Source organism: Mytilus trossulus, chromosome 10 (genome assembly GCF_036588685.1).
Source record: "Mytilus trossulus isolate FHL-02 chromosome 10, PNRI_Mtr1.1.1.hap1, whole genome shotgun sequence".
NCBI lineage: Eukaryota > Metazoa > Mollusca > Bivalvia > Mytilida > Mytilidae > Mytilus > Mytilus trossulus.
In genome coordinates this window covers 44,600,754-45,069,962 of record NC_086382.1, presented here as the reverse complement: position 1 = coordinate 45,069,962, position 469,209 = coordinate 44,600,754, and the positions used below count along the sequence as shown (strand labels likewise).

Below are 469,209 nucleotides of genomic sequence, written 5' to 3'. Positions count from 1 at the left end.
TTAATTCATCATATAGCCGTAAAGAGATCATAGCTGTGGACCTCAATACCTCATAAAGCTTTTAAGAGATCATAGCTGTGGACCTCAATACATCATAAAGCTTTTGGGAGATGATAGCTGTGGACCTTAATTCATCATATAGCCGTAAAGAGATCATAGCTGTGGACCTCAATACCTCATAAAGCTTTTAAGAGATCATAGCTGTGGACCTCAATACATCATAAAGCTTTTGGGAGATGATAGCTGTGGACCTTAATTCATCATATAGCCGTAAAGAGATCATAGCTGTGGACCTCAATACCTCATAAAGCTTTTGGGAGATCATAGCTGTAGACCTCAATTCATCATAAAGCTTTTAAGAGATCAAAGCTGTGGACCCCAATAACTTATAAAGCTTTTAAGAGATGATAGCTGTTGACCTCAATACGTCATAAAGCTTTTGGGAGATGATAGCTGTGGACCTAAATACCTCATAAAGCTTTTAAGAGATCATAGCCATGGACCTCAATACACCATAAAGCTTTAGGGAGATCATAGCTGTGGACCTCAATACCTCATTAAGCTTTTGGGAGATGATAGCTGTGGAACTTAATACATCATAAAGCTTTTGGGAGATGATAGCTGTTGACATTAATACATCATAAAGCTTTTGGGACATGATAGCTGTTGACCTCAATAGTTATAAAGCTTTTAAGAGATCATAGCTGTGGACCTCAATACCTCAAAAAGCTTTTGGGAGATGATAGCTGTTGACCTCAATAGTTATAAAGCTTTTAAGAGATCATAGCTGTGGACCTCAATTCATCATAAAGCTTTTAAGAGATCAAAGCTGTGGACCCCAATAACTTATAAAGCTTTTAAGAGATGATAGCTGTTGACCTCAATACGTCATAAAGCTTTTGGGAGATGATAGCTGTGGACCTAAATACCTCATAAAGCTTTTAAGAGATCATAGCCATGGACCTCAATACACCATAAAGCTTTAGGGAGATCATAGCTGTGGACCTCAATACCTCATTAAGCTTTTGGGAGATGATAGCTGTGGAACTTAATACATCATAAAGCTTTTGGGAGATGATAGCTGTTGACATTAATACATCATAAAGCTTTTGGGACATGATAGCTGTTGACCTCAATAGTTATAAAGCTTTTAAGAGATCATAGCTGTGGACCTCAATACCTCAAAAAGCTTTTGGGAGATGATAGCTGTTGACCTCAATAGTTATAAAGCTTTTAAGAGATCATAGCTGTGGACCTCAATACCTCATAAAGCTATTGGGAGATGATAGCAGTGGAATTTAATACATCATAAAGCTTTTGGGAGATGATAGCTGTGGACCTCAATACCTCATAAGGCTTTGAAGAGTTCATTGCTGTAGACCTCAATACCTCATAAAGCTTTTAGGAGATGATAGCTGTGGACCTTAATACATCATAAGGTTTTGAAGAGATCATAGCCGTGGTCTTCAATAACAAATTGTAAATAGACCAACACACACTTAGTCATATTTAAACAAGGTAGTTCATCATGTAAACTCCATCGCAAGACATGTACCCATACCTGGACACATTATTCTTACTCTTAGCTGTCCTGTCTTTACTCTTACTACTAAATACTGTTTTTGGTGGAGCGGCCAGATGAAACTTCTTTTTGAATTAAAAAGACCATGAAAATAGCGTTAGATAATACATCCATGGTATTTAAAGAATCACCATTTGTCCTATTCGTTTTAGCACCTGACCAATAATGTAACACTTATAAACTACACTGCAAGGAAAAAATTGTTTAAAAATGAAAACTGTTTTGGGAAGTTTTTTTTATTGCATTTATTATTGTGATTTTGTCATTTTAGACTTTAAAGCGATTTTTTTACAAATCCTATTTAATTCATATAAATATTTCAAAATAGTTTAAATTTTTTGCGTTTACAACTTTGTCCATTTTTGGCAATAAAAACCTCGCATTAATTTCTGAACATACCAGTAGATATTACTGAAAGCTATAAAGGTATCTACTCATGCTGTGAATTCATTATAAAATATAAAGAGAAATTTACCATTCTAAATGAAAAATAATATAATAGCATTATGACCTAGTTCTTTTTTTATGTAAGTAGATTCATTTCTTTTAAAATGTCAATATACTAACAGTTTCTTATTATGTTATCCTGTGACATATTAAGCTCCTACTATAGTTCAAAGAATAATATCTTGATTGTTAATGGGAGTTAAATTGAAGGATACAAATAAGGCAGTTAGGTATAAATAAAATATAATGTGAAGTAAATGTCAATGACACAGTAACCCAACACTGAAAGAAAAAAAATCATAAGGTCAATGTACTATTTAAAAAAAAAATCATATTCATATCATTTTAACATGTTTTCCTCCTGACTATACATTTAATTTGCACTGGATGAATAGCCACTCATTATAATCAACATAAATGTAACAGTTTCTTTTCCTCCAAGGTCCATTTCAACCCAAAGTAAGACAAGTTGAGAGTACATTTAAGAGAAAAGACATTCAAAGATCTGCTTTCAAAAACATTTTTTTAAAGGAGCAAAATTTGTTAAATATTTACCTGACTTTAAACAAAAATGTCAGTGGAGTGGTTTTAGAAGACTCAACTCTCCCACTATTTATCTTGTTCTGTCCAACTAATCAGACATAGGCTTTAAACTTGAGTCAACTATTCATTTTTATTCAGATTTATTATCAAGCAGGCTCTTAAACTTAATTTCAAGAATTGCATAATCTTTTATTGTTAAGCAAGAAGATTCTGTGAGCCTCTTTGCTGTGGGTATCATGTTCCACAGTTTTGTACAATGTTTCTAATTCAACGCATTAAGTAAATTTTGTGTTAAAATGCCTACAGCACACATATTACAAAATTTGTAGAAATATTGTGAATGCATGATTAAGAGATTATAATACATCAATTAAGATATGATTTTAACCCACATTAAACACCAAAAAAAGACACTCAAACTGCTGTTTCTTCTACATTGGAACCTTTAAAATTGATATTTCTCCTAGGGTACACATCTAAGTTTATACTCTTTTTTCTCGGTCAACCATCCTTTCCCCTTTAACTGGCCGATTTTCAAATTGAAGCTTCCAATGGTATTATCATATATAAGTAAAACCTTGTTACAGAATATACAATTACATAGATGTATCATATAAGATTTTATGATGACCAGAATCCAATATGATAGGTCAAAGAAATGTATATAGAGAAGTTGTTGTTTCTATCAACCACCCACCCTTCCCCTTTTTAGCTGGTGGTTTTCAAATTGAAGCTTCCAATACATGTTATCATAAATAAGTAAAACCTTGTTACAGAATATACAATTACGTAGATGTATCATATAAGATTTTATGATGACCAGAATCCAATATGATAGGTCAAAGAAATGTATCTAGCGAAGAAGTGATTAATCTTTTGTATATTACAATACAGGAGATAGGATATTAGATAAGTCACTCATCCATATATATACATACAACTGTATTAGTTACAAACTAAATCATCTACAAACTTGAGAAAATATCAATTTCTGTCAGGATATTACTAGCTTTTATATTTATATCATAATCATATGAAGTGTTTACGAGAGAAAAAAATCTATGTGATGTTGACCATTGATACTTTCCTTTGATAAATTTATACATTGAAAGTTATATCAATATTTAATAAGTAATGTGAAATAATTTATTATTTGTATCTCGATACATTTTTTCTTATTTAGGTATTAAACTTTCAAAAGAGTACTAGATATTGAGGACAATTTTACTCAATTTTTCGCAATGAGTTCAATAGAAGAGTATGTTTGAAAATTAAAAGTAATGTTTTAGCAACTATTAGAAAACATATGAATAGTCATATTATGTGATTAAGTGATATTATCTAATATATATATATATATGATGTAAAAAATGTAATATGTATTTTGCAACTAATCACTACCCTGAGTGATTAGTGGATTGTAACAGGGAAATTTAGGAGGAGCTTGGACTCCTGAATGATATTGTAACAAGCCAATATTTGAAATAAATATTTATTTATGTTGTTAAAAAAAAAAAAAATATTGAGGACAACTTTATTGATGTTAGCACTGTGACCTGGGACTATTATAGTAGATCCCCAGCTGTGACTAAGTTTGGTAGGAACATTATTGGTTAAGGAGAGCATAGTACAGTACATGTGTATCCAATTCTTTTCAATTCAGATTTTTTTTCAGGTAGTTATATAATCAGAGTTTTCATTTACAAGTCAAAAGCATTTAATGTACCTGATGGATGGTACGATCTCCCCCTTCTTAACATGTCTTGCCTAAGGCTCATTCTTTTGCAGTGAAGATGTGCTGGTATTGGCCATACAAAGGTGATATTTATGCACCAACCACACAGGACACTGTAAAAATATACATAATAATGAACATTTAATTGTATATATAAATTGGATCATCAAAAGAACCCCCCAAAAAAATTGAAATAATGAAATTGGAAAAACAAATTTGAAATAAATAAAACTTAATTCACATTGTGATATTCTATTTGATAAAGAGTCATAGTTTGCTGAAATACAGACAAAAGCATTATAGTAAAAAATCAAAACACAATCAAAACCACAAAAAAAACTAAGAAGAAAACAAATGATTAAGCAACAAGAGCACCAAAAAAAACGTGTATTCATGACATGCAATGATAAATTCTGTATGAAAACTTCTGTAACAAACTACCAAATTTTGTAACTAAGTTATAAATTTAACAGCGGACAATTTACATATCTTACTGATTAACCTTACAAACTTTCTATGAACACTACAGTATCTTAAAAGTTAATAAGTCTTTCTTTTACTGTTATATAAGTAGTGTAAACTGTGTTGGAAGACCAACTTATAATGGCGTTTCAGAAACATTAAATTTACCTCATTACGTGTGACAATAAATGTATGATCATTGTCACAACAGAACCAACCCCTTCAATTCATTTCCTTTACAGACACAACTTGAAACCATTATTCTACAATAATATAAAGTAGAAAAGGTTACGTAGCCAACCAATCCCCATTTATCTTTTTTTATAGTGTATCGATGTATCTGTAAATTCATTTAACATGTCCGTATTAATCATTCTGATCTTTCTAAATGTCCTTGTTTAAATACAGAAGGAAGAGCACCATTACCTTTTGATATTTTATGAGTCTTGTTTTACATATTGTGATGGGAGAATAGAAAAATAGTGACATAAATTACTCTTTTTATTTAACGCAAGTCCACCTTTTGACAAAAGACAAGTGTCCCCTTAGACATTTCCTTGATTGGATGAATAAGAAAATGTCCAATCAGACAAATAAAGTCCTAAGAAAATCAATGTCAACAAAACCAAGTACAAACCAATTAATTTGAACTTTTTTTCTTTCAGCCTGCAGAAAACCAAAATCATTAAGCTTAAACCTTGCATAAAAGTATATGAAGCTTCAACTTTAGCATCAATACTATTAATCATAAAAAGACATATATGCATTTGAGGAATCAGAATATAAATGACTTGGTGCAGGGGAGACAACTCTTTAGCATCTAAATAAACTCCACCATAATTGAAGGTATTCATCAAGTACATAGAGCAACCATTAATCAATCAAATAATCTTAACTTCTTATAACAAACCTAATTCCTTTGAATTATTTTCGGAGATATCTTTTCTGCAAAAACTTTTTGTTTATATTTTCAAACTACTATCCATTATATGTGCCAATGAAACAACCATGCACTACATGTATAAACTAAAATACAAGTCAAAGAACAAACAGTATGTTCACACACAAGCAAAGACCTACTCTGAAACATAAATGTAAACATTAAAATGTTCCTTAAAACAAATGCAATATAACTGAATGAAAAACATATACATGTATATAAGAGACAGGTGACCTATACTTATTAATTCCTGTGTCATTTTGTCTCTTGTGGAGAGTTTCTTATTGCAACCATGCCACATATTCTTTTTTATATATAGACAAACTCCTAGACTTGAATATACACATTAAATACCTTGCTCATTTTTACATACTGAGAAAGCTCAATACTCTGCCAGGTTCCTGAATTCAATCATGGTATACCAGGAGTCAAACATCCAATTCCAACTTCTGAAATAAATACTTGTAGTGTTAAATTTTTATTAAAGGCATATTGTTACATGATCTTACTTCACATATTTTTAACTGAATACAATAACAACATGTACAGACATTTTCAAGATTCTTTTCATAATAACATTAAAGAATTATTATATCTTACAGGATTGTACGTATGTTTTATTGCATCATCTAGCATTTTGTTGACTTGGCTGTGGTTTTCAACGACAGTTGGTTATATAATAAGTTCTGACCAGTTGAACATTTGGGTTTGAAATTTTGAATGAACTGCAATAGGGAGAGAGTATACCTTACAGTCGAGTTACAGTAAAGGCAAAATTATCTAAGGAATATTGCAGGTAGAACATGATAACAATATTTTCTATCAACTTCCAGTGTCCAACGAGATGAAGAAACTACATCAGGGGCGGATCCAGGAATTTTCATAAGTGGGGGCCCACTGACTAACCTAAGAGGGGGCCCGCTCCAGTCACGCTTCAGTGATTCCCTATGTAGGCAACCTAATTTTTTTCCCAAAAAGGAGGGGGTGCCCCCAGCCCCCCCCCCCCTAAATCCGCCTCTGTACATTAGCAGACAATGATAAGTGTGGAGATATATATATATATCACTGAAGCGTGACTGGAGCGGGCCCCCTCTTAGGTTAGTCAGTGGGCCCCCACTCATGAAAATTCCTGGATCCGCCCCTGATGTAGTTTCTTCGTCTAGTTGGACACTGGAAGTTGATAGAAAATATTGTTATCATGTTCTACCTGCAATATTCCTTAGATAATTTTGCCTTTACTGTAACTCGACTGTAAGGTATACTCTCTCCCTATTGCAGTTCATTCAAAATTTCAAACCCAAATGTTCAACTGGTCAGAACTTATTATATAACCAACTGTCGTTAAAAACCACAGCCAAGTCAACAAAATGCATATTTTGCATTATACAAGTTATAACATGTACAATATTTTTGTACATGTTATAACATGTACAAAAACGCAACTTGTACACGACATATATATATAGCTGCAGTGCAGGCGATTTGGTGTCACGATATCACAGTAGCATGGGTTTGAATCCCGGCGAGGGAAGAACCAAAAATTTGCTTTCACAGATCTAACATTGTTGGGTTGATGTTTAGACGAGTTGTATATATGTATATATATATATGTATTTAAAATGGTTATTTAAAGGCATGATAACTCCTAATTATAGGAGTCTTTAATAGTTTCAAGCATTTGACATTTTTGTACATCTTGTAACGCAGCTATTTTGTGCTGTTTAAAGTAGCTTAACAGTTTCTGTCTAGCTATTAAAGTTTTGAAGAAAATAGGAACGTTATAAAATTCAACAAAAAATGTCATTTAAGGGCAATAACTCCTATGCAAATATTTTTAATGGTTGCACTCCTTTGACATTTGATAAAATCTTGTATTGCTTAGAATCTTTTTCTATCTACTAAATTTTTCAAGAGGAAAGTAATAAAATTTAACAAAAATTATCATTTAATTTAAGGGAAATATCTCCCATAAAGAGTTGATTAATGGTTTTAGCCTTTAAGCTTTTTTTATAAATTTTCAACTGCATATTATTTCTGCTGTTTATTGTTTCTATCTATCTATTAAAATTTTCAAGTTTATAGTAAAAAATACTAAAATCGGTAACTTATCCTTATTGTCACTTTTACGTGGGTGGATATGATAGTTATAAATTTATTGGTTTAAGTTTACATCAAGCTTCTATAAAAAATGGATTTTCCAAAATATTTTCCAAACCAACTCTTAAACAAAATTACATTTCAGAATAATATAACAGAATTACAACACAAGGAGAAAAGCATAGGTTGTGTTTAATATTAATTGTCAATAGGCAAATTAATATAACAAATTCTTACTAATTGGTTTAAAGATGTCAATGTAACTGAAAGGTTTTGAAAAGGAAATTTAATTACAAATTTAAGTACATATTTGAATACACCTATTACATCATTCAGATCCCAAGATGGGATAATAAGGTCATTGACTTGCATTAAATCTTAATATTACCAACGCAATAAGGAGGGAAATTATTTCTTCTTTGCTGTTCTAAAATGTACTTTCTAAAGTATTGCTGAACCCTGTAGCTATATGACCGTAATGCACTAGAAGATTACTTATATGGCTGTGACATATAGAAGGAGAAACATAACGATACTTTGAATTCTCTTAGCTATTTATATTCTCACTTGTATTAACATTTATAATTTGAGGATATAGCAATCTTTTCCCTATAATCAGGAAATGTAGTAAAACAGATCCTCAGAGAAGTATTAACAGGCCTCTTTAGATATAAATTTCATGTTTTTTTGTCATGGAACATTGAAATATAGTTCATTAAATATTAAGGGTGCAATCCAAGTAGTGTCTTTTGTTATCCTTAGAATTAAATGGACAAACAGGAATAAACTTCACATTTTGTCCATTGGTCTATGAAGTTCATTGTTAACACCAAATCTCTTTGTTTTCATGTACATATGTATCGATCAACAGCAGTGATGGGCTTATTTATTAATATGCAGCAATTATAGAAACTAATTTTGTGAAGTACATCAAACTAATGTTCTGCCATATATTTTAAAGGTGCATACAACAAGAACACTGAAATACATACGTTTGAAAATGCATTGAGAACTGAAGCATTTTCCATTATTCAGTGTACCTTTCATCTTTTTAACAACAATCAATGTACACCTATTTCTTTCATCACTATGTGTTATTCATTCAATATCAAGGTAACACAATTTTGCACATCAGAATTTAAAATCTTTGACTTCACAAAGTCATTATAGCAAACACATTTCATCCTCATTTAATGGATATTTAGACCAGCTTATGCTACAAACTAAATTGCTCAGGATTTTAACAGCTATTAAAGTTCATTGATAATTATATCCTGAACAAGTCTGACATATTTGTCACTGGACATAAATCAAATATAAATAAATCACTGCTTAAATTAATTTCTTCAAATCTGACAGTTTACTTGCTTACTACTATCTTATACCTACTAAAAGATAATGAAGGTTTTAAATACAGGTAAAATCCAACACAGAAAGCAATAAGCCACTGCAGAAAGTAAATTACAGTCTGATCTAGGGTTCTGTGTTGTGCAGGTAGAATGAATGAAGGTTTTTTCCATTACTTTACATGAATATAAATTTATAACATATAATTTTTCTGTTTCACTGTGTTACAGAAGTTTACCTAGCACCCCCCCCCCCCCCCCCCCCCCCCCCCTTTTTGTCACATTCCTAAGAACTTATAAATACTGTGGGCCTCAATGCTGAGGGATTCATCTATAGTGATCACTAGGCGGTCTGTCTTTTGAGCAATAGTGAGTTGTAGCTTGCACATGAGGAGTGAATTCAACTTCTTACTTATTTGAATTAGAATGGCAGTTATTCTGTTGATAGTTGTATTTTCCTTCAAGCTTCCTCCATCAATAAAATGACATCAGGATAAAGCCAAGCATACTGAAAGTGGAGCTAAACACCATCAATCAATCAAGTTATCAACTTATAATTACCTAAAGAGATATCATTTTACATGGTACAATCCCTTCTCCAAATCAAAATCTCAGATTCTTGCAAATATCTGAAAAAAGAAAATTATATATTACATAACAGCTGAAAACTGAACTCTGGATTAACTTAATTTCTGAGTTATCAGTTAAAATCACATAAAATAATATTTTTTCTAAAAAATAATTGAACATTATGGCAAAAATACATTTCTTACAAGGCTATTGTGATTATTATTTCCTGTTTGATTTAATTTTCTATCATTTTTTATCAATACATTGCATTCAATCGGCTATTAAGTGGTTAGAGTAAAAGGAAACCATTTGAAATTGTCAACAATAATTATACAACATTTACATCATGTCAAAAACTAATTACTACAAATCTGGAATGAAAACATTCATTTTCTTAAATCATTAATTTACAGATAAAACATAGCAGATTCTACATGCCTTTCCATTAAGATAACACATAAACTGAGGTGTTACAGATAGCAGAGTATTTCTTAAGGTCAAGGATTTTCCAGAAACTTGCCACTGAATCTGTTTTTGGAGCAACCAAGTTTCTCACAGATTTTGGAAGGTTTCCTCCTCCCCAATCTTAATAGTTTCTTGTTTACTGTTTGATGAGTTGTTCATCATATGTTACATCATTGGAATTGTGTTTGTAGCCTGATCAGCACAAAATCTAAAAAATTATCAAAGCAAGAGTTAAAGATTTATAAAGTTTATAAAAATGTAGTTGCAAGCACTTTTTCAATCAGAATATCTCTTGCCATCAAGTTTTTGTATACATCAAAAGGAAATTATGAATAATTGACCAATCAGAATATTTTTTGCCATCAAATTTTTACCCACATCATAAGGATATGAAGAATAATTTTGAAGGATTTTTCAAACAATAATCACAATAATCCTGCCAAGATAGGTTAAAATTTTGTCTTTTATTTCATTGATGATGCAAATGTGAAAAAATAAAAGACAAAGACAGCCAACAAAAGACAGCAGACGCCATGTGTCAGCAACATTAGCTCAATTTTGACCTTTTAAAGTCAGACGAGCTTTTATTAAGATCTGTTTTAATAAAGTAAAACATTATTGAACACATATCAATCCTAATAACATTTTTCATAGAAATTGATAAAAGAAAAAGCCTTTAGCCACTGATGGTATCACAGATCACAAGGGAAATTCAAACAACTTTCTCGTCTCAAACAGTTTCTCATTTTTCAATTGTAATCTGATTAGTGCCTAATTAACTTCCATTGTTTGCTTCCAAATGGCATGGCTATATCTAGAATGAAAAACTATACTTTAAGAGAATTTCGTTGTGAGTTCACACTTTACTATGCCAACAAATCCAAAAGGACGTCTAATTAATTACTTTAACTTTTTATAAAACCATTGTTAAACCAGAAAACGTGTAAAGATAATTTAGGTGACAATTATATGGCTTATACTTTTTTTCAGATTATTCCAAGACAAATGGTTATTGACTTCTGTGATATAGTTATTGTACAACTACGAGTACACGCATGCAATTGCAACTCAAAGATAAGCTTATTTCAAACATATAACTAACCATTATTCCTTAACCTTTTTTGATCATTGCTATTTTCAGTTTTGAAGATTACATGCGAAAACTCTAACTTTGTTAATAGTGAAAAATTGTCCTTTAAGGGTAATAACTCCTATAAGATAATGGAAGCTGCAAAGAGCTTGCAGTTTAAAAACCACATGAAAAAAACCAAGAAACTAATCCATAAGCTGTATTCTGTAGAAATCAACTTCTCAATACATATCAAAACTTTATAAAACAAAATGATTTACCAATACAGCATATTTCCTTTGAACTTTTTTGAAAACCATAATTCTGTAAAAGTATGAATTTGGATCAGAGTAGGTCTATTATTTTTGATATTCATTGTAATGTTTCAGTCAATGGTTTTGTAACCTCAACCTTTGACATTGTGACCTAACAAAATATATGTCTACAACAACCCAAGACACACTAACCACCTAAGATTGGTAAGGCTGTAATCTACGGCTTAAAAGACAAACGCTATCTTCCAAATAATAGTATTACAGGTAACTATCTGACCCTTAACCTACTGATTTAAAAAAAAAAAAAAAAAATGTATTCAAGACATTTTGTTTGGTGAATGATTAAAATATTATTTAAATAATGTTGCATAAAAACCAAATTGTCACCTTATTTTCACTCAATTTATTGCTGCAATGACCTTGACCTTTATCACAGCTACCTTAAAATAGAAAGAGGTTTATTCTATTCAATAGATCATTATCAATCCATGCCATATGAAAGTTGAAAATACAATGTACCTAGAAATTAAAGATTTTACCTAAATTTCAGACCATTTAATAGCTGCTGTCGTCTTTTAATCTCTGACCCGTTGATCACAAAATCAATATGGTTCTCAAAATCCATATGGATTACTATCAAAAGTGTGGTAGAGTAGGTCATTTGGTTAAAATAAACCATTATTTTTTTCACATTTCAGTCAATCCTAGTTATTAATTGAACCTTTGACCTATTGACACACAAATCTATGTGGTTCTTATCAACACTTGGGGCATAAAGAAACATATTTTTAGTAAAAGTTGGATATATAGTTCAAAGGATAGCATCCAGAAAACAAAATATATCTTTTCTTTTCAACAGTACTTCATACAAAACCAGCTTGTTCAGTGAGAGCCAATGCACTGCGTTGAAGACTGTACTTTGTTATCTGCTCTATGGTCGGGTTGTTGTCGCTTTGACATATTCACCATTTCCTTTCTCAATTTTATTTGACCTATAATGGTTTACTTTTGAAAGTTATGACTTGGATGGAGAGTTGTATAATTGGCACTCTTACCATATCTTCTTATATCTAATATCTGCATTTACGACAACATAGGAGTTTGATTGAATCAGTTTGCTATGTATAGAATAATAAAAGATCAATTTATAATTCTTTTCTTTCTAGCTCTCTATGACAGTAATACTGTGGATTCATTTATTTTTGTGGGTATCAATTTTCATGGATTGCTGAAAACTTGCATATTCATGGATACTTGATTTCATGGTTTAGCCAATCTCCGTATACAAAGCCTATTGAAAATATGACATTCGTTGAACATTTGAATTCGTGGTTCACTTGTACCCACGAAAATTGGTATACAATGAATAATAATGAATCCACAGTATATTGCATTATGTATTTGATAAGAATACTTACTTATTATATTTGATGTCAAAGTCCTGAATGTTGCTGCACAAAGTGTAAGTTCATCATAATGCAGATGAATTAATGTACATTGTAACAGCCTTGATAAATGTAGTATGTGTAACAATTGGATAACTATAAACCAATGTCCAAATGGGGTGGATGTCAGCAATAATAGATCACTGTACCACCTTAAACAATGAGTAAAACCCATACCATATAGACAACAATAAAATGCCCTTTAAATGACAAAATGTGAACAATTCAAACAACAAAACAACTGGCCTAATTTATGACGAAACAATAAATGAAAAACAAATATGGCAGACATTGACCAAAGACAACCACTGAATTACAGGTATCTTAACACTGCCTTGATCCTGAAATCTTTTGCCTCCAGTTTAAACTTACTTAAAAAGTTTAATTCATGCCAATGAATAAACATGAACTTCTGCAGACATCAATATTTGTTGAAATCAATCCTTATGTGAGAAGTAAGACCATTCAGATAAATTCTTGTTACAATTATGAATAAACAAGAATATGTCCATAGTACACGGATGCCACACTTGCACTATCATTTTCTATGTTTAGTGGACCGTGAATTTGGGGTAAAAACTCTAATTTGGTTTTTAAATTAGGAAGATAATATCATAAGGAAATGTATACTAAGATTCAAGTTGATTGAACTTCAACTTATCAAAAACTACCTTGACCAAAAAATTTAACCTGAAACAGGACGAATGAACAGATAGACAGACCAGAAAACAAAAATGGGGCATAAAAACATAGTAAACATTTTTTTTTGCAACTTATATTAATCGCTTTCCACTTTGGAGATGCGAGTGCTGTCTTGTAGTGGCATTAGCCTGCTCTTTTTCGAAATCTATAAGGGTGTCTTTAAAGTGCGAGAGATATGGCTCAGCCATTTATCATCCCCTTCTGACGGACTATCATCAAAGGTGAGATGACCAAGTGAAATAGATTTGTTCCTTTTATAAATATTTGCATACAAACTGTAACTAGCAGAAACTGAGATTCTGATTAAAGTGTGAAAATATTACATCCCATTCTGCTACTTTTTCACATGTATGCCAAAAACTACCATGAACAGTGTATTGAAAATGAAAACAAAAATGTTTTTAAATGTGTCTGCTTTGGTTTAAAATGCACAATTTGTTTTGATGTTTCTAATTTCAGTGTGTTAATAATATAACATTTATGAATCATAATCGTACCTAGTGGTATTATGCAAATGGTGTGTAACTTTAACTTCTCAAACTTGATCATTTATATGATTTCCTATGCAATCGAAAAATACAAGCTGAATATTATTAAGCATATAATTTTTATTTGAACAAAATATTTCAATAGAATAAAATCACAAAAGATTAACTCTTGCTAGTCATCAAATATGCTATCCAGGCATACTATACATCAAAACAATAAAAAAAACATCATATTGTACATAAAAATTGGTAATTAATCATTATGACATTTTCACCTAGCTCAATAACAATCATTCAAGTTATATAAGTAAAAAAACAGTAGTCAAGAATAGTAAAATACTTAATTCTAGTTGCCTCCCCTTTGAACAAAAGGGTGGACATTTTTCTTTTGCTTTACCAGATATAATTCAAAACAATCAACATTAACTATTAGTGTTTGTACATTGATCTGAAATGCACAAAAAACAAGGTTGGTCTAAAAACTGTATATAACACCACAAGTGTATTATGCATAGCTACTGAAAAATATCTCCATCTAATAAAGTGTTCAATTCAAATTCTGTCAACAGATCTAATGATTGATTGATTGTTGGTTGCTTAATGCCCAGTGGCAAATATTTCATGCATGCTCAGGATGAACAGATCTAATGTAATTCAAAGATTCTTTCAAGAAACAATCTATTTAAATAGCTTTTGGTAAATTTTGAACTTTATCTGTTCTAAGAAATGTGGATTTGGTACAGGCTAAAATTAATTTGGCTTGTTTAATTTTCATAACATTTCAACAAAGTATTTACTTTGACCTTTTGACAAAAATATAAAAATTTCAAAAAATTTCAACCAACCATTTTATCAGAAAAATTACAATGGTTAAATAGCAGATTGACAAACATTGATTTTGATCATTGAGAAGCTTAATATTCCCTTACAACACAACATAAATAAAACGTTTAGCAGATTTTCAGAGTTATCTCCCTGTAGTGTTAGGTACCACCTTAAATCAGTTTTAATTCTTTGAAGAATTTTGTTCTCCTGAGTCAAGCTGATTCAAGTAAGAGCAAATTTTTATTCACTCAAAAAAATAATGTTTTTCTGAAGTGCTTGGTATAATCCAAACTGAACTGTGAAGTAACAATAAAAGGCACTAAAAAAATTAAGTGCTTAAATTTAAAACACTTGGCATAGCTATACAATCAAAATAAGTTATCAATGAAAAATGATGGCTGTGTACACATGAATGCTCTCTATCTGAAGCATTTTACATTACATATGATTGTATTTATATTTTGATTATATGTATTTAAATAAATAAATATATCGTCAACAACCTTCTTTTGTTTGTTCATTTCAAATTCATTCAATACTGAAACGTATTTCATACTCTAAAAACAGACACACTTATGAACAACTGAAGTATCTAAATATCAAAGTATAATCAAATTTCGCTGTCAGATCAGTATCAAGCTATGGCATCCGAAACAAAGAATATAGTTGTATCTTAAAACAAATTTTGGTCTAAATTTTGACATGTTCATAAAATTATGCTGATTTTTAAAATGCTAATTTGGCAGTGTGAAAATGGAACTATAACAAAAAAATTGTTTGCAATTTCAGGGTGAAAGATTAATGAAACATTTTGAATATCATTAAGACATATCATGGTGATAAGGACTGACCTTTTGATCATAAAACTTAACTCAGTAATTGGAAGTACAGAGCTGCTATAAACACCAGATCCAGTATTTTGATTGGTTGAATTCTGATCAAAGATAATATTACTTGAAACTTATATGATTGCAAGGCCTGGCCTCACGGTCATAAAACTTTCGAGCATGATTTTTGTACTCAGACTCGAAATTCAACCAATCAAATAGCTGGATTTCATGTTTCGAGCATGATTTTTGTCCTCCGAGCACTGAGCAAAGTTTTACGCCTTCTAGGCCAGATCAGTTGGTCCAATTCTCATGTGCAAATATACATCAATAACTCATTTTTTTTTACAAAAATCTTATCATGTATACGTATAGTTAAATACTTTTAGTCTTCTTTTCCAGTGCAAGAAACACTTATACAAGAAATTGAAAAGATGAATGCTTTGTAAAAGATGTTCTGATTGGCCTCAGAGTTATTTCCCTTTATGAAATTTATTGTTTAGCTGTGGTCATTTATTAAAAATGTTTTGGTATAAACTTAAAACAAATAAATTTCTGTAAAATGTATATAACTCATAACTGTATCAAAAAAAAAAAAAAAATCTTGAATGACATCTAAGTATGTACACATTTAAAACATGTTGATACGACTTGTATCAACCCTAAGACATTTTATATCAACTAACTCTAAAAGAACTAACTTCAATAGTTAAATTCTTTTCATGAATATGTTTTCTCATAGAAAAGTTTCTCAAATGCAAGCATTACCAAAGAACAAGGAACAAAAAAATGCTGTCAATTTTAAATATATAAAATTACAAATAACAAAATTTACAAAATGTTTTTCATTTTATTTTTTCAGAATATTTAAATTTTAGAAAAATATTGTATTTGAATGCTCATGGAAAGAACTAAAATTGGCACTATAATGAACTTTTAAAGGTGTTATTTTGAACCAATACTATAGTAAAAAAAATATACTTAAGTGTCAACAGAATATTCAAATAAATACTTAAGATACAAAATCTGTCTCTTCACACTGCTGAGTACTTCTTATATGACTTATAACCAAGATAAAGCAGAACAGCTCATCACAAGTCATTTGAATGGTCAAAACAAGTCTCTGATCTCTCAGAATTTAACACTAGATAAACCAGAACAGCTCATCACAATTGATTTGAATGACTAAAAGTAGTCTGTGCTGTCTCAGAATTTAACACTCACTCAGCTATTCAACATCTGATTACTACATCTGAAAATGTTTTTAAATCTTTTGATGAATGAATATATACTGATTACAATTCGATTCGGAGGCACAATACAGCGTCAATCCACATCCCCTTCTGGGGGTAACTGCATTCCTGGATAAGGCTCTGACGGTGAAGGCTGAGGGGGTATCACATTGAGAGTACCATCTTGTTGTTGCTGGACCATTCCCTGATCCTGGGCTGTATCGGCAGCAGCAGAGGCCAGATTGGTTATGGATTTACTCTTGACACATTGGAAATCAACATGTCGACTTCTGGCTTCTTCCTTCTCCCAAGACATGCGTAAAAAAGGCCTTTGTACATAGTTATATATCACTGAAAAAATAAAGGGGAAACTTAGTGGCGAGTATAAATTACACAATTAGTTGGTGTTTTTTTGCTTTTTTATTCCCTGCACTATTAGAGTGAACATGGAAGAGGTGAGTTTGCGATGATACCCTATGAAATTGTCGTTGGACTTTTTGTCTTTGTTTTTGTACAATTATGGTTATAATATTGCATCTTCAAACTGAGAAGCACTTTTCTTTATCCTTGGTTACAGTTTGATCACTAGATATATTTGGACAAAACTATTACATCAAGTATCAGCCATAAATTTAAAAAAATCTAGTCTCTAAATGACAAAAAATATTTGAGATAACAGAAGACAAAGCCTTCTGCAGCACTGAAGATCATCATTCAGTTTTGGTGGAGTTTGTGTTGCTCATGTTTTGGTTATTTGTGTAGTGTTGTTGACTATGGTTTTTTCATTGTTTTTTTTTTTATTATATACCATGATGTTGTAGGTGTCTTTTTCTACTAATAAGTTTTATTTGTCTTTAAAACCTCTTTATCATACTTAGGATAAGAACATATAAACATCAGCTTGGCTTAACTATTTTGCTCAGATCCTTACCCTCCCTTAAATTATGACAATGGAACAACAAAAGTACGAAGACAGTACCATTTGATATTTGTTTAATAAAAAATAAATTTGAGTTAGTATCATTCTGCCTATGAGTTTTATTGTTATATCTTAGTGTCTTCGGAATGATCTGACATATAGTCATCAATCATCATATAATGTAAATGTTTTGATTGTACCAGTAAGCATGTTTTAATTTCATTCTTACCTTCAGGTCTTCCTCCTGGCCTCTTTCTTACTTTCTCTTTGTATGTTGGGTAACCTAAAATAGATTTGTAATTTGTTTCATATTAAAATAAGAAAACCAAAGATGCACTTGTCCTTTTTTTCTTTATATACATGTAATTTCATATTATTACAAAACAGAACACCTTAGCTATGAAGGAAGATAGAAACCCCAAAACAAACAAAACACACAAAAGATTTCTAGAGTTCAACATACAGTCATGATAGTTCTAAAGAATATCAAGCTCTGTAATTTAGTTGTAAGTTCATTTCTGTTGTTTTGTAATAAATCAGCCTATAGGTTAAATAGCTTGTCTGAATTTATTCATATTTTGTCATGCAAGGGCCTTTTATAGCTTACAATTAGGTATTGGTTTTGCTCGTTGTTGACAATGTACAATGACCTTTACATCATTTTAATTCTGATGGGTATGGCCTCATTGAGAATCGTATCACATATTATTTTAATATCGAGTCTTATAAAGTTGTGAATTAATGTTATGCACAAATTATTATCAATGACATATGTATTGCTTTTGCAATTGAAAACAACACAAGAAACATTTCTAGTTTGTTTTTATGTTTTCAGACTAACAATCAAATGCATCTTTAAGAAGACAAATTTTTCATTCAAGAACTTTATATACTAAAGTGCTAGATAATAGGTGTTGATTTTCTCTCTAAAAATGGACAGAAATATTACAACAGTAGGTCAGGTCAAATGAATCAGACACTGCCAGGAACTGCAACCCCCCCCCCCCCCCCCCCAAAAAAAAATAGCGTTAATACAGTGAAAGGTTAATGCATATTTGGTAAGTCCAATAATTGAATTTTAATGTCATAAGCTTCTCTTTTTTCAATGATTTTCTGAGTTCTGATATTACCTTCAATGCCAAGACGAATTTTCTTCAGTCCTCTTTCTTTTAACACTTGCTTTGCTACATCCCGGTTTTCAATATACTTAAAAAATCTGGACATGTGGTTACTATGTATAACTAAAAGTAGAATTATTATTATATATTAACAAAATGCAATAATGGCTTGTGAAATACATATCATGTTACTTCTTGTCATATTATGAATGTAAACTAAGTTATTCTATTAAATAAATGGGAAATGTGTCCATGACACACAAATAATTTCCCCACTTGCATATCATATAAGTTATAAAGGGACATAAATAAAGAATGGTAGGAGTGACACTACCCAAATATGTACTTGATTTAATTTTTTATGGGATAAAGCATTGTTTCATTGTTTATAAGTTTCAAAAAATTTGATTGAGGCAACCTTAAGTAAGAAAACAGAAAGGAAAAACTCAGCGTAGGAGCGTAACTCTAAAACCATTAAAATACCATCCAAATTCAAACTTGATCTGTATTTTGTGGTAATAAGCATTGTGTTTACTAAATTTAGAGAACGGAAACCAACTTTGTGACGTTCATATGTACAGGTGGATGTACATACGAACAAGGGTAGAACTTAATGCCCTCTCAAGGGTAAACTGTAAGGCCCACACCTTATATTATAAATATTAAAATATTGTAACAATGAAGTGTGTCTGGACAGCATGTCTTTGGGCAAGAGTTTTTTTGTTGCAATTACTCCTTATGAACATAACATAATCAATTCTATTTAGTCAATCTTATCAAAATTTATTATTTATGTATTTTAATTAATCTTGAGGGAAAGTGACCATAAATGATTAAATGGTAAGGTCAAAGGCTCAAGTCTATGATCACTAACTGTGGATTCACTATAATTCATTGGATACTAATTCTCCTGGGTTTTGTGGGTCTGGGTAACCATGAATTTACAGTTTAACAATTTTTAATAGGCTAATATATGCAAAGATTGGCTAAACCATAAAATCAAATAAAAACGAAAATGAAAATTTTCTTCTATCCACGAAAATTTATACCCACGAAAATAAAGGAATCTACAGTAACTTTATATTAAGTATTTTTGAAGTGTCTTGTTCTTCCATACTCCATATTGTTTATATCAATGAAACTATTACAATTGGCAGTTTCAGAATCTAAAGCATCATGGGTAATTTCATTGTTCGTACCCCAAAGTAAAAATAACGTTACGTCATTGGTTGAATTTCCATTGTTTATAACATTTGAAACCAATCCAAAAGCTTTGGTGTACGCTTTTTAAAATATTACCCAGGATGCATTAGATTCTGAAACGGACAATTATACATACTATGTGCTTCCTCCTCCCCTGTTTGTGGTGGATACTCATCATCCCAGTCTACAACATCTTCATCTGTTAACATAACAATATGGCACTCTCTATCTCCTTGCTGCAAAATAACAGTAGTATTGCAATTTTCTTCAGTACATATAAACTAAGGGCTATTCTAGAAAAAAATGTATGGGGAAAGGGGGGGGGGGTGGGGTGTGGAAGGCACATCATATTAATAACACATGGGTGATGGGTATAAGAGCAACTTTTCACACTATAATTCTCAATTACAATTGTCTGGGTGGCGGGTGCTGACAAAAACTGCCTTCCAACCCCCCAATACATTTTTTTCTGGAATAGCCTAAAACTAATCCCATCATACCCACTATTGGTCTAGTGTGTAGTTGAAGGACAGAAGTTTATGTTTTATTTGTCAAATTTCTTGGAAATATAAAAAAATATTAATGCCCTATGCTTTTAATCTATATCATTTTAAGTTTCAACACAGTAATTTCAAATATAGAACTATAACAGACAAAAATGTAGAACATAAGTAAGGGCTATTCCAGTAAAAATTATCCAGGGGGGGTGGAACACCACTTATTTTTTGACCCCCCACCTATGGAAAAGATTAAAAAAATACACCCCCACCTAGAACATGTATTTTCTTGCAAGACCCCCTACCTAGAGAAAAAAAAAAAAAAATCGCTAGTTTTTTAAAGTATACAAAAAATGTTGCATCCTGTCAAATAAATGTAAAATTTGTTGGTTTATCTATTTCAGTGCAGAATATTGGATTCTTTTCATTTGAGATTGCATTAAAAGACATTTTGAAGCAACAGTACATGAATTATAGTTTAGTAGGACTAAAGAATTCCTGCACCCCTGTATTTCAAATGAACCATTCATGGAAAGAGATATATATAAAAAATGGACCACTCCTGTCCAGAAGCATTTTTTTTAAACTTTGTAATTTTTGTTTAAAATGGTTTTATTAAAATTTTCATATTTTTTTTTTATAAATGAAGTCTTGTGATGAGAATTTCTCAGTCTGATGTTGCATTTCTCAAATTGGGGTTTGTCTGCTCTGCCAAGCAACATGGGTTTGGTCTATTGTTGGCGACTGCTAGTCTTTTTCTGGATTTTTTGTATATGCTGTTTTGTTTGGAATGTTGTCTCCTGGATATTTATTCCACATTACAGTATTCTCCATCTTACAGTTCATGTGTAGTATTGCCTCTTTATGTTCATGTGTAGTATTGCCTCTTTATGTTCATGTGCATATTTTTTTTTGTATTTAAAATTGTGTAAATAAACAATTTAATTTATACTCTGTTCGATTTGAATGCTGCTGATGATCCATATCTCGTTAGGTACACATGTTATTTATGTGTATTTGTCTAACAATCATGAATCATTCTGACTCAAAAAAAGTCTGATCCCATGTCAACTGTTGACCCAATTGAGACCCACTTACAGGTGTATGACAAAGCTGTTATCTAACATATCTAATGGCTGATAAAAATCTTACCATGTGTACCTACATGTAGCTATGTTGCTATTAAAATATAAAATGAAACATGTAACAATGTTATGGAGCAGCAGACGACAGATGCAACATGACGGCAATAGCTCACAGTGACCTAAAAAGGGGGGTGAGATTTAATTATGGCCCATTTTATTTTTAAAACTGTCAATAAAATTTTCAGGTACGACATATTCTTCAGGTGGGGAAACTGGTTGGCACCAACCATTTGATGTTTCAGAGTTTGGGCCTGGGAGTTTAGTTTGAGCCATAAAATATATTTGGTAGGCACAATGTCATTCTTTTTTTATTTTTTTTTATTTCTTATAAACATTTTTTTTTCAATAGGCAAATGTTGAGGAAGATGATATACTCTCCTGTACATGTGTAACAAGGCCATATTTTTCCGCAAAACTTAGGCCATTTTTTCATTCCATACCATCCACGCAACATGCACAATAAAAATCTAATTGCCTGTGCCAAATATAAATATTTTTTTATGGACCGCATAGTTTGGATGTCACCCACACATATTTTTTTGTGGGGAGACGGTATACAAGGGAGAGGGTACTTGAAGTTGTTATAAACTGTATGCAATAAAATATTATTTGGGACAAAAATTGCAAAGAATTGGCCAGTCCACCTTATTAAGGACATATTCTTTGCAAGGAAAGAGATTTAAGTACAGCAAATTCTGCAGGTGGTGCAACCGGTTGGCACCAACCATTTCATGTTTCAAGATTGGGCCTGGGATTTTAATAAAATATTATTGGTCATGTTGGTAGGCTCGGTGTAACTTTATATTTCGTAAACAATTTTTTTTTCAACAGGCAACGGTTGGGCAATATGATATACTCTCCTGTGTACCAAGCATTACAATTGCCGTGTTTGCTATCCATACAAACCCCTAAAAAACACAAGGGAGGAAGCTAATTTGCGACAATGCTTCAAATTATTGTTGTAAAAATTTTCTAAGACTTTCACTTACTTTGTGACCTGAATAAATATGTTCCCACTTGAATTATCTCTCCAATGACATATATTTGTTACCTTAAGTAACCTCTATTACTATTGTAATCCTTAAAACAAACTCGACATTTTTGAAATAGAACGAATCGAGGCCCTACATTTGAAAATGAAAGTACTAAAGCGACACCTACCGGAAAATATATTTTCGGCTCTCTCGAGAATTTACCTAAATATGAGGACGAATGACAGTATGATCCAAATAATTTTTTTAAAAGTTTTTCTTATAAGTACATAAGTGAACATTACATATGTGAAGAAACTACAAAAGAGGAAACATACACAAGTGTTTACAGTGTCATTTGGGACACTTACTAAAGACTAAAGAGCCACTTTTAACATTATTGAAATAAAAAGTATCGTAGATTTCTGAAAAGCATAACATTTATGGTAAACACCCAATAATGCCGAAAATATATTTTCCGATAGGTGTCGCTTAAGTACTTTCGTTTTCAAAGAAAAACAAACCTTATGCTTCCGGATCATCAACGCTTAAAATTAGTGGTCTGCCAACTTTATTTGCTTTCGGACGACCTTTTTAGGAGAATCTTCCTTCATAACAGGGGGAACAATATGTTTAACCTATCATTCAGAAACCCCCCACCAACAGAAATGAATTTAAATCGGCACCACCACCCTCCAGAATAAATTTATGTTGACAACGTCCCACCTATGGAAAAAAATATCGTCTGCGTTCCGCCCCTCCTAAGTAAATTTTACTGGAATAGCCCTAAATGATTTAAGTACATCCTACTTCCCTTTTTCTATTAATCTTAAAACAAATCCATGTAGAATATATCTTAAAATTACAATTTTTCCCAATAAAGTCAACAATTTGATTAATTATTGCAATTCACTTATCAAATAGAGATTTGTCTAAAATTTAATCTTAGAAATTGTTATCTCTGGCTTAGATGATTAACTTTGTATTCTAGGACTCTGGTTAACTTTTACCTGTGCTGCTATGACCATCTGAGGCATAATTAGATCATCTAGGAACAATTCAAACTGTTGTCTGGCCCCTTCATTGGATAATTCATGTAACAACCCTCCTGTAAAGTAAACATTAAATAATTAAACTGTTTCATCATAATCAAACCCTTTTTTTTTAAAATATGGTTAAAATAACTATTAATCCATTAACAATTTCATTATCATTCATACACTGGATTTGTGAAATATCAGCAACCTACAATTAAATCTAAATAAGCAACTATTAAACTGAAGATGATATTGAGCATAAGCAATATAATGTTATTTAAAGATGAAAATGTTCAATTCCTGAATGTAGAGTGCATTGTGAAACTTATTTTGAGATTTTAAACTTACTAAGATTTTGACATTTGATTGTTTCAGCATCAAATGGTATGAGAAGGTAGTCACATGCTTCTCTAAGTTCATGTACACTGACACTAGGTGGACATCTCACACTTCCTGTCTTGTAAAAATCCTGTACAAAATACAATAATTCAGTATATTTCTTGTTTGTACTTTTAGTTAATTCATTTATTTTAACCTACCATTTTGTTTTAATATCTAATTCTTTATCAAGTCTTATATATCTGTTCAAAGGAACACAACTCACACCCTATAAAATTTCTGATAAAACCACTAGATATATATGTTTTTTTTAGAAGCAAAAGATAATGCAATATAATCCCCCTCAGAGACAAAAAGATCCATTAGGAAGGTTTTGCCAAGGAAAGCAATAATATAAATAAAATTGAGAATGGATGGTTTGGCTGTGGATATTTGAATGTCCTTAAACATGTTTTTTTTATTCAAGTCTAAGGTCAAGGTAAATGGTCAACTACAATGGTATGTGACACAATTTCTTGGAGTGATGCATCCAAGTGTTAATCACTTAAAAAAAACGTAAGGGAGATAACCAAATATATTTCTGTTTGATGGTGTAGTTGACAAATATTTGTTCATGTGGACAAATTAACTTTTGTCAGCATTACCCCAATACTTACTAATATAGATCTGAAGACAGTAGAAGATAATCCTTCAGCTACTTCATACTCTCCTCTTTCATTGGGACGAGTAAAATTGTTCTCTAATGATGATGTAAACATCCTGAAATCATGAAAAAATCAAAAATAAATGGACTGTTATATCAAAAACCAAATATAATTATAAATGCATCAGCGTTAAAAAAACAAATGTATTCTTTTCTCTTTTTACCATAAAACAAGAATGTGTCCCTAGTACATGGATGCCCCATCCACACTATCATTTTCATGAAAATGGGTGGAAATCTATAATTTGGCATTGAAATTAGAAAGATTAAATCATAGGGAACATGTATAATAAGTTTCAAGTTGATTGGACTTCAACTTCATCAAAAACTACCTCGACCAAAAACTTTAACCTGAAGCAGGACGAACAGACAGACGGACGCACAGACCAGAAAACATAATGCCCATAAATGGGGCATAAAAATCATCTGTATTAAATCTTGAATAAAATATCTTCATGCCTACCTTCCTAACATTGTATTTGGATGGCCTCTGAATAAATCAACATCCACAACAAATCGTGTTTCATCCACAACGAGAGTGATTCTCTCTGAGGGCCGTGGACTATTGGTTCCTTTACTGATACCACAGGCTCCTTGTTGGTCCCCATTGAAAGGAAAATAAGTTGAGTCTGGTCCAAGATTTCTGGTATGGCCATCTGATTGCATCCTACGCATGTTTATAGCTGGCAGAACTGACGATGATTCTATTGGTTTTGACATTGTGTCAGCGTCATCACAGCTACTGGTATCTAAACTATGTGTTCTACTTCTGTTTACAAGGCACGGTTTGGATCTAGGGGCTCCTACAGAGCTGTAATTAAAACAAAGATATAAATTATTAATACTTATACTTAAAATCTTAATTGGATTCCATGAATTGTGCATTGTCAGTTAAATTATTTAATGCCCAATAAGGCACAAGCCAGGGCCGACCGTGCAAGGGCTGTATAGTCAGTCAAGGTCGTTAAAAACTTCCATTTGTATTGTCAGTTTAATAACTTTGTGTCTTTCCATGCCTTATACTGAACCCCTTATACTGTACAAATTTTGCTAAATGGAAATCAGTAAAATTAGGCAACAATGAGCCAAAAAGTGAAAATCATACTCTCAATAAGCATTAAAAGGCATTTGGCACATCCCCTAGTTACAAGTAAATATTATGATGCAACTGCGTTTACAATTAACTGGTTTAACTTAGACACTCTAATTTATACAATTTCAATGATAAACAATATTTTACAGAATAGTTTTCCTCATTGCACTATACATTGCTATAAGTAATCTATGATCATTTCTTTTTTCATTTTCTTTTTTATATATTTACAATCAAATTGGTTCTCACAAACTTGACCAAGGATTAATGGCAGTAGGTCTGAAAAAAAGTCCATACAGATAAAAACCAGGATAGTTAACTTATTTAAACCATCCCTAACAGTCCATTTGCCTTTGTGGATAGTGGGGGCTGAATTTAATCAGACTGGATATATAGTTGATCACAATACTTTTTTAATAAAAGAAGAAAATATTTGATGACATGAATGCCCATGTTTACCTGGTACGTTTGATACAAGTTTTCTTTGTCTCTTCTGTTTCTGAGTAATAATCTGTGTCACTGTCAGTATCGTATGAAGTTTGGTTTCTGTTATGATTTCTGTGTCGGCGATATGCCATCCCATTTCATCAAGTCTGTATAGAAGTAATGATGATTTCTGGAAAAATATGTAAATGTACAAAACTTTAGACTGGTGTACTTATTTTACTTTCACTTTTGAGAAAATCTTAGAATTGCTGTCACAATTATATACAAGATCAGTGTCACAGTATCTTTCATCTAAGGTTTATGGAACAATATCTATTGAGTCTGTCTGAAATTAAATAATTTTGAATTAAAACACCTTCTTATGTTGTTTATATCACAAATGTACCACAAGAGTGCACACAATGGAATGTCATCCTTCTTGACTTACACCATACATCAAATATAGTCGACCTTTCATATAATGTTAGAAAAAAAGACCACAACACAAAAATAACCACTGAACCTTGCAAATGAGGTCAAGGTCAGATGACACCTGCCAGTTGGATATGTACACCTGACAAGGACCTTTTGCCCTGATCAGAATCAGCTTTTAAAATATGGTATAAACGCTAAACAGTAACACAAATTTATACAGTATTTCAAGCAACTTTTTAGATTTAAGCTAGAGTGATGTCGAACACTTGGAAATAGACATGCTTTTCAAATCCTCAAATTTTTTAAAAATATCAGTGACTATTACATACATGTATTAATAATAAGTTTAAATAGAATAATTAAGTCTTAGAATGAAATACATTTAATTTAAAAAAAAAATAGTTATCTGTCAAAAAAATATTGATCTACGCATCAGATAATTTTTCAACATCAAATTCTAGTTTAGTTTACTTGTCAAAACGGATCTCCTGTAGTTGGTGATCGCAATACTGGTATAAAAATTTTGTACCAGTATTGTAACCTTTTTTTAAAAAACAGCAATACTGGTATATTACTGATATACCATGCCAGTATTGTAGTTGTATTGTTGACTATACTTAAACATTGTTAAAGGTGTATAATGAAAATTGAATTTTAAGTAAAGGTGTATAATGAAAATTGAATTTTAAGCAAAATTAGATATTGAAGATCAAAGGGAGATTAAACATTGTTAAATGAACTCAAAAAAATTATAGAGGATAATTGTGAAATCAATTAACAACCAGTTAAAAATAATAACAATACTTGTACAAATCAACAAAAGATTATTGTATTAAATTAATTCATATCAGTGTTCTCCCCAGGCCGTTTTAGCGCCGTGATGTTCAGCGCTATTTGAATTCACCGCGGTGGTATTTGGGCAGACTGCCGCGCTATCCAATAAAAAATCAGCGCTATTGTTTTAGAATTTCAAACATCCTGTATTATTTTGTACAAATTCCGATCATGTGATCGACTGGTTTATTTATCCAAGAGATCGTTATTTCACCCAACGATGTCAAATATCGTAGGGACCAGTTCAATAAATGAACAAAATGGCGCCATTTGCCAAACTTTTACTGCCAAATTAATCTTTCCTTCCTCGAGTTTTTCGCTTTTAAAAGATACCGAAACTTATGAAAGGAATGGACAGAGACATTTAATGCATATCTCGGGTGCTGAAAAGTTTATTTCTAAAAAATATAAGGGAAGTGATACCCCCTTCTCTGACAACGTGGTCTCGATCATTGCTTGAACCATCTACGATTATATCATTACTTTTTTTCGCGTTTACTACCGAACTGTCGAACCTGAATTGTTTGAAGGAGGCAACCCTGTTATCAAGGGATGCATTATAAGCCCGTATATTACGATTACTTGTCCATCCGTGGCTCTTTTTCAAATGGATAAGGGAATAAGACAAAACAAAATTTTTTTGTAGATATATATGAAATATCGATATTTGTCAACCAATCATCAATATATATTATTAAAATATTGCTTTAAATTTAATGTAAACAGAGGATGGCTTGGATTAGGAATAGTATTTAATGCTAAAAAGGCCACAAGTGTAAACAGGAAGTTATGTCAGCCAGTAAGGGAGATAATTTGGGAGGGAAAGACCTAAAAGAAGTATTGTCAAATCTTGACAAACTTATCTGGTGGCACGTATTCAAATGTTTATAGAATTATCAAACACAACCTCTAAAGGTGGTAATTGCTTCAATTGGCATACATAATGTATTTGATTGGTAATTTACCTTTAAAATAAAAAATATCTTTAGAAATATTTTTATAGGATTTCTTTCATACATTTTACATGTATATTCATAATTCATAATTGGAATATTTTAGCTTTTTTTTAAGCAAATCTTTGAAAACATTTGAATATTATTGAAAGGGCAAGTTCATTTCTTCCTTTGAAATACTATACTCATTTTTATTGCAAAGTTGCACTTTGCTAGAAATGTTTATTAAAGTAAATGTAAAAAATACCAATCTTGTCATTGAAAACTTTCTCACAGAAGCTGACAATGACTTTATTGTTGGTCCTACATGTTCTGCAACATCACCTGTTAGTAATAAGAAATCTTCACATAGACAGTCTGGTATAGACCCACCATGGAAAAGACTTCTCCTTGGGTTTTACAGACAGATAATAATACATGTAATATGAGGATTATATGAATTTACAATGGAGAAAAAGACTTTTCTTCTATCATGTCTATATCCAGACAATAACATTAGCAAACAAATGGTAACTTCCATGAGCATGATGAGGACATCATTACAAGAGAAAACATCAATAGCATAATATAGGAAAAACACATAAAAAATCAATTACAAACCAACCGCGCGACGCGAAAAAGTGACTGAGAATTGTGGAAAATCATGCGCTTACCACAGCGCTATCCAAAAATCCTGGGGAGAACACTGCATATTATTCAAACAATTGTTAATTATATAAATAATTGCTAATAATCTTATCATATTTCTATATTTTATTTAATTCAATTCAGCATTTACATGTATGCCATCGTATATTTTTTTACAGATATTTTTTAATACAAGTATACTTAGATCATATGCATTTATATATGTTGGTCTTCATTTTCTTATTCATCTTTCACAATAAACCATTGAACCATTAAACATAAAAAGTTGCTTAACGGGGAATAACCAAATTAATTAGTTTGTCTACATGAATGTTAGGGGTAGTTAAAGCAGTTGATTCAGAATCATGGGCAATACCATTTGTAGCAGATATGGACCATAATTTGCTATTGGGCTCTGTTTCCTATAACTATAGAAAAGTGATAAAATGTGAATTACTGTAAGAAAAGTTGCAACTACATCTAAAGATGCCATTATTTTTATCAACATACAAGTGTATGCTACTCTTCCCTAGAAAAACTAGAGGCTCTAAAGAGCCTGTGTCGCTCACCTTGGTCTATGTGCATATTAAACAAAGGACACAAATGGATTCATGACAAAATTGTATTTTGGTGATGGTGATGTGTTTGAAGTTCTTACTTTACTGAACGATTTTGCTTCTTACAATTATATCTATCATGAACTTTGCCCATTAGTAACAGAGAACTATATTTGGTAAAAATTTACATAAATTTACCAAATTCATGAAAATTGTTAAAAATTGACTATAAAGGGCAATAACTCCTTAAGGGGTCAATTGACCATTTAGGTCATGTTGACTTATTTGTAGATCTTACTTTGCTGAACATTATTGCTGTTTACAGTTTATCGCTATCTATAATAGTATTCAAGATAACTAAAAACGGCAAAATTTCTTTAAAAATTACCAATTGGAGGGCAGCAACCCAACAACCAGTTGTCCAATTCATCTGAAAAATTCAGGGCAGATAGATATTGACTTGATTAACAATTTAACTTCTTGTCAGATTTGCTCTAGACTAGATGCTTTGGTTTCATAGTTATAAGCAAAAAACTGCATTTTACCCCTATGTTCTATTTTTAGCCGTGGCGGCCATCTTGGTTGAATGGCCAGGTCATCGGACACATTTTTCAAACTAGATACCCCAAAGATGATTGTGGCCTAGTAGTTTCAGTGGAGATTTTGTAAAAGATAACTTAGATTTATGAAAAATGGTTAAAGATTGACTATAAAGGGCAATAACTCCTAAAGGGGTCAACTGACCATTTTGGTCATGTTGACTTATTTGTAGATCTTACTTTGCTGAACATTATTGCTGTTTACAATTTATCTCTATCTATAATAATATTCAAGATAATAACCAAAAGCAGCAAAATTTCCTCAAAATTACCAATTCAGGGGCAGCAACCCAACAACCGATTGACCGATTCATCTGAAAATTTCAGGGCAGATAGTTCTTGACCTGATAAACATTTTTATCCCATGTCAGATTTCCTCAAAATGCTTTGGTTTTTGAGTTATAAGCCAAAAACTGCATTTTACCCCTATGTTCTATTTTTAGCGGTGGCGGCCATCTTGGTTGGTTGACCAAGTCACGCCACACATTTTTTAAACTAGATACCCCAAAGATGATTGTGGCCAAGTTTGGATTAATTTGGCCAAGTAGTTTCAGAGGAGAAGATTTTTGTAAAAGTTAACGACGACGGACGACGACGGACGCCAAGTGATGGGAAAAGCTCACTTGGCCAGGTGAGCTAAAAATTAAAATATACGAATTTCAAAGATTCTACAACCGTATTTTTGTGTCGTTTCTCACGTTACTTTTTGCTTCCGAAGAGCATAACGCTGACTGATTTATAGATAATAGTCAACGGCAAATTCGTAACTTTTGCTTTCAAATAACAAAGAACATCGACCAATAAGAATAGTGAGAAGAAAATGCCGAGAACTATAAGTATTTATGTAGCAGATGTAAGAACAGTGGCGTGATTTTTGTGTCCCATTTCGTAACACAATTTTTAGATGATGTAATCTGCTTTGTTGTAATAGAATTCTTAAAAACAATATGCAAATATGAACTCTCGCGAGATGTTCAAACAGGTAAATCCGAGATGATTTACATTCTTGTTTTGATCTTCGTAATAATTAAGTAAGAAAATTACGTTGTCGTTATGCGTTACATGTACATTTCACACGAAACAGAAGTCCACTTATTTATTAAAATTGTTTTTGTCCTTAAGTTCTAACCATTTCCGGTCATACGTGAAACATGTGACTAACATGTGATAACGCCATTACGGCCGGATGTACGAAATACTAGGTCTAAACATTGTTTTTGTTTCCAACGGGATGTTAGCAAACATAATCTGTAGACTTGTTTCGTCGTTTAAAAGAGGAAAATACAATTGTCAAAGAGATTGCGCCGGTGGTCTGTTATTTTTCCTATGTGCATAATGTTACATACGATCCTGTGTGAAAATAAATGCCCAATGACTTGACAAAATCGATTTCATATTTGACAGACGTTGGAACACACAGTCACTGACGTGAAGAGTCCTTGGAAAAATCAATCGAAATTACGTCTCTTATCATTGTACCAATGCTCGTTGGATTGATTTAACTTCAGCAGTAAATATTACTGGATATTCTAGGTGAATAAATATAATTTAATAAAAAATACATGTTAATATACCGTTACACTTGGAATGTACAAAGTTGGAATCTTTGTCACAGTTTTTAATTAATATTTTTTATTCATGTTCTGCAAACACTTATCAGAAACGCAATAAACTTGTCAAAGGAAAAGTAAACTTTTACCATGCATGACTTGAAAGGAAGTACTTTATTGATTTTAGCCCACTAAAGTAGGTTAAAATGTGGAAACCATGTAGATAGTGTACAGGTCACAAGTATCACATTGTGCCTATTTTAAAGATTTTAATTCCAAGTTAAAAGTTTTTTTCTTTACTGGATTTAAAGAATGTTACATTGCCAATGATTTGGAATAAATTGTATATAACTGGAATATCAAAACCAAATATAAATACGTTTTTTTGGCTTAAACATCAAGATACAACGATTATGGTATCCTGTATCAATGAAGAAAATATGGAAAATTCTGAATAAATTGTACTAATTGTTTTCAAATCAAGCACATATTTAGGAGTTTTATAATACTGTTACATTTAAGATGGCTTTTAAGAAAAAGTATACTGTTCAGATTATTTTAAGCAGATTTTGCAATAAAATAAAACTAAAAAAATCCTTTCGGTTTCTTATGGTTTCCTGTCAGGTTTAAAAAAAACTTTAATATAACATTGAAAATAGATTTTAAATATTAACATGAAGCAAGTAACACTAGAAATGGTGTTTATTTATGCCTTTTGAATTATATTGTGCAAAATAAAGAAAATAAAGATTGGTTTCCTGTTTGGTTTCATGTCACGTAAACGGTGAATCAAAATGTATTACTTTTTTCTCGAAAAACTCAATTGTTCCATTCATACTATTCTAACACCAACACAACCAACAAAATAAAAGTAAAAATTTTAGAACTTATAAAAAAGGATACAAAAAGAAATCAAAGGCCGAATACCAAATTATGGTCCATATATCTACTGGTACAAAAACTCAAATACTAATACTAGACAAGCACACATACAGTAAGAGAGCTGTACAGGTGCTATCTAAACAAGCTTGTAACCTAGTAAGCCTAAGAGAAAGTCCATAGACTGAAATACATAAATATCAAAATAGGAAGTGGGGTGGCATAAATGCCATCTGAAGAAGAAATAAACAGTACCAATGTTAATGTGATTATACATGAAGCTTTTCATGTAAAACAGTATTAAAGTCAATATAAAATTCACTAAAATATACTATTGTAGTGGAAAGAGAGAGCTGGAGAAAACATTGAAGAAAGCAAAGAGTTTGTTAAAATGTTGAGACAGTAGTACTGAGTACAGTTTCCTTAACAGATACCATCGACGGTACCTCAAATGACTGAATAACACTGTTAATTTCCAAATAACACTTGAAATTTTAATATTAGCACATATTGGTGACTTTTTAAACATTGATTATTAAATAATATTATATTATAAACATGATAAATATAATTTAAAAGTTAAACATACAATCATTCCATATAAAATTGTCATGTCATATGCATTTATATGCATATATATGTGACACCTTTCATAAAAGATTAATGACATGTACCTATATGTATTGTTTATTTAAAAAAAACCACAATACTGGTACAATACTGGAATTCAATACTGGTACAAAAATTCTATACCAGTATTGTAGACAATACTGGTATTCCAGTATTGCGATCACCAACTACAGGAGATCCGTCAAAACAATGTCTACGATCATGAATCTTTGAGGCAAAACGATACCATGAGGATGCTTCCCAGGGACACACAGGTTTCAAAACTGACACCAACAAGCTCCATTTCATGGTCCATAAGGTGTATTCGTATACACATCTTTGTGAGTACCCTGACATTCCATATATTAATAACAAGGTGCAGAAAATCAGATTATGAAATTTAACTGTTAAGAAATAATTAAGATATTAATCAAACGCTATATCTCATTGAAAAGAAAATAATGAATACACATGTACTGAGCTTCTGAGCCTGCGAGTGAGGAGAGTCATATGCATGTTGACAGATGCTGTTTTGGTACAGAAACCATATTTCGTTGAACTTTTTAAAGGTCAGTGTTTTCTTTTTATAAAGAATTTGTATACCTAATATACAAATATGCCATACTAGGCCTTTTAATTCATTTGACAGGTTTGAAAATTTCACAAAATAAGTTCAAAACATCACTTTTACCTTTCTTCGACGGTTCTCGACTCATCAAGCCAAAAACGTTGAATTGTGGGAAAATTCCAGTACAACTTATTACCGAAAAATCTAAATAAATAAAAACCAAAACGGCCCATATTTCGTATGTCGCAACTGATTTGATTATAAAAAGTAAAATCACAAAAATACTGAACTCAGAGGAAAATCAATTTGGAAAGTCCATAATAACATGGCAAAATCAAAAAACAAAACGCATCAAAAACGAATGGACAAGAACTGTCATATTCCTGACTTGGTACATGTAGAAAATGGTGGATTAAACCTGGTTCTATAGCGCTAACCCTCTCACTTTAATAACAGTCTCATCAAATTCCGTTACATTTACATGAATTGATGCGTTAAATAAACAGTCACAATTAATAAAATAGTCAAAATATGGGTATCAGTCATCATCGTAAAACAGGACACAACAACATCTACTATCTACGAACACATGGAAAGATTTGAGTGTCTGACGTCAGAAAAATTATATACGTCACATAAATTTGTCGTTCAATGTGCATACAATAGTTATCAAAAGTACCAGGATTATAAACAATTTTAAAATTTACATAGGCAATGAGCGCAGACAGGGTTAAAAAATCAAAAGTATGTAAGAATAAATTACAGAAATAGAAATGGAGCATTTGTAAATTTCTTAATATTTAGGGAAAAGTATATCAAATTAACAGCAGCTTAAGTCAATAATGTATACAAAAGACTTTAAGTCCTAACATTAAATTAAAAGGAAAAACTGACTACTTGGAATTTTTACAAGAAAAAAACACAACCAATCAGAAAGTGGTTAACAAATGGCTTTGTCAAGCGGGAATTTAAAGATGGAGGAAGGTAATATCTTTGTAAATGCTTTAGATTATTTATTTTTATAATGACACCATCTTTCTTATCTCTTTGAATCTCCTGATTCATAAGAAATGTTTTTTAGAGCAACAAACAGATTCATGTATATTCAAAATCCACACAAAGACTTGAAAAACGATAAAACATGTGTGTTTCCAATGTAAACAACAACAAAATTCTCAAGAAAAAAATATGGAAATGTGTTATCAGCAAGAAAGTTATTTCGAGATAACAAAACCTTGTTAAGCTACAACAGCTGAAAACAAGTTATAAAAGCTATAAGGCAGCAACCATTTGATTTTCGGGGGGGGGGGGGGGGGGGGGTGTATGTTTCACCCTCAGCTGTCACTATATGTAATGCTAAAATTGAAAGAAAGATTTTTCGACATGTCACCAAAAAAATAGATTGTGTTTCGCTGAAGGCAAAAAATAAAGTTGTCCTTTCTGACTTTGTATCAAAATTAACTATTTTCTAATATATTTTCAATCAACTGAAAGATCTGAACAAATAGTACCTAATTAAATTTAATGATCAAGTTGCCTTATTGTCTGTAGGGACATAATTAATATTTACACATGTTTAATACAGTCTAGATCTAAATCTAATTACTTTTATGACACATAATACAGATGAACTTGGATAATAAAAAAATATTGTGTTAATTGCAAAATTAGTGAAGTTATAAGTGTTAGTTATGGTTAGGCCTAAAATAAAATATTGTTTGTTTCCCCAATCCCGACCGACCCGGAAAAATCGCCGCGACCGGAATAATTTTATTGCCGATTTTGTGAAGAATTTTTTTTTATCCAAATTCATGTGGTGGTGCGGTGCTCCTATGAAATGGAAAAATCAAAACATAAGACATGAGAAGGAGACGCTGTTCTTCAAATCGCCTTTGAAATCGGCATTGTTGAAAACGCCTTGATGACGCGATTTGGCTTTCTTCTTCCACGTGGTCTCGGGTCTTTACGATATTCAGAACAATATTCTCTAGACTGTTCATACATTTACATGGACGCCGTTCTGTCAGTTTTTGTTGCCGTTTATTCGGCTGGAAACTTTAAGAAAGACTTGGTTACAAATGTATTGCGCAAATTTTCGATTTTGGAAATGTTCGAAGACATATGTGAGGACGTGATAGCCGATTTAAAATTGACTGAAGAGGAGGAGGATGCTCGTGACAAAAAAACACATCCGACGATCCGTGTATCTAAAAAAGTGGTTCTACAGAAATATTTAATAGTCCACACTACGATGATGACATGACACTGGCACTAGTAAGACTTTAATAAAGACTTTTTGTTAATGTAGTTTTTACATGTTTCTCGTTTCTCATTTTTTATATAGATTAGACCGTTGGTTTTCCCCTTTGAATGGTTTTACACTTGTAATTTTGGGGCCCTTTATTCAACAATTCAACATTCGTTTGATGTGTTTGGACTTTTGTTTTTGGATTTTCCTTTTTGAATTTATCCTCGGAGTTCAGTATTTTTGTGTTTGGACTTTTTATACAAGCCTTTATATATATAGCTTGCTAGGTGTGAGCCAAGGCTCCGTGTTGAAGGCCGTACCTTGACCTATAATTGTTTACCTTTATAAATTGTTATTTGGATAGAGAGTTGCCTCATTGGCACTCATACCACATCTTCCTATACATATTTAAGTTTTTGAAATTTTGAATTAACATTAATATTGATGGGACTTCTAAAGAAAAAGAAGCCTCCTCCTCAAATGTTGTCAACACCTTTGATAAAATGATGGGAGCCAGTCAAGCTGTCAACAAACTTTCTAAGGGAAAAGAAGAAGCTTTTAACAAGTTAACAGGTATGCATAATATTAAAGTGACCGTCCCAACATCTATTTCTTGCAAGCAAAGGTAGACTTTTTTAGGATAAGGAGAGTCTCCCCACCTTTGTTTGCATTCTTTTTCTTGCAAATTTTCAAACCCTTTACCTAAATTCCCTAATGATTTCCTTATGCCCTTACTAATTTAACCCGAGGCCTGAAAGCAATTGATTTAAATTAATCATTTGGTCCCTAATAAAAGCAGATCACTCCACACTAGTCTTGTTAAAGCAGACAGCCCATGCATACTTCTCTAAATAGAAGGCTGCCACAATGGTAGCTGTTCGAGAATCCAGAGCATTTGACAGACTGCTAACCAAGTTGTTGATCTGTTATCACACCTGAAGGAATGCTTTTTCAGTATTCCCAAAAGATTTTCTTATCATTTTTAATATATAATAACATGGTCTTGCATAGCATGATTTTGTTACCCAACATTGAATGAAATTTCCACATCTAACATACACTCTCAGTTGATTATATTTTATATGCATGTTCCATTGAGTTATTCAGTGTTTGATATGGGTTCAATGTTCAAATCCTTTTTCAGTGGAAAATTGCATACTTCAATGAACGGTATAAACTTCATTCTACTAGTACACTCTGACGTTGAACTTGGACAGATTTCTGACAGATTATACTGCTTAATATAATAAACAGAAGGCTCAGTATTTTAGACATTTTCTTCATTGAAAATTCCCAATATATGTATATACAAAGTACTCTAGGATATTATTGTTTTTATTTATTAAAGATCTCTGTTCTTTATTTCAGGTGATGCTGTTGAAGGCGTGTTGAATGTGCACCTACAGATAGACTGTGACGAACACATGTTGAATTCACGTATTATGACTCTACTGTGGCACAGCCCCATATATGTGCCTTCTGTGCAGCTGTGGGGGCAACAAAGACTGTGTCATTATTGGAAAATTACCACCCAAAAGAAACCCAATTAAATAAAATATTTCAAATTATACATCGAGTTTTATTTGATAAATCTGACATGAGGAAACTGATAGCTTAATACACCCTAGAATTTAAAATACAGCCCTATACATGATGGTTTGTAATTTCCTATTTACAAGTACAAAAAAAAAATTACCAAAAAAATAAAATAATTTACCTACCTACCTACCCTCACCTGACTTGATAGGGTCGGGTTTGGGGAAACAAACAATTATTTATTTTTGGCCTTATCATTGTGTAAAAAATAAAAGACATTTTGGATATCTATTTACATGTATAAAACACATGTTTTTTTTTTCCAGGAACTAATAAAAACAATTGAGAAGCTCCTTTTTGTTTTTAAATTCCATTTTATTACAGTAGGCCCATTTATGTTGATCATGAAAGTCAAAATGAGAATGAACAAAAAGTAGTTTGTGATATACATTCAAAATGAAGTGCACTAACTGGTTAAAAACGTCGTTGATATTAGTTAAGCTGGACTCATATATGCATGTACATAATGTAGGTGAATCTGAAAACATTAAAGACTATCAGGACTGATCACTGCGGTATGATATGAGGTCTATTCTGTCCAGATGAGCTGCCAAAGGTTATTGATGTTAATTTTACAATTACCTTTCAGTTATCAGAAATATACAAATTTGATGGAAACATAAATGAATTTTCCTGTCTGTGTCTTACATCCCATCTTTTGGAACCTGATTCTTCCACTTAACATGAAGAAGAGCTATAGTTTCTCCAGAGAATCTGTACAAAGATTCAGATCCAGAGCAAGAGCTAAGCTGCTTGTTAAACAAATATTCTGGTATCTTTAGTAATTATTCTGAGTCAAAGATCCTCAATGTAATTTAGTAGAATTGTACAATGTAGTAAAGATTAGATGAGTCCATACTGCAACAAGAAGAATGTGAAACATGCCTACATGGTCAAATTTGATTCTTAATAAATACCCAATTTAAAAACATTTTCTTCCTTGGAAATTTTTAAAACTTTACAAGAATGATAATAAGAATCCATTTGTACCTTTGACAAATGGGTCTATTTTATTGTTGGTTCAGTAGCATGTTGGCAATTGAAATCTTAATGGAAAGTTAAATTTTTCTGCCCCATTTATGGGCATTATGTTTTCTGGTCTGTGCGTCCGTCCATCCATCCGTCCGTTTGTTCCTCTTCAGGTTAAAGTTGTTGGCCAAGGTAGTTTTTGATGAAGTTGAAGTTCAATCAACTTAAAACTTAATACACATGTTCCCTGTGATATGATCGTTCTAATTATAATGCCAAATTTCGAGATTTCCCCCCATTTTCAAGGTCCACTGAACATAGAAGATGACAGTGCGGATGGGGCATTGTGTCCCAGGGACACACACTTGTTTTTTTATTTTTTTGTATCAACTAGTCTCATGTCAGGTGCTTGAAATCTAGAGGTTTTATTTGTTGCTGTCTGCCATAGTGATCCTCTTCTTTTGATGTCTGGTAGATAGTTATAAAAATAAAATAAAGGAAGATACATTTTTTAGTTGTCACATTGGCAATCATAGCAGGTCTCCTTATGATGTGAAAATAATAATCTTTGGCTGGAGTGATGTATTTAATGACTTAATGATATTTCTTGATTTGGTTCTGGTTGGATTAAAAACAAAACTAAAATTGCCAATCATTGATTCTGATTGGATGAAAAACAAGGCTTCACGAGGCAATTGTTCAATCTGATTGGCATATTATTGAAAAGTAAACTGAATGTTTGAGGTAAAATGTTTGAAAAGTTCACAAGATTAATGAACGAGAGACCCTCTACAAACATAAAAACCCTTAATCAGTTGGCACGAAATACATGTTTATATTCACACGGATTAAAATTCTATGGAATGTCAAATTAAACCTATCTTATCCTGAATGGTGCAAATGTATTCAGTATGAAAGATGTGCAAAGGAAATTCATGTAGATCCAATAAGATCATGAAGATGGAAATGTGGCCACCAAATAAATGTCGCACAAATGCTGAATTCTACTTCTGACACTTGTGTTTTTTTTAAATAAAGCACATATTACTGTTGTTACTTAAATAAAGCACATATTACTGCTGTTACATTTCTTTTACACTGAAGTTACTCATCTGAGCAATTAAGGGTAGCCCTAGGCCTACTTGAGAACTCGAGCTGTATTTGTAATTGACATTGTAGATAATTAATGTTTTGAATGGCTGTTTCATTATAATACCCCTACATTTTCCTAATATTCTTTCAAGTAATATATTATTTTTATAGTAATGTTACAACTGATTGCCGTGGTGTAGTGGTAAATGCATCGGACTACTAACACAAAGGTTATTGGTTCGATTCCTGTCTTTGATAAATTTTGGACTCTCCCTTGAGACCATTTGTGAGTATAGTCTCGAAGAAACGATGATAGTCCGTCTGAAGGGGAGGATAAATGGCTGACCTGTGTTAAGAGAGAGCCATATCTCTTGCACGTTAAAGACACCCTTGTAAATTTCTAAAAAGAGCAGGCTAATGCCGTTACAAGGCAGCACTCGCACACGCAAAGTGGAAAGGGATAAATATAAGTTGCAAAACTTGTTTCCCAATCCACTATAAATAAATATATGTTTAAAACTACCACTGATAAAATACTTTAATAAAAAACAAAGTCAAGGACAAGTGGACTTCTTTAGGACAAAGGTTATAAAGAGCCCAATGTACTACATATACATGTAGTTGATAGATTTCATTTGTTTGGCTATTTCTTTGTTCTCTTTGTGAACTGAACTCTGGAGAATTGCTTTATACAAAAGATTCATTACCAAAATTTAAACAAATATTATTTTTGATTTAAAGTTTACTGTAACAAAACTATTGACTGGTACTTTAAAGAAAATTACAATTTAAAATTCTTTTTTAGTGTAATTACTTCCAACAATGTCCAAGGTAGTTTAAAAATGATTGATTATATATTTTGTATGGGAATTTTTAACTTTACTGTAATATTTGTTTTTCTGACTAATTTCGGTATCTTATTTGACAAAATGGCTATGTAAACCACACTATGTTAAACAAATTTGTAGTTTATTGAATGAGTTTAAGTTGACATACAAATTTGTGATCGTTGAGAATAAAGATTGACATGAATCAGCTATTGATTCAGGAGCTTATCTCATGTTGGATTACATTTTATATATTTTATTAGTGGATATTTATTGACTTTTTTTTTCATCATGAAGCGTAAAAGTAAGTAAAAAAGTATGGAAATGTAGAAAGAAGTAAATGTTACCAAGGTTAATTGAGAAAAGGATTAATTATCACACTAAATGTGAAAATGTCTCTTGCCTTTTTAAGTGTGATAAACAAGTTTATGGAATATCTTTCAAAACTTCAAGCCCAGGTTGTCTTTGGAGCAAACTTCTTTGTGTGGTGAATCAGTTTTCATTTAAGTTGTATTGTTCAAATTGAGTTATTGCAGTACATGTACATGTTGACCTGTATCTACAATAAATGATTTGATAGATGACTGAAAGACGGTAAATGTTTAGATTTTTATGGGCTTGGATTAGTAAATAATTGGTCAGTAAAAGTACATGTAAAAAAAAAAATGGTAAAAGAGTTAAAAAAAAAACAAACAAAACCATTAGACTCGGACAATTTGGGCATTTTGCAAAATAAATAATAGTGACAACTAGAAGATTTTTTTCAAGGATCAACATGTACAAGGGAAAAAGATTTTGAGAACTCAGCAAACTGTTACTGTAAATGTTTAAAATCATCTCTTTATATACTTTCAGAAGTTGAAACCGATGTATTGAATCTGTCTGGTCAGAATTTGAGTAGAATTCAACTTCCTCTGAACCTGGATCCTACAACTATAATACTGGATAAGAATAATATCTCTAAAATAGAGAATCTACAAAAATGTCTCAATTTGAAACAGGTAACAATATTCAGTAACTTATGAAATTATGAATAAAGAATTCTAGTGTCAAACAAGAGAGCTTATGTTTGTATACCTTGCCGACTCTAAATAAAGCTTATTTATTATTATTTACTATTTTTGATAGTATACAGATTCTCTGTATATATCTTTAAATTAAAATTTGCTGTTACAAAATATTAGAAATTATTATAAATTAAGGAATGTATCTCCCTCATGCAAAGCTCTGATTCCTTTCACTGATTTGGCTATACTTTTTGGACCTTTTGGATTAAAGCTCTTCATCTTTTATTTAAGCTTTGGATTTCAAATATTTTGGCCACGAGCATCACTGAAAAGACATGTATTGTCGAAATGCGCATCTGGTGCAAGAAAATTGGTACCGTTAATTTTATTTATTCCTATATAATCTATTTGCTTTTTGTTCAATATCTGCAAAAATCAACAAAACTGTATATTTGAATGTGGCTTCTAAAAATTAAAGCAAGCTGGGCAATCTTGTTGGTTTTTTTATCTCATTACATTTTTTTTTTGGGGCAAACAGCATATTCCTTGGGACACTTTTCACATATAATTGAATAAAACTGGTCAGTTATATTGTCTAATGAAAAACAAAAAGGACAAGAGAATCACTTTTTCTTAAATTGTGTTATAAAAATATATTATTGCTAATTTCAGCTTTCAGTAGCAGGAAACAGACTTGTTCGGATGAATGGAGTTTCTAATTTAACAAATCTTACAGTTCTTAATTTACCTAACAACAGCATTGTATCTATAGAAGGTCTGTATAAATATCAAAGTCATCACTTCAATATAACATAAAGGTTTTACCAGGAGACGAAAATACACTAAAAAAAACCTTGGCTAGACTCCAACAAATAGCATTTCCAACTTGGTAGCCTGATTAAAAAATGAAAGGTTTAATTAGATATAAAAAGATGTGGTATGAGTGCCAATAAGACAACTCTCCATCCAAAACATAATTTGTAAAAGTAAACCATTATAGGCCATGCGTTGACAGGGCTGCTATTTTGCTAATTTGTAAAGTAAGAATATAAATGAATCTCGTGTACATTCCATTCAGATTTGTTTGAGGACTTTACATAAAAAAACATTTTCTTTTAGTGGGGCATCAACAAAACACAAGATCATGAATACATTTTTGGTTTTAGCATGTTGTTTCATATTAAAAGGAAGACTTATGATTCAATAAAATTCCAAGGATAAAACCCCATTAAGACACCTTATAAGCAAATTTCAAGCGAGATCGACAGAAGTGTTCCATTGGGACTATGATAAGATGTAATCAGTCAAATATTTCAATTGTCAGAAAGAAGCTGCGCATTGATCAAATAAATATCTTTTGAAATCAAGTGTCCTTATTAGTGACAAAAATAAAGGTTTTACTATATGCTATTCATTTGACATATATGCATATATATTAAGTAATTTATTTAGTCATGTTGTTTAATATTTTTTTTTATATATTTTAGGACTGAAAGACTTGACCTCCTTAGCCTGGTTGAATCTGTCTGGGAACAGTATAAAGGTATCATAACAGACTGAAAATTGTGTCTTTTGCTTTAGGGTATTGAAAAACTGCTTTGCTTTATAAGAATAAATAGAGATGTTGGATATATATCAAAAAGGTATCAACTCAATGACAAAAATAACCAAAAGTAATACATAGTTTTCAACATTGTCTCTACAATATTCCAAGCTCTATACCAATCACAGTTTTTATAATTCATGAAGAGCATGGAAATATGGCGGTATAAACTTATCTGTATAACATTTGTGTAAAACCATAAATTTCATACATAACTAAATTTTCAATGTCTATATCGTACAAGCATCATTAGACAAAAGAGCACATCATTTATGTTTTCTTAAAATGTCATAAGTATAAGATTCAGTTGGGTTTTTTTTTAAGTTTTAATTTATTGCATATCTATTAAAGATACAAGTCTTTCTTTATTACAGGGAGATAACTCTGTAAAATCAGCTAAAAGTTTTAAACACATTGTGTTTTTAAGAAAATATTAAAGGGAAACTTCGCAAAAAAATCAAAAATTCATATTATGTCCATTCTGTATAAAAATGCTCAAATTTATAAATATTAAAGTTTTATTCCGCTAGATAAGAGATCACCATCGATTTTAAATTTTGAGTATCAGTTCTTTGCGTTCCGCCATTTTGTTATCTTGTCCAAATAATAGTCACGATATGTCTATAAACCATAAAGAAACAAAACTACAGTAACCGATGTTGTCGTAATTACGTGTCGATATCTTGTCAATCGTACGGTTGTTTTATCTGACTAACTAACTTGATTCGGAAAATGTTCTTATATTTTTAATAACCATATAGTCTGTTATTTTTAAACTGTTAATATTGGAATTAGTTAAAAAGTCAAAGTTCAAATCATAAATAAGAGTTCCGTGAAAATTGTTTTCGAAAATCTAATTCGTTCATAATTCTTTAACGTAATATACTTTATTCAAATAAATTAGGATCTTCGCTCCACTGATCACCCGCATGGCTTAAGGTATTACTCCCAAAGGTATTGTGAGGGGTGTAAGGTGACACGACCAGGTATTCAAGCGATTTCCTGTCGGGCCTGCAAGTTCATGCATCGTTTCACTTCTGTAGGTATTGATCAGTGTACACGGCCGATAACTTATAACTTTCCATTTTGAACTATCAGGTGCATGTATAATATACATCTCTGTCTTGCGTGTCCGAAAGTGATACAATATACTAGTCATTACTTAACTCATACGCTTGTTTATAAATAAAATTTCTGGTGTAAAGAATATTATTTATAAAAAAAAAAAAATGATACCAAAAAAAAAAAAAAAAAATTGAAGAGATACAAATATACGTATTTTTTTCAAGGGTTAATTTGGGGAAAATCAGAGACATATAATTGTATTATACGTCTCTGGGACAATGTAATATTTACTCGTTGTCAATAGTAAAGGACATAGTTGGATCATTCCAGAAATGTTGATTAAAAAATGTCGACGATTCGTTTATACGCCCGGATAGAAAGTTACGGAACTACAGCGCAATTTACAATATACACATATATACATTGAACATAAGAAAGAAACATACATTTTGTGCAAATTGGGGTAAAAGTTTTGTAAATAGACTAGTCAACGTATACCAACAGTATGTAATCATCCAATTCGATAGACTATTGTATACCAAAAGAAGAAGAAGAAGAGGACCAATTTGATTTTAATACAGGTCGATCTATAACTTGCTTTGGTTCGTCGAAGTTATGAACATAGTAAAATCACAGATTTGTATATCAATTAGATTGTTCTCGAATAAAGAAAGAAATTCGTCATCACCACAACTGTTCCGACATATGCAACTGGACGTACACTAATAATCCCCGAGGGATGTGAATATTTTCTAGGAAAGCTATTGAGTATTAAAGTTTCAAATCATTTTCGGGATTTATTTTCTTTCTTGATATTCAATGACAGCAAATTTAAAGAATAAACTGCTTGTCAGATATTTGTCCGCTTTAGGGGTATTCTTGCCAGTTGAACAGACTTATAATTACATTCAAAAATAGGGAAAGATGACATTAAATTCGTTGTCTTTTGTTTTTAAACATCTTTGGTCAAATAGTTATTAAGTATTATACGTTGTGAGACGAAGACTACTTTAATAAGGACGTCCCCGATTATGATTAAATTTGGTTGACGTTTTTCACACTTGATAAAGAATATCTATTCGTAATTTTTCGATTCCATTCCAAGAAGACCTTAAATTTGCTGTCAATGTTTTAAGACTTCTCAAGTACAAAAGTATTTTTTCTTTATTCGTTCATATTATATTCCGCTTCGGTAGAGTTATATCTTCAGTGAGTTCCAGTTATTAATTTGTACGTGGCTTTTAAAAAGTCTAAATCTAAGTGTTCTCATTCATTTATTTGCCTAATAAAGACAAATAAAAATACTTTGGTAAAGCTATTTATAATTTCTAAGTTCTCCTTTTTATTAAACATCAATCAAGGACAAAAGGTGTAAATCATTTCAATCGGACATATGAATTAAGTTTCCCGTCTTTAACCAAAAATTTTGTATTTCTTAGTAAATCAACTTATTTGAATTCAAATAGATAATAGCACCAAACATAATTAAATAGTTCCACGGCGATCAATTTTTATTTGTCACCAACTTGAATATATATTTTAAATATGTGTATTGGATGCTCCCCTTGTCTTATAATTCACTGATCCGAATAGACAGTCACACCTGGCAAGGTGTGCCCGAGAGGCGTGGTTAAATACCGAAGTGCAAATAACAATTTACCTTTAAACAAGCCATCTACGAGTATTGCTACAGAACCGTGAATACACACATCGTATCAACCAAGTCATAGCAGAGATAGTAAAAGGTCAATAAGAGTAAACCAACATATTGTCTTTACAGATTATTGTACTTTACTGTGTTCACCTTATCAGTCCGAAAATACATTAATTAAAAATCAATTTATAACTTTTTGTGTTGTCTACAAAAATAATTCGAATATATACGTTTAACATAGAAAATTTATCTCATGAATATGTACAATTGAACGTATGTGCGTTTTATCTTCTTATTATCGGATGGTTATTAGATAAAGCATAAGTCATCGGCGCGCTTACGATTACGTTAAAATATGATTAAAAACCAAGACTTTTAATGATTGTTTTTTAAATCCCGGCATGCAAAAACCAGGAGAAAACGTCACGACCTACAGGAAGTAGTTAATATTTTTTCATTAGATATTGAATTTCTCCTTTATTACTGCACATATAGCGATAAAACTTTGTGAATATATATATTATGTCATAATGAACATATTTAAACCATAAGTAAAAAATCGTGAATTTTCCCTTTAAGCTTCTCAATGATCAAAACTAGTGTTTGTCAAACTGCTATGTAACCAGTGTAATTTTTCTGATAAAATGGTTGGTTCCAATTTTTTGAAACTTTTATATTTTTGTCAAAGGGTCAAAGTAAATGCTTTCTAGGTTATCTCAGACAATATCTGACAAACATTAAGTAATTTGTGTTTGAAATATTGTAGGCTATAGAAAACCTTAGTGGTAGTATAAATTTGCGTCACCTAGATCTATCTGACAACAGTGTTTCTACATTAACAGATATATCCAACCTACAGAACCTCAGGGTATGTAACAGAGCAAAATAAAGCGTTTGATCTTTTGATATAGCAAACCAAAGCTGATATAACAAAGTCATGTTATTTTATTGATCCCTAGAATTTATTTCAATACTTTATACTTTTATAGATACTTTTCAATTGTCAGACACAATTTCAATTCTTTATTACATTGAGCAAATGATGCTCATCAGTACAAATATAATATATATGCAAATACAATATATCATAAATAAATATATAAAACATACATAACTGATAAATGAATACATCCAAGAAGAATGATAATCTATATTAAGTATTGGTAACTTATAACATATCTGTACGTTTAAATGCATGGAAAAGAAATTTACAAAGGTTACATATGTCTTTTACATTTTCTGTGCTCAACAACTGTGTAAGCTTAAATGACAATGGACGCTTATAATAATATGGCTTAATATACTGTCTCCTAATTGCGTTATAACAATCACACAATTTGAGCCAGAATTATTTCCCATTTGTCACCATATTTGAGTTCAGCATGCATATAGCTTTGACTGTATGTCTATAGATAAAGTTGTTTCCTGAACAGTTTTAATTGCTTTAAGCCTTGCACATCCAACATGGCAGTCAAAGGAATTATTTTAAATTTGAATTATGATATGTAGAATCCTATCCATTGATTGAAGCCTTATTTCTAAAATATATGATTTTCTTGAACTCTAACAATTCTGGTAATTTACATGTTCAACATCAGTGAAAATCAAACACCAAAGCAGTTCCAAAAATTCTGTAAAATCATGATTGTTTGCCCCACCTACGATAGTAGAGGGGCATTATGTTTTCTAGTGTGTGTATCTGTTTGTCCATCCGTTTGTACTTCTGTTCTTCTGTTCGTTCTTTCGTCTGTCCTGCTTCAGGTTCAAGTTTTTGGTTGAGGTAGTTTTTGATGAAGTTGAAGTCCAATCTACCTGAAACTTAGTATACATGTTCCTTATGATATGATCTTTCTAATTTTAATGCCAATTTAGAGTTCTGACCCCAATTTCACGGTCCAGTGAACATAGAAAATGATAGTGCGAGTGGGGCATCCGTGTACTAGGGACACATTCTTGTTTTAATGTATTGATTTCTACTATTAATTTCTCTATTTTGATAGTTAGCGTTGTCCGATCACAGACCTCACCAATAGATCAAAAGATTTCATGATTTAGCAACTATAGTCGCCGTCAGCTAAAATTCGTAGCGGTTATTGGTAAAAATAATCTAAACTATCAACCGCGTTCCCTCGAGATATAGTTTTTCTCATTCCATTCATAAATCGCAAAAAGAAAAACCACTACTGACTTACCTTTTAAGTGATCGCACTGTAATAATCCTGACCTTCACATTTTCCAGAATGTTTTCCATTGTAAATCCGCCATCTTCGTTTCTATGAGGATCATTTGTTTACATGTGAAATTCGTCATTTACGCAGTTTCCTGAAATGTTCTTTTCATTGATGTGATACGGTTTCCCGCGCTTTATGCAAATGTTATGAAATTGAACTCCAGGGGAACACTTCCGGAAAAAACAATGGCGGATTCCACCATTGAAAATAGTCTTGGAAAATGTGAAGGTCAGGATTATCACAGTGCAATCACTTAAAAGGTAGGTCAGTAGTGGTTTTTCTTTTTGCGATTTATGAATGGAATGTGAAAAACTATATCTCGAGTGAACGTGGTTGATAGTTTAGATTATTTTAATTGATAACCGCTACTAATTTCAGCTGACGGCGACTATAATCTATGCTGCATCTAAGTGTCATTCTATTCAATGCAATAAAACTTCAAAAGTTTGGGGGTATACTGTAAAACCTCTGTCCATCCGTCCGTCCCATGAATATTTTTTGTCACATCTCTCTCAGGAACTATATTACAAGGATTTCAGTAATATAGTTTCAGAGTTTATATAGGTCAGCTATACCTTGTGATGCATTTTCAGATTCCTCACACAACAACTCCCATTTAAGCTCACCTGGCCCAAAGGGCCAAGTGAGCTTTTCTCATCACTTGGCGTCCGTCGTCGTCCGGCGTTAGCTTTTACAAAAATTAAATCAAACCAAACTTGGCCACAATCATCATTGAGGTATCTTGTTTAAAAAATGTGTGGCGTAACCCGGCCAACCAACCAAGATGGCTGCCATGGCTAAAAATAGAACATAGGGGTAAAATCTAGATTTTGGCTTATAACTCAGATACCTAAGCAATTAGAGCAAATCTGACATGGGTAAAATTGTTAATCAGGTAAAGATCTATCTGCTCTGAAATTTTCAGATGAAACAGACAACCGGTTGCTGGGTTGCTGCCCCTGAATTGGTAATTTTAAGGAAATTTTGCTGTTTTTGGTTATTATCTTGAATATTTTTATAAATAGAGATAAACTGTATACAGCAATAATGTTCAGCAAAGAAAGATTTACAAATAAGTCAACATAATAGAAATGGTCAGTTAACCCCTTTAGGAGTTATTGCCCTTTATAGTCAATTTTTAACCATTTTTTCGTAAATCTTAGTAATCCTTTACAAAAATCTTCTTCTCTGAAACTACTAGGCCAAATTAAACCAAACTTGGCCACAATCATCTTTGGGGTATCTTGTTTGAAAAATGTGTCCGATGACTCGGCCATCCAACCAAGATGGCTGTCACGGCTAAAAATAGAACATAGGGGTGAAATGCAGTTTTTGGCTTATAACTCAAAAACCAAAGCATTGAGAGCAAATCTGACAAAGGGTAAAAATTGTTTATCAGGTCAAGATCTATCTGCCCTGAAATGTTCAGATGGATCGGACAACCCGTTGTTGGGTTGCTGCCCCTGAATTGTTAGTTTTAAGGAAATTTTGCTGTTTTTGGTTATCATTTTGAATATTATTATAGATAGAGATAAATTGTAAACAGCAATAATGTTCAGCAAAGTAAGACCTTAAAATAAGTCAACACGACCCAATTGGTCAATTGACCCCCTAAGGAGTTATTGTCCTTTATAGTCAATTTTTAACAATTTTCATTAAAATTTGTAAATTTTTACTAACATTTTCCACTGAAACTACTGGGCCAAGTTCATTATAGATAGAGATAATTGTAAGCAGCAAGAATGTTCAGTAAAGTAAGATGTATAAACACATCACCATCACCAAAACACAATTTTGTCATGAATCCATCTGCGTCCTTTGTTTAATATTCACAAAGACCAAGGTGAGCGACACAGGCTCTTTAGAGCCTCTAGTTACCTTATATTATAAGTGGGCATTGGTTTCATTATTGAACAGTAGCTCACAGATTCACTTGTTTTATTAGTTCTCTAGCTATGAAGTTGAAGGGAGACTTTGGGTTTACACTTTGTCGGTCTGTCTCCACAGATTCACTTGTTTTATTAGTCCTCTACCGACAAAGTTGAAGGGAGACTTTGGGTTTACACTTTGTCTGTCTGTCTGCACAGACTCATTTGTTTTATTAATCCTCTACCGACGAAGTGGAAAGGAGACTTTGGGTTTACACTTTGTCTGTCTGTCTCCACAGATTCACTTGTTTTATTTATCCTCTTCCGACGAAGTTGAAGGGAGACTTTGGGTTAACACTTTGTCTGTTGTCTGCACAGATTCACTTGTTTTATTAATCCTCTACCGACGAAATGGAATGGAGACTTTGGGTTTACACTTTGTCTGTCTGACTGCACAGATTCACTTGTTTTATTAATCCTCTACCGACAAAGTGAAAAGGAGACTTTGGGTTTACACTTTGTCCGTCTGTCTGCACAGATTCACTTGTTGTCTCCATCCAGAACTTGATATGTCTCTGTTGAAACATTCGAAAGTTTAATTTAATTGTTACCTACTGTTACTTTATTGTAATGATCTTTGTTATAGACTTTCCTGTTACATGGTAATATTATAACATCCCTGAGAACTATACCACCATGCTTACCACACAGTCTCTGTATATTCTCACTGGCAGAGAATGAGATATTAGACATGAATGAGGTTAGTGAGATTATTGGAATAACAGCTCCGGGCTAAAAATAAAAAGTAGTGTGTAAATTATGGTAAAAATCTACAGAATACATTTGTTATGCAATATGGGTTTTGCAAATGTCAAAAGCTGTAAGTAAGTAAGTAAGTAAGTAAGTAAGTAAATTTTTTATTATAGTGACATGTGTAATCACATTTCAGTAAAGTACAAAATATTATATACACAATAAAATACACCTGACCCATTGGGTCTATAAGTCACTTTCAAATCATAAAACGTAATTCTTTTATCACGGATTTCAAACAAAATAAAGAAAAGTAAAATTAAGCTAAATTCAAAATAATTAATTAATAGTTAAAATTCAAACTTACATAAAAGAGAAAGAAAAAATAATAAGTTATCAAAAGATCGAAAGCTGTATGGTGACTATGTAGTTATTAACTAAGGTCACAGTACCCAAATTGCACTGAGTACCCAAATTGCACCTATTTAGCAAAAATAGCTGCAGAATCTTACAAGATTTCCTACAGACTAAACAATTTGTATTTATCTGATTTGATACTATGCATGTCTTTCAACAAAGATAAAAATATTTAGATATATACAAAACGTTCACAATATTTATCAACAAATAAAGTGTTTTCTGAAAAAGCAAATCGTAAGGAAACGTTGCCATGCAATGTCATCAAAACACCATCTTTTTGAAATATCCAATTGCTCAAACTATTTGACGAATTTAAACAAAAGCTCTGTTAATTGACTTTTGATGATGCAAATTTTAGCATGGATGCAATTTGGGTACTCCTCATTATAGAATCATTGATGGTTTGGAGGTCAGTTCAGACCAATTTTTCTATGATTCCATATGGATTCAAAATTAAATTGATAAAACCATGTAGTAAATAATGGTACATCTTCAAAATAAACACATTATTAAAACTTTTGTCTGAAGCATAAATAAAGGTAGGTCAAAAAACTGTCAAAAAGGTTGCAATTTGGGTACCATCACATAATGTTTTTTGTCTCTGGTAGAGAGTTGTCTGAGTGGCAATCATACCATGTCTTAATTCTTATTTTTAAAAGAATTGCACTATGAAATAAATGTGTTCTCCACCATATGTGTATAGTTTCAAGTCCCTTTCCTATTCTGTTAACTTAAACCTAATTTGTAATTGTGTGTAATAATATGTTTGTTTTTATTCCACATGGCTCAACTGTTTTGTTAACCTAACTTGGAACACTATTTTAATCACATCTATATGTTTTTAATTCTAGGTAGCATACCTGTCTTGTTTACCTAACTTGGAACAATTATCTCTAATGAATAACCCATGTGTTCTGATGACAGCATCTACACCATATCCTTTTTAATACCAATTAAAAGTATTTATCACAAAAATTTATAATCCTTAGCTCAATTAGTTCAAAATTGGTAAAAACAATATTTTCCTAGGTATTGATTCTAGAGTACGTGTCAATGGGATTTCATCCGCCCTTAAAAAAAAAACAGTTAGGCATATTAAGGTCAACATGTGGTCTTCAAAAATAGACATATGTCTCTACAAGATGTCTTATTCAATCTGAATCTAACAAATTTGTGGACAAATGAAACCAAGTCTTTCTCTATTAATGATTTGCCTTCATAATATAACATTTATCTGAACTTTTAATATTTTCAATGGGGAAAAAAAATAAATTCTTCTGGGAATGAGGCATCCTCCACTCATAAAAACTGACTGCCACAAAATAGCCCTAAAGTGATGTTGAAACACTAACAATCAATCAACTGAAAAAGAAAATGAATTACTCAACATATTATATAAAGAAGATATGAAGATGTCAAACATGTTGATTTATTTAATCTGTTGTATTTATGGTGCATGATTGATCCATCATACAGTGAAAAACATGAACTTTTATTTTTTTGTTGATCTATAAATTATCAATGTTAAAAAAAAACACTCCATAATTAAAGTTCAGTTACCAATGTAGACAGTTATTTCCCCTTAATTCTTGTTACTGGATTTGACAGCAGACCATATATTGTTAACTGGTGCATGAAGCTTCAAGTTCTTGATGGCTACAAAGTCACAGAAAAAGAAAGGTAAAGTAATTACACAACTAGGTTCAATTAAACACTTTAGTTGGCATTAGTTGTGTTAGTTGAATGTGCATTTTATAGTCGTGTTCAATTTTCAATGTTGACTTTTGTAGGAGTTATGAGTCTTTGGTATATGGTTGCCAATGAGACAACTCTTCTCAAGAGACCAAATCAAACAAAAATTAACAACAATATGTCACTGTACAGCCTTCAACAATGAGCAAAGCCATTACAGCATAGTCCCCTGTAAAAGGCCTCGAAATGAAAAATGTTATACAATTCAAACAAGTAAACTAAAAGCCTTATTTATGTACAAAATAAAGAATGAAAACAAATCTGTAATACAGCAAAAAAAATCATATACACTGAATTACCGACTCCTGACTTTGGACAGGCCTAAACATACAGAATGTGGCAGGGTCAAACATGTTAAACGGTTCCCAAATCCTCCACTAACCTGGGAGAGTTGTATACAATATGAAAACAAACTATAAAAAACAGATGAAAAAAGGCTTTACTCAGATGGATACAATTAGAAATACTTCTTTCAAAAACACAGAGTGATGTGGCCATGTACGTCAACACAACAAAAAGACACTCAATGTATCAGTACAGATTTTACTCATTTTAGAGAACTCATAGTTAATCACAGCTATTAACTTTTAAAAATATCATGCAACTAAGACTTAATTATCAATCTAAATATGATTTTGTTTTTCATTTCAATAAATATGAACTTGATTTTAAATAGATTAAAAGCCGAGTGGTTATATAGCCAAGGTAGAGGAAGACACTTCAAGCCAGGTCAGCATGCAGAACTATGTCAGTATCTGTCAAATACTTGTCCTCTGACGGCCAGTGCGGAGGTTTGTACTCTTGTAAATTATTAACAAAAGGAGTAGGTTCAGTAAGACCCCTTTTTGGCCCCAAAATAGAGCAGTTTTACAAAATTGTGAAAATGAAATCTTTTAGCTATTTATTGGAAAGTAGAATGCCTCTGCTTCACAAATGTGGGCTGTTTTTTGACAATACAATGCACATATATCAGGTACCAACATCATAAAGTCATGCTAAATTACTGAAATCTTCACAATTTAAGCATTTTAGTTAAATTTTAGACGGTGGCTGCATTCGTGTTCATTCATAATATTGAAATGTAAGTTGTATTTAATGATAATACATAAAATATAGATAGGTTGAGATTGAACATGGATTTTTGACGAAAACCATCTGAAAAGTGACGATTTTTTGCATATTTGATAGATTTTTCATATTTAAGCTTGAGTTGAAGCGTTTTTAATGACTTAATCACTTAAAATCTTTCACATAAACTAATTGAATCAATTGAAATAGACCTGAGTGTTTAAAAAGTGTTCAAAATATTTCGTAAGATGAACCTGAAATTTTGTACAAATCTTAGAAACTGGTAATGTGCAAGTCCTTTTTTAGCATATCTATCCTGTTTTGAGCTGATTTCAAAGTGGAATTATATAACTTCATGTAAGAATACATCTTTGAGAATATAACTTCCTCCAAAAAACAATGGATACAGTGACTGATATTTTATGCTTCCTTGACTGATAATCTGTCTCCCATTTCAGTCTTTTTCTCATAAAGTGATGTAGAAATTATCCATTTTCTTGCTACATATTAAAATAGGTAAATTCCTTACACATTCTATTGTAAAAATACCTGTATCTGAATTATCTTCCCTTGTATTTAAGTTGCCTCCCTTATATGGCAAACGTGGGAAAAAAATAATCAAACAAACTTCTTCTGTTTTTTTGTAAAATACAACCTCAAATATGATAAATCATGTCATTTTCTATATTGAAATGAAAGTTCTTACACATAAATTTCCTACTACTCTCAAAATTTGCTTGTTTTTTGGTATTTCCAAGTCCAAGATGGAGGAAGACACCCTATCTACCTTAAACTGCATTCATAAAACTTGATGCAAGGATGAATCAGTGGGACTCTGTGCTAAAAAGTAGATCATTTTGATTTTCTCATGGGTTGTTAGACAGCTAAGATTTACCTAGTCGAGTGACTTGTAAATTAGTAGTGGATATAACACATCTTTTTGTACCCTACCTAGGGGCATTAAATATTTAGGTCTGTGCATCCGTCCATGGATTCTTCCGTCCGTCCTTCCATCTGTCCTGCTTGAAGTTAAAAGTTTTTGGTCAAGGTAGTTTTTGATTAAGTTTAAGTCTTATCAACTAGAAACTTAGTACACATGTTCCCTATGATATGATCTTTTTCAATTTATGAGTTTTTTTAGTCCAATTACATGGTCCACTTATTGGGACATCAGTATACTATTGACATATTCTTTTTTATATTGTGTCTCGTGTTTATCTGGTTTACAACTGACTGACATTAGCAGTAAAATCACTAGTATGTCTAATCAGTTATCTCTTGTTCTTCTCGGGCCATAATAAATAATAGGTTTGTTTGCCCAAACGCTATCTACCTAGAAAAACGCTGCCTACTCAAATTCTTTTATTGTCCTGATTTGAAGAAGTTTTTTTTTAATCAAATAGGCATAAAGACTTATAAACATCTGATACTTGGAATTCAATTTCTTTAAAAAAATTTAAAAAAAGAAGCCTTCCTACCTACCCACTGTCTCAACCTTTGGGTAGGGTTTGGGCAAACCAAAATATTTTTAAGTGTGGCCTCATGTATTTGCTTGAAAAAAAAAAATGGAAAAAAAAGAAGTGGTTATACTAGACAATGCTCATCAAATTAATTGTTCATATTCACACTCTTTTTATACCTGCCAAAATTCAGTTTTAGAAAATGTATGCTATTTATAATAAAATAGGTTGCTATACATTTATAAAGAATATAGGACATCTGCTGTTGTTCCACACTTTAACAGATGCTCTGTCAATTAAAGAACCCATATCAAAGTACAAAGTTATTAATAAGATTCCCAGTTGGTAACCTTTTTTTCACTGCAAAACAAGAGATTAAAAATGAATTGCAAAAAATGCTCATCCGTATCAATATTTAATTGTTTGAATACCTGGAAGAACTATGTCTTTTATCTTAATTTGTCTGCTGTTGTAGAGGCATTGCACTGTTGACACATAGTAATGCAATATAGTTAATTGCCTTTATCAAACGGGTCATTGCTTTCTAATTATTGTTCTTTATTGTGCAAATGATTATTATCCAAATTGTTAGAGCAATTTTAAATCATTTTGTTCTGATTGATATGTCCTGTTAGATATATGATATTGCTGCTTTTATCCAGAAGCCTCTAACAACAAAAATTGACCAAAAAACTTTTTCATGTTGCAGTTTGAATTTATTTAACATTTCAACTGATTCAAAGTGTCAGCCCATTGCTAGAGGAAAGTTGTTAGTTGTTTATCTAAAGAGAAGCATAGTATAAGGAAAATATTTAATCATCCAATTCAGTTCAATACTTTCTATTTAAGGAAGAGTAAGATAAATAACACACATAAATATCACTCTGACAGACAAGTATAAAAACTTTGTATATTTTAATGTCATTACTTGCTAAATTACTGAAGGAATGATAGATAATATTACAACAAGATGAATATCTAATGCTGTTAAGTATTAACCTGGCTTATCTCCCTTATCCTAGCATATTGTTATACTACATGAAAAATGTTGAGCTTGTGACAATTGTGCTGTAGCAATCCTACATTTAAGTTTTCTCTGTGGTTGTGGGTTTTTCAGACATCAATTATTTTGTCAAATCTTCAAGAAATTTTGTTTTTTGAAGCTTTATTTTCAAGATTTATTTTTCTTCATTTTTCTACATTTTCTGATATAAAGGGACTTTTTGTTTTGAAGTTCCTATGTGGATACAATCTAGTGTTAAATAAAATGCAAATTACTTTGTCAAAACCTTCACAGAATATATGAATATTTGTAACTGACAATCTCTGATTCAGAAGTCAAATTACTTTGTCAAAACCTTCACAGAATATATGAATTTTTGTAACTGACAATCTCTGATTCAGAAGTCAAATTACTTTGTCAAAACCTTTATAGAATATATGAATATTTGTAACTGACAATCTCTGATTCAGAAGTCAAATTACTTTGTCAAAACCTTTATAGAATATATGAATATTTGTAACTGACAATCTCTGATTCAGAAGTCAAATTACTTTGTCAAAACCTTTAAAGAATATATGAATATTTGTAACTGACAATCTCTGATTCAGAAGTCAAATTACTTTGTCAAAACCTTTATAGAATATATGAATATTTGTAACTGACAATCTCTGATTCAGAAGTCAAATTACTTTGTCAAAACCTTTATAGAATATATGAATATTTGTAACTGACAATCTCTGATTCAGAAGTCAAATTACTTTGTCAAAACCTTCACAGAATAAATGAATAATTGTTACTGACAATGTCTGATTCAGAAGTCAAATTACTTTGTCAAAACCTTTATAGAATATATGAATATTTGTAACTGACAATCTCTGATTCAGAAGTCAAATTACTTTGTCAAAACCTTCACAGAATATATGAATATTTGTAACTGACAATCTCTGATTCAGAAGTCAAATTACTTTGTCAAAACCTTTAAAGAATATATGAATATTTGTAACTGACAATCTCTGATTCAGAAGTCAAATTACTTTGTCAAAACCTTTAAAGAATATATGAATATTTGTAACTGACAATCTCTGATTCAGAAGTCAAATTACTTTGTCAAAACCTTTATAGAATATATGAATATTTGTAACTGACAATCTCTGATTCAGAAGTCAAATTACTTTGTCAAAACCTTTAAAGAATATATGAATATTTGTAACTGACAATCTCTGATTCAGAAGTCAAATTACTTTGTCAAAACCTTTATAGAATATATGAATATTTGTAACTGACAATCTCTGATTCAGAAGTCAAATTACTTTGTCAAAACCTTTATAGAATATATGAATATTTGTAACTGACAATCTCTGATTCAGAAGTCAAATTACTTTGTCAAAACCTTCACAGAATAAATGAATAATTGTTTCTGACAATGTCTGATTCAGAAGTCAAATTACTTTGTCAAAACCTTTATAGAATATATGAATATTTGTAACTGACAATCTCTGATTCAGAAGTCAAATTACTTTGTCAAAACCTTCACAGAATATATAAATATTTGTTAATGACAATGTCTGATTATATTTATCAAAGGTACCATGATTATACTTTAGTACGCCAGACGTGCGTTTCGTCTTCATAATTCTGATTCAGAAGTCAAATGAAGAGATTTTTTTCAGTATTTTTCTAATTATTAGACTATTAGACTGAGTTCATGGAAATAAACATTTTATACAAACTGTGATTAAATTTTTTATGACATGAGGAAATTGTAGATCTTCTTGAATTGTAATGAAACTTAGACAGAAGCTTATCATCAAGATCATAAAAATAGCATCAGAAGAGAAAAGTTTGATTTACCAAAAAAAATGATATTTTCCTGATAAGTGGCCTGGACTCACTTTTTAATTTTAGAATCAACTTTACTCTTTTACACTGGCAGCTGCAATCACAAGTGGGACACAGTTTTGAACCCTTTACAAATTTGTATATAGTTATTCTTTTACCTATATAACATAGTTTGTTCTATTTGTATTGATGTCGCTCTACAGTAATTACTTATTGACATTTTCATTTGAAATGTCAGATGTAATTGAAGAGGTTGATAATTTTTTATCTTATTTGAAAAAAATCAATTTGTATGATTAGATTTTTATGTTATATTGAAAATTATTCTAATTATTCTAAATATGCCATTGATAACTATTAAAGCTATTATGTTGACATTTGTTATGCCACCGATTGACTTACTTTAATATTTATCAATAAACATAAATGATACAGATTTGCAATAAAACTGGAAAAAACTATTAGAAATGTACTTTGGGATTTTCTAGATAAAACAGATGATGCCAAGAAGATCATTTCTCTCCAAGAGTCGGTCATTTTCACAGATATCTCGTTCCCGCTCTTTATCAAGCGCAGCAGAAGTAAGACCTTGGTGGTTTAGCAATTTCTAATGACCTAATTTTTCTTAACTAGATTTTAGATGATGACTTGGTACTAACCAAAAGAATATTTTTAATATGTAATATTTAGCTATTTAGTGCATGTAAGTGCAATAGTACTTTTTAAAATAAGGTAATTTGATATGCATATGACTTTTATGGTCTGTTGCATTATATTAATTAATAAATGTTATCTTTGCTCAGCCTAAAATTAATTGAAAAAGATTATTTTCATTGGTTTATTCCTTTTTTGTCAACCCTGTGATTGCCATATTAGGTCTTGTGTTTTTAATCATATATCCATGTAAAGTGTTATTTGACCTTGACCTCAGTTTAGAAGGGGTTTTCAGAAGGAAATTTCATTTACTCATTTGATAGTAGAAAAGAGTCAGTTTTGAGTTTTTATTTTGAATCACTTAAGTTATGGTAGTTTCATAGACATTTTATACCCCTACTTTCAATGTTTTATTTGTCAGTTATAAAAAAAAATTGTCACAGTTTTCTAAGGAATTACACATCCGAGCTTTCTGTATGAAATCAAGCTTTGTGTTGGCATGCTATTCTGTGTGATGTTTTTTAACATCCAAAGCTCAATAACTTCCTGTTTAGTATGTATAGTAAGTTATCATTTGTTAGCAGTAGCTGACAGTTCAAAATGTTTTTTATGGAGAGTATAATTTAACTGAACTTTCTGCTTGTTTATTGCTGTTATATTTCATAAAATGTTCAGAAAGGAAGTTTGGATATAATTTTGATAATTTCTTATACAGAAATGATATGATTTCTCTATATTTGTAAATGTGTATTCTCACAAAACTGAGGAGTTAAAAGAATGTATATTGTGGCGCTTTTAAACCCCAAACATAATTAAGATATGGATGTTAAAAAGTGATGTCAATTTGCTTTCATAAACTGATTAACCTTTAATTCTTGCTATTTAATAGTTGATTTTGCTGTCTTATTGGATATTATAAAAAAAAAAAATAGAATATTTATAACCTTTGCTGTGTGAAAAAATATCCTTTGTGAGTACATGATAAAAAACACGACTTTTCGCTAAACCATAAAACTTATTTGTCTCCCACATAGAAAACTTTCACAGGTTAACCATTATATAATAGAGAGCTTAACAGCCCTTTGTTACTTTATATAAGGATATTTAAACATCTTTTCTTCCTTAAAAAAGAACAATAAATCAAGAGTCAGTCATATCAAGGTAAATAAAAGTCATGATTTAAATTAGGTAACTCAATTTCTACTAATTCTTCTTTGTACATAATGTTCATAGACTTAGTTACTAAAGGTGCACTCAATTAAAACTCTGCAACCTATATTAAAATGTAAATAAGAACTAGAAACCCCAGACAGTCTCCTTGAGTTTGTCATCTCAGGCTGTTCACAGGGGATTTATTCAGGTGTTAAATTAAAATTAAAATTAAATTGTATCAATCTTTTTAAGCCTATGTGAATCAAATACAGAATATATCTAATTTAATTGAGTACAGATAGAGCATTTTTGTATAGGTATACTATGGTCGTTGTTCATATGAGTTCAAAAGAGATTTTAAGCACCAATAGTCTTTTGATTGATTGATTGATTGATTGATTGGTGTTTAATTGCCACTTTCCAGTATTGATATTTCATGTCAGTTTTTATTGGTGGATGAAAACTGAAAATCTTATTCAATTTAGTTTAGAGTCTATTGGACTTGCTCTTACTAGATTTGAACACACGACCTTAGTGAATACAGGCTAGTGATATAGTAGATCGATTTCTAAGACCACTCGGCCATAGTCTTTTTGCTAATTCTGTATAATTCTTGTAAAGAAATTCTGTAATTCTCTCTCTAATTAGAGATCCATAGTTAGATTAATTTTTCCTGAAGTTACATTTTCATTGACAATGAGAGCTAGTGGAAAGATCAAATTTATCTGTGCCTAATATGTGTTAATCTTTAAGCTTTTGAAATCCCTTAATTACATCCAATCTTTTGTTAGACTTAATACTTTTGATAATAATAATTATTGTCTTTTAAAATTTGTTAAAATGCCTATATATCACTATAAACTTATCATGCTTTGCATGGTCAGCATATTTTTTTCCATTAAGAACCAGTCCACTATTGACAATGGGAAACAACTTAGGTTAAACGTATCTAATTACAGAATTAAATTTGTAAATAACAAATAGATTATAGCCATGTTGATCATGAATAACCCTTTTCTTCATAAAACAAGCTTAATTAATTGTATCTTCATGGTAGGTTCAGTTACAAGTGTTCCAATGTTGTCAGTAATTCGTTCCTGTTCTTATGACAGTTGCTCTTATTATATTAGGTTCAGTAACAAGTGTTCCAATGCTGTCAGTAATTCTTTCATGTTTTTATGACAGTTTATCTTGTTATATTAGGTTCAGTAACAAGTATTCCAATGTTGTCAGTAATTCTTTCATGTTCTTATGGCAGTTAATCTTATTATATTAGGTTCAGTAACAAGTGTTCCAATGTTGTCAGTAATTAATTCCTGTTCTTATGGCAGTTTATCTTATTATATTAGGTTCAGTAACAAGTGTTCCAATGTTGTCAGTTATTCGTTCCTGTTCTTATGACAGTTTATCTTGTTATATTAGGTTCAGTTACAATTGTTCCAATGTTGTCAGTAATTAATTCATGTTCTTATGACAGTTAATCTTGTTATGGTAGGTTCAGTAACAAGTGTTCCAATGTTGTCAGTAATTCGTTCCTATTCTTATGACAGTTTATCTTGTTATGTTGGGTTCAGTTACAAATGTTCCAATGTTGTCAGTAATTTGGTTCCTGTTCTTATGACAGTTTATCTTGTTATGGTAGGTTCAGGTACAAGTGTTCCAATGTTGTCAGTAATTCGTTCCTGTTCTTATGACAGTTTATCTTGTTATGTTGGGTTCAGTAACAAGTGTTCCAATGCTGTCAGTAATTAATTCCTGTTCTAATGACAGTTAATCTTGTTATGGTAGGTTCAGTAACAAGTGTTCCAATGTTGTCAGTAGGTTCTTTCCTCTTCTTATGGATAGCTAATTTCATGATCTCTTTACAAATTACTAAGTTAACTCTTGGATATGCTATGCTCATACTTGTAGCAAAATTTTAACCTCAGCAGTGTTTTATTTCAATATTTTATTTCCTAGCAAATGTTAGAGACAATGGATGGTTATAAGATTCCTTTATTAAGAAATGTTGAATTTCACAGCAAAGGTTAGACCTCATGGATAGTTTTGATGCTCCTTTCATCAAAGTTCAATTTTTCTTGGGAAAAAACTATTTTCATGGACTGTTTGAAAGCTCATTTGAGCAGTGACCAACACTGTAACAAAGGTCAAGAGAAAAAAAGCTATACAGTGAAGATCAGGATTTATGCTTTAAGTTATTACCATGTTCTTAGCAAAAATTTAAATGTGTGGATACATATTATGGCCTACTGTGAGTGTCATTTTTTGCCAAACTACCAATGCAGAAGGATTGACTTTTGACAGAGTACTTCATTTATGAACTAACCAATATCATATTTGAATTGTTGACGTGAGACAATATAAGAAAACATTTTTGTTTTCGTATAAATATTATTGTAAAGTGATTTAATAACCGACTTATTTTTCTGGAGACCCAGATTTCATTGTACAATTACATATTAATAACAACAATTAAGTCTGTGTTCTAATAGATCAATACTCCATCCTGGCATCTTGTGTTTCTGACGTCTTTATACCTGAAATATAAAAAGGTAAATATCTTCATGGAATTACCAGATTTTTACATGTGATCAGAAATCGATAGCTCAATGTCAAAGTTGCAGTGATTTCTTGTTGCACAAAATGCTAAATGCATGTATAAGTTATAAAAAGAACAAAGTTAGAAAGTGATTGCATCTATTAATTGAGATCAAATGATAACCATCGATGAAATCAACATTTACGTTACGGGTATTGATCGTCAGACCATTGATTGGTCATTAGACCCTTGATTACAGGTTGACTGCTTACCTGAGATACCTGGCTCAAGCTCCCCCACGTAGGTATAATTATCCAGGTACAATATAATCACCTGCTGAGCAGAATATCTTCTACAATTAGAAGGTATTAAAGGGAAAACACACAGTGTTTATTGCAGGGGAGTTATATCAGTTTAGATGTATTAACAGATTTTTGTTCGACATTAGAAGTTAGAAGTGCATGCTGCAATCTAGTTGCAATGCATATTAAGGTAAGATATCTTCTTTTTTTCAAGGGTTAAATTTTGAAGTTCATTACCTTTTTTTTCTCAATTTTGATATATTTTCCCTTTGAAAAAACAAACTTAATAGTATAAATTTTGATAGATGTGATACTATTTGATTTAAATTGATTTGAAATTATGTCAATTGACAAGATAGGATTTTTTAACAATTGTTTGGAAATTTAATTTGATGAACATTTTTACAACTTAAATGAAACCTTCAATGTGGTCATAGGTATTTTTATATTTTTGTATGCCTGTCGTAGGTGGTAGGGGTTTATTAGTGATACCCTTCACTGTTCATCTTTCCGCTATTTTGTCTTTCCATCTGCCCCTCCCACTTTCAAAGCTTGAGCATGGGCATTTAAGTTCTCGGACACATTCATATTATATTTTTACTTTTAAATAAAAATGTTTAATCCAAATAATATTTCAAAATTTTATTGCCCATTTAACTAGATTTTATAAAGATTGAATTTTTAGACAAGTTGGACAGATTTAGATAGTTATTTCTGAATGTCCATTTGTCAATTCTAACAGCAGAAAAAGTATAATAATACAGGTAAGAGGGAAAAAAGTGCCATGTGGTTAAACTGAATGACAAATTATGGAGATCAATTCACCTTACATCACATTATGATCAGGAAAAAAACGTAGATAGTAAATTGATACAAAAACAGAAATTGGAAGTCTTTGTTTGATTATGGATTATTTTGATGGGTTCTGACACCTGATATTTATCCAGTGTTTAGACTAATTGATATTTATATGGTGATAAAGAGGAGGACTTTGTATATCAGTTGAGATTTCATCAAAGGTAATTTAAACTTGGTCATAAATTCTATAGAAAATCTATGAATAAATTACTATAAAATTACTGACATTATGATTGACTTTGTAATAAAATATATTGAAAATGCTTTACAGAATTACTGAAACTTGCAATTGTTTGCTATACTACATGGTTTTGTCTTGTCTTGTTTGCCATGCAATAAACCGACCATGCAAGGGCTGTATAGCCAGCTGCCAGTCAAGGTTGTTAAAACTTCTGTATGTATATGCAGTGAAAATTTCTTTGTCAAGGTCATCAATTATTAGGTTTTCTTCATTCTATTTGTTCCATTTAAAAAGAAATGTTTACATTAAAATATTAATAAGCATCCTTTCTCATAAATACAGGTCTTGCTTGGAGCTCAATCTTTGCTGAAATTTTAGATAATCATTATTTACTGTTTAAATCTCAAGGTATTCTTTTATATTTTGCTCAAGGTCAATGATTCTGGTGAAAGATCTTTATTTGATCTCTCTGCTTCATTGTACAAAGGAAGCAATGTTTATGACATCTCAGTTATAAACATTCAAGGGTACATTTGCAATAAAAAATCTCAATCTGTCTTCTTAAATGGATTTGTCTATTTTTCAGTTCTGTTTTGGTAATTGAGCTCTTAATCTGATTCGGTTCTTAAATAATGCATCCTTGGATTTCAAATTTCAGCTTGAAGTGATGAAGATATATCAAGAAAAGCACTTCCGACAAATTTTTTTTATAAAAGTGATATTTTCATTTTTCAACTGATATTTGGGGATAGTTACGAGCTAATCAAGCATATTTACCCCAATTTATTAATACTTTTCTGAAAATGGGAGAAAAACAACATTTTCTTTGAAAAAATTACGTATTTACAAGAAAAAAAGAGTTGTATGTAGGATTATTTATTGATATGTTTTCTGACTAAGCTATATTTTTACATACACAAAAAAATATTTCTGTGTGGAAATGTCCTTCTCCATAAGTTACTGTTGAAACAAGAACTTGAAAACACATCAACTTGATATTAAATGTTGGAAAAGCATAATTATTTAATGTCTCAATAATAAGTTCATGTAAGTAGTTTTTAGTCCTCGTCCTTGAGAATGGCCGAGATGTTCACCCGTGAAATATTTTGTCATATTAAATGACATATCATTAGCAGATATTTAAATATCTATATAATATTTCAACAAAACATGACACGTTTCAAAATGTGTATTAAAAAATTGATAAAAATTAAATTAATGGATAGAAATTGAATAATAGGGTTTTTTAATCCATGTATAAGCCAATTTAATCTCCATGAAAGACAAATTTTGGTTGTAATTTTTTTCACAATGATAAATTCCTTTGTTGTCTTTCTTGTATTGAAGATATACAAGTCAAACTCCTGCATGGACCATATACTTGTGAAATAAATATTTGTTTACATCTGACTTGGATAATATTTCATGTATGAATTTTCTGATTCACCTGTACGTTTGTAGTTTGTTTACATCTGGTTGCTAGGGAAAGATGACATACTATAATGAACTACATAAAATTAGATTCCTGGGGGTAAAAATCATGTGACCAAAAAGGACAGGATTAAAGCTTATTCAATTATGCATAAAGGTGTATGCAATGTGACTTTTAAAAACTGGACCTTTCCTTAATAGTACTTAATAATTCAAAAGGATAAGTAACTCTAACTAAACCTGGTAAGATCAGCTGTTTTTAAGTCATTGATCTTTTTTAAACTAATTTTGCAAAATTATATTAAAATAAATAACAAATATTCTTTTCTTTGTTTGCAGAATATAAACAAAAGTTTTGACAATTGATCGGGAATGTGTATTGAGTCATATCTTTGTTTATGTTGAAGATCAAGTATATTTATAGCTTTCTTTGTACATATATTGATTTGCAAATAATTATATCTGATTTGGATTTTATAAAAACCAAGGTAAATTATTTTCTTAAGGTAAAACTGACAGTTCTGTGCAAGGTCTTATTGAAAATGCAGAATAAACCATTTATCAAATTTTGACTGAAATGTCTTTGTTGTCAGTCTGTATGTTGTTATATATCAACTTTAATCTTTACCAATTTCTTAAGACTTTTTAAAAGTCACAATACATACAAAATCAATATGGTTATAAAATGTACAAGGACTTCATTTTGGCACAATATTTGTTATAATGGTTGGAAAAAATATGATATGAATGTTTTTTGAGAGGTAAGAGATATAATAGAGAGATGTGGTGTCCGCCTCTTGAAACGCCTCAGACTGAGGAGCTTCAGGCTGGTGATGAAATCATTTGACAAATTTTGAAATGACAACCACAGAATTAAAATGTTGCACAATTCATTTGCAATCAGGATGTGTCTGTGAAGGCAATGTCTGACTGCATACATGTATTTATATTCTTATATGCTTGAGTTTTGAAAATTTACAGAATTATAATAATCCTATCATCTAGGACTGTCTAGAATTAGCTTAAGACTACATGGTCTTTTCTACAGATTACCCCTGATAAATCGAATGGCTTATAACTTCAGAGACTGCAACACTGCAAGTCATAAAAATCTGAGTGCAAATTTATATCAGATGTTTTCTTATTTACTGAATATGTCTGTACAAGTGAAATCACATGATACAATGGCATAGGCATTTGCTACAATGCAAGTCCCTACACCCTTATCTGGAAAGAGATGTGATATACATTTGTAGTGTAGAAATTCTAAAATATTTTAATTAAAAATTGAAAATTAAAATAATACCAAACGTTTGAAACGTAGTAACTGAAGTTATCAGCCATGTCACAATGTAAGAAGTAGACTTTTTCTAGCTTGCTCTTGTCAAGCTGAAAAGTGTCTTAGGAAGGGGACATGTCCAGTGATAGAATGATATACAAATTATCTTCAGGTGCGGATCCAGAGGGGGAGGTTCCTGGGGTTGGAACCCCCCCTTTTTTTGAACGATCAATCCATTTGAATGGGGACATGTAATTGGACCCTCCCCCTTTTGTCCTGGGTTAGGACCCCCTCCCCCTTTAAAAATGGCTGGATCTGCCCGTGATCTGATTTTCTTTGTAGAGACATTGTAAAATATCAGCTGCTTGACACAATGTGAAGGTTTTTAGCTGGTTCGATGCGCTCACTCACCAAAAAGGTTCACATTGTGGCTCACAGCTGATATTTTTGGATATCAATGAGTAGAAAACTTGACAATCTATACTTATTTCTCCATAAGAGATTTCCAGTAAAATAATATATCGAGCACTATTATATACTGCTCTGAGCCTCAATATAAATGCAATAACCCTATAATATAATGTCTAGTTATGCAATATTTTGGTCTGCTAGCTTTGCAAAACTATATCTTTTCTATTGAACAACATACCTTTTTCTCTTGAGAAAGTAATTAATGTATGTAATATCTTCACAAGTTATACATGATTTACTAAGATTATAGTAACCTCTACCGCATGAAATTTAATATATTGTATGAATAGTATTCATTCTATATAGAAGTCCTTCAACTTAAATACACTATCTAAAGACTGAATTATAAAGGTTATAATACTATGTAATTTAAAAGTCTCAAAGAACAATAAATGAGATTAATCCACTTTTTCTCAATTTAAATTTTGTAAAAAGAAGTAGAAAGTGCTTTGGAAATGCAAATATTTACGAAAAAATAATACATGTTTCAACTTATTACCAGTTGTCAGTCTATAAGAATCCTATAAAGTTCAAAAGGTCATTGTCTTGAAACAACTTTCAAAAGAAATTGGAATTTGAATAAGTGTTCATATTGATTAACTCAATATGAGCAATATTTATTGGGACAGACAAGTTTTGATCAAATCATTTCACTAGTGACCGATTTAATGAGTTTATAGTAGTTACTATTGAAGCTTAATACACAACTTTGTAAAAAATTGATGATTTCTCATGTTCTCATCAGTTACAGTAAACCAAAGATGTATTCTACTGATGTCATACAAGTTTGAAATACAGTACTAAAAAAAAATCATGTGTTTCCAATAGGCATCCTCCTCACAATGCCTTTGCAACCAGCTCTAGACTAAGAACCGTTCATCCTTAGAACTTCATTGTTAATCATACGGTTTGCTCATAGCATGTTCATTAAGGGCCTTTTTTGGTCCCAAATATTAAGTCCATTGTTTCAAAGTACATTAAGTTGATAAATAGACATGTAAGAAAGTGAAATAGAAATATTTCTTATATAATTAAGATTTTTACACCCCAAATTATGAGGGTAAAAATAGAGATTTTGGTTAAAGTTTACAAATTATCTGAATTTCAGACACATGTTGGTCTAGAAAACAGAGAGAAGAGTTCAACACTCTTAATAGTTTAAGACAGATATGTTATTTTGATATAACAAACATAATGACAAAAGAATTTTTTGCTGACATATGCCCAGTATTTTTGTGGTCCTAAAACTAATGGAATTTGACCAACTGTGTTTTGTACACTGCTGTTTGTTTTTTATTGCAATGGCAGATCACAGCCTTGTCAGCTAATCTTCAACTTCTGAGTTTGTATATCCTTTTGGTACCTTCTTCCTCTCTTTTATATACCTTTTGTGAGCTCTCTCATTTACATTCTGTTTTAAGGATGAAAATAAGATTTGATTATAATCTCTCTTTAACATGCAAACCATTTACATTTAAATTAAGCTACATGTAGTTCAAAAAATAATAACCTGAAATCTACATCGACATTGCTGGTAGCATGTAATTTGGAAAGACTAATTACAATTTGTTTACTCTTGAATCAATTCCTGAGTCAAAGTTTTTAATCAAGTGTCAAATTTTTGCTTATCTTGATTCAAAAGTACAAATAAATTAACTGTTGACAGTTGACTGTTCCAATGTACTTTTATTTTACTGCTAATTAATAAAAAAAAAAAAGGAACCTAACATGCTAACTGAGAAAATTGGCATGTGGTGAAAGTGCATCAGACAAAATCAACATGCAATGAAAGGAAATCACTAATGTAGAAGAGATTTTCTAGTGTAAAACAAAAAAAAGTTTTGTATTCACTGGATTCAAAGATACATTGAGAGTGCATTAGAAAGGATCTGGTTTATTTTGTTTTTATTGGTCAATTGGCTATTACTGTACCATTTTATACTATATTTGAATCATTCATTAGACTTATATACAATGAAGTGTAGTGGTATTTCCATTCATTGGAAATCTAACTGCAGAAATTTCCATAAGTTTTGTAAGATGACCTAGTATAAATCGTGAACCTTCTACATCATTTGTTATCTGTCATTGTCTCATTTGCAATTATACCTCATCATTATAATTTACATTAAAATTTCTATTGGTAGTGGTATGAGCCAGTAAAGATATTGTACATGTGGGGGGAGGGGGGGGGGGGGGTTCAGTGCTTGGAACCACCGTTTTAGAATGGCTTAATCTTCCCCTGATGCCTATGGTTATAAACTAATGTGGGGCTGTGTGTATCCTCTGTCTTACACTCATAGTTATGCTGTTACATTTCTATTGAAAGGCTTTACACAATGATAGGGCATGAAAAAAGCCTTTTCATTTTTATGATTTTGGTGTTCTTTTTGCTGTTGTAGAATTAACAATTATTCTGTCAAGACAAGCCCCCTTTTAATTGATACCGATTAACTTTGTTGATACTGTAAAGAAATAGTTACTGAGTTTGGGATATCAAAATATGTATGTTCTTTTCCCCCAATTGGGAATCTAGAATCAGAATCTAGAGCATCATGGGTAATTTCATTGTTCGTACCCCTAAGTGAAAATAATGTGACCTCATTGGTTGAATTTCCATTGTTTATAGCGTTTTAAACCAATCAAAACGCTTTGGTGTAGGCTTTTGAAAATATTACCCAGGATGCATTAGATTCTGAAACGGCGAATTGTGTAGTGATAACTGAAGACTGGCACTAAGACAAACATCTTTTCAAGTTTTACAAATTTGGTTCCTGTTATACTATCGTATAATTTAGATTTCTTCAAAATGTACATTGTTATACATTTCATAGAATAACTATTTCTTGTGAAACGCTAACAGGATGTAAAGATTGGTATAGAATTAACTTCCTCCTTAGACAAAGGGTTATTATGAAGTGTAGACAAGGAACATGCTATTCACTTATTAAATAGCTTTTTACTGACTGTATTCAGAAAAATGTGAAAGACAATCTTGTTTATTCAATTATAATATATATTTTCAACTCATTTAAATATCTTCACTCCCATTTAAATAATACTTTTCCAATTTTGATGTATATTGTTTATCTAATCAAAACAAAGGTTGCTTTTAATGTTATGGCCCTTCACTGCATTAACAATGACACTCATAAATGTAAGGAAAACATGGTTTCCACCATTCTGATGTCTTCATGGAGTTATGGCCCTTCACTGCTTTAACAATGACACTCATAAATGTAAGGAAAACATGGTTATCACCATTCTGATGTCTTCATGGAGTTATGGCCCTTCACTGCTTTAACAATGACACTCATAAATGTAAGGAAAACATGGTTTCCACCATTCTGATGTCTATGGAGTTATGGCCCTTCACTGCTTTAACAATGACACTCATAAATGTAAGGAAAACATGGTTATCACCATTCTAATGTCTTCATGGAGTTATGGCCCTTCACTGCTTTAACAATGACACTCATAAATGTAAGGAAAACATGGTTTCCACCATTCTGATGTCTTCATGGAGATATGGCCCTTCACTGCTTTAACAATGACACTCATAAATGTAAGGAAAACATGGTTATCACCATTCTAATAGCCTGATGTCTATTTAAAGTTTTGTCATCTTCCCTCAAAATATAATGTTAACTGCCTCCTCTGTTATCCCTATTTTTGGAAAACAGGAAACCATTGTTCTCATCTGACATGAACATCTGACATCTGACATGAACATATGAATGATATTGGCCACTGGAATTAAGCAAAACACAATCAAAACTAAGACCCTTGTCAATATCAAAGTTTTCTTGTACAAGTTTTCTTGGTAAAGTTTTCAAAAGTTTTTTTTATAGTGGTAATATTGTCAAATAATGTTTACAGACTTAGATGGAATAGAATATCATCCTATTTTTCTTGAAACTTGAATGGACTTGGATAGGAATTGTCCAATCACAGTGCAGGTTTTTCTTTTACAATGTTTTTGTTGCAAAAAAATTTTGATTGATGACTTGGACCTAGTTACCTATGACAGTGACAATTAACCATGCTTTATCAAATGTATTAAACATTATGATGTCTTCTGCTAAACAATATTAATAAGAGCTGAGTGCAGAGTGATACAAGCACGGAGAGAGGACTGATAAGAAATATTAGTTAGCTGTAGACAAGTTGTAATATTAAACATAAGATTTACATTTAATCTGTCAAAACATAAGCAAGGCCATTTTGTTATTATATTGAACCTATGTCTGTATTATTGAATGTCCAGGGTCAGTTTAAGTGTTCTTGATTATTTAAATACTTGTATCTTGAACTTATTGTAGAGTCCTCAAGGCATATATATGAATAGTGGACAAAGATATTTAACATTGAAATTATTGATACTAGGTCATGTCTCAGAAATTCTTAAATATTATCATTACATACAGTCTTTGATCATTTCTATTGTCAAAATGAAGGAATTAGATTTTGCTATACAGTTTGCCAGTAAGCTGTTGTCATCAGTAATGATTGGTTGATTGTTGTTTGCTTAATGTCCAGTGGCAAATATTTCTTGCATGTTCACGACGATCATCAGTATTGATAGTGCAGAGATCTCTAGATGATAATGTTTGACACTTGTGCTGCTGGATTGCTGTATCTGATGTTTAGTCTTTTGATTTGTTATACATATATAGACTGACTCAGGTTTCAGATTGACCCAATGTTTTTTTTCTAGCAGTTACAAAATAAAATCAAACAGCCAAGGTGTGCTGATGTGGCTTAAATACACCTACCTGTCAACCAATCAATTGTGTGGCAATAAAAAAAACGAAAAAATACAGTCATTCACAATTGAAATACAAACTAAAAGAGGAACTTCAGGATGTTTTTTTAATGATGTATGGTTTTTATTTCAGTCAAGATAATTTGTTGTTGTTTATAAAACATGTACTATAAACAAAATTATACTATGTTAAAACAATGCTAAACTTCGTAGTTAAATATTTATTTAAATTTCATTTACAAAAATTCTCTCTTTTACAGCTTGAAAGTCAGGAAGATGCAAAATTAAGTCAAATATTGTACAAACAGAAACTTCATCAACAACAACTGCAGCCTTCAAGGCAACAGTCACCAAGGCAACAAAACAGTCATTTACAGTCACCTGCTAGACAAGAAAACAACTTATCTGCTAATTCTTTTTCTAGTTCTGGTCAACTATCAGGTAAAATTTCAAAAACATACAAATAAAATCAGTTTTATTAGATCCTTGAAGTGCATATCAGCTAACCACTTCCAAAGAATAGTCAGGTGCCATCAAATATGTTTAATTTTCTGTATGTTCCTGTAATAAGTCAGAAGTCTGTAATTCATTGGTTGTCATTTGTTGCTGTTTGTCATATTTGTTTTAAACATAAATCAGGCTGTTAATTTTCTTGTTTGAATTGTTTTACATTTGTCATTTTCAGACCTTTTAAAGCTTGCTATGAGGTATGGGTTTTGCTCATTGTTAAAGACCCTATAATTATCTATAGTTGCTAACTTCTACATCATTTGCTGTGTGTTTAAGTGTTATCTCATTGCCAATCATACCACATCTGACTTTTATATGGTTTTATAAAATAGAAAGTTTTGCATTTTGATAATCTCATTATTGTGAATACTTTCCAGGAAATGTTGTTTCTTGTGAGTGCACCTAAATAAATATAGATTTGAAATTGTCTCATTTTGAGAAATGAACTTATGTGTCTTACTACACCTCCAGTTGGTTAAGCTGTTACACATTCCATATCCATAAGCTTTTATGGTTCTGTACAATGTGAAGCCATATATTAGTTTACCAGTGAAAAACTTTATAGTCCAGAGATAATTGTTTGATTTCAAATTTAATGCTAGTGTTCCATAATGTATGGTGATAAAAATCAGTGTCAATGGACCCATTATCCTTATATTTCTGTCCATTGACTTGTATAACCCATTTGCACCAAGATGTGAATTGACTTCTATCAGTGGACACAACATTTTTAAATTGACTTTTTACAAAATTGTGTGTCAATGGTGATAAAAATCTAATGTCCAATAAAATCCATTATAGCAAGTGCTTGTCAGGGACCTTTGTAATAAATTTGTGTTATAAAACTGAGATTGAATTTTTCTTTAGGTAAATAATAGATGATTAGTTCGATTCTTTTGGGACCATTTTATTGATACATGAATAGTGCTAAATAGTCCAAAAGCAATTATCCTGAGAAAGTGAATGTCTAAATTACTGGAAAAAGATAAATATATTAATCAACTTACTCTATTAATGTTAATATAAGTACTGTTCTTAATTGATTTTATACATTCATACATTTTCCCTTTGATCTTATTGCCTAATATTTGTTAAGATTATGCACAGGTCTTGATTCTTGAATTATTAGGCAATGACGTCACTTATCAGTACAGCAACAAAGCTTTTTCATTTCCATCCACATCAATGTATCAATGAAATGCATGCGACTTTATTCATACACCTTACAACTATCACAACACTTTGAACGTGTAAAAGAAGTTTTACTTTATATTTCATATTTTTTTCATATTCTCAAACAAACAAAATTTTGTGCACCAGCTTGTAGCAAAGGGGGCATTATTTTTTCCCCTTGTTTCAATTTTATGGTGTCTTATTGTTTTTATGGTGTCTTATTGTAATCAAGTGTGAATTATATATATATTTTATATGAAATTACAAATTTGTGTAGCGTCATTTTTACAGTTCTTGAGTTATGACCCTTTATAATGTTACATGCAAGCGGGGGCATCATCTTTGTCCCATAGACACATTCCTCTTTTATGTTACTAGTAAGACAAAAATGAATGTTATCCTGACTTCATTAGCTTGAATCCCACTAGCCTTTGTGGGCTAACTTGATAATCTAACATACTGTAAACCAACTTATTTTCGCTGATACTTTTTTTTGCGTTTTACCCTTTCTAGACTATTTTGTGGCTATTTACTTTCACGATTTTCTGATTTATTTGATGTAGTTGATAAGGAAAGATCCAGATTTTACATAATCGCGACGATTTATGTTTGCGTAATTTTTCTACTCGCCAAAATAAGTTGGTTTACAGTATTAAGGTCAATATCAAACACATCAATGCCATTATTCTATATTTCAACAAAGAAATGTTTGAATGAGGTAAAGCAATTTAAAACAAACTATGTTCTTTGGACTTTGGCAGATAGTGGTTTAATTGGCTATCATAACATTGTTTAATTGGCTATCATAACGTTGTTTAATTGGCTATCATAACGCTTCTTTTTTATTTCTTTTTTAATCGGAGTTATATTCTGATGATGAAAGCAAATCAAACGTTTTCTGTGAATGTCTTTTGGCTATAAAATGGCAGGTAAAATATATGATCATTTCCCTGGACCTTTAGCAAACAGCAAGTAGTTGCTCCAGGACAATATAATATCATTACTATCAAGGACAATTGAGATCATTAGACAGTAGGTCAAATCATTTCATGGCATTGTACAGTGTAGTATGATTCAAGATCACAATGGGATTCACACTGGGTTACCAAAAATAATTCACACTTGATTACAATAAGATTTCACACTTGATTACAATAAGATTTCACACTTGATTACAATAAGATTTCACACTTGATTACAATAAGATTTCATACTGGATCACCATAAAATCTTACACTAATTAACAATAACATGGACCGTTTTGGACAATATGCTGTAATATTTCTTGTTTTCACAGATTGCTCATTTAGCCCTTTCTACACCATTATGCAGATCATTTTGGGGGGAATTTTGTATTTTTCTGATTTTATAGAAGAGAAAAATCAATTTTTTACATCAAATTATATTTCGGTTATTTTTCCTCTCACAAAAATCACAAAAACAAATGGTACTCTAAGATAAGTTGCTTTATTTGTGATTGATGTTTGCTGTTACCTGTATATATATTTTGGGGGATGATGAAATATCTCTTTTCTGATGATTCCTTTTCCTTATTCTTCCAGAATGTGCATTCAATACAATATTATTTAATGTAAAGTTTCGCTCGCCCTCAACAGTTTTAAACATTTACAGCTTACAATCTACTTTAAAATGCAAATGCATGAACATCTTCATTTCAAAAATTCTGCAGGTGTTCTACATTTTTACATCAAGACTTCTTTATTTGTTGTTAGGGTTAGTATCTGGAATGTTGTACTTTCATTGTAGAATTTTTTTTAAATTAAAAGTCAGTCAAATTATGATAGATATTGCAGTGTTACCATTTAATAAAATGTCAAGACCAGTTATAATTTGTTTCAATCACAATCAGGAATCAATAGACATAAAAGACCTGAGTTTTATAATGTATTTTTATTAAAGATTGTCTCTATTGTCTTCATATAGATTATCAGGTACACAAAAGAAGATTTTTAATAGTGTAAACCTGTTTAATCAGGTAAATTAACGATAGGTGTGATGTTTTAGAAGTAAAAAACCAATATTATTTCTAATTAATAGTATCTAGGGGTTAGTCATTCTGTTCTGTCCACCTGTCATAAAACTTTGTATGATTTTGAGCTTATGGTTGTAAAATGTTTTTTAATATTGAAGATTGTAGGAAGTCAAAGGAAAACAGAAGTCTTTTATAATTGAAAATTTACAAGAAAAAGTATGCCACCACAGCTCCATGTGGGTTAAAAATGAATGTGTAATTGAAAATATTTGTATAAGGAATAGTCTTTTTTTCTGATTCACCATAAATTGAAAATCTCATATTTATTAAGTTTTTAAGTTTTTTTCTATGTTCCTATGTTCTCGCAAGATAACCTTAAACTATCAGTTTTTTCATCACAGTATCAGGCTGTGGGATCAATTTCTATCATTCATTTTAAGAGGAAGTGTTGGGTATTAGAATTTTTAAGCTGACAGTGCCATATGTTTTTAACTCATTATTGAAGGCTGTACAGTTACCTTTAGTTGTTAATTTCTGTGTCATTTGGTCTCTTGTAAAGAATTGACTCATTGGTAAACGTACCACATCTTCTTATTTTCATATTACTCTCTAAAGGTTCTTTTATTATGTAGGTCATAGTGACCGATTTTTTATAATTTTTCAAAGAGAAAACAGATCTTTTATCACAGACAGAATAAGACAGTTGAGTCATCTTTACGATTTGGAGGGTAACCTTTGTCGTTCTTTTCTTTTTAAAGACCATAAAACAGGATTAACATAGTCTAAATGCTCTGATATTGGGTATTGATGAATGAAATAAGATTCCTAGTGAGATAAACACATAAGTACTACATTGTTAAAGATCTTCTATTGAATAATGTTGGATAAAAATATTATTTGAACAAAGAGCTCCCGATGGCAATCGTAAGATCTGTTCATTTCAGTGTAGGAGTTGTAATTGGAAATAACTGTATCTTTTAAGCTATCTTTGTTTTTATATTTCTTAACATTGATATACTATTTCCTTGATGTATTTATGTCTTGGACTGTGTGGATGGCCTAGATTTCTATTCTATAAAGTAACAGATGCAAAAATAAAATACTTGAAAGTTTCTAAATGAGTTCTATAGTACAAAGTACCTCACTAATAATAGGTAACAAGGCACTGTTTGGGCATAAATAAATGTACTATATTTTTATACCTCACTACTTTATCCTTATTAGTCTCATATTGACGAAGTCGAAAGGGGCTTTAGGTTTGCACTCTGTTCGTCTGTCTGTCTGTCCATCCATCAGTCTATCCGTTAGTCCATCAAATCAGTTTTCCAGACTTTTTTTTTTGGTAAACTCAGTTCAAGATTTTTAGATTGATATTGTCCTTGAAAGTATAATTTTTAAGAAACCGATTTGACACACAAAATTGCTATATGAGTAATTTTTTTCAAAATCTAACAGTTCTTGACTTAACTATATAATTGCACTAAATGCAGACATGTATAGCTTTCTATTTTTTGCAGATAAGAACATACGCTTTAAAAGTAAATTATATTTTATATGTGACGATGTATATCTCCAATGAAAGAATATGAAATGACTGTGTAAACACATGCAGGTGGTAAACTCAGTTCTGCACTCTACCTTTTAACCTTCTCATTTAATTTGTACCATATGTTCTTATAGGTAACAAACAATCCCATTTACTATCAAAGGTCTATTTCTTATTATTCAAGTTAAAAAAAATTGACAGTGTGCCATGAAATTTCTGTGTTTGTATGGGGCTGTAGTTAAAAATAGTGGGAGCAAACTGTTATAAACACATGTATTTCACCTAATTTATTGACTTTCATAATGTCAATTTCTATTTATTATATCAGTTTCTTTATATGGTTATGCCATTTTTCTCCATGTTGACTTGTTGATATAGTGATCATGATGTCAATATTTTTGACCAGCACCATTTGGTCATTGGCCATTTAATTCAGTTAAAACCTGATGATTTATGTAGTAATTCAGTTAATGGAGGTCAGACACTCATTGTTTTATAAAGTTCATAGTCGTTCATCAGTGAATATTTTATGAGATTTACTTCTGGTATTTGGACATTATTGAATTGTTAAGCTATTGAAATTATAGTTTATTGATATAAAGTTCAACTCATGCTTAAAGTATTTAAGGAAAATAAAACAGGTGAGAACAATAACAACTGTTCACAATTATTTTTGGTCAAATTCAATGTACGATATCATTCTAAGTAAATGTTGAACAAAGTTCTGTTTGACATTAGTAATTCGGTTAAAAAAATAGGTTATTTGATAGATTTGCTCCAGTTTTGGGGTATGATGTCTAAAATAACAAGTTTGTCAACTACATGTATGTTTAATGTTCATGAAACTCTCAATTTGTTCAGGAAAAGCAGCAAGAAATTGAATTTTATGCATGTTTAATTATCCACATGTTTGATGATAAGATGCTTTCAGTTCTCCCTCTAAGTTTCTGTCAGTCTACAACTTTTTCATGGAAAATACCAAGAAATGTATTCTTATGCAGATGTGATCATTGACATTATTCTGTTTATCTCAATATTTAAATTGATACAAAGTTTTATATTTATTTTACAGAATCATCTCGAGGTCCTCCACCATCAGCCCAGGTAGCAGGATGGATACACAGTAAGTTATAATACAATTAGTTACAATGATTGATAATTAAGAATTCTTTCAGCAACAAAGCTTCAAAATTCAAGATATTTACTGGTAGCTTTGAATACACACAAGTGAATATTTTTTTCTCAGATCGTTTTAAAAAATACTTTTAAAACACTATTTTGGTTAAAGAAAACAACATCTGGATTTCTTATTTTGGTAAAGTAAACACAGACAGAAAATATAAGAGTTACAATTTTGTAGTTGTAATGGCATGTTTTTTTGCATGTTATTTCATATTTCACACTTAGTAAAGAAATATTTTATAACATTTATATTTACTGTAAAAGTAGAAAGTCAACAACTCATTTAAATTTTGTTTCTTGCTCTTTCCCCTCAGTGCTATTTGTCATTCATAAAAATGGAGGTGGTTATACCTCATTTATTTCACAAACACATAGTTTTCGTCTTGAATTATTTTGAGATTTTAGATAGATCATAATTACATATTTTTATGTCTGTCAAGTCTGATAATTTTAAAGTTAATTTATTAAAATGAGTAATTCTACACCCTAAGAGGAGTGAGAGGTGTCTTGAGTAGGAGTATTTTGGTTGTATCCAGGGTATACCCAAAAAAAACTCACTTTTAATGCAAGACAAAATTAATCATTATACTCTTTAAAAAGAAAAACGTATGAGTCTTTCTAAATTCATTTAATTTTATTCCACCCTTATCATTTACCTTATAATCTTATTTTTTTTTACTGTTTCCTTCAAAGAAAATGTTTTAAAGCATTTGTAAAAATTTTTATTTAGAATTTATTTCCTGCACTTTCCCGTCAGTGCTATTTATCATCTTTTAAATGGAGGTGGTAATACATCATTTATTTCTCAAATAAGTATTTCAAAAGCAAAAAAAAATCATGGTGAATTCATATTTTGTATTTTGAGACATTATAATAAAAAGATCATATCCACAAAATTTTATGTCTGATAATTTGTGAAATATTAAAATTGCTTCATTATAAAGTGTTATTTACGCCTAAGCGGAATCAGGTGTCTTTAGTAGGATGAGTTTAGTTGTATCCAGGGTATACAAAAATACTGAATTACATCACTTTTAATGGAATATAGAATGAATCATTTTTTACTCACTGTTGGTCATCTTTATCATGAGAAAGGTGTGACTAAATGATAATTCTAGTTGTTATGGAAACTTTTACCATTCAATTTTATTCCACACAATAATCTTTCTAGTCTTTTCATTGGTTCTTTTTAAAATTAGAAGATGATACAAGAAGCATTAACTTTCTGAACTTGAATATTCTTCTTTATTTTTTTATTTTTTTTTGGGGGGGGAGGTGAGGAACTAAACAGACAAGATGGATTTTCTGGAAGCAAAAAGGCTGAAAATGTATTTTATATATTTTTGAAATTTAATTTATTGGAGAGCAAACTGTAATTTTTCCAAATAAAAATGAAACAAACATATCTAGAAATGTGAGGATGTAATAGTAAAAACAGGTTAAAAAAATTATCCAATCGTTTTTCCTTGTTCAACCTACGTTTTTTTTTTTACAAAAATTCTAGGAAGCACTTAAATTTTAAAATTTATATTTCAATGCACTGAAACAGAGTCTTGCAAACATTGATGCTATAAATTTTGACATAAAAATGTATTCTGTATTGTCTTCGATGCTTTCTACCTTGTTTACATGGAAATCAGAGATTTGAGGACAAACAATATCGGTCAATACAGTACAGACAGTCTTTGTTTTCCTATACAATGGAGGTTCATATAGTCAACAAACTTTAGAATTTTTTTTAACAAAATACAATATAAAGGATTAGAAATGTTCTTAAAACCAGTACAAATGCGAACATAGGTTATGTTATGATAATGTATTTAATCAACATCAGTGGTTTTCCATGATGAATCAGGTCGCTTGAGCAGGTTGATACAAGCTCCTTAGGATGCCATTACCTGTTAAGACTTTAACAAAATCTTCTTTTCAATCAATATTATGGTTGTTATTTGTAACAAAAACACATAATGAACATAAAGAAGAGACTGCAAACGATGTTCTATGAGCCAAGGTTAACATTTTGTTAGTATGTGAGATAATACCCTCATATTTATTTACATATAGTATCGATTTAAATGGCTTTATCTATAAACCTGGATTTGAGCCAATGTATATTTTTTTTTAAAGAATGATGATATGAGGGTCCAATAGTTTACGATTATGAAACTCGTCATGGAATTGAGCCATATGTTTGTCAGGACTTATTTCCGAATCTGATGTAATCCGTTCTTTGACCATTGGAATTATATCAGTCTGATTCCTGTTCAATTGGGATAGAAATAAATGAGGCATAGTTTACTAAGGAATAAGAAATAGATATCATTTAAGTAAAGAATAAGGTTATTAATGTTGTATTCATTTTGTTAGAACATGGTTCACTTTAATGTTGTATTGATATGGTCATTTAGAATGTGATATATCTCACGTATAACTTGTTTTGCTTAATAGGTAGACTTTGACGTAAATTATTTTATCAAATTGGGTAAGGATAAATAGATCTGAACCTATATTTTTCATTTATGCTGTATGGAACATCAGATTGGCTGTTCCATCATGTCATCAGTTTGTTTTTTTCGCAGTGATTTCTGTATAGATATTGACTGACAAACTAATACTCTTATATCAGAGACTTAGATATATGCAAATTGATTAGTATCGACTGACAAAACTGATACTCTTATGACAGAGATTAAAATATGTAAATTGATTGGATATTTTGTTCCATTCTGTTTTATTTACCATACAAGGTAAACAATGACTACACAGAAACAGATCATTGGATTTTAACTCATATGGTCTCTTGTTTATTTGAGACTTTAATACTTGACTTTTAATACTAGAATTGTAGGAAGTGGTTTATTGGAGTTTTTCATTGCTGGAAGATTTTTACTCTAATGATGTCATGTTTATTTGAGACTTTATTTCTTGACTTTTAATACTTGAATTTCAGGAAGTGGTTCATCCGAGTTCTCTGGCGCTGGGAATGAAATCAGGGCGACTCAGTGTAATGACTTAACAGTACAGGACGTAATTCATGAAGGTATTAACAAATCTGTTAAGTTTTTTACCAATTTAGTATTTGTTAATCAATAAATGAGAATAAACTTATCATAGAAACCAGGCGTAAAATTGTGTAGCCCTGACGCACATTTCATCTTCAAAAGACTGCTTAAATCAAAAAAGTTGAAATGCAAAATAAAGTACAAAGATGAAGAGCATTGAGGACTCAAAATTCCTTCAGCTTTTACCAAATACAGCTAAGTTAAGCAAATCCACAATAATAATAATAAAAAAAAAAAAATCTAAATGCAGGGCTGTGAATTTTTCATTGGTTTGGGAGCAATTTTTATCATTATACTATTAGCACCATTAAGGGTCTGATATGTTACAAAAGTATTCCCTAAGGATAAAGTATTTTTAAAATTTCACTTCATTACACATGTGAATTGTCCCATATTGTTCATGTGACTTAATCTATTTAAAAAGTCATAAAAGATATATTTATTCCTGACAATATACATGCATGCATTACTACATGTATTTGTAACTAAAATTTTGCATATTTTCCATGAGAGCATGAATAGGTTATGTAATAGGAGCTTGGTGGTAGGTTTTCTTTGCTGTATTAAAAATGTATTACGGAAAATGATTAAATGAATACTGTGAAGCTTGTATTCCACATTCTTTTAGTTGTTACATTATGATTAAAATCCATTCTATTTCTGTACATTTTTCCACAAAACTAATGGCTTATGAATAGGAAAAAAATCAACATTGATTTCATTATTTTTAGATTTAAAATCAATGAAATGATTTTTAAATTTTAAAATAACCTGACAAAGGAAGCGTTTTTGTATTGCACAATCATTTTCTGGTTTTATTGACCAATTATTGGCTTGTTTTTATATGGTCTACTTGTGTAATATTTTCCATGTGTTGATACACTGGCTCTCTTGAGGGGGGACAGGCGGAGTCCTGATCCCAAAATCCCGGGCTGAAAAACATGAAATCCCAAGGTCCCGAATTTCAATAACTTAAATCCTGACATCCCGAAATTAGGAAAAAAATAATTCCTGGATGCTGAAAGGGTCAATCCTGAAATTCCAATCTTAAAACAGCCCATCCCGGCATCCTGATAAAGGTCCTATCCCCCTCTCTTTACTGTAACCATACTAGCTAAAGGCTAGGGTATGTCTATGGTTACTTCTTATGAAAGCAATTAATATCATCATTAGGAAATCTTAAGAGAAAGCATAATAAATGTAGATATAAGAATGAAATTTTAAGACTAGTAAGAACGCAGGACTGGAATGGTTCAGATTAAGTCATTTCAACCATGTAAGAGAGAAAAAACATCAGTTCAAGAAATGAGATATATTCCACTGTCTGATAGTCTATATGATGAGTTGATATAATCTAAATTCATATTTCAATGACAATCATATTAGCAAAATCATATTTTGAAGATTGAAATATAAATTCTGATCATAGTTATCCATTTAAGTTAACTTCTGAAAATGACATTATCTTGGGTTTTACTTGGCTGATATTCCAAACCTTGTGTACTGTTCATGACATTTATATTGTAAAACAATCAGTTTCTGTATGTCCTATCATGTATCAATTATTACCACTTCAATGAATGATTATAGAATCTACACTTCAAAAATATTTTAAGACTTCCTTATTGCATGTGAAGATCCTCTTTTGAATCTTTTGTGGTTTTCCTAAGTTTTATGAAGATTACTGTAGCAATAAACAAATTATAAATAGAAACAATGGTCACAACATTGATCTTGTTGGATGACTTGTTAACAATAAGTGGAATAGTCATATGATAAAACAACATTTTTTATGCAATGTATAAAGTTTTATGGAAACGGTATTGAGTTTTCATGCTGATACATAGTACTAATAACAATGAATTCACTGAAAAAAAGATAAAAGTATAATCTTTGGAGCTTTCAAAAATTAAGTCACATAATTCTATTTTGGTAATGATAGACTGTAGATTTAAAAATAACGTTATTCTAGTTATTTTTGTTTATTTTGCAGAGTATGAAACCAGAAGCCAGACCAGTCTACTTGATTCAGATTCAATATATTTACCAATCAATACAAGACCAATGACCGCGCCTGCAGTTTCTAATTCCTCTCCTGTTGCTAATTTTCAGCATGTTTTGAGACGTGAAAATCGTCCTGCAACAAGTGCAGAAAATCGCTATGAGGCTTATGACAGGAGAGTTGCAAAGCCTTTAAATCAGGATGTAAAAAGTAAACCAAATTTTCAGGTATCACCCCCTCAACAGTCTGGGAATGAACCTGCAGTAATGACAAAACGTTCCACGCCACCTGTAGCTCAGGCACATGACTATGATACGAGTCAAGAAGTTTCTCAAATTGAGGAAATAATTGCTTCTCCCCCTACAGAACATGTTCCTGAGCAAGAAGTAGCAAGTATAAAAGATAAAGTAGAAAAACGAACTAGAAAAGCTACTGGGTCATTAAAGCGTTCTTCATCTAATGAAAAATCTAGACCCCAGACTAGTTCAAAACGAACTACTGTGAAAACCACAGACTCATCTGGTGCCAAAAATAGTGCAATACCTGTGTCTCGTAGCACAAACTTATATCGTACACAGTCAGACTATATACCTGGCAGATATGCCCATAATGCAAGAAAATCTGGAGATTCGACAGAAACAACTGATAAGTCAAAAACTAGGACAAGAGAAACAAGAAATAGTGTTCGTGATTCAGGATTTATGTCTCGTCCCGTTAGTGATGCTGTACTTGAGGAATATACACCTGAAGGTAAGAAATCTATGGCGGTAAACTGAGTGTTTTATAACTTGTAACAAGAAAAATTATTCTGGAATGGAAACAGGGTTGTGGAAAGGGTGGTTTATATCCATAATGTTCAAAATAGAACCCAGTGTAGCAAGGTGAAACAAACTTTGATGATTTTATGCATACATAAAAGAAAATCATCAAAGAAAAATTAAGGCCTCTTCACCATCATAAGAATCTAGCTTTCATATTATATAAGAATTTGATTTCATTATGGTTGTTAACAAGGTTAATGAAGTATTGGAATAAATTAACAAAGACACAAAAGAAATATCTTTGTAAGAGTAATTGGATAATTTACTAATAAATATTTGTAAACTTAATTTTCAAAAGTGACCAAAGTTCCCAAAAGTAACCTAGGTGCTGCTGCATACGAAGATTTTATTAAAACCAAAGAAAAAGAAAAGTTCAAGAAAAAAAGGAGGGGTGAGCTGTATTTCTAGGACTATGGCTTGGGATCTTTGTATTTTATAGATAACCATCTTTTTCTCCATTTCCTAAATCCATGTAGATATTAGATCAGAACTACCTGTTATACCATAATACTCTTAATACTTTCACAGGCTCATTTCATTATAGTACATTCACAAGTTAATCTTTTTATTTTGTGCCCATAAAAGTATATTTAAACTTAAGTTCATACAATAAATAAAGCATTTGATGTATATTGTTAAAAAGTGATTATAATTTATTTTGATTTTATTCCATATCAATTGTAACTTGGTGCAGGTCCTTAGAAATCTTTTAAACTTTCATTAATTTATTTTCTGACATTTATATGTACTCTTGAATTTTTTATCAATTTTAACTTACATACTGACAAGCGTATCTTCCAAGGTTATAAGTAAATTACCGATATGTAAGTGTTTTGTGTTCCATGTCAGAAATTGTCACCTAAACATAATTATTTTATTGAATATTAAATTTCCAGGTTTGAGTTTTTATTGATATATTTATTTAAACTTGGTCACACTTTTAAATTTTGCATATCTAAATAGAATAAGATTGTAAACAAACTTAAAGTGTTGTTGATGGTTCAGTTTCTACATTGTTATCTTCTTTGAAAGTTTGATATATTCACATTAATTCCATACAAGTAATTTACTCTTTTACCTTCAAGATACTTTGACACATTGCAGGTGTGTGCTGATATACATTCAATAATGCCTCAAGGCATTGTTATTCATAATTTATAAAACAATATTAGCAGGACATATTGAATGTTGTAAATGTTGCAATTCAGATGAAATCCTTAAAACAGCCTCTTTAAGTAACATTAAAATTTGGGATCTGAAAAATGCAAAAAAAATAGAACCTTACAAACAGGCTTGGCCCCAGAAATCACAAAAAAGAACTAAACCATTTTACAGTAATCTGTTTGTAGACGCTTTGTCCCTATAATAAGGTGTGAATAATAAGTAACCTGATTTAGATTTTTAAACCTGCTGTTTGTGTTATGACTTTCTTTATTGACTTATTAAATGTTATATTTCTGGCCATCATGTAATGGGGTGATAATCAGGTGATATTGGCACATGTAGTAAATACAGCCGTAAATACACAGTTATTGCTTTGTTTACATAAACAAACTTTTGTCAATCGTTATTTAGTCAATATCACTATTGCAGAGAAATCAGGTGATTGTTAGTAGACGTCAAAACAATATTAAATCTTAAAGAAATAATTTCTAAAAAGTTATTACAAAGCAATGCAAGGTGTCAAACACCAGAAGGTTCTTCATTAGAGAAAGGATATCTGATGAAGATTATTCCAGAAACATATAAGGCAGATAGGAATAGGTATCAGTATTTTTCTACAGTCATGTGTAAGGGTTATTTAGAAAACTGAATTTGAATGTTTCTGAAGGTAATGTTGGTGAAAATTACACAGCATAATGTTTTGCATCTGAGGCCTTTTTCTGGATTTACCTTCATCAGGAACGCTCATTCCAAACATTTGAAAGCCTGGTTTGTAAAAGTATGTAGATTCATTTGGAGCTCTATCTACGACCAAAAGGGATATAAAAAGAGTAGCACAATACATATCATTTCAAAATGTCCTATATTTAACTAGAAATCTACGGATAATATAAGTGCATTTGCAATAGATAGCTGCATTGAAGAGCCTTTGGTAGCCTTCAGCAGTTGTCTGCTCTTTGGTTGGGTTGTTGTCTCTTTGACATACTGTAAATTCAGAAAATCAAATTATTGTGATGTTTTTATTATTGCAAAAAATGTGACAGGGTTAAAGTCACAATAATTTGAAATTTTTTATATGAATTAAACAGGATTTTTCTCAATATCACAAAATTTAAAATCACATTTTAGTCTAAAATGACAAAAATGCAATAATAAATGTGCACAATAATTTTTTTTTTACAGTTTTCACAATTTCCATTCTCAATTTTATTACAGTAACATAAACCTTAACTAGTTATATCTACTTATATAAGGAGATATAACTGGTATGGAGTTAATCTTATTGAAAATGTATGTGTGTTCCAAACTTGTAGCTATATAACATATATAATGCAGGTTAAATCACCCTACATAATCCCTTAAGTTTTACTAGTCTGTTTACTAACAACTAGTGTTGATAGGTATATAGACTATAATAAAATATTGAATCGTGGTAGAGGGAATAGATTTGGCTATTTAGATGTTAATTTTAACTTCACATCAATAATTGGATTTCAAACATGGGACATAAAGGTAACTAATTATTTATATTGAAATCAAAGTAGATGTTTTGTTCCCATTTAATAAATTATTCATTATTATGGTATAAACATATCGGGTCTAGGTTCTGTCACCGATATTTTGTTTTGTATTATTTATAATTAGTTAACATGTTTGAATTATATAAAAAAAATCATTGTGAATTTTACAACTTTAATTTTGCTAGTAATAATGTCATAATTGACTTAGAAAAGTGATATGTTTTGATGATTTTAGATGTTTAAATTTATGAAGGATTGTATCCTTTCTGACTTTAACCCCATGCCATGCTAAAAAAAATTGCAGTTTGATATATAAGGTTTCAGTTTATAATAGAATTTTCAACTCTTCTCACCTCTAGTCAGCTGTTTATTTATGATGGTCTCATTTAGTTCATTAAATGAGCTGATATGTTTCATAACACTGCAATGATAATCGACTATTTAAAGGTTGGGGTCTGCACTAACAAACATTTGATTCACAGTTTTGCCCTTGAATATTGTATTTTAACCTGTTTCTTTAAAAATAGTTGATTGTATATGTTTGGACTTAAAAGCCCTACTCAGTAGTGCATTTGTTTTTTTTTCTAAAATTAGGAAACATTGGAGTTACCCCTGCAACTAATTACCATAGATTTATGTTAACTTAAAACTAATTCTGAATGAAATATGAGAGAAAGTCATTTAAACTGAATAATTATATATATGTTATTGGCAGCTGACAATCTGAGTTAATATTCTCTTTCATCTTCTCTGCAAATTCATATGGTTAAATGTTATTCAGATCTATATAACTTATTCACAGTGCTATAAATCTGAATTGTCATCATGCTAACTCTGATAAAATCATGGTAAAATTCATTATTTATATATTATATATTCATAAAGTTTTGCATCAAGAACTGAAAAGTACACACAGCAGGTATAGCAGATAGGTAAATCAGATACATAAACTTATGTTGTAGGGAACCTGGGTTCTCTAAGCTTTATTGGGGGCCTCAGTGGCTGAGTGGTCTAAGTAGTCTACTGAAATCACTAGCCAGTCAACACTGAGGTTGTAATTTTGAACCCCGCTTGTGTGGGACTGTAGGTGCACTTGACTCAAATCATAATTGAAAATGGTTGTTAGTTTCCCTATCAAAGGTCAGTTTCTCCAGGCACTCCAGCTTCCTCAACCAACAAAAACTGTCTACCAGGAAATAGCATAAAAGTGGCGCTCACATGTGGCATTAAAATTCCAACAATCAATAATCAATGAATCTAAGCCTTCTCCTTTCTTATCATTGCACATTGATTGTTTTGAATGTTCCTTAAATACTTATTTGGTTGAGCAGTGAATGACTATGCTTGAGTTCAGACCCCTGGGGTTGAAGTCATAAAACTTTGATCAGTGCTCGGAGCACAAAAATCATGCTCAAACACAAAATCAAGTATTTTGATTGGTTGATTCTCGAGTCCGAGTACAAAAATCGTGCTCGAAAGTTTTATGACCGCAAGGCCAGATGAAACTTTAGGGGGGAAAGTAATGCTGACTATACTCACCTACTCTTACAATTATGATATAATGAATCAAATTTGTCAGAAGACAAAAGCTGAGAACTTTTTTCAAAATGACTGATGACTGATTTATTTTAAGCTTTGCAATGTGTTTGTCACATGAATTATAGATCAGTTACTATATAAATAATATCACTTTGTGACAAATTATATATAAGAATAGCCCTGTCAGTGATAATTGTCATGAAAGGTTAAGCTCCCTGGAAACAAATCATAATAGATCTGTAACTTTGATGATGTTTTTTTCCCAACTTTTATTCAGTGTTCTTGGTGACATTTTGTAATGAGAATTGATAATAGCTATGGGATACAATGCACCTAGATTTATTTTTTGAAGTTGTTTGATCTTAAATTAAGGTTGTATAATGATTGTTTGTTCGGCAAAATTTACTACTCTGTTTTATGTAATATTTTTTAAACGGTGATGAATGCGGAAGATCATGGATCAGATTTATCCCAAATTAATCAAATTGGTATTTACCAAGTACTACACCATATACATGATATAATAATACAATCAATAGTGTACTTAGATTAATCTGTGTGTAAAATAATGCTGGTTAGACACATAAATTAAACCTTGACTGTTCATGAATAGTTATTATGGATTGAAAGATTATAAAATCTCCCCTGTATGTTAATTGCATATGTTTATTATATAAGATGCTTATTTTCATGCACTATTTCTTTACTGTGGATTCATTATTATTCGTTTGATACCAATTTTCGTGGTTTTCGTGGTTACAGTTGAACCACGTATTCAAATGTTCAACGAATTACACATTTTCTATAGGATATGTATGCATCGATTACTAAAACCACGAAATCAAGTACCCACGAAAATGCAAGCTTTCCTCAATCCACGAAAATTGATACCCACGAAAATAAATGAATCCACAGTATCTGAAAGCAACATTTTAGATACTAGTAACTTATGACATGCTTATGACTTGCAATCATGTCAGCATGAGGCATTGTCCATGTAACATTAAGGAATAAACATCAGTGAGAAGCCAACTAGATATATTGTAGTTGGCCTGAATCTTTAGCATTCTGGTTAATATATAAAAAGAACAAGAATCAAAACACTTTTTACTGATAAAATTGTGTCAGACAGCAGGTATTTAATCAAAGGTAACATGATGTTTTCACATTGTATTGTACAAAACATGAGATAACTCTAGATTCCAAAAGAGTCACAGTTTCTTTGTTTATTTACAGAACATAAAGCAGCCATAATGATACAGACAAGATGGCGAGGGTACTGGACGAGACAACACCACCCTGAGGCTGTGTCTGTGAGGAAGGAGATGAGAGCCAAGAGAGCAGAAGACCATATCGTTATCCTTAGATCAGAGTTAGATAAGTATGTTATATTTTGGGGCCTTTTATAGCTGACTATGTGGTATTCGCTTTGTTGAAGGCTGTAAGGTGATCGGTAGTTGATAATTTCTGTGTCATTTGGTCTCTTGTGAAATGTTGTCTCATTGGCAATCATACCACGTCTTCTATTTAATAGCTTGCATATGAAGGAAATAATTACAGAAGTTTTCTGCAAATTGTCACTGTCAGTTTGGGATTTAAATATTCCAAATATTTGTTTTTCTTGCTCCACTGTGGGTTGGCATTAAAACTGCGTTTGTGACCATCAAATCCTCAATTGACAAGACAACTCTTCATCTACAGTACTATTATTCTATTATTCTAATACAATCTTTATGTACAATTTATTAATTGGCTTATAAATCCAAGATCAACATTAGGAACTGTATGCTAGACAATTTTCTGCAAAACAAAATACAGATTAGACCGTTGGTTTTCCCATTTGAATGGTTTTACACTAGTAACTTTGGGGCCCTTTATAGCTTATTGTTTGGTGTGTGCCAAGGCTCCGTGTTGAAGGCCGTACATTGACCTATAATGGTTTACTTTTTTTTCTTTTTTTTTTAAATTGTTATTTGTGGATGGAGAGTTGTCTCATTGGCACTCACACCACATCTTCCTATATCTATTATAAGAATTTTCTTGCTGTTACACTAATGCTATATATTAGTTGACAAATGTAGGGGTTTGTGAACATTAACACACTAACCCTTTCATGCTAAGGCCTACGAAATTTGTTTTGAATTGAACATCTTGAGAATAGAAGATTAATGCAAACTCAGCTATATTTAGGAAAAGTGAACTAGTACTTTAGCTAGATGATTGAAACAATAGATGCCACCAATGTTATGAACAAATAAAAATTACAATACTTTTAGCCTCGGTAATTGATACAAAATTACATGAATGCTGGAATAGAAATGATGTAATTTTGACACAAACACTTAAGAGACTTCCATATTCTCTAAGATCACTTCTAATGAATATTTGCCTATTATGAAATTAAATATCATAATTGTTCTAAGTTACTAATACTTTGTATTAAAATACATCCTAATTTATCAATGAGTATTGTGACTAGATTAATAGTTTAAAGATAGCCTTACTAAATATGACTTTTTAGAACATTTACAATGAGTTAAATGTTTGATGTTGTGTATGAAGCATAAAAACAAACATATTTCAAAGTTTCATTTAAATGAAATCAATACAAACCAACTATAAACTGCTAATATATTGATGTTAGCTTCCAAAATACAATTTAATCACATAAAGCAAATTATTTCAGCAGGTTTTAAATGTTTGTATTTTGCTCGTTTGATATTAATTTTGAGATATAGATTTCTACATCTGAGGACTTTACATGCGTTTCATGTTTCGCTAACACGTAAACTTAAATAGTTAATTATATGTGTTTGAAAGAAGTTGATTTCAGGTTAGATTTGCTGTGAGTATGTGCATGTCTCCATCACATACGGTAATGAGTTTCCATTTTCATTTATGAAATCAATTCTTTTATTTTATAGACAAAGAAAACTTTATGAAGATGAAAAACATCAGAGAGTTTTACAACTAGAAGCCTTAAGATATTTGTGGAAAGAGGTTTGTACTTTTTACATTTTTATGCCCCATTTATAGGGATTATGTTTTTTGGTCTGTATGTTCCTCTGTCCATTTTTCTGTCCTGCTTAAGTTCAAGTTTTTGGATTAAATTTTTCTGCAAGGTAGTTCTTTAGAAACTATTTATTTTTGTGGGAGCTTCGAAGGTTAATCTTTTTATCTGCTTTTATTTCTGCCTGGAGACTCATTTGACCTTGACCTCATTTTCAAGGTTTGGTGATAAATGTTTAGTTTTCACGATTAGGCCTGTTTATAAGAAACTATAAGCAAAAGGTCAGCTTCATTTGATTTATAGAATGATTATAAGGTGGTCATTTCTGTATAATAGGTGAGACATTTCAGTTTGTTTACTTTTGAATTAATTATCAACATAAGAATTATTTCAACTCATCTCTTAGTAACAACTCATCTAGATATATAAGAAGATGTGGTATGAGTTCCAATAAGACAACTCTTTATGCAAGTCAAAATTTGTTATGAACTTTAGGTCAAAACACAGCCTTAAACTCGGAGCCTTGGCTCACACCAAACAGCAAACTGTAAAAGGCCCCAAAAATTACTAGTGTAAAACCGTTTAAACATGAAAACTAAAGGTTTTTAAATTAATTTAAATATAAGAAACGAGAAACACTTATGAATCACATCAACAAACTACAACTGTTAAACATTTAGTTCCTAGCTATTTTAAAAGTTTTCACCAGGGAACCAAACACACTTTACAGTTTGTTTCCTTCACTGTTGAGGAAAAACATCATACATGATGATTCTAGGTATGACAATTAAACACATCCTGTTTTACAACATCCTCATGATGATTCTGCACTTTAGTGAATATCATCATGGGACGTAGAATTCATGACCATTCTAGAGCTATTCAACTTAAATACTGTATTTAATTAAATGTTTAATTAATGCTATCAAATTGTATATAAACAATTATTCTAGAATAAATATGTGAATATTACATAATGGAGGCGTTGTGTGAACACAGATTTAAGTTATTGGTCTCTGATGATGAATAATAACTTGGTTATTTTAAAAAGACATGCTATATTAAACCATTATACTGATAATAAAGAAGTGGGAAAATATCAAAGGGATATTAAAACTCATAATTGGAAACCAAACTGACAATGCCTTCTCAAAAAAACAAAGGACCAAAATACCAAAAAACGATACAAAACACAATATAGAAAATTAAAAACTGAGCAACACCAACCCATAATAAACTGGAGCGTTTTGAGTGCTCTGGAATGGTAAGCAGATCCTGCTTGACATGTGACACCATTAAATTCCTGCAAATTGAGAACTGATATAACTATATTGGCCATAATTTTTTTTTGATTTTTTTTTTCTTCTTGAAACCATGCATTGGATGGGTGTTATTATGTGACCTGTATTGTTAAAACACTATTAAGATATTCAAAGCATTGTTTCCTAAGAAGGTTATTATGCATATTAGAAAAACTAGCATAGAATTAAGATGATAATGAAGTTTTAGCATGTAAATTCAGGCAGATTCAAATGAAGTATTTATGTTGTACAAAATTAAACCTTATTGAAGCATTAAACTGTTTCCATTTTAACTAATAAAAAAATTTAAATGACATTATTTTTGTGATTCCAGGTGCAGTCTTTACAGAGTTGGAAGAACGAGGTGCTAGATTCTCAGTCCTTTAAATCTACAAACAGACATGACGATAGCTACAGTGAGGAAATACAAAATACACTACAAGCCATGGATACAGGAAGATCTAGTCGGCATGGTAACACAGTAGATATGGAACGTCACACAGAACTAGAAAAAGCATGTGCAAGTTTGCAAAACCAGGTTAGACCCAAATAAATGGAACTTCTTTGAACTTGAAACTTTAATAACTTTATTCAGCCCTTAAAAGAAAGAAAAAACACTTTCTAATAAGTTGGTATGAACAAGAAAAAATACTGACTGATTTAAAGCCATAGATATGCAAACTTTGCTATCTGTATTTTTACCTGTGTTGCTAACATAAAAGCAGGTCTAGTAACTGCTCAACTCCTTTTGTCGTTCTGTCCTTTGGTAGACACTTTTGTCAAAGTTTTCTTGGCGTTTATGAAAGAAAGTGATTTTGTATTTGGTCTGCAGCCTGATAATGTTATATTGTAAAAGCAATTTTTTCATCCATTTTTTTTTAAGTTTTACTAATGATACAAAAGAATTTCAATATGATTCAATAGGCACATCTTTATGTTCTCCCAATTTTGACCCTTTAATCTAAATAAGCTGTTTTAAGTGACCTGTCTCTTTCTCATAAGACCTAAGTCTAAGATGTTTTTGAGTTGCAATTTGAAGATTTTGATGCTTATGTTGCATATTGTAAATAATTGATAATTTATCTTCTAGGTAGCACAGTTATCCCAAGCTTTACAGTCTGTTTCTAGTGTTGTGTTCCAGAGTGGATATTTCAACTCCATGGATACTGGCAACAACACTTGTAAGTGTTGTACTTAATTTTGCTCTCAATGATTAGCAAACTGCAATGAAATATGAATATCAGAATAAAAGTCCTGTAAAAAATGGGTACAAATCATAATTGTAGAAATAACAATCATGAAACATTGAAGACAAAATTGTGAGATGAAATATTTAATCTGACACCAAGGATAAAAAAACTGCAACAAAGTATTTTTTCATCACACAAAGTTACCAACAACAGAACAAAATCTTACAAAAGTTGACAAAAACACTTCAAAATAATCATAAATTGTTTAGTTTTATACAAAAAGTAAATAAAACAAGCAAAGTTCTTCAGGAGGTGACAAAACTTAACAAAATATTTTATCTAGACAAAAACAGATTAAATAGTTTGTTCCTAAAAAAAGGTAAACGAAATCACATTAATACATTTAAAATACAATTAAAGACAAACTTATTGAATCTGATGTCATTCTACATTAAATGGTTCAATTTTTAGCTCTAGAAGGCACCATTATGGTAACTGGGTATGATGATGACGATGATACATCAAGTTGTGATGAAAACACAGAAACAGAAGCAAGATGGGGTAAATACATTAAATCTGTCATAATCAAATACCAAACTATTCTGTGTGATAAACAATTTAATTAGATATAAGAAGATGTGGTATGAGTGCCATAAAAGTAAACCAGTTTAGGTCAACTTACGGTCTTCAAAATGATGCCTTTGTTCACGCCAAACAGGCCCCAAAAATGACCTCTGTAAAACTATTCAATCAGGAAAACCAACTGTCTGATCTATATAAAAAACAAGAAACACTTTATATGAACCACATCAACAGAGACAACTAATTAACATATATTTATAATCATTCAAAGGTGAAACATTGGAGCTAAGATGGTCAATATACAATCCATGACCACTTGCTAATAAAACCATCTTGACCTTAAATAGGAAGCTAGCAATATTTTAGAAAATTTGTACCCAGTATAGGACAGCATGTTCAGAAATATTTTCCCTTTCTTTAGTTTGTTATTTAATGCTTGTTTCTTTGAAAGGTTTAAAATTTTAAAAAAAATTTAAAAGATAGTTTTAGCAATACATGTATCATATTGGGTTAAAACTTACTGGGAAATTAAATGGGTGTGGTTGATTAAAAATCTCATCAGCTATATTTTATTACATCTCAAACAAATGCAATCCTCCAAGGTTTCTGAATCAGCTGATTGATCATAAATCATTTAACATCAAGATATATATTTTAAAACACACCAGAGACCTATAAACACAAAAACGTACTTTCATTTCCTGAAGGTAAAATTATCTCCATCTTATTAAATATTTATCATGTGAGAGTCTGTTTCATCAGTACTAGATTCAAGATAAGGCTCATAACTAGTACTTACTTATGTATGTATGCAGGATCATAAAACAAGACTATAATTAAGCACCATATGCCACCATCTGAAGGTCCTTGACATATATGACATATGATTGCTAAAAAGCCCAAATCTCCTTTATAAGATGGATATTATCATCAAATTTTGTTTAGATCAATAAAATTTGAGTCTAAAATTTAAATGCAGTAAAATATCTAGATAACTTTATTTTTACAGGCATACATTTTTGTCTAATTTAAGGAAAGCTAGCATTTTCGTCGACATTTGAGTTGTTTTGCAAAAGCCTGCATACAATGATTTTAAAAAATGTAGTTGTTTGAACATTTAATTTTGGTTTCACTATTCCAATGGAATATCTGTATCATAATGAATCATCAGTATCTATTAGAAAAAAAACTTACCATATTAATTGTGTGATATTATATTACAGGAACAGTACCACATTCCTTATCTCCCTTCCCATCAGAGGAAGAAGAGACCTATTTTATGAGTGTTCCACAGCCAGGATTTCCTACACCACCAAGAAATGTCAAGTTAGAACACAAGGGGAATAACTCTGTAGTGTTGTCATGGAACCATTCTAAAATTCTAGATAACATGAATAGAGAAACAAGTAAATCTATTCTGGGTAAGTTACTTTATAAAATGTGAGTCTTCCAAGAGTAAAGCAACATTTATAAAGTCTTAGGTAGGTTACTTCTATCAAGAGGTAACCATACAATTGTATTAAAGGTATGGAAATTGGTATTGTTAACTACAGCCTAATTTAGGAGACAAGACCATAGATTAACTTAGCATTTTCCATAAAATTTCATGAACATAATACCATGCTTTTGTTTCTACTAGAATATTGTATATCATGTAACCTTGACAATTTTATATGTTAGGATGCAGATGTGAAATTTAAAAACAAAATTTACTACTTTTTATTTTCAGGGTACAGAGTGTTTGTAGATGAAAATGCCATATCTATGATTCCTGCCAACATGCAGAAGGCATTGTTACATGGATTAGATACAAATCACACTTACAAGTAAGCTTTTTAGCTATAAACAATATATCTGCATGCTAAAATTACTTAAAGGCACACTAATATATCAGATAAACAAATCTATTTAGAATAGTCACAGCAAGAAATTTATGTTAAAGTAACTGTATTGTATTAGAAGAATTCCTATTGTCATATATAAAAGTTTGACAATGAAAAAAATAATACAATGATAATGGCTTATGTCTATGTCATTTAAACTCTGGAGGACTTTTGTCTCTTTTATCTCTTTGGCAATATACCATGTCACCTTTTTTTTATTATTATATCTGAAAAATGAAGATAATTATATTTACATATCAAGATTTTTTTGTTCCATTACAGATTATATGTGAAAGCTGTGTCTGCTCTTGGTGAATCTAATATGTCAAATATTATCATGGCTGCCTTGTCAAAACTTTCTGGTAAAAATGTCAGGACATGTTCTTATAGCAGTGACAGTGATAATAATAGATCAGATGATAGTGAAAAGGAGGCTGACCTAGATTCAACTGAAAGTTCTGATGTCACACGTTACAGAATGGAGAAACAAAGGCGACAAAAACGAATAAAATCTCCTCGTCAAGATAGAAGAATAACACAGAGAAAGGAATCTAGTGCAAGTGACCAGGATCCAGTAAGGGAACCAGAGCAGTCAAAGTCATCCAGACCAAGTTCAAGGTCAGGTTCAGCTGCAGATGGAATTTTTATACAGCCTAAGCTACATACACATAAACGTAGTCGTAGTAGAGATTCTAGGGGTCAGTCTCCTGATTCTGAACTGAAGGATCAGCATGACTCTTCATCACAGAGGAGTCAACCTAAAATATTCCAGCCATCAAGTAGTAAACAATCCCCTCCAGCTGGCAGTCAACATCAACACAGAGATTCATCTATAATGGGATCCAAAATGTCAGAAACTTTTACTATTGAGACACAGAATTCATTGATGCAGGTGATTTCTGCAGCTCATAGCCAAATTCAAGAAAGTCATGAAAAAACAACTAAAGGTCATAAAAGGACCCGAAGTAAGGACCTGGCATATTATGGAAGTTCTGAAAGTGTTCATGCTACGGAAAGTGCACCAACATCCTCCCCAAAGCCATCCAGACGAGATAGTTCTGGTGGACGGGGCTCAGATAATGATAGTACAAAGAGTGAAAAAACTCATAGGAGAACAAGCAGTAAAGATTATGAATGGAGAAAAGATATTGACAGTAATACCCATGCTAAGAAGGGTGAAGGTCATGGTGTTCCTGTAATTGATGCCAGAAGACGTCATAATTCTGGTAGTCGACCAAGTAGTCCTGCTCCTTCAGATGCATCTGAAAAATCTCTTCCAGATAAGAAAAGGACAGTAGCAGAGTTTCTTGAACACAGGAGCTCTACAAAAATAGCTGGTCAGAATTCTGAGAGAAGTCCATCAGCTGGAGGTGTGGATTACAGTGAAACACATACAGCAGCCCTGCCACCTCGTCACAGGAAGTCAAACAGCAGTAATGAAGACATAGCTTCCGATGTTAGGAGGTCACCATCTAAAAACTCCTCTCCAACATACAGTGACAGTAGGCGAAGAGCTCATTCCAATAGCTCAGATCCTGACTTAAGTGAACTCCAATCATCGTCTGCAGCAAGGCAGTTAGACATGGAGAAAAAGACAAACAGTGGAATTGTCAGCAAACTTTTACAAAAATTACAAACATTTTCCAAAAGTCAGGAAGAAACATTAAGAGAAAGAGGACATAAAATAAAGAAAAAGTCAGAGTCCCAGAATTTGAACCCAGAGGAAGGCAGACGACCGAGACGAACGAGTGGAAGTGACCAGGATATGAGTCAGGATTCTAAAGGTGTACCACAAAGTGATAGTTCTTCTGGTACCCAGTCTGATGATCCACAGACGGCCAAGAAACCATACCAAACACACAGGAGGTAAGTTCTGAGTACCAGGTGGGAAAATTAATACATAGATTACTCACTTGTCATAGTGATTTATTAGATGTCTTTCTATATAAACATCATATATTATGAAGGCACACTTTCTTAAATATAATATACTTTGAAAGAAAATTTTGTCTTGTTTTAAGGGGTTTTGGCAACATGTCCCTCAATCCAAGAAATGATTGCTATCTTAAAGATAAATGCATAATGAGGCTACACTTAAGAAGAAAAAATATGAAAAATATGACGCAGTAAAAATTAAAAAAAAATGTACTAGAAAGGAAAAACCGATAATCTACTTTTAAAAATGACAAAGCAGATTCTGTAATCAGGAAGTTAGACCTTGTTATTTGTTTGATTAATTACCTGAATCATCATAGATCAATAAAGTAATCAAAAAGTGTTCTCCAGGGATTTAATGATGTTGATTGCTATTAATATGTGTCATTCATAGCAAACAATCAAGTTATTTGTAATATCTGTATTACTTTGTACTGACTATTATAGGTCACGATCAGATCAGCGTGTCCCGTTTACTCCAGCCACACCTACTAAACAGAACTACACAGAGCCACAATGGGTGGTAGATCCTTCTAGTCAACAGACGACAGACCAATGTGTTCAGCCCAACTATTCACAGCCAGTCCAATACCAGCAAGATTCCTGTGTGTCCGTACCACAGCCTGGATCCAATGTGAAGAGAACAGCTTCATTTCATGGAGTTGTACAACCAAAACAGCCTGATGTGGCACCAAGGAGAAGTGGATCAGAGGTATAAGAACTTTATGGAATATTTGTTCACTGACTATAACTAGTATTTTAACTTGAAGATGGATATATTTTATATACAAGGCATGGTAACTAATATGCAACTAATGTTACACAACACCAAAACTGTCTTTGGGTTCTCATGAAAAAGATTGACAAGTTTCTGCAAGTGTGTAAGGGATAGATTTATCTTTGTTATATTTCAGTAGGATGAGCTGCCTATATTGTGTTTGACCTTCAGCCAATATTGTTTATCACAATTTTAAATTGATTAATTGCCATTTCAGAAAAAATACTTTATCCTAAATGCAGTTCTTTCCATCAAACTGAAAGTAGAATAATTAATTAAAAAAATATCACTTAAAGAGAAACTAATTCAGGTAGTCAATTGACTGATATTATGCTTGTAGATCAAAACCTCAGGCAGGTAAATTTTTGAATATATTGCTTGAATGTCATCTTAACACATTTTTGTTGTCATATTTTGAATAATTGTGAAGTTTTGTTTAGGCCAAAATTTTTACATCATCTCAGTCATATGTTTAACAAGATTATGCTTTTTACTTGCTGTTAGACGTTGCCATATATTAATATGTATTTGAAATTTTTGAACCAAGAGAAACTACAAATCTATGTTCCCTGTTTAAGAAACCATTGACATTCCTTAGATCTACCTATAGTGGTCCAAAGAAAGAGTCTACCAATCAGACAAAAACCTTTGCCAAACTTTCTTCTATCAAATAATTAATGTTAAGATATCTGTGCAGTGCCATAAAATTAAAAAAAACAACTGAAGAAATGCTGTCTGCACAAATTGCTAATGTTCAAATCTAAGGAAGTATTGTTGACATTTATATCACATACAGCAGGCCTGTAGCCAGGAATTTCCATGGGGGGTTCGTTGGACTCACAAACTAGACTTAAACAATCACAATTCGAACAGAACATTGACTTTAACAGTGCTTATTTGTTTTCAAGGGGGGTTCGTCCCAACCCCCGAACGCCCCCTGGCTATGGGTATGTACAGCAAACAACATCAATTCATTTATATTATCTATTCAATTGCCTGTCATGTATATATTTTGTTGATGACTTTCATTCACTTTTGCCACTTCACTGCTGCCTCCTGAGACTTACATGCATGACACTACAATATATTTTAATGTGAAATCACATGCTAAATTGAGAATTGATTTTGCCTGCAAATTTTCTGTTTTAATAAATTAAGTAAAGATACCTTTAACTAACAGCTGTGAATATCCTAATTCTAATATGTTATAATGCATAACTTTAAACCATTTCTAATGTCTATTGAATAGAAGTTGTGATCCTAAATAAGGGGAGGGTTGGATTTGAATTTTTGTGATTTGTTCTCTAATGCTTACTTTGAAGTGAAGCAACTTCATATAATGCTGATCATCTTTTAATAGTTGTTCTTTGCATATAACAAATCATTCCTGGCATATTAACAAATTTGTTGATAGCGTTTCAAAAATTGATAAAAATTATAATCTTGTAGAAATTAGGACAGTGCTTACATTTGAGATTTGGGGTTGAAGAAAACTATCTCATTTTCTAATTTTTCCCTGTTATGAATCTGATAAAAGTTGTTTTTATGCCCTATTGGCCCAGATCTGTTAGCTGTAAAAAAATCAAAGTTAAGATGAATTTAAGGTGAAGATAACAATCTACTATCATAAATTGTTTTCTTTACTATTTGTTTTTCTCATATTTGTTTCATTTGTCTTTCTTTAATGATGGATCCCCACCCAATTTAGATGCCAACATTTAGTTATAAGTATATAAGTTTTGTGTCTAAATACTGAGACAAACATTTGTGTGTACATTTATTTAAGGGATTTGATGAAACTTCTGTTTGGAACTGTTGGTATGTTATAAACAGCTATGACATTTCAATTTCATATCACATATCTTGATGAATTATGTATGTTTTCCATTTTGATTGAAAGTATTAAAGAAGATATAAGCTTATATCTGTATAAACCAATCAGATTAATGACAATCAGACTACTTTTTCATGCATCATTAATACACATGCTGGAGAGACTCCCCCAAGCCTGGGCATATTGCTTGTTCTAGCTGTATGGGATACTACACTACCAATGAAACTCCACCAAGGCTGGGCAAATTACTTGCTCTAGCTGTATGGGGTATTACACTACCAATGTATTCCTTAAGCAACTTGTTAATGTTTCTCATAGAGTTGGAAACGAATATTATAAAATCTACTTGAAATTGTCATGCCCATTAACATGGTCTATTTCTACTTATAGGAGAACATAAACGACAAGTCAAATGTAGCTCAGGGAGACCCCCATTACCAACAAGTACCTGTAAGTATCATTGATGTACTATTTATAGATATCAGCTTTTTATGTTGTACTCAAGTCTTGTCTCACTTTAAGAAATTGATTTGCTTGGCTGAAAGAGAAAATTATTATTTTATTTCATATTTGAAAATGTTGTTTCTTTCTGTTATTGCAACCTTTTTAATTGAAGGGATTGGTGTCATTTTAGTTTATTTAAGTCTTTTTGACAGAGATTTTTTGGTACATATATTTTGGAAAATGATGCATGAAGCAGTTTTTTATATTTTAAAAGTTATTTCAACCAAAATATCTGATTAAGAAAAAAAAATGTATAGCTAAGCTCACAAGGGATTTTTTGGTGAAATGATAAGATTTATGATTTAGTTTTATGTCATTACTTTGTTTTTCTTTTAAGACGAAACTAAATTCTGGGATGACTTTAAAGTCTTTATAAGACCAATAGGCTTATAAAGCATTAGGTTTATAATTGTTATACATCCTTTGTTGATAGGAATAACTATACAGTTACAAATAGAAGGTATTTTCACATTGATGCAGTTAATTTTCCTTTTTTTAAGCTACTACACTTTTACAATAGACTGTTGAGATGATATCAAATCATGGCTAGGAGTTAGAAAGATTTTTGAATTATATTCTAAATTAGGTCTTGATTGATATAAATGAAGGTAGACCTTTATATATAAAAGAATAATGTATAAAGAAAAAACAAAAGTTACCATACTTCATTGGAAGAAAAAAAATATTTGGGGATGGTAATCCTGGATTTTGTTATTTAAGACCAATATTTTGGATTAAAAGAGAACAATATTCCTCCAGTTTTGTGCTTTGAGAAAATCCCCAGTTTGTCCATATCTAGAAGTTTATTGGGATGAACTTAATGCACTGAACTTGTAGTATTATTACTCTGACAGGGATTAAGTGTGCTCAATATGAGTTTCTTTCTTCCCATATTGCTTTGTTGACAATGTTTCTATATTGCCATGTTTAGTTGTAAGGGGGATATCCAAAGATTTAATTTCCTTATCCACCCGTCCATCTTGTAGATACATTTATTTAGACGCTATGATTTGACTTCATCGTCAGCAGTATTAGTTTATTTGCTTTATTACAACTTAAGCTTAAACAGAGTGCATGAGTTGTTTATTGTGTGTTCTTCAAACTATTTTTTATCACATGTCAGAATAATGTCACAAACATTTTTAACATTCACTTCAACCTTTTCCTTTTAATAAAGAAATTGTGTGTCAGTTAATCTAAATTTAATTAATGGGTTTTTAATCCTTAATAATGCAGGTGATAGGGTGGGGTTTGTTTTTTTTTTCGATTCTGATTGAAAAATAAATTATTCTAAGATATAAGGCTATGCCTACTAGTAAGATATAATTTACAACAAATCGGTAAGGTAAGAGAATATTTTTTTTAATCCCTTTTATGGGTCTAAAATAAATTTTATGGTCATGTTTTCTTTTTTTTTTTTAAGCAAATAGTTTCTGTAAAATTAATACTATCATCTTTACCAGAATTAGTTATGCACTCGTAGATGACAAACCATAAGGGTAAGACAGGGCCTCTTCATTGGTAATACATGTGCAGTCTGTACTGGACATGGATAAGGGATGTTCACTATGTAAAAACAACCCACAAATTGATTAGATACCTGATTATTTTAATTTTTCTAAACAATAGACTGATACTACATGTTAAGGTGGTACCCAACACTTTCACTTAAATAATTTGGCTCGTTTAATTTCCATAAAATATTGACCAAGTATTTACTTTGACCCTTTAACAAAAATATAAAAATTTCAAAAATTTTGAACCAACCATTTTATCAGAAAAAATTACTCTGGTTATATAGCAATTTTGATAATTGAGAAGCTTAATATTCCTTTTACATCACAACGTAAATAATAAAACGTTTAGCCGACTTTACAGAGTTATCTCCCTGTAGTGTTAGATACCACCTTAAAAATAATTATGGGTATGCATAAATTTTAAATCTTAGGATTATTGAAATAATTGTTTTAAAGTTTTGTCTAAAGGATTTTTTTCTTTATTTTATCACTTTTTTTGTACACAAAGAATATGAAAGTAATATGATTCAATGTAAACTTACCAATGTCCTTGTGGAGTAAATGTGATTAATTAAACTAAAACTCTGTCACCCTTAGTTTGTCAAACTATAGATCAGAATGTATTCATAGGCTTTTTAAAAGCAATAGTAATTGCTTTGTATACATTTAATGTTAGTCTTTTATTGCCAGTTATATTAATTAAAACACAAAAAAGATATTCCAATACTGTTAACAAGCTAATTATAAAGCAATTTTGTTCAATTAGATTATTTTTTTAGGTTAAATGGCTGTTATTTATAGTCATGTATTATCAGAATGTATGCATATATAGCATTGAATGGTTGTTTTGATTTAATATAATATTGATTATGTGTGAAATAGAATTGTAAAGCTAGATAAAATCAAACGGGACTGACAGACATTATATACCAGTTTCAGTTTTAATTATGAAATTTGTTTAATTGTTTTCACCGAGTAGTACCGAGACTATAGCATTAACTTGATGCGTTGTGTTTTCAATTGCATTCAAGGGCAATAATCGAAACTAAATGTTTACAAGGGGTGGCTGTTTATTAAGACATGTCGAAACTTTATTTGGCGATGCATTTTTAAAATAACATTACAATTAGAATAAACACTAAGATTGAATGTGACAAAAAAGGGACAATATATCAATTGACCACTTAGAAACTATCAAATAAGATTTCCTGTCTTCAAGAATAACACTATTTACACTTAATAAAAAGACTCACGTTGGACCAAAGAATATACTAAGGTTTTACTTATTCTATGGCCTTTACTTTAAAAGAGGTACCAAATTGAAATGAATTTTGGATAAGATAGTTTGATGAACGTTAACAATACAGTATTTCTATAAGCAGTTTTTGAAATTTGCCGCAAATGAATTAATAAAATGTCAACCATCACCCGTACTGAATAAGTTTAACAATGCATACATAGTAAAAAAACAACATGTGTAAGTAATACTGTGGATTCATTATTATTCGTTGTATACCAATTTTCGTGGGTTTCGTTGGTAAAAGTGAACCAGGAATTCAAATGTTCAATGAATAACATATTTTCGATAGTCTTTATACAGAGATTGGCAAAACCATGAAATCAACTATCCATGAAAATAAAAGTTTTCAGCAACACTTGAAAATTGATACCCACAAAAATAAATGATTCCACAGTAGTTAGTTACTTTGCTTTAGTATTTAGATGTTCTATATAAAGTATTTCTATGTTTCAGTTACAGGAAATGATCGGCATGTTCAGTAGAAAACAGAGACAGGGGATGTCTAGTGTTCATCATATACCTATCTTATCTGGTGCACAGTTACAGAAATCACAGAAACAACCACCGTCATAACATCAACTATATTAGTTAATGTAGCTAGCCATCATAGCATATCATTGCCCATTTGTGACTCAGACAGTATGAATATGAACCATTGTAGTTACCTGCCATCTAAACATTTCACCATAGAATGTCATTGCTACCATCATATCATGTTCGCCATAATTTTGAAGTTGCCGACCAACTTACCATCATTGAAATACAATAGACCATTTAATTTTGGTCTTCATACATATTGTCAGTCATATTAAGAATTTGCAAAATAGTGAAAATTTTATAAATCAGTCGCTATAAAATTTGCAATGTTATGTAGGCATTACTAAACTTGATGTTTGGATTGTACAGACAAATTTTGAAGACAATATTGACCAATGTTTGTAATATAAGATAGAAACAACTGCCAGTGCTTCATTGTACATAATTATTATTTCCCTTACATTTTTTATTAATATAATGACCAAATTATATTAGCAAACAGACCCTTTACATATATTTAATTAATATTTGATTGCATTTATAAGTTGATTTGAAATTTGAAACTCTCTCTAAATTAAATACAGCATCTTTTGTATCATACTAAAGAACTACAGAAAAAATATTTTAAATTTGATTTGGAATTGGCCGTTTCAGAACCTAAAGCATCATGGGTAATTTCATTGTTCGTACCCCAAAATGAAAATAATGTCACGTCATTGGTTAAATTTCCATTGTTTATGACATATTTAACCAATCAGGAGGTTTTGGTGTATACTTTTGATAATATTACCCAGGATGTATTAGATTCCGAAACAGTGAATTGAAGTATATAGTTAAAATAGTGAAATGTCTTATGATAATGATATAATGTTGTCATTTTCCCAATGATATAACTTTGATTACAGGTTTTACTGTATATAGTACAAACAAACTGTCTTTATATTGAAGTGTATATATTTACTGTACAAATCAAGTCTCAGTATAGGACCACATTAGAAGGAATTATTCCATTCTGATGCTATAAATGGTATTGTAAAAGTTCTGTTGCATTTATAGTTTTGTTTTCTTGTATAAGTTAACACATTATTTGAGCGTACAAAATCTTAGGAGAGAAAAAACACATTCCACCTTTATTTTGTATATGTAACATACATGTATTTCTGAATATGTGTCTTAACTTATAAGCTGTCAGACAGACAGTTTTTTATGGTGCTTATTTTCATGTTTTTTCTTTGTTTTACTTAGTTATAGTTTTAAAAGAAAACCTGTTTTGTTGATGCACAAAATGTTATTGCTTAGAGTGATTAACATCCTGAAAATATTCTGTATTTCACTCAACCCTCTTTTATCCCTTTATTAAGCTGATTTTAACTAAATTTATTTTTCCACCTTTTTTCTACAAAAAAGTAAATAGAAATCTGAAAATTGTCAGTTCTTTACAGCTAATTTCCTAATGCATGTAAAGCAAAACTTTGGTTGGCTTGCTTGCTTTGTTTGTATAATTGTTTATACAAGCTTTGAAAATAAGATTGACATCTTTAAACAATATATATAGACATAGTTTAACCTGTATATATAATATTTGAATTTAATTAGGTGTTATCCTAATGATTGTACAATATAAAAAAAAAGCAAGCAAGCTAACTAAAGTCTTGCTCTACATGCTTTAGGAAATAAGCTGTAAATATCAAATGGTTTGTAGATGTAGATGTTATGTCTTCCAGGCATATGTTGGTGTATTAAAAAAGGTCTTTCATTACAGTATTTTAAATGTGATTGATTTTATTTGTAAGACTACATTTTACTGTACTATTTATTAGACAGATTTTAATCAGGAAAAAAGTTTTTCCTTCCAACTGATGTTATTCAATTTCTTTAGCTTCAGAGTAGGGTGAACAATAAATGTTGATGATTGAACATATTAGTTGCAATTTTATTTGTTTGGACAATTTGTATTTCCTTTTAAATCAAATGTTGAATCAATAAGGGTATTTATATTAAATTTATCAGAATTTGGAAAAATTTTATAATTAAACACCCTGTTTTGCAAAAGTAGAAAGTAATCTTATTGCCAAATCTGTGGAGAGTTGTTTTTGAGTGAACATTTTGGATGTTAAATGAGTGGAAAAAAAAGTCCTTGGAAATATTTTGTAAACACACACCACTTTTCTTTGCTCTAAAGCATTTAAATTTTGTTAAGAATGCATATACTGTCATATTTTAAATTGCACTCTTAGAGAAATGTAAAGAAAACCTCATTAATGCATTTATTTCTCTGTGATTTTATGTATTATTAATTATTAAGCTTCGTTGTTATTAGTTACTGAGTGATTTTGTTTTTGTTTTGTGTTGAAGATAATATATAAAGTCAAAGCCTTGTGATCTATTTCTGTCTGTGATAACATGATTTTCTGTTCAGCCGTCCACTGTTAACAATGAAAACCAATTTGCATTTATATTTCATATAAAAATTGTTATCCCCTTAAACATATTTTGTTAAAATGTACCCAGCAGCTTATAGTGTTGTATAAACATTATATACCTCATTCAAAAAATTCCTGGCATTGCATACTTGTGACATTGTTTTTGTTTTCAGTGCAAAGTTCCCTTGTTTCACACCCTTTTGGCAGGGTAAAAGAAAAGCTATAAAGTAATGCAATTTTTAAGGTGTATCTATAAGTCACATTCCTCATAAACTAACCTCCAAAGTAACATTTAAACAACATCCTAAACTCTGTTTTGATAAATCAAACCTTAAAAAAAAATCAATTAAATCCCACAGGTATTTTTATTACCTTGAATATTTATAGTTTATCGTTGATTGTTGTTTTTCTTGCTTGAGCCAGTACAGCAAAAGTGAGAAAAACAATCGAGTTGAGATGACCATTGATAATTTGTTTATCACTATTTTACCTATGACAATGTTGTCAATTTCACTTAGTTTTTAGCGACAATTAGTCATATCACTTGACTCTGCTGAGAAAGGAAATTATCAGCCAGCAAGATCAAAGGAAAATTTGTAAAATAGTGATACATTCAGGGGTCGAATTTAAGCTTTATTGTGTACTGGCCAGCCGGACCAGTGGACAAAAAATATACTGGTCCGGCTCCGAAATCTACTGGACCTAAAAAAAAATTACGTTCATTCAAAAAAAATGATATATATATATATATATAAATAATAACCCCCAGTACAGTGTAATTTATTTTGCAGGTAATTTTTTTGATATATAAATTGAGATTGCGGTGCAATCAATAATTTTAATCGATAATTTTCCACTGGTCCACCGGAACACCACCTAACAAAGTGTACTGGTCCGACCCAAATTTTACTTGTCTCGGACCAACGCTAATTCCGACCCCTGGTGTGATATCACTTAATGGTGTTAACATGTATGCAACAATCAAGTGTCAGTTAAACCTGCAGAAATTTCTACGTTTTGTACACATCTAGCAAGTCAATTGGGAAAGTTTTTGAATAAAAAGAATTCCATCAAAATTTAAACCTGCACTTATTGCCTAGAATTAAGTTATTCGAAAGACATATTCAATTTTGTTCAGATAAATTACTGTTTTTGTGGTCTTCATAATTTTATCCACCTATTCAAACATTTTGGAGCAAAGTTACAATTTTAACTAAGTCCAAGAGTCTTTCAGAAACAATTACAAAACATGATCCAAAAGTTTGATTTTCAGAAAAGGCCATGCAATTGACAAAGAACCCAGAATATTTCATTGTTTTCATACCAATTCTATAAATCATAAATATTTAATAATAATCCTTTTCAAATATAAAATTATTTATTTTATTTACAAAATGTGATTGTGACAGGAGACTTTTATTTATGTATTGTTGTCAACATGTTGTATATGTTTGTATGATTCAGATGAAATATAGCAGTATTTCTAAATATATTTTGGTGAATGGCTTACAGTAAGTAATTAACCATGCTAATAATATGTAACTCTTGTTTTTATTATATTTTACCAAGTCCTCCTTTCGTGATTAAGATAATAATACAACGTTGACTGCTGTACCCCTATTTTTGACATGTTTACCTATTGTATCTATTGGTTTTGTTCACACATCATTGTCAATATAATGCAATTTTATAGGACTGACATACAGGTATCAAACAAGCTATAAAACCAGGATTACTCCACAAATTTCTACAAAGGAATATGCCTGTACCAAGTCAGGAAAATGACATTTGTTGTCCATTCGTTTGATGTGTTTTATCAATTGATTTTGCCATTTGATTAGGGACTTCCTTATTTGAATTTTCCTTGGAGTTCAGTTTTTTTGGTGATTATAGTTTTTCTCCTTCAGTTGTGTTTTCATTGTCTGTTCCTGGAATCACTGTGGTGTTCTTCTGATAGTATGCATTTATTTAGTATGAGAGGTTGTGAGTTTGATCCCCTACCAGGTCAAATACTTTTATTTAGTATGAGAGGTTGTGAGTTTGATCCCCTACCAGGTCAAATACTTTTATTTAGTATGAGAGGTTGTGAGTTTGATCCGCTACCAGGTCAAATACTTTAAAATTTGTATTTCCTGCTTCGTCACTAATTATTGAGCATTCATGAGAAAAAGCATGGTGTTGGTCTATGAAGTAATCCAATTGTTTCAGAAACTGCATTTAATTTACCACTGGATATAACCCAACAATCCCACCAATCCAACATCATCATCATCAGCATCTTATGATTCTGTACTAATAAATAGATCGCTACTTTGATGACCTGTTTGTGACCTTCTGCTGTTGTTTTCTTCTATGGTCAGGTTGTTGTCTCTTTGACACATTCCTCATTTCCATTGTTAATTTTATCAAGGAAAAAAAATAGATATTCATTGATCAATATCAATTGAGAAAAATGCCAGTGGGAATTCAGAACCATAGTTTCCTAATATTTTCTAAATATATCAGTCCAGAAGTTTACCTAACATTTCAACCATTTCAAGTGATAAAAAATAACGAATATTTTACAAGTTAAACGTATGCATACACTACAGTTTATCAGGCTGCTTGGAGCATATATAATAGTAGATTTGAAAATATGGTTTTAGATCATATTACTCTATTTGTTGAGATTTCAAACTTCATAAGAATATACCTTTGGAATTTGCTATTGAACAAAGACAATTATAACCTCCAAAAACAAAAACTCTAGAGAACTCAACGCTCCCCCTTTTTAACGAAATTTTAACAGTGAATAAACGAAGTTAAGAGTGTTGAAAAATTAGAACAAGAAAATCACAAGTATAACTTCATGTTCACTTGCCAATATTCCGATCCAGTTCCCTAATCACCACCCTTTGCGGATTAAGACAGAATTTTGGATCCACGAGGTAATATGATATACATCCGCATTACAAACTAAAACCGATCGTCGGAAACATCATTATTGACTGTCCCTCTAATATAATTTGCCCCTCTTCTATAAGAGGAAAACAACGGAACAGCAGAAGCACTGGAGTGCAACAAAAACAAACGCCAACAAACTTAGAAACGAACTGTTTGTTAACATCTGACATATAACTGACTTGGTTTAGGACATTTTAATAATCAATGGTAGGTTTTATTGCTAGGCAAACCTCCAGTATATGGCGATGTTACATGATTTCGGTTAACTTACAAAAATATATGACAGGAATATAGCACAAAAAACATGCAAGAGCACTCATTACTGAGAGAGTCGCACAAATACATAGTATAAATGTGGTTACAATATGTATACCACATAATAAAAAGGAACATCTTCCATTAGCTACAGCACAAGAAAATAGCAGTGACTTATTTATGTACCTTTGATAACTATTAAATATAAATGTGGTTACAATATGTATACCACATAATAAAAAGGAACATCTTGTATTAGCGACAGCACAAGAAAACAGCAGTGACTTATTTATATACCCTTGATAACTATTTTGTCACGAATATATTATCTTGAAATTCATATAATTATTTTCATCATGATAATGAAGGTTTTTAAAGCATGCTGTGACGACGTCATAACTATATGAACCATCACAATACTTTATTCATGGGCAATGGAAATTAGCTCGACTACATATACTGACAAATAAGACATATGACATAACATGAAAATCAAATGAAGACAAGTGAATTCCGGAACACCTGCTTCATACGTGACATAGGCCATGTTATTATGCACAATGGCTTAGAGTGCTGCTGTGAATAAGTTCAGGAACAATAATATTTAACATACTTAATACAAAACATCGTCAAGGCTGTTGCTGCCATTTTTAGTAGGTGAACTGATAAGAATCAAGTGTAACTAAAACTGTTCGTTCGTCTGGTCGATTTTCTACATCATAACGCATTTGAAACTGTCGGTTATTATCTTAAGCATATTAGAAAAAAGAACAAGTAGAAGTGCCATGTTATAGAAGAAAGAAAAAAACAATTCAGAGAGCATTAACAGATAATTTAGCAATATTAACTCGGGCACCGCACAATTCAAGTGCAAAAGAAAACCTGTAATGAAAAATGTAAACAAGTGTGCTCTGGAAGGTAAACAGAAATAATCGATTCTTAAAGAACAAATCAAATACAGCAAGCCATTTAACTAATGTTTAAGAAACATTTAATAAACACATTCAATTAAATAGAAATTAAACTATAAAATGACATCGCCCTAGCAATTCTATTTGTTTTCACTGCCATGGCTCTTTGATTCTGTGTTGATTGTTTATCAATGTAAAGATCCGGTAAACGTTGGTAACAAACTCAAATTAACTCGCGATCAACAATCATGGAAATCGTCGACAATACGCTGTAGATGTGTACCAAATGTAAAAGAAATGCATATACAACCGAGGTTAGTATTTATGAAAGGATATGTTCAAGTTCTTTAACATTATAATGATCAAAAACGCTTTTAATATGACTAAAATATCGTTCACTTCTACAGTATATAATTATATTTACGAATATTTCTAGCTTTTGTGTCGACTATAGGTGTTAAAACGACATAGCTTTGGGTGATGTTCTTCAATTACCATTTACTACTAAATGACTCTATTGAACTAATATAGATGGTAACATGATAAAAATACCTAACTCGAAAATTCAAATCGTCAACATCCCGTCATTGTGATATAATATTTTTTTTTTATTCTTGTCTTTCGTTTTTGTTGATGTGCTTGTCAAAAGCATTTTTTTAAACATATTTTCTTGTTTTTCTAGTGGTTAAGATTACAACACAGTGTTGACTGCTGTGACACTGTTTTTTTGACATTTTTATCTATTGTTTATTTTTGTTTTGCTCGCACGTCGGTGTGGTGTAGTAATATGAAACTATCATACAAGTGAGAGGTTTAGCTGTATGACCAGATTTTTATTATATTTTTTGCAAAAAAAATATTCTGTTACAGACGTGTGAATATTTAAACAAATCAATTGGATAACTGAACATTAAAAATATGTTCAGACAAGTAAAAGACAGCACAATGGACTGCCATATAATGATACATTTACAGAACCCAAAAACTATTTACGCATGACTGTTTTTTTCGTTTAACAACCCCTTTGATATAAGTTTTGTTAACTTATATCGAGTATTGATGAAGATGGTTAAGATAAAGATTCGAAACATAATTCTATAAATCTTTTACTATCAGGACCTTAGTAAAAAAAACGTATTAAATATTGCATATCTATGATCAAGCGTTTCGTAGAGGATAGAAAGGCATACTTAGTACACGATTTGGAAAATACACAGGATTACATGAACTACAACCACATTTTTAATACGGACGAAAGCCAACTTATTTTATCAAGTCGTAGAATGCGAAACAATACCAGTTTTAGGTCTTCACCTTTACACTTGTCTGGCTTTCTAACTGTTTTGATCTGAGCGTCATCGATGTGTGTTCTGTAGACGACACACGCGTCTGGCATATTAAATTATAAGCCTGGTACCTTTGATAACTAATTCGACTCGTGACATGCTAGTTCAATGAAGTTTCAAAGATACTTGTATTCGGTTTTTGTTTTGTTTTTTCGCCGGAAAATGAAAAGTAAGTTATTTCAAACTTTGATTAAAATTAATGAAGGACAAGGTATGATAAACTAGAATATCAAATATACCAGCTTCGAGAAAAATTCAAACGAGAAGTCCCTAAACAAACGGCAAAATCAAAAGCTCAAACACATCATACGAATGGATAACAACTGGCGCATTCCTGACTTGATATATGCATTTTTTTTTTAGAAAATAGTGGATCAAACCTGATTTCATAGCTAGCTAAACATCTCACTTGTATGACAGTCGTAAATAAAAATCCATTATATTGACAACTATGCATGAGCAAAAAAAAAAACCAGACACAACAGACATAAATATCAAAAAACAGGGATACAACGATCGACATGTTATAATCCACATCACTATAAAAACAATCAAAGAAATATAAAAAAGCATAATGACAATGCACACCAGCAAAAACGAAAGACAATAACACAAAAATTCAACATAACACAACAACACTATGACGGAATGTATATAATCAGACCATCGTGATTGTTTCACCAAAGTGACGAAAAAGACTTTGACAGAATCCGGTTCTTATCCTATCCATGATCCTATGCATTTTGTTTCCATTGAATGACATCAGACTCGGACTTCTCTTGAACTGAATTTTAATGTGCGTATTGTTATGCTTTTACTTTTCTACACTGGTTAGAGGTATAGGGGGAGGGTTGAGATCTCACAAACATGTTTAACCCCGCCGCATTTTTGCGCCTGTCCCAAGTCAGGAGCCTCTGGCCTTTGTTAGTCTTGTATTATTTAAATTTTAGTTTCTTGTGTACAATTTGGAAATTAGTATGGCGTTCATTATCACTGAACTAGTATATATTTGTTTAGGGGCCAGCTGAAGGACGCCTCCGGGTGCGGGAATTTCTCGCTACATTGAAGACCTGTTGGTGACCTTCTGCTGTTGTGTTTTTTTATTTTGGTCGGGTTGTTGTCTCTTTGACACATTCCCCATTTCCATTCTCAATTTTAATATATAGTGAAGGTTTTTTCAGTACATTTGTCATCTTAGTAGATTATTATTTCCCCTAACATAAAGTGTGTCTGCTAGTTGGAACGAAAAACTCAGCTGCTGCATTACATAAATTTGTCAGGAAAATTATCATAGCTTCTAATACTTGTGAAGGCTATTTAACTATTAGTCTAGCCTAATGTGAATTTGGTCCATCAAAGTAAAAGAATTTCGTCTATGTCATAGGTGAGGATATTTTGATACATATGTCGTGGCTCTGTACTTATACATTCCGTAATTGTGTTATTGTGCTATTCTAAATTTGTGTATTCTTTTCTTTCATTTTTGATAATGTGCGTTTTCTACATGTCATTTTGTGCTTCATTAGAACGTATTTCTTTGTGTTTATAGTTATTAAGAATATAACACAATGTTGTCTGCTGTAGCCTTATTTTTGACTTTTTTACATATTGTGTCTGTTTATTTTGTTTACACATCGTTGTTATATAATTGAATTTGATGCTACTGTATTATAAGTGATAGGTTAGCTAGCTATAAAGCCAGGGTAAATCCACCACTTTCTACATAAGAAAATGCATGTCCAATTCAGGCATATGATAGTTTTTATTCATTTATTTGAAATGTTTGAACGTTTGATTTTGTCATTTGATTAAGGACTTTCCTTTTTGAATTTTCCTCTCGGAGTTCAGTGTTTTTGTAATTTTTACTTTTTGCATGATAATTCCAGACAACATTTCAAACTGCATGAGATTCCTTGTACTTTTTCAGACATTGGCAGTACGATAACTAAATTCTTTTTTGATGATGCTAAAATTCCTTTTTAACTTTGTCTAATTAGATCGTATCAGTCATAGTGATAGGTAGAAAAAACATTTACAGAAAATATGACAGAATGTTTAGATCAAAGTATATTACTTATCCTAGCTTAATTTTAATTTTGGTATATCCACTTAACCATATTTGAGCATTGATAAAGATCAATTAGATTCAATCATGTCATTGGCAAAACGATTGCTGATTTCAAGAATACTGTCCAAAATAGGAACTTGTAAGATTTATGGGAAAATGTGGATAATTTATTCGCGAAATTCAGAATCTTTATAAAAAAAAATACCGGGTAAACTTGTGATACTTACATGAATCATGGTGTGAGAAAGTGCATTTAAAGAAATAAAGTACCTGGTCTTTACTTATTTGCATCTGACGTTAGCATGGCTAACAACAATTCAAACTTCAGGTATATTTCTATCGTATACTCCAGGACGGTGTGAAAGATAGATGGAAGATACCAAAGGAATATGTTTACTCAACAGTCGACAACGAATTAACAATAACGAATAACGACCAAAAGGACAAACACAACTCTATATACCACAACATAAAATATCGGAGGTGATTTCAGGTGCTCCGGGAGGGATAGCTAATACTGTTTCATATGTGATAATTGTTGAAAGGTATTGATCACCGTTTTTTTCCAAATAAATTTAATAAGTATTAAAGAAATTGCTTTACTGTTGAGAAATAATGTTTAGCATGGTAACTGTCTTATATTTATTTCTGTATAACAAGGTTTCTCATTATTGCAGTTACAAGTCAAATTATCAATCCTCATTCTTTGTTTTACATACATTAAAGAATAAAATATGTTTTACATGCTGAGAAGTGGACATTTCAATTTATCTAAAAGGTGTAATAAAAACGTTTGTCACACATTCTAGTTAAAAGTCTAAATGTCTTTATCAAGTTACAAGGCTTATAATTTAATACGCCAGACGCGCGTTTCATCTACACGAGACCCATCAGTGATGCTCATATCAAAATAGTCAAATAAGTAAAAAGGTTGAAGAGCATGGAGGACCTAAAATTCAAAATAGTTGTACCAAATACGGTTAAGGTAATATATGCCTGGGATAAGAAAGTCCTTAGTATTTCGAAAAACTCATACTTTTGAAACACTAAATATATATAAAAAAAAAAAGAAGACCATACCTTGAAGTGCTGACAACTGGGTTCAGTTGTCATAGGGACACATAAGTCAGTTTGAAGACCTGATTTTGCTGAAGACTTAGGATGAATGTTTCATATACATTACCATTTTAAAAATAAGATCGATTTGTGTCAGTATATGAGTTGGTTAGTATTCTAGTATACTTGAGATGCAAGCACACTATAAAATTTGAGTTGTTGAATGACATGACATCTTCAATATAACTGGTAGTGAAATTAAATATTTAAATTGAAATTGAAATAACTATTAGTACCCATTAGAATGTCAACTGTCTATAAATTGATTTTTGTAGTTGTAGTTGTTTTGTTTGTAAAAAAAAAGTCCAGCATTTAATGTTATCATTTTTAGCATATTTGCTGTTGGAATCATACTCTTCGCAAAGATTTTCAAATTTTGTGGTAACGATCGAATAAATGTGAGGACAAACAGTCATAGAAACACTCGATGATATGAAAAAAGATTTTTTCTCCCTTTACACAAGAACTTCTCATTCTAAAAGGACTCTTCAGTAATGACAGATTATAAGATTTAGATTTAATCCAAATTAGTTTCACACAACATTAAATAACAACGACCAACTTAGATCCAAATATCCAATTAAGGGACCAACAATATCTTTAAACATACCACTGTTATATCTAAGTTTTTTTTATGATGTAGGTTTGTTTACACTTTTTTTGTGTATTTTCATATGAGGGCCTCTACTGGCATAGGAGAAAATAGCCCTTATTCATTGATGACGGCTCATTAAATGTTAACGGCTATGTAAATAACCAATACATAAAATAGTAAGTTAGTTCTAATAAGCTTTTATACAGCGATTGATTTAGTGAAGGGAAGTACTGTCAAACTAATCCGACCATCAATGTAGTAGATTGAGCTTCGAGCTAATAACCCTAACATGCAAGAAATCTATTTCACAACTGTGAAGAATTGTTTTCACTGCTGTGGCAGACAAGTGAAAGATACCAGAGGGACAACAAAAATACAAATGCGTAACAAGCATGGATGTTGGCAGCGAAAGATAAGGTGAAGGAGAGGTAAAGCTTGAATGTTGACAGCAAAAGCCAAGAGGAAACTAACAAGAATCTGGAGGCCCATTACAATGCCAATGGTAATGCTCAATTGGACCCCGCAACGTCCGTACATGATTATCCACTGAGAAATTTGCAGAATGCGTGTTACAAACATATTCTTCGTAATTTAGGCATCACTGATAGCAGTAGAAAGACTGAGACAAAACAACAAAAACGGGAGAAACTACGCTTTACTCTCGTTTAGACGGTATATAGGTAACGAATGGGTAAGAACTATATTGAAGAGAAGCATGACGATATCCACCACAAAATTGAGAGTGGAAATGGGGATTGTGGCAAAGAGACAACAACCCAATCAAAGTGCAGAAAAACAGCAGAAGGCCACCAATAGATATATGTAATGCATGCCATTTTACAACAGGCTCATTATAGTCAGACTCAAATAGAAGCAGGCCCACATAACTTTAAAAGAATGCTAAATTTTAACAGCTCACAATAATCGCAATATCAAGTTTACTAAAATAAAAATTGGATAAGTTTGAGAAACAAACCTTAATGTATGAGAACATAGTAAACACGTGTATACAACATCAATAAGAAAAAGATCATGATTCCATCTTTTCTCCAAACACCTTTCCGACCTCAATGACAAATATGTTGTTGTCTCCGAAGATAAAGCCCCAAAATAACATCGTTTTTGTGTGTAAAAGTCATTACATTAATTGCTTGATTAACGAATTCGGTATTGACAATTCACTTGGAAACTCAACATACTAGTATACCCTCACGACACTTACCAAAGAGGAAATCCTGGATAATCATAGGTTTGTTCTATGTTCCTTTGAAATTTCAACCAAAGATGAAGAACTGGATCTTCCATCACTGTATTGGATACCTAAACTACATAACTGTCCTTACAAACAACGGTATATTGCTAGGTTTTCCAAGTGCTCCACGAAACCTCTATCAAAATTATTAACATCTATTTTATCAGCAATCAAAGACGGGGTTCAAAGATATTGTGAAACTGCCTATTCTAGAGGTGGCGTGAATCAGATGTAAATACTTAAAAATTCCAAAGAGTACATACAACCTAACTCTCTTTCATCTTGTAACAGTATTAAAACATTTGACTTTTCTATTTTTTACACAAGTATTCCACATTCCAAACTAAAAGACAAATTGAAAGAGTTGGTATTGCTTTGCTTCATAAAAAAGAATGGCCAACGTAGATACAAGTATCTTGTCTTAGGGAGGGGGAAAATCCTACTTTGTAAAGGTTCACTCTGATGCAAACAAAACATTCTCTGAAACTGATATTATCAAGATGCTTGATTTCTTGATTGACAACATATTTGTTACGTTCGGAGGGCGTGTTTTTCAACAGACTGTCGGCATTACAATGGGAACAAATTGTGCCCCTCTACTTGCCAACTTATTCTTTATTATCATGAGGCTGACTCCATGCAGAAACTTCTTAGGAAGAAAGATAAAAAGTTAGCAATATCCTTTAACTCTACTTTCTGCTATATAAATGATATTCTTTCACTAAATAATCCAAAATTTGGTGACTATGTGGAACGCATCTATCCCATAGAACTAGAGATAAAGGATACTACAGATAAGTTAAGTCGGCTTCATATCTTGACTAACATCTAGAAATTGACAATGAGGGTCGGTTGAAAACAAAACTTTACGACAAAAGAGATGATTTCAGCTTTCCAATTGTGAACTTTCCATTTCTAGGTAGCAACATTCCAGCAGCACCTTCATACGGGTTATATATCTCCCAATCGATACGATATTCCCGTGCTTGCATTTCCTATCATGATTTTCTTGATAGAGGGTTGCTGCTCACAAAGAAGCCATTTAACCAAGAGTTCCAAATGGTGAAGTTGAAAAAAGAAAAATCACAAAAATACTGAACTTAAGAGGAAAACGAAATCATCCCTTCGAAAATTTTACGGACGCCATCACGAGTTGGTTGACCGTTACGGAATAACCGTTTCACAAATGATATCGGATATGTTCCTTACGTCGTAACTACAATCCCCTTCCCTTTCATGATTGTGACCTACCGATTTAGACTATTTTCCGGATTTGTTATCACATTAGCAACACGACGGGTGCCACATGTGGAGCAGGATCTGCCTACCCTTCCGGAGCACCTGAGATCACCCCTAGTTTTTGGTGGGGTTCCTGTTGTTTATTCTTTGGTTTTCTATGTTGTGTCATGTGTACTATTTTTGTCTGTTTGTCTATTACATTTTTAGCCATGGCGTTGTCAGTTTGTTTAAGATTTGTGAGTTTGACTGTCCCTATGGTATCTTTCGTCCCTCTTTTCTCTTTAGACAACCAAATAGATGAAGAAGATGCGAAAGCAACTGATGTTCAATGGTTAAAAATACCGCTTATTGTGCAGACGAGTATATTAGATTTAAACAAATTCAGACACGTAAAATTGGATCATACTTGTAACTTATGGTATACTATTATCATTAAAAGAAATGCAGAATAAAAACAATAAAAGTATTAGTGGCTAAAGCAAAGAAATATATTCCGGTAAAAGACAAGATTTGGAAATTGTAAAACGGAAAAGGCAACAAAAAAAGATAGATGGAGCGGAACATTTTAATTAATGGTTTAATAGAAACTTCTACAGAATTCCTTATGATAGCAGACTCACAATTCCAGTACACTAGAAACTAACAAAGGCTACATAATATCTTCAATCTGAATGCAGAAATCATATGAAATATTAAAAAACTGGTTCGGCGTCCCACTTACTTCCATGCAATTCAACATCATGGCAAAAATTATTATTAGACAAAATGCAAATTATGCTGATGAAGTCATAAAATAGAAAGCAGATTTTTGTCCTAGGACAGGTAATATTGGCCAAATCATCAATTACCGGTATGTCATACCAAAACATCTTATTAATCTATGGATGATGTGACAAGCATCTGTTAAAAACACAGAAGCATAATATGCGACATGCTAACTAATTTGGAGACCGTGATTTTGCTGACGACCTAGTATGAATGTTTCATACACACTTACATTTTCAAAATAAGACCACAGAACTACATAAATAAGTAGGACAAACTGAAATCATGATACTCAATGTAAACCAACGATCAAGGGTCAATTTTATTGAATATATAGAAAATAAACCATATTGACACCTTCAAATAACTTTGCACTGTACATATCGCTGCTGGAATAGAGCCTGACAAAAAGGGTTGCAACTAACCAAAGGGCAGCTCATCAATAATTCAGGTTGTATAGAGATCCAGACAGTTGATCATCATTAGCAAACTTAACAATAGCTGTGTCTTGTCTGTACTTTCGTATGGATTAGATTTTGGGCGTATGGCAACCTACATCACGACCTACAAACTTTTTTGCTGTGGTAATTGTTTGTATTCTTCTTTTCCGATTTTGTTGGTATGCTTTTTTGTTGATCTTTGTTGACATGTTTGCTTGTTTTTTAAGTGATTAAGACTATAATAAAATTTTGACTGCTGTACCACTATTTTTTACCTTTTTAATTATTAAATTGGTATATACGCTTGTTTTGTTTACACGTCGTTGTCAATATCTTAATACAAGTAAGAGAATAAGCTAGCTATAAACAATGATTAATCCACCAAGAAAATGTCTGTACCAAGTTACGAATATATGACAGTTGTTATCCATTCGTTTGATGTGTGTCAGCTTTTGATTTTGACGTTTGTTTAAGTACTTTCCGTTTGGAATTTTCCTCGGAGTTTTTTGTTTTGTTTTGTTTTACATCAAATGCCTGTGAAGGATTTTGCGAAACTGGAAACACAGAAAAGTTCAAACCAGAACCTTGTCGCAAGATGGTAGCAATATTTGACCACTTCTATGTTATATAGATGCAGAAGTTGAGTCGCTCATGTCATCGGCGAGTTGTGTGAGAGATAGAATAACACAGACTGCACCCCAGGTAAATAAAAGAGAGGAAGACCCTATATTACCTGGAGTAGAACTGTAGAGGTAGAAGCTGTTCAACGTCAACAGACATGGGGCACCCAAAAGAAATCTGCAAAAGACCATGCAACGGCAGGGAAGGTCTTCCTTCCTGGACTTATAGAGTGTCAACAGTATATGTCAACGTAGATACATATATCGAATTTAAGGATAAAGGAAACGCTCTTATGTACATGTTTGTATTTTTGTTTCTAACATTTTTTGTTTCCTTTTATTTCTATCATGAGGGTTTCACAATCGAGTAGTGTATTACTAGCTGCCAGGGTAAGTATAGCTGTTGTGGTCGTAATTGATGTAATAAACTTTTGAACTACAAATACAGCCACGTCCTTTTAGAATGGGGACGTTAAATCCTATGGCTCTTGTAATGAGAGTACAACGTTCTCTGCATATTAAGAAATTTTGTAACAACTCGTTGAGTGGTCCGTAGGTGGCCTGCTGCATGGCAAAATTTCTGTCCCTGTCCAAAATATCCATATTTTTAAGTGGCAGTTCAAAATTCCCCGATCTTCATCCAAAAGGCATATATTAGAAGACATACCTATTGTATGTATTGTTAATCTTGTTCTCGTCTTGAACATGCAATAAATATTTGCCACTAGACGTTAAGCAACCAATCAATCAATCAATCAATCAAGCTCGAAAATTCAAAAGGTAAAAACATAGCATCAGTATTCTTTAACTTCGCATTCTCTTTAAACATTTTATATCTCCAATGGAATAGCTGCAATATTTGTGACGAGGGTTAAACATATGTTAGTTATTATCGCCTTAATTACTCGCATCTATCTGATCCCAGTGTAATTGAAATAAAGATGCCACAGATCGAGTAGCATGTAATTCTTTTCTCAACTATCATTTTTTTTTTAGAAAGAACACCGATTTTCTTATTGTAAATTTCCCTTTTTTCAAGTTATATAAGTTACCAGTATTACATATTTGTTAACAGCTTATTCTTTACTTGTTATGACATCATAAGGTGCGACAGGTTCTCACTTTGACCCAGTCACACGACAAGTTTGATTTCATGTTTGGTGTGGTTTTTGGAGGTTACTTTCCATGTGCCTGGCTAGTTGTTTACGTTCCTTTAAAGTTCAAACTATTCTTCACTTGTACAATGTGACCAGATTAAGATTTTTTTCCTAAATGTAGCAATGATTTTCGAATCTGTTTATGATATGGTAAGACCGGGGACAAACACCAATCATCATCTAGTATTCAAATTACTTGTAAGCACTGAAGAGTTAAGTTTGCTGTCAGTTTGGAATGTGATCGTAAACCTGTAAAGATAACATGAAGCAAAACCGTTCGTGTTGCTTCATATAATGTTCTGCAGTTTTGTGTTGCCTGCTGTCTTTCTGATCGTAATTATTTGATTTGATGTTGTCCACTTATAAACAAATTGCTTGCTCACATTACAAATTTTTAAGTAGTCCCGTCCCACAAGTTGTGTTGGTTAAGTATTTTACTTTGGTGTAATGAAAGTCTTACTACAAAGTAATCTTTTTATACAATTTCTTGTGATTTCTTCCTGGAAAGGAATAAGGGTTTGGTGCCTTGAAGGCATTCACATCGGACATATATAAAGCTGTTGTTGTCTTTATTTATTACAATGTCATTATTATCATTTCTTACAATGTCATTTCTATCATTGATTACAATGCCATTCCTATTATTGATTACAGTGTCATTCCTATCATTGATTACAATGTCATTACTATCATTGATTACAATGTCATTACTATCATTGATTACAATGTCATTCCATGGCATTACGATCAATGATTACAATGTCATTACTATCATTAATTACAATGTCATTACTATCATTAATTACAATGTCATTACTATTACAGATTACAATGTCATTAATATCAAAGAGAGGAGAGAGATACCAGAGTGACATTCAACTCATAAATCGAAAAAAATAAACTTAGGCTTGACTTATGGGGTGTCAATAGAGTATAGGTCAACGTAGAAACAAACCTCAAACTAATTGCAATTTAAAATGTTTCAGTTCTAATCTATAGCATTAAGCCCCAAATATACACAGAAAAAAAGTCCAATAAAATCTTACTTGAGGAAAACTTTGGCATTTTAAATTTTTTGTGGAAATTAACATTTGAAAGGGAGATAACTCCGCAAAAATGAGTCTTTCTTGTCAATTTTTGTTTAATTTTCATAAAATTCATGTAAACCATGATAGGGATATAAGTTCGTATTTGACTATATTATATAAGTTTCTACTCATGAAATGTACAAAACTGAAGTGCTATGGGTAGTTTTATTTTTTTGTGCACATTTTTCATTAAAGAAATTGCAAATTTATGGCTTTGTGACCATTTTGAAAAAATAATGTGAATATTTGGTATTGTTTATATCTGTTAGTTTTATTTGTTCAGCATTTACATTGTTTAAAGAATCTTTAAACCACAAAAAGAAGAATACATGCTGCATTTGTTTTATTCAATTTGAGATTCTTTACCTTGACATGCTTAAATATCTTGTAATTCAACTAATGAAATTCAATTATAAAATCTAGGTTGTAGCTTGATAAAAGATATAAATACACCTTAAGAGTTGTTTGTTATACGCTAAATTCAGCTAAACTACCAAGAATCAATACATGCTGTTGAATAGAGGCGATAAAGTTATAATTTTGGACCAATTTGTATTGATATTTCTGCCTTTTTTGCAGTGTTATCTCCCTTAAAATCTCCATAGGAATTTTAAAATCACATTTTTTTTAGTTTTTCTCAAGTAAGACTTTATGGGACTCTTTTCCTCTGTGTTTTGGCTATAATGCTAAAGATTAAAACTTTAAAATCTTCTGTTGCAATTACTTCGAGGTTAGTGTCAAATTTATGCTAGATTGACTGAACTAATAGAACACATGACACCACATAGAAACCTAAAGAATAAGCAACACCAAACCCACCAAAACTTAAGGGAGATCTCAGGTGCCACGGAAGAGTAAGCAGATCCTGCTCCACATGTGAAACCCGTCGTGTTGCTCATGTTATAACAAATCTGGTAAATAGTCTTATTTGGTAGGTCATATTTATGAAAGGGAAGGGGATTGTAGTTACGACGTAAGGAACATATCCGATATCATTTGTGAAACGGTAATTCCATAACCAACTCGCCCGTGATGTCGTCCGTAAAATTTACGAAGAGATGATTTCAACTTCACCATTTGGAACTCTTAATTTAAAAGCTTCCTTGTGAGCAGCAACCCTCTATCAAGAAAATTATGACAAGCACGATAATATCGTATCAATTGGGAGATATATGAGCCTCGATATATACCCTGTATGCAGGTAAGGCTGGAATGTTGTGACTTAGAAATTGAAAGTTCACAATTGGAAAGCTAAAATATCAATGATAACAAAGCCTCAAACAATATTGTTTTTGTTTGCAAGAAACACTACATTGACTGCTTGATTAAGGAACTGGGGATAAATAACACACTTGGAAATCCTACATATACCCTAAGTACACTTACGAAGCAGAAGACCCTGGAAAACCACAAATCGGTTCTAATCTCCTTTGGTGTTAATCTTCCATCCTTATAATGGATTCCAAAGAATCCTTTTAAGGAAAGGTATATAGCAGGTTCTTCTTTCTAAAGTGCTTACTGCCATCAAAGAAGGACTTCAGAAATATTCCGAAATGGCATATTCAAGAAGTAGTGTTAATCAGATGTGGATACTGAATAATTCAAGAATTATTGGAGAATTTACCATCTCAATCATTAAAACATTGTACCAGCATTAAAACCTTTGATTTTTCAACTCTTTATACCACAATTCCAACATAAAGCTCGAATGAAAGAGCTCGTCAGCTTATGCTTCTTTAACAAAAAGGGCAATAGACGTTTTAAATATCTAGTTTTTGGCTGGAGTTCAGCTTACTTTGTGAAAAATCATAGTCAAGGTTAAGATATACCTACAAGGATATCACGGCCATGCTGAAGTTTTTAATTGACAACATATTTGTTGAATTTGGAGGTTTGGTCTTCCAACAGACTATTGGAATCCCAATTGCGCTCCTCTACTTGCAGATATGTTTTTAAATTCCTATGAAGCAGAATTAATACAAGGGCTTGTACAGAAAGGAGAACAGAAATTAGTCAAGTCTTTTAATTTCACCTTTTGGTATATTGATTATGTAGTCTCTTAATAATAATAGATTCAGTGATCACGAACATTTAATATATCCAAGTGAACTTGAAATTAAAGATGCTACCGACACAGATAAATCTGCTTCATATTTAGACCTTTTTTTTCGAAATGACTACTGATGGTATGTTGAATACCAAAATTTATGACAAACACGATGATTTTAATTTTCCTATGGTCAACTTTCCATTTCTGTGTAGTAACATCCCAGCGGTACCAGCATATGGAGTATATGTGTCTCAATTGTTAAGTTACTCTAAAGCAAGCTCAAAGTACGTTGATTTTGTTGAACAAGAAATACTGCTTTCTCAAAAGTTGCTATGACAGGGCTATGAATCGATCAAATTAAGGTCATCCCTCAAGAAAGTTTACGGTCGCCATCATAAGCTGATTGGCCATTATGACAAAATTGTGTCAGAAATCATATCTGATATTCTTCCTCAGTCATAATAACCTTCCATCATTTCCGAACTGAACAAAGAAATAATATGACGGATGCCGTATACAGTGCAGGAAATGCTTACCCTTCAGGAGCACCTGATTTCACTCCTGGTTTTTAGTGGTGTTTGTGTTGTTTCTTAATTATTATATATAACTGTTCTTTCTTGCATATGATTTTATCAGAGGTGTATATGAACTTATAAAGAAGGAGATCATTATGTGGGTTTCATTATCTCAGTAGTCTGAATGCCTTTTTGTGCTTCTTTGCGACATATTTGTTTGTTTTTAGATTGATTGATATTATAACTCAACAGGTCTAAACCACCATTTCCTGCATAAAAATTGCCTGTACGAAGTCAGGAAAATGACAGTTGTCCATTTGTTTAATGTGATTGTGCTTTTGATTTTGCAATTTGATTAGGGTCTTGATGTTCCTCAAAGCTAATTTTTTTGTGATTTTAATTTTCATCAGTTGTATGCCTGACTTTTTGTTTTTGTCCATTTAGTTATTAGTTGGCTGAAACACATATCTAACTACAGTTTGTCTAGACGTGATTTATAATTTGTAAGCAGTCTGTCTGCACTTTTTTTTATCACCACAATGCTGAAAGTGACATTTAGATATAAGTTTGTTTGTTTCCAGTATTGTTGTAGTTCCTTACCTCAACCCTTTGTTGTCCTTAATGAATAAGCACAAAATAAACCTTGTGTCAAAATTTCATAGATTTCTTTTTACTTAAACTTAAGTTATAGACAAAGACGACAACGGTGCCAACGTGATACCAATATACGACCAAAAATTTCCAATTTTTGCGGTCGTATAAAAACAACAACTCCAGATAATTTCTTAAATATATGTATTTGCTTCTTTGCATTGTATAAATCTATATTTTTATGTATTGTAAAGCTTGACTAAGTTTGAAGTATGAATAACATACAACTCTTTTGTAAATAATTATACATGTGCTCACAATATGTCAGAGTATCAGTACATGTATTAAACAAAAAGATTTCTGTAGGTCACTGGAATATATGTGGTTATTGTAAGACCTTGTTTTTTCAAAAGGTTCTAAATTCTTATCATTTGAACACATCAATTGAACAGAGAAATGCCTTTTCGTTAAAATTAATTTAAAATTCTCTCTCATGCAATCAAATATCTATATCAGCAGAATAATATATTCTTTTTTCAAAATTATGAATAAATGAATATTTGACATTTTATAGCAAATTGCTTGAGATTTATTTTGAAAAAAATAAAAGTTGTAACTGTGTACAACCTTGTTGATAAAACAAAACTAAAACATTGAAAAAAGAGATATAATTAACAAAATAATCAAAGTATAATAAGGATAAATAATTAAAATGAAAAAAGCACAACCATTTCATGAATTTACAAATTGTTCTCTTATTCAAGAACTTATATAATTATGGACAAATGTTATTATTTTAATTGATGAATAAACAAATAATATAATGACATGAACAACAAATCTTGACTCATAGCACCATTAACAAAATATACAAATTATAATGAACAAATGTAGTCAACTTATATAGATATAATAAATAGCTGAACACTTTAATTATGTGTTGTTGGGGATTTTTACAACTGAAACCATATACATTTTGTATAGTTACCAATTTTCTCACAACAGAATTTAATGTAGATATCTAATAAGATGTCGGATTTAAAATTAATATGTTTTCATGCAGATGACCATGACTCAGTGTAACCCAAGTTCTACACAAGCATAATTTTCTATACCTGACATTTTTAAACAGGTATTACTAAAATTAGCATAAAATTGATCCTTGTAAGAAAATTGGTTAACATGTATTTGATTTCAGGTTTGAAAAGACAAGGTAATGAACAATGCCACTTAGTTTACCCTCACTGCAAAGATTGAATGATTGATTGGTGGTTGCTTAACGTCCAGAAGCAATTATGCATGTTCAGGACATGATGTCATTAGAGTGAAAGAAGGTATTTGGGAATGATATGAAGTTGATACATATATAATAAGTTAAGGTTTCATTAAGCATTCTCTTTCTCCAAGAACTTATCATTACAGCAGTATTGAGTTATCTGATGAGGGACACTTTGATCTTTCTTCTTGACAGATTGTATAATTATCAATAAAAATAACAACATAAATTAAAATGTTCCTTCCGCACATTAAACCATACTAATTCATCCAGACAATAAATAACTAGTGCTTATTCAGAACACAGGTGTATCAATCATCAGGTTATAATTTATATGTTTGTAACATTCAAACTTTTGAAAACACGGTCTTGACATGAAGAATTGGCCGTTTCATGATCAGAATCTAATGCATCCTGGGTAATATTTTCAAAAGCATACACCAAAGCGTTTTAATTGGTATAAAACATTATAAACAATGGAAATTCAACCAATGACGTAACATTATTTTCATTTTGGGGTACGAACAATGAAATTACCCATGATGCTTTAGATTCTGAAATGGCCAATTAAACAATAACAATGTAGTTGTTTGTGTGATGACATGTCATTAACATAAGCAACTGTATGTAGACATTATAATGAAAGTCTGTACTGATATTGTTTCTTATGACATGTTGATGACATAGTAGATTGTAACTGATTATTTGACATTACAGAAGTAAGTTGACAGTGTCAATTATATGTTATTGTTTGTAATCACATATCAAGATATGAACTATACTGATATTGTTCAATGGACAAAAAGTTATGATGTGTCAACAAATTATCAACTTCAGTCATTATTGGCTTTAAAAAATGTGGATGAAATAAAACAATGTTGGATCCAATTTGAGTATGTGATTTGTTTTATATATTTTCTGCATACATCTAATTGATGTTTTTATTCTATCAATTATATTCATGATCAATTTTTCAATTTTTCTATTCTAATAACTGAAGCTAAAATCTAAACTGAATACTAAATGCACTTCAAAACTAGGAAAACTAATTTAAGAGTCTTTAACTGAAATTGAGGTAGTGAGTAAATTTTATGACATGATGGCAATAAAATATCATGTCATATGGGATAATTTAAAATTCATATTAAGATAAAATAGGGGCTGTCTGTAAAAGATGTTAACCTTATAGATATCTTTTTTTTGATACTTTCAAAACAAACTCTTGTCATATGGCAACATAAAATAAACAATAACATAAATTATAAATTCTAACAAACAAATTTCTCTTCTGTTAATAAAAAGGCTGGCATTCTTATCTTTAACCTAGTTCATAAATTTTTGCTTTTGAAAGATATTTGTTTATAGCGACACAGTTCAGGAACAGTAACCCTAGATTGACAAAAGTCATCTTAATAGCATCAGTGGGATCATAGAACTGTCCCAGACCTAGATCAGGATATGAAATGGCCATCAAGACCTGTCCATTGGTTCGGAAGATTGTCTCATTGAAGGGTCAGATGTACTTTTAATGTTTGACATCATCTTCAGCACTGTCATCTGTCATTACTGTCACCAATGTCTCCAGTTCTTTACCTATCTCACCTGCTGACTGGAATAGGTTACCAACATTGTTGCTTTTACCTAAAAAAAAAGTATTTAAAAATTCATGATAAAATCTAAAATAAACATGGACTAAGGTGAAAATATCCTTAATGTTCTATACATTACCTAGAGGAAAATATTTAAAAATAACTATGTATCAATTCATAAAATATTCTATTGAAACACTGACTATTGATCTCTAGATGGTTATTTTTTACAAGACTAAATTGTTGGTGTGTGGCATGTTTAACCCCTCCACATTATTTATGTATGTGCATGTCCCAAGTCAGGAGCCTGTAATTCAGTGGTTGTGGTTTGTTTATGTGTTACATATTTGTTTTTCGTTCATTTTTTTACATAAATAAGGCCGTTAGTTTTCTCATTTAAATAGGTTTACATTGTCTGATCAGGGCCTTTTATAACTGACTATGCAGTATGGGCTTTGCTCATTGTTGAAGGCCGTAGCATGACCTATAGTTGTTCATTTTTGTGTCATTTTGGTCTTTTGAGGACAGTTGTCTCATTGGCAATCATACCACATCTTCTTTTTTATATCAGGTACACTTATTGCTCATAACTCCTATTGTCATTATATAGTATAACATTTTATATTTGTTATATCTTAGAGAGGAAACAATAATTATAAATTTCAAGTAAGACCTGATCTAATGACTTTGGAATGTTTCTGGCAAAAAAGAAATAAGTATAATTATTTGTTATCCCATATCTTTTGTCTTGCTGTTTTTCATTTACTTAACCTTTTTTTTGTGTGTGTGTTCCTGAAAACCTTTGCTTAAATAATTTATTTTTATTTGAGCTCAATCTAATTCCTATAAGTGGCATCATATTGAGTCATAAACCCACTTTATATTTTGCTAAACTTGCAATACTATCAAAACAACTTCATGTAATTTTGTTTTAAAGATGTACCATAACTGATGTGTTTGTGATAATCATTGAAGACCATATAATTATTTTAAATGTATTTAAGACAACACAATTGATGGAATGATTCCAGAGTTAAAAGTTCTAGCTTTGATGGTTTTAAAGAGAATATGATTCAGTACAGTACACTAAAGCAGTTTAATATACATCTTAATTGGAAATATAACCCACCTCTCCTGAGAGGGTCTAATTGGGGGGTCCAAATTCCGGATCCTGCTTATTGTTTTGTTAGATTCCCGTATCCCGCTTACACTATGTGTATAAGCAAAACTAATTTTTTTTGTCATTTCCGGGGTCCCGCAAGACCTCATTTCCCATTTTCACAACACAATAATTTGACTTTCACGTTTCACACTTAAGAAAAATTGGCAATCCCGCATCACGCTTAGACCCCAATGAGACCCACTCCTGAGGGAAAAATCATGAGAATTTTTGAACCATACCTTTAGGTGTGTTATAACTGCTGTTTGATACAATTTCACTGAGATCAGATGCATCTTCTCTATAATCTGAAATATTAATAATATCTAATTAAATTTTAGATTAAGGCCCAATCATTAGTCTCTTGTCACATCTTTTTTTCTTTCTAAAACTTCTAAGATGAATTTGCCTTTCAAAACATTTAGCCATGAGCATCTTTTAAAATTTGACTTTAAATATTGTCTGTTTCAAAGAAATTAATAATAAATAATTCTTCTGAAATTGAGAAAAGGCCTTGAAAATGTTTATTTTATAGATACATTTAACAACGTGAAACGAGGGAGACAACACACATTATGACATACAGAATTTCAAACAAGGGAGACAACATAAAAACAGAGCTTTCAAACAAGGGAGACAACACACATGTAGTATTTGAAATAGTCTTACCTGAACTATGGCCATTCATCTGTGGTGTAGATTCTAACTGTGGAGAGAATCTAAAGTTGGTCTGCCCCTGGGTGGAGCTTTGTGATGAGGGTGTGGTTGGCATAGATGACCCCACAGACATACTTTGTTCAACAGCAGGCTGCAACAGATATTATAAATGTCAAGTGACAATAAAATTTTCCTTCATATTTGCATTATAATTCATGTACTAGTTTAAGCAAATGTATATCATTGATGTGTTATGAAGATTTAGTAAATTTATAACAATTTGCAAATTTCAATACTAAATCGAATGTTTAACTTTATAATTAATGCAAAATTAATGACTGTTATAAGTAAAATAAATTGTTATCACGTAGATATGTCTCGCCTTTTTGTAATTTTGATTATGCAAATTGCAAAATAACAATACTTCAACATCTTACACAAGCTATGCCGATGCTGGAAACAGCATACATATGTCTTGTTTTTGGACTCCGTCAAGGAAAGACAATAAGGGTATTTATAGATATCCCACCTTAAAATTTTGTTTTTTCTCTCATTGAATCACATGAAAATAGGTGGACATAAAAACATGCTTACTGTTTACTAAAACATTTCTGTTTATAACAAAATGACTTTTCTTTTCATACCTGTTCTAAAAGTTGTCGTAACCGTAATAACTGTGCCTCTAGCTGTTTATTATGGTCCTCCAAAATTTTCATTCTTGATTCTAACCGACTTTTATGCTGCCGTAACAATTTCGCCTCTGCAATCATTTCTGCATCCCTGTTAATTGACGATTCAGTATCATCATTATCACTACTGTACCCGGAATGCCCATTTACTTGCATTTCCTTGTCCTGTTTTAATCTGTCGTATTCTTTTTGCAGTGACCTATTTTCATCCTCTAGATCTTTAATCATGGCTTCAAGTTCAGATTTCTGGTCAGAATCAACAACCATCATAATCTGCATGGGACTTTTTAACTGTAGAAAAAAAAAATTGTAATCACAAAGTAATATATACTAAATGTAAAGATGAAAAAGTATTTCAATAAAAGGAAAAATTGTAAAGAAGTAGATTTTGATTACGTAAATTCAGGTGGAAAAACTGAAAAATGCAATTAGCTGTTTTGCTTTTACAGGGGAATTTTAAAAATCAATAGAATCTTGGAACTCAGCAAACTTTTTTCAAATCAATACTGTGGGTTCATTTATTTTCATGGGTACCGATTTTCGTTGTTTGAGGAAAAATCGCATATTTGTGGGCATTTTATTTTGCGGTTTTGGGAAAGTCTACATATAATCTCTTAGAAAATTTGTACTTTGTTGAACATTTAAATTTGTGGTTCTCCTGTACCCATGAAATCCACAAAAGTTGGTATCCAGTAATAGTTTGGGATTAAGGGGGAGGTAATACTTACAGCATGACTTGATAAATCACCATTTAAACTTTGACAATACTGTGCTATAAGTTGATGTTCATCTTCTCTGAAATGACAATTGTTAAAATATACTCGACACTTTGAAATTAAACAACAGGGCCATCACTGATTTTGGAGGATTTCTGAGAATACAAGCAGATTAGTTTTTAACTACATATAAAAAAGAAGATGTGGTATGATTGCCAATGTGACAACTATCCACAAAAGACTAAAATGACGCAAACATTAACAACTATAGGTCACCGTACCGCCTTCAACAATGAGCAAAGCCCTTACCGCATAGTCATCTATAAAAGGACCCGATAAGACAATGTAAAACAACATGTACATCAAAAAGAAAAAAAAAGAGGAATAGCTATAATTCTTCAGTATTCATAGATGTGACAAAAAGAATTTTGAATTCAAATCTGTGGAACTATTAATAATTTTCTAGATTGTGTTGTAGTCATCTTCAATAGACATTCTCCCTATTATGACATGGATTTCGTTATGACCTTAAATAAAGTAAGAAGCTATAAACAACCCTTAATAACAGATACTTTTTGCACAATGAGAATATTCCCTGGTAGTTGGATTGTGTCTGCTTTAATTTGTAAGCTGCATGCAATATCCACTGAATTCTAATAGGTTCTTTCAACAATTAAATTTACAATTTACCCAAACTGAATATTGATTGTACAGGAACTGACACTCTACACAATCATGTCTAGAATGATAATGTTATAACTAAACAAGAACTAATGACTTTAATGTCAACAATTTAGATGTTTATCTCACAAGAAAGAAACATATTACCTTTGATTACAATGTTTTAAAGTACTAATCAATATTTTTCTCAAATTACCATTAGAACCAAATTCTAGATTGAAGGCAAAAGATACTGTTTTCTTTTTTTGTTGTTGATTAAGATATTCTGAGTTTGAGAAAAAACAAGAGTATGTCCCCAGTAAACGGATGCCCCACTCGCACTATCATTTTCTATGTTCAGTGGGCCGTGAAATTGGGGTCAGAACTCTAATTTGACATTAAAATTTAGAAAGATCATATCATAAGGAACATATATACTAAATTTCAGGTTGATTGGACTTCAACTTCATCAAAAACTACCTTGACCAAAAACTTTAACCTGAAACTGGACAGACGAACAAACAAACAGACAGACGAACAGACGCACAGACCAGAAAACATAATGCCCCTCTACTATCGTAGGTGGGGCATAAAAATTGCATTGGAGTTGTAACTGACTGAGAAATAGACATAAAAGAAATCGACATTTCCTCTAACAAAAGAGATGGTCTTCAAAGACATGCTCAACAACTGATACTCACTGAAGATGATTATCTTTTACTACTGTGTTTATAGGTTGCTGTCTAAATGAATATTAAATCAATAAGATAGTATCCTTGTACGTAATTAATTTTTTTTCATTATACATGTAATATTAGCCTTCATTGATATAAGCTAAATTGTGGTTGAAACTGCCTTAATATTTATAAATATTTTCAAGACATTGTGTCAGTAAATATAGAAATAATACTTACGACTCAGGTGTAGTTGATGCTTGCCTTTGTTCTACTTCAGCTAATCTGAAAAATATAGATCACATCAGAATCTAGAAGGAACTACCTATACATGTTACATAATGTATGTATAACAAGCTCCTAATGATGTATTGTATAGTTATCAATTATACACAACTATTGGTAACATATGGTCATTATTTTTAATAATTAATGGTTATTAGCTCTATACTAATCTGTATACAAAGAAAATACACCACTTTTATAGCTAGTATCAAATGGAATTATATTCCGCATTTCTGTATTCAATACTGTAAACCAATTTATATTTGCGTTTTACCCTTCCTAGACCACTTTGCCTCTTTTTATTTTCACGATTTTCTGAAGTTCAATAAGGAATGATCCAAGTATTACATATTCGCGACGATTTATATTCGCGTTATTTTTCTACTCGAGAAAGTTGCTAAATTAAATCGCTCGTGAAAATAAGTTGATTTACAGTATTCAATATTTTTTACTGCACTTGCTACAAGGAAATTCTTCAATCTGACTTCAGTTTTTTACATTTAAAATTAATTTAGTGGCCAGCTGACGATGCCTCTAAGTGCTGAGTTTTCTCTCTGCATTGAAGACCCATTGTTAGCCATCAGCTGTTGTCTGCTCTTTGGTTGGGTTGTTGTCTCTTTGACATATTCCTTATTTCCATTATCAATTTTGTTAACTTTGTTTCAGTTATAAAGGCAATCAAATCCAAATCATGAATTACCGACTAATAAAGCAGGAATGACATATCGTTTGACTTGCAAACATTTAAAAAGTGATATATAAACTCATTTTGATGGTAAAAAAAACATCTAATCATTCTGTTGGAAAAACAAACAAACATAGCCTACAGTTCTTCTTATGATATAACTTACCGACTTGCATAAAGTTCTAAGCGGGAATGCATATCTTGTGATGAAATACTATGTTGGGGTGATGGTGATGGACTGAAAGAAAAATAAAAAAACTTAATAAAATTTGCTTGTCCATAACTGTAAACAGTATATTCTATCCATAACTCTGATATAAATTATGAGTTTCATTACTCCCCTATTAATTTCAAAGTTCAAAGTTGAAATAATGCAGGATCTACCTAGCTTAGATTTAATTGTACAGTAGCCTGTATGCCAGACAATATCCTGTTGTATTTGATAAGACTAACTCGACAGTGTAATGAATAGGGACAAAACAAACTGTAAATCATTGTGGTTAAATCAATAAATTGTATTAACTCTAAGCTGCATAACAAGCATTGTTTTCTGAAGCACAGCTGACTGTTATAATTGTTAACAAAGAGACAAGTCCAGCCTGAAAACAACTAGGGAGTGACATACATTTACTTAAATTACATAGAGTCTGGGATCTTTTTGAAATGTAATATTCATATCCTAAGCATTCCAAATACTAATGTATTTCAGAAACATTACTACATGTAGCATACCTGAAACAATCTAAAAAGAATATTTTCTGAGGATGAGAAAGCAAAAGTCATTATGCTCTTTTTTTTATCAAATGCATTGATGATATTGCAAATATAGTCAATATCATTGTTATTAGCAGTGACTTGGATGCCAAAAGCAACACCAATGACTTGCCTCTACTGCATTTCATCATATAAGTCCAAAAGCATAGGGTTAGTACATACTAATATTCAGTAAGTGACATTCAATACCGTTGTTTCTAAGCAAAAGTATGTATTAAAAGACTTTTTAAAAATCTTTTCACCCAAAATGTGTACAATTTTTAGTTCAAAGGGTACAATTAAAATGCCATTTGAATATTAAACAAAAGACAGGCGAATATTCATAACTTTACTACAATGAATGCTGCAAAAAGTACTTAATATTTGTCATCATCAATCTAATATTTGATGTCAGCAAATAATAGCTTTTGGCTTCCAAACAAGATACAGGTTAATAGAAATTTTGAGATCAAATCTAAGAAAAGACACTGACAAATGTAAATATTCATTAGATAATAAAGTCAATCTTATTTAAAAAAAACACCAGTTAAGATAAATAAAATAAATAAATGTATAAAATTACCAAAACTGTGTACAGTAATAGCAGCTTAAAATACAATCCATGGCTAATGTTATATAATCCTGAATATATTAGCCAACTTAGTCAAGACTACAATTTCCTTAGCTTTTTACACAATACCAAATTGGTAGCTACCGGTAATGGTCCTAAAACCTGCTTTTCAAAGTAAATTTCCTGATACTTTAAATGTCAACTAACGGTACTTGAATATGGTTTGAATATCTTTGTAATATTGACTTTGAAAATGCATATCCATTGATTATATGACAAGATAGATGAGTTAGTAAATGTAGAAAAAAAGACTGATATTTCAAATGGAATGAATATGTTTTGAGTTTTAGACGGTGATCTCATATTGTGCCTGGATGATTCACATTTGTCTGGCAGTGGAGTGTTAAAAATGTACAATTACCGATTATACGATTTCAGTTTTGAACTTATAAATACGGCATGTTTATTGATGATAACCATATTACCCCCTGTATTGGATTAGGAAAGAAATCACTGTAAATGTTATAACCCTGTAGACTAAGACAAGCTTAAGTGTCAGTGCTTGCTCAAGGACTATCATTATTTATTCATAAACTAACATGTTTGCCTACTAATGAACTGCCATTTTTGCTGCTCGATGGAAAATCTTTGGAAATTGTGAAATCAAACTCGTTGTTGATTGTAATTGAGAACAGGAATTGTTTTATAAAAAAAATTTTCATTCTCCTTTAAAAACAATTTCAAGAAAGATCTGATTTTACCTTACAATTGCACGATTTTAAAACCTATCAGATCTCTTTTTAATAGTTTTTGAGTAAAACACAAATTTTTAATGAAACCAACATACTGATCAATTCTGAAATCTAGTCATTTGTTCCAATAAAGGGATTTCAAATGAATTTTAAGGATTTACAATAATAAGTATTGTTTTCAATGTTTCGTGACCTTTGTTTTCTAAGATAACATCTAGGATCAGAAAAAAATTATGATTTCCTTGTTAGCGAGATGCATCAAGGAAGCTACAGAATACAGAATTCCAACTGGTATAATTGAAGTAATTCATAGTAAAGTTTTATTAAGGATGTACTTAGGTGAGGTTTTGGGATTTGTGTCAAATGTTCGGACTCCTTGGTGTTTTTCTATACAATACAATGTAAAATATTTTGCCCCATAACACCCATTTATTTTTTCATATAAGACTTAATAGCTCTTGAAAGGTCATTTACCAAAATTTTAGAAGATTCTTAATTTGTTTTCAGACTTAAATAACACCAATGCAAATATAAGTTAAAAGTCTGAGTCAGTCTTTTCTTGCCATATTTTAAATCTCAAATATCTCGAAAAGGAGGTCCATGACCTATCAATATTTTTAGCTTATCTTTATCCTTAATTGATGCTCTACCAGCTTATAGTATCAATTTTATTTTTATGATTTATTAATTTTTACCTAACCTCACCTAAGTACATCCTTAAAGCAATTGTGCTTATATTTCTTGGATTTTCAGTCAAATATATCTTTATCCTATATCAACTTACTATTTCATAACACACCAGTTTTTGTGTGCATGTACTCAGAAACTACTATAATTCTAGAAGCTAAATACAAAATCCTTTTGCTTGAAATAATGAAAAATGATTGATTCCACAAACAAAAGTACTTTTACAGTATATTTCAGATTATGCCTCTTAACAAGTATAAATTGCTCTGAACAAATTTTTTCAACAGAAGTGAACATATCAACTAACAGGGATACAGCAGAAAAGATTCCACCAGTTTCAGTAAAAAATATTACCTGTAATTTTGAGTAACTAATCCCATCTCTTTAATCCAATCCACCTTTAATCAACACTTTAATCAAATCCACCTTTAATCAACACTTTATCCAAGAGTAAGAGCCAACAGATTAAATGTTGTAAAAGAATGTTGATCAATAATTGACTAGCAACCTCCCTACAACCTGTAGATTAGAATTCTTTTGCAGGAACGCAGAGTTTCTACCTCAGAGTACCTAGCCATTGATTTTCTCTCATTAAACTGATGACTTTATCCATAGCTCTCCATTGCTTTTCAATGACGTTACAACAATAATTCTATTGTACAATCCATTGATCAAGTTTATGCTTACTGCATTATCAAATAATCAAAAAGTGTCAAAACAAGTGCTTGTAATCTGATAGCTTAAGGACAATTCAAGGTCAATAATCATTATGCTCACAGAAAAAAAGCCCAGTTTTAATAACATTGAGTTTCCTTAACTTATAAGGAAAGGTGAGGAAAGCTATCTGTAACATGAATTGATCTTAAATATTAGATCTATGAAAAAGTTAATGTCATCTTCAAGTCAATAATATACATGAGTTCTTTTTTGTATGAAATATACAGTAAGTAATGAAACCAACAAATTATAAATTGCATGTGTCAGAGGCGCTCAAATGAATTTACCTTCATCACTCAAAGTCGAATATTTGAAAGCCAAGGATGTATAAGAACCCAGTTTATCAAATTATGTACTGTCTAAGGGATTTGGCTTGTTTTTTTCGGCATATACAATAAACGGTCCTGAACATGCATGAAGTATTTTCCACTGGACATTAAGCAACAAACAATCAATTATTATTTTCGTCATCATTATGTAATATATGATGTTTCCTTTTAAATTCCTAGAGAAAAAAAGTTTTGTTTTCAACTTCCATGTTATGTAAAAACCCAATCAATATGACATCAGCAGAGAATATAAATCATTGTTAAATTTCGTGCAAATCTGTTCAATTATGGAAATGAATGAATACAGCTATCTAATCAATCCTGTCAGAGAATAGCGAAAGTCAATATAACTGATGTAGTTGCTGATTATTTTAGTACAGGTAGCTATAATTAGGACAAATCTTTTTCAAATCTCGTAATTACTTGGGTTTTCCAGGTAGAAATTACGATTAATGAGAACCTGCACCATTAATCACCAAAAAAAGCCTGCTATGAATAATAAAAGTACAATGTTTTGATTGCTATCATGCTCTTTTAATGAAGTAATCATCACCTTTAATTAGTCAAATATATTGTTTCCCATACAGGTCATTTAGTAATTTTATTTTATTTCTTAAGATAATTTTTGACCAATTCAATCTTCTAGTTTCTGTAGAAGATATCTGGCATTGTTGTTGCCCAGGTATGGATGATGATTGATTGATTGATTTTTGGTGTTTTAACGCCACTTATAAGCACTGCTTTTGGGATTTTTTTGTGGTGGCCATATTTTATTGGTTTAGGAAGCTGAAGTGCCTGGATAAAACCATCAACCTTCAATAGAAAAACTGACAATCCTAGTCAAGTAAGATTGGAGTCAAGTACACCTGCATGAGCGGAGTTTGAACTCACTAGGCTAGGGATTGCAGAAGTAACTACTTAGACCACTTAGCCACCAAGTATGGAGGACAATTTGTTTCTGTCAGAAGAATCTTTACATCAGTTAGTGTAAAAAATAAGTTCCTTTCAAAAAGTATGACAAATATATCACTGGTTTAATTGTTGGATAAGTTTGACAGGCAAAGTGTTATATCTATTAGTACTTTTAAATCCTAGGTTGAAGTAGACCTAAGTGCCTCATGTAAACTGCACAACTTTACCTAGCAAAATCATTGCTCTTGTCATATACGACAATGAGATGATTGCATAATTTCTATTTTTGGCAATTAATTGTTTGACTCATAGGAATTTTCCCATTTAAAACAAATCCTTACCAGAAATGGATGCATTTTACACATTTACTTTTAGACAATAAAAGCTGATTTAGTAAAATAATTCTATTGTGGTAGTAATTATTGGACATTACTGTTGCATGACAGGCTTTTGCATGTTGTATCTTAGAATGAATATTGTATAAAATTAATTTGGAATTCAGCAAATATCTAAACATAGGATTATGGCATTTCAAATAGTTTTATGCTTTGAATATATTACCAACAAAATACATATAAGTTTAAAGAGAAATTGTCTGTGGTATAATAATCATACTAAGTTTTCATGTGATTTCCATGACTTCAGTAAATTTGTATAATTTCATGTGAGCAAGTAGTGCCTACAAATTATAATACATCGTATTTGGAATGGAAGGTAAATTTCAAGAAAAGGATTAAGGAAGTAAATTAGTAATCTGAAATAATTATGTGATGCAAATAATTACTATATACGTCTTGCTAATGATTTGATTTCTTCACAACTCTTCCCCCTTTCAATACCTTAAATAATATAAAAGCCTACATTTCTGGCCTATTTAATGTTACATCACAAGAAAGCATTCTAATTAAAAAAAGAGAAAAGCGTTTTAAATTTCCCTCTCCTATTAAGGCATGAGATAAAAGTTCTTTAAGTCAAAACAAGCTAGTACACTTTACTCCTCCAAACTAGAAGCAATTACTCCCAATTTGCCATTACATAATACAAAATGTATATAAAAAGCAATTATTCCTGATGAAACAACCAAAACAAGCCTTAAATCTTCCCTTTACATTCCATTATGTTTGTTGTATCCACTAAGGTGATATTTATGGATGAGTACAGCTAAGTTTGGTAAAGATGGGAAAAGCTACATGCCTGGGTGCTGTTTGTTGTACAAGCTTTTGATTATATTTTAAAATGGATTTATAAAAAATTTGGAAAGTTGAAAAAGTTACCATTGCACTGAAGTTGATGTGGTCTCAGATGGTTTTGAACTTCATAAAAGAAAACAATTTATGTATACACTGTGTATTAAATTAAGCTTAAAAAATAATTCTTTTAACATGCAATTGCTCAAACATGTTCAACATCAAAGATTACTATTTTATTATTCTGAGCAAAATGATGTATAAGTAAGTTCAAAAGAATGAATTCAAAACATTTATAGTAAAGAAATTGACCTATGAAAAAAAACATACACAACATTACAAAAACACAATATTTCTAAACTGGCAAAACAGGAAACAAAACAACAGAAAAACATTGAATGTACACTTTACTGTGTACTTTTCTTACCTTTCTAAGGCATCTCCTTCTAAAACAGTTTGAACAGGAAGGAAACCAAGCCTTGGATGTTTCTTAAAATGTCTTTTTGTTTTAAATTTATTTTTGAGAACTTTTGTAAAATCTCGTACATCTTCTCCTGAGGTTGTCTGCAATGATAAATATAAAGAAATACAATATTACCAAAAGGTAAACGTATCTTTACTTGGGAAAAATAATGTCATTTACCTTCTGCACGAACACATTTTTTTATGGTTACTTTGTCTACCAGTATTTTTTTATTTCATCACACACACAGATTATCTCCCTTGAGAATGGAAATCTACGAAAGGTTTTAGGAATATTTTCAAATTAATATGAGATTCATTTTGAAATATTGAAGTCCATTGACCCTTCACTTATCTTTATTTATAGACAAATATTCAAATAAAATCAAATAACTCAGATATATAAAATCTGAAATTTATAAAAAATCAAACAGAAGCTTATGCCAAAAGATACAATTTAATAAAGTTTCATGACAATTACTTAAAATGGTTTTGAGTTATTGTCCTATATCTTGACAATAGATAGACGGATGGACTTAATACAGAATACTATAGTATGTTTTTGACATAGTTCTGAAATTTTTTAGGGCTGATATTATTGACAGAATAATTTACTTACAGCGGTACAGTATTCTTGCATAGGATGAGTGAGTTTATGATTTTTGGATTTCCTTCCGGAGAAAAAACAATTTTGGCAAATATCAAAATTAAAGCACCGTAAACAGCGATATCTGGAAATAGAAAAATACAATCATTAGTCAATGTAAATACATGCCTCACGTCTCAAACAATTTTAACATAAATTAACATTATTTTGCAAATCTTTAGAAATACCGGTATATAATTCAAATATTTTACATCCAACTTTGTATTTTCAATATAAATTGTTGCATTTTAGCAAATATTACATATCAATTACTTACCGAAAGCCAACAATGGGGAATTCTTTACATATATTACATTTAGCCTGGTGTTTGGCGGTTTCTGCAGCAGCTAATCTGTGTAATACTGGTACCCAAACTAATGACTGAGGTTCTAATCGTAACCAGTCAAGAAAATGGGAAACCTGGATTTCTGGCCGACCATTTGCCTGAAAATCAAATAATTTTTATTTTACCATACATGTTTAAAACCTGATCTTTCTTGTTCAAGATTTTGGTAAGTCATGATCTTTTATAGGTTACTATAGGGTCTGGATTTTTGTCATTGATGAAGACCTTTTGGAGACCTATAATGGCTTTCATCACTTGCAGATAGTTTTCTCATTGGTAGTTGGTAGTCATATCACTTCTCAATATATTTAAAATATCAAATTTTTAGAGAAATTAGAGGAAATACAAAAAAAAAAAAGATAATTCGTTTCACCTTTCATCTGTAATTTAACTCTTTAATGACACTATAAATGACCATCCCGCCTAGTCAATCAAAACACACACAGTTAAACTATACAGAAACCAATTTTAAATGATTGATAAATGCCTTACATCTTTTCAGGTCAATTGTATTGAAAATCAAATATATTCTTACCTTTTCAAAGCAACTCCGAACACTGGGTTCAATATTACTGCCACCAAAGGAGGCGACTTCACCCAGCTGCCGAGGTATTTGTAAACAATCATGTAATAATAAACCTAACTTTCTTTGGTCTGTATAACCATTAGTGTTGGCTATTAATCGAAACAAAACTGAAACCAGAAAAAAACAACATTGTTAAATAAAGGTATTTAAAGGTATATCATAGTATCATTAAATTCATTAAAGGTATATTATGTTTAACTACAAATAGAAGCCATTTCAAATTGGTCTATTAACAGTGGTGAACCAAGAATTTTGCAGAAGTGTGGGACCACTGACTGCTTAAGAGGGGGGCTTCTCCATTCATGCTTCAGTGATTCTCTATATAATCAACCCCTGCTAAATCCGCCTCTTATCATAACTGACAATAGGTTTATAATTTGGCTAAGTTCAGGTCAAAGATTTGTTTTTGATGTGACCTAAAAACTTAAAGAGACAAAGACTTTTTTTATGAAAAAATCATAAAAACAGGTGGTACTAGTAACTTTACTATCTGAGCCCCTTTTTATAATACAAAATAACATGTTTCAAGGATGTTGTTTAGTGTCTTTCACAACTTTGTTTTGGTACAAGACATACAACTTTCAACTTTTTATGACCTTCTACATAGAATTTCATGTTTTTTCGCTTTGCTACAGACAAAGGAGAAAAACGTTCTCATCAAATACAGAATCATATTTCTTTATCACATCTACAATATTTCTTACTTAAAGGGAGTATTCTGTTTGAAAAAGATATTATATCTTTATACATTTCAGTTAATTTATATAAACTTACAACAGCATGTCAGAAATAAAGAGAAACATTGATGATTTTGATACTACATGTATATGTTTAACATATCCATTAAATATACTTACATTTATATTTCTCATCTAAATGACCATTACACAATAATATTAATCCTACTTTGAAAGACAAAACTCTTATTTTTCCACTTCTTGCTCTGTAAATAAACAACATTTTTTTATTACTATTTGATCATATCATTTGCCATACATAGCAAGGGAACTAACTCAATTTATCCTTTGCATAAAGATATGATCCTGTTTTTGAATATTTTTATTTTAACATGTAAAAATATTGTGTGTTTTTTTTTTTTTTTTATCTAAAGTTCATTTCTAAATGCTTTATCAAATAGTTCAAGGTAATCATATTTCTGCTTAAAGTGAATACTAAATTCTATTATCAATACATGTACATTGTATTAACATAAAGGTTGCAATCTTTTGATGTGTTTTGGTTAGTTTTTAAGGTTGCTTTCTCATTTCTCCTATTTTAATTCTTAAACCAAACATACAGAAGATACTTGTTAAAACCCCAATTCAAACAAAAATGTGACTTTTTTCTGTACCTATAAATAATAAAGCAGATCCATACAATAAAGCAGCAGTTCATAAAGTACTTACACATCATATATATTGAGTATCCAGTTAAGGACGAGGTCCACACACAATGGAACATTGACTAGATCTTGATGACTTTGAGCAGCTATTTCATACATTGTAGATAAACAGTTTATAATTTGAATAATATCCATTAAATCGTCATTCTGACCACGAAGATGATGTTGTTCAAAAGATTGGGTAGCTACATTCATTTCCATTAAATCCACTGAAAAATATAATTCTAATGCACATTTTTGTTTCAAGGTTGAGACAAAAGTAAACAAAGATATACAGCAGATTCTATTGAGTGTGAAGCCAACTGTAATATCTTTGGTTAGCTTGCTTGTTAGCTGAACCGTGAAGTCATTGTTAGGTTAGGTAAATTACCCTACTTTAAGAATAGACTAGTCCGACAGAAAACCAATCGATCTGTCTGTTGGACTATGCTACTTTGAAAGGAGGGTAGTATACCTTACCTTATAAAGACTTCCTGGTTCAGCTAACAAGCAAGCTAATCAAAGATATTACCTTTGGCTTCACACTCAGTGGAAACTGCTGTAATACAAATTTCATTCTAACCCCATTGTTAAAATACATAGACAAGCATAGTGTAATATATCTTAGATGCCTGAGTTAACCATTCATGTATTGCCAAAGTAAAACAATATATAAGCAATTGAAACAAAGGCCATTAAGGTTGTCTCTTTGGCAAACAAACCACATTTCCTTATTTTCAAAAAGTAATCTTAAAATAATGACTGTTGCAGGCTGTTTCACTTCTGTTTATTACATTTTTCCTCTGTGTTTTTGTTTATTTTTATAATTTTCAATAATAAGAATTAATGTTTGACAACACTGGTATTTTAATCGAACAAAACATTAAATATCATATTAGCTGTATACATTACACAAAATATCTAATTTCATACAGGCAACTTACATCTAAGTTTTTTCTGTAACATTCTTATCTTCATAGCAGTTCTGTACGCTGAGAATCGGACATTATTTAATTCATCTGTAATTATAAAAAGAAACTGTGTGAAGGAAGTGAACATTTGATAATGAATGAGTTGTGTTTATATATATTTAGTTTTGTAATTCCATTCTGACCTATTGTTATTTGAGTCATGTAAAACATCAGAAAATTTTTTCATTACTTAGTTTAGACCGAATAATATGTCTCTTGTGTGAGTACATTTGTCATTTCATATTTTTTTTTTCATCATTTGGCTAATTTAAAAAAATTTTTTTTTTTGGGTCTATGCTAAGTTTTGAACCCCTTTGATGCTCTAGTAGTAGGATGCTTGCCTCTAGAGTTTGAGATAGTCGGTATGATCTGTAACTAAGCTCAAACCCAAGACTAAAATTTTTATTTGATTTTTGTTCACTCAGCAAGGGCGTTTAGGAGTAAGAATAAGGATTTGTCAGCTGTCAGAACAATGAGTCAAGGTGTGGTGACTCTTCTTGATGCAGACTGTGAAATAGAACCGTGTAAATCAGGCTGATATTGTTAGTCTTGTACCAAGCAAGAACCATTGTCTGAACAATGAGTCAAGGTCTGGTGACTCTTCTTGAGGCAGACTGTGAAATAGCACCGTGTAAATCAGGCTGATATTGTTAGTCTTGTATGAAGGAAGAACCATTGTCCTATCCTGTTAACATGTTATTGTCAGGATTTGGATGTAATATTTGTCACATTAAAATAGCAATCAACCATGATCACCTAAGTTTTGATGTTTGTGTTTACATAAAAGAGGTTAAACACTACAACATTTGGAATCTGTAACAAGTCAGGCTGATGTAGGTTGTTTTATTTCTATGTTTGTAAATCTGCTTTTTTTTACGTGTCTGCATGTTGGTGGTAGGTGTGGTGTTTCGTACGATTCAGTATTTAAGGTGCTTTCTGTTATTTTTTTAATGTATAACACCTTAAAAGAATTGAGAATGGAACCCAGGAATGTGTCTAAGAGACAAAAACCTGACTAAAAAGCATTAAACAGCTCAATTAGCACCTATTAGTCTTAAAATCAGCAGGAAAATCCCACACCTTTGGGCAGGCTTCAACTGTCTCCGTAAACAATAATGTATGCTAGTATTGGTGGGGTTTCTAGTTACTCAGTCTTTAGTTTTCTATGTTGCGTCTTGTGTACTTTTGCTTGTTTGTTGGTATTTCTCATTTTTAGCCAGGACGTTGCCAGTTTGTTAATCAAACTAATGAATTCGAATGTCCCTCTGGTAAGTCTGGTAACTTTCCCCTCTCTTTTGAAACATTGCTCAGGAGAAGTAAAAACGTCTGAATCAGTTATTATTTTGAATTTACTTGTTGCTTCAGAATACTAGGTATATGAATAAGCCTGTTAAAAGAATTCATATGTTTGCTATTGAAGATGAGATGGCAGCAAATATTTTGATATTGTTATATTTTCCAAATGTTTTATATTACTCAATTTGACCATATATGTGTTGATACTTACTTAAGGCCTCCATTAAAGCTGCCATTTCTGGGTGGTCCCAGTGTGTAGTTTCTGATGTATGACTGAAATATATAGTACAATTATTAGTTCTGTTTTAGGATTATTAGATACAAAGATGCAAAAGATTTTTAACATTTAATTCTAATTTCTGGCATTTGATATAAAGCCAGTATTGAACTATCAAAATGACACATTAGACTTAAAAGTACAAGTGATATTTTTATTTGACTTTCTACAAAAATAGGAGACCTTTATAAATTCATTTGACATTATAACAAAACAGACTTCATCCTTTAAATTGAAGTTAGGTTTTCCATTTTTTTTGAAATTTAACTTTTGGGGGCTTACAATATTAAAAATAATTCTCTAACTTACTTAATATAATAAGGCACTTTATTTCCTGACACAGATCTCTCCCACGGATGATCCACCGATCCTGAAAGTAAATAAAATGTTCTTTAAGTCAAATCTACTCTGGAGATATAATGTTAATATGGAAAAAAGTTTAAAAAAAATCGCCAATTTACCTGTTACCACAGCTGGGAATAACTGTCGTTTAACATGGGGTGAGAATGACACTTCCTTTTTTCCAACCATGATCAGAAAAATTATGAACCAAGTCAAAATTCCTCTTCCCTGAATTCCTAAATCTAACTGGGAGAAAAATGATATAACAGGACTACTAGGTCACCGAAAACAGTGTTAAATTGTGTGATAAAATGAAAGTAAAATATAGTATCAGTTTACATGACGATTATTTTGACAGTTCATTTATTTGTATCCAATACAAATTTATCATAGCATGTAATTTCTTGGCTTCAGGGATAAAACCTGATGTTCAAGTTAGTGTACATGTACTTTAACACTCATCAATATTTTGTTGTCATTTGTAGACATCATAACTTTACATTTAAAAAATGTAACAAAACCTCAAGGCCAAAAGGAGCTTCATAAATTTTTAAATTTGATTTTATATCTAGCAGATAAAATCAATGGAAACATCTCCAGACATTACTTTAGTGGGAGGTCTATATACCAACAGATATTGGGAGAGTTTAATTCACTTATCAAGTTAGGATCATGATTGGTCGATTTTCCATCTCATTAACTTTTGATTTTATCAAGAAATATAACTGTTACAAATTAGGTGAAGTACATTGTATAAAAAAGAAGATGTGGTATGATTGCCAATGAGACAACTATCCACAAAAGACCAAAATGACACAAACATTAACAACTATAGGTAACCCTATGGCCTTCAAAAATGAGCAAAGCCCATATATTCCTTTACATATACATGTAGTAAAGTGCATGTAAAATTTCCAAACTAATTATGTAATCATAAAGTAAATATAGGTTTGAACAATGTTATAAACAGTTTAAGATGTGATGGTGATTAAAATTGTGGTTCTTCTGTAGAATCTATGTTTTTCCATTTGAAAACAAATTCTGCAGCTTTTGGCTAAATTAATGTGAATTCAGTGAAATAATGCACATTCAACGCACATATTTTTTTCAGCCAAGTATGAGCAGCATTTTTCTCTTATGTAGTGTGGACACAGTAAAATGTGGTCTCCTATGTTTAAGGTATATTATTTTATGCTTTTATGTATTTTACAAATGAGGAGCATTTGTGTATAAGAGGATATCTCATGATTATTTTCTTCTTCAAACATTAACTTAGGAGGAGAATTTAGGAGGAGTTAACTAAGTCAGTTCTATTAATTGCTCATTCAGCCCAGAAATTTCCATAGTCAATTATCTTGATGTTTATAAATGTTGCCTGTAAGGTACTGTTGTTCATAGTAATAGCAGACAACCAATGACAGCTTCTTTAGAAGTGTTTTCACCAGTTATTTATAGAAGTTATTTAGAACTCCTGCACTTTAAAAGAACATTCGTAATGATAGACTGTCTTCTAATTAATGTAAAATACAAGTCTAGCTCACAATAAAAGCCCTTTTAGTAAATGTCAAGAGAGATAGCTTAAAAGCATTTCTCCTTTGATCTTCAGAGTGTTGTCCATGTATATCAACTTGTATCTACTATACTTAGGAAGGTGAGAAAAAGGATATAGTGGAAAAGTTGTCTTTTATTTGCACTGACATGATATGAACGACAAAACAGGTTTAAGAAAGGCAAAAAATAATGCTGATAGGTTTTAATGACTATACCAACAACTGTTAACTATTTTATAAAACTATTATAACATAAAAGTCTAAAACGCTGAAGCAAATAAGGACTTCAGTTATACATGTATATTCTTTCATCTGCCATTAAAACCGACAAATGCTGAATCTAAGTGCACAATGTGTTTTAAAAATGTAGTCTAAGAGTTTCTAGAATCTCAAATCAAGAAAATAAGTCAATAAATAAAATAACAAGCAAGTCAAAAACCTTAAATTTGGCCCAATTTTTTTTTATGTCAACATTCATCTTATATCAATATCAGATGACCTTTAATGACCCTTTAGTAGCTCTTATTTGATAATTTTGTCTGTAGATAAGATTAAAGTTGACTTCACCTGTCTGTAGGTATATACAAGTCTGATAATATATCTTTAATTCTCCTTAAAAAAACTTTACAAATTCAAAATGAAATCAAAACTTCAACAGTTTTGTGTGACCACTATGAAAGGTGCAGTGACATTTCATTCTGTTATATGTTTTTTAAAAGTACTAAAATTCATGAAAAAAATGACTCCTATGGCAATATATATCTAAATTAAACATGTTTTTTGTTTTAATTCATGCAAATCTTTTCATGTGTATTTTTTGACAGTTATAATGTGAAAATTTTCTTCTTCACTGCATCTAAATTGTTTTTGAAGAAGGTTAATGATATGTTAAATAATAATTCATTGTACTACTTAATATTGCATGTATCATAATTATGACTTCATAATAATGTAAAAAAAAATTACAAAGTTATGCTTACTTTTGACTAATTCTGCTTCAGATTGTTAACTTTTAGTCTATTGCAATATTTCATGGATATTTTCAGCCTACCAGTAACTTTTTTTGGAATAATTTGACATTTCTATTTTAGAGGAAAAAAAAGCAACAACAAAAAAAACGTAGAAAAATAAACAATTACAGTAAGATCCAAAAATGTTTTAATACAAGAAAAACAACAAACCTTCCCTCGATCTCCTTTTCCAAATATCAACATAAGGAATCCTAGCCATTGCTTTCTGTGCACTTAACCTGCATAGTCAGCTGTGAAGCACTGGTAGATATTACCTATGTTTACCTGTAGGAGGCTCCATAAAGGGTCATTGACTTTTTGATAATTATTTTAAATCAAATTTTAAATGCAGACATATCAATCATTACAGCCTTGATCTGATAGATCACCTGTTGTTTTATGTGCAATAAAATCTTACTCTTCTTTGAGGAAAGACGCACATTAAGTGCACAAGTCTGACTTTTCATATGCAAACATTTTTGTAAAATCAACTAGAAATTTTTCCATTAATTTTATATTAATTCATTTAATCTACAAAGATTTAGCAAATGATTTCACATTTAATAGGTTTTGATACCAATATACATGACAGAACCTGCTATTATTTTACACCAAGTATTTTTTCGTGAATTCATGATCTGTTGTACATGTATTAAAAAAATATTCTCCATTTGAACTATACTTAATCTCATGTTAGTTTATTACCCTTTATACAAACATAATTCTGCATATCTTTACTATTTACAAATAAAAATGCATTTAAACTTCCATTGCAAAACTTATCACAGGAATATAAACCATGACATATAAATAAATGATTTTATTCAGGGGAGATTACTTTGTCTTTTGAAGCATGTAAAGTCATTTGTAAAGTTTTAGCACATTAAATCATACTCTTACATTCTAGAACAACCTGCAACGCCTACTGGGCATATAAAACCATTTAGAGATGCAATACACATTTGATATTATTTTCTGACATTAAAAAACATCTGATACATTGTAGATTATGTAATCCTTGTGATGTTATCACCTAACTTTTTAAACAGGTAAACATCCCATTATTTCATCATTTAAACACAATTAAGTACAATGTAATACTGTTATAACAGTATAGCTTTTGTTTACTGAATTGCGTTTTAAAAAAACATGAAGCTATACATTTCAAATCTTGGAATTAACCAAAATCTACAATCTTTACACACTCAATAAATACAATTCTATACCTCCATTCAAATCTCCTCTATGAACCTCAAAGAAGATTAAACAACAGAAAGATGACCACCAAAACCCATATTATATATATATATATATCTGGACAAAATCATAAGAGTAAGCAGTAACTAGGACATATAAATATTCCGTTAAATTGAAGGACATACAAACTGATCAAGACTGACTTGCATATTAAAAATTAAATCACAAAAATAACTCAGAGGAAAATTCAAAACCTCAAACACATCAAACAAATGGATAACAACTGTCATATTCCTGACTTGGTACAGGTATTTTCTTATGTAGAAAATGGAAGATTTATCCCGATTTTAAAGCTAGCTAAACCTCTCACTTGTTTTGCATCAAATTCCATTATATTGACAATGATGCCTGAATAAAACAAACAGACATAATAGGTAAAAATGTCAAAAATACAGCAGTCAACATCAGTTCCTCTTTTCCAAGCACTTCCTATTAGCTAAGAAATATAGAAGAGATTTCAATATGTTTTTAGTTAAAACATTCCAGTGTTTGTCCAATTCAAACTCCTATGTTAAATATGTCAATTCTAATAAACTAAAAAGGGCTTTACTTACTGGATAAGAAATGTTGAGAATCTGGACCAAACTCTCGGATAGCTTCCTGTAAATTTTTTAATCTATCTTCCAAGGAGATCTGTAATTCTTTCCACCTGTAATGACAAAAATATATGTCCAAATGTGCAAATATTCAAATCAAAATTGCATCTATATAGCAAAGAATAATTGAGCTGAAAAATAGCTGTGATTAAAATGCAGTCTTATGGATAGATTTGGAAAAATATCTTTCTATTTATTTTTTAATTGAAATTTATCTTTTATAAAAAACATGAATACCGGTATGTTCCCATTTGACACCTTTTCCGGATTGTACAATCACATTTCCATATAAAGGATCTACTAAATCTGGGTCTTAACCACAACCATAAATTCATGCAAAATAACATTAAACCAAATCTTATACCTAATTGGTGAACCATGAGATCTGTGTTGTAACCTTAAATTGGAAATACATTTTAGAAAGTAATAATGAATATTCTTTACAAGTTTCAAGTTGATGAGACCCCAAATTCAATGTAAACTACATTAATCTGAAATTTAGATATGTCACTGAACCTGCTTGGACATAAATGGCCCTGCTATAGATGGGGGTTTTGATAGGGTTTATAGAATAGAGAATAATTGGCAAAAAATAATGAATAATGACTTGAAAACTAATGAGATTACAGGAACAATACCCCCATCCAAATCCTCTGTTATTGTAAGCTAGCATAACAATCCCTTATGCTTTGTATCATATTTGGTAAAAAATGTCTTTCAGAGAAAACTAAATTGATATGAGCCTTACAAGACATTTTTTTCTCCAAAATAAAAAGAGAATTTGTACATACCTTGTATTATAATCTTCTAGTTTATGAACATTAGTATGTGACAATACAACATTCAAGTTCTGGAGTTCATTAGCTTCATCATTTACACTGTCTACAAGGCTGTGGATTGGTGTTATAGCTTGCTGGTATTTCTGAAAACCCAGAAAGGGAGATAACTCTAGATGAAAATTATGTTTCAGGTTCTCAAGTTGAATGATAACCTTGCTGATACTTTTATCATTACCTTAGAGGAAGATTAATCTATGAAAAATATTCCTATAAACGTTATGAAGGTGTTTACCTTAGATGGGTTATTATCCCTAATACACCTCAAAGCATGGAACAATATTCTAATTTAATGTTTAAACACAGATCATTGTGCAAGTATATTGGACATGATGCTATTTACAAACTTAAAACTATGGAAATTATTAAATGTTTAAAAAGAATTGATTTTTCACAAATATAATATATGAAAATGTTCTTTTTCATGAGAAATTGCATCAAAGTGATTTTTATCAATTCTGCTGCATATTGTGGATATAATTATAAAGTAATACCTTAATTTCATCAATCTCCCCTTGTAAATGGTCAATCAGAATATCTGAAATCGCACACCATGTAGATTTAGTTTGCTCTGCTTCTAATAACTTCTCATTTAATACATCTAAACCTTTTTCTAATGTTGTCACTTTCTGTAATAAAATTCATTTTAGCAAGCATAAATTACATGAGCTTTGATAAATAATTTTCTCTAATTCTTCGTCAATTTATCCCTTTCTGAACCCATTGTATAAAAAAAAATTTAATCAACGTGTGGTTGGTTTGATCTCAGTACTTCATTGATTAAAATCCGATTGTGATGTCGAATTTTCTTGCTTTCCTCTGAATTTCCTATTGTTACGTCATGAAAAAAGGCGACCATGCCTGACGACGTCACATAGAAAGAACACATCTTTTTGCAGATCATTCGAAAAGAAGGAATAAGTTTGCCTGCATAATGGTAGAAAATCATTAGAGAAACAGATTCCACCACCAAATCTCGTGTAATACAATATTTATCCACTCTCGACAGTTAAATTATCAATTTTAAAGTCCTCGCCGAGGCAACTCGGACTTTAAATTTGAAAATGTAACTGTCTCGAGTGGATAAATATCGTATTACACTAGATGCAGTGGTAGAATCTATATATATCTGCTGACTTATAGCCGTTCAAATGAAAATGAAGCAAAATTTTCAGTGTTTTGATTGAGGAATCTTGACTTTGCTGCAATAAAATGTTTTTATCAAACCAACCAATCTGATTTTTTTTAAAACAGCTGACTTTGCAGTATGGAATTTGCTCATGGTTGAAGGCCATACAGTTACATATAGTTGTTAATTTCTGTGTCATTTGGTCTCTTGTGAAGAATTGTTTCATTTGCAATCATACCACATCTTTTTTTTTTTATATATAAAGCATAATAAAGTTATGAAAAACTCCTGATACATATTATCATAGAATATGTTGCAAGTACATAGAATTTCATTCAACTAAGAACACAAAGAGTTATCTACCTTTGACACTGTCTCTATTCGTGATTGCCATTCGTTACAGCCCTGATTGACCTCGGTCCACTTTCTGTTGAGAAGTCGCACCTGTCTTCTTATCTTTTTAATTAAATGCTGAGCTTCCTTATCATGTGACGATTCTGCTGCCATTTCCTCTGAAAATACAAAATAAACCAATAAGTGTTCTGATGGAACTGGTATTACATAACATCCACACTTTAGTGAAGTCAATGATTATATTACATATTCTATACAAGTATGAGGGGGTTAGGAACTTAGGAAAGAGTTTTATCCAGATATAGAAATAAAATAAAGATTTGCAAATTTATAAAAAAAAAACTGACCTATTGCCCTTGTCAACACTTGCCCATAACAAAAATTTGGAATCTTTCAGTACTACTAATATGATGTCGCAAAAGACTGACCTCGGGAATATGAAACAGCACACTGGTGAATCAAGTAATATTATTACAAAGATTCTATTGCAAAACTAGCTACTGTATTTTTTATATTATCATATATTTTAGAGCTTATTTCCTACTGCTTGTAGAGCAAGACTTTGGCTGGGTTGCTTGCTTTGTTTGTATAAAAGTTTGCTCAAGGATTGTAATTAAGATTGAAATCTGCAAACAATTTAGATAGGCATAGATAAACCAGTTTATATCATATATAAATTTCATTGGATGTCATCCCAAATACAATTGAACAATATACAAACAGAGCAAGCATACTTAGCTAACCAGTCTTTCTCTACATGCATTATGAAATTAGCTCTAATCAGAAGAAGAATTACTTCAACTATGGAAAGTTCTTCAGTGTCTTATTTCAAACAAAGTTGATCTGAACTAAGCCTTGCTGAGGACAACAATGATGAAAATATGTACTGCGGTTTTTATAATTACAATACAATCTCAAAACAGAATTCACACTTGTATGGAAATAAACACTCCTTCAGTCAATGATCTGAACCTTATATCAAAGAAAAACAAAACAGAAGAAAGGCTTCTTTTAGAATAACATTTTATTTATGATATTTCCTTAGGATGTTCAATTAAAAGGATTCATTGACTAGGAAACTGTTTTATAGAAATATATCCCATAATGCAGTTTATTATGGTTTCTGTTTTTTCCTAGAATTACTAAGAAAATGTCACAACAGTGAATATTATTTCCTGCCACTTACGTGCATCTATACTGAAAGAACGCTGAACTATCTTTTCAAGTCTGTTAAAATCAATAATGACTGCAAAGCTATTCATGGTTGTTTAATAAGAATTCTTAAACCTGCTGGTCCTAGTTCATTACCCGAACAATAAATTTTAAATACTGAAGCAAAAGCATCAAGAAAGTCAAAATGTTTAAAATGTTCAAGATTTGAAAGAACAAACCAAACCTGCTTAAGCATCAAATCATCATAGTGATAACAAGAATGTGTCTGAAGTACATGGTTGCCCCATTGGCATCATCATTTTCTATGTTCAGTGGACCATGAAAATGGGGTAAAAACGCGAATTTGGTATTAAAATTAGAAAGATCATATCATAACAAACATGTTTACTAAGTTTCAAGTTTATTGAACTTTTACTTCCTAAAAAAAACACCTTGACCAAAAACTTTAACCTGAAGCAAGACGAACAGAGGCACAGACCAGAAAACATAAAGACAAGAATCTTTTTTTTAATTGCCTTCTTTATTTTTTACATCACAAATTTGTAGCATGATATACCATCCTGAGTTTCCAGGATATAGAACAAAATATAAATTTTAATCATTCTGCCACTAGTGAAGAAGTATTTACTTTGCTTTCTGGTACACCTGAGATCACCACACAATTATATCCAGTTTGTGTTTCTCAGTCTTTAGTTTTCTATGTAGGGTTTTGTGAACTTATTTGTCTGTTTGCCCATTCTTGTTCATTGCCATTGGGTATGTTTGTTTATCACAACTTGTGAGTTTTGAATGACTGCATATTTTTATTTTTACATAAATTAAGTCAGATAACGAAATTTTATTCTCAGAAATATTTAACAGTGAAAAATCTTAACACCATTCAAGTTTTCGGAGAAATGTACTTCAAAGCAAATGTATCCAAATTCAATGAAGTGTGAAATTCTAGTCAAATTGACCAACTTATCACGGAAATTAATGGAAAATAATAATGAAATATCATCATGGCCTCCGGAGAAATAAACCTCAACAAAATACTAATCAAATATCACATACTTAAAAGCATCTACACAAATTCAAATTGCCTGACCTTCAAATCTGTACAGACAACAAGTAATCCCTTAAAAACATAACTTTTCGTAACTCAATTTGTTTAACTCTGATAATTTCTCTTTTCCAAATCAAAGTTAGAGACAAATATTTTTTTCAGAACAAATGTATAAGTTTTACTTTTTTCAATTTGAATCAAACTAATTCAAAATAAACAAATTATTCCAACTATTTTACAACTAAGGAAGGATAAATCTGTCTATTTTAAGCCTTGAAGAAATATAATAGTTTAATGGTTGAAGAATTATTACATTTTAATGATAGAATAAAGAATACCAATGACAGACAGCAATATTTATGATGCAATCATTAGATTAGAGGATTTTTACAACAATTGTACCTGGATTAGAGGGATGAACGCTTGTCAATTTTAATATCAACCATGTTGTTATATTTTGAGCTGTGGAAATGTAAACAAATTTGTCAAAGTAATTGAAATCTTAGTGTTTATTTTTATTGATTGTTGGGTGTATTTACATCACTTTTGGGTTATTTCATGGCGGCCAGTTATGGTGAAGGAAGCCTGAGTGTCCAGAGAAAACCACTGACTTAAGATAGGAATACTGACAATCCTAGTCAATTAAGATTGTTTATTTTGATTTTAATTACCTAAAAATGTTATTATTGTTGTCTGACTATTAGAACTGGTCCTAACAGCATTTGTGAAAGTTACATTTTTTTTCTTACTGATTAAATGAATGAACTGATAGCCTGATGGTCTATTTTTTGTATGTTAGAACTGGTCCAGGTGAATGACAGATACAAAGCAAAAGTTTGTATTCTGATTGGATGATTCAATGGTGAAAGACAGATATGAATCAAATGTCTGTTATATGATTGGCTTATTCAAAGCTGAAAGACACATGCCTGTAATCTGATTGGATGATCAACTTACCATGATCATTACTGTCATTACTACTGTTACTCAGTCTAGAATCCTCTCCCTCTTCCCTGAGATAGAAACGACCAGCTTCTAAACTCTGTTCTATAATTGGTCTCTTGGTGTCTAATTGACTTCTCAGTCTCTGTAATATAATAATTTTCATGAATGATCAGAATCCTGTCTTGATTTTAATACTTTGGAATTCAATGATATTTATCTCAAGCATGATGTGTTAACTTTCAATCATATAAAATAGAGTTTTAATGAAAGATGAAGTCCATGCAATAGAAAAATTATGAGCGACAAAAAGTTAATTGTAATGATGTTTGTAGCTAGTTAAGACAAAATAAGACCAAAATAGATATGCAAAATTGGTGATCCCTCATATAATTTTAAAGAAAAAAACAAAATCTTACCTTTTTAAAGAAAAAAACAAAATCTTACCTATGGTTTTCAGAGGAGTTTATGTGCTCTTTTTAATTTCATGTGTAGTGTTTATTGACTGTTTTCTTCTTTTTTTACCATCATATTTATCTGTTTTTCTTTGACATGTGATTTTGAAATGTTTTTTCGTATCTTTATTTTCCTTCTTTTCAAAAGGAAGCCAATATTAAGGTATAATGCCACAGCGTTGATAAGACAAACTGTTTTACCGTAGCAAAGATTCCATGATTCCATACCTTATTTTCCTCATTCTGTTGCCCTAACGTTGCGGTGTCACCACCAATTGGTCTCTGCTTGTGAAGTTCTTGTTGCTTTGTCATCAACCAACTGATAAGTTCTTGTAAGGTATTCACCAGATGGAGCCACTGTTCAGCATTGCTTTCTAGACGACCCCTGTTGAGAAAATGAGAAAAATATCATCATTTATTCAATATACAAATGTTCTGTACAGTGCATGCAACCTGCCAAATCCGACACACTTGGCGACCAGAAAAAAAATGTCTGATTAAGCAGGGTGTCAGAATACTCGGGTTATTTCTGCAAGGATAGACATATTTTGAGACCATATAATTGTGTCAGTTTAAGGAAGATGTTGGAATATTCAGGTGTCGGATTGGGCAGGTTGCACCATATGATGTCCAATATTGTAGACTATGATCATGGAGAGATTTCATACCTCATTTTCACCATTCAAGATAATGTCTTTAAAAAATTGAAAATGACATAGGTTTTCTAATATTAATGTGTTGTTTACATTCAAATACATTTGATATATTTTAATAACGAACAGTTTTTTGTACAGCCAAATCAATTAATGACTGTGTTTTCAAGGTGAAATAAATTGCAAAGAGAACAATTTTATTAATTCAAAGGGTCAGTTCTCTTTGCAAACATATTTAAATGGCCTAGTGTCACCGATATGGGTGAAAGATTTTTCAGGGCATATATTAAGGCTTCCAATCAAAGAGAGCTAACTAAAGCACCCAGACAAGAACACACCAAGTAATGACAGAAAAAACACACCAAGTAATGACAGAAAAAACACACCAACATCGTAAAATAATAAAATGGCAAACATGTCCAGACAATATATTGAGAAAATTGTATAATATTGTTATATAGACACAAAAGATGCTTAAATGAACCAGTCCACTCTAACTGACCAGACTCATTTATCAGTTAATGTGGGTACACAAATAAAACTAGGAAATACCTTCTAGTTAAAAGAAACTAATACACTCAATGACCTTAGGACGAACACTTTATACAATTTAATGTTTATAGTTATATGGATATTTTCTATTAGCATCTTTCAATAAATTGAAGTAAAATTCTATGTATAAAAGATCTAACAAAAACAGACTATTTTAACAGGAAATAATTTCATCGACAAATCAATTTGCAGGGTAAGGGTAAAACAATAAACCTATATCTTTAAGCAAATAAACCAATTATCAGGCTACATAATTTTTCAGATGATTAAACAGATGAATTTCTTCTATATGTTTTTATTCAATAAATCAATCGAAATCCTTATTGTTTTCCCAAATATACTGTGGTCAAAATAATGGAACTTTAGAAATCGGAGATATATTATAATTGACTAGGCTAACAAGATCAAGGTACAGAACATTCAATTATGACAAATATCCAGTTCGTCTGAATACCCAAAATCTATATAAGGCTGCATATCTCCATTATAGATTCTGAACCTGTCTGCCGATAATTGATACAAGGAAATTAAATAAGCTTTAACATCTAATTGATTTTACTTAATTTTCATGCCAAGAGTTTTAGCGTAGACATCTAAACATATGCATCTTAAAACAATATGCAAGTATTTCAAGTAAATGTTTGACATATCTACTCAGCAGTACAAATGCATTACACTGGTAGACTAACATCAAATATCAAATATTGTCCGCAGATATATTATTTATATAGACAAATAAACCTTATAACCTAGACACAGGTAATAATTTCAGTTTATTGGTCACTGTATGAAATTTTGCAAAATAAATCTCTAAAAATGTAAAAAGTGACTTCATGTGAAAATTTTGTACCTGGCCTCTAATTACTTAACCTATACATTTAGCATTATTTATTCACAGCAGAAAAAACCCTCAGACTTTGGAAAACATTAACCGATTTTTGTAACATTACCAATGCACTCTTTTCTTCTTTTTCTTAGGTGGTAAACTATAACTCCTATTGAGATGTTCAGTACTTCTAGCTCTATATTGACCCACAACAGCGACAAACAATTCTGGTTCTGACAAAGTTCTCTGATGACTATAGACATTAATATAGTCAGGTTCACCGTATAATTCACAGGAATCCGAGGAACATTTTAGATTTCTTTCACATTCCACACAATTTCTTTTTCCTACTTCACAAGTGTTGCATGCCAAAGTTTCTGTCTCCTGTTCTGACTTTTGACCAACAAGTGCAATCACACGCATTTTGATTCTAATTTATTACACTGGTCTTCCAAATGCTACTATAACTTGTAAGCAATATAATTGGTCTTTCAGTCAGAGACAACACTTAAATTTGTCCTCCTTTTACAAATTTAGTTTCGTAACATCAAATATAAATCCATTTCAATTGGCACAAGATGAAAAAATCTTAGAAACAGGTTCAATACACCAATTTATTAACCAACAATTCCCGTAACTTGGTGTGGGATCAATGTTCCCAAATTTGGCCAATTTATCTTATCATGTGTCTAGGATTTATAATTAACGATGTAGGTGACACCTTGATAATGACCTCCTAATTAATGCATGAACAGGAAGATCGTTTGATCCTCTCTAATCTGTGTACATATTACATGACTTTACTAAACAGATAAAAGCAAATATCAGTACTTTTTCTTGGTCAAGAAAATTTAAAAGAGGATAAAAATAATTGGTTCCCCAAAAACAAATATGTATTTAGTATAACCTCTATGTTAGTTCAACACTTAACAGTCTATTAACGTTTTGGTGTAAGATTTAAAGAACATTCAACAAATTCTAAATATATATGGGATAACTCTGGTAATAGATTTTAGTGTCTCATCTTTTTCATTAAGAAGTTTGGCCTCAAATTAGACATAAAACATAGAAGTTATTTTTCATCAACTACATTGGGTGTGACTTGCCTGTTATTTAGCAAGCTTCGATTCTCTAGCCTGTGATTACTGTCCTATCATACAATGTACACATATCCATTACTTGTCTTCTTCTGACAGTAACGTACCTTATTTCCATAGATTTGGTCATTAGATTGATCCATCGTTGGTTCATTTCCTCCAATCGTCTTTGTAGTCGCTGTGCATCGGCAGCCACCATGGTTCTCGTCAGCTGATTACCGGCAGTATTCAATGAATCGTATGTCCCTTTATTAGCATCAACTTCTGCTTGTAAATCCTAGAAGTAAAAGAAATATCTACTATAGGGGTGATGTTTTACAGTTTAAGAACATGTTTTTCTTATAGAATACTGTTGAAATGGAAAGTCACCAGTTAGGGACAATAAAAATATATATTTCAGGACTTGAAATTACTAAATACTAAGATAAGCATTCAATACCTACATGATAAACTTGAAAACTTTGGGTTAGAGTCTGATTGTATCCAAACTTGTCTAAAGCAAACTCAGGTAATTTCTAGTTTGCCTTATCAGGTCATCAATGACAAATAGGTAAGAAATATAGGCAATTTCTTTCCCAAGATGAGCTATTGACTGGTTAAGGCAAGGTATATTTTTGATGATGATCACCAACTGTTTAGTTGCCTTTTGACCTATGAACTAATTTTGAAATTTTTAGGCAGTCTACTTAGGGACAACATCAAAAGTTCAATGAAGGATAAAAAACTTAATTTACATTGTTTTTTCACTGACCCCCACCCCCCTCTTTACTTAATTTGGGAAAAATTGATTTACCTATATGGATATATGTAAAATCGATTTTGGGTTAACAAATCTTGCAGCAATGTTGACCCCCACCCCCAAACTATTTGATTTAAGTATTTTTATCCTACATCGATCTTTTGATGTCGTCCCTTATAATCACTTCTTTGCAACACTAAAAGTTACTATTTTAGCTCAGACATGCTCATTTTTCAATTTAACCAAGACATAGTCTGTTTGTGCCGATGCAGCTTTAAGCAATCACCAATCTATCGAATTGTGTCAAATAATGAATTTGAACTCATTACACTTTGTTAATAAAATATCATGTGATCTTTGATTTTATTCACTGAATACACATGAACTGCTATTGATTACCTGTTAAAAAAAAACCTTCAAAGTTGTCTGAATAAAAATTCTAGACATGATCCCATAGTAACTGATCAACAGTTTTTAGAACTCTATTGTGAAACCATCATCAAGGCTATGAATTAACCATTTACTTTTTTATAACCTTTAGATCAAAAGTTTCAACTTCTACTATTTTTCCAAATATGGAAAGTTACTGAGTTCTAAGTTCATATTAAGTTATTAACACACGTTTCACCTTCAATCTAATGATAAAATTTGTAATTATAATACTTTATCAGTGATAATTATACCTCAAGTGTTAATTAACTGGTCTGTTTCAACCCATAACCAGAATTTTATCTACTAATAAATAACTGTCCAATTCAATAAGCACATTTAAAGTCAACTCTAGCAATCATGTACGGACCAATATTTATAAAATACATTTTAACTTTTTTTTTCTATTTTAATATTCAATCAATATAACTTGAAAAAAATTTGAAATCATGAACTGAAAAACCTTAGAACATATGAGGTCTGTAAAAATCTTACATATTAAACAAAGATTTTTTGTACTAGACTAACAAAACACCAATGAGTCTCAGCTTTTTCTCACTAAGCAAGAATCTAAAAATTAAGCAATCTTCTGATGATTTTTCCACAAAAATAACTGATATTTTCCAGTCAACCATGAACTCAAAAGTGCATGAACCAATGATTTTTCAGAAAAAAAGTTAACAAAAAAAATCTAGAACCATGTAAAACATGAACTCAAAACCTACCAACCAATGATTTTTTTCAACAATCCATGATTTTACATTAAACAAGTGAAACTGCATGCTACTGCTCACTGATGATACCCCCGCCACAAGTGGATAATATAAATAGTGTAAAAATATGCAAGTGTTCGGTAAACAGGACGTTGTCGAGTGATGAATCTGAAAACGCATCACACGGTATAACTGACTTATATAAATCCTAAAACCAAATTTCAGAAATCCTTGTATTGTAGTTCCTGAGAAAAATATGACGAAAATTTTCAACTTGGCTATCATGTGTAAAATCATACAAGTGTTCGCTAAACAGGAAGTTGTCAAATGATCAATCTGAAAAGGCATCACACGGTATAACTGACTTAGATAAACCCTGAAACCAAATTTCAGAAATCCTTGTATTGTAGTTCCTGAGAAAATGCGACGAAAAATTTTCATGGGTCGGACGGACTGACTGACGGAAGGACAGACAGAGGTCAAACAGTATACACCCCTGTTTTAAAGAGGGGGTATAACAAGTTCAAAAGAAAAGACCTTTATGGAGAAGCCCTAATAAACAAAGTGATGAAAATTATATTTAGCAGTATGGAGAATGGAGAAATCAATATGAAAGGAGGCTTAATAAATCTGAATCCTTTATCATTGATGAATATTAAAGTGATGAAGAAAAAAAAAAGTAAAATTTTTCCCTTTTTTTTTAATGAATACAGTAATCCCCCTGGCTTGCAAAAAAGATCAATCTGGCTTTTTTGCACTCCAGAAAATGCATTGTGTTTTGAAGTGCATGTGCATTAACGAAGTAAATTAAGCATTTCACCATCACCCAACTTACACAAATATTGACAATGGGGTACAGTAATCCATGCAATTAACACAATGATGCATGTTTCAACAGATTCTGTGTGAAATTAACGTCTGTGTATGACATGCATGTCAATTATTTATGAAAAATATCCTATTATAGTAAGATATGTCACTGGGAAATATTTAGAAAGTCATTTCTGGGACTACACAGCCAAATTAATCATTTATCTAAACATTTGGGTTGCTAGGACAAGATCAGTCTTCTTACAATACAAATTAGTTTTCTTGTTCAATCTGTAGTTACCTTAACAGCTAATAGACTAATTCTGTAATCACCATGCATCATTTACTATCAGATAATTTGATTTTGAACAGGAGGTTCTGTGGAATTTTTTGTTATTTTGAAAACTGAAGTTAAATTGAACAAATTTGGACAAAAGATGACTTGGATCACTTTTTCCCTAGGTCTTACGCTTCTAAAGTTGCTGACTAATTCTCAGTTCTGTATTCTTTGGGATATTTTGGGTGTAGCAAGTTGTTTGAACAAATCAACAATATTGGGATGAAAGGCAAACTTATCATTTTGATGCACAAATTTAAAACCTTCAACAATAAGAAAACTTAGTTTGACTATTTTCCAGTAGACTGCCATGTCTGATAACTGACATAGCAGAAAAACTGTGGATATGACCAGGAGAAGAAGTTGGAGACAACCATGTCTAAGAACTAACGTAGCAGACAAACTGTGGAGACTTATCAAAATGCCCATGTTTTTTTCCGTGCAAAATGGCTCTAATAGTCCTACAAAACCTTCAAGGGGGCATTCACATATATTTTAATGTTGTTTTTTGGTTTCTTCATACTGTTACAAGCATAAAGCCATTGTGAAAATAATTGTTTTGTTTAAAATTGTGGACAAAATTGCTCTTTCAAAATTTACATTTAGTAGCCTCCATTGTGGAAATCCCCTGCAAATAGTGACAGTTTGCAGGTATGAAGAAGTAAAAATAATTTCAGTTTGCTTGTAAGCAATTCAAATACATTACATATATCTTTCTACTTAATTACCAAGAAAATTACATTGTTACAAAGCCAGTATAGAAATAACAACAGACAAGTTTTTTTCTTTGTTTAAAACACTCATAAAACTTTTTTTTCTGCACCAGCTTTTATCTTTATATCTCATTCATTAAAGATTTATCTTCTCATCAAAGGCAACAGATGAGAAGAAATAATCAAATCTATCATAACCTTGATATGACCTACAGCCATTTTGTTTTGTATAGTCACTATAGTACAAATGCACATTAGTAATTTCAGGCCACCCATCAGCTTGAAAAACATTCAATCTAAAAAAGTGAATCTAATTTTCAACACTTATTACCTATTTCACACCCTATTACTGATATTGATAGCACAGATACAATACAATCTGTGTTCCCAGTTGCAATTCAAAATAATGTGTTTTTTTTTACATTTTTGTCTACATATACAGTTCCAATTGCCTTATAGCAATATCATGGTGGATATAGCAATTTGGATCTGTGATACTTAATTACATGTATATACAAAACAGAACAACTGGGTTGTATGTTTGAACCCAATAAGCAATAGCAAAGGTTGTTGGCTATTTCATAAAGGATTATCATCAAAGAAGATGAGGGTTGGTAGTATGCTAAAATATATAATGATTCTCAAACGCTACTAGGGTGACCAATTATCTAAATTAGCACCTTGTGGTTCTAACATACATTTATACACAAACAAACCCAGATTAAAGATGACAACAAATAGACTACATACATCTACTGGTGATGTTTGCCTTAGAAATGCCATTGCAAGTTGATGAAATGATCAATTAAAATCAGGTTTGTTTTGTAAATGTGAAATAAGAACAAGGAATACACCTTAATCAATAGAAGACATAAAACATATGGCAGGGGGATTATCTGATGCCAAGAAAACATTTCAAACATTCTCCTTCTTACTCATGGAATATAACATGTCTTACGGTTACTTTTCTTATACATTGTATTTATATATATTCATAAACTTTTTAATTTTCAAGGCAAAGCAGTTTCAGTTTTGCTTTCTTTTTCTTATGATGAAACAATTTAAAATCAAAGAGCTGATAGCTCTGAAGTGGAAGAAGGTGAATAAAAAGTAACTTGAATTACCATAAAAGCAGCCCCACTTACCCAGGCTGCTTTGTTCCATTATTGTTAAAATGTATTTTTTTCTTCAAACAAGAAAAGGTCTTAAGTACATGGATATCCCATCCGTACAATCTCTTTCTATGTTCAGTTGACTATGAAAATTAGGTAAAATCTTTAATTTGGCAGTAAAATTAAGAGGATTTCTTAGCTTACACAATAATATCTAATATAAACTAACTTTTACACATTTAAATTTAAATTTAAATTAATCTGACTACTAGAACTTTTATTAGTCTAGTTGCACATATTGTATGTTAACGTTAAGAAAATGGAAACAAATTTATCATATAAACTTCAATGTAATCCTTAAAAGGAGGTCTAGATTGCTAAAATAATTTATAAATTCTAATTTTTTTATTTGTCCAAAATCATTTAAATACATTTAATTAACATTATTTTATGATTATTTGATTAAAATATTAATCATTTATAGTCTTTTTACAATTTACATTTTTAAAAGCAAAATAACTGAAAACAGGCTAAAACAAAGGGAAGTAACAAAAAAGTATTTCAATATTCCCAATACACATCGTTTTGATAACACAACGGCAGTTAGCCGGAGGTAAACATCGTTGATTACCAGTATGTTTGACACCCAAGCTGTCAAGTGAAGCCATATAATTATACATCTTCTTTGATGTTCAGGTAAAATTTAACACAGGTGTCAATTACACCCGTACAGTAGTAAGAAATGATTAAATATGGCGTCTGAAAATTGTCATTCATGTATATTTCATACTCGGGAGTTTTTTCTCCTAAACGGGAGGAGACCCCTGAAATGTATGTTACGAAGGGTATCTAATTCACATGACAAAGGAAAACCATGAATAAAGACAACACTTTATATATCCTTTTTATTTATATAAAACCAAAATCTTCTTGTCTGCAGGATTGCAAATTCGTAACTTCAAGGGCGAACTTGTAAACAGGGCCAGTTGTCCCGATACCAAATTCACGCATGCGTAATACAAATATCTACAGTTAAAAACATCCTGTTACAAGTAAACAAATAACGTTCATGTGGATGAGATGAAATCTAATAATTTACATAAATAAAAGGGTCATATTTACGATAGTGATTGTTTAACAATCATAATTTACAAATTAAATGATTCAGATGCCTAATCATGTGTAAAAATCGGTGTCAGGAATCTAAGTTGTTTTGAAATTGTAATATACGAAATGAATGCGGCATACAGAGACTCAATGACAAGGGTCGGCCCCTTAAGTCTTCAGAAGACTTGACGTCTTCTTCCACTAAAAACAACTTCTCCTTAATTTTCACACAAGAGAATATGGTAAAACTATACAGAAAACTTTGGCCTGTTGTATATCTTAGCTGCTTCAGAAATCTCCAGTTTCCTTTTCATCACCTATATTTTAAATTTTGGAACTTGGACCATGATATAATAGTCAACTAAGAATGTAAGCCTTCAATCAAGGATATTAATTCCGTGTCGTAGATATATTTATCAGCATCTGAAATATTTATCAGCATCTGAAGGGTAGGATTCTTGCTGCATTGAAGACTTGTTGGTGACCTTCTGCTGTTGTCTGTTCTATGGTCAGGTTGTTGTCTCTTTGACACACTCCTCATTTCCATTCTCAGTTTTATCAATGATAGAACAAAAATAAATACTAGAACTATAAATACAAGTTTTATTTTAGGCATACATGGTTTATTCACCTCAGTTTTACAATTTTACCAAGAAGTCATAGAAATGTACAATAATACTGCCTTAAGAAAAGATTTATTTCCACAGAAACAATATTCCTTTGGATTTATGGATAAAATCAATAATGGTTTAATCATAAATGTTCATTTCTGGGTCTTCAACATAGAGGTCATGTTGGCAGAAAGGTCAATTAATGTTCTGAAGGTCATCTGAACGCAAATGACCTTTGCACTTTAAGGTCAGAATGTAAACATTTTCACTTTTGAATGAACAGAAGATCAAACCTTTTGCCTGAGAGCATTAAATATTCTTTACTTTTATACGAAACATTTATTGTTAAGATTTATTGATCTGAAAGGTCATATGCACTTTTTAAAAGATATCAGACCACACTCTTTTTCAAATATTTAAGTATAAATATTATTTCAAGGTACACAGTGCAAAATTGTGATTTCAAATTATCAACTGCTTTTATTTCATATAAATAAATATCAAAAACCAACATCTTTTCTGCATATTACATTGATGAATGGCTATGTGGTTTACCAAATACCACAAAGCACAGATCAGCACCCTACAAGGTCTAACCACAAACTACAACAAATACCACTAACTACATAGGATCTCCAGGTTAGGGTCTAATCACAAACCACAAAACTGTTTTTGATGGTGGAAGAAAATTCTGCATAAATACCACAAACCACAAGTTGTCACTAGATAGAGCTACTGAAAATGTTATTCTGAACACCATGTAAAGATAACAATCCAGTTTCACAAGAAATTAAATTAAAGTGTCTGCTTTATTACAAGAGATTTTAATTATATCTCCCAAAAATAACTGCTTAACCAATAATCTCTTAGCAAAATAAGCCATTTATGCAATTCATGGCAATTTGAAAGCCATATAAATCAAAATACCTTTAACTTGTGTTGTCCAGGTGTGAAAGTCATTTCTGTTTATATTTGTCCCAAGTTTGCAATTGATTAGCAAATAAATGGGAGAAAGAAATGTCACATTAGCCTTGTGACTTAACATCAAAAGAATATTTTACTCACAACAATATGACAGATATAAAAATGTCATTTACTCAAGAAACTATAGCAAAATACTAAAAATAATGCTTGTGTAGCTCTAATTATCATGGAAGTGCCTGGCATGCTTCAAACAATTTGTTTTTAATGACAGTGATAATGCACATAAGCAAAGTACAGACATTATAATGAGGGCTTATGTGATGTACTTTTAAAAATGGAATTACAATGAACCAAATTAGAAACATGCTATAATTTCGTACAAGTAGACCATGTCTGTGGTTCTAAAGCCAATGAAAAACAAAGATAAGAATAGCCAAGGCAACACACAGCTAAACTTAGTCCAAATGTTGCACTGAGCTGGATTGTATTTTTGCCCCCCCCCCCTTTTTTATGATTAAAAATAGAATATACCCTCTTTGAATTGCAACCTAAATTTATTTGTTCTGCATAAAGTTTGTATCTGGACAGAGTGTTGATAAGTAATTTATAATCAAGAGGTAGTGTATTGACAGGGGGAAGGGGGATTGTACAAAAATTTCTTATAGACTGGGTTCTGCTAGTGAGTGTCCCTTTTTTGCAGTCACTTTAGGTGATGCATCCAAAGCCATTCTTGTCTAAAAACAGTATCAAAAGATGGAAAGCCAACTTCAGTAAGACATTGATAACATCAGGATCTGAATTTATTTTTACAATTTTAACCTTCATATGTTCTATTCACACTATTTATAATTAGTGGACCACATTAATGCACAATCACTACATTATGTATGTAAAAATAATGAATGAATAACTGATAAACAGGTTTTTTTTTTCAATTATATGATATTAATGGAGGGATTATATCTGATAATTAACTGAGTTAATGCCCTTCTTACTTCTCTGGTCTAATACAATCTTAACACATTCATATCTTAATAGAACAGTAAATCATCCTATGAGATATGGACTTGCTATTAACCTAGGTGTTTTGGGAGGAATTGACACAAGGTTAAAATAAAACACATATAAATGTAAAATCTTTCTGAACCTTACATAGGTCTACAAATGAAAGAAAAAAACAGAATAGGTCCATAGTACACAGATGCTCAAATGACACTATCATTTTCCAAGTTCAGTGGGCTGTGAAATTGGGGTCAAAACTCTATTTTGGCACTTAAATTAGAAAGATCATATCATGAGGAACATGTGTACTAATTTCAAGTCATCAAATATAAAAAAAAAAGATGCAGTAGGATTGCCAATGAGACAACTATCCACAAAAGACCAAAATGACACAGACATTAACAACAAAAGGTCACTGTATGGCCTTCAAAACCTACCTTGACCAAAAACTTTAACCTGAACCTGGACAGACAAATGGATGAATGAACAGATGAAGACCGCGGGCAGTGACCAGAAAACATAATGCCTATAAAGGGGCATAAAACACAGATGTGTTAGAGCCAATGGCTGAATCTACTAATAGACTTTAGAGAAATAACCCTGGAGTTATAAAAGTATAGCTTAATGAATTAAAGGTAAGATGCAATTATGCTGTGTTCACCTCTTCCTGTACTTAAAACTTATTGTAACTTTCATGGAATTTTTACAATATCAAAATCATATAAGAATTCCCATATTAGAGTTATCTTCCATGTTTTCATGCAGAACAGATAAGGTAACTGATATGAAAGACATGTAACATGTAAAATCTACACAAAAAGTACTTAATCTGAACTGACATGAACAAACTAAGAGAGAGAGGCTCAGGCTACACTTACAATTTTGAAATAAAGAACATAAAAATAAGCAGTGGTCCTTACAATTTTTTTTTTTTATATAAATGAATGTTGTGTCAATAATAAATCTGTTCTTTTGCAATGAAACAGAACTGAGGAGATATGAATGAAGAAATTTAATGTATAAGGTGTCCCTATGTCATAGGGGAAAAAATCTAAGTAAAAAAATATTGCATATAAATTCAAATTTCAAAATGGATCAGTTTCTTACCTTTTCAAATCGATTAAGAAGGTTTCGGAGGTTTGAACACACATCCAACATCTGAGGAGAATACTCTACCGAAATCTTCTTGGTACCGGCCAGAATTAAAGATTGGTGTACAATTTATCAATGAAAAATTAAAGCAAAATGAAACTAAAATCTCTTCTTGGCAAAAGATAAATCCCCTTGGAAACATTTCAATTATATACAAAAATAAGTATTTTTCACATTCAAACTAATTAAAGGTAAATCCAAGTAAAACTATGAATACTTTTTTTTCCTGTTTAGTTCTGTATGCCTCATTAGAAAATAAACCTGAAGGTACATACACAAAATACCTACAAGGTGAATCTAATTAACCTATGTTTTGACAGTTGTAAAAAAAACTAGATCATTTCATTGAGAAAATGTACATTACTACTCTGTAGTAAAATGTGGGTCGTACCATGTCATTGATATAGGGGTGATCAGGTGTACATCTAAATGCTTTGATATCTAAGTAAATTTTAATTTGTTTGGCTTTTTATCAAACAAGATTTGTAATTCCTCCTTTTATTTAGAATAGATTCAAAACAATTTACATGCCAATACACATTTTGGACAATGCCAAGATTAATTACACATTAGATCACCACAGCAACTCAATTAAAAATTTCTTCTTGAAACAATAGCTAAGTGGTATTTTGCCTGTGTCATAGGAGAAATAAAGCATGCACAGACATCATAAACAATCAAATGCTATTTTTAGAAAAGTACAAACAAGAAGGCAATGAAATGAACATTTTTAATTCAAATAGTGGTGTATTTTGTAAAATTGTCTTTGAAAAGTTTTTTTATAAAAAAAATCAATGACAAGACATGGTATGCTTTAAAGCACTGAGGAGTTAATTACTCAAGTCACCTTATCATCTAGTTAAACCAATTTCTATCATTGAAACCCAGAAACCACAATACATTCAGTAATTATAATTCAATTATACAAAACTGTTGTGAAATCTAAATCTATAAGACCATCAATATTCCTTGTAAATCTCATATACATCGATGTATCACTCAAATGAATCACGAAAGAAAAACACATGCTCATCAACAAATATTTAAAATATGCAATTTTAATTAAGCTTTGGAAAATTTAAAATAATTCAGATTTTAAGTATCAAATCAGCATTAAAATCAACAAGAACAACAATTAAGAGCACATCAAAACTACTGGACAGTACAACAGACACCAAAACCCCGACTTCTTTGAAATACAGACTTTTCTACCTGCTTATAATGAACCTCAAAGAAATGCAACTAATTCTAGACAATTAACTAGTCATACTTATTTCACTTTCTACATATGTCCAAGACATAAACATGTCCTAGACTATTGTTTCTGATGTGTCTGTCATAATGGAATCTGCTCTTTGATAACAGTTAGCTTTGTTTCTTGTGATGACCTTTCTTCGAACTTGCAATTAGGATTCATTATGCTTATCTTCCCCAGCAAGATGTATAGTAAATATATACATGTATTTATACCCCCTCACCACCTATTATCACTAAAATTCTAAAGGTGTGCGCTCATTTTACATCAATATGCCAGAAAACTGAAATATTTGGCCATTGGTTTCATGTTTGAAGAGTTTCACTTTTTTATAGCGAGCTGATATGGGCTTTGCTCATTGTTGAAGGTTAGTTGTTCCTTAGATAACATTGACCATGTACTTCTATTTCATGGAAACAAAATTTAAAATACAAGAAACTATCTTTTTCTAAGCATTTTCATTTTCCACTTCAAAAAACATCATCAACATTGTCTTAAGTAACAACACCCATTATTGTATGATGTCAGAGTAGTGAAATTATCAGGTGATCTTAACTGTGGAATCAAGATATCTTCAATGCAACCCATGTAATAATTTAAGTTATCTCCTGAAACATCACAGGGGATGTTATAATTTACAATAAATTAAATGTTTTCACACATGCTGATTTTCCCACTTCAAAATAAACAGAAATCGTCAGAATCTCCCATCTAAACATTAAATCACTCCTAATTAGAACCCACAGATCGGCAGTTTATCTATATATGTACCTAGGTAAATCTAATTACAGGTATTATAATAATTTCCTAAGTTGGTTGTGTAACACCCTATCATTAGAAAACCCATTAGAAGTTGTAACCTCTCAGCCTTACTAACTATTCAAACTTCCACCTATTAATAAAGTCTGAAGTAGGAATTTCTTTAAATAAAAGGGATAAAATGTGTTACATAAAATAGAATAATTCCAGAATGGCCCTTGACCACTTGACCGTTGGTGATAAGAATGGTCAATCCTTTAATGGCTTTTCCTCAATAAAAATCTGTGAGTGTGTAAAAAGTCAATAATTCTCTGCTTTCATGCATTACATAATACTTAATGACAAAATCTATTGATAATATTTTTGATAGTCGATCTCAATCAGTTTGTTTAGGGGAATTAAATCTCAATTTGTAATTGTTTGTTTAGGAGAACTTGGAATGTTTGCTCAACAGAAATATTTCTGAAGACAATCAGATTGCAGATGCATCTAAAACTATTGGTATTTCTAATATTTGAAATACCCAATACTGACATGTCTAAAACAATATTAACAGCAGGTGTTTTATTTAATATCATAATATTCTTCTATAAATTTATTATTTTCTGTTACAAAAAGGAAAAGTAATATTTACTAACTTTTACAATGATAAGCACAACAGGAACTTCTGTTCTTCTTAAATATATAAATAAGTTCTACTTTATCTCATCATACATAAGTGGTAAATTTTCAGAATAGTTATAAAAATATGAACCTACAACCTGGAAAATATGCCAATTCTACTTTTGGTCATGTTAATATGTCTACTTCATAGTTTTTATATATGGTTAAGGTAGGATTATATGCGAAACTTCAATAGAATGTACTGTGCCGCGCACACAACACTATATATAGCTATCTAAACAGAATATATTGAATGGAAAGTGTAATGCACTGCTAAAAAATATAATAAAAAATATAACAATGGAATTAATTAAAAAATTCAAGCACAAGAAATTATGCAAATTCCTTAATTGAAAATAGCCTGTTATTTGTAGCCCTCCATGAAATGTATTCTTTTATGGACTTCAACTTAAAAAATAGAACTGACTGTTTACAAGTGAATTAGTTTCTGTAGTATAGTAATGAAAACATGCCAATTCTAAGTTGAATCAGCCAAAAAGGTAGAAAAGCATCTACAAATGCAGGGTCTTACAAGAGAATAAATACAGTATTTTGTTAACATAGCAGATGAAACCTGCATATAATCAGTAAAATAAAAAAATAAAATATTTTTCCTATATCCCACAGAATGAGGATTACAAACAAAGTGCCAATACATGGTATAAAACAACACAACTCTTCACATTTAAGCTGCTAAGTTCGAATGTTTGACAGTTTACAAATGGAGAAGAAATTTGTCTTGGCAACTTAATTGTTTTTCTCTTTAACAAATTAGCTTGGCCAAAGCTCAAATCCTTTTCTTTATAACCCCCACACAGTGCTTAACCTCATTAACGAGGAATTAAGAAAGTTTTTTGATTTATAGACTCAACATAGGCAATTTGTAGGCTAAAAGTCTTGTCACCCCCATTAGTAAACGAAAAAAATGTTACGGTTTGCAAGGGAAATGAATACAATAAACAGAATATTCATTTCTCAAAGAAATCACTTTTTATATGTATGAACATCAATTTAACAAATAATATGCAGAATTGTGGAATATTCTTGAAAAAACTTTTACAATCACTGTATGTAAAGAGCCGTAAATATCTTAGGATTAAAAGATACACTTATTAGTGTGAATGCTATCTTTAAGAGAAAATCAAATCATATTTACAAAGCAAAAAGTAAAATCAAAAAAATATAGAACTCAGAGGAAAACTGAAAACGGAAAGTCCCAAATCAAATGGCAAACCCAAAAGATGAAACACATCAAACGAATGGATAACAACTGTTGTATTCCTGACATTTTTTACATAAATAAGGCCCTTAGTTTTCTTGTTTGACTTGTTTTACATTGTCTTATCGGGGCCTTTTATAGCTGACTATATGCGGTATGGGCTTTGCTCACTGTTGAAGGCCGTACAGTGACCTATAGTATGTTAATGTCCGTGTCATTTTGGTCTTTTGTGGATAGTTGTCTCATTGGCAATCAAACCACATCTTCTTTTTTATATTGGTATAGTCATTTTGTTATGTAGAAAATGACGGATTGAACCTGGTATTAGCTTAACCTCTCGATTGTAGGACAGTAGCCTCAAATTGCAATTTCACAGGCATGTACCTTTCTTGCATCACTCAGCTGATCTTCATCTTAAAAGCTATAAATCTTTAAATAAAAGACCAGTATTCCTTACTTTAAATTCTGCAAAATCCATCATCCACTGTGATATTAACTGATGTCTTTTTTCTATCTCTCAGAATGTCAAATTGTATTTATATTGCTTTTTATCTTTGAGAAAAACATAAACTATCTGTCATTATTAGTACCATTTATCTACTGAATCTCCTGGAATCAATCTGTGGCTGTCAGTTCCAGTCAATTATCTTGTTCACCTTCCAATATAAGGTATAACTAAAGACCAACTATCACAATAATGTAACAAAAAACTCAATAAACTGTTTAAACAAAAAGACCAGTCAATAATAAATAGCTTGAAGATTTAGATGTTGTATTTGCAGAAGAATGAAGTGTAATATCATTAGAAACAATGTAGCAAGCAATTCTGTAATGGGTTTAAACTATAAAATGTTATTACGGGGAAAATCTCATTAATAAACCTAACATTGAAGTGTTTCAAAGTATCCAAAACTACTCAATGCAGACTTTGTAGGTATGATTACAGTGAATAAATGAGATTAGCAATATACATATGTCCACAAAACAGTAACCCAGCAGCAAAAAACAAACCTCAAGAGATGTTTAGAGGTCAATTTCTTTAACGGTAAACAGGTGCCTGTTCCTATAAGTAATTACCCCATGTATGATTAGAATGAAGAAATTGAGAATAGCAATATACATATGTCAACAAGACGTCAACCCAACAGTAAAAAAAAAAAAATCCCAAAAGAAGTTTGGAGGTCAACATGAATGTTTTTATCAAAAGACAGTTGTCTATTCTTGATAGTAACTAACCCCAAATCTAGAAAAGTAGTTTTTTGTTATTCTACAATTTATACCAGACAGTGTTTATTTATGTTATACAACTCATAGAAACCATAAGTAATACTTCGTCTTATTTCTTGACTTGGTAATATTCTCCAATGGATAAATGTTTGCTTATTCCACAAATAATGTAAAACAATCCATCACTTCAAAATGTACAGTCAGTTTGTTTCAGACACGTTCCTAGTATTTCCTTCTTTATTACTAACTTAATAATCTGAAGGAAATTGACAATAATTGGAAATATTGATAAACTAAACTGTTTTCTGTAGGGCACAGTGCTAAAGATGGTCAAACTGGTGTAAGCGATAATTGTTGTCTTGTCCGAGACACAATTTGGTTGTCTGACATTGTATAAATGATGGCGAGGGATTGATAATTGAAGACCGATCTTCTAATGATAGCTGATATCCCATGGTTCCTGTCATTCTGTGATATGATTAAATCTCTTTCTATTAATTATTACATTTGATGGATCGGAAATAAATTCTTTACTGAGGTATAAAAGCCTTTTCATTTAATAATCATTTTTGTTTCAATGGTAAATAATTCTCTTGCTATTTCATTATTTTTCTTTTTCTTTTTTGATTCGGATTGTTGAACTAATATGTAGAATCCTATGCTGTAACCAGACCCATGCACTTTACACTATAACCAGACCAATGTACTTTACACTATAACCAGACCAATGCATTTCACACTGTAACCAGACCAATGCACTTCACACTGTAACCAGACCAATGCACTTTACACTGTAACCAGACCAATGCACTTCACACTCTAACCAGACCAATGCACTTCACACTCTAACCAGACCAATATTTTACTTTGTTTTTGAGTTATAAACTAAAAACTGCATTTTACCCCTTTGTTCTATTTTTAGCCATGGCGGCCATCTTGTTTGATTGGCCGGGTCACCAGACACATTTTTTAAACTAGAAACCTAAATGATGATTGTGGCCAAGTTTGGTTTAATTTGGACCAGTAGTTTCAGAGGAGAATATTTTTGTAAAAGTTAACAAGGAACGGAGGACGCCTGACGCCGTACACAAAGTGATGAGAAAAGCTCACTTGGCCCTTTGGGCCAGGTGAGCTAAAAAAGGAGTGAAAATTATTTTAAAAGCTTAATAAGTACTTCAGCAACTACTGCCATACCTTTGTACACTGAAGTTTGTCTAAATTTACCTACGATTTACATACTAAATCATTTAACATAATATTTATAATCTTTATACATCAATCTATCCTCTCTAATCCATGTTTGCTTTTTATTAATATATTAATAAGTTTTCAATATCCCGTTTTGATAGTCTGTTGAAATAAACGTTCTAGTGAATCAATTTCTAATCAATTACAAATCTACTGAGAATTATATTGAATGAATTATCGTAATGAACATGCCATTTATTAAATTTTTCGGTACAGGAAACCATTTGAGATTAACGGAAGTAATCTAGGCCTTGAAATTGAGAATTGCAATTTCAAATGATAGGTTGAATGATTTGGTCCTTAATGGATACAATTTTTTTGCCTTACAAATATTTTTGATAATTTGGCTGCATCAAAGATCACTGTGATTGCTTCAGTTGTTGTTATAATGAGGTGACTCCTACTCTAGGCAAAATACATATGAGGTCACTACAACCTCATTATTTCACTAAATTTTGCCATGATAAATATATATTAGTTTTTTCATCTTTTATATTAAATCATCTATAGATCGATTTAATTGAATTGTAATAAATTACACCAATAAATGAATAAAATCATTTGAAAGGAAATTGTAATGGTCAGGGTACATATCTCCATTCCTTCTTTTATAGAAATAAATGGCATCTCAAACAACAAACTAAAGGCTTAAAAATGAATTTAAAAAAAGTAAAACCAAATCACACCCAATTTCAACCAAAACAAATCATTGTTAAAATGTTTTCTTCAGTAAGACTTGTCTATTTTGATGTATTTGAAAGTACAAATTGTCTTTTAAGGCATAACAACATATAATAATTGCGAAGATTAAAGATTCCTCTATATACACTGATGGTAATATGTTCAACCTTAATGATGACAAATTTACATCTCTTATCTATAGTTTGGTAGAGGGATTAAAAGAAGTCACTTCTTATGAATGACCTTTTTTTATTGTCTCTGGAAAAAAATCTTTGAGATGACATTAGGTTCTTCCGAGCTTATAAGGGATTTTTGCTCAAGTGTTTGAAAAAAAAAAGATCTCTCATTCATAGAAATAATTATGCTTAGTTTGCATGACAGAAACATAAACTTATGTTGACAATTTTTAATCCTATTCCAGAAGATTTACAGGAAATAGACATCAAGAAAAATATCCGTAGCTTAATGCTTATCCTCAAACATTTCTGCATTTTTTTTTTACGAGGTTTTACAGAATGGCAAATAATTAAAACTAATATAGAATTATATCATCATTCATGCACATTTTCAGATATGCTTCCACTCTTGTACGAAGTTTTGTTTTGGGTTGAAAATGTTATTTTTTTTAGAAGTTTCTAATAAGTTTGACATGAAAATCCATCTCTTATTTTTATTTTTTTGAGGTCCTGCACTCTACATCCATAAAGAATTAAGATATTATAATAAATTTTTTATCATTAATTTGTTCTGAGCTACTCTCTCAACCCTTCCTATAAAAATCTCTTAAACAAACATCTTCATAAATATTTATAACCTATTCATACTAAAGCAATCATTAAAAGTACTGCTTTATAAACTGATGAGATTTTGCCAAACTGTTGCTACCATCAAAGGTCATCACCATTTGTTATATATTTTGATATAATTTCACCATTGCTTTAGCCCATGTGACAGGAAATACAGAGTTTTCAATATAAAGGTGCAATTTTCTGACAACAGTTTTACATTATCTTTACTTAATCAATAACAAACCTGAAAATAGACTCTGCGCTTTGGTTTATTAATCCTCGGTGACAAAGACCTAGGTGAACTCTTTGGCGACATTGGTCGTCTTGTATTTTTTGGAGACATAAAATACTGGCTCCCGCAAGGATATCTTTCATCCATTTTCCATCAATGAACAAGAACATATCATAAATAATGAAAACAATGTAATCCTTATATGTCACACAAAGTCTATGTTCCGAATCACAGATTCCAATATAAGCATACTCTCACAGATTTTTTTTATATCTGACGGATGAAAAAATTAATGATACAAATTTCCTATTTGTATTTAACCTAAATCGACTTTCAATAAATCCAATAAAAAAGACGACAGCAATATTTTTCAGATCATTTTAGAAAACTTTCTCTCCAAGCTAGTAGAAACATGGTTTTCCTGTTATAGAAGTGGTAGGTCCATTGTAGAGAAATTAATTATTATCTGCCGTAATTACAACATGACGAGACACGGGTAACTATGACATTTGTCCGAATCTTTTGTATTATTTCTGGATTAAGACGTATTCTTTTTTCTAAATAAAGCTATAGGCAATGATCATATCCATTGATTTCTATGGAAACATTCTTGTTCATTTGAAGATATTTAATAAACGAGTTTATTCCGACAGTTTTATACCACTCTCACCAGCGACAATCGAGTAATGACTATATGTAGTGTTCACCAAGAAATTTTCTAGTCATTTTAATCCTAATTTACTCATTTCTCGGTGCAATTTTTTCTTGGAGTAAATCAATATTTCAATTACAAACAAATCTAAACTTCATTTATCTAACTAAATACATGGACAGTATTTATAGTTAAAAACGACAATCTGCTATCATTACTCAATTGACATTTTTTCAATCAGATTTAGTGACAAAATATTAACTTTATTGAACTTTGGTTAAATCAATTACTAAGATTACCATAAAATATGAAGAATAAAGGATTATTTGATTTATTGTTCAGCGGCAAATATTTCATTTTGATTCAGAATGACAATATATTCTATATACAGATGTTGGTATTTACTTCTATGATTGTGAATCATTTAGATCCTAAATAGAGCAATCTGTACATATGGTAGAGGAACATTCCTGCCAAAAATCAAAATGTGGGATTTAATTATTGTAATTTTAATTGTAATTCTCAGTAATGAGCACAGGCAGATATTCAAAAAAATTACATGAGGCAAGGGGAGTAGAAGGGAAGTCATCCTGAATTTTTGGAATAAAAATCCCCACTTTTTCCAGTAGCTTGCAAAATATAATAATTCATTAAATTTTTTTTTGAAAAGTGTGGGCAAAAGTACTAAATAAATTAATGGTACGAATTTTCCTGCACTAGATGCGCATTTCGACAATACCTGTCTCTTCAGTGATGCTCGTGGCCAAAATATTTGAAATCCAAAGCTTATATAAAAGATGAAGAGCTATAATCCAAAAGGATAGTAGGTGTAAGCCCCAAATTTCCATAAATTTAAATGCCAAATCCATACCAATGGTCCTGCTGCCTCACATATAATATTATACTTTTTAATTAAATAAGAAATGAATGCTACACACTAAGACTGCTGCAGTTAGTTTTTGTACTTCATGTTTTTTTTAACTTCCAATTAATAATTGTAATTGTGCCCTTCTGTATATTTCATGTCTTAAAGAATTAGGCAACTATTTAAAAGTAAACTTATATTATATCTGTCTCTTGCTAAGGTGGTCCCTAACACTACAGGGAGATAACTCTGTAAAATCAGAAGAACGATCAAAATAAGTGTTTTGACAAACTGCTATATAACCAGTGTAATTTTTCTGATTAAACGGTTGGTTCAATGTTTTTGATTTTTTGAATTTTTTTGTCAAAGGGTCAAAGTAAATACTTTGTCAAAATTTTAAGAAAATTAAACAAGCCAAATTAATTTTAGTTCAGGTGTTAGGTACCACCTTAAATTTAGAAACCAATGACTATGACTATTAGACAATAACCAATGCTTCAGAATTTTAGACAGAAACCAATGACTATGACTATCAGACAATAACCAATGCTTCAGAATTTTAGACAGAAACCAATTTAATCACAAGGATATCACCTATTACTACAGTGAAGGAACTTCCCAGAAAAACTGTGGGCAAATCACCTACAACTAGTTCTCTAATGACCATCATGCATGCTTGCAAACCATAAAATCCAGAACTTGTGAGAAAACACTTGATTGCTTTTACAAATTGCATGTATGAATTTCACTTTAACACATTACATAAATGCAAATATTGATATAAAACTTTGAAGCCTCATAACAAATCTCATTTTTTGTGATTAAATTCAATATCTTTTCCAATATGTATTTATTATGATGTAAAGCTGCCATTAACAGATAAACCTATTACTGTGTCTATAGAAATAGTCAAAGAAGACAAATTTACACAGTTCTCCATTCTAAAGAAATAAGGTTACATTAGACTAATATCCAAGGGAATTCTATTCATTTCATCATACTGACTTATATAGCTTTATTTTCATTTATTCTAGGCAATTCCAGTTGAGTGTCGTTGATTATAATGCAAAGGCAACACAGACATACACAGACAAAGTTGACCTAATACCAGATATTTTAAATATAAATATTGTGAAAAATCTGTTATCATACCACCAGATATAAAATGTCTGCATGATTAACAAGCTAGAGGTTTAGCTAGCTATAAAACAAGGTTTAGTTCACCATTTTCTACATAAGGAAATGCTGTGTTTGAACTTTTGATTTTGCCATTTGATGAGGGACTTTTATTTGAATTTTCCTTAGAATTCAATATTTTTAATATCTTACTTTTGAGTGTCAACAGGAAATATGAATAAGTTGTGGTGTGAGGTATACACCAATGAGACAGCAACCCAAATATAGAAATAACCAAATGGCATATAGGGGTCAACCAAGAACATAAATAACAAAAAAGAACTTAAATTTTTAAATGAATGTAATGGGACAATCTTTTTTTATAAAGTCTGTCTAAATTCTCCACAACTCAAAACTTATAAATTTCCTTATTCTGATAGGGTATAAGTTAGTGTTAACCACCAGAAATAACAATTTTAGAAAGTTTCAATCAGACTAAAAGAACAGAAACAACATACCGTATAGCGGGTTATTTTCGCGGGGTGCAAATTTTCGCTTATTTTCGCGGATAGAACAAAATCGACAAAGTAAGTTCCGCCAAATTAAAGGTGTACATACAAAGGTATGAATACAAGTTCTTAATCCGCCAAAATAATAACCGCCAAAATATTTCGTACACCTTGTTCAATGAAAATCGCGAAATTTCACACCCGCGAAAATAACCCGCTATACGGTAGCATCTTTGGTTGTGAATGTCCAGATTGTAAGTGATATAGACACTTAAGTTTGTACTTTACCATTGTCAACTTTATGTAAGCTTTTTCTATAATTTCAATATGATTAATTGAAACAGAACTTATTACCATACTTTTTATAATAAATTTACAGACTATGTATGTTTAGATACATTCTATAGATAATAAACATGTTAGTCAAATTGACTTGTATTAAGAAATTCTATACAGGGAAACAAACCATCAGACTATTGTTTTCATGTCTGACAAGAATGTTGTCTAAAACATGAGGGCAAGTCGTTCTGCAACTGTGGCCAATCAGAATGAGGCATTGAATCTTATATCTTTTGATGAGAGCAGATTTTTTGTCTCCAAAGCAGACGTCCAAGCACCCCTATATCAATTTTATGACCGTCTGGCATTCATAATCTTAATTATTTTAGGCAAACACTTCAAAAACTTAAATTCAAAAAATTATTCAAAGTCTTGCAATAGTTAGTAAATCATTAAAGAGATAAAAAAAAATAAACCCTCACTTAGGTAACAAGAAAAAGATCTATAAATGAATTGAACAAATACCTCAAACAATTGCACTTCTTCCCAGTAAATCTCTTCTAGTATGTTTAAATCCATACTCCGATCTCAACCGTCTATGTAGGGCAGAATTCATCACAATCGTTCATTTCCTGACATGCAACGAGGTTCTTAGTATTAAAATTTCATCATTAGGACCCGATTTCCAAATGGAATTGCAAATATAAGATTTTTTTTCTGTTTATGTAATATAGACATTGAGTAAATAGTATTCACTGATCTAGGCACAATCATTATCGTTAGTCAATTTCAAACTTTAAAATTTACACTATAATTGGGATTCAGTTTTAAGCCAATTTATATCCATTGGTTTTACGAAAATTAATAATTCACAATTTCTCATCCTCACATTGATAAATTTCAAACAGGAATTTTAAAGAACACATTGCGACATAATAACTAAGATGTCCTCTTCTCAACCTTATATACATTTCTCATCTATGAATATGTCTATCTCAAGCCTTGATTACATATCCAGCCATTTTTCATTGTAAGTATGATTCCAAGTCTATATAACATTTTTAATTATCACCTAGATGCAAATTATCACCTTGACCATCGAATGATTTAACAGTATTTTATACAAGTAGCATTTACTAAGTCCTCAAGTTCTATTCAGACATTAGCAACTCTCTTATGGTTTCAAATTTCTTGGAAAAAGACGGATAGATATTATGAATAAATCTATTATTATATCACATAATTGAGAGCAACAGGATATCGGCCTACAAAACAAAACGAGCAATTACTTTTGTGTCCAAACCACTCCGTATAATGCATAATAATCAGTCCAAGATTAGTTTCAAACCGTGTAGAAATATTACGATGATTTCCGTCTCGTCACAAAAGTTATTATGTGACATCTGCTTTGCTATCACATCCCTGCGGTTTCTTCCGAAGACTGTCAAGTATTTCTAAACTACAGAATTAACTCAGAAAATTCAGAGAAACATGACAATTGTATTGTTTTAAGTTATTATTTGATTCAAGATATTAAAATCCATACTTATAAAAATATTGTAAAAAATTTGAATGATTTTTAGTGACTAATTGAACCCATTAGTTACGTTAAATGAATTATTTCTAGCTTGTTAATCAAACAATTTATTGTCAAAGAATTTGTTCAATACTTGATGCTTCAGGTAAAAGCTTAATGCATTACCAAACAATCAAGGTCAAATGTATTTACTCAAGTAGACCTTTTCTTGGATTATTTGTTGTTTCTGCAAATTTAACATGCTGCATCAGCATAAATCACTGCGGCTTTGATCAAGGCATTGATTATCAATAAAATATCACAGTCCATTTCAGAAATCATATACCCACTTAAATGAAGGTTTTACTAGTTAATAGATTTAAAGTTGTTTTTTTCTAATGCTCACTATTCGTTCAAACTTAAGTCTTTGAAGTCTTCAATTATGATGCTATATGACAGCAACGATTCATTCGAGCCCTATGCGACACATGGCACTAACAAGAGTTGTAAGTTGTAAGTATGACAGCAACAGTTACATGCAGTAAAAGGTTCCCTTTCACTGGAAATTGAACACAATCTTTTTATAACCATTTGCCAATCATCTTTACAATTTTCAAAACTGTCTTTGTCAAGTCTTTTTGAAAAAGTTAAATATTACTTCTTTTTAAAAGTAAAACTTTTAGAGTGAAATAACAGTCACATTTTCACAGGATTCCCTTCCAACAAGAATTTTTACGCGAGAAATAAAATGACATGTAGCAACTAATCAAATTTGTCAACCTATTAAATGACATCACCGTTTTCAAAAACATAAAATAGCCATAATTCTCAAATGTTGTTACATCAGTGACTGGGATTTTATTGAATAGAAGAAAATGTCATATGCATTTGTTGTATAGAAAATTGACAATCTAGCAATCAATATTGATTTTGTGGTAAATAGGTATGCAATGCTGTAGCAATTGTCGTGTTTTATCAAATTATTACCACATATGATAAGAGGCAAGAGGACGAGGGTAATAATATCATAAGATAGAATAAGACTTGCTTTTAATCTATGCTTTTTATCATGGAGAAATAAAATAAAATGTTCTTCAAAATAAACATGAAAGAAATTTACTGGTTCTTATATAAGATGGAAAAAATTATGTGCAAAATTTACACGTAACAGTTTTCAATTTGTTAGTTATACAGAAATCTTTCAAAGGATCTTTTAAAGCCATAAATCGTGATTAATTCCACCAATTCTGCCTGATTAACAAAAAATAAATCTCATGCAATATTGATAGAAAACCGACACATTAAAATTTGACGAGAATAATTACTAATTTCCGTAATTAGTAAATTGAAATAGCGGTATAAAAACGTTACAAGTGACTTCCTGATTAGAGAGCAGCTGTTTTTACATGACAAGATTAAAGCTACAGGAATGTCCTAAAACACGTTTTACACTGATATAAAACACATCCTTTTTGATATCTCATTAAATTCTTAGTCATATGGATTCTTATATGTTGTACTTTCAAATTATCTTTGAAATAAAAAAAAGACAGGAAAAGAAACACACTTCCTTCGTTTTATTTCTGGTATTTTACAAAGCTTCATTAAACTTTATCCTTAAACACATAGAGCTTTCATTTCATTGAAGTCTTTGAATTTTAGAACCTTAAAATATATTGTAGAAAAAAAAGATATGTGGTATAATAAATGGAAATGCATCCAAACATCAAAGAATATCAAAGGACATCTATAGGAAATGTAGTCTTCAACAATAGACAAGTGGTTATGCAGTATGGTAAACTCTAAAATCACTCAAAGTCTAAAAAAAGGTTTGGCATACATTTAACACTATATTTCCTTAAGAATGTTTGTTGACATGTCATAAAAATGCATAAAATTTATATAAATATGTATGACTTTCAAGAAGAAAAGATATCAAATGGTGGTCTTTGCACTAATTCCATGATAAGTAGACCAACAGTAAAACATGACTTCAATATATAAGAATTTAATATGTATTTTCTTATTTTGGCTATGAAAAAGGGAATGGCTTATTTTGAACACAGCTCATTGTGTTGTTTAAAGGGTGACTTGGTATTTCTGTTTGACAACCCTGAAATTTCACAAAGTTTCACTCATCTGAAATGGCTAAAATATTAGATGGTCATAATATATCTTAGGATATCCCATATACTGTAAATTCAGAAATTATTGCATGCAATTATTGCTATTTCGTTCAATGTTTTAGACCAAAATGGGATTATAATAGTGATCCTATTAAATTCATATGAAAAATTTCAAAATGAGAGTATAAATTATTGCAATTATATAAACCTGTCACATTTTTAGCAATAATAAAAACATCGCAATAATTTCTGAATTAACAGACATTTTTCTCTATACACAACATACTACACACAGCAATGTTCACCACATACCTTAAACTGTATCAGATATTCTTTACAAAGGTCGTCATTCTCTCTGACTTCAGGTTTTTTAGTTTCTGTCACCAGTCTTGTGAAGCTATTCTCTAGTCCCTTCATCCAGCCTATGTAGCCATCTAATGTGGTTTCTACCTGTTGAAGGGAGTTCCTGTTGGTCTGTAACACTTTTATATTGTATGCCAATCTAAAAAAAAATTAATCCTAAAATCAACTTTCAGTTCAATTATGCTTGTTTTCTATGTGACCGTTTGATCGTTGGTATTTTAATAGTGCTGTTTTCAATATATTTGTATAATTTTAGCTAGCTTGCATTTGTAGATACATATAGAAGAAACCAATAGTGCTCATGATTTGATTTTGATTTATGGTGTTTTAAAGCCACTTTAAAGCACCATATTAAGGCTATTTTGTGGCGGCCATTTTATATTAGTGGAGGAAGCTGGAGTGCCTGGAGAAAACCACTGACCTTTGATAGAAAAACTGACAATCCTAGTCAATTAAGATTTGAGTCGAGTGCAACCGCATGAGCGGGGTTTGAACTCACAACCTCAGTGTTGACTGGCTAGTGATTACAGTAGTAACCACTTGGCCAACGAGGCCCCTAGTGCTCAAGATAAAAGATCTATATTTGATCAGTAAATGAAAAAAAATCTGTGATATACTGTGGATTCATTATTTGTTGAATACCAATTTTCGTGGGTTTCGTGGGCATAGGTGAACAACGAATTCAAATGTTCAACAAATAACATAATTTCAATAGGTTTTGTATGCAGAGATTGGCAAAACCATGAAGTCATATATCAACGAATATGTAATTTTCAGCAATCCACGAAAATGAATGAATCCACAGTACAAGCAGATCAGCTCTTGTCTTTTTTGTATAAGGACAAACTGAGGATATACGACTGGTAAAAACCTGTATAACCATGCTGACAATCTATTCATTGCTTCTCTAGGTAAAGTTTAAGGACTGGTACCTGCCTAAATAACTATGTTGACCATCTGATCATAGCTTCCTGAAGCTATACAAACTGGTACCTACCTATGTAATAATGTTGACCATCTGATCATAGCTACCTGTAGCTATACTAACTGGTACCTACCTATGTAATAATATTGACCATCTGATCATAGCTTCCTGTAGCTATACAAACTGGTACCTACCTGTGTAATAATATTGACCATCTGATCATAGGTTCCTGTAGCTATACAAACTGGTACCTACCTATGTAATAATGTTGACCATCTGATCATAGCTACCTGTAGCTATACTAACTGGTACCTACCTATGTAATAATATTGACCATCTGATCATAGCTTCCTGTAGCTATAAAAACTGGTACCTACCTGTGTAATAATATTGACCATCTGATCATAGGTTCCTGTAGCTATACAAACTGGTACCTACCTATGTAATAATGTTGACCATCTGATCATAGGTTCCTGTAGCTATACAAACTGGTACCTACCTATGTAATAATGTTGACCATCTATTCATTGCTTTCTCCAGGTGAAGTTTCACATGACTGGTATCTTCTTGGCTGTATTCATCTATCAGTTTACTTGCTAACTTCTTCAAACTGTCAATCATCTTCTGTCTCTCATCAACCTCCGTTTGTAAACGCTGGAATTGGAGGAAAATTATTTATTAACTGAATCTGGACTAATTAACCTTAAATTTTTATTAACTTAACCTAGACTAATTAACTTCAATTTATATTTTCAAAATAGCTCAGACTAACGATTCATACATGACTCACACTGGTAATTACAATTTTCAATATAACTCATTTATTAACAATATAGTATGCACTTTTATTTTATAATCAGACATTTTGGAAATTCAACCTATTTTATAGACACTTGTCTATTGTTTGGGACAGTACTTTGGTCTCTCGATCAATATCAAGAGATGCTATTTGCTTTTTGCATCCTTTGAAAGCTGTCTCATTGACATTTACCTTATTATATTTATCACAAAATATTTTTGACAATAGCGCAGAGATTCTTAATTCATTCTGAATATAGGGTTTATATTAAAGAAAGGCAATGCAAGACACTGAAATTTCTATGAAACAATATTAAGACAACAAGTCATTTTCAGGAAGAAATCAGAAATGAAAGTTCATGCGGGCTAGTAAAAAGCCTAAGAGTAGATGGATTTACCAGACAACAAACTATTTTTTGTCATTGAGCAGATTGAGTCACAATTGATCCCAAGTGACATAGTAAAGTACTGTTCCATATATATTCATTCTATATTTGTTTTGATGGACAAAAAAGCACCAAGAATGTTATCGCCATTTCTCACCTTCTGTTTAGCGATTTGTTTATCAATGTCTTCAGCTTTAGGATCAATTTTACCAGAGTCTAGCTCATCTTCGACCTGTAAAATCCAACGGTCAAACTCTGCATACATTTCATCAAACTGACGACACTCCAACAACATATCATCTAATTGGTTCTTTCTTTGGTTTACTCTAGCATAAGCCTGTTCCCAGTGCTCTCTTAGTTTCTCAACTGAAAAAAAAATATCCATTAAAAATACCCTTTTTATTGGACAGACCTGCTATCTAAATATATGTTTATGAGGCTCATAATTGAGTAAAATTGTTCTTTCTAAGTGGAAATAAAACCAAAAGCAAATTTAGCTACAAAACTGTTAAGTAAATTTTTATGTTGCGCTGACATTATGCAATAATTTACAATATAATCACATTGACCTAATGGCTGTCAATTCTGATCAATGTCTTGACACATTTTTGATTCATAGGAAATAATAGTGTTAAGTATGACACAGATTTAAAAGGCCAGTAAAAATATCAGGCCAATCAATTATTAAATACATTTAATGGGTGTTATCTTGACTGATTGATTGATTTTTGTGGTTTAAATCAAGTGACAAATATTTCATCCATATTAAAGATAAGAAATCAAATGATGTGATCTGGATGCTGTAAATTCAGAAATTAATGCGAGGTTTTTATTATTGCGAAAAATGCGACTGAGTTGTAAACGCAATAATTTAAACTCGCATTTTGAAATATTTCATATGAATTTAACAGGATTTTTCTCAAAATCATAAAAATTAAAATAAATCGCATTTATGTCTAAAATGACAAAATCGCAATAATAAATGCACACAATAACTTCTGAATTTTGATATAGTACTTTAAAGACTAGAAGATTAAACATATCATTTTATCAGCCACTAAAAATGATGGCATATTGGATAGACTATTTTTTCCCTGCTTGAACCAGACCACCAATGGCCTCTTCTGCAGAGAACAGACTCTTAGTATTGCACATGTTTTCAAACATGCAGGGAACATAACACCTGGAACAATACCCCTAATGCGCCTTGAAATGAGGAACACAAAAGTCACGTGTAAACGAAAAATCTCTGTGTAGTGATATTTGACACATTTCTATTATAACAAAATGACTGAGCTGAACCATTTGTGTTAATTCAGGAAGAAGGGGAACACAGAATAAATGTGTAAAAACTATGGAGCTATTAAATGTGTTCAAAGTATTAAATTTTCAATGCACTTATTGTGTTAAAAATGGGATTTTTTACCATGAGGAGCCACATCGCAAAAGGATACTCGGGGTTTGCTAATTTACGGAAAAATGAATCACACTTGGTACCCCGAAAATTTAACCACATATGTAAAAATGTCTCAGCTTCGAAACAAGACATCATACATATACAAGTTTAAGATATGGACTGAGCAACAGAAGAAAACGTTACCATTACGGCCTATGTAGAAACAATTGCGCATATTGCCCCACCTACACACAGGTCTCAGATTTTATGTTCCTAGATTAAGGGAGTTCGCTTCTCAGTTTCAAAGTAATTAACTTTTCAAAACACTAGTTTATATAGATAGGGGGTTAATAAAGGAATCCAAAGAGCAAAAAAAATATATAGGTCGCTGTGCTTGTTTTCGAGATATATGCCATTGAAATTTTGGTGGTAAAATATTCTCTCTTTAGACTCTTGACTTTTCATAGCTTTATCATTGACAAGTTGAAGTTATCAAAAACTGTTAATAAGTAATGAAAATTTTATATGACTTTTACCAATTGCTTATCATTATACATGTAAAAGATTTATAAAAACAAAAATTGGGGTCACCAGGCATTTTTTTCCAGGCATTCAAATGGATAAAACCAGAGGATTCCGAATATCTGTTAACAAAATCCAAAATATGACAAGCTAGCTTCCTTAAACTAGTGATTTGTGCATGATTAAACATCTTACAAAATAAAGAAACACCTATCATCCCATGCTCTACTATAAGGTATTACATCTGATGGTATTGCAAAGGTAAATTGCATACAAAAACTGTTTTGCATAGTATTTTCCTTTTGTTTTATATCTTAAATAAGAGCAGAAGACAATTGAAAAACTTTTCTCTTCATTTTCAAAATATATGGTTCCAGAGATATTCTGCTGAAAATCTTTTGAAAACTGGCTATTTATTTGACATAAGTTCATTGGGAATTGAAAAAAAGTGCTATTTTGAACAAGGATGTTTTCAAAGTACATAGATGCCCCACTCACACTATCATTTTCTATGATCTATGTGGGGGTTAAAACTCTAATTTAGCATTAAAATTAGAAAAAATCCTATCATAGGGAACATGTGTACTAAGTTCCAAAAACTTTAACCTGAAGACAGACAAATTGACAAACAATCATTCACAGACTGAAAAACATAATGTCCATAAATTGGGCATAAAAATACACTACGGTAGATTCACAATTGATAAGGTGACAGTAATAAATTTAAGCTTTAAAAGGCAAAAGAAATTTTATCCCGTTTTGATCATGCTTTATTGGAATGATAATTACCCTTTTCTTTAAGCATCTGTTTATCACTCTCACTTGTGCTGTGTTTCTGAAGGTCTTCTGCTGTACTTAGTACGTCCTCTAGCTGGGTCCGTTTGGTAGCCATGTCTTGTAGAACAGACTGGAAATAAAATCATGTCAAAAATACACCCAAATAAATAAAGCACCTGTTACTGCGAAAATGTATAAAACTATTATAACATTTTCCTTTCATTTAATTTGACGTTTCATTTAAATAAAGCTGTATTCATACAAGGACTTAAAATAGACCCTGATTCATATAACAAATTTTTACCTAGATTTATGCAATGGCTTTTCAATATAAAAGAATTCAATGCATATTGTAAGATAGGAATTGATGAGGCATGCTTATAACATGAAATGTATTGATACAATATTTCACAGGCTTGTAAATTTAGAAATTTATAGAATTGTTATTTTTTCTTATAAATAATTTCAGTGATATCTGACAAAATCATGAAAATAGTCTTTGACATCTCAGATAGGAATTAGTTTGATTAAATGTTTGAAATCAATTTTGTTTTTTTATATTTATGATTGTTTGTGAAAATTTTCTGCATGAATGAATTGTTATTATCAAGGAGGTTTAAGAATGTTGAGTCTTTAATTGCTACATTGATATCAACAGTCAGGGTTCCATTACATTGAACAAAGACTCAGCTAGAAATATAAAAGTTCTTATGATGAAAATGAAAGCTCTACAAGCAAATTTCACGGTAATAATTCCAGTACTATCAATCTATAACCTATACCTAAAAGTGATAAATGTTCTACTTCTCAAATACTATTATATAAAGCTGTTTGATCATTAATAAAACAAATGTTTCTTGACAGAAGATAAATAATTGATTGAATGGGAAAACTCCATTCTCCACAGATCCATTTAACCCCAATGCTATGAGAAATCAGTTACAGAAATTGCATAGTTGCTTATTTATAAAGTACAATGTTGCAACTCCAACCTACAGCTGATAACCTCTGTCATTTGGTCTCTTCGCTCTCTTGTGGAGAGTTATCTCATTGTCAATCATACACAAAAGGGGGGCTAGATCAGCCTTTGTTGCACACAGACAGTTTTTACAACAAAATTATTTCAAAATTTCATTGTAAGATGGAATTTGATAACACTTTATTAATATTTTCATAACTAAACTTTGAGCTTTTTGTGCAATAATTTTCAATATCAAGCTACTTCCAGTGGCAGATCCAGGAATTTTCATAAGTGGGGGCCCACTGACTGACCTAAGAGGGGGCCCACTCCAGTCACGCTTCAGTGATTTCCTATATAAGCAACCAAAAAGGGGGGGCCCGGGCCCCTCCCCCCCCTAAATCCGCCTCTGACTTCACTGGGAATGGTTTTCTGTAAATCAAGTACTGTTAGAACACAATGACGTCATATACCTGCGTCATTGACATTGCTTATAAGGCAAAGTCATAGAGGGATTATCTTTCAACAGAAGACTGTATCTGGGAAACTTTTTGCTTTGAAAACCATAGTGATCTAGAATTCTATAAAGTTAGACTATGTCATGAATGTGGGTTTGATTAATTTGGATAAGGTATAATCACTGATTTAAGGTAGATAGAAACTTCCCATGCATTAGTAATGTCAAAGTTTTACATGTTTTACACAAAACATTAATGACAGATTAACAGATATACAAATATTTCAAGCATATCTTGTGCATGAGAACATGAATGTTAATTTTCAATGAGTAAGCATGTTTTAAATTTAATAGAATTTGACTAAGAATTGTATAATATGGGTAAATGTAGGATTATTCATACACCAAACTTTTATGACATATAGTCATGTAATACAGGTACATGTATAACACCATTATTTCAGCCATGGACAGAAAGAACACACCAGAAAGTTCATATCTAAAACAAAATAGTTCCAAGTTGATTTTACAACACAAGACAAGTTTAGGTAGTACTTTGACAGAACATGACTGTTACTTTATTTGAATTTAAGACAAAATTGATATGAATTCTCAATATGAATGAATTTAAGAGGAAAGCATTAAGTCCAATAATTAGTATAGCACCTCTTATAATGTGGAAAGACAAATATCAAGCCACCCTTGAAATTTGAGAGAAACAGAGCCATATAGCTAGCCCTTCGATGAACTTTAAATAAGTGACAACTTATGATAAGATAACAAATGCCTGTGGTGGATCCAGTGTGGGAGGTTTTTTGTGGGTTGGAGACCATATTCTTGGACAATCAATGCATTTGAATGGGGACATATAGTTGGGACCCCTCCTTTATCCTGGTTTGAACTATGCAAATGTAACTTTTTATTCATTGTTCTATTGTATTAAGGGTTTTCAATTTGAATTGTGTATTTATACTCAATATACTACAAAGAACTTTTCACAGAGGACAACATTTACATAGCATTAACTTACAAGAAACAATCAGTTTGAAATACAACTATAAGTTTAAAAAGTATGGAATGTGTAAAGGATGCTGGGAAAGAAAATAATGAGAGAAAAAACAACAGTAATACAAGAAGCAAGGAGGAATGTTAGTAAAAGCTACAACAATACACCATTGTCAGACTTGCTTGTTTAACAAACTATATTCAGTTCAGTAAAGATAGGTACATTATTGGTAATATTTTGTTGAAAATATAATACAAATGAAAATTTATGAATTTCCTATAGGACAATAATAACTCCTAATAATAACTCCTAAACTAATTTCATAATTTCTTTCAGCTTCTCATGTTTAATCTTAACTATATAAGAATTCTCATCAAGCTGGCGGTCTTAATTTCAAAATAAATATATTTTGTAACAATTTTTCAAAATTGAACTGACCAACTACATAAAAAAAAAAAAATACAGGAGATTTTTACTAATTAAAAATTATAAAATAATTATCTTAAGCATGTAAATCTAATAAATAATTATAGAATAAAAGCATTCAAGGAATTCAAAGATGTAAAATGGAAAAACAAATTGACCCAACACCAAAAATATTGACAGAAATCTGTCATCATGCAAAAAAGTAACGAGATTAAATTAATTTGGAGTTGATTTATTCTATCACCAGAACTTGGTTGGTTTTCATGCTAAGGGAGATAACTCAATTTCTACAAATATTTTTTTCCAGCAAGTCTGACAATGTAAGAAACACACCTGGAGTTGAATAAGCTGATTGTTAATATCACAGATGAGAGCTTGAGCATCATCGAAATCAAGGGAAGTAATCTCATGCTCAGTTACAGTAAATGGAGTTGTCTCCTCCTGCTAGCAAAGAAAATGCACACGCATGTAACAGCAAAGCAGTACTTTATATTTTTTAAATCATTCTGAATAAAACACACTTTTAAAACATTTAGCATTACCATAAATGAAATATAATTTCATGCATTTTATGTTTAACGAAAAAGTGTTAATTAATAAAATGAAAAAAGTGCAATTGAGCCTAAAAAAGATTAATGTATATGAAATGATTTCATAATCAAAAACACATAAATTACAAAAAGAATTAAAATTAAAAAAAATAATTAGACACATTCAAATATCTCATTGATAAATATATAAAAATACCTTTTCTTTTTGTATCATTTGTTCAATATCCTTGATATCTCCCACTGTGACCCTCTGAGACTTCAGCATTCTTTCCAACAAAGTTAACCAATCACGAAGCTCTGCTGTTGACTTGTCGAAATCAGGCCACTGAGAAGATTTGGAGCCACCAGTTTGATGTGATTCAACTATCGCCTTTTGAATTCCCATTTGTAATGCTTCAGCTTTCACTACGATACAAAATAAAACAAATCTCTATAATCATCACACCTAAAGGCAAAGTTTGTGGCTTTATTGTAACAAAGAGTTTAAAATATGTTCTTGACATTCTAGTTTTACTAAAAAAAACAAGGCTGTTATGATTAAACATGTATGCTGTGTTCTTTTTAATTTTCATCAAAAGTAAATCATTTAAAATGTAAAAAAAAAAAAAATCAGATAAAAATCCAACCAAAGAACCAAGCCCAACAATAGTTGAGACAAAGATACAGTTAAATGTTGACTTTTTGTTTAGGGGCCAGCTGAAGAATGCCTCAGGTTGTGGCATACTCTCGCTGTTTTGAAGACCCATTGGTGACCTTTGGCTGTTATTTACTCTTTGGTCAGATTATTGTTTCTTTGATATATTCCCCGTTTCCATTCTCAATTTTATTAAAATTTTGTACCTTGTGTTATAACCTCCATCTTTTCTTCTGACACAGGTTTCATTTCTGCTGCTAATTTTTGGATTATTTCCCAATCAGAATTCAGATTGTTTATTTGCTGCTGAACTGAATCTGGGATAATAACTTCCTGTTCTGCACATTCTTCCATTATCATTCCATATTCACTGTTGACAGATTCAACATTTGATCTCCTTGCTTCAATAGCCTGTTTAGTTGTCTGAAAGGATAAAAAAAAAACACTTTTGAAACAGAAATCCAAGACAAATGAATAATTTACTTGTAATTGGAGAGCAAGACTCCCAGTGGAATATCGTTTTGTCTCCTGCAGGACTAAAATATGGGAAACCAGCACCTTATTTGACTGAGTTAAAGAATTACTTCCCTAGCTCATCCACTAACAGCTGGCTAAATATCACACAATCAAAGAAAAAGCTCAATAAATAACAGGATTCTTTTCATTCACAAAAATTCAAGCACATGTTTTTTCTGTCAAATACTCAATGGGTGTTTTTTTGTTGAAAATCAAATCACAGAACTTCATCTTCATAATTTTGATGTTCAAAATTTACTATAAATGCAGACCCTATTAATCAAAATATACACCCACAGACTTTTGTTTATGTTATTCTAAATTTCAGCAGCAGACATCCATAATAGATATAAAAAGATGTTGTATGAGTGCCAAAGAGACAACACTAAATTCAAGTCACATCTTGTAAAAGTAAATCATTATAGGTCAAAGTACAGTCTTCAACAAAGAGCCACGGCCCCCACCAAACAGCAAGTTTTTTAAGTCTGATTTTTTTGTGTGTATAAATCAAGTTTTCAATATCTACCTGAGGATCAACAACAAATGAATCATTGCCGTCTGCTGATGTGGCTGAACCAGGAGTATTCTGTGTCTCTAACACCAGTTTTGTAGAGGATAACCAAGACTGTAGTTCGTCGATCTCTAATTGGAATGTTCGGAACTTATGTAATCGACTTTCTGTCAAATGTATGTTTGTTCGAATATCCTTTGCTACCTAAAAATAAAAAATATTCCTTTGATCAGAATATTTGCAAACAAATCAACTTTTTTACTCTGAATATTTATTCTGTATGAATCATTTAAACCAAACAAGGCTGGATGAAGACAACCAAGAGCATATAGAAATAAATAACTGTGGATTCATTATTTTTGAATATCAATTTTCATGGTTTTTCATTGGTATAGTTGAACCATAAATTTAAATGTACAACAAATGACATATTTTCTTAAGGCTTGTATGCAGACTTTACCAAAACTACGAAATTAAATATCCATGAACATGATAGTTTTCCTTCATCCACGAAAATTGGTTCCCACAAAAAATAACTGAATCTAGAATAGTAAGTTAATACAAGTTACATACCTTATAAAACCTAGACTGTAAATTCTCCAGATCTTTTTTGATGTTATCCTTATCATCTGGAGAGACATCCTGTTTAAGCATGGTCTGCCCATTCCGTAAAACAGCGTTTAATGTCTGCTGTCGGGCCTCTACGTCATCATCACGGTCCTGTTTAAAATAACGTAAACGTAAATGTATATATGGTAAATTACATACAACTTAATGATTTTCCTTTCAATTATGTGTAGGTAGCACTAGAAAGGGCCTGGTACATGTAAGAATATCAGTATCTGATAGTTTCAAGGTCATTCAATAAAAGTTTCAAGGTCATTCAATAAAATCAAACATTATCATTTAATCAAACACATGCAATTTCCATTTACTTATCAATACCACTTTGGTTGAAAACTAAAAGATTGGATTACTCATAATCAAAGCTATTTTAAGATTGTATTTTGGTTTTGAAAATTGTACTTGGAATAATAATCTCTAACTAATTTTGTTTTCAACACCAATAAAACATGTCTACCTCATCATAAGATGGTAATAAATTTAATTGGCTTAAGTTTTCCAGCAAATTTGAAATTAATCTACATCAAATCAAATATATCAAATGAAGACAATGGAGAGCATATTCCAATGACTCAACAACCCAACAACATAGAACAAAAAAAGACAGCAACAGTGGCATATCCAGATTTTTTTGTAAGTGGGGGTCCACTGACTGCCTAAGAGGGGGCCTGCTCTGGTCATGCTTCAGTGATTCCTTATATAATCAACCTAATTTTTCACAGAAAATGCCCCCCTTTCCCCCTAAATCTACCTCTGCAGCAAGATGTCAAAATACAGTCTGAAACAATAGAAATTGTTTTCCAGGTAAGGGAACACCTGGAATTTCTTGTAAGTCTATCCTCTAAATCTATCATCTGCTATGCATTCTTAATGTTGATTATTAATGGGGTGCATGTAATTAAGATTACATAAGTGTTGTAGTAATTGCACGTTTTCTTTAAAAAATACTCTTAATTGCTAATCTGTTGCAGGTTTGATGCCTTTTAACATCCTTCCAAAAAATTTACAACTTGAAGTTTCAATGAAAGACAGAATATATCAAGATTACAAAGTCAGTTTGAACAGCTCTAGAGACAAGCTAGACAGAGATGGTGAAATAATTGAGAGTTAAAGCTGACAGCTAGAACATGCATCAAAAACTGCACTCATTACATATTAGCAGACTGTTCAAAAGAACATTTCTTATGAACATTTTTTTTCCAACCAAGATTCACTCTTTTAGATTAATAAATGACATTCATATATGCCTGATCAAAGCCATATTCCTATCTCAAACATCAAATACAGCAAGTTTCCAATACATCTTAGACCTTGTGAAAAATGAGTGCATGTTTTTTGAAAGACCAATAAAGTTGAAAATTTCTTGTTAAATCAACTTAACTTTTTCAGTTCAGCCAATAAAGCTTGATATATCTTTCAATAAGATAAAGATGTTATGCTTTAAAATAAAGCACGATTTATTCTTTTACTCAAAAGCAATCTTGCTTTTCTACTTCTCACATATCTAGCAATTACTTAAAATGTTCGCTAAAACTGTACAATGGCAGTACCCAATATGGCAGCCAAACAATGCAATTCTTCCACTGATCATGTCCTAAATACTGACCTTCAGTTTTTCTAGTAATTCTTCAAGAGCATCCTCCTCTAAAGTAACGAAAGTTGAGAGAATGTTCTCCGTCTCATCGATCCAGAAAAACAACTCATCCATATCCTCGGTGAACTCGCTCGTCCGTACACTGCTAATGTCACTGTCCAACCTAAAATAGATTACATTAATCTTATTGGGTTTATAAACACCACTTTCAGCACTGCAGCTATTTCTTAACAGCCACATTTTTTGGTGGAGACAGCCAGCGTGCCTAAGGAATTAGAAAACTCACTGGTACTCATATTCATAATTTGACTGTGAAGCTGTCAACAGAAAGCAATTTGACTTAACCATAAGGAAACTCACTGGTTCTCACAGTGCTAATGTCACTGTCACACTTGGAATGCAAAACAACTTATCTTTGTCCTTAGTAAATTCAGAGGTCCATACAATTACAGGGGGGCTATGGATTTTTTTAGAAAAAAAAGTTTGTTTCCAGTTTTTGGAGAAAAAAATAATTTGTTTTTGACCCTGAGAAAAAAAAAATGTTTGTTTCACCCTCAGCTGCCACTATATGTAACGCTAAAATTGAAATAAAAAAATTGTTTTCAACTTGTCGCCAAAAAAATAGATTGTAATTCGCCAAAAGCGAAAAAAAAAAAAAATGGCCAGAAAAAAAATCCATAGCCCCCCCGAAAATCAAATGGTTGCTGACTTAGAAATACTCAAATCAATGTTTAATGACTATTAGATGAAGTGACAATGTTTACAGTGAAATGGTCAATTCACAATTGCAACAATTGATATATGATTTGATCTGACATTGTAGCTACAGGAACACTGAGTAACATTTGTTTCAAACGTATTTGAGTTGTTTTGTTTTTTTGTTTTGGCTAAACAAGATATCTATAAATAGAACCATTATGTAAATACCTGTAACACTTAAATGAGGGGCCTGTTAGGGGGGGGGGGGGTCTCAACACGATTCATGAGTTGATTTTTTTGTCAATCATGATTCACAGAAAATAAATTTCCATGATCACATGATAGTGAAAATGGGCCAATCACAAAGAACAAAAATAACCCATCGGGCCCCTCTTGAATGACTGTCACTATACTATCCTTTGCATCCTATTTGATCTATATTACACAGTATTCATGTTCAAAGTAAAGTCTCTCGGCAGCTATTTGAAATGGTTTTAAATTGTGAAATGGACCAAATAGATTTCAAAGCTGAACATTATTCAATGACGTTAAATGTTATCCCAAACAAAAAGTTTAAGCAATTTACCTGTGTTTGGACAATGAAGATTTGAAGACATTCCATGAAGAAGAATAAAAAGACGTTGATTAATTTACAGAATGATGCAGTAGAGGGCTTAATTATACAATATACATTCTGTAACATCAACATCAGATAGAATCAATAAACAATTTCCACAAAACATTACGACAGAGACATCTGACGCCTGACCATAGAACAGTAACATACATTATCATTTACCAGTACAGTACAAACATTTAAGCTTTTCATTATTTTCTGTTTATACTATGTACATTTTGTACTATGTATACTATAATCAAAGTGTAAATTTTTTTTGCATTCTTCAAGAAAAAAAAAGAAAAAATGCAAGTACACATTTTAATATCTTTTCTTACAATCCAAAAATCTAAAGTTAACAAAACTTTAAATTCGAACTGATTAATGATCCAGTGCTCTAATTCTATTGGTAATCATAACTTCCTGAAAACAACGACGTCAATTTGATCTTGAAACTATATATGATCCTATCCCCTTATTAACATTGTCTTAGATAGAACAAAGATACTCATACATTATTTCAATACATTAACCAAAAATGACCTTGACCAATAACCTTTTTGGTCAAAGTTCTGAAAGAATTGAGTAATGAGCAACCAGTATATGAACTTTAAAACTAAAGAACAAGGTTATCCTGAATTGTAAGCCCTACATTTTAAGGGTGAATTAGTTATAATGAAATGTTTGACCTACATTTACTATGAACTTCAGACAACTGTCAACATGAAGAGCAACAATAAAAGCATTGTTTCTGTGATACATAATTGTTTCTTTTTTTTAGATTTTTGTCTCACATGCACCTACAATTGTTATGCCCCTCTTAGATAAAGAAAAAAAAAAATTATATAAGGAAATCACTATGGCATACAATAAACAGATAAGTTGTCAAGTATAACACTATAAAAGTAACATTTCATGGTCTTTGATAATTCTATGTAGACAATCTATATCCTGCAAATTCTTTTTCTGGTGAACTTAAATCTGGTGTTTGCTTCCAATTTAGCTTCATCTTATTACTGGTTAATTCAATTTTGCTCATCAAGGAATTACTGCATCAGTCTATTGCATACATATTCAAATATGACCATACATGGATATATATGTAATTGAATTTAGATGTAAATTTCAAACTAACTTTATACATAAACATATAATAGTTTTACAGATTTTTATGCAACCAACCTGTCATGTCTGTCCACGACTGTAGAACAAACCACCTTCCATCGCTCATTCAACACCTCTATTTTTTCCTGAAGAACCGAAGCATCTATGGCTGCAGAATGGCGTACTATTTCCTTCCCAGACGCATTTAGACTGTTAACCTTTCCTTGGTTTTTCTTTATACCAGTTTCTAACACCTAAATACAGATCAGTACATAATCTATTTAATTTTGTGTCTATAATTAAACAAATTCTGCTCTTGATGAGGGTCAATCAAGGGGTGAATGGACTGGCTATACTAAGGCAGTGTATAAAAACATCCTTCAAGAGCAACGGTTAAATTTTACATCAATTTAGTTAATTAATAGTTGATTAAATTTTGTGACTGAATAATTTTGAAATAAGAATCATTGTCATTCAAATTATTAGATTTTTTATAATCTGAAAAGGTTAATGTTGGGTCGAGGTTAGATTAACTGGATTAACTAGAAAGTAACTTTATAAACAAGACTGTCAAAAAAGGTGCTATAAGCCTAATTCCAACTTTAACATATATGATACACAATTATTAGTACTATGGGTGAAAGACGATTAAAAATTATTGAAGGGATATTGTTACAAGCTGTACATATGATAGACCATAAAGTATTTATTTACATTTTTGTTTGTTCCTTTTAAAAACACTCTATCCATTTAATGTAGGTTTGATAATAATGTCAAATGGATTGCAAAGTGCAATTAACTTAGGATTAAAGTGATTCCTAACCACAAGACATTAAGGATTTGAGACATTATGAAATTACTGACACCCCCTTTTCATGCATATTTCCAAAACCTTTCTAATCAGCAGAATGAATTTAATGGCAAAAACATTGCATGAAACCAATTTATAAGATAAAGCCATTCATATAACATGGTGTGTATAATTCAATTATAATCCTATTTCTTTGTGAAATAATTCAATATAGAAACTACTACCATAGCACATCATATCATATTTATATCAATTATTAATAATTTTCTGTGAAAAACATGTTGATCTTCAGGATAAAGATATGAATTTAGGAAAACTGCATATAAATCAAACTTATCATGTACCCCTGAAGGTCTGAATATTACATATAATTTAATGATATTGCATACCTGGCGGTATGATATTATGGTGCTATGATTTAATTTTTAGGCTTTTACAGATATAGATTTATAAATAAGTACAAAATAAACTAGACAGCAAACCAACAATACAATGATATAATTGTAAGGCTCTCTCAAATCATATGTTAACATGTAGTCTCATTTTCACATTTTTTCTAGTCAAAGTGATATTGTTTTTCAATTCTGGATTCTGGATAAAGAGACTTAGTAAAGACTGGTCGGAATGAATCAGAACAATGTGTCCAGGTAAACGGTCATATCCTTATTTTACCTGTTACCTTATGAATAAGCATGATAAAAATTTGGTTCAGCACTTTGGTCTTGTAAAAAACAGGGTTATATTCATATGACATTTACATGTTTTTGTCCTGAAAATGTACTTAATTTGCCGCTGAACATGTAACAGCCACAACTGTTGTTCTGAATTCTGACCAAACCAAAGTTTACCTTATAAACAGCATCCGAGTCAGGACTATCGGTGATGGTTTTAAGTTTGTACTCTGCTTCATCTAACCATGATGACAAGGATTTCAGATCACTATGGAATTGCTGCCACTGTTCTGCAGCTTTTGTCCATCTCCTACAATAGAAACAGTTCATAATTACTTATTTCAATCATTACTATTTGTTTGGAGCAATATCCGATCAGAAAAATGTATGCAGTATAGTCTTTATATGTACGTTCTGCTATCACATGCAGTATGCACGTATTAAAGAAGAGGTGGCAAAAGATACCAGAGGGACAGTCAAACTCATACATTGAAAATAAACTGATAATGCCATACTTAAAACAGAAAAATTCAAACAGTGACAAACAATAGTACACAAAACACAATATAGAGGAATAAAGACTTAGCAACACAAACCCCACCAGAAGCTGGGGGTGATCTCATGCATACTGAAGGGTAAGCAGATCCTGCTCCACATGTTGCACCTATCATTATTGGAAATTCTTAAACAGGATTGAAGGGGAAAAAATTGGACATCCTTTGTGTAACATCACAAAAAAAATCTTATAGCTATAAACAGGGACATGAGAAATTGAAGGCCATAAGAGACCATATTATCAGCTGTAATTATACACTTACATGAGAAGCACTGGATCATTAGGGACCACAAGTCTTCCATGTAATATCTTAGCCATAATTCTACATTTCTATCATTCTGACAATGATTATTAGGATGTTAATAATATACACCTAATTATTGTAAACAAACATGTAAACAAAAAATCCACTTGTAGTAATTATTTCTGGCACATTGGGGCACATGTAACAATGTAGTAATTATTACTGGCAGATCTGTGCATGTAATAAATTCTTTCTCTGAATCAAAAGTTTATGTACTGTCCAATATTCCTAATGTCAGTCACAATAATAGACATGCCACATTTTCTTTACACATGTTAAGATTTTCGGCACACATCTGAAGCTATTACAAGAACTCAACAGTAACATGATAATTCAATCTATTGAATAAATGCATTTGAGTTATAGTTGTAATAAAATAAATCCAAAGTATATCCATTCATCCAGATCGATCTGTTCCTATGTTATAAATAACCATGTCAGTTTTAGATCAGAATATGATGTTATTTCCATAAAAGGCTATCAATGTATGAGGAAATATCTGTCCAAATGTTTACTAACATGTCAATACAAATGTTTATTATCTGTCAATTCCGTAGATCAAGTTTCCAAAACCTCATGAGAATTTTTAAATAAAAGGATATGTGAGAAACAATAAAATATATATACTGTCTGATCTTTATGAAATTTGGTTGTTAAATCTTTAATCCACTTTTAAAAATAAATTTACATCTTGGTGCGGCATTGATAAAAGGTTCTCTCAAATCACATGTTAACTAAATCCATTTTTATATCCTTTTAGTTTCAAATTTCAATGGTCCATTGTTAATTTCTATTTCTGCTTTTTTACCATTTTGAGACGCTTTCACACATAAAAATTACAACTTAACTTATTTTCAGGTGAAAAAATCTATAAATCTATATTTAGCATGAGTTATGCTCCTTTCATCAATCAAGCCTAGAAAGTCCCAAAAGATTTGGAAATTGAATTGCGACAATTTATGTATTATACAATGTCCAATATTTCAGAATTGCTGAATACTCCCAAGAATCTATAGCACATAAATATCATATTACACTGTTACAGATTTCTATAAAACTTTTTTAATCCGAAATATTGTATTATGAACATTTTTCTTTCTGAAATCAAACTGTCACTATTTATAATTTTTCCAGACTGTACAAATTTATGTCCTCACTTTGTAGAGTTTTCAATGTGTAGTAGAATTTGTTCAATAAAGTCAATTTCTGATGAGAAACGATTCAAATTTATTCCATGTTTTTTTACTTTGGAATCTATACGATTCCAATATTGCTTATCAAGCATTCCATTATATCAATGTTGTCTTGATTTCTAGATGTGTAAATGGATAACTATCAACATTCCAATATATATATAATATCTCAATGTATTGTATGTCATTAAATTAATTGTTTGTATAAGAGATGTTCATATATCCAAAATAAAGTAATATATCTGTTGAATATTTGTAAAATCGTTCATTTAACAGATTAAGAATTATCAATAAACAAATATTTTAATCATTGAACAACTGACATGAGTTGATGACCCATTCAAAAACTAATACATGTACAAGGGTATCTAATATCATCTATACAGGTATTTATGAATGAAGGAAATGAAGCGATCGCTAAGTGTCGTCTATGTCCCGCCCAACTTGTGACCGAGATCATAATTACAATTGACAATATGCAACTTGTTCATTATATAGAAAATCAAACAAAAATGGTATTGACGAAAAGATAAGATGACACAAACAATGCCCCAGGGGCGATCGAAAAACTGAATGAATAATTTTGGATTAAAGTTGTGATTAGCTTGCTATTTACAACCTCTAAGCTAAACTATGTCAAATTCATTAAAAATCAAGATGCATTTAATTATAATTATAATCTTTAACTGGAATGAGATTTATGTGCCAATAAATAACCTTTTTTCACTTAAATTTTTTAATTTGTGAATATATTTTTGATATTTAAAACAAAATTATGTAAGTTATACAACCCATACATGTTATTAGAAAGACTTATTGAATTATGGAGATTAAACCAGTTTTCCACGTAAAACTATTGAAATTATCCTTTGATATGTGACTTCAGAATAAAATCCTTTAATACTGTAAATTATTATCAGTTTTTGATTTCTTCCCTACCACCTATGACTAGTACATTAGGATTATGTCAATACCATTTGAGAACGTCTAGTTTAGTTACCAAAAAGAAGAGAGTAAAATGGATAAAGGGACCAGAAATTTTTCATGATATATAGCAATCCAAGTCTTTGAAACAAAACACTGACTTTTCAAAACTTTTTGGCTGAAACGTTCGAGCTGCCAATATTTTGGCTGAAAACGTAACCGTGTACATTCTTGAACAACAAACTTATCAAATATTAAAAAAATGTCAACAAAGAAGTATTTTATATAAAAAACATAAACATGTTATACCATGTTATTCTACTGAATTACAGAATAAATTGTATGATAAAGAAGATATGTTAACTAATTGATCTCTGTGGGTCCCTATTCAAATACTGTATACATATGACAAGGGGTTCAGTGGAGTTATGATGAATATGTTGATTTTAACAACTTTTCAATGGAGCAGAAATATTTATAATCTTCTGCCTTTTAAAACAGATAAAAGATGTCTTTTAATATTTTTCCACATTTTATAAGGTGAATATTTTTATAAATAAAATTGGGTAAATTACTTTTATGATTTGATTTTGATGCATGTGTTTTTCGCTGACAGTATGCAGAAATTAAGGTTTGTAACCCATACATAGGTACATGTATTGTTAATTAGAATTTGACTTGCATGACTCCAGGAGCAGTATTTTTTTGCATTATTGAAGACCCATTGGTGGCCTTCAGTTGTTGTCTGCTTGATGGTCTCTTTGACACATTCCCCATTTCCATTCTCAATTCTGTGTACTAAGTATAAAATGTCACATAAAAAAAATCAAACAATACAAATAAAACCTGTGTAATCAATGAATAAGCAATTGTGTCTGTTTGTGTGAAGACTATACATGCATGAAAATATTGTTACTCATAGACAGATACAGAGAAGCTAATAGGAACCCCACCCTTCCTCCTCATTCCACCATTATATTTACCTTTCTTCTCATTCCTACCCCTTGTCATTCTATTAAGTGTCACCCTCCCTTCATTTTTACCCCTTGAGATTCTGGGTGTTGAAACCCCCCCCCCCCCTTTTTTTTTTGCCAATCAATGCATTATGCATTTGAATGGGATCATATAGTTGGACCCCACCCCCCTTTTTTGTCCTGGGTTGGGACACCCCCCCCTTTTTTTTAATGGCTGGATCCGCCCCTGGTAGCAATGGGGTGCAGTTAAGAACATTTGTTCACATACCTTAAACTAATGTCGTAGTCATCATTAACCTGTCGTAGATCAGCGTTGAGTTGTTCTAGACTTATTCGTATTTGTCTCCCCTCATCTACCGTACATTGTGGCAGCACTTCCAATCTTAATTCTTCTATCTTCTCCACTCTGTTATTTAATTTCTGTAGATCAGACTTGACTCTCTGTAAATATAAGTCTTAGTTAAATTACGCAGCCTCTTGTGGTTTAGTACAAGGAGAAAATCAATGCATTCCTTATAGCCTGTATTCTGATGCTTGGAAACTAACAGTAGTGATGTTACCGTAAAAAACATAAAATTGGGAAATGTTTAATATGAATAATGTTTTCATTTGGATAATGAGTACTGCATGACAACTTTGTAACCTTTTGGCAGAAAACAGTGAAGTCTGTAAAATTGTTCATACAAAAAAAAATCTCAATATTTTGAAATTGGCATGCTTTTTTTCCATAGTTTATTTTATAATTAACATGCATAAAATTTGTTGTACTAAATGATATCACCTGGGAAGTGGCATTTTTTATATTAGAAATGGTATGAGATAAGCAAGGTTGTATAGTATTTATAAATAGATGCAACACCTGGTAATTACTAAATAAAATATTACAAATTAAAGCAAACAGAAGAACCTCGAGAGCATCTTGAGATAACCACTGTTTCACAGCTTACTTTAAAAAAACACCAAGGTGAAAGTATATCAACTGATGCCTTTCTGAAATAAGTGATATATATGTATAGTCTTTTCATAATAAAAGTATTTGAGCCGAATTATACACCACTGCATTGGCGGATCCAGGGGGGGTTCCGGGGGTTGGATCCCCCCTTTTTTTTTGGCCGATCAATGCATTTGAATGGGGACATATAGCTGGAACCCTCCCTTTATCCTGGGTTGGGACCCCCCTTTTTTTTTAAATGGCTGGATTCCCCCTGCACTGGAGTATTCAACAGGTGTGTATTATGAAGAAGTAGACTGAATAAACCTCCTGTTTCCCCCACACTTCCAAAGGAATTTATTTTAATTCTTCTAAAAGGTAACAAATTGATGAAAAATACAATTTTGAATAATTTATATTATTCATTTGATGTTTATTTCAAATATTTACTCAAAGAAATATATCCTTGATAGACCAACTCAAACTCTATGATCAAATATCTCACATCTCTTTTTTATAAAATAAGGTTTCATCTTTAATCTAGACAAGATTCTGGACATCCAAACAATATCTTTGTACAACAGATCCTAATCTTTACAAGCATTCTCCCCATGTATAACAAGATATACTAGTGGACAATAAAGAATGCTGTATGCAACAGGTAGATTATCATAAATGCCAAAAGTGTCAGCAGCAGACATTACAATATGTACCATTCTTGGATTAGGACCAACAAAAAGCTTGACACAGCTTGTTTTCATTTTTACACACAGGCAGCTGTCCTTTCAATATGAAAGTATAATTGATTTAATCAAGATAGTGATGATAGCTTAATTTGTTCCCAAAACATTTCAAAAGAATGCACATCTTTAATTATGTTAATAGGCACCATACTGCTAATGAAAGCAACACTTCACTGTAACTCTCAACATAAAATAATAATGATGATTGGATAATTTTGTTCAGACAGATTCAGCCAAAAATAATGTAGCATATAAAACTTCAATACACATCTGAAATGTAAACATCACAAACTTTTATTAAATTAGGGGTTTTTCTTGCTTTAAACTTTCTGTTGGTGATGTTATGTTTTTTTTAAAATTTTTTGTAAGTTCCATATTTTGAAGTGTTTCCTTTAATCAAACTACAGAATAAAGGAGCTAAAACCCAGCTCGTGGCAGTTATGGTACCAGTCTTGTATTACGACTCCAGTTTCCGATGCATGTCAAAACATGGAGGGAAACAAAATAGTGCATTTTTTTCTGATTTTTTTCTGAACTCAATTTTTACTGTTTGATTATAGGTTTATGCTTAATTGAAACATATATATATAGACTTAAAAAAATCTTGCATCTTTTGGGGGATATCAATCCAGGAAAGCGGAAGGATATCATGATTATAGGAAGTCAGGTGCGACCTAGTAAAAACAGCAAATAGAAAGTAGAAAAAAATGTTTTGACTTCAGGGTTACGTAACTTTTTATTCTTCATGGCATGACCCACTTTTTTCTCTGGATTAAATCACAATTTAACATTAGTACATACATGATATGAACATGAAATTGTTATTCTATGTAGCATTTTTTATTTTTTTATTTTCAAATATCAGCTGTTTTGCCTGTAAGCCTATTGAGCAGTCAATTGCAAGACTGCAACCTTATGTTCTCTACTTGGAATGTCAGTTTTCCTGCTGAAGGTCATTTTTTTTTTCAGATGCTTTCTGGTTCCAGTCACCAGTTAACACAAGCCTCCATGTCAAAGCCAAAAGGGAAAATGACTTTAAAACCTTACAAACAATATATCAGTTAAACACCCACAATGCTAGAAACATAAAAACAAACCTTTAATATGGCATCTTGTTGTGACAAATCTTGAAATTCTTTTCCATGTAATTCTGGTGATCTCAAAGTGTTTTGAATATGTGAAATTTCATCCAATAATTTTTGTAAATCCAACATAAATCTTGATGGTGAAGAAGATGACTCCTTACGAGACGATGATAATGATGATGGCCGAGAAGTCCAAACAGGACTCGCCTTGTCAGAAACACTGACATCACGAACAGGAGATCGGTAGGAAATTATTTTATTGTCAACTTCATTCCAACGTCTGCTTATATTATGAAGTTCTGGTTCAGTTATTTCACTAGCACCTTCTAAACAGAGTTGTTCCCCTTTCCTTGTAATAGCACTGAAGTTTGTTTGTCTTTTCCTCAGTTCATCTTCAAAAGCCTGCGAAAAAGAAATTAATGTCAAATTAAAATATGTTTTCTTCTGTTCAATTTTTTCATTTGATCATTCAAAATTAATTAATAAAAAATATTTTTCGGACTGAAGTTAGAATATCTAAGGCAATAGTGACCAGCAAAACTCGGTTAAGTATTAGCCACCTGTTTCTGCAAAATTTTGTTTTAAGCTGCCTATTTATTGTTGATTAATTAATTTTTGTGGATAGAGTAAAAATATGCTTCAATCCCCCCCCCCCCCCCCCCCCCCCTTAGGAAAAGTTCTGGACCCACCACTGGACTGAGTACAATATAATATTTGCCCATTGGTCAACATTTAATATTGTAGTTACATCAAATGAAATCCACAAAAATTGATATTCTCCAAAATAATAATGAACTTGTGGTCAAAACTTAGTGCACTGAAAAAGACTGCTTATTGATTAATTTTTAAATGATCTGAATCCATCTATTGTGTAACTACCAGTCAATCTAAATAGAAAGGAAAATAAAAGATTATTTCAAATGACAGAAGGAAAAAAGTGTTTTTGTTGAGAAGAGAGGACATTCATTCAGAAAATATGAAAGACGAAACACATTTAGATAAAAAAGAATCTACAGCTTAGCTGTGCTTAAAAAAAACCCTACTTGTTATTAAAATATTAAAAGTATCAAATAACAGAAAGAAGGTCTGATGACTAACTTATCCAACAAGTAGTTCCATGCAGATCATGGGCCCAATTGGTAGATTGATTGATTGATTGGTTGTTGCTTAATGTCCAATGGCAAATATTTCCTGCATGTTCAGGGCAACTAATAAGATAGGTGAGTTTTTGTCTCTCATTTGATCAAAATGTGCAGAAAGCCTGAATAAATCTGAAACTTGGTAACATGGCAACCATAATAAACAGCTGCGCCATGAGCACATGATACGCCCCACGTCTTGTGTGGAAATTTTATGCAATAATCATAAATAGTTTCTGAGAAAGTTTTAAGAAATAACCATATATTGTTTTTGAGACACAGCGGGACATGTGAAACCCCCCCACCCTGTTTTTTTTTTTACAAAAAACTAAATATCACTAAAATAAAATTTTGAATCAAAACCAAAAAGTATACAGATCTTTAGATTAATATAACAAAGAAGTGTGTAAAGTTTTAAGCAATAATCATAAATTATTTTTGAGATACGGCGCGACATGTAAAAAACCCTCCCCTGTTTAACAAAATACTCAATAACTCCAAAATAGAGTTTTGAATCATCACCAAAAAGTATACAGATCTTTAGATTAATATAACAAAGAAGTGTGTAAAGTTTTAAGAAATAATCATAAATTGTTTTTGAGATACGGCAAAACATGTAAAAAAAACCTCCCCCTTTTTTACAAAATACTCAATAACTCAAAAATGAAATTTTGAATCGTCACCAAAAAGTATACAGATCTTCAGATTAATATAACAAAGACATGTGTAAAGTTTTAAGCAATAATCATAAATCGTTTTTGTGATAAGGTGCGACATGTAAAAAAAAACCTCCCCCTTCTTTACAAAATACTTAATAACTCAAAAATAAAATTTTGAATTATCACCAAAAAGTATACAGATATAAAGATTAATATAACTAAGAAGTGTTAAAAGTTTTAAGCCATAATCAAGAATCATTTTTGAGATACGGTGCGGCATGTGAAAAAAAAAACCACACCCCTGTTTTAGTTACAAAGTGCCGTAACTCAAAAAGTTTTAATCTTATTTTCACCAAAAAGTATACAGATCATTTGACCATCATAAGAAACAACTATGTTAAGTTTAATGAAATTTGGATAAGTCGTTCTCAAGTTACAGTGCGACATGTTTACGCCGGACAGACAGACAGACAGACAGACAGACGGACGGACAGACGGACGGACACTGGACATTTGTATACCATAATACGTCCTGTCAAAATTTTGACGGGCGTATAAAAACTGAAATTTGCCATACCTGACCCAACCACCTGCAGTTCAGATAACAGTGCAATAAAGTTACAAAGAATATCATGTAAATGATCTTATTAACAAAGAATATGAAATAAATAATTAACTATGTAATAAGGCTGAGTCAGAGATATCGGAGATACTTAATAACTGGTATAATAATTTACACTTCCAAGATACAGCAAAAAATGGCAACATGGGAAAAAGAAGAGATAGAAGATGGCTTTACCACTTTACGATGTTACTAATGAACCATAGGTTTCTATAAGTCTGTATACATGCCGAATAGTTATACTGTTAAAAGATTTGCACTGTGCCCTGAAAATTACTGGTATTTCTGGTCTCATACTGGCATTCATCGTGTGCATCAACGACATTAGCATCTGAGAAAATCATTTCATTGTTTGTGCATATGTAAAAATAGACCACAAAAATCTACTTAAAAGATAAGAAGAAGGGCTAGCCAACTCTTCAGTTATCATGCATTCACCTATCTTTTTGAATATTTTTGCCTTTTTGTCATCAAGTGGAATAATTAATATAAAAATAAGAAGATAGTTATAATTGCCAATAAAACAAATCCTCACCAGAGACCAAATGATCTCGAAGGTTAATGCTCTAGCTATATCAACATAACTTAATCTCATTAACTAAATGAAACTAAAACCATAGATCATTGAACATGTATTTTCTTATATTCAATACAACTGTTTCAAATGAGAACACTTTCAAATGGGTCTCTGAGGATATTCTACCTGAACCACCCCCTTTACAAAAGAAAAGAAAAACTACAACAATCAGTATTTGATGTTAGTAAGCTTCTATTCTATGGTCGGGTTGTTGTCTCTTTGACACATTCCCCATTTCCATCACAATTTTATTTATAAAATATGGATAGATTATAAGAAGTGATGTCTCTCATTACCTACAAAAACATGTGAGAAATCTATTAACCGATAAATCTTAGAGAAACATTTCAACTTCCATTATTCCACACTTTAAAATGCAATATTTCCAATTTTTCTAAATCATTACCTGTTAGTTTGCAATTTACACTGTAATTTGTACCTTAGCTGCAAAGCTACTATATTCAGATCAATTTTCATGCAGACAAAACACTATTATATGAATATTTAAAGATAAACTATATTCATATGATCACATTAATGTGAATTTGTATTTAAAATATCTTTTATCAAATATAGTTTATATTTTAAGTAAGTTGCTTTTAAGATATTAAATAAATACTCAAGACAAGAAATAGTGATCAAGACAAGAAATTAGTTTCAAACTATTTATCTAAGGAAAAAAATCTTATACATAAATACTTTTTTGTTAAGAATGAGTGTTTTTATTGATCTTTTTAGTGGATTGGTTGATTGGTTGGTGTTTAATACCACATTAAGCACTAAATTGTTATTTTGTGGCAGAAATATGAGAGCCCAGAGAGAACCACACCTTCCATAGGTAAACTAACAATCCTAGTTAATTAAGTTTGGAGTCGAGCACAAATGCCACCTTCACAATTCTAACTCACAATCACAGAGTTGACAGGCTTGTGATATACTGTAGTAGTAAGACTACTTAGACTAATCCACCACCATGGTCCATCTTTTAGTGGGTAATGTATAACTAAGTTTTGTATATAGACAAATCGGCCACTTGGGCCCATCTCTCAGTTGGAAATGAATAATGAAATTCTGTTTTTTTTGTTTATATTTTATTGTTGACTTTTGTATTTTACTCTTGTTCCTTCATACTGTATAAAAACGGCAACAGATACATCATATTGATGAGAAGAACAATTAAATCAATGCCATATGTATGATACATAGTCAACAGTAATTATCATTAAGATCTGTCGCACAGATCTCCTGCACATTGACTTATTTTTTGCATTCAAACTTATATTCACAGCAATGCATAAAATGATATGAAATTAAAAGTCTTGTTAAAAAACACTTTTTTCCTTTTATCTTTATAATTTTGGCAATGTTAAATTATTCAAAGATCCCCCTCCCCCTTTTTATTTACATATATATCTTATGTTGGTTAAATAAGAATATGTGTCCATTGGACAAAATGCCTTGCTAACACTATAACATTTCCATGATGTAATGTGAACCATGGAATAAAGGGTCAGAATCCTTATAATCATTGGAAAATTATTTTTTATAGTGAAAATGTATACTATGTTTGAAGTACAATATGAATACCTACATTTTTTAGAAGCCAAGCACCAAGACCAATTCCTACGGTCAGTAAGCACATAAGAAGTAATGTCATAAGAATAACTACAGCAGTTAGAAGAGTCACCAAGTCACTCATTGCTTTAATGGCAACTTTTAATTAGAATATTTGCCACAAATAATTTTAAACTGGATAACAATTCCAATCAAGTAAAATGAATACATCAACTCTTAAAACTATCAGATAAAATAAATTCTTTGTACACAATATTTTTTATCCTCTAGCAACTTCTGTAATTCCCTTTTTGCACATTTTCTTGCAGGAATATTAATGCACAAAACGAATGTTAATCACTTGCAATAAAGAATAATTTCCTATTAAAGGATTAATCTCCATTTGAAATAAATTTGCATGATTTTATTATCAAAATGTGCATTTCAGCCATTAATATATTCTTAAATCTATTTCCTCTTGATGATGCACATTGATTTATCCTTTGAAGTTATGAGAACATAATTTTTCTCCTAAAATTATAACTTTCATATGATGCATATTTTACGAGTATTAAAACAGTTTTCAGTTACAGTTATCACAGAAAACTCTTTTTTTATAAAGCAAAGTTCAATATCAAGGTCGTAACTGTAATTTCTAGATAAATTTCAAACATTTTAATAACTTTGAATTCTGTATCGTATACTATCTTTGACTCCTAATGAAAAAGGTGAATTCTTACAAAATTGCATAACTGCTTCTCCATTCAAATGATAAACACCTTCATATTCCAATGATTTCAACCACTTTTTTCTGATGAATAGAACACACCTGAGATATCATTCAGATAAAACACAGAATTCTCTTTCTGTGTAAACGGTTCATTTCTCATTTCTGTGATATTATTTTGCTGATATTGACAAGAATAAGCAACAATCACCTGGCCTGTTATTCACAAGGTGTCTATGATCTTGTTTTCCAACAGATAAAAAATAAATGTTCTTATTTCTGGATAGAAGATGAGTTTAACAGACTTCTTGATATTGCTTCTCTCGTTTCCCTTTTTGAAATAAAATGTATGTGTTATGCAACATTCAACGTTGTATAAGATGTAAACAATAAGCTATAAAGTCTTTACTATTATAACAGGTGAGCTGCCGGTTCAATTTCTCTTTAAAATACTATACTGTTTTCCAATGTCCCTTTTTCTTATCCTTAAATACAGAATTTAAGTACGGAATCAATATCTTACTGAACGCAGAATCAATCACATTCTTAAATGCATATACTATGATTTCAACCAGCAGAACTTGATTTTCTAAACATATATAATAACTTGTATAAACTAGTGGAAAAACTTCAATCCATGTTTATAAAATCTAAATACGAAAATAAAACTACAGTGGCTATAGGTTTACGAAATAATGCACCAACTAAAACTATTCCTTGAAGTGCTACCCACTCCCGAAAATCCACTTAAATAAAATTACTATAGCTACACTGAATAAACGAAAAAAGATCGACCATTACAACAGAAGACACTGAAGATAAAACATGACTGCCAAATTCTGGCAGATGACGAAGTTGTTAATGATGATCTGGGTAATAATTATATAGTAATGATGACCTCGCATAATTACACAGGTGGAAGAGATACAATAAAAACAATAAAAACTCATTAATATCATATGCTCAAAATTTACAAAATAGTAACAAATTCTGGATAATCAAATTATCTTTTCCATTAAATTTTAGTGCCGAAAAAAAATTAAGACATTTCTTCAGATTTTTACTTTCTATGTCAATAATTCATTTCAAATATAAAAAAAACAAAGTTGCAATTTCTAAGGAATATTACTAAGTTTAAACTTTCAACCAGTAATGTAAATTCAATGTGCATAACGTTATACTTTATTCTTAGTCAGAATAGTACACACAATGTTTTTTTTTCTAATTGGAACCCCTTAATAAATGGCATAAGCTCATTAACACATAAAAACTTATCTTAGCACACATCTTCAAAAACAGTACTACACTTGCTTTAAGTTTAATTTACAAATGGCAAGAATACTTAGAAATAAGTAAAAAATTCTTGGTTGTCTGGTGTAAAAAAAAATATCCTTCAATACATTAGGTGTATATAAGCAAAAGAACATCTGGTCTATACATCTGCAAGTAAGCTTATCTCAGATAAAATATAAACTAATATCAAGTTCCTAAGAGAGATAGATAAATAATAATATAAAAGATACATAAATATCTAACAATACACAGGGTGCTATAAAACATGCATGATGCATATAAAAATGTCAAAACTCAGTGTGTTCAGTAGCACATTTTCAAGTCAATAGGAGTTAAATCTTTACAGACACTAATGTATATGCTGCAGTACTATAAATAATCAGAAACTACAGATGGTGGCCATTTTGAATTTTGATTTCTATATGTTTGGAATGGGTTTTCAAGAATGGCCATTTGTAAAGGGTATCATTGCCTTATATATTACATGCAATTAAGATGCATACAAAATCTGGGTGATGAATCAAAAGAACTTGTTCTCAAATAGATCCAATACAATAACTTATGGGTATCTATAGTGAAAACATTACACAAATGTTTAAATTAGAAAAGCAATCAAAGCCTGAAAGGCTGTAAAAGCAATTGCTGCCATGTTTATGTTTTGGGGACTTTTTTTTCATCCACATATATTTAATAATTAAACATGACAGGAGTGTTGTCTAGTGAGAATTAAGAAGGTTTTAACTTTATATCAATTAAAGACTTTAGCAGAAAGTCATTTTTAATATGTTTTATATTTCACAAGGAGACAACACGTTTACCAGGCTAAAGTTGGGGTCAAATATACATGTGCTGAAACATATAAACTCCAAGAGAAATTATTATGGATTATCCCCTAGTAGTGTTTGTAACTGGGCAATAATTTCCTTTATTGATTTAATTTTCATAATTAATTTAAATTTAACACTTCAGTTAAAACATTTCAACTTTCCAGACGCAAATGTTGAAAAACGGGAAAGAAACAAAATATTTTACAAGACATAAACATGTAAAAAATAAATATATATTTCAGCTGACTAAAAATATTTTCATAATGTTACTTTGTCATCATTTCTTAAAAACTAAGTCCCAAACATTATTGCTCAGTTGATATGTGTCATTCTCATGCGGTACGAGATAACTATAATTCTCATGCAATCCCGAAAAGAGGGGCCATCACAGACAAACATGACATTAAATCGTCATTATACGAACAAGAACAAACAGCTCTAAGTTGCTTTGATATTTATCCAATTTTCAGGAAACATTGTGAAAATGATCTTCAATATTTCGAAAACATGTGAAATAAAATTGCAAACACGGTGGACCGTCGAGGGTCAACAAACGTAGTAGACTCGTCCATTGGAAAGACGAGGATAATGGTTTCATCATTTGTCATGCATACCCAGTTTTGAATATGATATCCAAAAAGGATGTACTTTTTTTAATCTATGAAACTAGAAAATTCCAAATTGTAAATATCTCTTCATCTGGACTTGGCATCTATCACTTTTGGACGGGTCCATTTCATTAGTAAGGTGATCGATAAATCTTACGGAGTTATGACAAAAAAGGAAAACAAACTTATTGTTATGTGATTCAACAAGGGTTTCGTTCCTCCAAATTATTTGCGCAAACAAATCAACAAAATAGGTCAGTTAACTTTGTCTATTTTTAGATTACAGGTAATCATTTGACACTACGTATAACCTGATTACCTGTGTAGTGATTTTTATTTTACGATAAATTTATGAATGAACGACAATTTTATGAATGAACAAGAGCACCTGACCTCTTTCTTAAAAAAACACCAATTAAACATATAAAACCGTATATTATAAAAGATAATTCAGTCAAATTTTCAATACTAAATCAACAACTGAAATGATTCCATATTTTGTTGAAACATCGTACGAACGGAAAACAGAATCTCAGGTATAAAAATGCATTTTTTCACTCGGACGTTTATGTTTTTTTGATAGTGAAACGGTTGTCCCCCTAAATACAAAAATACATCTACAAGAACGTATGCTGAACTTTCTTAAATCCACTAACGTTTTTCAAAAGTTTCAAGCTATGTATTGCATTAGAAAACATACATAGGTGTTTAAGAATGACAGACCAGGAGCCTGTTTAACAAAATACTATGGCTTGATCTGGGCGGAGTCTCTGATCTGGGTCACAAAGATGGCCATACGCGACGGCATGAAAGCAATTGCTTTAAAAACTGATAGATGTTAGAAATTTTTTTTTTAATATAATTCCCCATTATGTCTTAAGCAAATACAAATTTAAAAAAAAACACTGACAAAACCAGAAAAAAATCCTAGTTTGTTAAATGTTTCTTCCAATGAACTTTTAATCATGAAGTCTCAATCTCCGAATAACATTTGTTGTGGTTTCAAAGAAGTTTATTTTCAAAAGTTAATGCAAAACAAATGACAAGTAGTGATAAAGTGAAGTTTTTATTTTAAGCATACCTCCAATTGTACTTCAAAGTATAGACAAACAGGGAAATATGAAAAATGTGAAAAACAATCACATCTTCCTCTTACAAAACAACCATGTCAAACTGCTGACCAAATATAGTGTGTTTATGTTCAGAAGTTCCTGACAAAAATATTTGTTGGATGAAATGGACAAAAGGTCAAGGTGAGCTTAACATAGCTCCAACTTAGAAGGGTGTGGGGGTGGGGGGGGGGTGGGGTTGGGGGGGGGGGGTATAATTAATGTAAAAACTGGAGCTTTAATCCAAGTAAGTCAATAGAAATTATAGAAGTTTGTTTGTATGCATATCAAAGCATATCTTTTAGTTAGCATTTTCAGACCATGTCTAAAAATAAGATCAATATCAGAAGCATTCAAATATCTACTGTTATAAACAACTACTTATATACTTTCAAGGTTGCTTATCCACACAGCTCAATGGATTTTATCTAATGCTTAGTCCATTTCTGTGTGTATGTGTTACATTCTAATGTTGTGTTGTTGTTCTCCTCTTATATTTAATGCGTTTCCCTCAGTTTAAGTTTGTTACCCCGATTTTGTTTTTTGTCCATGGATTTAGGAGTTTTGAACAGCAGTATACTACCGTTGCCTTTATCTATATCTCTTACTCTATCTTACAATTCATGACACAAACAAGTCAGTTCTTCATTAAAATACTTCATATTCTGGTAATAAAATCTAGGGTTAGATTAATACCACTTTTGACTCAATTTCCAGAAAAATCTGTGATCAATTAAAAAACTGCACGTTTCTGCAGCGATTCTACATGCGCAAGTGTACCTCTATTTAATATCTGAACGGTTAACGACATTTGTATACTATTAATTACTTTACCCTTCCATAATGTAGTCTATCATATCATGGAGCAGTGACTTTGAAGTTGTAATTAGTATCTCACTTTGAAGGAAAGACTTCACAAAATGGTTTACTGTATTGGCAATATCATTAGAGTTAATTAATTCATGGACAAAAAACTCTGAATAATGGCTCCTTGTCAGTGACAGTTTGATGTATTTAAAGTATGTTTGCATCATAAAATCTGTTTAGAATTTAACAACAAGCATTGCTTTTGTTGTGAACACAACTTACTGAGTTTAAAGTTGTGTGAGCTACTGTTTATTCTTTTAACACTGTTTTTGCCTTTGAGGGATAAAAACCATACACCAAACTATTCAAAAGTAGAATAACCTGACAACGCCATGATTAAAAATAAAAAGACCAATGACAATCAACAATATACAAAATACAAAAAAAAAAAAGATGTAGCAACATTCACACCACAAAACACTAGGGGTGATCTCAGGTGCTTCAGAGGGGTAAGCAGATCCTGCTCCAGATCATGTGATCTCAGGTGCTTCAGAGGGGTAAGCAGATCCTGCTCCAGATCATGTGATCTCAGGTGCTTCAGAGGGGTAAGCAGATCCTGCTCCAGATCATGTGATCTCAGGTGCTTCAGAGGGGTAAGCAGATCCTGCTCCAGATCATGTGATCTCAGGTGCTTCAGAGGGGTAAGCAGAGCCTGCTTCACATCATGTGGCACCAACATACATGTGATGGACTGTGAAACTCAGATCAGGAGATTTGGACATTTTGGTCAGGAGATTAGGACTCAGATCAGGAGGTTTTTTATCGACATAAATTTTGTCGTAATTGTAACCATATGATGTAGAAATTGTGTTTTTTCTTCAAATATCCATCAAATTGTTATATGTTTATAGTACATGTACCCTTATTGCCTTTCTATTTGAATAAATTAAAATATTAAGAAGAATCTGTTTCTTGTTTTGTTTTGTTTTTGATAAATGATTGTTCACTGCTTGCAAATTAATCATTGGATTTATTCATCTTATCTGTATAGATTTTTATTCATGTCTCCATCTCCTTATCATTGGTAAATGTATAGACAAATAAGAAAGAAATAAGCTCTTAATGTATATTTGCAGTATCATAAAATATTTATAAAATTAACAAACACTACTTACAGTGATACTGCATGGCTTTTCAGCATTATTAAAGTCATATTTGATGAAAACTTTTTAAAAAGACTTATTCAGTGTAGACCAGTGTATATTGTTCTGCTATTTCTAGCTAAATAAAATATTATTTATATAAACAGATTTAATATATAAACTCCAATTTCATTCTTGAAAGGAGGTCTAGATTGCAAAATTAATTTATAAATTTATATTTTTTTATTTGTCCAAAAACATTTAAATTCATTTAATCAACATCCTTTTATGATTATTTGATAAAAATATTAATCATTTATAGTCTTTTTACAATTTACATTTTTAAAAGCAAAATAACTGAAAACAGGATAAAACAAAGGGAAGTAACAAAAATGTATTTCAATATTCCCAATACACATCGTTTTTTTTAACACAACGGCAGTTAGCCAGAGGTAAACATCGTTGATTACCAGTATGTATGACACCCAAGCTGTCAAGTGAGGCCATATAATTATACATCTTCTTTGATGTACAGGTAAAATTTAACACAGGTGTCAATTACACCTGTACAGTAGTAAGAAATGATCAAATATGGCGGCTGAAAATTTTCATTCATGAAATATTTCATACACGGGAGTTTTTTTCTCCTAAACGGGAGGACGGGAGGAGACCCCTGAAAACGGGAGTTTTGTACTCCCGTCGGGTCAGGTTCACATGTATGCACCAATGGTGTTTCTCGTGTAACTTCAAAGTAGATGATAGAAAGCGATAAGCAATCTTAATCCTGAAATTGGTAACACTCATAAACATAACCAATACTGGATTTGGACCTGCGTCAATGTAATTGAATGATGAAAAATATTAAGAACTATTGACAGACAGAAAGTGCTTGTAGAACTGATGTAAAATTTGCATACATGCTGTGCCTTAGGTGGTACCTAACACTACAGGGAGATAACTCTGTAAAGTTAGCTAAACGTTTTAATTACATTGTGTTGTAGAAGGAATATTAAGCTTCTCAATTATCAAAATTGGTGTTTGTCAAATTGCTATATAACCAGTGTAATTTTTCTGACAAAACGGTTGGTTCAAAATTTTCAAAATTTTTATATTTTAATTATAGTCTCAAAGTAAATACTTTGACAAAATTTTATGAAAATTAAACAAGCCAAATCAATTTTAGTGAAAGTGTTTGGTACCACCTTAACACTATCAAGCTGCATACCAAATCTAAACCTTTTCCTTCAAAAGGAGATGTGAAAAATTGGATGATTTCCTTGTACAATATGTGTTGTACATTTTATACAATTGACACAACAAGGAGGGATGCATGGCAAATGCAAAAATTACATATCTACTATAGAACATTTTCAAGTTGTAGACAAAATAGAAGTCAAGACAGTTTGGTGAAAGTGTTTTACTTATGATCTTTCAAATGGAGTGATAAATATGAGACATTACTAGACTTGCTTTCCTCATTGGTAACACAGGTAAAATGGAAAGTGAAAAATGTTTAACACACTCATGCCATGCATGGTATCTTGTAATTCCAAACATTTACCTTGATTTTCTGAGAATCTGCTGACTGAAGTTGGTGATCTATGTTGTCTAACCAAGCAAGGATTTCTTGGAGATCTTCATTAAAAAGAACCCATTTAGGTGTGACAACTCTCATTGTATGTTTCTTGTTTTCAGAACTAGTCTTTACACTATTCCACTTGGTCTAAAATAAATTTGAAATTATTTCTTTCTCCTTTAATATTTCTATTGGGTTTGAATTGTCAAAATGACTGCATACATATTATTTGTTTTTGAGTATAAGCTTTCTGAATTCGTTAAGCTACTCCTCCCAACACCCAAAAAGAAGAAATACCCTTTAACAATAATGTTCTTACAGACATAAAAATTATTGTCTAACTTCACCTTTAGAGGGATATAAAACATATAAATGAGTTACTGCCAGTGTATTATACAATCCACGACTTTATATATAAACAAATATATTGAAAGTAGACCCCCTAATTGTCATCGAGTGGTACTAAAGATATGGCTTTAAATTTGTGCTTCAAATTTATCCCTGAAAATGTGTATAAAACATTTATCTTACCTTCAAATCTTCCACTTGTCTATAGATACGGATAGCCTTATCATGATCTGACAAGTCAATACTGTGTGAGAGTTGTCTGCCCTTGTCAGATACATCACTCACTGAAACCTGTAATTGTCTTTCTTCAGCTTCCATATTCTGCAAAATGTTAGAGTTGATGTACGTAAATTACGATTATAGCAAAAGATTATAATAGTAACTTTTCTACAATTTTTATCTGAAATCTTTATTCCCTTACTCGTGTCATGTTATGCGCTTTAATTTGCTAAACAACATTTAAAAACATGAAAATCCATATTTTGTTCTGACAGAAATAATAAAACTACCAAAAAAGTCCAACTACAAAAAATCATAATATAATGTATAAGTCTTCAATTATCTGGTTCATTATTTGTTATAAAAATCCCCAAATAAAGTTTAATACATCAATATATTTAACCCCTATTCAAATGTGTATTAAATTGGGGGAAAAAATACAAACATTGGTAAAAATAACCACTTGTAAGTTATAAAATTAACTAAATTATCTGTATCAGAGAAACTAAAAATTCAAATTATCGCCCCTTGATCAGATGGCAACTTTATTTTCTCACATTTAAAACATAAACTGGTAATTCAACATGTGACATGGTTATTCTTCAATTATATCTATTATCAAAAATTAGTAAGTAAGGAAAATATGTATTTGTAAAGATTCTTTAATTGACATTACCTGAATCATATGTTCAACATTTCCTGTAGCTTCAGATTTGGTTAACTCCCCTTTATTGACTAGACTATGATCAAACACAACAATGTCTTTCAACACTTTATCATAAAGTTCTTGAAATTCTTCATCAGTAATATCACAGTATGGTGCACTAAATGATGGTGAAGTGGTGATTCGTGATGGTGACATGGGTGAAGTTGGTGAGACAGAACTACGAGGTGTTGATGATGCAGACGTTCGTCTAGGTGGTGTAGGTGCTTTCTCCGGGGATTCAGATGAACGATCTGGTGAAAAGCGAGATCTGTCTGGAGTTCTGGATTTACGTTCGGGAGATGAATTACGAAGTGGTAATGATGACACATGAGCAACAGTTACACGTTTGATTTCCGTTATTTCTGGTATCACAGTCATAGCTTTCTGTTTATCCTGAAATATACAATTTTTAATTATCCAAATGTCTGTAAATTCTGTATCATCTAAGGGACAACATTAAAAGTTCAATGAAGGATAAAAAACTTAATTCACATAGTTTTTTCAATGACCCCCCCCCCCCCCCTCTTAACTTAATTTGGGAAAAATTGATTGACCCATATGATATATGTAAAAATCAATGTAGGATAACCAAATCTTGCAGCAGTTCAACCCCACCCCCTAAAACTATTTGAATAAAGTTTTTTTATTCTTACATTGATCTTTTGATGTTGTCTTTAATGTACAAGGATTAAATTTTATTGAAATGAAATATACTGACTAATTTGATTGGTTAACTAAACAGGACATATGAGGCCTAAAATGAAGATCAGATTAGTAATAAATGTACAAATTAGGACACTTAAGTATAATATAATTGCTATTTTGGCTTCACATGGGATACAGGCTTATATTCTCCGTTACTCCTTTTAGCCCCTTCACCTGGCAGCTTAGGAGATATTAAAACACTGATAGTTAAAATCTGCTCATATGGCCTGTTTAAATCTAGAATGACATACAATGAACATGATGTAAAAAATTAAAACTATTAAAAGAAGCTTTAAACAAAATGTAAATTTAGTTTATCTTTTTAAATGGTATTCCTACTATCACCACCTGATCCCATTTTTAATTAAAGCATGTTAGTTTTCACTCTCTTGACTACCTCCACTGATGTTACGTTTGTTAGTTCTACCTTAATTTTTTGGGATACCTCCTCCCATCTTTGGTTTAAGTGAGTCAGTTCTGGTTCCACCATTTTATGGTATCTATCGCTACGATTCATTATATTTATTGCCGTTTCACGGACTTCATCTACTTGGCTGCCCAATTCGTTCATTTCCATCTGCAGTCTCTACATTAAAAAACAAAACAAAGATGGAAACATTTAATGACATTCGAACAGTTAAAAACTTTAAAGTCCGAGTTTATAAATCAATAAACTTTATAAATAAAGAACTGCTGAACCAACACCTCCTTAATGTTGTGTAGGTAGACTTTCTGTTGATAGAGGCATATATATAGAAATAATAATCAAATATTGCTTAATTGAGAACAACAATTAAGAAAACTGAAACCTTTTTGCTCGACTTGGTTTTCATGATTTATTCAGGACAAGGTACGGAAATAAGAATTCCTAGAGTACAGTGTGATGTCATCAGATAGTGAAATGATAACTGCCAAAATTGTGATATTAAAATGTATCATTTTCTAGGGTCTGCCATCACAAAATTTAACATAAAAATTGATTATTTGTGAAAACAATCACAACTTACTTTACTTACCCTAAATTGATCTTTCTGTGCATCTGAGAACTGACTGTGACCTGGTATTTGAGTGGTCAGAATATTCTCAGCTTTAGCTAACCATTCCTTTACATTCATTATGGCTGTTTGGAAGGTAATAAACAGCTTTTCTAAAGCTGCTACTTCTGCCTACAAACACAATTTTGAAAGTTGTTTTCAATAAAATACCATACTACTAACTTTTGTTGTATAAACAGAGAAAAAGAAGCAATGATACAAGAAGAGGTCCTATTCTATTACCAAATAAAAACTTTATGGACAATATAAAAAGAGATTTTCATCTCTCATATTATCATTTTTTTTCGTAGTTTCACTTTGAATCGACCATACATATTTCACAAATTGAAACAGTAATAGTTTAATCTAAACTTTTCAATAATTAAAAATTTTCAATAGGACAATCTGATGTTCAGTAGCTGTTGTTTGTTGATGTGTTTCATAAGTATTTCTCATTTTTTATGTTGATTAGATCGTTGGTTTTCCTATTTGAATAGTTTCACAAACCATTTTTAGGGCCCTTTATAGCTTGCTGTTTGGTGTGAGTCAAGGCTCTGTGTTGAAGACCATACTTTGACCTATAATGGTTTACTTTTACACTTTTTAACTTGGATGGAGAGTTGTCTCATTGGCACTTATACCACATCTTCTTATATCTATGTATCACATACCTGTATCTGCCCCTGTCTGTAAACTAGTCTTTCAGCTAGTACAGCCCATCGTTCAGACAGATTTTCTACAGTTTGTCTAGCTTCAGATAATTCCTCGTCCTCTGCTAGTTCTTGTAACTGGAATACCAGATCTCTGGTGTTAGGCAGTTTAGACTGACTCTTTGTCATTTCTTCCTGAACAGACTGAAATCAAAAAATCATTTGAGCATGAATAAATGAGGGACGAAAGATACCAAAGGGACAGTCAAACTCATAAATCTAAAACAAACTGACAACGCCATGGCTAAAAATGAAAAAGACAAACAGAAAAACAATAGTACACATGACACAACATAGAATAAATGATCATGTAGTATTGTGGAATAAATGTATGGTGTTTCTATACTTGCCGACGTCAATCATTGATTTTATTGTCACAAATTGATTTCTCATGCTACATATAAGAGAGTTGGAATATTGTGACTGTAAAATATAAGACTACCTTCGGTTAAGTACAGAAATATCTTCTAGTTATTCCTATTTGTATGCAGTTGCTTAATTCTGTATCTAAACTGAATTTTGAGAAAAAACAAATTTTTTTTCTTCAAAATATACCAAGAAAGTTTAACTAAAAAAAATTATAAGGGTTCCGCGGAACCCAGTGTCTCGCCTACTTTTGCTGTAACTCCCAGGCTCAACAATAATGTGGAAAACAATCAATAAAAATATTCCTCTTGATACTATCTTTTGATTGTAAGAAGCTTCTGTCCAAGTTTGGTAAAAATTTCAGGATAGTTTATGAATCTAATAAGTGTTTAAAAACTTTAACTGCAGACTGTATGTAATGTTTACTGAAAGAAAAACTAAGTCCATTTATAAGTAAAATACAGATACACAGGTACCAAATATTTAAAAAAAATCCTTTCTAGATACTAGCTTTTGATCATAAACAAGCTTCTGTCCAAGTTTGGTACAAATTTAAAATAGTATAAGAAAGTCATTAAATTTAAAAAAAAATTTACCACAGAGTGAATGTGTTGTTTCCTAGCAGAAAACCTAAGTCCATTTAAAAGTATAATACACAAAAAATGATTTTTTTTTTTTACAAAATTTACTTCTGGATATTATCTCATGATCATAAACAAGCTTCTGTCCTAGTTTGGTACAAACCCAGGATAGTTAAAGAAAGTTATTAAAATATTAAAAACTTTAACCACAGAGTGAATTTAATGTTTCCCCGCAGAAAAACTAAGTCCATTTATAAGTAAAAAAACAGAAAAAATGGAATTTTATTTTGGCAAACTTTACTTCTGGATACTATCTTATGATCACAAACAAGCTTCTGTCCAAGTTTGGTAGAAATCCAGTATAGTTTAAGAAAGATATTCAAATTTAAAAAACTTTAACCACAGAGTGAATGTAATGTTTCCCCGCAGAAAAACTAAGTCCATTTATAAGTAAAATCTGGAAAAAATGGAATATTATTTTTACAAAATTTACTTCTGGATACCATCTTATGATCATAGACAAGCTTCTGTCCAAGTTTGGTAGAAATCCAGTTTAGTTTAAGAAAGTTATTAAAATTTCAAAAACTTTAACCACAGAGTGAATATTTGTTGACGCCGCCGACGACGACGGAATGTAGGATCGCTTAGTCTCGCTTTTTCGACTAAAGTCGAAGGCTCGACAATAATAATAATCCAAGTATAGATTTGATTAAATCCAACCTAATATGTATCAACATAAAACATTTTTTGAACAGGTGTATTTGAAATCTCTGATAATAATAAACACACTTTGCACAAGAAACATATAGCCTGATAGAGACAACAAATGTTAACCTTACTTAGCCACCTGTTCACAATACAACATTTTGCTTGTAAGAAAAATCAAATCTACACAAGAGAGTTCTTATAAGATTTTAAAATTTCAAAAACCCACTAAATACTTACAATTATGTAGGACAAGGTAGCTTCTGAATTCTTAGCAATGGGAGTTTTGTCCCTTGTATCCAACTCTTCATTCACTGTGTTTATAAATTTCTGTATAGAATTTACTTCTTTGTGTAACTTTTTAGCAATCTTTAGGGCTTTGTCCAAGGTATTCTTTCCTTTTGTAACCTATATAAAAACACAAATTCAACAGATTTGAATATAACATTTTCTCTTTTATCATGCCTATTTTCCTTAAATAATTTTGAAAAATACAAATAAGCAAACACAAAAATTAATGTTTAGGTTCTTCATATTGTACCTGAGCAAACAGGTAATAAATTTAGAAACAATTACATAAGATGCTAAAAAAATACCCTGCAATACTGTAATAAAGTTCTACTTGGGAGCCATGAAATACATCAAATGAAAGGTTCATTAATATTATTTTATATTTCTATTAAGTTTTAATATACCAACCTGTATTCCTAGTTTATTATACAGTTGTTTAATAGCATCCAACTGTTTACTGAGTTTGTCAGGAAAATCAACTTGTTTCTTCTCTACAATCTGTCTGCCTGTCTTTATCACATGTTCAACCTCTGTCTTCAATTCACTCATCGTCTTGTAGAATTTCTAGAAAAATACAAAACATTTTTACAATTCAATATATACAGCAATTGGAAATAAAATATCTTCTTCTAAACAATTGATTAGGAAAAAGTCTTTTTGCACCATATTAAAAACATCTAAATGCCAAAACTGTAAATATTTTATTAATATGGCACAAATTCATCTCTTATTTACTTTATGCCCGATCATGGTTCATCATTTTATAATCAAAATATGTAACCATTTTTTTAACAGTTGATTATATCAGGAAATTATTTAAATTCAATTTTTGCATATGTGCTAGAAATTTATCACAGAATTGCAAGTGAGTATGTATGCATTGATTAAAACTGTGTTCAAAATTCTGTGTATCCACAATGATGAAAAGAAGTTACTTAGTGTATATAAAGCCAATAATAGAAAAGACAGTATTGTTATTACAATCATTCCCATAACTGCCGAAATTGGTTGATACAAAATTGAATATTGTAAACACTCCGTAGTTTTTCCTAAAGTTTATACTGGAAGATGCCCCTCCCCCCATTTTTTTTTATTAAAAATCTGTTACTAACCATACAGTGATCATGAGTACTCTGTAATGCCTCAGGGTCATCTGTTCTAATGTCCAGTAAATGTAATCTCTCCTCAATATTACTCAACTCTCGTTGGACGAGACCTAATTTAGGATCGAAATCTGTTGGTCTTTGAAATTTGTTGAATTTTAACATCACTTCCTCGAAATTTTTCTGCAAAAATAAATAATATTATTTGTGTCATCTTATTCAGAAGAAGAATGAAAGCAAACAATGCTTAAAATTGCCATTTTATTGTTTTTCATACAGTGTATAATAAACAGTACTTTCATTTAACAGATAAACACATCTCTTTCAGTTTCATAACGGGTATTCTGTTTTGGCCAAAGGGAGATAATCCTATATTTTCATAAATTGTTCATGCTTTAAAAGTTGAATAAACTGCATACAAAATTCTGCCTTAATTATTAATAATTTAATTTTGGATGTAACACGTCTTCTGATTGGATGACATTATTTTGTTATGAGCCCAAAGACACGCGTTATTCAGTGTGCACCAAATTTTTTATGTTATATCTTCAGACAGAAAAAATATTACAGTCATTCCTTAAATACCTTTTTTTCTACAGCTGACATCATCTTATGATCAATACCCAGTTGAATTTTATGGCCTTATATAGAAATTTAAGACAAAATAAATATCTCAAGTTTAGAGCATTGATGTAAGGACAATATTAGCTAATCTTATCCCTGCCTTTTTTTTTTCATCAATTCTATTTTAGCAGTAAAAGTTTTATGAAAACATATCTAGAAAAGAAATGTGAGTCAACCATTTTAAAAAAGACTTACAGCTGTCTAAGCCAGCAACAGAAAAAAGCAATCTCAAAATGTAAGAATAAGAAAGGCTAGCATAAGTACAAATACAGAATTAACTGGGTATGTTTGGTGATTGGCTGAAATTAGTACCAAAAAGCACTAAGAAATTGACATATTGACTTTAATTTGTTACATCTAGATTACATACATTGAGGAGACTAATCTGGTTTTCTAATCTTTCGTATCCCTCAACATTTCCTTGTGCCTTGTAATCTTTTGATACTTTCTCCAACTCTTTTAATAAATCTTCTTGTTGCTTTACTTCTTCATTTAAAGACTGAAACAGAAATGATTTGGATTTATTGACATGATGCCTCTTTTAATTATCATAGCTTCTTTTTTTCATTCATCATTTCATATGAATAAAAGAAGACCAGGGTTATATGTCAATGAGAAATAATTGAACAATCCCCCACCATTCACAATGCAAATCAGCATTTAGAAGTCATCATATAACAAACAAGTACTTTAAAACAACTTATTTTCGCGAGTGATTTATTTTTCGCGACTTTTGCAAGTAGAAAAATAACACGAATATAAATCGTCACGAATATGTCAATCATTGATCTTTTCTTAATGAACTTCATCAATGAAATCAGTTAATCGCGAAATTAAATAGCGGCGAAGTGGTCAAGAAAGGGTAAAACGCAAAATAAAGTATCCATGAAAATAAGTTGGTTTACAGTATATTACCATCTATTGCTTTTTTAAAATAAATTATTAACTACTCATTAGAATATTTCCAGCTTTCTACCTGCAATGAAAACTATGGGTGGCCTTTGGCTGTTATCTGCTCTATGGTTGGGTTGTTGTCTCTTTGACCTATTCCCCATTTCCATTCTCAATCTTATTTGAATCAGTTGCAGTAATATAGATGTCAATCAAGTCTTTACAATAGACCTGTCAATTTGCAATTTCCTAAAAATAGTTGTCAAAGGTACCAGGGTTATAATTTAGTATGCCAGACAAGTGTTCCATCTACAAAAGACTCATCAGTGACGCTCCTATCAAAATAGTTATAAAGCCAAACAAGTATACAGTCAAAGAGCATTGAGGGTCCAAAATTCCAAAAAGTTGTGCCAAATACGGCTAAGGTAATCTATTCCTGGGACAAGAAAATCCTTAGTTTTTCTATCAATTCATAGTTTTGTATACAGGAAATTTATAAAAATGACCACATAATTAATATTTATGTCAACACCGAAGTGCTGACTACTGGGCTTACCTGATATTCCTCAGGGACATCACCAGCCAGTACATCAGCATCTAACCTCTGTTGTAACATGTCTCTAACGTCAGACATCCAACTTGACATCTCTAAAATCTGTTTCTCTATTGATTGAGATTTGTTTATTGACTGTTCTAAATCCTGAATTCTCTCCCTTGCCTAGAATGTGAAATGAAGAAGTTAACTCATACATTCAGGTTTTTTCTATTGACAAGACGGTTCTATTTCAAATTCATTTTGTGCAAAAAAACAAAAGTTTTACAAGGTGCTGCTTTTTAAATTTTTTCAATCAGACAGATTACATTTTCATTTGTGCAGAACGGTGCTGTAACTAATAAATTAACTATAAAAAACAAAACATAAACTAGTTTGCTTGGGTGGTTTGGGTGAACACATAAATTGTGGCTAACCTAAACCCATGAAAAATAATAACCCAAGAATAAAAATTGTAATTTGTATAAATGAAAACAATTAAAGATAACCAACAATTAGCTATGTTTCTGAAGATGGTCCCAAGCTAGTACTAAAACTTTTGAAGTTCTATCTTCATAACAAAATAGCATAGAAAGCAATCTCAAATTGTGTCCCTTAAGGTCAAGTTACAGTAAATGGGCTATGTCTTAGATTTCAGTAAAATTTGGCATACAACTCTGGCTCGATGAACTTCAACTGAAAATCGAAATAATAATGCATTTATCTCAATTATTATTTGAAATATTACTGATTAAATTCTTACAAAATGGGTGAACATTTGTATAGAAAGCACATAAAATCGGCGAAAACCCTTCTAAAATTTGTCTTAAAATCGCCAAATCTCTAATTCTACTCCATAGATTTTTCTTAAAAAACTATATGTTGTTGATACATAAATTTCCGTTATAATGATGCAAAATAAAGATAGGGTCACCGACTTCGTTTTTACGGTATACATCATTCAAAGTTGCGTTCTTTGTGAAGAAATCCAACAAAACGTCGAAAAAATCGTAACGTTAACGCGTTGCAGCCTGTAAAACGTTGGTTTTTGACGTTTTTCACTACCAACAAGGTAACAAATTGATTATTAAACAAAAAACGAAGTCGGTGACCCTATGATTATTTTATATCATTAAAACAGAAATTTATGTGTCAACAATATATAGTTTTTTAAGAAATATCTATGGAGTAGAATAAGAGATTTGGCTATTTTAAGACAAATTTTAGAAGGGTTTTCGCCGATTTTATGTGCTTTCTATACGAATATTCACCCGTATTAAAAGAAATCAATCTGCAATTTTTCAGATCATAAAAGAGATAAATGTATTATTTTTTCGATTTTCAGTTGTAGTTCAACAAGCCAAGGTTGTATGCAATTTTTTTAGAAAAATCTGCGACAAAGCCCATTTACTGTTCCTTGACCTTAAATATAGTGCCATTTTTAAATATAACAATCCAATGATATTTGAAGAATGATAAATATTATTACCTGAAAGTCCAAAGAATTCCACTGATTGGAGTGATCCTCTAACTCTTTTTTGATGACGTCAGTCATGATTGAGTTTGCCATCAGATCTTGTCCTAACTGACACAGGGCTGTCTTCTTCTCTAATGTATGGTCCCTCAAACTCGTTTCAATATCCTGCACAAAAAAATATCAAGCTTCTTCATTAGCTAATTTAATCATTAAGATAAATGTGTTCCAATTAATGTACATCTTTCATTCTAAATCTGTTTATTGTTGTATTGCACTATTTAATAGCCTTTGAAAGGTCTATCCACATATTATAAATTCCAGGACAGGTCCATCAACCAACCTTTAAACTTTAAAATCACAGATTTTTTAGTTTTTCACTTTTAATATATTTTCAATTCTTATTTTGGTCATCCACAGATTATCAATTCTAGGACAGATCTATCCAATCGAACCTTTTCTTGTCATTCCCTTTTATTATATTATCAAATTTTCTTTTGGTAATCCATACTGTTATAAATTCCAAGATGCAAAATTATACTGAAATATCTTTATCTGACTAGAATATTATTATTCCATTCAGTATTGTCACGACACTATAGCAGCATGTGGCAGACAACACACAATGAGTTTTATTACACAAGGCATGGTTACATAATAAATATAAAATATTTCATCAAATCAAAGTACATTCTGTCATTTGATTTTAAATTTAGCTTAAAGGTTATGGAAATAGAATTAACCTGTGTCAGACCTTGAAAACTGACACAGTGCAAAAAAGTCAAATTCAATGTAAATAATAAGGCCAAGCTGATTGAATTTTTCTGGTCCTAAAGGACATGCAAACTTAGTAAAAATTAAATAATTGATATTGCTTATATTTCCAGAAATTACATAATCAAGCAAATGCATTACATTGGGACAGAAACATACATTGTTTTCTGGAGTCATAACTCTTAAACCATGTATAATACGGTACGTTTGTATTGTTATTCATTTGTCATTGCAGAGCCCTTTATAGCTGACTATGCGGTATAGGCTTTGCTCATTGCTGAAAGCTGTACAGTGACCTAAAGTTGTAAATTTCTGAGTCATTTGGTCTCTTGTGGAGAGTTGCCTCATTGGCAATCATACCACATCTTCTTTTTTATAAAACAGAACTTAGAATTTGGATCTTGGAAAATTGACTCAACATGGAAATATTGGAGAGAAATTCCAAATATAAATAGTGTCAAAACATTTTTGTCAGACAATAATTGGGTTTTCCACTACTTACATCAAGTTCCTCAGAAATGTCTTCAGCATCAGAACTAAATCCACGGGATTTCTTCACTTTCCGTTCAAATGTACCCAAATGTCTCTTTTCTTCATCCAACATACCTAGAAATTAAAATACAACTGAATAACTTTCAAATAGTAGTAATATATTCACAGATTATAAAAGATATTTAGGGCATTTCGTTATAAATGTATATGTATTGTTTTGTATTTTGTTTTGTAGTACAAGTTTTCTTAATGATGGAAGGATGGCCAGTGGTAAATTTAATGCTCCCTTGACACCATTTGCGAGTATGGTCTTGAGGAAACGATGATAGTCCGTGGGAAGGGGAAGATAAATGGCTGACCCGTGTTAAGAGAGAGCCATATCTCTTGCACGTTAAAGACACCCTTGTAGATTTCGAAAAAGAGTAGGCTAATGCCGCTACAAGGCAGCACTCGCAATCGCAAAGTGGAAAGGGATTAATATAAGTTGCAAAACTTGTTTCCCAATCCACTATAAATAAATATGTTTAAACTAATGCAAATTCAGGACGAGAACATAAACCCTACTTTGCACTTGACCAACAAGCTCAGTTGGTTTTTTAATATGGTAGTTTCAGGACAGTCCAAAGGAAGACATGTTACCTAAACTAGACGAATTATTCTGACTTCAAATTGACCAGTCTTTGCTTTTACTCCTTAATGTCACCAGCTTAGCAGGGAAGCACAAGACCGCAAAGGTGTTTTTTTTTTAGGTAAGTTTTTCCTGAGACTTATTTAAGCAAAAATAACATTATGAAAATAATCTGACAAACAAATTTTGATGACTATTTATGACAGTCATGCATAAAGCAAACTGACAATGTGGATTAAATCTTTTTTTTTGTGGATTTAGAAAAAATGTAATTTCAGGGATTTGATTTTGTGATTGGTTTTGCCAAAATCTGCAAACAAGCCACCTATAAATTTTTTTGAGTTCAGTGAACAATTAAATTCATAATTTACCAACAAATCTTCGACAATTAGTACACAACCATTTATAACGAATCCACTTGTATACTAACCTTTCCATTTTTTCCACTGAGTTTCAGATGAAGAGAAGAGTTGTGAGTAATGATCCACCCTATTGTAAACATCCGTCCACAGAGCATTGAGTCTCATCAGAGCACGAGCTAATTCCTGTAGCGAGCCTGATGGAGCACAGTTTAACATTTCATTGGCTTCTTCATTTACTTTGTTTACTTCATCCTCTTTAGAGGTCACCTCTGTCTTCAAAATCTGAAAAAAATATATAATTCATTTTAAAAAAGAATAACTTTAAAGTTTATTGCAAATAATCATGATAATATACTGTAAATTTCGTTATTATTTTTTAGAAGCCAATTTTCAAGGGTTTTACAACTGAAACACGAAATCAAATGTTTGGCAAAATCACAAAAGCAAATATCCATCAAAATGCAAGTTTTCCTCAATCCACAAATTGGTACCCATGAAAATAAATGAATCCACAGTACTTGTTTTTGCTTAATTCTCATGTTTAAAATTAAGGTAGATATATGAATAGCTAGTCCATCTCTGCAAAAGTGAGAAAAGCAATTGAGTTGAGACCAATGATAATCTGTTCATTGCTTTTTTAAATATGACAAAGTTGTTAGTTTCCTTGATAACAGCATGTGCGCCCTTAATTTCTAGCAATAATTTTTTTTTTATCACTCTACTGTGCTGAGAAAGGAAATTATCAGTCAGTAAGATCAAAGGAATGTTTCATAAAATAGTGATAATAACAGATATCATATAAATCAAAAAATATCTCTTAATTAATGAAGATCATATAAACCAACAAATATATCTCTAGACTAATAGATATCATTTAAAACAAAAGATAACTCTTGAGTAATAAATATCATATAAACCAACAAATATCTCTAAAGATATGGACATCATATAAATCAAAAGATATATCTCTCGATTTAATAGATATCATATAAACCAAAAGATAGTACGAATATCAAGTAAACTAAAAGATATCTCTAGAGACATGTGTAAATATATACCCAATCATATTTTACTGACCTTGAACTTTTTATTTTTGACATTCAAGTCATTAGGGTTTTCCACAGAATAGTCCTTATTAGAAATATCTTCTTTGATTGGTTCAAGCCACTCGTTTAATTCCTTAATTCTGTTATAAACTGATTCACTTGTTTTTAATGCCATTTTTAAACGTGTATTTTGTTCCTGAGCAAGTTTTACAGTTTGTGCCCACTTTTCGTTCAAACTATTTATTTCAGTCACAAGACGTTCACCGAAATTAGGCTCCGCCTCCACCAGAAGTTGTTTGCATAAGTCGTTGATGTTGTTGACATTCTGTTGTAGAGTTTTAATATCCTCTTGAACACCCTGAAAGAAATAAAGAAATATTTAATGACCGATTGTTTATAGATTCTAAGGTCAAACCTATTATGAGAAAAAAACATATGCTAAAGTTTATTGATGTTTTAGTGAGTTTTTATCAAAGTGATGCTTAATTAATTAAAAAATACTATTTTTAAAACTGTTTTGGTCATGCTTCTAGATCATTAAACGTATGAACAGACTTCTGTTTGCGTTATTTTTTCTCCCATTTAAGTTAAAGTACTTGTATTTGTGAATGCCAGTTTTGTTGATTGCTGATACAAAATTTATGTTACACGGATTCATAATCAGCCTATTTCTTGTTGCATGCTTGGAAATTAAATAATTGAAGAGACAAAAGTTAAAAAAAATTACAGCTAATTTCCTAATGCATGTAAAGCAAAACTTTGGTTGGCTTGCTTGCTTTGTTTTTATAATTGTTTATGCAAGCTTTGAAAATAAGATTGACATCTTTAAACAATATATATAGACATAGTTTAACCTGTATATATAATATTTAAATTTAATTGGGTGTTATCCTAATGATTGTACAATATAAAAACAAAGCAAGCAAGCTAACTAAAGTCTTCCTCTACATGCTTTAGGAAATTAGCTGTAACATTGTGTAAGAGGCAAGAGGAATGACAATGTGGCACAAAAAAAACACTTAAAGGACAACAACAGAACTTTACAAAACATTATAATATACACAGAAAACTCAAGACTGATCAAGACTGAGCAACATAAACCCCACCAATAACTGGGTGTGATCTCAGGTGCTCTGAGAAATAAATAAACAAAATATTAAAGTTGAAAACTGTATGTTGCCGTCCTTGAGTCTTTTAAAGTTTTATCATGTCTCTTTGATGTTTAGGATGTATGCCTATTTATTTAAAACACAAAACACATGCTTGTTTGATCACTTATATGTATACCATACCAAATAAAATCTTACATTTCTTTAAAAACTAATTTCATTTAAATTTGCACTTGAACAGAAAAGCAAACAAAATAAAATTACCTTTTGACCTTGCAGACAACACGGACAGACAATATTTACATTTTAGTCTCTATTTCCAATGTTAAAAGTCACAAATTATTATGACTCACAAAAATGTCTGACTTAAGCTTTTGAACAATTTAATAATCATATCTTTAGGCCAAAACCATATTCATAATCCGTTTTATTGAAGTTTAAACAAATAACTGGCATATTATTATGATCTGTGGTGACTGTAGGTTAGATAGAATTTACACAATGTACATGTATGTACAAAATAATCTGCAGAACTTTTTAGGGAAAAAAACTTCTAAAACTTAAAGGACACAACAAGATGAGGTGTAAAAGTTATTGATACAGCAAACAAACAAGAAACAAAAACAGTAAAGACATCTATAGGTCAACCAACATTGAACTGTTCACCTTGACATATCAATTGTCTTTATCGTGCATGTCTTCTAATTCAAGGTGTGTCAGTATGTATAGGTAGGGTGTCTGCATGTAAAGCACGCTTTAGTTTTTATTTGTATGTCTAAGTGTTCAATCCAACAATTTGACTTTGAAACTTATTTTTTTTATCTGTACTGTTTTGACAAGATTTACAGCCATTTTATATGGAACTTAGAAATCCGGAATTATTTAAGTAACTTAAGAAAAATAAACATTAAACTGGAGAAAACATTTTCCTTAAGGGCAATCTGGTTTTTAATACTAATCTAAAGATTTCAGTTAAATGATCAAAGACTTTACAAATTGGCTTTAATCTGTCAATATTATCAATCTGATGGAAGCTTGACAATTACTTTATTCAACTAATTTTAACAAGCATTGAGATGATTCTGATAAGTAATTTGTGCATTTAAATTTTAACTTTAGATCATGATAATCATACAAATTATGTAACCAATTATTGATACTGTGTGTTAGCTGAATTATGGTGGTCTAATACATGGCTATAGAAATATCTATAGAACCTGTTTAAGTAAGTTTAAAGACCTGGGTAATATATACACATGTAGTAAAAACAATCAACACTACCAAAAGGTAATTCTATGTAAAAATAAACCTGATATTTGAAGTTTTCGAAAAAATTAATTTCTCTCGACCATAAAAGAATTGAATAAGATCTAATTTTTTAAATTCATTTTGAAAAAAGAATCAAACAAATAGTTCTTGGAAATTAGGTTTTGAATCAGGAAATAATACAAAATTAAGGATAGGACGTAAACAATCCTCCCCTGAATTTCCCAATTTTGTCTTCCCCTACTCTATAAGGATCAAGCATCATACCTGATATGTGACAAATTATACTAGTTTATAAAGTACAAGTTTATTCTCATTTTATGAAAGTACTTCTTTGAATATAATATCTATAGATTTATGAGTGTTTATAACTGTTTTGACTTCGACTAACCTTTTTATTTCTGCTCTTATTTTGACGGAACTCAAAACTAAGCTAGCCATCTAAATAAAGGTTTGGTCAATATTACAGTGTCATAAAATTTTCATTAGAAATATTTTCTCTCGTCGATAGTGTTTGAACAATGTCAGCTTGTATTGGTGGTTAAATATTGGATTTAAAAATTATCAGTATAATTAACATGGACTTTTTTTTGTTATCTACCTGTATTTTCTATCATGTTTTAAAAAAAAATCATGTACACCAAAAACTTATAATTCAAACAGGATATATGCTTGACAGTATATAGCCTTTAACTAAAAGATATCAGAGAATATTCTCAAAAGATATATGTACTTGTTACTTCAAAAGACTTTGTAAAACTTACTAATACATGTACAAGATTTTACATACATGTACTTAACCTTTCAAGCTTTGACAGCAAAATAATGCTGAAGATTAATCTATAGTTTTAAACAAAGCTAGGCATTATCATTTGAGGCAAAAGTTGCAGGGTTTGGTATTCAAATAATATAAACAGTGCCGATTCTTTCATACAGTGAACATTTGAATGGTATCAATTTTGATGCCATAAAGTCTATAGAGTTTTAGATTACTTCCTTAAAATTTTTATCAGAACATTTTTTTTACATCGAAGTAAACTATTTCTCTCATCATTTGGCAATATAGGAAAGATGTACTAACATAAGAGGTCTCTAAACATATTAGCTCCAAATACCTTTCTACATCAGCATTCTTGGTTAGATAGGGGAAGGGAACTAATACAATTTATCATATATTAAGAGGGAGGGTAGGAAAGGTGTCATCACAATCAAACATTCTCTCCTGGATCCCAAACAAATTAATCTTTATTTTAAGAGTCAAAACTATAAGGTTTATTTCTAACTCCTTAAAAAAAATAAGGTCCATTTGCAAGACCTGAAAAAGGTCCTTCAGCTAAGCTATAAAGATTGCAATCTTCTAATGATAACTTGATATATTTATACTGTTACAAATGAAATATCATTTGATAAAATGTGTAGAGCAGACCTGGGTTATGAGGAATATATGACAACAGATCACAATAGTGTGGATTTAATCTTCTTTAGGTTGGGAAAAATGAAATGTTTGTACAACTTTGACACCACTGTGTAGAAGATAATTTAAGAGTATCTTTCCTCAATTTGCATCTTTATTGCATCAAATTTATACATAAATCATATGGAAATTTAAGTTTTATGCAAATACCTTTTGTAACATTACTGACACTAAAACATTCAGTTCAGATAGAACAAGGTTAAAAAAATGAAACTTAAGTTAAATAAATATATATGGTAGTAAATAATGTACTTATCCTAATTGTGCCTAAAAATTAAAATGATTTGAATACTTACGGTTGAATTAAAAATTTTGGTTTTTAAAAAGATGACAACTTGCATTATTATGTATTAATACAGGGTGCAGCATATGCACCTGAATATTTTTATGACTGCAGACGATTTATCAAAAAGTATTGCATTAAATCCTACCTGTCATATTCTTTGGTTAACTACACAGTCTACATGTTGTTTACCTAGCTAATAATGCAGATTTTGTAAACAAGCACCTTGCATGACTGTCATACATGTAACCCTATAAGATAACATAACTACTCTTACATTGCTCTCATTCAACTGTGCATTTAATGTTGGTAGGTCCCCATTGGTGGGGTCGTCAGCATGAAGGAACACATCCATTTCTTCGATCCATTGATTTAAACCACTTGTCTGACTCTGTAATAATAAAATTAAACATAAAATTCATTTTGATGCTGGAATTGTACCTCATCAGACATTTAATCAATGTTTATATCAGAAAATGAAAGTAGGTCAAGAAGCTATCATCCCTTGTATGGAAAGTGGACTGTCCCACAGGAAGTTTGTTATATTTAGCAGACTATACTTTTTTTATTTCATTCATAAAATTTAAATGAAAACAAATGAAGTGTGTCATTTGTGTATTGATTAAACTTAAAAGACATTAATCATGTGTATCTATTTTTATGCTTTAGGTGACAAAAACTATACTTAGTTTTAAACTATCTTATTAAACTTTAATGATTATGCACAATGAACAAAATTAAAAGGCAACTTTATAGTGAACCACATGCAACTTTAATAAAGTTATAAATTAAGTGTGGACACAGATATATGTACAACCTATTCTTTAAGCACTCATAAAGAGGGACTCAGCTGAAAAAAACCCCAACATTTAAACTGGATGACATGAAAATTCTACATAACATGCTAAAACGTGAGTTTCCTACTACTAAAGTTCATTATTTTTACAAAACTGTGAAAGCTTTTATGAATCTGTTTGAACAAGTAAGGTGTGCACTTTAATGAGGAATTTAAATCACAATTGGCTACAGCATAATTCAGTAACAGTAAGTGTTACTCCACTCTAACAAAAAAAAAAATTCCAGCTCCAAATAGGAATCAGGATTGATTTCAGCACTCTTAGCTTTTACATGTGAGGCCTAGGATAGGTAGCCTGAAGACTTAAAAGCAGGAACACTAGAAATCCCAATCAATACAAGACTGTAGCCCAAAAGCACCTGTCATTTTTATTACAGTGTTCAACCCACAACCTCAAGTGTTTGTAGGCTAGATCATTGTAGATAAACAACCTAAACTACTCAGCCTTCCAGGCCCTGGTCAAAATGAGATGAAACCTTTATCTCTTTAAAATAGTGATTTCCAAAAACATGGAAATACAGTTGAGAGAAGGCAAAAATTTAAATACCAATTCAAAGAAAAAAAATGAAAAATAATTAAGACCCCCCCAAAAACATTAATAGAGGAGGAACCAGGGTTTGAGGAAAGGGGAGATAATTGTTAATAATGGTTATAATAGCGCTGAGGGTAGAGAGATGAAATTAGTTTTCTGATCAAAGGACACCCCTTCCCCAATATAATCTGCCCCTGCTTTACATTACAAGTGAATATCATCCCTTTGCAGGATGAAGGGTATATCAATCTTTTACATATTATCTATGTGATTCTGCATTTACTTTTAAGTGTTCTTGAAACCACAAGATTACAACCTGTATGCACTCCCAGTACAGGAGACAATCATGTTATTCAGGTCTTTATAAAGAGAACATAGATCCTTATACAAACATTCCTAATCTTGATCTACTTTCTAACTACTTAAACATGTTTAACACTGTGAACAAACACCCTTAGTTTACATAAAGACACAAAATTTGTCAACATATCTAAAGTTAAATGTATGCTAGTGACAAATTAACTTCAGTTTCAAAGACTTGTAAAATTATTTATAAAAACACTCCAATCTAATTTACATTTACAAAACTACAAAACGTTTATAAATCCACTGTTCAAACAAACACTATATGTGACAAATTTCAAATTAATTTTGTACTTCAGAATTTAAAATCTGCATGTACATGAGATAAAGGGCACCGAAGTCAATCCGAATACTGCTGTCGAACGGGGTTTTTCATACTATTGGATTAAGATTACATTAAATTAAGTCTCATATGATTAAACCTTTCTTTGGCTGCAAACAATCTGTAAGCTCTTTTTAACGCTAATCAAATGGGTGTTAAAAGTTATACCTACTGAACAGAGGGTTTACTTTATAACAAAGATTTTCTGCACAACATGCACTAATTTATTATCACTATATATTTTTTAATGTTATGAAGTAATTATTTTCATGCATTCCATTCCTGTCCCAAGTCAGGAGCCTCATAATGGCCTTGTTAGTCTTGTATTATACTATGTTTTTTTTTTTTATATATATATTAAGAAGTTTAGTATGAGGTCCATTATCACTGAACTAGTACATATTTTGTTCAGGGGCCAGCTGAAGCACACCTCCAGTTACAGGCTTTTCTCTTTGTTGGCCTTTGGCTGTTTTCTGCTCTTTGGACAGGTTGTTGTCTCTTTGACACAGTCCAAATTTCTATTCTTAATTTTACTTTTGCAGTATTTACAACATGTCTAAATTTAGCACTGTGTTGTAAGTTATTTATGAAGACTATTATTTCCTATTATATTATTGAATTTCAGTCAGCATTTTCATATAAAATGAAGAACTACAGTGGGAGCTTACAGTAGAACAAATATGCCATGTACTCTTACCTCAATAATAAACTTACAACCTATTTTTTAGGCTATTATTTTTTTTTTTTTTAACTCTGCTTTTTATGTTATTTTTGAATAGAGGGAGGGAGGTGTGCATGACTTTCCATTTGCTCTGTGGATTTCGTCCTCATCTTGAATTAAATTTACAATTTTGACAAGACTCCATACAAAAATAAGAAATACCTATTAAACATTGGGAGTAGCCCATCATCAAAATAAATATTATAATAAGATGCATAGTCAGATAAAAGATAGCATAAAGATAACAAACAAAAACATTGTAGTCAATATCTAATATCAACACGGGGAAGTACTGAATGCACCTCTAAGTAAATAGTACCAAAGTACTGTAATAAATAGGATGGGTACAAGGAAATTAATGCCAATAAAGTATTATCTAATATGTTAATAATCAAATATACAACATGGGTGTGTACCCTTATGGAACAATGTACTACAAATATATTCTGACGGCAAATATGTAAACTGCTCAAAATTTATCTACAAATTTGTTCAGTCTTTACCTATGAGTTTTGTTTACGGAACTTAACAAAGTGATAATATATGTCTTTTGTCTACTTATTTATGGAACTAAACAAACAGAAAATGTAAACATGCTCTACTCTCCTCCTTAACAAAGACACTCTAAACTTTTGTTTCCCATGCTTTTACAGACATGTGTAAATCTGTTTGACAAAGTAAACAATTTAAGTCATAATAATCACTAAACATGTGAATCAGTAAATGGTTATATTAATGACCAATGTGAAACATTCAAAACAATGTTAATAAATAAAGTGAATCACTAAGACAAAGGTTTCAGGGAAGAGAAGCATATTAATGACACAAAGCAAATCAGACAAATAAAGTATATTAGTGACCCAAAATGAATCATATATAAGTAAAATGAATCAATAAAACAAAGTGATTCAATCATATTAGAGGAGTATATCATGTAGATCACATGAATCAATGATAAAAAGGGAATCATGTAGGTAAAGTGAGTCAATTAAACAAAGTTATTAAGGTAAGTAAAGTGAATCGATGAAACAATATGATTCAGGTAAGTAAAGTGATGACACAATATGATTCAGGTAAGTAAAGTGAATCAATAACAAAATATGATTCAGGTTAGTAAAGCGAATTGATGACACAATATGATTCAGGTTAGTAAAGTGAATCTATGACACAATATGATTCAGGTAAGTAAAGTGAATCAATAACAAAATATGATTCAGGTTAGTAAAGCCAATTGATGACACAATATGATTCAGGTTAGTAAAGTGAATCTATGACACAATATGATTCAAGTTAGTAAAGTGAATCAATGACACAATATGATTCAGGTTATTAATTGAATCGATGACACAATATGATTCAGGTTAGTAAAGTGAATAGATGAAACAATATGATTCAGGTTAGTAAAGCGAATCTATGACACACTATGATTCAGGTTAGTAAAGTGAATCAATGACACACTATGATTCAGGTTATTAATTGAATCGATGACACAATATGATTCAGGTTAGTAAAGTGAATAGATGAAACAATATGATTCAGGTTAGTAAAGTGAATCAGTTACACAATATGATTCAGGTTATTGATTGAATCGATGACACAATATGATTCAGGTTAGAAAAGTGAATAGATGAAACAATATGATTCAGGTTAGTAAAGTGAATCAGTTACACAATATGATTCAGGTTATTAATTGAATCGATGACACAATATGATTCAGGTTAGTAAAGTGAATCGATGACACAATATGATTCAGGTTGGTAAAGTGAATAGATGACACATTATGATTCAGATTAGTAAAGTGAATCAATGACACAATATGATTCATGTTAGTAAAGTGAGTCAATGACACACTATGATTCAGGTTAGTAAAGTGAATCAATGACACAATATGATTCAGGTTATTAAAGTGAATCAATGACACAATATGATTCAGGTTAGTAAAGTGAATCTATGACACAATATGATTCAGGTTAGTTAAGTGAATGGATGACACAATATGATTCAGGTTAGTAAAGTGAATGGATGACACAATATGATTCAGATTAGTAAAGTGAATGGATGACACAATATGATTCAGATTAGTAAAGTGAATGGATGACACACAGTAAATCATATAGATAAAATGATTCAATGATACACATTAATTAGGATATGTTAAGTGAATTGATGAAAGCACAATGAATAGGGTAAGTACAGTAAATCAATGAAAACAAGGTCAAATGGGCAAGTCAATTGAATCAAGAATAAACAGTGAATCAATGAAGCAAAGTTAATAATTTTAAAAGCAACTAACCAATAAAACATACAACATTGTAAATAGATGTGATTTTGAAATTGACAGCATGTTGATTAAAAGCATTGTGCTCTAAATGTATCTGTTATATACTTACTCTTATCATATAAAATCCTTACCTTATGCTTTTTTAGTTGACCAATAGCTTTTTCAATTTTGTCTAGTCTTTCGTCAATGACAACAGACACCTGGCTCCACCTAGTGTTTAGATCATTGAGATCAGTCTTGAGTTTCGATGCTCGGTCCTCAGTTGCTGCCTTCCCTATTAAGTTAGTGCCTGTCTTGTTAATGTAGTCCAGGCTCCCATTGTGCTCTTGTAAATCTGATTGCAAATTCTGTACAAAATATAAAGTATTTCAAAAAATTATTTTAAAATGTCTGATTAATCAAGAACTATTTCAAATATTAAAGTAAGAACATTCTTGAGGGGGGGCATGACCTTTTTCAGAACGTCAGGGTCTGGTGTTTTTAAGCTCAGGATTTTAGGATTGACCCTTTTGGGATCCAGGAATTCTTTTTTAGAATTTTGGGATGTTGGGATTTAAATTTTTTTAATTTGGGACCTCAAGATTTCAATATATGTTTGTAAGCCCCGGATATCGGAATCAGGACCACTCCGAACCCCCCCCCCCCCCCCCCCACATACATGGTCTGAGGTCAATAAATTAATTAACAGAATACAAGAAAACATATTTGAGAAAATATCAATACTAGTTCATATAAATACCAGAAGTCGACAACTTAATGATTACATGAACCTGAAATTTCATATTTATTGGTTAAACACAGTTAGAATCTCTCCCAGTATTTTAGTGTCCAGCCCATAACTAAATTTCTACCATGTCAAAGCAGTTTCTTTCTTCAGTAAAACAGCACAGGATGGAACGATGGATGGACATAACAGAAGAGCAATATGTCTTTTACAAATTTTGTTTCTTAAGTAGGAATCAGTCCATACCTTTAGGATTTCATTATCAATATAAACATTCTTTGTGAAAAAGATCTTTCAAATTAAAATATAAAATATTTCTCTTTGTCAAAATGCCACATAAAAAGGAGGATTCTACTGTAAAAGCTAATTATTCTTTTCTTAAAAATAAAGATGACTTTATTGCAATCTTACATATGTTTTGCCAACCTTGATCTGTTAATTATCATAGATAAAATCAGTTATCTCCCCTTACACTTTATTAAACTGACAGATTTGATGACTTAATGAAAATATCTACTTAAAATAACAGCTGATTCTGACACAGCAACATGTTTAAGTGTCAAAACAAATGCTCACTTAAAACCTTCAACTTTCTAATATCCATTAAATCTTATTATTTTTTGTACATTCTGAAGATTTCAACAATCAAAAAGATTTTTTTTTTTTAAAAGGAAATATTTATCTTGAGAGTACAAATTCCTAATGGAAGAAAGACAGCCAAATAAGATTGTGAAGACAATAAAACTAGAGATATTTTGAAAAAGTTGTTTTCTTTCTCTTTGTTTCAAAAAGTCTGTATAAGTTTACCTAACATGCATTATGCCTAAAACATGTGCTACTTATGTCATGTATGCACTGGTAATATTTACTCAACCTTTGGCATTCATCAATTAAAGAGTATAAGGGGGAACCACACAGAAACGTTATTTTCAGTGGCAGCAATGATGTTTTTTTTCTTTTTCAAATCATATCAAAATGATACAATTTAAACAAGAATGTGTCCATAGTACATGGATGCACCACGCACGTGTATCATTTTCTATTTACAGTGGACTGTAAAATTGGGGTAAAAACTCTAATTTAGCATTATCATAAGAAAGATCATATCATAATTATATCAGAGGGAACATGCATACGAAGTTTCAAGTTGATTGGACTTCAACTGCATCAAAAGATACCTTGTCCAAAAAACTTGACTGAAGCAGAACAGACAGACTGACTAATGAAGGCACAGACCTAAAAACATAATGTTTTGCCCCTAGGTGTGGCATAAAAAGGACCTTTTATACATAATGCATTGTTGACATGGTCAGTTTGATTTGAACATTAGTTCTTTCTGAACATTGTACAAAAATGTATATGACAGACAGACAGACTATCAACACAAAATAATGACAACGGCTCTCATTGGCTGTGTAAGCCAGGAAAGCTTGTAGTCTCTTGAAACACATTACCATTTCTAATTGCATGTGTGTGAAATTGTTTTAAGTATATAAAAACTTCTCTAATGTCCCTTTTTCTACAAATGTTATTACATAATTTACTGTCTGTATATCAAAGTAAAACTGATGATGTAAATATTGATAGAAGAAGCTACTTCAGTGATTACTTATCTTGGCGTATGGTGATACCACCAGTACATCAATAGAAATCAATCTGTGTCTGCACATTACCAGTGTAACGAAAAATCAGTCTGTCAAGAGGACATGTAATTACTATCTTAACACTTGACAAATCTTCTAAAAATAGTCTTAATTGTTCTTCACCTTTGAATGTCATATAACCAAAGATGCAAAGACATCATGAAGCACTGAGCCACCAAAATGATGAATTATAATGTTCACATAAAGAGTGTACACAAGAATTTTTACACAAAAAAATAATAATATGAATAGAGCCCATATGACACCTTCCCTGCTTACACTATCAGGTTATTAAGTTTAATGAATCCTGATATTTGCATAAAAACTTTAAATCCAACATTGAATCTTTATTAACCTTGAACTATGAAATTCATGTCATACAATTCTTTTGTCAAATATTTTGTATGGTTCAAATGCTAGTACATTAATGGATGAAGGTTCAAGATAATTGAAATTAAACTAACACCCAACTGTATTAACCTGAACGTTAACCTCAATCTTGACCTTTCACTACATGTGATCAATCAACCATAGTATCTAGGTCACTTCATTCCTTTGACATGAATTTGTAGCTTATAGGTTATTCTGTCGCAGTAGGAAATACTTGTGGTAAGAAGATTCCAAATATGTTAATATTAATAGTTCTCTTTTTTAATTTATCGGGATTCTATATTCAAGGATATAACCTGGTTTGAGCCTTGTATAATTAACAAGAGTAAAATTATGTATGGGAAAAGTTAAGTTTATGTACCAACCTTGAGCTATTATGTATCAAAAGTTTAAAAAAAAATATACTTAGCAGTTGTGATACATATAATTTTTTACTTTATTTATCAGTGCACCAAATATAGTATAAAAGTTGTGTATTTGAATAATGATAAACTTCCAAATTTCTAAAATAACCCTTGCTGCCATATAGCCTTTTTTGTGCTGATGCAGCATAAAGCAAATACCAATCAATTCTAAAATTAGCATATTTAAATTTTTTCTCAATAATGCAATATCTAAATTTCTATGATACATAATGAAAATTTGAGATTTTTCCAGTTCTTTCTCATGCTTGACAAGGAGTTCAACTTTATTTTTCAGCAATAATAATCTAGTATTTATCATAAACTTAGATAAATTTAGGCAGGTATCTCTACCTATAGCTTCACTGAAATTTGCCAAAAAGGTTTGAGGTTACCACCAAAGATTAGAGCTGATCTGGCATTCGGAACATATTTTTATCTGGCAATATAGAATAAAAAAAGTTTTCAAAAGTCATATCCTTTAAAAATAAAAATAGAAATTTCACTTACCCTATACTGCTGCAATTGTTCTTCCATAGTTTCTATATCACAGACCATATATTTTTCTGTCAAAAGTACAGACTCCATGTCACTTATCCACTTCAACGTGGCTGCAACAGCCTCAACGTAAGATTTGGGAGGTACTTTATCCAAGGCCTCAGACAACAACCTTTGTCTTTTACCTAGAATGAAAATAAAAATCAATCCACAGTTACGATGTTTATCATTTTTTAATCAACCTGAGAAATTTTCATATATCATTTTATGATAGATGTATCAAATTTTCCAGATTGTTTGATAATCTAAGATACTTTTTAATCCATTAAAACAAAAATCACTTGGCAAGAATTTATCAAAAAAGTAATTCCATTGTAATACAAAATCAAGTTTGAAAGCCTCATTTCCTTAGGGTTTTTACTTCAATATCTGCCAAAAAAATAATGTTCCTTCTGAAATGTCTCATGGGCATTTACTGCAGATTGCATGTAAGTGCACGTCTTTTCCCCTTTTAAACAAATTCCACTAAAATTAATAATTTGATCTTTAGAAGAATTCTAAAACATATTTAAAATCCAGCAATTTATAGAAATAAAATCATATATATCTTATAATATATCCTAGATTAAAATGCACATAGAAACATATGAAAACATCCAATTATGATTAAAGTGAGAAATTTCATCAAATTTTACATGACTGTGACCTTGACTGTCACACACTGTAAGTCCTTCAGCGACACAAGATCTCGGCACATCTGTTCCCCTATATTGTCATTAACAACTTTTAGGTGATGATGTAATATATATACAGCAGTGTAAAATGAGAAGATTCCGTGGACGGTAACAAACTATTTTCAAGCTAAATATTTTGCTTGCATATAAATCATTTATGTGAAGAGTTCATAGGACTAAAAATACTAGAGAATCAAAGATAAAATTGATAGGAAAACAAGTTGATTCACACTGTTCTATCTTTACCACACCATTAAGATCAAAAGTACTGATACCAACTATAGCTGTGGAATGGTTTCAGATCGGCTCTTAATGCAATGCCGAAAACTATCACCTGCCATCCAGACTAGACACAAAGTTTGAGATTTTACATCATTTAGAATACAAATGATAGATCAAGGTGAAGCGGAAAGATTATTGTCAGAATGACACTCAATTTTTTCATCGAATTCTTTTTTTAAAAAGTTCTCAAATGTTAACACAGTGACTGTCATATCGATAGCAGATCATACCATGCAGGTTAAAGTGTATTTATAAATCCTAAAATAATATATTATATATGTAAATATGTATAAAGATTTATGTATATTATGTACCAATACATGAATGATATATGCACCAAATTGGTAGTACATGTAGCCCTAATTGGTATCTATTATCCTTCCTTTTGCATATATCACCCTGCTCATTCAAGGTGTAGAAAACCCCAAAATCTTTAGATATCTACTGTGGAGTGCTGTATACAGAGCTTATCCTTTATGTATCAAACAATTCTCTTAAAACTAGATGTGTCATTGCGACACACATGGCCCTGTCTCAAAAAGTTGAAAAATCTGCAATTTCTATGATATATGAGGACACAAACATGATAGTAGTTTCACATATCATAAATCAGTTCAAAATCTGGAGGCGTTATAGAAAATAAGTCTGTATAACTGTGATTTTCAACAATTTTCAAAGTTGTAAACCCTTAATTTTGGCAAAATTTAGCGGGCGGAATGAAACTTTAACTTGATCTGTAACTCATCATGAGTAACTCGCATACCAAAAATCAGCCCAATATCTGAAAGGGTTTAGAAAAAAAGACTTTTTTTTTGTTTGTTGCGGGATGACAGAATTACGGGATTTCGGAATTACGGACAAGGGTAAAACTTTATGGCACCAACAACTTCGCTGTGGGGCCATAAAAAAAGGATTTTTTTTAATCCACTTCCAAAAAGGCAGCTGTAAAATTTTATAGTATTAATTCCTCATTATCCAATATAAAGTTCAGTCAAATCTTTCTAATATAACATTCTTATATTTTAAATGTTTGAATAAATACCAAATTAATTTGTACAGAAAAAAAAAACTAACTTTGAACTTTAAAAAAACCAAATATCATAAAAAGTAAATTTTGCATACCTGTTGTAATTCTATTTGAATACTATAGTCCATACTATAATTTACTTATTGTATTATCAAAACAAAATTGTTTTTTAGTGGGTGGATTCAGGAGGTGTTATTTTTAATTTCCAATTATACTTACATAAAGTGATTGATCTCTCAGCTTTTTATTGCTTCAGAAAAGCGCTGAGATCCTTATTTAGTTCCCCTTATTGATATATTACTGCACATCTTTTCTCAATTTCAAAAAATCAAACAAGCATGGCTTAAGAATGAAGTTTATCTATCAGAAAATCCTTTTTGCGCTACAAATCAATGGCTTTTAATCACCGAAAAACATGGAAAAAGATAGGATAGAAATCAAATTGTTTTATGATCTTATTTTTTACATAATGAATCATTCTTTTTCTGATTTCAATTTGTTTACTAAAACAGAAACTGTCTGCTTATTGGTTAGGTTTCCAGCTATGAAATCTTTCCATTACCCATGAAAACCAGAAGAAACATGTGGTTAAAAGGAGGATTGCATCTCAGGTGTTTAATATTGAGTAATTTATTAATTAAATCTAACTAAACAATAATTGTTGATGGATTATAATGCACTAAAATTTGTTTACAATCAAGAACTTTAAAAAAAAAAAAGAAAAAAAAAAAAGCTTGTTGCTGCAAGGATTTAAGTGATAATTTTTTGCCAAAATGTGTTTATTGGTAGTCACTCAAAATTGTTTTGTAATTTTTCGTGTACCATCCCAGTTTGAGTGATGTGAGGTTTTAGAAATTGGCCCACACTGATTCAAATCAAGTAAGTAATCTGCGATAATTAAGAGAGATCACTGGTCCAGTTTAAAAATTATGGAACAAGCAACATTGGCTTGTTCCATAATTTTTAAACTGGACCAGTGATCTCTCTTAATTATTTGCCGTCCTCAGGTGCAGCTATTTTTCTACAGTGCGAAAAAATTTAATCACCATGAACCCTTGTCCTTAACTTCATGACAACTCAAAAGACACTGTGATGCTCCAACACTTTCACATTTCCATATTCTGTGAACCATGAAATTTTTGCCAAACCCTTCGTTGGCATAGTCATATTTAAGTTAAGTCTATTTCACTAAAAAAGGAACATATATTTTAACTTCAAAGTTGATAGATTTTCAAAACAATGACTTTAATCTGTCGTTGGTTTTTGTGAATTTTGTGGTTTCTTCAGAAACTAGAAAATCAAATATCAGTGAAAATCCAAGTTTTCCTTAATCCATGAAAACTGATACCCACAAAAATAAAGGAGTTTGCAGTAAGTTCCTTATTGATTGTTGACCACAAACTATCCTTAACTTTTCTTTTTGAGCTCTTTAAACCAAAAGTTTTACCTGTCTTTAACTAAAAGTTTAACCTGCCTTTAAATAAAGGTTTAACCTGCCTTTAACCAAAATTTAACCTGTCTTTAACCAAAACTTAAACCTGATATGTAATAATTGGACTAAGACTGAGAGATAATATTCTTCTACTATAGTCAGCACAAGATGAGGAACTGTAAGTCATCATATGTGAAAAACCTGTCTTTGCAATGTGGAAAGTAATGAAAATTCTTGGTTACAAAAAAACAATCATTCCTTCCATTGAAGTATATATGGTAAAGATGATCTCTGTCAAGAATAATAATTAATATGGCAGGTTTTATTAATGGAGCACTGTGAGGTTACACCTTCTCTCCCAACAAGTATGATACCAATTACACAACTCCGTCAAAAAATTATGTAAGACCTCAGCACTTTTATCAAGTAACAAACATATCCAAAGAGCAAGACACCAACAAAATAACAAGTTCTGTTATCAAAACCAAAATATTATAGTAGATATCTGTTAGATAAACATGAAAGAAATCAGAAGCAATTATTCTATAAATGTTTTAAGCGCCATCTTCAACAGATGGTAATAATTTTGTAAATGATTTTATTTAATGATTGTAGTTTATATTTATAAAATGTAAAGTAAACAGATATTTCATAAAGAGCAACAACCTTCCTATCAAATACTTGTAATGAAGTGAGCAATATATTATTCCAAGAGACTCCTATGTACAAAGTGCACTTGCACTGCTTATATACATTCTTATTCCATAAAAGATATATAAGGTCGGGATGGGGTAAAGAGTAAAGAATAATAGAAATTAAATAGAGAATAAAGGCAGCTAAATAAAGGTCTAAGAATATGCAGATTGGAGAATAATGGGCAAAATCTATAAAGAATAGAGAAACATGGCATAAAATTTGACGAATACAGAATTGAAGGATCTCAATCAGCCCTCATATATGAACCACTAGAATCCCTCAACTTTTATGCTTGAATAGCTAAAATTATAATTAACTACATATAAAGATCAACATTTTAAACTAGTGTTGTCAAATCGTACACTTTTGCCTAACCGGTTACTCGGATATTCGTTCGACCGATTAACCGGTTAACCGGTAGTTTAAGTTGTCGTTTGAAAGCCTTTCCAATAGTACCATACATGTTCACATAGTTATAAGATGTGGCATGAGTATCAATTTGACAACCTTTCATCCAAGTCATAATACTACGAATAAAGAATTGAAGTTTGTCCTTTGGCATTATAAGGCTTGTCTGTGAGGATTCCTGAAGAAGTTTGTTTTTTAATCAACAAATACACCGTATCAACTATAGCATTTGTACCAACTTCAGATTGAAAAATATTAAAAAAAAAACGTCTTGATCTCGTATAATTGAATTTGTCTGAAACTCATCATTGTTTAATTTTCTCTTGTTGTCTTCGAAAATAATGTGGAGTGTTTCAATTTGAAGTGATTAATTATAAAAAAAAAAAAAGAAGATATGGCATGATTGCCAATGAAACAATTTTCCACAAGAGACCAAAATGTCACAGAAATTAATAACTATAGCTCAACATACGACCTGTTTCTTTACTTTGTTTGCTTGTTTCTTTAAGCATGTTACTAGTACTATCACGTATACCTAGAGTGCATTCACATTAGTTTGCATTTCACAATTTTTAAGGTAGCATTTCGTTTATAGAAAGACTAAACCTTGCAGTACGGAGATTACACATTTAGATGTTTGTTTACACAATACTAGATCAAAAACGAAATAATGAACTAATTAGTAAAATTTAATCGCATCTCTGATTTAAACTTATTGTTAAAAAAACGTGTTTACCAATCATGTTTCTTTAAGGTCCTGCCCCGAGCTGTAATTAATTTATGTATTTAGGATCAACAATAGTAATCAATATACTGGACAATTGATCTGTCAAATTAATAACCACGACGACAATTTTTAAATAAAAGATAACTATTTAGTGATTTCCATGCAAATTTATATCAAAACTATAAAAATTGAAAAAAGTCCGGTTAACCGGTTAGCGTTTTTGGTATTCGGTATTCGGTCGTTCGACCGGTTAACCGGTTAACCGGTTAACCGTTGACAACACTATTTTAAACCACAGCTCTGACAATAAACACTTTGCTTCTTATTGCCGTTGTTGCCTTATACTGTTCCAGGTCCCAAATTCTCTTACTGAATAACACAGCCCATTTACACAATAGATGATTGTATTCCGATTTATAGCTGTATTTTCTTGAGTTGCTTTGAAGAAACTAAGGTAAAGCATGATATGGTTTCAAAACTACTTTTACACATAGGTATCAGAAAGGCACATGATATATTTTGCTGTTTATTCATAATGATTCTTATGCTATCCTATCTAGTTCATTTTAATATCCTGCAAGTTACATCTAAAACTTTAACCTTCTTATACCAATTCACAGGGCCAACTGTACCAGTGGACATATTTTTTTGAAGATAAATTGTTAGATTAAATGTTATTTTCTATATGGATTCTGCTTACTCAGTCACAAAGAAATACATAGATACAATCCACATGCAGCTTACAGACAACACGTAAGTTTTACATGATATGAAACTAAAAGGTTTTTATGACAAACACAAAGGTCAGAGTTCATCCATAGTATTAGAAAAATGTCAGTCAGTGACATTGATATTAAAATATCCTACTGCTGTCATTATGGAAGATGTGCTGAAAACTCTGGTAAAGATTGCTGACTTTTATGTCATTTGGTCTCTAGTAGATACCAGTAGTTGTCTTAAAGGCTCTGTGGAGTTGGACGACCATTGCTTTTAAATGGGGACATATGGTTGGTCGCAGCGGACCCCCTTTTAAAAATGGAATTGGTATGTTGTAAAAGTTGTAATTATGACCTTTTCATTTGAGAGCTTATGAACTATTAATAAAGTTTATATATCATGTCTCACTCCAGTGATAAATATATATATACATGAATAATATGTATACAATGATTAAATTCACAATCTGTACATTAAAACAACAAATACATATATGTACACTAAGTTTACATGCTCACATGCAATACAGTGAGTCACAACACGGAGTGAATTTACTCACTTTCACAACAAGCTGTAAAAGCAAAAATCAAACAGGTATTAACTCAGATAAATATGAGTAAAAATGATATGTATCACACCAATGATATGGAGTCTTCATCTTTTATTTGAGATTCAGCAGTCATACTTTTTCTCAATAAAAATATTTATTCTTTTGCATAGAGATTTTTTAAATGCAACAAATACAAACAATGTACAAAAAACCATAAACATATGTGAAAGGACTTTTTTATCCTATGTGTGTAAGCAATAAATTTAGTTAGACAACAATGAGAAAATATTAAAGAGTTATCCCCCTTCAAGTAGAAATAACATATTTAACAAGGTAATGTTTTAATTACTTATACCCAATAATGGGCTGAGCTTAGTAAAATAATTATCATTTAAGTTGGTTTTTCACATTTGTTAACCTAATTATAAAATTCATACATGTATTTGATTAAATAAACAAATCTATTTTATTTCAGGGCTTTAAATGGCTTTTTCATTTATATTCTCATAAATGTGCTGTGGAAAACTAACCTCTCTCATGATTAATTCCTTCTTAAAAAATAACATGTGTCCCTAACACATTAAATTATCATACAAAGAACTACAACTAGGTCAACACCATGAAAACACCTTTGTATATAAGATTGCGATTTTTTGGCATTAAAACTATAGATCATCCAATATCAGTAATTGGCAGACATATGTAATGAAAACAGAAGAGATATTTGTAGAATTTAGCCCATCTATAAATCAGGTGAACTGGTCATCGACTGGGTGATAATAGGACAATAACGTCATTGGCAAACAAGTTCATTGTTAGCATTCCAACAGGTTGGCTAATGTCATAGTATCAAGGCCCGTAGCCAGGAATTTCAAAGGGGGGTTAGTTTGACTCACAAACTCGACTTTAACAGTCACAATTCAAACAGATCATTGACTTTAACAGTGCTTATTTGTTTTCAAAGGATGGTTCGTCCGAACCCCTCCGAACCCCCCTGGCTACGGGTATGGTATTATTACAAGGAAAACATAAAATATACACTTTTTCCCAGCTTACAGATAATGGGAGACTAGATGTTTCTTATATTAGAGAGACTGCTCAAAGATCTCTTTTAGGACAAAAATTAAGATTTAAATATTATTTTCAAAAGTAACGTAAGGGTACCCAAATTGCACAGAGTACCCAAATTGCACCTGTTTAGAAAAAAAAGCCACAGAAATCTTACAAGATTTCCTAGAGACTAAACAATTTGTATTTTTATGATTTGATACTATGCACGTCTTTCAACATAGGTACACATATTTAGATAAACACAAAACGTTCACAGTATTTATTAACAGATGGACTGTTTAATGAAAAAGCAAAATGTACGAAAACGTCACCATGCGATGTCATCAAAACGTCATCTTTTTAAAATTACCAAATACAATGTATTATAAGTATTCATTTCGTAACATATGAAGAGTAAGCATGGACTAATATCCAATTGTTCAAAATATTTTAAGAAATTAAACAAAAGCTCTGTTATTAGACTTTTGACGATGTGCATTTAAGCATGGATGCAATTTGGGTACTTCTCATTACAGAATCATGGATAGTTTGGAGGTTGATTCAAACCCATTTTTTTATGACTCAATATGGATTGATAATTAAATTGGTGTACCTATACAATAAAGAAGAATAGGGCTACAAAATAAACACAGTACGGACATTTTTTTCTTGATCATAAAAAAACGTAGGTTAAAAAACTGTCAAAATAGGTGCAATTTGGGTACCGTCACGTTATACATTTTTCTGATACAGATAAATAGGAGTAGTTCTAAATTTTCCTCAATTTTTATAAGATATAGTTGAGAGAAATTGTTATCGATCCTTGTGTAAAAGTTCCTAAGAGATTATATTTTATAGTATAAAAATCATGTTTCAAGTCTTTCAGCCATTGGCCTTCCTCAGTTTATATAAACTCTCTCAAATAAACGGTAGATCGATCACCTTTCACAGAACATTCAAAAATGCTTGTAGTTGAAAAAGATAGAACAGTAGCCAAGCAGTCTGGTTTTAACCCCACAATAATAGTTTTATATAAAAGTATCTTGAAGACAGATATATATTTTTCCGAGGTTGGAGAATTCAAAGCAAGAGTTTTTATAAGGAGAATTACAAAAAGTTCAATGTTTGATATATCATAAAAATATTGTAACATGTAAAAATACCTACACTTACAAAACAAAATATTTTAAAAGAAAAATCCAAGCATTCAAACACAAATAGTCCAAAATCTGAAATAATAGCACTGACAATCAATAGGTAGTGATTGGTGAATATCTAAAAAAAAAAGTATTTAGGGTTTCCAGCTTTATATTTGCTATTTTAAACAGGATTCAAAAAATAGCGGTCATGGTGACATATGAATGATGAAAAATAATAAAATATGAGGGCAGGGGAAGTAATCCAACATTGTGCAAGCTGTGAAATCATGCAAACTTAATCCACATCAAAATCAAGACTTACTTATTTTGTCGAAAGTTGTCTCCCATCTTTCTGTGAAGGTTTTGATTTCTGATCTTATTTTATCTGATGATGGTGATCTTTTGACAAGTTTTGCTGCCTGGCTGTTTATTCTTTCAACTCGATCTTCATTGGATTTCATTGCTTTTAATTTTACCTAAAACACAGAATATATCCAATATTAACTCACATTATCCTGTTAATCACATCACCTTGATTAAATTATCATTCCATTTTTTAACATTACTAATTTTGAGTATTTTCAGATTAAAACAAGATGATGGGCAGTGACTTTTAAATGTAAAAGTAAGGGGAGGTAATCACTCCAAAATTTAAGTGCAGCAAAGCAAGGTGATTGTGTTTTAATGAACAAATATAAAGTTAATTTCTATGATTTTACCGAGGTTAGTCCTACTCTTTTAAAATCAGTGGCCACTATTTCCTATATTTTTTAGAAAACAATCAAAAAGGCAAGAAGTTCAGAATTGTGTTAAGATTACATATAGAATTTATTGTAAATTGTGAAGATATAAAAGTTTTACAGCAGATTCCTTTGAGTATGTAGGCAAAGGTAATATCTTTGGTTAGTTTGCTTGCTAGCTGAACCGTGAAGTCATTATAAGGGAAGGTATACTACCCTCCTAATGAAGAAGCCTAGCCCAGATAGATTGGTTACTGCAAATTCAGAAATTAATGCGAGGTTTTTATTATTGCGAAAAATGTGACAGAGTTGTAAACGCAATAATTTATACTCTCATTTTGAAATATTTTGTATGAATAAAACGGGATTTTTCTCAAAAAAAAAAATTAAAATTGATTTGAGTAAAAATGACAAAATCGCAATAATAAATGCACGCAATAATTTCTGAATTTACATTATCTGTCGGACTAGTGTACTTTTAAAGAAGGGTAGTTTATCTGACCTAATGCAATCGATTTTATTCACCTGGTTTGTGAAAAGGTCCATTTTTATAATAAAATGCTACCGCTAGCAATGTTGAGGTTCTAATTATTTTTTTTACATGTATTAAGTAAAAGCACTGAAGGAAAAGATTACCATTACAGTAAAATAACTTACTCTGCACTGATCTATCTGTTTGGATATTTCACCAGCTTCCTCTGCCACAGATTCCACTGTATTTGCCCACTTTTCATAACTTTGAATTAATTCTTTCAGGGTATTCAACTCATTATAAAGTTTCTTTGTTTCTATATTTAAATCCACTTTGTTCTGGGTATCCGATAGTAGGTGATGTAAACGTTCCCATCTATTCTCCAGATCTGTGATCACCTTCGTAAAATTGGCATAGGATTCCCCAGCTAAAAAACAATATCAAATGTTTAAATGATTGTATTCCTTTGCATCTTTGTAATAAAAACTATCAAGGAAAATATTTAGGTTTCATAATGAATGAAAATGGTTCATTCATCATTATGTTCAAATTAAATAACTCAAGTTAATAACCAGTATTATTTACTGAAATCTGCTTCAAATGTTAAACAATAAACTTTACAAAAAAGTACATTTTTAAGAAATTTTTAAACTTCAAAGGTTGTATGGCCTTCAATAATGATCAAAATCTTTAATTGTATGAGTAATAAAGTACCAGGTAAATATCTAATTGCTAATACCTATTACCACTTACCAACTTTAAGTTCTGATATAACAGTCTTCCCCAACCTTACTGTTTTATTGTAGTCCATTTTATGTGTTCTTATATCATTCTCTGTATCCTTAAAATAAAAATATTAAAATCAATAAGATTTTTAATCTGAGGAAGTTGAAAATCAGTTGTATACTCTTTGCCATAAAAACATATCTTTCAAACCTGCCTCCCTCTCCCTGTATAAAGACTCATTTTGTAATGTATTTTTTCCTGAACATTTTATATAAACAAGATACATATAATCAAAATTATGACACAATATATTTATGCTTCCAACATTTCATGACTAAATAAAAAATAATTGTCTTGAAATAGATTATCTAGAAAGTAGATCCACACTCTAGAGAAAGCAAAAATGAATTGGCCATGTTCAATCAAAAATTAGTAAATATCTTTATGATTTCAGTAGAAAATTAATACTAATCAAAATCCCCGGAAAATCTTTGTTCAACAACTTATCTATTTTTACCTGAACAAGAACCAGTTGTTCCTCTTCAGTAAACTGGTCCTGTGGCGATACATCATCAGCAATGAGCATTTGAAGAGAAGATTCTGTCTTATCAAACCATTCTAGTAGTTTTTTAAGTTCATTTTCAAACTCTGTCTTGTTGATACTGTCTATTTTTCTTTTCTTTGCAGAAGAACTTGTTGGAGATCTTAATTTACCTTCATCAGAGAACTCAGTAATCATTTCTTTGGATATCTTACTAAATTCTATCCCTGATTCAGAAATCTGAAAATAAATATCACACAATGTCAAACTGTAATGGGGGATAATTTTTTCCTGGAGTTTATTTTGCAATAATTAGGACACAATATTTTTTACTGATTTCCAATACCTTGAACTGCACATCCTCATAATTGATTTTCGTAAAGAGATATGCTAATTTTTCTTGATCCCTAAATAAGCGAATAATCCTCATTTGAATTTCCCAACTGACCAGTATTCTGTTTATATTTTTCAAAATTTTGAACAGTTTAGTCTGATGTCTTACAAATTTGTGTAATATCCTGTACATTTTCTATGTCACAATTCTTATTTTATAACATCACAGTAAAAACTGATTGTTTAATGACGTCATTTACAAAAAAACTTTTGGTCCCCAGATTTTTTTAAATGAACAGTGAGCAATTTACATAACAATACAGAATGTTGCTATGTGATAACCAAATTGTATGATTACTGCTAAATTCGGTCTACACGATTAAATGCATTCAATCATAAAGCAAATACCAAGCTTAACACCATCTAATGAAAAAATGTTGGTGTTACAAGTATGTAATTCAAATCTAAATCAATGGAAGATAACTCTGTACTGACCTTTTTACTTAATTTTTCCATCTGCTGTACAATTGACTCCCATCTTTCCTGAAAGCTCTCTAATTGGGAGGTAATTTTCTGTACTGCTTCGTCATTGTCTACACACTGTACAATATCCTGACCACATTCTGTCAACTCATCAAATCTTCGCACTTGTTCTACCATATCAGTTTCTATTTGCTGTAAAAAAAAAAAAACCTTTTTATCATTTATATATTCTTGGAAAAAAAATAAATGAAAACATGTTAAATAATTTCAAGCATTCAAAACACTTTTCTAAGTCTACATTTATCAGAATTGCTCAAAGCTGAATGTATAAAGGCCAAGAATGTATAAGTACCGAAACAAATAACCATTTTAAACATGTCCAGAATACAAGAGTCTTACAAACTTTAGCGCTAGGCTTCTCTACCTTGAATACACAAAGCCTACAGGAATTGGTAACTTATTCTTAATCATACAGTAAAAAAAATTTAGAATGAACAGGAATTCTATCCCTTCTGGTAGACCCAAGACTGATACAAATAAAAGAGGACGGAGATAAATGCCAAAGGCCACATCCCAATAACCCGGAAAAACCAACTCCCCTCTCAAGTATCAAAATAATGTGAATGATTTTGATTTGTGATATTGCATCCTTGACTATTGTTATAATTTTATTCTGTGAAAATGCTGCTAATTTATTGAAAACAGCAGTCACGGTATATGATAAATATGAATACAAAATAAATGATTTCAGTGATTCTTTCAAATAAGTTTCATGCCATGCTAGATGCTCATTTCAGCATGGTTACACATAATAGTTGTCAATATATTTATACCAAGCATTAGCCTTTTACCTTCAAATCTTTTACTTGTGTTATCATCATATCTGAATCATTTAAATCATACTGCTGGAATTTTTGTAAGATAGCCTCTTTCTGAGATAGCCAATCAGAGAACTTTGTTTGTTCATCAGAGAAATGTTGTAGTTTGAGCAGAACATCCTGCAGGAGGAGCCACTGTTGTTCTGTCCATGTACAAATTGATGCCCATCTCTTGCCTAAATGTTGAAGTTGTGTTTCCATAGCTTCACAAGCTGAAATGCAAAATGCAGATTTTTCTATGGTTTTGAATGAGTAACTATGATCTAAAATATCATTTTAACTCCTTAAATGCATCTTTTGAATTATAGTACATGTATCTTTTGAATAATAGTACATGTATTCAGTTTATCAAGTGGATGAATTCAAAAGTTAGGTCAGCACCTGTCATGGAGTAATCCTAATAAGTTGGCAGGTAAAGTTCTAACCTTCTATGTCATACATGTGATTCTTTTGGCGGGAGTCAAAATCTCCCGCTTTTAAGACCCTCTTCCGTCCCTCCCGTTTAAATTTGAAATCTTCCGCTTTTTGAAAATGTCAACCTCAAAAAAATTTTCAGTAGAAATTTTTGTTTACAAAATTGTTACTGACAGAGAAAAAGTCCGAGAAACTCGAAATTGATATCGGAAAAGTGACCGAGAAAAACGGAAGTTTCCTTCAATTGTTTTGATGTCAAAAGGTAAATAGCCTCCAGTTATCTATGAAGGTGTTAAGGATTAGACTGTATATACAGCAATAAAAGAGTATTGGCAATTACCTGGTGATCAACTAGCATGTTTAAGACACATGCCTGGATGATTAAGAGTGAAATACCGACAATGGATTAATTTTTAAAAGTTGTAAAAACAACGACTTTGATGTGATGCAGTTAAAAACATTGAACAGTTGAACAGTTATGACCAGTTATATTACTGAACATCAAAGACAAATGTCTTCATGATCTCAAATATGATATATATGCCTACTACACTTGTTGCAAAGCTGACTATGGTGACCCTAATGACTTGACCTCACATATGGAGACGGCAAACCCACCAGAAAGCTCACAACTCAATCAATGCAACACCACTGTTCAGTAGTGGTACCAAAATTGACAATGTAGTTTAAGCAGAGATACTTTTTACCAACTATATATGATGGCTGATCACTTTATCTTGAACTTTACATATAATAAATTAATATTTAAAAACCCCTTATCTTCTATTTCTATCAAGTAAAAATGGCTATGGAGTTATAGAATCATTAACAAAAAAGGAAAATATGCAGAATAAACACCAAAAAAACATTGCGTACGTAGATAAAAATGTCGATAAAAAATCTCCAGTTATGAGGCCCAAACTCCAGCTGAAAATTTCCAAATCTCCAGTTGTGGCTTGACAACTCTGTCACATGTCTGCTATGTCATTTGGTCTTTGTTTGAGCGTCTCATTGGCAATCATACCACATCTTATTTTTATATATACTAATTGTTTTTTTTATCCTGAATGCCATTACTGACCTGATTCTGTATTGTTGTCATCTACAATGACCACCATGTCATGTAAACTGTCAACTTTCTGTTGCTGCACATCTAATTCTTCTTGTAAGTTCTGAAAAACAAGGGAGATAATTGGGTACTGACAAAATTCATTAAATGTTTAAATAATTTAATTAAGCACAAAAATAGTTTTAAATGTTAGTCAAATTCAAATTTTGTTATCAATTGTCAAAATTATAACAGTTTACTTTAACCAATTGATATGAATGGGTTGTCTATAACACTTATTGTACTAAATGTTCTTATAAAATCTAAACTGACATAATAAAAATATTACTGCTTGTACAATTTCTTATTCAATATATATTTTAGATCTTCACTGTTTTCCTATGCTGAATTTAACCATATTTGAGTGGGTCTTTTCTTGTTTTGGAAATGGTTTTCCCCATCTCTTGTATAACATGTAGCAATATTTTATAGGCTTCTCTAAATTTTCATTTTGATATTAGTGTCAAAACCAAAATCTTAGTACGGGGTATAAGCCTTCCAGGTTTTGCAGCACTATTGTGTGTAATATCTTTTAGAATGAGACACATACATATCAATAAATTTCGGGTTGAACAAAATTTCAATGAAAAATCTGTAACTTTTTTAGGATTATGTTGTTATAAGAACCCTACAAAACAGAACAAAATTCATCTTTTATTTTGTATTGTATATGTTCCAAAATCAATCTCTTATACATATCAATGTATACATGTACTTGCATGATATTGATTTTTATCCAATGCAGATCATTTATGTCCTTGTTATATCTTAATTTACATTTTACAGGATTTGAAAGTTGGTCAATCTGAACCTATCTGACCTTGTGACTAATTTTTTGGTTATTAGTATGTAATCTGCTTTTTAGCTTTCCTTGCTGTTAGTCTTTCACCTACTAACCTTATGTTTTTCAATTTGTTGTTTAATTTCTGGCAGATCAGATCCCATTGGACCTTGGGTTTGTATTTGGTCCTCCATATTGGTCATCCATTCTGCCAGTTCATCAAGCTGCTTTTGTTGTAAGGTCATAAGAAGTTTCTGTAAACTGGAAAAAAAAGACAAAATTTGTAGTATTACAGGGCTCTTGGTCATCTAACTTTACTAGAATTCTAGAGTATTTTGATTGGTAGAATTCTGATCTAATTATAAGAATCGTACTCCAAATTATTATAATGGCAAAGCTAGGTTTGTTTACAAATAAAACAGTAGGTGGAAAAGTTGTTTTGCTCTGTGTTGAGGTTTCACTGTGACTTTGAGATGAAGAACATCAAGAAAATTATATTTTTGCTTTTTGTAGGTTTTTTTGTTGTGCATTAGCCGATTTTGAGTGATGGATGGATACCCACATATCCTTTGTTTTTCTATGTTTAATTTTTGAAAACATCAACATTTAATTAAATCAAATATGATAAAAGAAACTAAACCAAACTAAGACAACAATTAATCCACCAATGATTAGCATAATTAATTTATAGATGTCAGTAAATGATGACAATAAATGATATCCTTTTAAGGTATTTTTATGTATGATTTATCTTCAAAAATTAACCTTTAATGTCAAACTATTTGAGTTCAATGGTGTTAAATGAGGATAATGTTAACAAAAGCATACCAAAAAATCTCAACAATATATGAAAGCTGATTTAACTGTAATAATAACAGGATTAACTGGTTATATGAACCATAAATCTACAAAGATTATCTCTTAATCTTCAGTAATTCTTTTCTTCAATGATTACAAAAACATCTCATTCATCATATTTGCACCTTGGCACTTCAATGGCAAATTTAATAATAGCAAAAAATAAACAATATCTGATTGATTAGTGATACTGTATTACACCTGTTTAATTGAGTTAAAAATCTATTTATAGGGTCAATAGCTGTCTATCAGGTCTGTAATTTGTTTCCCATTATTAAAAGGTTTATAATAGAAATCAATTTTTGGCATATTAACTTATAAGTTTACACAATATGAAGTCATGATTTTTTATGAGAAATGTCAACTACTAATATATCATTTAACTTTTCAAAGTTGTAATTAAGTTTTCATTTATAGCATCTAAGATATCTCATAAGGCATCCATCCTTTATAAGGAGATAATATTTAAGGAATAACAGTACTGTAGTTCAAGAGTTGCCACCGTCAATTGTAGATTTGACGGTCGCAAATGCAGTTTTACTGGCGACGCGGAGCGGAGACAGTAAAACGGAGATTTGCGACCGTCAAATCAAAATTGACGGTGGCAACTCTTCAACTACAGTACTGTTATTCCGATTCTAATGCATTACAAAAAGAAAAAAATACGATAAAACTTGAAAAAATGTCTAAATTTGTCAAATAAAAAAAAATCCGCGAAACTTCATGAATAATTTTGGCACAAAGACGTCATGGCTAAACGTGACGTCATACAAACGAAAACTTACAAACTGGAGGTTATTTCGTTACCTGTACGCTTCAAATTTGGATAAAATTACATTAAAACGGCAAATTCGAGGTAGGTGTTGTTTTATTTTTGATTATATAGTAATAATCGAACATTTGTTGTTTCATCAATTCAAAATGGCGGGTCTCTCCTTAGTTACGCCTGGTCAACTGTGGATTTGACGGCAACTGTTAGCCAATGAAAAAAATTGTTACATCCAAATTGCATTAGAATACAAGATGTATTGTATTTCTTTATGTTGAAATCATGTCTTAAAATTAGACCAGTGTTTGAAGTGCAAAATATTCTTCTACACTAGAGAAAATGTAGATATCTTGCTGAGGATAACCCATACTTTGCAAATTTTAAGAGAGGCTCATGCCCATAACGCCAGTTATGAATCGCCCTGTCAAACCATCAAAATCTTTAATACTTATTCTTGAATGACAAAACAGCCATCTTACCTGGGGTTGTTTCGTATAGAGGGAATTTTCCATAAATATTTCCATCCTATAATCCCATCACCAACAAAATGGAGTCTTATATTATTTATATTTATATTGCGTGATTCCAGGGATTTAAAAAATGTGTCTAGCACTTTTTTTAGTGAAGAATTTGAAGCCATATTTTAGAAATAACTTTGACATTGAAGAAAAAGGAATTATTCATTGCATGTAAATATTTATGTTCATGTGTATAACCTCTTATCATTAGTATTACGTGACGACTTTCAGTATTCAAACATGGATCTATATGTAAGGATCTATTTTTAGATTTTGTATAAAATGGGATTTTTTTTCATGGTATACAATGGTATTACTAAAGGCGAATTCAAATTAAGTTTTTTTTCATTCTTCCCAAGGAAACAGAAACATTTTTGTAAGAATAGTAGCACACTTTTATTTTAAGAAAATTAGTCAAAACCTTGTAATTTGTTATTCCTCATGTAATGGTACGTTTTGCTGCATAGTGTAATATACAAGATGTATTAAGTATGGTGAAACTTTTCTCAACAACTAATACACTTAAGATTTTTTTATGGTTTCAACACTGTGTATTTCTATAGGATGACATAATAATCTGTGTTTTAATACAAATATAGTTGTAATGTTGGACAGCTTGTTATTATCTAGTATTATTTGGAACATGGCAATACCTGCTTTGTCTCTCAATAGTTTTTTGTCTTAAGTCTTCCCATCTATTTCTCAGGAGTCCCATCTGTATTTGGATTTCCTTTTCTTCATCCTCAGTGACCTTCTTTTCACTGATGAGGTCATTGCCTTCCTTGACAACATGAACAATGCTTTCCTGGTGTTGGGTTAGTTCTAACATAAACTCCTACAAAAAAATAATAAAATATGACAAAGTCACTTATCATCAGTTCTGTACTTACATATACATATTAGCAACACAATGGGTACCCCAAGTGAAGCATGACCTGCTTACCCTTTCCAGGAATCTGAGAAAACCCTAGGTTTTAGTGCAGTTTGTGTTGCTAAAAATATTTTTCTACGTTGTGCATTGTGTACTGTTGTTTGTGTTTTTTATGGCTTTCTTCTTTGCCATTACATTGTCAGTTTGTTTCAACTTGTGAATCCGAATCTTTGGTATTATTTGCCTCTCTTTTACACAGGTAAAAGTATTTGAATATTACATGTAAATTGTAATTATCGTTTGTTTGTAAAAATTGCAATATTCTTTTTGATATGTGAAACAAATAAGTAAAGAAAATTGATTGGAATAAAAAATGTTTCAAAATCCTTAAAATTTTCATATAAGTGCAATATGGCTACAGCAAACCCAATATGAGACAACAGATACTCATTGCTTAGGCAGTGTGACCCAATTATAGATATTGACCTACTGAGCTAAGACGTAATATATTCATACTATTATATAACCAGAAAAGTGACCTTTATTATGTCTCATGTCACCCGCTATGACATACATAAATATGATACTAGTATACCACAATATCTTTACAGTTTTTATACTTGGTATCTTCTTAATAGAACATTTATCATTTCAATTGTTAATGTTTGAATATCTATTATTTAGCCAAATTCTATTAAAATTTTAAGATTTAGATGTCCTCAAAGAAAGATATATGTAAATGATATCTTCATGACAAATAATGTAAAAAAGAAAAGAAAATCATGTTAATATCAGTTTACTGTCAAAATTTAAAGTTCATAAAATAATTGTACTTTTACTGAAAAGTTTAAATTAAGTTACATGTCTACAATATTACATATAACATATCAGTAACATACATCCACTTTTTCAGTAAGATATAATATTCCTGTGACTTTTAGATGAAGAACAGCAACGCAAGCCCCATTCAATTGCATTTTGGTTTTTTTATGCTTTGCATGTACTTATTTAGTGTCATGAATGGATACCCAATATCTTTTATTTTTCTATGACTTACTCATACATGTATTTAGCAATTGTTTTATTGCAACATCACTAGGTGAAGATTTTTAGGGTGGTATTGCCAATTATTATACTATCACTGTTTTTTTTGTCCTTATCCATTGATAGATAGCCTTGAACGTTATCATATTTATCAATGATAGACAGACAGACAGATAAACACTTGTATAAGCATACCTCATGTTGATTAAACTGTTCCTTGACCTTTGATACATTATGTCCAAGTGCTTCCTGTTTTTCCATGGATTCTTCAGAAAATAACAACCATGTCAGGACATTCTCAAGGTCATCCTGGTAAGTTGAAAGGTCAACCGAGTTTGTACTTGAACTCATCGTGCTGGTGTTTGAGGAACTACTCATTGACATAGCAGTCTGGAATAAAGAAAAAATATTATTTCAATATTGCATTCATTATTAAAGAGGTGGAAGATATAAAAAAAAAGACATTAAAAGTTCATATGAGAAGCTGGATCAAAAAGCCATGGCAAAACATTCAGATCTCAAAATAAAGTGATTGGCAATAGGCAAAAATAAAGCCAACAAAAAACACACAATCAAAGTGGCAACAACCTAGGGCTTTCTAAAAAAAAAGTCCTTAAGTTATTGTGTCCATTGTAGAGGGTTTTTTTTGTAAGCCATGTGCTCATTGATATTTCTTTATCTGTATTGTTTAAGTCAGATCAATACTTTGGTGAGAAAATCCCTTTTTAATCCAGTTCCTAAATGTTACTGAATGTATGTATTTTAAACATTATTTCAATGCAATTTTTCTGTCAGGCTTTAAATCCAGTATTTTTTCTAAAAAAATCTGCATCAGATACACTTTTTAAATGCAAATCGAATTGATAAAGTCAGATTTTTGTCTTACTTGAAATGGTCATAAGGACTAACAAACCTTACACTTTACAGTACATTTAAACTTGAATATGATTTATAGAAGGAACTATATATGTAGCCATATTCCATTTTATTTTTAATATAATTTCATTATCTGAACTCTAATCCCTTGACTAACAAATTTATCAGGTGCGTGTTTGGGGTTTAAGTGATAAAACAAAAATCCTTCTGGACAGGTGTAAGGTGTCATTGACCAACTTGTTACCTCTTGAAAGGGAAACAAACTTGAGGCTCACCTGAGCCTGAACCTCTTGTTGAAATCAAGTCAACGAAAATGGTTTAAAGGCAGTTTTTATCATTTGTGGGATACCAATTTTCATGTTTTTAGTTGTTATATAAAAACCACAAATTTTAATGTTCAACTGCAAAATTTTAATGATTTATATAGACTGAAAAGAAAACCACAAAATCAAAAATCCTGGGAAATACAAATTTCCCTAATCCACAAAAAATAATGAATCCACTGTATTTAGACTTTTTGGTTAAAATAGTTTTTAATGTAAAACCTCATATTTCTATGTGAAAATATCCTAAAAATGTAAGAATTACTGATCTCACAATATCAAATGGCTTCAAAGTAATATGTTGGTTAATACTGTTGTTAACCTTCAATTCTTATACTTCAGAAAACAAATGAAGTGTGCTTTATTATTACAGCTTTCATTAAGTAAAAAACAAAAGTCCAATTTGTTTAGAATATTACCAAGTCATGGAAAATAAATAAAATCATCTTAAAGGCAATTATGTCTGAGAATATATTTGTTTCTTATGGAAAAAAAGCTTGATATTTTTGGCATTAATGCAAAGATAAAGTAGAAATACTGTTGTAAAACACATGTAGAATATAATTTTCAGAAGACAAGGATAAAAGAAATGAGGCTTTGTAATCAATGAAGTGAAATGAAAATAACAGCTGATGAAATGAATGTTGTACATATCTAAGGAGTGTTAGGGATATTAACTTTCTATTTGAAATTCAACATTTTAATTTTAGAATACATGTTATTTTAGAATCTGCTCATCAATTCTCTTGTAAGTACCAATGTTCTAAATTCTACACGAGAAATCTGTTTAAAAGTGCACAATTCTATTTGGCTTACAAGTAAGAAAACTCTTAAAAGTGCATAATTCAAATTTGTCTGCAAGCAGACCCTTTTAAAAGTGCATTATTATATTTAGCTTGTATGATGACCCTTTTTAAAGTACTCAATTCTATTTAGCTTGTAAGATGAACCTTTTTTAAGTGCTCAATTCTATTTAGCTTGTAAAAGGACCCCTTTACAAATACTCAATTATATTTGGCTTGTAAGAGGACCCTTTAAATTCATCGATTCGAGCATAATATTGTTATGTATGAAAAAGACAGATATTGAAACTCAATAACAGCATCATTCCTAAATCTGGAGCCTAACATTCTGACAGTGGTTGTTTCTGGTAACATGCTGTCTACTATATTTGATTTTTATCCATTGTTTTAGCTGAAATGAGGCTGCTGGTTTTCTCTTTTCCATTGATTCACATTTTGTCATGCCAGATCATCTATAACTTTTGCGTATTGTTGACTGAACAGTGACCTGCGGTTGTTTGAATCCTTGTCCTTTGGTCTCTTGTAGATAGTTGCCTCAATGGCAATCATACCGTATCTACTTATTTTCATATTGTTGCCTGTTGTATTATAAAATTGAGAATGGAGATGATGAATTTATTATGCAAGAATTCTCTATTCAAAACCAATACATGTTCATTATAATTGGCTATTTGTCTGTACAGATCAGTTCTGATGAAAACCAGAACATTGCTTTAATTCCTTCAATAAAATTACATTGATAAAACCCCAGACACCAATAATATTTTCATGTAATTATTAAATAATCTTCTGATATCTACAGTCTTTAAACTTCAAATGATTCTTAGCTTATATAATTTATTTCTGGAAAAGTAATTATATTCTCAATAAAAGTGTTTGCAGTTTACTAAGATTATAAGATTTAATAACTTCTACATGAATGCACTTCTGATAAAGAAATTAACACTTATAAACAGGAAGTAAAATGCACTCAGATGCACATTTTACGTAACAGCAACATACATTTTATAATCCTAGAAAATGATGACACTTGAGATGTATATGTTTGCACTTCTTCAAGGAAATGAAATTGACAACTGTTTTACCTGTTTTAAGGTGTAAATTTATGCACACCTTGCATATAAAATGCAGATTCACATTCCTGGCCTTAATGCAAAATTAATTACTTTTAACTATATGAAGTTAAAAGGTAAAACAGACAATCAAAAGTCAGTGCCAGAAATCAATCTTTGAAGAAAAGAACTGAAGACTCAAGCCTTCATTCATATTCTATACTCTAAATACTTTCTGCTTTTCACTTAAAACTATGAAACAGTTCAAAGCAGTGAACCCGTCATAAACATAAAACTATGAAATATTTTACACTTTGAGGAACTTCAAATATCAATAATTGGAAACTTAAGTTATAAATGTGCAAAACTAAATGAATCCAAAGGAAGAGAGCTTTAACATCTAATTAAGTGCTAGTTCTCAAATAAGTTTGAATTATTTATCTTGTTCACTTTATTTGCCATCTTTATCAAAGATTTCTCAATCATTATGCTTGCCAAGTTTGGTTCATTGTACAGGCCTCACACTTGTTAAAAATATTTCATGTTTGATTCCATGCATGGCTATTGTTTTGACACATTTTTCGTGTTTGGTTCAGCACAATCAGTCAAAACTATAATCAACGGGTCAAGTCTGGACAATTAAAACGTTTTTTGAACCTATGGTGCGTACTATACATGGTCGAATACGGTAATGCATGCCTTCTGGTTAGACCTGACTAAATAAGAAGATGAAAAAGCAGAAGTCAATGTGAGAATGCTATAACAAGAGGTAATAAACTTTTACTTTGACCTCAGAACAAAGAACAAAGAGTCAAAATATATCACTTATAGTTTTATTCAAATGAAGTTTACAACATAAATTTTAAGATAAGTAGGCAGTGTTAGTAGAGGTCACACTGACTCTGAAGATCTTTATACCAAATATTTACCCAATGTTACCAGAGTTTGTCAAACTTTAGTGACATTATAAAGATCAGACCAGGGAAAATCTTTTTGTTTTTGTTTCTACAGAATAAAACAAAGACAAGAGACTAAATGACTTTTCTATTGCATTAAACTAACCATGATGTTGTTATATATGTAGGCAGTTTAGGTTTACTAAACATAGGTTTTAAGTTATTACTGATGTAGCTGAGAATAGGGAACATGATGACTTGCATTTTAAGTATTTTGAGACATGCAACAATTTTAGGGCAAGTGCACTATATCTGAGTAAAGTTATGGGTCCAAGTTTCTGAGAAAAAAAATAAGCCAGTCTGTTGCCTTGTTTTCATTTTTTCCATATGATATGAGAAATGGAAAGGAAGAGATATGGGGTTAAATTTCAAGATATAATTTATGCTTGCACACACTTGAGAAAACCCCATTTCAAAGAAAAACTCTATTGACTACAGTTCCCCCTCTCTAAAATCAATCTGGACCTTAATTACAACGAACAAGAGCAAACAACTAATGATCACTGCATGTTCATGTGTAATACCTGAAACAATCCATATTCTTGTCCAGTTGTTTTAATAATAAATATTGCCAGGAAGTCTCTGAGCACATGTATTTTTCAAGAGACTTCAATGGCAACCTTGATGTACAATCAAGATAGTCACTGTGCTTAAACGGCCGTGGGTAACTTAAGTTACCCACAGCCCAATATGGCGGACTCTAAATTTGCTGAGATGATATTTGATACGAAATCGACTTTTGGCAGCGTTTTTCATGATCTATTTAAATATTGATAGGATTTTTGAATAAAGAAATCACTTACCATCACTACAATTTTTTTAATTTTGACTTCACTTTAGCGCAAGGCCAACATTTAAAAAGTGCATAAGATGTCCGTAACTTATAAGTCAAAAATGATCAGAGTGTCCGTAACTTTATTTTCGGATGTGGGTAACTTTTTTTTTTCAAAATTGTAAGATAAACAATTTCAACACTTAAAGGACTATAAACACAATCAAACCCCTTAATTATTACATAGATTTATACAATAACGATATGCTTCAAACTAAACAAGAGAAAACAGCAAACCAGAGTGTCACTGATTTTCCGTTAAATTTTTAAAAATTGTTCCCGGGATAAAACGGGACATGACGGTACGGCGAAATTTATCTACCATTTCTCTAGCTTAATAGATTGTTCATTGATGAGTCCTTGGCCTGTGTAGCCGCGGAAAAAGATTGATATCCTTTCCTTTAAATGATTTCTCAATTGTCAGCCAAAAAAGTATGGTCTCTTCAATATATCGACTAGTGTCATGCGTTGTTGATTGTGAGAAAAAAATGCCAATATCTACGGAGAAGATGGAAGGCTATATTGTTGATCAGGGGTCAGTTTATTATAGCAATAAAGGTAGATTTAAAATATTCTAAAAGTTTCATTGACCTCAGGGATTCAATAAGATCGGGTATCAAATCATACATATCTTCTTTAGAGGTTTGGGCTGATTCATCTATGTATTTCTGCTAAGGATTGACCTCCGAACTTGTTCTCTTAAGGTGATTTTCATATGTTCACTATTAATGTAATTTCTACAGATGGAAATGGTGAGATTTATAACCTGCATGTCATGATTTATCATCTAAAACTTAAGCAGTTAACAATCTATTTATAAAGCCAGTAGAATGTAAGATACATTAATTTTGCCGTACAATTTTCTACATAAGAAAATACCTGTACCATCAGGAAAATCGCAGTTGTTATCCATTTGGTTGAGCTTTGGATTTTTCCATTTGATAAGGGACTTTCCTTTTTGAATTTTCTTCAGAGTTCAGTATTTTTGTAATTTTACTTTTTAATGTCTGTACCAAGGCGAGTATGACCGTTGTTTTCCATTCGTTTGGAGTGTTAAATTGAACTTTTGGCTTTGCCATTCCATAAACATGATAAAGAACTTCCAGTTTGAATATTCCTAGGAGGTCGGTATTTTTGTAATTTATCATTTCTTTTTTTAAATAATCATGTGAATTACATCCATGAATAAAGATTTTTTGAAAGTTACTGACATCATGCTGAAGTTACGGACATCCCTATTGATATAAGGAAAAAAGTTACGGACAAGTTGTTTTGAAGTTACGGACATCATCAGTGATTTGGCAAATCGTGCTGTAATCGTTTAATTTGAAGTAACAAACCACGTTTTACATTGCAGAGTTTCCCTAAAAGATTTATTTAACTTTTTAATTACTGAACATTTCTTTTGTATTCATGGTATTGTAATTATACAGGAGCAAACTTCCTAACCGAAGCCAGGCGGCTCCATCTTGGGCTGTGGGTAACTTAAGTTACCCACGGCCGTTTAAGCACAGTGGATAGTCCAATTTGCCACCAAATCAATATTCTGAAGACTGTTAGACATATCAATAGTTTCAAAATAACCTCAGAAAAGAAATTATCAATAATCAAGACTGAACTACAAAAAATTGTTTCCATTACCCCTGTAAAGTAAGAAAAATGGTATCAAAGAAAAATATTGTTATCAATAAATAAAGCAAGAAGCAATTTAAGGTACACTATAAAAAAGATGGAGCTGCATGATCACCATGCTTGGGATCAAATGACATGGAAGTTTAACAGATATAGGTCATTGTATGATCTTCAACAATGAGGAAAACCAATACTGAATAGCAAGTATTAAAAGGACAAATTGATATAGAAGTGAACAACTATAGTATACTGTATGGCCTTCAACAATGAGCAAAACACATACCGGGTACTGCATAGCAATTGATATAAGGCCCAGATTAGTGACAAATGTTAAATTTTAGTCATGTAAGCTAAATAGGAATATAATGTCTTTTGTACATAAGGTATTAATTTTCACACTGAACTTGAGCGATCTTGGCATAAAGCGACAAACTGACAATATCTGTAACATTTTCAATCTCTCTCTCAGCTGGTTATCCATCAAGAGTGTTATTTCATCTGGTATAAAGAGATTCAGTTTATAAGCATGTTACATTAACCATCAAAACCCATTACATCTTATTCACCTCTATTTTAAAATTTTCTAAACTTACACAATATGTAATTGATCTTTACATTTTCAATTAATTTTATTGGTTTTATACAGTGTTGTATATGTAATAATGTATTTGTGGAATCCAGTAGACCCTTCCAAGCCAAGTGCAAACTGCTGAGATATGAATGTGGTAAAAGACTTTCTAAAGTGCATTACCAAAAACATGAAAGTTGAAATTAGTTTAATCTCATTATATACTTTTTACCTGCTATCTTTATCAACAATCAAACTGACACATCTAAGTAAATATTAGGGCATTATCCTTTAAATTATTTGGGTTTGATTACATAATCATACTGCAATTATTTGTTGGAATTTTTTGTCTGTTATATTCTTTTATATTTATGGGTATTTTGGTTCAAACCATTTGTCAGCTAACTAAAAAGCTGCCAGACATTTTCAAGTTCTTCTACCTTTACTAAAAGAGTTGCAAAAATACTCTATGCACATGTCACTAGAGAATTAAGATAAACTAGAAAGCTGCTAGACACTTTCAAATTCTTTCTACTTTTACTGAAATGGTTGTGAAAGGTGTAAGAAGATTGGCAACTTGTCCAGGAGCAAGAACGTTATATAGAAATATCTTTGGTAAGGTCATGTCTTCCTGTTTTATAGCGCTTAGAATATTGTGGTTTTAATCAACAAGAGGCTCTCAAGAGCCTGAATCGCTCACCTTAATTATTTTGGTTAAATCTCTCATCAATGATTATTTTGGCTTTTCAATTTATTTAAATGTTCTTTGGATCGTCCTATTTTCTTCAAAAGCCAAAAAAATGATAATTTTCTCCTATGTTCTATTTTAGCAATAGGAGCTATGTTTCTTGACATACAAGGAAATAAAATATAAAATTTATACTAGATACTCTGAAACTCATTTAGCCTAAGTTTGGCTGAAATTGATACAGCAGTTTCAAAGGAGAAGATTTTTTAAAGTAAGTCAACATGATGAACAAATTGTGAAAAAAGTCTTTAAAGGGCAATAACTCCTTTAGGGGTCAATTGACAATTTTGGTCAAATTGACTTATTTGTAGATCTTACTTTGCTGAACATTATTGCTGTTTACAGTTTATCTCTATCTATAATAATATTCAAGATAATAAACAAAAACAGCAAAATTTCCTTAAAATTATCAATTCAGGGGCAGCAACCCTACAACAGGTTGTCTGATTCATCTGAAAATTTCAGGGCAGATAGATCTTGACCTGATAAACAATATTACCCCGTGTCAGATTTGCTCTTAATGCTTTGGTTTTTGAGTTATAAGCCAAAAACTGCATTTGACCCCTATGTTTTATTTTTAGCAATGGCGACCATGTTTGTTGATAGATCAAAACTTCGGATACAATTTATAAACTAGATACCCTAATAACCAAAAACAGCAAAATTTCCTTAAAATTACCAATTCAGGGGCAGCAACCCAACTACGGGTTGTCTGATTCATCTGAAAATTTCAGGGCAGATAGATCTTGACCTGATAAACAATAATACCCCATGTCAGATTTGCTCTAAATGCTTTGGTTTTTGAGTTATAAGCCAAAAACTGCATTTGACCCCTATGTTCTATTTTTAGCAATGGCGACCATGTTTGTTGATAGATCAAAACTTCGGATACAATTTATAAACTAGATACCCTAAGGAACATTCAGTTAAAGTTTGAAAGTATTTGGCCCAGTAGTTTCAGAGGAGAAGATTCTTGAAATAGTTTACGACAACAGACGACGACGGACGACCACGGACGCCAAGTGATGGCATAAGCTCACTTGGCCCTTCGGGCCAGGTGAGCTAAAAATCTCATATTTCATCCAAAAAATGTAAATGTCTCTAAGTATTGACTTCTTCTTTCACACACAAAACTATGACTAGTAAATGCAGGATCAAAGAATAATGATAATATGTTTACCTATAATCACAACTACAAAGAGAGTGCTGAGGAGCACATCATAAACATTCTACCTCTGACAAAAAGGGTGCACCTGATTACCAAAAAGACTACCATGATACAGGAACTATTAAATAATGTCTTCACTTTCGAAAAACATTGGCATAGCCAAACAATACTTATAAACATATAATTTGTATAATCGCATTATATAAACAGAAATGATAATAATGTAATGTGTTCAAAATCAATAAAAAGACCACAGAGATACAAGAACTAAATTTATACTTTGGAAGCATCAGAATAGGCAAACAGCACTTATGTACTGATTGTATTACAATATGTGTAACTTCAACATGTTGCAGCAGAATTCGGGGTTTTAGTATCTAAGAAATATGGGTAATTTAATTGTTCTTACCCCAAAATGAATATAAGGTCATGTCATTGGTTTTGAATTTTCATGTTGAGGATGTGTTTAACTAATCACAAGGTTTTCAGGTATATAACTTTTGAAAATATTACCCAGAATGCATTAGATTCTGCGACAGTGATTTGATAGTAATATATGACCATCAAAAATAACAGGTCAAAGAACTACTCTATCTCCACCAAAACTGTATTCTAAAACTCCAGGTCAGGCAAAATTTATATTTCAGCTAGAGCTAATCAAAGTTTTGTCTTGTATTGAAGAAATAATGATATGATATTATTTGGTACCAATGCTCTAAGATTTTAGAGAATGGGGTTCAATCTCAGCTGCTTTTTGCAATTAATGCTTTGTTTGACAGACTGTTATGTAACTTTTAATAAGATCAAAATAGAATTGAAAACTTGAGAGAAAATGAGACACTGATTTTTGAAATTTTAGCAACAAATATTTTCAGAATTCAATTTCCAGCTGACGAGAAAAAAAAATAGTTTACCAATAGGTTTTCTATATTAATAAATGCATGCACAGGGAGAGTGTGAAGTATTTTCAAAATTGTTTTTCCTGCCAAATGTTTTTGTTCCCGTCCCAAATCAAAAACCTTAAAAAGTAAGTTGTCAGAATCATTGTTTTTTGTCACTCATGAATTTTAAGTTTTGATGTCACAGTATTTATGGATTCGGATCCATCATCTTTATAAAGCAAGCAAAATCCTCACACATGAAATGACTTGCTTTTCCATAATTTTCTGTATTTTTTTTTTTTTTATTTAAATGTCATTATTTTGTTGCTTTGTGTTGCCTTGTTGTCTCACTGACACTTGCCAACATTTATCTATTTTGGAGACTATTTAAGAAATAACCCTAGCTGACTTGCCAGAACCTGAAAAGACCCAGTAATCACAAGTCTTAAAGATGTGTTAGAGATTTGATGCTAATTCTGAACCCTCACTAGTCTGTTTATTACAAGATAGATGTATCCGATTGTGTTTGTTTATTGTTATTACAAAGTCATATTGCAGGGTTAATCAGATTAATGAACAGCAAATATGCCACCATAATAATATAAAGGTTTCAGATCTGAAGTTCATTTCTCTTCTTAAGAGTGCAATTAGTAACAACATTAATGCTCAGTGACAGTTTAGATTTTGTCTAGGTTAACTTTTGCACATTGCTTTAATTTCTGGAAAAAAAATGTTTAAGCAAATAGAAGATGCAGAAGAATGCACAATTTCGAAAAATCAGAAGTTTGTTTTATGTAAAAAAAGACGATGTGGTATGATAACCTGAATGAGAAACTCTCCACAAGAGACCTAATAACAAAGAAATTAACAACTATAGGTCACCATACAGCCTTCAACAACGAGCAAAGCTCATACCGCATAGTCAGCTATAAAAGGCCCTGAAATGTCAAATGTTTAACCTTACTAGGAACAAAACTGACATCTAACAAAAATATCAACACAAAAGACAATGACTTTTTATAATATTTGGCTGAAACTAAATTAAATCATAACATGTTCAATTTAAATATTCATTATGCAACAAATATTAAACCTTAAAGTAATATAACAAAGCCTTGGTCAGAACAAATCTGATCTTAAACACAATATCTATTTATCTGGCATTACTCCACAGGATTAACAAGCTTGTAACAATATTTATACTAATTCAGGCTAATATTTATTATTATACCTTAATAAACAAAAACATCAGTACATTATGTCCAATTTCTTTTCAGATCCAAGGAATATCTTTTAAACAGAGAACACTATGATCTGTGTAATAATTGTCATTTCAAATAATGACTTTACAGTGTATAAGCAAAGGAGTAGGTTCAGTAAATCCTCTTTTTCGCCCCAAAATAAAGCAATTTTGCAAAATTGTGAAAAAGTAATCTTTAAGCTTTTTATTGGAAATAACAGGCTTCTGCTACATAAATATGGGCTGTTTATGGCAATACAATGCACATATATATCGAGTACTAGCATCATTAAGTCGTGCTAAATTACTGAAATCTTCACAATTTTAGCATTTTAGTTAAATTTTAGACGGTTTCTGTCTTAAATGAAAGTGGCTATTCGTGTTCTTTTATAATTTTGAAATGTAAGTTGTATTTGATGATAATACATAATATATATAAAGGTTGAGGATGGACACAGATGCGGCCACTTTCACTTTTGACAAAAAAACTATCTACAAAGTTATGTTTTTTGACATATTTGATAGATTTTCATATTTAAGCTCGAATTGGAGCGTTTTTAATGACTATTTAAGTTAAAATCTTTCACATAAACTAATTAATATCAATTGAATAGACACTTAAGTGTTTAAAAAGTGTCTAAAATCTTTCCTTATATGAACTTGAAATTACAGGCCAAAATCGGGCCTTACGAGACCTACTCCTTTAGAAGAATTTAAATTAAAGATATTTTGCTAGAGAGAAAACTACATAACACGACGCCAGAGTGAATTTTCCAGAAAGGTCACAATCACAAAAAAAAAAAAAAAACGCAGCAAAATGAGAACTGAACATGCTGAAGAAGATGATCAAACACTCATTTGATAATTTCTATGGCATTTACTGAGTTATTGTAATGCAATGCAGTTTTTTAAAACTTATTTTTTAAAGTACATGTATCAAATTTGGTAGTATAATTTGATGACTTGACATTTAAGTATGCGTAAAAGGTAATAAATCAAAGATCTATAAATGTGAAAAGGTAGCACTGAAATTGTTTTGATCATGTTTTTATGAAATGGAGGTCCATGAATTCCATTGTCAGACAATCAAAAATGAAAATTTGTAATATGTTGGACTGACTTAATACATGTGGTTTCATGTTCAGATACTTAAAAAATTCAAATCCTTTTTACTGTAATAATTACATGCTAACTAAATGACTCCACAATTAACATGTTCAAAATGCTTATAAGCTTATCTTTTTAATGGAAGAATTAGTTGCAAACAGTTTTGTTATTCCAATCATATGCTCCAATTGAAATATTTAGCTATCTCTTATTCCAAATTTTAAAAGCATTGCACCATATGAAAGTGTATAAAACTGCTTTATAAAAACCCACTAACAATGTGTAATTTTCCCAACAGGATAGAGTGAATATTTGATTTCAATAAATGTTGCATTTATATGCAACCTTACACTCATGCATTGTCAAGTTAGGTCTAAATTAGGGTAATATATCAACCTATCTTGTCATTTAATATGACATTAAACAACTGAAATATCTACTGATGGTTTTAAAGCTTTGATGTGCAGCATTGTATGTTAGGCTTTGTAAGAAAGAAAGAAAAGAAGAGATTTAGAAAAAAAATCTTTGGAATACAATCCAAAATTGGAAACTAGATCTGGGACAGTAACTAATTCTGAAAGCAAATGTTGGGACAGTGTCACATTCTAGCACTTTGCTCATTTCAAGGGTGAATTCAGCCATTTATAAAAGAGGGTGTTCCAACCCTCTGTCCCCATTCAAAAACATCAATAATGAAAAAATGGGGAGGGTTCCAACCCCAGGAACCCCCCTCTTGGATTCACCATTGCATTTGTCAGCCTGGACAACAAGTCTTGTTATGGGCTAAACCTCAGAATCTTCAGTTTTAATGTTTTCAATGGCCATCTACATAGGCGGATCCTGAGGCCCCCCTTTCGTGGGAAACATTTGGTTGATTATATAGGGAATCAATGAAGCATGACTGGAGCGGCCCCCCTTAGGTCAGTCAGTTGGCCCCCCCTTAGGAAAAGTTCTGGATCCATCACTGATCTAATTAGTCTATCCTTTATTCCAATAAAACACTTTTCGGTTATCTCATTGTATCTTACTAGTTCTGATCCTATAACTTGTATTGCCTTAGCTGTTGATTGGTATATATACCTATCAATTAAATCTATGTGATATCACAGATAGAAGGTCAATAATTAGGATGTAAGGTTTCATTATTCTGCATAGTAAAATATAATCACATGCCAATGCCTCTGCATAAATTTTTCTAACTAAAGAGCCCATTACATTCTTTCGTGTCCTAGATAATTTTGTGCTACTTGACCTAATCACTTCTGTTGAATGTCTATATACATTTTCAAAGATGACAAGCACCTAAGAATAGAAAGTCTTTTGGCAAAATTTTTATTAAAGTATTGAATTGGCAGTTAAACAGAGTGTTGAACAAATATAAGAAATATAAAGTTTAAACATCCAACTGTGAGCTAACAATCAACAGTTTCCAAACAGTCAGCTACCTTACTTAAAATATTTTTCTAAATATGGCAAAAACAGGATTCCGATTAATGTTTAATAATAAATAAATTTTGAAAAGATTAAATTTAATATTTCATTAATCACAACTTTGACAGAATTATTTGCACATTGTTCCTCTTAAGACATGGAAGCTTCAATTTGATATTTGAAGAATTTTGAGGGGATTTTTTGTTTTTATTAGTGCTGCATTATCATAAATTTCTATTTTCATATTTTTTCACTTTTCTCTGTGCATTTATTTCTAAGATTTGGTTGCTTAGTTGCAGCAGTACATTAAATGAAGCTAAATATCTCCAGATAACATTGGTAAACTTAATTATCTCTAGACCTACCTGTAATTGTATATAAATATTCAACTCCCTATTTCTCCCGAAAAATGTAGAAATATCGGTAAATCCTTCAAGTTTAAGGATTTAGGTTAATTAATATCACCTCACACATTTGTTTTACACATTGTTATTTACAAATGAACAACAATTGGCACAAGTAGGAAATCCAATTTCATCTTGCCCCAATCTAAATGAGGCATAGCAACATGAAGAACTTAGCAAAGTTATTGTTAACTCCAAAAATATTCAATATTGCTATCTAGTATATGTATTTATAAATAATGGCTATCCACCATTCCTGAGAAACGAAGGTACGATTAAGTGCCCAGCTGATAGACACATGAATGGTAGATGTTTACATATCAGAAGTTATACAGGTGAGACAGGTAACAGTGTGACGACTATTACCGCTATTACCAAAAATTAGGCGACACAATTATTCAATCATAGGTAGATTATTACATTGTGTTGACATAACATATTAGAGTCTTTTTTTCACACAATACTTATTATAGTAATATCATTCATTCAAGCATTTCCGTCTTTTCTTTACTATCTAAATGAGGACAGATAACAATTATCTCGTTACATATATCTGATAAAAAATTATTTATTATTTTCAATAACCGATTTAAAATTTTTTTGCAATAATTTTTTGCTTAATTTTTTTAATTCATTTTAATTGCAATTTTTTTTAAACTTTTTCTATTTTTAAATCTTCAGTAAATAAAACATGTAAAAATGTTGGGAATCATTGATTTTAATCATGGGTATTGTTTACATTAACAGTTTGATCGCTGATAACGCACCTATACTATAGGTCTGATCTATAAACGTACTACAGGTGATCCCTGGACTACCCTTTTCTCCCACGCCTAACACCAAGGTATGATCAGGAACAATGGGGCTATTTATGTAAACATTGTTTCTTTTCTTCATACCCATTCAAGGTCCTACACTTGAATATAGATAAGATATAACTTATAAAAGAGCAACAAGGACCAAGTCAAAGAATGTTATTGTTCAAATATAATCAATGTATACCATGTGGTGATAGACCCACTGGAAATAAAGCTAATTTTGTAAAACTGATAATTCATGATACAAAAATAGCCACTTCAATACATTGTATTATGTAATTGATCCTAAAAAAACTTCCTTCAAACTAATAGCCTATCCTTGTATGTCCACTGATTATAAAGTTAAAATGTTGTTTTTTTTAGAATTCATTTAAAAAAATATGCTTTCAAAACACATCTCACTGTAAAGGGTATATTAAAGCTTGTCCAATTATAAAATTTAAATTTTCAATGATAAAACCCTTAAATTTTTCCATTTTGTTCTTTAGTAAATATTTTAGTTAGGTAATATATAAGTTGCTTTATTCATTGAGGATTTCTGTTGCAGATGAGAAAGTGAACTATAAAACAACTAGGACAGATCTACAATGTTGCTTTGAATGAAAGACTGACAACCGTCTCCTACAGAACATAGAAATCCAGGACAAGTAATACTACATGTTAGATATACACCCATGAGGATATTAGATTGATTGATTGTTGTTTGCTTAAACGTCCAGTGGCAAATGTGTCACACACGTTAATGATGAGCATAAGTATTATCAGGTGTATCTAACTTACACAATGACACCGTTGTTAATGCAAACAGATAGCTTTTAGTAATCAATGATAGATATCAGGCCCCTAGCCAGGAATTTCCAGGGGGGGGGGGGGGGGGGGGGGGGTTTGTTAGACTCACAAACTCGACTTTAACAGTCAAAATTCGAACAGAACATTGACTTTAACAGTGCTTATTTGATTTCAAGGGGGGTTCGTCCGAACCCCCCTGGCTATGGGTATGCATCTTCAATAATTTAATCTTATTTCATAGAAAAGAAGAATAAATGCAGAATATTCAACAAAGCATGAGACAACAAAACTGTATATTACAAGAAAACCTCATAGAATACAAGAGAAATCAGTACCATGTAAATAAAGCAAATGAGACATCAGAGCATATGATATAAGCAATGTTCACAGATTCATAGTCTTCACCTTCAAAGCGAAGCAAGTTTTTGAGGAGTAAATTTGAACTAAAAACTTAAGAGAATAATAAACCTAATCTAAGCGAGTTTTATTCTATAGATGAGTTGTGTTTATGATGGTTATTGCCAAAAATCATAAACATCAAATACAGATTTGTTTTCTTTCTCTTATGTATCAAGGTTTCAATATCGACATGTTGGCAACCAGACATAATATTTTCATTAATAACAATAATAATAATTGTCCTGTACATAAATATATCATGAATATTTAAATAATCATGTATGTCTTTATTACACCTTTATTACCTATTAGTTTTTGCATATCATCACAATAATGAGATAAATACATTTTTCATTGTTTTCATTTGGTGAATTGATATCAGATTTTATTTTAGTTTGTCTATATTTAAAACTCAATTTGTTATAATGTTTTTACAATAGAACATAAATAATGTTTAGTTTGGATGGGTTTACTTAAAAAGATGTTTGGATGTCTACATGAGAACAGATAGACTGGTTCATTGTTCTTTATTCTCTCAAAGTACAAAGAAATCCAAATTGCACATTTTCTAACAAACAACATTTTTAATTCACAAAACTAAGACCATCCCCTGAACAAGAAAAATAATAACCGCTCCCACTGAAGCTAAATGGAGCCCAAAATTAAATTTCTTTGCCATTGAAATTCTCTATTATTAAAGCTTTAAACTAACTACTAGGTGACATTTGATAATAGTCATGACATAACTTTGGGTAATCTGGTCCCTAGCCAGTGGCGGATCCAGAACTTTTCATAAGGGGGGCCCTCTGACTGACATAAGAGGGGGCCCGCTTCAGTCATGCTTCAATGATTCCCTATATAATCAAACAAATTTTTCCCCTGAAAGGGGGGGGGGGGCCTGGGCCCCCCAGGCCCCCCCCCCCTGATTCAACCTATGCTAGCACATTAATGAAATACTAAGACAATGTTGAAAAGGGCATTGCAATTCAAAATCTGTTGTTTGATTGTTATATTATTTTATGGTTTCCCTCTTTGTACATTAAAACAAGCTTTTTACTCCTATTATGCTGTCAATCAGTCCATAAAGCCTATATCATTCCATTGAGAATCTTTTGAATAAATATAGATGTGTTCACCTCCTATTGCAAATTGCTTTCTATTGTAATGCCCTGTCAAAACTTTTTTCACCATATCCATTGCATTCAACAATACTAAAACCTTTTTTAGTTCAAGTATGCTTATATCACAACAAAGGTGATAGCATATAAATAAAATGCATAAGTTTACCTCTGATTTCTTGACATGTTCAGCAAAATGGAATTTTTCAGTTGGTGTTGGTATTAAGGCAGATTGTGGTGTAGGGGGAGGTAATTCTATGTCACATGTTTCTGATATGTTTGAATGTGGTAAAACTTGGAAGAAACACATCAAGTACATCATCACTGACTTTTTATCTGGGTTATCTACATTCACATCTGAAAAAAATAAAATAATTAAAAACATAATTCATTATTTTGTACTTTTATTTGTGAAAAAAATGTCTTCATCTCCTTTTTCCTTTTAAAAACATGCAATTTGTAATTTGCTACATTATATCTGCAGAATTTTATTACATCATAATCTAATATACCTATTCCTGAGAGAAAAAAAATCATTAGAACAATCGAAACTTCAGCCAGAGCAAATATGCCATTGTACATATTTTATGCTTTTAATCAGAGCATCTAAACAGTTATGTTAGCATTATGCTTTAGAATGTCTAAATTTGTACATTTTGGTAAAGAAATATTTTCTTTGAAGAGTATGGTATAAAGAAGAGAACACTGAAATACTAAACTTACCTGCTGAATTTGGAACATTTTTAAGGGCAATAACTCTCAAGCAAACTTTACACTTACAGGTCAAATGTAATTTGCCAGTTTCACATTTTAATGTTCATATAATTTATATGCAAACAGTATTTTTTTCATCTTGTAATAAAAGATTTTTGAGCTTCACATTTTAAAATAACAAACATAAAGGGTTAGGTACATAAAATGAGGTCAAGGCTTTATGAAACAGACAGACTACTTATTTTCCTCTCAACTAATCCACAAACCAAATACAGTTGACTTAATGTGCAAAAAGAAAGAGGAATAGACCTTATCCAAATAAATTAACCTAATCAATGGAACACACAAAAATTTAGGTCAAAATTTCATGAGCTATGTCAGATTGACTTCGTATATGGACACAAAAATGCAAAATATAGATGAACTATCATATTAAGCTAGGGAGGAAAGACCTCAACTCGATAACTTGTACTGACCACTGGTGTATTAATTTTAGACCAATGTCATTGAAAAATATGAGGTGAACACATGCTCTTATGCAACCATTTCATATATTATTGTCATATCATGTATGATTACTGAGTAACATCCTTTATCCTGAAATCTTCACCTTGACCACCTGACTTAAAATGAGGTCAAGGTCATATAACAGGTCCTTGACTTTGGTACAGGCACTTTGTACAATTATATGGTAGGTTTAGCCAGGTTAAGCCAAGTTTTATAAATGCCAAACCTATAAATTTACAACAATCAATCAAAATTTCAAAAATCTACAAAACAAATGGGCAACACGAAAGTGTGTCATTTTTTAAAAGGATAGGAGATTCACCTTTTTAATAGATAAGTAGAGTGTTATTTCATTAGTTAAATACAATGACTTTAAAACAAACATTTTAAGACTATTAATCTATATCTTACAATTTTAAAACATGAAAAGCCCATCATGAGGGCAACATAACTGGCATTGATCTAAAACCCAAAACTGTTGATTCTATTTTCCTAAAAGGATTGATATGTCAAATGTTCACTTTTACAAACAATTCAATATATTGATAACTATATTAACCCACCAGGGGCATTTCAAACAAATATTAATCTATTATCATATTGTTATAAATTAGGTCAAATTTATTTTTCCGTCAATTAACCTTTAAATATATCGGCTTTTTACCTCTAAATTCAGGTTAATGTCTTATACTCATGATATAATTAACATAGTTATTTCAAACAAATAATTATGATTGTCATTTTGTAATTAATATGTTATGAAAACTGTGTTTTCTGCCATTAACCTATAAAACAGACCCAGAAAATCAACATCTATTCCTGAAGATGAATCTGTCAATCAACAGATATTGTCTATAACCATGGTGAAATGGAATGAAAATTACTCTTACTTTGTATAATGACTATAATGGCTTTATCAAACAACTTATTTAACTGATTTTCGAAGTGCTTCTTCACTGTTCTGGGTTTATGGTTAATTTATAGTATGTATATGTTCAGACTTTAGCCCAACTTCTTTAATATACCCATGTACTTTCTTTAACTAGATCATGTTTTGAGGAAAAAATTTAGTTCTTTTGTCTATAAATCTTCTCTATGTTATTTTTTAATGTTTGATCCTTGCATATTTTACATGATACATTATTATAATTTCAATTTCATTTTCATCGTTTTTTGATGAATTTTGAAGAGAAAAACGGTTAAAAATTCCTTCCAGTAGAATGGCCATGAGGACTGCTTGCTTTATCTACCTAGCTTTACCTTGTTTTTGGTGCTCTTTATTATTGTCTTATAGTAATTTTCAAAGTTGTTGGAATAAGCATAATTATCTTCCTCTGGAATTATGGATATATACAAAAAAATTGATCTTGCTTTTTGCCAACATCAAGGATGATGACTTTCCAAAGAATTTACATAGCTTCAGTGTAATTAATTGCATGTATTTATCGTAATATTTCTTAGAAATGTGGTTACAAATTCAAGCATCAAATACATGTCTGATAGCAATAAAATATCTTTTATTTGTTGGAAGCATTTTCTTTTATTTCTGGCGATTCGGCAATTCTTTCCACATAGAGATAACTTTTTAATGAAAAGCTGTCTCTTCAAAATAAATAATGGAATTCCTATCCCTGTGTAATTACTATTTCATGTGTGATTTCCATTAAAAACATAAAAAAACAAGGTGTATTTCAATTCCAGAAATTTATTCTAGATATTTTACATGTATTTTATGCTGATTGGAAAAAATGCAAATAATAGTTATTTATAGATGTCTGAAGGTCAAATAAAGGAACAAGTTCATGACACATCTTTGAATGCTAAATTATCTTGAGCTGAACAAGAATACATTCAAAAGAAATACAGAACTAGACATGTAACTACTTTATCTAAATATAACCTTTATAAATATTTCTATAGGCTTTAATTCTGAAAAAAAACAAGAAACATTCAAAATGTTTTTCTTTTTGCATGAATATAAAATCATTTGCCAGAAAGGACAAAACATTCCAAATTTTACCTTCGGCATCCAATAATCTGTCAATTTCCAGTGATTTCTCAGCCACATTGAAAGCGTGGTTAAGTCTTGTCTCATTGTCCATGTTCAACACATCTTCATATATAAATAAGTCGGGTCTGAAAAAGTTCATTAATACATTAAATTGAATACTATATGTATATATTCTTTCAACTAAAAAGATAAAAAAATATGTGGAATGAGTGCCAATGACAACTCTCCATCCAAAGTGAACCATTACAGTTCAAAGTACGGTCTTCAACATGGAGCCTTGGCCCACACTGAACAGCAAGCTATAAAGACCCCCAAAAAATAACTTAAGGTCTTGTGTTTCAAATATTCCTAAAATCAACTAGGTCAAAATATAAAACAAGAAATATATTATTTATATTTTTACTTTTCACTTTTGTACTCTCAAGTTTTCTATTTTTGGTTTTCCAAAGTTCTGAATGCTAAAATTTCAGATGAAGGCTTTTCAAGAAAAGCATTTTGTTGCAACAGGTAAATTTGTCATTCTGTAATTATTTAGTCAACATAATCTGTAAATATTTGTTCAATTACTTCACAGTTTAAAATTATCTAACTAGTACTTGCATATCCCAAAATACCATTATTAAATAGTTTTGACACACACAAGTGCAAAAGCTGAAATGTCTAGCCAGCTTTATTGATTATGACTGAATTTTATGGAGAGGATCTAAGTTTTACTACAGGTATTCACAACTTAAATTTAAGGTTGAACAAGGGTCTTCTACCATGTAAGATTGTAAAACAGCAGAAAAACAACTAGTCTAGACTTGATTATAAAAATTTTGAGTCCATAATAAAATTAGCTTTTTAACCTTTTTAACCTTTTTATCCCTCTAAATGCCAAAAAAATCATGTTTTGTAGCTTGTTATTTATTAATTAGGCCATATTAGGGAAGAGAAATCAAATAATTTAATTTCATAAGGAATAAAAAGTAAGTCTTCCTATTTTATTTGAGAGCAAGAAAATAATTACAGTGATTCTAATTTTATTGTAATTCTGCAAGACATTATAAGAGCTTTTGTATCATTTAGTTTTCTTTCTATTTTCACGAAAATATCTTTTCCATGTATAACTATTATAAAATTTGACACCCCGTAGCTAGAAACAAAGCTCGATAATACATACTTAAACAAATATTTTTCTAAATATTATGATATAAACTTCAATTTTCCATAGTGTTAAAAAATTCTTTGTTTTTGAAAGTTTAGACCAACATCTTCTTTACACAACATATAGAGATTTAAATTTTACCTTGCAAATATATAAATGTATAGTTGAACTCTTAAAAACGTGTATTCTTACCTAAAGTGATGCAAGAGGGCATTAAATCCAAGTCCATCTCTCCAACTATTTGTAAAGTTTCTAATATCTACATCATGGTACCTGAAATTAAAAAAATTAAAACACTTCTAGACAAGATAACTAAATATCTTTTTCTTGAATTTAAAAATCTTAGTATTTTTGAGTTTAAAATGTTCAGTATATTATATATCGACAGGTTTGATATCTGAATTTGAAAAAAAAAAAGTTTTGGAACATTTGTATCCTAGGGGAGATAACTCAATTATTTTTCTTTAACTAAAAAATCTTGAGATTCTAGAGTAAAAAAATATCAGTGTTCCACACATGGTTAAATACTGTATCTGATTCTACAGAAAAAATAGGAATAAAATAAGAACAGACAATGAAAAAGCTGATTTCTTCAATACATAAACAATGTATGGGTGTGTAGTCCAATTACATTCGTATGTCTTGTCCTATACATATTGTCTTGTCTTGTGTAAACATGTTTGTAAACAAAAACAAAATCTTTGTTAATTGTGAATCTGTATAAATATATATGTTGAGGAAAACCAAGCGTAGCCTCAGGCTGTTTAAATAAATAAAAATTAAAATAAACACACTACCTCTCTGTAGTCTGTCGACACCAGTTTAGTAAGGTTCTCTCCAGATTTGTCTGTCGTAAGTCCTCCATTAAATCTTTCATAACATCTTTCACCTAAAATATAAAGTATGATAGTTTGAGATTCTTGGAAAAACAAAAATAAATAATTAAAAAGATTGATGTTTTTGTTTGTTGTGTTTAACACCACTTTCAATACTATTTGCTAATTCTTTACTACCACCTTTTTATTGGTCTTTATAGCAATATTGGCTAGACGAGTATAAAAATATATTAAGGTTAGATTAAAAAATACTAATATAATAGTGAATGCAATCTCAAAAGAACATCTATGTGTCACTATATTGCATTAGTTAATACTCTTCACTGCATGATGTCCTTATCTCCATATTCTGTTATAATATGGATAAATTGTATTCCTCCTCGTTTCCATCGATCCAACTATACTAACCTGCCAATGTAAGATGATGCTCCATACCAAACCAAGAGTCAATTTCTGATTCCCATCAACTATATCATTACTACTGATGTTTACTAACTTGATCTAAAATGAAAGAAAAATGAAAAAAATTTGTATGCTCAAATTTTCATTCAATACTGCAAAAAGTTAATTCATTACTTGCTGTTGGAAATCTATTTTTTTAACAAAGTGGAGGACGGAAATGGGGAATGTATCAAAGTGACAAAAACACAACCAAAAAGCCAAAAACATCAGAAAAACTGCCAATGGGTTTTCAACACAGAGATAAAATCCTGCACCCAGAGGAAGGCTTCAGATCTTTCATTCACACCAATAACAATACAGAAAAGAACAGTATGTGTTTGTATGTATTATACCTTCTTTGACTTTGACTAAACTATCTTCACCTATAAGAAATACACTTATAAACTCATTTTACTGATTTTACTGATTAGGGGATGATTTTTACAATGTTGCAATTTTTGTATTAAAAAGTAATACATAACTGCTTCCTAAAGAGGTAACTTAGTGAGGTGTTAAATAGAACACAAAAGATGCAAATCTATATTAAACAAAGAAGACAAACAAATGTTTCATTTTTGGGGGGACCTGCATGTTTGGTTTATCTAACAATCCATCAAGAAATGTAGTCCTGAGACAATTAACAAGACAAGTTTTCACACAATTTATATTTCAAGATGCCTGACTCCAGTAACAATATTCTATTGGCACCACTTAAGACTTTATTTGTATATTGCAAATATAAACCTCTCATTAAAAAGTTATTAAAATTTGTCCAAGACATGTTGACTTTAAAGTACTTACAAGTTTGATGGATGGACAGATACTAAAATTTCAATGTTCCCTTGTTTAATGTTTTATTTGTCTTTCATTTAATTTGTTCTCGAAAAGAAGTTATTTATAAAAACTAAGTTATAATGGTTACTCTTCATTCATAATTGGTGCATATACGAGATTTAATTTGATCCTTTTTTTTCCATCTAATACTAATGACAAAGTATCATAAGTGTTGCTTGAGTCAATTAGCCTAAATTTACAAACTGACACCAAATACCTATCCAGTAAACTTTATATTCACCTCAATGAACTTGTTAAGTTAAAAAACACTGCATGCATGCATATAAATATATACATATATATCACTGAAATTTGGTCAGCAAACTAGGTCGCTTCATTTGCATGTTTACAAGGATAAGCCATGACACCTGAGAAGTTTGACATGCAAACATCAGTGACAAAATTTCAATCTTACGGCTCCTACGATAAGTACTTGCAGGACATTTACCTTTCTGTGTGGTTACAATAAGTATTGTCAAAATTTCATGTCATTTACTTAAATTAAATCAGTTAAACATAAAATGACCTGTTAAATATTTAAGATTCAATTATCTGGTGTTTTATCTATATATATTATATGTTGATAAAGTATATACCCAATATCTCTTTTTATGCATTTGTAAACAAGAGACAATATGACTGAAAATGTATTTGTTATGTTGTGTGGCCAACAATGCATCAGGCTCAAAATAATTATAAATAAAAAAAATAATGCTGTTTTATTTGGTTGTAAAATTCTGCTACAAAATGTACAAAACTCACATTTTTTGTCTGTTGTTTAAAGTTTGAAATAATTAGTGCTGTCATTACATTATTGAATGTTACTTTAAATTAAAAGCCAAATGCTGTGCTTACGTTAACTTTTACTTCGCGTTAAAAACTCATACAGTTTGGAAATATCCAAGAAGAGCATACACTGTAAATGCTTATCAAATTTTAAAAAAAAATGTTTAGATTCAAGGGAAGACCCTGTGCAAGTGAACTGCAAGAACTTCAGCCTACTTTACATAATCCTAAGACTAAATTCTCAATCATTTTTCCCACATTAAAAAGCAGATGTCCACTTTCAAACCTAGGCCTTAAAGATACGGGAAAGATCATCTGTCGGTAAAACTATCAAAAGTGAATTGTGTCAACCAAAATTGCACTATCATCCAAAAAGATTAAAATTAAAACCTAAACATTTCTTGAAAGGAGATAGTATCGAATAAAGTGTACAGTTTTATAACATAATATTTTATCTTAAGTCCAAAAATATCTAAAAGGCACATTTAATTATTTACTCTCGATTTATCTGTATCTGTATTGTAAATCAATAAATCTAAAACAAATGATAGAAGTAAGAACCCCTACCGAGAGAGATAATGAATTTTCAATTTCATAACAAATACAATTCTCATTGTTGATATATCTGATCTTGTGTAGACAGAAAATAATACAAGATTTCCCGTAAAAAATCATCCCAAAGTACTTCTCTTCAATAAGTGTTCTATTTATCATTCTGACAAGATTCCAGCTTGAATTTTTAAAAGTTGGGCTGCTGCTTAAAAATCTATATAGGTTTGCCTGCTCTTTTAAATGTAGAGTTTCATTTAACCATAGATGTGGGTATTACATCTATGATTTTGCCTATGCAATATTCATAAGTTGCCTTAAAATTACTTGTATGTTTGTGGCAATATAGGAAAGGTGTACTGACATATGATTCTACCTATGCCATATTTATAAGTTGCCTTAAAAGTACTTGTATGTTTGTGGCAATATAGGAAAGGTGTAATGACATAAGAGATTTCTAAACACATTAGCTTCAAATGGAGATTTCGTTAGTAGAAGCTTGTATGTATGTGTTGTCTGTGGAACTGAGAGAATTTTTAAAGAGATATCTGCTATTCATTACATGTATTAATTTGTAAACATCAATTGTCCTCGGTCTTGTGAAGAAAAAAAAATCTATATGGTTTGATAAATACCCCCCCCCCCCCCCCCCAATTAAAATCAACAGAAAATTATCAAATTTAGGGAATTCTACAAAATATTTCTGCTTATAACATCCTGTACACTGTTCAAAAATTAAAACAACACTAAACAAATTTATCATCCAAAGAGATTTTCTGGATTGTTACATAAATGGCAATAAAATCATCATAGAAACCATGTTAAAAATGTTGTATGCCGGATGGTGGTTTTGTCTGCAAAATATCAATAAAAACAATGAAACAGGCCAAATAAGGTACAAAGATGAAGAGCATTGAGAACCATAAATTAACCTATTACGAGGATACTTAACCAAATCTCTCCTGGCAGAAGCCTGGTGCATTCCAGTCAATCAATTATCATTAGTTATAGCAGCTTTTTAATTAGTGATTAATTCCCTGGGTGATTGATTTCTCATTATCCTGTACTTATATCTTATTCTAGATCTGTATAAAATATCCAGGTCCTTCAGATGTTTGTATAGCACTGATTTGTATCTAATTAGAATCTAATACATAATGTCTTAATGATCAACTTACAGGCCTTTCACCATCTTATGGAGACAAATGCAGAATGAGATCTTCCATATTGCGGAATATTTTTTTTTAAGCAACATACTCATAGATTTATGATTTACATTATTGAAAATAAAAGAAGGAGTTCAACATTTTTTAGATTAACTCATAATATGCATGTATGGCCATACAAAAATCAAATTTATACTTATTATGCATGTATGATCATTTACTAGTAAAATCAACAAAAAACAGCTGCCATAAATTCTGATATAGCTGTCATTTGTTGGGATAAAAACCAGAACGAAATCATCAGGATTACTTTTAATTCGAAAATTTATCACTACAGCTGAAAAATAATTGATCAATTACAATAGTTCTATAACCACTGACATAATGTTACAATGACAATTGGATATAAATTACAACTCTTTTCTCCTATTTAATATGCCATAGAAAGGAAATGCACAATTTCAGACAATTTTGTAGCCTGGTGAATCATCTTTAATTGTCTCGGATACAACAACAGGATGTCGTTCTGTGTTGTGAATGACCTTATTTGCTACTAATGAAGCTGGTTTTCCTTACTAAATTGAGTTTCGGCAAATACGTTTTTCCCTGATATATTTGTTTCCTCATTTACTTTGTGTTAACTGACTTTTTTAAAATTAAAATTGCAATATATCATTCAAATATGGTTTCTTTGCAGTTTTAAATTTCAAAATCTGGAAGAACTGTTTCCAATTCAACCATTTTGTTTATTGGCATAAATGTGGATTCATCAATACTCATTTGATACTAATATTACATGGATTATTTGGGTAAAGGGGAATCAAAAATCTTTAGATATTCAAGGAATTACAAATTTTCTTAAAGAATGTATGCAGATTTTGCCAAAACCACAAAACTAAGTATCCACGAATAAGCAAGTTTTCCTGAAACCACAAAAGTTGGTACCCTCTAAAAATAAATGAATCAACAGTAGCTAAAACACAAGAGATCAATTCTGGAACAAATTTTTCATACACTTTAAAATACAATTGTTATTATATATCTTATCCTACTCCACACTTTCAATCATTACTTTTATCAAATAAACTGATAATAAGTTTTTAAATGATTACTTAATTCAGAGATCATTCTATACCTCTGTAAGAAGTCCTATAAAAAATTAGTATCCCACCAATAAACCATAGGTATTCTAATGGTTCACTATTAAACAGTCAAATGTTTTGTATTTCAGGTGTTTTAAATGGATTGCTCTATAATTTGACTTTAAGTACCCAAAAGAAGATGTGGTAGGATTGCCAATGAGACAACTCTCCAGAAGAAACAAAGTGACACAGAAATTAACAGCTCTCCAGAAGAAACCAAGTGGCACAGAAATTATCTGCTATAGGTCCCTGTAAAACTTTCTACATTTAGTTTAAACATATTTATTTATGTTATGAACTTTCTACATTTACTACTTACATTATAATTGTTACTGAGGACAGCAATAGACTGGTTTACATTGTTTATATGATGAACTCTTAATCTTCCCTTCTCTCTTTTCTGAAAATATAAAAAATGCAATAATTTTCTTCTTGCTATAATTAACTAAGAAATTCTATATTTTATTTCAATTCTATAATAATGCCATAATATTCATAATTGTGAAGATGATAACACATATACAGGATATAGGACCAGAAACATAGGAAGTTATAAAACACTAAATCAACCATCAACACCAGAAACTGGGAGGCGTAATTTTTTTTTATTATCTCCCTTATCAATTTCATTCAAACGAAGAACAAGGAACAGCACTTGTAACCAGAGTTGGTACAGCCACAAAAAGTGATGGGTCTAAACCAGTTTACATGAAGACAAACCTATCCTTAGCTTATCTAGGCCATATGTTGTACAAGTAAAACACAATCAGAAGCCTGCCCGATGCAGTGACCAACAGGATAACCATTAGAAGAAAGAACCATATTTGTGGCTGAATTAGTATGAAATTGAAAGGAATGAACTATGTATTTAATACTCAAACTGAAATGGTAAAAGCTATGTATCAAAACTATCACTACAAGTTTGGGGCCACATTTTCTTGGAAAAAACAACCCTTTTGCAGGTTTTTAAAGGTAAGGGTCTGCAAATCTAGCAAAATTATAAAGCAATCATCTACTCATTATGATTTGATTTGGTTATTGGTATTTAACACCACTTTCAATACTATTATGCTTTTTAGTGGTAGTCAGTTTTAATCAGTGGAGGAAGTGCCTGGAGATAACTATAGACCTTCAGTAGGAAAACTGACAATCCTAAGTCAATTAAGATTTGAATTGAGTGCACCTGCTACAGGCAGGATTCATGCTCAAAACCTCAGTGTTGACAAGCTATGCTACAGTAGTTTAACTTCTCAGACCACTCGGCCACTATCAAAACAAACAAAAGACCTCAAAGTACTATTTATTTCTTTAGAATACATCTATAATTACTAAATGAGGAAATCCGTTGTGTTGTTGTCTCTTCTGTAACAACCAAGTAACTAATCAATATGACTGCCCTGAAGCTTAATGGAGTGTAAGAAAGTCAGGAGCCTGTAGTAATTCAATGGTTGCAGTTGGTTTATGTCTGTCATTTTTGTTTTTAGAATATTGTTGTGAAAAATTAGGCTGTCAGTTTTCTCTTTTGAGTTCACATTTTTCATGTCATGGCCTTTTATAGCTGGTTATACTGAAAGGGTTTTTCTAGTTGTTTAAGGCTGTATTGTAACCTATATATAGTTGCTTATATCTTCATCAGTTAAACTCTGTTGAAAGCTTTCTCATCAGAAATCATACCACAGCTCCATATTTTCATTAACTCTCATTTTTAAGTTTGGACGATCTGAAAAAAACTTTTGGAAAGCAACCATCTAATCTATTATAAGCCAAATACTGCCATCCCTCAATGTAAATATGACTATAAAGACCAACAACATATCCAAACAACAATGCACCACAATATACCTAATGATATATAATTATTTCAAAAATCAACCAAGAATTTCAAACAACAATGCACCACAACTGGTCCGAGACCACAATTATTTCATAGTGCATTTCTTTTAGAACATAAATGAAAATTAAAAAAATCCCACCTGCCCTTTCTCAACGAAACATTTAGTGTGTTGTACTACTTTTGGGACAAATTATATCAAAATTATAGAAAACTTCATGGCCTCTAACTCAAAATATGGACAATTTTATGTTTAGGGCGTCTTTTAAATCTTTTGACAGCATCCGATGTGCTATTTTAAACCTTTTTCAGCTGGACCAAATCACTACTTTCCTTTAAAATTCTGGACCCAATTTTTTTTACAGTGTAATTTCACCCCCTACTTGCAATTTGAGAAATTAAACATGGAGAAAAAAATTTGGAAGGGGTATAAAAATTAATGGCAAGTAACCCACTGTCAACACTAGGGACTATATTTGTGAACAATGAAAATCAAGGGACGGCAATGGTGGTCTCGGACCAACTTACCTGATGAAATATGATTATTTCAAAAACCAACTAAGAATTTCAAACAGCAATGCACCACAACTTACCTAATGAAATATGATTATTCCAAAAACAAATCAAGAATTTCAAACAACAATGCACCACAATATACCTGATAAAATATGATTATTCCAAAAACCAACCAAGAATTTCAAACAACAATGCATGAAATGTTCTTACTGTATATGACATTAGAATTGGTAATTTTTTTATAACTTCTAAAATTTAGTCCAAAACAACAAACAGAATAAAGAAATTGAACTTGATAAAAAAAGTTCACTTAATTCTTTCAACATTGGTTATTATTGAGTGAATTCAAGTCAGTTGACATTATGAATCTTAAAAATAACAATAATAATCCAATTCACAAGTGAGAGGTTTAGCTAGCTTTAAAACCAGGTATTTCCAACATCTCCTACATAAGCCAATCCTTATATACCTAGTCAGGAATATTACAGTTGTTTTCCATTTGTTTGATGTGTGGCAAAATCTCATGATTTTGATTTTCCCATTTGATCTGGGACTTTCCATGTTTAATTTTCCTGAAAGCTTGGTATTTTTGTAATTTTACTTGTAAAATGCCTGCAAATCTTCTTAATATTGTATATATAAATATAAGAAGACGTGGGATGAGTGCAAATGAGACAACTCTCCATCTAAGTCACAATTTGTAAAAGTAAACAATTATAGGTCAAAGTATGGTCTGAAACACAGAGCCTTACACCAAACAGCAAGCTATAAAGGGCCTCAAAAATGAAAGAAGCACTATAAAATTTCAATTGAAATGACTGCATACTCTATAATCTTATACAGTGAGATTAAAATGAAAAAGATAGACAGATGGACAGAGAGACAGACCAACAAAGTGAATCCTCCATACCTCCCACACTTAATGTGAAGGAGCTTAAATGTTAGATTTCAAAGTACATAATTTATATTTAGTGTTGAAATTTGAATGCCTGGATTCAAATAAATTTGCTAAAAAATCCACAAATGTTAATTCTATTTAAGTATGGGATAAACATAAAATATCCCAAAACAAACAAAAATTGTCTGAATTTTATATTTTATGTTGTAATATTAATTTGCATATGATAAATCACATTTATCTTCTACTTCACACCTCCATAGATTATAATCAAAGGAAAGAAAGGATATGGTATTCTCTGTACAGAGATTTGAACTTTGGATTGGAAATGTAAAACTTAAGTACACTCAATACTCGACATCAAAACTGATGCTACTTTCCATTGAATGGTATGATACAATTGAGCATTTACCAATCCAAACAAAATTGAAAAGTGTGTAGTAATTTGATTCAAGCAAACTAGATCATATACTGGGCTGCGTTCAATATTGTAGCTGCTACGTAGTGCTACGTAGATTTTGGCTATTGAAAGTGTAGCTACAGACTAGCTGCTACATAGATATTGATAGCAGCTACGTAGCCGCTACGTAGCTGCTACGATATTGAACTCAACCCTGGTAAATTTTAAACAGAGTATTTTTCATAATTAGCCATCTTGTTTATATTGTAACAGAAAACATGTATGAACTAACCAATGACAATCCACTGAGAACCTCCAACAATGATAGTAGGTGGGTGCCATCTTTGAGATCTGTGAACAAGTTGTTTAAGGTTGGTCTGCTGGCCTGCAAAAAGTAAAACGCATGAACCTATTACTTGCTGCTACATTTATTTCTTTTACTCTTATAACATGAATATACATTTTTTTTTAAATACTATTAGCTATGATATGGTCATTTGAATTTGGAATTGTATAGATAGATGAAATGTGCTGTTTCCAAGACAAACATTTTTGTTTGGTGTTTGGCCTACAGGCAACAGTAGGTAAATCTTTGGACTATTGTCATTGGATATTGCAATGAATTTTGATGATTTTGATAATGATACCATTCAATTAATAACTTCAGAAAAAAAAATCTGATAATTCAACCAATTTTTAGGCTAAATTATTTATCAAAAACTATTATGAAAAAAACTAGTTTTCCCCTAGTTATGACCTTGTTTTCTTTCATAGTTAAAAAACATTTATGATAAATGTCTTTGTATTTGGACTCTTTTAGACCACACAAAGTATGTGTTACATTACATCATTATTTTGACTTGTCCCATTAGTACTTGTGTAATATGTCATGTTTCACCAATTTCCACTTACAGCGAATTTTTCAAAGAATGACTTATAATTCTTAAATGTACCTTTGACAACTGTGAATTGATCCATTTGGTAAATGTCTTCTTTTGGACATCTTCACGTTCATCTGAAACACACAAGAGATTCTAAATGAATTATACGATGATTTGGAAGTGATAATAAGATAAGGGAAATGGATTGGGGAAGTAGTGAGACCAATATTATGTCTGAAATCCCACGTTTTTTACTCCACGCTGCAACACATCACTGCAAACATATCCCCACTGTCCCTGTAGGACTTTACAAGATTTATCATTATTGAACTCCCATCTATAATTTTTGACAAGGATGGCAGCAAGTTTTTCTGAGATGACTAAGATAATTTGTTGTCTGTTAAATTATTAATATCAATATCATTTCTGCATTCATTTTTTTTGTATTTTACAATATTAACATGCACTTGTCCGAAAAAAAGAGATAGTTCAGGATCTTGTTTTACCATTGAGTTTCAGGTCAGAATATTTAGTAAACTGGAATAGAAGTATCTTTGAAAGTGTATTTTTCAAGTAATTATCAAAGACATCGAATTTTAACATGTTTTAAATTGAACCATTCAGAAAAATCTTTATGTAAAGGTTGTTGCAGTCTTTCCTTGTTTCCTGTTTAAATACGGACAGTGCAAGACTCTGATGGATAGTCAAGATCCTAAAAACAAACTTGTCCTTGTTTTCTGTTAGTGTTTTCCAAAATCAAGTTTTCCCATTAAAGTCATGATTCTTTAATAAGGATAATGTACCATATCTTTTACTTATAGTATGATTTAAAAATATTCATATCTAACAAAAAGCAAAGTAATCATTTCAAATTAAAGAATTGTTACTTTCATTGCTTTAATTCTTTCATAAATTATGACTTAAAAACCCTCCTTAAAAAGTATGATTTATAGGATTTAAAACTACATTAAAATTTAAAAGTATTTATGGTTTTTCTCATGATATATTTACAATTCCCTTGTCCAACAGTTCAAGGCTATTTTTTTTAATAGTTTTCTCTTATGGGTATACTTATAACTTCTGTTGGTTATCAATTAACTCAGCAGTAACAATTAATTCTATGGACGAATATGATTGTTGATTCATGAGTCAAACTAAATGAATCCATTTTGAGCCTGAATTTATGTCATGTCTTCACATCTTGAAGAGCTGTATTCTCAGCAAGATAGTAAAAGCAGACAGATAAAATAAAATTCTGCAGCCGTTTGTTTAATATTTAATACAAAAATATGTTCTTACTGTTGCAGCATTTTATTATTTTTATTTATCCAATATACCCTCATTTTCCATTGGCAGTCCAATAAGTTTTCCCAAATCTACATCCCACAACATCCCCTCATCTACTCTGTTGCTTCCACAATTAGACACGTTCATGAATGTAATGCTTTTTTGCATAATTTTCAAATGATTTTAGGAGGCTCTGATTTGTATGTAATTCATAAGGAAAATGCAATGTAAAGTAAAGAAATGTTTCTACCACCATTTTTTTTTTATGTTTGTTTATAATTTTTTTGGCAAAGGACCTTTGACACTCTCCCCAGGAAGGAGACCTAATTTAAAACAGATAATTCATCCTGTGAAAATAAATAAATACAGCTTTATGGATGAGTAATCTTTTTCAATATAAGACACTATTTTTTTATAAATCAGATAAAAAAAAATATGTGAACTGCCTGAGGGTTATACCAACTCAACCTGTACACTTTTAACATACAAACAATTCAAGCTAGCCTTTGATGACTTTTTAAGTGATAAAATTTCAGGTTACAATAATGTTGCTTGAATAATATGTTACTTAGTTTCTTCAAGGCGCAGAAATTCAAATATAGGTAGACGTTTTTTTAATCAAACTGCATAATTTTACATTTTTAACAATGTTTAATAAGAAAATAAACATATTAAGTTGCAAGATCTTAATGCTTAATTGTACATAAAAGTTTGCTTGAATAATGGTGTCACAAAAATGAATAAAAGTGTCATGAAAAATGTGTTATGTGACAACTTTAAGATAATAATGCAATTTAAACTTAAACGTTTTCTTCTGAAGTGAGATGTATGTAGAATTTCAAAATAGCTGACTTAACTTACAACTGAAGTAGATGTGAGTTGCAGACATCCTTATAAAACTATTATTATATTGTCATATTATAAATACAAATACAAATTGACGTCTCATTGACCTAATTAAAAGTTTTCTGTTTTTGGTGATTTTGGTCAATTAGTGAGGTAGTTGTCATGTTAAGTATACCAAATTTTTGGTTAATAGAAAGTATCTGACCTGTCCTTATAAGGTTCACAAGTAAACAACTCGTCACCCCCAAGATGCTGACTAAACATGAAGTCATTTTGTTCAATAGTACATGAGAAAGTATGATGTAGATATATGTTGTCAGGAGAAAGTGTTTAACAGTTTTAAAAGTTAACTGTCAAAATGTCTGACTGAAAATTTCATATCAATAACTTAATGAAAAACGAAACTGTCAGAAACCCAGATCTTCAAGATCCATCTGAATGATTTGACAATCTGCTACTAATTGGGACAATTTCTGGCATTTTTCCTCTGCTCATACATTTTGTTACTCTAGATTCATATTATTTGTGGGATTTTTTGTGGCATATAAATTTTCATAGATTTCATATGTATACATACACCACAAATTTAGATGTTCAATTAAGTATAAATTTCTAAAGGTTAGCATGTAGACTTTAGTAAAACCAAAAAACAAATTACCCTTCAAATACCAATTTTCCCTCATTACAAAAAAATTGGTTTCCCTTAAAATAAATGAATGGACTATGTTCTGAACTGTCCTGACATCTAGTGTTTAATTTGTGACTGACGCACATTCGTATCAATGATTTTCTATTACTTGTCAAAGAGTCTTTAATGCCTTAATCTGAATAAACACAGTGTTTGTATATAATAGTTCTACAAGTTTTGTAAGTTCTATAAATATTGATTTACTTTGATAAAAATAAAGTTAATATGACTAGTTACATGAACTGATCAATACCAGTAACTACTGGTACTTAATAAGGTATACTGATAAGTGTTTATGTAGGTAAAATATTTGACAAACTATAACTCAATTAATATCATAAAATTAATTTCTTTTGAAACATTTCCTGCAGACAAATCCTACGAATCCTAAATAAATTCAATTTATCAAACTATTTGCTTGATGGAAATCATTTGTTTCAGACAGACAGACTACAAAAATTTAAGGAAGCATAAGGTTTCCTGTGATTGCTTGTGACCTCTGACTTATCTTACAGCATAAATATTTGCATTTGCTATATGAAATTAAAAAAAATATGCGAATGTATAAAAAGTTCAGTTCACCTTATACTGATGAAAGCACAAGGTAATGCATCTTGCTCTAGTAAACACTTTCTTACATAATAAGTTGAAGTTAAATATCCTGAGCTTTGTAAGTAACTAGTTTTAAAGCATACAGTTTATGATCGAGGCCTTTTATAGCTGACTATGGGGTATGGGCTTTGCCCATTGTTGAAAGCCATATGGTTACCTATAGTTGTTAATGTGTGTCATTTTGGTCTTTTGTGGCTAGTTGTCTCATTGGCAATCATACCACATCTTCTTTTATATAGTTATTTTACGAAAGTTATTCAGTGATGTGACTACCAATGTATGAAAGTAAACTGCAACCATTTAAATATTTCTGTAAAAGCTTTTCATAGATGGAACAATCGACAATTAACCATTTTTTTTTTTTTTTTTATAAAAATCCAAAGGTTGAAATCTGACAAAATATCCTTATAATGATAAACAAATAAAAAAAACCAACAACATACAAATCAATTAACTGGAAGGTCGATATTCATTTAAATTTTTAATTTGAACAAATTGAAGTCCTCAAAAACCACTTAGTAGTAAGTACTTTGGTGTTTATCTAGATATCAAAAAGCTACTAGCTAGTTTAATCAGTTCTGTAACCTTATTTAGACATCAAACAGCTTCCAACTTCGTTCTTAATTCACTTGAAAGTTTTATTTGTGGATGACATATATTAAGTCTTAGATTTCAATCTGAAGGCTTGGAAATAAGATTTTTCCTACAAGCAACGTTATTACACAAATAAAGCAACCTAAAAGTACAAACCATTAAAATGTAAGAAGGTATGACTAAAGATTTTCCATTGGCCAAAAAATAGACAATAGATAGTTGATAGTTGAGTCAGGTTCCAAAAGCAATATGCACATAGAAAGCCAATATACTAATCCTTATGATTGGATAGCGATACCCAAGGCAAACTTAATTTTTTTTTTGCAGTAATGTACAAAAAGATGTTAAATAGTATAGAAAACGGCAAAAGGGAGAGTTTCTTAGAGACAACAACCTGACCAAAAAGCAGATAAAGCTCTAGGCAACCAACAGGTCTTCAGTATAGAAAGAAAAATCTGTCTAGTTATACAGAATGTTTTGACTACTGCATGATAGGTTTTGCAGTTTTAAACTTGCATTTTTGAAGCGATATATATTATTTGTTTGCAGCATATTCAGAAATTGCAATGATTAATCAAGCATTAATCAAGCATTAATCAAGCATCTGTGCCCATTAATCAACAATTGCAAAAATGAATGCACCCAAAACTTCTGAATTTAATAAGGACTTGTTATCATCTAATGTTTATTTTGATAAGAAAGTTGTATCAAAGAAAGTGTCCAAGGAAGCTAGCAGTCCAAAAAAATCAGTCCCTGTCTGTTTATCTTATTCCTAAAGAAAGAATGTATTACTCAGAACTATCACAATACAAAATGTTTAGAAAAACCTGAAAGGAAAGGAAGTTGTCAAAGGGTATTCACTTTACATTGTTACGTCACTCATAAACATTCTACTATTATGTTCTCCTCCTTTGTAACTTTGTTTCCATTCTGAGTAATATCTAATAGATTAAAGACCAACGTTAACTGTTAGTCTGATAATAATAAGGGGCATGTTGTCTTGATGATCGGTAACGTTTAACGACAGCGGTATAATTCTGGTTAATCCATGTGTAAGTAATGTGTTAGCGATAGTATTGTTTGGATGGATCTAACCGAGCAATTACAAACCGACCTGTTCACAACAGGTGAGAAGAGTACCTTGATTTACCGATACAAATGGGGTTCAGTAAGGGAAATTAAAAATGTTGAAACTACTAGTTCTATCCTTATTAGCAAAATTTATTCATCTGATAACACTTTTTGGTTATCAATATGGTTTTTGAAAGCAATAGATTCATATTTATAATTAAAATGTAAATTGAGGGATTTCACAATCTAAACTACCAAGCAATGCCTTTAGATAAGGAACTTGATACCTGATAAAGTCACCTTTGATGTTAATATGCTAATTTAGAAATTGATTATCAAAATTTTAGACCTGATAACTAATTTTGAAACAGATTCTCAAAGAAGTTTTAAATTTTATTGGAAAGAGAAAAAAAAAACATCCACACAATCTATAAGTTAAGTAAATGGCATAGGCAGTAAGCAATTCAATGATGGAAACAAAATACGAAATGTAGACTTATATATATAGTCTTAGACTGAAACTTGGAGAACAATTCCTTTTGATGTGTTATTACCAATTAAAATGCATGGACTGTAAAAAATATAAGCCATTACGGGAGATTGGTTCCAAATAATATACACTGACAAGACAGAATAGTGTAAGGCCAATATGTCAATTAGCAGGATAACTCAACTTTATGTTTGTAGAAAATGCTTTCCCAGGGGATTAATGCCTAATAATTTTTCCCTCAATGCACTTAAATATTTTCTCACTGAGGACCTTAAGAGTATTGGAAGAAATAGAAGTGAGAATTTTTCAACAGAAATAAAAAAAAAGTATATTAATTTATTCATGTGTAATAAGTTTGTATTGCATTCATTTAGTTTTTTCTGTGAATACTATCATAAAAGACTTTATTTTCAAGGCAAAATAACATTTAAAGGGGCAAATTCTCCTGAGCTGAAATCTTACTGTCCATACAAAATGACATTAACACCATCTCTCACTATTTCTGATCAATTACTATAATTCAGATTGAGTCAATAACTGTTTCTATTATTATTACAGTACTGATGTGTAATAATCAGGATTCAGGAGACAGAAGTGTCAGCTTTAATTTGTTAAGTTCCTGAGTGTTTATCATCCAACATATGGTGTCCGCATTTTCTAATGAGATAATTTCCTATTCTTACTTAAATCTGTTAGACACAGTAGCAGATGTTCTAACATTGAATATCCAATTTTAGTCATTTTTTCATAAATTCACAATAATAAATATATATATCAGCCAATAAAATTGTCTGTCGTACAAGCCAGGTGTATAAAGTTACAAAAGATTTCGTCACTTTATCAGTCATAAAAAATGTTTTGATAATAAAAAGGAAATATTGCATAAATCCAATTTCAGTAATCTGCATTTATGATTCTATATATATAATATAAGGATGAAAAAGTATTTAAATGCAGTTCACATGCATAATAATAAACTAATAATAAAAGAAACTTGAATTTAGGTCTCACAAAATTATATATACCATGTCCTGCTATATTTCAATTAAATTAAATACATGTTTAAAATGAACAAAACACCCATTAGTCAAAAGTAAAGTATACTGGATCATACAAACTGAAATAACTATCATATCAGGGTTTATATGATGACATTGTAATTTTTGTCTGCCAAGTTGTATATTGATTGAATTATTTGAAAACATAGGGCAATTATTTAAAAAAAAACAACACTTTTCCTCACAGATGTACCTCAGCATTTTGGTTCTCATACAACCTAAGTAGGGTTAGGACAGCTATTTTAATTTAAGTGTATGGGCTTCTATCTGTTATTAGCGGCATTCAAGGTTTGGGTTTATTGAATTTTGCTTAAATTGCTAGCAACAAAATCTTAACTGGAAAACAAAATTTATCTTTTCAAATAAAGCTTATGAAACCAATTCTGCTTGCAATATCTGTTTGTGTTCTTTCCTTTATTCATATCCCATTTTTATAAATAAAAAGTAGACCTTACCTTTAAATTTAAGATATTTAGAAGTAATATCATTCCTTGCCATCTTTATATGCTCATGTTACAATAATCCACAATAAAAAATCCATATAATATGACACACAAAATAGCATTAATAAACATCCAACAGTATTAATGGTGCAACAATCACTTCTAGAGATGTTATTATTCCTCACTTAAAGCCTTCCTTCTGGTCAAAACACTGATCGATTATATGTGACTTAATAACAAACTGGCAAAAATGAACAATGCTGCAAATAGCTCTTGCGTACCATGGGTGTCACTGAGCAATTTGAACCCACTCAACTTGTTTCAAAGGTTCTTGTCTTTAATATCACATGAGTTCTCTGTTTACATTTCCTTTGCATTAAATTAAACGTTTAAATTCATAAACTCTATTGACATTTGCTTAAGTAAATTTACGTAGCAGTGAACTTTCAATTGGTTCCCGTCACCGAATAACCGCTGACGTTCAAACAATTTTAAAATTTACAACATCCCATAAAATTTTGCCAGTGTTATCCAATGTTACATGTATAGTTTACTACATCCAAGATTTTGATGAAGTATGGTAGAGGCTATTGATTCACACACATGACATGTGTCCTAGTCTTGCTTTGTTGTTGAATACAAGCCATTCATACTCCCGCTATCTTTTGTTTGGGGACAATCTCAAAATGAAAAAAGAGACCAAAATATTGACAATCTGACTTTATGCTCCCTTCAACTTAATTAATAACCATTAGATTTTTATTGATTTTAGACCTCGTATTAGTGTTATCTCTAAATATTCAGAATTAAACATGAAAAGGCTGATAAAATAATTTTCTAACAATAAGATACCCAGTGTAAATAATGAGATCAACTCTGGTGGGACTTTAATACCCAGTTATATAATATTTGTGGCTTTTGAACAAATATACTATCAATCAAAAATTAACTTGTTCCCTAATGTGGATTTTTCACCTGGAAAAATGTTGACACAAAAGACTCTAATTTGAAAAATGCATGTTTAAAGTAATTGTGTTTAGAAAATGAAAGCCTGTTAAAAGTACTTTTGTACAATTGAGATTTTTATCAGAAATTTAGATGTAAAATTTTAACAAAAGATTTCAGTTAAATTGGTGTCAATTTAAAGCAATTAAAACCTAATCTCTTTGATTCATGCATCATTATGATATTGCACTTTTTCACCAAAAAAATAAAATAAAATTGAGATGGAAAAGGGGAATATGTCAAAGAGAAAACAACCCACCAAAGAGCATAATGAATATGTTAAATTTATTTTGTGAGTAGATGGAACGAATATCTAAAAATAAAAACTTCAAATACTATTATTATTCAATTTATCAAAGTTTATTTACAAAATCTGCATAATTTTTTTTTATCTTAATTTACAGGCACCTTCAATATTTATTGACTGATTAATAGATTGGATGATAGATGGCTTCTTAAAATCCTTTTCCTACCCATATTATAATAAATAAGACTCTGATAAAATTATCAGAATCTGTCTTTAATTCTCAGAAAAAAACATTTCTTTCAATGGAAACTAAAAAGTATTCTTTAAATTGACAGCCTCTGAAGAAGGTCCTTAAAGGACCGAAACCGGTCATGCTTATTATCATTAGGCGCTATTGTCTAGTAGTAACGGCATATATTTTCCTATATTTTATTCTTTAAATTGACACCTATTCACTGTTTGTTCTACATTTATATATCATAATTCCATATTCAGGACAACATTCTGTCATTTTCACATCTAAGATAACAAATCAGGGTATCTTTATAAAATCTCCTTTATCTAAAAATCTGAGACAAGTATGGTATATGACCAATATGACATGACACTATCTCAGATTATAACTTAACAGAAATGATATAACCTAGTTTGGAAAGGTCAAACAAACCACTGTTTACGTATTGGCCATCATACCTATAACAAGTTTTATATGGACACATACACAAACACTCAACATTTACAAGTTAAGATAGGAGACTTGTTTGCCACTAGACAACAACGTTCATATACATGAATTTAGCTAGCCAGTGTTCTCATAAATGTGTATGATTAAAGTGAATAGAACCAATAGTTTGTTTCGTTCTTGAGGTTAATTTCGATCAGGGCACACTTTGTTTTTCAGTTGTTGATAGTCTTAAACATTTATTGTTGAAATGTGCATCTTGAGCAGTTAAATTGGTGCCATTGACGTTTATCTAAAAAAGTTAAACAAACTATTCTTAAAGGTTTTTCTCCAATTTTTTATGGATCTATTACTAGTAATTCCAGGATTTCTTTCAAATTATTTATTTGTGAAATATTCAGATTTTAATCTCCTGAAATCTTATATACAGTGATATACCAGTATATTTCATTGCTTGCTTAGCAATTTTTTTTATAGATTGGTATCCATTTATAATCATTAAAAGTTATATTTGATACAAGATATATGATCAGGATAGGCATACTACGAAATGTTTCTGAGGGAGCTTACTTTGGGTCATAAGGCATGTGTTGAAGACCAATTGGAAGCCTTCTGTTGTTTCAGGGGCAGATCCAGCCATTTTTAAAAAGGAGGGTTCCCAACCCAGAGTAAAGGGTTGGTTCCAACTATATGTTCCCATTCAAATGCATTGATCGGCCAATAAAAAGGGGGGTCCAACCCCGGACCCCCCCCTGGATCGGCCACTGTGTTTTATGCTCTTTGATACATTCCCCATTCCATTTTCAGTTTTTTTGTAGAAAGTAGGATATAAAGACTTTGTGTTCATAAATAATTGTGACAAATAGACATGTGAAGGGAATAAACTATCTTCTATAGCATTGTATAGAAAATGAAAAGTTTTGTGCATGAATATTTTAGCTCTGCTTTATGTGTTTATGCTATCTCTGGCAACACAATACTTCAATGTGTTCCTATGGACTGAAACTATTCTGACAATTTCATCACCATTAACATTTACGATGCAATTTTTTAGTTTTGTACATTTCCCAGAGCAACTGTAACAATTCGCATGAAACAGTCAACAAAATTAGAAAACCATGTTAAGTCCAACGTAAACATAATCTGATGCAAAATTAAAGATTGTTGTTAATTATTTATACAAGGAATTAGAAGAAGACTGATCATTTAAATAAAACCTTTTACGGATGTTATCTTTAATACCAGAAGAATCAATACTAAGAGTTCAAAGAGAGGCTAATTGGGTTCTGTTGACAAATCTTTACATGCTCCCAAGAGTAAATGAGACAAATTTAATCAAAAACTGCATGAATTCTAAAAAAATGTCCAAAGCAAACATGTCAAAAAACACAATGAAGACAAATTAGTGGCAAATAGAAAAGGTCTCAATACGTTTTTCTTTGTAAATTTGTATAAGGTTCCACAAAAGTATTTGGACACAACAAATTAACTATAATATAGCCAACACAAGGACAAAAATGAAAGCAATTTCTTTTATAACTCATTTCTTATGGCTGTACTTTCTCTAAGCTTCAAATTCTATGTAGGAATGGTCCTAGACTAATTCTTTAATATTTTCTATCCACTTTAGTTTATATTCTCAAGTCCCACTGTTATTTTTTTTACATTTTGAGAATCACTCAATTAAATCGAGTCAATCTAACTACATTTAATATAGCTTAAATAAATACAAATAAAAATATTTTCAAATTAAAGTCTGCTTTTTCAACTGGAAATTCGAAATAATAAATCCATAAAATTTCAAAATAAAATGTCAACGAAACATAATGATGTGTAATGAGGTCATATAAATCAAATTAACTTACAGATTTCACATGGTTTTTAACAAAAGAATGAAAATTAAGTCAAATACTATAATAAAGTACATTTTATTGGGTAAACTTTCATCGCAAACAATTAAAATTTCTAAACCTTCCATTCCAATATAGGGGAAAAACAAACAGATTGTGGCATGTATATCATCAAAAGGCTTATTGCTTACAAATGTATACCCTGCATATATACCTATATACATTTGACTGAATCGACTGAATATTGCAATAAAATAATTAGCTAAACAAAAATAATACAAGGATGTAAAAAATATTTTATGTCAGTCATATTGAAAAAGCAGTTTCCAACCTTCACATACAAATAAAAAGAAGGGGAGTGGGGAGAGTGTTCCAACCCCCAACCCATCTGCAGACATTTAAAAATTTGACCCTTCTCTTACTTAAGGATGTTAGGCTTCATATATGGTTCAGGTTAATTCTAGGTTGGTGTTTTAGGATTGATAAATAGGGTTAATGTTAGAGAAATTAGAAAACTTGGTTACAGATTCCATGAGGTTGTGATTTGTAACATAGAACTGTTAACTACAGAAAAAGGTACAGATCTGCCAAAAATTATAAAGCAGTTTAACACCCTCCATCCCCTTTTTCCTTGAATTAGCCTTAGGGAACACAGATGAAATGTAAATGTGATAATTTTATATTCAAACATGTTACAGATAACCAAAGCTTGCCCCTGAAATTAAATAGATAAAAATGCGATTCCAGATTTCAGTAACCTGACTGTTCTACATTTTTCTTCAATATAATATTGAAATTCATTTTAAAAGAAGAAAACTTTAATTATACATCTTGAATAACAATAGCAGTACTCCAGTAGCCCAGTATTTTAACACCTATTCATGTGTTTTATGGTAAATTTAATCTGACAGTTTACACCTAATCCAGGTTTAATTAACCACATAATTCTACCAATGCTACTGTTCCTCAAGTGATTAGAATAACATTACAGTAAAAACTGTAGTTTTGACAGATAATGGACCCATCGTTTATAATGATCCCTCGCACTTACTGGAAATGCCAGAAAACTTGTTCAATGACAAAGTGGGGAGAAATGAGTGTTTCAATTTTAGTTTTCATCCAATTTTCCTGTAATTAGCCAAGTGGTCTGATTAAATCTGTTTACTATATAATAATTTGTAAATTGTGTCATGCATGCCATTTATCTTCCTAAATCACAAAATACAAGACAGGGGCTTTTCCTGACATGTAATTACCCTATTGTAGTATTAATTTGTCTAAGGGACTGTCAGTAAGCTGCATGATTTTTGAATTTGCTAAACATAATTCCCCATAATTGGTAAGCCAAGATTGGCATGTATTCTATCTAAAATTGAGAATGCAGAGTTTCCTTTCTTCCTTTTATTTAGATTTTATATGAAAAACAAACACTTTTCTTGTTTTAGTGGAAAATAATCCTACCTTCAGACATATTAAAGCAACAGGTGTTTAGACAGACACATTTATCATAATAATGTGAAAAATGACCTGAAGATTAAGTCCACAGTCGGTGCTTTGTACTTTTATTTGGTCAGCAAACAACCGACTGTTTTGATCCTATACTGTACACATTTAATACAATAGGTGAACACTTTCAGTCTACATTGAATGATCACTTAATTAAACCATTTGTCAAACAGCATGTTAAGATAGATGTTTAGCTAGGAAAATCAATATTAAAAAAAAAGGTAAACTTAAAAAATTTCCAGAGACTTGTATGTTAATCTTTTTATGCACCTTTGATAATAAACGTATTTACACTTTTGGTATTTAGCTGTATCCTGCCTCCGAATGACCTTAGATCAACTCCAAATCACCTTTTAACGTCAAGCAACAATCACTTTTAATTTGTGACGTCAAATATTTTAAATTATGATGTCAAAGTTTACGGGAACCTGTGTGATTTTACGTAATGGCGGACAAATTTGCATACAAGTGTAAATACGTCTATTAAACTATACAAATTTAATAAATGGTACAAATTAACAATCAACCTTTTGGAAAAAAGTCTTTGTTGAAAATTCAAAGTCAGATGTACCCAATATTTCTTTTCAAGGTATGTGATGGAAGTTTTTTTTTTTTTCTATAGTAATTATACTAACGTGACGGTACCCAAATTGCACCTATTTTGACAGTTTTTTCACATACGTTTTTTTTATGATCAAGAAAAAAATGTCCATACTGTGTTTATTTTGTAGCCCTATCCTTCTTTAATGTATAAGTACACCGATTTGATTTTTAATCCATATTGAGTCATAAAAAAATGGGTTTGAATCAACTTCCAACTATCCATGATTCTGTAATGAGGAGTACCCAAATTGCATCCATGCTTAAATTCACATCGTCAAAAGTCTAATGCGAGCTTCTGTTTAATATCTTCAAATATTTTGAACAACTGGATATTAGTCCATGCTTACTCTTCATATTTTACGAAATGGATACTTATAATATATTGTATTTGCTAATTTTAAAAGATGACATTTTGATGACGTCACATGGTGATTTTGCTTTTTCAGTAAACAGTCCATCTGTTGATAAATACTGTGAATGTTTTTTGTATATGTTTACCTATGTTGAAAGACGTGCATAGTATCAAATCATAAAAATACAAATTGTTTAGTCTCTAGGAAATCTTGTAAAATTTCCGTTGCTATTTTTTCTAAATAGGTGCAATTTGGGTACTCTGTGCAATTTGGGTACCCTTACGTTATCTCATTATTTCTTTTCTAACCCAGAATTATTGTTTGAGGTTAACATGTATAAACAAAGAAGATAATGTCATCTACTTCCAATGCACAATTCATGATGGTGACGGAGTTTCTCTAACTGATTAGTGTTTCAATAGTTATCAAAGGTACCAGGATTATAATTTATTACGCCAGACGCGCGTTTCGTCTACACAAGACTCATCAGTGACGCTCATATCAAGACCACAATGGTGATGAGAAACTTCCTAACTCATGGAATGATTGGCAGTGATTAGGAAGTTTAAGAATTTGATGCTTAGATCTTTTATGAGACAACTCTGAGATTTTCCTCAGATTTACCTTTATTTTCCTCATTTTTACCTTTATTTTCTAACATTCTTTGTTTGACCGTGTCCTCCTCCTCTTCCTCCTTAACCTCCACCTCCATTTCAACATCTTCACTGTATTTAGCAGCCATTTATCATGAAATTATTCCATAAAATTAATCCACATTATTTAAATCCATTTACACATATATCTGAAAAATAAGTTTCATTCATAAAAATTTGTAAATCTTAAAAAGCAGCCAAAGGGGGATAACTCTGATTTTTTTAAAGTTTAAAATTAACAGAAATTTATTACTAAATTGTAAATTTTACTACCTTTATTAATACTTGAGTTTGTATATCTTGCACCCAAAATAATATCCCACCATTGGGAAATTTCTGAGATAAAGTAATTCATAATGTTTGTTGTCCTTCAATAACTTTGTGTTGAAGACAGATGGCTTAATTTCATTCATTAACAAATTTTGAAGCTTTTTTTTGTGAGGTCACATATCTTGTATTGAAGACCGGAAACTGACCTTTATGCATTTTTCTAGTTTTATTGTGTTTTAGGCTTAGTAAACATTAATGTTTGTATTTATACCAATCTGGTATATAGCCAACTCTTGTTCTGCTTATTTGCTCAAATGTCAAAGTTCATTCCAGATATTCGTAACCATTTCGTTTATCATTACTCATGCAAAGAGTTATATTTGCAATGACAATAATGATACTTGCAACATTAAATCTGAGAGTTGTAATATTATACAAATCCTCTCAAAAAAAAGAAAAGAAATATGATAAATACTATAAAACTCCTGTCACTTTCAGCTCATTGGATTTCAAATAAATCTGTTTATAATTTTTTTGCATGTAATACATATGCATCACATTGTAAAAAAAAAAAAATGTCCCAAATTCCAAAAGAAAAAATCCAAAAACTTGCAATGCCTAAAAATAGTCAATGGCACGTACATACCTACAACCTTTAGGAATTTAACAATCCAATGTTTCATTCATAAGAATCTTTTACTCCACATGTTTTCTGAACTTAAAGGTCATTTATTTATCCATCTGGACAATAATTACAGTGAAACCTCTCAGTACTGAACATTTTATTTCCATTTAAGTTAGAAAGAATCATAAACCAGTTCTTGAATTAAAATGCATAAAGGAGGCACATCTGTATAACATTTAACTTCTTTAATCAAAATCACTGTCCAAACTTGACCACATATTTGATACATTCACATACTATGATTTCACTGTAAATTAATTATCATGACTTGACAATAACGTGTAATCCACAATAAAAACTACATGCTATAATGAAATAACTATACAATAATTATCAATTATTAATTACCAACAATCATTGTAAACTATAAATACTTTATGGATAACTAATTTGTCAAACATAATCAAGCATAAGATTCAATTAGATAGGAAATATTTTTGTCTGTATCTTATCTCTGTCATGTGGAGATGTGGACTAGATGTATAACAAGTACTAGGGTCAAGGATTTATAACAAATACACATCCTTGCTAGGGTGCTTATATTTGATGTATCTGAAAAGCACTCTCAGTCTGTTTTAAACATACACAGTAAAGTTGAATTTTATAGTGTCATTATTATGTTAAAAAATAAAATACTTGAACCAAAAACAAGTTATTCTATGATATCTTTTTATACTCATTTTTAATATGCATTATCATTGTACTGATTTTCTCCCAAGGATTTCCTCTAATTCTTCATATCTTATGTGTCCGATTTTTCCAATTGAATTACCCAACCCCTATTATATGCTTCATGATCTCAGAAAAAAAGACCTTAAAAGGACACTTTTTAATTGCTGTTCTCAAAGATACTATAACTACCGATCTCAACTGTAAGTGGATGTCTGCCCACTAGACTATTCTTAATTCATCAATTAAATTGTGTATTATTGATAACATCTTAACTATCCAGTATAGCGTCTCACTTTGAAAAAAAGCCTGTCACCCATCGTCTTTTGGATTTGGTTTTACAGTATTTACAACTTCAATAAAACTTACTAAATTTGTTTTGGTCTCGTCATTTAATAGACTTGATCATAGAACAACATGTGACCTATTGTTATCCGATTGCTCCAGGTGACAAAACAAGACAGGTATATTATCAATTAGCGTAAATAAATAATCACATATAGTCTGCTGTATCATCCCTACTGCTACATCGTACCTACACCCAAACAAAACACTCTTGTATCTATTCTTTATACAACAAAAAACTACACTTTATTTTGCATAGATATTTGACAGCATGTACCATCTGCAGAAGTGAGGTCAACTTTAATTTGGTTCCTAGATTAAAGTGCTATTGATTACAACTTTTTTTAAATTGTTTGACTGGTTTTAGTTTAAATGTCCTCCTAATAAATTGCATGTATGTTGTTTTCTACTATAAACCTCAATTTACATGGAAGTTGAATATGGGGGGTTGGGGGTGGGGGTGGTGGTGGGAATGAAGACCAATTTAACACTTTTACCCAATTGTAATGAAATTATGAATACAAGAACCAAGAATCTTACAAATGTTCCGTATCACCAATGAAAACTGAAGTAAGCAGCAAACCAATATATCTTTTACAAAATACTCAGTTGATCAGAATGCAAACATAGTTTTAACTATCATACAACATTATACATCTATTATTATTTGGATAAACTTCAAAAGTTTGAATATACATGTACTATTCTGAATCATATTTATCCTATGGTAATTGAAACCAATTGGCTTTTAATCTACTGTTCTATTTCCCTTTGACGACTTTTGACCTACCAATTAAATCATGGAACCAAAAACCTTCATGTCAACAAATACATCTTTAAGGGCTCTTATAAAACAAATCAAGTTTCACAAATCTCTGTTATACAAGTTTCTTAATGGTTAAATGTGCTACATTGCACAATTTTTCCCTTGCAGATTAAATTTCACAGACATCAAGAACAAATCTAAAAGAAAACAGAAAACTGTAAACAGTGTATTGAGGATTTAACCAATTCAATGAATGTCTACTTCATTCACAAATAATCCTTAGTGCGCTGCTAGTGGTGTGCACAATGTTACATAATCTATTTCATTCTAAGTGAGTAACGTAAATATCAAGATGCACCACATAATCTTTACAAACTTCACTGCACATTGGTGGACATCATTTTTTTTTCTCAATACAAGTCATCTACAAACCAAGTTACATTTTACTAAACTTACACAGCAGCTCCATATTCATTAATTGAAGACAGCCTTTTTCAAAATTTAAGATATATGATTTTAAAGTTGTGTCTTATGCACATTTGCACCCTCCCTCCCCCACCAAAAAAAAACCAAGAAAAAAACCCCATACTAACAATATTTACTTGACCTAAAATTCAATTGGATTTTAGCTGGTACAATCATTGACAAAGATTCCATGGATTTTAGCTGGTACAATCATTGACAAAGATTCCATGGATTTTAGCTGGTACAATCATTGACAAAGATTCCATCAGTAACTTAATTGAGATGAAAAATGGACATGTAAGTTTGGAAATCTCTGTTATATAAGTTTCTTTTATTAAAATGGTTAAATGTGCTACATTGCACAATTTCCCCCATTGCAGATTAAATTTCACAGACATCTAGAACAAATCTTAAAGAAAACAGAAAACTATACCACTACTAATGTAAACAGTGTATTGAAGATTTAACCAATTCAATGAATGTCTACTTGATTCACAAATAATCCTTAGTGTGCTGCTAGTGGTGTGCACAATGTTACATAATTTATTTCATTCTAAGTGAGTAACGTAAATATCAAGATGCACCACATAATCTTTACAAACTTCACTGCACATTGGTGGACATCATGTTATTTCCAATACAAGTCATCTATAAACCAAGTTGCATTTTACTAAACTTTCACAGCAGCTCCATATCCATTAATTGAAGACAGCCTTTTTCAAAATTTAAGATATATGATGTTAAAGTTGTATCTTATGCACGTTTGCACCCCCTCCCCACCCCCAAAAAAAACAAAAGAAAAAAAACATACTAACAATATTTACTTGACCTAAAATTCAATTGGATTTTAGCTGGTGCTTCATAGACAAAGATTCCATCACTCACTGATTAGAAACTTCAATTGAGGTCAAAAATGCAAGTTTGGATAGCTATAGCCAAAAGCATAGGGTGTCAAACTATTGACCTGAGATTTATGTTTTATTTAAACATCATCAAAGGTCAATTGTCTATCAATATCTTGTATTTGAACCACACCAAAGGTTAATGGTTTGATAAAATACCTTGTTAACATTCACATTTTTTAGCCATAAGATAATTTTTTGCATAAAATTTCAACTTCCCCTGATAAGACAAATATTCATTATTATGATTAATCACATTATTAAGTTACCTTCAATATATCATCAAGAGAATTTTAAATCAATCAAAACAATACACATATAATTTTGTTTTCTTTCTTTTTTTTGACAAATTTGGGTTTTAAGTAAATAAATAAGCTCACGGAATTGAGTAAAAGATGAAAAAAGTCAACATCAAAGACTTCACCCCTCCCCCCACCCCTTTTCATATTTTTTTTTCTTTTTGCACTGCATTAACATTTAAACAGAAACAGAAACATATATTGAAATATAAGGACATGTGATGAGGTTGTCAGTGAGACAACTACCCATTCAAGGCTAAAGACAAACATGTGAAGAACTAGGAGTTACTACATAGCTTTAAACAGTGAGGGCCATCCTGAACATGCATGAAACATTTGCCACTGAACATTATGCAAATAACTAAAAATCAACCAACAATGAGCAAAATCCATTGAATGGTAACCATAAAATGCTCAATAATGACAAAATATGAAATAATTCAACATAGAAAACAACATCCTGACTTAAACTAACATAATAAACAAAATATCATTCATGGAAGACAGAAACTCTATTAATAGTAAACAACATCTATAAACTTCATTTTGTGTCTTCAAATGTTCATCAACTGACAATTTTTTAATATTATAAATTGATTTGATTCTATCACATGGATCAGTACCACTTTGTAAACCTCCTTAGTAGTCACCTTTAAGGGCATACGATACAGTTTTGATCCTGTATTTACAGTTTGCTGAAAATTTCCATATAGGCTAAATTTTGGTCTGATTAAATCAAATATGTAATAAAAAATATACCTTCATGTGCTACTTTTTCAGTTAAATGAGGTAGAAGTTTTGTATATTTGCTTAGAATTCAGATGTGTGGCCGTATTTACCCTCTAGAAAAAAAAGTAATAACTTTTTTGTTTTAAAAGATAAACACAAATTGCTTTTTGTTAAATAATTTGTAATTTCTGTATCTTATAAGTATCCTAACAATTTAAGCATTTTTTATTCAGAAATAACTCATATTTATCAAATGGTCATGAATTGAGAAAAAAACGTCATTTTTTGCTGTATATTTATCAACATTTAAAAAATTGCACTATTTACAGTTTTATTAAATTTTGTTCACATAATTTCAATGCAAAATGAAACAAAATGTGGTTTTAAAAAATAGGGGTCAATGCACTCGTTTTAAAATTAAATCAGTTTTCAAAGTGATAAAAATCAGTCGAAAAATGCATCTTTTCCCGATATGTCACAGTTTGACGTCGCAAAAATAACATTTTACGTAAGCAATGTCATTACCTCCCCTGTAACTGTATCGTATGCCCTTAAAGATGTAAATACGATCCTAAGCTTGTGTTTAGAAACCACAACATATCAGAATGACCTACCAGTCTTCTAAGCATACCTCATCATAAATAACTATACACATAGCTTACAATGGCTGTAATACAATCATGTAAATCATCAGTGAAATTGACATTTGTAAACTAATGACCAGCCTTATTGCTTTCAAACATGCACAAGAAATATACATCATTGGTTTAACAGATCTGACCAAGGGGTGTACACCTTGATACTGACAAGTGATTGTATGACCAAAGGTATGGTCATTAGTGTCAATGTAACCATATACCCAATAAAAAATCTAGAGAAAATTTGCGTTAAGTTGTACTTGGAACAGACACATGCATATACAAGTGTGGGCATTTTTAAACACATTCTAGATAAATGGTGCAAATAATAAATGAATTATACTAATAACTCAAAAATAACCAATATAAAAATGTTTAGGTCAGTGTATTGTTAGCCTTCAACAATAAAACCAGGAGCAAATCCCATACCATATACATTATATGAGTAGGCTATGGAAGGTTAAATCTGTATCCATAAAATATTTGAAAACATAAATCAACCTTTTTTCAAGATAGAGTATTTTACAAATACAAATGTACCATCAATTTCAGAAAGATAGTACATGTTTTGATTCAGCTATATATAATCTTTTTTTTTTTTTACAAAATATCTTCTACAATATTCTATTAATGCATGCATGAAAACCCCATTTTTCACACAGGTTAAGCATGAAGTTAAAGTGACATAACAAAGATAAATTACGCCAGACATCTTCATTATTACAACTTATGTGAAGCAGTAGTCAAAAGTAATGAATCCCCAGTCATTTATTATTTTTTTCTCACCAGAATGTACGTATCAACCTAAAAATATCTAGTGCACAAAAAACAATAGATGTGTTTACATGTCTTAGGTGTGATAAGTGACTATGCACTGGCATGGCACTTTGTTTGGTACCGTCTGTGCCACTTATTGGTCTAACAAAATGAAAACTTTGCAATTAATCATTCTTGATCTTGTATTATATGGAAGAAGAAAAATCAAGAAAACTTCAGAGGTATGAAGCCTAAAAGCTGAGAAGCCAATTAAAATCATTACACATCAAACAATATTTTTTTTTATATCATGTATTCCCTTAGATTTATCAAAAATGCAATATAAATGTAATATTACTAACAAACAAGATTTTCAATATAAAAATATAAGAATTACTTACAAGCTCTTGTCTGATGTTATATGAAATTCTATATACCTCTTTATGCATAAATATCATTGAATATCTGCACTTCAATTGATAAAAACACCTTTATCAGGTTGCATATTCAGTATTTAACAAATTCACGTAAATGACACGACAAAATTATCACTATTATACGGAGATGAATTGTCCTGAGCAAGCACTATACCTAAACAAGGTATTTTATTGACAAACCTCAATATGATGACATAACACACATTATTAAAACTTTTCACCCTGGCAAACACTTCACAAAAAATATTTGCTTTGAGCACAATAATTGAGCCATACTCAGGATACCGGATCTTTTTAAAACGATATTAACTTTACCCTATTTATTTACCTAAAGAAAATTATTACCCAGTTACGAAGACATGAACAAATAATTTGAAAGTATGATTATAAACTACGATCAAAATTTACGACAAACGATCATACCCACATTCCAAGGGTGGACAATTTTTTCATCCTAAAATCCCTGATAAACTATCGTAAAGAGAACTCCAAGTGGATTTTCCTTGCAATTTTAAGTATGAAGATCAGCATAGATGTCAAATTATGAAATGGATCATATTTAATGAGTTTTACTTGTTCATGTGTTACCCTGGTACATCGTTAAACATACCCAAAATGAAATGGAGATATGACAACAAGATTCAAAATGTTAACAAAATGCTAGAGCGATGTGATCTAACCTTTACTCAAATACACAGCAACATAAAATTTTATTACATTTTGATTGTCAAATAATTCAAATGAGGTTTAATACCATAGTATTTACCAGCTGTATATGGAAACACCTTAATTTATTTTATCATGTACACTATTTACAAAAGCAATCATAAAAAAATATGAAATGACCTATTGTTGTGTATTAACATTTACTTGTAATAACATATGCAAAAATTTCTGAGAGGCATTTTTGCAAAACATTTTGAAATTCTTTCTAGAATCAGTGCTGTTGGGTTATCAAATCAGAGGCACTGAAGAACCTATTTTAATCATGTTGCTTCTTCACTCATATAAATAACATTTACTAATTAATCAGAAAGATAAAAATATAAATATTGAGATGCACTTATTTTCAAGTATTTTCCACTTATAGTTATGATAGCAATCTTGACTGACCAGTTTCAAGTGAATTTTATTTTAAAAAATGGTTTAAAGTGGCCAAAAGAGGCAGAGAAGTTGATTGTGGCAGGGGTTCACAAACACAGTTAATTAATTAAGGTCATGTATGTCTTTATACTTTAATAGCAAGAATTTCTTAATCTAGTCTTCTATAAAATGCATACTAATACTATAATGTCTTTTACCCTTGCAGTTTGACTGCTCAATAACAGTATAAGAATATAGTCTGATTGTTTCAATAATATTACATAGTTTGTTTAGGAATACTTATGACTATGGAACCTTCTAATCTTCCTTTATTTTTCAGATGAAAATAAGTGGTAATAAATTATCAACTGAAAATGCAAATATGTTTTGTTGCATCTTTTAATCTTACTTATCTAACTAGAAATCAAATATCAAACTATGTGTTCAGTGCAAATCTTACCTCATAGACAACAAAAATTCTTCAAAATTCAGAAATATCCTTAAAGATGTTTTTCAGTAAAGAAATAGATCCAACCCATGCATTCCATTTCCTTTTTTAAGGGCATAAATCACATTAAACATACACATGCAAAAATTTAAAACATTACCAGGTACATCCAACACAAAATATTTGTTAATGAATATTTTATTCAAAAGTCAGTATCCTTTTAGTTGTCTCAAATTACTTAAAATGTTTCATTCATAAGAAGAATCTCCGACTAAAAAGTTCAACCTAATCTACAATATCAACAATATATATTTTGATCTGGAGAGGAATGCAGGGAAAATGTAGAATAAATTTTAATCACCCCATTACTTCACTTACCTTTAAGAGATTCTATCTTAACAACCTCAGATGACTGATAATATATAGATATCTCAATGGTATAATCCCCAGTCCACAAATTATCCCATTAAATTCAAATGAACATCAAGAGTCGTTGATTTCATTAATTACATAAGTTTTCAACAGGTGCTTGTTTCATTCATAAAATGTGGTTTACCTGTAGTAAGTAAATGTAACAGTATTATAGACTCACAAGTTAAAGAAGCTATTATTTACAAATAGCCTGTAGTATATAAATCTACAGTAAAATCTAAATTATCAGTGACTAGTCGTTTACATTATCATAAAGTAAACAACGACAAATTTGATAAAGAAATACAAATACTTGACTATTATAATATTAAAACTTATTCTTGATTTCGTGCATTACCCATATTAACTTGAGAAAATGAATTAAGATCATAAATTGATATATTGTTCTCCTAACCAATATATGAATGCATGATCATGCCAATACATCTTCTGCAATTAGTAGTTAGATTATATAAGACATTGCCTGAACAATTTATAGCTCTGCTTTGCACTCACACAGAAGGCTAATATACAGGTATCCTATGCATAACAAATCATCAGTTTAAAGATAATTGTCGATAAACCTAATTTCCAAGCTACGTTGAGAACATTACTTAATTTAAGACATTTTTTGTAACACGTTTCTGCCATAGTTACCATATGATCCTGCCAATTCTGTTCCATCTGGTACTTTTACTGCTGATGAAAACAAACTGCAAAATATATAATATATTATGTATAATTAAAGCAGAATGCATGTATTCTGGTGTTAACCACAATCATTATTTATCAAGAGCTAATTAATATATTGTAAGGTGTTAAAATAATAATGCTATATTGAAACTGGTTCTGGTAACTATAGCTTCCCTAAATAAATCTTTGATTTTAATATTGCCCTTTAGAAGATTGCTTGATTATTGCGGTAGAATAAGGCTTTGGATTTCTAGCTCAAAATCTTTTAAGGTTTTTATAGTTTGAGCAATATAAAGTCTTTCAGATGTTTAAATGGTCCCATATGCTACTTCATCATAACTTTTCATTTTAAACATATTCCAATGTTATCTTCTGTTTGTACCTCCAAGTTCAACTTCCGAAGCAAGGTTGTCAGCTCTCCTGACATTTCTGAAGTCCTGCGTTGATTGCCGAGTTTTTGAGCTTCGGTCCTTGTTTGGAAGTTTCTCCAAGTTAAGTAAGAGTTATCTCCCTTTTAATAAAAGTCCCTATATAATAAGTCATTTAGAGACTTAAGCTGTTATAGAAGTACATGTATTTGTTCACTATATACATAGATATACTTCAATTGTTGTGAAAGCTTAACCATGAATATCACATAGAATTTATATAGAAGAAACTCTTCTTTAGAACTGTTAAAGCAATATAATACCTACCAAAGTAACCAACAGGAGAATTTACCAGAGTGGCATATAAGCTAGCAACAGTAAGACCTACCAAAGTAACTAACAGGAGAATTTAACAGAGTGGCATATAAGCTAGCAACAGTAAGACCTACCAAAGTAACTAACAGGAGAATTTACCAGAGTGGCATATAAGATAGCAACAGTAAGACCTACCAAAGTAACTAACAGGAGAATTTACCAGAGTGGCATATAAGCTAGCATCAGTAAGACCTACCAAAGTAACTAACAGGAGAATTTACCAGAGTGGCATATAAGCTAGCAACAGTAAGACCTACCAAAGTAACCAACAGGAGAATTTACCAGAGTGGCATATAAGCTAGCAACAGTAAGACCTTCCAAAGTAACCAACAGGAGAATTTACCAGAGTGGCATATAAGCTAGCAACAGTAAGACCTACCAAAGTAACTAACAGGAGAATTTACCAGAGTGGCATATAAGCTAGCATCAGTAAGACCTACCAAAGTAACTAACAGGAGAATTTACCAGAGTGGCATATAAGCTAGCATCAGTAAGACCTACCAAAGTAACTAACAGGAGAATTTACCAGAGTGGCATATAAGCTAGCAATAGTAAGACCTACCAAAGTAATTAACAGGAGAATTTACCAGAGTGGCATATAAGCTAGCAACAGTAAGACCTACCAAAGTAACTAACAGGAGAATTAACCAGAGTGGCATATAAGCTAGCAACAGTAAGACCTACCAAAGTAACTAACAGGAGAATTTACCAGAGTGGCATATAAGCTAGCAACAGTAAGACCTACCAAAGTAACTAACAGGAGAATTTACCAGAGTGGCATATAAGCTAGCAACAGTAAGACCTACCAAATTAACTAACAGGAGAATTTACCAGAGTGGCATATAAGCTAGCAACAGTAAGACCTACCAAAGTAAAGTAAATGCTCAGAAGGGACTATCCCCAAGTAAAGTGAAAGCTTAACTAGAGGCTCTAAAGAGCCTGTGTCGCTCACCTTTGTATATGTGAATATTAAACAAAGGAAGCAGATGAATTCATGACAAAATTGTGTTTTGTTGATGGTGATGTGTTTTTAAATCTTACTTTACTAAACAGTCTTGCTGCTTACAATTATCTCTATCTATAATGAACTTGGCCCAGAAGTATCAGTGGAAATGTTAATTAAAAATTGACTATAAAGGACAATAACTCCTAAGGGGGGTCAATCTACCATTTCGGTCATGTTGACTTATTCATAGATCCTACTTTGCTGAACATTATTGCTGTTTACAGTTTATCTTTATCTATAATAATATTCAAGATAATAACCAAAAACAGCAAAATTTCCTTAAATTTTCCGATTCACGGGCAGCAACCCAACAACAGTTTGTCAGATTCATCTGACAATTACAGGGCAGATAGATATTGATTTGATAAGCAATTGCACCCCAAGTCAGATTGCTCTAAATGCTTTGGTTTTTGAGTTATAAGCCAAAAACTGCATTTTACCCCTATGTTCTATTTTTAGCCTTTGAGGCCATCTTGGTTGGTTGACCTGGTCACGCCACACATTTTTTAAACTAGATACCCCAAAGATGATTGTTGCCAAGTTTGGATTAATTTGGCCCAGTAGTTTCAGAGGAGAAGATTTTTGTAAAGATAACTAAGATTTACGAAAAAATGGTTAAAAATTGACTATAAAGGGCAATAACTCCAAAACGGGTCAACTGACTATTTCTGTCATGTTGACTTATTTATAGATCCTACTTTGCTGAACATTATTGCTGTTTACAGTTTATCTTTATCTATAATAATATTCAAGATAATAACCAAAAACAGCAAAATTTCCTTAAAATTTTCGATTCACGGGCAGCAACCCAACAACAGTTTGTCAGATTCATCTGACAATTACAGGGCAGATAGATATTGATTTGATAAGCAATTGCACCCCAAGTCAGATTGCTCTAAATGCTTTGGTTTTTGAGTTATAAGCCAAAAACTGCATTTTACCCCTATGTTCTATTTTTAGCCTTTGTGGCCATCTTATTTGGTTGACCTGGTCACGCCACACATTTTTTAAACTAGATACCCCAAAGATGATTGTTGCCAAGTTTGGATTAATTTGGCTCAGTAGTTTCAGAGGAGAAGATTTTTGTAAAAGATTACTTTAATTTACGAAAAATGGTTAATAATTTACTATAAAGGGCAATAACTCCTAAACGGGTCAATTGACCATTTTGGTCATGTTGACTTATTTGTAGATCTTACTTTGCTGAACATTATTGCTTTTTACAGTTTATCTCTATCTATAATACTATTCAAGATAATAACAAAAAACAGCAAAATTTCATCAAAATTACCAATTCAGGGGCAGCAACCCAACAACCTATTGACTGATTCATCTGAAAATTTCAGGGCAGATAGATCTTGACCTGATAAACATATTTACCCCATGTCAGATTTGCTCTAAATGCTTTGTTTTTTTATTTATAAGCCAAAAACTGCATTTTACCCCTATGTTCTATTTTTAGCTGTGGCGGCCATCTTGGTTGGTTGACCGGGTCATGCCACACATTTTTTAAACTAGATACCCCAATGATGAGTGTGGCCAAGTTTGGTTTGATTTGGCCCAGTAGTTTCAGAGGAGAAGATTTTTGTAAAAGTTAACAACGACGACGGACAACGCCGGACGCCGGACGCAAAGTGATGGGAAAAGCTCACTTGGCCCTTCGGGCCAGGTGAGCTAAAAAAGAAGGACCTTTACCCAACTAAAGTGAAAGCTAAAACTGGAAGATCTACCATAGTATAGTAAAAGCTAGAAACCATGCAGAAGACCTACCAAGGTAAAGTAAATGCTGAAAACATGAGGACCTACACCCAAGTACAGCTAAAAAATAAAAGAACACATATCATAATACAGTGAAATCTTCAAAAAGATGAAGACTTACAAATACAGTAAAAGCTGTCAACAGAATTAAGTACTGTGAAGACTATAAATATAAGAGGACTTCACAAAATTTAATGAAAGCTGAACATGAGAAGATCTATCACAGCTGTTCACAGAATATAGTGTCTTTAAAGAGAAATCATTTAGCTACTGTCAAAGTATCATGAAAGCTAAAAATAGTAGAATCCATTTCAAAGTTTTAAATTCTATATATATTAAATAGAAGAAGACCTACCCTAAAAGTGTAAAGAAAGCTGTAAACATTAAATATTCAATTTTATATTTACTTTTAAATGTACCAAGGACATTTAAATCAAAGATCATACTGTAGGGAAAATCTTTCAACCATGAATTATAATAATTAATGCATGAGTATATCTATTAAAATCTCTTTCAAGTTGTGAAAACTTAAAAGGAATGTTTTTAAGGTCATCACCTTTTCGTGTAATATTATACAGGTTTTTTTTAGGGGTTGTTTTTTTAACATGCTTAATGCATTACTCTTTTGTTATTCTATTGTGTATATCTTTAATATCACATTATAATTTCAATAATATCAACATTAAAATACTCATTGAAACTTTAGTTATTATTTTTTCTCCATATCAACCATATACATAGGCAATATGCATCGCTTTCTTAGGCAAAAACAAGAATGTGTCCATAGTACACTGATTCCCCACTCACACTATCATTTTCTGTTTTCAGTAGACTGTAAAATTGGATTAAAAACTCTAATTTGACATTAAAATTAGAAGGATCATATTAAAGGGAACATGTTTCAAGTTGATTGGACTTTAACTTCATCAAAAACTACCTTGACTAAAAACTTTAACCTGAAGCAGGACAGATAGATGGACAAACCAATGGATGAACAGACGGATGGACGAAAGATTGGACATATGGACGAACGGACACACAAACAGACGCACAGACAGAAAAAAACCTATTGCCCATTAATTGGGCATAAGAATAATATTAACATTCTTATACATGTATGGTTCCTTCTTTAATTACAAAGCAAATAAAATGGCCTATGGTAATTATAGGATAACTGACTCTTAATTAGCTAGTTTCACTTTTTTTCAGGGTTTGGGATTTTGATAACCAAAAAAAGGTTTAAATTTATACAAGGCAACAATTTTTGTCAATGCTCATAGTTGATATTTACAAAGTCTTTGTATACTTTCATTAATCAATAGCTAAATGAACATTTTTATCAAATTTATCAGAGAAGCTTAATCCAATTAATAATGGCAGACATTGGATGTTCTTTTCATGCGAGGAAAAGGATGGATTATGAATAAAAAAATCTGGATGGAAGACAGAATGAATGAACAGACATAATAACCATTGTAACCCTCTGTCTTAACAACGATAAACAAAGTAGGAAGGCATTTATCTATTGTACCATATTAATAATATATAGACATACTTTTTTAGAATTTATGACTATCCCTATTACTTCTATAAATGTCAACTCCTGTAAAACTCCAAAAGAACTTACAAACCTTTGTAATTACAATAAAATGTAACCTTAAAGATATTGATATATAAAACCGGATATCAACAATGTTAAATGTCATACGCATTGAGACAATTATCAATAATTTTGAGAGCATTCTTTTCAATGAAGCTCCTCTTGATCCTTATCAGCCATCTACCCAGCCGACCAAACGACACTATCAAGTATCATCGTATTCAAATTTAATTGGGCCGAAAAATATACATTGTTCACAAAATTTGATAAAGAGACATCTAAAGTGTTATCCGTGTAGATTATCAATGTGAAATATGATACTAAGACAAATATTTTAGTTATTCAGTAAAGTCAGGGTCATATTACGATAAACTTACAATGTATTGATACCTTAAATGTTTACTGTTCGTCAAATTACATGAAGATAGTTTAGTTTCAGCTTCAGTGAATTTTGTTTAAAGTAAAATTATCAACTTTTATGGTCATTGAATAAAAAGGCATATCTCTAGTGTCATAAATTTCACGGTACAATGTCTGATGAAGGTCATCTTTGAAATAAATCTAAATCTAAACATGTAGAGTTTACCCAATACTTTTCAGATTTACAATTCATTCCTACTTTAAGTGATATAAGGGGATTCAACATTTGATTTTGATTATGGACACTCATTAATTTGCATTTTTTTTTCATTTAAATCAAAGCTTCAAAATAATTGGCAGTCTTCAAAAGGTTGCGGAACGGGAACCTTCACAAACCTGTGTTAACACCCCATATTTCTTCATGAACCTGTCCTAAGTCAGTAGCCTGTTCATTCAGGTTGCCGTCTACTATAACTTCGATTATTATTTTGTCATAAATCTGACCCAGTTTTCTTAATTGAATTGTTTCATATTTTGTCATGTTAGTGCCTTTTGTAGCTTTTACAGTATGAGTTGTGCTCAATTAGCAGGCTGTATGGTGACCTAAAATTAGTTGCTTACTTCCATTTAATTTGATGGGAAGATGTGTCATTGGCAATCACAAATCATCTCTTTATTTTTACAAACTATAATGCTTTAAAGTACTTTACCTTCACAAAGATGGACGGAAAACAGCATCAGAAGCCAAGCTATTGCTAAAGTTCACATTGCCTTTTAGACCAGTGAGCTAAAAAATAGAAATTTGAAAAAAGTTACAGGTAAAAAGGTAACACCTTGATCTAGGTGAGCTTGATCTTTTCTCTTTTACTGTACAGTATATTAATATCAGAACAGAATAGCAAGTATCTAATATGAACAGCTTATATGTTTAACAGCGATCTATAAATGCTAGAATAGATTATTTATTTTAAACTTTGTGAGAATACTGAGAAAAAAACCCACTATATAAATGCTCCTATCAGTAATAAATGGATATCACTACATTTCTTGTTTTAAGATCTTGAAGCTGCAAGTAGAATCATGGTCTTAGAAAATGTGCATACAATATGAAAAGAAAGTTCATATGTATTTTATGAAAAGTCAGTAGTATATACAAACTGCAATAAATAATACTCAGTAATAAAAACATGTTGAATTTAGTTTTAAAATAGCTGTGGAAGAATAGCTTATTATCCTGTGGCAGGAAATATAAATCTTAAAACTTCAATGTCAATGTTTATGAATTTATTTAATGCTTTGTCTTAATGTGTAAACAATATTCCCTATACATGTATATATATAGGTCAATTTAAAAAAACATGTTCCTGTTTATGCAATAAAAATCACCATGCATGCACTGTCAGAATGTGTAAAAAGCATTAGCTATGCTGCAATATAGTATTAAAGAACTATTAATCCAATTAAATCACTACATCAATTCATAATACATGCATTTTCTATAATTCATACACACATACCTTATGCTAATTAGTTGCAGGATTTCAAATTCCATTCTGCAGCAGATCTTGCCATTCAAAAAACCACTGGCATCGTTTTTCTAATGTACAGATTTAGATGAGTCATCTCTTTAACAACTGACAGTAAAGATCATTTGAGATGCTCTTCACTAAAACTCATTCCAGCTTTCACTATACACATGTGCAAAACTGTAAAACAAATCTGTATTCAATTTATTTTGCTATTTTCACAAGTTTAATAGTTTTTTTGATTTATAAATTGATTTAAATCTTTACAAAAAATCTACTCCTCCTCATTGCAGTATCAGATGTTATGCAAGTTCTTATATATATAATTAATAGCTCTAAACTTTATATCAAATAAATCTTTTGAAGAAAATTTGTTTCTTTTTATATTTTTTAATACAGCATGAATCAAATGTTTAAAAAGCTGTTTCATTTACAATCTTCTGTTTTGTTTCATTGAACAACCATGTCTTTGATTGATTTATCAAAATTTGGTTGATTACATGTCCAGTGGCAAATATTTCATGCATATTCATCAAGATTAGAACATATGCAGTTGCAAAGTCATAGTTGATGACAGGAAACTTGTACTGAGCCACATCCACATCATTTGAACAAGCTGCAAATATTACATCAATAGAAATCATACAACATCTTATCGACATATATATACAATGCCACAAGATAATTGGTTAAAGTCAATTAACCAGGAAAACAAGCTAAAAATTGGAAGGTTTTGAAAACTCAACCGAGAGAAGAGGTAGATATCATTTATGATGCCACCAAAATCTTGTCTATGATCTGTTGGTTTGGGTAAGAAACTTTTACTATAATCATAATCCCACATTGACCAATCTTATTAAAGAAAAGGATAAAAACAAAAAGAGATGCCACCAAAATCTTGTCTATGATCTGTTGGTTTGGGTAAGAAACTTTTACTATAATCATAATCCCACATTGACCAATCTTATTAAAGAAAAGGATAAAAACAAAAAGAGAGACAAAAGATACCACAACAAAATTCAATACCGTATAGCAGGATATTTTCGCGGGGTGTAAATTTTCGCTTATTTTCGCGGATAGAACAAAATCGCCAAAATAAATTCGACCAATTTAAAAGTGTACATGCAAAGGTAATGTTAAAAATGTTGAATCCGCCAAAATAATAACCGCCAAAATATTTCGTATACCTTATTCAATGAAAATAGCGATATTTTACACTCGCGAAAATAACCCGCTATACGGTATGTTGAAGAGAAACTGACATGGCAAAAAAATAGAAAAAAGACAAACAAGTCCACAAAGCACTTCTGTGGTACATTCAAAATTAGAGCAACTTGATGCACACAAAAACAAACAGGGATTTCAAAACAATTTAAAAAGTATATGTTAAGAAATATTGAAATGGTGAATAGTATTGCTTTTAACAGATTTATCAGGTTGGAACATTGGTAAAATAGGCCAGGATATGATGGCATGAAGACAATGTAATGGTTTTAATGTTCAGCAGCAACTTGGATAGCAACAGCAGGCATATACAGGACAAAAACACATGTATCCAATGTGACTTTTTATCCTACACTGTTTGATCTAGACCAACCTGCTGAGGCAGATTTTTAAAGTGCTTGTTTACAAGATAACAGTCAGCAGATAGACTTATCACCCTATGCAGACATATTATTCTGACTCTGATACAACCATTCTTTGCTCTTATACTGTATGTTTAGTTTATATAAAGAAGCAGCAAATACCGCTTTAAGGTCTTTGGTTTTATATTTGGTAATTGCTTCAGGTAATTAGCTTAGCAATGGCGTAAGGAGCAATAGCAAGTGAAATGAAGAACACTTTACTTTACTAAAAGTCTAATACATGCAGTCTCTTGTTGTAGTCATGGAGCAGATCCAGGATTTTGAAAAAAGGGGTTGGTACCAACTAGCAACTAGCACTAAAATTTTGGGAGTGGGTTGTCTGAAAAGTATGTGAATTTACTATATATGTCATTGTATGTAGCAGGTCTAAATATATTTTTTTTCCTAATACCTGTATAGGATTTCTCTATATTTTTTTATAAATGAATTTTAACATATACTTAATAGAAAAATGAAATAAAAAAATGGGGTCACCGTTCATTTAAGCACACAATCTGCCTCCCAAAGAAGCATACATTTTTGTTATTGTCCTTTTATTCTGTTGAACTAATAGGAGAAATAAAGGTAATATCTAAATAAAAAAAAGAACTAAATTATAGAAATCCCTAAATTTTTTAATTATTAAGTTTATGTAAAGCTTATTTGAAAACAATAATAAAAACTATAGGTCACCGATGAGTTATAGAAGATATTTTAATTTTAAAGCCAAAAATGGCATTTTTGCACCAAAGGGAGATAATTTGGAGCTTTTTCAAGGATAAAAACATTTTAAAAGTCATCTGGAGCATACCAAATCTATTTTTTTGGTTAATTTATGTACCAAATTATAGAGGAAAATATAACAGTGTAATAAATAAAGTTTGTAATGAAAAAAACAAATGTTTAATTTTTTGCCGAAATTATTGTACCTGAGATATAGAATCATATTCAAAACAGTGTGGTCCTGGCCATTGATTGAGGACCTAAATTATCCCATTGACTGGGACAGATTAGGTGAACGTTTGTCTGTAACGACCATTGCTCACTTCTTACTTATTATAGAATTTAAACTGTGGGGTCACCAAAGGTTCTTAACGCCTTTAATAATAAAATAATTCTAAAAATTATTCAGGAATAACCTATATGTTTTGATTTATATTATTGATATAAATCAACACATCATATTATTCCGGATTCGTTTTTCGAATTGCTTTTTTTAAGTGTTGAGAACCTTTGGTGACCCCACAGACTCAGAGTCTTTAACAAGTACATAGTGAGCAGTGATTGTTACCGACAAACGTTCACCTAATCTGTCCCAGTCAAAGGGATAATTTAGGTCGTCAATCAATGGCCAGGACCACACTGTTTTGAATATGATTCTATATCTTAATATTAACTTATTTGTAGATATCCATTTTTGCCATTCAACGTTTCTGTCTGAGGCCATCTATCATATTTTCTGCAAACATACAAAAAAAATATTGGCAAAAATTATCTTTCAAGGGCAATAACTCCTATAAGAGCTTGAATGACAATTTCAGTCATGTAGACTTATTTGTAGGTCTAACTTTGGTTTACATATTTGACATTTATGAGTACATAACATAATTTCTGCTAAATCAAATACTTTTGGTTCAAGGGCAATAACTCCAATAAAGGATCAGTTGACAATTGGTCATAAATCATGATAGCTTATTTGCAGCTTTAACTTTGTTGAACAGTAGTGCCACTATAAATTTTTTCGATCATACTCTTTGCAAAAAATTTGAAAATTTAAATTAACTAGATATCATTGAGATGGGATCCATCTCAGTGGGCCCCGCTGTCAATAACGTGGGGTAAATAAGTTGTATGGATAATCTGATATGAAGCATTATTTGAAGTTATTACATAGTCTCATGTGTGATTTTGATCTAAGATTTTAAGTTAAAACTGATAAATATTCTCATCTTACTTTCATAGTATAATAGTGATATGACTGCATGATGTGAACTCATTGTTGACTACTCTAAGGTGACTTCTGGATATATGGATTGATGTTTGAACAACATGTTTAAAGGTGCTGCCCAATTGATATTTGTCACATATTTTTAGAATTATGCCTTCAATATATTATGACCCACTAAGTATAAAGTATGAAATATTAACGGTTCTCAAGAGGTAGAGCGGACACAATTTGTTAAGAACAACGAACGGATGGACAGACCGACAGACTGACCTTAGACCTAGGATGCATACATTATGACACATTCTCTGGTGTTGGTTAATATATATGTTAAGTTGAAAATGTTTGTCAGGTATAAAGTATGAAATAATAACATCCTCTCAAATTTGTTAGCGATGGACAGACCAACAGACAGACAGACCTTTGACCTAGGAAGTGGTACATACATCATGACACACCCTCTGGTGTTGGTTAAAATGGATGTCAAGTATAATATTTGAAATCATAACGGTTCTCAAGATATAGAGCGGACACAATCTTCACCACAGGACACAGGGTTGTCAACTGAAACCAAAGTTTTTTTGACGTTGACCTTTGACCTAAGAAGTTGTACATACATCATGACACGCCCTCTGGTGGTGGTTAAAATGGATGTCAAGTATAAACTTTGAAATCATAATGGTTATCTAGATATGGCGCGGACACGATCTTCACCACAGGACACATGGTTGTCAACTGAAACCAAAAATTTTGACCTTGACCTTTGACCTAGGAAGTTGTACATACAACATGACACACCCTCTGGTGTTGGTTAATAATCATGTTAAGTATTAAATATGAAATCATAATGGTTCTCTAGATATGGAGCAAACGTGTGTTACGGACAGACGGACGGACGGACATACGAACAGACTGATCACTATCGGCCCTAATTAAAAATGTGCTTCATGAACAATAACTCCTATAAGAAATCAATAAACGGTTTTGGTCATCTGACTTATTTGTATATGTCTTAAAACATAAAATATGCTATATTTATTCATTGCAATATCAATATATCAATATCAATATTTCCCCTTACATTCTGCAGTATTGACACTTTTTTCTTGCAATTAATTCATAATTCAAAGTTTGATCATTTTTCTTTTTTCCAATCCTTTAAATCAGTTTGATCTTTGGAAATGATAAAATCAAGTAAACAACATATTTACAGACTAATATCAGTCATGTTAATTTTCAAGTGTTTCGTCTAAAAGTTGTCCTTAGTTTCCACATCTGTCAAAGCAATCCTGGCACAAGCAATCCTGGCACAAGTCATTATGAAAAATTTGCACATCAGAAAACACCAGTCTGTGTCCACACTTGTCTATAAAATGAAATACAGGTTTGTGGATATATCTATAATCAATCCTTTTAATTATTCACACTTTTTAGAATATGAAATTCATAAATGTTTTTAGGAGTCAAAATAACATTCAAATTAATTCCAAATTAATGATATATATCGACATGTTTTTTTTTTTTTTATTATATTTTTGTTATTTCATGTGTATAGCAGGAAAATAATTAAAATTGAAAATATTTTTTTCATATTGTTTTAGATCACTAGAATCCGGAATATTCCAACTCATAAATTTTAGCTTTTAAAGTTTCTGGGCTGTCCTTTTTATTTGAACATCCTATATACATATGTCCTTCTGTAGACAAAGTGAGTCTACATGGATATATAATTCCAATGTCATGAAGATTGTAATGTCCAATAAATTTTCCTTCAGAGTTCAATATGTGTAGTGTAGAAATGAATAAATCTGTAACTACAATATTATCTGCAGGAGTTGTAAGCAGGTGAGAGGGTTTAAATGGTTTTTCTTCCGTGTTAATTGTGGGTTGACCAGTGTACACCTGTTTGATTTCTCCTTCTTTTCCTAATACCAAGACTCTATAATCCAAATCTTTTTCATCCACAACACAGATATTGCCATTGTTGGTGCTTGTAATTAATCTAGGCCATGTAAATAATGATTCTTTGTTGCTGTCTTCTTCATATTTTGCCTGGCATCTACCATCCTGGCCCATTACTACCACAGCAGCCTTTGTGCCTCCCCCTCCAACACCTACTATAACTCTGTTATCTTTGGTTATATGAAGGCATTCTGGTTCACTTTGTGATGTATATGATTTCACATCATAATTGGAATTCATGATCTGTTTGCCAGTCCATTTACTAAACAATATGTTCAGACTTGTTTTACCTATAAATGCCAAAAGCAGGTGGTTGCATGCATTCATGACTGCCATGTCACAAATAGAAATGTGCAACTCTGACATAATCTTAATATTGTTTTTTTTAAATCTTATGTGGTGTAACTTTTCTTGAGAAGCATCATATATCCACATAGTACCATCAGAACATCTGCAAATATGATGAACATTTCTTAATTGTATGGTGAATTGTTTCACAATTTTAAAATCAATTTTAGGTTGTTGAATATCCAAGTTTTTTGTATTTTCGATTGATCCAAAATTCACCATTTTGTCTGGTAAGAATCTCCCCAATAATGAAAAGTCAAGGTTTTCTTGTGGTGCATCTCCACAAAATGAAACAGCAAATTTATCAAAATCATCAAAGAATTTAACAAAATCTTTTGAAGTTGTCGATCTTTTTACAGTGTTACTCTTGCTCTGCAAGTTTTCTAAGGTCTCTTTAATATGGCTATACTCTGTCCCGATTTCCTGGCTATTTAATTCCCATGTCTGCTCCAGATCTTTTACAAGATTATCAGCATGCTTATCAACTTCACTTTTAAAAGCATCCCTGTGACTAAAGATATCTTGCTTGATTTTTCTAAATTTAGCATCTTCCTGATCTTTTATGTCCTGTACTTTGTCTAAAGTACTGGTCAAAATTTTTATACTTTCATCTGCTTTCTTCTGTCCACTTCTAGTTATCGTCTTTTTATCATTAAGCTCTTCTTCGTCAATAAAGGTGTGTCCATTGTGGATTTTGGTTACACATTTTAAACAGATGACTTTCTTACAAGTTTGACAATATACACAGCAAGCCTGGTCTGGATGTTCTACACATTTTACATCACTAAAGTTAAATGTGTCCACTTCTTCTTCCTGAACCAGCTCTTTAATGTCTCTAATCTTATGTTCAGTTGCATTTTTAAATCTAGCGTGGACTTTATCCTTGCATCGGCCGCACATTAAAAGTTGACAGTCCAAACATTTAAATTTGATTTTATTCCCACCATCACAAAGTTCACAACCCACTGGAATTTGTTCTCTTTGTAAAGACTTAGAGGAAGCCATTTTTGATGAACCCTTATGTATTAAAAAAACTTTTAAATCAAATTATTTACACATGAAGATATAATATGAAAGATAAAATATGAGGTTATTAAGATACGACATGTGTAATGTACATTTAAAATAAAGATGGACAGTGTTATCTTGTTTATTTGTTGTATCATATAATTTTTTTAACAAGATAGGGGAAACTAGTACACAATAATATTATCCTTTAAGGGCAATAACTCATAAAACTATGATTTGTATGTAAAATTTGCTACTGTCGTAAAAGCAACAATATTTTATCCTTGTATAACAAAAATGTATTATTCTAATTTGCTACATATTTCAGCAGCAATATCTGCTTAAAATTAACCAATTTTTTTTTAATAATTATGACCAATATTTTTGCTCTTACTGCTTTAGTTTTTAAATTACAACCAATTATTCTATTTTGAGAAACAGCTGTTTTGTTTGTTATTGATTAAAATCTTACATAATTAAATTTCAATAGTAAGTGCAAGTTACTTCCCTTAGCTGCCATGCGGAAGGTGCAACTGGTTGATTAATATTTTTGAAATATACGAGTACAAAAAAAAACTGACTCGAAAGTTTTATGACCGCTATGCCTGGTCTAGCATTTAGTGAAACACTTGTTCACATTGACTACAACATAGCAACAAAAGAGATAGACCTAGTCTTACTCAAATCAAAACATCAATTTATAAACTAGACTCACAATTTGTCAATTCCCTTATTGCGCACCCTATTGAACCTTTCCATAGATTCACCTGCAAGTTACCTGTCCATTTAAACTTTTGGCAGTTCTATTGTCCCATCTAACAAATACGACAGGTATTGTTCTCTGTTGTTTATTTACCAGGACCTTTAAATTTCTTCTAAGAGAAATCTATCACTCATTGATTAATCTAGCTGAGTAAAAAGTTTATCTGCTAAACTGGTAGAAATTACTTGTTTCACATATAAAAAAAATGCCTGTGATTTCATGTTTATTAAACATTTGTTATATTTTTTTCAATCTGTTCGAAATAGTTAACAATTTAACCATAAAAAGTTTGTTTTAAAAAACAAAGTATTGTTAGAGAGAAATTTATGTATTACTGAAAAATTATTATACCAGGGTTTTCGATATCACAAACTAGTCAAAACATTTACTAAATTTTATCATCGGTATAAAGACATCATTCGTAAATATAGCTCAACATGCAGACTTTTTATACGTTCAGGTATTTCACATCCAATTTTTTATGGAAATATTCTTTATAAAGCACAAAGGTGTCAGTATTCACCTCATAAACTTACAAAACCTTTGAATAGACTTATTAAGAAGGGATATAATTACGATACTGTTGTCAAGTCATTAAAGATTGCATATTTTGGCGTTAATATTGAGTCACTGATAAGGTCTTTGCGTCGGAACTAAACACATTTATTCTAAAAACAGTTGTTGGCATGACACGGGTTATGTTCTTCTCATATATGTTATGATGGTATGATACTAAACCCCTTACGGGAAGGATTGTGCCTGATGTTCATATGATGAAATCATAATCTTTCAGTCAGTTTAATTGAAGTCTGGAGCTGGCATGTCAGTTAACTGCTAGTAGTCTGTTGTTATTTATGTATTATTGTCATTTTGTTTATTTTCTTTGGTTACATCTTCTGACATCAGACTCGGACTTCTCTTGAACTGAATTTTAATGTGCGTATTGTTATGCTTTTACTTTTCTACACTGGTTAGAGGTATAGGGGGAGGGTTGAGATCTCACAAACATGTTTAACCCCGCCGCATTTTTGCGCCTGTCCCAAGTCAGGAGCCTCTGGCCTTTGTTAGTCTTGTATTATTTAAATTTTAGTTTATTGTGTACAATTTGGAAATTAGTATGGCGTTCATTATCACTGAACTAGTATATATTTGTTTAGGGGCCAGCTGAAGGACGCCTCCGGGTGCGGGAATTTCTCGCTACATTGAAGACCTGTTGGTGACCTTCTGCTGTTGTGTGTTTTTTTATTTTGGTCGGGTTGTTGTCTCTTTGACACATTCCCCATTTCCATTCTCAATTTTATTCGTATGAAAATTTGCATCTTTAAGTATATGTTTAGTTATAGAATACTTTAAAGAAGGCCATAATATATAAAAATCGCCATTTCATTGCATTTTTAGGGGTTTTTTGGATGAAAAAGGTCAGGTGAGCTAAAAAGGCTGAATGAGACACTTGCAAAAAAAAAAAAAAGTCAGCATGACAATTTAGGTAAAAAATAGTCAGGACAAACTAAAAAAAAAAGACAGGACCGAACAGAGTCACAAATAAAAAGGCAGGATCACAGAGATTACAGCTAACAAAAATGCAGGACAAAAATTTTCATCCTAGCCCCCCCATAAAAATCAAATGGTAGCTCCCTTAGTTCAAATGCTGATATTTCATGTTCAACTTATTTTGCCTTTTCGGTTTTGAGGACAGACCCCAAATTTATAATAAAGAACCAGACTTTATTTGAAAATGAGAATAAATTTCTGTATTTATAACATAATCAAATAGATAGTTGGCAAATTGACTATCATTAAGATATTTCATTCAAATATGTTGATCATGCAGGTATTTTTCAAATGTTTTGATTAACAACAAATGCAAAGTAATCAAAAGGGCATAGTGGTGGTAATGGCTCACATATGATGCCTTGAGATCAGAACAATTTATTTGCTATAGATGTATTTCACTGTTCAAAATGATTGTGGCCATCTGTGTAAGAAATTACCTCCTTCAAAGAAGCACATCACATCTGCAATGAATCAAATAGGAATATTAGGTGACCATCTAGAAAGATTTTCTGTTATACTGTATTTGTATCTGATAATGCTTGGGAAACAATTGTAAACAGTCCAGCTGCTTTTCCAGCTATTTTCAAAAGGGCGGGGAAATATCGTTCGATTCTCTCTGGTTTTTCTATTGGTCTGCAGTAAAATAAAGTGTTCATTTTTACCATGTTACCAAGATAAAATGTATTTATCGAATTTTGTTCTTAAAATTATTAATTTTGGTTATATTAAATATAAAAACTATACAAAACATATCAAGCATAATAAAACTGGACAGAAATGTAGTTAATCATCATATATAGAGTTGAGTATCTAAAAGACATTCGTGTCCGTTGTTAATTTTGGTTATTAGCTAAATTTATTTATACCCAAAACGTTTATTGGAGAAATTTTGTTTAGACAATTACATTTTAGGCAATTTTTACAGAGATCTAGAAGTAAAAGACCAAGATGCCGAGAATTATGATAAAAGGAGGTGTTTGGCGTAACACGGAGGTAAATGTCAATACATTATTGCAAGTTTATCAGTTTACACACGCTTACATTTTTGTTTTACAATTATAGTGCATGTTTTTGTTTTGGTGTTTACATTGTGTTATCTAGTTCCCATAAGGTCAGTGTGGTTGTACCGCGCTATACCTTAATCATCAATATGGCTTATTCTCTGGACAATCTAAGGAATAATCATTAATGATTTTTCGACAGTACAACTAGGTCAGTGTGGTTGTTCCGCGCTAAACCTTAATTACATCAATCTTATACACCGAATTTTAAATCTTCATTAGGTTAATATGGCTGTCCCGCGCTATGCCTTCATTTGCTGTCTTAAACTCCGTAGTATGAAACATTGCTTATCTTTAATGTACAGTCATCGCCAAGCCTTTTGTACAGAACAACTAGGTCAGTGTGGGTGTTCCGCGCTAAACCTATCAATCCTGTATGTAAAATTAAATGCTGAGAAAATCCATGAAATAGTAGAATAACTGGTCAGTGTGGTTGTGCCGCGCTATACCTTTAAAGGGAATAAATATGCATGTTTAGCTTTAATACCCAGTAGCTACACACATATATATATATAACAGATAGTTATACATGTTATAATGGCTATGCATAATCAGATCGCTTAGGACATATAAGCTTATATGCATGATTTTATTGATTTATATATCGCCTAGCAGTACACATAGACATATGTAGTAGCTGTAGCAGGCAGAAATCTGAAAACTATTTATTTTTATATTTTCTTTTTACCTTTTAGTAACACTGTTTTAGTAAATGTAAAGATTTTTTACTATAATGTATGTCCTGTAAATAATATTCAAAACTTTCTTAAAACTATATTAATAACCTTTTTAATTGTGACACATTTTTAATGTACATAGAAGTTATTATTATTATTTTTCAGGGATTTAACTGTATTTTTTTTTTTATAATGTTATTTTTAAATAGTTATGTTTTCACTGAATAATTAATTATAAGGGTTTAACCAACCTTAATTTAGTAAGGTTGGTGTACTCCAACTATTGGAGGAAGTTATAGAGGAAAGAAGAAGAAGAAGTTTACATGAGGGGGATAGTGGGGGTCCTGTTCCCGAAATCCCGGGCTTCAAAACACGAGATCCTGAAATCCCGGGCTTAAAAACATGAAATCCTGAAGTCCCGAAATTCGAAAAAAGAATTCCCAGATCCCGAAAGCGTCAATCCATGAATCCTGAGCTTAAAAACACCCGATCCCGGATTCCGGATAAAGGTCCTATCCCCCCTCTTACATCAAACATTCTAAATATTGATACTGTTGTAAAAAGGTGGTGATGGGGGGTATTTTCATAACGAATATCGGTAAAAATTCTTGCCAAATGATTTTTTTGGTTCATGACGATAAAATATGCACTTTCTTTTCGACATATTAAAATCAAAGATTTTGACACATCATGTTAATTTTTTTCTCCAAAAATAATGGTAACGTTAATGATTTGAGCCCTCTGACAAATCTTGTAAAGGATATTTTGACAAATCACAGTAAAATTTTCATTAATTTGACACTAACGGTAGCCAAAAATGGGTGTTTGACGCTTGACAGTAAAGGTCATTACTACCAACTTGTATGTTTAGTGATATTTCTGTAAGGGCTAGCCTACCTTTTGATATACTGTATCACTTTGTAGGAATCTGCAACACTGGACTTAAGAATTTGTGAAAAATTCACCTTTTTGTGTCTTCTGATTTCTCTTGCAATGTCAAGTACAGGCAGGTAAAAAAAATGTAAATATAGACATTGTATTAAAAAAAAATCGACCATTCTTATGTAGAAAATGGGGGATTAATATAAGAGTAAGAGCAAGTAATAGTTATGCTGTTTCTACAGCATCATCAACAGTAAATTCAGTAGTAAAATTGAATAAAGAAATGGGGAATATGTCAAAGAGACAACTACACAACCAAAGAGCAGGAACAGCAGAAGGCCAACAATGGGTCTTCAATACAGGGAGAAAATCCTTGAGGTGGGCATAAGCAAACCCCTAAATTAAAATGTGTTCTTGTTCAGTGAAAACTGCAAAACATATAAATGAACAAAAAATAAAAAAACATATAAGACAACCAAATTAAAGGCCAGAGGTTCCTGACTTGGGAAGCAGACACAAGTGAAGAAACACACAGCAATGCCCACAGTAAATTCAGTTTATAAAACTTCTTTTAGTACTTTAAAGTAGGTTAGTTTAAGGGGAACAACTTAAACCAATGATATAAAGTATGCAATAGTATAATCATTCATTGACACTTCTCATTTCTATAGAAATCATTTGACTCTTCCCCCTCATCAGGCATGGCCTATTAAGAATGTCGTAATGCTGAATGATATATACAAGCAGATACATGTAGCAAACATATTTATATTTTATTTAAGGATGAGATTCTGAAAGCAGCTGTAATGAAATATGGCAAAAATCAGTGGGCCAGAATTGCATCATTGCTACACAGAAAGTCATCAAAACAATGTAAAGCTAGATGGTAAGTTTAGATACTAAAACAAAGAACAATATAATTGTACCTTAAAAAGTTGTTACAGTGTAGAAGTCAAGCTGTTGATACTTAAACTAGAAGCTAAAACTCCCTCCAACAAAAAATATAATACTGAAGTAATTATTGCTTTTACTAAGAACTTTGAGGTGTACTGATTTTTTGTTGAGGTCCTAGGCCTGCATACAAAAGGGAAGATCAGTGGAGAAGTTTAAGGCCAAAAATATATTGTGTTTTTCAACTTTTCAGACACAAACATGCTGTCTCTTCAAGTACAAATTTGAAAATTGAGAGGGGTTGGTCATGAATGTTCTTTTATCAAACTATTTACTTGAATGTAATCACTGAGTTGAATGTAAATAATGAATTTCAATCTTCATTTTTCCTAAACAAGGCCAATATCAAATGGGCTGTATGCTCCAAAAGAAGTACAAATGTATCAAATAGAACATCATCATCAATGACAGGAAAATTAACAACAAGAAATTAAACATTTCTTTGTGTCAAGTACTTTATAACAGCATTCAATGTAAAATTTCTATTTCATCACAGGTTTGAATGGTTGGACCCAAGTATCAAAAAGACAGAATGGAGCAGAGAAGAAGAAGAAAAGTTACTACATTTGGCCAAGTTAATGCCTACACAATGGAGAACTATTGCTCCTATTGTAGGTAGAACTGCAGCACAATGTCTAGAACATTATGAGTATTTACTGTGAGTTACATGATTGATAAAGACTTGAATAAAACATATGTATTTGTAAAATGTTTTTAAATCTGTCATGAAGAGATGAATCTAAGATGGTTAGAAAATAATCACACTTAGAAGCTCTCATTTATAATTCTGAAAAAAAGACTAACATGTTCCATCTAAGGACCCAACCTGCCACAACATTGAACATAAACACTGTGGAAATGTAGGTCCCCAGTACAAAATTTAGAAGCCTGGGTCAAACCAGAGAAAAAACACCTAAGAAATAATAAAAATTCAATAGAACTATAAAAATATACACACTTACCAAAAATAGAAACATCAAGAACAGAACATTTCACAGAAATCTATAGATTGAACAACATGAACTCTACCAAAGACTGGGGTTGAACTCGCTAAAGGAAAGCAATATAAGTATATAGTATTCTTATTTTTATAAATATGAATTTTTGAAAATCTGTTTAGAAAGACTTGCCTCAGGGAATATGTTACTACTAAATTAGATTTCAACTTAACACAGCCATGTTCAAACAGTTTCCGCCCCTTATTTTGAAGCTTTCTCTAAGGTGAAGTGACTGAGAGAAAATTTATATGTTATTTTTAATTTGGCAGAGATAAAGCTCAAAATAGAGATGAATCAGAAGACGATCCAAGAAAATTAAAACCAGGCGAAATAGACCCGAACCCAGAAACAAAACCAGCCAAGCCAGATCCAGTTGATATGGATGAAGATGGTATGTACTATTAAGTGGTGGAAAAGATCATTTGTTATGATAATATTTTATAATGCAATGTTAATGTTAATATTTTTCGATGGATGTTATATTCATGATTCTAAATGCATAAATCTTTTGTGTGGTGATAAAATTGTGTAATGATTGAAAAATTCTCCCCCACAAATTACAAGTACAATTCAATACAATATATTATTATTATATAAAATCTGTTTGATGCACTTATACTTCTTATTTTGATATTGTATTTATATGTGATAGGTACTGGGATCGATGCCAGGGTCCTCCACCAGGTAATATACCTGACTCAGGTTTGGGGGACTAAAGACAAGTATGGAATATAAATAAATGAAGAGCTCTCAAATTACATCCTTTTACTTTGGATTAAAACACAAAAAGAGGCTGATACATGTAATAATCACAACACTCATGGTTAAGACTATACAGTTCCGGAAAATACGGATTTAACATTCAGATATATAACATATATATATGATGACCGAATAAATAGTCAACGATTAATCTTACAGGGCGATGGATCATGTAATATGATTCTGTACACTACAAAATATAATAATATAACAAGTCAAAAAGGGTACAACATCACCATTAAATAATGGTAAAATGAACAAATATTAGATATTTCGAATAACAGATATCATTCTTCAATAATAGCACGATGTGAATATAATAACAAATATATATATACAACTCGTCTAAACATCAACCCAACAATGTTAGATCTGTAAATTTGCAATTTTTTGTTCTTCTCTCACCTGGTTTCGAACCCATGCTACTGAGTTATCGTGACACCAAATCCCCTGCACTGTAGCCGTCCCGCTAGACCACACGACCACCTGGGCTTCAGTAAAAATGAAGCTTTCGGAGGCCGGTTGTTACCTTTCCACATCCACGTCAGTTTTAATCTAGTGTCGTACTACAGTACATGATATATAAGGCATGGAGATTTCATTTTTACAGATCAGCTTACCTTTAGTAAATCAGTGGTGAAATTAATTTTGATATAATCAAATGACTTTGACAAGATAATTTATTTTGTATCTGTAGAACTTGAGATGTTATCTGAAGCCAGAGCTAGGTTAGCAAACACACAAGGCAAGAAAGCCAAAAGAAAAGCAAGAGAAAAACAGTTAGAGGAAGCCAGGTTTGTCTGAAAGATATATATTAGAAAAATAACTTTTGATATGTAAAACCATCGTTCTGACAGTACCTATAAGTTTGACAAGTGTAACATGAAAAAGGCAATGCATGCCATAATGTTGATCTTTCAAATAGAAATCAGGAAAATATGTCTAGAATGTAATGAATGTATATTGAATTGAATTTTAAAATTCTGCCCCTTGATAGGTTGCAATTAACATATAGCAAGAAACAGCTTAATTCTTCAGAAATCAGCAGCAAATTATTTTGAAAATGAGTCAGATTTAATAGAATGTTTGTTGCTTATCTTGCAGTTACAATTTTGCTTTCAACATCATAAAGTAAATTAAGATTAAAGATTTTTTTAAAAGATACCAACTTTCTGTTTGACAATATTAAAGTTTTTTAATATGTTGTGGGATTTTAGAATGTTTGATCTCACAGTTCTCCAATAGTTATGTTCAGAATGACTTTATATATGAGTTGTAAGGTGTGTGTGTGTTTCTCATCTGTCAGACACCTTCTTACTGTTTTCTGATGCTTTACCAGTAGGGTATGTCATTCTTGTTTGAACAGCCATATTTTAATTCAATATTTAAATTTTCTAAATTGGTTGTTTTTACCAGGAGGTTAGCAGCATTACAAAAGAGAAGAGAATTACGAGCAGCAGGAATAGAGTAAGTATTTTCATGCCATATTTATTGACACAGATAAAATTTGAAACTGTTATATGTGTTATTGTTTAAATAGAATGTTTGATATGAAAAAAAGGTGTATGACTCTTCGTAACTAGTTGTTATTTGTTCCCCTGTTAGGATTTTGTATTTATTTCCAAAGTAAAAGTCAAGAGTGTAACAAAATATGAGGGAAAAGTTGAAAATGTGAATAGTGATCATTAGCAAAAGTGAAAATTTAATGTGGATTAAATGTTTATATTAAGAAAAAGAAGATGTTGTATGTTTGTTGATGAAATAGCTCTCCATAAAAGACAAAATAACACAGAAATTAAAACATATAGCTCACTGTACAGCCTTCAGCAATGAGTAAAACCCATACTGTATAGTCAGCTTTAAAAAGCATTTTAGATGTGTCTGATCTTCCTAAAGGGTTAATAAACAGAAGTGATAACTCCATGTGCATTTCATGTTTAAAACAATTCATATGTTTCATTTGGTTTATATTTCAGTATTAAGAAACATAAGAAGAAAAAGAGAGGAGTAGATTACAATGCAGAAATTCCGTTTGAAAAGAAACCAGCCCCAGGTTTGTCATACTTGTATTATATAATCAAACATTTGTCATAGAAATCATTTGAAAAGAAACCAGCGCCAGGTTTGTCATACTTGTACTATATAAACAAACATTCAACATAGAAATCACTGGAAACAAAATTTGAAATACATTATTTGTCGTAATTTTGAAAAAAGAGCATGAATTTAGAAAAAAAGTTATATTTATTATAATTTTATAGGAATGAAAAATAGATAAATGTATTTAGGGTGTATGAAGCAGTCCGTTGCTATAAAGCAGTCTCATTTAACTGGTATTATACATTTGTGTACAACTGTTATCAGAAAAGAAACTAAAAAAAATTACACATCCCTCTTACACAAGTTTCAGCCTTCTATGAATACTGTAAACTAATAGTTCATCTACTGCAGATTAATTTCTTGAAAAACATTAACTGGTCAATTCTTCAATAGACATAAAGTCAGCTTTAACAGCAAAAAAAAATATTTCACAAGTTAATAAAAAAATGAAGTGTTTGATATGTTTTAAGTAGAAAAGAACCAATGCTAATCACTTCATATCAGTTAATAACAACTAAGGAGAGGCAATACATCTCAGTATGTTAAATTCAATTATGTCATAATACAAAATTGTCTCAAGTATATTGAATGGACTGTTATCTGATGTACATCTTTCCAATATTCTTTTTTATTCTCACAAAATTCCATTTAATTTTGACAGGTTTCCATGACACATCTGAAGAAGTTTTTAAGCCAAAAGATATTAACTTTAAAAGATTAAGACAACAGAATCTAGATGGAGAAAGAAGAGATGACGCTGAGGCTGTAAGTCATTTACTTTTTATAATTTTTGTGCTAGTTTCACATTTCCTGAGCAGTGTGAGAAAAATAAGTCTCCTTGCTAGTGAAATATCTGATCTCAGCAAATGATTGGTCGAAATTCAATTATGATGTTTAAATTTCTTGATTTTTTTCTCAATTTCCAATTGTTCTGTCATGAAAAAAGGCCACCATGCCTGATGACATCACATATAAAAAACAGAACTTTTTGCAAATCATTGAAAAGTAAGGATAAAAATCATTAGAGAAATAGATTCGCCCACTAAAGCTCTTGTAATATGGCATAACTCCACTCTTAACAGTTGAATTCTAAGTATTTAAAAAGCTCTGCATGACACACACTTTAAATATTAAAATTTAACTGTAAGGACTCAGGAGTGGAGAAATATTGTTATACACTTGTTGTAATGATGAAATTTATATTTCCTAGGCACCAATTTCCCTTGATATTGACATTGGCTGCTATTGGCTGCTAAAGCTTATAACCTCCAAACACAGATCAAGTCCAAATTTGGATAGCATCAATATCACTTTTGCTTTTTTCCACACTCTTACTTTACTTCACCATAGCCAAATGTTATGAAACTAATAAACAATGCTTATTACCACCAAATACATATCAACTTTAAATTGAGTGGTGTCACTTTCACCATCAGGAGTTATGTCCCTTTGTAAAAGGAAACCTTGCTAAATTTATCATTTTCATACGCCCACTAACTACAAAGTCTAAAAACAACATACAGAAACAAATTTAACCAGTAGTATTTTCAATGCAATGGGCCAAAACACTTACCCATGTCACTTGATGTTTTTTTCTAATATTTTCTCCTGTGAAGTATAAACAAACATTTATTTTGTACAATTTTAGAGAGAAAGAAAGAAAGATAAACTTAAACAGAAGAAAAGAAAGGAAAATGATTTACCTGGTGCAATAGCCAGCCAAAGCAAGTAAGTATTAAATTATTCAGAAAGTAGAATATTAAAACATTTATTTATGCAAAATTTACAACACTAAAAGTTGATATTTTATAATTTGAACTGATTTGCAAAAAAATAAATGTGAATGGAAGGTTGGGGAAAGTGGTTATCTGTTTTTAGCTTGGTTCACATTCTTTTAGAGATAAAACAAGGAGAAGAAAGAAGATGACTCCAAAGCAAGATATAAAAAAAAAGATCAAAAGATCAAATTCAGTCAAACATTTCTAATTGTTTTAATAGCAAAATTGTAAGATTTATTGGCATTTAACCCCATCCCTTGTGTGCTTTTTCATGGTGGTAAGTTTTGTATTGATGGAGGAAGCTGGAGTGCCAAAGAAAACCACTAATCTTTCTTAGAAAAACTTACAATCCTAACCAATTAAGAGGGGGTTTAGGACCTTTATTGGGACTCCGGTATCTGGTGTTTTTAAGCTTGGGATTTCAGGATCAGGACCCCTCCTACCCCCCCTCAATTAAGATTGGCGTAAAGCGCATCTGTCCCTTTGGGGATTTGAACTCACAACCTCAGTGTTGACTGGCTAGTGATTCAGAAGTTTGACTACTTAGACCATTTGGTCACTGAGGTCCCTGTCACTGTAAGGAAGAAGGAGAAAAACAGATTTGAGTAGACACATCATATGTGAATTTCACTTACTATCATATTAAATTATATTTCAGTTTCCAAGAACCAGTGAAAAAGAGAAGTAAACTTGTATTGCCAGCTCCGCAGATCTCTGATTTAGAATTAGAAGAGGTCAGTTGTTTCTAGGCTAATTTGAAACAAAGGAACTATAAGTTCTGAAAATAAAAGATAAATTCATTTCATTTTGATAAGATCAAAATTAACAGATTACCAAAGAAAAGATACAGTATAAATTAAAGTTCAATTCTTCTTGAATAATTGATAGGTCTTTCCTTCCATTTTCTTTTAATTATACTGTCATAAATAAATATATCATATATATGTTGATTGATAAATTTATTGATTAGTTGGTTGGTTGGTTGGTTTATTAGTTAAACACTTGATATAGGGTCTCTTGAAACAAGCGAAAAAAAGAGACCTTGGATTCCGTATTAAACACATGAAACGGAAACATGTATTGAATGATTGATTGATTGATTGATTGATTGATTGATTGATTGATGGATTGATTGATTGATTGGTTGGTTGGTTGGTTGGTTGGTTGGTTAAACACGTTGGTTAAATATGCTGGTTAAACACTTTGGTTGGTTAAACACGCTTAATAGGCTCAATTAAAACAAGCAAAAAAACCCACCTTGGATCCCTTATGAAACACATTAAACAGAAACATTGATTGATTGATTGATTGATTGAATGATTGATTGATTGGTTGGTTGGTTGGTTGGTTTGGATTCAAACACACATAAAACTGTATAAATAGTGCCAAAACCACATAATTTGATGACCTTGACCTTGTGACCTTCGTCAAGGTCATTGCTCCACAAGGTCATTGCAAAAGACCCTATGGGTCAAGGACCTTTTGTTTAAGAGTTTTGCCTAAAAATGGCTTTTTAAAAACCATCAGTGGGAGTTATGTCCCTTACATGATGGTAAAATCAATATAGTCATAATGTAAAAAAGTTGCCCCTTGAAGTACCAATCATTTTTCACTGCTTAAATTTTCTGTATCTATAACCGTTCAATAGTTATAGGGAAATGAAAAACTTTTGAAAATCTAAAATATGACCTTGACCTTTGACCTTGACCTATATTTTTAAGTTCTGGTCCAATGAACTCAAATCTGAAGACCCGCAGTCTTTACGACTTACGGTTCATGAGATTTATATGCATATCGAAAATTAAAATATTCAAGGGGAAATTACTCCTATAATAAGTCACCGGATCGCTTCGGATAAAATTATTTGAACTTGTATCATTTGGCAAGGAACATTTTAAAAAAAAACATTTGCCGCTAAGTCTTATAGTTTGTGAGATATATCGATAACAGTGTTTTTTGTAATTGGGGAGATAACTCCTATAAAGTAAATAGTACACTTCGGTGCTCCTATTACAAGATAGCTTTTATTAACCCGATACTTGATACCAAAGATCATTTTGATATCTTGCGTACTTTTATCACCGATTAACTTTGAAAAATGGCAGAAGAAAAAGAATAATAAACAAACGAAATACAGTAAGGTCTTTCCATTTAAGAAAGGAAAGACCTTAATAACAGACAATTAAAATAAGATTAGAACAACATCACATCAAACAGAAATAAATTTACCCTAAAAAATATTTACAAAGAAATCAGAACACAATGCAAACATGGAACAAATGACAATTAAACATATTCAGGATCATTTCTGAGAATTTTGTATAAATTGAATTTTAATTTCTTTACAAATCATATCTACTTCTATCTTTTAGTTGTTCTACTTTGACATCAATTTATTATCCATATGTGCATGTGTCAAGTTTCTGAAAGTATTTTTTTTAATTTTAAATATTAATTACATCAAAAATAAAACTATTTAGTTGTGTGAATTTGTTTGTCCAATAAATATTTTCCTTAACAGAATGACTCCATATTTTGTCATGACAGTGATGAGTTCCAGCCCTTATCAGAACTTACAAATACCTACTTCTCAAAATTCAAAAAGAGATTCTAGTAACAGATAAATTCTACATCTTCACCATATATATATCTTTTACGTAATTCTGTTTCAGGTTGTGAAAGTTGGTCAAGCTAGTGAATATGCCAGACAGCAGGCAGAGGAAACAGGTGCCCAAAATGGTGCCAGCCAGGCGTTACTACAAGACTACAATGTGACTCCATCATTAGGTAATCTCAGGACACCAAGGACACCTGCTACACAGGATAATGTATTACAGGTAAAAATTAAGTACTTTTGATGACATCATATAATTTTTTTCCATTAAAAATCTTTTATCATTTTGTTTATTTTTTATGCCCCACCTACGATAGTAGAGGGGCATTATGTTTTCTGGTCAGTACGTCAGTTCGTTCGTCTGTCCCGCTTCAGGTTAAAGTTTTTGGTCAAGGAAGTTTTTGATGAAGTTGAAGTCCATTCAACTTCAAACTTAGTACGTATGTTCCCTATGATATGATCTTTCTAATTTTAATGCCAAATTAGAGTTTTTATCCCAATGTGAAGGTCCACTGAACATAGAAAATGAAAGTGCGAGTGGGGTATTCGTGTACTGAGGACACATTCTTGTTTTATTCTTGAATAAACATTGTTTCACTGTTTGAAAATTAAAGATATAGTCTCTATTTCATTATTAAAATCTTTTTATTTGAACCTCATTCAGATTTCAGGAAGGGTACACACAAAGTAAATGAATCAATTTGTAGAAATTCCAGCTAGTCACAGATTTTAATTTTATTATTTTATGTTTTCCATTACTGATTGACATCAAATGGTTGTTTAAATTGGCCTGAATATAAACGTTAACATTGTATTTTTTTTCAATTTCAGGAAGCACAAAATATTATGGCCCTGCAATTGGTTGACACCCCGTTGAAGGGAGGATTAAATACACCCCTCCATCAGTCAGATTTCAGTGGTATAACTCCTCAACGTAACGCAGCACAGACACCAAACACAGTGTTAGGTACACCCATGAGGACCCCAGGAATGGAAAGTAGTGGAGGTACATAAACATGTTATTGGAACCTTCAATTTGTATTGTCCCCTCCCTACCTGTGCTACAAAAGCTGATTATTTGTAGACCTCCAATTGTACCAAAATTAATTGGGTCAACATTGGCCTACCCATAATTTGAATAGAACCTGATGTATAGAAGTCCTTATATTGTAGATTCATTTATTTTGTGGGTACCAATTTGTGTACATATAGAAAAAAAAGAATTGTTTTGTGGTTTTACAATGGTCTGCAAATAAACCTATAGATAATAACAAATCTACAAGAAGTCACTGTTTCTTAAGAAATTAATTTGAAATTGGATATTTTTCAACATTGTTTAAAGAATACATAGAAATTGTCCTGTAAACTAGTATCTTGTTTATTGTTTCAGTAAAGAATAGAAAATTATATGAAATTTCAGAATACAATTCATTCAAATCTCCAAGAAAAAAATGTAGGTTATTAGGGATACCATATTATAAGATGCTTAGGTCAATTTAGTCGAAACAATTTGAATCAGATTATATGTTTTAATAATTGCAGCATTGACACCACATGGTATGACCCCTAGAATGGGTGTGGCAGGACAGACACCATTGAGGACACCTGTGAGAGACAAACTAAATATTAACCCTGATGAGGATTATGACATGAATGTTAATGACAAATTTTACCAGGTATGTATAAATGAGCAGATTCAAAAGATCATTTCTATATAAAGAGAATTCATTTATTATTGTTGGTGACAATTTTTGCAGATTTAAGAAAAAGTTAACTGTCAGGATGATAGATTTCATAGTTTTGCATAAGTAAGTATTCAAGCTGTCAGATAGAAACGTTTGTACTTCAATGATCATTTAAATTCATGGTTTACTTTACCCAGAATATCCATGAAATGATACCCCATGAAAAATAATAAATTCTCGGTAAGTTGAATGCAGATTTTGCAAGTTTGAGGTAATATGAACATGAAAATTAAGTCTGATATCAAAAAAATTACTTAAAAGAAATTGATTGATTGTTGATTGATACTTAAAAGAAAAAAGTGGTAATTTACATGATAAATAGATATATAAAATTCATATATTCAGTGAAAATTTTACATTAAATGTTAATATAATATGTTTTTGTTTTAGAGAGACCTCAAAGACCAGTTAAAGCATGGTTTGGCCAGTCTACCTCGTCCTAAAAATGATTATGAAATAGTGGTTCCTGAAGACATGGAACAGGATATACACGAACCAATGCAAACAGACGACTACATTGAGGATCAGGCAGACATTGATGCTGCATCAGAGGAGGAGAGAAGAGCTATCAGTAAGATATTTATACAGTCAAATGGCATCTTTCTTGACTTTGATAAACTTATTGTTAATTCAGAAATTTTTATGATCTTTTTATTATAGCAAACAATTGCAACCTATTGGTGACACTATTTTGAAATCTTTGTAGAGTTATTAGTATACTATATATACTGAAATGGCAATTACTAATTTGGAATTTCTGTCCATTGTTTAACAAACTGAACAAATAAAATCACAAATTTCTAAACTTGTAGTTAAGTTTTCAAAACATTCATTGATTTACATCAAATTAGGAAGAGTGTGGAGGATTCAGGCTGCACTCAGCAAAGTATTTTATTTTATATGATTTAATAGAAAGTTGAAAATAACCAGTGGTTATTTTATAGGACAAAAAGAATTACGAATGCGATCTCAGTCAGTACAGAGAGACATGCCTCGTCCCACAGACGTCAACAGCAATATACTGAGAGTGGCTGGTCCTGGCGATCCTGCTCTTACTGATCTACAGAAGGTAAAATAAATAGACATTTTAACACTTAACAATTCTGCCAACCAAAAAATTACCAATTGTTCAGCATGGCTCAACCCTCTGTTGTCTATGTCTAATTTAGAATTTGTTCTTTTGTACTACACTTAGGTGTAATTCAACAGGTTTTCACGTTTAAACTGTTTGCTAGACTGGAAAGGCATTATCTATTTAGTATAGCGTAAATATAATACTGTTGATTCATTAATTTTCATGGATGCATGTTCATGATTTCATTGATTTGTCCAAGTCTGCAGACAAGTCTAATAGAAATCTGTGATCTGATGAACACCCATAAAATTAATGAAAATTGGTACACAATGTATAAATGAATAAAGTAAATAGAATTTAATTATTTCTTTGTTTTCTATTTGTAGGCTGAGGAATTGATCAAAAAAGAAATGTTAACTATGCTTCATCACGATGCATTATATACACCAGGTTCTAATCAGCTGGGTGTCGCACCAGGAAGTAAAAAACAAACACAAAAAGGGGTTCTAAATCAGGCCCAGCATGCATCATTTTTAGAGGAACATCCATATGAAAAAGTCAATGAAGCTGATTTAGAAGAGGTATGGTTTACATAGTGCTGCACATCAATTCGCCTTTTCAGAAACTTTAGGACTATGGGTATTAAATCTCATTGTTCGTACACCAAAATGAAAATAATGTCATGTCATTGGTTGAATTGCCATTGTTTATGATGCATTAGATTCTGAAACAGCAAATTATTGCATTTGAGTCTCAACAGTATTGGTATTGCAAAGGGTTACTTGAAGCTTGATGTCCACCTATATACACCCTTTTAGCCATTTACCTCTATTTAATAGAAAGTTATAGATATTGTACAATCATTCATTCCTAATAACAGCCGATATAAAGGTTACATTGCAATGAATAAGTAACGTCAAAGGTAAAAGGTAATTTATAATTGGTGTAAACACAAATATAAATCCAAGAAAGAATTAAGATTCTCTCTTTTATTATTTAATAATTATTCATGCTAGAACCAATGTAAACTAGTATTTATTATATATTACAATGTCGTTTTGGTTAAGAATTTTCTTTGCTGTGAACATGCTATTCTGCATACTCTTGTTAATACATGTTGTGCCAGCCTTTTTGTTACAAAAAAACAAATTCATTATTTAGAAAAAGAAATAATACTGTAAAAATCTACAGAACATTTGTATAAAGCTATATTTTTAATATTTATTGTTTGAAGGCTAAGCGGCTTCTACAGATGGAAATGGATTATGTAAAGAAAGGAATGGGTCATGGTGATCTGTCTATTGATGCTTACTCCACTGTGTGGGAGGAATGTTACAGCCAGGTTTTATACTTACCTTCACAAAACAGATACACCAGGGCCAATCTGGCTAGCAAAAAAGACAGAATAGAGTCTCAGGAAAAAAGATTAGAGGTGATTTTGATACCGGTGCTCCAAGACACAGATGGAAATTATTTTAAAAGTTACCATCAGCTTGGGCCACTAAAAATCTGCTATAGGTTGAGTTATCTATTTCTTTTGATAGATTAAGGTGTCTTCTTTGTTTCAATTTAGTTTAAACAGCCTGTTCATTTGTGAAGAAATCATTTGAGCAAACTAATCAAAACATTTAAGTTTTTCAATAAATTCTTCATCTGAATACAAACGTCCTTCAGGTTTTTTTTCAATAGAAAAGGTGAAACTTGATACATTGATACCAAAAGTAAACAAAAACATTTCATCATAAATGCTAAGATAGGAAAGATTATTTAAGAGCTGAAAGTCCAGAAATATATTAACTGTGCAACTAAAGTAAATATCTGTTGAAAAATAAATAAACAGATAAATTACAGAATGTATTAGTGTTGTTTACTCTGTTAATTAAATGTCTGATTTGTCAAGTACAGTATTTTGACATACATTTAGTATCTAATAAGGTCTTTTGTGTTTATTTGGGTATTTGACTGCTTTTGTTTCTAGTTGTTTCATTTTGGCTGACTTTTTTTATAACCATTTAGTTTTCTTCTGTTTAGTCTGTTTGCTAAATTACTGTTTTAATTCTGATAGTAAACACTTTTAACAAAAGTTATTTCCCTTTTCCAATTGTCAGCAGGATCTATTCTGGACAAAATAAGCTTCTGTACATACAAAGCATTCTAATGCAACAACATTTGCAATGTTCATTTTGATTGGATAACGTTATTTATTTACATGGCATCAATTGACAATTAATGCTAGGGGACGTACACGCAAGCGCAGACAGCATATGGTAAATTTTAAATACATATTTTAACGTTGTTTTCTGTCAGTTTTATTAGAATGGAGATAACAATATTGTATGTTACGCTCCGACGGCATCAATTGGGGATTTGATGGTCGAAAATACCCGTTTACTGTCTCCACTTACGCGTCGCAGGTAAACTTAATTTGTGACCATCAAATCCCCAATTGATGCTGTCGGAGCTTAAAATACAATACAGTTATCTCCTAATTATAAGTTAAAAGAAACAACCATCAAATAAAATCTCATTACATGTTGAATTATGGAAATTAGCAAATAGACTGTTTGCCTTAAAGGACATATATGTCAATAATATTTCATATTTCCCTTCAATTATATTTGTTTAAAAGGACCCATGATGACATATAATTCTTCTGGTTTCATACATCTTTTAGGTATCTTGTATCACCTCACACTATTGTTTAATCCATTGCATATTTTATGTACTTCACAGAATAACAGAAATTATATGACAAAAGATGCTAAAATGGCAGCAAAAATGGAAAAGAAATTAAAGATATTACTTGGAGGTTATCAGGTAAACCTTACTGCTTTTATTGTTAAAGATAATATTGATTTAATATCAAGTTTCAAGACGGTTAATTTATTAATCAAATGTAATAAAAGTAATCTTAAAAAAATAATGAAGATTTGCATGAAATTACAAATAACTTAGTTACTCTTCCTTCCAAGTACTTTTGGGGAAATATTCCAGCAAAAACTAATTTTAAATTTTATGAATCTGTTATCTTAAGATTTAAGCTTATATATCAAAATCTGTTTTCAAAATCTGTTACTGTATATATCTGTCAGACAAGGGAATCCATTAAGAACTTTTAATAGATGAATATTTGAACAAATTATGAGATGTATATCCTTTATTGTTAACTTTCAGTCACGGTCCCAAAGTTTAATCAAGCAGATCCATGATTTGTATGAACAGATAGAACAAACACATGTAGAGTTACGGACCTTTGTAGATCTTAGACAGCATGAGATTGGAGCCATTCCCAAGAGAAAGGAGGTGAGGGATGCTTACTTTATATAAATATAAAAAGGGGAGACAACTCTCCATCCAAGTCACAATTAGTAAAGGTAAACCATTGTAGGTCAAAGTACTGTCTTTAACACAGAGCTTTGGCTCACACCGAACAGCAAGCTATAAAGGGCCCCAAAAATGAATAGTGTTAAACCATGTAAGTGATATAGTGTGTGAAATAAACTGATGTTATAAGAAGGCAGGATTTAAATATCAGCAGATGATTTAGTGTTTTATCTGGAAAGGCATACATTCTTTGAATATTGTATAAAAAATATGTTTCTGTGGATTCATTGGTATTTGGGATACCAATGGGTTTAGGAAAGCCATGAATTTAAAAGATTCACCTAATAGTAGAAATGTATTATAGGCTAATAATTCACAATTTGCATAATATAAAGGGGGACAACTCAGATTTATCAAAAGTCAGTAAATGAAAATCGAACTGTTTCATAACATTGGTTTAAGTATTGCATTACATTGATTTTATTGAAATTCTGAAAATGTGACATACTAAATTTTGTCTGCAGGGTAAATCTAGAAATTAATGTATTTCTGTGTTATAATCTGTCAAATAAGTTTATAATCTTTTTTTTTACTTTCAGTCCCTGACAGAAGATGTAAATAGACAACAGGAGAGAGAGAAAGAATTACAGAGGAAATACAGTGAACTCCAATATAAACAAGACATTATCCAGTACAATAAATAAAAAAAAATATACTGACTCACTGTGTTACAAAATTATGATAAAGATAAACTTATAATTGCAGTTTTTAATCAATTTTCTCTGAAGGGAGTGCTTATTTACACATTAACAGAAACTTGATAAAAGAATACAAAAATCTAAAAGTTGAAAAATATAAAGAATTTGTTTGTCTATCACTGTACTGGCTTATTTCTCTCATTTACTTAAAATATTTATGTATAAAAACATTACTGTTAGGTCTATTGCCATCAGCTATGTATTATACCTAGAAAAGTTATGTAATATACCTAGATATCAACATTTTTTTTCAATTTTTGTGTTGTGGGTTGCTGTTTAACCTGACTTGACAGCTCATTTATTATTATATTAATGTTAAATAAATTAAGTTAATATCAAGAGATATCCAATTCTCTCTTGTTATTGAACCTTTGATTTTTATTTCTTGATCATACTGATAACATGTGAAAGATATGTGCAAAGTAAACTTTTGGCATCAGGTTAATGAAAAATCAGGAAATGTAAAGGCAACCTTATAACCCTACTACCTTTTTTTTGTACAACAAAATAGTTTTGAACTGAACTGAAGACACAGACAGATTATCATCAATGTAAAAATGTAAAAACTCATGTTTCATATTTTGATGTTAGAAGAAGAATGGAGTGAGAAGTTCTGTGGAGAGAAAGTAGTTATGCTATATATGTATTTGTCATATTGTCATTATGTCATTCCATTAATAAAAACATCTGACCAGTATTTGTTCTCTTGTATTTGCTTCCATAAAGTCAGCTATTAAGAGTATTTTCAAACAGATTTTTTTATCAGCTGCTCTTTAAAATGCAATGTGTGGTGTAGTTTATACACTATATTACAACCTTATTGTTTTTTGAATGTCTATTGTATTTATTTGAATATCCATTACTGTCCAGTCATTTTGATTGTATTACATTACCAGGACATCAGATATAATGATAAATAAAAATATCTTACTTTCCCTCATTGCATCTTGATATCAAGTTATGTTTCTTTTATTAAAAGTATGAAAACGTGGCTGACTGTTATTTTCTAAAGCTGAACTGTTAAGCTGTCTTGTAGAAGCTTCCTTTTCACCAGTGTTTTCTCTAGTAGGTTCCATTCCTGGCTTAGTCAAACCAGAAAATTTAAAATTGGTAGTTGCTGCTTCACTGTCAAACTCACAGCATCTTGGAGCTAAAATAAATGCATGTGCTTATAATTGTGACATCATGGACATGGATACCTGCAGACTATTATTACCTTCTGGTTATTCATAATTCATCCAACCTTTAAGTATTCCCAAAGTGATTGTTGAATGATTATTTTGATGTCATATAAATGCATACATGTACTAGGTTCTGTAAGTTGCAGGATTATATATTCATGCAAAATACTTTTAAATTAATAAATTTGAGAAGATTATAAATCATGTAAAAACTTGTCTCCTTTCAAAAAACTATCTACTGCTATTTATTTTAGTTTACTTCAAATTTTCATATCTGGAAAATTGTATCCCTTAAAAACATCCAAGTAGTAGAGATTATTTGTTATTTAGGGAGTAGGTCAGTATTTAGGTAAAAGTATACTGTACACCATCAGGTCCAAATCTGCAATTCTACAAGATAGCACCGGCTCCAACAGAATGCAGGGGAATTTTTATAGAGAGTCACCATTTTGGCATAAACAGAATAAAAACCAGAAATTATGAATATTGAAACCATTGATGCCATATACACATCAAACTAATAGTATCCTTATAGTGAAAAATGTCTTGTAAGGAGTTTCAAAAAGGGGGTCCTAGCCACAGGCACTTGTTTCTGTCAATATGGGGTTTACTATCCATACCCGTATGAAACATTGCAAAGTACCTAACTGAAATTTTCTATGGGTTCGCTTCAACCAGTATTTTATGTGATTTTTCGTACTGGTATGGATAGTAAACCCTATATTGACAGAAACAAGTGCCTGTGGTCCTAGCTCTCAGATAGAATATATGTTTTAATAGACACAAGAGTTTAGTGATCAAGGCTGGGACTATTACATTAACACTAACTAGTATGATAGTCCCAGATCAAGGTAATTTTAATAGTCTTTTGCGAAAAAGTCTCAATGGTTTTCTGATAAATGTCTCAGAAAACATGTGTTCAGGGTCAATCTTTTTTGAAATGATTAAGTGGCCACTATTTTATTTCTTATTTACCATGATATTCCGGTATAGCTTCTTAAATAAGAACTTGTTGTGGATTTGAAAATGACATCAGGTGTCATTTATATTTTTTACAGTTATCAAGGCAAAATAGAGAGACAATATAAAGAACCAATACAAACTTTGTGTTACTCAATATAACATAGATCAACACTTCATCTTAGATGATTTTTTTTTCATGGGCAAAGTTAGACAACTCTACTTTTGTAAACAAATAAAAACAGGAAATTCCCAAACAACCGGAATATTGTTTACTCAGCATTAGCAGTGTTAAGAGTAAGGATGTCTAAAAACAATGTTGTAGGTTTGAAGCTTTACCAGTTTGTACACATACTTGATGTGGTAAGTAGAATAGGCTTATTATATCTTTTCAAAATGTATTTTTATTTTATTTTGAAAAATGTTTCAGCCTTTCTGAAATTCTGTTTCACTTTCATATGATGACTTTCATCTGCCTGAGGCGATCAAGTTTTGTTTTGTAGTTTATTAATTCTCATTTTATTAATATTATTCTAATGTAAATTTTTTATTATCTTTTTTTTGTGTATATTTGAGGACGATACATGACAAATTCCCTTGAGAATAGATTATTTAATAAACAGATGAATTGAACGAAATTAGGGTACATTGCACAATACCATGCAATGTTTTGAAAAGAGAAAAAGAGACATACTAGATACATGTACATGTAGATTTATTATTAATCATGATGAAAAATAAAATGTTAGTCTCATTTTACGGATTTCTTTGTCCTGTCATTTACATCTTTATACCTAATTTTGAGTGAAGAAAATTAATAAACCCTTGCTAAATTAATTAGGAGGACATTACAGATTATAAAGTTATAAATAGACCTAAATTTTCCAGTTTCAGTTCATACCTAGAAAATATCGTAATGCAACCCCTTTGCTTTTCCTTTAAATTTCAGGGTGATTTATTTGTTTGAACAGATTATAACCTGTCATGGTTTGATAAACAAATATTGACTTACAATACATAATTTTAAATGTGTATAGATTGACCAAGAACCAATAAAAAAGTTTTTGCTTTGACAACATGTATCTGTAATAGCAGACATTTTAGAGGGATTTTTAATAAAAAGACAAAAAATGTTTCCTGTACGGGGCTCCAGTTCAGAGGCAGATTTAGGGGGGGGGGGGGGGGGGGGGATTTGGTTGATTATATGGGGAATCACTGAAGCTTGACCTGAGCTGGCCCCCTCTTAATCAGTCAGTGGGCCCCCACTTCTTAACATTTCTGAATCCAACACTGCAGTTTGGTATTAAGTTAACAAATTGTTGACACTTTTCCCAATAAAAAGTTAACAATAATAAGTTTTTAAAAAAAGAAACAATAAGAAGAATCGTTTGGCCTTGAGATATCTTAAAATTGGCATTAACTACGAGATATGAAAAAATAAGATTTTGTTTGGTTCAATTATTCATGTTATTAGTAAAAGGGAAATTATGATATAGTACTGTAACTTGTTTTTAGCAGTCAATTTAGTTCAATTTTGTCAAAACAAGCAATGAAATATAGCTGATGAATTATTCACTTGCAAGTGAATAATTCAACCTCATTAAATCTGTAATCATGTAACCTTCAATTTAATCGATTAGCTGGAGATTGGTTACACATGCATAAGTCATGCTATGCCATGCTATGCCATTATTAATATAAGGACAAGAATTTCAACATTAAAAGTTAAACCAATTGTTCTGGGTTAGACCTTTGCAGTTCTATCAGGCTGCACTCAGCAAAGCATCTTATACTAAAGTTCAATTTTTTTTTGTAGATAAATGCGTCCTCTTGTTGCTAATAAGTGAAGCCAGAATTTCAAGATATATTTTTTTGAGAAGCCCAAGTGACACATCATTTTAAAACTGTATATATATATGATATTTTCAGACAACTAATATTACAAGGATAGAAATAGGTCCACAGACCATTGTATTGAAGACAAATGAAAACTTTGTGGCTGGTCCATTGCCTATGATAGTTGTTGCACCAGGATGTTATTGCATAGTCCATAACCCTGTCAGGTATGTTTTGTTAAGTCTTCAGAGGCAGATTTAGAGGGTTTTTTAGGCCCCCCCCCCCCCCCCATTTTCTGGGGAAAATTTGGTTGATTATATAGGAAATCACTGAAGCATGACTGGAGTGGGCTCCCTCTTAGGCAGTCAGTGGGTCTCTGTAAATTTCTGGAACTGCGCCTGATTTTAAACCTTCTTGTTCCAGATTGTGCTTAGAACAGTGAATAATATTTGGCTAATCTATTGACGAAAATACTTACAGGACTTATTTCACTAGTTATTTATACATCTCTGTCTTTGCTGATGATATCCAGGAAATAACTGTATTATATTTTAAGCTCCCATGGCATCAATTGGCGATTTGATGGTCGCAAATTAAGTTTACTGGTGACATGTTAGCAACTTTGGATAATAACTCAAAATCCCTCTCACCCATTTTTATAAAACTTTGGTGAATTGTTTACATCTATTGACGTGAGCTTCCTTGATTTTTTTGTAAATTTTAGATTTTGTTTCTGAGTTATGGTTTTTATTCATAAAAAAATGGGTGATTTTCCATCACTGTACAGCCTTCAACAATAAGCAAATCTCATACAGCATAGCCAGCCAATTCATTCAAAGTATAAGACAAACTAAAAGACGCAGTTGTATCATGGGCTTTGCTCTTAATCTTATAGGTAATTATTTATCATGTAAGATATTTAACCTTTTGGTCCCAAGGCTAATGTACTAAAATATTTTTTACATATTCATTTGTGACATGATCAGACATCAATTGTCATTGCTTAGACATGATGAAAACAAAACTGAAAGTTTTCATCATGGAAACAGCTCAATCAATCTTCCTTAGCCTGGTTTAACTTTATTGTATATAGTTATGTGTTGGATGTGTACTTTAATTTACATATTTTTATGTTCATTTCAGCAATTATGTTCCTGGTCAGGCATGTGAAATCAGATTTGGAGAGAAAGATATCCATTTCCATGAGGTAAGATCTCTACCAGCACATGGAAATACTTGAACTTCATTAATTCTTAGCATTGTAGTTAGATATATTATTTGTGATAAAACAAAAACAAATATTAATGTTATAATAGATGAATTGTATTCTGAGTATCATTTTAATAATGTTGATAAAAAAAGTTCCAAGGTTTTTCCTCTCTCCATCAACATTTGTTGCAAAATGCCAGATGATAGGAGTGGTGCTGGTATCAATTATTTGCTTAAAACTTGATATTTCAGAAGATAGAATAACTGTTCACATACTGCATATTAACAGTGGATTCATCATTATTTGTTGAATACAAATTTTCATGGGTTTCGTAGGTACGGGTGAACAATGAATTCAAATGAATTCAAAAGGCTTTGAGTACAGAGAGTGGCAAAACCACGAAATCAAATATCCATGAATTTGCAAGTTTTCAGCAATCCACGAATATTGATGCCAATGAAAATAAATGAATTCACAGTGCTTATTTAGAATTTTTGTAAGTTGTTTTTGTCAGTCTACCAAGTTTCATCTAGTCTGGAGGCTTGACTTTATATCAGGTTCCATTTATCAACATTTACAATTCTACCCATACATACTAGAAAAATAGTAAGAATCATTATTAAAACCACACTTTTATTTTATAGGACCCTTTTCCATTATATCCTGGTGAAGTCCTAGAGGGCGCCTCTGACTTCCTCACTGGGGGTGTGCCAGATTATAAGAGAGCCATTAAGAAGCTACCCCTTGTACCTGACAATCATGGTATCAAACTGAAGGCCCTGTTGGATTGTGAAGATGAGAATGGCAAACACCAGGCAGGAGAAGAATGGCAGTTAAATGGTCCACGTACATATATACCTAGACCTGAAGTGGTATGTTAAAAAACAATTTTGTATATTGTTATGTGACAATCTTTATTATAAGATGAATTAATTTAGAAATGACAACCACTGTTCTACAGGCTCTTGACTTGAGCCAGCCACAAATTGAATGTGGTTAGGGTTAACGTGTTTAGCCCTCCCCTAACATAGGTCAGTGGTATAACATTAAAAACACAACTTACGATTTAACTGAAAAAATAATTGCAATTGACAAATATAAAAATAAAGAGATGTGGAATGATTGAAATCCACCAAAGTTCAAATTAAATGAAGTGGATGTAAGCAGTCATAAGAAACATTACGGCTCTCAATAATGAGAAAAAAACAATACTGTATAGTTGGCTATTAAAGACCCTATCATGAAAAATACGAAACAACTCAATTGAGACAGCTAACACCCTAATTTACAACAAAACAATTTACGGAAATAAAAATATGACGGAAATGAACCAATGACAACCACTCAACTACAGGTTCCTTACTAAGGACAGGCACATGAAGAATGTGGCATGATTAAAACATGTTTGGGAGTGCTCATCCCTCCCCTAACCTAGGACAGTGGTGTTACAGCGAAACATAAGAACAAACTATTAAAAAAGTCCATTCTTTAAGATATTTTCTCATGTATCAATAGTTTCCGGTATCATGCTATTAATTTATTTTTCAGGAAGTCCAAGGAATTGTAAATCCAACAGTTCTTAAAGAAGGTGAAGCTTTAAGATTGAGAGCTAAACAAGGATTTATGGATAGATATGACAAGTAAGTTAACAAATCATGTTTTCTATTGGAGCATAATACTTAACAAGTTCTGAATTTTTATACGACCGCAAATTTTGAAAATTTTTTCGTCGTATATTGCTATCACGTTGGCGGCGGCGGCGGCGGCGGCAGCCGAATACTTTTAGTTTTCGCACTCTAACTTTAGTAAAAGTGAATAGAAATCTATGAAATTTTAACACAAGGTATATGACCATAAAAGGAAGGTTGGTATTGATTTTGGGAGTTTTGGTCCCAACATTTTAGGAATTAGGGGCCAAAAAGGGCCCAAATAAGCATTTTCTTGGTTTTCGCACTATAACTTTAGTTTAAGTTAATAGAAATCTATGAAATTTTGACACAAGGTTTATGACCACAAAAGAAAGGTTGGGATTGATTTTGGGAGTTTTGGTTTCAACAGTTTAGGAATTAGGGGCCAAAAAAGGGCCCAAATAAGCATTATTCTTGGTTTTCGCACAATAACTTTGGTTTAAGTTAATAGAAATCAATGAAATTTAAACACAATGTTTATGACCACAAAAGGAAGGTTGGTATTGATTTTGGGAGTTTATGTCCCAACAGTTTAGGAATTAGGGGCCAAAAAGAGACCCAAATAAGCATTTTTCTTGGTTTTCGCACCATAACGTTAGTATAAGTAAATAGAAATCTATGAAATTTAAACACAAGGTTTATGACCATAAAAGGAAGGTTGGTATTGATTTTGGGAGTTTTGGTCCCAACAGTTTAGGAAAAAGGGGCCCAAAGGGTCCAAAATTAAACTTTGTTTGATTTCATCAAAATTGAATAATTGGGGTTCTTTGATATGCCGAATCTAACTGTGTATGTAGATTCTTAACTTTTAGTCATGTTTTCAAATTGGTCTACATTAAGGTCCAAAGGGTCCAAAATTAAACTTAGTTTGATTTTGACAAAAAATGAATCGGTTGGGTTCTTTGATATGTTGAATCTAAAAATGTACTTAGATTCTTGATTATTGGCCCAGTTTTCAAGTTGGTCCAAATCTGGGTCCAAAATTAAACTTTATTTGATTTCATCAAAAATTGAATAAATGGGGTTTGTTGATATGCCAAATCAAACTGTGTATGTAGATTCTTCATTTTTGGTCCCGTTTTCAAATTGGCCTACATTAAGGTCCAAAGGGTCCATAATTAAACTAAGTTTGATTTTAACAAAAATTAAATTCTTGGGCCTCTTTGATATGCTGAATCTAAACATGTACTTAGATTTTTGATTATGGGCCCAGTTTTCAAGTTGGTCCAAATCAGGATCTAAAATTATTATATTAAGAATTGTGCAATAGCAAGTCTTTTCAATTGCACAGTATAGCAAGAAATATCTTATTGCAAGAATTTTTTTTAATTGGAGTTATCTTTCTTTGTCCAGAATCAACTTAAATCTTTGTTATATACAATATACAATGTATATTCACTTTTTACTACCAACTGATAAATTTAAATGATCTTTACCATTCAGTGATAACAAGCAGTTTTTTTACATCTTAATATTTTATAATGTATTTAAATGAGTAGTTATTGTTGCAAACTCCATTAGAATATTTTAATTGAGATTAGTTTTGGAATAAGGGAAAGGGGATGTGATTAAAAAATTGGGTTCAATTTTTCTCATTTGAAATTTCATAAATAAAAAGAAAATTTCTTCAAACATTTTTTTGAGAGGATTAATATTCAACAGCATAGTGAATTGCTCTAAGAGAAAACAAAAATTTTAAGTTCATTAGAACACATTCATTCTGTGTCAGAAACCTATGCTGTGTCAACTATTTAATCACAATCCAAATTTAGAGCTGAATCCAGCTTGAATGTTGTGTCCATACTTGCCCCAACCGTTCAGGGTTCAACCTCTGCGGTCGTATAAAGCTACGCCCTGCGGAGCATCTGGTTATATAAAAGAGAGAATGTTTTAATTTTCCTTAAATGTTTTTTTTTCCTAAAACTTATATAGACGAAGAAATATGAAAGAATTATACGTTTTGAAATACCAGATACACAATGCAGTGAGGATATAAAAGCTGAAATAGATAGACTAAATAAATAATTGTGTCCCTTCCACTATTCATGTGTTTCTGGTTAATGTCGGGTTCTGAGATAGATTGAAAGATATACAGAGAGAAATAGTGCTATCAACTTTTTTGGGCGAAAACATAACAAATATTGCTAGAAGAGTATAAAAAATAAACAACAATTTTGTCATAAGGGAGATAAATGGCAAGATTTTGTTTTTGACAAGATATGGCCTCTAACAAAGAAGATATGTACTTTTGGGATACACATTTGAGAGTATTCCTAATATTAATGAGGGTTTGAAGGTTCTGGTAATTTGTGTATATGAAATTAAAATCTTGATGTTTTTGTTATTTTTGTTTCAGTGAAAGGGTGACAGACGAACAATGGTTTATCTGTGAACAAGGCTCATATTTACCAGATGTTTATGAAGAGGTTTGTAAGATGAATCCAAGCATGTGGTTATAATGTAAAAAATTGAGGATTGCAAATTTGATTTTCTTCAAGGAAAAATCAATAATACTGGTTTAAACTTCGTAGATCTTTCTGTATATTAAGTAATTTATTTCTGCATAACAAAAAATCATTAACTTTGGAGCCTAACTCATATTATGTTTATGCAAAATAGTTTATCATTTCAGGGTTGACTGAGCAAATACTTTTATCCTGATTTAGAGTAATTTCTCACGATTTGATTGGCTGATATTGTCCTGATATAAATTTCAGTACAATTTTTAATTACGTCAATTGGAATTGTTTCCCTTATTTATTACGTCAATTGGAATTATCTCCCATATACCATTAACCTAATAAAAAAAAAATTGAGTTGCTTTATAGTCCTATTATTTATAATTTTTCGCAGTTTCGATTAAATTTCTAAAATATATTTGGTTGATAATTGTCTTGATATTTAATTTGAATATGATAATACGTAATATAAGAGAATCAGGATAAATTCGTTACACAGTGTTCCATTGTCCTAATATGGAATTTATCAGGTCAATAAAATTCATATTGGGTTTGGCTTCACCTCAACCAATATGAATTTTATTGACCTGATAAATTTTCGTATTTGGACAATTGCACACTGTGTAACTAATAATGTCAGTTTCTAATATAAAATATTTTAGGTTGTGGAATTGTTGAAAAAGATAACTTTGACTCAAGAAATTGGATTGAATTTGAGAGCAACACAAACTGTCAAAGACCGATATGGTGTTACAAGGTATGAATTTATATCTAACATGGTTATTTTAGAATATAGATGGCACCTATAAATCTGTGAATTATTTTTACTTGCATTTCAATAAATGTTAATTTGTTTGTTTTCATATACTGTGGATTCATTATTATTCGTTGTATACCAATTTTCGTGGGTTTCGTGGGTAAAGGTAAACCACGAATTAAAATGTTCAACTAATAACATATTTTCTATAGTCTTTATATACCGTACAGTGATTGTCAAAACCACGAAATAAAATATCCACGAAAATGCAAGTTTTCAGCAATCCACGAAAATTGATACCCACGAAAATAAATGAATCCACAGTAGTCCAAGAAACCAGGTAATCTGGAGAACAAATTTTTGTAGCATAAACTCGATTGTTGTTATGTTTTACATGTATATTTGTACCTTAATTCTTGTACCCAATTTGGAATAGTATATGCAAATAAAAATCTGTATGTTATTCCTGTATTGTAATAAATATATATTTTCCAGACTTGCTGGTGAAGAATGGTTGTTGACCAGTGAAACAACTGATGAATATTACCCTGAAATAGGAGTGGTAAGATAATAAATCTAATTCTCATAATACAAATGGTCTATGATCTATACTATTCTGACTTAAAATTAGATATATCCATATCAGATCATAAAAGATATTAAACAAACTGCTGTTAAGTTTTGCCATACATAATGCTGGAAATAATGTATTTTCTGCACTTTCTGTACTTCTTTAATCAGTTGGATGGAATTTGGGTATATAGACATATCATCAAAGTAACAGTGTATTTGAGTATGTTCTGCATGATAAATATCTGAAGAAGTTGTAGTCCTTGGACATAGATAATTGCTTAACATTTTGTGTTTTCACCCCTTATCTGAAAAAGCCTGAATCAATTGATTCAATATTTGGAATACCTTAATAAATAGCAGGAATATGATGATATTTGCTTTCTTTCAGTTTGGTTTATAAAAAACTGCTTTTGTTAAGCAAAAGAATAAATAGCTATAATATACAGTTTGGTTATTTAGAACCTTACATTACTGAATTTGAAATAGAAAAATAACATTTGTTTGTAACTTTGTACCATTACTTCACATGATATTTCCTATTTTGAATTTACCTTTTGTGAAATGTAACATTACTTTCATTTAAATAGGAAGTTGCATCTAAAGCAAAGAAGTTGGTTTTAACTAAAGGACAATATTGTGTTGTTGAGAATCCATTAGACAAGTCAGGGAGACCACAGCTAGGAAAACTAGAACTCAGAATTGGATGTTCCAGCTTTTTCTTACAACCAGGTAAAATTTTTCTCATTTCATATTTCAAAAATTAAAAAGAAAAAACTGTTCAAATATTTTTTTTGAGGGGATTTATATTCAACAGCATAGTGAATTGCTAAAAAGCAAGATTTTTTTTTAAAGTTCATTAGATCACATTCATTCTGTATCAGAGAGTTAGACAGAGACCTATGCTGTGTCAACTATTTATTCACAATCAAAATTCAGAACTGTATTCAGCTTGAATGTTGCATCCATACTTGCCCAACTGTTCAGGGTTCAACTTCTGCAGTTGTATAAAGCTGCACACTGTGGAGCATCTGATTTTTTTTATTTTGTTACATAGAAAACGGAAAATTCATCTTTTTGTTATTTTCCATTATTAAGTTTTCTGTTAATGCCTTGTTAACTGGTATGTGTATTTTTGCTTATACTTAACCTTTACCCATAATTTGGAGAGGAAAAAAAAAGAAAAGTTAATGATAAGAGGCTTAGGCCAGGATTTTTTAATTTGTTGGTTTACGGATCCGCCGACCCGATTTTGCCGATTCCTAGAATAAAAATAAAATTGAATTTTCATGCTTTTTTATTCCCGCCGACCCAAACACCTACATTATCCCTGAAAAATAATTAAATTCTTCTTTTTTTGGGAAAAGGAATGCATGAATCACTAACAAAATTGATAACACTCTCTGTTGTGAAAAAATAAAACTTTCAGTTTACGTTTCTAAAAATAGACAAATCAATTATAACTGACCTTGAAATGTCGTTCGTTTCCCTTATTTTTCATCAGTCTATAAGATGCATAATCTCATAGAAATAGACTTGTCCAAATGTGGACAGGTGGAAAGCACCTTGGAAGTATTGAAAAGTTCGGAATATCAATAAGTCATTTAGAATTTTATTGTTTCATGGATAATATAAAAAAAATCGTCCATTTGGATAAAAACTGGAATGCATGACACCAGATTAACCCGATAATCTAGTTTTTTTCCGTGGACAAGTGTGTTGAAAATTATTTTCGTACGACGTTTTTTACATTTTTTTCTTTATCAGTTTTCATTTTTGAAGATCATTACTCACCAAGTTTTCTGGAATTGATTAAGAGCTACGCGAATTTGTTATTCTTGTTTGTGAAATGACGATTAAATTTCGTCTTTGTCTGTGAACACCCCCCTTTTTTACGGCAAATCATTAGAAAATGTCATGCGATATTTATGACAGCTGTGCAAGAATATTTCATCGAAATAAATTTGAAATGATGACAAAATAGCATAAAAAAAACATTTTGTTAGAAAGATGAAATGTATATTTATTTTGCATTTTTTTTGTCTTGAAAGATATTTTCTTTTCTTTTTTTCCCGACCGACTGACCCGACTTTTTCATGGGGAAAATCCGTAAACCAACAAATCAAAAAAACGTGGCCTTAATATGACTTAGTGTGTATACATGTATGATTTATGAAATAATCTTCAATTGATTGATATTTACTGTGATGTTATCAGATTTTCTTGTTTCTTGCTTTTCAGGAGAAGCACTACAGGGAGGAAATGTTAAGTCATCTTATGTCTTATCTGACCAACAAGCAATTGTGCTACAAGCTGTCAACCAGTTCAAAGACACAATGTTCAAAGGTTAGTCTCTAGTGTGGGGATCAGCTGATATATAAAATATACAGAAAACCTTTACTAAAAAGGATACCTTCTTGAACTTTATAATGAAGTTATGGCTAACTCATCTGTCAAATTACTACATTTCTATACAATTGAATTCCTGAATGACATGCCGTCTCAGTGTTAGAATGGCATAATTAAAATTGAGAATGGAAATGGGGAATGTGTCAAAGAGACAACTACCCGACCATAGAAAAAACAACAGCAGAAGGTCACCAACAGGTCTTCAATGTAGCGAGAAATTCCCGCACCCGTAGGCGTCCTTCAGCTGCCCCCAAACAAACATACACTAGTTCAGTGATAATGAATGCCATACTAATTTCCAAATTGTACACAAGAAACTAAAATTAAAATAATACAAGACTAACAAAGGCCAGAGGCTGCTGACTTGGGGCAGACGCAAAAATGTGGCGGGGTTAAACATATTTGTTAGATCTCAACCCTCCCCCTATACCTCTAGCCAATGTAGAAAAGTAGTTTATCTACACTGATCATAAGCTTGTTGACTCTGAGTTTAAATCTTGCTCATGTCAAGATGATAATATGTTTTAGCCGTTGCCAATGTTGATACCACAAAAGTTACTAGATAAGCACAGTAGCACTTAACTGAATAAGATTGTTAAGTTTTCTGCCAAATGTATGTGGCTCTATCAGGGTACCCAAACTTCCTCCATCAATGCAAAATTGACAACCATGAAATAGCACAATAGTGTTAAAATTGACTTTATACACCAACAATCAATCAGAATAAAAAAATAATTTTATTGATAAAAAGACTTTGATTAGCTGCAAAAAAATATTGTAAGCTTAATAGTTTATTATCTTTAATATTTACTATAGGACAGAATCGATTACCAGGTGACACATGGATGATCAGAGGACCTATAGATTATATCCCTCCAGTAGAAGTACAAGTTGTTAAACAGAGGTAGGGGCTATGTATATATGTAGTTTGATTTAAACAATGTTCGTGATAGACATCATATTTACGGTTGCTTGAAAACTCGTGCAAAGACTTCAAATTATACTGTTGTAAACAGTAAATAATAATGAGATTACAGGACATATTGGACTGTGACAGCAGATGAAATTTTAAAAAATATCTTGATTCAAAAAACTTTCAGAGTCTTTTGATCACATTTAATTTCTAAAGAGAAACAACTTAAAATTGCTACAGTAGCAAATAAAATGACTTTCAATGAGGTAAAAAAAAATTATAAATTTAGATGATTTGTACAATAATTCGATGCATTTCCATCAAGAACTTTGGTTTTAGTGAAGTTCATTTGTTTGTTTAGGGGCATCGTCACTTCCATTCCAATGTTGAGCGAATTGTTGGAAAACTTTAATGCTTTATTATATGAACTATTCAGAAAATTGAATTCTCATAATTGACAATTATCGCTGCTGTCATTAGGGAATTGTGATTAAGTACCTGCAGAACAAACATTATTTTTAGTTTATTCTGCACAATGGTGATCACTTAGATGCTTGATGAACATTTATAGTGCAGGAATACTGGCGATCCCCTATATCTGGTAAATGACATCGTAAAGGGGCAAATAGTTGACGAGTTTTTTAATGTGACGGACAAACTTGAAAGTGGTCTATTGTACAAAGTGTTTTAAGATGGTGTTTGAACTGAACTTATTTATGTAACTAAAGTGATGTTAATGGCACAAGTCGAAATCTCTCTAATTTTATTATGTTTTGTCCTTTTCAGGGATCAGATACCATTAAGTAAAAATGAAGGAATTTATATACAAAACAAAAAGACAGGAAAGGTATGTGGATATTTTTAGGTGTTATTGGTGGATTGCTATTTCATTGATGTTAACCAATTCAATTCAATGTTTTATTATTATAAGATTAAACACTATATTTTAGAGGTTATTGACGTAAAGACTGGACTCAAGCACTCACAAACTGAATTAAAAACAAATATCAGTATTTATATTTTGATAAACAAAATTTACCTACCTCGCACCAGTAACATGTATTCCAGTTCTTAACAATTTTATGTTGTCCTCTGTCCCCTTTTTACTTTGCTTTATTTTGTTCTATATTTAATAGCTTGCACCACTGACTTGGAAATGTAAATGATAAGTAGGGACACAACCCACATCTTTCATTTAATACACAAGGAAGATTTCAAGTCCACAACTAAATAGCATTGTTAAGAAAGTTGGATGCATCTAGTATAATACTCATTCATTTTGAAAATTTGTTGATTCACAAATTTATGTCCTCACAGTCTCGTAAATATGATTGTGGATAGATATTTAGTTTCCTAGTTTTGATTAGGATGCAGTACTATTTCATATACTTGTTGATAATATTTCTATTCCATTTCTTCTTATGTTTTCAATTAGGTTAGAGCAATTATGGGACCAAAGTCTTACATGTTGACAGCCCATGAAGAGTTGTGGGAAAAGAAATTAGATTCAAACATAGAAACACTTCTGAAGTAAGATATAACCCATACTGTCCTAAAACAGGTTGTAAAAATAATGGCGTTATGAAAGTTTAATCATTAGATATATTTAAATTTGTTTACTGACTTGCACATGAAATGTTGAATAACAAGCTTCAAGAACAAACAAAAACAAGTTAAATAGACAATGCAAACCTTTGCATGAAATAACTTCACCACAAACTTTCCATGTTTGCTTATGTGAAATATAGTCATAGCTCTATAAAAAAAATTGTAAAAATTATATGAAAGTATATATATTTAGAAAGTTAGTGTAACCATTTATAGCCATCAATTTCTATTTCCCTTTGTCCAGACAAGGTGGTGGTGATGGGTCAGGAGATATCAGGAAGATTGCCTACTTTGAACAGAGTATTGATCCTCAGATGTTAAAGGTAAGTAAGAAATTTTGTAAATCATAATTTGTAATTTAAATCTTTGAAAAAGTCATCTTTGCTAGCAGGGGTTACGGTCCTCTCCCCTCCTCTCCATCCTTGGTAGATTAAGCCAACATTTGTGATGACAATGTTGCTCTATCTATCAGTTGACTATTAAAAGTCACACCAATTTGGAATACGTTACTTTTGACCAATGGTAGCACTTGAACTCTCTTCAATGTGGGGTTGAAAATACTGTAGCTTCTATAGAGTCTACCAACTTGATGAAGCAAGAAACGAAAATATAGGTTGACATTTCAACATTTGTACAAGAAACATACACAGGAACTTCTATTACTTGATTAAGAATATTAACTTGTCATGAAATATCTTCATATGTTTTGGGGGGTAATGACTTGTTGCACAATCAGAATGTGCAAATTGTTTACCATTAATTAAACATTTAAAGAAGAAAATTGACATTTATGTATGTTAGTATAATTTAAGCTAAATTGAAGTATAATACATACTTTTATATTTTAGGGTCGAGATAAAACCAGAGTTATTACCTACAGATGTCCAGGAAATACAGCAGTACAGGTAAATACTAGTAAAGTGTGGCACAAAAAAGCATTTTTTTCCCCTTTCTTAGTTAAAATTTTAAAGTTTCACTATGTAGAGCTATGAATGCACATTTTATTTAAACATTATTGTAGGGTTTATCAAGCATTGTCAAGTCCAATAAAGTTGACAGGAAGAAGGAGCTCTTTCTTTTATCCATGTTAAAGAAGTATGGGTAAATGTAACCATCATCAATTTTATTCTGCCTGTCCTTTATCTTGTTAATAATTGATTATTGAATACACTTCACAGCCTAAATTACGAGCATATTTTTATACAAAAAGGTGGGAGTATACTTGTTTGTCTCTGTCTGTCCATCCATCAAACCCTCAGTCCTGCCTTCCATCCCGTGAATATTTTCGTCACATCTTTCTTTGGTTTTTACAAGGATTTCTGAAATTTGGTTTCAGGGTTTATATGAGTCAGCTTTACCCTTCGATGCAATTTCAGATTCATCAGTCAACAACTTCCTGTTTGCCTTATACTTTAAGCGGGGAGTGTTATCATTAGCTCACAGATTCATTTGTTTAGATTTGCAAAAGACTGCAAACAAGCCTTTAGTAAATGTACAGTTAGTTGAACATTGTTCGTCATGTTGTAATGATGCTAAAGAGGTCACATTATAACAAAATAAAAAAGAAAACTGTTTTAAGCTAAACACTTTTTTGCAGGTTTACAACTATTTAGAAAAAACAGCCAGAGTGGTATTTGGACCAGATCTTGTCATCTTAGGACCACATGAAAACTTTAATGTTTTGAGTTTAAGTGGTAGGTCATATTATTGATAATGCAATTACAAATATGACTGGACTAGCATAATAGAGGAAAACTCCAGAGTAAAAATCAGTATGAAAATGATTGTTAGACATTTGTTGCAGAAGAGTTTCAGTAAAAACAAAAGGAAATGTTAACAATCCAAGAACATTTTATGTTTCTATTTCATATAAACATATGTTATTTTGGTACATGGATTTTTTTATGCTCAAAAAGAAACCAGAAATTTACATCCAGGAAAAATTAAATGGAATAACAGGTTCTTATAGGTATTTTGGGGAAAGATTGACTTAATATCTTCCAAGGCTTATCACTAATGTTTGATACACAAAAATAGTGCATTGATCATAACATTTTATACTTCTACTCCAAGAACATTTCCAGAAATTTATCAATGCAATATATGCTCAGATATTTAAGTTACAAAATGATGTTATACCTGTCAAGAAAATTACATTACTTTTGCAAAGTGCAGGAATCTAATATCTGTTCTAAAATATAAAGGATGTTATTGTTAAAGTCATTTTAAAAATAAGAGTTATCTCCCATTTTCCAGAATTGTAGTGGAATCAACTACAACCATTGCTTTATTGACTATGCAGTATTTGATTTTACTTCCCTCTGATAAATGAATGCAACCTTGACCCTTCAGTGCTTACAAGCACTTTGATTGTTTTATTGCTTTCTATGAAACTTGTTTTCTTTATTTTTAGCTGGTAAACCAAAGAAATGTGATGCTCTGAGATCACTATGTTTAATGTTAGGACCAGACTTTATCACTGATATCATTGAGGTAAACTGTTTTCTTCAAAACTATACCATAAAGATTCACACAGTTTCTATTTTACACCATAAAGGTTCACACAGTTTCACTTTTACACCTTGATGGTTCACATTATTTTTCTTTTACACTAAATGGTTCTCACTCTTTCTCTTTTACACCTTGAGGGTTCACATCATTTCTCTTTTACACCATAAAGGTTTACTCCCTATTTCTTTTGCACCGTTAAGTTTCACACGGTTTCTCTTTTACACCATAAAGGTTCACACCCTATCTCTTGCACCAAAAACATCTTTCATTTCAATTTCCTAGTTTTATCTAGAGTAAAGAAAATGAAATTACATTCACTAAATTAAATTAACCAATATTATTGATAAAATTGTATTTATGTGACTAAATTTAGTAATTATAACAACATTTTAAAGATAAAATTATGTATTTTCTTAGTAATGATGCATCATAATATAGGTGAATTCTCTACTCGACGCAGAATGCATTAATGTAGAATTTTAAAGACCTGTCAGGAAGATTTTCTAATGGTACAATTTCATAATATTTTCAATTACAGGTAGAAACTTCAGATCATGCCAGGCTAAGACTGCAGTTAGCTTTCAACAACCATTTTGAGGTACGATACATATTTTTATTCAGTTAAGAAGTTTTTATATAAAAAAGAAGATGTGGTATGATTGCCAATGAGACAACTCTCCACAAAAGACCAAATGACACAGAAATTAACAACTATAGATCACTGGATGATCTTCAACAAAGTTCATACCACATAGTCAGCTATAAAAGGCCCTGAAATAACAAATGTAAAACAATTCAAACTAGAAAACTAACGGCCTTATTTATATGCAAATAGTTAATGAAAAACAAATATGTTACACTTAAACAAACGACAACCACTGAATTACAGGCTCTTGACTTGGGACATGCACATACATACAGAATATGGTGGGGTTAAACATGTTAGCGAGATCCCAATCCTCCCCTTAACCTGGGACAGTGGTGTTACAGTACAACATAAGAACGAACTATAAAAATCAGTTGAAAAAGGCTAAACTCATCAGATGGATACCTGATACAAGTTTATACATATTACAATAGAACTAAATTTTAATTTTAATAATTATTTTTTTTTCTAAAAAAATACTGCCTTTAAAATAGATGTAGGGTAGATTTTACATGTACAGTTCTAGTTAAATTTGGCACAAAATAAATTTAAAGTAAGTGGTAAACATAATGGTTTCAAAGTAAAATTTACAAACAAATATTCTAAACCTAATGATATGTTTTCTGTTACAGTATGAAAAAGGAGATGTAGATAGTGAAGCCAAAATATTCTCAGTAGGGGACTTTATTGGATTTGCCTGTCGAAAAATTGGTTTGTATTATTAAAACTTCAGACAGATTTCTTATACTCTTTATTTATAAAATGAATAACATACCAAGTAATAACCCTTTCTGTGTGCCATCAGAAACATATTTGATCTAAGGAGAAATAAACTAAATGTTGTTTTTTTGGTGAATTATTTGAGAAAATTGAGTTAAGGTTAAGTGTGTATTTTTGCACAAAAACTAAATGACTGAATTCTTTTCTGTGATGTACCAGATACACTGTTTTAATATTGAGGACTTTGTGCACAGTCAGACTTTCTTTTGTTGTTTGACAGTTTAGAATATATCGAAATGAGAAAATATCCCATACAGTAGTCCAAATAATTATGATTTCTTGGAGGCTATTTAAAAAAAATTCTTTGACGCCTTCCTGTGACATAAGGCGTCAAAGAAAAAAAATATTATAGCTTTTCAAGATGTCATAATTATTTGGACTACCATGCAGTAGTTTCTTTGGAATTGTTTCACATGTATATTGTTTATTTTCATCTTAGATTCATTTAATGGACAAGTATATTTAATTATGTTTCTAGGTGGTCGTATCAGAGGACAAGTAGCACATGTGCCATTTGATGAATTTCACAAACACTCAGCAATGATTATAACAACAGCTGTATTTGGTGTGGATCAAGAAGGCAATCTTAATATTCCTCTGACATTTGAGGCCAATAATTTGGTAAGATTCATATGCATTAGTCTGTAAAACCTTTTGTTAAATTCACTATTAATTTTGATTGGGACAAATAGGGCCCAACAGAAGACCTATGGTAATCTTTGTGTCTGTCTGTGTGTTTGTCTCTCCCAAACTTTCAATCCCCTTGGAGTTTTATAAGTTAAGTTGGAATTATTCACCATTATTTGAACATGTTAAGTTCTAGAAAGAAAACCATACATTGAAGGTCATGGTCAAAAACTTTGTTCAAATCCCCTTGGGATGAGTAAGTGTTACATCAGAAAATTTATTCCTTCAGTATGTATAAGCTATACTTTTCCCTTCTCCCTTAAATAAGATGAGTTTGCCCCATTGTGTCTATGATTATGGTCTCAAACTTATTTTATAGAGTTAACATTTTAATGAATAAACACTAAACATTTACTTTAAAACAACAGATTTTTTTTAAAATTAAAAGGGGAAAATATTCATTGTATTTTTAACAACTTTTCTAAATGATTGGGTCACTATATATATACTTTTGATAATAAAGAAGATATAAGTCCTGGAATATAACAAAATTAATGGACATGTTTGATTATATAATACTAGTATAGTTCGTAGGGAAAGTTTCTTAAAATGAAAAATACTGATGTTCTCTTTTGTACTAAGAAGTGGTTTTTACAACAAAATAAAGCTTTTATCACATGAAATTGATCCCTCTTTTCATGTGTAGTCATAACATTGTAGGCCTACTCTCATTCGAGGGCTTGTTCCCAACCTTTTGTATAGATTTCTTCATGACGACAGTTTCCTTTTCTTGACCATCGTAAATGAAAAAGTTTAGACGTAAAACTATGCTTGAAACACGTGTGTCACTCAAAAGACTTTAAAGTAGTCTCCCTAAGCAATTACCAATATTAAAGTCAAAGGATAATTAAAGTTTTAAATCAAAGATTTTTATTGCTTTTAAACATTTTTCGTCACAATAATAGCTTTCTTTTCTAAACTATCTTTAAAAGGAGAGACGTCAAAAGTTTGCCTCAAACACGTGCGTCGCAAAGTGGTAAATAAATTCTGTATGTGACATTTAGGGGAAGCCATTTAACCATATCATTTTGTCAATTAATTCAATCAACACCTTTATTAATAGTCCTTTGTTTTCGATAGCTATAAAATGCAATCAGCTGATTATTGATTTTCTGTCAAAACCTTAATGAGGGCAAGGTGAATTCCAAGTATTGTCTGAACGGGTAAAGTCTGAGAAACTCGAAAAAAATCGAGGAAAATAAATTGTTCTATATATTTCTTTCTCCAAATTCTTTCGCAAATGACAAATTTTTTTTGCCACAATTATTATTTTTCGCAAATTGCAAAAATGGCGACCGCCAGCGGAAACCCTGATTGGTACCCATGAAAATAAATGAATGAATATCGTAGTTGGTACATAGAAATAACTCTAATTTTATTGTTTTTACAGGTCATCAGCAGTGTAGATATCCAGTCTATTGAACCAGTTGATGCTAAGATGAGAGACAGTTTAAGTAAATCTGTACAGTTAGCTATAGAAATATCTACAAAGTAAGTCTAAGTAAATCTGTACAGTTAGCTATAAAAATATCTACAAAGTAAGTCTAAAGTAAATCTATACAGTCAGCTATAGAAATATCTACAAAGTAAGTCTAAGTAAATCTGTACCGTCAGCTATAGAAATATTTATAAAGTCAGTCTAAGTAAATCTGTACAGAAAGCTATAGAAATATCTACAAAGTAAGTCTAAGTAAATTTGTACAGTTAGCTATAGAAATATCTACAAAGTAAGTTTAAGTAAATCTGTACAGTTAGCAATAGAAATATCTACAAAGTCAGTCTAAGTAAATATGTACAGTTAGCTATAGAAATATCTACAAAGTCAGTCTAAGTAAATCTGTACAGTTAGCAATAGAAATATCTACAAAGTAAGTCTAAGTAAATCTGTACAGTAAGCTATAGAAATATCTACAAAGTAAGTTTAAGTAAATCTGTACAGTTAGCAATAGAAATATCTACAAAGTAAGTCTAAGTAAATCTGTACAGTAAGCTATAGAAATATCTACAAAGTAAGTCTAAGTAAATCTGTACAGTAAGCTATAGAAATATCTACAAAGTAAGTCTAAGTAAATCTGTACAGTCAGCTATAGAAATATCTACAAAGTAAGTCTAAGTCAATCTGTACAGTAAGCTATAGAAATATCTACAAAGTAAGTCTAAGTAAATCTGTACAGTAAGCTATAGAAATATCTACAAAGTAAGTCTAAGTCAATCTGTACAGTCAGCTATAGAAATATCTACAAAGTAAGTTTAAGTAAATCTGTACAGTAAGCTATAGAAATATCTACAAAGGTAGTCTAAGTTAATCTGTACAGTAAGCTATAGAAATATCTACAAAGTAAGTTTAAGTAAATCTGTACAGTTAGCAATAGAAATATCTACAAAGTAGGTCTAAGTAAATCTGTACAGTAAGCTATAGAAATATCTACAAAGTAAGTCTAAGTAAATCTGTACAGTAAGCTATAGAAATATCTACAAAGTAAGTCTAAGTAAATCTGTACAGTCAGCAATAGAAATATCTACAAAGTAAGTCTAAGTAAATCTGTACAGTCAGCTATAGAAATATCTACAAAGTAAGTCTAAGTCAATCTGTACAGTAAGCTATAGAAATATCTACGAAGTAAGTCTAAGTCAATCTGTACAGTAAGCTATAGAAATATCTACAAAGTAAGTCTAAGTAAATCTGTACAGTCAGCTATAGAACTATCTACAAAGTGAGTCCTGTTATTTGCATCTTCATTAATATGTGGGGAAACATACATTAGACAGCAACCCATGAATCCCATTATACTAAAATAAATAAAGGCAGTCAATACAACTTACAGATTTAGTAATTAGAATATTTTGTATGATTGCTCATGAGACATATCTCAACAAGAGACCAAATGACACAGAAATATAGGTCACTTTCAACAACGAGTAAAACCCTTACTTAAAGTACTTTAATATTCTTCTTAAAAAAAAATCAGTTGCAACTGGTGAACTAATATTTGTGCAAAAATCATAAATTAAACTTCATTATGACGTGTTATGAATGAACTTGTCTTTTAGCACATACATTAAAGTATATTTGTATATAAATGTTTTAAATAATCCATTTTTTGTAGATCAATAGAAGCCTCTGCATCCCACGAAGCTAGCAGAAATGAACAAATAGCCAGAGGTCAACTTGAACGACAGAAATTGCTTAATGAAATGGATTCTGAGAAAGAAAAGACAAAGTTATTAGAATTACAAGCTATCACTGCGGCTGTGGAATCTACTGGTCAAGCTAAAGCCGAGTCACAAGCTCAAGCTGAGAGAATGCTAATAGAGTGTGAAAGTGAAATAGAATGTAAGTCAAACCAAAGCTGAGTCACAGGCTCAGGCTGAGAGAATGCTAATAGAGTGTGAAAGTGAAATTGAATGTAAGTCAAACACAAGCTTAATATAAAAGCTGAGAAAACATATGCTATAAGTATTGAAGTTTTATAATTCAAGCATACATCAAAGGTTCCACTAAAAGCCCTTAAATTTAATTGGATTGTTTGATTCCTTTATCTGTATAATGTTATTTGGAGTTACAGAAGTTCAGTATAATAATAATTTTATTTAATGGTTTTACACATTAAAAAATAAATAAAAAAATGATATGATTATTTAATTGTTGGTGTTAGACACGACTTCCAGTAATCTTAGCTCTATTTTGGCAGACAGTTTTTATGTGTTGAGGAATCTGGAGAGAATTACAACCTTTGACACTAAAACAGGCAATCTTTGTCAATTTAGATTGGATTCCAATGACCTGCCACATACACAGGGTTTAAAATCACAACCTCAAAAATATTAATTGAATTGATCCTTCCCAACTATCTGCTGCTCTGTGAAACAACTCTACAAACCGTACAACATGACACATTATCATTTGTCCAACCAGGATATTGCTACCCATAGTTTAGATGGTGACCATAAAAAGACATTTGCTTGTTTATATTAAAATACAATATACATCTCATTAAAATTGTCTGAATTGAAGTAAAGCTTTTAACATTATTCCATGCAATGATTATGATTAAAATTTTCGTTACAGCTGCTAAATTAAAGGCTGAAGCAGAGGAAATTGAACACATGGCCAAACTAGAAACTCAGGGCTTGGTGAGTGTATAAATTATTTTTGAAAAAATGAACTAACTATAAAGAATTTATAAAATGTTAAGTATTTTTTTCACTTTTTACGTGATATAACAATTGATGATAGGCTCAGAGTCATACTTTATGATGATTTCATTTTTGTCATTCCAGAGTGATTGGACTTGAATTGTTGAAAATAGTCAACCATATTTTGTCTTAATACTTCCAGTACACCAGTAACTAAATACTTTATAAATATTTTTATGCCCCACCTACGATAGTAGAGGGGCATTATGTTTTTCTGGTCTGTGTGTCCGTCCTTCTGTCTGTCCTTCGGTTTGTTCAGGTTAATATTGATTGCTCTTGACATGAATATCATACACTGCTAGTGCAGCAATATATCAAAATTGAATGTGACATACTTGTCCTGACTTTATGGGGACCTGAAGATGTTTGCATGCCTATCTATAATAAGAAATTACATATACAATTTATTTTTATTTTTATCTATTGTACCTTTTTAAATGGAATTAAAGTCTTTGAACATTCAATTAAAATTAATCTTTCTTCACTTTATTCGTAGTACTCAGTTGTTTTCAGCCTTATGTAATTGATTGTTATTAATTCTTCCTTAAAATTTACAGTTGAGAGCACAAGAACTATCCTATCAGAGAGAACTTAACAGAATAGAATTGGATTTAGAAAAAGGAAGAGCAGATATTGAGGTAAATATTGTTTATATTATACTGGTTATATAAAACAACCTAGTCTAATGAGGACTTGAGATAATATCTTTTAGATCATTATTAACCAATAATATCTTGCTCATTGTAAAAATGATAAAAGATTTTTTTTTATTCAATAATTTCTCAAACAACACAGCATTAAACATTCATTACGCATTTATATTATCAAATTTGTATTTTTATGAAAGAAATTTTATCTGAGTTTGTTTTCAGAAAGATAAATAAAGAAACTGATATGCCTTTTTTTTTTTCTTTTTTTTTTTTTTTGAAAGTTTTGTGTCAAAAAAAATATTGTACACATTCCTAAATCCTAAATAATTGTAAATATTTCTGCACATTATTAGGTAAAGAAATTCAAGTCTATGGTTGAGACATTAGGAATAAAAACAATAGAAACCATGTCAATAGCAGGACCCAAGGCTCAAGTAAGTAACTTATTTATAGTTAGGGTAGACATTGTTATACAATCATCTCTTCACTAAATCAGTTGGATGTGTCCTAATTGATACTTGTATCTGAAAGAATATGATCTATTTATAGGTTGTTATTGATTTTTTATAAGTTTTTAGTTCTCATAGATCCAGACAATATGTTTTTGTTCTCTTTTGTTTGCAACAAGAAAATTTTATGAAACTTATAAACAATGTTTATTACCACAAAACACATGTCAAGTTATGATTTGGTTGTTGTCACTTTTATTGTGTAGAGTTATGCCCCTTTTCAAATGAAAAAAATGCTGATTTTTTTGTTTCCATTCTCAAAGTTAAGTTTGCCTCAACTGAATGTTATGAAACCTATCCTTAATGCTTATCACCAATAAACTTAGATCAAGTACAAATTTGGATAGCTTCACTTTTACAGTTCTTGAGATATATCTCTACATACGTCACATGCAAGTGTCCCATGAATACATTTTCCATTTAGTTTGGTATGTTACAGCAGTTTTCTCTAAAACCTGTCCAACCACTAGTCTGAAGACCAATATTTTGACATTTTCCTTAAGTTCCTAATCAAAATTACTAGGTCGTAAAAAATTCTACTAGTTTGGAGCATCTGAATAGTGGCTAACTTTCTTAACAGCTATGGGCAACTGAGACAACTTATCGTTTCACTATACATTGTAATTCATTGTTTTTTGTATGGATATCATTAAATAAAGAATAACTTACAGATTTGAAGTATAAAAAGTAAAATTTTGTATAATGAATCAAGTTTTAATCATATTCCTAGAAGGAAATCTACTAAAATTCACAATAGTACAGAGATTAATTTTGACATGTCACAGATATAAATTGATATCAAATTTGAACAATTTCCTTTTCAGGCCAATCTATTGCAAGGTCTTGGTATACAGAGTATGTTAGTGACTGATGGAACTACACCCATTAACCTGTTTGACACTGCACATGGTCTTATTGGATCTAAACAGGGACAATAGAGAACAAGTCTGTGATGGCTTAAATAACTGTGATGAAATAACTGTGATTATATTGGAAAAGATAACGTTGAAAACAAGAAAACCCAAGAAAAAAAATGACTGTTTTTATAATATTATTTGAAGTGCAACACAAATGCATTTTTTTGCCATATAAGCACAAACACTTTACACATTAGTTTATTTTTCACCAAACTTTTGTTTCCTCAAATATTTTCAAATTACAACTTTGATTGTATAGGGGAAATTTTGGTTAGTTTTTGTGAGTTTTTTATCACAGTTCAGAAAAAAATTGTAGAATTGGCATTAATTTAAGTTTAAAAGTAGTATAGAACTAGAAAAAAACAGACAGAATATGTAAAATTTGAAATGAATTGATTGCTCTCATGCAAATAGTGTTAATTATTTTTCATATGTATTATCAATACCATTTTAAATTTATGAAAAGCTTCTGAAAATGATATTTGATATTGAAACCTAATTGTTTATGATGAAGGCAGGTAAATCTAAGGTAAAAGTTACCAAAGTAAGTCTATATTTTTTGTAGAATATATGTACATTTTGTTCCATTATTTTATATTTTACCTTTCCTCAGATAACATTTAAAAAAGTACATTGTATAGCCATGACCTAGAAGTAGATAACCAAAGGCAACAGCAAGTCATTATGTGTTGTTTTAAGCTAACTTGATCAAAAGCCTTTGTATATAAGTTGCTTCTATCACTTAGCATCAGTTATCTGTTGATTTTTTTATATGTTTTCATCAAACTAACCAGCCAATATCAGGTTAAGAGTCAATTGCTACATATATATGAATAGGAATTTTAACATTTAGCATTAGCAGATGACTGATAGTTTTTATCTGAGCTGAAGTCTAAACAAACATAATGGAGACTTGGGATTTTGTGTAAATATCACATAATGTTTATGGTATTTGACTTGATATAAACTTTTTTATTGACAAATGTATGTTTTGTTTGATTTAGTAACTATTAATAAAACTATCTAAAAAGTATAAAAAAAAAAAGTGTGTATAACACATACCAAAATACAGAGAAAATATTTTGAGACCTTTTGCATTGATTTATTTGCAGAATGCGTATTTTTATGTTTTGATACTTGTAATTTTACTGTTTTGAATGATCTTTTTACATTATCTTATTTTTTTTGTTCATACTTTTCTATAATGTTTTTTATATTACTTATGAAGCTACATAAAATGATTTGTTAATGTATATAATTTTGACACCAGATACACTTGTAATGGTAGGACCAAATTGCCTTTTTCATGTCTATATATTCAATAGACAACTTTTGAGTTAGATGCATTTAGGGATGTTGTCACTTCCGTTCCCTTATTGAGCAATTGGTTGGAAAACTATGATGCTATATTTCACGAATTATTTCAATTCTCATTATTGACAATCAAAATTGATGTCATGAGGGAATTGTAATTAAGTACCTATATATTATATTATATTATTTCTAGTTTATCATGCGCAATGACGATCACCTAGACACTTGATGAACGTAAATAGTGCATGGATGCAGGCGATCCAGGCGATCCCCTCTATCTGGTAAATGACATCATAAAGGTGTGCATAATTAGCGAGTTTTTTTACGATGAAGGACAAACTCAAAATTGGTGTATTATGAAGCGTGTATCAGTCAAAATGGTGAATGAGCACTGAAGAAAATATCTTCAAGTTTTTTTCGTACTACAGACAATGTGATACTATTTTATATTCATTCTGTGCAATTTGTAATTTATACTGTGAAAATGATATTATTAAAGTAATATATTTGTAGTTTCAATATGTTTAGTTTTTTTTGGAGGAATTTTTTTTTTTGCTTTCTGGAATAAACAGAATAACACTGGTTTTGACCAATCATGATTGGTTTTTGGCTTCTTCATCCATTGATGCAGGCTGCTACATTTATTGCTTCATTAATGTTTGTTTGCTGAATGTCCAGCAACAATAATATCATATATATTCAGATAATACTGTCACATGGAGAACATAGGTTGACACTACAATAGTCCCCTAGTTAATTTGGAGGTGGACAAATATGATTTTAAAATGATCAACTGATTTCGCAATGTTCAAAAGTAGGGTGGTTGGGATGAAATTATACTAGATTAACTCTCTACCTTTGGTTTGCTATAATTTGAATGGGATAAAGTGGTATATAATACAATTGAAAGACCTGGTGACCATCTTCACCTATGCATACTGAACTTACTAGTATATGATTCCACAGTCATATTGAGAATAATGGATCTAAGAAAGGAATATTACCAAACTGATAACAATGTCAGAGGAACATGTTGAATATATTCCAAAGTTCAAATACCTAGAAAGTTGAACATGAACAAACTATAAATCAACTAGTTGCAGAACTCATTTAGTGATTTTTAGTTATTCTTCCTCACAACCAGGACAGAGAATTTTATTACATTTATTTTATCTTGGTCTGTGTAATTGTCTTAATGAGGTTTATTAATAATTAAAAAGACCCCTTGCACTATTGAACCATATATTTCTAAAAGTCAGAAATGAGGAACGTACAGAACTGTGAATATGGAAACTTGGAAGCTGCAACTTCATTTAAAATATATAAACCACATATCTTTATTGTTATAATAAGTCATATTAGGAGACTTGTTATCTTCATAAACACAACAACATGATTATGCACCGTAGTAATACTTTAACGTATCATATTGAATCTGTCATCTGGTTTTAGCGGAAACATTCACATTTCTATTGGAAACCTGAAATGGAAATAGGGTAGAAATTAAAAAATCTAATGTAAAATACATATAACATGTAAGAACCGTAAGAATTCTGATGTCTAATGATTACAATTTTAACTTTTCAGTTTATTGTTTTCATAAAAGGCCGGTCTCTCCCGCGTTAAAGGCATGTAGAACAGTATGTGTCTCGCTTCTTCTGCGACAAAATCGAGAAAAAAAATTAAAGATATAAGCAGTCATTTTGAAATTCTTTTTGCCATATATTATACCGATCATATGAAAGTAATGATAGCAAAAATCAATAAAAATTCTATACAAAAATGAATTGCCTATTCCAAATTTTAACTGTAAAAAAGTCACTAATTGGCCCATACCCTCCACAAAAGCTGATCATGAAACCAAAATTTCCAAACACTCTCTTGATCTGCACACGAATCTAAGTGACATTTTTAAATGTACATACAACAAACATATTAAATAGTTTTCCCCTAAATATCATAAAGTGGAAAACAACAGTTTATAAGAATTTTTTTCAAAACAACAGTTTATCGGAGATCTGCGTAGTTTTCCTTTAGAGTTATTAAGGAACTTGTACAATGTAAAAATTGCTTATAACTTGCAGATCGGCTTAAGATTCTCTGGGAATAATTATTTCAAAACTGTTATCAATATGGATTCAAGATTACAATGTAACATCATCATATTTTATCTCTACTATAAATATATCAACCAACGAGATTATAATTGTTAAAAAAAAAGAAGAAAAGGGAACACTGAATATGTGTCTGGACTGTTACTGACACTTGTAATGAACTTACAGAAGTTACTTTCACAGACATATTGGCGAGTGGACTGACATAAACTGTCCTACCAGTTACCATTGCTGAAGTGCATCAAAATACAGTAATATGAGTGGGAGTTTGTACTACTGGTTGGATAAGGGTGTCCTGAGACAAAGTTCTTGTAGCTCAACTGAGTTTGATCATATATCCATCTCCAGTCACCATTGACCACATCTGTAGATCCTAACCAGAAATATGTTTCTAAAATGATATGAAGGAAACAATAATTAGTGTCAATAATATTCATAGGCTTTTATGTATTTTTGCTGTCAAATGTTTCAGTAATGAGTGTACATGATTAGCCTCCACTATGTAATAGTTTTCATACGCCTCTTATAATTGATTAGAATACTCGTTCCTGTATCATTGAGTCCCAAACTCTGGCTTATCTCTCTGCCATAAAAAAATCAAATTTAAGTTCTCCTGCAAAAACAATTATAACAAACTGATTGAGGCATATGTATTGACTACAACTAAAGTTGCATCACAAGTGCAAAATTTACTTAATCGAGCTACAAAGTCAGGATGTTTTAAATATGCTGTTAACTATCAAATATGAAAATAGTCCATTGCAAAATAATTCTAATTTTTTTTAACCGTTCAGAAGAATTTTGAAGTTAAGGATAATCATAAAAGGAGATAGGAGATCGTATATGCGTATGAGACAGCAACAAAACAATGCAAAAAAAACAAACGGATTCTAATTTATATAGGTGTCGTGTTTCATAGTGACTCTATTCATTAACTTGTTTTAACAATTATTTATTTATTTTATTGTTTATTGGTGTACGTTATTAATATTGTTGTGACGTCACACCAGTTATCTATTTACACTAGTTACGCAAAATGAATAAAAAAAATCCTAGATCTGTTCGACTTACTTATGCTGCTTTTATTCAATTGCTGTTGTATCCAACTGTTTTCGGACGAGTCATCAATTTTCACTAAATACCCTCCAATCTCTCTGCATTTTCTCTATAAAGTAAATATGATTTTACAAATGTGATTTATTTCTGTGATTTTTTTTTATTAACACATCATTTACCCGCGAACAAATGAAAGCACCAAGTAAATATGGATTTGCAAACAATTTGCAGTGATAAAATGACACACAAATTTTATGAAATATTTTTTTTCAAATTTTTCTTAAAAAAACATCCACCATAGTGACGGTATAGACGTAAGCTTACCTCTGCCTCAGTCCATATAATATTGTCTTCTCCAATATAATAACAGTGGCTGTTGTACTTTGTCCATTGTCTCCCTGAATAACATTTGAAATTCAAATGATCAACAATGTATATGAAAATTATATAAAGCAGTAAAAAAATAAGAATTTCAATATCAAATGATCATAAGAATTTTTTTTTGTTAAAACATCAATTAAGGTTTTTTTGTTTTTTTTTGTTTTTTTGTTTTTTTTATCAAAATTGCTATATAAACGAAACATAGAAACTAACTTAATTGAAAACTTGCTATTAATTAATTTACCTCTCTTTACCCTCTTATTACGACATTTACAAATATTATTGTATGAATTATTCATTTCTTCTTTAAAGATAGTTACAAAACAGAACAAAAAACTCTCACGTTTGAAATCCTCTTCCATCGTTATCATGTCTTTGTCTAAAACCTGTAATTTATTGTTGATAGAAGTTGCTTGTGATTTCAGGAAATCTTCAAGGCTTTTCAATGCATTTCTGGCCTTGATAAAATCTTGCTTGGATTTATTTGTTAGACACGGTAACGAAAAAACAGTCTCACATACGGTACACATCACAAGGAAGTTAAACATTAAGACAGATGTCATTCTGTAAAAAAAATAAAGAATGTTGCATTTTGTATGAACAATAAACAAAGATTGAAGCAAACAAAACATAAACACAGAAAAACAGTAACAACACCCTATAAAATTCATACCTCAAATTAATAATAAATGCTCTTTTTTTCGCTTATTTAAAATAGATAGTGCCTTTTACTTGCTAAGTGAGTTCATGCAACAAAAAACCGAAGGGTGAATCAACATGGAGCATTAAGATAGCATTATGATGAAAATTCATGTGTATGCCCGCCTTAGAGAGTATATTTAGTTTTACCCTTGATCTTCCGTACGCCCGACTTACATTCATTGCAAAGTTTGCGTAGGGGCATTCGTGTCTTCAGTTACACACATTCTTTTTTGTATACATAATTTTACAGTTATGATACTCCTGGTTTCTTTACTGTATCAGTAATCAATATGAACAACTAAATTCAGTCGGTCTGTTCATTTAAAAGAACCCAATCTTTAATATTTCGGAGGCAAACATTATTATTGCTAGTTAAAATCAAAATACATTTCTTTATGATTGAGTAAATTTAATTGAACAAAATACATTATCAGGTTAACAGTAATTACACAGATACAGTAAAACAGGCCGTAACAACCATATAAATTCCCAACTCCTCTGAAAAAATGGTAGAAACAAAGAAAATCAAAGAGCTGATAGCTCTGAAGTGGAAGAAGGTGAATAAAAAGTAACTTGAATTACCATAAAAGCAGCCCCACTTACCCAGGCTGCTTTGTTCCATTATTGTTAAAATGTATTTTTTTCTTCAAACAAGAAAAGGTTATAAGTACATGGATTTCCCATCCGTACAATCTCTTTCTATGTTCAGTTGACTATGAAAATTAGGTAAAATCTTTAATTTGGCAGTAAAATTAAGAAGATCATATCAAGAGGAACACATGTGTACTAAGTTTCAAGTTGATTGTGCAAGATCTGGATTGTCTAGAAAAAAGTGTCATATTTGTATGATGAACTTACATGCCTTTTCCTTAAGTCTGTTTGCATGATTCTAGTTATATATTAAATCGGTAGAAAAAATATACATGAAGCTAGCAGACCAGGGTTTATTTTCCAGATTAAGAATATTAGATGCTTGTTGAAATTTCCAATTTTGAATAATGCACAAAGATGGACCTTTAACAGGTTGGGAACAACACTCCAAATGAGGGTAACCTAACTGGAAGATCATCACAACCCACTGTAAAAAATGAGCACAAAAAAGTCATTTATATTCATATTATTTGATGAAACTTTTCCCCAAAAACTATGCATCTATTAAGTTCTGAATGGTCAAAACATCATGTTTTTTTATCGACATCAATTTTGTCGTAAATGTAACCAAATGATGTAGAAATTGTGTTTTTTCTTCAAATTTCCATCAAATTGTAATGTTTATAGTTCCCTTATTGCCTCTCTATTTGAATAAAATAAAATAATAAGAAGAATTTGTTTCTTGTTTTGTTTTGTTTTTGACAAATGATTGTTCACTGCTTGCAAATGAATCATTATATTTATATATCTTATCTGTATATATTTTTGTTCATGTCTCCATCTCCTTATCATTTGTAAATGTTTAGACAAATAAGAAAGAAATAAGCTCCACATGTATATTTGCAACATCGTAGATTAATTAAAAAATAACATACACTAACACTAGTACTGCATGGATTTTAAGCATTATGAAAGTCATATTTGTAGAAAGCTTAAAAAGACTTAAAAACCGTGTAAAATGTTTTGCTATTTCTTAGCTTACACAATAAAATCTAATATAAACTAACATTTACAAATCTAAATTTCAACATTTTATAATTAAGTGCACAGGTGAATTAAATAAAACTGGATAAAAATCGTGTTTTCATGATTTTAATGTAATTATAAGTATTGAATACTTCTTTTTGAAACTTTATAGGGTTGTAAAAGCGTTGACCGTGCGTACATTTTTAGAATGAAGCGCTTCCGCGCTTCATACAAAATGTACTTCGGTCAACGCTTTTACCACCCAATAAATTTACAAAAAGAAGCATTCAATTCTTAAACTAGAATAAATCTACCTACTAGACCTTCTATTAGTCTAGTTGCACATATAATTGTGTGTTGATTTCTAATTAGCTAGAAACAAATTTATCATATAAACTTCAATGTAATTCTTGAAAGGTCTAGATTGCTAAAATAATTTGTAAATTTTAATTTTTTTATTTGTCCAAAATCATTTAAATTCATTTAATTAACATCATTTTATGATTATTTGATTAAAATATTAATCATTTATAGTCTTTTTACAATTTACATTTTTAAAAGCAAAATAACTGAAAACAGACTAAAACAAAGGGAAGTAACAAAAAAGTATTTCAATATTCCCAATACACATCGTTTTGATAACACAACGGCAGTTAGCCGGAGGTAAACATCGTTGATTACCAGTATGTTTGACACCCAAGCTGTCAAGTGAAGCCATATAGTTATACATCTTCTTCGGTGTTCAGGTAAAATTTAACACAGGTGTCAATTACACCCGTACAGTAGTAAGAAATGATTAAATTGACGTCTGAAAATTTTCATTCATGAAATATTTCATGCACGGGAGTTTTTTCTCCTAAACGGGAGGACGGGAGGAGACCCTGAAAACGGGAGTTTTGTTCTCCCGCCGGGAGGTTCACATGTATGTTACGAAGGGCATCTAATTCACATGACAAAGGAAAACCATGAATGAAGACAACACTTTATATATCCTTTTTATTTATATAAAAACAAAATCTTCTTGTCTGCAGGATTGCAAATTCGTAACTTCAAGGGCGAACTTGTAAACAGGGCGAGTTGTCCCGATACCAAATTCACGCATGCGTAATACAAATATCTACAGTTAAAACATCCTGTTACAAGTAAACAAATATTCATGTGGATGAGATGAAATCTAATAAATTACATAAATAAAAGGTTCATATTTACGATAGTGATTGTTTTACAATCATAATTTACAAATTAAATGATTCAGATGCCTAATCATGTTTAAAAATCGGTGTCGGGAATCTAAGTTGTTTTGAAATTGTAATATACGAAATGAATGCGGCATACAGAGACTCAATGCCAAGGGTCGGCCCCTTAAGTCTTCAGAAGACTTGACGTCTTCTTCCACTAAAAAGCGTGAAGTACCGTGACGACGGAGATAGTTTGTCTTGATACAGGAACGAAATGTGAGAGGAGTTAAAATAATTGCATGTTCTGTATGTTAATTGAATGATGCTTTACATTAAAAAGTAAAATCACAAAAATACTGAACTCAGAGGAAAATCAATTTGGAAAGTCCATAATCACATGGCAAAATCAAAAACGAATGGACAAGAACTGTCATATTCCTGACTTGGTACAGGCATTTTCAAATGTAGAAAATGGTGGATTAAACCTGGTCCAATAGCGCTGAGACTACTATAACACGTGTTATAGTAGTCTCAGAATAGCGCTAACCCTCACACTTTAATAACAGTCTCATCAAATTCCGCTACATTTACATGATGCGTTAAATAAACAGTCACAATTAATAAAATAGTCAAAAAATCAATAAAATAGTCAAAATATGGGTACATCAGTCATCATCGTATAACAATTTTAAAAGGAACAATTTAACAGGACACAAAAACATCTACTATCTACGAACACATGGATTGATTTGAGTGTCTGACGTCAGAAAAATTATATACGTCACATAAATTTGTCGTTCAATGTGCATACAAACAATTTTAAAATTTTCATAGGCAATGTACGCATACAGGGTTAAAAAATCAAAAGTATGTAAGAATAAATTACAGAAAGAGACCGAGATTCAGACTAGTCCAAAAGTTATACATAGAATTTATGAGAATCCAAAACTTTCAAAGGGAACAATTTAACAGGACACAAAAACATCTACTATCTACGAACACATGGATTGATTTGAGTGTCTGACGTCAGAAAAATTATATACGTCACATAAATTTGTCGTTCAATGTGCATACAAACAATTTTAAAATTTACATAGGCAATGTACGCATACAGGGTTAAAAAATCAAAAGTATGTAAGAATAAATTACAGAAAGAGACCGAGATTCAGACTAGTCCAAAAGTTATACATAGAATTTATGAGAATCCAAAACTTTCAAAGGGAACAATTTAACAGGACACAAAAACATCTACTATCTACGAACACATGGATTGATTTGAGTGTCTGACGTCAGAAAAATTATATACGTCACATAAATTTGTCGTTCAATGTGCATACAAACAATTTTAAAATTTACATAGGCAATGTACGCATACAGGGTTAAAAATTTTACCTACAAAAAGAAAAAAACTGGCTAATTTATATATAACAAGATGATGTTTATGGATAAATAGACCTCATTATCGTAGCATTAATTTTTATTGGCATAGTTCACGTGTGTCTTTACAACAACAACAAAAGTAAGAAAAGTAAGAAAAGGCATAATAAACCTGCTGACAAGTTTACACAACGAACATGGGGCGATAAGATTAAATATGACTTATGATATTTTGGAGGACATTAAATCTGGTATAAACGAACAATTTGAAATAGTTCTACATAGAAATGGAAAGTTCACAATTAGGAAGATCAAATTATCTCATTTGTCGTAAAGTTTTGTTTTCAACCGACTAGCATTGTCAATGTTTAGGCACACTAAACTATACCTGATGTATCCTTTATACAAGTTCGATGGGATAGATGCGTTCAACATAGTCACCAAATTTTGAATTATTTAGTGGGTTAACATTATTCATATAGCGGAAAGTGAATTAAAGGATACTGTCTACTTTTCTTTCTAAAAAGTTTCTGAAGTAAGCCTCATACGAAAATAAGAACATGTCGTAAAGACTAGGGACAAAGTTTGTTCCCATGGGAATGCATATTTCTTTTGGTACCAAAACTTGCATCGAAAATAAACGACTTGAATTATTTTTTAAAAAATATTTTTAAACTGAAAATTACTCAAGTAATGATATCTTATTGAAACTATAAAATCATGAATTCATGTCATTAAAACAAGAATGAAAAAGGAATATTTGTTGTTTTTTTTTATAGAAAAAAAATAAATAAAAGAAAACAAATAAAAAGCTGTCATACATTTTAAAAACAAACCTGCAAATATTTCGGCACCACTTTCTCTTCAGTTAATGAAAAACTTTCTGAATATGTTATCAAATATATTCGAATGTATTTATATACAAATTAGACAGATTTTTAAAGGTTTTTCCCATTCCAACGGAAATTCACAATCATAAATTGTCGAAAAACGATTCGATGTTTCATACCGTTTTTAAAAGTACCGCAATGAAATCTTTAAACTTCAAAGTGGCGATGTCACAGTCTACGCTTTTTCCATTTCTTCCAGAATCCAGCCTACTATTATTATTAGCCACCCACAACTTACTTTTGCAAAGACGGTTCTTTCACTGAAAACACGTCCACAGTTTGAAGTAGTTTTCTACAATATTATCGTGCTTAAAAAAAGTACATGTTTTAACTTGTTACGCCCATTTGACCGTCTGGAAGAGTATGAATCAACGATGCTTTTCCTTTCATCAATATATTTATCAAACATTCTTGACATGGCTGTATCAACAAACATTTTTATTAATATTAGTTTTTGTATTACAAAAGTCAACCATGTCAAGTTCCGTGAACTGTTTTTTAACCATGAAATTACATTTTTTTTAATAATTTTATATTTCAGACTGACCTATTCTGTCTATATAAATATTTTTCTGCTAATATGATCCGGCGCCATATTTACTAATATATGCTATCGTCTTGCAATTTCTTTCCATTGTATATTGGAAATTGGAACCTAACCCATGCCATGTATCACCATTAACATCATTTACACGACGAGACTACAATGTTAAATCGATCTGAGAACGAGCTCTTCATATTTCATGTCTGGGCCTTTTAAATATTACTACTTTAGTATATACCGTTATTATAGTTTTTCGTCATTTAAACTTTGGTGGATAGGAAAAGCTGTCTTGGCAATGATACCACTTCTTCTCTTCCTCACCCCCTTTCCCTCCTGATCACCACCACCTTCTCTTCCTTCTTCCTCATCATCATCATTTTAATGATGGATAATTCCAATATCATCAAGTGTTGATCACGACTACAGTGACACGTAATCTTCAAAGGAGGTATATCAACACGCATCATTGATGGTAAGTCCTTTTCATTAACTTTCTGAGATAGGTTATACATCTGAAACTATACATCTATCCTTACTTGAAAACTCTACATTCTGAATATTACCAGACTACAGACTACAAGTGTAGCAACTTGTTATTCTAGCTTTTAATATTGATTTACTTCAATTACTTTAAATTGCGGTTTATGGTTATAAAAAAAAGAGTACCACAAAAGGTAAACTTTCATATGATCTCTCTGAAAACTTAATTACGTTTACCAGACGCCATTTTCCCAAAAAAATTGTAAAACGATGTGGGTGTAGCAGTATATTCTCTTTTCTGTTCTAAAATGATTTGTTTGTTTGATTTCAATACTTCATCCATATGTCTGTTACTGTCATGTCATGTCCCTTTGCTGTGTCGTGTATGAATTGTTCTCCTGATGCAGGTTTCTTATCCCTTGTACCACAGTCTTTAAGGTATTTTTCAAATTGTCATTTTTTTTAAATTTTGATTTAAATAAAATGTACAGGATAGTAAGCTACTAGGAAGAAGATGCTACATATAAGTGAATGAATCTTTTCCTGTGGTGTAAAGAACTTCCGTTCTACTTATAAGATAACGATTATAATATAAGTGACATGAGGTACTTTATTTTCTCAATGAAAAAACCAACATTTGTTCAGATATTTAAAATTTAACTAACGTTCGTCATTAAATAGAAAAACCAAAATATCCATCCGTCCACATGACACAAAACAAGTACTTGCAGAAAAAACCCCTACACAAGAGCAAGGGAACAGCTTGTATTGCTAATTTGCACCTCAAAGTCACAGTGAGGGCTTCATACATAGGACTCCCGGCCCCCTAAAAAGAACACACACAAACAAAAAACCACAAAAAACACCATTCTCACTGCAAGTTTAAGACTGCAAGTCTAATTTTCAAATCAAAGTTACGAAACAAATAAATAGGACAAACAATGGATGATGTTTTATACAAACAACGACACCTAAAATTGAAGTGAAAATTTTTGTTTATAGAAAACACAATAAAGCTTATAATTACTGAGGGGTGGAACATATCACAAGGGACGAATCGATTCTTTGATTTTAAAAACTCCTCAAAGATACCTGGCTTATAATTTGTTACATCAGACGCGCGTTTAAAAAAATACCATAACCAAATATTTTCAATACAACAGTACGCAAATTGTAAGGTAACCCAGATGATTCTGGTGAAAAATTGAGCAGTTATTTTAAAGCTGTTAAAATAAGACAAAAGTAAAACTGAAGGTAACCATCCAGATGCTAGGGTTTAAAAGCAGTTTATATATATACTCTTCTGTTGAAATATATGATAAAGCGTATAAAACATGGCAAAATCCGTATCACATGCCGTATCAACTTTACTAATTACTATTGATAGGCATATTAATAAATACTAAGGACTATTTATAGCCGATAGCCCAGCAATACTGGTGAACCCCATATTTTATTAATATAAATCTAATTGATATACACAATATACATGAAGCATAAGTATCAATGCACGATCAATAAACTTTCATTAAAGAATTCAAAAGAAAAAGCTAGTAAATTGTGTTCAAAATTATGGGATCTGTCATCAACGATCCCGCCGGCCAGGAAAAACCAACAAAAACGAGTTACCTCGGTTCAAACTCCATTTAAACAGAGGTCAAAAGACTACATTTTAAATAAAGTGGTAAAATGTAGGAAACCTGTGTCCAAACCCAAATGCTCGAAAGACCGTCTCGAGAGTTACACTTGGACTGTATATAACTGAATTAAATATACTTTATGGAATAAGTAATAAATAAAGTTACGTTTTAGTAAAATATATAATCCCTACATAAATACAAATTAGAATAACAATTCAATAGAAAATTAAATTTAGTTCACTGTTGTCCAATCTGATGCTTGGCTAGAAGTGACCATATAGTATCACCTTCGACCAATATCATCCTTCGGGCTGATATTGGTATCTCGAGATGATACGGCATATGATACGAATTTTGCCATGCATTATTCTCTATACAATAAAAGTTTCTTCAGCTTGAAAAATACACGTAATTGCTATCATGATTGCATCATCCTCGGAGGTTGCATGGCTCGGGGAAGGTAATCCTGGGGAGGATGGTTCACGTATTTTCGAACTTTTAATCCAGTTTAAGATAGACATATTTACCCTTCTTTATTTGATTAATGAATGAATTTTAGTTCACAAAACATAACTACAGCTCACTGTCACTATTAAATGCACTATTGATTTTCCGAACGGCAAAAGTTAGATTAGTTTTATCGAGTATTGTCAATAATTAAGTGACATTAACAAATTTTTTTCTCAACTTAAAAACCACGAAACTAAATCCCAACGAACTTACTTTTGAATACAAAACCACGAAACTTTAACCCCAAGAAAGTTAGTGCTTATACAGTATATATTTATATATATCTTCATGCCTTATACACGGGTGTCATTCGGTTTATCGAGAGAAATGATCGTGAAAGAATATCCAATGGCGGTCAAGTATTGAGCGACGATCGTGAAAGTTCTGGTAACGGATCGTGAAAGACATTTAATGTACATTCTAGTTCAGAATCTTTGAAAAAATCGCTTAATTTTCAAAACGTTGAACAAATCCGAACAAAAACATATGTCTGTCAAAATGGTTCAACTTCCTCAACATAACTGTGAAAAAAGATAAAGAAAATATGAAAGTACTTTTTGAAAAAACACAAAAGGCGCAATGCGTGTCTAAGAATTAATTACAAATAACTCGCTTTTTGTACCTATAATGGTCATATTTCAGAATATCATGACATATTTGAAATTTAATCTTTTGTGTATCTGATAGTACAGTAAAATTAAAGTATTTTCTTCGATTAAAAGCGTTAATTTGTTTATGAAAACCATGAATTTGTTGAATTTCCATCAATCTTGATCGTGAAAGATCAGGCAACGTATTATTTCGATCGTGAAAGAAAATGCGTGACCCGACTTAATACTAGTAATCAGAAATCAGTGTTTCTTTTACCATTTGATAAATCTGCAAGTGGTTTAAGCCTGTAACAATTTTGATAAGGATGAACATTAAAGCTAATATCTTTTTTTTCTATTCAACACTTTACCTCGAAAGTTAAACTGTAGAGGCTCTAAAGAGCCTGTGTCGCTCACCTTGGTTTATGTGAATATTAAACAAAGGAGGCAGATGGATTCATGACAAAATTGTGTTTTGGTGATGGTGATGTGTTTTTACATCTTACTTTACTGAACATTCTTGCTGCTTACGATTATTTCTATCTATAATGAACTTGGCCCAGTAGTTTCAGTGGAAAATGTTAGTAAAAATTTACAAATTTTATGAAAATTGTTAAATTGACTATAAAGGACAATTATAACTCCTTAGGGGGTCAATTGACCATTTTAGTCATGTTGACTTATTTTTAGTTCTTACTTTGCTGTACATTACTGCTGTTTACAGTTTATCTCTATCTTTAATAATATACAAGATAATAACCAAAAACAGCAAAAATTTTCCTAAAACTACTAATTCAGGGGCAGCAACCCAACAACAGGTTGTCGGATTCATCTGAAAAATTCTTGTTAGATAGATCTTGACCTGATTAACAACTTTACCCTTGCAGATTTGCTCTAAACGCTTGTTTTTTTTTAGGTATAAGCCAAAAACTGCATTTTACCCCTATAATCTATTTTTAGCCGTGGCGGCAATCTTGGTTGGTTGGCCGGGTCACGCCACACATATTTTAAACTAGATACCCTTTGGGCCAGGTGAGTTAAAAAACCAAACTAATAACGTGTCTAAATGATAGTTGAAACCTTGCACAAGTCGAAAATATACACCTTACAATCATCCTAAAGCTTAACGAATCCTCGATACGGACTTGACCACTACAGTGAGTGAATCTTCATCCATGAAATGAGGCAAATTCAGGGTCAGGTGAATCCTGTATGACTGACATTTAGTATATTATCCAATATACAAAATATAGGTATCCTATAACTCATGGTTAGTGAGTACTTCACATGACAATAAAAAAACTTCATCCCACAATCATCCAACTATTTTACAAACAACATGTTCACAAATGTCCAAATAATAATTTTAATGTATTTGCGCGTCTTGCGTACTAAATTATAATCCTAGTACCTTTGATAACTATTTACACCACTGGGTCGATGCCACTGCTCGTGGACGTTTCGTCCCCGATGGTATCATCAGCCCAGTATTCAACACTTTGATGTTGACATGAATATCAATAATGTTGTCATTTGATACAAATTTCTCGTTTACAAAACTTAGAATTTTTCGAAAAACTAAGGATTACTATAGTCGTATTTGGTACAACTTTTTGGAGTTGTGGATCCTTCATGCTCTTCAACATTCTACTTGTTGGCTTAAACCTATTGAGGATGTTGACCTATTTAGCCTTTTTCAATATCAATAACAAATATCAATTATCATATAATGGAAGAATAATGTGTACGTCTTCGTAGCATCAGATCTTTCACGATCCTTTTCACGATCTTCAAAAATACTGTACATAATCTTTCACGATCCAAAAAAATCAATGTTGTGTAGATAGTTCTTTATTTACCAAGTTTCAGATTATATTTATACAAAATAACTATGAAAACCGTTTAATTAATTCAAATACAATGCCCTTATTTTGATAAACGTAGTTTATCTAGTCGAATTTGTGAAAAAAATCGTGTTTGTTTACATTTTTTATGTCATTGAAATGTCGAGAAGCGATCTGCCTTTTGTCGTTTTGTAATAACTATGTACTTTTCAAACTGGATATTTTGACATACTGATCATAATGTTGAACCCTTTTGACAGACAGTTTTATTTTGTCGTAAATATGTCTGTGTAATTAACTAAATTAGAATATTTACTGAACTTTCATATGTCTTCTCGATTAAATGCCTTTCACGATCCGTTACCAGAACTTTCACGATCGTCTCTCAATACTTGACCGCCGTTAGATATTCTTTCACGATCATTTCTCTCGATAAACCGAATGACACCCGTGTTATATGTCATGTACTGTATAACGACGCTAGATTAACACTGCCGAAGAAAGGTAACACTCTACCACCGAAGGCTTTATTTTTGTGAAGCCAATGTGGTCGAGTGGTCTAGCGCGCCGGAAACAGTGCAGGCGTTTCGGTGTCACGATGTCTTAGTAGCATGATTTCGAATTCCGGCGAGGGAAGCACAACAAAATTGTGAAAGCAGATTTTACAGATCTAACAATGATGGGCTGATGTTTATACGAGTTTTTTTATACGAATATACACAGCACTGTATCACCATTACCGCTGGTGACCCGATGGATAAATCTGTTGTAGAGTTGTCACTGGTTCAGACGTACTATACGTATTATTATTTCTGTGACTGTATCTTGCATTAATCTGTAGGATCCTTTACAATAGATAATTCAGCTGAACTGTAACAATACCATCGTCATGTCTCATATATCATGTACTGTATTACGACGCTTGATTAACACTGACGAAGAAAGGTAACGCCCGACCACCGAAAGCTGTACTTTGTGAAACCACGACAGTTGAGTAGTCTAGCACGCCAGATAGAGTGCAGGCGATATGGTGTCACGATACCTCAGTAGCATGAGTTCGAAAACTGGCGAGGGAAGAACAAAAAATTGTGAAAGCAAATTTTACAGATCTAACAATGTAGGGCTGATGTTTAGACGAGTTTAATATATTACATGAATATGTACTTTAACGCTTTTTTAAAGAATATGTTTTTTAAGCAAACAGAATAACATGCTAATGATTATTTGTAAGAATGTAGCCAACATATGTTATCGCAAGGAATTGTATATGTAATATACAATTCCTTGGTAATCGATATACTAGTATAATTTTTTTTAGAAAATTAAATAAAATGGAGTGTAAGAAAAAGACTAATACTAAAAAGCCTTGGATGATATTACCAGCTTGTGAGACATACTTCTACATAAGTGTACATATATCTGTGGTGGCATACATTACATACTGTGTGTATATAGCATCAAACAGTAAGTAGATATTAGTTCGACATATAGCGCGTTTGTATGTTGTTTATTTGTCCTTACCTCGTTTTTTCGGTTCTTTCCATTGTTTTGTCGGTATCTCTTTGAGTTTAGATTGTATCTTTTTCATCTTCTGTTTGATGCACTATCGCTATTGTGCATGTTTTTGTGTTAGTTAGTAATTGTGAAGTTTCAATGTATTAAATATGGTCGCAATCTTATAAAAATTATAAAAAAAATTCGAGGAGCAAGTGATGGGAACTTATTTTGATAAGATTGATATGATCGAAAACTATCATTTATTCTAACACTACTGGCTATTTCGTGGCGGTTAATTTTTAATGTTGAAGGAAGTGGGGGAGAACCACCAACCTAAGGCATTAAATCTGATAATTTCAGTCAATTAAAATTTGAGTCTAGTGCACGTGACACGTGCGGGGTTTGAACTTGCAACCTCAGTGTTGACATGATAGTGGAACAGTAGTTATATGCTTCTTAGACAACTCGGACATGGAGGCCCTTTTTAAAACTTATAACTGTATATGAAATTAACAAATGTTAACACAGTAACTTGCTCTCTAAAGTGATTGATTCATAAGATTTGTTTTCAGTTTGTCAGTACTATTTCTGCATTATTTTGTTAAATCGTTGAAATTCTACATGTAATTTGATATAATTACATTAGATGTATGTTTCATTATAATACTTTTTGTTTGGCTAACTGCAAACCATGTAAGCAATTGCATCAGTCAATACAACTTTTCATTCATGATAACACGTGGTCCTACAATAAAGTGCACAGGTGAATGAAATACAAAAATTGTAAAATTCGTGTTTTTATGATCATAGCTAAAAAATGTAATTATAAGTATAGAATACTTCTTTTTGTAACTTTATAGGGTTGTAAAAGCGTTGACAGTGCGCACATATTTAGTATGAAGCGTTTCCGCGCTTCATACAAAATGTTCTTCGGTCAACGCTTTTACATCCCAATAAATTTACAAAAAGAAGCATTCAATTCTTAAACAAACATTTTGAAATATTGATGTCAGATGTAAATACTTTATGCAACATATTAATCAATATGAGTTACTTGCTTATAACGTTTAAACTCTTTCATTTTTTAAGCCAATATTGTTACAAATAGCATGCATTTAAATCATTAAAATCCAAACCACAGGTTACCAAGGGAACACATCAAAAATAAGGAGAAAACCGTTAGAACAAACAAGAGAAACACATCTACGAAAAAAACAACAATATTTCAATGAAAGCTTTAGGCTAGACGTTATTTCATTTGTTAAAATCCGGATGGGATATCAATTCTCCAAAAGGGTGGAAATACAAACATAAATGTGGGGGTTAAGGATGTACTTATGTGAATTTAAATAAATCAAGAATCTAAAAGAGATAGTATAAGCTGGTAGAGCATTGGTTTAGGATCAAAATAAGATAAAACATATTGATAGGTCATGGAGCTCCTTTTTGAGATATTTGAGATTTAAAATATGGCGTGAAAAGGCTGATTCGGACTTTCACCTTACTGGTATTGGTCTCAAATCAAAAGAAAGAAATCAAGAATCTTCTAAAATTTTGGTAAATGACCTTTTATGAGCTACGTAAGCTATTAGTCTTATATAAAACAAAATAATTGCATGTTATGGGGTAAAATATTTTACGTGGTATTGTATGGAAAGACACCGATGAGTCAGAACATTTGACAAGAATTCCAAAACCTCACCAAAGTACATCCTTCGATAACAATGATACGTAGATTACACGATAAAAATAATCGAAAGGAGCCAGCATCCGAAAGTCTGACGATAAACAGGCGTCCATAGTCTAAACAATGTACATGTGTATGATAAGTTGTATAAAAACAATCACAGATCAGCCATCAACTCAAATTAATCGTGCAATTTGATTATGAATGTTATTTGAAAAAAAAAATGTTTGTAATTACGTTTTATTCATTTTAAGAGTATGGTGCATTTTTCGGTGGGATTGACTTTCAATCTGGATGGGCTTTCATTAAGAGAGGCAAGGTATGTTTGCTTTTTATTTTCATTTTTGCTTCATTTTTTTTTTATCTACGAATGTATAGCAATGGACGCAGACCATGTTATAGATAAACTTTATCATGTAATCTCTGGAATTTTTCTAATGGAAATATGTTTCCGCCTTGGATTCAGATTTTGTAGGTCTATATATTAGATTTATTGCTTATCTATTTCCCTCTTAAGAAATGTGCCACTGGACATAAAGCATGAAAAACCAGAACAATCAGGCAATCACGTAATCGAGTACCATGAAGTCAGTGTTAGTATTTTGGGGGAAAAATAGCTATGAAAAAAGGAGCTTCAAATTAGACAATCAAACAACACATCAAAGAAGAACCAATAATACCACGATACAGAAAAAGGACACACAAAAGTCATCAAAATATTACACGAAAAACTAAACATTGAGCAAATCAATTCCCCAAACCGGATAACTAGTAGCTTGGATATCAGGAAGATAAAGCAGTTCCTGTTCCAACAATGGCGACTGTTGTGTTGCTATCATGAAATGTAAAACGTTAATACAAGGTTTTACTAAGTATAAACCAAGAATCTAATTGATACTATAAGCTGGTAGAGCATTGTTGGTTTTCAATCAATGCCCGCTGAAAAGAGAACACATTTTAAAATCGACAGTTGATACATAGTCATTTTTGATACAGTTACTTGAAGTTAACAAAGGCATGATTGCGAGCGTTAATCTTTAGACAAAATGACTTCCAATTTTGTAAGTTATTTACAAGTTATTTGATAGAATATCTATTCTTATAAGAAATAAGACTTTACAGAAATTCATATGTTTTACATTAGACAATATATATTATAAACAAAACAAATGTTCACAACTTTTCTAAAAAAGGTTTAATGCTTCTTTCATTTTTAAGTCAGGTCTATTTACCAATACGGAGCGTGCAAGGCCAGGGCTGTACAGCCAGTCAAAGTCGTTAAAAACTTCCATTTGTTGTTAATCAAAAACTAAGCCTTAAAACCAAATTTTATATGCTGAATGAAAGCAAATGTTAAGGTTTCTAAATAAAGCCGTTTTACCTAAAGGGAGTTCGCTTCTCAATTTCAAAGTAATTAACTTTTCAAAACACTAGTTTATATTGATAGGGGATAAATAAAGGAATCCAAAGAGCAAAAAAATATGTAGGTCACCGTGCTTGTTTTCGAGACATTAGCCATTAACATTTTGGTGGGAAAAATATTCTCTCTTGACTTTTCATAGCTTTCTCATTGACAAGTTTAAAATCTCAAAAACTATTAAAAAACAATTAAAATTTTATAAGACTTTTACAGATGGCTTATCATTATACATGTAAAAGATTTATAAAAAGAAAAATGAGGGTCACCGGGCAATTTTTTTTCAAGGCATTCAAATGGATAAAAGCAAAGGATTCCAAAATCTGACAAAAAGTCCAAAACATGACAAGCCAGCTTCCTTAACAAGTATAGCTTTACATTACAAAACCATCGACGATAAAAAATGAACGACCTTATCAGCTGCACGAAAATTGGTTCGTACTAGAATGGTCTTTGCTGTAGATATGACTGTTCATATATCAAATAGTTTCATTTGAATACCTGTATTTCAGGATAATTCTGATTTTGAGTGGTATTTTTTCTACAACCTATTTTGGAGTATCTATCCGTCATTCTTTGCTTACATAGCCCTGGACTGGATAGCATCACGTCATTTGTCGTTTGTAAGTATGTGTATTATATATTATTCCTGTTCTAAAAGCTGTTATCCTAATGCTAACAAGTTAAAGATATGGTTGTATGTATAAATGCTTGCCAAAGCATTGTAATTCAAATTGATGTTCAGTGGTTGTCGTTTGGTGTGGGTTTTTTTTTAATATAAAGTATGCTGTTTGAATTGTTTAATTGTTAACTTTTAATACATTGTCACCATTGATGGAGAGTTGTTTCATTGGCAATCACAACACATCTTCTTATCTTAATTTACAGTTAAAGTCAAACAAAGTAACAAGATAGTCTACGGAATCGGATACTACTTGTGAATTTTGTGTGCCGCTGTGGAACAGGAGATGCGTATCCTTAATACGGTGCACCAGGCATCATCACCAGTTTAAGGAGGGTTCGTCTTGCTCAGCTTTAATTTTGGTGTTGTGTTTTGTGTACATTTGTTTATCAGTTTTTCTGTTTGCCAGTTTGTTTTCGTCTCATGAGTTTGAATGTCCCTTTGGTATCTTTCGTTTTGTTTTGTGTAACCTTTTAAATCTAAGCAATGTATTTAACTCATTGTCCATTGAAAGAGAACATTTTTCTAAGGTTATTGACAATACTACTACTACTACTTCTCTATTTAACATTTACAGATTTACAGAAAAATGGTGTGTCTTTCGTTTTCTTTGATACTATTGATATACCTGCTAGGATGGAAGACAATGCTATTACAAGTTGTACATTGTACTGTAATGTATCTAGTCTGTTTACTCCAGTCTAAGTCTTTGGTGTGGATACTGTCCATCGCTCTCATCTCAACGTTAAATATACCAACTTGTGTTACATGGATGGTAAGTAACAGAGAGGGGGGATTAAAAACGATTGAAATTTCTTTATTATATACTTATTAGTATTAAACAATGTTAAAGATTGTGATTGTGAAATAAAGCAACACAGAAAACACAATACACCGACTAACGAAGGTATTAGATTGTCAAAACGGATTTCTAATGCGAATTAGTTAATTTAAATTAGCCATTTCGAATCAATTCGAATTAAAAAAGAAGAGTGTGTGAACGCTAGTAGCGAACTCGATTCGAATTAAAGGTACGTGTGAACGAGGTATAAGATATTCATTGAATTACAAAAAAAAATCTGTATGACATCAATTTCAAATTTATATATAAAAAAAAACTAGTTTTGTTAGATGTTTTAAGAATGCTGCTGGTTATAAATTCAATAACAAACCGATTTATAAGATTAAGTAGCATCCGTAAATTTATATTGCCCATTGCAGAAGTTGTTGCAAGTAACACATGTAACATTCTTTATAAATGATACTTTATTTCTTCCATAGTGAGCATTCAAAGTTTACCCGTTAATTTGAAAAAAACGCCAGTTAAGTAATGATTGCCATATTTTGTAGAATTCATTGACCCCTGAGGACTCAAGAAGGAACTCATACTACGCCTTAATGGCTACATTATCGCTTACACATCTACGTTATACAAGTTTTTGTCTGGAGCGAGTGGAGTTTTCTTCCTCAATTAAACAATATGTAGTTTGCAAAGCTCCTCTACAGCAAAGCGCTAAAACAAAACAAAACGAAAGTGCCTGTCCTACAAGAAAAACTGACGAAGAAATGAAACAAAAAGAGGAGGTTCACTTTTCTTTGTTGGATGCATTTAGTTATTGTTTTTACTATCCTTTGTTTTTCACTGGACCAATTATTACCTATGATGATTTTTCAAAACAGGTATGATTTATTTGTAATATAATATGTCGTTAAGTTTGCATGTTTATTAATATGAAAAAAAGAGTTAATTACAAATGCCACGTTGCAACTCTATTTGAAATAATGAAGATGTGGTAGGATCGCCAAATGAGAGACAACCTATCCACCAAAACCCATTGGACAAGGATCTTAAGAACTACAGATCACTGTAAGGACTTCAACAATGAGCAAACCGTTATGGGAGTTGTAAAGAGGCTGAGCCAAAGATAACATAAGGGTGTAATAATCATAAGAGCCTACAAAAGATTAATGTAAGCTAAAATTAAACGACAACCATTGCAATGTTTGCATGGCATTAAACAATTACAATGTATGTAAAGCAGTAAACAATTGCAATTTATGTATGGCATTAAACAATTACAATTTATATAGGGCAATAAACAATTACAATGTATACATGACAGTAAACAATTACAATGACTTGGACAAAGCCTGGTACAGTTCTAAATAAAAGTCAGGGTTGAGGACTCTTGGTGTATTTACATTTCTAGGTATAATTTTTTTCATGTATCTGTCTAGTATGGTTCGTACATTATGCCTTTACATTCATTATGCAGATATAGGAAGATGTGGTATGAGTGCCAACGAGACAACTCTCCATCAAAGTACGATATGTGTCTTTGGGAAGTGTTTACCCAAACAAAGAGCGCTATTTTTTGTGTAAATTAAATGGCAAAATCCACAAAAATAGCAAATATTAACAATATATTCTATTTTTAGATGAACGAATCCGAAAAGAAAACTTTAAAAGCATCGGAACTGAAATCTATAGCATTCCGAGCAATAAGGGTGATATTCTGGACATTTTTCATTGAATTCATTCTTCATTTCTTATATGTCAATGCATTTCAACATAATGTGTCTACTCTAGAAAACATTGACCAATGGACTTTATGGGGAATTGGATATTGTCAAAGCCATTTCTTTATGATAAAATACTGGGTGTTATTTGGTCTGCCATCTGTAGTGGCCAGGATTTGCGGTATTGTTCCACCAGAAGGACCTAATTATGTAGGGCATATTTACAAATACTCTGATATGTGGAAGTAAGAAATTAGCCTTTATATTTTTGGGGGATGAGATTAATTCAACACTTGAATATAATCCGTTTTTGTATCCATCGGCTGGTTATTTATATCTTGCACCAACTTTTAAACAAATTGATTGATTAATTAAAAGAATGGGAAAGAGTAAGAAGCTTCATCGTTTGTTTTATCCAAGATTTAAGACAACTATTTTCTACATTCCGGTAATAAGACCTCAGAGAATAAGACTTGTAAAACAGGTTATTAGGATACAAAACTGTAAAACAATCATCCCTTATTACTTTTTCATTCTATTTCTACAAAAGTAATAAGTTTACTCTACAGACCTAAATCCGCTAACGGGGGCAAAAAGGAACATGTTTCAATTCATCAAAATGAAGAAAAGTAATTTGAATAAAATAATTCCAGGACCAATTTTATAAAGTAGTGATTATGATCACACCCATTAAGGAAATAAACCACAGAAAACAGCATAGAATCAAAATGATATTATATATTTGTATTTCAAAGAAAAAACAAAAGAAACCGTTTTTTTTTTATTAAAGTGGATATAGCTTAGATAAAATTCGTTTCGCGCAGCAACTTTTATGTATTGATTTGGATTTTACCAGAATATTTAAATTTATTTTAGGCAATAACTTTTGTATTTGTAGGTGCTTTGACAGAGGAATGTACAATTTTATCAAAAGGTTGGTAGGATAATTTTTACATATTGTTTTCTTCATTGAATTATATTTTGGGTATGCGCATTCTAAAACTGGAAAACGGAAAAATGAAAGAGGTAGGGCCAATATGCCGAGGATTTTTTTCACAGAAGGGCCAATTTCAAAAAGTGCCGACAGAATAGAATTTACTATAAAAACAAAAAGGAAAAATGCTTTTTGATCAATATCTCGATTTACATATCTTATGATATGTGTGATCGATAGTTAATTTAACCCTAAAAAAGGATGAAAGTCCAGTATGCGGCTTTTCGGGTGTTTTAGGTGGAAAAAACAGGGAACCCCCCCAGAATGACATTTCAAACCAAAAAAAAGTTATGCTTTTTATGACTCTTGTTATTCATGCTACCTTTTCCCTCAAAAATGAAATTAGTTTAGTGTGTCCTTATTACATAAAAAACAACTTTTTAAAGAAAAAAAATGCAACATCGATAAATTGTACCGATATAGCTTCCAAATAAGAGACATAATAATAAGCATCGCGGTAGCTCCATCAGTAGAGCACAGAACTACTAATACATGATGGTTTTGAACAAAGGGTTTCGAATCTCGCTCAGAATTTTTAGCATTTTTTGTGTTGTTATATTAAATTTTAATGTTTTTATCATATTTTTCGGATGTTTGCTTAATTCATAGAGTCATTCTGGTTCATTTTGACTATATAATTTACTAGTTTATCAGTTTACATGTATCAAAGAAAAAATAATGTATCGCTTATTGTGTGTAATCCTATGACTGTCCATACTCTTCACTTACTTTCTATTCATGTGTTTACATTTATTAGATATATTTAAGGGACAACTGCCGTCAAACTGATGTAGGTGACTGTACATAACCAATAACACGAGAATTAATTCTATAGAAATGAAACCTAAATGTAGGGGGTGTCATATACACATAACTTAAAATAAGGCCATTGTATACAAGTTTCAAAACAACAAAAAACAATTTTTCGAAACCTTTTTTGAAAATGGTATTATATGTAATAAATGCAGTCAACAACAATTTTGTCGCAAATTCACAAACTGTTTAGTTACTAGTACTGAAATTTTTACCACCGTCCCTACACCGGTAACTAAGTCATCAGAAAATAAAACATCGCAACAGAACAAATCAGTTACACTACAAATCATGATTTTATGTAAAACAGCACGAAGCTGTTGTATCTGTATAACAACGAAGGACCGATTTGTTAAAATGACAGAAAAGGCAATATAAAATGTGCTAGTAAAACAGGGTGATCTATGACCAACTGATGTAAGATGTTCTCCGGTTAAAATATATACATGTATTATCTTATCTTATCTTATAGACGATAAAACCTTAAAAAAACAGGACAAACACAGATATACATATATTCAGAATGATAAAATCACGATTTGAATTTGTTCGATATTATTTGGCTCCTTGCCAAGTTACGTAGTATCGCACTTTGCATAAAGGATGTTAACAATAGAATAAAATCAATATTAAAAAATCAATAGTCTTGTCCTTGTAGGAATACCTGTTCAAGGTATGAAAATAGATGATGTGACGTATTTTCATGTACTATAATTAGCATCTATCGGGCTATTTAAAACATGATTTACCTATCTTATCGAATGAAACATATTGCCGGCAAATTGGCTCTACCTCTTTACATTAAACAATTGTGACAAAGCAAAATCATTGAGACAGTTGCATGGACCAACAAAAACAGATGCACTCAAAGCTATATCAAAAACAGCACACACGAGCTTTAAGCAATGTATAATCCTGTCAAAATCAACTTTAATTGCTTACAAATATTAGCGTATCAATCTCTGCATGAGAACATTTTGGTAGATGGTCATATCCGATAATTTGCCTAATAAGGTAATGTTTAAAATGACAAAAAGCACTGAAAATAAATCTACCATTACTTTGGATACAATTCAATAATCATCGACCGACCAATGATGTCACGTCCATGATGTCTACTATTTTGTAGCGACAATTTTAGTTTAGGATGGATAGAACTCTGAGTGGTATAAAATAAGAATATGCGGTACGATCATGATGATTGCAATTGAGAAAACTAACCAGCTGAGTTCAAATGACATGGATTTAAGCAACTATATGTCACCGTACGCGATCTCAAACTCTGAGAAAAACTATATTATGTAACTATCTGCAAAAGTCGCCGGAGTATAGTTTAAATAGCAAGGCGGAAAGGTTTTCTCTAAAATAAAGTGTTATTATAACAAATAAATATTTGTACCTCGGAGTTCCACGAAAATATTTTAAAGCGTACGTACACTTAAATAAGATCATTTAACTCATTATTACAGATATATTTATGTACCTCTTGGAGGCTCAAAAGGAAATACTTTACAAAGACTAGTGTGTTCAGCATCCTGTTTTATATTTGTATTCATTTGGCACGGCACAGAGTACTACATATTTATTTGGACATTACTTAACTTTATTGGTATCTCACTCGAAGTGTTTGGTAATTGGGTCAATAAACACACTGCTGTGTTTCACTTTGTAAGTTCTTAATTCCGTCCTTATACTTCAACCCTATCATTTTTGTTTTTTTATAGATTGAGATTGAAATTGAAAATTGAAGGTAGATTTTTTTTTTTTTTGATAATGAACAATCATTGTTAAAGTTTTTTTAAAGACATTTGTAGAGGAGAAGGCGTTTGACAATATTAAAGATATAATCATCTGAAAATTACTACACGAAATCTACCCAGAAAGTTGCAGACCATAGAAATGAAAACTTTCCAGTTTCAAAGCCAATAAAAAGTTTGTAAACGAAGAATATGCAAAGTTATGATTAATCCTTGATTTGATTATTTTAAGAACACTAATTAGCTCGATACAAACACGCAGCAATGCAAATTTGAAAATCATTTTATCAATTTTTAGAAAACGTCAATGCCCGCTGTCTACAGAAGAATACAGTGCTTTGTTGCAGCGCCGATAGCTATCATGTCAATCTTATCTACTTTCTGTTTTGTTGGAGGGAGCAGTATAGGAAACATTTATTATCAGACAATTATTGTAAAAGGTAAGCTTCAAATACTTTTAAACTTAAAACTAACGAATATGAAAAGTTTACAAAGTTCGCTAAATAACCAGAGAAAGATTGTTTTTTACAATTACAATTCATCGCTTTTATGACAACACTACGTGACAGGATTATGATAGTACAAGCAAACACAATCTTGAACACTCACTACAGAGAAACGAACAAATAAACAAAACTATAGTACAATTTAGTAACATGTACATTTAAACCGAAGAATAACAACGATCACGATCCATTAACGACAACAATTATTTTTTTTACTTTCAACTTTATCACTTAAAAGTTATGAATTGAACGTTAGAATGCAGTCAATGAAAATGGGACAAAAGATACCATAAGGACAGGCACTTAAACTTATAGATAGAAAATAGACTGACAACATCATTGCTAAAAAAGAAAAAGACAAACAGCCAAATAATAGCACACAAGAAACAACATAGAAAACTAAAGACTAAGCAACACAAACCCCATCAAAAACTTGGGGTGATCTCAGGTGCTCCGGAAGGGTGAATAGATCATGTTCCACATGTGGAATCGTAGTTTGTTCAGCTTTAATGCCTATAAACAAATTCAACTTCGTTTTTGTTTTTTCGTTCTTTCTTTTCAATCGTTTACCTGTCCTTGATAAAACGCCTTTAATTTTATTTGTGGTGTGTGTTTCTTTTTGTACCTTCTGTGTAAGGCAATCTTAAAACTTACTGTATCAAATTATATTATGACATATTTGCCATTATAAAACGCCCTTTCTTTTTCTATTTTTGTATTGTTAATTAAACCAATGTCAAGGTCTGGGAATAAGTTTTGATTTAAAACCATAGTATATTATATATTTTTAATACGTTTTATTCCTCAGATCCGACATTCGTTTTCATTGTGAGGGTAATACCAGTAATTCTTAGTTTTGTCTCTTTTTTGCGGGAGGGGGGCAGGAAGGTTGTAGGTAGCAACGTCTTTGTCTAAAACAAACTGTCTTCATTACAGGTTCGATGAAGTCGTTGTTAACAAACTTGTTTATCATGTACTGTTGTGTTAATTCAAGTATGGAAATCGACAAGTGGTTAGAGAGGAAGCAGAAAAAAGACTAGAAATAGTTTTCTTAACAATAGTATACAGTCGTAGAAAAATCTGTAAGAACAGGTTCAGTCCAAAAGTGTATTATTCGATGGGTGCCTACATTTAAAGTACATTTCGATAAAATAATGTTCATCAATTTTGTACATCATCTCTTGCATTAATAAATGATATCCAAATTATTGTCTATTTTGTTTGATTTGTCATTATTATTTGTTAAAACCATGATATTATTTCATGTAAGCATAAATGCACGCAATGAGAGAACAAGGAGCAGTGATACGTATATTCTTGACGACAGATAAAACATATATTTGCAAAGTATGCTATCAAAATCATGCAGTGACTTGCAACTACAGAAGACGACGAATATCGGCTTTTCTAACTTACGAACGCGTCTAGTAGATTACGTGGACTTGGGTACTGGACACAGTGCAGGTGGTGCCAAAGAATTATGGGTTTACAGCTGAGGGCAAGACACAAGATGTTTAAAACCGAAGATTTTTATAATTGAACCAAAATTCAAACAAAGTTTATATATAAACTCATCATAGATACCCGGATTGAAATTTTATATTTACGTCAGACACGCGCTTTTTCTACAAAAGAGGGACGCTCGAATAAAAAAATTTGAATAGGCCAAATAAAGTACGAAGTTGAAGAGCATTGAGGACCAAAAATTCCTAAAAGTTTTGCATACAGCTGAGGTGATCTTTTCCTATATATTATAACTACCGCAGTGCTTTGTTTTAAACATCGTAGTTTGAACTTGTCATGCCTACTCCGCCTCATTTTTAGACTAATATATAACTCAAATTTGACTGGAAATGATTACCCTTCCGGAGCACCTGATTTCACTCCCGGTTTTTAGTGGAGTTCTTGTTGTTTCTTATTTATTATTTATAACTGTTCATGTAAATGTCTTTTGGTTTTACGAGTCTTTGTTTACTTCTTGGTTTTGATTGTTATTGTCTTGACACCAACTGACATCTTAGTATCAGAATGTATGACAACGAGACAATATTTAATTTGAAACTATTAATTTCCCCCATCTTACTATTACAATTCCATCTGATATACATTTAATCGTTTATTCGGTATCTGAGAACTTGCAGCTACTAAAACGCCATCACTGTTCAGGCAGAAAATTGATGACATAGAGTTGTGTCAAAGAACGTCTCGTCCTTTTTTTAAACACGATCATCGGAAGATACCAAACCTGTTTTTCATGAATATTCCGTATTAACTTATAAAATAATACATTATGATCTTGAAGTAAAGATTATATGTACTTATATTACGTGTTATAGTGTTTTAAATTGTCTTTGTATATTTTTTAACCTTTTACTGTTTTGTCCAGTTATGGTAATATTCCTTTTGCGTGGCTCGGTATTTATACATTAGTCATTTTTTTATTATGCTATAGTCATTTTTTTATATTCTTGTCTTTCAAGTTTGCTTATGTACTTATTTATAGAGTGAATATGCCATTTTATCTTTTTTTGTTGAAATAGTTATTTGTTTTATAGTTATTAATATTATAACGCAGTGTTGACTTGTGTACCCCATATTTTTACAATTTTACCAATTATGTCTGTTTATTTTGCTTACACATTGCTGTTAAAATAATGCAAATTTGCGACTGTCATACAAGTAAGAGGTTTAGCTAGCTAAGCCATAATTTCCTACAAGGAAAAGCATGTACCAATCCAAAATATGACAGCTGTTTTCGATTCATTTGATACGTTTATATAATCCTGGTACTTTTGATAACTATTGATGTATTTGAGCTTTTGACTTTACCATTCGATGAAGAACTTTCCGGTTTTGAATTTTCCTTGGAGTTCGGTAAATATAAAAATATGAGGGATGACATTTCTTTTTTTTTTAATCATTTCTAATTTATTCATCTTCTATCATTAAATCCTATCTATGACATGTATCTAATGATTTTATCAGAACCTAATTTACAATATACATTAGCAAATTTTAATGGACAAGTTTTTTTAATAAGTAATTTTCCTTGACATATAAAATGTTTAATATCAATGCTTAAAATATTTCTTTCTGTCATATTTTTAACCGTTTAAACTCATTTGTTGTCGTTTTTTACTTATTCAAATCCATTTCATCTTTAAAAGTTTTTTTTTATAAGTTTTCACCAAAAAATTAAAAGCTTTTATTACACACTCAGTTACACTTTGTGTACTACATTTACTGGATAAAATTATTAACCTGTTATGTCTGTTGACTTAATTTCGTTTATATAACTGAACTTTAAAGAAATGATATATAAGCAAGAGTTTCAGATAGCCATAAAACCAAGTACCGTCAACTCTTTTCTCTGGCAATATCTGTACAAAAACAGTGATTTCAAATAAAATATCGACTTGTTTAGAATGGTGCAAAAAGAAAAAACACAGTTCAGTGTAGGTTTTACGGCTACCCTTTCAGAAGTAAACAAGTTTATAGTGGATTGTTACATTTTGACTGAGTGTGCCTTCTTTCGACGGTGGTTGCATATCCGGAGATTTTTTGCTCTGTTGACAATATTTTTGTTTCTTGTTTCCTTCCTTTTTTCTTTTTTCTAAATTTGAATTTTTATATTCTAATTTGATTTATCGGATATGAACATCAGTAAACTGCTGTTACATTGTACATTCAATATACAAGTATTGTACATTACATGTTTTTGAAACACATATAATTTATTGATTGTGAAAGGAAAAATGTCTACCATGTAGTTAAGAAGAAACATAAAAAAACTGAAGAAGGCCAGTGACCGAAACGTGTCGAATAATGGTGTATTACTAAAATGCTGTAATATATGTTCCATATTGGAAATTTCGAAACAAGGATATATAATTTATTTTTGTAAAGGAAATTATTTTACTTGTTATGATGAGATAATTATATACAAATAATATCCGACTTATGTATATTTGTGTTAATGAGATCTAACTTTGGACGTAAATTACAGGCGTTTAACTGTATTATGCTATTTTCCTTTTGTATAACATAATTCTGGACCTTGATGCGGCTCAATTCCTCAAAATTACTAACATATAGTGTTTAGATTTATTAAGGAATGAGGATGAAATATATCTTTATAAAATAATGGAAGGATGAGTTTGTGAAAAAATATATTTATACAGATTTACATAGTATTATGATAAAATTGCTGATCAGTCAAAATTGTCAAAGCTTATAATAAAACACATTCAAACATTAGTTCATGACATGGTAGGCTACTTAAGGTAACATAAATGACAGTATACTAAAAATAGTATGAGAGAAAATACAAAACAATATATATATAACATAGATACAAATAGACCATTGCATCAAGGTATTACGAATGTTAACAGAAATGCTAAATACTTAAGAACGAAAAGAAAAAAAATATTATGAGAACAGATTGTGGTAAGCTTTTGTGTTTATTCAAAACTTTGAAGGATTGCAAAGTAAATATTTATCAAGAAATAACGAAAATTGTCAAATGGATACAAAATTAAAGGTGTCCCAATAAACAGTTATATTGTAATTAACTTAAGTAGGTCTATTTTCCCACAAACCTCCATTTAAATTACGCATATCTTTTATTTGAGCAATCAAAACATAGCTTTAGATTAAGCGTGAAAGTGGTCTGCTGTATCGCTATGAATGAATCCTATTTTGGAATATAAAGAACGCATTTGTAAGAGTACACTCAATTACACATCGACATTGTGTACCCTTCAAACAAATAATCCTAGTTTAAGACAGATTAGAAGAATTCTGTTTATAAACAAAATTGACCAACCTATTTAAAAATATATTGTTTTAGGGAGACATAAGGTATAATTTGCGATACCGAGTTTGAATTTATAAAAAAAATATTAAAAACATCTCGTCAAAGATACCAACCAGGCTTATAATTTGGTCTACATAAATATGCAATAACTTCACTTGAATAAAAAAAAAAGTTCGAGTGTATTTATAATTCCTTGAAGCAAGAGAGATGATCCGCTACTTTCGGTATCAAAAGCCATTCCATTGTAAACTTATTTTTGACTGATTTAAAAAAAGTATATGGTTTCAATGAATTTTTATTTGAAATGAGGGAAATTATTTGCTACTTACGGCGAACACTTTTCTAAATCCGATCTCAAATGAAAACCTATTTTAATCGATGCGAAAAAAACCATATTGTTTGTGTTTTCTTTTACATGCCATTGGACTAAATTGTCTGTCAAACTTAAACACAGTTACTTCGTGTTATACATTTTCATGCTAATACTGATAGTAAAGACAAAATGGCTTCATCAGCTACGAGTATAAAATTCTATTAAAAGTCAAAATCTCACCTTACCCTTAGTTTCAGGGTAAAAAATCGAGGATCTCAAAATAGAACACATTAAGCCTATATGTACGGTTAGGAACCAAATAATTTTTTTTAAATATCTAAGGGGATACAACTCCATTAAAAAGTCCACAGAACTCTAACACGTACATTCGTTGGCGTTGTGAAAAGGAGTTTTTCATTGACCTTTAACATTGACCTTAAGGCCAAAGAAACTCATTTGAGAAGACAGCCCCATATATAACAGTGTTCGGTTTCAAAAGTTTCAAAAGCATTCTAGTAATAACAATTCGATACCAGCAAACAGCAAAATATATGTTTTATTTGGAGTATTTTACACAAACAAACTTGGCGATTGTGGACAGTGCAGCAACATTAATAGCTCACTCATAAGGCAATCCATGATGTAAGTTAAGATCTATGAGGATAGACGTTTATTTATTTGATTGTCTTAGTGGAACACTATGCATACAAGTACAACAGGATGGTCATTTAACATACCTTTCAAATAATTTACGAAAATTACATTTTTTTAATTACGCTGAATAAAAGGGATGTCAAAAGATATGTAATTTGATACTCGGATACTAGGTCATCATACTCGAGTACTCACGAGTACTCGAATTAATCTTAAATCTCTATTGAAAGTTTAGATTTTAGGTGGGATGCAGTGTTTTTGCTATTATTCCAACAAAGTAGACAATATATGTTTCATCTGTTCCTGAGGAGTTGATATTATTTTAATACGACTTGTCCATTTATTTGTCAACAACACTATTTGACCTCAAATCATTGTGCGTATTCGTGTTGCTCAGTATAACCTTTTCAGTGTGTTTTTTTTTTGGCACTTTTGTTTGTCTGATTTTCTTATTCATCCAGTGATGACGTTGTCGGTTTATCTTCGTATTTTGGGTTTGAATGTCGCTCTCGTACTTTCGCCTATCTCTCAATTGTAAATTAAAAATTTATAGTTTAGGCCATACCAATTTGATTCCTTGTTCGACGGACCCGCCCGCACCTATTTTTTTCAAAACAGAATTTTTTTATTTTTTTTATATTCCCGCTTCCCGCATCCGGAAATGTAATCATGTCCATTTCCCGCACCGTTTTTTTTTGGGTAAATATTATAAAAAGATATCAACATTCAATAGGTTTCTTTCTATTTACTTATATTCCCTATCGAAAAATGTTCGTTGTTAGAATAAAGTACAAAGAACTTCTAAAGGATTTGCCTTCAACTGCAATTATATTGTATGCTGGCGAAACAAAACTATCCATAGCCGCAGCATGTTTATGCACCTGTCCTGATTAATCCAGGGGCCTGTCGTTCAGCAGTTATCGTTTGTTGATGTTGTTTGATTCATAATTTGATATTTTCCCGTTCGGATATATAAATTAGATCGTTGGTTTTCCTGTTCGAATTGTGTATGCTAATATTTTTGGGATCCATTTTAACTTGTTGTTTGGTCTGTATCAAAGCCCTGTGTAAAAGGCCGTACTTTGACCTGTGTTTATTATTATTAGGTTGAGAACAACCCTCCCTCAGACAAGGGGTCATTCTACTGATGTAGAAAAGAAAAGAAAATACCAAGGATTTGTATAGTTCTTCTATACAAAACCTTTGAAAACTTTTTGAAAATTTTGAACTCAAACAGAGGAGAGTTACATCATATCTTAAACAACTTTTTTCTAAAAGAGGGGTCCACTTATTTTAAATATTTTAAACTGTAAAAAGTAAATAACTTGTTAAAGTCCAGGAATATTACAAAAATTCTTGGGCATGTTTTGACCATTTAATACCAGATAGATATATAGTTCTTTGAGAAAATATGAGCCCTTTTGTACCAACAAATATATTATAACTTATATTGAGCCCTCGTAAAACATGTAACAGGGATATTTATAACATTGAGGGGTTGCCCCCAAACTGATTATGACTTGGATGGAGAATTGTCTTATTGTAAGTCACACATACATGGACCAGATTTAATTATTTCTTGGTGAACAGGGAAAGAATAGTTCAGAAATTAAAGAAATGTCAAAGAACAATTGATAAATCAAGTTTTGATACTGTCAAAACCTACTATTTTATGTTTACAAAAAAAAAATATAATCGCTCGCCTTTACTTCTCAAGCTTCGCCTCAAAAATTTTCAAATTAAATATTTTTTTTATTAAAATTTTCAAATCGCTCGCTCGCCCCAAATTTTAGTCCAAAAATCCGTAGAACAAGAAATTAAATTGGTGTGGCCTTAGTTTCAAGAACAAAGAAATGAAATGTATTTAAACGTGCTAAATGGAAATCTCAAATCAATCATGATTACATAGTAGTTTGATTTAAAACATACAAAGAGTTTTTACGGCTTGTGATGAGTTTATTATTAATCCATGAAAGTGTTGATTCATGTACAAACACCGTTAAAAATGTTTCTAATTTGTTGCATAGGGCTTAGAATAAACATATTTATTTTCTTAATTGATTTAATTTAGTATTACGAAGGATATATTTTAACAGAACTCAAGTAAGTGCAAATGTGAAGAGAACTATCTCAACAGGCAAACGAGTATCCGAGGACTTAAAAAGTAAAATCACAAAAATACTGAACTCAGAGGAAAATCAATTTGGAAAGTCCATAATCACATGGCAAAATAAAAAAACAAAACGCATCAAAAACGAATGGACAAGAACTGCACTCGAGTACCTGGCCTTCCGAGTGAGTACCCGAGTACTCGGGTAATCCTTACCATCCCTGGTATAAAGATAACCGTTTTTGAAATTGTAAATAGGAGTAACGGCTGGAAACATTTTTTTCTTTTGAATTTAAATTTTCATTTCATTTCTGTTTAAATTGGTCAAGTTGCTACGCGTCAGTACTTTTGTTAACTAACTATACGAGATAAAGACACGAACATTAACAAACATGTTTAGATCAAATTGGAAAGTATCGTACTTGCGCGTCTGTAGTTTAATATTTATGAGAGTTATTTTTTTTATTTTGTCATTTTTTTAACATGTTTATATGTACATACATATAACTTTCAATGGACTGATATATGATTCGAAGAAAGAGTAATAAAATGCAATATTTGAAAGAAAAAAAAATCCTTTACAAACCGAAATAATGTTAGTCAATGACATAGAATAGATAAAGAGTTATTTTTTGATTATTGAGAATTTTAGAGTAGGCTGGGCTGGTTTGTTTGTAAAAACAAAGAAACCAAACTATTCTTAACAAATTAAGCCAATTTTGTAAATTAGGGGCGAAAGATACCAGAGGAACATACGAACTCATAAATCAAAATAAAACGAATAATGTCATGGCTTATAAAGAAAAAAAAACCAACAAAAGTATAATCAAAAAAAAAAAGGAAAGAAAACTAAATACTAAATAACACGAACACCAAAAACTGGGGGTGAGTAAAAAAACCTTTTTTAGAAGTACTACAGAACTAAACGAATAAATGAAGATAGAAACACTAAAGAAGCCAATCTTGATTTCGTACAACTTAAACAACTTACTAAATCTTTTTGAACAACATGAACATTAAGCTACAAAAATTGAAGAAAATGTGCGATTGTTGGAAAAATTTCTTATCATCATTCGAACTCACCTTGATTGATGCATGCACCTGATGAAGCTAGTTTATCCTCAGAAATATTGCGTGAATCTATAAATTATAACAACTAATTTTATAACAGTCATAATGTAGTTATCAAAAGTACCAGGATTATAATTTTATACGCCAGACGCGCGTTTCGTCTACATAAGACTCTTCAGTGACGCTCAGATCAAAAAGTTAAAAAGCCTAAGAAATACAAAGTTGAAGAGCATTGAGGATCCATAATTCCAAAAAGTTGTGCTAAATACGGCTAAAGTTATCTACTCCTGGGGTAAGAAAATCCTTAGTTTTTCGAAAAATTCAAAGTTTTGTAAACGGAAAATTTATAAAAAAATGACCATATAATTAATATACATGTCAACCATAAGTGTGTTAAAGTTACATTCTCGAAACGTCAAATACTAAAAAAGTTGGTTCGTAATGAGATTCAATGACTCGGAGGGTGAATGTTATAGACGTTTGATCATTGTATACATTCTATAATTTGAACGGTTGTTTTGTAGACGAAACGTGAGTCTGGTGCAAATACACAATTTTAAGCATGGTATCTATGATGAGTTTATTTAATGTAGAAGAAAATGTTTCATAAAATTAACGAAATCCACTTTAAATTCCTAACTTTCGGTATATATGTGGTCCCAATATATACCGCATTAGGTCACTAGCACACCATGTAACTAATAACATCAAATGCTTTTATTTTTTTCTAACACAACAGTGTAAATATGTCAACATGCATTTAAACATATATCATACGATCAAAAGGTGATGAAAACATGCCATGTACAATGACAGCATACGCTATAACAATACAGATTCATTCAAAACATGCATTTAGGTAAAATATATGTGTCTGAGAGCATTTTCATGTGAATACACTTTCAAATTTCATTAATACTCTGAATGTATACACGAAAGATCGTGAGTATTTTCTTATTTCTTTAAGAAACTAACTATGACATATATTTAAACGTGTTTTGGTGGACATTTTCTCGCGGTTCGGAAGTAAAACCGGAAAATAATTTGCATTGACGTTATGGGAAACATGTGTATGCCTTTTATCTTACAACTCCTGTTGTATACATAAAACAATTTTAATTGAAAGGGATAACCAAATGGGTGTGGTTTTCTCTACCTACTTCAGTGGCATCAGCAAGTTTACACTGGCCATCTCGATATTGCCACGAAGTATTGAAAGTGGCGTTTAACACCTAGAACAAAAATCAATCAATCGATCGGAACTTGTCTGTTACCTCGATTTGACTTTTCGAATCAATCTAGGAATTTGTATATCGATAAAATGATGTTGCCTATATTTACTCATTAATAATCATCAATTATTCGAGAGTCACTGATGAGTCTTTTATAGACGAAACACGCGTCTGGCGTATACATAAAATTTAGTCCTGGTATTTATGATGAGTTTATTTATTATGCAACTAATCTTGAAAGATACAGTTCTAGTTATATTTCTGTTTAAAAGTCAACAATTTCACCCCAAGATTAACTGGTTTTTTTCTTTCGAAAAACAGTTATGTAAATATTGCGAACATTTATCATTGAAATTCAGTTTATTCATATGTATTTGATAAACAAACTCATCATAGATACATGGTTAAATTTTGTATTTATGCCAGACACGCGTTGTGTTTAAAAGACTATAAAATCATACAAAACAAAGTAAAAAGTAAAATAACAAAAATACCGAACGCAGAGGAAAATTCAAATGGAAAGTCCCCATTCAAATGACAAAACCAAAAGCTCAAACACATCAAACACATCAAATAAAAATGGATATATAGTTCTGTCATATTCCTGATTTGTCAAAGGCATTTTCTTATGTAGAAACTGTTCGATTAAACCTGGTTGTTAAAACCTGGTTTCATAGCTAGCTTGAGCTCTCACTTGTCGAATAAAATACCATTAGTTTTTTTAAGAAAACAGAGATATAATGGTAAATAATAAGGGTACACACGTAAAGTTTTATCATCAATAGATTCAAATTTACGCGATTGCAAATTTTTTTGGATATTTCATTACTAAAAGATAAAATGTTCGTAAATAAAACATTCTCGACTATGTCTACTGTACAACATTTTATACTGTAACTTGTTGTGTATATTACTAAATAAAGTAACACAGCTGTACAATGCCAATTTCGGTTGGGAACACTTTTTCCACAATCAGGGGTTCATTAAGAGATGAAAATCAATTAAAATAGCTATCAATTTTTTAATTTAAGTTGCAGTATAAATTTTTTTATTTGAAACTTGTTTGTTTTCGACACATAACTGGTGAAGGGCTCTGTATAACCTCGCCTTTTCACAGTTTCTCAATCGCGTACAAATTTTTTTATATTTTTTCTGACATTGACCTAACATTATATATAAGTTTATCCCAAGTTTATCGTATGCCATGTAGCTAGGCATAATGCTTCAGAACCTTGTGAATTGTTTTCCAGAACTGTACGAACATACCGATATACCCTGTTTTTTTTTCAAACCCATTTGGAAGATAAAAATAGAAGAAATAAGTGAATTAAAGAATTTAAATACCAAACGCGTGTCCATAACTCCATAACATTTTGTAAACATATGAAAATAAAAGTAGTTATGAAAATAATTTGTTATAATTTAATACGTTATTTATATCTTACAGAATTAAGGCAGGGTGAGATTTGCATATCTTAAATCACCAGCGTTACGGTTGTAGTGCTTACTGATCTGTGTCTGTAATAAAAAATTAGAAGGATTTATCGGACATTTATCGGACATTGATTCATTTCGAAAGACAATTTAAGGTAAGGTTAGAAAAAAAATTGTTGAACAGATCGTATGCATTTATTTATTTTGAAGACGAAGAATTTATCAAACCGCTCTCATCTTTAACAAATGTTGTTAAGAACTTCTTCTAAAATAATTTTATTTGCAGATGATAAAAGGGACATTAGCTACGAAGTTGGACAAAACAAATGATTGTTTGTTTCAAGCCCATGAGTCGTGAAATAATATTTCGCTATAATTGAGAATGGTTATTTATGGTGAAGGCATGTTTAGTTATCAGTAAAAAAAAAGAATGTCAATACTGAAAGTGAACAAAATCAGCTACCCGGTAATTGTCTATCGTTCACTGATATTGCCATGATTACAAATCTCCATGATTAACACGTTTTTGATATAAGACATGAAATCAAATAGACCTAGACAAATGGCAATTAAACTATTGCACGTGTTTTATGTGTATGTACGTGTATTTATGTTTATAAAAGGTTATGTGACCTACAGAATCTGCCAAACATAATCAAGACTGCCAAAAATTGCTTAACCTAAGTCATGTGGTCTCAGGTTGTCATATTGGCAGTTATACCATATTCTCAGTAAAGCCAAATTCTTATTCTGCAATGATAGCCTATTTTGTTGCAAATGTTGGCGATATAAACGGATTATAAAGTATTTTAAGCCGAATTAAAATACATATCGTGCATGCATAATGCCTTTGTAGTTTAGATGCATGCGAATTATGTTTTAATATAAAAAAGTTATATGCGGTTTGATTGCAAACTAATCAATAGAGACCAAATGATTTTGATTTAAAAATTAATGCAAGTCTATTCCTATAAAAATAACTATTTAACATTCTAACATGACGTCCTTCAAACGTTTTGAGTACACACCCGTGGTAAAATATGAATATATTGTTTGGGCTGTGCCGATTGTACTCCCACGTCATTTGCTTTTTATGAATGCGCTACCCGACGTCATAGAACTCTGACGTCAGAATATAAGCATGTTACGGTAAATACACGCTTGTGAAACGGAAAATCATCACAAACAATGAAACGTCAACACACGATGATAAAATGTGTTAAATGTGCCATTTTTTGTTTACTTATAAGACATATAAGTACAATCGTCATTTAGGTTCATCGCTCTGGGTAAAATATTTGTAATAAAGGACCAACCCGTGGTTAAATCACGATATATCCAATAACCCGATATAAAAGATAATTATATATATATATATTCAGAATTTTTGTATAGAGGTCATAGGGAAAACACATTGCTTTTAACTATGTAAATTTCGATATCAGATTTACGGATGTAATTAAAGCAAAAGAAGTATAATGTAAAATCTCAAAAATACTGAACTCTAAGGAAAATGAAATTATGAACTTTGTCAGATTCAGATTTGAACAGGTGACTGCTTATACCAAGTGACAAAAAATCAACAACCGTTGAATTGAAATAGCAATATATGTTTTTGTAATAAAAATATAATAATTAACAAATTTTTGCTAGGTTAAAAAATACAAAATTAAAATCAAGTAAATATTTTAAAAATTAAATTCAAAATAACAGCCTTCCACAGATTTAGATTCATGACCCTTTTGTATATATTAATATTTTATGATGATATTCACATTGATTCAATCATTAAACAGAGTAAATCGTAAATAAAAATCTGTTAAATAAACTATATCTGGGATGTAAGAATATTGGTACATTTTAAATGTTAGATTATTTACACACAATTGTTTTAACTTTACGGATATTATAAATCGTAACTTTATTTAAGATGATTTAGTGATATCACTAACAGGACTTGTTGAATTGTGAAATAATTTTTACATCTTTGAATAGGAGTAGTTCTATATTGTCAAAGGTGATTTCCCTTTAGTAATTCTTCTCGTTAGTGATTTATAATAGATTTGTTTTAATAGTTGCAAATCGGTGACGCTATCAACTTCAGTTTTCCCAGTTATTCATTACAACCAAATGAGTTTATGCTTAACTATACTGTCGACCATTTTTGGCAAATTATTGAAATGTCATAAATCTATTTAACTGAAACAAATCCGGGTCACAAACCAAGAAAAAACTAAAAAACAAAAAACTTTCCATCTTATTAATAATTAATATACTGAAATTTTGGAAGTTTACTAAAGATAATTTTTTCGCTGGGTACCAATGTTTGTGAATGTTGTGGGTACAAGTTAACCCCGAATTAAACTTTTTTAAAGCCTTGAGTGGTAAAAATTACCAAAATCATGAAATGGAATATCCACGAAATAGTTCGTTTTCCTTGATCCACGAAAAAGTATACCCATGAGCAAAACGAATCAACAATATTTTGAACAATGTTTAGCGCTACACAACTGTTTTTGTCCAGCATTTTATTGTCAACTTTCAACGAGACCAGGAGTAAACAGCTAAAAGCTTCACCAAAATGTCAGTTGGAAAATGGTAGCCATCGCCAACATGTAACAAAATTGGTTCTTGACGTCCATGGCCGAAATCGTCGACCCGCTAAAAAGGTTAAAAGATACGTCTGCTACAATAATTCAGATATTATCTCAAATCAATGGTAAGGGAAAAGTCATTTGATGTTCTTGGGGAGTTGTTATTGGCGGAACAGAGAAGAAGGATTTGTTTCTGACAGATATCTATTTGACCTGTTACAGGTTTCGTTTATAATATTTACCTTTAAAAACATGTCTATCATGCATATTTTTGGGGTAAAACGTTCATTTTCGTTATTTTAGACAAGGATAATTATTTTTAGTTCTCATTGGGACAGAATAGATTTTTAATCCTCCTCAGCAGAATGTAGAATAGAAGTCCCCTTACCATACATCTTATTTTCTAAAGCACCTTAAATATGTTGGACTGCATTTTAAAAGTGAATGGATACATTTACGATATGAAGAAGATTAACAATCAGATATTTTGACCTTTTCGTCGATGTTAAGTAAAATATTAAAAGAGCTTATGTTTTCTCGTTTGAATTGTTTTACAATGTGATATCGGGACCTTTTATAGCTGACTATGCGGTATGGGCTTTGCTCATTGTTGAAGGCCGTACGGTAACCTATAGTTGTTAATATCTGTGCCATATTGGTCTATTGTGGAGAGTTGTCTCATTGGCAATCATACCACATCTTCTTTTTTATATAATGTGACTCGTAATGACATGTCATGGCTTATTAAGTGATATTGAGGTATAGTTCCGTTAAGTATAAAAGTTACGTCAAATTTTGCAACAACAAAAAAAACCTGCTATACTGATTCAAAGTCTGACTGCTTTTTAGTATTAAAAATATGAAATATTATTTAGCTGACCAAAAATGCAGAGTGTATTACATGGACTGGACTTGACTATATATATACTCTTGGACAAAAAGAAACAAACTAACAAAAGTTGGAACATTCATAATTAAACATGAACATTTTAGTAAAGTTCATTTTTCGTGCGAATTCCTGTCATAGGTGCATTGTATATATAACAAAAATGAAAAAAACAAAAACAAAAAGGACCTCGTAGTGGCATGTAGAAAATATGTGTATGATAGATAGTCCATTCAATGCACCTGGATCATAATTTCATATCTATCAGCATTGTCACCAACAGTGAACCCAGAATATTAGACTCGAACGTAGATTTTTCGATATTTGGCCCAGTCAGATATGTTAGTCGATAGACGAGAAGATATGTGAGGTATTATAAGAAGTTTAACTCCTTTAAATATCTATTAAATTATGTAAGTAAACATAAAGACCAGAATCAGTATAAGACATTTTCCACAGAAGTCGTAAGATATATTAGCATGGCAGTTGCATATTCTTATTTACAAACAACATATAAATAGAAAGTCAATTAACCATTTACAGATTTAAGGCTACTTTCAGACAGTTTCTTAAATTCTCTCTATACGCAATAGTTGTCGGTTTCAATTATTTGTATACCACTTCTCTTTTATACGTGTTTTGGCACCGAGCACCCATGTACTGAAAAAAGATTAACGTTGTTGGTGATAGTTGAAATGTTTTTGGGGCATAAATAGATTAAAAAAGGTTCTATGTGTTTGAATTTCAACAAAACCGACTCACCGAGTTGTCATCGTTAAAATCATTTAAATTTTTTGGAATGTCATTTTGTTTGCTTTGCATGGTAGAAACATGCATGCATCATTGAATTGTTATATCAAAAGAAAATTAAAAAAGGACACAAGCTGTCATTGAGACAAGTTTTACATACTTTTTATTGCAAATTTTATTTTTTCAAATAAGCAAACAGTATGTTTGAATTTTGTGTTCACATAGGCTTCTTTTATTCTAGACCGGATTCCCCAATATGATTTGACATCTCACGGCTAGTAATTCATACGATACCAATTACTGTGTACATGGTTTTATTATGATGTTACTAATTGTAGCATTATGTTAGCTGACTTCAGACAATCATCATACCAAGAAAACGTGTAACACCGTATGAAAAAAACTGTTATTTCAAAGAAAAAAGGAAATTTTTGAAATGTACCCTTCAGAAATATACAGGAAAACTATATGTTTAATTAAAAAGTTCCATTAGATTGTAACACAATTCAAATAATTTTCCTTTCAGATTAAACAGACAGTCGTCACTCATGTTTAATTTAAACCGACGACGTTTATTTCAGACCTTGAACTATTTTTTTTTTAGAAGTTATGAAGATTTACGAGAACACATTTTTAAATATGTGTAAAAGTAGTTAATTTATTATAAATAATTTTTTTTTCGAACATAAAATATATTTTAAACTTGTACAAAGTGCAATGTGCCTGGAATTAAGATCGATTACAAGTACGTTTCACGTTAAATAGTTAGTTATCAAAGCTAAAAGTCAGATGAAACTTCGAATGAAAAAAAAATGTTTTATTTACTTGTTTGGCTAAGTTTTACTTTAAACAAATGTACGTGGACTATTTTAAAAAAGTACATTGACAATTTGTTTTCCTGTTCTTTAATTCGCTGTTTAGTTAAACTATCAATGTACTTTTTTTATAAAGAAATTTAACAATGAACATTGTTTTGCTAGGCAATGAATAAAAAAAATCAACCTGAATTAAATAGTTGAAAAATTAAATGAAAATATAAACAATGCACCTGTATCTCAATAATATCACCATTTTAATCAACAGTGAACTCTGCAGAATATAAGACTCGAACGACGATGTTTCTATGTTTGGCCAAGTCAATTATGTTAGTCGATAGACGTAAAGATATGTGATGTATCATAAAAATTCCAGATCCTCTTAAAATCTATAAAACTAAGTTAACATAAAGACCAGAAATACTATTAGAAATTTACCATAGAAGTCGTAAGATATGGAAGCATGGTTGTTTCATAAACAATATATAAATTGAAAGTTAATCAACTATTTATAAATTTAAGGCTGCTTTAAGACAGTTCCATTGTCGTTTTCATTAACTTGTATACCACTTATATACCACTTCACCTTTTAACGTGTTTTGGTAGCAAGTACACAAAGTACAGAAAAGATAAATGATTTGTTGATAGTTAAAACATTTGTTTTGCATAAATAGATAAATAAATTTTCAATGTTTTTAAAATTCAACTTAACCGGTTCCACCGAGTTTTCATAGTTAAAATCATTAGAATTGCATATTTTTTTTTATAAATTCCTGTTATCAAATGCATATTTGGAATGTCATTTTGCTTGCTTTGCATGGTTGAATCATATATATACTGCAGCTGTGCTTTTTGAGCTGTCAAATTGCATTGACCGTATATTCAAATGTGATATACAGTTACTGACCGTATATCACCTTGTTTATGACGTTGAAATTGTGTTTCCGTAGAGTTTTAGTTATGACGTCACTAAAACATACAGGTTCGCGGAAATTTTACGTCTTTCGCTCAAAATAAAAAAATGATGGTTTTTACCCTCAAAACTTCATTTAGAACAGTTATAAGAGTTGCAGTATATAAAGAATAATTATACATTGTCTCGAAATATCAATGTTATTTGTACTCGGCTCGAAACAGATAGAAATGCTCGGCACAGCCTCGCTTTCTACCTGTTTAGAAGCCATGTGCGAATAACATTGATATTTCGAGAAAATGTATGGTTATTCTATATATGTATCATTACACTTATTTTCTTTTTAATTGAATAATTTAATTGGATTGTAACACAATTCAAATAACTTTCTTTTCTGATAAAGCAGACAGTCGTCAATCACTTTTAAATTTACCGGACGAAGTTTATTTCAAACCTTGAAATAAATCTCTTTTAGAACTTATGAAGAAGTCAATTTACCATAAAAAAAATCGAACATAAAAGATGTAAATTAAAGTGACGGAAACATGGTTCTGAAACCGCTTAGTGTATATTTGTTATATGCTATGGAGTTCAATGAATCCAGTTTAAACTGGTTATTAATTTCAGTCATTCGAAACTGCAAAAAGTCAAATATTTTAAATTTGTACTATGTACCTGGAACTGAAATCTATTTAAAGTGCGTTGTATAGTGCGTTGCACGTTAAAGTCAGATGAAACTTTAAATGAAAAAAAAAGTTGAATATTTTATTTACTTGTATGGCTATGTTTTTTTTAAACAGGTTTACGTGGACTATTTTGTATGGGAAAATCATTTATCTGATTAAAATCTTAAGAAATGCATTGGTAATTTGTGTTCCGTATCTTAATTCGCCGATACAAGTACACCACCCTTAAACTTGTTCCAGGAAAAAACACACTTTTTAACACTATTTAATCTATTTTGGTAATATCGTTTTGCTCGGTATCCTGCATTATGTTACTATGCTAAATATATGGTACGCAAAACACGCATTTTAGAGTAATTCTAAAGATTTCTGGTATTTTTGAAATTTTGTCACAGAAAAAAATATCTAAAAAAAAATAGAAATTGTCTCAATTAATTTTTATTATATATATATATATATAGTACGACGCTAGATTAAAACTGACTTAGAAAAGTAACACCCGGCCACCGAAAGCTCTTATTTGTATGAAGCCCAGGTGGTCGTGTGGTCTAGCTACTACAGTGCAGGCGATTTCATGTCACGATATTTCAGTAGCATGGGTTCAAATACGGGCGAGGGCAGAACAAAAAATTTGCGAAAGCAAATTTTACAGATCTTACATTGTTGGGTTGATGTTTAGACGAGTTGTATATATATATATATTCGCCGGGATTCGAACCCATGCTACTGAGATATCGTGACACCAAATCGCATGCACTGTATCCGGTGCGCTAGACCACACGACCACCTTGGCTTCACAATAATAAAGGTTTCGGTGGCCGTGTGTTACCTTTATAGATGCTGAAGTAAACAAAATAATAAAGTTAAACATGTTAAATGAAGAAAGTAGAAGAAAAATTATGAAATTAAACTATTTCGTCATCATAGTGTAATTGTATCGTTGTATCGTCATCAATCGACTCACCGGTGATGCTTGAATCAGAGAAGAAGTCAAATACCAAATAAAGTGCGAAGTTAAAGAGCATTGACGACCAAAATTCCGAAAAGTTAAACCAAAATATATCGTTGCAGATGACAGATTTACCATATTTCCCTAGTTTTATTCCGTTAGCAAAAAATACGTACATTGTTACAAACTATAAATAGGCAATAAATAGAAAAGGTTTAAAACCAGGTTTAATCCACCATTTCTACATAATAAAATCTCTCTACCAAATCAGGAATATGACAGTTGTTTGATGTGTTTGAGCTTTTCATTTTGCCGTTTGATTAGGGACTTTCCTTTTTAAATTTTCCTCGGAGTTCAATATTTTTGTGATTTTACTTTTTACATCGCAATTGCTTGAGGACGTTGCATTAGAGTCGTGCAAAACATAATCAGAAACTACTAGTAATGATGGCTATTAAAGTGTTTTTTCACGCCTAGTAAAACTTATTTCTGTCTTCGTTTTGTTTCATCCTCAACTAACGAACTGATTATACTTCATTGGGTTTGGTGCGCATACGGATCCAACCCGCCCCAAAAAAGAAATTGAAATTTTGAGAAAAATGATTTCGGTAATCACTGATTGAAAAGGAGAATGAAGAATGAAGTTTTGTAAATGACCCGTCAGTAAAATAAACTCATCATAGATACCAGGATTGAAATGTTGATACGACAATCATACAAGTGAGAGGTTTAACCTATATACCCAGGCTCAATCCATCATTTTCTTCATTTAAAAATGCCTGTACCAAGTCAGGAATATGACAGCAGTTGTCTCCATTCATTTGATATGTTTTGTTATTTTGTGATTAGGGACTTTCCGTTTTAAATTATCTCGTGGAGTTCAGTATTTTTTTGTGTTTTTTTTTTTGCATTTTCGCCAGACGCGTGTTACGTCTACAAAAGACATCAAATTAAGTTTTTAAAAAAGTCCAAATAAAGTACGAAGTTGAAGAGCATTGAGGAATACTGAGATTTAAACCGCTTTTCCCGAATCTCAATTCATTGACTGCCAGCCATGTGAAAAGTGAACCAATTCACTATATAAAAACTTAAATTCATACACTGATCTCATCGTGAATTGTTGGAAAAATTACGAAATAATATTATACGAGGGGTAAGATTGTTTAATTACTCTACGTCTTGGTTCTAGTAGAGTTGGTCACGAAACGTCAAAGCTAGTGCTGAGGCACAACCGTTGCCAAAATATTTTTTTTAAAATAGGACATTCATGAAAGCAATTAGATCTTCTAAATCCTAAGGAATATCACATTTCATCACTAAATAAAAGATTCAAAAGTGAATTAGATTACTTATTTGTTTAAACATGATAATTATTTTCACAGAGCTGCTAGTGCATCTTTCATACGCTTTTTATTCTAAGATTCTCTTGAGTAAACATTAGAAAAATTAAAATTAAATTCCTATCAGGTATGCATAACAATCTCAAATTGTAAACATGAAAATGAAATACGAGAGAGAAAGTTTATGTTTGTGACAATCATGATGTAATATGTTATTCGTATTTTACGACATTGCGACAGGGTGAAATAGATCCTACTAAAATTTCCATCGTAACAGTATTCTTACTGATCTGTGTCAGTGTTATAAAATTAGAATACCTCTCTAGATAGTAATAAAAACTATTCATTTGAAAGAAAATTTGATGACAAAGATTAAAAGATCGTTTAAAGGTAAGAACTTTATGTTGTTGAACAGATCTCATGTACCTATTCGTTTTAAAGAGTAAGAATTTAACTTTTATGAACTTGATAATAAAAATTACTTACAAAAGTAGAAAATGCTGTTGCAAAATACTTCTAAGTCTGTTTAATTTTTTGATGGGTATAAAGGGCATTAGCTATGAAGTTGACAACAAAATAGTACAATTAAAATTTTGTTCTAATTATGGTATAAAAAGTATATGCTGTACAATTGCTAACCATCTACCAGAGACTACCCGATGTGAATGTAAAAAACAATGTTGAACATTTTTTCGCAAAAAAAATAAATAATTTTGTTAATCTCTTTACTTGTGGTATTACTGTATCGAAACATTTGATATCATAGATAGGTTTATTTAAAAAAAAATCGTAATACAGGCCACCGTATTGTAAAACAATTCAAGATATTTTTCATTTTGAGTGATTTAGGCGTAATACTAATACCACCAAATCATGGTACGTCACATCCGTATTTATACGAAAATAGGTCGAATAAATATATTCCCTTGAATTTGACAGTTTTAGGTAATAATCGTACATTTTATTGCAGTAAAACATTTCTGTTTCATAAACATATGTCTTGTGCACCATTTTTGTTTTATTTGGGGTTTCTATAGAGTATTTTGTAAATTTGAGGTAACATGGTTACTAAGGCTTGTACAAAGGTCAAATAAAGGAGAAATTTGATAGGTTAACTTACAGTGATGATTATTTTCTTAAGTGCAATGACCTGTTATGTGAAATTTTTTCTATAGTACTGGACAGGGTAAAACTTTACTCAGTATTTCTTTATTTGAAACAGAGATAAATTCTGCACAATATTTTGAAAAGTGCAAAATTAACAAAGACTTATAGAGGGAAATCAATGGTGGTATTACACCTGCAGATAGTCATCCCTCAATGTTATAAAGACGACGTGAGTAAGTTAACACAAACCTTGAGATACTTTTTTCATGGTCTTTAAATAGACGTAAAAGTGGTCAATTAAGCATGAATATTTGTTTTGAATAAAATAAGTTGTAAAGTTATAAAATTAAAGTGATGGAAAAAGGGCTCTAAATGTCTTTAGTTAATATAAGTCACGCGATATAAGTTATATGTTCAGATCTTTGTCCGCAAAACAGTTCAACCTTAAATATTAAGGTCACTGTTAAATATTTTAAACTTGTAGCTGGAATTAAAAATTAGACCTCGATTTAAAATTGATGTGATGCACTTTAAAGTGATATGAAACTTCAAATTAAAAATAAAAGTTGAATGTTTTATATAATTGAATAGTTTCATTCAAGTGTGGTAAATAACTTTTTTTGACAAACAAAATCCTTTACGTATTTTATTTATTGCTATTGAAATATTTTCTTCCCATGCATTAGTTCGTCTTTACTTTTGCGTATTCAGTGACCTTAACTCCAATACTTTATGTTAGAACTTCAACAATCGCAAAGCGCAAGTGCGAGTGAAAAATTAATGATAATAATTAAATTACCTTACACTGGAAGCTTTATAGTGTCGATCGATTAAACCCCATCAAGTTTAGTCCTGATATCTATGATGAGTTAATTTACTACACTAAATAATATAACAACTCTTTAAGCTTATGGCTCTAAAAAAACAAACTATTAAACAAATCATCGCTCAATCTAAAAAAAAAACTCAAATCAAAAAATTAGAAGTTGTCTAAAAACAGAATAAACAGCAATAGAGTATAAATGTATCTTATCCTTGATTTCCAAAATGATATATTTATATATCTGCACTACAAAGAGTAATATGTGAGTAATGTTATTACAAAGAGGACAATGTGTAAATGACAGTTAGTCACAGCACATATTGTCTATCAGTCTATTAGTTTGAAAAAAACAAACATGAATTTAAGGAAATCAAGGAAAAACAGACGTTGACAAATTAAAAATGGAAGTCTAAAACGAAAACAGATCAACTTCCAGAGCACCTCAGAACCCCCCCCCCCCCCCCCCCTACTTAGTTTTTGGTGGGGTTCGTTTTGCTTATTCTTTAGTTTTCTATGTTGTGTCATGTGTAATATTGAATGTCTGTTTATCTTTTTCATATTTAGCCATGGCGTTGTCAGTTTATTTTCGATTTATGAGTTTATGAGTTTGACTGTCCTTCTGGTATCTTTCGTCACTTGTTTTAAGACAACGTTGACCAGTCAAGTTGAAACACTTATCAGGCCAGTGTCTTTAACGTATCTTGAAACCTATACATGTTTATACATTTGAAAATGAATTGTACATTTCAAATTAGACTTTCACGAATTTTGTTTGAATGTTTTTTTATATCGGTCAGATAACCTTTGAAAGTACACGGATGTCTGTGAACCCAATTTAAGATTTAATGCAAGTAAAAAAAAAATTTAATGATGATTTTTTCATATTTCTTTAGAAATGAAGTAGTTACATGTTATTAAATAGAATACTAATACATCATTTTCGACTTGATTCTTCTATGTTTGTATATAGACTTGAAAGAACATCCCCATAGATGTCAATTAGATCCGAATCTTAGGGAAATACACTTCATTTCTAACAAGGATTTTTTAATATTTCATAAAGAATAAATTATCAGCCGACACTAAAAAAAAATAATAATCACCAAAACGTTATTCACTACACGTATATCTGTGTTGATCAGCATATATAATATAATAAATTTTGTCAATTATTACAAACAAAACATAAATGAAATAAAATTAAAAAACATACAAGACCAGCAAGACTAGGAACTTGCATATTTATATGTTAATGTCAGCAGAAGATAACGAATTATTGGATACTCATCAACAGTGTGAATTACAGAAAATACTGTCTTAATAATATCCGTCTTACTTTAGGACAGTATTTTCTGTAAGTTCTGACTGTGAAATTATATGATGATTAACACAGATATACATGTAATGAAAATACTGTCTTTATTTTTTCTGTCTTACTCAACCGACCATGCAAGGGCTGTTTTGCCAGTCAAGGTCTTTAAAAACTTCAATTTGTTGTTGTCCTACTTTAAATGTCAACAAGACTTCGTGTTTTCGTTTTGTTGTGCCTTAAATTCACACTGTTGATGAATATCCAATGATTCGTTATCTTATGCTGACATTAGCATATCAATACGCAAGTTCCTTACTGGTCTTGATGGTCTTGTATGTTTTGTTTTTAATTAAATTTCATCCATTTGTTTTGGAGTTCAGTGTAACGTTAATTTTCACTGAATTTGTACACAATTTTTGTTAAGGGGTCAGCCGAAGCCCACTCCATGTGTTGAAGACCGATTGGTGGCATTCGGGTGTTTTCTGTTCTTTTTCAGGTTATTGTCACTTTGACACATTCCCAATTTACATTCTCAATTTTCAGTGCTCTTATAAATTAAAATAAGAAAATAAAACCCCGCTAGAAGATAGAAATATTTCAACACATACATAATTTTGAAATATGCACTATAAAATTCAAATCAATTATTATACAAATGTAAATGTTTTTATTTGTAAACAAGGGAAATAGATAACTAGTGAGATTTTTTACTAATGAGATGAAAACCCCACTACACGTACTTTTTATAAAGAAAAAGAAATATTCTGAAGTTATATCTTTTTTTGTTTTAAGCCCCTATTTACTTGTTTCAATCAGGAAGTCTAATATTTAATCGAATTTTTATAAATATTTGACTTTGATCACCAATATTTCCGCGGATAGAGATTATTGTGGTTAATTGATTAATACCTGTAAACAGAACAGACAGACATTTAAGGTATTTTTTTCCATCAAGACACAGGAAAGTGACCTCTATGTACCTTATTTTGGTTTTATAGTACTGTAGGATTGCTATTGCTCTTACCGTGTATACTTAACGTCTAAATGGTTTTTTGTGTATAATGGAAATATAATCGCACATATATAACTGTGTTGAACGCCTCATTTGGGATGTTCACTATGTTTGACATAGTTGGCGGCTTCGAAGCTTAAAAAAAGACAAAGGTAAGAAACAGTATAAAATTTCTTTTTTTGGGAAAAGTAAACACCAAATACTATTTTGCACAGAAAAGAATGATTCCTGATTTATTTCCAGATTGGAGAAGCAGACGTAACCATTGCACAGTTTTCTAAAGGCTCCTGAGTTTTTTGTGTCGGAGATTTTGAAGCTAAAGACAAAAAAATAATTTCGGAGACCTATTTCGGTATTTCGTATATAGAATTGACTCAATATCACAGAATCAAATTACCAATTTCTTGGTTCAAATATTAATACTTCGTCTAAATGTAATGTTTTGCACGGGATTGCATATTTTGCAGCACACAGGTGATAGTTAGGGGTGGTTGTGGACAATCATTAACAGTATTTGATTGCATTTAGAAAGAATGAATCTACAAGAAACCTGATTAGTTCGAATGAGAAAAAAATAGAAAACTACTAAAGAATTATTACATTAATTAGAAATAAGCAGATAAATGTTCATTCATGTCTGCCTATACTATAACATCAAATTTACAAATTAGCCAGATGTTGCTACTTTTGTGTTTCCTTTTTTGCTGCAAAAGTTGAGCCTCTTATTATATCTTGTTCATTCTAACATTTCATTCGTCATCCTAATCAACCTGAAAATTTACAAAAAGTACTGAAAAAAATATTCCATTCCAATCAGTATTCAAAACATATATACAGTCCGCCAAAAGTTAAGCACCACCTGTTTTTATTGCACAGATTTTTTTTCAAATTTAAAAAATCAATTATTCCACGAAAAAAATAAAACAATCATATAGCAATTTTGCTAATGTATACCATAAACAAACCAGAAATGTAATTTTAGTCACTTATGAAGGTTCTATGCATGTAGGTTTTCCATTCATAGAAATAGTGTAAATTACTGAATTCAGAAACAGAATTTAAGTTTCACTTTGATTTTATTTTTCTACAAAAAATGATCACCCAATATTATTAAAACTTTCTACACATAAGCTTTGGTATGTTTGGCAATTTTAATGACAACATTTGAGTCAACAGCATGCATAACAACCTCACTTCCGGTAGAGTTTCAAAACACGACGTTTCATTCTCGGAATAAGCCTTCAAGCTTTAGTTTAGGAAATCTGTTGCATTAAACAACAAATACCACTTTTAAATCGACAAAATATTGTGAAGGTGGATCTCTGTGATTGAGATTTCCGCCAATGGTATCTCAGACATGTTTGATAGGGTTTATGTATGGGGACATGGAAGGCTAAACAATAGTGAAAATGGCTTTTTGCTCTTTGGACTCAGTTAAAATCCTTGCTCTGTGTGTTCTAGCGTTGTCGTCCATGTACAAGAGTCTTGGCAATGTCGACGCAAGTGGGGGATTATTAAAATGAGAGACTAAAATGTTTTAAGGCTACAAATCTCTGTTTGTCTGTCCGTTTATGCTACCCTGCAGAACATGCATACCCAGCTTATAACAGTATGAGAAGCAACCCCGTACTGGAACACCACCAACACTGAATGCAGTCCTTGTGCAAACATTGTTTTTGGTCATAGGCCGTTTTGTTTCCCCGCGAAATTCGTATTTTGGCGTCTACTGGCAGTAAAAGAAACTGACTACCATCTGAACAATGAGTGTTTTGTCAGCTTCTTATGTTCAAGCATAGATAGTCATTATCCCATTAAAACCTGACGGTGGAGTGCCTTCCTGTAAGTACAGGTCTCTATACACCAAAACTTGCTCTTCAGTTGCCTCTGAGAAGTCGACTGACCAATGTACGAACACTTACACGACCACCTGGAGAAACTGTGTATTTGTAAACGCGCAGATGACATTTGATAAGAGGTTGCTTGACTGCTTTATCGGAGTTCAATCGTTTTGGTCGTAATTGATTTTCTTAGTGTATGTTGAAGGTAATTCATAACACCAAACATTAATATTTTTTTCGCAATAGTTAAAAAAATATTGCCAGTTATATTTCGGTGGTGCTTAACTTTTGGCAGACTGTATAACAACTCCAATGCAGTAGCAGAATGGTATAATTTGTAGTAAGAAGGAATAAGAAACCCCAAGTTAACTATACAAAACATTTACAAAAACCGCAATTAATAAAGACAAGGAGCAAGTGTTAAAAAAGTGTAAGAAGTTTTTTTAGTAATAAAGTCACTCTAAATGTCTAAAATAGGGAAAGTATTAGATACATGTAAAAGAAGGATTTAGATGCATGTAAAATAAGAATCAGATACATGCAAAAGAAGGATCAGATACATGTAAAAAAAAAGGATCAGATACACGCAAAAGAGGGATCAGAAACATGCAACAGAAGGATCATTTACATGGAACATGGAAAAGGAGGATCAAATACATGTAAAAGATGAATTAGATTCATGCAAAAGAAGGATCAGATACATGGAAAAGAAGGATCAGATGCATGTAAAACAATGATCAGATACATGGGAAAAGACGGATCAGAAAGATTGAAAAGAAGGATCAGATACTTGCAAAAGAAGTACAGATACATGTAAAAAAAGGATCAGATAGATGAAAAAAGAAGGATCAGATACATGCAAAAGAAGTACAGATACATGGAAAAGAAGGATCAGATAGATGAAAAAAGAAGGATCAGATACATGCAAATGAAGTACAGATACATGCAAAAGACGGATCAGATAGATTAAAAAAGGATCAGATACATGCAAAAGAAGTACAGATACATGGAAAAGACGGATCAGAAAGATCAGATACATGCAAAAGAAGTACAGATACATGGAAAAGACGGATCAGATAGATGGAAAAAGAAGGATCGGATACATGTTAAAGAAGTACAGATACTAAGTACATGAAAATGACGGATCAGATAGATGGAAAAAGAAGGATCAGATACATGTAAAATAAAAGGTGTATTATTATTAATAATGAGGAGAAAAACTGAATTTTCTTTCTCCACGGCATTCAAGTTGAACTTGCTCGCTGCAGTTTTCATAAACCGCTGGTCAGATTAACTTAGGATTCCACAATATTCTGGACTGCATATTCTCTCAATTTAAAGGTGTATTAGTGCATTGAGGTATAAAAAGATACTTTTAGGGGTCAAGAGAAGAAAGCGGTTTACTATGGAACCCTATGGATATTATAACATGCTTTAACGAATGTCAGATCGAAATATGTATATTCGTACGACAAAATACATTTCAATGATGGGTGTTTAAGAAAACAGATCACTAAGTGCGTCTACTTCGGCTTGCTGGAAATATTTTTTTTTTTGTCGGAGCATTCCGTGCAAAACAAAATTTGATGCTTTTACTTACCTTGAAAACATTCTTCGCTTCGAAGTCTCCGCATATACTGTAATTCACACATTACCATTCCTTATAATGGTATTGTTTTTTTTAACCTAAAATTGCCTTCTTGGCATCACCTCTCCAATGAAAAAATCTCTTATGACGTTTTATATGTTAACAGCGTATGCAAAAACAATTCATTGCGCAGAAAATGGTTAATATAAAGAAGAAGATGTGGTATGATTGCCAATGGGAAAACTATCCACAACATACCAAGATGACACAGACATTTACAACTACAGGTCACCGTACAGCCTTCAACAATGAGCAACGCTCATTCCGCATAGTCAGCTATAAAAGGCCCCGGTAAGCCTTTTTTGCAGGTATGATTTTTTAAAATTTTCAACAGGAGCCGTATTTACCAACACAATGTAGACGTGACAACCCTTTATTATTTCTCAAACAAAATTGGTTATAAGTAGGATTTTAATTTGATAAAAGACGATTTGTATCTAGTATTCCGACAATTCCGAAGAAATATCAAAATAAGACAAGACAAGACAATTTTATTCTTTTAAACCATAATTGTGCACATGATATGATGAGATAGGAATGCTACCATTACTTTTCATATAAATATATATCTATGCAAGAAGTTATTATAACAGAAAAAAAAATAAATAGAAAAGGCTAACCAGAAATACCTGCTACTGAATATGTAACCTTTATAAATTTGCATATATTTTTAACTTATGCCTATGTGTTGTTTGTAATAATTTAAAAATATATATATTTTCTCTGTTACAATAATAATTATCCGAAAACATTTTTTTTGAGTCGTCTAGGGATCTACAATTCAAAAGAAAGTGAAATTCATCACCTTTTTCTTGAGATTGACATACATTACAATATATTCTTTTCTCTATCTAAACCTATCCATTTTCAAGTTTCAATTGGTAATCTTTTTTTTTTTTTTTTTGATTACCAGTTCTAAATCTAAATATGTTTTTGAATTCAAACTTATCGTTATATAATCTATATGGTAAACCTTTTGACGAATTGCATATATCTGAACGCCAGTTTTGTTGACATTTGGTTATATAACTTCTGTTTTAAAGTATCATTCAGCCATTTTGTGCTAACCAGATATATCAAGAATATTTTTTTATAAACATGACCCATTCAATCTTACAACTATTCTATGAATATCTTAAAATCATAAAGTTATACAAAATGTGTGACAACTTTCTTTCTTTGCCGTGGACAGTTCTACACTAATGATTTACGATACGTAGTTTAACAGTACACATAATAAACTGTTGATGTCCAGATTTAATGTATGTTCAGATAGATGTCCCATTTGATTTATTTGAAAGAATAGGCTTAAATCAGTACTGCAAATAAATCTGTAGAAAGTATAACAACGGATAAAAAACGTCCCAACCATGACTTTCTACTCTTGCAAAGGGGCAGGACATTGAGTTCTTAGACAGATAGTCATATTTTATTTACCATATTAAAGCAAAACTTGCAAATCTTTACTCTCAGATCGGAAGAAACTTTTCACAGCTCAAAGACCATTTGCAAAACTCTTCTCTGGTGCCTTCTTATTTAAAATTATTGTAATATAACAAGGCCGACTATTGCAAATTGAATAGTTTACCGATTTTTTGTACATTTAATGAAATATTACTTTTTTGTCAGGACCAAGATGAATTACGACAAACTACTAATGAAAATCGGAGGGTTTGGCCGTTTTCAAAAACGTATGCTGGCTCTGTTAATAATTCCTCCATTTTTGGATCCCATGACGTCATACATGCTGACATTTATACTCGGAGATCATAAGCACAGGTTAGTTTTTTTTCAAATTGCAATCTGAGTGACAGACAACAATACGCGATAAAACACAGAAAAACTAATTTCTGATAATAACAATACAAGATACACTACAGAAAAAAAGGATTGCTATTAATTTCAAACGTAATAATGATAGTGACAGCCGGTAGTCCGGTGTATGTAATGCTTGTTTTAAAAATAGGTAGTCGTGTTACATGTAAACGTTTTTAATTAATAAGCTTCTTTTTTGTTCCTTTATAAATCGACATTGACGATCTGATCTACAAGTTATTACATTTCAAGACATGACACTTCCCTTCCAAAAAAACGATATCTCACGTTACGAAAAAACGTACAAAGCCACAAAAAATATTTTTTGTTTAGCGGTCGATAAAAGCTGCAATCGTTATTTTTCAGATTTTTTAAAGAAAAAAAACCCAAAACCCAGAAATTAAGTCAATACAATTGAAATATTTGTTTAATTATCTCTATATTGAGTTAATATGTAAAAGGATAGCATTTTAGAAATATGTCTGCTGTGACTTAAAGCTAAACGAAGAATTTAATTTTATATGATGAATATGAATTGAATATTGATAATTTGAAAAAATCTTTCTTGTTAAAGTTTATGCATTTTCACTATATATTGCAGATGCCAAATGCCAAACACCATGGGGGATCAATTTAACAGTACTCTAAATATGGCTGCAAACATTTCTGAATGTTTTGTATATCAAAATGGTAGTACAACAGCCTGTAAAGAGTGGGTATACGATCAAAGTCAGTACACATCTACACTTATTTCAACAGTAAGTATTGCGTTCAATTACGATTTTAGGATGTTAAAAAGCAAACTGCAATCTTAATGATCCTTAATGTACACATATAAAGTATTTTCGAATTTATGAGCCTCACTTCCCAAACAACGACGATTATACTGATGAAATCCATGGAACTACTTCTAGAAAATATTTCTTAAATGTAATTTTTCTCAATTTTGTTTTTTTTCTAAAATCAAGCATTCGAACGTGCTGATTGTTGATGTAAACATATTTTATTAAAGACAATCTTAATGTTTAACTACAAGAGTAAAGACATAAATATGAAATATACAAGTAATGCAATAATTGGGGTTACGAAAAAAACCCATTAATCCTCTATAAAATCGTCACCCTAAACTTAAAAAATTAAATTAAGAAACTATATTATTAATACGATGTGACGTAAGTAGTGCCAATGTGGCATCTCCTCATCCCGTTCACAATGTATAAAACTAAAACAATCATAGGTCAAAGTATGGCCTTCAACAAGGAATATTGGCTTACATCTGAATTTTGACTCACATCCAGCAGCAAGCTATTAAGGCCCCAATCTGACTGGTGGTAAGCAATTCAAAACAACTGTCTGGTCTTTATAAAAAAAACTTGAAACAAAAACACTTATATATTAACCACACCAACGTCAATCAGTGAAAGATGCTCCTGAGTTAGGACTGGTGCACAAAAAAGAAGTGGGTTTAAACGTAACATGCCGAATAGCAAACAAATATATACGTTAAAAATACAGTCAATGAAAACAATAACCTAAAGATTGTAAACCAAGCAGTATGTTCACAACACAAACACATTTTTTGTACATTAGTATTTTACATTCAAATTGTTAGTTACAGTTAGTCCTTGCATTAAAAATTATTCAGGCATTACCATTTTTCAGTTTGATATGGTATGCGACAACAAATTTGTAAGAAGTCACACGATGCTTTGTCATTATATTGGAATATTTTGTGGTGCCTTCACATATGGAATGGTTTCTGACACGTACGTATCCACAAACGTGATCTGCAGTCGTATAGAGTACACAAAAATTGTAAAGAAAAACAAAATACATGGCAACAATAGAAAACACAGACAAAAAGAAATCAAAGGTCTTTTTAACAATAATCAAATCATTAACAACATAAAAACTTCTGAACTTAAGCGCTGCAAATATTATGAAGGTTAGCACTTATAGTTACATGCGTCGTAGGGCTATCTGATGACAAGCCTCATTTTTCTTCATCAGCCGCGCACATGAGAATATAGTTATAAAGTTCGACTTGTAAAATGTAGATGTAATCACAAGAGTGTCATATTCAAAATCGTGAAATTTAGTTGAAAATCTGGGGACTTGACGTCACAGGTCGATGCGCCCTTGAAATTAAAACTCATCATAAATGAGAAGATGTAATCCGTTTGATTTCCAATACAACAGTCCCCCTTACTAGACCAAGAATACTCTCAGTCACTGAAAGCATATAATACATAATAAAACATTTTGTATCTAAGACTAAAACATCAAACAGTACACATCCAACATCCAACGAATTTAGTGCAAAGACGTCATTAGCAGTTCGAGACAAATGACCTTGTACAATGCCAAATTACAGGTATCGGGAATATTCATATGTATATAATAGATATAAGAAGATGTGGTGTGAGTGACAATGAGACAACTCTCCATCCAAATAACAATCTAAAAAAGTAAACCATTATAGGTCAATGTACGGCCTTCAACACGGAGCCTTGGCTCACACCGAACAACCATACTTTTTTATTTGGTTTTAATTTACTGATATCAAAATCAATATGTTTACCAATAAAAACAACTTTTAAAGACACAATTACATTGTTGATTTTTATTGTGATAGTTAATATGTTTCTAGAAGAACCAACTTGGTAACCAATTCACACAGAATCATATTTTTTTTCTAATTCAGATTAGGGAGACGACCCGTATTGACAACTGCGCTTATAGGAATGATGTTACCAAATTTGATACGGTCTTTTGTTTCGTCTCTTCCACTTGTTAGTTTCCTAATATTTGCGAACGGTTATTTCAGCATGCTCGTGTATCAGTCAGGTTATATTCTAGGTATGATGCTGACATTATATATCGCTGTTTGTATATGTGATTGGGGGAGGGGTGGTATGTCTAAATGTTAATCTAACAAAACCATGACAACAAATTTGACGACTAATAAAATAAGAAATCAAATAACAAAAAAACACTAATTTTATTTTTTATAACGCATTGCTGTCAGAGTTAGCAAAAATCAAAATTTGCGATTGTCATTTACAATAATTCAACATAACGTTCATTATTAAATAATAGTAACCATAAGTACTGCTGGTAATTTGTTTACCTTATTTGTATGTATATAGATGTATATGCCCTTTAATTGGATTCAATGAATAATCTTATTCTTATTCTATGCGTAAGATTTCATATGCTTTAATAATAGATGGATGTAAGTGTTTGAGCTTTTGTTTTTCCCATTTAATCCATTTTTTAAAAAGAACGATTTATGAGTTCACAATAGTTAAGATATAATTAGGTGTGTGCATATAAACACATGTTGAGATATTTTTCGTTCTAGCTACTGAATTGGTGGATCCCTCTAAAAGAGTTTTCGCAAACTTTGCCTATTATTTCTCCTTCTGCATTGGAGAATACGTGCTGGTAATTTTTGCCTACTTTATCAGGGATTGGCGTATTCTGGGCTGGTCAACATCAATAGTTGTTGGGATATTTCTCACCTCATTACTGTATGTAGATATATATCAAGTATAATCATAGCAACTAAATAGTTTATTTTAAATCCAATAGAATAATAAAAAATACTTTGGACAGTTTATGGAAAAGAAGGGATATGGCAAAACATTTCAAGAAACAAAATCACTACTCGTCCATGGAAACACAAAGATTCAAGGAATAGTACTATATTTTTTTTTCGTTTGTTCTTTCTGTCAAATTAAATAAAGCATTTATTTGTGTTTTAATTAAATTTGATTAAATGAAGGTAGAATTCACAATATAGATCTATCTTAACTCGAGAAAAAGTTTTAACAAACAATATCGTAAAGAAACCAGACAAAATACCAATGAACAGCGCACGTTATTTTTAGACCCTCACACTATTTTCTCTTAGAAATGCAAATCATTATACTTAGAAATACTTTATTTCAGATTCCAGAAAGAGTCGGCACGATGGCTGATAGCGAAGGGGAAATTATCGAGAGCTGAAATGATTCTGAAGGATATAGCAAAAGAAAATAATGCTAGTTTTGACGTTGACATTCAGAAAATTAAGGTTGATGAAAAACATGAAAAGGTTGCATTTTGTAAAGCAGTCAGAGAGCTTTTCAAGTCAAAAGTTCTAACGATTCGATTGGCTATATTTATGTTTAATTGGTGAGTACTTTGAAACAATAACATAAACACGTTTGCATATCAGCATGTACATCAATCAATGTATTAGCTGTTAAATGTCATGATATAGCAGCATGGAAGACAGAATTGTTGTGTAACGTCCGATGACAAATAGTGTGTGCATATAAGGACAAGAGCGTCTTAATGTGATATGACTTTGAACGCAGTTCTATATTTGACCGACATGCTAAGCCGTATATGCAACGTCACAAGCTAAAATATAGCAGCAGGACATGTTACCATACCCAGACACTTACTTATGACTTTGAACTGATCAGTCTCTTCTTACTACTTAAGGACGCATATTTAGCGGAGATGTAGCTAAAAGGTCAAGGATATTATTTGAAACAACATGAAATCGAGCACACGATATCATGCACTCTAGGCAATCATGAGACCATGATACTAATCGGTATATTCATTTCATAGCATGCCCAAGCAAAGCAATTTACCATTGAATTGCAATAAAAAAAAACCAATTTCTCTCAATATTGATATAAATCATATTTGAAAGTATTACGATTGTTGAATAGTTATTTGCAATCATACCATATCTTATTTTTGTATAAAAAGCCAGAAAATATGGACTGATTGAACAACGGTATTTGCATACCAATTTCTAACCGTTTCTAGTTTTCTGTTTAGACAGAAGGCACATTGTGGACGCAGCAGTTTCACTTTTATAATTAACGGAGTAAGCATTTCTTTTCCCATCAATTACATTTATTGGATAACTATATTACATGTATATTTACTGTTAACCACGAAAACATTAAACCGACCGTGCAAGGGCTGTAAAGCAAGTCAAGGTCTTTAAAAATCACCATCAATAAGTTATGAAATAAACGAAAATCTAAGGAATAGCCAATGCATTATCAAGTCAACACTGAAAACTGACAATTCAATAGAATTTAACAATGCATGTTTTGTTTTTAAAACTTTTCGTTTTGTTATTTTCTTTTACTTTTATCAAACGTTTGCGTGATATTTCTACACTTTATGGTGTAATGGTAAAAAAAGAGCTATTAAATAATATTGTAATATGTTTTACAGGTTTTCGATAAGTATGACTTATTTTGGGATCACAATGAAAGTTGGTAACTTAGGTGGAGATGTCTATGTGAATTATTTAATATCCACGTCAGCTGAAGTAATTGCCTTATTCATATGTCTTTATGTGGTGGAAAGACTTGGAAGAAAAAAAATATTTAGTTCTTCAATGTTAATTTGTGGCATCGGTTGTCTGTGTACAATATTTTCATCTTTGTACGGTGGTCCATGTAAGTAGAATTATGAACACTTTTAAATGCTTTCGTTACAATCAAAGTGTAATAAAGACTTTTGAAAAAGCCCCTTAAGTACATAACTTTAGTATATATGAGCTTTCTTAACATGCCGAATAACGTACGTATTTGTAAAGGAGTTCAACCAATGTGAACATTTCCATCGATGATTGCAAATGCATTATATTATGTACAATTCATCTCGCATTTCCATTTGCTAATAGATGTGAAACAAATAGTATAGTTTTCACTGTCAATAATTGGAGGGGAACTTTTTGGAACTTTCTATACGCAAACGATTATTTTTTCTATAATCAGGTACAGTTCATAGCGACCCAACATATACTTGCTTCCAGACTCTGTATCATAACATAATTCGTTGGTGGTTTTTTTTTTTGAGTCAATGACTTTTTTTCATATTTGCTTTCTATCTTATTTTAGCGAACGGTTTAAAATGCACAAACTGCATGAAAAAAATATGGCGAAACAAATGAAACATTTACACAGTTTCAATCTATTTAAACTTTTATTTGCGAATAAATCTAAAGGTACCGGTGAATAGACTACACACAGAACAATAGCTATTGTGTTCACTCAATAAAACAATAGAACTGAAAAAAAGTTAAAATAGATTGAACAATAGCAGATGAATATGTAGAAAATTTAGGTTGGGTCGCACTAATATCATCAATTGTAAGAGACTTGAAATTGCTTGTTACACTAAGATAACATACTTTTTTGTCGTTTTCCATTCCCATCATTAGCTCTTGAAATGCATCATATATTTCTCTGTTAGTTATCAATGATATCAGGTGATATGATCATAGATATATATGCAATTTCTTTGCTATCGTTCCATTGGAATTAATACCTTGTTTAGCATTGATCCAAATCAATTTCATAAACTATGAAAAATACACAACTATTCAGACTGATAATTTTTAAACTGAATTTTACAAAGTCAATTTATACAATTCGGCTTTGTAAAATATGACTTATATCCATTCATCATGGAACTCAAATGTTAATCCACGAATGCATTAGCATATAGTAATGTAGTTTCATGTAGATACGACATGTAGAAGGAATAACAATGACAAGGTTTGTTTAATCAACATTTCTTAGTTAAAATGAGCATAGCTAGTAATACCTAAATGCACTTAAAAGTCCTTCCCACTTATATTGACTTCTTTCTCTGCATCTATGTTATATTTAAATGCATTTAAACCACGTCGGACAAAAACTTTGTATGCAAGTATAATAACATGTTTTTTATAGTATTTTCATTTGTCTACTACAGCCCTTCACTGGTTGACGATAACCTTAGCTATGATAGGAAAGCTCACAATAACGGTGGCATACTTTAATATTTATCTTATGGTAGCGGAAAATTTCCCAACTAACCTCAGATCATTTGCGATTGGAATTTGCAGCTCATCTGGGTATGCTGGATCAATGGTGTCTGCATATGTTGGTGATTTGGTAAATATGTGTTTTTGAATATTTCATTTTTTTTATGGTGACCATTTTTCGAAACGAGGAAAGAAATTTTGACAAGATGTTTACATATATATTTTACTTTTACCAAATCAAAACAAATTAGGATTTCAAAAATCATTTAATTTCTTGCTTTTATGAAATATGAAAAATCAATAATCATGAGAAGCATGCTTTAATGAAAGTAAGATTTAACAGTCAGAAGCATAAAAGGAAAACGAATAACCCTAAAATAAAAAAAAATAATGATACTTTTAAGTGACATTTCCCAGGTTCTTCAATTATCAATTATGATTAGTTAATTTCCGGTAAATTCATTTTATATATTTGTAGGGTGTATTGGTTGATACAAAGTTTGGTGTTGCCTTACCGCTGGTAATATTTGGTGCATTTGGTATTTGTGCTGGTTTACTATCATTTGCCCTTCCAGAAACTAAAAATATGCCATTGCCTCAAAGTGTACAAGAAGCTGAAAATATATCAAGGTCTGTTTTTATGTCTAATCAACAAAAACCTAAAATTAAAGGAATGGATTTCTCAAATGATTTTAAACCTTAAACCATTTGCTAATAAAAATGTCGTTCATAAGATACATTTAAAAAAGAAATTTTTTGTTTCAGATAAAACATAGGTAACAAATGGGCAATTTCTCAATGGATTTCATTAAATTATACTTTTTTATCTTAGTTTTCAACCTATCAAAAGGACTTAACAGTAAACACATACAAAATTATAAGTAGCACTAGAAATGTAAACATGATACAGAGTATTGTAATTACTTTTTTCTTTCTTACTTTACACTACTTACATTGGTGACTAAGCGACGGCTCTATTTTAACAGTTTATCATTCTGTCAAAGAAACACATTTCTATTTGTCATTATCATAATTGTAAAGAGCTGAGAAAATCACTTAACATCAAATCAAATTCATAAAAAATTGTAATAATAACCACCGAAATCTTTGTTTTATTAATGGGGAAATGTGTAAAAGAACGGAGTACGAGTATAAATAGTTGATTATATCAGGTGGAAAAATATATATAAAGAAGTTGATGTGGTATGATTGCCAATATCACAGCTCTTTCAAAAGACCAAAAATGACACAGAAATTATAAATTATAAGTCATCTTATGGTCTTCAACAATGAGCAAAGCCCATACAACATAGTCAGCTATGAAAGACCCCGAAATCACTGATATAAACAATTAAAACGAGAAAACTATGAGACTTGAAGTCATTCATCGACATATTATTTTTCAATGTTCTTAAGATACGAAACACACGCTGGACTTATTTAAACAGAAAAAATATAGGTTTCAGTGGCAACAACAGTGTTTTTTAATTAAAAAGTATTTTCAACATTTAACCTTATATTATTGGTAGTATAGAAAAAGAAAAAAAAACGTAAAATCAATGTTAAACAGTATCAAATAATGCTATAGCAAAGAATCTTCACAGTTTTGTCAGTTTTTAAAGACTGCACATTTTTTTATTTTTTTTATTTACCTCGGAGTTCGATATACCTTTTTTAGTTCCATTTACTTAAGGAAATTTCAATTATACTATTTGTGAGTAGAAAATCAAAATTTGACAACAGTCATAGGATATTGGCGAATCAGTTCTGTTGTAGTTTCTATTTAAACATAACGCATTTTATAATCCTGGTACCTTTGATTACTTTTTATTTGTATATTAATAAACAATCATGCACGAATTTCATTACAGGAAACAATACAAGGAAGGTGGATCTATCCTGTATCTGAAAGGTGCTGAAAGTAGTTTGATAGTCACAAAGGACTGAAATAATAAACACTTAAACGAATATTAGATAATATATTAATTTCTATTAATTTTTTTTGGTTTATAAACTGATATTATTAGTTACATAGTGTGTTAGTGAACTTATACGATATATATGGGGTCAGTAAATTCCATATTGGGTGTTAGTGAAGCTGGAACACTATATGGAATTTTCTGATCCGTATATATCGTATGAGGTCACTAGCACACTTTGTAACGAGTTTATCTTTCCGACTATCTTTATGTGTGGAAATTAGACCAGAGTTGTCCCATTTGCAATCATCCCACATCTTTTTATTTTTCTATTAAGGAGTTCAAGTGTTTAATTTTAAGAACCTACTTCCATTGGTCTGCACAAAAACCTAATGTCAACAATAACAATTTAATATCAACAACCTTGATAGGACAATATTAAAGTCATTAAACAGAAAATTCAACACATTTGAATAATCACATAGTGCCAAAGTCGTAACTCCAGTACAAACCGTGTATTGAAATAAGCCCCCTCCCTATCAACCTATTATGGAATATACACGGTCTCAACGTGGACGCTTTTAACCAATCATATTCCTAGAAATGTATAGGAGGTGAGATAAATATGTATAACTGCCATAAAATGTTTACAATTGTCTCTTTAACTTATGCATAATGTTATTCACTTTTCTACGAAATAAAATTGAAAAGATCTGGTGAATAACCCGGTTTCTTTACTCCAGCATACAATTGTTAATTAAAGAGAAGCGAAAGATACCAAAAAGAAACACTTAAGTACAGCTATTTGTAAGATCCAGGCAGGGGGTGATTCATGTCATGTCTCAGAACTGCTTTATTCTTTTATATAATAGGCAGCTAAGATTGAAATAAAGTTTTCCAGCTTTTTTTTTAAATATTGTTGAACGGTTGCTATGGAAACATGCAGCCATTTTTTTGAGGAATTTCTGATGAAATCAGACATGAAAATTGGAAAATGTCTACTTTTTGGTTGCAGCAATTTTATGATAACGACAATTTCAAGAAGAAAAAAATTTTCAACATATTATTAGGCATTATTGGAAGTTTATATTTTGATGTTGAGGTTGTGAAATATTTTTTTGATATCGGGCTAAAATGGTATTTAAAAAGGTGCAAAAATCTGTATTTTGACATTTTGTGAAAATAGCTTAAATATTATTTATTAAATCAAGAAAAATTGACATTGAGCAGACAAGTTCATTATAAACTAAGATTGCATCTTAAAGTTGATACATTGAATAATAAAAAACAGGAAAAAAATATCTGGGTTTTTGAAATTTTTTGTTACCATGGCAACAAAAATTGGTAAAATTCATATAAATGACAAAACACAATACTGGTTCATTATCAAAATGTTTGCTATTTTTTTTATATTAATGTAATTTAACAGACAATAAAATTTATGATTTGTTTGAAAATGATAAAAAATTATATAAGCTTTAATTTAAGTGACTGAAAGACAATAGCAACCAAAAAAAGCCCTAGCAACCGGTCTGAAATTGCTGAATTAATTCAGAATCAGCATCAAATACATGGTTTTCTAGGTATTAGATACATATAAATAATGGAGTTTGAATTTTATACTCAACAGTTAAATAGTTAATTTACAATTGATCTGCTTTTGGTTACCATGGGAACAAAAAAGTTCAGATTTGATACAAACTATTTTGTACTTTATAATATCTGTTTTGCAGCCCTGTAAATTGACTTCTTTCAACAAGCAATCATATTTCTCTATATTTTCAACTCATATCTCTGGATTTCATGAAAGGGTCATTTGGTTATTGTAATAACTAAGTATGGCATAGTTAAACTCATTAGTAAAAAAAACAACGCCATGGATAAAAAGAAATAGGACAAAAAGACAAACAACTGTACAAAAAAACAACATCAAACAAATATTTGTATAATTCACCAACAATGAGGTAATTGAACTATTCAAATAACCAAATTGCATAAAGATATCAGCATGAAGTCTTCCAATTTGAACAATATGAATGTCTGAATAATATTGGAATTTCTAAACTCGTTCTGCACTGGCAGCTGTACATATGATTTTAAAAGAGCACAGTTTGGATGACACAACTTTAATTTTGATACATTCGTGTGATGAGTCAATCGACTCTTTACGGATTACCCATGTAGATGTAGATGTAGATGTAAGAAACCCATGTTTCTACAGTATTATGGGCCAATTGTATTAGCGCTAAAAAAAAAGTGGTTACAAGCCATCGGAATCAGCAATGAAAGAGAGAAAAAACAACATATTAAACAAAGAATATTTTCTTCAAGTCCGAAAGGATTTAATGGACATGTTTACTATTTTAAATCAAGGGACTATGCCTACACTTTGTTGTGCGCAATGGGTATTAAACTATGTTGTAAATACTACAGATTCTGTCAATATCCCTAAACTTTATTCTTTCACATTTTCTCTATGTTGTGTCTATTCTTCCTCTACGTAAGTCAGTAAATAGTTGCGTCCTGTCTCAAATGTGATTGCTATTCTGAATATTCTAAGCGTTATGTTTTGATATATCTTTCTTATATGAAAACCTCATGATATCATAGTCTAACGGGTCTATGCTGTATTTATACTTTAAATGTCCAGTGAAAAACATAAAAAACATCATCGTATAGTTCATATGCGTTTTGCTGAACAATTGTTACACTCTGTTAGCATTCATTACGTCACGTACAAATGCATTTTACCATATGTTAAAACAGCTAATACATTATTTGCAAGCTCTTATAACATTATGTGCAAACAACTTATACGTTTTGTGCAAACATCGTTTACGTTGGGGGCAAACACTTATTACGTTTTGTGCAAATACCTATTACACCTATGCCAGTATGTGCAAATGCCTATTACATTCTGTCCAAACATCAATTCAGTATGTGCAAACACCTATTACGTTATGCATAACACCCAATTCAGTAGATTCAATCACCGATTACATTATGTGCAAATACCTATTTCATTATGTTCAAACACCTATATACATTATGTACAAATGCCTATTACATTATGTCAAAACATCGATCATAATGTGGTCATTTAGTATGGGCTTTAATGGCCTAAAATGGCCCCAGATTTACAAGATAATAAAAATTCTAACAGAGCAGATTTTTCTCCATAAATTATTAGAATATGAGTAAATTATTTAAAAAAAATGTTTTTACTTAACTAAAAAAGGTTCAATGACGTCACAATGGTAGGTGTAAATGACGTCATTATTGGGAAAATAAGCAAAAATACCAAAAATTTGATGTTTTTTCTAAATTTTGACCACCACACCATGCTTGCACCAATTAGAAATTTTAACATTTTGACAGGTTCATACATATCAAACTTCGGATAAAAAATCTTTTTGGTGCAAGGTTGGTGCGATAGTTTATTTTATATTTTTTATAGCCAAGCGGAGCAATAAAAAGCTGAAATTTGCAGTCCAAATTGGACCTTTTCATCTGACAAAGTTTAGTTTATACATTTGTACATTCTTATGCCTATAGAAACTTATTCTTTTTGTTTATGAATGTTAAGTGTATTCCTAATTATATATTTTCTTAAGTATATCTAGTTAAGGTTCTTTAAAAAAATCCGACAGCAATGACCTTCATGTGTAAGGCAGTCAATAACAACTTTGAGGACATTTTTTTTTATTATGAAATTTTAGATAGACCTTCAATATAACAAAATCTGTACATTTCTGATGTTTTTGCTAATTATAAATTCAAAATTTGTTGTTTGAATGGGGCAATCTTCTCTCTCTGGTATTAGGGTCAGATCCATGATTTATGTAACGAAAAAAAGGGGGGGTGGTGTATTTTACTTAAATTTCCATAATTGACGAGAAACACGAGATTTATTTCGAAAATGATCCTACCTATATTCCAATTGGATGTGTTTTTGTGGGGAATGTGCATAGAGAACAAGTTCTTAAAAATTTGATGGTAAAAAATGGAAACAGCATAAGGTAGACTATCCATATATCCGTATAAACGTAGAAATATATAATTATATAAGTACGCCTGAGCCTGTGACAACTCTACAACAGATTTATCCATTGTATCACCAGCAGTGATGGTGATACATGGCTATGTACATTATGTATATACAACTCGTCTAAACATCAACCCAACAATGTAAGATCTGTAAATTTGCAAATGTATATATATATATATATATATATATATGGATTGATTGATTGATTGTTGGTTGCTTAACGTCCAGTGGCAAATATTTCATGCATATTCAGTACGAGAACAAGTTCACAATAAATACAATAGGTAGGTTGATACAATAGAGGTCATCTGGGATGAAGGTCAGAGAAATTTGGACTGCCACCGGAAAAAGAGGGCATATTGGATAGGGACAGAAATTTTGCCTTGCAACAGACCACCTACGGACCCCTCAGAGAGTTGTTGCAAAGGTTCTAAACGCACAAAGAGCGTGGCCCTCTCTTTACACGAGGTATCGGATTTAACGTCCCCCTTCTCAAGTTCTGACCGGACGTGACTGTGAACTTGTTACATCCCGCACAGCCAAACGGACGCCCCACTTCGGCAAGTGTGTTACTGCCGGTCGGGAGAAGACCAAGTGACCATATTTCTATACCCCAGTCACCCTTGGGGATTATATATATGGATAATTGACCTTTCCATGCATAGAAACAAGAGCCTGAAGTCTGTAAGCATACTACATGTCTGTTGCCTTTTTAAAGGTTATGTTTTGAATAGTTTTATAATCATGCGTAAAAATGAAGTGTACATTTTAAAATGTGACCCGGCTTTGTTGTTAAGCCCCATTTGTGGGCATTATGTTTTCTGGTCTATGCGTCTGTTTGTCCATGCGTATGTCAGTCTGTTCGTCCGTGCGTATGTCAGTCTGTTCATCCGATTGTCCTTGTGTCTCGCTTCAGGTTTAAGTGTTTGGTCAAGGTAGTTGAATCTGACATCAGACTCAGACTTTTTTTTAAGTAAATTTTACTGTGTGTATTGTGTGTTTGATTTTTTTCTACTTTGCCTAGAAGTAAAGGGAGAGGGGGTTTGAGATAGCAAAAATAACATGTTTAAATCTGCCGATTTTTTGGGCCTGTCCTAACCTAGGATTTCCTGGCCATTGTTAGTCTTGCAATTTGGGCATCCATGTACTAAAGACACATTCTTGTTTTCAATAATTTTGACGAAGATATAATGAATATTGTCATGATGATCAAAGACCAAGTCATACGACACTAAGATTAGTAAAGGCGAAAAGTAAAGTAGTCACATTGACAAAAACTACAAAAAAACAAATGATATATATATATATATATATATATATATATACAACTCGTCTAAACATCAACCCAACAATGTTAGATCTGTAAATTTGCTTTCGCAAATTTTTGGTTCTTCCCTCGCCGGGATTCGAACCCATGCTACTGTGATATCGTGACACCAAATCGCCTGCACTGCAGCCGTCCCGCTAGACCACACGACCACCTGGGCTCTCAAAAAAAAAGCTTTCGGTGGCCATATGTTACCTTTCCACGTCAGTTTTAATCTAGCGGCGTACTACAGTACATGATATATAAGGCATGAAGATGTTATTGTTACAGATCAGCTAAATTATCTATAGTAAAGGATCCTACAAATTAATGTAAGATACAGTCACAGAAAATAATTATATTCATAAGTACGTCTGAGTCAGTGACAACCCTACAACAGATGTATCCATAGTGTACAAGTGTAAAGTTCACTACATGCTAAACAGGTTCAATTTCAAATAAAGATATATTAAAGCTGTATAATAATCATATTTGATGAATTTAACCCCGCCATTTTAGTGGTTGCTAGGCAACAGAATAAACGAGCTAGACCCAAAATTCGATTATTTTCAGAAGGTCTATGGTATAGACTTACAACATGACAAATTAAATGAAATTTGGGGGTGGGGCCAAAAATGGCCCTTATAGCCCCTAGTCCTTTCCTGTTACAAACTTTGAATTTATCTAAAAACTAGGGATTTTCTTATCCCAGGCATAGATTACCTTAGCCGTATTTGGCACAACTTTTTGGTATCCTCAATGCTCTTCAACTTTGTACTCGTTTGGCTTTTTGGTTATGAAATGAGCGTCACTGATGAGTCTTATGTAGACGAAACGCGCGTCCGTCGTACTAATTATAATCCTGGTACCTTTGATATCTATTATGTGCAAACACCAATTAAGTTATGTACAAACACATAGTACGTTATGTGCTAACACCTATTACGTTCTGGTAAACGCTTTGTTGACACAGACTTAAATGAAACGCAACAATAGTATACACTTTGAAAATAAAGAAAATTACAAGTTTGAGCTTTCTTAAAAGCAAGATGTGTTTGCATGATTAGTTTTTTGTTGTTCGGGTAGAAAAATGATCCGTAGAATTAAGAACTTTCATTCATATATATTTATAACTAATGATGATATTTACATTGATTAAATCATCAAACAGAGTAAATTTCAAATTAAAAAAAAATATGAAAGCCCATGTAAAAAACTCCTAAAGCAAACAGATTTAAAAAAATATTGCACAAATAAACAATAAAATGCATGTAAAATTGGCATGCTGAAATTAAAGGAGATATTGAAACCGTACCAAAAAAGTAAGTTAAAACTTCAAAAATATGTGCTAAAAAATTCTAAAATTACCCCAAAAGGTACGTTAAAAGTTAAAAATATAATTGCTTAAAAATTACAATAATATTGAAATATTTTAAGAACTATAAAAAGCAGGTCTCACATTTTGCATGCTTCTTCGGTAATAAATTGACGAATTCGTTCAATGTTTTTGATCTAATTAAAACATGATTTTGAAACAGCACTAATTTGTTATACAAATGTGTAAACCAAATCCGGAATGTAAGAATATTGGTACATGTTAGATGAAAGGGTAATTACAAAATTACAATTATTTTAACTTTACGGATTTTAGTAATCGTAACTTCATTTAAGAAGATTAATGTAATGACATCACTAACAGGACTTCTTGAAATGTGAAATAATGTTTACATATTTGTATAGGGGTAATTCTATTGTTTAAGGTAATTTCCCATTCAGGAATTTTTCTGGCCAGCGAGCCATGGCGTTGTCTGTTATTTTCGATTGACGCGTTTGACTGTTGCTCTAGTATCTTTCTTCCCTTTTTTAATAGATTTGTTTTAATAGTTGTAAATCGGTAACGCTATTAACTTCAGTTTCCTCACAACCCCACTGAATTGGTGTATGACTATACTGTGGGCCATTTTGGACAAATTGTTTAAAAGTCATCAATCTATTTAAACAAATCCGGGTCACAAACCCCCCAAAAAACAAATAAATAACATACCAGTTAAATTGCCATCTTATCAGTTGTAAGTGTTACTGATTTGTGTGAGTGTTATAGAATTAGAAATTTCTCTCTAGATAGCAATTGTAATAACGATTCGATTCATTTTGAAAGAATATTTGATGACGTAGATTTAAAGGTAAGAACTTTGTGTTGTTGAACAGATCTTATGAACCTATTTGTTTTGAAAAGTAAGAATTTAGCGAGCTATACTAAGTTCTACCAATTTGCAAATATAAAATTCTTACAAAAGTGGAATATGTTGTTACAAAATACTTCAAAATCTCTTTTATTTGATGATGGGTAAAAGGGAATGAGCTACGAAGTGGACAAAAAAAATCATACTATATTGATGATGTTCCAAACATGTACAAAGCGAATAATGTTTTGCTATAAGATACTATTTTTAGTGTATGACAATCAGGAAAATTGCTCATTATACGATTGCACATGCTTCATGTTTATTAATGTCTATGGCCTACAAATTTCTTAAGAGACGATCCCGATGGAAATTATATGACTCATATTCAAAAATACACACGAAGTTATGATATATTGAAACAACTCCATGCATTGTTATTTTTTTTTTATTAAGGACGTTATGTATATTTAATAGATGTTTTCGGAAGGTATAATATTCCGTATCAACATGACAAATAATACGCGATGGTCTTGAAGTATATATTCCGGGTACTGACGTTGTTTGTTATCTTAATGACGTGTTATACTTTTCTTTTATTTGTCTTTATGTATATGAATTTTACAGTTTAGTCTGTTTTTTATTGATATCCATTTGACGTGGCTCGGTACTTGTCCATACCGTCATTTTGTTAATGTTCTATGATAATTTCCATATTCTTGTCTTTCAATTTTGCTAATTTGCTTTGTCTATGTGGCTTTTGGTTTTCTTTTCATACATATGAAGTGGCTCTGTACTTATGCATCCCATCATTGTGTTATTTTACCTAAATAAATTTGTGTATTCTTGTCTTTAATTGTTGCTAAAAACCTTAGGCTGTATGCCATTTGTGCTATTTTGTTAAATATTTGTTTGTTTTATAGTGATTAATATCATAACACCACGTTGACTGCTGTTCTCCTTTTTTCAACATGTTTACCTATAATGTCTGTTTGTTTTGTTCACGCATTAATGTCAATAGAATAAAATTTTATGCGACTGTCATACAAGTGAGAGGTTTAGCTAGCTTTAAAACAAGGTTTAAGCTACCATTTTCTACATAAGAAAATGCCTGTACCAAGTCTGTTGTTATCCATTCGTTTGATGTCTTTGAGCTTTTGATTTTGCCATTTCATTAGATACTTTCCTTTTTGAATTTTCCGCGGAGTTCAGTATTTTTGTGAATTTTCTTTTCATTATTTTTTTTGTAATTAAGTACGAGCAAATAATAAAATAACGCAAATACAGAATTCCGAGGAAAAGTCCATATTCAAATGGCAAAAAGAAAAGCCCAAACACCCAAAAAACAAATGGATAATAACTAAGATTCAGAGTTGAATTAATGAACATGTATTTGACAGCTTATCCCCTTTAAGAAACTCGATCATTTTCAGAAAAGAAACCTTTTCTATCCTAATCAATGTTAAAATATAAAAAAAAGCTTGTTATGCGGTATTGGTTTTGCTCGTTGTTGTCAATAATTGCTTCCTCTACGTCGTTTTGTCTCTGGTGGAGAGATGTCTAATCGGCAGTCATACCACATCTTCTTTTGTGTATATATTGTATAATTACTCAATAAAGCCAAGTACGTAAACTGCAATGGTGGCCTTTTTCTTGCATGTGTTGAAGATTAACGGGGGAAAATGCATTCTAAGCATAATTCCAATATAGTACGTTCATTCATAGTGCTTCATTTATTTAGATGCATCCGATTTAGATTTATTATAGCATAAACAGTATCTGCTGTACGATTGTTTACTATCCACTAGTGATCCAATGAGGCGGATTTAAAAAAAACAATGTTGGACATTTTTTCGCAAAAAAATAATTCTTTTACAAGTAATCTCTTTACTTGTGGTAATACTTTATCCAAACAAAATAGTTTGCCGATTTGACTTTTTTGTCAGGACCAACATGAATTACGACAAGCTTCTAATAGAGATTGGCGGGTTTGGTCGTTTTCAGAAACGCATGCTGGCTCTGTTATTGATTCCTCCGTTTTTGGATCCCATGACTTCATACATGCTGACATTTATACTTGGCGATCATAAGCACAGGTAAGTAGTTTTTTCAATCGGAATGCCAGACAACAATACGCGATAAATATAGGCAACAGTATACCGCTGTTCAAACACAGAAATTTTTTTTACTGATAATTACAATACGCGATACACTTGTTATTAATTAAAAACGCAATAATTGTATATGCCGTAGTGATATCCGGGAATCCGGTGTAGGTTATATTTTTAAGTAAGTAGTCCTGGTACATTTAAACGTTTCTAATAAGTACGCAATTATGTTGTTCCTTTATAAATCGACATTGAAGATGTGTTAAACAATACATATTATATTTTAAGACTATTTTTGAAAATGCCTGTACCAAGTCAGGAATATGACAGTTCTTGTCCAATCGTTTTTGATGCGTTTTGTTATTTGATTTTGCCATGTGATTATTGACTTTCCGAATTGATTTTCCTCTAAGTTCAGTATTTTTGTGATTTTACTTTTTAACAGCTGATTCATTGACACAGAAAATGCTGATTGATCGTTCATTGTAAACATCTGAATATGAGGTCATGACACTTCCCTTCCAAAAAACGGTTCGATAACACGTTACGAAAAAACGTACAAAGCCACCAAAGAAATAGAAAAATTGTACAGATGTACATCTTGTTGAGCCGTTGAGAAACGATTCAATTGTTATTTTTCTGACTTTTAAAGAAGAAAAAAAAGAGAGAGAAAATATCAAGGAACAATCAAAAAGTAAAATGTCGAATAGAGTAAAAAACAAGCAGACAACAACATTGAAATGGTTTTTTTTTTTGTCTCAATCTTGAGAAAATATTGGCATTCTAAAAATATGTCTGCTGTGACCTCAGACTAAACGAAGATTTAATTTTATATGATAAATGCGAATTGCATACGGATTAATTTGAAAACCTTTCCTGTAAAAATTGATTCATTTGTCAATATATTGCAGATGCCAAATGCCAAAAACCATGGTGGATCCATTTAACAGTACTCTTAATAGGGCTGCAACATTTCTGAATGTTTTGTATATCAAAATGGAAGTACAACAGCCTGTAATGAGTGGGTCTACGATCAAAGTCAGTACAAATCTACACTTATTTCAACAGTAAGTATTGCGTACAACTAACTTAATAAAACTTTATTTCCGTGCGCAAATGCAGCTTATTGGTTTTACACAACATAAATATCCAATAGATAATATACTGCATAATATAACATTTATACACAAATTATACTAATCAATGAAAGAATTAAGCGGAGTATGACATATAGATATATTAAATTAAAAATGAACATTTGAATAATTAACCATAACGTGCTTTTTCTGCAGAAAATAAAAAATTTTCCTAGATTTTTAGCTTTTTGACATTTCTTACAGATAACAGTCGCACTAGTGAAAAGTAGATGGTTTCTCATAGTAATAATTATTTATATATTAACATCTGATGTAATATTTATCACTTAAGATTTTCTTCTTTTCCGCTGCTGTCATTCTAATTCAACTTTTTTCTTTTATCTTGTATGTGTTTTTGTGTGTGAGTGGGGGTGGGAGAAGGGGTGAAACTTCTTCCGATTAATTTGCCTTAAAAATTAAAAAAATTAAATAAAAGTATGGCCTTCAACTAGTAATCTTGGCTTACACCGAACATTAAGCTCAAAAGAGCCCCAAATTGATTAGTCCAAAGTCATTCAAAACAGTTATCTTGTCGATAAAAAAATCGACAGACATGAACAACTATATATATATATCCACACCAGCAAACGACAACCAATGAACAACAGGATATCGACGGTTGCATACAAATACAACGGGTTTAAATGCTGAATAACAAACGAATATGTAAGTTAAAAATGAAGTCAATGAAAGCAATAACACAAAGCGTGTTAACCAAGTAAAATGCTCACAACACAAACAACTTATTTGTACATTAGTATTTCACATTCAAATTGATGTTTACAGTTTGTGCAAGAAAATTATTCACGGGTTACCATTTTTCAGTTGGATATGGTATGCGACAACAAATTCGTAAGAAGTCACACGATGCTTTGTTATTATATTGGACTTTTTTGCTGTGCTATGACGTATGGAATGTTTTCGGACACGTACGTATGCATACACGTCATTCGACATTCGTAAAGAGTACACAAAATTGAAAAATAGCCGACAGTATGGCTACAAAAAAAAACAAAGACACAAAAGTAAACAAAACAAAGGTTCTTTAAGCAATAAATAAATCTTCCGAACTTCTATAAAGGTTTGCACCTATAGTGACATATGTCGTACGGCTATCTGATGACAAGTCTCCTTTGTTCTACATCAGATACGCACAGCAAAGGGAAAAAAGTAAAAACTTTTTAATAATTATGTTTTTAAGATTGTTTTTTAGATGTCAAATAATAGTACTGAAATATGATTTCTTTTTGTCTAATTTGAAATTAACGCCATTATTATATTTGAAGATTTAGAATCAAAATGCTCATTGCTGTATTTTCTCTAGAGTGTTATCTTTTGGCCACGAGCATCACTGAAGAGACATGTATTGTCGAAATGCGCATCTGGTGCAAGAAAATTGGTACCGTTAATTTTATTATCTCACCTGAGACAAACTAATTATCGCATATATTATAAGAATAATATAATGTTTTATAATTGCCAATGATACAACAATCCACCAGAGACTAAACGACATATAAATTTCCAACCATAGGTCATTCTTAGTCCTTCAACTATGAACAAAATACATACTCCATAGGTATTTATAAAATGCCCCTAAATGATAAATGTAAATAATTGATACGAGAAAACTAACGGCCTGGTTTATGTTCAAAACAATGAACATAACAAAAATATGATTTACAGCAACAAACGAATACCCCTGAATTACAGGTTTTGACTTGGTACATACACATACAGAATATAGCGTGATTAAACATGTTTGGAGGCCCCACACTCTCCCTTAACCTTGGACAGTGGAGGTTTTTATACATCCCACAATACAAAATTACAGGTTACAAATCTGAGAATACTCTGAGTTACTGACAATGAATTTGAAGTCAATAACACCGACTGAAAAATTAGTATCTTAAATATCAATCAGTGCACATCCAAAATCCAATGAATTAAGTGCAAAGACGTCTTTAGCAGTCCGAGAAAAACGTGCCATACCTAATTACAGGTATTAAAAGATTGTAATTCCGTGCATATGCATTTTTATATACTATACTTTTTTATTTGGTTTTGATTTCCTGATAGCAAAATCAATATTTTTACACTTAAAAACAACATTTAAAGACCTAATAACATTGTTGAATTAGTAACATTTTAGTATAAGTTAATTGAAAAAGATCGGTACGTTTACTTGAATCATATTTCAATTTCCGGGCTAGGTATACAACATTTCCGTAATAGTTAGAGTGTATGTCCTATTCTGTTTGAACTTACTGTATATATAAAAAGAAGATGTGGTATGATTACAATGAGACAACTCTCCACAGTGACACAAAAATTAACAACTACGGGTCAGTATACGGCCCTCAACAATGAACAAAGACCATACCGTATAGTCAGCTATGAAAGTCACCAACATGAAAACTGCAAATCAATACAAAACTCGCGACCTCATTAATGTTCCAAAAAACTGAACAAAAACAAGTATGTAACATAGCAAAAATCGACAACTGCTGAATTACAGGCTCTTGGTTTGGGTCAGTAACATACATATAGAATGTAAATATGGTAAATATGTTAGGTGGATCCCAATCCTCCCCTAATCTAGGACCATGATGTTACAATTCATTATAAGTATTAAACCAATTGAATAAACAGCCAATAACAAATAATAAAAAATCATGCTTCTAAGACTAAGTTATCATGTAATAGGCATCCAACATCCAACGGATTAAGTGTAAATACGTCATAATAATATTTGGTAGGAAGTTCAATTGGTATTGGTACATTTATTTCCGTGGAGACCACTTGGCGCCGCCGTCTCCTCGAAAGTCTACTGTCTTTGAAACGTTGGCATAGTGAACAGATTTCAGTGTTTGCTTTTTAATTTTTGAATTACGTAGCCGAAATGACACTCAGGCGAAACAAATCACTGTGTTAACACTTTTAAAATTATGACTGATTACATCAAGATCATATCACGTCTCTATCAACTTAATAAGCGATTCTGTTTAGTTAATAAGTTTCTTAAATAAAACCACCAGAAGGAACATACTGTTCAAGCTGTTTTGTTTAATTTGGTAACCAACTCATACACAATATATTTCTTCAAATTCAGATTAGGTAGACGACCTGTTTTGACAACAGCGCTTATAGGAATGATGTTACCAAATTTGATAAGATCTTTCGTTTCGTCTCTTCCACTTGTTGGTTTCCTGATTTTTGCGAACGGTTATTTCAGCATGCTTGTGTATGATCCAGGTTATATTCTAGGTATGCTGTGTCCCATAAAAGTATGTGATTAGTAGGGATATGTTTTAACGTTCACTAAACGGAAACATGACAGCGAATTTGAAGACTCATAAAATTGGCATTCAAAATTTATTCTATTTTAGATGATGCATTGCAATTACAGTTAGCGAAAATAATAAATTTGCTATTCTCATTTGGAATAATTCAACTTTACGTCAATTATTAAAAAAGAGAGAAAAAGATACAAGAGGAACAGTCAAATTTAAAAATCGAAATTAAACTGACAACGCGATGGCTAAAAATGGAAAAGACAAGCAATAGTACACATGCCGTAAGGGTAAGCAGATCCTGCTCCACATGTGCACCCGTTGTGTTGCTCATGCTATAACAAATCCGGTAAACAAATCCGGTAAATAGTCTTAATCAGATGGTTTGGAACTCTTGGTTTAATGGTTTCCTTGTAAATAGAAACACTCTATCATAAAATCATGATAGGAAATATAAGCATGGGAATATCGTATCAATTGGGAGATATATACCCCGTATGTAAGTGCTGCTGGAATGTTGCTACTTAGAAATAAAAAGTTCACAATTGGAAAGCTGAAATCATCTCGTAAAGTTTTTTTTTCAGACGACCCTCACTGTCAATTTCTAGATGTATGTCAAGATATGAGGTCGACTTAGCTGTATCTGTTGTATCCTTTAGCTCTAATTCGATGGGATACATGCGTTCAACATAGTCACCAATTTTCAAATTATGTAGTGAGAGAAATTCATCTATATAGCGGAACGTTAAATTAAAGGATATTGCTAACTTCTTAACTTTCTTCCTAAGAAGTTCATGTATGAAGACAGCCTCATAATAATAAAGAAATAAGTCGACAAGAAGAGGGGCTCAATTGCTTCTCATTGGAATTCTGACAGTCTGTTGAAAAACACGTCCTACGAACGATACAAATATGTTGTCAATCAAGAAATCAAGATCTTGATAATGTCAGTTTCAAAGAATTTTTTGTTTTAATCAGATTGATTCTTTACAAAGTAGGATTTATCCCTCCCTAAGACAATATACTTGTATCTACGTTGGTCATTCTTTTTTATGAAATAAACCAATACCAACTCTTTCAATTTGTCTTAAAGTTTGAAATGTGGAATACTTTTGTAAAGTGGAGAAAAGTAAAATGTTTTAATAATATTACAGATGAAAGAGAGTTAGATTGTATGTACTCTAAAAGATCTTTGGATTTTTTTAGTAGCCACATCTGATTCATACCACCTCTAGAATAGGCAGCTTCACAATAACTTCAAAGTCCGCCTAATATTGCTGTCAAAATGGATGTAAATAATTTAGGAAGAGGTTTCGTGGAGCACTTGGAAGACCCAGCAATATACCATGGTTTGTAAGGACACTTAAGTAGTTTAGGTATGCAATACAGTGATTGAAGACCCAGTTCTTCATCTTTGGTTGAAATTCCAAAGGAAGTTAGTAAAGACCTATGATTATCCAGGATATTTTCTTTGGTTAGATGTTGTTTCGGGATTCTCTGCGGGGACAACAACAAATTTGTCATGGAGGTAGGATACGTGTTTACAACATTGATGGTCTTTAAAGATTGACGTAGCATGGGCATTGATAGACCAATTCAGTTTCTTAATTCTGATTTGTATCAAAAACCTCACTGTAACAGTTCAAAATCTGTAGGATATAAATATGTTTTGTGCATATTAATGATGTTCATCAGTTTAGATGTTTTCGTTCTAGCTACCAAATTGGTGGATCCCTCTAAAAGAGTTTTCGCAAACTTTGCCTATTATTTCTCCTTCTGCATTGGAGAATACGTGCTTGTTATTTTTGCCTACTTTATCAGGGATTGGCGTATTCTGGGCTGGTCAACATCAATAGTTGTTGGTATATTTCTCACCTCATTACTGTATGTAGATATATATCAAGTAATATAATGAAGCCGTATATTTTAACTGAGTTTATTCGTTCATAGATAGCCACATGTTAAACCATATTTTCGAAAGTAGAAAGAAAGATATATATATATCAAGTATTATCATAGCAAATACATAGCTTTATTTTAAATGCAGCAAAACTATAAGAATAAATTTAATTTAAGGAAACGACAGGATATGGCAAAACAATTCCAGACACAAAATCACTACGCGTACATGGAAACACAAAGATTAAAGGAACAGTAATGGTATTGCTGTTCTCCATTTGACATTTTGGTTAAATAAGTTTCCATAAAATTTATATACTCGATAAAGCATTTTTTTGTGTTTTAATTGCGACTGAATAAACACAGATTTTACAATATAGATCTATCTGAATTGGTAAAAAAGTTTTAACAAAAAATATTCAATTATCCAAGGCTTACAATTTGGTACGCCAAAAGTGCATTACGTCTACATAATATTATCAACAGCGTACGAAAATGATAGCCCCTCAAACAATTTTCATTTCGAACGCAAATAATTATAGTTAGCAATAATATATCTAAGATTCCAGAAAGAGTCGGCACGATGGTTGATAGCGAAGGGGAAGTCATCAAGATCTGAAATGATTCTAAAGGATATTGCAAAAGAAAATAATGCTAATTTCGAAATTGACATTCAGAAAATTAAGGTTGATGAGTAACATGAAAAGGTTGCATTTTGTACAGCCGTCGGAGAGCTTTACAAGTCAAAAATTCTAACTGTTCGATTGTCTATTTTTATGTTTAATTGGTAAGTATTTTGAAACAATAACCTAAACACGTTTGTAAATTAGTTAGTACATCAATTTATTGGCAGCAATATTTTGGAGTATTTTATAAAGCAATGCCATATTATGACAGCATGGAAGTTTGAATTATTGTTGAACGTCCGGTGACAGTTTTATATTTGACCGACACGCGTAGCCGGATATTCAATGTGCTATTTAACAAGCTAAAAGCTAGAAAATGGACATGTTATCATACCCACACACTTATGACTTCAAATCGATCAGTCTGTTCTAATTGAGGACGCATATTTGGCAGGGAGGTAAAAGGTCAAGGCTTTCATTTGAAACTACCTGAAATCGAGCACACTATATCACACTGAAGGCAATCGTTCTACCACTATGCCAAGAAATGTATTCATTTTATGACGTGTCCAGGCAAAGCAATTTCAACTCAATAATGATATTAATCATATATGATACTTTTATTTAATGCATTTGAACGATTGATGGTTAGTTATAGGCAATCATATCACATTTTATCTTATTATAAAAAGTTACAATAGTTTGCAAAGGTACCAGGATTATAATTTAGTACGCCAGACGCGCGTTTCGTCTACAGAAGTCTCATCAGTGACGCTCATATCAAAATATTTATAAAGCCAAACAAGTACAAAGTTGAAGAGCATTGAGGATCCAAAAAATTGTGCCAAATACGGCTAAGGTAATCAATGCCTGGAATTACAAAATATGCACAGATTGAACAACTGTATTTGCCAGTTCCCAGCAGTTTCCAGTAATGCTGTTCAGACAAAAGGCACAATGTAGATGTAGCTGTAAAAACAATTATAATTGACGGAGTTTGCATTTCTCCTCATACCAGCAACACGTATTTGATAAACTTTATTTTTATTATATTTACCTTTAAAAAGGGAAACCGAACAAAAAGTTATTTAAAAAATGAAAATATGATATATAAAACTGAAAGGAATTGCTAACACATTCTTAAGTAAACATGGAATCACTGACGTATTCGAGATCGCTATAAAGTTGTATGTGTTATAAATAAAACGTGTACGTTTAATAATATTATTCTTCAAATTTTCTAAAAAAAAAAAAAACTGATTGTGAGAGATAGTATGATGAAATAAAAAACAATATTTTTTGCACTGTTTTTGACTGTGTTTGGTACAAAATGTGTTAGTACACTTTCTTCTGTTATGGTGAAAATGTAGCTTAATATTGAATTGTTTTACAGGTTTTCAATAAGTATGACTTATTTTGGGATCACAATGAAAGTTGGTAACTTAGGTGGGGATGTCTATGTGAATTATTTAATATCAACGTCAGCTGAAGTAATTGCCTTATTCATATGTCTTTATGTTGTGGAAAGACTTGGAAGAAAGAAAATATTCAGTTCTTCTATGTTAATTTGTGGCATCGGTTGTCTGTGTACAATATTTTCATCTTTGTACGGTGGCCCATGTAAGTAGTACATTAAACACTTTTTAACAAGCTTTAATATGATGAATTCCTTTACAACTACTTGGCCGATTTACTGCCGGTCGAGTTTTATTCCTCTAGGGAATCACCAGTCCAGTACTGATACTGTATAATCATAATTGTAAATTAACTGTATACACAACTTTCAATTCTTGATGAAACATTTGGTCTGAATTTTTATTATGAATTTCATAGATTCGCCGTATATCAGCCATATGCACCCGTTAATCAACGATGCGGTGGAAGTGGTAAATAAACTCATCATAGATACCGAACTCCGTACAGTGATCGTTTCCGTTCCTATTACTATTTTCCTGCACATCATCAATGTGTAGAGTAGTATGCGGACCCGTATGCGGATCGGAGTTGGAACTGCGGGGGAGTTTGCATAGATATTAGTATTATAATTTCGTATATGCTTTTG

General features: G+C 31.1%; 9 protein-coding genes across 17 annotated transcripts; 5 read left to right on the top strand and 4 right to left on the bottom strand.

Annotated features, from left to right (window-relative positions):
* Positions 1-14,268: 14,268 nt before the first annotated feature.
* Positions 14,269-34,337, bottom strand: LOC134687444 (BTB/POZ domain-containing protein 10-like). Its single transcript, XM_063547748.1, has 10 exons — positions 34,236-34,337; positions 26,535-26,691; positions 25,446-25,793; positions 24,936-25,038; positions 24,289-24,409; positions 23,914-24,011; positions 20,427-20,526; positions 19,100-19,210; positions 18,199-18,252; positions 14,269-17,401 (listed from the first exon to the last, which is right to left on the bottom strand). The coding sequence occupies exons 2-10, from the start codon at positions 26,651-26,653 to the stop codon at positions 17,145-17,147; spliced, it is 1,311 nt and encodes a 436-aa protein (XP_063403818.1). The 5' UTR covers positions 26,654-26,691; positions 34,236-34,337; the 3' UTR covers positions 14,269-17,144.
* Positions 34,338-35,073: 736 nt separating this feature from the next.
* On the top strand, positions 35,074-107,001 carry LOC134687438 (uncharacterized). Of its 3 annotated transcripts, XM_063547738.1 has the most exons (24): positions 35,074-35,096; positions 41,700-41,845; positions 42,524-42,626; positions 43,339-43,394; positions 46,940-47,041; positions 50,919-51,032; positions 52,297-52,379; positions 53,042-53,125; positions 53,874-53,988; positions 72,460-72,640; positions 78,494-78,544; positions 81,554-81,643; positions 83,659-84,417; positions 89,948-90,092; positions 91,636-91,711; positions 93,357-93,560; positions 94,113-94,203; positions 94,684-94,773; positions 96,018-96,215; positions 96,524-96,620; positions 96,960-98,543; positions 99,060-99,324; positions 101,615-101,674; positions 104,999-107,001. In XM_063547738.1, exons 1-24 carry the CDS (start codon positions 35,087-35,089, stop codon positions 105,116-105,118), a joined length of 4,824 nt encoding a protein of 1,607 aa, XP_063403808.1. In that variant the 5' UTR covers positions 35,074-35,086; the 3' UTR covers positions 105,119-107,001. The 3 variants fall into 3 exon arrangements, with proteins under 3 accessions (XP_063403808.1, XP_063403807.1, XP_063403805.1); XM_063547737.1 differs by lacking the exons at positions 35,074-35,096; positions 41,700-41,845; positions 42,524-42,626; ... (4 more) ...; positions 101,615-101,674; positions 104,999-107,001 and adding an exon at positions 99,731-99,843 and having other exon boundaries at positions 53,047-53,125; XM_063547735.1 differs by lacking the exons at positions 35,074-35,096; positions 41,700-41,845; positions 42,524-42,626; ... (4 more) ...; positions 53,042-53,125; positions 53,874-53,988 and adding an exon at positions 63,248-63,404.
* A 19,642-nt stretch (positions 107,002-126,643) lies between these two features.
* On the bottom strand, positions 126,644-328,392 carry LOC134687435 (dystrophin-like). 4 transcript variants are annotated; one of them, XM_063547729.1, is made up of 77 exons: positions 328,333-328,392; positions 322,120-322,175; positions 321,430-321,607; positions 312,552-312,708; positions 298,644-298,705; positions 297,983-298,075; positions 294,365-294,445; positions 289,536-289,628; positions 289,089-289,180; positions 288,484-288,564; positions 287,154-287,269; positions 284,082-284,269; positions 266,963-267,157; positions 265,506-265,687; positions 262,824-262,968; positions 261,900-261,990; positions 260,378-260,616; positions 259,539-259,718; positions 258,687-258,950; positions 258,197-258,284; positions 257,629-257,870; positions 256,554-256,707; positions 247,482-247,654; positions 243,945-244,160; positions 239,016-239,129; positions 234,638-234,964; positions 233,629-233,842; positions 232,581-232,684; positions 231,320-231,472; positions 229,855-230,016; positions 228,778-228,906; positions 227,793-227,966; positions 227,089-227,244; positions 226,630-226,797; positions 224,699-224,881; positions 224,010-224,159; positions 223,421-223,579; positions 222,259-222,681; positions 221,547-221,684; positions 221,001-221,162; positions 208,388-208,777; positions 205,885-206,057; positions 201,843-201,975; positions 200,262-200,437; positions 197,777-197,927; positions 196,120-196,266; positions 195,562-195,750; positions 194,726-194,942; positions 194,082-194,290; positions 190,500-190,617; positions 187,950-188,158; positions 187,108-187,262; positions 185,633-185,822; positions 160,644-160,813; positions 157,637-157,793; positions 156,969-157,098; positions 153,803-153,951; positions 152,805-152,939; positions 152,266-152,396; positions 151,433-151,527; positions 147,029-147,089; positions 146,654-146,715; positions 145,120-145,194; positions 144,201-144,405; positions 143,652-143,737; positions 142,744-142,901; positions 142,140-142,306; positions 141,836-141,947; positions 141,182-141,318; positions 140,842-140,880; positions 135,013-135,084; positions 134,117-134,161; positions 132,555-132,621; positions 131,782-132,117; positions 131,150-131,288; positions 130,723-130,788; positions 126,644-129,373 (listed from the first exon to the last, which is right to left on the bottom strand). In XM_063547729.1, exons 4-77 carry the CDS (start codon positions 312,646-312,648, stop codon positions 129,258-129,260), a joined length of 11,355 nt encoding a protein of 3,784 aa, XP_063403799.1. In that variant the 5' UTR covers positions 312,649-312,708; positions 321,430-321,607; positions 322,120-322,175; positions 328,333-328,392; the 3' UTR covers positions 126,644-129,257. The 4 variants fall into 4 exon arrangements, with proteins under 4 accessions (XP_063403799.1, XP_063403800.1, XP_063403801.1 ...); XM_063547730.1 differs by lacking the exon at positions 140,842-140,880 and having other exon boundaries at positions 328,333-328,391; XM_063547731.1 differs by lacking the exons at positions 312,552-312,708; positions 321,430-321,607; positions 322,120-322,175; positions 328,333-328,392 and adding an exon at positions 305,673-306,356.
* Positions 328,393-334,323: 5,931 nt separating this feature from the next.
* Positions 334,324-336,033, bottom strand: LOC134687934 (uncharacterized). The gene has a single exon (XM_063548395.1). It carries the CDS (start codon positions 336,031-336,033, stop codon positions 334,324-334,326), a length of 1,710 nt encoding a protein of 569 aa, XP_063404465.1.
* Positions 336,034-339,208: 3,175 nt separating this feature from the next.
* LOC134687433 (cell division cycle 5-like protein) lies at positions 339,209-357,604 on the top strand. Its single transcript, XM_063547726.1, has 20 exons — positions 339,209-339,346; positions 341,756-341,859; positions 342,421-342,582; positions 343,192-343,313; positions 344,382-344,478; positions 345,101-345,151; positions 345,661-345,737; positions 346,446-346,549; positions 347,433-347,512; positions 348,221-348,296; positions 350,235-350,399; positions 351,008-351,182; positions 351,719-351,852; positions 352,312-352,492; positions 352,866-352,990; positions 353,383-353,577; positions 354,231-354,428; positions 355,730-355,813; positions 356,171-356,299; positions 356,920-357,604. Exons 1-20 carry the CDS (start codon positions 339,302-339,304, stop codon positions 357,022-357,024), a joined length of 2,409 nt encoding a protein of 802 aa, XP_063403796.1. The 5' UTR covers positions 339,209-339,301; the 3' UTR covers positions 357,025-357,604.
* Positions 357,605-359,421: 1,817 nt separating this feature from the next.
* LOC134687432 (major vault protein-like) lies at positions 359,422-385,399 on the top strand. 2 transcript variants are annotated; one of them, XM_063547725.1, is made up of 27 exons: positions 359,431-359,582; positions 361,149-361,282; positions 362,199-362,262; positions 362,910-363,137; positions 363,814-363,905; positions 366,310-366,379; positions 367,075-367,169; positions 367,665-367,731; positions 368,330-368,471; positions 369,981-370,085; positions 370,965-371,052; positions 371,848-371,908; positions 372,497-372,591; positions 372,914-372,992; positions 373,518-373,574; positions 374,267-374,363; positions 375,083-375,162; positions 375,719-375,778; positions 376,459-376,537; positions 377,085-377,227; positions 378,684-378,784; positions 380,401-380,565; positions 380,639-380,700; positions 381,363-381,427; positions 382,048-382,128; positions 382,494-382,574; positions 383,474-385,399. In XM_063547725.1, the coding sequence occupies exons 1-27, from the start codon at positions 359,523-359,525 to the stop codon at positions 383,585-383,587; spliced, it is 2,565 nt and encodes an 854-aa protein (XP_063403795.1). In that variant the 5' UTR covers positions 359,431-359,522; the 3' UTR covers positions 383,588-385,399. The 2 variants fall into 2 exon arrangements, with proteins under 2 accessions (XP_063403794.1, XP_063403795.1); XM_063547724.1 differs by lacking the exon at positions 380,639-380,700 and having other exon boundaries at positions 359,422-359,582; positions 380,401-380,627.
* Positions 385,400-386,087: 688 nt separating this feature from the next.
* On the bottom strand, positions 386,088-394,421 carry LOC134687437 (C-type lectin domain family 4 member D-like). Of its 2 annotated transcripts, none has more exons than XM_063547734.1 (6): positions 394,127-394,421; positions 388,775-388,995; positions 388,375-388,448; positions 388,066-388,159; positions 387,161-387,385; positions 386,088-386,360 (listed from the first exon to the last, which is right to left on the bottom strand). In XM_063547734.1, the coding sequence occupies exons 2-5, from the start codon at positions 388,992-388,994 to the stop codon at positions 387,210-387,212; spliced, it is 564 nt and encodes a 187-aa protein (XP_063403804.1). In that variant the 5' UTR covers position 388,995; positions 394,127-394,421; the 3' UTR covers positions 386,088-386,360; positions 387,161-387,209. The 2 variants fall into 2 exon arrangements, with proteins under 2 accessions (XP_063403804.1, XP_063403803.1); XM_063547733.1 differs by having other exon boundaries at positions 394,142-394,419.
* Positions 394,422-395,037: 616 nt separating this feature from the next.
* LOC134687434 (protein-cysteine N-palmitoyltransferase HHAT-like) lies at positions 395,038-412,889 on the top strand. Of its 2 annotated transcripts, XM_063547727.1 has the most exons (11): positions 395,041-395,211; positions 401,122-401,267; positions 403,242-403,306; positions 404,917-405,027; positions 405,664-405,861; positions 406,437-406,766; positions 407,526-407,851; positions 408,505-408,540; positions 410,883-411,081; positions 411,469-411,610; positions 412,613-412,889. In XM_063547727.1, exons 2-11 carry the CDS (start codon positions 401,135-401,137, stop codon positions 412,714-412,716), a joined length of 1,644 nt encoding a protein of 547 aa, XP_063403797.1. In that variant the 5' UTR covers positions 395,041-395,211; positions 401,122-401,134; the 3' UTR covers positions 412,717-412,889. The 2 variants fall into 2 exon arrangements, with proteins under 2 accessions (XP_063403798.1, XP_063403797.1); XM_063547728.1 differs by lacking the exon at positions 405,664-405,861 and having other exon boundaries at positions 395,038-395,211.
* Positions 412,890-421,496: 8,607 nt separating this feature from the next.
* LOC134687431 (organic cation transporter protein-like) lies at positions 421,497-451,248 on the top strand. Its single transcript, XM_063547722.1, has 13 exons — positions 421,497-421,585; positions 423,323-423,464; positions 436,740-436,848; positions 441,612-441,761; positions 442,399-442,555; positions 443,460-443,563; positions 444,502-444,656; positions 445,162-445,330; positions 445,752-445,976; positions 447,048-447,274; positions 448,578-448,759; positions 449,108-449,259; positions 450,501-451,248. Exons 4-13 carry the CDS (start codon positions 441,619-441,621, stop codon positions 450,574-450,576), a joined length of 1,590 nt encoding a protein of 529 aa, XP_063403792.1. The 5' UTR covers positions 421,497-421,585; positions 423,323-423,464; positions 436,740-436,848; positions 441,612-441,618; the 3' UTR covers positions 450,577-451,248.
* Positions 451,249-469,209: the final 17,961 nt, after the last annotated feature.

What these genes read in the sequence shown, in the direction of transcription:
- LOC134687444 (XM_063547748.1), bottom strand. Translation starts at nt 26,653, where the DNA reads ATGGCATATCGCCGACACAGAAATCATAACAGAAACCAAACTTCATAC. An exon ending in AGGGGAGGAGGAAGCACATA is followed by an intron (nt 19,211 to 20,426) that starts GTATGTATAATT and finishes TTCTACTTTTAG; the next exon opens with TTATACATAGTAACCACATG. An exon ending in GCCAGGAGGAAGACCTGAAG is followed by an intron (nt 17,402 to 18,198) that starts GTAAGAATGAAA and finishes TTATTTTTTCAG; the next exon opens with TGATATATAACTATGTACAA.
- LOC134687438 (XM_063547738.1), top strand. An exon ending in TAAGATATTTGTGGAAAGAG is followed by an intron (nt 91,712 to 93,356) that starts GTTTGTACTTTT and finishes TTGTGATTCCAG; the next exon opens with GTGCAGTCTTTACAGAGTTG. An exon ending in AGAAACAGAAGCAAGATGGG is followed by an intron (nt 94,774 to 96,017) that starts GTAAATACATTA and finishes ATTATATTACAG; the next exon opens with GAACAGTACCACATTCCTTA.
- LOC134687435 (XM_063547729.1), bottom strand. Translation starts at nt 312,648, where the DNA reads ATGGCTGCTAAATACAGTGAAGATGTTGAAATGGAGGTGGAGGTTAAG. An exon ending in TTCTCAGTGGATTGTCATTG is followed by an intron (nt 294,446 to 297,982) that starts GTTAGTTCATAC and finishes TTATATTTTCAG; the next exon opens with AAAAGAGAGAAGGGAAGATT. An exon ending in CACAAGTAAAAGATTTGAAG is followed by an intron (nt 259,719 to 260,377) that starts GTAAAAGGCTAA and finishes TTTTTTTTACAG; the next exon opens with CAAATAGAAACTGATATGGT.
- LOC134687934 (XM_063548395.1), bottom strand. Translation starts at nt 336,033, where the DNA reads ATGGCTTCCTCTAAGTCTTTACAAAGAGAACAAATTCCAGTGGGTTGT.
- LOC134687433 (XM_063547726.1), top strand. Translation starts at nt 339,302, where the DNA reads ATGCCGAGAATTATGATAAAAGGAGGTGTTTGGCGTAACACGGAG. An exon ending in AAACAGTTAGAGGAAGCCAG is followed by an intron (nt 344,479 to 345,100) that starts GTTTGTCTGAAA and finishes TGTTTTTACCAG; the next exon opens with GAGGTTAGCAGCATTACAAA. An exon ending in TTAATGACAAATTTTACCAG is followed by an intron (nt 351,853 to 352,311) that starts GTATGTATAAAT and finishes TTTTTGTTTTAG; the next exon opens with AGAGACCTCAAAGACCAGTT.
- LOC134687432 (XM_063547724.1), top strand. Translation starts at nt 359,523, where the DNA reads ATGTCTAAAAACAATGTTGTAGGTTTGAAGCTTTACCAGTTTGTACAC. An exon ending in ATTACCCTGAAATAGGAGTG is followed by an intron (nt 367,732 to 368,329) that starts GTAAGATAATAA and finishes TCATTTAAATAG; the next exon opens with GAAGTTGCATCTAAAGCAAA. An exon ending in GTGTGAAAGTGAAATAGAAT is followed by an intron (nt 380,628 to 381,362) that starts GTAAGTCAAACC and finishes TTTTCGTTACAG; the next exon opens with CTGCTAAATTAAAGGCTGAA.
- LOC134687437 (XM_063547734.1), bottom strand. Translation starts at nt 388,994, where the DNA reads ATGACATCTGTCTTAATGTTTAACTTCCTTGTGATGTGTACCGTATGT. An exon ending in GATGGAAGAGGATTTCAAAC is followed by an intron (nt 388,449 to 388,774) that starts GTGAGAGTTTTT and finishes AATGTTATTCAG; the next exon opens with GGAGACAATGGACAAAGTAC. An exon ending in TTATATGGACTGAGGCAGAG is followed by an intron (nt 388,160 to 388,374) that starts GTAAGCTTACGT and finishes TTTACTTTATAG; the next exon opens with AGAAAATGCAGAGAGATTGG.
- LOC134687434 (XM_063547727.1), top strand. Translation starts at nt 401,135, where the DNA reads ATGGAGTGTAAGAAAAAGACTAATACTAAAAAGCCTTGGATGATATTA. An exon ending in TGTGTATATAGCATCAAACA is followed by an intron (nt 401,268 to 403,241) that starts GTAAGTAGATAT and finishes ATTCATTTTAAG; the next exon opens with AGTATGGTGCATTTTTCGGT. An exon ending in ATGATGATTTTTCAAAACAG is followed by an intron (nt 406,767 to 407,525) that starts GTATGATTTATT and finishes TTCTATTTTTAG; the next exon opens with ATGAACGAATCCGAAAAGAA.
- LOC134687431 (XM_063547722.1), top strand. Translation starts at nt 441,619, where the DNA reads ATGAATTACGACAAACTACTAATGAAAATCGGAGGGTTTGGCCGTTTT. An exon ending in ATATTTCTCACCTCATTACT is followed by an intron (nt 445,331 to 445,751) that starts GTATGTAGATAT and finishes ACTTTATTTCAG; the next exon opens with ATTCCAGAAAGAGTCGGCAC. An exon ending in GAAGCTGAAAATATATCAAG is followed by an intron (nt 449,260 to 450,500) that starts GTCTGTTTTTAT and finishes ATTTCATTACAG; the next exon opens with GAAACAATACAAGGAAGGTG.